Source organism: Anolis sagrei, chromosome 3, assembly GCF_037176765.1.
Source record: "Anolis sagrei isolate rAnoSag1 chromosome 3, rAnoSag1.mat, whole genome shotgun sequence".
Classification (NCBI taxonomy): domain Eukaryota; kingdom Metazoa; phylum Chordata; class Lepidosauria; order Squamata; family Dactyloidae; genus Anolis; species Anolis sagrei.
The window spans coordinates 173,286,498-173,863,213 of NC_090023.1; the positions used below are offsets into that span (position 1 = coordinate 173,286,498).

The window sequence follows — 576,716 nt, forward strand, 5'->3', positions numbered from 1 at the left end:
TATATTTCCCCAATGCCCATATGTCATGATTTACTGCCATATTGGCTCATTTCTGCAGTAGGCCTTTGTTCACAGAAAATGCTGATTGTTTGAGAAATCAGTGCTCCAAAGAAGAAGTTACTATTCAAGGGTAACAACATATCCGGACAAAACCAGCTAGCTGTTGGCTAGATAGAACCCCCAAGTTTCCCAGTCGCTCTGAAGCCATGTTTGCAACAGACTAACAGATAAGATACAGTCATGGTCAGAGAACAATGGACTATAGTTATGTTATAGTTGTGCCATTGTTAGAATCCCACGTGTGCTACAATGTCATTCAAAATCATAAACAACTAATGAACAACTGCATAGCTAGCTTAGACCAATGAAATGATTTGTCTTTGGGAACCAATGAAAATGTATATTCCATTTACTATAATTGCTCTGCAGCTCCCTTGGGGGTTGCGACAAACCCTTTGATAGCATTCCTGTATGCTTGTTTGTCGTTATTGCTATGGCCACGCAATAATAAATAGTTTTTTTTGCAGTTTAAAGGATTCAACTTTCGTGGTGTCCATCCTTGCCCTCCCTATTGGAAAGGGGGCTTCTGCCTTTTGGAAAATATTTTGGTTTTGTTGCCCCTACATTATGAAACTTTTTTATTATCTCTTATTTTGGAAGAAGAGCTCAAAATTTATTTATTTACAACATTTATATGCCACCCTTCTCACCCCAAAGGGGAATCAGAGCGGCTTACTCTCTCTCTCTCTCTCTCTCTATATATATATACACACACACAATATATATTATGTTAGAATAGTACAATATCAGTATTAAATGTTACTATATTGTACTATACCATTATATTGTAATATTATTAGTAATATTGCATGTTATAAATATATAATTATAATATATTATTAATATTATATTGCATTATATTATAATATTATAAATATTATATGTATATGCAACATATTATATTATATTATATTATATTATATTATATTATATTATATTATATTATTAGCACAGCTCAGGAGACAAGGTGGAACTGTCCCCTGGCCCCCTCTCTCTTCGCTCTGGCAAAGAACAGCAGTTGGTGCTGGGGGAGGGGTCCCCAGCTGATGACATATGCAGGAGACAAGATGGGACTGTCCCCTGGCCCCCTTTCTCTTCGCTCTGGCCCAGAGCGGCAGTTGGTGCTGGTGGAGGGGTCCCCAACTGATGGCATATGCAGGAGACAAGATGGAACTGTCCTGTGGCTTCCGCTCTCTTTACTCTGGCCCCAAACCAAAAGGCCCTCTTCTGGATTTTTATCAACTGCCAATATAATAAAGATCAGAATTACGGAAGCCACCTGAATTGCGGCTCAACTAGCAGTGAATTTCACTTTATTGTCACGTATGAGATCCTTTCAGTGGATGTGACCTAAGCTGGTGTGGGAGGATAATGCTGTGGTACAGAGATCTTACACATGTTCATTGAAAATATTTTTGGACCTAAAATGTGAAAAAAGTTTAATTTGAAGGTGTGAAGAATATTCCTTATTTAAAATTAGATATGCGTTCACATCCCCGGCTCGCAATGAGCCCACAAGGCACTTGCAGCCCCTTTTAAAATGCAGTGGCTGCCATGCCGAAACCTCGCCCCTCCCCACGTGCTTTCCCCTCATTGGCTGGAGGCAAGTATCCCAGCATGCAAGCTGCTGCTTGCCTCCAAACCCTGAGTCATTTCCGATTCACTTCCTAAGTCAGAACAAAGATGGCGACCATGGCTTCAAAAGGGCAAGGATACTTCCAGTTTCCCAAATCACTTCGAAAGCACTTCAAAAAGGAATTTGATCCAAAATTAATCCGAATAACAAGGTTTCCGATTGAACCTAACTATGCCTAGTGTGTATACATGCCTTCAAGTGGCCTGTAGACTTAGGTTGACACCACGAATTTTATAGGGTTTTCCTAGGCAAAGAATATTCAAGAGATGATTTTGCCAGATCCTTCCTCTGAAATATACCCTGCTATTCCTTAGCAGTTTCCCATTTAAGTTCTAACCTGGGTTGACCCTGTTCTGTTTCCAAGATCAGACAGAGCCTGCTGCCCTTAGGGTACATTCACATAATTGTATAGATCATTGTTTCTAATTATGACATCTGGGCTCTGCAACATTAATTGGAGGATGTTGATGTTTGTGTGTTGCTTCGGTTGTGTGCAGATTGGTTACACACACCCTGGGATGCCAGCTCTTGCTAAACACAGCCATATTCTCCTTTTCCATAACAATGTGATAAATTAGACAACTTCCAAATGCTTGGTTCATCTTCTCAGCGTAGTCCAACAGAGCAAAAGCTTGCCTAATCGGGTGCTACACTCCTTCACCATCTGTTTGGAACCTCATTACAAATGCAGAAAAGAAACATGCTTTACAATTGGACCCGTAAAAAGCTGTAAATGATTTAAACACATGCATATGTTCCCCGCAGAATTCAGCATGCGGATGTGGCTGCTGCTCCTCACATTGTAGACACAAATCAAGGGAAAAGTACCCAACTCTGACTAGTGGAATGTCCCTTGGATAGCGTCTCCCCCCACCTTCCTATTTTAAATAATCTTCTTTGGAATGGTAAACAGGCTTGCCTTGAAATGATCCAATTGACTGCATTTTCTTCGGCTTGTTTTTCAAAACTGAGCATCAACATCATGCAAAACTGTCCATGGAGCAAACAAAAGGGAATCAGAACAAGCTGAAAGGTGAACTTGCAGCTGGGCTAGTTACATTTCAAAGTATATTACTCGCATATGCTTAGACCTCAAGGTGACAGGCAACAACATATGGAATAGCTGATGCCACTGGCAATAGTGTCCTTCCCTTCATGCTAATACAAAAATTTGCCAGAGTGAGCTAGAAAAATTACTTTTTAAAAGTAATGTACATTTCTTCCTCATTATAGTAATTGCAAAGTAATCCATGGTGGTTCTTGTGGGTTTTTTCGGGCTATATGGCCATGTTCTAGAGGCATTTTTCCTGACGTTTCGCCTGCATCTATGGCAAGCATCCTCAGAGGTAGTGAGGTGATTGTGGATTCTCATTGTGGCTTCTCATTGCAGTGCTTAAAAAGTAACTCACGTGATGTCTTGCTTGTATCTTCCTCATTACTTCTCTCACTTAAAAAGAAAAACCACTTTAGAATTGATAAGAGCTGCAGGTAGCTTGAAATGAACCCATCAAAATACCTTTATAATGCACTTTAAATGCAATTTCAATATGTGTATATATAAAAATCTGACTTTTCATACCAGTACATCCCACTCATTATGTTACTTTTGAAATGTACTTCATTATGGCCTGATTACCAGAGGAAAACTTAGCATAGGTAACTATGAGACGTGTTTCTTCCATGTTCTGTTGGAAATTATCAATTATCAATGGCCACACCTAAAGGAAGAGAAGAAGAGAAAAAACCATTTTGTGAACCAGATGCCTTAAAGAAGCCAGACACAAGTAAAAGGTCCAAACAAGGTTTAATAACAAAACAAAAATAGATTAGAAACACTTAACTCAGTGTATCTAGCAAGAAAACATAGTCTGTAGCAAACTGCTATGCAAAAACGTAATTTAGAGAATAATCCGGATTATGATGGAATATAATCCAGGATAACAAAAAGTTCAAGCAAATTGCTCCAAAGTCACAGAGCTCTTGAATCACAAAGTAACAAGGTGGAAGCAAGCAAAAATGTAGTCAGAAAACAGTTCCAAGTCGAGGCAGAAGTTTAGGTGTTGTCATCCAAAAACAATCCGGAGTCAGAAGGGAAGTAAAAGTCAGCACTTATGAGATTCCAGTCAGTAGAAACACGGAAACACAGCAATCTGCAATCCCAGGACCCAAGGCGAGAGTAATGGCTGTAACAAAGTCCCAAGCCCGAATACAACACTTTGCCTACTGCAAAGTCCCCAATGTTTGATACCTTCTTTTATCCTATAACTCATTATCGGATGATGAACTGCTCTCCACCCTGTCTTCATCTCTCAGCTGCCTTAACTTCCACAGCTGCTCGCCACCGCCCGTCCCTCCACTTTTTCCAGCGTCTATCAAGACTTAGATCACCCCATGTATTACCAGGTTGCCAGTCTCCCGAAAACCCTTCAAACTCATCACTAGATGTTGGTTATGTACATATGTCCCTGATCTCTTGCACACGGGTCCAGTCCAGCCCATCCTCCTCTCCGTTATCACTCCCATTCCCATCACTCCCCGTGCACCCCATAAAGTCTTCCTCCTCAGTTGGAGCATTAAGTATTTCACGGATCCGCTTCCTTTCCCGTTCATCTGACTCTTGCTCCCAGGTAACCCGCTTCAAACCTCTACTCCCATCTCCCTCCTCCTCCATTTCAGAATCTGAGAAACCTTCGAACGAATCAGTATCTGTAGGTGTCATATCTCCCTAATTCGTTTCCTTTGTTGCTCTTGTTCCAACACCTGAGCAACCCTCTTTCTCCTTCTACTATCAGTTTTAGCTTGACCAGAACACTCTACTACAACAAACCAAACCTAAGGAGAAACTCATTACCAGGGGAAATGATGATGAAAGACAAAGATAGATATAGATATATAGAGATATACAAAGAGACATCCAAATGATATCAGAAAAACAGGATGCTTATCAGAAGATTTCACAAGACCAAATGATGAATATGAGACAAGAGATATCAGAAGAATTCAGATCATTCAAGAAAGAAATGCAGGAAGAGATGAGTGATATAAAAAAGAAGTAAAAGATTTAAAATTAAATAGACAAAAACAGGATAACATGCAGGAAGAAATATGATTGAAAATGGAGGAGTTGGAAATAAAAAAATAGAAAGATAGAGAAAAAACAAGAACAATTAGAACAGAAGGAAATGGACTTTCAATTGAAATTAAGAAACATACAAGAAGAGAGCAAAGAAAATTTAAGACAAATTATAGTTAAACTCAGCGCAGAACTACTAGAGCTTGAGGATGAAGAAATGGATGAAAATATAGACTGCGTGTTTAGAATTCAAACAAATTATGCTAAAAGAAATAGAACTGCAAGAGGTGTTAAAGTTCAATTCAATTCAAGAGTACTGCAACTGAATAGATTACTGCAATGCGCTCTATGTGGGATTGCCTTTGAAGACTGTTCGGAAGCTTCAAATGGTCCAACGGGGGCAGCCAGGTTACTAAGAGGAGCGGTGCTCTACTCCTCTGTTACGCCAGCTCCACTGGCTGCCAATTTGCTTCCAGAATTCCTGACCATTGGTCAATCCAGCTAGGGCTTTTGGAAGTTGGAGTCCCAAACACCTGAAGGGCCACAAGCTGGGCAGGCCTCCCATAGAACCATGCTGGAGGGCATACGGGTATCTAGCACAGTGGTTCTCAACCACTGAGTAGAAGTCCAAAATACCTGGAGAATTGAAGGTTGAGAACCACTGATCTAGAAAAGTGTTCTTTCAAAGAGTTTGTAGGTTCTCCAGCTTGACTCTGAGATCAACTTCTGGCAGACGTTAACCATAGAGTTATACTGTAGGACCTAGAGAGAACCTGACAGTAGTCCACGCTCTGGTTACATCCCGTATAGACTACTGCAATGCGCTCAATGTGGAGTTGCCTTTGAAGACTGCCTGGAAGCTTCAAATGGTCCAACAAACGGCAGCCAGAATGCTAACAGGAGTGACGTTCAGGGAGTGTCCAACTCCTCTATTATGCCAGCTCCACTGGCTGCCAAATTTGCTATTGAGCACAATTCAAAGTGTTGGCTGTAGCCTATAAAGCCCTAAACTATTCTGGCCCAGCTTAACTGTCCGAACTTATCTCCTCCTATGAACCATCTAGGAACTTAAGATTGTCTAGGGAGGCCCTGCCCTCAATTCCGCCTGCCTCGCAAGTGCGATTAGCAGAGACAGAGAACAGGGCCTTCTCAATGGTGCCCCCCCCCCCCAGCTATAGAACTCCCTCCCTAGGGATATTAGATCGGCCCCTCCTGACATTCCAAAAAATTTAAAGACCTGGCTCTTTGAGCAAATTTTGAAAATGCAGCGGAATAGATAACACACAACTATGAATGATGAACATGGAATGGCCAGACGATGTTACTGGATAACGTTCTTAACAGGATGACACGGATGATTATATGCTTTAACAGATATTATTTATTTTTTATATTGTAATGTTGATTGTTTTTAATGGCACTTTTATGAATGCCTGACATTGAATTCTGCAAATCTGTAATCCACCTTGAGTTGCCGTATGGCTGAGAAAGGCAGGCTATATAGCAAATATATATATATATATATATATATATATATATATATATATATAGAATCTTGAAGTTCCAGACATTAATAACTACAGTGATAACTAATGATTGCTGTTAGTACATTAGTCCTGCAAAGTTTGTGAATCCTGGGCTGAACTGACCCTGCCGATAATAGATGGTGTAGCCCAGCAAGGAAGCAGACTCTGTAGGTTTCTTTGGATGGCTGGAATCATTAAAATAGCAGAGATGGTCAGATTTTGCAGGGCTGGTGCATAACAAGATGTGGATAACTGGATGGTTGTTCAAGTACTGGCGATTGTGTGAGCAGCTGGCTCTAGAAATATGCCTCCAATAACCATGTTCATTACATCTTCTGCAAGTTAAGTGTGGTGGTTCCTGGCTTTTGTAAAAATTCTCTGCTGAAATATTCATCATTATGCACTAACTACTTTAAGTAAACTGGAAACGGAAAGAATGGGAGAGGAGCAAGGAGAACAGGAAAGGATTATATTTATGAGATGAGACGGGTCTTTTCAGTGTGTTGGAAAATCAATTTTTTGAAGACTGATAAAAAAGAAGAACTTTATTTTTCTACCCCGTCTCCATCTCCCCGAAGGGACTCGAGGCGGCTTACATGGGGCCAAGCCCAGGGAACATACAATTAAAAGCAGAGCAATAACAAAATGCAATTTAAAAACATAAAACAAACATAACAATAACAGACAAGCATCAAACAACAAAACAACTAAGGGGGGGGGGAGGCCAAAAATACGAGCTGATTAAAGAGTAATTGGTTCAACAAAGTGGATGAAAATGTATAATAGCATAGGAAATATCATTAAAAAGGATAGAACAAAGATTTTCCTTAAATATTTACAATAATGGTAACAATTCTGTTGGGTGAATGTCTTCAGTACAGCTCAAATAATGCACGAGGAGTGAGAGACTCAGGATATTAGATTGTGGAATAGGACAAAAAGAATGAATAAAGTATTTTCCTTCAAGAATACCACTCAAGTAATTGTGTAATGGAGAGCATTTCTGTATGGGACCTTGCTTTCTCTTTTTTTTCATTATAGGCCACATTCATTAAATTTATCCAGAATGGGAAAGTCATAATTACAAACATTTGCAAGGAAGACTCCAGCAATACATGGAGCGAGAGTTGCCAGATGTTCAAGCTGGGTTTAGAAAAGGCAGAGGAACGAGAGACCAGATTGCCAATATCCGCTGGATAATGGAGAAAGGCAGGGAGTTTCAGAAAAACATCTATTTCTGCTTCATCGACTATTCTAAAGCCTTTGACTGTGTGGATCATAATAAATTGTGGCAAGTTCTTGGTGGGATGGGCATCCCAAGCCACCTTGTCTCTCTCCTGAGGAATCTGTAGAAGGACCAAGTAGCAACAGTCAGAACTGACCACGGAACAACAGACTGGTTCAAGATTGGGAAAGGCATACGGCAAGGCTGCATACTCTCACCCAATCTTTTTAACTTGTATGCAGAACACATCATGCGATGTGCGGGGCTTGATGAATGCAAAGCTGGGGTGAAAATTGCTGGAAGAAACATTAATAACCTCAGATATGCAGATGACATCACTCTGATGGCCGAAAGCGAGGAGGAGCTGAGGAGCCTTCTAATCAAGGTGAAAGAAGAAAGCGCAAAAGCCAGGTTGCAGCTGAACGTCAAAAAAACCAAGATTATGGCAACAAGAATGATTGACAACTGGAAAATAGAGGGAGAAAATGTGGAGGCCGTGACAGACTTTGTATTTCTAGGTGCAAAGATTACTGCAGATGCAGACTGTGGCCAGGAAATCAGAAGACGCTTACTTCTTGGGAGGAGAGCAATGTCCAGTCTCGATAAAATAGTAAAGAGTAGAGACATCAGACTGGCAACAAAGATCCGCATAGTCAAAGCCATGGTATTCCCTGTAGTCACCTACGGATGTGAGAGCTGGACCTTAGGGAAGGCTGAGCGAAGGAAGATCGATGCTTTTGAGCTGTGGTGTTGGAGGAAAGTGCTGAGAGTGCCTTGGACTGCGAGAAGATCCAACCAGTCCATCCTCCAGGAAATAAAGCCCGGCTGCTCACTGGAAGGAAGGATACTAGAGACAAAGTTGAAGTACTTTGGCCACATCATGTGGAGACAGCAAAGCCTAGAGAAGACAATTATGCTGGGGAAAGTGGAAGGCAAAAGGAAGAGGGGCCGACCTAGGGCAAGATGGATGGATGGCATCCTTGAAGTGACTGGACTGACCTTGAAGGAGCTGGGGGTGGTGACGGCCGACAGGAAGCTCTGGTGTGGACTGGTCCATGAGGTCACGAAGAGTCGGAGACAACTGAACGAATGAACAACAACAACAACAAAAATTGAAAATAAAATTCTGTTCCTGGTTTGAAAGCATTATTTCCTGTTTAATTGTGTGGTACTTACTTTGAAAGTAGTTAATATACACCAAAAACTTCATTTTTGTGGCTGCCACAAACAATGTTGAATTGGTTGAGACTCTTGAGATATTCATTGAAAAACTATGGTATTCAAGAGCTAGAGAAATTAGCTAGGAATACAGATAGTGGAACAGGACCTTGTTTGTGGTCTGTCCTTTGTCCCTGAGGAAGGCTAGGCCAAAAGTTATTGGCTAGGTTCCAGAAAGGGGGACTTTTGGTTTGGAATTATTATCAATGATTAATTTCCTGAGATAACCTCCTGTTTTGTTAAGATCAAGATTTGAACCCAGAATTCATCTAAGAATTGTACATCAAATGTAACCAGAAGCTTATGTACCAGTAACTTACTGAAACCACTACGCATTTGTACTAGAAGTCTAAGCCTGTTAAATAAACGTTTTATTTACTGTTTACACTCTATAACAGCCTCTGTGTGAACATCATTGTGATTTAAACCCTCTAAATAAAACAAACGCTATTGTAACACAAAAGGGTGTTACTAAGTATACTCTTCTCATACAACACAGCCTGAATACCAAACAAAAAGGTGGCAGCAAAAACAATTGAAGAAACAGTTTCAAGATCTCCCAGTTGCCTCTTTCCTGTTTAAAAATATTCCCCTGCAACTATATATAAGTTGGTTGGCAGCTTGTGGGAATTACTATTTTAAAATTTCCTGTTCCTTACCCTGCTAAGTTCCTTATAATTAATGGCAATCGGCTAGTATAGTTTTCCCCAGGTTCCTTATAATTGGTGAAGCAGTGAGGGGCAATTATTTCTATATCTTGCCCTGTCTGATAAATTCAAATTATTGAAAATCTTCTCTCTACTACTCGATAGTTCCGGAATATCTTTATAGTAACATTTGGCATTACATAACAATTTGTAGGTAATAAAATGTTTTTTTACATTTTTGAGAAATGTTGTATTGGGAGTGGGAGGACTGATGATCAAGAAATGCATGTTTCTGGATTCTAGCACCATGTATGCTGAGAAAAATATTTATGTAAAACTAAAAATAATGGCGAACACAATACAATCCTCGTATTTGCAGGGGATACATCCCTGGACTTTGTATGAATACACAAAACTGCAGATAATAGCGATCCCTATTATTTTCAAAAGGATGAATGATGGCATTATCAAGAAGAAGGTGTAACTTGTACAAGAGTCCCAAAGTGAATAAGTGAAACGATTGATAAACAAAACTGCATACATCAGTTCCACTGATACAGTAGTCATACTGTATATAATTTCCTCTTTCATCTCTATGGAGGGAGGATTGACATTGGATATTTAGAGCACTTTTAAACTTTTTGTCCTTGCTACTTTGAAGCCCAGAATTTTTCAAGGAAATAAAATGCTTGAAGAAATAAAATTCATTTCTTCCAATACTCTATAGATTCCTAGACTCAACTGTTAACCTTTTCCCCTGTGGAGAAATTTATATTTAAGACCTCTCCAGTCTTGTGTAACACTTTCTCTAGAACGAGCAAATGGAAAAGGAAGACCACAGAATTTGGGCAACTGCAGTTTTCTCTTACGAAGGTGAGCAAAGCATCCCCTGCGGGCATTTCACATTACTCCCAAATTTCTCTGTTTCTCTCTTTCCATGAGGTGCAATTTGTACTTTGGCCTCAGAGTGGAATGTTTCTGTAGTTTCTTACCAGCATGCTTTGATTTCTTATGAATTGCGAGAAACACAACAACATGTACACATAAATAACAAAACGTGGAGAAGTTACTTTTGTTTATAACAATTCCCAGAACCTGGTTGTGCTGGCTGGAGAATTATGGGGATTTTAGTCACCAAAAGGGTAATTTTTCTAAACACTTGCATGTACAGATATATGTTACAATTTGTACAGGATGAAATAGAAAGAAAAAGACACTGAATTTGAAAATTGATCCTGGGAAGACCTGCTAGAAGAGATAGGTCTTCAACTGCATCTTAATTTCCGACAACTCATTTAGCTGTTGGAGTTCTTACAGCAGGTAATTTCAGTCTTCAAGCAGATGATGAAAAGGTCCTCTGAGTGACATTTGCTAGTCGGGTTCTGGTTGGTCACAGTAAGCATTCTCCAGAGGACCTCTGTGTTCTAAGGGGTGGACTGCATGGGAGAAGACTATCCTGTAGGTAACCTGGACCCAAACTATATAGGGCTTTAACTGTCAAAACACTTTACAAAGACATCATTCTCAACTACATTTGGATGCTCAATGCTGTAAGAAACCATATTGAAGAAACCCACACACCTTTAAAACCACTTTTGTGGTGTGAAGTTTAGTACTTTATGCCACTGCTTCTTAAACTGCGGGCCCCGATACGAAATGGGGCACCCTTAGTTTAATGTTGGGCCACAAAAATCGGCAACAGTAAAATTGTTCTATCTTGCCTCGAGTGTCATCAGTTGGGAGCCCCCCCCCCCCCCAATACCAACTGCTGCTCTGAGAGCAGAGTGAAGAGAAGGGCCAGGAAGGCAGTTCCATCTTGCCTCCAGTGTCATTAGTTGGGACCCCCCCCCCTCCCCAGCACCAACTGCTGCTATGAGATCAGAGTGAAGAGAGGGGCCAGGAAGGCAGTTCCATCTTGTCTCCTGCGCTCTGCTAATAATATAATATAATATAATATAATATAATATAATATAATATAATATAATATATTGTATATACATATAATATTGATAATATTATAATGTAATACAATATAATACTACTAATAATAATATATTATAATTATATATTTTATATTAAATGTAATATTACTAATAATATTACAGTATAATGTTATAGTATAATGTAATATATAATATTAATATTGTGCTATGGTGATAATAAAATATATTGTTTTTACTTTTTACTTTTAAGCTGCTCTGAGTCCCCTTCGGGGTGAGAAGGGCAAGGGCGGCATATAAATGTCGGAAATAAATAAATAAAAGGTATCTGGATACCATCCATTTACACAAATCATTTAGCAAAAATGTGAAGTGCTTACAGTGGTCTCTGCAGAAAATGCTTCACCTGTACTCCAAAAAAAAAAGGGAAAAATCAACCTGTTTAGCAAGCCTTACAAATGCTGACTTATTTTCAGGAAATGTTTGATTTTTATACGTATTTTTCATACCTATATACCTGGGGTCACGTAAAGCTTTCTCAAGTGAAAAGAGGTTATGAGTGGGTAAAGTTTAAGAAGCCCTCCTTTATGCAGCTGGATTTTCTGTATGAAAACAGATTTCAATGAAGGCAAACAAAACTTCCACTTTTTCTCAAATTGGATAGATATGAATAAATGGTCTTCTGAATCACTGCTGGGTATGAGAGGAACGGCTATTCAGCTAAAACTACCACCTCCACACAACTCAAAGTAGCTTACGACTATAGATAGACATTCATCTGACTTATTTTATTCCTAGAAGGAGTTATATTTGACCTGCAAGTTGCTTCTACACTGATGGGAACAATCAGTTTCTTGCTGTTTCAGGAAATATGAAACATATACAAACACCTGACTCTCTTGTACTTTTGCTCAAGCTTTGACACTATTGATTATCTTGTCTAGACCCGTGTTCTCATTTGTGCTAATTTCTAATTGTTTCCCTATTAAGTTCTCTCTCCCTCCGCAATCTATAGGCCCGGGTCCAGTATCATTAACAGATAAGTGATGAGTTTTCATCACTGAGTTCTGCATGCCAGGAAAAACTTCACCTGCTAAATTTCTCCAAGTGGCAAAACTGTGCATTCCGCATTCTGGCAGGAATTCCAATATGCTAAAAATTATCATGTCATTTTTCAAAGGAAGTTTCTACTCACTGTGTTAGATGGGCTTAATATCATCTGTGCACATCTGGTGACATGTCAGAAGCTGGTAGCCAAGGCTGGGCAGAATTTCTAAATATGTGAACATCAATGGTAGAAGTGTAATAAAATAAAATATTATAGTCTGTACAGATCGCTTCCTTTTCAACACAGAGCACAATGGTATCCACTAGTGCAGTGGTTCTCAACCTGGGGTCCCCAGGTGTTTTTGGCCTTCAACTCCCAGAAATCCTAACAGATGATAAACTGGCTGGGATTTATGAGAGTTGCAGGCCAAAAACATCAGGGGACCCCAGGTTGAGAACCACTGCACTAGAATCATAGAATCAAAGAGTTGGAAGAGACCTCATGGGCCATCCAGTCCAACCCCCTGCCAAGAAGCAGGAATATTGCATTCAAATCACCCCTGACAGATGGCCATCCAGCCTCTGTTTAAAAGCTTCCAAAGAAGGAGCCTCCACCACATTCCGGGGCAAAGAGTTCCACTGCTGAATGGCTCTCACAGTCAGGAAGTTCTTCCTCATGTTCAGGTGGAATCTCCTCTCTTGTAGTTTGAAGCCATTGTTCCGCGTTCTAGTCTCCAAGGAAGCAGAAAACAAGCTTGCTCCCTCCTCCCTGTGGCTTTTCTCACATATTTATACATGGCTATCATATCTTTTCTCAGCCTTCTCTTCTTCAGGCTAAACATGCCCAGCTCCTTAAGCCGCTCCTCATAGGGCTTGTTCTCCAGACCCTTGATCATTTTAGTCGCCCTCCTCTGGACACATTCCAGCTTGTCAATATCTCTCTTGAATTGTGGTGCCCAGAATTGGACACAATATTCCAGGTATGATCTAACCAAAGCAGAATAGAGGGGTAGCATTACTTCCCTGGACCAAGACACTATGCTCCTATTGATGCAGGCCAAAATCCCATTGGCTTTTTTTGCCACAACATCACATTGTTGGCTCATGTTTAACTTGTTGTCCACGAGGATTCCAAGATCTTTTTCACACGCAGTGCTCTCAAGCCAGGCATCATCATCCCCCATTCTGTATCTTTGCATTTTGTTTTTCCTGCCTAAGTGGAGTATCTTGCATTTGTCCCTGTTGAACTTCATTTTGTTAGTTTTGGCCCATCTCTCTAATCTGTCAAGATCGTTTTGAATCCTGCTCTTGTCCTCTGGAGTATTGGCTATCCCTCCCAATTTGGTGTCGTCAGCAAACTTGATGATCCTGCCTTCTAATCCTTCATCTAAGAGTCATTAATAAATATGTTGAACAGGACCGGGCCCAGGACGGAACCCTATGGCACTCCGCTTGTCACTTCTTTCCAGGATGAAGAGGAAGCACTAGAGTTTGGTATTAGGACCTCAAATCTGTGAATACTCAAGGCCCATTATATACAATCTTAATATATAAAAAGCTTCTGTGTGCCATGAGTAGGCTAAAAACAAACAAACTATGGGGCCAACTGACATCAAATTTGGCCTCCAAACATCTCATACCACAAGGTATGACCAACAATTTAAAAAAACCCCAAAACCGTGAAAATAGCCTTAAAATTCTTAAAAAATACCTTACCACACATGCGCAAAACCATTCTCCGCCCCCTCCTGTGAGAGAGGGGGAAACTAGCAGCCATTTGTAGCAAAGGAGCTGGCCGTCCCTTCTTCAGGAGCCAAGCTGAGAAGCCAGAACAGCCCAGCAAAACTGCTCTGAAAAGCAGCCTTTAAAGCCTCCTCAGAGAGAGAGAGAGTGAGAGAGAGAGAGGGAGGGAGGGAGGGAGTGAGGAAGAGAGAGGGAGAAGGATGGATGGAGGGACAGAAGAAGCAAGCAAGCCTTTTGCATCAGTCAGGCAAGGAAGGCAAAAGGGAAAGGGAAGGGAGTGAGGGAGGGAGGAGGAGCCATGCCAGGAGGAGGCTGCACAGGCCTCGAAAGAGACACAGGGTTCAGTAACAAATCTCATACTCCAGGCCTGGACCTACTTGGGCCCTCCAGGCATTTTGGACTTCTACTCCCATAATTCCTAACAGCCATGCTGTTCTGGCTGTTAGGAATTGCGGGAACTGAAGTCCAAAATGACTGGAGGACATGTTGGCAGGGGACAATCTGGGAGTTGTTGCCCAAGAAAGCATTTTTAAAGCTCTACTCTAGCATTTCTCCTACATAATTACCCTCTGTATGGTTCTTGTATAAACTGGATAGATTTTCTTGTCACAAGAGAAAGTCTTGGACATGCTGACCAGAAAGAGAATGGAAAGAATTTGGTTTGGGTTGTTGTAGATTTTTTCGGATTATATGGCCATGTTCTAGAGGCATTCTTTCCTGACGTTTCGCCTGCATCTATGGCAGGCATCCTCACTACCTCTGAGGATACTTGCCATAGATGCAGGCGAAACATCAGGAGAGAATGCCTCTAGAACATGGCCATATAGCCCGAAAAAAACGACAATAACCAAGTGATTCCGGCCATGAAAGCCTTCGACAATACAGAATTTGGTTCAGTTGACCTTGCCTGACTCTATAACTGTTACAAAAGTTTAATGTGCAGCATCCTCTACATTCCCTCTGTGTTGCTTCATACAACCAAAAGGTATAATAGAATCATAGAATCAAAGAGTTGGAAGAGGCCTCCTGGGCCATCCAGTCCAACCCCCTGCCAAGAAGCAGGAATATTGCATTCAAATCACCTCTGATAGATGGCCATCCAGCCTCTGTTTAAAAGCTTCCAAAGAAGGAGCCTCCACCACACTCCGGGGCAGAGAGTTCCACTGCTAAACGGCTCTCACAGTCAGGAAGTTCTTCCTCATGTTCAGATGGAATCTCCTCTCTTGTAGTTTGAAGCCATTGTTCCATTGTGTCCTAGTCTCCAAGGAAGCAGAAAACAAGCTTGCTCCCTCCTCCCTGTGGTTTCCTCTCACATATTTATACATGGCTATCATATCTCCTCTCAGCCTTCTCTTTTTCAGGCTAAACATGTTCAGCTCCTTAAGCCGCTCCTCAGAGGGCAGGATGACATTTATGTACATTCCTATATTAGATTAGCACAAACCTGTCTCTTTCTTCCTTTCGAATGCAGCTTTCAAAATGTTTCGCATTGGTAACAATATTTTTAGACATGCATCATTTCGCGACATGGTAATTCAGTTTTACTAGCAAACCAGAAGTTAAATCAAACCATACATAAACTGCAATAATAAAATTCATGGGGACATAACATATCTCATAAAATCTTTCATTTATATATTTAAAATATACATGATTTATTGCTGATTTCACAAAGACTCAGGCCCATTCTACACCACTGTATAAAATCCAGATTATCTACTTTGAACTGGAATAACAGGATTTCTTGTTACGTTTGAGGAACACACCTACACATTGCAACTGACACAGTAACAAGCTGTTGCACAGAATTTGGAAAGCTGTGCACTAGAACATATGCTAGAAATGCAGCTAAACAGACCATTTATCATATCAGTAATGTTCTCTACACATAAATGTTATGCAAATAGTAAAATGTCACACATGAAAGAAGTGGAACCCAACACATGTGAAACCAAAATATTTTTAGTGTTCAACTGAGGGCCCTTCCACACAGCCATGTAACTCAGAATATCAAGGCGGAAAATCCCACAAAATCTGCTTTGAACTGGGCTATCTGAGTCCACACTGCTATATATTCTAGTTCAGAACAGAAAATGTGATATTAAATTCAGCTGTGTGGAAGGGGTCTAAGCCTGCAAAGGAATTATTTTAACAACAGGGAAAACTGGGTTCAGCTTACACAATTTTAAGTATTTCATAAAAATTGAAATATTAGGTACAATTCAGAAAGGTTCAAAAATCTCCTAAACTTTCTAGACACCTCAGCTTTGACCAATACATAAATAAGTAGATTTGCTATTCTTATCACTTTCAAGACAGATCTACTCATGAAACAACTACTCAAGTTTTCAGTTGGGTTTTACACTATGAGAAACATATACAGTATCACAAACTTGCTGTACAAGCATGAAACTGACTTATAATTATGGTTTCGACACAATGATTGGCATAAAACTAAGACACCCAATAAGAAATCTGTCCTACTTCATAATGCTTTTGTTGGTCTAAAACAACACTGTGGGTATTATCAATTCAAATCACCGTCTATCTAATAATCTTAGCTGAATAAAACTCAAGAGTTCCACAATATTTAAAACATATTCTATCACCCTGCGATGCATTAATTTTTAAAAGTAAACATTTCCAAGAGGCTGAAATTGCATAAGACGAATGTTAACAGGATTTAAAGATGTCACTTAATTATAGAGTCACAGAGACTTCTTTAGATATTTATATATTGGACTTTCCTTTAAATCCCACTAAGATTAATTGAGCTATTGGTAAGTAGGCTTTGAGAGACTGAGGCCCCTTCTACACTGCAATATAATCCAGATTATCAAAGCAGACAATCCACATTGAACTGGATTATGAGTCTATACTGCCATATAATCCAGTTCAAAGCCTTCGATAAAATATATTTCTAGCTTTGCTCTGACTGCAGCAGCGGTGGTCTTGATGTCAACACCAAGTATCTGTCTTAGGAATGTTGTTTGTGCTTGTTCCAGTATTGGTAGTTTGCTTAGGCCCCAGATGTCAGCTCCATATAGTATCACGGGGACAATTTTTGCTTTGTAAACTTTGATTATCGGGGATAAAGATCCAGGATATTTATGGGACAACAATCTTGCCAGTGTGTTTGAGCGTGCCCTAGTTTTGATCGCACAAGATTGAAAGTGTGCAAGCCATGAGCCTGTCTCTGAGTATACCAAGCCTAGATATGTAAAAGAACTAACCTGTTTTATTCGCTCTGTATCTAGAACCCATTCGTGTCTAGAAGGGCGATTTCCGAACACCATTATTTTTGACTTGGATTTTTGTTTTTGTGGGCATAGGTGTTAAGTTTGCTCAATAATCTTCGTAATTCTATTTATGTATTTGACATCAAAATCATGTCATCTGCGTATAAAAGAGCATTTACATGTCTGTAACCAATTTTTGGCATGTGAACATCCGAGCTGCTGAGGGAATCTGGCAGGTCATTCATATAAATGTTGAGAAGTAAAGGGGCCAATAAGCAGCCTTGTCTTACACCTTTGCAGGAATCTATTCTCTTTGTCAGGGCTCCACTGATTCCCATTCTAACCTGAATATGGTTGTTGGAGTACAGACATTTGATCAGGAGTAGTAATCTGTGGTCTATTCCACGGGCTGTTAATTTTTGCCAGAGGATTTTTCTATTGATGCTGTCAAAAGCTGCTTTTAAATCAATGAAAGCAACATATAACCTGCTCTTTCTTTTGAGAAGTTTGTTAATTAGGTGATTTAATACAAAACAGTTGTCCATGGTGGATCTTCCTGATCTGAAGCTGGCTTGTTCTTCTGTTAAGATTTTGTTTTCATATTCCCATAGTTTTAATTTAGAGAGAAGTACTTTTGAATAAATTTTGGCCACTATATCAATGAGACTAATAGGTCTGTAATTTGTTTGGATCTTTTGTGCATCTTTTTTTGTAAATAGGGATGATTCTTGGGTTCAAAGCAGATAATCAGAATTGCGGGATTGTGGCGCAGCTGGCTCAGTGTCAGCTGCATTAAGATCACTCTGACCAAAAGGTCATGAGTTTGAAGCCAGCCCGGGTTGGAGTGGGTTTCCAACCAATTGTGTGTAGCCTGTTGTCGACCTTTGCAACCCGAAAGACAGTTGCATCTGTCAAGCAGGAAAATTAGGTACCACCTTAAAGTGTGGGGAGGCTAAATTAACTGATTTATGAGGCCATAAAGAAGACTCCAGCAAAGCATTCCAGCAGGGAAGCATGCGGGGAATGCGGAAGTGCTTCATCAGCGTCGCAGATGGACGATGAAAGCGACAGCTCCTCTGGCCTCTGTGTATGTCTGTATATGTTTGTATGTCAAAAATTGGCATTGAATGTTTGCCATATATGTGTACACTGTAATCCGCCCTGAGTCCCCTGCGGAGTGAGAAGGGCGGAGTATAAAAGCTGTAAATAAATAAATAAAATAAATTATATGGTAGTGTAGAAGGGGGCCTGAGTCTATACTATCATATAATCCAGTTCAGAGCAGATAATGTGGGTTTTAGATGGCAGTATAGAAGGAGCCCTCATACAGTTTCCACAGCTGAGTGGGATTTCAACTCTGATCTCCAGTCCTAATCCAGTGCTGAAACCACTGCATGATACTAGCTAAACCTATATCAATATGCTGGTATTCATCGTAAATATATGTGCATCAATATCGTAATTATATGTGCAACTAGTTAAACCTATATCAATATCCTGGTATTCATTGTAATTATATGTGCAACAATGGAAACGTCTCCAGCAACATTTCTTATTGCATCACAACTGACTTGAATGCTGGCAGAATATAGTGCTTTGGTCCCTTGATTCATAGATTTACTCCAAGAAAAATACCAGAATACACTGTTTTTTCTTCTAGTATCCTCAGTGGTTCATTTTGCAATAAACTCAGTGACAAAATATCTGTGCATAGGCACCACCACTCCACACCTGGGCACACTACTGAAAGTCCAGAAAAAGGAGAATGGTTCCACACTGCAATTTGGCCTCTGGGTTTTGTGAACTCTGTATTTTGCATGGTTCGTGATTTTGGCCCTTGCAATTTGTAATGTTGACGTTATTCCTCACGACCAGAAGGCAAGTGTTCAGAGCATTTCCTAAACCAGAAAATGGCTCCGTTTGGCACATGTCTGTTTTGCTGAAAATGACCTGGTGCATAAGGCCTTCTTCTTCTATATGAGATGGACAATAAGGACAGAGAAGCCTGCCCCCAAGGCCAACCCCAGCTGCATGAACACCATCATCAACACCCCTGCTGCCTCTGACAATTCCTTCGGGGTGACTTTGGGGCCGTAGATCATTGACAGCGTAATCAGGTAGCCATTACTGAATCCAAGGAGTGTGGTGAAGACCACTGGATAGATATCATGGGCAAAGATTACCCTTGCACTATGCATCCGTGGTTGATAGTTGCAAAGCATGAAGACTGGTATAAAAATAGTTCTCAGCAGAGCCATAGTAGGCAACAACCAGCTTTTGGGTCCAGGGACTTGGATCCAGGCAGTGATTTGGCGTCCGCACAAGTCAGCAAAGTTGTACAGTAGGAAGCTAGTAAGTGGGGTGAAGTACTTGTCTGTCCACACGCCCCCAGTGACCTTGTTGACTGATTCTATGCTGGATGAGACTGCAGGGAAAATCATGATAGAGATGAAATAGATGTAGAAGACACAGAAGCCCAATGTACTGATGTTCTTCAGGATGGACCACAAGGGAGAGACACTTCCAGTATAGTCTCTATTCAGTGGGAAGTGACTAGTATTGCTTGTTATCACAACCCCTTCCTCCACATAATCAGTAGGTAAGATGTGCGGTGACTGTGTGATGTCCTTCTGTCTTTCTATATAATATCTGCAAAAAGAATCATAGATTGGATGAGACCACGTGGGCTTCTGCCATGCAGGAAAACCACAATCAAAGCAGCATCGACAGATGGCCACCCAGACTGAGATGAGGGTGGAAGAAAGACACTATCTCTCCAACAGACAAACATTAAGACAGCCAAAATAAAAAGTACAAATACTGTGATACCTTGACCAAAGGGTTTAATTTGTTTCATAACCAAGCTCTTATCTCAAAATGATCTTATCTCAAAGCAGTTTTTTCTACTGAAATGCATTGAATGTTATTAATCTCTTCCGAACTCCGAACCTCCCCCCCCCCCCACATATTTCTGTCACGTGTTTTTAAATAAGAAAATGTATTTTATAAATAATAAAATAATGTATAAATGCACATTCACATGAAACAATAAAAAAGAAAGATCAACTTTAAAATGGTAGAACCACACAGTTGTGGTAAGGATGCAAAAAGCACAAAGTGAAGAGGCACATCATTTTCTTCAAACTGTACTCATTTCAGCCTCCCTTCTTCTCTTGCTCTCTCTCTTCATGAAACCAAACATAAAAACCACACAAAATCAACTAACTCTAAGTTCCTCAAAGCAGACAGCAATCTCCCAAAGCAGACAAGAGCAAAGCAGACAGTAATCCCCCAAAGTGGACAAAAGCACGAGGCATGGAGCCATGAGGTACAAGGCATGGAGGCTACTCCCATGAAGCCCTAAAGCCCTGCACTCTGGGACTAGTGCTCCATATGGCGCTAGCTCTTAATTCAAAATGCTGCTTGTATGTCAAGCGATACAAGGGCTATTATTATTAGTCGTGTCAGGAGCGACTTGAGAAACTGCAAGTCGCTTCTGGTGTGAGAGAATTGGCCGCCTGCAAGGACGTTGCCCAGGAGACGCCCGGATGATTTGATGTTTTTATCATCCTTGTGGGAGGCTTCTCTCATGTCCCCGCATGAGGAGCTGGAGCTGATAGAGGGAGCTCATCTGCCTCTCCCCGGATTCGAACCTGCGACCTGTCGGTCTTCAGTCCTGCCGGCACAGGGCTTTAACCCACTGCGCCACCGGGGGCTCCTTGATACAAGGGCTGAGCAACAGCTTTTAACTCAACTTGCTCATAAATTGGGATGCTCTTAAGTTGAGGTTCCACCGTAGTTATCATTATTACTACCATCAGGTTCCAAAAAGACTCTTCATTAAAGCCAGCAAGTACTACTCTACACTTGGCCATCCACATTTGTGGGTTTAACTTTTGCAGATCAGATTATTAGTGTATTAGATTAATAGGTTCTCAATGGTCAGTATAACTCTATGGTCAATATCTGTCAGAAGATGATCTCAGAGTCATGCTGGAGAATCTACAAACTCTTTGAAAGAACACTTTTTTAGATCAGCGGTTCTCAACCTTTAATTCTCTGGGTGTTTTAGACTTCTACTCTCAGTGGTTGAGAACCACTGTGCTAGATACCCATGTGTCCTCCAGCATGGCTCTATGACAGGTCTGCACAGCTTGTGTTCCTTCAGGTGTTTGGGACTCCAAGTTCCAAAAGCCCTAGCTGAATTGTTCAATGGTCAGGAATTCTGGGAGCTGAAGTCCGAAATACCTGGAGGGCCACAGGTTATGCAGGACTGCTCTATGTTCAACTTCCACTTGGAGCTTAGAACTACTTAGAACAGTGGTCCTCAAACTAAGGCCCGGGGGTCAGATACGTATCCTGTCCTCAACTTGGCACGTTCCAGAACAGTTGGGCGACATCTCCCATCATCCCCAGTAACATGACCATTGGTCACTGGCCATGTGACTTGGGGATAAATTGGGCATTTGCCCAAGACATTTGGAAAGCATCAAGTTAGAGAGTGCCAATACGGCCCTCCAAGGCTCCAGTGTGCCTTCAGTGGATGAATGAACAATAACGCCCTGACATGACCTACCTCTGTAAAACGGCCCTCGGTAGCACTTTATTTTACTTGTTAGTGCAATCACAACCTACTCTATCTCTCGGATTTTCTGTCCAGACACATTACATTGCTTTCTCACCAGTGTTTTAAAATTTTAATCTATTTAAATCGGCCCACCCAATGTAATCACTTTCTGATATGTGTAATGTGGGTTTGTATTTCATTTCATTTCATTTCATTTTGCTGTGTTCTGTTGTATATTGTTTTTGTATTGCTGGGCTTGGCCTTATGTAAGCCGCCCCGAGTCCCCTTGGGGAGACGGTGGCAGGGTATAAATAAAGATTATTATTATTATTATTATTATTATTATTATTATTATTATTTACCTGGCCCTCGCTCAGGGTCAACCTAAGTCTGAAACGACTTGAAAGCACACAACAACAACAACGCTATCTCATCAGGCAAAAGCAGGCCCACACTTCCCATTGAAATACTAATAAGTTTATATTTGTTAAAATTGTTCTTCATTTTAATTATTGTATTTTTAAGCATTTTTGCACTATAAATAAGATATGTGCAGTGTGCATAGGAATTCATTCTTTTTTTTTTTCAAATTATAATCCGGTCCTCCAACAGTTTGAGGGACTGTGACCTGGCCCTCTGTTTAAAAAGTTTGTGAACCCCTGACTTTGAGGATATGCTCTTGGGTTAGAATAGTAGCATTTTCTTATTTGAAGTTTTCACTTTCACAGGGGGTGTGCACCACAATCTGCATGAAAGTGGAGAGGCTTAGACCATAATGTCAACCATATATCCTGTCTGTTTTTGCATTTGACAGGCTCTCTAGGTTAAAGAGTTTACTTTTCCCTGTATCCCGTCCTAGCTAGCATGGTCAAGAAAGCTGAGCAATTCTTGGAGATCTACTCCAGAAAAGGTAACCTCTCCAAGCTCTTCTAAATTGCACAGTTAATCCAAAGTCAGAAATCTTGATTTGGAAATAGCAAAACAGAGAAGCAATGAATACAGAGCATAAAAAGAGAGAAGCTGCAGGAAAAGGCAGGCTCGTGGCATCCTGAGAGAGATGCTTTGGAACGAAGCCATTAAGGCACACGCTGAGTCCTGACCTGCTGGCCTGACAAGATTTACCTGGCATACTCCAGTTTAGGAAGGATCAAGTACATCCCAATGCACACAATAATGAAGACGTCTGCTGTCAGGAAGTAGGCCAAAGCACTGTCTGTAACTTCAGAGGCTGCTGCCAGGTCCATCACTGATGCGACAGCACTCAATGTGCCTCCCATGGCCTGACCTATATGACAAGGATGGTAAAAAAAGGAGGGTGGGGAGAAAAGAGGACCAAAGTCAGGGAATGGTGAAATAAGCATCAGCCTCTGCTGGCTTAGTCTGAGGAAGGCAGTTTGAGCTGAGAGCTGCTCTGAAGCCAAGTAAGAGAAGCTGAAATTGAGGTGCAAGAGAGTGAAGCAGCCAACAGATGCTATATCTACACTAGAGAATCAATACAGTTTGACACCACTTGAACTGCTATGATTCAATGCTAAGGAATCCTAGTAGCAGTTTGGTGAGCCACCAGGGCTAAAGACTATGTCAAGCTACTACTCCCAGGATTCCATAGCATTACACCACCACAGTTAAAGTGCTGTTAAACTGCATTAATTCTACAGTGTAGATCCACTGAGAGCCTGGCGTTCCATTGCATTTCTAATATAGCATTTCTAATACATATTGCATTTCTACATAGCCCTCTAGCATTGCGTTGGAATGTTGACAGTAGGCTTGGTTGATCCCCAAAAAGTGGTTCAAACCCCGTTTTGGATGTAGGGGGCGCTGGTGGTTCAATTCTAAAGTCAATTCTGATTTTCACAGAATTTTTTTTCAAAACTTTTCGAAACTTCCAAGAATTCCGAATCATTTTGTTCATGGGTTGAAAGTGTTATTTCTTGTTTCATTGGGTGGTCTTTACTTTGAAAGTGGTTGTTTTACTCCAAAAGCGGGGAAAAGAAAGGGGAGGAAATTTCTTCCTTCTCTGGTTTAAAACTGGCTTGAGCTGAGACCAGGAAATTCCTTCCTCCTCTGGTTTAAAACTGGCTTCTCTGGCTTGAGCTGAGGCAAGGGACCAGAAGCAGGGAAAAGCAAACGGAGGAAATTCCTTCCTTCTTTGGTTTAAAACTGGCTTCTCTGGCTTTAAAACTGGCTTCTCTGGCTTGAGCCGAGGCCAGGAAATTCCTTCCTTTTCTGGTTTAAAACTGGCTTCTCTTGCTTAAGCCAAGGCCAGAGACCAGGAGCGGGGAAAAGCAAGCAGAGGAAATTCCATCCTTCTCTGGTTTAAAACTGGCTTCTCTGGTTTGAGATGAGGCCTGGTAATTCCTTCCTTCTCTGGTTTAAAACTGGCTTCTCTGGCTTGATCCGAGGCCAAGGACCAGAAGCGGAGGAAAGCTAAAACATACACAACAGAAACAGTCTTCCTTCAGATTGAAGTCCTTGGCTATGCATAGTACAGGGCACCAGTCCAACTTATAAGAGTGGCTGAAAACTCCAGAACATTGTTGGAAACTAAAGATGTTATCAATTATTTCATAGCATTTCCACTGCCAAAGACTCACTTCCTGAGTCGTAACAAAAATGGCAGAAAAAGCTTCGGAAGGACAGACACTTCCAGTTTTTTTAAAAAGCTTCGATATCACTTTGAAAAGGTAATTTTACACAAGATTATTACGAGCAACAAGTTATCTGAGCGATTCTATCCATGTCTAGTTGACAGTATATCTGCCTTTGGTTTTGTCCTAGAATTTGGTCAAAAGTCCTTTTGGGGTCTATCTCTACCAGTGTAGTCCAGGAAAAAAAAACCAATTTCTTGAACTTTTCCCCAAGCACCTTCCCACTGCTGCAAACTGGACATATCTTTTCATCCTGTCGACCTCTAAATTCACTTGCGAGATTGTGGTTAAGTAACTGTGGTCGCCCCCCTCTGGGGAAGTTTGGATTTGCTTATGAACATACACAAAGAATTCCTACATTTGAGGGGTCAATAGCAATATATATTTAAAGCTAAGATGAACAAAAAGCATGTTTAGGGGAAGAGGTTAATCAAATCTGGAACATGGCCATACTGCCCGAAAAACTTACAGCAACCCACAAACCTGTACATGTCTTTGGAAACTTCCTTGGGTTACCATTCTGGGAGAAAGGTAGCATATTAATTAATTAAATATAAATAAATTTAGTGTTGGCACAACTGACTTATCACTATCAAAGAACCCTACCCTCCAGATGGGCAAGTTGCTTTTGAATTATTATTTTTATCTTTTGAGAATTTCAAAAATAGTTTTTGAGGCAGTTTGAAGGGAATTATTCTTCAGAAAGACAATGCACATTTTCTTGTTGCATGAAAAAATAGGCTTTCATTGGTTAAATCTTGACAACTCTAAGCCTTTGGCAAACAGGGAAACAACAGCAATAGGCTCCGATTTATCGTGGTTAAATAACTACCACAACTAAGTCTTGGAAAGGTTGCTTCTTTGAACCATAAATTCCAGAATCCCACTGCCAGCATGGAAACTTGCAAATATATCCTCCTATTGATGGTTTAAACTTAATTGTTATAGCTCACATTACACAAACTAGGTCATTTTTAAAATACTAATTCTGGAAAGTAGTTTTTCAAACATCTTGTGAGCAATGTTTTCTTCCCTCCCATCTTTATTTCCTGACACTTCATTTTTCTACATGGTGCAGGGTTCTTTCACATATGGTGCGTTTTTCTCCCACTTCTGCATTGAAAAAAATAACTAACATTATAAATGATCTCATAGTTTGTAAATGTGAGGTTTCTATAATAAGGACTGTGGTGAGGACTTCCACGATGGCTCAACCCCTAATAATATCCTTTGCTGTGGCCCAGAACATTAAAAACCTGAAATCTTTGCATAGTTTTGCCTCTCGCTTGCTCCACCCTGCCTTCCTTCTAGCTTCAAATATATTTCTAGTGTTAATATCACCTAACAAACCTCGAGGGGCCTCATCATTCATAGCTGCAAACATGGAACTCATCAGTTATGGAAATGAATGCTAATGCAGAATATAAAATGAGACAATGCAAAGTTTTGTATTTTTCCTGAGACACAAACAAACATGGAGCTGAATGCAGATGTTTTCTTTTTATCAAAAAAACTGAAGTTTAGTTCCTCAACAGAGATGTCACAAGACAAGACTTTTAAGAAGAATACTGAACCAAGAGAATGGGTGAATCCAGGATAAAATGACAAGTCAGCTCACTTTGACTGTTGGTTTCTCCTCAAGCTTCCTTCTTCAAACATCCCACGGTTTTTAAAATTTTAAACGCCAGCTTGCATTTGTCTTTATTAAGAGGGAACTCAATGGTCATGTGAGTATGAGCGGTCAAAACCTTATGCCCGAAGACAACCCACGCACCATGCTCATAAACATAACTACAGCACTCAGCAGTTTTATTTACTAAACTAGCTGTACCTGCCACGCGTTGCTGTGGCCAACCTTCCCTCCCTTTTTCTCTCTTTCCTTCCCTCTTTCCTTCCTTTCCTCTTTTTCTTTCCCTATTTCTCTTCTTCCATCTCTACCTGTTTCTTTCCCCACTTTCTTTGCTCTTTGTACATCCTTCCTTCTCTCCTTCCTTCCTTACTTCCTTCCTTCCATCCATCCATCCATCCATCCCTATCTTTCGTTCCTTCTCTCCTTCCTTCGCTCTCTTTTTCCTTTCACTTTTTCATTTCCTTCTCTCCTTCCTTGCTTCTCTACCTTTCTTTCTTTCCTTCCTTCTTTCCCTCCCTCCCTCCCCCCTTTTCCTCCTTCATTCCTTCCCTCTTTCCCTCCCTGAGTGTCCCATTTAATATTGTATTTATATCTTACACAGAAAGAAGGAAGGAAGAAGGAAGGAAGGAGGGAAAGGAAGGAAGGAAAAAGGGAGGGAAGGAAGGAGGGAAGGAAGTAAAATAAAGAAGGAGGGACAGGAAGGAAGGAAGGAAGGAAGGAGAATGAAGGAAGAAGGAAAGGAAGGAGGGTGTGAAGAAAGGAAAGAGGGAAGGAAATGAAGGGGAAGGAAATAAAGAAAGGGAAAGAAGGAGGAAAGGAAGGGAGGGAAGAAGGAAAAGAAAAAAAAGGAAGAAGGAAGGAGGGAAAGAAGGAAGGAGAGGAAGGAAAGAAGGGAAGGGAGTGAGGGAGAGAAGGAAGGTCCTTCACTCAAGCACTGTCGACCTCCCTCAACTCCTCCTCCTCCTCCTCCCCTTCTTCCTTGCCTAGGGGCTCTGCTGCTGCCGGTGCCACTCGTCCGGCCCTTCCTCTTCCAATAGGGAAAGGAGAAGGAGACTGCCCTCCTGACATAGCAGGGAAGGAGAAGGGGCGCTATGCGGCAAGCCTCCACCTCCACTCCCATGGTGCCCACTCTCTCTTATGTGTGTGTGTGTGTGTGGCCGTGCACGCATGCCTGGCTCCTCATGCTTTAATGGCTGGCTGTTTCCCCGTGAGGAGGAGGGGGTGTGGCCATGGGTCTCTTTCTGGGTATGCAGTTTCTCCTTTGTGGACATGCAGTTTAGAAATCCTTTCTGCTTTTTATTTCTTTTTTTTTTGTTTGAGTGAAGGACATACATTGGGTTGATAGGTGTATCGTGTTCAAATTTGATGTCAATTCTCCCAGTGGTTTTTGAGTTCTGTTAATCCCACAAACGAACATTACATTTTTATTTATATAGATTGTCAGTTTAGATGTCATTGTTTTAAATCCGGGAAGCTGCTTTGGATTCCATGTCCGTAGAAAGGTAGGTATAAAGTAAATTTTAAAAATAACCTGAAATCAATGCCTGGGAATTCCTCATTGGGAAACATCCTGAAAGTCCAAAGATGCTACTGCTGAAGACTGTAGCAGCGCTGCTGCTGATAACCACGCAAAGGATGATGAGGATAAAAAACCACGGAGTCCAAGCAGAGGTGTCCACTTTGACCAATGCTGTGATCACCATCAAAACCACTAACATGGTGACCAAGGAGGACAGAATGCGTACGCTGACAGAGACCCTGAAAGGAGGAGAAAAAACAATTATTAACATGTGTGTTTTGAACAAGAGACAATATCAGAGGGCAGCCTTGTAAAGAAATGGAAACAGAAAGAAAGAAGTGAAATCCTAAGCAATGGGACAGCAGGGAAATAAAAGCAATATTGGGGGAGACACACTGGAAGGCTGGATCTATACTGCCATATATTCCAGGGTCTGATCCCAGATTATCTGCTTTGAATTTGATTATATGAGTCTACACTCCCAGACAGGAATGTAGCTGGGGGGGGGGGGGGGGAGGCTTTAGGGGCTTTAGCCCCCCCCCCCCCCCGAAAATCTCAGGGTGGATTGTTGAAGGCTTTCATGGCCGGAATCACTGGGTTGTTGTAGGTTTTTGGCCATGTTCTAGAGGCATTTTCTCCTGATGTTTCGCCTGCATCTATGGCAAGCATCCTCAGAGGTAGTGAGGTCTGTTGGAAGTAGGAAAATGAGTTATATATCTGTGGAATGACCAGGGTGGGACAAAGGACTTTTGTCTACTGGAGCTAGGTGTGAATGTTTCAACTGACCACCTTGATTAGCATTTAATGGCTTGGAAGTGCCTGGGGGAATCCTTTATTGAGAGGTTATTTGATGTGCCTGATTGTTTACTCTGTTGTTTTGCTGTTGTAATTTTTGAGTTTTTTTTAATACTGATAGCCAGATTTTGTTCATTTTCATGGTTTCTTCCTTTCTGTTAAAATTGTCCACATGCTTGTGGATTTCAATGGCTTCTCTGTGTAGTCTGACATGGTGGTTGTGAGAGTGGTCCAGCATTTCTGTGTTCTCAAATAAAATGTTGTGTCCAGGTTGGTTCATCAGGTGCTCTGCTATGGCTGACTTCTCTGGCTGAAGTAGTCTGCAGTGCCTTTCATGTTCCTTGATTCGTGTTTGGGCAATGCTGCGTTTGGTGGTCCCTATGCAGACTTGACCACAGCTGCATGGTATACGGTAGACTCCTGCAGAGGTGAGAGGACCCCTCTTGTCCTTTGCTGAACGTAGCATTTGTTGGATTTTCTTGGTGGGTCTGTAGGTGGTTTGTATGTTGTGTTTCCTCAAAAAGATGAAGATCCACCCAGAGGAAAAGTGTTCTTGCCATACAACAAGGGAACCACTGACCACATAGGGAAGCTGATGAGGAAACACAACATACAAACCATCATAGATGCAGGGGAAACGTCAGGAGAAAATGCCTCTAGAACATGGCCATATAGCCCGGAAAAACCTACAACAACCCATTCTCAGGGTGGCCTTACTGGTACGTGAGGATTCACTCATACAGAACATTACTGAAAGGTTCATGTCAAATGAAGATATTTTAACCAGTTTCTAGGTTCTCCTCCTTGGGTTTTTAGGTCTAGACAAAATTCATCCTATGGAACAACTGTCAGAATACTTTGAAAATGACGCAGCACTTGTTTCCATCAAGGCTGAGTACATAATGTGGTGTAATATTACACCATCAATTAAGAAAGATACTGAGGCACTTAAAGTGTTGGAACTGTGTGACAAAACCTACTATCAGTCAATAAATTTCCTTTTGACTGTGTTAGCTACTCTATCAGTAATGACATGAAGTGTGGAAATATCATTTTCAACTATGAAGAGAGTGAAAAGTGTATCTAGAAGTTTAATGACAGACCAGAGACTTAGTGGACTAGCAATAATTTCCATCCATCAGGACATCACTATCAAACCAGAAAAAGCAATTGACAAAATGGCCAGAGAGAAGAAAAGAAAACTGTTGCTGTAAAGTAAAAAAATAAGTCAAAAAGTATTCTAAACACCATCGGGACCACATTAAGTCCACGAATCCTGACGAATGGATTTTCTTCTACCATACTTGTACAGCGTCACCCTTAATGCTTTCATACAGTCGCTGCACACGGCAGGGACGCGGCCACTGCCATTTTTGAGCTCCCCCCACAATATGCAGCAACCACAGATTCTCCAATTCGGATTGGAAGTTTCAGCACCCGCTCTATAAGGCGACTCCCAGCGTATAAGACTACTCCTGCATATAAGATGACTACCATGCATAAAGCTACTCCAGCGTATAAGATGACTCCCACGTATAACATGACCCCCTGACTTTTGAATAGATTTTCTTGGGTTAAAAAGTAGTCTTATACGTCAGAATATACGGTACCTATTTAAGAATCTTTTGAGGCAACCGCAAAGTTTAAGCTGTTGTCCCTGGAAAAGATACATAAGAAAACACTGCTAGGAAAATTAGGATTGAGCCTTTGGGATTGCAAGCCCTCCAACCCCCAAAATCCTTCTGGTCATATGACCCTGGCCACTTCCAAGCCTGTAAATCATCATACTATCAAACATAACATAGGAGTAGCTAGTGGCATGTCTGCAGGCAGGCTTCAGCATTACAACAGTTAAATTCTGAAGCAACACATTACAGTGCCTCAAAACAATCTGCGTACAGGAAATTAAATGTTCTTTCTAACAAATTGAAACTTCCTTATTTCTATGCTGACTGTTGTGAAAGAGTTGTCTGTTCTTCAGTTTGGCCAAGTTTAATATTAACTTTTATATAATTATAAAGTTTGTGCTTCTCTGTGTATGTGTTTTTGTGAGTTTGGAATATGGATTTTTTTCCAAGTTCCCTAACATTGCTATAGTCTTAGATCATGAGCAGCCAAGTTATGCCTACTCTACTGCTAATGTGGATAGTTTTTGAGGAGTCAAGAATCTAGGGAGATGGAACCAACTTCTTGGCTCCTTGGGGATGCCAGAGCAATTTACAAAGAATGCAGCACAAGAATATAAGAAGTCTGGGGAGGGGGGAAAATCACAAAAAACATAGAGCAATGGTTCTCAACCTTCCTAATGCTGCAACCCCTTATTACAGTTCCTCATGTTGTGTTGACATCCAACCATAAAATAATTTTCGTTGCTATTTCATAACTGTATTTTTTTTACGGTTATCAATTATAATGTAAATATCTGATGTATTTTCATTCACTTGACCAAATTTGGCACAAATACCCGATGGGATTCATAGTTCATCTACAATCAAAGAGCATTCTGAACCCCACCAACGATGGAATCGAACCAATCTTGGCACACAGAACTCCCATGACCAACAGAAAAAATTGGAAGGGTTTGGTGGGCATTGATCTTGAGTTTTGGAGTTATAGTTCACCTACATCCAGAGAGAACTGTTGACTCAAACAATGATGGATCATGACCAACTTGGCACGAATATTCAATATGCCCAAATGTGAACACTGGTGGAGTTTGGGGGGAAAATAGACCTTAACATTTGGGAGTTGTAGTTGCTGTGGGATGTATAGTTCACCTACAATCAAAGAGCATTCTGAACCGCACAAATGACAGAATTGGGTCAAACTTCCCACACTGAAAGCCCATGACCACTAGAAAATACTTTGTTTTCTGGTGGTCTTTGGCGACCCCCAGGGATCCCGACCCCCAGGTTGAGAAACACTGACATAGAGCTTAAAATATGTTTTATTTGAAATCAAACAACACAGATATTGCTTTTCATTGATTCAATCTTTCTACAAACCAAAGTGGAAATGTGCTAAAAGGAAATCACAACAACAATAAGCAACAGCAACAAGGACAGAATCTGCTGGGGGAATACTGCAACCTAGTGAACGGCAATGGCATGATTACATGATAATTAGCTGCCTGAGTAGGAAAGTTACTTATTATAGACACTGATGGTTTGATCATCTCCTCCCTTCAGCTCAAAAGGCAGAGAAAGAAAAAGGGGAAGACTGAACAAAGGATCAGTCTTCTGTTTCTTCTTTGGGGATGTGACCCTGGTTTTAAGCATGCCTTTCATGACATACATCCTCCTCTTAAGGGACTCCGGGTGAGATATACTTCCTGCCAACTAACTGCGCAGCTTAGAAATGTTGCCTGCCTGACTCAGGGACTCCTGACAAATACAACCTGTTCTACACAGAACACGTTGAAAGAGACACTCCAAGCAAACTAAGTGAATTATGGCTGGACGAACAGGAGAACTGGTTAACACTTTCATTCCTTGCATTCACTGCTTGGTTTCTTCCTCCCTTTCTTGTCCTCTTCAATGTCACCTTTGCCCACGCAGGCATGAAATCTGTCTCAGAAGCACTCTCGTATTTTAGCCGCCATCGGTGCCCTTAACAAGGGTGGAGTACAGCGCAGCTATAACACCCTTTGGAAGCAACCGAACTACAGGGAACTGATTTGTGCTGGAGTTTCCATAACTGCAAGCCCGCCTCATGTGTATTTATGACACTGAAAACTTAGCATAATAAAACACTTATTGATTATGGATGTGCCACTCAGCAGAATCAACAATGTGCCAAAGATAAATGAATGCCACATTTAAAATGTAAGGCATTAAGCACATAATGAGTTTTGCAAAATGGATTTCAATCCTGAAGAATATATAGAAGGAGAGCAGGAATTGCTATCTCTCTGTAGCCTTCCCTTCCGCTTCTTTGTTGCTTTTCATGACATAACTGGAGGGAGGGGGAACCACCCCTCTATTTCTATTTTAGGAATTCTACAAAGAAGGATAGTAGCTGTAACAGAGAACATGGAGGCGCGCATATATATATATATATATATATATATATATATATATATATGCAGAGAACTCTTCTCAAGCACAGTACAGGCAGTTCCTGGTTATGAACAAGATAGGCTCTGTAGCTTTGGTTCTTAAACTGAATTTGTATGTAAGTCGGAATAGGTACATTTTTAAAGTGTAACTCCAGCTAATACACACACACACACACACACACACACATCTCATCCAGAGTTTTATCATTTTATGTAGTGCATTTGGCCTGCCCACTGTTTTTATTTTCCATTATGTTATTTTGTACAGTTTATTTTACTTGATTGGTTTATTTATTTTATTGCAATGTTATTTTGTTGCTTATATTTTATTTTGCTGTAATGTATCGAGGGCTTGGCCTCATGTAAGCTGCTCCGAGTCCCCTTTGGGAAGATGGTGGCGGGACATAAATAAAGATTATTATTATTTGAAACACAACAAGATGAGTCCACAGCAGACACTCTGCTGGCTGTTGAATTGGATCACACGTCGAACACTTCCCAAGTGTCTAGGACTGTGCGATGTATCGGCGAATGATGCGTGCAGATCCCAGTAAGGTGGCATTCTGCAGCTGGCAGCTGGCAATTTTGTCAGCGCCTATTGTGTTTAAGTACAGGCCAAGGTCTTTAGGCACTGCACCCAGTGTGCCGATCAACACTGGGACCACCTTGACTGGCTTGTGCCAGAGTCTTTGCAGTTCAATCTTTAAATCCTCATATCGTGTCAGCTTTTCCTGTTGTTTCTCTGCAATCCTGCTGTCACCTGGGATTGCGACATCAATGATCCATACTTTGTTTTTTAACACGATTGTGAGGTCAGGAGTATTATGCTTTGTCTGTCTCAATCCGGAAGTCCCAGAGGAGTTTGGCAATTTCATTCTCTGTAACTCTTTCCGGCTTGTGATCCCACCAGTTCTTTCTTGCAGGCAGATGGTATTTGTGGCACAACTTCCAATGAATCATCTGAGCAACGGTGTTGTGCCTCTGCTTGTAGTCTGTCTGTCAGCTTCTTGCAGCAGCTGAGGATGTGATCTATTGTTTCATCTGCTTCCTTGCAGAGTCTACATTTGGGATCTGTTGTCGACTTTTCAATTCTGGCTTTGATAGCCAGCCTTCGTCTCCTTTTTCAGAGTTCCATTTGTGAACCACAGCCATGTTTTTTCTTTGTCAATTTGGCTCTCAATTTTTGCCAGAAACTATCCATGGAGTGCCTTCTTTTGCCAGTTTTCTCTTCTACTCTGGATTGTGTTTTTACGGTATTCCCTCTTTGTCTTTTGCACTTAAAGCAGTTTACTACTATTGACTTCCCTCAATTTTGGTTCTTGACTGTCTTTCACATAATCTGCCAGTGCATATTTCTCTTTTTCTACTGTTTGTTTCACTTGCAGAAGTCCTCTGCCTCCTGACTTTCTGGGCAGATAAAGTCTGTAGACATCACTACGTGGGTGTAATGCGTAGTGGATTGTCATCAGTTTTCTTGTTTTTCTGTCCAGATCATTCAGCAATGCTTGCATCCAGTTCACAATCACAGCAGTGTATCTAATGATGGGAGTAGCCCAGGTGCTGATAGCGTTGATCGTATTTCCGCCATTTAATTTGCTCTTCAAAACCTTCCTGACTCTTTGGATAAATACTTTGCTGACAACATTTTTCACTTATCCATGCTTGATATTGTCCAATTGTAGTATGCTGAGATATTAATAGGCTTTAGGCTGATTGCACTTTATGGTTTGTCCGTTTGGCATCTCTATGCCCTTGCTGTGTGTAATTTCCCCTTTCTTTAATGCCACTGTGGCACATTTGTCTAGACCGAACTCCATACTGATGTCAGTGCTGAAGATTCTCACTGTGTTGGTCAGTGACTCTATTTCAGTTTCTGATTTTCCGTATAGGTTTATTATTATTATTCCGTAAAGATGATGATGATGATGATGATGATTATTAGCATAGGGAAGGGTTAACAACCCTATGGTGTTTGTTTGGCTCTCTGCGCCAATGTTTAGAAGATTTCACCCCACTTTCTGTCCCTGTGACAATTGCATTTTGAAAATGTTGGGTGTCGTGAAAACCAAGATTGGTGATAAAGCCGCAGCGGAGACACCTTTTTCTCATGGTCACTCTTACTGGAGAGAATTTCCCTTCCAAGAGGTAGAGGAAAAGAATCCAAATCTTTCTGGCATCACTTCAGCCACACTTCCTGCACAGCAAATAGTCAAGGTATTGCTCTATTCCTGGATTAGTCTTTCAAAGATTTCTATCCAGGAAGCAGGAAGGATGATAATGTTATTTGTCCAGTTCCCATGTCAGGGATGAAGGTTGATGTAAATAATTAATTCCACTATTATACTTTATACTCTGCCAAAATATGACCATAATTTACCCAGGATACAAATGCACATGTATAAGCTTTGGATAGTATAGGGAAGGGTTAACATCACTGTGGTGCTCCTTTTGCTGTCTGGGCCCCTGTTCAGAAGATTTCACCTCACTTTCTGTCACTGCAATAATTGGATTTTGAAAAAAAAATCCTTTTTGTGGAAACAAGGATTGATGAGAAACCTTCGATGGAGACACCTTTTCCCCATAATAACTCTTTCAGGGGTGAATTTCTCTTTCTGGGGGTAAATTCCTCTCACTTTCTATTGTCTCACCCCCATTCTCAACTATGTGTAAGTTGGATGTTTGTAGTTCAGGGACTGCTTGTACTATGAAAAGCTAGAAAGGAGAGACAGGGATGGGGGGGGGGGGAGGAGGGTCCCACTGCAGTAGTAATTGAGCATTACTATCATAATTAGTATTAGTATAAGCAAGCCAATGCCTTAAATCAAGAAATAGCTTCCTACGAGCTACAAGATACTTGCAGGAACACCTCAAGAAACGAGAGTCCAAAAGTGGCAGGCTAAACCCGGAACCTCAGTCAGTGGTTGATACCAAATGAGAGACTCCCTCTTGGGCACACAGAAGACTTCCAATCTTAAGAAATGGAGCTACAAAGTGGAGTGCAGAGAAGATCAAGCCACAGACCACCTACTACAATATAACCTGAGGCCTGCCACATGTACATTGGAGGACCTTCTTACAGCGACACCTGAAGCACTCCAAGTGGCCAGCTTCTGGTCAAAGGACATTTAACATAATAATAAAACTTTGTTTTTTTAAATACATTATAACTGCACCCTCCATTTGTTTCTGACACAATAAATAAATAGTTTAATAATAGATTAAGGCCTAAATTTGTATGCAGGACAATAATCCTAAACTAGACGGGAATTCAAGATTTCCAAAAATGAGATATGCAGCAGGAGGGAAGAGAAAGATATCCAGAGATAGCAAATTGAGAGGTAGACTTTTATGATACCTGTTGGATTCTCTATTCCATGACTACCTCCATCATGCAAAGCAAGTCTGTGTCCCTGTGTCCAGTGCTTAACCATTCCCTTCTGCCAATCTTTTCCTCTTTGCAGCTGCTTTCTAAACCACAATTTATGGAAGAGCTGCATTGGAAAACTGGAACTGAGGAAATATTTATTTATTTATTTATGGCATTTATATGCTGTTCTTCTCACCTGAAGGGGACTCAGAGCGGCTTATAAGATATATTTTCATACTATATATTATATTATTAGCATAGTACAATATCAGTATTATATATTACTATATTGCACTATACCATTATATTGTAATATTATTAGTAATATTACATGTAATGTAAATATATAATTATAATTATAATATTGTATTATTATGTATGTATATATTTATTTATTTAGCAGTTTGTATACCAGTCTTCTCATCTCCATCGAGGGACTCAGGACAGTTTCCAACATCAATATTACAACAATCATTAAAAATATTATTGCTAGTATTATATTATTGCTAGTATTATATTGTATATTGTATTACATTATAATATTATAAATATTATAAGTATATACAATATTCTATATTATATTATTAGTAATAATGCAAGAGCAGCCGTTGGTGCCACGGGGGGGGGGGGGGGGGCTCTCAACTGATGATATAGGCAGAAGACAATATAGGCTAATTCTTTCTCCCAATCATAACCAAATCTGTTACAGTAATTTGTAGCAGGACCAAGTGTGTGTGTGTGTGTATTGAAGAAAAACCTTATGATGGTAATTATTATGTACAGCTGGTAATGTAGGTCAACCAGCAATCTTGGACCACATCGGTATAACTGTATGGGCTTTTAGAATACAGTTCTGGAGAGTTTTTTCTCTGAGGAGATCTATGCTCAAAGGCTCTGCTCTGAGAAGCAGGTTAGAGAGAAGCCGTTATGCTGCTCTAAAGGAGGCTATGGTGGAATAGCCGTTTGCTTACGGTTTATGTTTTGCTTTCACATTAGACTTAAGATGAAGATGCCTTATTTTGTGTTACTTACAAAGACTATGTAAGTTTCTTGAACTGTTTGTTTTTTGTATGCAACATTGCAAGTTTGTGTTTCATCTCTGCTATTAAGAGTAAAGATTTTTCTGTTCATTTCTACTCTTGTCTGTGTGCCTTGTACATGGGACGTGGCTAAGATCTGCTTGCTGCACAACAAAATCCTCCTAGGTTATTATCTAGCTTCTGCTGGACCAAGAGATTCAGCCACTTTAGCAGTCATGGGTCAGTGCTATGGAATCCACTTTAACTGTAAGTTTGCCTTTCTTGGGACTATGTGGTGGTGATAAAGTAGGATACAATAAAGGCAGTAGTGGTGAATTTTGTGTCCCATCGTCCTTTTATTTTGCCTTAGAAAAAAACTAATAGCTTCCAGGGGATACAGTTAACCAACCTAGTCTTTTTCAGACCTTTTCCTTGGCCTCATTTATGTTCATACAGGATTTTTCCTTTCCATTTAGTGGGGCTGTGCAGACAGATTTTCTAGGCCCATACATACACTTTGTTGAATGATTGTGAAAGCACTTGATTGGATGATACCATGAATGTTTCTGAGTGGTATGCTTGATGCAAGTGAAGATCCCAGGGCAATAGGGACCTTACTGTGTATAGAATTGATGTGTACGTCATAGGATTGCTGGTTCTGTATCTGTAAAGGGTCAGTTACAGTGGCTTAGGAAGTCTGACTTGGCCATTTTAGTCCATGCTCTGGTTACATCCCATATAGACTACTGCAATGCGTTCTACGTGGGGTTGCCTTTGAAGACTGTCCGGAAGCTTCAAATGGTCCAACTGACAGCAGTCAGATTGTTAACAGGAGCAGCGCTCAGGGAGCATACAAGTCCTCTGCCGCGCCAGCTCCACTGGCTGCCAGTCTGCTACCGGGCACAATTCAAAGTGCTGGTTTTAGCCTATAAAGCCCTAAATGGTTCTGGCCAATTTACCTGTCCGAATGCATCTCCCCTTATGAACCATCTAGAACCTTAAGACCGTCTAGTTCATAAGGGGAGATGCATTCGTCTGCTCTCGATCCCGCCTACATCATAAGTATGTTTGGCGGGGATGAGAGACAGGGCCTTCTCAGTGGCGGCCCCTTGGCTAGGGAACACCCTCCCTAGGGATAACAGATTGGCTCCCTCCCTCTTAACGTTTCGGAGAAATGTTAAGACATGGTTGTTTGAGCAAGCGTTTACAAATGCAGAGTAACTGACATAGGAAATGGAATGACTAGACAATGGAACTGGACAATGTTTTAACAAGGAGATGTCAATGATGTTAGTTTTATTGTTTCTGTTGTGGTTTTATATTGTTTTTAATGTGTTAATTTGTATTTTGATATTAGGTGTGTTGACTTATTGTAAACCGCCTTAAGTCGCCGACAGGCTGAGAAAGGCGGTATACAAATACAGTAAATAAATAAATAAACTGCCATTCCACCGTGCTATGGAACTAGTTTTGCAAGGTCTTTATCTTCTCTGTCTTACCAAACTACAACTCCCAGGATTCCACAGCACTGAGTAGATGTACCCCAAGTCAGGTAACTCTGCTTGGGTCTTTAGACAAGAGATTTCCCCTCCTCTCCACGAGTCAGGCTGATCCTTCCTAGATTAGCGCAGGATCATACCTGTTATGTTCATCTCTCTTTGCTCAGGGTTAAAAGGGAGGAAAAAAGAGACATGATCACTGTGAGACATTTTGTAGTAAAGGATTTTCTGACTAAACCCATTTCCCCATCAACAGTTTTTTAGCCTGATTTCCGGCCCACTGCTGTGCTAACGCTGCAACCTGGGGACTGAAATGGCTCGGCCAAGGCTGCAGAGAGGGGACAAAGTGGTGGGGAATAATGCAGTTGTACTTACTTGTTGACTAGCAGAAAGTTCCCAATCAAGCAGAGGACCGAGGGCACAGTGGAAGCCACGGAAATGTAACTTTCAAAGAAGTCCTGGGAGGAAAATAGTAAATGTCAGTTTTCTTTTTTTTTAAGACTGTAGAAGAGAACAAGGACATCGTATGACCTGTCCCTAACATAAATCACAGGCACAGAGACCTAAGGTCAAGGCTTCATGGCACTAGAAAGCTCACAGAACTGAAGACTTGACAAAAGGATTAAACAGCACCTGTTTACTTAGCTGAGGAACATATTGTCCACCTTGAGATAATCTTAATGTGTTATTGGCCTCTCTGGAATGTGCTTTGCATAGTGAACATTTCTCAGTTGTGGTCTTAGGTAACAAGAACTGAATCACCCAATGCAATCAGCAGAAAACATCAAATATTGCATTTATTTAGCTTGTGGCTCTCAGTGTTCATAGAGAAGAACTGTTGCAATAAAGAGCTTGTCTGCTTTTACCCTTAAGTGCTTTCTTAGAATCCTAGAGTTGGAAGAGACTTCATGGGCCATCCAGCCCAACCCCCTGCCAAGAAGCAGGAAAACTGCATTCAAAGCAAACCCGACAGATGGCCATCCAGCCTCTGTTTAGAAGCTTCCAAAGAAGGAGCCTTCACCACACTCCGAGGCAGAGAGTTCCACTGCTGAATGGCTCTCACAGTCAGGAAGTTCTTCCTCATGTTCAGATGGAATCTCCTTTCTTGTAGTTTGAAGCCATTGTTCCGTGTCCAAGTCTCCAGGGCAGTAGAAAACAAGCTTGCTCCCTCCTCCCTATGACTTCCTCTCACGTATTTATACATGGCTATCAGGTCTCCTCTCAGTCTTCTCTTCTTCAGGCTAAACATGCCCAGCTCCTCATAGGGCTTGTTCTCCAGACCCTTGATCATTTTAGTCGTCCTCTTCTGGACACATTCCAGCTTGTGAATATCTCTCTTCAATTGTGGTGCCCAAAATTGGACATAATATTCCAGGTGTGGTCTAACCAAGGCAGAATAGAGGGGTAGCATGACTTCCCTGGATCTAGACTTTAGACTCCTATTGATGCAGGCCAAAATTCCATTGGCTTTTTTGCCACTGCATCACATTGTTGGCTCATGTTTAACTTGTTGTCCACAAGGACTCCAAGATCTTTTTCACACGTACTGGTCTCAAGCCACGCGTCCCCCATTCTGTATCTTTGCATTTCATTTTTTTCTGCCTAAGTGGAGTCTCTTGCATTTGTCCCTGTTGAACTTCATTTTCTTAGTTTTGGCCCATCTCTCTAACCTGTCAAGATCGTTTTGAATTCTGCTCCTGTCCTCTGGAGTATTGGCTATCCCTTCCAATTTGGTGTTGTCTACAAACTTGATGATCATGCCTTCTAACCCTTCGTCTAACTCTAAGTCATTAATAAAGATCCTGAACAGGACCGGGCCCAGGACGGAACCCTGCTTATGGCACTCCGCTCATCACTTCTTTCCAGGAAGAAGAGGAAGCATTGGTGAGCACCCTCTGGGTTTGTCCGCTTAACCAATTACAGATCCACCTAACCGCAATTTTGCCTAGCCCATATTGGACTAGTTTGTTTGCCAGAAGGTTATGGGGGACCCTGTCGAGGGCCTTACTGAAATCCACGACATTCCCCGCATCTACCCAGCTTGTAACTCTATCGAAAAAAGATATCAGAAAAAGCCAGGTCCCACAACAGGGGGAATCTGAAACGAACAATGTTGGATATATTGCAGAAATATGGGTATTTATGCCATCGGATGTCTATGTAATGTTTAATATGTCTTTAGATATTTATATGTATGTAAGCTGTCTGGGCAGTTACTGGCCCTTTTAAATTATAAAAAACTTAATAAAAACTATTTTAAAAAAAGAAAAAGAAAAAAGATATCAGATAAGTCTGGCATGACTTGTTTCTTGCAAGGTTTCTGTCGCTGCTGAATTTCAGTGGTGCAGGGTTGTTATTTTACATATTTTCCCAAAAAAAACCCAAAAACACACACCATTGCAAAAAAGCAAGGCACATGATTTTGAAGTGAATTATACTTTCCAAAGTGGGTGTTCCTCACATGCCTTATTTGGCCAAGAAAATGCTTCCCTGAAAAACCAAATCTGGTTCCTCTCACTGTCATTTCTGGTTGTCTCACACTACAGAATTTTGGCAGGTTGCAGCTTTGGCTATGGCTCAGGGCAAGTGATGGAAGAAGTTGAAACGAGCCTATCTAAATTTGCCAATTCTTAATTGCAAATTATATAAAGCAGAGATAGGTATTTTAATAGAAGTTAATATATCAATAAGCTTTTAAAATCCAACTATATTAATAGCATTATATTTACATTAGAAAAAAATAACCATTAATAATGTATGTTACATTGCCATTCAAAAGTTAAATGCCTGCATTAAGATCCTTATCAGGATAAGGAGAGTAAATACCAGTGGTAATTTACCAACTCTTGCCCTGTCCCCGACTTTAAGTTTGGAGAAAAGGAAAGAATTGCATGGATTCTTGAGGGAAAAAATCATATCCATCCCAGCAAATCCTCGTTGTTGTTGTTGTTGTTGTTGTTGTTGTTGTTATTATTATTATTATTAGCTTTCCATTTCTCAATCCCTTGTAACAGGCACATATAAAGCCCTAAATGGTTCTGGCCCAATTTACCTGTCCGAACTCATCTCCCCTTATGAACCATCTAGGACCTTAAGATCATCTGGGGAGGCCCTGTTCTCAATCCCGCCATCATCACAAGTGTGGTTGGCAGGGACGAGAGACAGAGCCTTCTCCGTGGTGGCTCCTCAGCTATGGAACACCCTCCCTAGGGATATTAGATTGGCCCCTCTCTCTTAACATTTCGGAGAACAGTTAAAACATGGTTGTTTGAGCGTTTACAAATGCAGAATAACTGACGGGAAACTGAATGACTAGACGACAGAATTGGACAATGTTTTTTAACAAGGAGCGAGGGCCGGGTAAAAGACCTTGGAGGGTCGCATCCGGCCCCCGGACCTTAGTTTGAGGACCCCTGATGTAATGTCTAAATTAAATTGATAAACATAAACTTTAACTTGAGGTATATGAGCCCACAATGCTACAGAATTTCTAACTTTATTGCGATGTTAATTTTTGCTGATATGAAACTATGTCTGATCGCCCCCCTTAATAGCTAGTTTGATTTATTTGTAGTTAGAGTTGGCAGCTTCCATGTCAGCAGGGCAGTAAATCCAATCTGGGTTTTAATATAAACTTTAAGTGAACTTTCTCGACGCTCAATATACTTAACACCTTGGATAGCTCTCTAGCCAAGGATGAATTGACACCAGATAATTAATGCAGTTAGACACCACTTCAACTGCTATGGCTCAACGTACTGGAATAATGGGAGCTGTAGTTTTGCAACGTCTTTAGCTTTCTGTGTCAAAGCATGCTGGTGACTTATCAAACTACAACTTCTAGGATTCCACAGCATTGAGCCATGGTAGTTAAAGGGGTGTCAAACTGCTTTAAACCGACAGTGTAAATACAGTCCCAGGGTAGATTTATTGCAATACTGACATCATACTTTCACATGCTTCTGGATGCCATTTTGGCACACTGCTGGCCTGTTTGCGAAAGTTTCCTTGTCTCTGGTTAACTGAACAGACAAAGAAACTTCCCCAGAACAAAACAGGCTGTTTTTTTTTCCTGGCCTTTAGTGTCTCACAAATTACTAACCCAGCATGTGTGAGTTTATGACCAGCCTGTAAACTCTTTTATGTGCTAGTAACTAGTGTAGATATATTTGCAGGAAATGATTAACCATCCCTGCAAATTAAGGCTGTCTTGTGTTTCTTGTTGCTTAATTCTCTCAAACTTCCCCCTTTACATAAGAATAACATGGGTACACAGAACCCAGATCCAAACTTGTGTGTACAAGCATTTAATTATTATTTCGTACAGTTCTATCCTGCCTGTCTCCCCAAAAGGCGGACCCAGGGCAGCCTCACATAGGCATCAACGATGCTTGCAACATAATACATAATATTAAAACAGTAAAAGCATTTTTAAAACATCATACAAATCAGCCAATATGTTCATTTAACAGTAATATTAGAATGCCAGTAAAATCAAAAATCAAGCCGGAAAATCCAATGTCGCAAACCCAAATTCCTTTTCCTATTGTCACTATTATCTAGTCAAACGCTTGGCCCCAGAACCAGGTCTTCAGTTGTCTTCTAAAGGACAGGAGAGAGGTGGCCAACCTGATGTCCTTAGGGAGGGAGTTCCACAGACGGGGGGGGGGGGGCACTGCCGAGAAGGCCCTATCTCTCATCCCCAACAACCGTGTTTGCGAAGGTGGTGGGATCGAGAGCAGGGCCTCTCCTGAGGATCTTAAGCTTCATGATGGTTCGTAGCAGGAGATACGTTTGGACAAGTAATCTGGGCCAGAACCATTCAGCGCTTTAAAGGTTAAAACCAGCACTTTGAATTGTGCCTGGAAGCTAATTGGTAGCCAGTGGAGCTGGCTCAACAAAGGAGTAGTACGCTCCCTGTACGCCGCTCCAGTTAACAACCTGGTTGCAGACCGCTGGACTAACTGAAGCTTCTGAGAAGTTTTCAGAGGCAGCCCCATGTAGAGAGCGTTGCAGTAGTCTATTCTGGATGCAACCAGAGTGTGGACTACCGTGGCCAAGTCAGACTTCCCAAGGAATGGGCGCAGCTGGTGCACAAGTTTTAATTATGCAAAAGCTCTCCCGGCCACCGCCGAGACCTGGGGTTCCAGGCTCAGTGGTGATTCCAGGATCACTCCCAGGCTGCGAACCTGTGTTTTCAGGGGGAGTGTAACCCCTTCTAACACAGGCTGTAACCCTCATTACCTCTGAGGATGCTTGCCATAGATGCAGGTGAAACGTCAGGAGAAATGCCTCTAGAACATGGCCATACAACAACCCAGTGATTCCAGCCAGGAAAGCTTTGGACAATACACATGAGGGTTCTGTGTGGGAAGATTGCCCCAATTCTGTCGTTGGTGGGATTCAGAATGCTCCTTGATCATACGTAAACTATAAATCCCGGTAACTTCAATTCCCAAATGTCAAGGTCTATTTTCCTCAAACTCCATATGTCATTATATTTGGGCATATTGAGTATTCGTGCCAAGTTTGGTCCAGATCCATCATTGTTTGAGTCTACAGTGCTCTCTAGATGTAGGTGAACTACAACTCCAAACCCAAGGTCAATGCCCACCAAACTCTTCTAGTGTTTTCTGTTGGTCAGAGGAGTCCTGTGTGCCAAGTTTGGTTCAATTCCATTTTTGGTGGAGTTCAGAATGCTCTTTGATTATAGGTGAACTATAAATCCCAACAACTACAACTCCCAAATGACAAAATCATATTTTTTGAGTGATGGCCACTCCTTGTGTAGTGAGACATTTTGTTGCCAAATTTGGTGTGATTTCGTTTATTGGTTCTTTTGTTTTTAAGGTACTCGTTATGCACAGAGCATTTTTAGATAGATAGATAGATAGATAGATAGATAGATAGATAGATAGATAGATAGATGGGAGAGATCCACTATTTCAGCCATAGGACAATGCATCCATCTCTCTACTCAGGTACAGTGCTGATAAATATACATATGTTTGCGTTCTCCAACTGGGGGGGGGGGGATACCCGCTGCCTTTAGCAAAAAAAAAAGTCTGTCCTGTGCTGCCAAGATGGTTTTTGCAAAGTAGCTTTTTATGAGGCTTAAAAACTCGGCAGCAGAATCAGCCGGGGCTCCTGCTGGGTTGAAAAAGCAGTTGAAGCCCTGGGTGAAGGAGCAAAGCACTAGAGCGTTACCTGGATCACAAGGCATGAAATTAGCAGCCGCAAAGAGGCTGGCGCCAGAAATAGGAGGCTGGCAAAAGGAGCTCAACTTCAGATACCCAAGTCCCTTTGGAGACGCTGAACTCTTTCCCTGTTCGTCACCCACGCCTTACTCTCTCCAGCACCCAATTCCCTGGAAGAAAGGATGCTGGAAACCGCAATAGCAGGGAACACACCACCTTCCGTTTTGGTGCCCCAACACGCATCTCTGGCAACCAGGTTTTGAACTGAACTTCCCTATTTATTTTTAGTGCTTTCAAGGAAATGATTATGTCCCAGCAGGTAGAGTGTCAGCTGCTTAGAGGAGGGAAAAAGAAGAAGAAATGAGTTCTATTTTGGTCAGATTACTGCAATTCCCATAGATGAGGCATGTTTGTCAACTAGTTCAGAAACTCGTACGTAGCTCTGTTTACAGTAAACATGCTAATGTCTTTCCAGTTTTTAAAAGATCTTTGCTGGTTGCTCATTTGTTTCCTGGCACAACTCAAAACAGCTGTCTTGGAAATCTAACTTCTTTGTTAGAGCTGGGATCAATGCCCGCTTCCATTTGAACTCTTGCCAGCACAGATTTCCATTCCAGACAGGGCCAACCCTACTAGTAGGCAAGGAGATATGTGGGATATTACTTGGCCACAGTGGTCCAAGCTCTCGTTACATCTAGGATAGACTACTGCAACACACTACGTGGGGTTGCCTTTGAAGACTGCTAGGAAGTGTCAAATAGTCCAATGAGACGCAGCCTGGTTAATAACTGGGGCGGCATACATGGAGCAGAGGCGGCCCTAGGTAATTTTCAATGGTAAGCAAGCAGTATTTTGCCCCTTGAAGATACCAGGAAGACAAAACAACTCTTTATTATTTCTTAATTTTCATATTTATTTTTTATATTTTTTCTTTCTCTTTTCTTACCTTCTTCTCTCTTATCTTTCCTTTCCCTCACTTTGCTATTTTCTCTTTTTTGCTATTTTCTATTATTTTAATTGTAAATGAAATATTTAATAAAGATTATTTAAAAAAAGAGTGTCACCTTAGGGTCTCCATAAGTCAGAAGTGACTTGAAGGCACACAATAACAATAATGAGGGGAAATGCTTGTGGAATTTTCTATCAGAAGTGCCAAAAAACTGGATACTCTGCACTTTGATTTGAATGTGATGACATCCTTTGACCTTTATAGCCTTGAGGGAGAAAAATATATTGTGAGGCTCACCTAACTCTTTTTGTGTCTCCGAACTTTACACCCACATTTCTAAATCAAATATTTGTGTCGTTTATTATTTAAATGTTTACTCTCAATTTATCTCCTTGCATAAAAAAATCAGGCAACAGGTTTAAACTATGGGAAGAGGTAATCATAACTCACGGTATGCAAAATCTTAGGTCTACAAAAGGCCCAGAAAAGAACCATAGCAACTACACTTAACACCAGAATATTTGAATAAAATATATAAGAATATATTAAGATATTCTGAACATGAAATTGCTGGAGGTTTTGGTATAGTGAATTGCTATTCTTTGGAAGGGAAATTAGGTAGGCAATCAATGTAATGATCAGTTTGCTCCTGACTCACTACACTGGCCAACATTTTGGTGCCTCAAATGTTAGATCTGTTTCTGTGTATATCTGACCTGCTGATTCCAAAAATGGCACCACTTTCCTCTATCTGCTCTACCTTTTGAGATACAGAACATATGCCACATACCAGTTGCCATCTGCTCGCAAAGAAAATCATGATAACCATATCTAAGAAACTAGAGCTGATGTGTTTTTTTCCCAATGTAATTTTCTGACTCAGTGCCCCAAACAACCCAGGGAACAGACCTAAAAACCAAGACATCAAGAATTGTTGTTGTTGTTAGGCTGTGCTATAAAAATGCAAGTTGGTTACATGAAAGAAGGAGGAAAGAAAGAAAAACCATGATGTGTTCCCTGGGTTGTTTGGGTGTTTATTTATTTGGATTTGGATTACTGAGACATCCCTCCCATAACACCCCCAATTATCAGCTGGAAAACAAAGCAAAAAAAAAGGCACAATAAATTTAATTTCAAGTTTTTTGTCTTGCTAATTACACATTTTACCAATGATATTTGTGCTATTTTATGTAGTGTGTAAGTTATTCAAGATTTCTTATACTTATGAGACAGTAAAGGCAATTATGATGGTAATATAACAAAACTGGTGTAGGGGGCAGGTTAGGTAAACTGTATTCTGTTTCCTCACTTTCCAATTGGAAATTAATCTAGATGAAGAATATATATGGACAGACCATATTGATCAGTTGGTATGTCAGATATATTTTGGGTGTATGGTATTTTTCATTAACTTTGAATAGTGATAAATCATATAGTCAACCCTCTGTATCTACTGATAGTACGTACATGGATTGAATAATATATGGCTTGACAATACCCCCCTTGCAAAAAAAATTCCAAAAGCAAACCTTTGTCCATATTACATAAGGGACATCATTTTACTATGCCATTATATAGAATGGGACTTCAGCATCAAGAGATTTTGGGATCAGCGGGAGAATCTGGAACCAAAGCCCTGAGGACACAATATATATAGGCAGTCCCCAAGTTACAAACAAGATAGGTTTTGTAGCTTTGTTCTTAAATTGAATTTGTTTGTAAATTGCAACAGGTACAAAGCTTATATATAAGATTTGGATAGCATAGGGAAGGCTTAATACCCCTGTGGTATTTGTTTTCCTATCTATGCCCCTGCTTAGAAGATTTCACCAAACTTTCTGTCCTTGTCATAATTGGATTTTCAAAAATTTGGCTTGTTGTGGAAACAAGGATTGGTGATCAAACTTCAATTGAGACCTCTTTTTCCCAGGATAACTCCTTCAGGGGTGAATTTCCCTTCTGAGGGATAGATTTCTGTCACTTCCTGTTGTCTCACCCCTGTTCTTAACTATGAGTCATTTGCAAGTCGGATGTTTGTAACTTGAGAACTCACTTGTTAATTACTTAAACTGTGCAGCCAACAGTACAAGGGAAAGGTTGGCTCTGTTGTTTTAAGATCCCTTCTGTCATATGAAATTCAGATTATCTATTTTGAATTGAATTATATGGCAGTGTAGACTCGTATAATCCAGTTCAAAGCAGATGTGGATTATCTGCTTTGATTATTTATTTATGACATTTATATGCAGCCCTTCTCATCCCGAAGGGGACTCAGAGCGGCTTACAAGTAATATACAATACAATAAATAAAATTAATACAATCTTCCTGGACCCCTCTCTTCACTCTGGTCCCAGAGGAGCAGTTGGTGTTGGTGGGAGGTGCTCCCAACTGATGACACCGAAGACAAGTTGGTGTTGGTGGGAGGGGTTCCCAACTGATGACACGGAAGACAAGATGGCACTGTCTTCTTGGCCCCTCTCTTTTTACTCTGGTCCCAGAGCAGCAGTTGGTGCTGGGGGAAGGGGCTCCCAACTGATGACATGGAAGATGGCACTGTCTTTTTGGCCCCTCTCTTTACTCTGGATTATAAGGCAGTGTAGAAGGGACCAGAGATAGCAAATGACCTAAGGCACTTAATCATTTAAGGTTTAAAACTACTCTGATGTTGCCAAAGGCTCGCAAACAGGTTAATGTCAGGTTGGGTTCATCACCCTTTCTGGTTCTCCGGTCTAGTCTTAGCCACTCTGTGCCTTGTTGCCTTCCTCTTAACAGATCTGCAGCACCAATACTTGTTCCCTCTTATCAGTTATCACCTAGAATAAATTCCTGGCAATGTTGTATTCTCAGAAATCACCCCTTGGAAGGAGCTATAATTAAACCGTACACTGCAGGAGATCGCTCTGTTTTACATGTCCTGGTTCCAATCAGTGCTTAATTTCTAGAAAAGGCATAGATACCAGATTTCCCACCCCACCCCGTTAAAAGCTATATATCAGGTGCATAAGACTAATCACTATATCAGATCACTGGAATCAGATCTTGGCTTTCTTTTCCTAACTTTTTTTATCATATCAGAAGCAAATTGAGAATACCGTTATAATGTATAGAAAAACTACAAGCAAAGTTAAAAATTTGGCATTATACTAAATATCCTTTGACCGGAAGTTGGCCACTTTCTTAGCTCATTTTATGGGAATTGATATTTTATGTCAGCTTGACATAATGGGGAGGACAAAATAATAGCCATTGTTTTACTAATGCTGATCATTTCTTCTGTTTATATTGTTTTATATTTTTGTTCCTCATAAACAAGTAAATGTTCCTTAACTGTTTACAGCCTTAACCCTCCATTTATAACAAAATGTGATTTTTTTAAAAAGCAAATTCTTTGTGTAATTATTTTCTGAATAAACCATCCTTTAATATACTTCCCAACTATTAGTATTGGATATCCACAACACATTTTATGTTCTTCAAATGGCCAAGTGACTTTCAATTTGTAAGGGGTGCATTCCCTTCCCTGAAAATGTTAATTTTCTCTTGGGGGTGGGGCACAAGAAAAAACATTTTTTCTTGTATTTTTCAGAAATTTTGCATTTCTACAGAACTGTTGTGTTGGAGGAGGGTTCTGAGAGTGTGTCTTAACCGCAAGAAGATCCAACCATATTTCAGGAAATAAATCCTGACTGCTCATTGGAGGAAAGGATAGTAGAGGCCAAGATGAAGTATTTTGGCCACATAATGAGAAGACAGGAAAGCTTAGAGAAGACAATGATGCTGGGGACAATGGAAGGAAAAAAGGAAGAGGGGCCGACCAAGGGCAAGATGGGTGGATGGTATCCTTGAAGTGACTGGACTGACCTTGAAGGAGCTGGGGGTGGTGACGGCCGACAGGGAGCTGTGGCATAGTCTGGTCCATGAGGTCACAAAGAGTCGGAAGCGACTGAACGAATGAACAACAACAAAACAGAAGTTACAGGACGGTAGATTTTAACTGAATTTTTGACACTATGTATGATTTAGGAATTGTATAAATTATAGGTGGGCTTTTTTTTCCCATTAATGCCAAACAACAATCTTTTGAGACTGTCATAGTTGTGGATTTCCTGTACCAAGAAGCATATACTCCAACTGTCCCAGTTTGGCAGTTCCAATTAATCATCCGCTGACTGATTTTAAAATGTCCCAGTTTCTCTCCTCCTCCCTTCCCTTTGCTTACTTCAGTTGCTGCAAACTGAGTTCAAAATGGAAAAGCAGTTTACACAAAATTGACCCAGCGGGGGGAAAGAACACGGGCGGACAGAATCCTATCCTTTTCACTATTTTTGGACAAAAGCAAACTTCTGCACCCTCTCCTGATTCGTTCATACCTTTCAACAATTTGACCATATTTTGGTGTTGCTTAGCCAGGTTTCCTTGCATTCATCTATGAAATCTTGGAACTTATTCAGCAGGGAACTGGATTAAATGGCCTGCAAATGATCCTTCAAGTATATGATTCTACAGTCAGACCTTCACATTTGCTGGGTTAGGGGCGCAGGAACCTTGCCAAATTATGATTTTTTTTTTAACCTGAGAGAATCTCCAGGTTCTATGGTCAGTTTCTGCTTGTCAACTTTTCCAGATGTGATTAAAATATTATCTCTAGAAATCTCTAGGTTTTTTATGGTCAATTTCCAGTATGTGTTGACACACAGTTGAACTCTACGTACAGTTGCACTGTGAACAGAGAGCAGTGGTTCCCAACCTGTGGGTCCCCAGATGTTTTGGCCTTCAACTCCCAGAAATCCTAACAGCTAGTAAACTGGCTGGGATTTCTGGGAGTCGTAGGTCAAAACACCTGAGGACCCACAGGTTGATAATCACTGACCTAAAGATTCCCAAAGAGAACATTTTAATCACTCCCATTAATAATCAAATCAGCAAACATGAGACTTGCAAATGTGGAGAGACAACTCTACATATTACAGCGAAAGTTTGATGTAATCTGGCTCAAGATGTGTTTCTAGGCTTCACAGACAGACTGAGTTACTTCTGGCATCAGGCACAAGCTACTATGTTAGTAGTACTATGTTAGAACAAACACACGCATACAATCTTTCATGATTGTACTGGCCATTAGTACCAGTCACTGCTTCATCAGAGACTGGATCAGGCCTTCTCAGCGGGCTGCTCAGCTTCAAGCTGTGCAATCAACTTGGTGTGTTGGACATATTTGCACGTCAGGCCACTTTTCCTGGCACTTCGATTCACTTGAGAGTTCCTGGCCATAACTTGGGCACTATTAAAATTCCTGCGCATCGACAGAAAGAAACACACCATTCTTTAAAATATGAAGTGCTGAGAAATATTTCACATCTTCAACTTCCATTGTTACTTTGAAAGACCAGTAGCTTGGTCACAACATTTGTCCACTTGATGGGAACTCAAGCACAACTGAACACAGTCTGGGATCATGTGTTGCACTCCTGGACAGGAAAAATTCTCTGATTTTAAACACCACACGTTGAATAGGAAAACAATCCTTTTATTGAAAATAAGTAAAAAGTGGCACAGTGGGTTAAACCCCTGTGCCGGCAGGACTGAAGACTGACAGGTCACAGGTTCGAATCCGGGGAGAGTCAGATGACCTCCCTCTATCAGCTCCAGCTCCTCGTGCGGGGACATGAGAGAAGCCTCCCACAAGGATGATAAAACATCAAATCATCCGGGCGTCCCCTGGGCAACGTCCTTGCAAACGGCCAATTCTCTCACACCAAAAGCGACATGGTTTCTCAACATGAATCTTCAAAGCATCCATGAAACAAGGACAAGAACTAGGCATGATTCTAAACAATGCTTCATCTGACTACACATCCCAAAGCTGAGACTTTTATTGCCTCATTAGCTAGGTCACTAGCGGTCAGAAATTGGTTTCTCTTTAATTGAGGCTTCATTATTGTTTTCTGTTGAAGCTGGCCCAATCGGCGAAGCCGGAGGATTACAATTTATTTGATCAGTCATATGACCATTTCAAAATAGAACACGAGTAAAAAAACAAGGCAAAAAGGTGAGGACAGCAGCTGACCTTCTATTTATAGTCAGAATCTTATTTTCCTGGTTCTTCTTTCAGGAAATCTGCTCTTTTCTTAATAGCTTTCAGAATAAAAAGGCTTACTCTGATTATGCTGGATCTTTCCTGCCCTTGCAAGAGGGATGTCAGAATATCATTTCTGTTGGGGGACCTGCAGTTGGATAATATTGGATGTAAATATCTGCCTCACAGTTCAGTATATGCTGGACAGTCAATTAAGAAATGTTCAATGTCTTCCATTGTTTGTTCTCCTCAGACGCAGAATCTCTCACTTCTTGGGATGTTACAGTAGCGCCCGGTTTGCACCACGGTACCGAGTTGTTCAAACCTAGCCCTAGTATATATTCTCCACTGTCCGGCCCTTCTGTTTTGGCTAATCCCTTGTTGCCTATCTCTTGGCTCGCTATCTACTTGCTCATAAATTTCTGCAGGTGTTGAGCTAACTTTCTGTTCTCTCTCATGGGAACCCTCTGGTAACAATTCAAGCACACTGTCATCCCCACACCCCTCAGGGACATTCTCCTGGGAAACTACAGGAATCTCTTGGTCATTTTCTGCATCAATATCACTGACCAAACCACTGCCATCTTGAAACTCATCTTGAACCTCAATGACACCCTGATCCAGGAAGAGCTCCAACACCATGGTGCAAGACACTGTGTATTTTTACAGTGTGAGGAATAAGTCTCACATCTTTTGATACAGAAAGTGCCACTTCTGCTTGTTGCTGTTTTGTCATTTCAGTAGCAACACACAGGTAAGTAAGGGCCAACAAGTGCATTCTCACTACATGGTCCCTCCACAACTGGAATTGCCTGAGATGGAACAAATGAATAGAGCTTTAATGAAGTGATCATATCTCCCGTTAGCTTAACCTGTCCCCTTCCCTATGGTATTTAGAGGAGAGCAAGGGACTGTGTTGTTGCTGACTCTGCTGTCTAATGTTCTCTGGATACACCATTTCATTTTTCAGGGTTAGCAAGCCAGCATATTCCATAAGCAATAAAACTAACTTAGTGCTTTTGTCACTCATACTACCATCACTGTCGGCAGCTCAGCCCTCTGAAATGTCCTTCTTTAAATTAGGCCACTTTGTGGCTCAGCTGAATTTGATCCGAAGGTGGGAAGGGGTTTCCCATGTGCAACTTTTCAGCAACAACACTTCCACAACATGACCCTGCGTGTTTTGCTTGGCACAGACCAATATAAATCAACCCCCCCCCCCTCTCACAACACAATTAGTTATATTTACAAACAAATCACTTGAGAACATAAAAAAAGCAGTCATCCTATTCATTTTCCATCACTTTAGGGGCCTTCCATGTTATTCAATCCTGGCTATGTGTATCCGAGTGTGTGAGAGAGATTCTGTGGGTGAGAGAGAAACAGACTGATTGATCCATCGGCTGACTGATTGACTTCACGGCTACCTAAGCAGCCTTGCAAATAAATCTACAAAAATTCCCAGCTGACAGAAATCTGTTTTGGAGCCGATTCGCTCAAATGTGAAAGAGAAGGAAGCTATTTTAGTAAAAACCAAAAACAAATAAACAACTCTCCCCTACCTAAAATGTATACACATTCACTAGCTGAATGACTTTATATATAGTATTGCATTTAAGCCTAAAAGTTCCTTTGATGCTACAGAAAGCCCAAGCTAAATCGTAACAGTGTAAGGGCCTGTTCAATCCATGCTTATGTGTATAGGTGGGCAATTCCAGTGGGCCAACTTTAAGCAATAAGGCTTAAATTTGCTGTCTGAAGCAATGTCTGCCTTTTTGCTTTCCAAGCATAGTGCAATGTCAAAATCTATGAAAGATTTACCTGTTTTGGTTCATTTGTTATCTTCATGCCTTAACATCCTGAGACAGAAAGCATTTGTATACAGTTTGAGTCCCTTACCTGCTGGACCTGTAACTCCAATTTTACCTATTCACATCTGACAAAATTTTCTCTGTCTTCCAGGCAACTGCATTGTATGTTTCCAATGGAAATCACCAGAGACTTGCCCCCAAATTCTAGCAAATTCCTAGATACCCCCCATGGCAATTCTGTGGTAGTAGTAGCAGTTATTAATTTCAATAGAATTGCATAGGTGGAAAACATGCACTTGTGTCTTGGTAGGGTTAGGCTTCAGGTGGTGTCGCACCTCAGAGTAGATTCACTTTGCTAAAAAAAACCAAACTGCACACAGCCAGGTCTTTAAAGTTTATTAAAAATAAAAGGCAAAACGTTCTTAAAAGCAATGGTAATGTTCCAAAAGATCAATATAAAATAGTACTTTGAAAATTAATCCAAAAAGGCACCAGGAAAGCAAAAACCCAAGAGAACATGACAAAGTCCTGAAAACATGAACACAAGAACTGCAAGATAATCCAGACAAGCAAAGGCAAGCTTCTTGGTTAAACAAAAAGTTGCTTTGACAATGGTTTGGTCTCAAACACACTGCTTAACACCCCTTGCAAAACATGAAGCCGTTCTCTCTGGCCTCCTTTTTGTTAACTATTCTCACACTCCTTCGAACTCTGAATTCCAAACGGTCAGCCCGATCTAAGGTTCCCATTTCGTCAAGGTCAGTCTGTTTCTTAGTGTCAGCCTGTTTCCCTGCTTACTCATTATCAAGCTGAGAACTGTCCTCCTTCTTTGAGTCAATCTGCACTTGCACCTAGCTATTTTAAGTATCAACACTCTCATTCCTTGCTGTGGGAAACTGCACTTCTTCACTGTCTATAACAGGGACATCTATAACAGGGACATTTTGAACCAGACTGTGAACCTGAGTCCCATCATCCTCATTAGAGACACTCTGTGGTTCCAGCTGGGTCACAACAGGTGGTTATCTTTGTAGTAGCTGGAGAGATCTTTCAAGGCATTAGTAAGCTAGATTTCAATTGTTTTGAAGTCTTTTGCTTGTGTTGTTAGGCCAAGGTCATCAGCCTATATAAAGCTCTTTGTTAGTGGTGGTTGTGCCTGATTGTTAGTAAAGATATTAAACAAGTACGGTGCAAGAACGCTGCCTTGGAGTAAGCCATTCTTTTGCCTCCTCCATCTACTTTTCCTGCCTTGAAACTCCACATAGAAGCTACGGTTTTCTAGGAGAGTCTGCATAGCTTTTGTAAAATCATAGTCTCTGGTAATATGGTAGACTTTCTGCAGCATTTTCCTATGTTGCACCATGTCATAGGCTGCTGTAAGGTAGATAAAAACTGTTCCAGTAATGCATCCTTTCTCATATCCTTCCTCGATGTACTCAGTCAGAATAAGAATTTGGGCTGTACAGTTTTTCGCTGGTCTGAAATCTGCTTGTTGTGTATAAACTGGGGCTCAATAACAGGTCCACTACATGGCTACCAGCCTCCTCCCAGCAGATTCAAATCAAGGAAAAGCTTTATGAGAACTACCATTCCTCTTGGTGTTCCCCCAGGAACAGCATGGGTAGCCCTCTGGGCAGCTAAACCAGGAAATCCTAACTGGAATCCCCCCCCCCCCGGGGCGAGGGTCTTCCTCCAAGGACAAACCAAGAATGGGCAACTTGTCCCTGAATAGACTCAGAAGCGGAGTGGGCAGATCAAAAAACAACGTGGCAAAATGGCACTACCTAAAAGAATCCCACAGCTTGGGTGACTGTGGAGCAGAACAGACAACTCCACATCTGTATGCTTGTCCACTATGCCCTGCCTCATGTAAGAGGAGGAATTGTTGGAGGCTATAGACAATGCCGTTGCTGTTGCCCATTTTTGGTCAAAAGATATTTAGCCACCTGCGCCTTCTATTTTTATCAGTTTTATACTAATTAATGCAATGCTTTTGATACGAAATAAATAAAATTTCAATAGGAATTCTGTTTCCACAGCCAGTTCAAGAACTTATCCTGCATGGATACAGGGATCATACTGTATAAACTTCTATGTACAATATGAATTACCATTATGTAAAGTCACAGGTTCCATCTCTCTTCTCCACAAACAGGTTAAATCTTCCTTGTATCATTTGTCAGGGATGGGCATAATATTATTCATCTTCAACTAAAAAACAGGTTTCCCAAGACCCAATCTCTCTATCATTTCTATCATACCTTTCTCCCAATATGGGACACTGAACAGATCAATTAAAACACTGGACAATACAATACTGCCCAATTTTTTTCTTCTTGCAACACTTTTCTCATTGTGCTAGAAAACCCATGCCAAAACAATATTTCTCTGTACAAAACTCCCAAACAAAACAAAAAGCAAGCAAGCAAATAAACCAAAACACATTTTTGGAAAAATGTTGGTTTGGGGTTTTGTTTTGTTTTTGCAAAGTGAATATTTTTCACAAATAAGTATTTTTTTTCTGAGGAAAAGCCTATTTTTTTTAACAGAATATTCTGTGCAGAAGTACATATACAGATTTGCCAAAAGTCACACTTTTTGCACAAACATCTCACGTGTTAGAATACAGGGGGGAAATACACATAAACAATATTTTCTCCTGCAGTGGAGAGAAAAACAGGAGAAAGTATTAATCCTGAGAGAAAGAAAACAGCTAAAGATTTGCTTAGGGAGAATGAGAGAATGCCCTTGGGGCTTTAAAATGCAGAATAGAAAGCTACATTACTAAGTTGGATGCCACACTTATTTCTGGGTATCTGGTAATTTAGATTTTGGATCAACATTTCCAAAGGAATAGCTAGTTTACTGTACTACAACAAAGGAGTCTTGTGAAACCTTAAAGACTGCGATTTGTTATTGTATGAGCAAAAAGCAAGAAGGCGAGCTTTCATTGTGATGTTCAAAGTATTATCTACACCATCAATTGTATGTGTATGGTACTGACACATGTAAAATATCCTTTGAGTAACAATAAGAGCCTTGGCCCCTCATGCTTTCACTGGTTTGTTAGTTTTAAGACATAACGGGATGCTGCCAATTTAATATAATCGAATTACAAGTTTATAAAACTGTGATTAGAAAATATCTGTATAGCTGGGAAGCTACACACAAATATGGTCCATGTGTTTGACAAGACTGAAGGACACAATGGCTTAACCCTATTTTCTTCAAATCATTTATATGGATTTTATGCTATCCAGATAAATAAATAAACTGTTTCCCCAACATCCTGACTGACAAACAATTCTGGAGACCTTGAAAGTTTTCTCAGTTTTTTCTAGAAATGGAATATCTTATCTACTAGCAACCAAACTGCCTTTCCTCACCTTTCAGTTGACAGCTCCATGAATGTGGATAAGAATGAATGACAAAAGTGCATGAATGTGGATTAGAATGAATTACAAACCCTTTTGTCTGGGCTTTCACTTACTAAAGGACTCAGATATGGGACTTCAGATGCATTCCACCTTCTCCTAAACAGGCCACTAGCTCCTCTCTGATCTTGATGGCACCTTGGAAGTGTATTAATTGAGAGATCTCCTTAGCGCATCAAATCAGAATCTACCTTTTGTTTGAGTCCATCAGAAACTATTTAATGCATGAATTTACATAGATACAAAAGTTGATCTTCTGGGAGGGCTACGTTTACTCTCCACTTGGTCCTGAGAAACGGATCAATTTCCAGGAACTATTTGAGTTCTAAAGTCTCAGCAGTCTCAAGTGTGAATAATATTTTCCCTTGTCAATTTCTTCTTTTTTCTTTCTCTCTGTGCAAAGTAAAGAATCTCTTTTAGCTTCAATATGTTAACTTCTGGATCCACAGAGTAAAACCGCTTTCTCTTTTCAATGCTTTAAAATATGCAACTCAACGGAGACAACTAGCAAATGTTCGCACCCTTTCTCTTTTTATTAAAATAGATTTTTCTACTCAAAGACCGCTCATGCTTTTTCATTTTCAAAACAAACACAACCTAATATTTTAAAGTAGTAATTCCCAAGTTCAGTGTGTTTCAAGTTATACCATATATTGTAATTTTTTGGGACACATCAAGATGCATTTTATTTCCAGTTAGCATAGCACCTTTTCCAAAAGTCCAGGCCCACACCTAGAAAGGTATTCCAGAAATTCTCATATTTTGCTGGGTTCTTTGTGCAATATCTATTTCTTTACCTATGGGTCAATGGTTCTCAACCTTTCTAACACCGGGACCCCTAAATATGGTTCCTCATGTTGTGGTGACCCCCAACCATAAAATTATTTTCGTTGCTCCTTTATAACTGTAATTTTGCTACTGTTACGAATCGTAATGTAAATATCTGATATGAAGAATGTGTTTTCATTGTTACAAATTCAACATAATTAAAGCATCATGATTAATCAGGATAAAATATGTTTGGGGGAGTACGGAAAACAGAAGATGGGACTTGCAGTACCTTCAACCGATTCAGCGCTGACTTCGACAGACCACTGAGACCTCCATACAGAACTCCCATGTCAAGGAGAAAATAGGGGTTTGGGAGGAATTGACAGTGGTTTAGGGGAGATGTAGTTCACCTATATCTGGAGAGCACTGTTAATCCAAACAACTATGGATCTGGACCAAACGTGGTACAAATACTCAATATGCCCAAATTTGAACACTAGTGGAGTTTGGGGGAAAATAGACCCTGACATTTGGGACTTTAGTTGCTTGGATGTATAGTTCACCTGCCATCAAAGAGCATTCAGAACTTCACCAACAATTGAATTGAACTAAACTTGGCACACGGAATTCCCATGACCAAAAGAAAACACTGCAGAGGTTTGGGGAAAATAGACCCTGACATTTGGGAGTTGCAGTTGCTTGAAGATATAATTCCCATGTCATTAAAGAGCTTTCTGAACTCCAGCAATTATGGAATTATGGAATTGATCCAAACCTGGCATACAGAACTCCCATGACCAACATAAATACTGGAAATGTTTTTGGGAAAATATACGTACCTTGACATTAGGGAGTTGCTGTTGCTTGGTGCATTCTGGAGGAGTCTGGGCCCACATCTGACAAGGAGGCTCATGCCTCCGGCAGCCTGGAAGGCTGTGAGAGCCAGGTGTGGGAGGATCCACCACGCGGCCTGGCCTTACATGGAACCTCTTGCCTGGATCACATCCCTGCTGGCTGGCAAGTGGCGAGAGCCAGGTGAGGCAGGCCTCGCACCGAGGACCCCTCGCCAGCGTCTCGCCCTCGCTGGATGGCACGAGTGCACAGCAGGCAAGGCAGGTTTTGCGCAAGGCCAGGCCTCACGCGAAGGAGCCCTCGCCTGGCCTGTGCCCTTTGGGGCGGGGCCAATGGAGGCAGCCTCGCGACCTCTGTGAAATGGCCAGGTTGAGAACCGCTGCTATGGGCAGTAACGTCTTACTATAAGTTACTGTATATATTCTTATATAAATTTAGACATTTAGTCAACAAATAGACCCCAAAAACTGGGCTGACTTATCCATAGGTCTGTGTAAATACTGTACGTTAAATCTTATACAGAGGGAGAGAGACAGAGATGGGGGGGGGGGGGAGAAAGAGAGAGAGATCTAAATAGAATGGTTAATGTTTAGGCATCCTGGAAGAACCTAAAAGAAGCACCAACCCAAAAGGATGACTCAATGGGCACTAGTCCGGGAGGGGAAGCACAAAAGAAGGAAAATACATTATCCTGCCGAAACGGTTTTGCAGCATTTGGGCTCCCCAAAAATCTCTCCTTTCATTATTTTTTTAAAGAAAACTTATGTTTCTGGAAGTCTTTGGGATGTATGATTAAACCAGGGCACAGCACATTCCCATGTCCTTTCCTTTATTCAAAATAGATAAATTAGGAACCTCTGGACACCTCTGCTTTTGGGGGATAAGGCATACAGCCCACAGTATTATTATTATTATTAATTATTATTTACAGCTTTTATATTCCGCTCTTCTCACCCCGCAGGGGACTCAGGGCGGATTACAGTGTACTCATATATGGCAAACATTCAATGCCAATTTTTGACATGCAAACATATACAGACATACACAGAAGCTATTTAACTTTTTTCTGGCCGCCAGGGGAGCTGTTGCTTTTATCGTCCATCTGCGACGCTGATGAAGCACTTCCGCATTCCCCGCATGCTTCCCTGCTGGAATGCTTTGCTGGAGTCTTCTTTGTGGCCTCATAAATCAGTTTATTTAGCTTCCCCACACTTTAAGGTGGTACCTTATTTTCCTACTTGACAGATAGATGCAACTGTCTTTCGGGTTGCAAAGGTCGACAACAAGCTACACACAATTGGTTGGAAACCCACTCCAACCTGGGCTGGCTTCGAACTCATGACCTTTTGATCAGAGTGATCTTAATGCAGCTGACACTCAGCCAGCTGTGCCACAATCCCGGTGGATCTTGTGGGAAGGGCAATTGGTCTCTGAATCTAAGCTTGCTCTGGTTTATTTTTCACCACCAGAGGAGGGTGATCAAAATGGTAGAAGGTCTGGAAACTATGCCCTATGGGAAATGGCTTAGGCATCTCGCTCTAGTCAGCCTGGAGAAGAGAAAATTAAGAAGGAAAATGTTCTAATATTTGAAAGGATGTCGAATGGAATATGGCACAAGCTTGTTTTCTATTGCTCCAGAGATTATGATAACCAGAACGGGAGAAGCTCAACAAACTAGAAGAGGGATGGTTCCAAGGTGAAAGAGATGGGACAGATAGGAGTTCAGATATCTAACCACCTCTCTTATTGCAAGATGGCATTAAGAGGGGGACAGTTTCCCCAAAGAAGAGGTGTCCGAAGTTTCACTATGTAAGCTCACTGCAGAAAATGCTCCGGAAATTATGTTAAACCAGAACTGGAGAAGCTCAACAAGCTAGAAGAGGGATGGTTCCAAGATGAAAGAGATGGGACAGATAAGAGTTCAGATATCTAACCACTTCTCTTATTGCAAGATGGCATTAAGAGGAAGACAGTTTCCCCAAAGAAGAGGTGTCCGAAGTTTCACTATGTGAGATCACTGTAAAAAATGCTTTTTTGACCCAAATATTTCACAAAGCCAATAGAAACAGATTCAGAAAAGAAACACACAAAATTCACAGTTCTAAATTCCCCCAGTGTCAAATGTCTCCCGGAAGGCATTAGGAGGCAGCTTGCTAGCGATCAAACACATCTCTCACCTAAAATGTTACAACTTAACATGCTATTGCAGAAGTTGCTATATTTGATGGCTTTGGACATTAATCTGTGCATACACACGCACATCAGCTGGTGAAATCTGTGTGGCTCTTTTAGACCCTTCAAATTGAAAAACAAACTATCCCCCAAGTTGCTGTCATCATGACACCATAGATATTGATAAAGTCACTAAAGAGGGTGAATAGCAGTTTTCTTGGTTGCATGAGCTGACACTCTAGTCCTGTGAATAAGCCAGTCAAAGTTATTCACCTGCAAATTGCTTTCTGCAAGGCTAGTAGAGAAAGGAACAGCTTATGCATTTTCATGCTGGAAATAGCAAAATGTATTTACTTGCTACATTCATATCCCTTTCCCTTCAAGATATGCTATATGTCTTCTTCCTTCTTCTTTATTCACCTCTATATATTCTTACGACAAACCTATGACATATACCAAGCTGAGAGTGGGCCAATCTCAACATGGTTTTGAACTTTACTTCTCAAACCACAACTGTTGGCTTGCCTTCAAAGCAGGTACAGAAACCAAGTGTGCTATAAGGGACATAAGAGGGTGAACTCTCCATCACTTGCCATTCCTCTCCCTTGCTTGCATAAAACTGATGCTTGCTAATGAATATCAAGAAATTCAGTACAACCCCATATTCGTGGGGGATACTATATGTTCCTCAAGTTACCATGGAAACAGCAAACTCCAGCGAAATAAGTAACTTCTAAAAGAAGTCACCACAGAGTTGTGTTGGAGGACCTAGAAAATTTCTAAAATTCCTAAAGTGGGCAACCTATGAGAACTTCTGGCAGAAGCATATCATAGAACCAACTGGAGGACCTAAAAAATTCATAGAGGAGACATATTTTGCTATATTCATCCCACGATTATAGGAGTCGTATTGTGCAATGCTGTTTTCCAAACATGATTATATTTGTGCAATCTGGTGTACTATAGCTGTACCTCAGTTAACAAATTGTGTATTTCTGTTCATCTGCTTTATGTCCTTAACAGAAAATGTGATAGTTCAACGTGTTTCCACAAATTTTGGTTTCAGAACCAAAAATACTCACATATTAAATGAAACAACTAGATAAGGAAAGCTTTGCATAAGGAAACAAAAACATTCTAAAGCTTCTAAAGTTCACTTGAAAACTTCTTCCAAAATGCATCGAAGGATGTCTGCCTTGCCTATTTTGTTTATCAGAGAGCATCTCACTGCCACAATCTAAAGCTGTGAGCATGGTTCTTTCCATTATACAGCTTTGATCAAAACCAGGATACTTTTCTAATACTGGTTCCAGATTATCTGCTTTGAACCAGATTATATGAGTCTACACTACCATATAATCCAGTTCAGAACATATAATCTGGATTTTATATGGCAGTGTAGATCACTATTGATGGGGACTGGACCAAAGACTGAGCCATGTAATTTTTTTGAGTTAAGCAGAACCCTTACTGTCTTTCCCCCAGTACGCTCTCCTTCATCAGCTTCCATCCAATGCTGTCCATCATCATTGCACCCAGTCGTGCAATGAGTTAAACCAGGGGTCCTCAAACTAAGGCCTGGGAGCCAAATATGGCCCGCCAAGGTAATTTACCCGGCCCTCGCTCAGGGTCAACCTAAGTCTGAAATGACTTGAAAACACAACAACAACAACCCTATCTCATCAGCCAAAAGCAGGCCCACACTTCCCATTGAAATACTATATTTGTTAAAATTGTTTGTTAAAATTTGTTAAAATTATTCATTTTAATTATTTTTAATTATTGTATTGTTTTTAAGTGTTTTTTGCACTACAGATAAGATATGTGCAGTGTGCATAGGAATTCATTCATTTTTTTTTTCAAATTATATTTTGGCCCTCTGTTTAAAAAGTGTGAGGACCCCTGGGTTAAACCTTATGTTGGCAGGACAGTTGACCAAAAGTTTAGCGTCTTGAATCCAGGGAGCGGTGTGAGTTCCTGTCTGTCAGCTCAAGCTTCTCATGCAGGGACATGAGAGAAGCCTCCTTCAGGATGGTAAAATATCCAGGTGTCCCCTGAGCAACATCCTTGCAGATGGCCAATTCCTCACATCAAAAGCAACTTGCAATTTATCAAGTCGCTCCTCACACACACACACACACACACACACACACACAAGTCCTTCCCATCACGACTAAGACATTTGCAGTAAACAAACATTGGAAAGTCCCTTTGTTTATGTGAAAATATTAATACGTACCTCTATAGGGCCTGAAAATCCAACATCTAAATGTATCTCACAACAGGAAGGAAAAAAAACCAGCATTGTATAGGAATAATAATAATAATAATCATCATCATCATCATCAACTTTATTTATACCCCACCACCATCTCCCCCAATGGGGGACTCGGGGCGGCTTACATGAGGCCAAACCCAAACAGCATATTACAGCAAAATAAAATCAAAACGTAAGCAACATGCAACAACATCATAATTACATAAAAACATGAATACATTAGCAATATAACATTATAATAAACATAATCACAGTGACAGTGGGCGGGCCACATATGCAGGATAAAATGTTTAAAAAATGTTGAATGTGGGATTGAAGCACTGTCAGAAAGTGCAATCGGTTGAAAAGTGGAACCCAGAAGTCATTTTAGCTGCAAAAGCATTTTTGGAACTGAAAAACAGCGCTACACTGTTGAATGTCCAATAAAGCTAAAAGAGTTTTTGCATGCACTCAAAAGTGATTCAAGCAGGGATCTACTCTCTTTGTGCACACAAGCAATTTCAAGTGAATCTTGTTGACAAGAATAAGTGATGAAAGGGAAGATCCCTCATCAAATTAATGGAACTTGTCTGTAATTTGCAAGCATCAAAAGAGCGAGTTATCAGAAAATGAGGAGTTGAAAGCTGGGGGAGGCGTGTAAGGAATTAGTAGATGACCTTATGCATACTCTTTCAGCCTCAACTCTTTGCAAATAGAAAAACAAAACTGGCCTTCTACGACTGTTGTGAGGTTTACTTATAGCACATATGAAGACCATCAATACTTTCTATGTCTCTAGCACTTATTATGCCTTTATTATTCAGTGCTTTAGGGGTAATTTGAGTGCTAGTAGCTTGGAGCATTTATTGCTAACTGGAAAAATATTATGCAAGATGCAAACAAACACAGCATTATTGGAGTCTCTGTAGCACAATCCCAAAATATAATCTGTTCACTCCAGATCACCTAATATTTTACACTTTATACCAGAAACTTGGGGAATTCATTTTTATCCCGTAACCCAATTATTCCCGGATCACACACACACACACACAAAAAAAAGAGTTGCAAGAGTTAGCAAATTATTAAGCCAAGCCTGAGGAACAAGAAGTCACTAAATGACATTTCCATAGTGCCTTGTGATTAGCTTTGATAGCTATAGTCCACCAGCAAGTTCACACTTTCCAGGTCTAGAGAAAAGAAGGATTTTCAGGGAAGCTGAAAATCAAGTGTCCTCATTTTACTCACACTAGAGCAGTGGTTCTCAACCTTCCTAATGCCGCGACCCCTTAATACAGTTCCTGATGTTGTGGTGACCCCCAAACCATAACATTATTTTCATTGCTACTTCATAACTGTAATTTTGCTACTGTTATGAATCATAATGTAAATATCTGATATGCAGGATGTATTTTCAAATCCCAAATACCCAATATGCTCAAATTTGAATGCTGGTGGGGTTGGGAGGGGGGACTGATTTTGTCATTTGGGAGCTGTAGTTGCTGGGATTTTTAGTTCACCTACAAGCAAAGAGCATTCTGAACACCACCAATGATGAAATTGAATCAAACTTTGCAGTAAACAAAGTTTGACACAGAACTCCCATGACCAAGAGAAAATACTGGGAGGATCTGGTGGACGTTGACCTTGAATTTTTGGAGTTGTAGTTCACCTACATCCAGAGAGCACTGTGGACTCAAGCAATAATGGATCTGGACCAAACTTGGCACGAATACTCAATATGCCGAAATGTGAACACTGGAGGAGTTTGAAGAAAATAGACCTGAACATTTGGGAGTTGTAGTTGCTGGGATTTATAGTTCACCCACAACAAAAGAACATTCTGAACCTCAGCAAAGATAGAATTGGACCAAACTTCTCACACAGAACCCCCATGACCAACAGAAAATACTATGTTTTCTGATGGTCTTTGGTGACCCCTCTGACACCCCTTCGCGTCCCCCACAGGGGTTGCGACCCACAGGTTGAGAAACACTTCACTAGAGTTTTAGAACAATATACTGTATATACTTGAGTATAAGCCTATTTTTTCAGCCCTTTTTTTAGGCTGATAAAGCCCCCCTCGGCTTATACTCGAGTCAAGGTTATTTATTATTTTATTCTATTATTATTACTATTATCATTACTATTACTATTACTATTACTATTATTATTATTATTATTATTATTATTATTATTTGTCGTGTCAGGAGCAACTGCTCCTGTTGTGAGAGAATTGGCCGTCTGCAAGGACGTTGCCCAGGGGACGCCTGGATGATTTTTGATGTTTTATCATCCTTGTGGGAGGCTTCTCTCATGTCCCCGCATGAGGAGCTGGAGCTAATAGAGGGAGCTCATCCGCCTCTTCCTGGATTCGAACCTGTGACCTGTCCGTCTTCAGTCCTGCCGGCACAGGGCTTTAACAAACTGCGCCACCAGGGGCTCCATACTATTATTATTACATTTATAGGTTAACTTTATTATTTTATTATTATTACATTTATTATTTTACTCTATTATTATTGGAAGGATATGTAAACACATTGAAGAAGGTTAGAATAATGGTTTAGTCAGAGTTGGACAGTTTTATCTTACAGTTTTATGTAAATATTAATAAACAGTAAACCCACTGATACTTCAATTAATGTAATTTTATTGGTATCTATTTTTATTTTGAAACTGGCCCATAGCTGCTGTATTTCCCATCCTCAGCTTATACTCGAGTCAATAAGTTTTCCCAGTTTTTTGTGGTAAAATCAGGTGCCTCGGCTTATATTCGGGTCAGCTTATATACGGTAATCATCTGATAATATTAGCGCTTTTGAACAATATTAACATTCAATCCGTTTTTTAAAAATAAATTAGGAGAAACACTATAAAATTTACAGCTGCCTATCATGGCACATGTGCTTCTGTTCAACCAGATAAATTGTTATTAACTCTTTTACCAAGATATTTAAAATCTAAATGAAGAAAAGAAACAAAGGGTTAAGAAGATGGCAAAATGGCTTAAATGCCAAGCAGGCTTTCTCCACTGGCAGGTTCACGCTGGAATGTCTAGCCCATGAATCGAGAAGCGACAACTTCCTAATCTCGCATGCCAAGACCAGGGGCTCACTGCTGCAGTCACCAGCCTGTTCACACCTGCCAGAGCCGAGGGATGGGGACAGCGATCAAGCCCTGTAGACAGCTTGCAGAATTCCAAGCAGGTGCTAAGAGGCTTTCGCTTTGGAAAAGCTGGGCTGCAATTGGCACCTTTAAAATCCTACAGCCATGTCTGCTTCTTTGCTGTCGATGCACCTGCCTCACCACAGAGAGAAGGGAGGTGGGCATGGAATCCATAAATAGGAAGGCACAGGAGGCCCATAAAGTTTTCCTTTTTGTTGCCACAATGCCTCTGTTTTGCTCCAATCATTTTAACATACTCAAGTCTCTGAGGATGACTGCCACAGATGCAGGTGAAACATCAGGAGAGAATGCTTCTAGAACATGGCCATACAGTTTGGAAAAAAACCCCCCAACAATCCATATTCAAGTCTGTCATCTTTGGAAGGAAGGCCAATTAATTATTTCCGGTAAACCCCTGTGCCGGCAGGACTGAAGACCGACAGGTCGCAGGTTCAAATCCGGGGTGAGCGCGGATGACAGGCCCGTAGCGAGGGGGGGGGGGGGTTAGGGGTTCAACCCCACCCCCGAAATGTTTCTGATTTTTTTTAAAAACCTGGTTTACTCATGAATTTTAACTGGTTAACCAAATCCCCATGCTAAGTCTATGAGATGCAAAAAATCAAGAGTCCCCCCAGAACTGCAAGCACTATCTCAGGCAAATATTAGCAATTCATTCACACTGTCATTACTTGCAGCAATAGCTGATGTAGTTGTTCTGGTACAGCTGTACCAGGAGCTCCAATTTTATTTGCTTTATATTAAATGTTTGCTTGCAGTCCTAGGTTTCAGGGACTCTGCAGATAGGTGGCTTCTTTGGTTGCATAGGGCAAGTCACATGTCCATCACTGTTAAGTTTTGGTCCCGCCCCTTGCTCAGGGCAATTGGGAAGGGAAGGGAACCATTTTTAGTTAGTCTCAGCAAGGTAAGCTTATGTATAGGATGTGTGCAAGCTTCCCCTGTACAAAAGCTTCAACCCTTAACACCTCTGGAGAGGGAGTTCCACAGATGGGGGGAGGGGGGGGCACTGCTGAGATGGCCCTGTCCCTCCCCCCACCAATCGTGTTTGCGATGGGAGAAAGGTCTTAAGAGTCTCCAAAGAATTTCCAAGAAAACAGCCCTAAAGACCAAAAAACTCCAGCTGGAGAACATCTACTGCCTTGCTGGTAGGTCCACTCAGCATTTGAGATGCAGTTCGACCCGGTAGCGGAGCCCACATCAGTAAGGGTTAGATTACAGTCAGCCTGGGAGAAGTTAAAACGGGAATTTTCCTTTAAAGAAGAAGTTATTGAAGACAGTTGCCTGTCCTTTGTGGGCAAGATTAGGAATTCACCAGTTGCCTAAAAGCTTGGAATCATTTGCTTAACTTTACTGAAGACAAGAGAAGTTTCTGTTTGATTGTTCATTAATAAAAGACTTTGTTGTACTTCTCAAGCGATCTAAAGACTGTTTGTGGTGGAAACCTCTGAGAACTTCTCTTTAGGCTTCACGCTGGGCAAAGGTTGCCCATCCTGTTCTAAAAACAATTATTTACAGGCCCAGCACGCAACAGAACAGTAGTGAAGCAACCAAGTTGGGGGTGGGGGGGATGTTGAATGGTCTCATTAAGGAGGCCAGACTTGGTGGAGGTGGTTGACAAGGGCGGAGCTGCAGGCTATTGAAGGCTGCTCTGCCCCCTGCTGTGCTCTTTGCTTGAGTGTGAGCTAGGAGGCAGGTTTCAACCCCCCCCTGAGAAATGTTCAACCCCCCCCCACTGAAAATTTCAACCCCTCCCAAAATTTTTTTCTGGCTACGGCTCCCTCTATCAGCTCCAGCTCTTCATGCAGGGACATGAGAGAAGCCTCCCAAGGATGGTAAAACATCAAAACAACATCTGAACATCCTCTGGGCAACATTCTTGCAGACGGCCAATTCTCTCATACCAGAAGCGGCTTGCAGTTTCTCAAGTCGCTCCTGACACGACAAAAAACATATATATTTCTACCTTCTCCAAAGCATCATGTTGGGTGAGTCAGGATCCACACTCCCTAACCAGATTACCTGTCTGAACGTATCTCTCATTACGAACCATCACGAAGTTTAAGATCATCTGGAAAGGCCCTGCTCTCGATCCCACCACCATCGCAAACGTGATTGGTGGGGACGAGGGACAGGGCCTTCTAAGGAGCGGCCCCCCATCTGTGGAACTCCCTCTCCAGGGACATCAGATTGGCCACCTCCCTCCTGTCTTTCAGAAGGAAACTTAAGACGTAGTTATGGGACCAGGCGTTCGACTAGTATTTATTTATCGTGTCAGGAGCAATCCAAACAGTTGTATTGCATTTTTAACAAACAAAAACAAAACAAACAAAAAAACTAGTGACCAGCAGCAAATGGAAAGAAGACTTAGGCAACCTATGACAATGAATGGCCCCAGACTTGGATTTGGTTTTTAACTGGCATATATAATCAATTGTTTTAGTTAACTAATTTAATGTTTTAATGTATTTATTGAAATGTTTTATGGTTATGATGGCACCATATGATCCTTGTTGTGAGGTTGCCCTGAGTACCCCCCCCCCCCCCATGAGAAGGGCAGGGTATAAATACAGGAAATAAATAAATAATAAATAACTCCTTTCAACCTGACAGATGATGGTGAAAAATATGGGACTTTATTCAGCTGTGTGGAAGGGGTCACAGTGATGGGTCAAGAGGGGAAAAGTGGTTACATTCGCACTGTTTTTGTTAACCATAATTTGCTGCTTAAGCAATGAATTGTACAGTAAACCAACTAAACCAAGCTTAATCTCTGAGTGCATCTATGTAGAATTAATACAGTTTAGCAGCACCTTAACTGCTATGGTTCAATGCTATGGAATTCAGGGATCTGTACTTTGGTAAGGCAGCAGCATTCTTTAGCAAAGAAAGCTAATGGCCTTGCAAAACAACAAGTCCAGCCATTCCACAGCATTGAACCATGGCAATTAAAGTGGTATCAAACTAATTAATTCTACAGTGTAGATGTCTTCTCTGTCTCTTTCTCTCCAACTTCTGTTTCAATTTGGACAGCTGGAGAAACATGGCAGGAATGAGCCACCATTCTGGTTTTTTTTTTTTTTTTTTTTTTTGTCGTGTCAGGAGCAAGTCGCTTCTGGTGTGAGAGAATTGGCTGTCTGCAAGGATGTTGCCCAGTGGACACCTGGATGATTTGATGTTTTTATCATCCTTGTGGGAGGCTTCTCTCATGTCCCCGCACGAGGAGCTGGAGCTGATAGAGGGTGAAGCATTAAGGATATAAACAAGCCAGTGTTCATGGGTTCAGACAGTGGTTTATGCCTATGATTTTCTAGCACCAGTGGCTCACATTTCACTAACTTGATTTCAACAAACTATACTATAACTTGTTGTGACAAATCAACATAGACAATATGTTGTTTCAAGCCATTTAGCAATCAGTAAAAGAAAGGTAAAGCTAACTCTTTCACAAAGACATATTTCCTACAGAAAAACATGAATGTTTGTATGCTTGCACACAAACACACAAGTAGACACTCTAAATCAGTGGTCCTCAAACTATGGCCCGGGGGCCGGATACGGCCCTCCAAGGTCATTTACCCGGCCCTCGCTCAGGGTCAACCTAAGTCTGAAACGACTTGAAAGCACACCACCACCACCACCACAACAACAACCCTATCTCATTAGCCAAAAGCAGGCACACACTTCCCATTGAAATACTTTTTTTTCTTCTCTTTTTTTTGTCGTGTCAGGAGCAACCTGAGAAACTGCAAGTCGCTCCTGTTGTGAGAGAATTGGCCGTCTGCAAGGACACTGCCCAGGGAACGCCCAGAGGATTTGATGTTTTATCATCCTTGTGGGAGGCTTCTCTCATGTCTCCACATGAGGACATGAAATACTAATAAGTTTATATTTGTTAAAATTGTTCTTCATTTTAATTATTGTATTTTTAAATGGTTTTTGAACTAATAAGATATGTGCAGTGTGCATAGGAATTCATTCATGTTTTTTTCCAAATTATAATCCAGCCCTCCAACAGTTTGAGGGACTGTGACCTGGCCCTCTGTTTAACAAGTTTGAGGACCCCTGCTCTAAATGCTACTATTTTTCAAGGGACAATAATAAAACAAATAGGCTAGGTCTTGCTACTTCTACAATTTAAACCTCCAAGTTTACCGGATGTCCTTTGGGACCCCCTTCTCACAAAAAAGATTTATTTTTTACTATTTTTTTCACTGTGGTACTCCAGGACACAGCCTCCATCACTCAGCCTACTCTGCCTGAACTTTGTTTTAATCCTCCTTATAGTCCTTTGCAATCTGACAGATAGGCTGGTAAGCCTCTGTTAGAGTTTGATAGCACTTGCGAAAATTGGTTTTCCTACACAGCTGCAGCAACTGTTCTGGTGTGGCAGCAAATGCTAGACACCTGAGTTTCTCAGTATACCAAGGGGAAAAGAAATGGTTATTATATACAAAGACTTCATATTTCAAGGCTATGCTGGAAACAGCCTCAAAGGCACAACTTTTCCTGCTTTTTATCAGGATGTTTTTTATGTTACTTAAGCTAAAATGGGGGCAAGATCCACATCAGGGAAAGAGTGGAACCCTTGAGTTGGAATAGAAACTGGTAGGATGCCTCAGAAGCAAGCAGAAACCTACAAGACCATACTAATTATTAAAGATGGTGTGCTTCTAGAGCAGGGGTCCTCAAACTAAGGCCCGGGGACCGGATACGGCCCTCCAAGGTCATTTACCCGGCCCTCGCTCAGGGTCAACCTAAGTCTGAAACGACTTGAAAGCACACAACAACAACAACAACAGCAACAACCCTATCTCATCAGCCAAAAGCAGGCCGACTTCCCATTGATATACTAATAAGTTTATATTTGTTAACATTGTTCTTCACTTTAATTATTGTATTGTTTATAAGATATGTGCAGTGTGCATAGGAATTCATTCATGTTTTTTTCCAAATTATAATCCGGCCCTCCAACAGTTTGAGGGACTGTAACCTGGCCCTCTGTTTAAAAAGTTTGTGGACCCCTGTTCTAGAGTTTGGGAAAGCTGATTTGTTGGACTACGCTTTCCTAACTCTTCGGCGAACATAGTGACTTTTCTAATCTATGCGTTGTGCTTCATATGCTTTCGCACATCTCTTCTGGTGTAGCTAAATAAATGAATGAAAATAATGGAAGGTGCAGATTTGGTCCACCATAGTGGTTTGAGTGTTGGACTAGGACTCCGGAAAATGACGTTTCAAATCCCCATTCAGCCATGGAAACCTATTGAGCGACCTGAGGTAAAGTACACTATCTCAGAATTAGAGGAAGGCAAACCACCGCTGAACAAACCTTGCTTTATTTATTTTATTTATTCATCCCCAGTTTGGGTATCAGCCAGCACATCAACGACTTAAATCTAGTAATAGTTTTTTAAGATCTACAGAGACACTCGCTGGAACACCTCAGCAAGCGAGAGTCCAAAAGTGGCAGGCTCAAACCCAGAACCTCAACCAATGGCTGATACCAAATGAGAGACTCCCCCCTGGGCACACAGAAAACTGGGCAACTTGGAAGGCGCTGAACAGACTGCGCTCTGGCACTACAAGATGCAGAGCCAACCTCAAGAAATGGGGTTACAAAGTGGAATCCACGACATGCGAGTGTAGAGAGGAGCAAACCACTGACCACCTGCTGCAATGCTACCTGAGCCCTGCCACATGCACAATGGAGGACCTTCTTGCAGCAACAACAGAAGCACTCCAAGTGGCCAGTTACTGGTCAAAGGACATGTAATCAACTACCAAACTCATGAATTTTGTATTTTGTCTGTTTGTTTGCTTTGTTTCTGTTAGAAATGTAATATAATTGACTGGTTGCCATGACACGACAAATAAAAATAACACACAGAATACTAATTGTATTGCCAGTCTTTAGGGCAAAGTTAGATGCCATAACAGAGACATGAAGAATATAAGAAGATATTAGGGTAAGGCAACAGAATGACCAACCATCAAGGCAAATACGAGTGTTGAATGAAAAGTAATGCCTCCACCTTCGTAACTCCTCAACAGATGGCAGTACTGGTATGCGGCAGGTACTGACTTGTTCAGTAGACTCTTCTCTACAGTTCCATTTTTTGCAGGAAGCTTTAGCATTGAATGGTTGTGTTGTTAAAGTGCGAAGTATGGAACCCTGTGCAGACGGTCGGTCAATAATACTTAAGCAACGTGCAGTCATTGAATTCTTGACAGCAGAAGGTGTTCTCCCAAAGGGGATAAATCAGAGAATGAAAGCTGTTTATGGTGATTGTGTTGATGTGAGTACTGTGCGTTGTTGGGTGAGTAAGTTTAAAGATGTTGAGGTGTCAACAGAATTCTGCTGTCAAGAATTCAATGACTGCATGTTGCTTAATTTATTTATTTTATTATTTATTTATTTGTATACCGCAGTTTCTCAGCCCTTAGGCGACTCAATGCGGTTAACAACAGCAGGAGCAAAAATTCAATGCTAGCATCATACAAACCATTTAAAACAATTAACACAATAATATACTAAGTAATTACACATCAGTAAACAACTCATTAGCGTCTCATAACTGGAATCATGATCCAGCTCATCATCCGTAGTTCCGTTTTCCTATATTTATTGCACTGCCTATCCAAACGCTTGTTCAAATAACCAGCTTTTCACTTTTCTCCAAAATACCATTAATGAGGGGGCCGATCTAATGTCCGTAGGAAGGGCGTTCCACAGCCAAGGGGCCACCACTGAGAAGGCCCTGTCCCTCGTCCCCGCCAAACGTGCCTGTGTTGCAGGCGAGATCAAGAGCAGGGCCTCCCCAGAAGATCTTAAAGTCCTAGTGGGTTCGTAGGCGGAGATGCGTTCAGATAGGTAACTTGGGCCAGAACCGTTTAGGGCTTTATAGGCCAACGCCAGCACTTTGAATTGTGCCCGGTAGCAAATTGGTAGCCAGTGGAGCTGGCGCAGCAGAGGAGTTGTATGCTCCCTGAGTGCCACTCCTGTTAGTATCATGGCTGCCGAACGTTGAACCAATTGAAGCTTCCGAGTAGTCTTCAAAGGCAACCCCACGTAGAGAGCGTTGCAGTAGTCTAAACAGGATGTAACCAGAGCATGAGTTAAGGTTCTGATGTGGTGGCATGGCACTAAACCTCAATGCCACCACATTCTGGTTGGCGTTTAAGTATACTTGGAAGAGCTTGCAGTGATAATTCTATCTATATCTTTTAATAAATCGGATAGACCCAGATTTGAAAGTTGCAGCACTGTGAGCCAAGTGGATCATGCATTTAAAAGTGCTGTTGATTTCAAGAGCATTTCTAATTATGTACCCATAAAGCTGCTGTGCTGCATGCATCACTACAAAAATCCCATATGTCTGCAAGATGAACAGCATTAGATGGAGTCAGAGTGCAATTTCAAAAGCTATATACTTTGTGTTATCACCCAGTGCAAAGCCTCTTATCAAGAGTTTTCCCATCCAGACCCTACCTTATTTCTTTTATACCTATATGAATTAGGATTCCTACATAAGGCAGCAAAAATATTTCACATTTCACCTACCTATATCAAGATGTCAAAGAGAACTCTAAATAAAGGAATGAACAGGCATGGGAAGGTGAAACTGCAAGCATTCTTGTGTTCTTCGATTCCTGGTATAGAAACCAAGCAGGCTGCTAAGGACAGGAAGCCCCCTTCTCTACACCAAACATACAAATTCAGTTCTCTGTGCTTTCTGCTGACCACCCAACTATTCCCCAAAGGCTTGATCCCAAAGCCATGTTTTCACTTTCCTTCTGAAGGCCAGGAGGGAGGTGACTGATCTAATGCCGCTGAGGAAAGAGTTCCACAGCTGAGGGGTCACCACTGAGAAGGTCCTGTCTCTCGTCCCCACAAGTTGTGCTTGTGAAGAAGGCGGGACCAAGAGCAGGGCCTTCCCAGGCAATCTTAATCTCTGAGGTGGGAGATACGTTTGGACATATCATCACACTGCATCTACACTATCGCCTTTTATTCTTCCTAAACCTGTAAGTCCCAAATGGATGAAAGAAGACATGTTCATGAAACATGTTACAAAACAGGATAAAAAAAGCCCCACAGATATCTCTTTCATGCAGCAAATAAGGATCCTCTAAGAAAGTAAAGAAACTGAGAAATCCTGCAAAAGGAGGTTTGCAATGCAATGGGCATAATCCGAGTCTTATGGGACAGAAGGGAGAGAAATGATCACCCAAGGAACACTGCTTTTGGTGACCAGTTTTTAAAGCCAAAAGTGTCTACAAAATTAAAAAGAAAAAGATATCCAAACTGGTGCTGTTCCATTATCCAGGCGAAGGCCACTAGGGGGTGCTTGAGAGAAGGATAGTCCATTTTACTTACGGCTCAATATACAGAAGGATAGTCCATTGTGCACCGGGATTATGGCGCAGCTGGCTGAGTGTCAGCTGCATTAAGATCACTCTGACCAAAAGGTCATGAGTCCGAAGCCAGCCCGGGTTGGAGTGGGTTTCCAACCAATTGTGTGTAGCCTGTTGTCGACCTTTGCAACCCGAAAGACAGTTGCATCTGTCAAGTAGGAAAATTAGGTACCACCTTAAAAAGTGTGTGGATGCTAAATTAACTGATTTATGAGGCCATAAAGAAGACTCCAGCAAAGCATTCCAGCGGGGAAGCATGCGGGGAATGCGGAAGTGCTTCATCAGCGTCGCAGATGGACGAAGAAAGCAACAGCTCCCCTGGCGGCCAGAAAAAAAAAGTTAAATAGCCTCTGTGTATGTCTGTATATGTTTGTATGTCAAAATTGGCATTGAATGTTTGCCATATATGTGTACACTGTAATCCGCCCTGAGTTCCCTGCGGGGTGAGAAGGGCGGAATATAAAAGCTGTAAATAAATAATACAGAGAATTGAAGGAGGAAAACCATGTTCCCAATTTTTGCTAATTATTCTCCCTCCCCCCTTCCCATATCATAAACAAGAGTTGTTTCCACAATATGGACATAGGTGGGGGTGGGGGATAACAGGAACACAGGGGGAAATGGTTTTATTTCTTCAACCCACCCGCCACTCCCATTAAAATAGATTATCTTTCTCTCTCTCGTGCCCCCTGGTGGCCTCTGTCCACATAATGAAGCAGTACCTAAAAACTGAATGGGAGGGGAATATGGTGAGACACATAGCAATAGAGTAGTGTTACTATTATGGTTCTGAAAAACTCAGTTTGCATATTTAGTATGACCCCTGTCCACAGGATACATCCCCACAGTTCACATGGACCACAGATAATATGGAAAGAAAGAACATCCAACCCTTAGAACATGCCCAGAGAGGACATATTTTGTCAGATTTGAATAAATGAAACTGAACGTGCGGGTTCCACACATACGCGGCCATACTACACACAGACGTACACATGCACACACACATACAGATCAGCACGGCATCTTAAAGTCTACTTGTACTCTCTTCTAATGATAACACGTAGATGGAATCCAAACACAGAAAGAGAGCAGTTAACCCAGCAATTTTAGCATGTGAACGTGCTACACTTACCCGAATGTCCAAAGCTCCTTGTTGAGCTGGAGAGATTTGTTCTGAGCAGTTCTGGAGTTTGTATATCCAGTAAGGCTTTGCAGTCATTATGAAGCCTAGAGGTAAAAGAGAGCTTGTGCCCAAAAAGAAGAAAATAATATAGGTGCAATTGAAGCGATCTTCAGGCTTGTGAATATTGGATCTTTTTTCCGGTGGCTCCTCCAATAGCGGTGTCTCATCTTGGATAGTAGTGTTTGCTGGGTGGTAGACACCGTGGTGGTCATCAATGTCATTGTCTTCGAAATCAACAGCCACTTTGGGAATGAGAATAAATAACACTGTGAATATGTAAACACATAGTGTGTAGACTTACGGCTCAATATACAGAGGCCTTCTTTCCACAAATTACAGATTCATGTTACTGCTAGGAAAACAGGAAACAAAAGTCAACGTGGAATAGCGATCTCAATATTGGATTAGGCCTCTGGCAAAGCAGGGTTCAAATCCCTGCTCAGCTATGAAAACTCACCAGGTGACCTTGGGAACTCAGAAGAATGGCAAGCATTCTCAGAATAAATTTTGCTAACCCCCCCTCCTGAAAAAAACAACAAACAACAACAAAAAGCTTAAGTCGGAGTTGCCCTGAAGGCACATAACTACAACACAGAACGCTGTCTTATTCTGAGTGAAACCACCTTGGTTTTTTAGTTTTGAATATCTTTTTATGGCTTTTTATGGTTAACTGAAATGTTTTTAATAGTAATGATATTTAATTCTGTTTTAATACTTGTGTATTTGTATAATTTAAATTGTATTGAAATGCTTTTAATGTAATCTGCCTTGAGTCTCCTTGTGGAGAGAAAAACCAGGATATAAATAAACATCTATATAAATAAAAATGTAATGTTCGTTTGTGGGATTAACAGAACTCAAAAACCACTGGACGAATTGACACCAAATTTGGACAAAGACACCTAACAACCTAATGTATGTCCTTCACTCAAAAAAATTGAATTTGTCATTTGGGAGTTGTAGTTACTGGGATTTATAGTTCACCTACAATCAAAGGCATTATGAACCCCACCAATGATGGAACTGAATCAAACTTGGCACACAGTTCTCCCATGACCAACAGAAAATACTGGAAGGGTTTGGTGGGCAGTGTCCTTTGGTTTTGGAGTTGTAGTTCACCTTAATCCAGAGATCACTGTGGACTCAAACAAAAATGGATCTGGACCAAACTCTACATGAATACTCAATATACCCAAATATGAACACTGGTGGAGTTTGGGGAAAATAGAATCTTGACATTTGGGAGTTGTAGTTGCTGGGATTTATAGTTCACCTATAATCACATGTGGAGGCCGTAACAGATTTTGTATTTCTAGGTGCAAAGATTACTGCAGATGCAGACTGTGGCCAGGAAATCAGAAGACGCTTACTTCTTGGGAGGGGAGCAATGTCCAATCTCGATAAAATAGTAAAGAGTAGAGACATCACACTGGCAACAAAGATCCACCAAGTCAAAGCCATGGTATTCCCTGTAGTCACCTACGGATGTGAGAGCTGGACCTTAGGGAAGGCTGAACGGAGGAAGATCGATGCTTTTGAGCTGTGGTGTTGGAGGAAAGTTCTGAGACTGCCTTGGACTGCGAGAAGATCCAACCAGTCCATCCTCCAGGAAATAAAGCCCGGCTGCTCACTGGAGGGAAGGATACTAGAGACAAAGCTGAAGTACTTTGGCCACATCATGAGGAGACAGCAAAGCCTAGAGAAGACAATTATGCTGGGGAAAGTGGAAGGCAAAAGGAAGAGGGGCCGACCAAGGGCAAGATGGATGGATGGCATCCTTGAAGTGACTGGATGTACCTTGAAGGAGCTGGAGGTGGTGACGGCCGACAGGGAGCTCTGGCGTGGGCTGGTCCATGAGGTCACGAAGAGTCGGAGACGACTGAACGAATCAACAAGAACATAATCACAGAGCATTCTGAACCCCATCAATGATAGAATTGGGCCAAACCTCCCACACAGAACCCTCATGTGGGCCACAGCAACGCGTGGCAGGAAATGGCTAGTAATGTTAATAATAATTGTTCTGTCTAGCCCAGTATTACTAACTCTGACTGACAGATCTCAAGAGATGCCGTTTGACACCATTTTTAATTGCCATGGCGCAGTGCTAGGTAATCACGGGAGGTGTACTTTTACAAGGTTGTCAGCCTTCTCTGCCAAATAGAGTCAGCACCTCACCAAACTATAACTCCCAAGATTCCATAGCACTGAACCATGGCAGTTAAAGCAGAGTCAAACTGCATTAATTCTATAGTCGCCATCAGGCAAGATTCTTCCCTAGCTTTTCCTGGATATCTCTGGCATTTCCAGGTGGTTTTCCATCAAACAGTAACCACCTCAGCTTCCAAAATTACTCGAGAACCAATTAATTCAGGAGGATATAATGGTCCGATGACTCCCATCACTCAAAACAGTTTTATATATCCACATGAAGCTGTGGAACACATCACTAGGTTGATACAGGGATTGTACTAAATCTTGGTAAATCCATGAATAATTGTGCTTTATAATGTATTTTTTGGATATTATTTTAATATGTGTTAATACAAGACATTGGCATTTGCTTCATTCTGTTCACTTCTTTGTATACAGTTGTTGTGTTCCTTCAAGTCGTTTCTGACTTAAAGAGAACTTATCACAGGGTTTTCTGGGCAACATTTATTGAGAGGACATTTATTGAACCCTGGTTTCTAGATTCATCCCAGCACTCGTAGAATCATAGAATCAAAGAGTTGGAAGAGACCTCATGGGCCATCCAGTCCAACCCCCTGCCAAGAAGCAGGAATATTGCATTCAAATCACCCCTGACAGATGGCCATCCAGCCTCTGTTTAAAAGCCTCCAAAGAAGGAGCCTCCACCACACTCCGGGGCAGAGAGTTCCACTGCTGAACGGCTCTCACAGTCAGGAAGTTCTTCCTCATGTTCAGATGGAATCTCCTCTCTTGTAGTTTGAAGCCATTATTTCACGTCCTAGTCTCCAGGGAAGCAGAAAACAAGCTTGCTCCCTCCTCCCTGTGGCTTCCTCTCACATATTTTATACATGGCTATCATATCTCAGCCTTCTCTTCTTCAGGCTAAACATGCCCAGTTCCTTAAGCCGCTCCTCATAGGGCTTGTTCTCCAGACCCTTGATCATTTTAGTTGCCCTCCTCTGGACACATTCCAGCTTGTCAATATCTCTCTTGAATTGCGGTGCCCAGAATTGGACACAATATTCCAGGTGTGGTCTAACCAAAGCAGAATAGAGGGGTAGCATTACTTCCCTAGATCTAGACACTATGCTCCTATTGATGCAGGCCAAAATCCCATTGGCTTTTTTTTGCCGCCACATCACATTGTTGGCTCATGTTTAACTTGTTGTCCACGAGGACTCCAAGATCTTTTTCACACGTACTGCTCTCAAGCCAGGTGCCCCCCATTCTGTATCTGCATTTTGTTTTTTCTGCCTAAGTGGAGTATCTTGCATTTGTCACTGTTGAAATTCATTTTGTTAGTTTTGGCCCATCTCTCTAATCTGTTAAGATCGTTTTGAATCCTGTTCCTGTCCTCGAACAACTATACTATTCTGGCAGTTTTGTCATTGTCGTGCGTCCTGAAGTTGTTTCCAAATTACAGCAACCCTAAGGTACATCGCCCCTGAAGAAGGCTTGTAGTCTGAAAGACATTGAACCTTCAATGAATGAGAAAGGAAATTTGGAGTTTCCTCCTATCTTTTTTTCCTTGTTGCCTGGTCACTGAAAGTTGCAGCAACCAGTCTAAGCATCCGAAAGAAAGCACCATTTAAAAAGAGCTGAGCTTCTATATTCTGAGCAAATTCACAGATTTTCCAGAACAAAATTAGTTACCTAAAGTGTCCTTATGCATAATGCAAAGCTTCCTATGGAGGTCCATTAAAGCCCAAGCTGGTCTTCAGAGGCACCTATGTGTAAAATGGTCTGATGTTCGGAGAGAATTTTTAAAATGCTTTCTGCAATATGCTGTTATTGGAAACCTTGAAGAAATAACCATTGAGTTTTCTGCTGTTCCAATTATGAAAAAGCTAAACTATTAACCTCCTTCAGTCTATAGAGAAGACCGGATAAAATAGTTTGCAATATAATTAAAGTTTCCTAGAACATTGCGGCCAAGCTATATCCGACTGATGCACAGCACAGGAACATCATCATGTGGACTAAGTCACAGCAAATATTTAGCTCAGAGCTGGAAAAAAACAAATGAAATTCTCTAAGACAGAAATAGGCAACTGCATCTATTGGTTTGGTCACACTAGCAAATTTCAGTGACAATTTTGGTTGATTTTGGGTCAATTTGTTCTGGTTTTTGGGAAAATTGGGGGGGGGGGGCTTTGCAAGAAGGAAATCACTCTTTCAGGCATTTTTGGTCTGTTTGGGGGAAATTGCTGGAATTTCACAAAAATCAGTGGGGTTGAGGGCTGGAGCTATTGTCGGGAATGGAGGCAAGAGACACATTTAGGGGTCCCAGGGGTTGCATGTGGCCCACAGGCTAAACCTTGCTGAATCCTCCTCTAGAACAGAGCTTCTTTAATTTTTCCACGCAAGGTCCAGCAAATAGGTCAGTGGATATTATATCACTCAGTAGGATACACTGATTTTTGTTTTGTTAGAAAAGAAATATATTGGGTTGTTGTAGGTTTTTTCGGGCTATATGGCCATGTTCTACAGGCATTTTCTCCTGACGTTTTGCCTACATCTATGGCAAGCATCTTCAGAGGCAGTGAGGACCTCACTACCTCTGAGGATGCTTGCCATAGATGCAGGCGAAACGTCAGGAGAGAATACCTCTAGAACCTAGCCATATAGCCCGAAAAAACCTACAACAACCCAGTGATTCCGGCCATGAAAGCCTTCGACAATACAAGAAATATATTGCAGTTATAATTAAGGATGGAAGTGAGACAACAGGAAGTGAGCAAAATCAACTCCATGGAAGCTTTCTCACTAATCCTTGTTTCCAGAACAAGGTAGATTTTTCAAAATCCAATTCTCAGAGACAGAAAGTGAGGTGAAATCTTCTGAACAGGAGCACAGACAGCAAAACACCACAGAATGCTCACCCTTGCCTATGCTATCCCAAGCTTGTGTGTGTGTGTGTATGGCTGGAGTTACACTTTGAAAATGTACTTGTTCCGATGTATATACAAATTCAGTTTAAAAACAAATCTACAAAACCAATCTTGTTCATAATTTGGCGACTGCTTGCAATGCCGTTTCTGAATGCAGATTTATTTCACTGAACTGGATAATGGCAGTGTAGACTCAAATCATCCAGTTCACAGCAGTAAATCTGCATTGGGAAATAGGATGACATGGCAGTGTTGATTCAGTCTGGGGGTGCACCTGAATTCATTCGGTTTAACACTGCTTGAACTGCCATGGCTCAATGCTATAAGATCCCAGGAGTTGTACTTTGCATTGCAGTATTGGGATGGATCTACGCAGCCCTAAATCCCAGGATCTGATCCCAGATTTTCTGCTTTGAATTGGATTATCTGGCAGTGTACACTAATACAATCCATTTAATGTATTGTCGAAGGCTTTCATGGCTGGAATCACTGGGTTTTTGTAGGTTTTTCGGGCTATATGGCCATATTCTAGAAGCATTTTCTCCTGGCGTTTCGCCTGCATCTATGGCAAGCATCCTCAGAGGTTGTGAGGTCAATATAATCCAGTTCAAATCTGATAATCTGGGATCAGGTCCTGGGATATACAACAGTGTCGATCCAGCCTTGGGCAGAGACGACAAAAAACTTGATACCACCATAACTCTGGCTCCTTCTACACTGCCATATAATCCAGGTTATCAAAGCAGATGATCCACATAATCTGGATTGTATGCGGTAGTGTAGAAGGGGTCTCTCTTGATCCCATAGTATTGAGGCAATGTAGTTAAAGCGGGGCAAAGCTGCATTCATTCTGTAGTGTAGAAGATGCACTCAGGCTGGCACTACACTGCCATATAATCCAGATTATCAAAGCAGATAATCCACATAATCAGGATTGTATGTGGTAGTGTAGAAGAGGTCTCTCTTGATCCCATAGTATTGAGGCAACGTAGTTAAAGCGGGCTGAGCTGCATTCATCCTAGTTTAGAAGATACGCTCAGGCTGGCACTACACTGCCATATAATACAATTTATCAAAATTGATAATCCACATAATCTGGATTGTATGTGGTAGTGTTGGACGGGTCTCTCTTGGTCCCATAGTATTGAGGAAATGCAGTTAAAGCCGGGCAAAGCAGTGTAGAAGATGCACACAGGCTGGAACTACAATGCCATATAATCTAATAATAAAATAAAAAATAATAAAAAATATATATAATCCAGATTATCAAATAAAACAATCCACATTATCTGTTTCGAGTCTACACTGCCACATAATCCAGTTCAAAGAAGATAATCCAGACTTTATATAGCAATAAAGATAGTGTCTCTGAGGCCCCTTCTACACTGCCATATAAAACAGATTATCAAAGTATAATAATTTATTTATTTGACCAGTCATATGACCATTTCAAAATAGAACACAAGTAAAAAACAAGGCAAATGGGTGAGGACAGCAGCTGACCTTCTATTTACAGTCAATAATAAAAGCAGATAATTCACTTTAAACTGGATTATATGTGTCTACACTGCCGGTTCAAACCAGATAATCCGGATTGGATATGGCTGAGTAGAAGGGGCCTGAGAAAACTCCTTTTTCAAACAGGTCTTGGAACAAAAGAGCCCGCCTTTTCAAGAGATACTCAAGGAACGCACTCTGCATATACTCAAAGGTCTCCCAAAGACGATAAGAACGGAGAAATAAGCAAAGGAGAGGGGGAGGAGGCCAAGGAAGGCGAGAGAGGAGGGCGACGCGAAGGGACTGAGCCACTTACTCTCTCCGGCCTGGCGCGCGTCTCCATGGACCCAGAGCCCCGGCTTGGAGTGGGGCCTTGGGCCGAGGAAAAGCCCCGCCTGCCCGGCCGCACGAAGCCCTGCCTCCCGCCCGCCCTCTAGGTTTTGCGGCCTTCTCTCCCTTCAAAGGCCTGAAGGCGAGGGCGCGGCCTGTTTTCTGGCTTCGTGTTGATTGGAAAACCCTTAGGCTGCGGCCTTCAGAGGCCTTTCCTTCTCCTCACGTCATCATCCTCATTCATTGTACATTACATTCGTGGCTTTTGAGGTTTGTTGCCTCTTTAGGACGCCTCTACACTAGGAATGGGCAAATTTGGGCCCTCCAGGTGTTTCCTCTAGAACAGTGGTTCTCAACCTGGGGTCCCCAGATGTTTTTGGCCTACAACTCCCAGAATCCAAACAGCTGGTAAACCAGCTGGGATTTATGGGAGTTGTAGGCCAAAAACATCTAGGGACCCCAGGTTGAGAACCACTGCCCTAGAACATAATCTAGATTATGTGGCACTGTAGAAGGGGCCTGAGGGCCCTTCCACACTGCCCCTATATCCCAGGATCTGATCCCAGATTATCTGTTTATACCAAGTTATCTGGTAGTGGGGACACATATATTCCAGTTTAAAGCAGATAATCTAAGATCAGATCGTGGGGTAAAGGGCAGTGTGGAAAGGCCCTGAGTCTACACAGCCAGATAAATCCAGTTCAAAACAGTTAATCTGGATTTTATATGGCAATGTAGGGCCCCTTCTACACTGCCCTATAAAATCCAGATTATCAGTTTTGAACTGGATTATCTTGCAGTGTATACGCATATACACTGGTGGGATGGGCATCCCAAGCCACCTTGTCTCTCTCCTGAGGAATCTGTACAAGGACCAAGTAGCAACAGTCAGAACTGACCACGGAACAACAGACTGGTTCAAGATTGGGAAAGGCGTACGGCAAGGCTGCATACTCTCACCCAACCTTTTTAACTTGTATGCAGAAGACATCATGCAATGTGCGGGGATGGATGAATGCAAAGCTGGGGTGAAAATTGCTGGAAGAAACATTAACAACCTCAGATATGCAGATGACACCACTCTGATGGCCGAAAGCGAGGAGGAGCTGAGGAGCCTTCTAATCAAGGTGAAAGAAGAAAGCGCAAAAGCCGGGTTGCAGCTAAACATAAAAAAAACCAAGATTATGGCAAGAAGAATGATTGACAACTGGGAAATAGAGGGAGAAAACGTGGAGGCCGTGACAGACTTTGTATTTCTAGGCGCAAAGATTATTGCAGATGCAGAGTGTGGCCAGGAAATCAGAAGACGCTTACTTCTTGGGAGGAGAGCAATGTCCAGTCTCGATAAAATAGTAAAGAGTAGAGACATCAGACTGGCAACAAAGATCCGCCTAGTCAAAGCCATGGTATTCCCTGTAGTCACCTACGGATGTGAGAGCTGGACCTTAGGGAAGGCTGCGCGAAGGAAGATAGATGCTTTTGAGCTGTGGTGTTGGAGGAAAGTTCTGAGAGTGCCTTGGACTGCGAGAAGATCCAACCAGTCCATCCTCCAGGAAATAAAGCCCGGCTGCTCACTGGAGGGAAGGATACTAGAGACAAAGTTGAAGTACTTTGGCCACATCATGAGGAGACAGCAAAGCCTAGAGAAGACAATTATGCTGGGGAAAGTGGAAGGCAAAAGGAAGAGGGGCTGACCAAGGGCAAGATGGATGGATGCCATCCTTGAAGTGACTGGACTGACCTTGAAGGAGCTGGGGGTGGTGACGGCCAACAGGGAGCTCTGGCGTGGGCTGGTCCATGAGGTCACGAAGAGTCGGAGACGACTGAACGAATGAACAACAACAAGAGTCTCAACAAATTCAACATAGTTTGGGCAGCCACAGAAACAGTTTCTGGAGTATAACAATTACCTTCAAAGGAAGTACCACACAGTTAAACAGGAAATCACTTTCTAAACCAAATATTGTTGTATATAATGTTATATGGGTCAAAATAGTTTTAGTACATTTAAACCACCAAACGATCACCGCTAGACACATACCATTCCTACAATATGAAGTTGAAGATACTTAACAATTCGAGGTTTATGCATTGACAGATATTTAATTTTAACATGTGCTGTGTATTTGGGAGGGGTGGGTTGGTTTGGAATGAAGGAGATGTTATACTACAGTTGAATGTCAATAAAATTAATACAAATTAAATTTAAAAACATGTTTGTGTTGTATGTGTGTTGGCACCATCAATTCCTCCCTGAATTTTATAGTTTTCTTAGGCAAGGAGTACTCAGAAGTGGTTTTGCCAGATAGTTAATCTGAAATGGAGTTTACAGCACCTGATATTCGCTGGTAGTTTCCCATCCAGCTGCCAACCATAGTTGATCCTGTTTAGCATCCAAGATGAGATGGGATCCAGTGCCTTTCATTATTGGTACTGCCATAAAATTGTTGTGCGTAAAGACCAAACGAGAATAGTAATGATCCCCTTCTCATCTTATTTGTTTTACGGAATAACCCGATTCCTAATTAAGGTCTGTATTGCCAATTTCACACAGTCCTCTTCCTTACAGCAAAAAATGTGTCCAGCTGCACATTAAAATAATGCAGAGTATTAAGGATTTAATAAAAGAAGAGCGTCAGAATGCTTCCAATTCTAAAATAATATTTCCAAATGTGTTCCAACAAATCACAAAATGGGTCCGGTATGCCATGCGTTACCCTTAAGAAGTATTTTCTCAACTCATAGCTGGAGACTAGGGCATTAAGAGAGGGCTTCGAAGTTGTTCAGTTTATTGCCATCCTAATAATAATAATAATAATAATAATAATAATAATAATATAATAATAATCGAACTTTATTTATATTATGCTCTAACTCTCCAAAGGGACTCACGGTGGATTCCAAACATAAAAGGCAAACATTCAATGCCCGAATACAAGAACAATACATTCATACTAACAAAATTTATACAACCCAACATATAAATATGAATTATAACTTAACAAACTAAAATTAAATAAAAAACAGAGCCTAAGAATGAAGCCCCGTCTGCACTGCCAGATAATCCAATTTCTAAATCCAGATTATCTGCTTTGAACTGAATTATATAGTGTATATTCTGTTTTAATAATGATAATGATAATGATAATAATGCATATATTACCTCTCCCAGAGATGCTTATATGGGGAAAAGTGTGTCTTAGAATCAAAGAAATATAGTAGGTATATTATTTATTTATTTATTTACAGTATTTATATTCTGCCCTTCTCAACCCGAACGGGAGTCAGGATGGATCACAATGCACACATACACAACAAATATTCAGTGCCATTGTAGACATACAAGACAGACAGATGGATAGAGGTATTTTGGCATTTTCCAACTTTGGCACCTGGAGGTTATGCTCTATTCCGGCCACAGGGGGTGCTGTCGCTCCATCCACTGTTGTGACGAGCCCTTTTTGACCATAGAGTTTCCCTCCTTATTCTTTGATCGTCGGCATTTTATGGTGTTGTAAAATACCTCCCTGTTAAAGCGATGCCTAATTTCTCTACTTGTTGCATCCCAGTTCAAGAAACAAGACCATAAGATTAAATCCACCACTCTGGACTGTAGGAAAAGCAATCCTTGTTTATTGATGAAAAATTGGTTACAAAAGAAAGGTAAATGCAGAGTTAAAAAGCCACAGAAAAACACGGTAGTCAATAGGATCTCTGAACTTGAGCAAAACTTCAAAAGCCACAAAACAATAACCAGGAGTCTGTTAGCCTTTTACTAACCATGAACTTGGAAACTACAAGCCTCTGGGATTACTGGCCATGGAACACAGGAATTCTGCCAAGACCAGCCACAGTCCCGAACGTTGCTTGACCTAAAGAAGCACCCGGCAGGGATGCTCTTAAACCAAAGAAGCTATTCTTAGAAACGCCCCTTGACTTTTCTGTTTGGGCCTCTTTCTGCTGAAGGCGCTGTGACCTTCGTACAGACTGGGAAACAAATCTATCTCTCACTATCTGTTCTCTTCGGACCTCATTATCAAGCCCAGGTGGGGAGATATCACGGCTAACTTCCAAAACATTCTCTTCTAACTGTTGGGTTTTGTTTTCATTCCCACTGACCTCTGCATCAACAACAGATTCCACACTGTCAGAGTCAGGGAGAGCTTGCTCAGTTTGAAAAACTATCAGAGAATCCTGTTCACACAGATCAGGATCAGACTGAACCCCAACACTACTCAGAGCTCAGCTGTTTTCAAACTGCTTAGGTGGACAGTGAGCTTAAGTTGACAGTCGGGTGCTCAATCCAACGTGGGCTTCGAACTTGCCACCTTCTGGTTAGCATTGATCTATTGCATCTAGCGATTAACCAGCTGTGCTACTGAGATACCTTGGGGATGGGACCCAATTCTAAACATGAAAGGCACTGATGTTTCATATCCATCTTACAGCCTGAAGATAATTTTATACACACTATGTTTTTTTAAAAAAATGTGCATAAAACATCAGGAAGCTATCAGGAAGCAAAGATGTCGGCCACAAATGTGAACAATTTTGGATTTGGGAATATTTTAGAATTCTGGATAAGGGATATTAATGCATTTTTATACCACACTAGCCGTCCCCTGTCACGTGTTGCTGTGGCCCAGTCTGGTGATCTGGAAAATAAGGTTATGAGAAAATGTTGGTTTCTAATATATGTAATTTCTTTATGCTTGTGGGTAAACAGTATTTCTTGTTGTTTCTTTGTCAGTGTGGATGTGGAGGGTGTCTGGTTTGCCTACTCTGGAACATGCAACATTTAATTGTCCTTCTTTAGGGGTCCCTTTCAAATCTATGATACTAGTCTATGTGTGTGAGTGAGTGAGTGAATCATGTCTATCTATATCTATGACTGGATGGCTCATTGTCAGGAGGGCTTTGATTAGGTTTGTTCTTTTTTTTTTTTTTTTGCTCTGCTGAAGGGAGTTGGACTGGATGGCCTTAAGGCAGCAATTCTCAATCTAGGGGTCAGGACCTCTGGGGGGGGGGGTGTCACGAGGGGGTTTCTGATGGTCATGGGGGTTCTGTGTGAGAAGTTTGGCCCAATTCTATCGTTGGTGGGGTTCAGAATGCTCTTTGATTGTAGGTGAACTATAAATCTCAGTAACTGCAACTCCCAAATATCAAGGTCTATTTTCCCCAAACTACACCTGTCTTCATATTTGGGCATATGGAATATTTGTGCCAAGTTTGGTCCTAATTCATCGTTTGAGTCCACAGTCATCTCTGGATTTAGGTGAACTACAACTTCCAAACTCAAGGTCAGTGCCCACCAAACACTTCTAGTGTTTTCTTTTGGTCATGGGTGTTCTGTGTGCCAAGTTTGGTTTAATTCCATCATTGGTGGAGTTCAGAATGCACTTTGATTGTAGGTGAACTATAAATCCCAGCAACTATAACTCCCAAATGTCAAGGTCTATTTCCCCCAAACTCCATCGTGTTCATATTTGGGCATGTGGAATATTCTTGCCAAGTTTGGTCCACATCCATCATTGTCTGAGTCCAGGCCTGTAGCGAGGGGGTGGTTTTAGGGGTTCAAACCCCCCCCCCGAAATGTTTCAGATTTTTTTTTAAAAAAACCTGGTTTACTCATGAATTTTAACTGGTTAACCAAATCCCCATGTCAAGTCTATGAGATGCAAAAAATTAAGAGTCCCTCCAGAACTGCAAGCACTATCTCAAGCAAATATTGACAATTTATTCACACTGTCATTACTTGCAGCAATAGCCGATGTAGTGAAGCAACCAAGTGGGGGGGGGGGGGTGTTGAATACTCTCATTAAGGAGGCCAGACTTGGTGGAGGTGGTTGACAGGGGCGGAGCTGCGGGCTATTGAAGGTTGCTCTGCCCCCTGCTGTGCTCTTTGCTTCAGCGTGAGCTAGGAGGCAGGTTTCAACCCCCCCCCCCACCCCGAAATTTTCAACCCTCCCCGAAATTTTCAACCCCCCCCCCCCGAAATTTTCACACACCCCCCGCCGAAATTGTCAACCCTCCCCGAATTTTTTTTCTGGCTACGGCCCTGTCTGAGTCCACAGTGCTCTCTGGATATAGGTGAACTACATCCCAAACTCAAGGTCAAAGCCCACCAAACACTTCTAGTGTTTTCTGTTGGTCATGGGAGTCCTGTATGCCACGTATGGTTCATTTCCATCATTGGTGGAGTTCAGAATGCTCATTGATTGTAAGTGAACTATAAATCCCAGCAACTACAATTCCCAAATGACAAAATCAGTTTTTGAGTGATGGTCACTTCTTGGGTTAGTAGGTGTCTTGGGGCCAAATTTGGCTCAATTCGTCCAGTGGTTTTTGAATTATGTTAATCCCACAACGAACATTTCATTTTTATTTATATAGATTAACTGCCATGGCTCAATGCCATGGGATCCTGGAAGTTGTATTTTGGTGATGCACCAGCCCTCTTTGACGGATAAGGCCCTTGTAAACTCCAACTCCCACAGTTTCGTTCCAGGACCTCACTGCCTCGCACAACTACCAAAATCCGGGGTTGCTCAAGTTCCACTATATACAATGGCATAGTGAAATAATGTCCTTTATATACAAGGCGAAAACCCCCAAACCAATACCAGAGAGAGCCTGAACATCTGTGAAATGGCAAGAATCTACAACTGAATGCCTACATGTCAGTGTAGTGCTTTCCAGAATTTAAAAAAAATCTGTTTCTGAACTGAGGTTGGATGAATCCATGGATGCAAAACGCAGGGATATGGATGGCTGACAATGAGTCAATAAATAAAATTTACTAAGGAAAGGGTTGGCAGCACAGATAATATAGTGGTCTCTATAGGCACTATTCTTCCAGTGGAGTAATGATAGAAATCAGGATCCAGTGGCAAGAGATATGCAGAGCAAACCCTGGTGGAAAACCTCGCCAACATTTCACACACTCTCCTCTAATAAACCGAAGTTCCTATTTTGCATAAGGCCTACCATATCATGCGTAGTAATTGGTTTTTGTTGTGTATTAGGCCAGAGTGCCCACTTCAAATTAATCCATTTTCATTCATCACTTCCCTTCCTTGGAGGCATCAACATAGCCAAATTTCATTTCCACATTACGGATTTTCCTTAATGTCGAAATTTAGACCGGTTACCTCTCAAAGCAATAGCAAATTACCAAAGGGGGAGGGGGGAGCACGGGGGTTTAAGCCGATCTCCCCAGCCTAGTTCTTACAAATGTGTTAAATTTGCTCCAATGCTGAGCTGTTGTCTGGAGTCCCAGAGTGTCTGTTCCAATCCGTTGCAATCAAGACACAGAGAAGTAAAGGCAGGGTCAGAGATCGCTTGATTGTTTCACTTGGCCAAGGAAGGATGCCAGGCGAAAATCCCAGATCTGAAATGCGCTTTGTTCACAGACATCAACATTTTATAGACATTCAAAAAGAATAGATGTATCTAAATTATGACCCGCAATATTGGTTATTATTATTATTTAAAACTTTTATATCCCGACTTTCTCTACCTCGGTAGAGGGACTCATACCGGCTGATAGCAAAGATTCAATGCTAACAGTAAAAATCTAAAACATCATATATCAACAGTAAATTAACAAATACATATAAGATAAATTACAATACATTCGTCGTTGACAAGCTTCGTGATTGGTGTAAAGTTTATGGTGGGAAATTTAGGCTGGATCTACATTGTCATTGCCCTATATCCCTGGATCTGATCCCAGATTATCTGCTTTGAACTGATTTACATGCTTCTACACTGCCAGATAACCTGGGATAAAGTAATCTGCTATCAGAACCTGTGATTATAGGGCACTGTAAATCTAACCTTAATAAAGTTATTTATTGTAGGAATCCTGAGCCTGTCTCTGTATCTGTGCATGTTCCCTTTCTGCCAGTGGGTCAATTCAGGAGGGGAAGTGGCTGGGAAACAACAGTCATCGAGGAGGAGAGATCCTGGGATAATGAGGTTTCTTTGATGAGACTAGACTCACGGGTTCATTGTGTTCTTGTAGGATCAGCATGCCATCTGTATTGAACTTTGAGCTTGTCATGTGATGATAAGAAGGTGTTTGTTCTTGCATCAGTGATTTGAGTCAGGTATTGAAAGGCCATCGAGCTAAACCTCAGGCTTTTGGGCAGTCTGGGTTTCAGATAACTGTACCACTGCCCATTAATGCAGTGTTAAAGCAATGGTATTCCCCGTAGTAATTTATGGATGTGAGAGCTGGACCATAGGGAAGGCTGAACAAAGGAAGATAGATGTTTTTTAACTATGGTGTCGGAGGAAAGTTCTGAGAGTAGATGTTTTTGAGCTATGGTTTTGGAGGAAAGTTCTGAGAGTGCCTTGGACCGTGAGAAGATCCAACAAGTCCATACTTCAGGAAATAAAGTCCAACTTCTCATTGGAGGGAAGGATATTAGAGGCAAAGGTGAAGTATTTTTGCTACATCATGAGAAGAAAGGAAAGCATAGAGAAAACAATGATGCTGGGGAAAATGGAAGGAATAAGGAAGAGGGTCCGACCAAGGCCGAGATGAATAGATGGTATCCTTGAAGTAACTGGCTTGACCTTGAAGGAGCTGGGGGTGGTGACAACCTACAGGGAGCTCTGGCTTTGGGCTGGTCCATGAGGTCACAAAGAGTCGGAAGTGACTGAACGAATAAACAACAACAGGCACATTCTTGTTGCATACCTTTGTTTTTTACTTATGGCAATCTCAAGGTAACCCTCTCACATGGAAAGATTTGTTCAGAATAGATTTGCCTTTCCTTTCCTCTGAGTCTGAGGCCCCTTCTACACTGCCCTATAACCCAGGATCCCATCCCAGATTATCTTCTTATGACAGATTATCTGCCTGATCAAATCCTGAGATATAGGGCAGTGTAGAAGGGGCCTGAGACTGTGTGACTTGCTCCTGGTCACCCAATGCGTTTCCATATCTGAATGATGATTTGAACCCTGGTTTCCAGAGTTATAGCCCAACACTCAAACCACTTTGCCATGCTGGCTTTGCAGTACATAAAACATATAAAACGCAGCATTTAGGAATACTCTGTTTGAACTTTTCTCCTTGACATAGAGGATTATCTTCTTTGAAATGGATCATATGACAGTGTAGACTCATATTATCTAGTTCAATTGTATGTATTTTGTTCTTTAATAATCTGGATTAGATGGCAGTGTAGAAGGGGCCTAATTCTGCATCAGGCTTCCCTGAGTGTAACCTCACTACAGGAGCCCCCGGTGGCGCAGTGGTTTAACCCCTGTGCCAGCAGGACTGAAGGTCGCAGGTTCGAATCCGGGGAGAGGCGGATGAGCTCCCTCTATCAGCTCCAGCTCCTCATGTGGGGACATGAGAGAAGCCTCCCACAAGGATGATAAAAATATCAAATCATCCAGGCGTCCCCTGGGCAACGTCCTTGCAGACGGCCAATTCTCTCACACCAGGAGTCACTCCTGACACAACAAAAAAAACTCCAAAAACCTCACTACAGAGTTCTAGGCAGTCCCCAAGATACAAACTAAATAGGTTCTGTAGGTTTGTTTTGAAGTTGAATTTGTATATAAATCAGAGCATATGTATTTTTCCAGTGTAATTCCTGAGAATATATATATATGTTTTGGATAGGATTAGGGAAGAGTTAACACCTCTGTGGTGTTTGTTTTGCTGTCTGTACCCCTGTTCAGAAGATTTCACCTCACTTTCGGTACTTGGGAGAATTAGGTTTTGCAAAACTTGGCTTGCTGTGGAAACAAGGACTGGTGATACAACTTCAGTGGAGACACATTTTCCCCATGATAATAACTCTTCCAGGGGTGAATTTCCATTTCTAGTGTTAGATTTATTTCACTACCTGTTGTCTCACCCCTTTCTTAATTATGAGTCATTTGTAAGTCGAACGTTTGTAACTTGGGAACTGCCTGCATACTGATTTGATGCCACTTTAACTCTGACAGAGCCATCTAAAGGAATCCCCAAATTGGTAGTGTGGTAAAATGATTAGCAATTTCTGGTGGTGTCTTTCCTAGTGAGTAGTAGTAAACCGAAAAGTAAGTGTGAGGCACGCGCAGAGTCTGTAACAACACGAAAATACAAATAAAAAACATTAATGCCTAGTGGACAGTGATGGTTTGGATGAAGGCATAACCGAGGAGGGAAACCACTCATCCCTGCACACCAATTCAAAGCCAGCTATGCTTCTGAGATCTTTTCCACATAGCTGTATAAAACCCATATTGAACTGGATTATATGACAGTGTGGACTCAGATAATCCAGTTCAAAACAGGATTATCTGCCTTGATATTCTGGGTTATATGACTGTGTCGAAGAGCCCTAAGTAAGGTAATATGTTTGTCTCAATTTGTTCATAAATAGTGGCATCTATTTCTTTGCAGAGATATTGGAATGCCTGACCTCCAAACTTTTTTTTTTTAAATAAAACCCATGAACCTGTGATTCTTTTTTTGAATCACAAACCTGTAATGTTCCCAGAGCAATGCTCCAAATGGAAGAATCCATAGCTGGAGAATTCTTTCCAGCCACATGGCAATCCAGACCATGGAACACCTAAGGAGGAGACTTGAGCCTCTTCTTGACTTAATGCCATTGGCTCAAAAGGACACACTTGATATTTTGGAGCTGCTGTGGTCGATCATGTCAGAAAAGGCACTGTCTGGGAAAAAGAAAAAAAAAGGAAAAGAAATGCCTCTGATCAGATTAGCACAAGCGGCTGTCACAGCCTGCCAGAGTAAACAATACAATTAGGGCTGATAACAGAAAAACCTGCATTTAGCTGAAGCCGTTCTGGTCCATCAAGTAAATATTACCCATTAAAAACTGCTTAGAAGGCCAAAAGCTGGATGTGTTCAATCAGTAATACAGATTTGTGTGGTGGCCCGTAACAGCTTTCGCAAGCTTTCATATACTTGCAATATGAATTCCTCTCAACTGATATTTATTTTGGTTTTCCTTATGCCCTTTTGCTGAGCCAACTGTGATGCCTATTCAAAACCTCCTGGAGGCTCTTTTAAGATTCCCTTCTGATCTTGGAAGCAGACTCAGCCCTGTTCAGTATTTGGATGGGAAACCACCAACAAATACCAGTTGCTGTAAGCTGTATTTCAGAGAAAAGAACTTTCAAAAACATCTCAGATATTCCTTGCCCAAGAAAACCTATTAATTTCACAGTGTCACAATAAATCAACAGGTGAGTCATAGAATCATAGAGTTGGAAGAGACCTCATGGGCCATCCAGTCTAACCCCCTGCCAAGGAGCAGGAAAACTGCATTCAAAGCACCCCTGACAGATGGCCATTCAGCCATAACTATGATTGTAACTCATAGGCTATGAGCTAAGCTGTAAGAGATATGAATATTGGTATTAGAAATATGAGTGAGATAGGCAAGTTGGAGTTCACGGTTTAGACTCGATTCTTATATATTTGTATAGGAACACCTGACATTTTAAGAGGACCAGACGTATGTTGTATGTTGTGTTTGCACTGTCTGTTTTTGATAAGGTCAACTGGCTAATCAATAAAAGTTGTTGTTGTTGTTGTTTATACCCAGTCAGAATTTAAATGTATTAAGTAACATTATGTCCACTTTCTGTTTAATAAACCATTTATTGTGTGATCCACTTGTGCATCTGAGGCTCCTTCTACACTGTCCTTATATCCATTGAGAAAACCAAAGTGCTCTTTCAGCATGCACCAGCCAATCCCTCTGCAATTCCAGAGTTTCAGCTTAATGGTGTAAGATTAGAAAATGTTGAGCATTTTCACTACCTTGGCAGCCACCTCGTCACAAAAGTCAACATTGACACTGAAATTCAACACTGTTGTCTGAGCTCTGCAAGTGCAGCATTTTTTAAAAATGAAGCAGAGAATGTTTGAGGAGGGGGACATTTGTAGAGACACCAAGATGTTTATTCGTTCAGTTGCTTCCAACTCTTCATGACCTCATGGACCAGCCCACGGCAGAGCTCCCTGTCGGCCGTCACCACCCGCAGTTCCTTCAGAGTCAAGCTAGTCACTTCAAGGATACCATCCATCCATCTTGCCCTTGGCCGGTCCCTCTTCCTTTTAACTTCCATCCTTCCAAGATGCTTGTTGATAAAGCTATTGTCCTCCGAGTCCTGTGATACGCCTGCGAAACGTGGACTGTCTACAGACATCACACTCAACTTCTAGAACAATTCCATCAGCGCTGATTCTGGAAAATCCTACAAATCTCTTGGAAAGACAGGTAGACAAATGTCAGCATTTTGGAGGAAGCAAAGACCATCAGCACTGAAGCAATGATCCTCGCCATCAACTCCGCTAGACTGGTCATATTGTCCGAATGCCCGATTGGACAAAGCAGTTACTATATTCTCAACTCTAGAACAGAAAACAAAATGTTGGTGGATAGCTTTAATGATGGGCTTAAAGCTAACCTTAAAAACTGTGAGAACTGTAAAGCCCTGGCCCCAGGCATGTAACCGGGGGGGGGGGGGGGGGGCGCTTTGGAGGATTCACCCCCCCCCCCAAATTCTCATGGTGGTATGAGAAAAGGCCTTACTGGTACATTATTTAAACTGTTGTGTTTATTCATATCATGATCTGATCACCATACTCAATATACCTCATATGCATGGGGGTATTGGGGTAACGATACAAAAGGTTTGCTAGGCTAGACCCTCTTTCACTCAGACTCACCCCCCCCCCCCCCCCCGAATCAAAATCCTGGCTACTGGCCTGCCTGGCCCTTAAAGCATTCATACTGGAGGTCAGCTGTTACCAACAGTGCTGTGGAATTTGAAGAGGCACAAATGGAGGGTGAAAGGGAGAAATGTGTCAAGAGGAAGGAGCATCCATCTTCCATCTGGAAACTACAGAAGAACATGCGGGTCAAGAGTAGGTCTCTATAGTCACCTACGGACCCACTGCCAAGATCCTACACTTGGAAGGCAATCATACTCTGACACAAAGGATCGTCAGTGATGTTAATGGTCCTTATATCCCAGGATCCGATCCCAGATTATTTGCTTATCCCAGATTATATGGCAATGACGACTCATATAATCAGGTTCAAAGCAGATAACCTGGGATCAGATCCTGAGATATGACAGTGTAGAAGGGCCCTCAGAAGGGATATTTGAAAGCTTGGGTTCAGGTATATGGCATCTGTAGTGGCAGAACTGCATTGAGGTTGGCAGTAGTCTGTAAATGAATAAAATCTTGCATAGGAACTACAAGGTCATCTAGAAGGTCTGCATATTTGATATCTCACCTTGATGGCAGAGGTAGGGACAAGGGGAATTCCACACAGTGCCATTTCTAAATCAGATCCAATTGCCAATCATCATTGCCTTTGTATGTGGAATGGTAGGAGGGATATTTTGTCTCCTACCACAATTTTTCTTTAGCCCACTTACTAGTGCCATCTATGGGTTTGTCCTTGACGATGACTTCAAGACTTTACTTATTGTGGCATACATTAGCCTTCTCCCCATAAATCTCAGTCTCTGCTGAATGGATGTCCACTATAACTGAATTTGCACTGCCTTGCATAACTTCCTGGTGCAATTCAAGGTCTTCATTTTTGACCTATGACGTTCTGAACTGTATGAACTTTACTCATATTACAGAACGTTTCCTTCAATCTCCTCAAGGACTTCAGTTTACAGCCAAGTCAAGCCCTACAATTTTATGTCCACTTCACATAAAGAAGAGGAAGAAGGTATGCAAATATTGTGCCATTATGCAAATGACATTTGGCTATTTGGTCTAATATATCAACCAGACTCAGTTTATTAGGCACCATCGATCATACAGATATCTTTTTTCTCCACCCCACTGTCCAGCTCTCTTTGAGATTGTGTCATATGTGGGAAATAGTCCATAGTGAGAAGGAGAAAGAGGTGAGAGTCATGGGATATTTCAGAACAATAGGGTTGGGTTTAATGCCCTAAAAGGAAGGACCATAGCCATATAATCCAGAATATCAAGGTTTATAATTCACTATATCTGCTTTGAACCAGGTTATTTGAGTCCACACTGCCCTATAATCCACTTCGCGGATTTTCACTTTTTATCTTATTAGGTGCCAAATCAGCCAGCTGCAGCCTACAGAATATCTTTCCACCTCAAGATAGCATGCTGTCCCAGACTCTTTTATGTCACTATTTTTGACATACGCAAAAATAAGATATATTTTTAATATATGTCAATTTTCTCTAATGCACCATTTCTGATGTATTACGAAAATAAACATGCTTGGGAATTGTGTTGTTGAAGGCTTTCATGATTGGAATCACTGGGTTGCTGTGAGTTTTCTGGGCTGTATGGCCATGTTCCAGAAGCATTCTCTCCTGATGTTTTGCCCACATATATGGCAGGCATCCTCAGAGGTTGTGAGGTCTGTGGGCAAAACGGCACCTCTGAGGATGCCTGCCAAAGAAGTGGGCAAAATGTCAGAAGAGAACACTTCTGGAATATGGCCATACAGCTTGGAAAACTCACAGCAACCCAATGCTTGGGAATCGTTCTTCACGCTCTATGTACTCTGCATTGAAGCTATGGTCCTCCGCCATCAACTCTGCTGGACGGGCCACGTTGTCTAGATGCCTGACCACCATCTCCCAAAGCAGTTGCTCTATTCTAAACTCAAGAATGGAAAATGGAATGTTGGTGGACAGGAAAAGAGATTTAAAGATGGGCTCAAAGCCAACCTTAAAAACTCTGGCATAGACACTGAGAGCTGGGAAGCCCTGGCCTGTGAGCGCTCCAGCTGGAGGTCAGCTGTGACCAGCAGTGCTGTAGAATTTGAAGCGGCACAAATGGAGGGCGAAAGAGAGAAATGTGCCAAGAGCAAGGTGTGTCAAGCCAACCGTGACCAGGACCACCTTCCACCTGGAAACCCATGCAGGAGATGATGCAGATCAAGAATAGGGCTCCATAGTCACCTACGGACCCACCTTGGAAGACTATACTACTTAGACAACGAGGGATCGCCTAAGTAAAGTAAGTAAGTAAGTAATTCTGCCTGACCACATCTAATCTTACTCATAGTTTTAGACAGTAGTGTAATATAATAAATGTTTAATAAATGCTTGGTTGTGAATTGAGATCAAACAGGAGTGATTGAATGATCCTCCTGCCCCCGATCCCATTTTCATTGTATTTGAGGCTGAATCTAATGAAATCCATATAGCCAATAGCAGAGCCCAGCAAATGATGACAGAAGAGCAATGCTGCCACCTTGTGTGTACCTATTGTAATGACAAACAAGGTACCTGAATCATTAATGTTTTGAATAGTCATCATTAATAGGATATAATGCCCTAAATCCATCTAGCCTCAACTTGAGTAGACCAGTTTAATAATTTGGAATGTATTAAGTTAGGACTTCTGTGAATTCAACTATTCAATAGGAACCCTCTCACACTGCAGAATTGTAGCACATTGATTCCTCTGCAGTTGCAATGGTCACATAAACCTGGAATTTGTACTGTAGTAGGGCACTATAGCTTTCTGGTAGGAAATACTAAGTATGTCTCTGCAGGTTAGAACCATAGGTTAGAACCATGGCAGGTTAAAATGTAATCAAAGTGTTATAATAACTAATAGGCATGGTTAGGTTCAGTCGGAATTTTCGTAATTTGGAATAAATTCGGAAAGATTTGCAATTTGAAGTGATTTTAAGGAAACTAGAAGTCCCTTTGCCCTTCCGAAGCTTTTTCCGCCATTTCTGTTATTTATTTTATTTTATTTATTTATTTATTTATTTATTTATTTTATTTATTTACAGTTCTTATATTCCGCCCTTCTCACCCCGCAGGGGACTCAGGGCGGATTACAGTAAACACATATATGGCAAACATTCAATGCCAGTTTGACAAACAACATTTAACAGACAAAGGCTATTTAACTTTTTTTTTTTCTGGCCGCCAGGGGAGCTGCTGCTTTTCATCGTCCATCAACGACACCGATGAAGTTCTTCCGCATTCCACATTCCCCGGAGTCTTCTTTCTTTATGGCCTCATAAATTAGTTAAATTTAGCCTCCCACACAAGGTGGTCCCTTATTTTCCTACTTGACAGATGCAACTGTCTTTCGGGTTGCAAAGGTCGACAATGGGCTACACAATGGCTGGACACCCACTCCAGCCCGGGCTGGCTTCGAACTCATGACCTTTTGGTCAGAGTGATCTTAATGCAGCTGACACTCAGCCAGCTGCGCCACAATCCCGGTGCTTACGAAGCAGTAAGTGAGTCAGAAATGATTCAACTTTTTCCCGCTTCTGGTCTCACGCCTGGGAAGTGTTTTAAACCAGACTGGATGGATTCCCTGTCTTTCCTCTCCCCCTGCTTCTGGTCTTGAGCCTGGGAAATGTTTCAAACCAGACTGGATTAATTTCCTCCCTTTGCTCCCCCCCCCCTTCTGGAGTAAAACAACTACTTTCAAAGTAAAGAGCACCCCATGAAACAGGAAATGACACTTTCAAACCATTAAGGAATGATTTGAAAATCTTGGAAGTCTCAGAAGTTTCAAAAAGTTTTGAACATTTTTTTCTGTGAAAATCGGAATTGACTTCCGAATTGAACCACCAGTGCCCCCCACATCCGAAACGAGTTCTGAACCTTTTTTTGGGTAAAACAAGCCTAATAATGAAGTGTGAAAGAATCCCTGGTCTATTCTACTCTACTCTACTCTACTCTACTCTACTCTACTCTACTCTAGTTGGGACTATCAAGTGGCCTTCATTTAGTACAACTTGATTATAGTAGTTGTTCCAGCACTATAGTTGAGAAAAGAAAATAGGAAGTACATTATTTCAAAGAAAGAATAGAAAGGAAGGGGAAATATTTTTCTGAGAAGGAAATCTAGTAGCTAAGTTATTTTATTTACACCATAACTAGAGCAATCAATTTATTGTAGCGAGGTTAATGTTGGGAATCATCTTACATTACCCCACTGATGTAATTATATAATCACATTTTATTAAGATTAGTTTTTAAATGCAACAAAATTTGAAAAAAAATGCTGTTCCTGGTTTGAAAGTGTCATTTCCTGTTTAATTGTGTGGTCCTTATTTTGAACATAGTTGTTATACTCTGGAAACTTCTGCCACAAACTATGTTGAATTAGTTGAAACTCTTTGAGATATTCAGTTCTGGCCCAACTTACCTGTCAGAACACATCTCTCCTTATGAACCATCGAGGACCTTAAGATCATCTGGGGAGGCCCTGCTCTCGGTCCTGCCTTCGTCACAAGTATGTCTGACAGGGACGAGAGACAGGGCCTTCTTGGTGGTGGCCTCTCAGCTGTGGAACACCCTCTCTAAGGATGTCAGATCAGCTTCCTCCCTCTTAACATTTCGGAAAAAACCTCATTTGCAAATGCAGAGTAGTGGACATAGGACAATGGAACAACCATAGGATGGGACTGGACAATGTTTTTAATAAGGATTTACCAATGACTTATGTTTTTATTGCTGTTGTTCTGATTTTATGTATGTTAAGGTTTTTAAAATTGTATTTATGCTTTGTGGCATTGAATTTTTGCCTTGAAAACCACCTTGAGTCGCCTCTGAGAGGGGCGCTATACAAATACAGTAAATAAATAACTAAATATTCATTGAAAAACTATAGTAAAATGTGCTGCAGAATGTCCCCCCCCCCCAAAAAAAAAGAACCCCCACAAAGTTTGTGCATTTTAATAAACTTTTTCCATGTTTTTATGATTAAACCAATTAGGAAATGAAAGTTATGTTACATAGTGTTACCTGCAATCCTTGGTTCAATGTGATCCATGTGGCTAATAAAAGAAAGAAGGGGCAGAAGAACCTTAAGAAAAAATGACGCTAAATTTATTATCACCAATACAAACAAATTCAGGATTGATCTCGAAGTACAATGTTTGCAAATGCCTAATACAGTGGTTCTCAACTTGGGGTCTCCAGATGTTTTTGGCCTACAACTCCCAGAAATCTCAGCCAGTTTATCAGCTGTTAGGATTTCTGGGAGTTGTAGGCCAAAAAACATCTGGGGACCCCAGGTTGAGAACCACTGGCCTAATAGTTTTCAGGACAAATATTACATTTGTCAAAATCCCAAATTTCTCTTTGAAAGTCAGAGCTGGAAGATACATAATTCCTACAGATGTTGGGACTCCAGGGAGTTTGTCCATGTCATAATTTCTTCTCACACCTGATGTTTTAAAAAAATGGATTGTGTGTATATGTAAAAGTTCTATTTCAAAAATTAGGTACTGTTCCACTAGGGGTGCTAGAGAGAGAAGGATAGTCCATTGTACGGGGGGGGGGGGGGGTGTGTGTGAAGAGTGGGTTGATGGAGTAAAACCATTTCCCCCTGTTTTCCTGTTATTCCCCCCACCCATCTCCCCATCATGTAAAAAACCTTACTTTTTGATGGGGGAGGGGAAATAATCAGCAAAAATGGGGGAAATGATTTTAGTCTTTCGACACCAACCCCCCCCCCCCCCACCATGAACTATCCTTTTCTCTATGGCACCCCCTAGTGGCCTCTGCCCAGATAATGGAACAGTATGAAAAAATATCTGGGAGGGATTCAAGACCAGATTTTTATGGAATGGATTTGATCTCTGATAGGCAGTTCCGGTCCATGGGCCCAAGGTTCCCCTTTGTTTTAAGGCCTCACACTTTTTGGGGAGGTACACAGGCTGGCAATGATTCAGGACTGGATTATAAAGGCCTTCAGTAGGTCTCAGGCCTGGCCCAGAAGTCTCCTATATGACACAACATTCAGTCTGTCTTGCTACCTGAAGGTCTATAGACTCTTGCTTCACGCCTAGATGTGACCCATGCTAATTCACTAGAAAACTATTCAGCATCACTACCAGTATGAGGTTGTCCAAGTGCAAATACTACCTTCTACCCATGCACATGGGCTCCATAGCTCAGTTTGTGGTGCCTTGGGACCTTTTCACATTAGGAAATACTCCATTTCTGACACTGTTTGAGAATGATTTTGAACGAGTCCCATCGCAAGATGTTTGTCCCATCTCGTCAGTATTCCATCGGAATCTGTCTGCAAAGCATCGCAGAAATGGATTATTTGCAGACAGAATTCTAATAGTGTTTTCTGGAAATATTACAGATTCTTCCGTTGCTGAAGCACTGTTTTTGTGTGTGAAAGGAAAATCTGTATGGCTCCCATCAACCATGATACAACTTGTCATCTGTGGGTAGACTCTCATGACCACAGACTTTTCATGATGGAAGCGGCTGTCATTTCTGTTTTGGATGTCAAAGGAGAAAGATCGCCAGGATTTCTGAAATCGCTAAAAGTTGTTTTAACTCATTATTGTTTGAAAATGTTTTTACTGAAATCTGTAAAAGTTCTTCCCTCCATTGCATCTGTATGTGTAATAGAATGTTGAATGAAAAGTAATACCTCCACCTTCGTAATTCCTCAACAGTACTATTATGTGGCAGGTGCTGGCTTGTTCAGTAGATTCTCCTCTACAGTTCCATTTTGGTGGGAAGCCTTAGCATTGAATGGCTGTGTTGTTAAAGTGCCAAGTATGGAACCCTGGGCAGACGGTCGATCAACGCAACTTAAGCAACATGCAGTCATTGAATTCTTGACAACAGAAGGTGTCACCCGAAAGGAGATTCATTAGAGAATGCAAACTGTTTATGGTGACTGTGTTGATGTGAGTACTGTGCATCGTTGGGCGAGTAAGTTTAAAGATATTGAGGTAGGAACATCTAATTTGCATGACAAACAAAGAGTTGAATGTCCTGTGATAGCAACTACCGAGTTTCACAATCAAACAGATTGATTCAGGACGATTGTTGTATCACTCAGCGATAAATTTCAAGCATAATCGGCATTTCACAAGAATGTGTGAGTCACATTATTGCTTTGCTTGGACATTGGAAGATCTGTGCACCATGGGTTGCGGAAACAGAGTGTCAACTTCTTCTGTGACAGCTTCAGAAAACTTGTTCATTGTTGGCAGAAATGTATCCAATTGTCTGGTGATTATGTGGAAAAGTGAATAGTGGTAGTTAAAGAGCACATTCTAAGGATTATTTCTCTGTCTGATTTATTAAAATACTAGCCGTCTCCTGCCACGCGTTGCTGTGGCCCAGTCTGTGTATATGTGTTTTGTGTGTGTACATATTTGTGTATATGTGTATATATGTGGTTTTGCACACGCGTTGAAATAGATTTTTTATTTCTTGGCCTTTAAGTCTCTTCCGCTGTGTTTTTCAGTGTTTTTATGAGTGATGGTCACTCGTTGCCCTGATAGGTGTATTGTATCCACATTTGGTGTCAATTGATTCTGTGGTCTTTTGAGTAATGTTAATCCCACAAACGAACATTACATTTTTATTTATATAGATTCCCATCCAAACCCAAGTAACGAAGGTGGAGGCATTACCTTTCATTCAACCCTCGTATTTAAAAGAACTTTAATTAGTAGTAGTTCGGGACTTTGAAGCTACATCACTGCGCAATCTTAGAAAAAAACTTTTTAAGATGTCATAGAGTGATGTGTGGGGTGTTTTGAATGGATTGGGAGGGGCCAGCCTTCTGTGATGTGATAAGTCAAAGCGCAGTATTTTCCAATCATAATTGTATAATCAGGTGTGGTGAGGAGAGTATGCATCCCATTTCAATACAGTATGTATCTAGTCCTAAAATAATATGGGATGCATACTGATATAAATGGATTATATCCCAAGTGATAAGGTCCATAAGCAGATTATATCCCAATGTGATAAGGTCCTTGAACTCTTCAACCAGCCCATCAACACCAGAAGTGCTAAACCAAATCTTGAGACTCACCTTTCTTTGCAACTGGGATTTGACTTAAAGCTTAAAGAACAACTTGCTCAGTCTTTTCGTTTTAATTTTAAAGTTTTTATTAGACTAGGAAATATAATTTATTGCATAAAAATTAATTTGTTACAATAGGAATGCTAAACCTTATTTACAAGTTCTTAGTTTACAGGATAAACAGAATGTGTGTGTAGAGGATGCTTCCAGACCCCACCCCACCCAAAAGAGAGAAAGAGAGGATGTATAAATATGGAAATAGAACGGAGAGCAAGAGGACCAAGGGCACTCAACAGTTGAAGAAAATATTGGTTTGCTTTCACCCCGTGATGACATGGCATTCTATGCTACAAAGCTGTGTGAGATCATAGAGGACTCCTAAAGAAACAGGTGGGAAAGGCTGGTATGTAGAATCACAGAGCTGGAAGAGACCACAAGTGCCATGTAGTCCCATCTTTTGCCTTCAATCAGCTCTCTGCTTGGTTCTTCAGAGAAAGCAAATGGAAAGAGAATACAGGGAGTCCCCAAGTTATGAACAAGAGAGGTTCTGTAAGTTTATTCTTAAGTTGAATTTGTATGTAAGTTGGAACAGGTACATTTTTAAGTGTAACTCCAGCCATGCGCTTTGGATTGCATAGGGAAGGGTTAACACTCCTGTAATGTTTATTTTGCTGTCTGTGTCCCTGTTCAGAAGATTTCACCTCACTTTCTGTCCCTGTAATAAAAAATTGGCTTGTTGTGGAAACAGGGATTGGTGATAATGCTTCAGTTGAGACCCCTTTCCCCATAACACTTTCCAGAGTGAATTTTCCTTCCTAGGGGTAGAGTTCTCTCACTTCCTGTTGCCTTACCCCTGTTCTTAACGATGAGTTGTTTGTAAGTTGAATGTTTGTAAGTTGGGGACTGCCTGTATACTCGAAATACATCCCAATCAGAGAAACAACCCATAAATCACCCATAAATCTCTTACACTTAGCATTCCCTTACATACACCTGCACCAGTTTACCGATTCTGAAAGTTCAGACACACCCATCAGTGTATGCTTTTGTACACACAATATCAAATATCGACAAGGAATAAGACGGAGATAGGTGTCTAACATAGTCTTGCTAAAAGGGTGGATGACTTTTATTATGGTTCCTGAATTTTTACCTGGCAGCCAATGCAAACTGTTGGGTGTGAGTTTATCTCCCTACACATCCATCCATGGCTCGGCACTTCCCAGCTCAGCCCTTTCCTTCCTGCCTGCTGCTTTATGCTTATACAGGGTGAGGAAGCATAACTTCCTTTTTTCAAAACTTAATAAAACCCATTGTATGAATCAGATTTTTTTTATAATGTAGGCACATACCTAAAGTTTTGTTTTACGTAGTTTTGAAAATCAAATTAGGTAGGTGACGTCCCCCATTCTCCATACACTGAGTAAACCGATTTCTGGCATTTGTCATGACTCTTGTCAGCATAGCAGGCATTATATTGGCAATTTCTTCCTGGATGTTGGTCTTCAAATCTTGTAGGGTTCTTGGACGGTTCACATAAAAAAAACCCATAGAAAAACATCACAAGAGGCCAAATCTGGAGAGCAGGCTGGCAACTCCAAATCCGCTCAAAAAGTAGACCTCAACGGCAAAAGCACACTCCTTACTGTTCCAACGCATGATGGCGACTGAACTGTGTCAGGACAAAACTTTATACTCCCGCCTCTTGAACAAGACCACTAGCGCTCTGCTACGTCTTCAACCGACTGAATGGCGCGCATTTTAAAAAAGGAAGTTATGCTGCCTCACCCTATATTTGCTCACAATAAACAAAGGTTTCAGCAGACTCTCTGTACGTTTAACTATGACTTCCAGGGATGGAAAGCAAATGATCTGTCCCTGGGAAATTTTTCCTGGATTGCTGGGAAAAAAATATGAATTCAGACATTCACGGATCCTTGTCGCCATGTTCGAAATACAAGAAAAAACAACAATCCCTCATACAACATAATATCAGAAACAGCTTAGAGAGGAGAGAGAATGACAGGGAGAGGGAAGGAAAGAAATATGTGCCCACAATGTTGAGACATTATTCTATTGGAATTGGAGCATATGGGTAATTTTTGTTTCCATGGAAGGTAATAACATCCATTGATTGAACCCACTGATAAAAATCAAAAGTATTTACTTGTGTTTCTAGCTTCATCCTATAATCTAAATTACTAAATGCAGCTCCAGAATAAATTTCGATGTTTCAAAAGACCACACTAAAAGACCAGAGCCTCCTTTTAACACCACACCTTTTGTAGCCTCTTAAGCAGGGGTCCTCAAACTTTTTAAACAGAGGGCCAGGTCACAGTCCTTCAAACTGTTGGGTGGCTGGATTATAATTTGAAAAATGCATGAAAGAATTCCTTTGCACACTGCACATATCTTATTTGTAGTGCAAAAAACACTTAAAAACAATACAACAATTAAAATGAAGAACAGTTTTAACAAATATAAACTTATTAGTATTTCAGTAGGAAATGTGGGCCTGCCTTTGGCTGATGAGATAAAATTGTTGTTGTTGTTGTTGTTGTTGTTGTGTGTTTTCAAGTCGTTTCAGACTTAGGTTGACCCGGAGTGAGGGCTGGGTAAATGATCTTGGAGGGCTGTATGCGGCCCTTAGTTTGAGGACCCCTGCTGTTAAGGGATAAAAGTCATAACTGTAGACACAAGGTTCAAAAACGAAGAAATAAAAAGGTAAATCACAGGGAAGTGAGATTCTTCCTTTTTTTTTTTCATTCAGACCAATTTTCTTTCTATTTCCCAGTAAGCTGAAAAAGCCACAAAATAATAACAAACCCGATACTCACAAAACATTAGGGGTAGGAAGAAAGAAATGCCTGCAAATCTTTCCCAAATACTTTGTGGTTTAAAGAACTGTACAGTATCTATATTTGACAGAAAATGGTTATACTGTACTGCCATATAGGATATAAACACTCTAATCCTAAAAAAACAGTTGTGGTTGTTATTTTAAAGAAAAAAATATCATTTGGTTCCAAAAATCTGGATGCCTATCCAGAATTGTGTATTGCATATGAAGATCCCTGACATTAGCAGTGTGAAAACACAACTCTTTAACGGATATATAGAAAAACCTTTAGAGCAAAAGTGGATAATTACAACCCTCCATGTACTTTGTCTCTCACTTCTATCAGCCTCAATACCAATTGTGAAAGATTATGGAAGCTGCAGTCCAGAACAATCTGGAGAGCTATAATTTCCACTCCTAATCCAGAGGGGTGTAGACCTTATATAAACAATCCTTTCATCCTCTTTCTTGGGCACCGGGACTGTGGTGCAGCTGGCAGGGAGTCATAGAATCATAGAATCAAAGAGTTGGAAGAGACTTCATGGGCCATCCAGTCCAACCCCCTGCCAAGAAGCAGGAATATTGCATTCAAATCACCCCTGACAGATGGCCATCTAGCCTCTGTTTAAAAGCTTCCAAAGAATTTGAAGCTAGCCCGGGTTGGAGTGAGCTTCCAACCAATTTTGTGTATCTTGCTGTCAACCTTTGCAGCATGAAAGACAGTTGCATCTGTCAAATAGGAAATTTAGGTACCGCTTATTTGGGGAGGCAAATGTAACTAATTTACGAGGTCATAATAATTTCCAGCAAGCATGCAAAGAATGAGGAAGTACTTCATCAGTGTCACAAATGGGTTGGTGAAGGGACAGCTCCCCTGGTGGCCAGAATACCCTCAAGAAAAGCTGGAATGTTAAATTGCCTCTGTGTCTGTCTATATATGTTGTGTGTCTATGGCATTGAATGTTTGCCATGTTTATGTACATTGTAATCTGCCCTGAGTCCCATGCGTGGTGAGAAGGGTGGAATATAAATACTGTAAATAATAAATATCAATCCAGTGATTTGGAATCCACAGACTGAAATATAAGCCTTCAAATACTGATTTGTTTTATATTTATCGAGCTCCAATAATTTACGAGACACAACCGGCATCAGAAATATTCCTTTTGAATACAGAGTCTGAAGTTATACCATTTGGGCGGTGATGTACAGGCAACCCCTAAGTTACGAACAAAGATGAGGTTCTGTAGGTTTGAATGTGTATGTAAGTTGGAACAGGTACATTTTTAAGTGTAACTCCAGCCAAATAAATGTATATATTTGCTTTGAATAGCATAAAGAAGGGTTAACACTCCTGTGGTATTTGTATTGGTGCCCATGCCCCTGTTCAGAAGATTTCACCTCATTTTCTGTCTCTGTGATCATTGGATTTTGAAAAATTAGGCTTGTTGTGGAAATAATGATTAGTGATAAAGCTTCAGTAGGGTCACCATTTCCCCATGTTAACTCCTTCAAGAGTGAATTTCCCTTCCGAGGGGTAGATTTCTCTCACTTCCTGTTGTCTCACCCCTGTTTGTAACTCTGATTTTTTTGTAAATCAGTTTTATGCTTCTGTGTAGACTTCAGGTGAAACTCCCCTGTGCCATCCCAAAACTCTAAATACATTTCTATATTGCATCAAATAAATACACTGCCTCTGAAGATGCTTGCCATAGATGCAGGCGAAACATCAGGAGAAATGCCTCTAGAACATGGCCCTATAGCCCGAAAAAAACCCACAAGAACCTACAAATAAATACACTTCCAGATCAGACTTCAGGTATACAGACTGTACTGCATAATGTGGCTGTGGCCTTTTCATTAACAATGAATACCTTAACTTTAAAGAAACATTTATGCTGAATTCAGCTTGCACATTGGAGAGCAGAAGGATGGTATTTTGCATGTCTTATGGACTTGCTTTTTTCCTCCAGAAATTGCAAAAGATAAAATCATATCTATACTGGTCCACAGGCAAACTGATGAAGACACCAAACCTCGTTAAACTGTTCATCTTGCCCCAAATAATTCAGATACAGGACCACAGAAACATTTCTAGCTTACCATTATTTTAAAACACTCTAAAATCAGGACAGTAAATAAAGAGGGACATTCAAACAACAGGGGAATTCCTGACATGAAATAATCAGGGTCAGGTAACACCTCTCAACAAAGGATTCCCCCAAGCAGGAAGCAGCCAGTCTTTCAAGCTGAAGGGCTATTCAATGTTAATCAAGATAGCCAATTGCAACATTCATACTTGCCTCAAGCAGACAAGAGTTCTTTCACTCACCCTGGACATTCTGCAGATATATAAACCTCACTTGGCTAGTTTCCAACAGACCTCACAATATGGTGGCTTCTAAAGAAGACCTCAGGAGGACAACCCAGGCCGGATCCAGAGAGGCCCTTGTCCCAGAAACATCCCTTGTCCCAGAAGCATCCACTTTCTGGGGTGGGTGTCCAGATGTTATCTCGGGACTAGCCCAAGAGAATGTCCAGAGGTCCTACCCCCTCCTCCTAGCCCCCAGACCCTTTGGAAAAGTAAAAATAACTTACCAAGCCTGCAGTACACCCTCTGAGCAGCTCTCCTGGCACATACAAATGAAGACTAAAATTTGTTTTTAAATTGTCAATTTCTATCGATACCATTTTTGTTATATTGCATACAAATGAAGCACCAGAAGAGCAGGGAGCAATTTTCCTTCCCCCCCCCCCCCCCTCTCCTGGCGTGCCATTTGTATGTGCTAGGAGAGCTGCTCTGAGGGTATACTGCAGGCCTGGTAAGTTCTTTTTACTTTTAAAAAGGGTCTGGGGACTTGGGGGTAGGGGGTAGGTATTCCCACAGTTTACTAGGCTTATTTAGCCTTGTGAACTGTGGTAATGGTGTCTGGAAATAGTGGATTTATCCTGCGCTTTGGAATAAATCCACTATTAAATTAATTTGCTACAGACCAGAGTTTTCCTGGTTTGTAGCAACTTAATTCAGGACTAACCAGAACGTTGTCTGGACAGCTCCTCCTTTATTGTGGGAGTTCCTGCAATAAAACTGCTGTCTGGACGGGCCCATAGATAACCAAGTGCTTAGGATGCTTATATGAGTATAGGTTTTTGAAGTGTCACTCCATGCCCACCTCTTGGATTTCCTTAATATTTTGATTGGATCTATAACAGTTCACGTTTCTACCACGGAACTCTGTTCTGATAAAAAAGGACAGCATGGAAAGAAAATAAGGTGATACAAAGCCAAACAAAAACAAAGCGAGACCACAGGACATTTGGTCAGCTGTATCTGGGCACTGCTTTCACAGAGGGGATGGAAAGATCACAAAATCGCATATCTTCTCTTTCAATAAAGCACCCCCTTAAAGCACAATCTAATACTTGGCTTCTCGGAGGTAAGTCCCACTCCATTCCAAGTCAGTGAGCACAGGAATGAAATGTTGCCTTTCAGAAACAAGTTAATTCCGTCATGAATAAATATGTTATCTTATCCGTAATCTCTGCTCAAGACAGAAAAATAAATGCACAAACAAAAGGTGCCCTTTAAGACTCTGTACAGCTCTCCTCCCCATGAGGCTCTGGTCATCCCACCAACCCAACCTCAACAAGGTACCACGTAAGTAGTAATTCTTTAATGGGTTGTTGTAGGTTTTTCCGGGCTATATGGCCATGTTCTAGAGGCATTTTCTCCTGACGTTTCGCCTGGTGGTCAGTTGAAACATTCACACCTAGCTCCAGCAGACAAAAGTCCTTTGTCCCACCCTGGACCTTCCACAGATATATAAACTCATTTTCCTACTTCCAACAGACCTCACTACCTCTGAGGATGCTTGCCATAGATGCAGGCGAAACATCAGGAGAAAATGCCTCTAGAACAGGGGTCCTCAAACTTTTTAAACAGAGGGCCAGGTCCCAGTCCCTCAAACTGTTGGAGGGCCGGATTATAGTTTGGAAAAAAAATGAATGAATGCCTATGCACACTGTACATATCTTATTTGTAGTGCAAAAACACTTAAAAACTATACAATAATTAAAAAGAAATATAATTTAACTGATTTACGAGGCCATAAAAATCTCCAGGAAGTATGCAAAGAATGAGGAAGTACTTCATCAGTGTCACAGGATTGTTGTTGTTGTGGGCTTTCAAGTAGTTTTAGACTTAGGTTGACCCTGAGCGAGGGCCAGGTAAATAACCTTGGAGGGCCGTATCCGGCCCCCGGGCCTTAGTTTGAGGACCCCTGCTCTAGAACATGGCCATATAGCCCTGAAAAACATACAACAACCCAGTGATTCCGGCCATGAAAGCCTTCGACAATTCATTAATTCTTTAATGTTTACTTCTCTTTAAACCCACCCCTCTCTTTCTCTCTCATTCTCTCTCTCTCTATTCCAGAGTGCTCTTGCTCTCACGTACATGAAAGATCCTTACTTTTATATTTAAAAAAGGATGAATCCAAAGATCTGGATAATAAATTACTTGCGTTTCCTAAGAAACTGTTTTCCTTTTTTCCTTTTCCTTTGTGTGTATGTATGTGTATGTGTGTGTGTATGGTTGTTCAGCTCTTTGAAGCCTTGACGGAATGAAGCAGTCTTGACTCTTCAAAGCGTAAATGTCAATAAAGGAGAAATAAGAGAGAATAAGGCATGGAATGGGCGAGCGCAAAGGGCAGGAAAAGAATATAAACAAAGCAAAAAATTAAAATAAGGGAAAAAATAACCTAACTCAGACTCTGGCAGCCTTTCAGGTGCCATGGGAGGCAGCGGGAGCTGAGATGGCCCCTATGACTGCAGTCATGGTTACCAAGGATGCATTGCGTGTGTATGCCTCGATCCCAAGGCTGTGAGGAGAAGGAGGAAGGAGTCTTTTTTAACACTTGGATTGCTTGTAAACTGAGCAATGAGGATCTCTAAGGCTGACTGTGATTTGAGGAGGGAGAAGTGTGAGAAGGAGAAGAAGCCCTCATCGCTCTCCTTTTGGAGTTCTGTTTCTTCTTGGCAATTGCTTGCCTCTGTTCCCTTCAAATAAGGGCTGCTTTCCCCCCTTTCTTTCTTATCTTCTCTCCCTCTCCCCTTCTGCTCCCCTACTCGGCCATGGCGGGAAGAAGCCATCTTGAGAGCTGCATCAGCAGTCCCCTTCCGTTGCCATCACCACCAGCATCTCACTCTTGCCCATCTCTTCCAAGGCACTGGCCAGAGTGTTCAGGTCTCCATCGTCTTGGTGCTGGGCTTCCCATAAGTCCAGGATCACCCCCGTTGGGCTGGCTTTGGTGGCAAAGAAATTCAGATACCTGAGCCGGAAGAAGAAAAGAAAAAGAAAGGGGGAAGACAAAGAAAAAAGAATGAGATAACACTTACTGGCGGCAAAATCTATGCCACTCTCAATGGATATTTCCCCAACCCAGAGCTTTCCAAACTGTGTGTTGTGACATGCTAATGCAGGACTTTCCCAACTTTTATTTATTTATTTATTTATTTATTTTACTATATTTATATACCACCCCTCTCAGCCCGAAAGGCGACTCGGAGCAGTTTGCAAATGGCAACAATTCGATGCCTCAACAGTCATAACAATTAAAAAGTATAACAATCACAAAATACTATTAAAACATTAACATCTATATAAATAAAAATGAAGAGGGATGGAAAGAAATGGGTAGAGAAAGAAGGAAGGAGAGAAGGAAAGAAAAGGAAGGAAAGAGGGAGTGAAGGAAGAAGAGAAAGAAAGGGAAAGCGGGAGAGAAGGAAGGAAAGACAAAAGGAAGGATGGAAGCAAAAAGCAAAGGAAGGAAGGAAGGAAAGAGGCAGAGAAGGAAGAATGAGAAAGGGAAGGAAAAGAAAAAGGGAGGAAGGAAAGAGGTAGAGAAGGAAGGAAGGAAGGAGAGAAGGAAAGAAGAAAAGGGAAGGAGGGAAAGAAGGAAAGAGGGAGGGAAGGTTGGCCATAGCAACGCGTGGCGGGTACAGCTAGTCTATATAAATAAAAATGTAATGTTCGTTTGTGGGATTAACAGAACTCAAAAACCATTGGATGACTTGACATCAAATTTGGACACAAGACTCCTAACAACCCAATGTATGTGCTTCACTCAAAAAAATTGTTTTTGTCATTTGGGAGTTGTAGTTGCTGGGATTTATAGTTCACCTACAATCAAAGAGCATTCTGAACCCCACCAACAATGGAATTGAACCAAACTTGGCACACAGTTCTCCCATGACCAACAGAAAATACTGGAAGGGTTTGGTGGGCAGTGTCCTTTGGTTTTAGAGTTGTAGTTCACCTACATCCAGAGAGACTCAAACAATGGACTCAAACAATGATGGATCTGGACCAAACTCTACACAAATACTCAATATGCCCAAATGTGAACACTGGTGGAGTTTGGGGAAAATAGAATCTTGAGATTTGGGATAGTTGCTGGGATTTATGGTTCACCTACAATCAAAGAGTATTCTGAACCCCACCAATGATAGAATTGGGCCAAACCTCCCACACAGAACCCCCATGACCACCAGAGTGGCCCACAGCAAGGCGTGGCAGGGGATGGCTAGTATAATATAAAAATATAAAACCGTACAAGCCTTAAAACATTCATGTTAGTGACATGTTTAGACATGCATCTTGACACAGCAATTCAATTTTATCAGCAAACCAGAGGTTAATTCATATATGTGTAATTAATATGTAATACAGGCAGTCCCCGAGTTACAAACATCTGGCTTACAACTGACTCATAATTAAGAACAGGACTGAGGAAACAGGAAGTGAGAGAAATCTACTCCACAGAAGGGAAATTCACTCCTGAGAGATTTATCACCAACTCGTTTCCTTAACAAGCCATTTTTTTTTCAAAATCCAATTAGCAGGGACAGAAAGTGAGGTGAAATCTTCTGAACAGGGGCATAGATAGCAAAACAAACACCACAGAGGTATTAACCCTTCCCTATGCTGTCCAAGGCTTATCTATCTATCTATCTATCTATCTATCTATCTATCTATCTTTTATTTATTTTGTATCAAAAACATTCCATAAATTAGTATGTCAATTGCCTTTGTGACCAAGTGACAGTTTTCTCCTCTTTTCTCCCAAATATACTAGATTTCATCTTTTAAATCCCCTCCTTTCCCTAAAATTATACTTATTTATTGATTTTGTATCAAAAGCACTGCATAAATTAGTATAAAACTGATAAAAATAGAAGGAGCGCAGGCGGCTAAATATCTTTTGACCAAAAACGGGCAATAGCAATGGCTTTGTCTGTAGCCTCCAACCATTCTTCCTCTGTACATGAGGCAGGGCATAGTAGACAAGCATACAGATGCGGAGTTGTCTGTTCTCCTCCACTGTCACACAAGTTGTGGGATTCTTTTAGGTAGCGCCATTTTGCCAGGTTGTCTTTTGATCTGCCCACTCCACTTCTGAGTCTGTTCAGGAACTTCCAAGTTGTCCACTCTTGGTTTACCCCTGGAGGAAGATCCTCATGGGAGGCCATCCAGTTGGGATTTCCTGGTTTAGCTGCCCAGAGGGATACCTTTGCTGTTGCTGGGGGGAGACGCTATCTATCTATCTATCTATCTATCTATCTATCTATCTATTGCTCACATAATCATATATCTTTCTGTAACCAAATATAAGCAAAGAGTAGTAGAGGAACACAGGTGTTAGAAGCCCAACAAAATCAAGGCTGAGTATTTCACATCCCTAGTGTAGGGTTCATTTGGTAGCCCAGTCTAGCCAAGTAGTCTCCAAACCTCATCTGAGTCTTTCCCTGGGAAAGACTGGATGAGTGGTGATGCTGGAATATGTGTGCATTTTGGGGAAGAGATGAATGAAGCAGCTTCTTAAGTTGTTGAGGCATTCAGGAGGGAAGCACTGAAAGAAAAACTTACCGATCCATGGAAAGCTTCTGAGCAAGAAGACGCCAGTCGTTTCCTCTGGAGTTGGGGGCATCAAGGCTGTTGCAGATTTTCTGTCGTATGGACAGAGGGATCTTGAAGGCATAGGGCCCTAGCTGAGTCGTCAGGGCATTGCCAGGGTGGAAACACAAGGCATCGAAGGAGCTGGAGTTCTGGAACACAAAGTGGATTTGCAAACTCACTCAAGGTAATCAGATGGAAGTGGCAACTACGGACAAGTGTTTGTGGAAACATCTTCTGAGGAAAATTATCAGTACCACATAATATGGCTTATTGTATGGGTCACAGAAACATAGAAGCCTTTTCCATTGATGACCCCTGCCCCACCACCACTACCACCACCAAGCTGCCCTCGGTCATTACAAAGGCCCTCAATTCAGTTTTTTGCCCTTGCAAGTAAAAACAAATAATTATAGTAGTTTCCCATCTGCTGTGGGAGAGAATGAATACTCCTTAATAGTATTCTTCCCATAATTAACCACCTCAATGGGTTGCACAGGAATTATTGGCCACAAGACTTGTTTTCTGCATTGAAAACCAGGTGTTCTGTGCAAAGACTTCCCCTCCAACACTGTGGGAAAATTGTACAGAATTTCCTGACTGCTGAGAAACTAGTTATTTTTTTAAAAAAAAATGGGAATAAATGATATTTTTTTCCATCCTTATTTAAGTGTCCAACAATTAAATTGGCTTGTCTGTTTAAAATAAACTTTGATGAACTTTCCTCGTGTTTTTTTTTTAAATGAGAGAACCAATTAGGAATATGACATTTATATATAGGAACAAAAAAATATCAATTTCGAGCTGGATTCAGGAACCGGATTACAGGAAGTGTAGATGCAGCCTCAGTTCTTCAACCTGGGCTGCTATGTCACTAGCTATATCAACTTCCCACTTCTAATTGGCTCCTTTTCGGCTTCTGTGTGGGAATGTGGACTTGAGAAAATGAGCAGTGGTTCTTTATAGGTTAATAGGGCTTTCGGTTTTTTAGTTTTTAACTTAGCTTCTTTTTTTGGGGGGGGGGGGGAATGTCTTGGAAACCTCTCTTTTCTCACTCTTTACTATTCAAAATTATTCTCACTCTTTCCTTGTAAACTCTATCGATATCTAGAAAATATAATAAAAATTTATTTAAAAAATATTTTTTAAAAAAAGAAAATGAGCAGAGGATACGACTGCATGAGGTTTTTCCAGCGCACGGGCTGCTGCTTGACTGCGCTTCCCTTCTTCCTCCTTGTTGCTGGCCTTTTCTGCAATCTTGGTCTGGCTGACCCGGAAGGTATAGCAAAGGAAGGAAGCCTGAGGCGAGGAGTGGGAAGCGGCCTTCTAGCGGGGGAAAGGCTGCAGGCAGGCGTGACTTGGCAGCCGCTCTCCACTTTCTCTCTCTGGGCTCCTCTCCTGCTCCTCTCCATGCTCACTTCACCCGTCTGACTTCCATCCTCACTGTGATGGGACTCTCCAGAAAGAGAGAGGATGGGAGAGGGAGAGGAGCCAAGGAAGAGGAGCCAGATGGAGGCTGCACGGGGCTCAGGGAGCACAACAGGGAGCAAGCCAGCCAGCACCGTCTTTTTCCCAGAGTTAAAGCGAGGAGCAGCAGCAGAAGCCAGAGGAGCTTCCCTTCTTTTTCTTTCCACTTGGAGGGGTTCTGAGGCACCCCTTTTCCTGCCCTCTCTTTCTTCCGGAGGAACGGCGGAGTGGGGCTTTTTCCCCCCTGAGGGAAAGAATATGGGGAAAGTTGCAACTTGGCTCCTGACTTTGGCTGGACTTTTGCTGGCAGTCCAAGCAGAGACATTCACAGGTAAGCAATGACCTGGCCAAAACTGTCTTGCCTACTGTGTGTGTGCAGGGGCACCTCAAGAACGCCCCTCAGGGATTCGCGCTATACGCAAATGCGTATCTTGCCTATTGCTTTAGCCACCCCTGCTGATATGTCCTATAAATATTTCAGTCAAGGTTTTGCCTTTCTCTCCTGTGCAGTAGGATAAGCCACTCTGACCACTGTTAATTAGTCTGCTCCATCTGACACCTTTGTAGCAGCAACCACCTTGTTTCTGCCACTTTGTATCTTTTTTTCCTCACCTCTCCAAGTGTAATGTGTAGCTGAAATATCTGCCCTTCCCCTTCCACTTGCCGGACACAGATCTTGCAGGTAAGTTCTGTGGAAGCTAAGCTGTATCTCTCAAGAGTGAAGGTACAGTGTAGTGCCCGTTGGCTGCCACTCCAGATATGATAGAAAGGGATTTCCTGTAGGGAACAAAACCCAACGAACACAGTTAGAGATGGAAGGACAGCTAAGATAATAAAAACAGCTACAATAATTTCTCTAATTAGTTCCCACCCACCTCAGTAACAAAGACTTTTCTAAAGAGAATGAAATACAAAATATACTTTATGGTAATACCTGCATTAGAGCAACTAAAAGTCACAAAATAGGTTATGAAGCTTTCGATTTCACAGGCTTTTTTTGTCAGGCATAGATGCTAAAAATAATTTGGAAATGTGATGGAAAGACAGTTTTCTATCGTTCTCTGTACTTCCACCAACGAAGGAGGACATTTTATTGGTTTGCTTTGATTCTTTATGCCCCCAGCAACCTCACAGCCAACAAGAGCGTATACCTTCTACGTGCATCAACCTTCCTTTCAAGACCATTTTGAATAACACGTTTAGCATTTGAAAAAAGATGCATCTCTCAGACTCTCTGTGCCATAGAGATTAGAAAACTTGTGTAATGTATTTTGTGACTTTTGATTGGCATAATAACGATATCACCATTCTGCATATTTGGGGTTTTGCTCTGTTTACAGCTACTATGGATATACATTTTAAAAACATTTAAATTACAACGACAGCAGCAGCAAATATAATGACAACTATAACTGATCTAAATCCAGTTGCTAGTTCTAGCTAGAAGAGAGACATTACATTGTCTAATTTGGACTATCAAATGGGGATAGGTCTTTATGACTAACATAACAAAGGATAACTTCACTTACAGGTGTATCATAGACCAATAGCTGGCAGCATTCCATTGGTTTTTCCTAAAATAATTATTTCATTATGCTCGATTAACAAGAAAATAAAGAATAACTTTGTAACATTATGGCAAATTACTCGAATTGTTGGAAGAGTGGAGGGGTTCGTTTTTAATAACAAGTCTGAAGGACATATGACCCTCCTTATTGAACACAGGCTTGGGGGAGAAAAAAGCATACATCTTCTGTATTATAGTTCCAAGCTAGAAGGCGAGCAGGCAACATATCAAGCATTTTAAGGAGCTTCTTGCAGATTACTGTGTAAGGGCAGGCAGATTTCATTTGGTTGTAAATTCTCACCCTCAAATCTTATTAATAAGTTTCCTGGAAAGTATCGGGTTGGCCACAAAGATGTTGGCTACTGATTTTATCCAGCTAGTCTGTTTTGTGCTTTTCAACTGTTAAGGCCCAATTCTAGGAAAAAATGTCATTGCTTTTGGATGTGATCCTCATTTTCAATGAGTCAAATATTTTCATGATATTCCAGTACCTTTGTATTATGTAATGAGAAGTCACAGGTAGAGGTTTACCTAGGGGTGTGGTGGGATTGGGGAAAAATACTTGTATTTTGTCTACCGGGATGTGGCGCAGCTGGCTGGGAGTCAGCTGCTTTAAGATCACTACTGACCAAAAGGTCATGAGTTCGAAGCCAGCCCAGGTTGGAGTGAGCTTCCAAACAATTTGTGTCACTTGTTGTTGACCTTTGCAGCCTGAAAGACAGTTGCATCTGTCAAGTAGGAAATTTAGGTACCGCTTATGCGGGGAGGCTAATTTATGATGCTATAAAAATCTCCAGCAAGCATGCAAAGAATGAGGAAGTATTTCATCAGTGTCACAAATGGACAGGGAAATGACAGCTCCCCTGATGGCCAGAATACCCTCATGAAAAAGCTGGAAAGTTAAATAGCCTCTGTTTGTCTGTCTATATATGTTGTGTGTCTATGGCATTGAACGTTTGCCATGTATATGTACATTGTAATCTGCCCTGAATCCCCTGTAGGGTAAGAAGGGCGGAATATAAATACTGTAAAAAAAGAAGTGTCACTCTTATTCTAACTTAGGCAGCAAAATGTCTTGGGTCAGTCCTGGTGAGAAGGTAACACTCTGGAACCACTCTCCTTTAAAGTGTTCTGAAAAACCTGGTGCGTATGCATTGGCTTTGCTCAGAGAGGGAATATTTTGAAAGACAGAAGAGGAAGAATTGTAGGCTTACTCTTGATCTTACAGGGTCATTCCTAAACTAATCACTTCTTGGCAGTACAGTGACTCACCTGATACTTAGCCAGGAGTTTGCTCCTCCAAAGGGAATGGGGGATATCATGGACAGAGAGGCGCATGTTGTGGTAACTGTCCTTGAAGAGAAGAGGCTTGGGTTCTTCCAAGAGGTATCCTCCAAGAGTCTTTTCTAATTCAAGCACTTCCTGTGAACAAAAGCAGATGAGAACAACAGTGAGATCAAAGAACATGCAACAATTTCTCCAAATTATACGAGGGATATTTTTTAAGTAAGGTCCGTTGGAACATAAGTACACAACGAAAGTTTATTTCAAAAAAGTAAATTTATTTTCAGAAAGTACATACTTCACTCTATTTTCGACATAGTTGCCAAGTTTGTTCAAACACTTATCATACCTCTGAACCAATTTTAAAAACTTGCTGCCACCAAAAGCCACCAAATCGTCTGTAATCAAAGAAATGCGACCTGAGCGGTCCTCACCATGGACGTTGCCACGGCCATCTTTGAATTGTCGTACCCACTTACGCACTTTGCTTTCACTCATAACAGTATCACCGTACACTTCACAAATCTGTTGATGAATTTCTGCAGCAGGCAGGTTCCTTGCTGACAAAAACCGTATCACTGAGCAAACCTCACATGCGGCGGGTGAGTTGATAGTCTTAAACATTTTTAAAGCACAGAACAGAACCGTACAGAACCGTTCTTTGATTACAGACGATTTGGTGGCTTTTGGTGGCAGCAAGTTTTTAAAATTGGTTCAGAGGTATGATAAGTGTTTGAACAAACTAGCTACAGAGCGGAAACTGAGCACAGTTGTTACTGAGGCATGCCAGTACACGATGCACGCGCTCGTTGCGATATGCGCGCGAACTACTAGTGTCTACAACAAAACGGACCTTACTTTAAAAATACCCCTCGTAGCAGCTTTCCCCAAGATGGTGCCCTGTAGCTATACTGCCCAACAAGTCCCATTATCCCTAAGCTTGCTGAAGCAAACACCGTAATTAATACATAGTGCTGCCACTACTATATATGAAGTGGACAACCCAGGAAATACAGGAAGCAATCTTCAGGTGGGGGGACCTTTATGTTTTATTATCCCACCACTGCCACCAATAAACATGTATGAACAAATGTATAACAGGGCTGTGAGGAGATTGGATGAAAAGCGTGGTGTGGCTGAGTACTTTTAAATTATATCTATATGTGTTTGAGAGAGACTTGAGATTATTATGAGAGAAACTTGGTTAGAGGCTTGGCTGAGAATTGTGTAAGAGAGGTTTGACTTTTTAAAAACCTGTTTGTGCCTCTTTAATATGTGTAGCTCAATGCCACACAATTGTATTCAGCTCCCCAGGTTCTTCAGACTTCTCTTTTGTGGAGAATCTTCTCTTTAATAATTAGACACAAGTTCTAGTATTTAAACTGAACAGAAAAATATTTATTTAAAGATTACTCAGGTTCACACAAGCTGGATGGTTACACAAAATCTTCTTGTTGGTGTCACAGTTAACTCTTAGTTCTTATAGAAACATGAAATTGTTACTATTAACCCTTGAGAGTGGCATGTCTTTAATCACTTTGAGGTTTGTTATTTCCTTTCTGTAAACTGACAAGTTACTTTCTACTTCAAATAGGTTGACGACCCTTTAAACTAAACAGGCTGGAGGCTAAACACTTGGCTCGGCTTACACTACCCAGAGCCACCTTTTCCCTTTGACTACCCTTGGTTCGGTTTCTCAATACATCAGAACCAACTTTCCTCTTTGGCTTGCTGACCAAAGACTGCCTTTTCAAACTGTGCTCTCTCCTCCAGTGGCAGTTAGCTCCGCCTCTTTCACTTCTGCCTGGAGGCCTACGTCGCTATGGCAACGCATCAGCTAAACAAACGGCTACATTTCAAACTAACCTGTCTGCACTATATATCACTCAATAAAACTTTTTTTAAAAAAACTTCTATAAATTAAATAATTTGTTACACTTGTTTACCTATTGCAGTCTGTTTCTGATTCAAGACCTGGATTCCCTGGCACAATGCAACCATCTGCCAGTAGTGGGGCTCCTTCTCTAGCCATGACAACTGGACTTTGCCAGCATCTGCACTCGGGCCCTGAGTATACCTTTTGTTTTCAATGTCTCTGATGTATCTCTATGCTAAAGGTGAGAGTTGGTCTGCCACTGCCAGTCCACAAAGATTGGTTAGGATGCTAAGTCTGATGGTTGTTGCAATTCAATGTTATCTGGAGAACTTCACACAGTTCTCAGCCTTGTTGGTAAGCAAGTTATTGAGTTAGATCGACTGCTCCTCCATTCCATTACAGCTGTTCTTATGACTTGTGTCATAACAACTTGGGATTGATGGATGTCATAATTCACACCACTGAACCAGAGAAAAACATCAAAAATCTCATCATATTTTGTTTCGTCCAACTCATTTATATTTTTTTCCTCCTGAGTGAAGGGCTCTTTTTTCCCTTCACTTTCCTTCTGCTTGCCAGTAGTTGGAGGAAAAAGTGAAAATCTTAATTTAGTTTTCTGAAGCAATGTGGTCTTTCAAGTGAGCAATCAACTCCGTAATTCTTGAACCCTTACAATATTGTGATGGTGTGGTGTCCTATTTTATAGATGAAAACCCAGTATTCACAGTGTTTTAGCCATCCATGTTTAGAGAGAGAGAAATAATAATAATAATAATAATAATAATAATAATAAATGGGCATGCTACAATTGGACAATATAAAGTATGGGCAAGTGAAAAATGTGGTCAGCAAAGAATATATCCAAAGAGTCAGAAAGGTTTTGAAGAGCAAATTAAATGGCGGAAATACGATCAAGGCTCTCAACATCTGGGCCATCCCCGTCATTAGATACACTGCTGGGATTGTGAACTGGACACAAGCAGAGCTGGATGATCTGGACAGAAAAACCCATGTAGTGATGTCGGCAGACCTTACCTGCCCAGAAAATCAGGAGGCAGAGGGCTTCTGTAAGTGAAACAAACGGTAGAAGAAGAGAAACATACACTGGCAGATTATGTGAAAGGCAGTCAAGAACCAACATTGAGGGAAGTCAATAGTAGTAAACTGCTTAAAGTGCAAAAGACAAAGAGGGAATACTGTAAAAACACAATCCAGACCAGAAGAGAAAAACTGGCAAAAGAAGGCTCTCCATGGACAGTTCCTGGCAAAAATTAAGAGCCAAATTGACAAAGAAAAAACATGGCTGTGGCTCACAAATGAAACGCTGAAAGAGGAGACGGAGGGCCTGATTCTGGCAGCCCAAGAACAAGCCATTAGAACCAATGCCATCAATTGAAAAGTTGACAACAGATCCCAAATGTAGACTCTGCAAGGAAGCAGATGAAACAATAGATCACATCCTCAGCTGCTGCAAGAAGATCGAACAGACAGACTACAAGCAGAGGCACAACGCCATTGCTCAGATGATTCATTGGAACTTGTGCCACAAATACCATCTGCCTGCAATAAAGAACTGGTGGGATCACAAGCCGGAAAAACTTACAGAGAATGAACACACCAAACTCCTCTGGGACTTCCGGATTCAGACAGACAGAGTTTTGGAGCATAATACTCCTGACCTCACAATCGTGTTAAAAAACAAAGTATGGATCGTTGATGTCACAATCCCAGGTGACAGCAGGATTGCAGAGAAACAACTGGAAAAGCTGACACGATATGAGAATTTAAAAATCGAACTGCAAGGACTCTGGCACAAACCAGTAAAGGCGGTCCCAGTGTTGATCGGCACACTGGGTGCAGTGCCTAAAGACCTTGGCCTGCACTTAAACACAAAATTACCATCTGCCAGCTGCAGAAGGCCACCTTACTGGGATCTACACACATTATTCGCCGATACATCACACAGTCCTAAACACTTGGGAAGTGTCCGATGTGTGATCCAATTCAACAGCCAGCAGAGTGTCTGCTGTGGACTCATCTTGTTGTGTTTCAAATAATAATAATAATAATAATAATAATAATAATAATCATCATCATCATCTTTATTTATACCAGACCACTATCTCCCCAAAGGAGACTTGGGGCAGCTCACATGAGGCCAAGCCCAAAAATACAATACAGCAAAACCTTACAAAGGAAGAGAAAACCTTACAAAGATTTTAAGACAAGGGAGAAAAGAAGTCTTGAATATGCCCATTAAGAATACTTGGGCAACAGGCTAAGTAGTCCTGGAGGACATTATTATTATGTGCCTTCAAGTTGTTTCTGACTTATGGAGACCCTATCATGGGGTTTCTGAGGGGGCTGAGAGCATGTGACTCACCCAAGACCAGTCAGTGAGTATCCATGGCTGAGTGGAGAATTGAACCCTGGTCTCCAGAATTGTAGTCCAATGTTTAAACCACCACGCCACACTGGCTCTAACATTGCATTCTCCTTATAGCAAAATGTATAGATTCATGTATACTAGGCATGGTTCTAAATGGTTCCAAAGTACTTACAAAACTAAAGTTCTGGTGGTGAAAACTAGGGGGTGCTGGTGCTTTGCTTCTACAGTGTTGCTAAAGTTCTGGTGGTGAAAATTTTAGAACTCAACATTTCATTGTTATGTCATTATTGGTAATTTTTATAACACAACCTATTAGGAACTGCCATTTAATAATAATAATAGTAATAATAATAATAATAATAATAATAATAATAATACTTTATTTGTACCCCTAACCATCTCCCCAAGGGCGGCTTACATGAGGCTGAGCCCAAATACAACAATACACGCAATAATAACAACAATACAAGCAATTAAAATAAAAACATGGACAATAAGATATGCAACATTAAATATAAGACAACACACAATTAAAACTGTGGGAAGGCCAAATGTAAAATTAAAATTGAAAATAATGCTGGAGCATGGGCGAAAAGGTGGTAGTGGCGTTTGTGGAAAACATACAAGCAGACCTAAAATGTAAAGTGCTTCGAAGGACAAAGTGCTATGGGATCATTATTCTGGGAAGGCACACTGGAACAACCACATCTTTAAGCTCCTCCTGAAGACTGCCAGAGTTGGGGCCTGCCTGATGTCCTTAGGGAGTGAGTTCCAGAGTCGAGGGGCCACCACCGAAAAGGCCCTCTCTCTTGTCCCCACCAATCGCACCTGCGATGCTGGTGGGATCGAGAGCAGGGCCTCTCCAGATGATCGTATACAGAGATGCGGTCACGCAGGTAAGCGGGTCCCAAACCATTCAGGGCTTTGTAGGTAAGAGTCTGCACCTTGAATTGGGTCTGGAAAATGAATGGCAGCCAGGAGGGTTGACCGCTCCCTGTAAGGAGCCCCAGTTAACAACCTGGCTGCCGCCCGTTGGACCATCTGAAATTTCCGAGCCGTTTTCAAGGGCAGCCCCACATAGAGTGCATTGCAGTAGTCCAGTCTAGAGGTGACTAAGGCGTGGACCACCTTGGCCAGATCCGCCTTCCCGAGGTACAGTCACAGTTGGCGCACGAGTCTTAATTGTGCAAAGGCCCTCCCGGCCACCACCGACGCCTGAGCCTCAAACGTAAGTGAAAAATCCAGGAGGACACCCAAACTGCGGACCTGTGACTTCAGGGGGAGTGCAACCCCGTCCAGCACAGGTTGCCACCCTATACCCCAGTCTGGTTTACGATCGACCAGGAGGACCTCTGTCTTGTCGGTATTAATGAAAGTTTGAAAGTTGTGTTAAGAGTTCTGAAATTTTCACCACCAGAACTTCAGCAACACTGTAGAAGCAAAGCACCAGCGCCCCCTAGTTTTCACCACCAGAACTTTAGTTTTGTAAGTACTTTAGAACCATTTAGAACCATGGATTGTACATGCCAAATGGATACATATAAATGGGCACATGCAGATTGTATCAAAACTGATTTTCTATTTTGTCTTCTTTTTGTGATGTATCTTTTCCTTTTTCTTCTTCTCCCATTCCCCATCAATTATGATTACAATGTAAAAGGCAGCAATGCCATTTCCTCCCTTTTCCCTCGCAAGTCATATCTTAAATCAAAACTTGAAAGGATAATTTCTGGAGTCCTCATCTAGTTATTTCAGTTTAGAAAAATGGTGACACTGATTGTGACAGCAAGGTTAAAATGTATAACACCGTAGGAACATATACACTGCCTTGATGCTGATCACTGGAACTAATCATGCATATAATATAGAGGCAGATGGAGATTTATACTTCATTAAGAATGATAGGTCACTTTCATTAGTCATGCATACCGGTGCTAATATTATTGATAGGCTCTGGAAATAATTTGACAATAGATATTTTCATATCAAGAGGGGCTAGGCAATTTGTACCTGAACTTTAAATCACTCACATTTTGATTTTGACTGCAAATTTGCAGATAAGAAACAATGAGGAAGACCTCGAGCAACAAGGCCAAAACAGTTACTGGAGCTACAAGCTATTAATGTACCAGGTAAGGACAAAATAAGATTCAGATGAAAATCAAATGAGGAGAAAAGTCAGAATCCTCACGTTATTCCAGGACAGGTGAATAGTCTTCTTACTGCCTGGCCTAACATAGGGGTTTATATTTCATAGTTCGGTTCCATGAGCACTTGAGGACAGTTTTAAACAAACAGTTCCATCAAATCATTGAATCATAGAGATGGAAGAGACTTCATAGGCCATCCAGTCCTGTTATAGTAAGTCGTAACAGGATCAAGTATGTGTGTCTGTGTTAAAGAAAACCTTATGTTGTTAATCATTTTGTGCAGCTGCTAATGTAGGTCAACTAGTAAGTTTGGATCACACCCGGTGGGGTATAACTGTATGGTTTTTAGAATACAGTTTAGCCTTTGCTCAGGCATTTTGCTCAACCATTTCTACTGCTCTCTCATTTGGATGAAGATGAAGAAGCCTTATTCTGTACTGCTTACAAAGATTATGTAAGTTTGTTGCATGGTTTGTAACATTGCAAGTTTATGTTTTAACTCTGCTGATAAGAGTAAAGTTTTTCTGTTCTTTTTCCTCTTGTCTGGGTGCAATGTTATTGTGCCTTCTGTATTGGACTTGACTGAAATACGATTAGCGCAACAAGTCCAACTCCCTGCCCAGAAGCAGGAAAATCGCATTCAAAGTGCCTTCCAGATAACTTTTTAGCAGCGAAATTTCATGTATGCTGGGCAATCAGTTCCAATGTATACAGGTAAAGGAACTGCAGCTTAAGGTGCAGTGCAGATTACTGAACTTAAATTTACTCCCATTTTTCCTAATGACGATAATTTAACTTGAGACTGAATTTGGGATCTCTTGCATACAAAGCATACAACCTATCAACAAGTTAAGTGTTGAGAATTTGCTAGATGTTTTTTTGGAGAAACTATGATAACTTCTGACAGAAGTCTAAAGAACTCAGGACTCACTTTTGTGAATGTGAGGATTCCTTCCAGCTTAAATGATGGGACTAGTGGTTGAGATTGGCTCCCATGTCAGTGAGACAAGTTAATTCATCCCTGCCTCTGAAATGTGGTTGAAAATACTGTCCAAGGTGATGAAGCTCCTTTGATGTCATGGCTCAGCACCTTGGAGAGCTCACATTCCAAACAAACATAAATTCCTAGAAATTGTGGTTTTGTCAGATGAGGTAAGGAAAACCACTGGTGCTGGGGGGTCATACTGTATACCCCCATTAGCAATAATGAACAAAGAGAGAACAGAAAGCATTTTCTGTCAAATCAATTGTGGAAGATGCTGAACAGAACTGGTCCGTCCTGGGCCTGGTCCTGTTCAACATCTTTATAAATGAGTTAGATGAAGGCTTATAAAGCATGATCATCAAGTTTGCAGATGACACCAAATTGGGAGGGATAGCCAATACTCCAGAAGATAGGAGCAGAATTCAAAACGATCTTAACAGATTAGAGAGATGGGTCAAAACTAACAAAATGAAGTTCAACAGTCACAAATGCAAGATACTCCACTTAGGCAGAAAAAATGGAATGCAAAGATACAGAATAGGGGACGCCTGCCTCGAGAGCAGTGCGTGTGAAAAAGATCTTGGAGTCCTCGTGGACAACAAGTTAAACAAGAGCCAACAATGAGATGTGGCGGCAAAAAAAGCCAATGGGATTTTGGCTTGTATCAATAGGAGTATAGTGTCTAGATCCAAGGAAGTCATGTTTATTTATTTATTTATTTACTTTGCTTATATATCGCTGTTCTTACCCCTCTTTTCTGCCTTGGTTAGACCACACCTGGAATATTGTGTCCAATTCTGGGCATCACAATTGAAGAGAGATATTGAGAAGCTGGAATGTGTCCAGAGGAGGGTGACTAAAATAATCAAGGGTTTGGAGAACAAGCCCTATGAGGAGTGGCTTAAAGAACTGGGCATGTTTAGCCTGAAGTAGAGAAGGCTGAGAGGGGACATGATAGCGGAACAATGGCTTCAAACTACAAGAAAGGAGATTCCATCTGAACATTAGGAAGAACTTCCTGACTGTGAGAGCCGTTCAGCAGTGGAACTCTCTGCCCCAGAGTGTGGGGGAGGCTCCTTCTTTGGAAGCTTTTAAACAGAGACTGGATTGCTATCTGTCAGGGGTGCTTTGAATGCCATTTTCCTGCTTCTTGGCAGGGGGTTGGACTGGATGGCCCATGAGGTCTCTTCCAACTCTATGATTCTATGATTCTATATACTAATTCCATTAAAAATACATAGTATAGCTTCAGCATAGGATGCAGAATAGAGTCTTGGTAGATTCTAATCCCCCCCCCCCCCCAAACCAGGGAACTCCAAGGGAAATGACAAGGCATGATTCTGAGGAACTGGGTTGAAGGACCTCATTACTGAAACCAAACTCTGGATCATTGTTCAAGACATTGTGTCAGTTGGTTTTGCTCCCCAGAGTGACTTCCTTTCCAAGTCACATTATACACTTCTTTGATTGCCAGTTGTGACCTCTTCAGGATGAAGAAAGCTAAAGTATATTAGTGAGCGGGGAGGCAGAAAAAAGGAAGCAAGCTACCAGTTTCCAAGCACACAGCATTTTTATCCTATCTTCTCATTGGTATGGGTGAATAAACTGGCATAGACCCAATGTAGAAAACAGAGAGGCAGTCAAATCTATAAGCTGATGACAGAGACACAGGTTACAAGAGGCAATGTCAGGGCTGGTTTGTCACTTCATGAAGGCAATGCCAAGTTATGACTTCTACATGTGAATAAGATATTACAGTTACAACATGACAGGTCATCCAAGCCATCTAAAACACCCGGTTATGCTGCGGAGATCATTCACATATTCAACTGCCAGTTGTGGGGATGGACCAAGCATCCTTGCTTTCTGAAGCTGGAAGAGAAATATTGCTGTTCCCAAGGCTGACATGCCTGGCCCTCTCTCTTTCGCACTATTTATTGATTCCCATACCCTGGTTTCTGCAGTCTAGTAGAATTGTTATGAGGTGCGGTGGTCATATTACATTATGTAACATGATTTTTGTTTCTAGGTTATGAATGTCATGAATTATTTTAATGTTCGTGTATATTTATAGTTATTTTATGTCCTGGCATGGGATGTTTGCTGTTTGTATGTTATGCTGTGTTCTGAATCCCCTTTGGGATGATGAGATGGGCAGAATATAAATAAATAAATAAATTCCTAATTGGTTCATGGGAAAATATGGGAAAAGTTTATTGAACTATTTTTGGGGGGACATCCTGCAGCACATTTAGCTATAGTTTTCCAATGAATATTTCATAGAGTCTCAACCAATTTAACATAGTTTGTGGCAGCCACAAAAACAAAGTTTCTGGAATGTAACAAAACTCAAAAATTACAACAGCAAAACAACAGAGAGTAAACAATCAGGCACATCAAATCACTCTCAAGAAAAGATTCCCCCTAGGCACTTCCAAGCCATTAAATGCTAATCAAGGTGGTCAGTTGAAACATTCACACCTAGTTCCAGCAGACAAAAGTCCTTTGTCCCACCCTGGTCATTCCACAGATATATAAACCCATTTTCATACTTCCTACGGACCTCACTACCTCTGAGGATGCTTGCCATAGATGTAGGCCAGGCATGTAGCTGGGGGGGGGGGGGGGGCTTGAGGGGCTTCAGCCCCCCCCCGAAATTCTCATGGTGGTTCGCGAAAATGCCTTACTGGTGCATTATTTAAACTGTTATGTTTATTCATATCATGATTTGATCACCATACTCAATATATCCCATATGCATGGGGGTATTGGGGTAACGATACAAAAGGTTTGCTAGGGTAGACCCTCTTTCACTTAGACTCAGCCCCCCCCCCCTGAAACAAACTCAGCCCCCCCCCCCCCCCCGAATCGAAATCCTGGCTACGGGCCTGATGCAGGCGAAACGTCAGGAGAATATGCCTCCAGAACATGGCCATATAGCCCGGAAAAACCTACAACAACCCAATGTAACAACTACTTTCAATGTCAGTACTACACAATAAAACAGGAAATGACACTTTCAAATCAGGAACAGATTTTTTTTTCCAAATTGTGTTACCTAGTGTTATTTATATGCACTATAACAAACTATTGTTCAAAAGGCAAGTCCAAAACAATGTCTGTTTGTTCCTACCACATGTCTCTCATCTGATCTAGAGTTGCTTAGAGTGCTTCCAGACAGTGCCAAAATGTGCATTTTAAAACTAGAAAAAATACCAGGACTTGACAGCAGGTCCTCACACAGCCCTGTCATTCCTGAGAAATAATAATAATAACTTTATTTTTATACCCCACCAACCATCTCCCATAGGGGCTTTGGGGTGGCTTACAAGGGACAAGCCCAAGGTTACAATTAAAACATACATGTAAAACACTTTAACCAATTAAAACATCAGATAAAACAAATAACAACACAATTGAAAGCAATATAAAAACAATACAGTTGAAAGAAACTTAGCGGAGGTACAGATTCAATGAGAAATGCTCCCCTGTCACCCTCACAACCTTTCTTTGAAACGGATCAAGATGGAGGGCAGATGGGAGACATCAGGCAAAAGTTTTTTTAATGCGCTGAACCTCATATGCGCAATCCATCGAATCTCTCTCTCCACCCAATTGTTAATTCAATCTCTGTCTAATATTATAAAGTTGAAAAGAAAGAGTTTCAGAGAGTTCTAATTGCTTTCCATTTGTGCTTTGCTTGATCCACTTGTGTGTCTGTGGCTCCATGTTTTGATAGCCGGACCAGCTGATCAGCTGTTTCAGGCTTTTTAAAAGCACACACAAGGAGAAGGGAAGGAAAGCACATGTTTTGCATGACTGCAGGGATATACAATCACGCAAATGTGCACATTTTTTGGGCAGAAGTGGGTTTTAAGCACACTATTTTAACACGTGCTTTTCAGCTGTTAACCTGATTCCACCTGCACTTTGGCTAAAGGTCGTTTAGTCAACCCCCACTTTTTTTAACCCAGTTACTTCTGGGTTTTTACCATGTGTAGAAGGGCCCTTAGGGGGGCCAGAAAAACAACTAAAGATCAATTTTGACCAAAACAAAATACAGTTATTCCATCACATTCACTGGGATTAAGGGCACAGAACCCCTGTGAACGTGGGAAAACTGCAAATAAAAAAGTCATGATTTTTTGACTTGAGTAAACACTTCTCTGGGAATCTATAGTCCCTTCTATGTGACTCTATGATCAATCTTATTTATTTATTTATTTATTTACTGTACTTGTATACCGCTGTTTCTCAGCCTAGCTGGCGACTCAACGCGGTTTACAACAAAATACCAAATACAATAGTCAACAGTATACAATTTAAAACCATAAAAACATAATACACAATATTGGTACATCAATAACAATCCAATGCATCTCCTGACTAAAATCGTGATCCAGTTTCGTCGTCCATATTACCAATCCTTTAATCATCACATTCATTGCACCGAATTAACCGAACATCCAGGTTTTTAATCTTCTTCGGAACAATCTTCATCAGATGTTAATGATAGAATCACACAGAAAGACCTACAATGCCCAGAGACATTTCCTCTAGTATTTTCTAGGTCTAACAGTGCAACTTTATAGTCAACTTCTGGCAAAAATTGTCCATAATGACCTAGAAATTCCTAGAATAGCCTTGGGGTTGTGTTGGACTCATCGCTGATGATGGAGGCCCAGATCACTGCTATAAGTAAGCAGGCCTTTTTTCATCTTCGCCAGGCAAGGAAAATGGCATCCTACCTTTCGGTAGAAGCATTGGCAACGGTAATCCACGCAACAGTCACCACTAGGTTGGACTATTGCAATGCGTTATACGCTGGCCTTCTGAAGTCAACAACTCAGAAGATTCAGATGGTCCAAAATGCGGCGGCCAGGCTGCTAGCGGGATCATCTATAAGATTCCATATTACACCAATTCTACAACAACTGGATTGGCTACCAATAGAACATCGGATTTCTTACAAGATACTGATCCTGACGTTTAGAGCTCAAAATGGCCAAGGACCTTTATATCTTAGGGACCGCCTCATTCCTTTTCCCCATCAGTGGTTACCTCGATCCACCCAAGAAAATCACCTATACATACCAGGCCCTAGGGAGGTACACCTGGAAGCTACAAGGCGTAGAACTTTTTCGATCTATGCTCCAATTCTGTGGAACTCATTGCCTCCATATATTAGAGCAATGCCGGAGTTGCAACCTTTTGTAAAGGCGCTCAAGACTTAGCTGTTTCGTTGTGCGTTTAAGTAAAGTGATCAGATCTAATTTGCCAAATAGTCACTGTTGTATGTTTTTATGTTAAATGTTTTTATATTGTGTAAATTCTATTTTAAATTGTAAGTCGCTCAGAGCACCTTGGTGGAGAGTGCCTAATTAAGAAAAGTTTTTTTTTGTTGTGTCAGGAGTGACTCCTGGTGTGAGAGAATTGGCCATCTGCAAGGACGTTGCCCAGGGGATGCCTGGATGATTTGATGTTTTTATCATCCTTGTGGGAAGCTTCTCTCATGTCCCCGCATGAGGAGCTGGAGCTGATAGAGGGAGCTCATCCGCCTCTCCCCGGATTCGAACCTGTGACCTGTCAGTCTTCAGTCCTGCTGGCACAGGGCTTTAACCGGGGGCTCCAAGAAATAAAATGAAGTGAAGTGAAGAAAGAACATAATAAGTAAATCCCCAAGATGGTGCCTTGTAGCTATACTGCACAACAACTGAGTGGAGCAGATACTGTTTTCCTCAAGGTTTCAGGATATATAAGTCAATGTTCAGTGCTATAAAAAAATGCCTTCGACAATTAAAGCTGGAGCAATGAAGTATATTCTAAAGCAGGAGCTCTCAACCTTTTTTGTATGGTGTGCCTCAAATCCAAATTTGTCATTTATTGTAATTGGCTCTTTTATATTACTGTCATGGCCTTTTCCATTGCTCGATTGCGGAGGCTGTCTGGCTTTGTAAGCATGCCATGCAGTGTTATGTAAGTCTGGGTAAACTTCCTGTTTGCTAGCAGACACATTAGGCATGCTGAATTCTCCTCAGTGTTGTATCTATCTAAATACAACTCCTGTGTTCACACTACTAGACTCCACTCTTAATTTTCCTCTTAAAAACAATATTATGAAATGCGCCTATTAATGAGAATGTGATTAGATATTTATTGTACTTAATGCAGTTATTCAATTTTCTTTATGTGAAATTGAAAGAATGAACAAAAATGGTTAGCAAACATTCACCATTTATTTATTTTTTATTTACTGTATTTGTATACCGCCTTTCTCAGCCAGTTGGCGACCATACAAGTTAGACCTCAAAAGCTGTAATTATTTTAACTTTACATATAAACTAGTGACCCATTTGAATGAGTTTTGTGGATCATGACATAGAGGTTGGGACATACTGACCTAAAGAGTCATATTGACTTTTAAACTATCCTCCAAAGAGACTTCTCAGAATAGGAAAAGTTCCAATTTTTAAAGTTTGTCTATTTGGTAAATAGTTTTTATGAAATAGAGGTAAAGAAAGGTATGAAAGGAGAGACCAAAGAGACTTGGTGGTACCAAAATGTGCAATATTACCTTGAGGGCATCTGGCGTATCCTCCAGGCAGTATACTTTAAGACTGTATTCCAGTGAGGTGCACAGGGTGGGAGCAAAGATGGCAAGCTGGAGTCTCTTGATGGCTGATCTGGAGTAGGACTCTCCCACCAGGACATACGTCCCAAGCTGCTCGAGAAGAACATGGCAGCACTTGGGTTCCAGTTGGCAGTAGCAGGGAGTGTTCAAAGTCTCTTCATCCAGAGTGACAACCTCCTGAAGGAGAAAAACAAGAAGATCATTCCATGTGACAGTCTGCACACTGAAAGTTGGAATTATTGCTTATAACTCTTTAGGTGTCCATTTGCTAATAGATACATGATTGGCTTCATAGAGAAAAGAGGAGGGAGACAAAAAAATACTGCCCAAAGAGAAACTATTGTGGGATTCTGACACTTGAAGACATTATGCAAATACACCAAATTTGTTTAGGATGTCTCTTATTTTGCGCATGCCACATGCAGTTTTCAATCTTTTAAAAATGTTTGAACAATTTATCCTGCGTCTACTAAGGAGGAAAATATACACAGCATGATTTTTTGGTCAATTTCCACCAGACCATAGAATTGATTAGAGAGATGGGCCAAAACTAACAAAATGAAGTTCAACAGGGACAAATGTAAGATACTCCACTTAGGCAGAAAAAATGAAATGCAAACATACAGAATGGGGGACACCTGGCTTGAGAGCAGTACATGTGAAAAAGATCTTGGAGTCCTTGTGGACAAGTTAAACATGAGCCAACAATGTGATGTGGTGGCAAAAAAAAGCTAATGGGATTTTGGCCTGCATCAATAGGAGCATAGTGTCTAGATCTAGGGAAGTAATGCTACCCCTCTATTCTGCTTTGGTTAGACCACACCTGGAATATTGTGTCCAATTCTGGGCACCACAATTGAAGAGAGATATTGACAAGCTGGAATGTGTCCAGAGGAGGGTGACTAAAATGTTCAAGGGTCTGGAGAACAAGCCCTATGAGGAGCGGCTTAAGGAGCTGGGCATGTTTAGCCTGAAGAAAAGAAAGCTGAGAGGAGATATGATAGCCATGTATAAATATGTGAGAGGAAGCCACAGGGAGGAGGGAGCAAGCTTGTTTTCTGTTTCCTTGGAGACTAGGACGTGGAACAATGGCTTCAAACTACAAGAGAGGAGATTCCATCTGAACATGAGGAAGAACTTCCTGACTGTGAGAGCCGTTCAGCAGTGGAACTCTCTGCCCCGGAGTGTGGTGGAGGCTCCTTCTTTGGAAGCTTTTAAACAGAGGCTGGATGGCCATCTGTCAGGGGTGATTTGAATGCAATATTCCTGCTTCTTGGCAGGGGGTTGGACTGGATGGCCCATGAGGTCTCTTCCAACTCTTTGATTCTATGATTGGAAAAGCTAGATAATATCTCTAGGAATCTACATTGTGACTCCTAAGGTCAATGTCCGCCAGAGGCTGCCTATAAAGTTACTCTGGAGAACTTTGAGATTGTAAGAGAAAAGGTTTTAATCAAATCCTTCAATAATCAAATCTGCAAATATGAAGGATCGACTATATATGTTTATAACCATCATGCAGACAGTCAGACACTGAAATTCAATGTAGCTGAATTCAGCAGCAAATGCCACCAGCTGGACTGCAACTTTTTTTGCAGAATTGTAGAAAATGAAGAGTGGGGCAACAACAGAATACGTGAATAGCTCCCTCAGTTTTTCATTAATCTGGCCCTGCAGTGCCCCCTTCTGGAAAATACTAACATTACTGTAGTATGGATTGCTGTAGTTTTGCTCTTTCGTTTCTGGGATATTTGATGGGCGAGTTCATTCAGAAGTTGCAGATGTTGGGACTAAAGTTGGAAGTTTCACACTTCCGAACTGAGTTCCGAAGTGTACTTGCGAGTTGGAAGTCCCCTGTAGTTTCGAAGCAACCCGGGCCATTGATTTCAATGGCTTGGAAGTTGATTCAGAAGTATCAGAAAGCCCCCAACCATAACATTATTTTCTTTGCTACTACATAACTGTAATTTTGCTACTGCTTTGAATTGTAATGTAAATATCAGATATGCAGGATATATTTTCATTAACTGGACCAAATTTGGCACAAATACCTGATAAGTCCAAATTTGAATACTGGGGGGGAGGGGGGGGGGGGGGTTGGAGGAATTGATTTTGTCATTTGGGAGTTGTACTTTCTGGGATTTATAGTTCACCTACAATCAAAGAGCATTCTGAACTCCACCAACACTGGAATTGAACCAAACTTGGCACAAAGAACTCCCATGACCAACAGATAATACTGGAAGGCCTTGGTGGGCATTTGACCTTGAGTTTTGGAGTTGTAGTTCACCTACATCCAGAGAGCACTGTAGCTTCAAAAAATGATGGATCTGGACCAAACTTGGCATGAATACTCAATATGCCCAACTGGTGGAGTTTGGGGAAAATAGACTATGACATTTGGGAGCTGTAGTTGCTGGGATTTATAGTTCACCTACAATCAAAGAGTATTCTGAACTCCACCAACAATGGAATTGAATCAAACTTGGCACACAGAACTCCCACGACTCCAACTCCCACCAACAGAAAATATTGGAAGGGTTTGGTGGGCATCAACCTTGAGTTTTGGAGCTGTAGTTCACCTACACCCAGACAGCACTGTGGACTCAAACAATGATGGATCTGGACCAAACTTGGCATAGATACTGAATATGCCCAAATGGTGGAGTTTGGGGGAAATAGACCTTGATATTTGGAAGTTGTAGTTGCTGGGATTTATAGTTCATCTACAATCAAAGGGAATTCTGAATCCCATCAGCAATAGATTTGGGCCAAACTTCCCATACAGAACCCTCATGACCAACAGAAAATACTGTGTTGTCTGATGGTCTTTGGTGACCCCTCTGACATCCCCTCACGACCCCCTCAGTGGTCCCGACCCCCAGGTTGAGAAACATTGCTCTATAATATTTCCTAAATCCCCTGGACCCCAACACCCAGGTGTTTTCCCTATGTCAGGGGAAAGGCACCAAAGTTATTTTGGGGGGGGGGAGGGGGGGTTCAACTGCCTCCCTTCTGCACCGAAGTTTCCCAAGTGTCAGTACTGTTTTCCCCTAATGCGCATGCGCGTCCACCAATAACAAATCAATTCAGAAGTTTTGGAAGTACCCCCTACTTTTGAACACAGTTTAGAATCATTTTTTAATTGCCCATGCCTAGTATATATATTCACCTTCTTTCCCTCCCTCTCTCACACACTAATCCCCATTATATCCTTGATTTCGGTTTTGGAGTCTCCATATGTTTCTTGCCGTGCAACACACCATCTTTAACATCTGACCACTTTAAATAAGGGGTTGAGGTGTCCTATATCTGAAGATCTAAGGATTCATGATGGGGAAAGGGGTGCTAAAAGCTAAGCTAAGAAATTTAAAAGAAATAATATAATTCTGAGGAGAGAGACCATCATTTAAAATGTCTGTGACTGACAGAAGATGGCATCATTTTAGGAGTTTTGCCTCTGTGAAAGTAAAAGCACACAATGAAAAATTTAACTTCAAATTTCAAATAACAAGCCTGTTCCACAGACTATTGAACAATATACGTTAGATTACTGCAAGTAGAAATGGCAATGTTTTTCAAGATATCATCCAGTCATCAAGCTTTATTTACAGAATTTATACCCGGCATTTCTCTTGAATTGGGATTTAAGGCAGCTTTCAGCAATTTAAACAAGATTAAGTAAAAAATCTAGCTTTAAAAAGTTAAATGTGAATTACATAATCATATTATGCTTAAAAATACTTTTAAAACACAGGTAAAGCATATAGTAATTACTAATAAAATAAAAGAAGTACAGGTTGAATATCCCTTATCTGGATTTTCAGATCCAAAATACTCCAAAATCTGAAATGGTCTACATGGATGCCTAGATGGCTTTCTGTGCAAAAAATTCTTTAAAATAATTTGTTTTGTACACAAAATTATTTAAATATTTATGTAAAATTGACTTTAGACTATGGGTATAAGGTGCGTATGAAACAAAAACAAATGTAATGTTTAGACTTGGGTTCCATCTTCAAGATGTATATACAGAAGAATTTCAAAATCCCAAACACAGCATTTTGAATAAGGGATACCTAACCTGTACAACATAGTACACCACTTCACACATACCAGTACTGCACAAACTACTGAGAACTGGGAGGGGGTCAACCAGACCTCTTGAGGAAGGGAGTTTTGCAGTTTGGGAACAACCACATTAAGGCTCTCTCCTGTGCCCTCACCAAATGTGCTTGTGAAGGTGGTGGGACTAAAAGAAAGTCCTCCCTTGCAGATCTTAAAACATGAGCTGGCTTGTATAGCGAAATATGGTCTTTCAAATAGTCTGTACCCAAACCATACAGGGCTTTAGAGATCAAAACTAACACTTTGAATTGTGTCCACAAACATGTTACAGTAAGTTGTAGCAGGACCAAGTGTGTGTGTGTTGAAGAAAAACCTTGTGATGGTAATTATTATGTGCAGCTGGTAGTGTAGGTCAACCAGCAATCTTGGACCACACCCGATAGGGTATAACTGTATGGGTTTTAGAATACAGTTCTGGAGAGCTTTTTCTCTGATCTATGCTCAAAGGCTCTGCTCTGAGGAGCAGGTTGGAGAGAAGCCGTTATGCTGCTCTAAAGGAGGCTATGGTGGAATAGCTGTTTGCTCAAAGTTTATGTTTCGTTTTCTCATTTGACTTAAGATGAAGATGCCTTATTTTGTGTTTCTTTCGAAGACTATGTAAGTTTCTTGCACTGTTTGTTTTTTGTATGCAACATTGCAAGTCTGTATTTCATCTCTGCTATTAAGAGTAAAGATTTTTCTGTTCATTTCTACTCTTGTCTGTGTGTCTTGTGCATGGGATGTGGCTAAGATCCGCTTGCTGTGCAACAAAACAGACTGGTAGCCAGTGAATTTGTTTCAATGGTGAGTGGGATGGTGTCACATGATTCCTGTACTTAACCTCAATCAACAGCCTAGCTAAGAAGCACTGCCTGAACATCAAGCAAAAAGTGGGTGCCAGAAACAATATCATATGAAAGCTGACTGGCACAAACTGGGAATCACAACCAGATACAGTGAAGACATCTGCCCTTGCGCTATGCTACTCTGCTGCTGAGTATGCATGCCCAGTGTGGAACACATCTCACCACACTAAAACAGTGGATGTGGCTCTTAATGAGACATGCCGCATAATCACGGGGTGTCTGCGCCCTACACCACTGGAGAAATTACACCGCTTAGCCGGTATTGCACCACCTGACATCCGCCGGGAAGTAGCAGCCAATAGTGAAAGAACCAAGGCAGAGACATCTCCAGCTCATACCCTGTTTGGGTATCAGCCAGCATGCCAACGACTTAAATCTAGAAATAGTTTCCTAAGATCTACAGAGACACTCGCTGGAACACCTCAGCAAGCGAGAGTCCAAAAGTGGCAGGCTCAAACCCAGAACCTCAACTAATGGCTGATACCAAATGAGAGACTCCCTCCTCGGCACACAGAGGACTGGGCGACCTGGAAGGCACTGAACAAACTGCGCTCTGGCACCACGAGATGCAGAGTCAACCTTCAGAAATGGGGCTACAAAGTGGAATCCTCGACATGCGAATGTGGAGAAGAGCAAACCACTGACCACCTGTTGCAATGCAACCTAAGCCCTGCCACATGCACAATGGAGGACCTTCTTGCAGCAACACCACACTCCAAGTAGCCAGATACTGATCAAAGGACATTTAACCAACTACCAAACTCACAAGTTTTGTATTTTGTCTGTTTGTTTGCTTTGTTCTGTTAGAAATGTAATATAATGGACTGGTTGCTCTGACACGACAAATAAATAACACCCTAGCTGCAGTATTTTAGATCTGCTGAATTAAGCAACCAACCCATATAATTATCATCTTCACCTCTTTCCATGATCCTTCATCATTGAATTTGGCTTACCTCCCAGTTTCCTTGGTGAGACTGAGTTTTGAGTTGCAACATCCAGTCTGGAGAACTGACGTCTGCACAGTGTGGCACAGTCAGGATGACAGGGCGGCATAAGAGCAGGCCAGTGGGACCGCAAGTCACCATGGGACTCAGCACTGTCTGTGTGCCTTCTGAGGGCAAGCTGGAGAGGGCAAACACAAGGAGGCAAAATGTCGATATGGTGGCCAAGAGAGATGTTGGTTAAAAATCATTCAATCTAAAACTCCACTGGGCAAACTAGCTCTTTGTATAGCAGCCACTACATAGCAAATAAGGTAAGATGGGGCAGAAAGAAAAAAGAGATAGAAATGACACAATCTGTTTAACTTACAGAGAATTTTCTGCTTTGTTGATCATCAAATACATTTCATAGAACTTCCCCTGAGGAATTGCTCCATGTGGCACCAAGAGACTCACCCCTAAAAGGAAAAAAATAGAGAAAATGAAAATGCTATTCATAAAAAGATACAACATTAAACTCTACTGTGAAGAAGGGATGGGCAACTAGCTGCTCTAGGGCTGCATGTGGCCCTTGACCCAATTTCATGAGTAATTATTTCTGGTTGTGATCACTTCAGACCTCTGGCAAGAGCGATGCATCTCTTTTCTGGCAGTGATGAAGAGAGAAGGAAAGAGACCAAGGAATATGATTTGAGAGAGAAAGTGGTGGTTCTGCTCACTTTGATTCTGGCATCATCCTCTATTGACATGCAGCCATGACATGACATGACATCACGGGAACAACGCATTTGAAAGTGGGGAAAGGCCTGAGCTATCTCAGAAAATCTTGGTGGAAAGGTAGTTTTTGTGGAAGATCATACTTCAAAAGAGAAAGTGTGGTAGAGAAGGGTACTGGGATCTTGTCCTAACTTGTCTACTGCATGTGACTACTGCACAATAGACTCCTGCAACGTACTCTACGTAGGGTTGCCCTTGAAGATGGTTCGGAAACTTCAAATGGTCCAGCGAGCGGCAGCCAGGCTGCTTACCGGGGCGACATACAGAGAGCACACCACCCCTCTGCTGTGTCAGCTCCACTGGCTGCCGGTTCAGTTCCGAGCCCAATTCAAGGTGCTGGTTTTGACCTAAAAAAACCCTGTATGGTTCCGGTCCAGTGTATCTGTCCGAACGTATCTCCCTCTACGTCCCACCACGGAATTTAAGATCATCTGAGGGGGCCCTGCTCTCGACCCCACCGCTTTCCCAAGTGAGGCTGGCGGGGACGAGGAGCAGGGCCTTCTCAGTGGTGGCCCCTCACCTGTGGAACTCACTCCCAGTGGATATCAGGGCATCGACATCACTCCTGTCTTTCAGGAGGAAGGTAAAGACGTGGTTGTGGGACCAGGCCTTCGGGCAATCTGCTAACTAGGTAAGGACAACCAGACAAATAGGACAGGCAAGACTAATAAATGTGGAAGGACACTCTGAACTATGAGATAGCGAACATTGACTGGCAATAAGGAGTAATTGGTTTGTATCGGTTTGTATGAAATTTTTATTGGTTTTATTGGTTTTAGCGGGTATAGATGTAATGTATTGTTGTTAATTGCTAATTTGCGCTATTCTGTTTTATTCTGCTGTATGTTACGGGCATTGCATTGTGCCTTGGATATGTAAGCCGCCCTGAGTCCCCTTCGGGGTAAGAAGGGCGGGATAAAAGTAAACCAAATAAATAAATAAATAAATGTTCCTTTGAAGTGTCTGCCATTAAGTCTAGTTGCCATAAATAAGACTTCCACCCTACTTCTAAGTTTTTAACTGGGGTGGAAATGGAGAAACGCATAACTTCTTAAAAGGAGCTGGATTGACTCCTGCTTGGTTTCAAAGTGTTCTCTTGGGAAAGGGGCAGGAGACTACTGTTTTGTTCAAAAAAGCATAAACCCAAGTTCAAATTAACACTGAAACCAGCATCACATATTTCTTGTGAACTAAGCCCCATTCATTTCAGTGGGAACTAATTGTAACTTCATCGGGATCTGACTGAAAGCAATATTGGTTGAGATTTCTCCTCCTGATTCTCTCTCGTTGTGTCTCTGCCTGTTCTTTAGATATCAAGCAGGGACTATGTTTCTCTGCTTTTTCCTGTACTCAGCAATTAATTAATGTGTTTTATTAATAGTACAATCTCCAAAACACATTAATTAATCATGTAGTACATTCTCCAAACCATAGGGAAGGCTGAGCGAAGGAAGATCGATGCTTTTGAACTGTGGTGTTGGAGGAAAGTTTTGAGAGTGCCTTGGACTGCGAGAAGATCCAACCAGTTCATACTTCAGGAAATGAAGCCCGACTGCTCATTGGAGGGAAGGCTATTAGAGGCCAAGATGAACTATTTTGGCCACATAATGAGAAGATAGGAAAGCTTAGAGAAGACAATGATGCTGGGGAAAATGGAAGGAAAAAGGAAGAGGGGCCGACCAAGGGCAAGATGGATGGATAGTATCCTTGAAGTGACTGGCTTGACCTTGAAGGAGCTGGGAGTGGTGATGGTCGACAAGGAGCTCTGGTGTGGGCTGGTCCATGAGGTCACGAAGAGTCGGAAGTGACTGACTGAATGAACAACAATACATTCTCCAATGTTTCTCACTTTGCCTCCTCCTCCATCTTTATGTGGTGGCACCGGGATTGTGGCGCAGCTGGCTGAGTGTCAGCTGCATTAAGATCACTCTGACCAAAAAATCAAGAAGTTCAAAGCCAGCCCAGGTTGGAGTGGGTTTCCAACCAATTGTGTGTAGCCTGTTGTCGACCTCTGCAACCCGAAAGACAGTTGCATCTGTCAAGTAGGAAAATTAGGTACCACCTTAAAAAGTGTTGGGAGGCTAAATTAACTGATTTATGAGGCCATAAAGAAGACTCCAGGAAAGCATTCCAGCGGGGAAGCATGCGGGGAATGTGGAAGTGCTTCATCAGCGTTGCAGATGGACGAGGAAAGCGACAGCTCCCCTGGTGGCCAGAAAAAGTTAAATAGCCTCTGTCTATGTCTGTATATGTTTGTATGTCAAAAATTGGCATTGAATGTTTGCCATATATGTGTACACTGTAATCCACCCTGAGTCCTCTGCGGGGTGAGAAGGGCGGAATATAAAAGCTGTAAATAAATAATAATAAATAATAATGTGCCTTCTGCAGGCAGAAAGGCAATGAGAACCTGCGCTCTGCATGAGGTGCTGACCTTAACCAAGTCTGCACACATTGTTATGATCTATCTTTTCACAGAATACTTTGAAAGGCATGCTTAATCACATTAAATGGAGCATAAAGCATTACAATTGCTAACATTGTTTCAGTAAACTGCCCAAGTATTACATGATATTTAATGCTCACTGCATGCATTCAGCCAAATTCTGCCTTAGGAAAGTGCCTGGTTTTGTTTTTATTTTAGAGGAAACCCCAAAAGCTGATTCTACCACTGCATAATGATCTTTGGCTTTGTCACTCCAGCTGTAATTAAATCTAGGGGAAAGAGAGCTAAAATATGCCATTGTAGATCAAGCTGGCTGTTTCTCTGGTGATATTTTAAAACATTACCAGCATCAGGAATGAACATCTAATTAATCAGAAAGTATCATCCTTGATTGGTTGCATGAGCCGAATAATGGGTTGAATGATGGCAAATAATGGAAACGCATGAGAAGGTGTTCATGTTATCTGAACCATAGATGAAGGATGCAAAATATATCCTTGCTCTTAATTGACTCACTATCCACCTCTCTGTAAAACTAAAGGTTCACAGGATATTTTTTTCGTTAGGGTTATATTACAGATGGAGATTGACTTCTGAATTTCCAGGTGGATCTGTGTGTTTTATACTAGCTTTGGTTGTTTATCAGGAGCACCTTTTCTGGATGGTAACCACAACAAGCAGAAAGGTGAGGGAATGATAGGAGCGTGAATTCTGGGAGAGACAGTCAGGATTTGAGAATCGATATTCTGTTGGACAGTCAGTAAGTGGCCTCATCTTCAAAACCTCTCTCATTTTTCTTTCCGGAAATTGTTCCCACGCTTTCGATGTACCACCCTTTCTATTCTCAGAGAGGTAGAAGAAGAGAGAGCCTTATTTAGTCCGTTTTTTCCCCTCTAGTCGCTCCCCTTTCTTATTTTACTATATCTCACAATTGTTTCTCCACTTTCATTGTCACTCGGAAATTCAATAATATAGATAGATAGATAGATAGATAGATAAGATAGATAAATAGATAGATAGTAGGGCTGGGCGGTTTCGTTTCGTTAATTCGTAATTCGTTAATAATTCGTTAATTTTTTCAATTACAAAACGATAACGAACCATTCTGGAGCAATTTTTTTAAAAAACGAATTTTTAAACACGTTTTTTAAATGCTTCGTATTTCGTTATTGTATTCATTTCGTTATTGTTCTGAGGTCGTTTCGTTATTATTTCTGCATGTCTGGGGCAAGTTTTTTGTTTAATTAGTGAAAAAAAATTATAATATCACACCAACAGTCAACAACAGAGGGAGAGGGAAGCTTCAGAAGTTTTTGGAGGTTTTTTAGCGTATTTCGCGGTCGCGTCCGCCATTAACGAATCGATTCGTTATTGTTTCGGAAATCGATTCGTTAATGTTTTGTAATTTTTTTCACATTTACGAAATTTCGTAAATATCGAACTTTTTAAAAGGAAAATTTTGTAATTATTTTAAATAACGAAACGCAAAAACCCCCAAAAAACGAATCGATTTTAGAAACAAATTTTTCCGTTGTTACCCAGGCCTAATAGATAGATATAAAATGATTTGGGAATCCGTAAGGTAGAGCTTTCCAAACATTTCATGCTTATGACACACTTTTTAGACATGCATCATTTCACAACACAGTAGTCCAGTGTTATTAGCAAAGCTATATATGTCTGTCTGTCTGTCTGTCTGTCAGTCTATCTATCTATCTATCTGAATTTTAATAAAACGTATGAGGATACAACATATCTCAAAAAAACTTTCATTTATATATTTCAAAATAAATCATTTGAAAGACAATAACCTACATTTCCAGGATACCTTTGTGCGACATATCTACATACCATAGCTGACACACTAACATGTTGTGACACACAGTATGGAAAGCTCTGCCATAAAGGCTCAGCTGCATTTCACAAGCTTTCACTGGAGTTGTCCAAGGTCCTGAAATACCGCCTCTATCTGCAATCCTGACTGCGATCCATGCATATTGCAGGAGGCCCATTAACATATTGTGACACACAGTTTGGAAAGTTCTGCCATAAAGCTCAGTTGCATTTCATATACTTTCATTGGAATTATCCAAAGTCCTGACATACCACCCCAAACTGATCCTGATGGACTGTGTTTGGGTCAGCACATCTCCACCTACGCTTCCTACCCAGCTTCCTACCCTTGCATCCATGAGATCCTGCTTGGAGTCAAGATAGGACAATATTCCTTTCATGCTGATATTTACCTGTTCCAGGGATGGTGAGTCTTCCTCCCAGGCAGCCAAATGTCCCAGTAGCACTATTCCCAGGCTCCCGGGGTAGAGTTAAGAGCTGCTGAGAGCCCATGGTCTTATTCCTTAGGTTCATGAAGTGATTGTCCCTGAAGTTCTCTCCTGGGAAAGTGCCTGAGGGCATGGTTCCTAAAAGGTTTGCTGCCTCATGTATCCCAGGAGAAGAGGATGTTGTGGAGGAATTATATACTTTGATCTTGAGGTTAGGGAGTGGGTCAAGCAATGGAGAGTTGGTCATTGGGATCTTGTCAGAGGAATCTTGCAAAGCATACATGGGACCACGGTATATACCCGCATTGGCTGTGAGGTCAGGCTGCATCGAAGGGTGTAGTAGTTGTGGAGTGTCTGCAAAAGAGAGCATAAGAAATGCTTAATTTTATTTAAATGCTTGTCATAATGGGCGATGTAATCCAAGAACAGAGTAGAGTAGGCTGTTGGTATCTGCTACAGTTTGATCCCAGAATCCCCCGTGTTTTCCAAAATCAAATGGAGGATGAGAGTATAATAAAGCAATGCTTGATGGAACAATACAAGTGGGGAAGCTGGGTTCAGTATTGGTTGGCCCTGTGCCATCAGTATTTTGACAGGTCAACAACAACCCTATTGCAGTTAGACAGAAGGCAATTAGAGATAAAATCTTTGAGATGGATGCATCTGACAACTTGTGGACTAGTAAACAGAAGGGTTTCACTACTTGGGTACCATAAAATAGTCTGAACCTTAACAGTTCTGATGTATTCCTGAGGTCATTCTAAATAAAGTTATAAAATCAAAGGAAGACTGCATTTAAGTGAATAACACAATGTAACGCAATTTTTATTCCTGGGTTATAAATATTATTTTCCAATTGCTTCTATCATAAAAACATGGAAAAAGTTTATTAAACTGCAAAAACTGTGTTTTTGCGGGACACCCTGAAGCACATTTGCTATAGTTTTTGAATGAATATCGTATCGTATCATATCGTTCAGAACGCGGCAGCCAGGTTACTCACATGAACACCCATGAAATGCCATATACCACCAGTGCTGCAACACTTACATTGGCTTCCAACTGAGTACTGTGGCCTGTATAAGATGTTAGTTCTGACCTTTAAAATTCTTTACAGCCAGGGTCCATCGTATCTTAGGGATCATCTCTCATTCTCCCATCATCGGAGGTCGCAACGACCATCCCAATGTGACTTACTTTATATACCGGGTCCTAGAGAAGTGCACTTGGAAAGGACCAGATGCAGGGCTTTTTCTATTTCTGCCCCTGCCTTGTGGAATTCCTTGCCGCCCTACATGAGAGCCATGTGTGACTTAGGACCTTTTACTCTAGCACTTAAGACCTGGCTTTTTACTAGAGCATTCGATCCCTGTTAATTTTTAATTTTTGTATGTATGTATTTTATCTTTTACAATTTAACTGTAAATCGCCTGGAGCATTCTCGGATGGAGGGCGATTAATAAGTAATTAAATGATGATGATGATGATGAATATCCCATCGAGTCTCAAGCAATTCAACATAGTTTGTGGCAGCCACAAAAACGAAGTTTCTAGAACATTACAACTACTTTCAAAGTAAGTACCACACAATTAAACAGGGACAACACTTTCAAACAAGGAACAAATCCCCCTCCCCAACTTTTGTTACATAGTTTACATGAATGAAGCTTTATTTATTTTCTTACTTTGCTGTAAGCTGTTCTGAGACCCTTTGGGAGATGAGGCAGGGTATAAATAAAGCTTCATTCACTCATTCATTCTTCAAACAACTGGAAAACTTCACCCCAGGAGTTGTGAAGCCACAGGACTTTAACCATCAAGTATCAATGGGAAGGAGTGGTCTTGGAATGTATCCCCCATGTACGCATAGGACATACTGTATTAGAAAAACTATTCAGGAGAGGAGATGTGATGTTTTATTTTAACATGGACTACTTTGTTACTTACAGTTGTGTTGCTTACAGCTTCTACCTTTAGTCTAAGTACTTGTATAATATTGTCATTTTATGGATAGAGAGAAAATGAAGTGGCTAAAGACAGTGAGGGATTTCAGGGCAAGTAGGAACTTTGTGAGACTTTGCAGCTTTCAGGAAACATTTCTCATTATACATGCTTTTTCCTTCTGACTCAAGAAACCAAAACTCTGTAGAAAGAGCCCCTGAAACAAGGGGGGCACAGACCCTTAGAACAAGCTAGGTAAGGTCTTACCATGTCTGGAGGTTTTGAAATTGACTGGGTGGAAGCCTCCTGTCAGGGCAGCCGAAGAGTCGGTTATGTCGGTGTCAAAGTCCCGGCAGCTGCGCCTGTACACGACCACCCCAACAGCCATCAGGATAACAATGAAGATAAAGATGGCAACCACCAGGCCAGCATACAACGCTACATCACCAGTTGCCTCTAACACTAGGTGGAAGGAGAAGATTAAAAATAAGTTGTCACTTTCCAGTTACCTCTTTGTAAGTTGTCTTCAAAATGGAAGTCAAGGTTTATTTTCCCCCCAAACTCCACCTGTGTTCATATTTGGGTATATTGAATATTCATGCCAAGTTTGGTCCAGATCAATCGTTTTTTGAGTCCATAGTGCTCTCTGGATGTAGGTGAACTACAACTCCCAAACTCAAGGTCAATGCCCACCAAACCCTTCTAGTGTTTTCTGTTGGGCATGGGAGTCCTGTGTGCCACGTTTGGTTCAATGCCATAATTGGTGGAGTTCAGAATACTCTTTGATTGTAGGTGAACTATAAATCCCAGCAACTACAACTCCCAAATGACAAAATCAATTTTTTTGAGTGGAGGACATAAATTGGATTGTTAGGTCTATGCTCTCCAAATTTGGTGTCAATTGGCCCACTGGTTTTTGAGTTCTGTGAATACCACAAACGAACATTACATTTGTATTTCTATAGATTATTATTATTATTATTAAAACAAGTATAGTGAAAAGATGCAAAAGATCAACATTGAAATCAGTACTAATTTTTTTTAAAGCATACAATTCCGAATGTTAAAAGCCTTAAAAAAATTTCAGTTCATAATATATATTTTTTTCCTCCTCTTGTCTGAAAAACAGCAGCGAGGGCCATTCTACCCACCCTGTTAACAGATTTCCAGAGCCTGGGCATCCACTGGGGGAAGGCCTTCTCCACTAATGCTTTCTTTCACAACTGTGAACTGAATTCTTGTTCTATGATTTATAAACTTCTATTTTGTTCTTCCCTCCGCAGATGGAAGGGTATGTGAAAACAAAAAGCTAAACTGTATTTTTAGGGCAAGAGATGGAGTCGGAACGAGGAAGAAATAGTAGGCTTAATGAAGAGGGCACCACAGAAGATTATAAACACCAGAAATTATACTGTCTGTAAAGAGAATCACAAAAATACCAACAGATATGTATGTAAACAAAAGACAATGGCTTGCTGGGAAGGATAGTCATTGCCAATCTGTCAAGAGCAAGAAGTACTGTTTCCAGTAAGCCAGTAATCAGGTGTGCTCCTTTGGGAATTGACTAGAATATCAACTATATGAGATATTATTTCGGAATTATGGAAGAACCTGATTATATAATATAATCTCAGAAAGAGGATGCACAGTATCCGGGAGGATTTTACAGCTACTGGGATGTGCAAAAAACAATACATGCAAATGATGATGGCTTTTTAATAAAAATAAATAGTCATTCTTGGTTTGGTGGTTCAGCAATGTTTGTGTTATCTTTGGCTTATGCACAAGCTTATTTTTTTTGTCTGCATGATGCATATTATTTTGGACAGACTGTCATTTTAGACTGGTTTCTGATGGAGTCTCTTAGAATCACAGAAGGAGCTTATTAACTGCATGCCTATTTTTCTCCTGATGCATAATACTTCAGCTACTACATATCCTAGTGTATAACACTGTTCATTGTATAATAATAATAATAATAATAATAATAATAATAATAATAATTATTATTATTATTATTATTAACTTTATTTGTACCCCGCTAGCATCCCCAAAGGACTCGATGCGGCTTACAAAGGCCAAGGCCTCAATAAAACAACAATATAACAAATACACATAAGCCATAAAGCAAATCAAAACATTAAAACAATAACGATAAACAGTAAAAAACAGTACACCATAGCACAATAAAAACTAAGGCCGGGCCAAATGTAGTGGGTACAGATTAAAAGTGCTGAGTATGACAAGTGGGATATAGGACATTTGGGTAAGTGTAATGTGCGGACAATCTTAAATCTCTAATAAAGTGCTTCTGGGACGTGTTGCTGGGGTTTCCTATTCTGGAAAGGCACATCGGAATAGCCAAGTCTTCAAGCTCTTCCTAAAGACTGCCAATGTAGGGGCTTGTCTGATGTCCTTGGGGAGGGTGTTCCATAGTTGGGGGGCTACCACAGAGAAGGCCCTGTCCCTCGTCCCCACCAACCGCGCTTGCGACGCCGGTGGGATCGTGAACAGAGCCTCTCCGGATGAACGAAGGGTGCGTGCGGGTTTGTAAACAGAGATGCGGTCATGCAGGTAGGCAGGTCCAAAACCGTTTAGGGCTTTGTAGGTAAGCACCTGCACTTTGAATTGCGACCGGAAAATGAACGGCAGCCAATGGAGCTCCTTGAACAGGAGGGTTGACCTCTCTCTGAAAGGAGCACCAGTTAACATCCTGGCCGCCGCCCGTTGGACTAGCTGAAATTTCTGAGCCGTTTTCAAGGGCAGCCCCATGTAGAGCGCATTACAGTAATCCAATCTAGAGGTGACCAAGGCATGGACCACCCCGGCCAGATCAGCCTTTACAAGGTAAGGTCGCAGTTGGCGCACTAGTCTCAATTGTGCAAAAGCCCTCCCGGACACTGCCGACACCTGAGCCTCAAGCGTAACTGATGAATCCAGAAGGACTCCCAAACTGCGGACCTGTGACTTCAGGGGGAGTGTAACCCCGTCCAGCACAGGTTGCCACCCTATACCCCGATCTGGCTTTCGATTGTGCTATATTTGTATATTGAACATAAATGTTGGCAGAATTGTGTAATGATTTTGAGCACTGGACTTCAACTCTAGAGACCAGGGTTTGAATCCCCGCTCGGTCATAGAACTCAGTGGGTAATCTTTAGCAAGTCACATTCTTTCAGTCATGAAGAAAGACAAAACCAACCGTCTCTGAACTGTTACAGTAAGTTGTAGCAGGACCAAGTGTGTGTGTGTATTGAAGAAAAACCTTATGATGGTAATTATTATGTGCAGCTGGTAATGTAGGTCAACCAGCAATCTTGGACCACACCCGATAGGGTATAACTGTATGGGTTTTTTTTAGAATACAGTTCTGGAGAGCTTTTTCTCTGAGGAGATCTATGCTGAAAGGCTCTGCTCTGAAGAGCAGGTTGGAGAGAAGCTGTTATGCTGCTCTAAAGGAGGCTACCGTGGAATAGCTATTTGCTCAAGGTTTATGTTTTGTTTTTGACTTAAGATGAAGATGCCTTACAAAGACTATGTAAGTTTCTTGCACTGTTTGTTTTTGTATGCAATGTTGCAAGTTTGTGTTTCATCTCTGCCATTAAGAATAAAGATTTTTCTGTTCATCTCTACTCTTGTCTGTGTGTCTTGTGCATGGAACGTGGCTAAGATCCACTTGCTGCCGAGAAAACCTGTGATAGGTTCATCTTAGACCAGGCATGGGCACACTTCAGCCTTCCAGGTGTTTTGGACTTCAACTCCCACAATTCCTAACAGTCTGCTGTTAGGAATTGTGGGAGTTGAAGTCCAAAACACCCAGAGGGCTGAAGTTTGCCCATGACTGCCTTAGATTCACCAAAAGTCAGAAACAACTTCAAGGCACAAAGTAAGAACAAGATAAACATGCTCGTGGAAAATTTTGAATCATCACTATATGCCATCTGTTTGTGATTTATTTACAATATATACATTTTACACCATCATGTTTGTTGGTTAGCACTTGAAAGGTGTGTTCAGTACTGTGGTCTAATTGGTTGTTTGGTTAATGTTGGTTCAAAAGCAACAAGTCTTCCTTCAACGTTCTTGATGCCCTTCTCCTTATGCTTTCAACTGACTAGGTAATTAACCTTGGATGGGTGCACACCAGAACAGGGGCAGAAGTCTAATTAACATTGCCTCTATTTATATATCCATATGACTTTTTGTGTCCCTTGGTGCACCGAAAGGGGTAAAAGTAATCTAACTCAAACCTAAATGTACATGCAAGGTGGGGAGTTAGCTTTGCTGATTGAACTGCACAGACTTGATGTTCAATAGTCCTTGAACCGTGTGCCTCCTTTGTTGGCTTGTTTTGATGTCAAATTTGCTCTCATTAGGGGAGAAAGTACCATCAGTCCTTGATGCTGGTCATTATGTCAATTGCCTTTGTTACCAAGTGACCGTTTTCTCCTCTTTTCTCCCAAATATACTAGATTTCATCTTTAAAATCACCTCTTTTCTTTAGCATTATATTACATGAATCTGTGATCTTGCATTCAACCTTCCCAAACTGATTCATGTAATTCTGTCTAGAAAACAGTCTCTATGCACTTTATCAGAGATCTAGGATACCTATATGCCCACCCCACTCCAAACACCCCACCTGGTCACGCCCAGCACTTTTTAACTTTTCATTACATTTGGCCCTGCCATTGTTTTCAATTGCATCATTGTGTGTTGTTAATGTTATTGCCTTGTCTTTTTGAGTTATTGATGTTGTTATTGTTTTACTATTGTATTTGGGCTCAGCCTCTTGTAAGCCGTACCGAGTCCTTCGGGAGATGGTAGCGGGGTATAAATAAAGGATTATTATTATTATTATTATTATTATTATTATTATTATTATTATGTTAGGGGCAGAATCTGACAGAGATCAAGAGAAGTCTCAATACAGTCAGTATTGTTATATTATTTAGAACACACTTTTCTTCCTGCATCGAGACCCAAAGTGGCTAAATGCATATGCTTGATTTTTTCTGGATCATGACCAAGATTTGTAGTGTTCCCTTGTTACTTTGCGGTTCACTTTTCGCGGACTCGCTATTTTGCAGTTTTCCAGGACCCGGCCAGGTGAGTGAGCAAGTGAGGAAGGGTCGGTGAACAAGTGAGCAAAGGTGGCAAGGGCAGCGGCAGCAGAAGCCTGGCCACCGCTCGCTAGCTACTCACCGGGCCTACTCCTGGTTCTGCCACCGGGACACAGCCTGGTGAGTAGCAAGTGAGTGAGGGTGGGTGAGCGACTGAGGGAGGGAGGGCTGCAAAGGCAGAAGCAGCAGCAGAAGTAGGAGCCTGGAAGAGGTGGCCAGGCTCCTGCTTCTGCCGCCGCTGCTACCCTTGCGGCCCTCGCTCTCTCTCTCATCTATGAGCAAGCGGGTCCCGGCAGCAGAACCAGGACTGGGTCCAATGAGTAGCGGGTTGGGGGGGGGGGGAAGAGCAAGCGAGTGAGGGCGGCAAGGGCAGCAGTGGCAACAGAAGCAGGAGTCTGGCCACCTCTTCCAGGCTCCTGCTTCTGCCGCTGCTTCAATCTTTGCAGCCCTCCCTCACTCGCTTGCTCACTTGCCCTCCCTCCCTCGCTACTCACTGGGCCATGTCCCAGTGGCAGAACCAGGACTCAGCCTGGTGAGTAGTGAGCAAGGGAGGACGGGTGGGTGAGTGAGCAAGGGAGAGAGGGCTGCATAGGCAGAAGCAGCTCTACTGTATATAGCTTCCCTACTTTGCAGATTTTCACTTATTGTGGGTGGTCCACGATAAGTGAGGGAACACTGCATTTGGGTTCAGAGCATTGTAGAACTTGCTCAAGAGGATGTTCATCATCTTCAAAATGCTACAGAGGACTGTTGTTCCATTAAAATCTCCCAGAGATTTTTTTCAGACTACATCTTCCTGAATATCCCAACCAGCACAGTTCTTGGCTATTTTGTCATGGGGATTCTGAGTGCTGTAAAACCAAAAAAACTTTTCAAAGTTTTCTTACTTCTCGAAGGTTTAGTTTAGATATAGCATTAAAGCAGCCAGCTCTAAGTGGCCGCTTCCATTAACGTTCTCTCTTTCTTTTCCCAATGTCTTTCTCCACATTGCCCTGCAATGGCACAAAGGGAATATCTGGAGCAGAGTCAAGAGGATTTTTGTATTGCATTTATATTGTGGCTCCGTTTACCATTTTGTGTGGTCTTCTGAGAATCCCAACCCTCCACAGAAACACAAGAAACAGTAACTTAAGCAGGGCTGCTCAACTCGTAGCCTTCCAGATACCGTTGGGCTGCAATTCAAATAGCCAGCATAGACATCTCTGAACTTTCTAATATATATGACCTTATAGAGATTTCTGAGACATATGTTATTGCTAATGAAGGAATTTGCTGTAACTGAGCATTGCGAATGCATTAATGTGTTACTGATATGTATATATGAGTTACAAATAATAAGTTGCTAAAAGGTGAGAAAAAATGGAAAGGAAAAACAATTTTTCTCAGTGGGGAAAACTGAATATTTTCTTGGTTTCTGTCCTTCCTTTCAAATATAGAAATATACAAGTGCTAGTTTTAATACTATATTTGGTCCTCCACAATTGTGGCTTTAATTTCTGCAGATGTGATTGTTTGTGTTTTGATTAATATGGTTTCTCTAGAAATCTCAAGAGCAACTCTATGGTTAACTTCGGGCAGAGGTTCCTAGAAAAGTGTTCTCTCAGATTTTTTTTTTTAAAATAGCATTTTTTTAATTTGTGGGTTTTTAACTTTCCTGGAGGTCCTACACCACTAAACCCAGCAAATATGGAGGGCAAATTGTATTGCATTTGGAATAAAATGCTTTTATCTCTATTTTTTAAAAAAGACAAATGCAGTCAGTTTTACAACGTCAAAGTCGATTAGGCCTGGCCATGTGCACATTGCTTTACCACTAGCTAAATGTTCAAGGTTTGTTTGAGGTGCACCCACCTCCCTTGAGGCTACAGAGCTAGATGGAGATGACCTGAGAGACAGGTAAGGGACAACAAGCTAAACCGAACCAAATCAAACACAAACATGGATTACAATGAAAGAAAATGGTCATGAAATGGGAGACTTACGGTGACTTTTGGGTTCGCTTACAAATCTTTTATCTGTTAGGGAAAAGTTGGAGAAAAAAAAAAGGTTGACAAAAATGAGGATGTGTCAATGAAGATGGTAATAAAAGAACACAGACTGGCAAACTTAAGGGAAAGGATAGGATGAAAATGTAAACATGATGCAACAATTCATACAGAAACTATAAGGAGAATGAAGTAACATAGGTTGGATGTAAGCCATAAACAGCACGTGCCTCACAAAATTGCTCCAAAGCTCTTGTTTCACAAGTATTTGCACTTTTCTAGGTGTTCACAAACACCAGCACTGCATTCCTGCAATATTATAGCCAATAATAATAATAATAATAATAATAATAATAATAACAACAACAACACTTTATTTGTACCCCGCTACCATCTCCCCAAGGGACTTGGTGCGGCTTACATGAGGCCGAGCCCAAACACAACAATACAGGCAATAATCACAACAATACAAGCAATTAAAATCAAACATAAACGATAAACATATAACATTATCAATAAGACAACATACAGTTAAAACTGTGGGAAGGCCAAATGTAAAAATTAAAATTGGAAGTAGTGCCGAGGAATGGACGAACAGGTGATAATGGCGTTTGTGGAAGACATACAAGCAAACCTAATAGTATAAAGTGCTTTGGAGGGACAAAGTGTTATGGGATCAATAATAATAATAATAATAATAATAATAATAATAATAATAATCTTTATTTATATCCCATCCCCTCTCCAAAAGAACTCAGGGCAGTTTACAACAAATAAATATAAAATCAAGCAAGAATAAAAACATAACACATAATATATAATGTCATCATTACCACATCATAGAAATATCATCAACATAGCCAAATCTGCTGGACCACTATGTGTGAATGCAGCGTATGTATAAACATGATTATGCATACGCTGTATGTATAATGTTTATACATACGCTATACAATCGCACATTATATAGGATATTCCACTATTTGAAAGATTCTCAGAGGCATGTTCTCTAAGGCACCCTCACACAATCCTAGCAAGCCCGTAGCCAGGATTTCGATTCCGGGGGGGGGGGGGGGGTAAGTCTGAGTGAAAGAGGGTCTACCCTAGCAAACCTTTTGTATCGTTACCCCAATACCCCCATGCATATGGGATATATTGAGTATGGTGATCAGATCATGATATGAATAAACATAACAGTTTAAATAATGCACCAGTAATGCACCACCATGAGAATTTGGGGGGGGGGGGGGGAGGGCTGAAGCCTCTCAAGCCCCTCCCCCCCGCTACATGCCTGAATCCTAGCATTGTACTCCAATAAGGACCACACAACTTCAAATGCATCAAGCAAACCCCTTTTTGTTGGTCATCTGTGGTAGACTATTAAGGGCTTGATAAACCTTCTCCTTCCATTGTCTATGACTAATAAAAGCATGAAGAGGAGGTAAGGACTCTTACAAGCATCTGGGTGACCAGAATATATGTCTTCTCGGGACACATTTGTAAATAATATGGTGTGTAAACTCAATTTACTGGTATATGGTGGCACTGCAAATCTAAGGATGTATTCAAAGGAATAGTTCTTCCATGCCATTTGTCACTGATGGTCATGCAGGGAGTTGTCACCTTTACTATGTCCTATGCTATCTTCTTGTCTTTGTTTACTGCCCCACTTCTGGTCTCTTTGCACCCCACTTCTCAGCCAAAGCTTGTAATGTTCCTCATTAAAAGAGACACACAGCTTCCTGCAACTCATCCAGCTGGAAGTGTTGAGTTGCCACTTTTCTTGGGTATCTTATTTTCCCACCTTCATGGCTCATGACTTTCTTAGTTTATGTGATCAGTTGTAGTTCTGGACCATTCATTCATCACAGCCACCTGATCAGTTTCTCCTGCAGAAAGCTGAATCACCAGGATAGCGAAGGTTACTGCACTCTCCCTCACCCCCCAGTGTGGAAAAGCTAAGTTTGGGACTATAGATTCTTCTTATAAAGTCACATTCTTGGAGTTATAGCTTTTCTGAGCCATAAAAAATCCTGAATTGAAAAGGTTACAAGCACATTGGTGTGTAAACACTAAGGAATAATTCAAGGGAAGTGCTTTATATTTCCTTGCCCTCCTTTTCTCCTAATAGGGAAAATATTTCAGCATTGTTTTCCATTCAACCTACCACAATTTCTCACATTGCATTCCATGCCTTCAATAACATGTCCAGTGGGAAGGGTTTCTGACACTGACTTGCATCATGTGTTCCCAGGGTTCATGGAGGAGATGTTGCTGACTTGTTGCCAATACAAGAGCAATTTGTCTTTAGACAATATACAATGAGGATATCTGAGGCCCATTGGAGGGAAGGCAGCACAAGGTGTTACAGTACCCCCCCTGAACCAATCACTGATATATATTTTCTGTTCATCATGGGAGTTCTGTGTGCCATATTTGGTTCAATTCCATCATTGGTGGAGTTCAGAATGCTCTTTGATTGTAGGTGAACTATACATCTCAGTAACTACAACTCGCATATGTCAAGGTCTATTTCCCCCGAAGAGCACCTCAAGAACGCCCCTGGGCAAAATCAACTATACTGCAAATGCTTACTTTGCATAATGCGTTGAGCCGCCCCTACCTGTGGGCTGAATCCAGCCCACCGCATCATTTTATGTAACCCTCAAGGCTTTCAATGCCAGGGCAACATAGTTACATTTATACAGTCTTACAATTACAACCAGCCCTTTGAATGCAACCATTAAGGAGCTCCACTGGCTGCCGTTCATTTACTGGACCCAATTCAAGGTTCTTACCTACAAAGCCCTGAACGGTTTGGGACCCGCCTATCTGTGTGACCGCATTTCTGTGTACGAACCCACACGATCTCTTTGATCATCTGGAGAGGCCCTGCTCGAGCTCCCAACGCTGTCGCAGGTGCGACTGGTGGGGACGAGGGAGAGGGCCTTTTCGGTGGTGGCCCCTCGTCTCTGGAATTCACTCCCTAAGGACATTAGGCATGCCCCAACCTTGGCAGTCTTTAGGAGGAGTCTGAAAGCGTGGTTATTCCAATGTGCCTTCCCAGAATAAGAAACTCCTAGCAATCTGTCCTTAAATGCACTTTATTAATGACCTAGGATTGTTTTTGCACACCCATCACTTCCCGGAAATCCACCCTAATAATCATATTTTACCTGCCATGTCCAGCATATTTTAAATTTTAAATTATTACATTTGGCCCAGCCATAAGTTTTTAAATGTCGTCATGCTATTGCTAATGTTTATTTGCTGTTATGAGTTTTATTTACTGCTTGTATTATTGTTGGTTTTGCTTGTTATTGCTGTGTCATGGGCTCGGCCTCATGTAAGCCGCACCGAGTCCCTTGGGGAGATGGTAGCGGGGTACAAATAAAGTGTTATTATTATTATTATTATTAGGCTGATCTGGTGAAAATGAGTTTGACACCCCTGCTATCGAATCTCTCCTCTGAACAACCCTGCCATACATGATAACTCTTCTTCTTTTATTTATCCCATCTCACAGTTATTGCAAAGGTGGACAACTCTGTTCTCCCACAATATTTTGGCCTTCCGTTCTGATCAGCCCTAGCTAGCATAGCCTACTATGGAATTGTAACCAAACTATCTGGTAAGCCTCTGGCTTACAGCTCACATGTATGCATGGCTTGTGGATTTCTAGAAACACGGATAAATGATTACTTAGCTAAGCAATAGGACAAAATTACGTCAAGGTCGGTCAGATGTGGCCTACATGTAACAAGTGGGCAAAGGGTTTCTTATCATCTTGGAGGAAAAAGTTGGTAGCATATGCTTTTGTGTATCAAAGGAGTTGTAATTTTACAAGGCTTTTATAATAATAATAATAATAATAATAATAATAATAATAATAATAATTTATTTATATTCCGCTCTATCTCACCAAAGGGACTCAGGGTGGATTCCAAACATAAAAGGCAAACATTCGATGCCCGAATACAACAACAATACATCCATACTAACAAAATGTATACAACCCAATATATAAATACAAGTTATAACTTAACTAACTAAAATTAAATAAAAAACACAGCCTGTTATAACAGACATAAGAAAAAACATCAAATGGAAAAAATAATTTCCCATTTCTTTGGGGCAAATCTATTGAGCTGGTGGGGTGAGCAGGGCACGGATACAGATGGCAACTATTAATCAGAGATACCAACTACAATTCCTCCTCCTCATAAAACAGTGAGCTGTTTTTTGAAAGTGGGGAGGGAGGGAGCCATCTTTAACTCCTTAGGAAGGGAGTTCCAAAGGTGAGGGGCAGCCCTTTCTCTCGTTCCTACCAGCCATGCTTGGGACGGGGGTGGAACTGAGAGGAGGACCTCCTTCAATGACCACAGTGTCCCAGTTCGTCTGTAGAGGGAGATGCGGTTTGTCAAATAGTCTGGACCAGCCATGCTTGGGACGGGGTGGAACTGAGAGGAGGACCTCCTTCAATGACCACAGTGTCCCAGTTGGTCTGTAGAGGGAGATGCGGTTGGTCAAATAGTCTGGACCAGCCATGCTTGGGATGGGGGTGGAACTGAGAAGAGGACCTCCTTCGATGACTGTGCAGGTACAACTGTACCAGGAGCTCCAATTTTGTTTGCTTTGCATTGAATGTTTGTTGCAGTCCTAAGTTTCAGGGACTCTGCAGATAAGTGGCTTCTTTTGGCTGCAATCATAGGGCAAGCCACCTGTCAATTATAGTTACGTTCCCTGGTCCCGCCCCCTTTTGGGTTTTTGGAGGGAATAGGAGCCTTTTTGGGTTCAGTCCACACAGAGAAGCTTTCAATGCAGGACATAATACCAAGAGCTCCTGTAGAAAGCTTCGTCTTCTACAGCTTGGCTGGGGTTATGCAGCCTTACAGCTCCTTTGCTGAGGGACTTCAGCCAGCCATCACAGAAACCTGAACTCCTTTCCCCCTGGAAGTCTACAAAGCTCTGCTTGGTAAGGGTCTCTCGCAGAAGCCAGAAGGAGTTGGTACCGGGTGTAGGGACTCCATGCCAACAGAGGCAAAGACAGACTGCCCAGATTGGAAGTTAAGGATTTCCCCATTAGTTACAGTTAAGAAGATAGTGCCTGTTCCCTGTGGACAAGATTGAAAGAGCCAATAGACTGTTAAGAAAGCCTTAAAGTACCTGTTTGTTTTCATTAATAAAGAACTCTGTTGAACCTTTAAGCAATCTAAAGACTCTCTTTTAAGGAAATCCAAAGGTTTTTAAACTGAGGCAGCCCTGGCGTCCCGTTAGGCACACAGAATTTATGTCCTGTCTACAGTCTTATGCACAGGCCCAGCGTGCGACAGCACAATTACTACAGTGTCCCAGTTGGTCTGTAGAGGGAGATGTGGTTTGTCAAATAGTCTGGACCTAAGCCGTTTTAGTTTTCTTTGCCAAAGAGTGCTGTTACCTTACCAAACTAAAACTCCCATGGCACCATTGTAATGAGCTGTGGCAGTTAAAATGGTGTCAAACTGCATTCATTTTGCATTTTACCTCCTCAATTGCATGAGGAAGTAAACTTAGTCTATGAGGCTTATGCTATCAGTTTCATTTTCTCATTTATTCTCTAAGGTGCTATAAGATCCCTTTGAATGTTGATATTCCCAATTTAGCCTGACCACGTCTTTGAATTGTACTCACAACGAAACATGTGCAACCTTTCCATCATGCCTTTGGAATTTCCATTTTGGATTGCTGCTAACTCCCTTTTTGGAGAAGAACAAGCATTTGGGCAGTATGTTGCTAACTGTATGAGGTTGATGATCTGCAGCAGCTATTCAAGCCATTTCGCAAGACCGAGTGAACAATTAATGCAGAGACTGCAAGAGAGAGATTGCATGTTTGCTCTCTTTTGAAAGTTGTAGGGTTCAAAAACTGATGGAAGTGTTTAGGGGGAAATGGCTCACAACCAGCAATTCTTGCCTCTGGATGCATTGCTGCCTGTTTTCTTCTCAGCACCTTTTGCCAGCTAAGCACTCATCGCCAAGAGCAGGCAGGCAGGCTGGCACAGTACACAGCTTGATTCTGCCTGCAAACTGCACCCGACCTCAACTGTCATGATGCCTTAATTTTTTCCTAGCAATGAGCTTCTCCAGTGCCAGCAGCTACTACTGAAAGGCAAAATGTATTTTTTGGTTTTTCAAAAAATGGAAACCATGTCTCTGCACAGGATCCCCCAACCCCCTCTTCTGCCATCTGCCAACATGGGTCAATCTGATGATTTCATTGAAGGTGACACATAAGCAGCCATACAACCAGGGCAAAAGGTAGGAGTGCAGCATTTTGTAGGGGATGACATTGTGGGAGCATGAGATTTGGGTCCAGGGAGAAACAATGAAAGGTATCTTAATAGAAATCCACATGGCAACAGCAGGTGGCAGCATGGACACAATAAAATTGGATTCGAAAATTGAATCTTCCTCATAAATGAGGATATTTTCATAGCAAAGTTTGTGTCTCTGTTTATTTGGGAAAGATTTGTAGGATTAGCCAAAGGGAGTACTGAATATACAAATTTTCTCAGTTTCTCAACTGTACGTAGAATCATAGAATTATAGAGTTGGAAGAGACCTCATGGACCATCCAGTCCAACCCCCTGCAAGGAAGCAGGAAAACTGCATTCAACGCACCCCCAACAGATGGTCATCCAGCCTCTGTTTAAAAGCTTCCAAAGAAGGAGCCTCTACCACACTCTGGGGCAGAGAGTTCCACTGCTGAACAGCTCTCACAGTTAGGATTCCTAATGTTCATGTGGAATCTCCTTTCCTGCAATTTGAAGCCAATTTTCTGCATCCTAGTCTTCATGGCACCAGAAAACAAGTTCCCTCCCTCATCCCTATGACTTCCTCTCACATTTATACATGGCTATCATGTCTCCTCTCAGCCTTCTCTTCTTCAGGTTAAACATGCCCAGCTCTTTAAGCCGCTCCTCATAGGGCTTGTTCTCCAGACCCTTGATCATTTTAGTCGCCCTCCTCTGGACACATTCCAGCTTGTCAATATCTCTCTTCAATTGTGATGCCCAGAATTGGACACAATATTCCAGGTGTGGTCTAACCAAGGCAGAATAGAGGGGTAGCATGACTTCCCTGGATCTAGATACTATACTCCTATTGATGCAGGCCAAAATCCCATTGGTTTTTTTTGCCACCGCATCACATTGTTGGCTCATGTTTAACTAGTTGTCACAAGAACCCCAAGATCTTTTTCACATGTACTGCTCTTGAGCCACACGTCTCCCATTCTGTATCTTTGCATTTCATTTTTTTCTGCCTAAGTGGAGTATCTTGCATTTGTCCCTGTTGAACTTCGTTTTGTTAGTTTTGGCCCATCTCTCTAATCTGTTCAGATCGTTTTGAATTCTGCCCCTGTCTTCTGGAGAATTGGCTATCCCTCCCTTTGGCTGAATTATGTTATATCTATGTTCCCCCCACCCTTATTACTTTATAACATTGCCTTCACATTTGCCTTTCTCTTTCCTTCTTGCCCCATTTTGTGAGGATTTGTAAACAGGCACCATGATATAAATGGGTTGACTGGAGAGACATGTGTGCAGCTGATTGGCTGAGCATGCCAGGAGCCAGAATTCCGATTGACAACTGTCTCCGGCTTGCTGCTGAGACAAACAGTTTTAACTGCCACTTTTGACTCAGAAAGTGAGGAGAGCGCTGACTGGAAACAGCCAGGAAGGAAATGGCTGCCAACTCTCTGAAGCCTGATAATTTCTAAGGCATGAAGCATATTTTAAAGACTGTTTAAAAGGACTGTTTATTCCCTCTGTTCTCTGTAAGAATTCAGAGAGACTGCTGTATATATTTTTGCTGTTTGACCTTTTGAACTGAAGTAAAGTTACTATTTCTCGTTACACAAATCTGAGTGACACATTATTATACTGCAGGGTATATTTTGGTTCAGAAACAGTGGTAAAGCTTCTGTTTATTTACATTTGCAACCTCCAATGCATTTTGCTAAAGCAAGTTAACTTACTTTGCATACAGAGTCCATCGGTGCAGTTCTTGGAGTCGAGCAGCACTCCACTGCAGTCTTTGCCTCCATTTTTGGGAGACGGGGCCATGCACTCTCTGCTCCTCCAGTGCGTGCACTCTGTGCTACAAGCAGACCACTTGCTCCATTCTGTCCAAGCTCCATCTACTGCTCCCCAGAAAGAAAGAAAAAACAATTAAGCACAAAACGTAGACAATCAGACACACAAAGGAGGGATAGGGAAATAAAAGGAAAACAAACACTTGCAAGATTATCTATTTATCTACCGTATATTCTGGAATACAAGGTGACTGGGGCTATAAGACGACCCCCAACTTTTCAACTCAAAATACAGCTCAACTCAAAATATAACTCTCAGGCCCGTAGCGAGGGGGGGGGGGTTTAGGGGTTCAACTCCCCCCCGAAATGTTTCAGAATTTTTTTTAAAAAAACTGGTTTACTCATGAATTTTAACTGGTTAACCAAATCCCCATGCTAAGTCTATGAGATACAAAAAATCAAGAGTCCCTCCAGAACTGAAAGCACTATCTCAAGCAAATATTAGCAATTTATTCACACTGTCATTACTTGCAGCAATAGCCGATGTAGTTGTTCTGGTACGGCTGTACCAGGAGCTCCAACTTTATTTGCTTTGTATTAAATGTTTGCTTGCACTCCTAGGTTTCAGGGACTCTGCAGATAGGTGGCTTCTTTGGTTGCAGTCATAGGGCAATTCACCTGTCCCTCACTGTTAAGTTTTGGTTCCGCCCCTTGTTCAGGGCAATTGGAAAGGGAAGGGAACCATTTTTAGTTAGTCTCAGCAAGGTAAGCTTATGTATAGGATGTGTGCAAGCTTCCCCTGTACAAAAGCTTCAACCCTTAAGACCTTCCGGGGGAGAAAGGTCTTAAGAGTCTCCAAAGAATTTCCAGGAAAACAGCCCTAAAGACCAAAGAACTCCAGCTGGAGAACATCTACTGCCTTGCTGGTAGGTCCACTCGGCGTTCGAGACGCAGTTCGACCCCGTAGCGAAGCCCACATCAGTAAGGGTTAGATTACAGTCAGCCTGGGAGAAGTTAAAAAGGGGATTTTCCTTTAAAGAAGAAGTTATTGAAGACAGTTGCCTGTTCTTCGTGGGCAAGATTAGGAATTCACCAGTTGCCTAAAAGCTTGTAATCATTTGCTTAACTTTACTGAAGGCAAGAGAAGTTTCTGTTTGATTGTTCATTAATAAAAGACTTTGTTGTACTTCTCAAGCCATCTAAAGACTGTTTGTGGTGGAAACCTCTGAGAACTTCTCTTTAGGCCCCCTGGCTTCCCGCTGGGCAAAGGTTGCACATAATGTTCTAAAGACAATTATTTACAGGCTCAGCCCGCGACAGAACAGTAGTGAAGCAACCAAGTTGGGGGGGGGGGATGTTGAATGCTCTCATTAAGGAGGCCAGACTTGGTGGAGGTGGTTGACAAGGGCGGAGCTGCAGGCTATTGAAGGCTGCTCTGCCCCCTGCTGTGCTCTTTGCTTCAGCGTGAGCTAGGAGGCAGGTTTCAACCCCCCCCCCCCCGAAAATTTCAACCCCTCACGAATTTTTTTTCTGGCCACGGCCCTGATAACTCTGTATATATCCGTTTAAGATGACTCCTCATTCAGCACCTCCGTAGTTTCCTGACTCCTTTGTTGGGTTCAGCGAGCCATAGCCATGGCCGAGGATCGCCAGTGCAATGGCGAGGGCGCTCTGGAGCTGCGTGAGAAGGCAGGAATTCTTGCTGCCTCGGTGCAGCCGGCAGCAGCCCCGGCTTTGAAGCACGGCCATGGCTTGCTGAACCCAACGAAGGTATCAGGAAACTACGGAGGTGCTTCCTTGGGCCTAAGTGGCCTTTGGAGGAGGTGAGCGGCGGGGGTCGCGGGGACAACCGAGCGGGCAATCATCATGGCAATACGGCCTGCCACTCCTCCTCCCAGTGCCGTCCCTCTGCCTTCCTCCTCCCCCCTCCTAAGGTAGTTGGATTTTATTCTTTTCTTTATTATTATTTTAATTTTATACCTGACGTACTAGGCAACCCCCAACTTTTCTTAAGATTTTCCAGGCCTAAAAAGTCGTCTAGTACCCCAGAATATATGGTAAATAAAGGAGCACAATGTTTTCGAAAAACAGTCCAAATAACTTTTCTGTCAGGTGAAATCCAATGGAAATATTATAAAAATAAAAAATGCACATAAATTCTTCTGTATGGTGTTCATACAGGCATGAATTTCACCACATACCTACATGTTGTAAAGCCATTGCTGAATGCTGCTACCTATCATCTAAGCAGAGCAAGTTGTCTTCTCTGTTACATATAATTAATTTCCTATACCTAAATCTTTTTATGCAAATATGTCTTCCCTTATGTGTCCGTATGTTGGAGTCTATACCAGCATGATATAGTCTTCAGGCACAAAGATGTCGATTTAATTGTCATAACACTAAGGGGTAGAGAGCAGCATTTCAGCATTTAAGAGTTCCCATGCTTTTTCTGTGTTACCACCTTGTAACATAGGTCAATACAATCAATTCCTTACTTCTAATAATAGAGTGGGGCGAGTAACCATGGTTTGCCCTAGGCTTCATACAGAATTAAGAGGTTGTTCCGATATCTGAAATGGGAACTTCCAAGTTCATAGAGCTATAGTTATCACACTGGCTCAGTCTGAAAGTGCTGTCTTTTGTTACCATTGCACCATTTGCTAGTTCTTTATGCAGTTATTCTTTTGAGCTGTTTTTTTTTTTGTCATGTCAGGAGCGACTTGAGAAACTGCAAGTCACTTCTGGTGTGAGAAAACCGGCCGTCTGCAAGGATGTTGCCCAGGGGACGCCTGGATGCTTCTGATGTTTTATCATCCTTGTGGGAGGCTTCTCAAATGTCCCCGTATGAGGAGCTGGAGCTGATAGAGGCAGCTCGTCCACGCTCTCCCCGGATTTGAACCTGCGACCTGTCAGTCTTCAGTCCTGCCGGCACAAGGGTTTAACCCACTGTGCCACCGGGGGTTCCTCTCTTGAGCTGGCGATTGACCGTAATCAAAAGAACTTGAACACCAAATGTAAATTTTTATAGCAATATAGAATGTAGCAGACTTTATTAGCATAGTTGATCCTTCACATTTGCAGATTTAACCTTTGCACATTTTATCATCCACAATTGGATTGATATGTTATCTCTAAGATAACATAAGGGCCTTCTCGGTGGTGGCCCCCCGGCTTTGGAATGCCCTCCCAAGGGAGATTAGGCTAGCCCCCACTCTCCAAGCCTTCCGTATACAGCTGAAGACATGCTATTTTGGCAAGCCTTTGACAATGTTTAGAGTCTCTTGATGGATGTATTTGAGGACCTAGGGACTATTTCACTGTGCACTTTATGAGACTGATATTCATTATTTATTTATTTTTTTATTTGCAGTATTTATATTTCACCCTTCTCACCTTGAAGGGGACTCAGGGCTGATCACAATGCACACATATACGGCAAACCTTCAACGCTGTTTTTGACATACAAGACATACAGACAGAGAGGCCATTCAGCAGTTTTTCCACTTTGGATCCTGGAGGTTGCTCAATTCCAGCCACAGGGGGGAGCTGTCACTTCATCCACTATGATGCCGAGCCTTTTGATCGCAGTATGTCCTCCTTGCGCTCCAGCATTTTTATGGTGTCATAAATTAACCTCCCCACTTTTAAGCGGTCCCTAATTTCTCTACTCACAACACAGCTGTTTTCAAACTGCTCAGGTGAACAGTAAGCTGGGCTATTTAATAGTCGGGAGCTCAACCCCAACTCAGGCTGAGTTGGTTGGCAGTGATTTATTGCAGATTTTGATTGAAGTTGTTTTATACCTCCAACTATTGTTGCTTTTTACTGATTTTAATCAGGGGGTTGTAATGTTTATGTTGGTTGTTATCGTGTTTATATTACGTTTTTGCACTTTTTGTATTTGCATGTCTGCACATTTGAGTGCCTTGTGAGCTACACCGAATCCCTTTGGGAGATAGTGGCAGGGTATAAATAAATTGTTGTTGTTGTTGTTGTTGTCGTCGTCTCTAGGCCCGCCAATGCAAAACTGTCATCAACTTCTGATTGATGTTGACCAAAAAGTGATGCTGGAGGACCTAGAGCAGGGGTCCACAAACTTTTTAAACAGAGGGCCATGTCACTGTCCCTCAAACTGTTGGAGGGCCAGATTATAATTTGGAAAAAAAAGAATGAATTCCTATGCACACTGCACATATCTTATTTGTAGTGCAAAAAAACCCCACTTAAAAACAATTCAATGATTAAAATGAAAAATGATTTTAATAAATATAAACTTATTAGTATTTCAGTGGGAAGTGTGAGCCTGCTTTTGGCTGATGAGATAGGATTGTTGTTGTTGTTGTTGTGTGCTTTCAAGTCATTTCAGACTTAGGTTGACCCTGAGCGAGGGCCAGGTAAATTACCTTGGAGGGCAGTATCCAGCCCCCGGGCCTTAGTTTGAGGACCCCTAACCTAGAGATTCCTTAGAGAGGTGTTCCCTTGGGTAGAAAAAATAATGCTTTTTTTCAGTGGGGTCTCCTTCAGGTAAGCCTCCCCTCCTATGAAATTGCCTAAGCTTTAGGAATTGTCTCAAAGGACTATCTCTTTCTTCCATACCACTGTAAATATGCTCTGATAGAGTCTTTTTGGTATGGTCCCCCAAATCTAGAGCCCCCTCCCCAAAGGAAGCTTTTTGTGTGTGTGTGTTGAGATGAATGTTGAAAATGTATCTATTAAAACTCGCTTTTCATATCTAGGATTTAGTTGCTTTAAAGTGATTTTTTTCCTGATACTGCAGTTCAACAAACTTATGGCAGTGACAGATAATGTGTAATTAGATATGCTTTCAATTGCTTCATCTAGGTATTGTTTTGTTTTATTTTGGGTATTCTTACATATAGAAAATCCGGGAAATAACCTATATTCAATTTCCGTCACCATCATCTAGAAAATATCTCTTTTCTTAGAAAGCTTCAACTCCAATTTTGAACAACGAAGACAGAATAAACTCCCTTGTCAGCAAAGCAAAAGGGAGGGAAGGAAAATAGAACGCTTCTATATATTAAGGCTCAATTAATCAAAGTTGTTCAGACTTTCATGAAGTAAGAGGATAGCTTAACCAGGAAGTAGTATCTAGAATCATAGAATCATAGAGTTGGAAGAGACCTCATGGGCCATCCAGTCCAACCCCCTGCCTAGAAGCAGGAATATTCCATTCAAAGCCCCCCTAACAGATGGCCATCCAGCCTCTGTTCAAGAGCCTCCAAAGAAGGAGCTTCCACCACACTCCAGGGCAGAGAGTTCCACTGCTGAACGGCTCTCACAGTCAGGAAGTTCTTCCTCATGTTCAGATGGAATCTCCTTTCTTGTAGTTTGAAGCCATTGTTCCGCATCCTAGTCTCCAGGGAAGCAGAAAACAAGCTTGCTCCCTCCTCCCTATGACTTCCTCTCCCATATTTATACATGGCTATCATATCTCCTCTCAGCCTTCTCTTCTTCAGGCTAAACATGCCCAGCTCTTTAAGCCGCTCCTCATAGGGCTTGTTCTCCAGAACCTTGATCATTTTAGTCACCGTAGGACAACTATTTTTAATATTCAGCTGTGAGTGTGAATCTTTGCATGGCCAAAACGGCACAACAAGAAAAACAAATATCAACTGGTTTGTATGTACCCAGGATTTGAAGAAATGCAACAAACACAAAAACATCCCAAGAAACACTCTGGTCACATGAAGGACATTCTAAGGAGGTTTAGATAACTTCAGTAGCTATGGGAAGAAAGGACAGAAACTGGGGAGGGGAATAGTAGAATGGTGAGCAGGATCACTTCACACTACAACATTTACCATACTTAAATCTCTTGTTATTATTATTTATTCCTGTCTATTAGCTGCTTCTTTGGAAGTCAATCAGGAGCAGCTCACTCAACTACTCAACATGGACATGCATGGATCAAGCATGTAGAACTCACGTATTGGATTGGATCTGGGGTCCACTTACCTGGGCACATAGTGGTACAGACAAGCTTCTGCAAGGACTGTCCATCACAAACAGAGCCACCATTAAGAGGTGCTGGATTGGTGCAGGTCCGGCTGCGTTTCTGCCATCCACGACCACAACGATTGCTGCACAGGGACCATTCTGACCAGGTTGACCAGCCCCCATTCACTATGATAAATAGAAATAAATGTTTTGGCATAAGAGAATTGTAAGGAAACAACAGATAAGTAATTATAGCACACTAGCTGTCCCCTGCCACGCGTTGCTGTGGCCCAGTCTGTGTATATGTGTTCTGTGTGTATATATAATCGACCGCCTTGAGTCGCTGATTGGCTGAGAAAGGCGGTATACAAATAAAGTAAATAAATAAATAATAAATAAATATGTGTATATGTGTGTTTGCATATATATGTGTGGTTTTGGACATGTTTTGTAATGTAATTTTTGTTTTTTGGCTGTTTAAGTCCCTTCTGCTGTGTTTTTCAGTGTTTTTATGAGTGATGATCACTCATTGGCCTGATAGGTATATTGATACTTCTAGAATACATGGATGTATTATTATAAAGAGATGTTGTCTTCTTGGAAGAATCCCAATATTTACTTATTTATTTATTCACGACATTTATATGCTGCCCTTCTGACCCCGCAGAGGACTCAGAGCGGCTTACAAGAGACACGCACACACACACAATATATTATATTATTAACATAGTACAATATCAGTATTAAATATTACTATATTGTATTATACCACTATATTGGAATATTATTAGTAATATTACATGTAATATAAAATATATAATTATAATACAGTGTTATTATATATTATATTATATTATATTATATTATTACTTACATTCTTTATTATCAATAAAAGGTATGACTGTAACTCTCCTGTGCTATTCTAATAATATAATATAATGTAATGTAATATATTGTATATACATTTTTTTTGTCATGTCAGGTGCGACCTGAGAAACTGCAAGTTGCTTCTGGCGTGAGTTAATTGGCCGTCTGCAAGGACGTTGCCCAGGGGATGCCTGGATCATTTTAATGTTTTATCATCCTTGTGGGAGGCTTCTCTCATGTCCCCGCATGAGGAGCTGGAGCTGATAGAGGGAGCTCATCCGCCTCTCCCCGGATTCCAACCTGCAACCTGTCGGTCTTCAGTCCTGCCGGCACAGGGGTTTAACCCACTGCGCCACTGGGGGCTCCGCATATACATATAATATTTATATTATAATTTAATACAATGCAATACAATACTACTAATAATAATATGATATTATAATTATATTTTTATATTACATGTAATATTACTAATAATATTACAATATAATGGTATAGTAAAATATAGTAGTGTTTAATACTGATATTGTATTTCTATTTCAACACTTTCTATTATTATTATTATTATTATTATTATTATTATTATATTGTACACATCTCACCACACTAAAACAGTAGATGTGGCTCTTAATGAGACATGCCGCATTATCACAGGGTGTCTGCGCCCCACACCACTGAAGAAATTACAATGCTTAGCCGGTATTGCACCACCTGACATCCGCCGGGAAGTAGCAGCCAATAGTGAAAGGACCAAGGCAGAGACATCTCCAGCCCATCCCCTGTTTGGGTATCAGCCAGCACGTCAACGACTTAAATCAAGACATAGTTTTCTTAGATCTACAGAGACACTCGCTGGAACACCCCAGCAAGCGAGAGTCCAAAAGTGGCAGGCCCAAACCCAGCACCTCAATTCATGGGTGATACCAGATGAGAGACTCCCCCCTGGGCACTCAGAAGACTGGGCGACTTGGAAGGCGCTGAACAGACTGCGCTCTGGCACCACAAGATGCAGAGCCAATCTTAAGAAATGGGGCTACAAAGTGGAATCCTCGGCATGCGAGTGCGGAGAAGAACAAACCACTGACCACCTGCTGCAATGCACCCTAAGCCCTGCCACATGCACAATGGAGGACCTTCTTGCGGCAACACCAGAGGCACTCCAAGTGGCCAGATACTGGTCAAAAGACATTTAACCAAATTTGCAAAATCTGTGTTTTTTTTCCTTTTTCTTTTTAATCTGTGCATTTGTTTTGCTCTGTCAGAATTGTAATTCAATGGTTGCTGATGACACGATAAATAAAATAAAATAAAATAAAATGCTAATAATATAATATATTGTATATATATCTCTATCTATCTATCTATCTATCTATTGTAAGCTGCTGTGAGTCCCCTTCGGCGTGAGAAGGGTGGCATATAAATATTGTAAATAAATAAATAAATAAACTTTGTTAAAAGTTGTATACTAAGACAAATAGGAAAATAGGTATACATCAGATTACTGAGAGGGTTAATTAAACATGTTTTAGATTGGATTATTTGATTTTAGAACATTTCACTTCCCATACTGCATACTGCCTTGATCAATGAATTAAGGGAGTCTCAGAACAGAAGTCCATACCATAAACAATGATGGTGGCTGTAGTACTCCTTCGTTTGGCCACAATATTCTTGGCCACACAGGTATAGTTGGCTGTGTCAGAAAGGCGCGCCTGCTTGATGATGAGGTTATGATCAATGGTTATCAGAAAGTTAGTGTCTTGTGAAGAGTCAATCAAATCCTCATTTTTTAGCCATTCCACCTAAAGAGAGAAATGAAACAAAGAGAAATAGGAACAGGAGGGAAGGAAGAAGGAGGACACAGTTAATATTTGCCATTAGAATTATATATATATATATACACACACACATATACATACATACATATATATCTATATGTGTGTGTGTGTGTAAACATGTGTAGATGACATAATTCATTGTGATTAACAATATGTGGCCCCTCAAGAAAATGAAAATATTATATGGGGAAAATGTTGCTTTCTGCATAAAACCCCCACAAGTGAATTTTGTACAGAATAAATTTATTTTATCCATTCAGGATTATTGACACCAAGTTTCTTGACACTCAAAAACCAGTTTTCAGCCATTTTTGGATAAATATGCTTTGCATTCCATTGTAGTCTGTCCCAATGGGAAGTATATTGCATACATAGGGCTGGTGTTATTACACTATACAACACACATTCTGGTGCCACAAATGTTAGCTCTGTTTCTGGATATATTTGACTTGCGAATTCCAAAAATGACACTCTATCAGTTCTAGTTTTTGAGATACGGAAAATATGCCATATCCCAGTCATCATCTGCTCACCTGTAGAAAATCATAATAACAATTTCTAAGAAACTAGAGTTGATGACTTCTATCCAATGCAATTTTCTGAATCAGTGCCCCAAATAACCCCAGGAATACGCCTAAAAACAAGACACCAAGAATTTCTTTTGGTTGGGCTGTGTTCTTAGACAGGAATAAGCTGTCAAACAGGGATGTGTTATTGCCCCAATCTTATTCTCCATTTTCATTGCTATGATACTTCATCTAGTTGATGGGAAGCTTCCCACTGGAGTGGAAATCATCTATCGGAGAGATGGCAAGCTGTTTAACCTCAGCAGACTGAAAGCCAAAACCAAGGTTACAACAACATCTGTTATAGAACTCCAGTATGCTGATGACAATGTCATCTGTGCGAATGCAGAAGAAGATCTACAAGCCACTCTAAACACCTTTGCAGAAGCATACGAGAAGCTCGGCCTGTTATTGAACATTGAGAAAACCAAAGTGCTGTTCCAGCAGTCACCAGCCAATCCCTTTCCAATGCCAGAGATACAGTTTAATGGTGTAACATTAGAAAATGTTGACCATTTCCGTTACCTTGACAGCCACCTCTCCACCAAAGTCAATATCAACACCGAAATACAACACCATCTGAGCTTTACGAGTGCAGCATTTTTTTAATGAAGCAGAGAGTGTTTGAGCATCCGTAGGGATACCAAAGTGTTTGTTTATAAAGCTATTGTCCTCCCAACCCTGCTCTATGCCTGCGAGATGTGGACAGTCTACAGATGTCACATGCAATTCCTGAAATGATTCCATCAGTGCTGTCTCTGGAAAATCCTGCAAATCTCTTGGGGACAGCATGCTGGAAGAAGCAAAGACCACCAGCACTGAAGCGATGGTTCTCCGCCATCGACTCCGCTGGACCGGCCACGTTGACGGCGGATGCCTGACCACCGTCTCCCAAAGCAGTTGCTCTACTCCAAACTCAAGAGCGGAAAATGGAATGTTGGTGGGCAGGAAAAGAGATTTAAAGATGGGCTCAAAGCCAACCTTAAAAACTCTGGCATAGACACTGAGAACTGGGAAGCCCTGGCCCTTGACCGCTCCAGCTGAAGGTCAGCTGTGACCAGCAATGCTGCAGAATTTGAAAAGGCACAAATGGGGGGTGAAAGAGAGAAACGTGCCAAGAGGAAGGCACATCAAACCAACCCTAACCGGGACCGTCTTCCACCTGGAAAACAATGCCCTCACTGCGGGAGAAGATGCAGATCAAGAATAGGGCTCCACAGTCACCTATTGACCCACAAGAATACTGATCCTGGAAGACTATCCTACTCAGCCAACGAGGGATCGCCTAAGTAAGTAAGTAAATAAGTAAGTAAGTTCTTAGACAGAGTGAAGCAGTTGCTTCAAGCTGCAAATTTTGGGCACCATAATAGGGAAGCAATTGCTTAACTATTTACATTACAATTATTATATTTTTACTACCAGGGAAGAAGAATTGTATGAACGGAATTTTAAGCTACATGTACTGAAATAACATGGCTGGCTCGTGTATTATGGTGCTTGACTGGGGTGGGGTGGGTGGATTTTTTTGGTGTTTCAGTCTCAGGAAAAAATGTATTGAGGCAAGCCTGAGCACACCCTCCTTCATCTCATGCTAGTATGCACAAAGTCCTAACTTGAACCCATATGTTAACAAGTATACACTCTTTTCATTTATGAGGTCTCATAACAGTTGTATCATTTGTCATATTCTGTATTTTTTTTACGTATCTGTCATTCCAGAAATCCTTAGTGCCACTAGACACCTGCATTTTGTTAACTGTTCAAGAAAGGACAGACTTAATTGCACAGAAACTTTCTATTTTTAATATTGTCCCCATCTGTCATACCAGCTGGATCTGGAATGGCCTAATTCTACCACCTCGGTATTTCAAAGCAAAAGGAGGTGGCCGTGTATATAATGGATTAATTTATTTGTCACATTTGTACTTTGTTCTTGCTTCCCCAATGGAGCTGAAGCCAGCAGTTTTCACCCTCTAAAACAGGTCAGGCTGATCCTGTGTGATATTATAGATTAGAAATGGAATAGGAATCATAGAATCCTAGAGTTGGAAGAGACCTCGTGGGCCATCCAATCCAACTCCTGCCAAGAAGCAGGAAAATCACTTTCAAAGCACCCCCGACAGATGGCCATCCAGCCTCTCTTTAAAAGCCTTCAAAGAAGGAGCCTCCACCACACTCTGGGGCAGAGAGTTCCACTGCTGAACAGTTCTCACAGGAGGAAATTCTTTCTAATGTTCAGGTGGATTCTCCTTTCTTGGAGTTTGAAGCCATTGTTCTGCGTCCTAGCCTCCAGGGCAGCAGAAAACAAGCTTGCTCCCTCCTCCCTATGACTTCCCATCACATATTTATACATGGCTCTCATCATGTCTCCTCTCGGCCTTCTCTTCTGCAGGCTAAACATGCCCAGCTCTTTAAGCCGCTCCTCATAGGGCTTGCTCTCCAGACCTTTGATAATTTTAGTTGCCATCCTCTGGACACATTCCAGCTTGTAAGCATCTCCCTTCAATAGTAGGACACAGTATTCCAGGTGTGGTCTAACCAAGACAGAACAGAGGGGTATCATGACTTTCTTGGATCTAGACACTATACTCCTTTTTACGCAGGCCAAAATCCCATTGGCTTTTAAAGCTGCTGCATCACATTGTTGGCTTTTGTTTAACTTGTTCCCCATAAGGACTCCAAGATCTTTTCCACATGTACTGCTGTTGAGCCAGGCTTCCCCCATTCTGCATCTTTGCATTTCATTTTTTCTGCCTAAGTGGAGTATCTTGCATTTGTGACTTTTGAACTTCATTTTGTAAGTTTGGCCCATTTCTCTTATCTGTTAAGATCCTTTTGAATTATTCTCCTGTCCTCTGGAGTATTGGCTATCCCTCCCAATTTGTTGTCATCTGCAAACTTGATTATAATGCCTTAAAACCTTTCATCTAAGTCATTAATAAAGATATTGAACAGGACCGGGCCCAGGACGGAACCTTGCTAATGGCACTCCACTCGTCACTTCTTCCCGGATGAAGAGGAAGCATTGGTGAGCATGCTTTGGATTCAATCGCTTAACCAATTACAGATCCACCTAACCATAGTGTTGCCTAGTCCACATTGTTGCAGGACCAAGTGTGTGTGTGTTAAAGAAAAACCTTATTGTGTTTAATTATCTTGTACAGCTGGTAAAGTAGGTCAACCAGCAAACTTGGACCACACCCAACGGGCTATAACTGTTTGAGTTTTTGTAATACATTCTGGAGTTCCAGCAGGCCAGCAGAAGATACTCAAGGAGAGATCATGGAGAGTTTCTGGAGAGCCTTTTTTTCTGAGGAGATCTATGCACAAAGGCTTTGTTCTGGGGAGCAGTTTGGAGAAGATACTCTGAAGGTGAAATAACATTTACTCAAGGTTTATTTTGATCTCTCATTTGCTGTAGGATGCCTTATTTTATGTTTCTTACAAAGACTATGTAAGTTGTTACACTCCTTATTTTTGTAGGCAACATTGCCGGTTTATGTTTTCATCTCTACTGAGTAAAGAATAAAGATTTTTCTGTTCATTTGTACTCTGGTCTGAGAGTCTTTTGTATTTGGACATTGGGCGCCGGGTAAAACGCATCACTGCGTAACACACATTTGGGTGACCTTGTTGAAGGGAAATGGGAAAATATTTATTTATTATTTATTTACTTTACTTGTATATCGCTCTTCTCAGCCATCAGGCGACTCAGAGCGGTTAACAACCAGTATCAGCAACACAGTACAAAATCATTAGTCATCTAAAACAATAGTATCAATTAATTAACACCAAAACATCAATGCAACAACACAGCAAAACAACAATCCATCACGTCTCAGCAATAGAATCAGCATCTGATCTCGTTGTCCATTAATCCATATTCCAGTAAACAATCAATTGCACTGTTTAGTTAAAAGCCTGTTCGAAGAGCCAGGTCTTCACTCTCTTCCGGAATGCCAATAAGGAGGGGGCCAATCTAATGTCTGTAGGAAGGGCGTTCCACAGCCGGGGGGCCACTACTGAGAAGGCCCTGTCTCTCGTCCCCGCCAAGCGTGCTTGTGAAGCCGGCGGGACCGAGAGCAGGGCCTCCCCAGACGATCTTAACGTCCTAACTGGTTCATAGGAGGAGATGCGTTCGGACAGATAGGTCGGGCCAGAACCGTTTAGGGCTTTAAAGGCTAAACCCAGCACTTTGAATTGTGCCCGGTAGCAAATTGGCAGCCAGTGGAGCTGGCGCAACAGAGGAGTTGTATGCTCCCTGAGTGCCGCTCCTGTTAGCATCCTGGCTGCCGCTCGTTGGACCAATTGAAGCTTCCGAGCAGTCTTCAGAGGCAACCCCACGTAGAGAGCGTTGCAGTAGTCTATACGGGATGTAACCAGAGCGTGGACTACCATGGCCAAGTCAGACTTCCCAAGGTACGGGTGCAGCTGGCGCACAAAATATGGCACCCTCCCACATGTCACCGACTGAAGTTGGCACTTCTTGGTAACGAAGGAGATGCCAGACCTGCCAGTGATTGAATCTAGCTCATCTCCAAGACATTTCTGAGAACTGTAGTCCAGACGTGCCATGCTTAGCACATGTTGAGGCTATTGATGTCACTTTCTAAGGCTCGTGAAAAGCATGTGAAGTGCACTTTCCCAGTTGATAGTCAAAGAATGCATTACACCACACTACCTGTTTACATAGGGATTCCTGGTGTGTAAAGGGAGGGCAGAGAGAGGACGGACCTTTCACAGCACCCTGGCACGTCATGAAAAATCTATGGATGTTGATATTTCCAAGGTCTAATTGCTCTTCTCTTTCTCCCGCGCTAAACAACCATTCATTCTTGTGTTTTCTTTGCTAAATTCTGTCAGGGGTTAATGGCCGATCAGCCCGTGTGGGAGGGAGAGTTGGCTGGGCTGAACAGGTGTGGAGGTTAAGTATGTTATTAGATGTCAGAATAACAGATCCGTTGCCTAAAATAAACACTTATGTTGAATAATGAAAGCAGACGGCCTCAGCGTGAGGTTATCCATCAAGGCCCCGATCCAACATCGAGGGGCCAATTCATTTACTTTCCTGTGCTCATTTGCTAGCTATAAAGAGGCAGTCTACTAAGGTGCCAACACTTCCACATCTGGAACTTTTACAGCAATGGTGGAGAACAACGGGGCAGATGAGCATGTGTTATGAGTTGTGTAAAAGAGGAGTGAGCGGCTGGACAGATATTTTGAGATTGGCGTAGTTTTGCCTGTGATTTATGAATCATCCACAGTGGGGAGAAATTGCATCCTGCCTATAATTATTCACCTTCATGAGATGCCTTCTGGAAAGGCACAGATGTGACCAGCTGTGAGGCCAAAGTAGAAAGTTTCTGGTTACCAAACTGATGGGAAAATGAAGGTGGAGAGAGGCAAGAGATGACAATATCTCAGCAGCCACACTACATGGCAGATTTGAAAAGGAAAGAAAGAAAAAGGCAGCAGGCAAGACATTTCTGGGTGGTTTTTAAATCATTTTTTTCCTGGCCTTTATCTTAGTGAGTGAGAAATAATGCATTTTGCAAGAGGGTAACAATAATAGCTGGAAGAAAAGCAACAACCCATCCCAGGAATGTAATTTTTCACTAATTTCCCTCTCATAGGCAGCTACAAGTAATTTCAGCAATTTTCTTTCCATTGCAAGAAAGACTGTTAAACCAGTACAGTTTGTGAGGATGGTCCACAAATTGGGATGGGTGTTTTGAACAGCAAACATCATTTTCGACAAAAGAAACAGGCTTTTCTTTGCAGAAAATAGTATTTTCAGGACTAGCATCAGGGTTTTTCAATACTCAACAATAACGTTTTTCAACAATTTCTTTCTAATATTTTCATTTTTTTCCCATTCCTAGCCCAGCTATTGAATCTCATACTCGATCCATGCTGCCATATAATACAGTTTAACTGCATTGAACTGGATTATAAGGAGGAGGAGGAGGAGGAGTAGAAGAAGTAGAAGTAGAAGAAGAAGTAGAAAAAGAAGCAGAAGTAGAAGCAGAAGAAGAAGCAGAAGAAGTAGTAGAAGTAGTAGTAGAAGTAGTAGTAGAAGAAGAAGAAGTAGAAGAAGAAGTAATAGTAGTAGTAGAAGATGTAGTAGTAGTAGAAGTAGTAGTAGTAGAAGTAGTAGTAGTAGTAGAAGTAGTAGTAGAAGTAGTAGTAGAAGTAGTAGTAGTAGTAGAAGAAGTAGTAGTAGAAGTAGTAGTAGTAGTAGTAGTAGTAGTTTATTTTTCTACCCTGCCTCCATCTCTCTGGGGGACTCGGGGCGGCTTACACGGGCCCAAGGCAACATACAATTAAAAACAGAACAATAACATTAAAATAGCATAAAACAGCATTATGAACCCTCCAGGACTTTAAGATCTTCTGGGGAGGCCCTGCTCTCAGTCCTGCCTTCGTCACAAGTACGGCTGGTGGGAACGAGAGACAGGGTCTTCTCAGTGGTGGCCCCTCGGCTATGGAATGTGCTCCCTAAGGGTATCAGATTGGTTCCCTTCCTTTTAACACTTCAAAAGAGAGTCAAAACTTGGCTTTTTAAGCAGGCATTTCCAAATACAATGTAACAGACATAGGATAATGGAATGGTTGGACGATGTGACTGGACAATGTTTTTAACAGGAGACCCTAATGTTTATGTTTTTATGGTTTTGTCATGGTTTTATTACTTGATTGTTTTTATTGTATTGAAATTGTATTGTATGGTCTTGGCACCAACTGTAAACCGCCCCGAGTCGCCTGCGGGCTGAGAGGGATGGTATATAAATATAATAAAATAAAATAAAATAAATAAATAAATAATAAACAAGCATTATAGGCAACAACAGACTCATGGGGGGGGGGGGCAATATGCGAGACTAGTTAAAGGATAGGCTGGTCAATAAGGTGGATAGAACATATAGTAGCATGGGAATAGAGCAATTAAACAGGATCATTTCAGCTTAACTTAAAAGTGTAGTAATAAAATATAGGAATTTAGATTCCTATATTCATGGTTAGAGGTCATGGTTAGAAACCATCTGTCAAAGGCGTCATCAGTCGAATGTACAATGAAACATCCACATCTTTAGTTCCTTTGAACTGGAATATATGGCAGTTTAGACTCACATAATCCAGTTCAGTGCAATTTAACTGCATTCTGAAACTGCATTATATAGCAGTGTAGAGCCAGTAGAGTGATCTGCCAGTATAGACCAAAATATTATTACATTCAGACCACTCTTAGGATTGATACAAATTATGTGTGGTCATACAAAAAAAGTGATATTATTGTGTACATATTCAGCAGGTACAACTTCCATGACAAACTTTTGAAGCTTCTAAAAGTCCCCCTTCTATATTACCACTAAAGCCACAGAACTTGTGTCTTCCCTTGTGGCAACCTAGGGCCCTTCCACACGGTCATATAAACCAGAATATCAAGGCAGGAAATCCCACAATATCGACTTTGAACTGGGTTGTCTGAGTCCACACTGCCATATATTCCAGTACAAAGCAGAAAATGTGGTATTTTATTCAGTTGTACAGAAGGGGCAATAGTCTTGATGCATACAGTTTTAAATCTGGGTTCTTTTGATGTTTGGTGCCTTTGATTCCAATCTAAGGGCCATGGTCCAGTTCCATGGAATCCTGATATTTGCAGTATTGGAAAAGCCAGTTAGAATTCTTCACCAGGGAACTCTAGTGTCTCCAAGGATTCCCTAGGATGGAGCCATGCCAGTTAAAGTTAAACCCGCATAGTTTTAATGATGGCTTTAAACTTCCGCTCTATGTCTAACTTTTGCTTTGTGTATTTTCATATGTATTTTATGGAAATATGTTTTAATATGTGTATTCTACAGAGTGTTTTTAAATGGTTATGTGTTTTGATTATGTGTTTTAGCAATGTTGTAACCCACTTCGAGCCAGGGAGAGGCAAGTAAGAAATAATAATAATAATAATAATAATAATAATAATAATAATAATTTTACTGACACAAAAACACAGTATGTCACAGCAAATGAGATCTATATGCTGAATTTTGTATCACAAAGTCGAACAGTTCCCAAGCGGCTCGGACGGTGTGATGTATTTTTGCATGATGCGTGCAGATCCAAGTAAGGTGGCCTTTTGCAGTGATTTTGTATTAATATTATTATCATTATTATTATCATTATCATTATTATTATTATTATTATTATTATTATCTGAAACACAACAAGATGACTCCACAGGAAACAAGGTCACTCTGCTGGCTGTTGTATTGGATCACACAACTGACACTTCCCAAGTGTCTAGGACTGTGTGATGTATTGGCGAATAATGCGTGCAGATCCTAGTAAGGTGGCCTTTTGCAACTGGCAGATGGTAATTTTGTCAGCGCCAATTGTGATTAAGTACAGGCCAAGGTCTTTAAGCACTGCACCCAGTGTGCCGATCACCACTGGGATTACCTTGACTGGCTTGTTGTTGTTGTTATTTATTTATTTATTTATTTATTTATTTACTGTATTTGTATACCGCCTTTCTCAGCCTATCGGTGACTCAAGGCGGTTTCCAACAGAACAGAGGGAAGGAACAGATCTAATCTCTCTAGGGAGGGCATTCCATAGCCGGGGGGCCACTGTTGAAAAGGCCCTGTCTCTTGTCCCCGCCAAATGTACCTGTGACGAAGGCAGGACTGAGAGCAGAGCCTCTCCGGAAAATCTCAAGGTTCTAGATGGTTCATAAGGGGAGATACATTCGGACAGGTAAGTTGGGCCAGAACCGTTTAGGGCTTTAAAGGTTAAAAACAGCACTTTGAAATGTGCCTGGTAGCAAACTGGCAGCCAGTGGAGCTGGCGCAACAGGGGGGTCGTATGCTCCCTGAGAGCCGCTCCAGTTAGCAATCTTGCTGCTGTCCGTTGGACCAGTTGAAGCTTCCAGACAGTCTTCAGAGGCAACCCCACGTAGAGAGCATTGCAGTAGTCTATATGGGATGTAACAAGAGTGTGAACTACCGTGGCCAAGTCAGACTTCCCAAGGTACAGGCGCAGCTGGCGCACAAGCTTTAATTGTGTGAATGCTCGCCTGGTCACCGCGGAGACCTGCGGTTCCAGGCTCAGCAATGAGTCCAAGATCACACCCAGACTGCGAACCTGCGTTTTTAGGAGGAGTGTAACCCCGTCCAACACAGGCTGTAACCCTATACCCTGTTCGGCCTTACGACTGACCAGGAGTACCTCTGTCTTGTCTGGATTCAATTTCAATTTGTTAAAATGGAATCATAGTGCTATAGATGTATAGTTTTTAAGCCTCAGCCTCTTTGCCACCATCTCTCCCAAGTCAATTGTGCATCTCCTGAGCCCTGGTATCTTTTCCATGCATTGTCCATGTTTGTTTGTGATTGGTCACTGATAGCCTTTTGCAGTGCTGATGTCCTATGCTTGTTGAAGACTGGGATTTGGTTACAGATGCTGACTAAATAGAGAGTGGCTGTATTTTGCAGAGAGAAGCTTGGAAAGATATGCTCTTGGGTTTGTTTTAAAAACCAGGTCTGTATTTTGCCCTAGCCAGAATGAATTGCTTGAAGATATAAAGACACATTTTTGCAGGGGTTCTCTTTGCCTAATGGGCATTAGCAGTTTCTCACACTGCCCCGGGAAGATGCAGTAATCTACATATAGTTCTTGGCAGTTCTGGCTGTATGCCCAGTCCACAGCCTGAACTCCCAGTCTGGAGAAGAAACAGTGCCCCTCTGACACAAAATCTACAAAAATTATGTTGGCTGGTCTGCTGCAATCCTTGCAAAAGATAGTACAGTCAAACCTCCATGTTTGCAATTTTGACATGGATGAATTTGATAATCCATACTATAATGTAAAATAATATATTGTATATACATATATTTATAATATTATAATGTAATACAATATAATACTACTAATAATTATATATTTATATATTTAACATTACTAATAATATTACAATATAATGGTACAGTACAATATAGTAATATATAATACTGATATTGTACTATGCTAATAATATAATATATCGTATGTATATATATCTTGTAAGCTGCTCTGAGTCCCCTTTGGGGTGAGAAGAGCAGCATATAAATGTCGTAAATAAATAAATAAATAAAATCACAGATTTGATTAAAAGAATCTATCTGGGGATCTCTAGGTTCTCCAATAATAATAATAATAATAATAATAATAATAATAATAGTTTATTTATACCCCACCTCCATCTCCCCAAGGGGACTCGGGGTGGCTAACATGAGGACAAGACCAACAGTTGCAATAAAGCAAAAGAATACAACATAAAAATCATAAATTAATACTACAAATAGAATACAATAAAATCAAAGAAAATAATATAAAATAAACACAAGGTAAAATGTAAATAACAAAACAATAACCAAGTGAGCAGGGCCAAATACAACGAAAAGGATTTTTAAAACCTTGGGTGAGATGGATGAGTAGGGTGATATATCTGGTGGGAGGTTCGGATGGGACAAACAATGGGATATATGTTTTCTGATTATTTTTGATGATCCCCCTGAAACCCCGCTCGTGACCCCCCCACCCCGGGGTCCTGACCCCCAGGTTGAGAAACGCTGCTCTAGTCACATATTATATACAATGTAATTTCATGCCTTTTGACTGAGGATTACGTCCCACTAAGTGGAATGGCACTTGCTTTGAGTAAACCTACCAAAGAATACAATGCTTGTCTAAATTCCATTAAAGAGGAAAAGTTACATTTTTAGACTACAACTCTCAGAATCTCCAAGGCAGGATAGCTAGTGATTCTTCATCTTCCCCGCTGAAGAAAGGCAATGTCTTAAGTCAATAAATAAATAAATGATGGTGAGAATTCTGGGTGTTCTGGTCCAAACAAGAAACTTTCCCAAGCTGTGGTGCAGGCAAAGAACTAAACTGAAAAAAAACCCTGTTCAAATACATAGGTGCAGGGACAAGGAGAAATACAAGGATGAAATGTTCCCTCAGGTAATGAAGGAACCAAGGGCTATACATAGCTTGGCACGTCGGAAACATGTCATGTATGTGATTTAATAGTAATTACGGGCTGTATAAAGGAAGGAACGGGAAGAACCACTTTTGAGTGTTCCTTGCCCAAGAAAACCCTATGAAATGTAGAAGGTTATCATAAGTTGATGGCACACACACACACACAGGAGCGGAGCGCAGGGAGCATACAACCCCCCTGCTGCGCCAACTCCACGCCAACTCCACTGGCTACCAATCTGCTACCGGGCTGAATTCAAAGTGCTGGCGTTGGCCTTTAAAGCCCTAAACGGTTCCGGCCCAAGCTACCTATCCGACCGCATCTCTGCCTATGAACCCACCAGGACTTTGAGATCTTCCGGGGAGACCCTGCTCTCGATCCCGCCTGCTTCTCAAGCTCGGCTGGCGGGGACGAGAGATAGGGCCTTCTCGGTGGTGGCTCCTCGGCTGTGGAACGCCCTTCCTACGGACATTAGACTAGCACCATCTCTAATGGTATTCCGCAAAAAGGTGAAGACCTGGCTGTTTGAGCAGGCATTCGAATAATTAGTGCAATGATTGCTTAATGAACACTGGAATGGAACAATGGATGACGAATCTGGAACATGTTTTTGATGACGAGACGACAGTGAATGGGTATTGTAGTAACTGTTTATTAATTGTGTAATGTGTTAGATTGTTAACTGTTTCTATACTGTAGCACTGAATTTTTGCTGTTCGTATTTGTTGTGAACCGCTGTGAGTCGCCTTCGGGCTGAGAACAGCGGTATATAAGTAAGGTAAATACATAATAAATAAATATACAAGACAATTTGAAGGCACATACAGTCACACATTGTAATAACTGTCTCAGAAATAATGAGGTGCCACCTTGTAGGAATAATCATACTTTCAGATTCACAGATCCCTCCCCAGGTGGCATCTCCAGATCACTCACCTCAGCAGTTGGCACTCCTTCAGGGGGACGGCACTGCAGTAAGACTTCATGATCCAGCGGCACCTCTTTCCCAAGGGGCTCCTGGTCAAAGTTCTTCCTCAGGTCTAAGACAAGGAAATAAAACCCCACACACATTAGCTATGAAGCCATTTGCAATGTCTTTTTCATTCTACCAATAAAGGGACTGCAAAATGCCAGGAGTTTGGGGTAGCTTTAGAAACACTGACCAAACAGCTCAAGATATCCAAATAGTTTCTTCTAAAGAATTTCTCACCCAGGATCAATTTGTCCTCCAGATTAGCCTACAACACCCATGAATGGTAACTATTATGTATAGCAGTGGTTCTCAACCTTCCTAATGCTGTGACCCCTTAATACAGTTCCTTATGTTGTGGTGACCCCCAACCATAACATTATTTTCATTGCTACTTCACAACTGTAATTTTGCTCCTGTGATTAATCATCTTGTAAATACTCAATATGCACGATGTTTTTTCATTCATTTGGCACAAATACCCGATACGCCCAAATTTGAATACTGATGGGGTTGAGGGGAGGATTAATTTTGTCATTTGCGAGTTGTAGTTGCTGGGGATTTATAGTTCACCTACAGTATCAAAGGGCATTCTGAACTCCACCAATGATGGAACTGAACCAAACTTGGGACACAGAGCTCCCATAACCAACAGAAAATACCAGAAGGGTTTGGTGGGCATTGACCTTGGGTTGTGGAGTTGTAGTTCACCTACATCCAGAGAGCACTGATGCATCTGGACCAAACTTGGTACGAATATTCAATATGCCCAAATGTGGACACGAGTGGAGTTTGGGGAAGATAGACTATGACATTTGGGAGTTGTAGTTGCTAGGATTTATAGTTCACCTATAATCAAAGAGCATTCTGAACTCAACCAATGATAGAATTGGGCCAAACTTCCCACATGGACCCCCCACAACCGACAGAAAATACTGTTTTTTCTAATTGTCTTTGGCGACCCCCTCTGACATCCCCTCACGACCCCCCCCCCCAGGGGTCTCGATGCCCAGGTTGAGAAACACTGATGTATAGGGATACTTGGTAATGTTTTATTTATCCTGTCAGGAGTGAACCAAAACAGTTGTATTGCATTAAAAAACAAACAAACAAACAAACAAACAAACAAACAAAAAGTTTCAAGGCTTGGTATTCTATTAAATGTCCTTTGACCAGTAGCTGGCCACTTGGAGTGCCTCTGGTGTTGCTATAAGAAGGTCCTCCATTGTACATGTAGCAGGGCTCAGGTTGCATCCCAGTAGGTGGTCTGTGGTTTGCTCTTCTCCACACTCGCATGTTGTGGATTCCACTTTGTAGCCCCATTTCTTAAGGTTGGCTCTGCATCTTGTGATGCTAGAGCGCAGTCTGTTCAGCGCCTTCCAAGTCACTCAGTTTTCTATGTGTCCAGGAGGGGAGTATCTCATTTGGTATCAGCCATTGATTGAGGTTCTGGGTTTGAGCCTGCCACTTTTGGATTCTTGCTTGCTGAGGTGTTCCAGCGAGTGTCTTTGTAGACTTTAGAAGACTATTTCTTGATTTAAGTGCTTGGCATGCTGTCTGATACCCAAACAGGGGGTGGGCCAGGTTGGTAATGTAGTCCAACATGTCTGTACTGGCAGAGGCGGCCCTAGGTAATTCTCAAGAGTAAGCAAACAGTATTTTGCCCCCCCCCCCAACCAATCACTGATATATATTTTCTGTTCGTCATGGGAGTTCTGTGTGCCATATTTGGTTCGATTCCATCATTGGTGGAGTCCAGAATGCTCTTTGATTGTAGGTGAACTATACATCCCAGTAACTACAACTCGCATATGTCAAGGTGTGTTTCCCCCCAAGAGCGCCTCAAGAGCGCCCCTGGGCAAAATCAACTATACTGCGAATGCTTACTTTGCGTAATGGTTGAGCCGCCCCTGTGTACTGGACTAAGGGAGACTGACATAGACAGATTGCTGTAATGAGGCAGACTTACAGTATTGGAAGCATATTATCCTCATATTGTATTCTTAAGAATGTTCTAAATCTTTGTTGAAATACTCAGAATCATGTATATCTTATACCGTAGAAAAATGATAGTTAAGCCAGGTGTCCATTATGAATACCTACCTGTGTGGTGCTTTGAAAAAATCACTGGAATAAACAATTAACCAGTAGGTGGCACTACCACCCACAAAACCGCTCTTTTTCAAAACCAAATGTTCCAACAAAAATAAATGTTGTACAAAGTAATTACTTCTGACAGTGATTATAGTGATGACAACAGTGATAATTTACTTTCTTGTTTTAGGAGATGGGATCTACCACCGATCAAGTTTATCACAGCATGGTCTACTGAGGAGTCATTGAGACATACACCCAAACAACTGGTTCTAACTTTACAAGAATACAGTGCTTGTGGCATTTAATTTCATGCATTTGCCTGCTTTGGAAATATACTGGATTTTGGAGGTGAGTGCCAGGAAAAAGAAACACATGGAAGAGCCACAGTTGTGTAGTAGTGCTGGACTGGTGCATTGGAAGCTCATGTTCTCCAATGAGCCATGAAAGTCAGCAGGTGACTTTGAGCCAATCAATCTCTAAATTTTAATTGATGTCATGGGGGTTTTGTGATAAAAAAAAATTGGTGAGGAAAAGGACTTTGAATACATTTGGGCGTGGGGAAGGTAGAATATAAATTAAAACAGCTAAAAGATAAATATTTCCCTGAAAACCCAAATATTCTTGAAATGTAAGAAGAAAGTCATATGAAATTCACTGTCAGGCGGCTAAACTAGGGAAGTTACTATGGTATTGCTGATTATAGCCTTCAAGACCTAATTTGTTGGTGTTACTTCTGGTTCCATTCTGTATAGACTACTGCAATGTGCTCTACGTGGGGTTGCCTTTGAAGACTGTTTCGTCCAATAGGCGGCAGCTAGGTTACTAACTGGAGCAGTGCTCAGGGAGCACACAACTTCTCTGTTGCGCCAGCTCCTCTGGCTGCCAGTTTGCTTCCGGGCCCAATTCAAAGTGCTGGCTTTAGCCTATAAAGCACTAAACGGGTTCGGTCCAACTTATCTATCCGAACTTATCTCTCCTTATGAACCATCCAGGAAGTTAAGATCTTCTGGGGAGGCCCTGTCTCAGTCCCGCCATCATTGCAGATGCATCTGGCGGGGACGAGAGACAGGGTCTTCTCAGCGGTGGCCCCTCGACTGTGGAATGCCCTGCCTAGAGAGATAAGATCACCCCCCTCCCTCCTGTCATTTCAAAGAAGGGTGAAAACCTGGCTTTTTGAGCAGGCCTTCCCAAATACGGCATAGTTATATGAAATCATGGAATCACTGGATGATGTAACTGAACGATGACTTAACATGGAGACATTCACGATAATACTTTATGGCTCTGTATGGATTTTATATTTGTATATTGTATGCTAATGTTTTTAACAGTTTTTTATGATGGTTTTATTTGTTATAATTGTGTGGCATTAAATTATTGCCAATTGTGAACTGCTCCGAGTCACCCCCGGGCTGAGAGGTGCGGTAAATAAATAAATAAATAGTAAATAAATAAATGAATGAATACTTCTTGCAATGTCCAAAAAGTTGCATTGATTGTGACATGTTTACTTTACAGAACCATTATAGAACTGATGGGAATGTCACAAAATGTGTGTGTGTGGGGATTGATTGTGACATGTTTACTTTGCAGTACACTATAGAACTGATCAAGGGTCTGGAGAACAAGCCCTATGAGGAGCGGCTTAAAGAGCTGGGCATGTTTAGCCTGAAGAAGAGAAGGCTGAGAGGAGACATGATAGCCATGTATAAATATGTGAGAGGAAGCCACAGGGAAGAGAGAGCAAGCTTGTTTTCTGCTTCCTTGGAGACCAGGATGCGGAACAATGGCTTAAAACTACAAGAGAGGAGATTCCATCTGAACATGAGGAAGAACTTCCTGACTGTGAGAGCCATTCAGCAGTGGAACTCTCTGCCCCGGAGTGTGGTGGAGGCTCCTTCTTTGGAAACTTTTAAACAGAGGCTGGATGGCCATCTGTCAGGGGTGATTTGAATGCAATATTCCTGCTTCTTGGCAGGGGGTTGGACTGGATGGCCCATGAGGTCTCTTCCAACTCTTTTGATTCTATGATTCTATGATGGGAATCCATGATAAATTAATAAAATAGAGTAATTGAACACAGATTCCATTTGTGGTTTTTTTCATTTACAGTGGTTCTGCTTTTATGTGTGGTCATAAAACTAGTATGCATTCCATCAGTTGTGCTCTGACGTTTCATTTGGGGGTGTTTCTGTGTGAAGTTTCTACTGATCCCAGAAATCTTAGTGATGCCACTTCCTTGTATTTATTTTTCTGAATTTTTAATGGAATTTGCACATTTTTCCTTCTATTATACCAAGGAAATCTATTACTGTGCAGGTGTAAGATCTTCTAAAATCTTGTGAGAATGGTCATTTGAGACTTCCAAGCAACTTTACTGTGCAAGCTTAGGAAGTGAAAGTTACATAGGGAAGACTGAGAGCTTTCTGTGGTGTGATGAGTTAAAACGCTGTATTTTCAAAAGGTAGAAACCGGGTGTGATGGGTTTTGTATGCCTCCCATCTGAATACGATATGCATCCAGACCTTAAAAACACTGGAGTGCATATCGATTTGGCATTTCCAGATCTTAATGTGATGAGGTCCATTGTGTGAACATCAGTTTAAGCCCTTTGTGGGGCTAAATATTGGACTAATACAATAATTTATTATTTATTTATTTACAGTATTTATATTCCACCCTTCTTACCCCACAGGGGACTTTGGGCAGTTTACAATGTACATATACATGGCAAACATTCAATGCCATAGAGACACAACATATATAGACAGACACACAGAGGATATTAAACATTCCAGCTTTTTCATGAGGGTATTCTGGCTACCAGGGGAGCTGTCCCTTCACTGTCCATTTTTGACACTGATGAAGTACTTCCTCATTCTTTGCATGCTTGCTGGAGATTTTTATGGCATCGTAAATTAGGCTCCCCACATAAGCGGTACCTAAATTTCCTACTTGATAAATGCAACTGTCTTTCGGGCTGCAAAGGTCGACAGCAAGCTACACAAATTGGTTGGAAGCTCACTCCGACCCGGGCTAGCTTTGAACTCATGACCTTTTGGTCAGTAGTGATCTTAATACAGCTGACTCCCAGCCAGCTGCGCCACTGTCCCGGTGCTGTGAACGGACAACTGCGGAAAGTTTGTGGAATGCCTTCCCGGAATAATTGAATCCATAGCACTTTGTCCTCCAAAGCACTTTACATTTTTAGGTCTGCTCATATGCCCTTCCACAAATGCCACTATCACCTTCTCGTCCATATCCCAGCATTACTTCCAATTTTAATTTAACATTTGGCCTTCCCACTGTTTTAATTGTGTGTTGTCTTATTGATAATGTTGTATATTTTATTGTCTATGTTTTATTTTAATTTGCTTGTACTGTTGTTATTGCTTGTATTGTTGTATTCGGCCTTGGCCTCATGTAAGCCGCACCGAGTCCCTTGGGGAGATGGTAGCGGGGTACAAATAAAGTATTATTATTATTATTATTATTATTATTATTATTATTATGTCCAGAAGAGACCCCGGAGGGCTGTGAGTACTCATCGCTCTCACAGCTGCCCCCCTCCAAACCCCCCCCCCCCCCAAATTTCTTCTAGTCTTCCTGTGGGCACATCTATATATTTTTGGGGTTTTCTAGATCATTTTTTGCCTTTTTAACAGTAGGAAGAGGGGGGAAACCATATTTTCTTCATTGTCCAGTTTCAAAAATGGCTTCCTTGTGACCTAGACATTTCATCTAGATGACACTGCAAAATGTTTTTCGTATCCTTGAAGGAGCAGGGAGGCTCCTAACATGGAGGAAATGCTCCCCACATACTCCAGTGAACATTAAATGATTCAAATATAGCTTTTCTGGATATATTTCCATAAGGATCCTTCAGCTCTGTACACAACTACAAACTAAACCCTGGTGAGATAAGAAGACCTACACAGGGGCAGCTCAACCCATTACGCAAAGTAAGCATTTGCAGTATAGTTGATTTTGCCCAGGGGCGCTCTTGAGGCGCTCTTGGGGGAAAATAGACCTTGACATATGCGAGTTGTAGTTACTGGCATGTATAGTTCACCTACAATCAAAGAGCATTCTGAACTCCACCAATGATGGAATTGAACCAAATATGGCACACAGAACTCCCACGATGAACAGAAAATATATATCAGTGATTGGTTGGGGGGGGGGGGGGGGGGCAAAATACTGTTTGCTTTGTTGTTGTTCATTCGTTCAGTCGTCTCCGACTCTTCGTGACCTCATGGATCAGCCCACGCCAGAGCTTCCTGTCGGCCGTCACCACCCCCAGCTCCTTCAAGGTCAGTCCAGTCACTTCAAGGATGCCATCCATCCATCTTGCCCTTGGTCGGCCCCTCTTCCTTTTACCTTCTACTTTCCCCAGCATAATTGTCTTCTCTAGGCTTTGCTGTCTCCTCATGATGTGGCCAAAGTACTTCAACTTTGTCTCTAGTATCCTTCCCTCCAATGAGCAGTCAGGCTTTATTTCCTGGAGGATGGACTGCTTGGATCTTCTCGCAGTCCAAGGCACTCTCAGAACTTTCCTCCACCACCACTGTTTGCTTACCGTTGAAAATTACCTAGGGCCGCCTCTGGACCTACATGAAGGAAAAATATGCATATGAGACTTACATGCTATCCGGACATAAGACCGCCGGCTTTTTGTGGTCCCAGCTGAGCTCCAGGCCACACATTGACACCAGTAGTCTTCTAAGCCAAACAGTTCTTCCACTTGCTGTCGAGAAACTTCAATCTGGACCTCTCTGACAAGGAGACCTAGAAGCAAAGAAAAAAGGAGTGATTAACTGACTGTGCCAGGAGAACGAGAAACTGGAAAACAGGAAATACATGCATACAGCATAATGAAAGCAGGAGGGAAACCTGTGCTCGTCACATTTTGGAAACCAGGCAGAATTCGAGTTTGGGAAATGCTGGGAGCAGTAATCTGGAAAAGTCAATGAGCAGTAGGACATAGCCTACTGCTCATAACTTCCCTCTCTATGAAAAGAGCTTTAGTAAGTTTCTGTTGACTGAATTTCATTTCATCTAAGGTCGAGCTCAGCCAAGTGAGTTTTATTTCCCCGAGGCTCTTCCCTGAAACTGAGCTGAGTCACGGTAGAACCAAAATGGGGCCACAAGAGCAAAGTCGCTCATTCTGAAGTTTGGAGGAGAAATAATTATGTAGGTTGTAGGCCAAAAAACAAAACAAAAACATCCTCATGTGGCCTCCAGTTGCTTATGGACAATATTTCCCTAAACCCACAAAGGTACCGTGAGATAAGGAAATGCATTTCCTTTCCAAAGGATGACACAAACTTTTTGATATCTCTCTGAAACAGGTACTGCACACTCATTCTGTCCATCTGCCTCTGTGTATCTTATGCCCTCTAAATGCGCTTCAGGAGATAGTTCTCATTGTTTTTGGAGTTTGGGAATAGCATACTGGATAGGACTGTTTCCATTTCTTTTTAAAGAACTGATTTGGCTTTAAGAGTGCGTTCCAAAAGTAAGCAACCAAAGCTTTGTTGAATGGAAAGATGAAGAGGTAGAAAAAGCTTCCTATTTCTGAGTGTAGCAGTGGGCAAAGTATGGCCCGTGGACCTACCAGTAAGGCTAGTAGATTCTCCAGCTGGAGTTCTTTGGTCTTCCAAAATGTTTACCCTCCGAAATTCCTCCAGGCTTTAGAGCTGTTTCCCTGGAAATCTTTGGAGATCTTTGGATGCTCTTAAGACTGTTCTCCCCCAGAAAGTCTTAAGGGTTGAAGCTTTTGTACAGGAGAAGCTTGTACATGTCCTCTATATTGGCTTTCCTTACTGAGACTAACTAAAAATGGTTCCCTTCCCTTCCCAATTGCCCTGAGTAAGAGGCGGAACCAAAACTTAACGATGATGGACAGGTGACTTGCCTTACGACTGCAACCAAAGGAAGCCACCTTTCTGCAGAATCCCAGGAACCTTGGGCTACAAGCAAACATTTAATACAAAGCAAACAAAATTGGAGCTCCTGGTACAGCCGTACCAGCACAGATATATACAATGATGGTGTCCTCACTTCCTATACATGCAGGGAAAAAGGGAAAGGGGTATATTTAAGTTTAATACAAACTCTTGTACGTCCATGAAATGTCTACCAAAAGTCTTCCATTCCTGCTTTAAACTATTTAGCTCTCCTCTGAAAGTGTCACAAATGACTTTTCAATAACTTTAAAGCATAGGTTCTTTTTATTGCAATTTCCAGTGTGAGAGGGTATATCAGATTACAGAAAAACATTTAGATAAAGAATGACATTGGACATACAGACATACAGATTCTCTGCAGTTACATCAGATTCACAATTACAAGGCTAACAAACAAACAAAGAGGAATTACATTTTCACTCAACATTCATACCACATGTACAAACATTCATCCCCAGGCATTCAACTATTACCATATCATTTTCTCCCTCCTTGGAGAAGCACCTGTTAGGCCAGCCCCTGCTTTCCTGCAGCTTGTCAATGCATACTTCCATAACGCCAAAACTTCAAAATGCTAAAATGACAAAACTTCTTTCCCTAAGCACAATGCCAAGGATCAGATCTCTGTTTTCCATACAGCAGAACCTGACTCTCTGCACAAAAACTAAGACTCCAAAGCACACTTCTTCTTCTTCCTTTGAGAAAGAAGCTCCAAAGTGACCAGACTGCTCCTGGGCAAATCTGCCACTCTCCATAGGTATACTATCTCTCTCCTTCCCATGGAGCAGAGCATAGCGGGTGGAACAGACTCCTCAGGTCAGCCATACATTGAGCATTATTACACTGAGTCTTTTATAGGAATATTCTGTTGATGTAGTCCTAAAGTTGTAAATTAATGATAGGTGTCTTCCATCCTGGATCCATCTCAATTTCCTGGCCAGATGCTGATCTTCTTGATTGGTGCTGACAAACACAAGGCTTGTGTTGACTTCCTTCTTAACATAAGGAATGTTGCAAACATTTCCTTAACTTGAAAGAACCATTGTCACAGTACTTATCAGAGTTTACATTTCATTTCTTATTAGCAGGTTTTAATCACAGTCCAGCAAGCAGGTAGTTAGTTATTGCAGGCCTTAATACCAGGGGTATTTTTAAAGTAAGATCCATTGGAACATAAGTACACAACGAAAGTTTATTTCAAAAAAGTAAATTTATTTTCAGAAAGTACATACTTCACTCTATTTTTTCGACATAGTTGCCAAGTTTGTTCAAACACTTACCATACCTCTGAACCAATTTTAAAATACTCTCTTCATAAATCCTCGCTTCAACTGAAGTCACAAAATCCTCTGTAATCAAAGAAGGGCGACTGGAGCGGTCCTCATCATGGACGTTGTCACGGCCATCTTTGAATTGTTGTACCCACTTAACACACTTTGCTTTCACTCATAACAGTATCATCGTACACTTCACAAATCTGTCGATGAATTTCTGCAGCAGGCAGGTTCCTTGCTGACAAAAACCGTATCACTGAGCGTGAGTTGATAGTCTTAAACATTTTTAAAGCACAGAAAAGAACCGTACAGGTTAGCTACAGAGCGGAAACTGAGCACAGTTGTTCCTGAGGCATGCCGGTACATGACGCATGCGCTCGTTGCGGTATGCAACGAGTCTGACTTGGCCACGGTAGTCCACGCTCTGGTTACATCCCGTTTAGACTACTGCAACGCTCTCTACGTGGGGTTGCCTTTGAAGATGGCCCGGAAGCTCCAACTGGTCCAACGTGCGGCAGCCATGATACTAACAGGAGCGGGACGCAGGGAGCATACAACTCCCCTGCTGTACCAGCTCCACTGGCTGCCGATCTGCTACCGGGCTCAATTCAAGGTGCTGGCATTGGCCTATAAAGCCCTAAACGGTTCCGGCCCAAGATACCTAACTGACCGCCTCTCGACCTATGAGCCCACGAGGACTTTGAGATCTTCCGGGGAGGCTCTGCTCTCGATCCCGCCTGCTTCACAGGCACAGCTGGCGGGGATGGGAGATAGGGCCTTCTCGGTGGTGGCTCCTCGGCTGTGGAACACCCTCCCCGTGGACATCAGACTAGCTCCCTCCCTGCTGATATTCCGCAGGAAATTAAAGACCTGGCTGTTTAAGAAGGCGTTTGAACAAGAAGTGCAATGATTGGTAATTGACCATAGGAATGAACAACGGAAATTGATACTGGATTGTGGTTTTGGCGATGAGACGACATGGAATGGCTTTTGTAGTAATGATGTTTTTGATGATGTTTTTTGATAATGTTGAATTGTGGATTATTTTATACTGTGTCTTATATTTTGCACCTTGTTTTTTGCTATGTTGTACACCACAGTGAGTCGCCCCTGGGCTGAGAACTGCGGTATATAAGCGAAGTAAATAAATAAATAAATAAATATGCGCGAGAACTACTAGTGTCTACAACAAAACGGACCTTACTTTAAAAATACCCCTCATATTATACTGGTGTCTCCAAAATTATTAGCTCCATCCATACATCCTTCCATTCTTCCATTCATTCCCACACATTATATTAAATTCACATTTATAAAATCTGGACATTATTTTTTGTGACAAAAGCATTCTTGTTCTCCGTCTCAAAAAAAATCCCTACTCAGTGATACAATGTCCATTTAGTGTGGAATCCATTTTTACCTGGTCTCAAAGTTAGTTATTTATTATGGGATGAAAAGATACCCTTGTAGCAGAACTCTAGGGGCAAAGTCAAGAGGTACTGAATTTGGTTGGCATCTTAACTGCAGACCCCCTTTTAAAGAAAAATGAGAAGCGGATGCAGAAAAAGAATGAAAAAACAGAAGGAAGAATTTTAGCTATTAAATTCTGAACACAGTTCCAGAAAATAAATTAAAATACTGCATAGAAAAGGTATTCAAGAAGTGATAAGAGAATTCCCCTTGCTGGCAGAACCCCACAGCCACCCAAGGGCGATAACTCTGATGGAGCCATTATCCACATTCAGCTATTTTACAAAAGAGCTGCTATTACTACGGACCAAGCTTTACCCCATTACTCCTTCTGTTTTAGTGCAACCTTAATCTCTTCACCGTCACATTAAAAATCACAGCATCAATTCAGCAAGGCACATAAGCATGTACTTTAATCTTATTGCCTTCATATAGTAAAACCTCACTGCCAATTGTCTACAAATGAAGAATGGAGTGGATTCAGCTGCAGTTAAAGTCAACGGCTTCTTTAGGCTTCCCCATTATTTCAGTTGTATTTCATTTGCTGTTTTCACCTCAAAAGAACCCATTACCACTACTTAAAAAAAGCCCACCCCTGCTAATGGTGTTTCTAACAGTATGGAATGGAAAATGTTTGTGCCCTTACTACTGATAGTGGCTGCTTCAATAAACATGGTTATGAAAGAGACTGGGACTACAGCCACACTATAGAATTAAAATAGTTCGACACCACTTTCACTGTCATGGCTAAATGCTATGAAATCATTGGAATTGTAGTTTTGCAAGCTCTATAGCCTTATCTGCCAAAGAATGCTGATGCCTCACAAAACTATAACTCCAATGACTTCATAGCATTGAGCCATGGCAGTACAAGTGGTGTCAAACACCATTAATTCTATAATGGAGACTCAACCTTAGATAAATTAGGTTGAGTACTGTGAAAGAAATCAACTGCATGGCTATCAGCCTCCCCCCAGTAGACTCAAATCAAGGAAAAGCTTCATGAGAACCACTACTTCTCTTGGTGTTCCCTCAGCAACAGCAAGAGTGTCCCTCTGAGCAGCTAAACCAGGACATCCCAATTAGCTGGTCCCTCATAAGGTCTGCCTCCAGGGGCAAACCAAGAATGGGAAACTTGGAAGTCGCTGAACAGACTCAGAAGTGGAATGGGCAGATCAAAAGATAACCTGGCTGTTGCACTCCAGGACAGGAATAACCCTCTGACTTTAAAACACCATATGTTGAGTGGGGAAAACAATCATTTTATTGAAGATAAGTAAAAGCTGAACCGCTGTGAGTTGCCTCCGGGCTGAGAACAGCGGTATAGAAGTAAAGTAAATAAAATAAATAAATAAATAAATAAATAAAAGCAGCAAAGTAAAAAAGGCACTTTAAAGGGATAAGTAAATCCAATTCGGTAAGAAGATAAGGAGGAACAAAATTAGTCCAAGGTAAAGTCCACACTTCTCTAACAAAATCTGAAGAACCAGGAAACGTTGATCCAAGGCATGAGTATGTAGTCACAATGGAAAAACAAACAAACTAGGAAACAAGAAATACTTAAGCATGAATCTTCCAAGCAAGGCTTCTATAAGATGAGGACAAGAACTTAGCATGATTCTAAATGATGCTTCATCTGACTCTATTTTCCATTCTTGGAACCTTTAAGCCTTTCCAAGTACTCAGAAACTGGTTTCACTTTCCTTGAGCGGCCCTTATCTTTTTCTGTTGAAGCCTGGCAAAACACCGAAGGCATTGCTTGGCCTGTCTGTTTTGACTAATTTCCACCCGCCTATCTATATGCTCATTAGTTTCTTCAGGTGCCGAGTTGTTTTCAAGCCCCAAATCTTGGGAACTCTCTGGGAGCAATTCAGGGAGTAAACCATCATCCCTACACCCTGCAGGAACATTTTCATGGGAAACTACACTTTGAATAGGTGTCTCTCTGTCATTGTCTGCATCAATATCAAAACCATTGCCATCTTGAATCTCATTTACATCATTTCCCACATCCAAAGCCCGCTGATCGTGAGACACAATCACAGGCTGAACTCCAACACTGGCAAAATGGCACTACCAGAAGAATGGCACTCCTCCACCTTGTGTGACTGTAGAGAAGAACAAACAACTCCATACCTGTATGCTTGTCCACAATGCCCTGCCTGAGGTACAGAGGAAGAATTGTTTAAAACTACAGATAATGTTACTGTTGCCTGGTTTTGGTCAAAAATTATTTAGCCGCCTGTGCTCCTTCTATTTTTATCAGTTTTTATACTTATTTATGCAATACTTTTGACACTATAATAATAATAATAATAATAATAATAATAATAATAATAATAATAATAATACTTTATTTATACCCCGCTACCATCTCCCAAGGGACTCGGTGCGGCTTACATGAGGCCGAACCCACAATACATCAATACAAGCAATAACAACCACAATACAAAGCAAAATACAAATACTAATACAAAGCAATTAAAATAAATCTCATACACAAATAGCATAAACATTGAACAATAGCACAAAACACATTTAAAATCTATGGCTGGGCCAAATGTAATTAAAGTTAAAAAATAATGCTGGGTATGAACAAGATAGAGGAGGTAGGGTGTTGGTAGAAATGTACAAGCAATCTTAAATCAATATAAAGTGCGCTTAGAGGACATAATGCTAAGGGATCATTATTCTGGGAAGGCACACTGGAACAACCACATTTTCAAGCTCCTCCTAAAGACAGCCAAAGTTGGGGCATGCCAGATGTCCTTAGGGAGTGAGTTCCAGAGTCGAGGGGCCACCACCGAGAAGGCCCTCTCCCTTGTCCCCACCAATCATGATTGCGATGCAGGTGGGAGCACGAGCAGGGCCTCTCCAGATGATCGGAGATTGTGTGGGTTCGTACACAAAAATGCGGTCACGCAGGTAGGCAGGTCCCAAACCCTTCAGAGCTTTGTAGGTAAGAATCTGCACCTTGAATTGGGTCCGGAAAATAAATGGCAGCCAGTGGAGCTCCTTAAACAGGAGGGTTGACCGCTCCCTGTAAGGAGCGCCAGTTAACAACCCGTTGGACCAACTGAAATTTCCAAGCTGTTTTCAAGGGCAGGCCCATGTAGAGCACATTGCAGTAGTCCAATCTGGAGGTGACTTAGGCATGGACCACCCTGGCCAGATCCGCCTTCACGAGGTATGGTCGCAGTTGGCACACGAGTCTTAATTGTGCAAAGGCCCTCCCGGCCACCGCCGATGCCTGAGCCTCAAGCTTAAGTGAAGAATCCAGGGGAACACCCAAACTGCGGACCTGTGACTTCAGGGGGATATTCAGATACTAAATATTAATAATTCACCCTTAGACTTCAAAGCTCCAGCAAAGGATCACCGCCTTGTCGGGGCGCTGGAGCTTGAGCACCTCAATGATGTCATGAGCGAAACCGTGAAGGGCCACCCAAGACGGGACGGTTGTGGCAGAGAGGTCAAACCAAGCGTGATCCCTGGGGAAGGCAATGGCAAACCACTCCAGTATCCTTGCCAAGAAAACTAAATGGACCAGTACAACCAGAGATATGTCGGTATGCCATTGGAAGATGGGACTCCCAGGTCGGATGGATGGATGGCATCCTTGAAGTGACTGGACTGACCTTGAGGGAGCTGGGGGTGGTAACGGCCGACAGGGAGCTCTGGCGTGGGCTGGTCCATGAGGTCACGAAGAGTCGGAGACGACTGAACGAATGAACAACAAACAGACTTCAAAGACTTCAGATTCCTTCTGTATCTACACTGCCAGAAAAAGCAATATAGGAAACACATTAGCCTGTGGTGTCCAAACAATGCAACCAGGATAATGCGTTTTAACCCGAGGGTAAACTGTCTAACCCAGTTTGATTCCAGGTTATCAAAATACTGGGAAAGCTTGTCATAATGAACGGATCAGGCCAAGTTTGTGAGTGTGTCATTTGCAGCCAGACTTATATCTTGCAAGATTTACCATATGCGATTACATTGCTAAAACAATTAAGACACTAAGGCTCTTTTCTTAGATACTAACTAAAGAAGCAGCTAATGCCCTCCAGTGTAACCGTACAATGAACAACCTTGAAATGATGGGAGTCATTTTAATGGGCTTAAGTTTAATGCCATTTACAAGTCTCTTGCTTCATACCAAATTCCACCCAAGATTTTCTCTCTCACACACCTTTGCTACTTGCAAGATATCATCACTTTCAAATACCTATGTAGATCCAGCCTGGATTTTCAGATCTGTTCTCTATTGGTTTCTTTATGAAAAGGAGACCTTTATAAAAAAAAAAGGAAGAAACTGAAAGAGACTCTTTGGTGACCCAAGAAAGTGTAGAGAACTGACTTAGGCTGAATAGGTTTTATTATCACATTTGGTCTGATATCGTCACCTCTACAGAGCTATTCACTCCCACGAAAAGGAAACATTTGATGGCTATGGTATGTGCTACTTTTTACTTTTACATAAGAATTGGTGGAGGATTTATATCTTTTTTTCTTTCTTTTAACAAAGTGGGGAGCAATGGGGTAGTCCTGTTGTTCTGCCAAGAACGCCCTTAGTAATAGTGCTGTGTAGACACCACTTTCAAGAATGGAGTAAAACATCAGGGCTCAAAGGGTCAAAGGACTATAATTATGTTACTAGCAATAATGGTCGCTTCTTTGGCTCTTAATGAGACATGCCGCATTATCACGGGGTGTCTGTGCCCCACACCACTGGAGAAATTACACTGCTTAGCCGGCATTGCACCACCTGACATCCGCCGGGAAGTAGCAGCCAATAGTGAAAGGACCAAGGCAGAGACATCTCCAGCTCATCCCCTGTTTGGATATCAGCCAGCACGCCAACGACTTAAATCTAGACATAGTTTTCTAAGATCTACAGAGACACTTGCTGGAACACCTCAGCAAGCAAGAGTCCAAAAGTGGCAGGCCCAAACCCAGCACCTCAACCAATGGCTGATACCAAATGAGAGACTCCCCCCTGGGCACACAGAGGACTGGGCGACTTGGAAGGCGCTGAACAGACTGCGCTCTGGCACCACGAGATGCAGAGCCAACCTTCAGAAATGGGGCTACAAGGTGGAATCCTCGGCATGCGAGTGTGGAGAAGAGCAAACCACTGACCACCTGCTGCGGTGCGGCCTGGGCCCTGCCACATGCACGATGGGGGAACTTCTTGCAGCAACACCAGAGGCACTCCAAGTGGCCAGATACTGGTCAAAGGACATTTAACCAACTACCAAACTCACAAGTTGTGTATTTTTCTGTCTGTTTGCTTGTTCTGTTAGAAATGTAATATATAATGGACTGGTTGCTCTGACACGACAAATAAATAAATACTAGCAATAATACTGATGTCCACCAGGATGTGTGTATATGTGTGATGGATTTTCCCAACAACATTATATTATTGTGAGTCTTCTTTTGTTGTAATGCAAAGTTTTTTGGGCTACTTTAATCTGGATCTTGTAACCAATACCTATTAGACATGGTTAGGTTTGGTCAGAATCTTCGTAATTCGGAATAAATTTGGAAAAAATTGCTTTTTGAAGCGATTTCAAAGTTTTTAAGGAAACTGGAAGTCCCTTTGCCCTTCCAAAGCTTTTTCTGCCATTTCTGTTACGAAGCAGTAAGTGAGTCGGAAATGATTCAGCTTTTGGGTTGTTGTAGGTTTTCTGGGCTATATGGCCATGTTCTAGAGGCATTTTCTCCTGACGTTTCGCCTGCAGGCGAAAATGCCTCTAGAACATGGCCATATAGCCCGGAAAACCGACAACAACCCAGTGATTCTGGCCATGAAAGCCTTCGACAATACATTGAACATCTCTACGGGGAGTAACTGTTCCAAGACACACGGAAATTGGAAAAATTAAGGACTAGGAAAGCACATCTACTGTGCTCCCTGACTTTCCTTCTACGCTGCAGAGACACAGATACCATCCCACAATTTCTCGCAGCCAAAAGGACTCTCAAAACACCACAGGCTCATCAGATCTATGACCGGCTGGAACGCAACCTCTTACGAGAGAGAATTCACACCATCTGCAAAGAACTTGCAAACACAGACAAGGAACTGCTGCACCTCCATAACAACATCAACCAGAAGATGAATTCCCAGGACTGGGACAAAATAGCACATCAAATCACCTCTCAAAGAAAGATTCCCCCAGGCACTTTCAAGCCATTAAATGCTAATCAAGGTGGTCAGTTGAAACATTCACACCTAGCTCCAGCAGACAAAAGACCTTTGTTCCACCCTGGTCTTTCCACAGATATATAAACCCATTTTCCTACTTCCAACAGACCTCACTACCTCTGTGGATGCTTGCCATAGATGCAGGCGAAACGTCAGGAGAAAATGCCTCTAGAACATGGCCATATAGCCCGGAAAACCTACAACAACCCAGTGATTCCGGCCATGAAAGCCTTCGACAATACAGTTTCAGCTTTTCCCCGCTTCTGGTCCCTGGCCTCGTCTGAAGCCTGGAAAGCGTTTTAAACCAGAGTGGATGAATTTCTTCCCTTTCCTCTCCCCATGCTTGTGTCTCTAGCCTGGAAAGCATTTTAAACCAGTGTACGAATTCCCTCCCTTTGCCCCCCCCCTTTCTGAAGTAGAACAACTACTTTCAAAGTAAAGACCTCCCAATTAAACAGGAAATAACACTTTCAAAACATTAAAGGATTTGGAAGTCTCGGAAGTTTCAAAAAGTTTTGAACATCTTTTTCTGTGAAAATTGGAATTAACTTTAGAATCGAACCACCACGAGTTTTGAACCATGAGTTTTGAACCAATTTTTTAAATCAAACAAGCCTAATGCCTATTATTTTTACAAAAAATCTGCTCCCAGTAATGATGAAAACTGCTAGATCTAGTCCAGAGGTATCGGTAAACTTGAATTCTGGGACACCCATTTGAATATGGATATGAGGATTGCCAGCACTTCAAAATTTAACATTATACCACTTGTAGCTTGGCTTCTATGTACCGTATATACTCGAGTATAAGCCAACCCGAATATAAACCGAGGCACCTAATTTTACGACAAGAAACTTGGAAAATGTATTGACTCGAGTATAAGGCGAGAGTGAAAAATACAGCTGCTACTGAAAATCATCAGTAGGTTAAACGTTTTTGTGTATTTACATAAAACTGTAATTTAAGATAAACTATCCAACTCTGGTGAAACCATTATTCTAATCCTCTTCAATGTCAATGTGCTTACGTATCCTTCCAATAATAATAGAGTAAAATAATAAATGTAATAATAATAATAGAGTAAATAATGGAAACTGAATAACAGTAATAGAGTAAAAAATAAATGTAATAATAATACATAGAGTAAAATAAGCGTAATAAAATAATAGTACAGTAAAATAATGTAAAGGTAATAATAATAATAAATAGAGTAAAATAATACATGTAATAAAAATAATACTAATAACAGAATAAAATAATAAATAACCTTGACTCGAGTATAAGCCTAGGAGAACTTTTTTAGCCTGAAAAACTGGGCTTATACTCGAGTATATACAGTACTTTTGTTTCTAGGTTAGTGAATAGGCTCTTGAGAGTAACAAACAAAATAAGACTACAATGTCTGAAAAACTCCACATGTCTCACTCATAATCACATATTTAATTCCCGTTACTGAACGTTTAGAAAACTTTAGGTTGAATACATCAATCTAAGATTATATTTATGATTAAAATTTATGTAAAACATACACACCCAAGGACTTAACCTGAGGCTTACCAAACCAATTCATTATCCCATTAGCTCAGTAGTTCCCAACCTTTGGTCCTCAAGGTGTTTTAGACTTTTGTTTTATTTATTTCCTATATTTATACTCTGCCCTTTTCACCCTCGAGGGGGCACTCATGGCGGACTCACAAACACCATACGGTGTCATCATAACAAAACAATCATCAATGCATTAAAATATTAAAAATATTAAAACAATAATTAAAACAATTGATTAACACATGCCTATTAAAATCGGAGTCTAAAATCCAGTCCCGGTCAAATCATTGCCATAAGTGTTAAAATCTTTTTTTACTTGTGTTTGTGCTTATTGTAATTTTATATTGTTATGTATTCACATGTTTTATGTAACTATAATGTTGTTGCTTATTGTTCGTGTTTTTGGTTTGCGTTTTTGGTTTTACTTTGTTGTATTTGTTGTTTTTTGGGCTTGGCCTCATGTAAGCTGCTCCAAGTCCCCATTGGGGAGATGGTGGTGGGGTATAAATAAAGATTATTATTATTATTATTATTATTATTATTATTATTATCATCATCATCATTATTACTTGTGCTCACTAATCAAATGCTTGGTCTCAAAGCCTGGTCTTGATTTTTCTTCTAAAAGACAAGAGGGAAGTCCCCATTCTGATGTCTCTGGAGAGCGTTTCATAGGCGGGGGGCCACTGATGAGAAGGCCCTGTCCCTTGTCCGCACCAATCGCGTTTGCGATGTCGGTATGGTAGAGAGCAGGGCCTCTCCAGATGATCTTAAGTTTTGTGATGGTTCGTACCAGGAGATACATTTGGACAGATAGTCTGGGCCAGAACCATTTAGGGCAGTGGTTCTCAACCTGGGGTCCCCAGATGTTTTTGGCCTACAACTCCCAGAAATCCCAGTCAGTTTACCAGCTGTTAGGATTTCTGGGAGTTGAAGGCCAAAAACATCTGGGCACCCCAGGTTGAGAACCACTGATTTAGGGCTTTAAAGGTTAAGACCAGCACTTTGAATTGTGCTCGGAAGCTGATCGGTAGTTAGTGGAGCTGGTGTAACAGAGGAGTTGTATACTCCCTGTACGCTGCTCCAGTGAGCAGCCTGGCTGCCGACCATTGGACTAATTGAAGTTTCCGGGCAGTCTTCAAAGGCAGCCCCATGTAGAGTGCATTGCAGTAGTCTACTCAGGATCATAGAATCATAGAGTTGGAAGAGACCTCATGGGCCATCCAGTCCAACCCCTGCCAAGAAGCAGGAATATTGCATTCAAATCACCCCTGACAGATGGCCATCCAGCCTCTGTTTAAAAGCTTCCAAAGAAGGAGCCTCCACCACACTCCGGGGCGGAGAGTTCCACTGCTGAACTCTCTGCCCTGGAGTGTGGTGGAGGTTCCTTCTTTGGAATGTAAGAAGAGCGTGGACCACCGTGGCCAGATGAGACTTCACAAGGTACGGGCACAGCTAGCGCACAAGACTATCTCCCACAAATCCCAGCCAATTTACCAGCTGTTAGGAAATGTGGGAGTTGAAGTCCAAAACACTTGGGGGACCAAAGGTCAGGAACCACCGCATTAGCTCCATTATCCTGGAGTTGATCCCACCCCATCAGGTCCATGATGCCTGCATGACGCGTGGAGCTGATTTAGGTTAAAGCAGCCATGAAACACATTAACAAAAGTCATGGGTTGCTCTGAATTCTTCCTGAGAATGACTCTGGGTCTGTGTAAGCAGTTGAGTTGCTTCCAAGATGGAACAGACCACAACTGTTTAAATGGCCATCCCATATTCCCCGGGCTTGGATGACACCCCTCCAGTTATTATAGTTGTGGACAGCAGGCATGACATGGCTAGGGCCTTTCACTCATTGCCTGGAGCAATGGTGGTCAGGAGCACTAGGGCAATTGGAAAAGGGAGGTCAAAAGGAGGGAGCAATTCCTCCTCGTTGTGTCCTCTCTCTTGCATTGCTCTGGCACCCCACACACTAGGCAACAAGTGAATGATACTAGCAATGCCAACCCAGCTGCCCATCACTGTGGTGAGAACAGAAAGGGAACAAAACCATCCGAAGAGTGATCCAGAATTCGACACTCCACATCTACCTCAGGATAAAAAGTCAATGTAGAAGTGCCCCAGGACTAGTTTATGCAGAGGCAGAAAAGATGAGAAGAAGTATGTCAGATAAAACCTAGGGCAAACTTTCTCAGGATCATAGAAAGCTGAGGATCATTAGGAGGAAAAATATATATATATATATATTCTTACTGTATTTTTTGAATTACAACGTAAGATCTGGTGTCATGGATGAAATAAAAGGCCTACACAGAACTTCAGAATCAACAAAGAACACAATTCCTTCAGGTTTCTATACAATATATGTAATTGCTTCAAGAAACCGTGGCTAATGCTGATTATGGCATAATTCATTTCAAAATCTTTTTGGGATAACTATGTTAAAATCTCCATATATGAACCCACACGATCCCTTCGATCATCTGGAGAGGCCCTGCTCACGATCCCACCTGCGTCGCAAGCGCGTTTGGTGGGGACGAGGGACAGGGCCTTCTCTGTGGTGGCCTCCCGACTCTGGAACTCTCTCCCCAAGGACATCAGACAAGCCCCAACGCTGGCAGTCTTTAGGAAGAGCTTGAAGACCTGGCTGTTCCAGTGTGCCTTTCCAGAATAGGAAACTCCTAGCATCATGTCCCAAAGGCACTTTGTTAGAGATTTAGGATTGTCTACACATTGTACCTACCTCCAAATACCTCTACATTTCACCTGTCATGCCCAGCACTTTTAAATTTTGTTCATTACATTGGCCCGGCCTTAGGTTTTAAATGCGTCATGGTGTCACTGTTTTTAGTGTTTTATTTTTTGCTTGATGTTTATTGTTTGCTTTATGAGTTTTATTGCTGTATTGTTATATTGTTGTATTGTTGGCGGCCTTGGCCATTGTAAGCCGCATCGAGTCTTTCGGGAGATGTTAGCGGGGTATAAATAAAGTTAATAATAATAATAATAATAATAATAATAATAATGTCTGTGGTGGAAGAAAACAGTTGTATTTTAACCCACACAACTTGCCAAGATTAGCCATATTTTAGTTAGGGCCCCCTTCCACACAGCCATATAACCCAGAATATCAAGGCATAAAATCCCACAATATCTGCTTTGAACTGGGTTATCTGAGTCCACACTGCCATATAACCCAGTTCAAAGCAGATAATGTGGGATTTTATTCAGCTGTATGGAAGGGGCCTTAGGCGTTCCAGTGAAGTTCTTGCTAATCAATAGCAAAGGAGATAAAATATTGTCATGGATCAGAAACTTGCCAAGAACAAGAAAACAAATAGCAGGGAAGCACAGTCATTTTTCCCCCACCAGATAGAGGTTACCATTCTGGAATCCCCAAGTTCAGCCTTTTTTGGGGACTGTGGATATAGCTATTTCAGACAAATTAATAGAAAAGTTAATACACTACAGCCAAAACATTAAAGGTAATGCAGTGATGGTTTTTGGTCATGTGATTGCCACGTCCATCTTTGTAATAAAGGGTCCACCACATTCTGTCTGCCTGCTCGTCATTCTTCCTTTTGGAAAGATTTAGGTGATTAAAGCAGGTCTGATGTATAATAGAATTGCACAGGGCCATTAATACTTCCCTGTATTGCTATGATGGAGATTAGATAAACATATAATAGAAATAACTACCCAATGTGCAGAGTAAATGTTATAACCTTTAATTATATTTTTGTAAATTACTGTTAGGTGGTTCACATTTACTTGTGGAAATTAATTTTTCTTGTTTAAAAAACTGCAGATTAATATCTGGACCTGACATACATGAAGACCAAACACATCCTTCTATTTCTAGCTCGTGACCCCTTCTGCATTAGGTTGCAACCACTCTTCCTTAATGGAACATTCTCTACCTCTATCTGCCTGCCAAGTCATGTAAATGGATGGCAGAAAATTCCCAGCAGAGTTTGAGGTGTGTGTGCCATATACAGTTTAGGACAAACTGGACTGCAAAATATGCCTCTCAACCCCAGTTTTTTGTGTTTTGTTTTGCAGGCTTGAATCCGGGGAGCGGCGTGAGCTCCTGCTTTTAGGCCCAGCTTCTGCCAACCTAACAGTTCAAAAACATGCAAACGTGAGTAGATCAATAGGTGTTGCTCCGAGAGGAAGGCAACAGTGCTCCATGCAGTCATGCTGGCCACATGATATTGGAGGTGTCTACAGACAATGCCAGCTCTTTGGCTTAGATACGGAGATAAGCACCACTTCCAGAGTCAGACACAACTGGATTTAATGTCAGGGAAAAACTTTTATCTGAACTCTGAATCTCAGCTCTCAAAGCTGTAGACAGCATTGCAACTTCTTGAGAAGTGTATAACATCTGGGAAATAAAAGGCCGAGAGCTACTGCCTCAGAACAATTCTTTTTCCATTGGGACAATTATGTGAAGAAATCGCCTATCAAAAGAGCTTACCTACCATGACTGGTTTTCTTGTTAAATAATCTGTCATTAGTCATTAGATGCTATAGAAATATGTTTCAAAAAGTTATTGATTATTGTGTGCCTTCATGTCAACTTTGACTCATCACAGCTTTTTCTTGGTAAGATTTATTCAGGTGTATTCATTCACTCATTTCTGGTCGCTCATAGAATCATAAAATCATAGAATCATAGAATCAAAGAGTTGGAAGAGACCTCATGGGCCATGCAGTCCCGCCCCCTGCCAAGAAGCAGGAATATTGCATTCAAAACACCCCTGACAGATGGCCATCCAGCCTCTGTTTAAAAGCTTCCAAAGAAGGAGCTTCCACCACACTCCGGGGCAGAGAGTTCCACTGCTGAACGGCTCTCACAGTCAGGAAGTTCTTCCTCATGTTCAGATGGAATCTCCTTTCTTGTAGTTTGAAGCCATTGTTCCGCGTCCTAGTCTCCAAGGAAGCAGAAAACAAGCTTGCTCCCTCCTCCCTGTGGCTTCCTCTCACATATTTATACATGGCTATCATATCTCCTCTCAGCCTTCTCTTCTTCAGCTAAACATGCCCAGCTCCTTAAGCCGCTCCTCATATGGCTTGTTCTCCAGACCCTTGATCATTTTAGTCGCCCTCCTCTGGACACATTCCAGCTTGTCAATATCTCTCTTGAATTGTGGTGCCCAGAATTGGACACAATATTCCAGGTGTGGTCTAACCAAAGCAGAATAGAGGGGTAGGATGACTTCCCTAGATCTAGACACTATGCTCCTATTGATGCAGGTCAAAATCCCATTGGCTTTTTTTGCCACCACATCATCTCCAGCCCATCCCCTGTTCGGATATCAGCCAGCACGCCAACGACTTAAATCAAGAAATAGTTTTCTAAGATCTACAGAGACACTCACTGGAACACCTCAGCAAGCAAGAGTCCAAAAGTGGCAGGCTCAAACCCAGAACCTCAATCAATGGCTGATACCAAATGAGAGACTCTCCCCTGGGCACACAGAAAAGTGGGCAATTTGGAAGGTGCTGAACAGACTGCGCTCTGGCACCATGATGCAGAACCAACCTTAAGAAATGGGGCTACAAAGTAGAGTCCACGACATGCGAGTATGGAAAAGAGCAAACAACAGACCACCTATTACAATGCAACCTGTGCCTTGCCACATGCACATTGGAGGACCTTCTTATAGCAACACCAGAGACACTCCAAGTGGCCAGCTACTGCTCAAAGGAAATTTAGTAGAAGGCCAAGTTTGCAAACGTGTTTTTGTTTTGTTTTGTTTTGTTTTTAAATACAATACAACTGTTTGGTTCACCCTGATACTATAAATAAATTCACTCATTTATTCTGAAATATTGCATACAGCCCTTCATTTTTCTGGTTGTCTATCTTCCAAGTGCTAACCAGGCCCAATTCTACTTTATTTCTATGATGGGACAGGATCTAGTGTCTTCAGGATTACTACTCTATCACTGTTTCCTTCCTTGGTGCATACTTCCCACAGCCCCACTGGATAAGAGACAAACTGAAGGAATTTAATTCTTTGAGAATTTTGTTCTCAAAGAATGACATTTAAGAATGATATCAAAAGACAAACCAAGGAAGTCATTTAAATTTATCTAGAGTCCTTTCAAGGCAGAAGACTTTCCCTGCAGCTTGTGACTGTATGGGAATAAATCTGTGAATGTTAGCCACAACAGGCCCTTCACTTTTGTGAATCTTAGGAATGCAGGGCTCCTGAAAAACTGGGAAAATTGCAAATTGAAAAAAAAATGCTTTTAAAATCTGGGAAAACAGTTTTCTCGGAATCTCTAGGTTTTCCAGGGTGGCCACAACATCACTCTGGTAGACCTATAGTCTCTAGGCATGGTTAGGTTCGGTTGGAATCTTTGTAATTCGGAATAAATTCAGAAAGATTTGTTTTTTGAAGTGATTTTGAAGTTTTTAATGAAACCGGAAGTCCCTTTGCCCTTCCGAAGATTTTTCCGCCATTTGTGTTATGAAGAAGTAAGTGAGTCGGAAATGATTCAGCTTTTCCCCGCTTCTGGTCTCAAGCCTGGGAAGCATTTTAAACCAGACTGAATGGATTTCCTGCATTTTCTCTCCCCTTGCTTCTGATCTCAAGCCTGGGAAATATTTTAAACTAGACTGGATGGATTTCCTGCCTTTCTTTTCCCCTCACTTCTGGGTTGGAGCCTGGGAAGCATTTTAAACAAACTGGATGAATTTCCTGCCTATCCTCTCCCCTCGCTTCTTGTCTTGAGCCTGGAAAGCATTTAAAAACAAACTGGATGAATTTCCTGCCTATCCTCTCCCCTCACTTCTTATCTCAAGCCTGGGACGTGTTTTAAACCAGACTGGATGGATTTCCTGCCTTTCCTCTCCCCTCACTTCTGGTCTCAAGCCTGGGAAGTGTTTTAAACCAGACTGGATAGATTTCCTGCCTATCCTCTCCCCTCACTTCTTATCTCAAGCCTGGGACGTGTTTTAAACCAGACTGGATGGATTTCCTGCCTTTCCTCTCCCCTCGCTTCTGGTCTCAAGCCTGGAAAGCATTTTAAAACAAACTGGATGAATTTCCTGCCTATCCTCTCCCCTCGCTTCTGGTCTCAAGCCTGGGAAGCATTTTAAACCAGACTGGATGGATTTCCTGCCTTTCCTCTCCCCTCACTTCTGGTCTCAAGCCTGGGAAGCATTTTAAACCAGACTGGATGAATTTCTTGCCTTTCTTCTCCCCTCGCTTCTGGGTTGGAGCCTGGGAAGCATTTTAAAACAAACTGGATGAATTTCCTGCCTTTCCTCTCCCCTCGCTTCTGGTCTCGAGCCTGGGAAGCATTTTAAACCAGACTGGATGAATTTCCTCCCTTTGCTCCCCCCCCTTTCTGGAGTAAAACAACTACTTTCAAAATAAAGACCATCCAATGAAACAGGAAATACTTTCAAACCATTAAGGAAGGATCCGGAAGTCTTGGAAGTTTCAAAAAGTTTTGAACATTTTTTGTGTGAAAATCGGAATTGACTTCCGAATTGAAACACCATCCAAAACAGGTTTTGAGTAATTTTTTTTGGATCAAACAAGCCTAATAGACTTCTAGAGAGAAAATATTAATCAAATCCACATATAATCAAATTCACAAAAGTTAAACTTGCAAACCAACTTACCTAGGGTCTTTCCATACAGCCTTATAACTCAGAATATCAAGGCAGAATAACCCACAATATTTGCTTTGAACTGGGTTATCTGAGTCCAGACTGCCATATATCCCAGTCCAAAGCAGACATTGTGGTTTATTCTGCCTTGATATTCTGGTTTATATGGCTGCATGGAAGGGCCCTTAGAAAGAGGAAAACTCGAGAAGACATAAGAGATAGTTTAATTCTCAGGGGTTTCTGATAATATTATAACGTAACACAATATACTACTACTAATAATAATAATAATATGATATTATAATTATATATTTTATATTAAATGTAATATTACTAATAATATTACAGTATAAGGTTATAATACAATGTACTATTGGAGCCCCCGGTGGCGCAGTGGGTTAAAGCACTGAGCTGCTGAGCTTGTTGATCGAAAGGTCACAGGTTCGATTCCGGGAAGCGGCGTGAGCTTCCGCTGTCAGCCCTAGCTTCTGCCAACCTAACAGTTCGAAAACATGCAAATGTGAGTAGATCAATAGGTACTGCTCCGGCGGGAAGGTAACGGCGCTCCATGCAGTCATGCCAGCCACATGACCTTGGAGGTGTCTACGAACAACGCTGGCTCTTCGGCTTAGAAATGGAGATGAGCACCACACCCCAGAGTCAGACATGACTGGACTTAATGTCAGGGGACTACCTTTACCTTTACCTTACAATGTACTATATAATATTAATATTGTGCTATGGTAATAATATAATATATTGTATTTATTTTTTACTTGTAAGCCACTCTGAGTCCCCTTCGGGGTGAGAAGGGTGGCATATAAATGTCGTAAATAAATAAAATAAATAAAATTTCTCACCAGTGACCTCATCCACACTCTCCTTGGTGAGATGATCATTCTGATTCACCCACTCTCCGTTGCACTTGAAGTAGATCTGAGTGGCTGGATTGGCTCTGCAGATTAGCTCCACCGGTTTGTTCTTCACGATGTAGGCATCTTGTGGCTCCAGGAGGAAATGAGGAAGGCTCTCTGCAGGGGCTGAAGGGAAAGAATCCGGAAGCACATCTCCATACTCAATCCCTGAAATAGACAGAGAAGAATTGTGAGGGAACCAGTTAGCTATAAAAGTTTTCAGAAGGAAAGCATCAGAACATCAGCTTTTGTTATTTAAGAGCGGTCAGGGCACCAAAAACATTTCAATTATGAGTTTAGAAACTCTCACCAAGCTGCACATTTCTTTGCATAACCTGAACAATAAACATGGTACTTATTTGTGGCTCCACATTTGGTACTTTTCGATCCTCCTCTGGATTTGATCAAACCAGAGCCCACTTCAGATATCTACTCTGCTGTACGTTTAGGAGGAGAACCTTTTGTTAATAAGTCCACTTCCCCAACAATTTGAACATGATATTAGATAGAGGGGGACACTGGAAACAAAATAGCCAATGGACTCTAGGTAGCTCAGCTTGGGTTGGATTACTAGTTTCATAGCCACCGGGCTGTGGCACAGCTAGCTAGTAGCCAGCTGCATTAAATCACTACTGACCGAGAGGTCATGAGTTCGAAGCTAGCCTGGGTCAGAGTGAGTTCCTGACCATTAATAGTCTAGCTTGCTATTGACCTATGCAACCCTTAAGACAGTTTGTTTATTTATTTATTTATTTAGGGCTTTTATATTCTGTCCTATCTCAACCTCCACAGAGGGACTCAGGACGGCTAACAAATAGGCACCCATGGCGCCCACATCGAAACATGAATATACAATTTAACAACAATATAATAAAACAGCAATAAAAGCAGTATAAACAGTATATGAACAATATAAAAGCAGTATAAAAACAGACAACAAACAGTCAGCAGTCATCTGTCAAGTAGGAAATGTAGGTGCTGCTTTATGTGGGGAGGCTAATTTAACTAATTTACGATGCCATAAAACCTTCCAGCAGCATGCGTAAGAATGAGGAAGTACTGCATGAAGGACTTGGTGTCACAAGTGGACGGTGAAGTGGCAGCTCCCCCTGTGGCCGGAATCGAGCATACCCTCATGAAGCCGGAAAGCTGGAATGTTAAATTACCTCTGTGTCTGTCTATATATGTTGTATGTCTAATGGCATTGAATGTTTGCCATGTATATGTGCATTGTAATCTGTCCTGAGTCCCCTGCGGGGTGGGAAGGGCGGAATATAAATACTATAAATAAATAGATAGATAAATAAGGCCTTGCTTGAAGTAGGAAGTAAGATGAACACATGCCCTTCACCCTTTCTTCCTCCAATCCCAACCTCCTCATATTGAAAATTGATGGTGGGTTAAGTGGAATAGTTGCACCCAACTCCCTGCTCAGTTCCAGTCTTATAAACCGCTATTTGTGTGACAAAGATAATTCAGTCTGGAATTTCTTCTACTTGAACAGTAGAGATGTTAAACAAGGAAAACAAGTTAGCAATAGGACGGTTTCCTACAAAACTAGCAAATGAAAAAGCGTTGCCTGGAGCTTCGTCTTATGCATGCCTACTCAAAAGTAAATCTCACTGCTTACAAATGGCAGCTACTGTGGCTAAGGGACTGAATCCAGGAGTTCATGATTCAGTCATGAACCCCAGCAGAGAGTCTCAGGAAAGATCTTTTGGCTTCTCGCCTCATCAGTAATATTGGAATGCTACCCTATAAGACTGTTCTCACAATCATTGAGCCATAAAACATCATGAATATTCTAAAACAGCCACTCAGTAGTATCTCTACTCCCAAATGTATTACAGCTGCATGGCGTGGATGCTGATCGTATGTTCCAACAGCTTAGCAACGAGTGATAGTAGTTGCTTGATAAAAACTGGAGCCAGACTGGCAGGCCCTAGGAGTTATAAGATATCTAGTGCTAGCCGCCTTACGCCTGGCTTTCAGCCCTGAAGAGAAAGATGTGCTCGAGCCCTTGTAGAGTGGGAACAACAGAGTTTGGGGGAGTTACTCTTTGTACTACAGTTTCCAGAATCCTCGGGCATCATGGCCGATTGGCCATCTTGGATGAAAGATGCTGCAAACAAGAATGCAAAAAACCTCACAACTTTTCAAGGCTCTAGGGAGAATACAGAATATATATTTTTGGCTGGCGGAGAGAGGGTCAAGAAATATTACACCTGCATTTTAGTCATGAGGATGAAAATAGCTCATTCTCTGTGAGAAAGAAGTCTTTTAGGTTTAAAAAAAAGGCCAGAAGAAAAACATTATCCACTCCACGTATTCAGAGATGTCAACTTATGCAGATATAGCCTGGATTTGAGCTGCTCTCTATTGGTTACTTTATCTCTTATTCAGAAATTCTTCTCCACCAAACCGTCATTTTTGCAAGACAACATTACAACACAGGTCAGCATGCAGTCAAGTAACACTGAGCTTCCCCCAAACCCAACCAAGAAAATGGGAATGGGCAATTCCATGAGGCACAACAACCAAATCCTTTCCAGCATCAACTTCTTGCCAAGCTAAAACAACCACATCTATTCTTTGGCATGCTGTTTCTCCCATAAGCTTTGTATTCAACTTGCTTGGTGGCTCAAAATGTTTCCTAAACAATGCATAGCAAAATGAACATTAAAAAGCAATGAAACTATACTCTGGGCATGGAATCAGAAAGGGGTCATGGTCCTCTTGATATTGTTGAATTACCAATGTCATCTAGCCTGGGACACTGTCTTCAGCTGTTTGGATGCAATACATATTTTGGGTCATGGTCCTCCTGATATTGTTGAACTGCAGTTCACCAATATCAAGGAGAACCACCAATGTCATCTAACCTTGGACACTGTCTTCAGCTGTTTGGTTGTGATACATATTTTGGGTCATGGTCCTCCTGATATTGTTGAACTGGAGTTCAACAGTATCAAGGAGGACCACCAATGTCATCTAACCTGGGACACTGTCTTCAGCTGTTTGGATGTGATACATATTTTTGGTCATGGTCCTTTTGATATTGTTGAACTGCAGTTCAACAACATCAAGGAGGACCACTCATGTCATGTAACCTGGGACACTGTCTTCAGCTGTTTGGATGTGATACATATTTTGGGTCATGGTCCTCCTGATATTGTTGAACTGCAGTTCAACAATATCAAGGAGGACCACCAATGTCATCTAACCTGCACATATCCCAGTCTAGGACATATAATACACCTAATATGCCATAATAACATTGATATTGTTGAACTACCAATGTCACCTAACCTGGGAAACTGTCTTCAGCTGTTTAGATGTGATACATATTTTGGGTCATGGTCCTCCTTTTTTTTCCCTTTTTTTTTTGTCGTGTCAGGAGTGACTCCTGGTGTGAAAGAATTGGCCGTCTGCAAGGACGTTGCCCAGGGGACGCCTGGATGATTTTGATGTTTTTATCACCCTTGTGGGAGGCTTCTCTCATGTCCCCACATGAGGAGCTGGAGCTGATAGAGGGAGCTCATCCGCCTCTCCCAGGATTCGAACCTGTGACCTGTCGGTCTTCAGTCCTGCTGGCACAGGGGTTTAACCCACTGCGCCACCGGGGGCTCCTGATATTGTTGAACTACAGTTCAACAATATCAAGGAGGACCACCAATGTTATCTAACCTGGGACACAGTCTTCAGCTGTTTGTGTTGTAGTAGAGTGTGCTGAGCAAGCTACAACGAGTAGTAGAAGGGCAAAGAGGGCTGCTCAGGTGTTGGATCAAGAGCAGCAAAGAAAGCGAATTAGGTAAATATTCATGACACCTACAGATACTGAGTCATTCGAAGGGTTCACTGACTCTGAAATAAAGGAGGAGGGAGAGGAATGTAGAGGTTTGAAGAGGGTTACTCGGGATCAAGAGTCAGATGAAGAGAGAGAAAGGAAGCGGATCCGTGAAATACATAATGCTCCAACTGAGGAGGAAGACGTCATGGGGTTCACGGGGAGTGATGGGACTGGGAGTGATGACGGGGAGGAGGATGGGTTAGTTTGGACCCATGTACAAGAGATCAGGGACATATGTACCCAACCCACATCAAGTGAGGAGTTTGAAGGGTTTTTGGGAGACTGGCAACCTGGAAATACATGGGGTGATCTAAGTCTTGATAGACGCTGGAAAAGTTGGAGGGACGGGCGGTGGTGAGCAGCTATGGAAGCAAAGACACCTGAGAGTGATGAAGACAGGGTGGAGTCCAGCTCCTCCTCTGATGAGGAGTTATAGGATAAAAGTAAGATATCAAACTATTGGAACTTTGCAGTAGGCAAAGTGTTGTATTGGGCTTGGGACTTTGTTGCTGCCATTAATCTTGCCTTGGGTCCTGGGACTGCAGATCGCTGTGCTTTCGTGCTTCTACTGACTGGAATCCTATAAGTGCTGACTTCTACTTCCTTGCTGACTTCGGATTGTTTTTGGGATGACGACATCGCCTTTTGGACTTAACTTCTGCTTTTGGACGTGCCTCGACTTTGGACTGTTTCCTGACTACGTTTTTGCTTGCTACATTGTGGTTATTGAACTCTGTGATTTTGAAGCAGTTTGCTTAAAGTTTTTGTTATCCCTGATTATATTCCTGTATAATTCTCCAAGTTGCATTTTTTGCATAGCAGTTCACCATAAAGACATTACATATATTAGAAACCAACACTTTCTCATTACTTTATTTTCCAGATCATCAGTCTGGGCCACAGCAACGCATGGCAGTAATGAAGAAAACACAGAGTAATACCAGAAAGCTCCCCACCCATGTTACTCTTCAAAGATAGTTTTTCTGCAGGGGTGGCAACAAAGCAGTTAACAAGGGCTCTCACTGCCGAGTTCCCCAGGATAAAGGATGCATTGGTACAATCCAAGGGAAACACCAGCAAAGCTGTATTTGTCAGGGCCAGTTTACATACTGCAGGGTTTGCCTTTGGAGTTCTTTAGGAAACTCAACCCAAGGGAGCAAGGGGGAATGAACAGGGACGCCAAGAGGGCCTCCCGAGAGAAAATCAGCCTGCGACAACACAGCCGCACATTCCGTATCCACAAGGTCAGCCATTTAAAATCCACTTAGGAAAATTGACTTTCCATTTCCATTTTAACACAGCACTAGGGAAAGCAGTAGGACATTTGTCATAATCCATTAACTGCTCTTTTGGAAACACAGAATTACACTCCAGGCTAATCTCTCCCTTTTCCTCCCCCCCCCCCCCCTCACTTTCTCTCATTTGCTCTCTCCAGCGCCAGTCTCCGTTTCTCTCAAGCTTCTGGGTCTCCTCCTCTTTGCCACTGCCAGGCCTCCCTTACCTAATTTCATTTGCCGGCCTATAATTTTCTCAGCAAAGGGATGAAGGGTAATTGGGGCACACAATGCCCTCCTGGAGAGGTCTGGTGAGCTGTGCTCAGCTGGTGCCTAAAGCGGTTAGTTGGCTATCTAGGAACATCCCAGAGCAAAGCGGAGGAGGTGGGAAGATGGGGTGCCAGCAGGACAAATGCTTTTCATGATGAGCAGGCCTTTTTGGAGCTAAAATTGAAAAAGCTCAAAGTCAAGATCATTATAAATAAAATACCCCACAATGGAGGTCCCATAGCTAAACACAGAAGAGACATGATTGCAAATTGTTCTCTTTGTTAGACTTTGAATAAAAGGCACTTTTTACAAAAATGCTCAACAGAGAGGACAACTAGCAACGAAGTCCTGAGTCCCTTCGGGGAGAGGGGGGCAGGATATAAATTATTATTATTATTATTATTATTATTATTATTATATGCTATGATCATCAGAAATCTCTGGTTCAATCCTAAGAGTGTGTGGAGATGGGGAAGATAGGATATGTTGCTGTGGTCACTTTTTAAAACAATGGATGTCCCAGTTAAAAAATATGACAACACATCTCAAGAATGAAAAAAGGATTCATTTTAGTTCTAAAAAACACAATATGTTCAGATTTTGCATTCAAATTCTTTCTTAGGGAGCAGATTAAAATAGTATGCTAGAATTTGAGAGAACAGTTTTGTCACTGTGGCCCTTTCTACACTGCCATATAAAGTCCAGATTATCTGTTTTGAACTGGATTATATGGCAGTGTAGACTCACATAATTCAGTTCAAAGCAGATAATGTGAAAATGTATTGTCGAAGGCTTTCATGGCCGGAATCACTGGGTTGTTGTAGGTTTTTGGGCTATATGGCCATGTTCTAGAGCAGTGGTTCTCAACCTGGGGTCCCCAGATGTTTTTGGCCTTCAACTCCCAGAAATCCTAACAGCTGGTAAACTGGCTGGGATTTCTGGGAATTGTAGACCAAAAACATCTGGGGACCCCAGGTTGAGAACCACTGTTCTAGAGGAAGGAGGGAGGGAGGAACAGGGAGGTAAGGAAGGAAGGGAGGGAGAACAGAGAAAAGGAAGGAAAGACAAATGGGAAGGAAGGAAGGAAGGAAGGGGGAGTGGGAAGGAGGGAGAGAGGAAGAGGGAGGTAAGGAAGGAAGGGAGGAAGAAAAGGAAAAGGAAGGAAATACAAAAAGGAAGGAAAAAAGAAAGGAGGGAAGGAAGGAAGGAAGAAGGAAGGAAAGAAGGAGAAAGAGGATGAGTGGGAAGGAGGGAGGAAAGAGGGAAGGAAGGACAAAAGGGTGGAAGAGAGGGAAGGAGGTAAGGGAGGGAGAAAAGAGAAAAGGAAGGAAAGACAAAAGGGAAGGAAAGAGGGAAGGAAGGGGAAAGTGGGAGAGTGGAGAGGAGGAAAGAGGGAAGGAAGGATGAAAAGTTGAAAGAGAGGGAAGGAGGGAGGGAGGATGAGGGAGGTAAGGAAGGAAGGAAGGGAGGGAGAAAAGAGAAAAAAGAAAAGACAAAAGGGAAGGAAAGAGGGAAGGAAGGGGAAAGTGGGAGAGTGGAGAGGAGGGAGGAAAGAGGGAAGGAAGGATGAAAAGTTGAAAGAGAGGGAAGGAGCGAGGGAGGATGAGGGAGGTAAGGAAGGAAGGGAGGGAGGGAGGGAGAAAAGAGAAAAAAGAAAAGACAAAAGCGAAGGAAGGAAGGAAGGAAGGAAGGAAGGAAGGAAAGAAGGAAGGGGAAAGAGGGAGAGGGGGAAGGAGGGAGGAATGAGGGAAGGAAGGATGAAAGGGTGAAAGAGAGGGAAGGAGCAAGAGAGGAAGAGAGAGGTTAGAAAGGAAGGGAAGGAAAGAGAGAAGGAAGGATAGGATGCAGAGTGAGAGGAGGGCGTGAGAAAAGAGACAAATGAGCTGCATCCGGCCCCCAGTTCTGGGTTTGCCCATACCTGATCTTTAGCATGCACCCCCGCTCCACGTTTTGGTTTTGTGTCAACTTCAGTGGGTTCTGAATTGTCCCACTACATACACATAAGCAGGCAGATCACATTTCAGCAAGCAGAGTTTTACACTTTATGGAGCCAGACCTTTAAGGAGACAGTGCTTAATTTCTCAGTTTGGAGTCTTGAGGCATCTAGTCCACTACTGGAGCCAAAAGTGGGTCTAACATCTGGAAGCCCAAAAATTGCCCACCACTAATTGGAAAAGGTTACCTTATTGAACTAAAATTCCTATAAAACTATCTGGGAGACTTTGGAGAGTTCCAGTTCCAAAGAAAACTTGTCATGCAAGCCAAGGGAATTATGATCCAAGAAACAACTTCTCCAAGCTCTGGCCTAGTTTATGTGCAACAGATCCATCTCAAATGTAAGATGGGGTGAGCGAAAAAGATGCAGGCTGGTAACATACTGAAGTTTACATACAATTTCCCTGACTGCACCATAGAAACACAGATAAGGTGCATAAATATTGATGTCTCTCTTCTCTGCCTCTCCTTCATCTGCCTGAAGGAGGAAAAAAAGGCATTTCTTCTCTATGGCTGAGCTGCAGGTTGTTTTTATGACTTTGTTTTACAGCTATAATGCCAGGATCATTTATAAAGCAGGTTTGTATATAAAGAATGTAAACATTAGAAATCCATTAGTCTCTTAAAGTGCGTCTGGCAAAGTTCTCCCCCAAGTCACTTCCCCTCCCTCCCTCCTCCTTTGGTAAGCTCCACGTCCTCTTCCCAGGCTTGGCTGAGGGGAATTTCAAAAGATTACAAGTGCTTAAAGATATATTATCCTTGGCTGGGATTGTAATGCAGGCCTGAAGCTACCAATTAAGTTTCTTGTGCTGCTGAGGGTTATCCCCCTCCTTCTGCTTTTATGTACGCAAGCATGTGTATGTTTGTGCATATATGGACAACGCATCTGATTTAAAAACCCCGAACACAGAGCAAACTGTACAATTGGCTTTGTAATTCATCTCTACCTCTCTCATGTAAGGAGAGTAACCATTCATCTTCCTGCTCATGTCATTCTTTCATTGGGAGCTTCTTGCACAGGGCACCTGAGCTGGTGCCGAAAGATATCTCTCAGCTTAAGGGATGTCTCTTTTGCCTGAACATGACAGCTCCATAGGACATAATGGGCGCCCTCTATTTCACAACAGTACCGCACAATACACATCACATCAGAGAACAAGCACTGCTACTTCCCAGTCTTTGGAGTCCTTTTGGTCCACACAGAATGAGAGCTTGGAAATTAGATGTAAAACATGGCTGTCAAAAGTACGAGGGTTGAATGAAAAGTAATGCCTCCACCTTCGTTACTTGGGTTTGAATGGGAATATTTTAATAAATCAAACACAGAAAGAATCCTTAGAATGTGCTCTTTAACTACCACTATTCACTTATCCACATAATCACTAGACAATTGGATAAATTTCTGCCAACGATGAACAAGTTTTCTGAAGCCATCACAGAAGAAGTCGGGTTGTTGTAGGTTTTTTCGGGCTGTATGGCCATGGTCTAGAGGCATTCTCTCCTGACGTTTCGCCTGCATCTATGGCAAGCATCCTCAGAGGTCTGTTGGAACTAGGGGAAAGGGTTTATATATCTTTGGAATGACCAGGGTGAGACAAAGGACTCTTGTCTGCTGGAGCTAGGTGTGAATGTTTCAACTGACCACCTTGATTAGCATACAATGGGCTGACTGTGCCTGGAGCAAACTTTTGTTGAGAGGTAATTAGATGCCCCTGCCTGCTTCCTCTCTGTTGTTGTGCTGTTGCAATTTTAGAGTTTTTTAATACTGGTAGCCAGATTTTGTTCATTTTCATGGTTTCCTCCTTTCTGTTGAAATTGTCCATATGCTTGTGTATTTCAATGGCTTCTCTGTGTAGTCTGACATGGTGGTTGTGAGAGTGGTCCAGCATTTTTGTGTTCTCAAATAAAATGCTGTGTCCAGGTTGGTTCATCGGGTGCTCTGCTATGGCTGATTTCTCTGGCTGAAGTAGTCTGCAGTCCCTTTCATGTTCCTTGATTCGTGTTTGGACAATGCTGCGTTTGGTGGTCCCTTTATAGACTTGTCCACAGTTGCATGGTACACGGTAGACTCCTGCAGAAGTGAGAAGATCCCTCTTGTCCTTTGCTGAACATAGCATTTGTTGGATTTTCTTGGTGGGTTTGTAGATAGTTTTTATGTTGTGTTTCCTCATCAGCTTCCCTATGCAGTCAGTGGTTCCCTTGATGTATGGCAAGAACACTTTTCCTCTGGGTGGAAGAAGTAGATACTCTGTTTCCGCAACCCATCGTGCACAGATCTTCCGATAGCCAAGCAAAGCAATAATGTGACCCACACATTCTTGTGAAATGCTGATTATGCTTGCAATTTCTCTCTGAGTGATAAGACGATCGTCCTGAATCAATCTGTCAACCTTTTGCTTGTGAAACTCGGTGGTTGCTGTCACAGGACGTCCAACTCTTTGTTTGTCTTGCAAGTCAGATGTTCCCACCTCAACATCTTTAAACTTACTCGCCCAACTACACACAGTACTCACATCAACACAATCACCATAAACAGCTTGCATTCTCTGATGAATCCCCTTTGGGGTGATACCTTTTGCTGTAAAGAATTCAATGACTGCACGTTGTGTAAGTTGCACTGACTGGCTGTCTGCGCAGGGTTCCATACTTCACACTTTAACAACACAACCATTCAATGCTAAGGCTTCCTGCCAAAATGGACTTGTAGAGGAGAGTCTACTGAACAAGCCAATACCTGCCGCATACCAGTACTGCCATCTGTTGAGGAGTTACGAAGGTGGAGGCATTACTTTTCAGCTTATAACAGTTGCCTGATTTCTCATGCCACCCCACAATCTCCCACATTAATTGAGGAGGTAACTCAAGGCTTTGACATCATTGTACTCTAAAATTCCTTGTACAATATCATTTCCTCATCCACGGATTCAATATTTGCAGTTTCACTTATCCATGCTCCAAAAAATTTCCCATCCCAGGAGTGTTTGGTGCCTTCTCTAGGTCTTCCAGTGTGATTCTGTGATATGTTTCCAACCCAAATTTAGTCAACATATAGGGCTTGCTATTGTCCACAGTTTCAGGTATCCACATGGATGGGTCTTGCAACCTTTTTCCTTCAGACAGTCGATTTAGTGGAACAGAGGAAAACATGAAGCAGGATGTTCTCACACCCTGAAGGAGAAGACCTATGTGTCTTCAGTACCCATAACCTATGGCTCCAGACTGGGATGCTTTTTAGTTGTACTGTACAATGGTGCTGTTCAATATGGTAGCCCACTGACTGATACAATCTGCAAGCCATTGCCTGCTGGTCTATAGAGGATTTCTAAGGGGAAAAAAATACTGATTTTAGCCAATGAGTACAAATGTGGGGACATACAAGTTGGTTCCTCATATCTTAAGGCATAAGAAGCACTAATATATAGACTTCTAAGGCAAATGGTTAGAACTTCAGATTCTTTTCAAAAACTTAGCAGTTTACTTATTCATCTGTTTTGAATATCAAGCCAAAAAGGGGTGCTAGAAATAATATCACCCGGAAGCTGACTGGCACAACTTGGGGATCACAACCAAAAACAGTGAAGACATTTGCCCTCGTGTTTTGCTACTCTGCTGCTGAATATGCATGCCCAGTGTAGAACACATTAAAACAGTGGATGTGGCTCTTAATGAGACATGCTGCATTATCACGGGATGTCTATGCCCTACACCACTGGAGAAATTACACTGTTTGGCTGGTATTGCACCACCTGACATCCATCAGGAAGTAGCAGCCTGTAATGAAAGAACCAAGGCACTAACATCTCCGGCTCATCCTCTGTTTAGATATCAGCAAACAAACTAATGCTTGAAATCAAGAAATAGCTTCCTAAGATCTACAGAGATACTCGCAGGAACACCTCAGCAAGCAAGAGTCCAAAAGTGGCAGACGAAACCCCAGAACTTCAATCAGTGGCTGATAACAGATGACAAACCCTCTCCTGGGTATAAGTAGGCAACTTGGAAGGTGCTGAAAAGACTGTGCTCTGGTACCATGAGATGCAGAACTAATCTTAAGAAATGAGACCACAAAGTGGAGTCCACCACATGCGAGTGTGAAGAAGAGACCACAGACCACTTACTACAATGTAGTCTGAGCCCTGCCACATTTTATTTATTTATTTACCCTATTTATACCCCATTTTTCTTAACCCCATAGGGAACCCAAGGCAGCTTACATATATAGGCAACAATTCAATGCCATGTAAATATACATCTATATAAATAAAAATGTAATGTTCGTTTGCGATACCATCAGAACTCAAAAACCACTGGGGGAATTGACACCAAATTTGGACACAAGACACCTAACAGCCCAATTTATGTCCTCCACTCAAAAAAATTGATTTTGTCATTTGGGAATTGTTGTTGCTGGGATTTATAGTTTACCTACAATCAAAGAGCATTCTGAACTCCACCAACGATGGAATTGGGCCAAACTTAGCACACAGGGCTCCCATGACCAACAGAAAAAACTGGAAAGGTTTGGTGGACATTGACCTTGAGTTTGGGAATTATAGTTCACCCACATCCAGAGAGCACTGTGGACTCAAACAATGATGGATCTGGACCAAACTTGGCACAAATATTCCATATGCCCAAATATGAACACAGATGGAGTTTAAGGGAAATAGACCTTGACATTTGGGAGTTGTAGTTGCTGGGATTTATAGTTCACCTACAATCAAAGAGCATTCTAAACTGCACCAATGATGGAATTGAACCAAACATGGCATACAGGACTTCCATGACCAACAGAACACACTGGGAGGGTTTGGTGGGCATTGACCTTGAGTTTGGGAGCTGTAGTTCACCTATATCCAGAGACTCAAACAATGATGGATCTGGACCAAACTTGACACAAAAAATCCATATGCCTAAATATGAACACAGATGGAGTTTGGAGGAAATAGACCTTGACATTTGGGATTTGTAGTTACTGGGATTTATAGTTCATTACAATTAAAGAGCAATCTGAAACCCACAAACAACAGAAATGGGGCAAACTTCCCACACAGAACCCCCATGACCAACAGAAAATACTTAAGGCCATCCAGTCCAACTCTCTTCACCAGGGCAAAAAAATGTAATCAGAGCCCTCCTGACAAAGAGCCATCCAGCCACAGATATAGATAGATAAGATTCACACAAAGGGAGACATAGTATCATAGATTTGAAAGGGACCCCTAAAGAAGGAGAATTCTATGTTGCATATTCCAGAGTAGGCAAACCAGACACTCTCCACATCAACACTGACAAAGAAACAACAAGAAATACTGTTTACTCACAAGCAGAAAGGAATTACATACATTAGAAACCAACACTTTCTCATTACTTTATTTTCCAGATCACCAGACTGGGCCACAGCAACGCGTGGCAGGGGACAGCAAGTAATATCATAATTTTTGAAGTACCTAGCACTAAATCTTTTATAATCAAATGGGTGGGTTGTCATAAAACTGGGGGGGGGGGGGGGGGGAGCATACAGCAAACAAGAAACTCCTTTTTTGTCTCATCAAATATTTAAAATACAAAAAAAACCCCAAGCTTTTATATGTCCTTACATACTCTATGTTGACTGTAGCTTCACAGTGCCCCTTTATTTTTTAAACATGATTTGCCATTTCTATCTTTTGATTCTGTCCTGAGACTCATGAAAATCAGATGACATTTTGGAAAAGTCACTTGTTGGACTATATTTCTCAAAAGTGGCCATGCTGAATGAGGATTCTTATCTCTAAGAAGAATGTTTCCAAGAATGTTTCTGATTGAGACAAAATGCCATTTTACAAGCAAGAGTTCATTTACACAGCCATCAAGGGGGAAAGTGAGTATTCCTTAGAATGCAAGGCATAAATCCAATTGTTAGTCTCAATTACATTAGGCCCACTGAATCAATAGGAACTCAGTAAATTAACGTTTTTAAGTCCCATTGATTCAATGTTTTTCTGTCAGTTGAGACTAACAGCTTGATTTAGGTTATAGGATTAAAACTTTTGATTCCCGACCCCAATTTCACCTCAAAACATGACGACTTTCTATGTGTTGACAATGTATTGCAAGAGGACAAAATTAGCACAGGCTAATGTGCTTGCAAAAAGTCCTGTGGAATAGCTTGCTCACTTATTTGGCCTTGCAGGGCTGTGGGAGTAGGTGACAGACAGCTTCAGTTTTTCACAAGGCCATAAGCACATCCTCTTGGGGTATGTGAAAAGCTTATTGCCAATCTAAAGAAAATCAAGTCATTCTTTATAGCTAAAGAGACACTTACTGCTTCTTTGCTGATTATAATTGAAGGCTATCTGGTCATCAGGAGTTCTGCCTATGTGTGTGTCTTTCTGTGCGTGTGCTGGAACAGGGAGGATTGCAGATGAGGTAGGGATAATTCTGAGAAAATTGCAGACTTCTGGAGTTATCCTAACTATGTTCTTCTCCTTTCAGTGATCTGAATGCATTGCCAGGATTTCTGTCTGTCCAAAAAGCCTTTCAGTGACCCCAGGACAGGAGAGTAGGCAGCTGGCTGAGTGTCAGCTGCATTAAGATCACTCTGACCAAAAGGTCATGAGTTCGAAGCCAGCCCGGGTTGGAGTGGGTTTCCAACCAATTGCATGTAGTCTGTTGTCAAACTTTGCAACCCGAAAGACAGTTGCAGCTGTCAAGTAGGAAAATAAGGTACCACCTTAAAGTGTGGGGAGGCTAAATTAACTGATCTATGAGGCCATAAAGAAGACTCCAGCAAAGCATTCCAGCGGGGAAGCATGCGGGGAATGCGGAAGTGCTTCATCAGCGTCGCAGATGGACGATGAAAGCGACAGCTCCCCTGGCGGCCAGAAAAAGTTAAATAGCCTCTGTGTATGTCTGTATATGTTTGTATGTCAAAAATTGGCATTGAATGTTTGCCATATATGTGTACACTGTAATCCGCCCTGAGTCCCCTGCGGGGTGAGAAGGGCGGAATATAAAAGCTGTAAATAAATAAATAAATTGGCTGATAAAAAAAATGGTTCAAAATTCGCTTTGGATGTAAGGGGTTCTGTTGGTTCGATTTGTAATTCAGTTCCGAATTTTCTCAGAATTTTTTTTGAACTTTCCGAAATTTCCAAATTGCTTCGTTAATAGTGGATGCGATTGCGCGAAAAAACACCAAAGGGCACTGGGCAAACTTCAGGGGATTCTCTCACCCCATTGTGGCCCCAGCGTCACGCTACATTGCTGAGGCCATACCATGCCACGCACCCTCACACCATACCCACCCATGCGTCGCCCACCCGTCCCAAACCCCAACAGCAACAATACACACAAGTGGCTGTAAGACAGCCAGGCAGGCAGGCATCAGCCCTTCTCACTGCCCTGGTTCTCTGCTGCCCTGCTCTTTTTCTGCCGCAACAGCAACAACACACAAGTGGTTTGCTGCAAGGCAGGCAACCAGGGGGAGGCAACAACCCTTCTCCACTTACCCTGCTCTTCTTCCAATCACTCTTCTTCCAACCTCCATTCACAACCTCCCATCCCTTCACAACCTCCCTTCCCTTTCCCTTCTCCCTTCCCTTCCCGGGCTCACAATGAGCCTCTGAGCCATGTGCTGTCCTTTATATAGCGCAATGGCTGCTGTGCTGAAACCCTTCCCCACCCCAAAACTTCTCCCCTCATTGACTGGGAGGCAAGCAACTTCCCAGCATGCAAGCTGCTTGCCTCCAAACACTGACTCATTTCCGACTCACTTCCTGAGTCGTAAGAAAAATGGTGAAGGAAGCTTCAGAAAGGCAAAGGGACTTCTGGTTTTTTAAATAACTTCGAAATCACTTCAAAAAGGTAACTTTTCTGACTTTATTCTGAATTACGAGTATTCTGATGAAACCTAACCATGCCTAGCTCCTAGGGAAAGCTCAAAAGGATCCAGAATTATCAGGCAATTGTGGCTTCTTGGAATGTGTAGTTATCAGTCTTCTAAGCTCGCAAAATCTAGTCCAGAGTTTTGAAAACCAAGGGCCTCATCATACTTGAGCATTTTTCAACTTCAATACACTTCAGGTGCTGGGCAGCCTCCTACAGAATTTGGAGTTTGTAGTTTAGCGAGGGGCCTTTAAACTGCTCATCCAGAGAAGCCCTGGGCCTCTCGAAATGACAAAACCCAGAATTCTGCAGGAGGCAGTTACAGCATTTAAAGTGGATCAAAGTGGGGAAATGCTCAAGTGTGATGAGGCCCCTACAGTTTGTACTACTTCAACAACATGCTGGCTGGGAGACTATAGGAGCTATAGACCAAAAAGTCATTTCCCCCAGTTCTTCTTCTCATTTGGCCTATATGGCCACCCAAAATCCCAAGCAATCCTATCCTTCATTGTAGTTTCCTTCTCCCACAGAACCAGCTCTGACCAAACACCCTAAATGTGCTAGTCTTGCCTCCTCCACTGCTAACCTTTGTATGTTTGGTGTGAATGCCTGAAGGGAGATTCTAACAGCAGTCATCTTAGGATTTCTCATTACACCGAACATCTGAAGGTCAGAAATGATGCCAGCTTGAGCAGAAATAGTAGGGAGGAGATTTGCTTTGTCCCAGAGGTTGGATGTCTCCCCCTCCCAGGACAATCTGATGGGGAGAGGAGGGTCCTTCAAGTGCTTCTCCTATGTCCTTTTCCACTTTCTCTGTTCAGAAGAAGTACACTGACATGCCATTTCATTGCATTATGAGGATTGCACAGAAGCAATTCCATACTCCTGTACAGCTTCCCAAATAGAAGACTAAGCAAGGGGTAGGGCTCACCATCTCTGATCTGTGAAATGACAGCCTCTCAACTGAATTCTAGTAGCTGCCAAGGGCTTCCATGTTAGGAGAGCAGCAAATCTACTCTGGTTTGTATCACACGTGGTTTAAAGGAGTTGTCCAAGGTGCTGGACCTATTTGGGAAGGGACTTGGATTTACCAGTCTTGCACAAAAAACCAAAGACCATCACTGAGCATTGTCTGTGGACTGATACTCATCTCCCCACTTGGGATAAGCACAAGCAATAGCACTGGACATCCATCAACTTCAGCATTTCCTACTCCAACAAGTGGCTTTTCAAAGTCCCAAAGTTGGTTTTCCTAGCACCTGCTCCCTTGGAAATGTTAACCTGGAGATCCTGGAGTGGAACTTTGCACCTACAAAGCTTCTTTTCTTCTGACTAATAGCCCCTCTCATACAACAGCTGTGAGTAAAACAGCCAGCTAGGACACGGCAAGTGGAAGACTCCATCAAAGCAGCTGACTCTGACCAGTGGTGATCCAATCTTAGCTTTTTCTTAGCACAACTTCTTCATGGGAGCTTCATCATTACCTTCTTTGAAGGTGGTGAGAAAGACTTGTCTAAGGTCACCCACTGGATTTTCATGGCCAACGGTCTCCAGGAATCTTAGTGCAACACACAAATGACTATTCCACGTCGGCTGTCATGCTGTGTATAGGAGCATGCTCAAAAGTCATTTATCTCTGTTTTATTTTCACACACTCTCCAAAAGCTTAATTCCAAGTATCCCTCCCATTCAAATTAGCTACAGAAACTGTGCAGTCAGCACAGCAAATATCCCTCAGCTATGCAGAGTTTAAAACAGCATTATATTTAACAACTTCTATTGTTGTTATGTGCCTCAAGTCAGCTTTGACTTTGGTGACCCTATTAACAAAGACCTTCAAGAGGCTCTGTTATTAACAGCCCTGCCCAGACCTTGCAAGCTCAGAACTGTGGCTTCCTTGAGTCAATGGCATTCAGAGGAATGGCCATTTCTCCATCTTTCTCTTGGCAACCTGCTTAGCTTGGTTAAATGAATTGTTGGGGAGGAAAAGGATCTTCCTCCATAACTATCCAGCTTCCCTTCACTAGATGACTTGCTAAAAGTCATCTTTCAAAAGGAGCCCCTGGTGACGCAGTGGGTTAAACCCCTGTGCTGGCAGGACTGAAGACCGACAGGTCGCAGGTTCGAATCCAGGGAGAGGTGGATGAGCTCCCTCTATTAGCTCCAGCTCCTCATGTGGGGACATGAGAGAAGCCTCCCACAAGGATGATAAAAACATCAAATCATCCGGGTGTCCCCTGGGCAACATCACTGCAGACGGCCAATTCTCTCATACCAGAAGTGACTTGCAGTTTCTCAAGTCGCTCCTGACACGATAGTAATAAAAAAAATATTTCAAAAAAAACACCACTAACAATAAAGCAACAGCTACTTTCACACTGGTGAGGGAAGAAAGTGTAATAAGAAATTCAATATGCAGATTTGATAAATGTGAATTTAATATGATGTGTGGGAATGAATGAAAGAATAGAAGATGAATATATGGATGGAGCTAATAATTTTTGAGACACCAGCATAATATTAAGGTCTAACTTACAGCTTGCTGGACTGTGATTAAAACCTGCTAATAAGAAGTGAAAAGTAAACTCTGATAAGAATTGGGACAGTGATAACAGAAATGTTTACGATGTTAAGAAGGAAGTCAACATAAGATCAACACCCATCAAGAAGATCAATATCTGGACAGGAAACAGATGGAGCTAGGATGGAAGAAGTCTATCATTCATTTATAACTATGGGACTACATCAGCAGAATATTCCTATAAAAGACTCAGTCTAATAATGTTCAAAGTGTGGCAGACCTGAGGAGTCTGTTCCACCCACTATGTTCTGCTCCATGGGAAGGAGAGAGATAGTGTACTGATGGATAGTGGCAGATTTGCACGGGTTCAGTCTGGTCACTTTGGGGCTTCTTTCTCAAGGGAAGGGGAAGAAGGTTTTTTTAAAAAAATTTTAATTTCTTCATACAGATAACAAAACAATATAATACGAACCTTAGCCATCTAAAAGATAACATAAAACTGTTTACAATCTTTATGGCTAGGGAAGAGGAAGAAGTGTGCTTTTGGAGTCTGAGTTTTTGTGCAGGGAGTCAGGTTCTGCTGTATGGAAAACAGAGATCTGGTCCTTGGCATTGTTCTTAGGGAAAGAGGTTTTGGCATTTTGAAGTTATGGAAGTTTTGAAACTATGCATTGACAGGCTGCAGGGAAGCAGTGTCTGGCCTAACAGTTACTTCTCCAAGGAGGGAGAAAATGATATGGTAATATTTGAATGCCTGAGGATGAATGCATGTACATGTGGTGTGAATGCTGAGTGAAAATGTAATTCCCCTTTGTCTGTTTGTTAGTACAGTGTAACTGTAAGTTGTTGTACTTCCAATGTAGTTGCATAGAATCTGTATGTCTAAATGTTTTACTGTAATCTGATATACCTTACCACACTGGAAATTGCAATAAAAAGAACCTATGCTTTAAAGTTATTGAAAAGTCATTCATGACAAAAGGAAGTGCTAGTTTGTCTGTCTGTCTATCTATCTATCTATCTATCTTAGTAAACAACTTCTGTGGTCTTGTTAGAAAGGATGATTTGCAATAAGCCTCGTGTTGGAGCTGGTGGCTTCCATTTCAGCGGAGGAGTGAATCTCCTCTTGGGGCAGTCCACACATTAAATCAGGGGTCCTCAAACTTTTTAAACAGATGGCAAGGTCACAATCTCTCAAAGTGCTGGAGGGCCAGATTATACTTTGAAAAAAATGAATGAATTCCTATGTACACTGCACATATCTTATTTGTAGTGCAAAAAACCAAAAAACAACAACAACAATACAATAATTAAAATGACGAACCATTTAAACAAATATAAACTTATTAGTATTTCAATGGGAAGTGTGGGCCTGCCTTTGGCTGATGAGATAGGGTCAGAGGTGGCCCTAGGTAATTTTCAACGGTAAGCAAATAGTATTTTGCCCCCCCCCCCCACCAATCACTGATATATATTTTCTAGGCTTGGGCGGTTTCGTTCGTTAATTTTGTAATTCGTTATTAATTCGTATTTAAATTAGCTTACGATCCAATATTGAGCCATGCAGGACTACTGTGAGGAGTAATTAAAAACTGAAACAATTTTTCCAATTTATTTCGTATTGTTTCGTAATTGTTTCGAAATTGTTTCGTAATTATTTCCGTATGTCTGGTGCAAGTTTTATAGTTGTTGTTTGTTTTATCAGTGATAAAAAATAAATTATCACACCAACAGTCAACAACAGAGGAAGAGGGAAGCTTCAGAAGTTCCCCCTGTCCCATTTGGAGGTTTTTTTTTAGCATATTGCACAATCGCGTCCGCCATTAACGAATCGATTCGTAATTTTACGAAATTTCGTATATTTTGAACTTTTTTAAAGGAAAATTTCGGAATTCTTTAAAAAAACGAAACGCAAGGGCCCACTAAAAATGAAACGAGTTTAGAACCAAATTTTTCTGTGGTTACCCAAGCCTAATATTTTCTATTCATCGTGGGAGTTCTGTGTGCCATATTTGGTTCAATTCCATCATTGGTGGAGTTCAGAATGCTCTTTGATTATAGTTGAACTATACATCCTAGTAACTACAACTCGCATATGTCAAGGTCTATTTTCCCCCAAGAGCGCCTCAAGAGCGCTCCTGGGCAAAATCAACTATACTGCAAATGCTTACTTTGCGTAATGGGTTGAGCCGCCCCTGGCCTTCGGGACTTAGTTTGAGGACCCTTGCTTTAAATCAATCCTGGAGGAGCTGTGGCCTTCCAGGTGCTTTGGACTTCAAATCCCAGAAATCCTGACCATCGGACAATCTGGCTAGGACTTCTTGGAGTTGGTGTCCCAAACGCCTGAAGGGCCATAGCTTGTGTAGGCCTGCTTTAAATGAACCATCCAATGGACCAAATCCTATCGTCAAAATAGTTTTACTATCTTTGACAGATCTTTAAAAATTCCAGCCAAAATGCAGAGGAGATTCACCATACCATTGACATTGGACCTGTTAGCCATTACTGGTTGACTAAAACTGTTAGAGGAGTGGAAACTATTTTACTGCTGCTGCTATTGATCACATCAACTAAAATACTATACTGTGTCTAGCCACAAAACTATATGCAACACAAAATACAGAGTGTCTACTACAGCTGATAATGGGGACAGGAGGAAGATATGAGTGACAGAAGGAGTTGGAAGAGAGAAAGGAGGATGCTGGGACAGTGGGGGAAGAAAGGGGTGGAAGTTGCACGCAGAGCACATTTATCATAAGTAATCAAAACAGTCTTTCAAAGCTTTCTTTCCCAACCCTTGCTCATTCCAACCAGTCTGGCCACCCACTGCATGGGAAACCTCTTGTATTCTCTCCACTCTGCTGATGCTCTCAGTGGGGGGAAAATCCATTTATTATTTTGGAGCGGGTGGGGGTGAAATGCACACAAAACAACCTCCTTCCCTTTCAAACAAGATGCTTTGTGGGCAAATGGATTGATGATCTTGGCTTCTGTTCATAAAAAAGTATAAGAGGCAACCTCCATAAAGAGCCTTTCATGAAAAAAAATTAATCCACCTTCAAAGAAAACCTGATGGGTTTTAGAGAAAAACAGTTGGCTGAGTGAACTATCCTTAGTTACAGGTAGAGTGTGTCCCCCACTAATAGTTTATGTTTCCCATTCACTGCTCTATAATTCCCAACTGGTTCAGCAAGACATAGGCAATGCCCCAGCTTTTCAAACGCACGGGGAAAACAGAAGTACCAGAAAAGCGAGACACCACAAAGAGCTTGCGAGAGGCAGATAGAAGAGCAATGGAGAGGCAGGCATGAAATAGCCAGGCTGCAAATGCAGAGACCCTTAGGGCCAAAATGAACTTTTAAGATAGACTGCCCTACAAATTATGAAGCAGTGCTACATTTCAGGCTGCCTCATGTGATGGATTAGAAATCCTTTCCCTCAATGTGTCAAGGACTGGTATCATATTAGTTCTGTATTATTATAATATTTGCATCCCATGGCCCCAGAAACCTGCTGTGCCTTAGATATACCTTTTTGCTGACTATCTGAAATGCAAAAAGCAGATATATTTTTTTCGAATATTTTTTACCCCGCCTTTCTCAACCCCGGGGGGACGGGGACGGGACGTGGGACTCAGGGCAGCTTGCAGCCAGCAACAATTCGATGCCTCTACATACACATAATAAAACACATAACAAAGCCAATAATTATAAATAATTAAAAACATTAAATCAGTATAATTAAAACTACTGACCAATACCAGAATCTAGCCAAATTCTGTGATTGGAGACTCCATCCAACTTATCCATAGTCCATTATCCATAGCCATTGTCTGCATAATTACCCGAAGGCCTGGTTCCACATACATGTTTTTAACTTTTTTCTAAATGAGAGGAAGGATGAAGATAACTGATTTTCCCTGGAGAGTGAATTCCACAGGCGGGGGGCCACTACTGAGAAGGCCCTATCCCTCGTCCCCACCAAGCGCATTTGAGACAGAGGTGGGGCTTAGAGCAGGGCCTCCCCAGAAGATCTTAAACTCTAAGGTGGGACATAGAAGGAGATACATTCGGACAGGTATGTTGGGCTGGAACCGTATAGGAAATGGGAACAAGCTCCTGAACTGGGACCGATCAGTTTGGGAAAATTACATTTTGGGGACTAGAGCTCCCAAAATCTGAGGCTGTTGTTTACAGCTGTTGGATCATGAATTGGGAAGGCCTGAATCTAAAACCTATTTGATGTGTTGGATGAGCCTTCTTGCCATTCAGAGCCAGAATCCTAGCCAGTTCATTCTATTATAAAAATAATAAAAATGAGATTTTGGCCTGCATCAGTAGGAGCATAGTGTCTAGATCTAGGGAAGCAATGCTACCCTCTATTCTGCTTTGGTTAGACCACACCTGGAATAGTGTATCCAATTCTGGGCACCACAATTGAAGAGAGATATTGGCAAGCTGGAATATGTCCAGAGGAGGCCGACTCAAATGATCAAGGGTCTGGAGAACAAGCCCTATGAGGAGCGGCTTAAGGAGCTGGGCATGTTTAGCCTGAAGAAGAGAAGGCTGAGAGGAGATATGATAGCCATGTATAAATATGTGAGAGGAAGCCACAGGGAGGAGGGAGCAAGCTTGTTTTCTGCATCTTTGGAGACTAGGATGCGGAACAATGGCTTCAAAGTACAAGAAAGGAGATTCCATCTGAACTTGAGGAAGAACTTCCTGATTGTGAGAGCTGTTCAGCAGTGGAACGCTCTGCCCCGGAGTGTGGTGGAGGCTCCTTCTTTGGAAGCTTTTAAACAGAGGCTGAATGGCCATCTGTCAGGGGTGATTTGAATGCAATATTCCCGCTTCTTGGCAGGGGGTTGGACTGGATGGCCCATGAGGTCTCTTCCAACTCTTTGATTCTAGGATTCTATAATAATAATAATAATAATAATAATAATAATAATAATCTTTATTTATACCCCACCACCATTGCCCCAAGGGGACTCGGAGCGGCTTACATGAGGCCAAGCCCGACAACACATCAATACAACAAAAAGCAATAAGCAAAAAACAATACAATTAATATAACTCAGTTATAAACAATAACACACAAGGATTTAAAAAACCTATGGCCGGGCCAAATGTAATAGTTTAATTTTTTAAAAAAAATAAATGCTGGGCATGAATAGAGGTAGGATATATCTTGTAGGAGGGTTTTTAAAAGAAACGAAGGGAGAGCAACACATAAAGGGGATGCCAGGCCTGGGGAGCTCCGACAATTCAGTCTTTTCAGCTTTGCATTTCTGAATGTAACCAAATGGATCGGATATATATTAAAATTATCTGCAGCCTGTTATAGGCTGTCATTTGGTAGGATTAATTGGCTTTCACATTCTGCCCCAGAGGAGAGCTACATTTCTGGTGTTGATGAAACCCGTGTCCAAGACTGTAAAAGCACTCTGAAGTGTTTGGAGGAGATAAAAGGTGTTATCATATAAATGAGGACCATTAAAAAAGAACCTTTTACACATATTAAGCTGAATCAGTTTAATTTAGGGATGTTGTTAAAAGGAAGAAAAAACTCAAGTCTTGGACAATGCTTCACCCAGTGCAGAATGTGTGCTGTGCAGTCCCTTGTCTTGTCATGGATTTGCTCCAACAATATCCTGATACTTCATTGCCTGAAATCCAAGGGAGTGTTTGCACCTACAACAGGAGTAGGAATGATGAACTTATCCAGATATTGTCAGAGTACAAGTCCTATCAGTGTTAGCCAATATGGAGAGTATGTTGGAATTCAACCACATACTGCACAAGTTTGTAGTCCTCATCAAGGCCTTGGTCAGACCACACTTGGAATATTGTGTCCAATTTTGGGCACCACAATTGAAAAGAGATATTGACAAGCTGGAATGTATACAGAGGAGGGCAACTAAAATGATCAAGGGTCTGGAGAACAAGCCCTATGAGGCCTTGGTCAGACCACACCTGGAATATTGTGTCCAATTCTGGGTACCACAATTGAAGAGGGATATTGACAAGCTGGAATGTGTCCAGAGAAGGGCGACTAAAATGATTAAGGGTCTGGAGAACAAGCCCTATGAGGAGCGGCTTAAAGAGCTGGGCATGTTTAGCCTGAAGAAGAGAAGGCTGAGAGGAGGCTGAGGGCAATGTATAAATATTGTTGTCTGTTTTTATATTGTTTTTATATTGCTTTACAGTTTTATACTGTTTATACTGTTTTATATTATTGTTATTATTACATTGCTGTTAACTGTATATTTATGTTTTCATGTGGGCACCATGGGGTGTAATTGATTATAGGAACACAGAATAACGGATGATGAGACTGGATTCTGATTCTATTGATGAGACGTGAATGATTTGTTATATCGATGTTAAATTGTTGTTATGCTATTGCTTTTAAATGTTCAAATGATTTCGTAATGTGTGTATTGAAACTGTTGTTGTTAACCGCTTTGAGTCGCCTAAGGGCTGAGAAAAGTGGTATATAAATGAAGTAAATAAATAAATAAATTACTTTGTTAGCCGTCCTGAGTCCCTCTCTGGAAGTTGAGAAAGGACGGGATATAAAAGCCCTATATAAATAAATAAATAAATAAATAAAGAATATGTGAGAGGAATTCATAGGGAGGAAGGAACGAGCTTGTTTTCTGCTTCCTTGGAGACTAGGATGCGGAACAATAGCTTCAAACTACAAGAAAGGAGATTCCATCTGAACATTAGGAAGAACTTCCTGACTGTGAGAGTTGTTCAGCAGTGGAACTCTCTGCCCCGGAGTGTGGTGGAGGTTCCTTCTTTGGAGGCTTTTAAACAGGGGCTGGATGGCCATATGTCAGGGGTGCTTTGAATGCAATTTTCCTACTTCTTGGGAGGGGTTTGACTGGATGGCACATGAGGTCTCTTCCAACTCTATGATTCTATGATTCTAAGAGTCAAGTCTGAAAGTCCAGTTTTCAGTTGAATATGCCTTTGGGGATTTTCAGGGATTTCTAGGGCCCTTCCACACCCCTATATTCCAGAATATCAAGGCAGAAAATCCCACAATATCTGCTTTGAACTGGGTTATCAGAGTCTACACGCAGATAATGTGGGATTTTCTGCCTTGATATTCCGAGATATAGGGCTGTGTGTAAGAGCCCTCAGGCTATCTGTGAACAAATATTTGTTGAGGACATGAATGGGACTGGCCCACCAATTTAAATGACTAGATTGTAGCCTAAGGAAGTTAGAAGCTTTGTTGCCACTGAACTTCATAGAACCCAATCTCCTCACGTTTGTAATAAATAGATGCTAGTATAACTCATGGTAGTTCAATCTCGGTTCAAGTCTATTGCATCCACACTTCACAATTGTGACAGTAAGTCGTAACAGGATCAAGTATCTCTCTCTGTGTTAAAGAAAACCTTATGCTGTTAATTATTATGTGCAGCTGCTAATGTAGGTCAGCTAGCAAGTTTGGATCACACTCGGTTCCATCTGAACATTTGGAAGAACTTCCTGACTGTGAGAGCCATTCAGCAGTGGAACTCTCTGCCCTGGAGTGTGGTGGATGCTCCTTCATTGGAAACTTTTAAACAGGCTGTACGGCCATCTTTCAGGGGTGCTTTGAATGAAATTTCCCTGCTTCTTGGCAGGGGGTTGGACCGGATGACCCATGAGGTCTCTTCCAACTCCGATTCTATGATTCTAACTGACCACAAATATTCAACTTCAATATGCCATGGATTTAACCATCTACATTTTATATAAGTGACACCATTTTTCTTTATCACTGTTTGTAATGGGACGTGAGCATCAATTGATTTTGGTATCTGTGGGAGTCCTGGCAGATATCTAGGGTCCACTATATTCATTTGCTTGCAGATTATAATCATCAGATGCCCGACGTGATCTCTAGGGAAGAAAAAAAGCCATTTGGTACCCTTTCTTTATCATGTTATAGGAGTAAAGATTCTGATACAGACATCCGTTTAGCCTTGTGGGTTAATTGCAGGTCTATGTATTCACCAGTGAGGTCAATGGGATCCCCTAAAATGAGACCCAGGAGAGAGATTTGCTAGCATACACTATGTGCCAAACCTGACACAAAAGCACAATGTTTGAACAATCTCTGACTTGAAGCAAATCAGAGAAGCAAGTGGCATCAGATTCTCTTCTCCTTCAAACTGTGATTTTCTACTAAATCCTGTATCTAAAACAGAGAGATCTATTTTCCACCTGAAAGAAAAAGTTCTGACATCACACAAAAAGAGCCTTTTCTTGTAACTGTGTGAAAATAAGGCAACACCATGTGCTAGGGTTAATAACTCGCGTTTCCAAGCTAATAAACCGTTCCGCCAAGTCAAAGGAAATTGTTCCTTCTTCTTGTCTTCGTTCAGAACTAGAACAATGACTGTCTTACATGACAAGGGCTTAATAATGCATGGGACTTAATAATGCACAACTGGGCAGACACCCTGTGATCGCACTATTGAGTCCATTTAAAAGCGTCACCAGAAACTGGATCCGTGCAGCTTAGTCTCCCCAGCTTTGAAAAGTAGTAAAATGATTTAACCTCTATTTGGTTTTGGTGTCACTTGGTTGCAAGAGTGGGCTGGCAGGGAAGAGGTGATAAAAATAATGATAAATGAACAGAAAATGCATTTTTTTCCCACTTACCCAAGATTTCCTCTTTTCTTTCCTTCCTGCAACAGCTATTGAGCAAGGACTGAAAGATTACAAAGGTCCTCTGTAGTTCTGAAGTTTTGATTGTTTTGCCCTACACTGTGTTTTTGCTTTGGTGCTACCAGTGGGTCAGGGCCCTATCTGCGGCCCTATTCAACACACAAGACAATTCCCTCAGCAGAGGGTATCATGGCAAAAAGAACGAGAGAAAGAGAGTGAGAGAGGGGGGAAAATGAGGAAAATGTCCTTCAAGACTGTTCTGAAGAGAGGGGTGGAGAAAGGCAAAGAAAAACAACAGATGAGAAGCAGGGAGCCAGGGACCGAGGAGGAAGAAAACAGCTCAATACATGCCAGATATCAATAGACAGTACTCAGAGCTTTCTGCTACATTTGGCAATTTGGGAGCTTTCTCTGTGGTGACAAAAGGCCTCTGTAAACAAGTCCATTCTTGCCGCACCAACTTGTTCAATGAATAGCTTGGAAAAACTCCGATTTACATGCAACATTCAGCAAGTGTGAAGGAGCAATCCTCCTATTCTCTCCTTTCCCTACACATCTGAACACTTCACAGAGCTTTCTTGCAGGAAGCCTGTGCAAGGCTTTCTACCTGTGTCTTTGTGTTGTGTTAAGAGTTGACTTTTGTACCTATAGCACTGTGAATTACAAAGCCACTAGCCTGGGATGGAGCAAAATGGGTTTGCAAGCTATTTCAGTCATCTTAAAAAAACCAATAGGATTTAGGGTTTTTTCGGGCTATAGAGCCATGTTCTAGAGGCACTAGGAGAAATGCCTCTAGAACATGGCTCTATAGCCCAAAAAACCCCACAAGAACCTAGTGATTCCAGCCATGAAAGCCTTCGACAATAGGATTTTGGCCTACATCAATAGGAGTATAGTGTCTAGATCCAGGAAAGTCATGCTACCCCTCCCTTCTGCATCGGTTAGACTACACCTGGAATACTGTGTCCAGTTCTGGGCACCACAATTGAAGAGAGATATTGACAAGCTGGAATTATAAGTTCCGGCCCAGCTTAACTAAAAGACAATGGTTGAAGCTGAGGCTCCAATCACAGTGTGTGGTGACATTAATGGGCAGTTCTTTGACCTGATGAAGTTGTTTGAAGTTGGAGGATCACCCAATAACACTCGCTACCTCTTCCTGGGAGACTACGTGGACAGAGGCTACAAAACACTCTTCCTGCTCCGAGTGAACCATGAGTGCAGGTACCTCACCTTAAAGGAGAATATTTCACCTTTAAGCAGGAATAAGGAAATTAAAACATGGATATGGGACCAGGCCTTTGGGTAATCTGGCAGACTGACAAGGACAATGACGACTAGAGCTTTGGAAAGGATTATGATAATGCTGAATGGACTTACGGATTACAGAACTCAGCGAAACGTTGGCCACCATACTGGCTTTTCTTTTTTATTAGTTATTGTATTAATTGAATGTTTTAGTTATTTATAGTTATTGTTGTTATATATTTTACTATGTTGAATTGTAGGCATCAAATATGTGCCGGTTGGAAGCCGCCCTGAGTCCTGGGTTGAGAAGGGCGGGGTAGAAATGCTCGAAATAAATAAATAAATAATAAATCTATTCAAACACATCTCTTCCTACGAACCCACCAGGAACTTGAGATCGTCGGAGAAGGCCCTGCTCTCGATCCTGTCTGCTTCGCAAGCACGTTTGGTGGGGACGAGAGACAGGGCCTTCTCTGTGGTGGCCCCATGGCTGTGGAACTCCCTGCCTAAGGATATTAGATCAGCCCCCTCCCTCCTGACCTTTCAAAAAAGAGTGAAAACTTGGCTCTTTGAGCAAGCATTCGGAACTTCGGGATAAACAAACAAACTTGAATTGGAAAATGACCCAGGAACGGCCAAGACAATGGAACAGATGAGGATTTGAATGAGAGGACATAGTTTTTAAATTTTTTGTTATTCATAGTTTTTATGTTTCTAAAAGTATTGTAATGTTTCCTTTTTGCTTTTTATCAATGTATGTATTTTATATATGGCATCGAATTGTGCCGACTTTGTATGCCGCCCTGAGTCGCCTTTGGGAGGATATGGGTGGGATAGAAATAGTGTAAATAAATAAATAAATAAGTCCAGAAGAGGGTGACTGAAATGATCAAAGGTCTGGAGAACAAGCCCTATGAGAAGCGGCTTAAAAAGCTGGGCATGTTTAGCCTGAAGAAGGGAAGGTTGAGAGGAGACATGATAGCCATGTATAAATATGTGAGAGGAACTCATAGGGAGGAGGGAGCAAGCCTTGTTTTCTGCTGCCCTGGAGACTAGGATGTGGAACAATGGCTTCAAACTACAAGAAAGAAGATTCCATCTGAACATGAGGAAGAACTTCCTGACTGTGAGAGCCGTTCAGCAGTGGAACTCTCTGCCCAGGTGTGTGGTGGAGGCTCCTTCTTTGGAAGCTTTTAAACAGTGGCTGGATGGCCATCTGTCGGGGGTGCTTTGAATGCAATTTTCCTGCTTCTTGGCAGGGGGTTGGACTGGATGGCCCATGAGGTCTCTTCCAACTCTATGATTCTATGATTCTTGGGATTTGCAGTTTAGAAATCTTGCTAGAGATCTTCTCTAGTGCCTCTAACCAACTACAAATCCCATATTTCCATAGGATACTGCCATAAATGATGGTGCTAGTATTGTGCCAGAGGACACAATATGGAGAAACAAATAAAAACAAAACAAAACACTCTAACAAGTATTTAAACAGGGTACTCCAAAGACACCAGATCTTGCCTGCTTTTGGAAGCTAAGCAGGGTCATCCCTGGTTAGTATTTGGATAGAAGACAGTCAGTTAATGCTAGATGCTGTAGGACAGTGCTGTAGAATTTGAAGAGGCACGAATGGAGGGCCAAAGAGAGAAACGTGCCAAGAGGAAGGCACATCAAGCCAACCCCGACTGGAACCACCTTCTACCTGGAAACCAATGCCCTCACTGCGGGAGAAGATGCAGATCAAGAATAGGGCTCTACAGAAAAAAGTAGTCTCAGTCATCTATAACACACTTTTAACTTGGTTAACAGAATGTGAACAGGTTAAACCATGTATGATAAAATGGGCAGAGAATATAAGAAGACCTATTCAATTTAGAGAGTGGGAGCAGATGTGGAACAAAAAGTTAAAATATGTCTATGCGACAGACTTAAAGGAAAACTGGATAAAAATGTTTCACAGATGGTAAACCACTCCTAAGAAATTGGCTCTTATAAACAATTTTTTTTCTGATAAATGTTGGAAAGGTTGTCACCAGATAGGCACCTTTTTATCATATGTGGTGGACATGTAAAGAAATAGTGAAATATTGGTCGATGGTACACAAAGAAACACAAAAAATCCTGAAGAGAGTATTCAAGAAGAAACCAGAATATTATCTATTAGGTTTCACAGATTTAGAATTACAATTAGATGAAAATGAAGACAAATTATTTACATATCTCACAACGGCGGCGAGAATATCTTTGGCAAAACTTTGGAAACAAGATAGTATCCCCACTATAGAAGAATGGTTAGGGAAAATTAGAGAAATAAGAGAGGTGAATGAACTAACTTTTTTTTTGAAAAAAATACCGGGAACCCGATAAAGAGGACAGATTGGACCCTCTATGACAGTGGTTCTCAACCTTCCTTCATACAGGTCCTCATGTTGTGGTGACCCCCCAACCATAATATTATTTTCGTTGCTACTTCACAACTGCAATTTTGCTGCTGTTATGAATGGTAATCTAAATATCTGATATGCAGGATGTATTTTCAGTCACTGGACCAAATTTGGCACAAATACCCAATACTCCCAAATTTGAATACTGGTGAGGTTGGGGGTGATTGATTTGGTCATTTGGTAATGCTGGAGTTGCTGAGATTTATAGTTCACCTAAAATCAAAGAGCCTTCTGAACTCCACCAATAATGGAAATGAATCAAACTGGGCACACAGAATTCCCATGACCAAGAGAAAATACTGGGAAGGTCTGGTGGACATTGACCTTGAGTTTTTTGGAGTTGTAGTTTACCTACTTCCAGAGAACACTGTAGACTCAAGCAATGATGGATCTGGATCAAACTTGGCACAAATACTCAATATGCCCAAATGTGAACACTGGTAGTTTGGAGAAAATAGGCCTTGCCATTTGGGAGTAGTAATTGTTGGGATTTATAGTTCACCCACAATAAAATAGCATTCTGAACACCCCCAATGATAGAATAGGACCAAACTTTCCACACAGAACCCCCATGACCAACAGAAAATACTATGTTTTCTGATGGTCTTTGGCGACCCCTCTGACACCCCCTCGCGACCCCCATGGGGGTCCCGACCCCCAGGTTGAGAAACACTGCTCTATGATAATTACGAGAAAGAAAGAAGTAAGTAAGAGGAATTTTTTTGTGTGGAAGCAACGGAAACATATTTATTTTTGGAGATACAACACCTGATGAGGAGATGGAAGTCAACTCTTTTTTATTTTTATGTTTTTTTCTTCCTCTTTTTTTGAACCTCGGGGGGTGGTGGTGGTGCACTTTTTCTCTCTTTTTTCTCTATTTAATTATTATTTCCTACAGTTCTATCTTCTTTTAAATATTCACCCTCTTTCGCTGTAATTTTATAATATTTCAATAAAAAACTACTTAAAAAAAAGAATAGGGCTCTACAGTTACCTATGGACCCACCACCAGTACACCCATCTTGGAAGACAATCCTACTCAGACTATGAGGGATCGCCTAACTAAGTAAGTAAGTACACACTATGCTTCTATCACTTTGCCTCAGTTAGGTTTCTCAGGGGTACAAAAGGAGAACTTTGCAAAGCAAGAGGCTTTAGAAATTGGGCATTTTTCTTTTTTTTATTGGTCAATACATGCAGATAAATTGGTCCTTTGAAACTTATTCTTACATACTTATTAGGAATTAATGCCACTTTCCATATGGCAGACAATTTTCAGAAGTTAATGAGGCAATAATCATATGAACAGTTAATACTAAAGCCTGGCTGAAGAAGTCAACAGATGAGGTTTGACTTCAGTTTTTGCTTGGCTAGTTCTACCGCAGTTTGCTGATCTGCACATTTTTTGAAATGCGCACACCATATTTAAATTAAATATATATATTGATGTATTTTATCACAAAATACACATGTCGAATGCTTCCTAAAACACACATTTTCATATGTTCTGGGAGCTGGAAACTGCATGGCAAAATTAAAATTAACCCAAAGGGAATGCATTCCAGCTTCACATCCATTTGGGGATATGGGTTTTGAAGTGACTCACTTTGAAATGCAGACCAAACGAAATCCCTAGACCGATCATGTGATGCTCTAAACAGCATACAGTGCAACTCATATGCCATCATTTTCTATGTGGTTTACTAAATATGCCCCTATATATCTCTATTCTCTCTTGATAATATTGGCTGGACATAAATGAATATGAGAGATTTGATCCAGAGTTCTTGATTCTCCTTTTGCTAGCTTTTTAATAGAGTCTTGACAATAAAGCATAGCTATAGCATACAACAACTATAGCACACTAAATCAGAAAACCATCACTTAGGAGAATTGGAAGGGAATTAAAAGGAAGAAGGAGAAAAGCACTTCTTTCCCCACCCCCTCTCTTTCTGTCAGACTTGAAGTGGGAAAATGGTTGGTGTGCAACATATTTGATGGGATGCTTTCTACACATTTTAATCTGCTGTTCTTGATCCGGATTACACACAACATCTGTTTCCCAGTGACTTATTTGCAGATGTCTGCAACTACTGGCTCTTTCGACTTGGAAAAAGACTGCAGGCAGCAACAAACTGCAACAATGGGATAGAGTGGATTTAAAAATACATGTACATAGGCACACCTCCCCACCGCCATCACACACCAAAGCATTGTTCAAAAATAAAGATGCCAACTTAATCCTCTGCAGCATTCCTCCTCACGCAAATCCTCCACCTGTCTGTTGTCTTATATTTTATAGCAACTGTCACCTAGCCATAGAGCAACCCTCTGCAAAGAAGCATTAAAGTCGGTCCTTCCTGCAAACACTCTCCATCCGAATGTGGGAAGAGTTAATCTCACTGTTAGTGACCAAGAGATGTCTGCTCTTCTCTTCCCATCCATTCATTTTCTGTGTCTCAAGTTTTCACAGAATATTACGAACATGCAGGAAGAAAGGTAGGTGAAGATCTACAGACTAGAACACAATACACTCTACATTTGCCATTTTGTAGGTTTTGTTATTTGTGGATTTGATTAAAATGTTATCAGTAGGAATCTTTAGGTCCTCCAGTGTGACTCTATGACAAACTTTCACTGGTTGATCACAGATTAACACTAGAAGACCTAGAGATTCACAGAGAGAACATCTTAGGAATCTATGTGGGGTGAATTACAGGGAGCGATCAACCTCCCTGTTCAAGGTGCTCCATTGGCTGCTGTTCATCTTCCGGTCCCAATTCAAGGTGCAGGTCATAACCTATAAAGCCCTGAACAGTTTGGGACCTGCCTACCTTTGTGACCACATCTCACACCATAAACCTGCACAATCTCTTCAATCTTCTGGAGAGGCCCTCCTTTCGCCCCTTCCTCTATCACAGGCACGACTTGTGGGAACGAGGGAGAGAGCCTTCTCCACTGTGGGCCCCCAACTTTGGAACTCTCTACCTGGGGAGATTAAGCAAGCTCACACCCTAGCAGCCTTTAAGAAAGATCTAAAAACTTGGCTATTCCAATGTGCCTTCGGAGAGTGACCATTCAACCCATTTGTTTGTTTCCATCTACAGTTGTCCTCATGATGCACTTTCCTCCTATCCTTAATAAAGTCAAACCCCACTGCTCCCCCGTCTTGGACTCCTCACTCACAAATATACCTTTTATTCCTATCTCACCCAGGGTTTTAACATTTTATCTCGTGCATTTAGCCCGTCCTATGATTTTTTTAATGTTATTTTGCACTGTTTATTTTATTTTATTTTGTTATTCTATGTATCTTGTTGTAATGTAATTTTTCTGTTGCTTTGTGTCTAACTTTGCTGTATTATTTTTGGGCTTGGCCTCATGTTAGCTACCCCGAGTCCCCTTTGAGAAGATGGTGGTGGGGTATAAATAATAATAATAATAATAATAATAATAATAATAATAATTTTTATTATTATTATTATTTGAAACACAACAAGATGAGTCCACAGCAGACACTCTGCTGGCTGTTGTATTGGATCACACGTTGGACACTTCCCAAGTTGTTGTTGTTGTTGTGGATTATTATTATTATTATTATTATTATTATTATTATGTCCCCCACAGGATTGTGCTATGGGGCCGAGAGATTCCTAGAAAGGCAAAAGAGCTTGTAGAACTACACATCCTAGGATTCCATAGCATTGATCGATAGCAGTTAAAATGGTGCCAAACTGCATTAATTATACAGTGTAGATGCACCCATACTTTCAAAGGTACTCAGTTTTTGTTACATAATATTTGGACAACAGTTCCAAAACAGCCACATTTATTTCATAAACAAGGCTCACCTATGTGGCCGCTAACCACATCTTGTATAGAAACAAACTAGATTGGCAGATGAACTTTGCTTCAACATTGGCTGCAGGACAGTGTACAACACACAATATTCATGTCCCTACCTCAATTTCAGTGACCATACATGAGGGACAGGCCAATTGTGTTCCCCTTTAAAAGGCTATACCCTCCACAAAACTTTGTACTCCAAGAGAAAGGGTTCTCAAACGACTCAGAGGTGAAATGGTAGGGATGGGTTATCCCTGCAATCCACTGCCAACTTTTGCCTCTTTTGTCCCATTACTGCCTTATGGTGTGCTTAGCTCTGTTGATAAAGAAAGGGAGATTGAAGAAGGAACAAAGACAAAGGAACTGTTGTTATGTATTCTCTTTTTGAGATACTGGAATAGCCATCAGCCAGTTGTCGTACCTTGGATAGAAGCTTTGGTTCTTTTCACAACATAGTGGTAAACATTAGGCCTGGGTAACAACACAAAAATTTGTTTCTAAAATCGATTTGGGGTTTTTGCGTTTCGATATTTAAAATAATTACAAAACTTTCCTTTAAAAAAGTTCAGTATTTACGAAATTTCGTTAATATTAACGAATCGATTCGTTAAGATGGCGGACCCCCCCGCGCATGCGCAAATCACCTCTGAAACTTCGTTATGAAGACGGGTGTCGATTCGTTAAGGTGGCAACGAATCGATTCGTTAAAAAAGAAATATTTATCAGAAATATTTAAAAATGGAAAATTAACAATGCTTGCCCTGTTGTGGAGCGAACACAGCCACAGGACAGGGACAAACTCACACACACAGGCACACAAGGGTCTTTTCTTTTTTTTAGAATATTTTTTGAATTTTTTTAAAATTGCCCTTTTGTGGAGCGAACGGCAAAGCCTCCCCGCTGCTCCCAGCCCAGGGAATGAATGAATGCAAGCAATGAATGAATGCAAGCCAAGCCTCCCTCCCGAACTTCCCGTCTCCTCGCCTTCCCCAGCAATGAGCAATGCGGCCACGCGGAGCCGCTTTTAAAGGGCAGCCCGCCCAATCACAATCAGCCACGGTGCTTGGGAGCGCAGGATTGGCTCCCAGCGCACCCAGCATCCTCCATCCCTAAAACGTCATTTCCGAAACGGGCGGAAGCCCGTAAAAAAGATGGAGGATGCCGTTTCGATATTTAAAAACACTTCCGGGTTTGAAAATATGTTTTGTAATCGTTTTGTAATTGCTAAAAATAACGAATATTTAACGAATTACAAAATTAACGAACGAAACCGCCCAGGCCTAGTAAACATCTATCAGCAGCTAACTGCTGCAGCTTCTCGAAGGGTTACAAGGGCTGCTAAGTCAAGGTATGACATATTTACTTTTGGCACTGCCCATCCCAAACCACAACTTGCAATGCAGACAGTCCCAGACTCCATATAGTCAGGCTTGGAAGCAAGGCTCTCTCTTCAAATAGATGCAAGGATGCTCTTGTCTGCACTTATGATTTTAGGACCCATTTTGCCAAAGCACTCTTCCCTACCCAGATTGCTTTAGAAAATAGCGTCTAATTAATGCAGACATCCCCATTCATCCCTCACCTTCCTCATAGGGGTGTTTTGAGGCTTAATTAATGTTTGTTCTGAGCTTTGAAATTCTCAGATGAAAGGCCTGATAGAATTGCAAAGTGGTGTTGTTAAGCTTACGCGAACCCAGAACGTTCCCTGCCCCGTAGGCAACACCTATTATGATGCCATCCTGCTGAGACAGGGCAGCGTGGAGTGGCTCCTGGGAAATTTTCTGAAGCTGAGCCCACAGCTGCTGGAAGATCTTAGTTTTCAAACAGAGAGAGTGTGACATATGTGCAGATAAGGAGCATCTATTAAATGTTTATGGAACTTTCCCTGCTTACCAGGTGGTCTTTTGTGTGTGTTTTTAAAAAATTATATCCACATCTTCAAAGTACCGAACGTTAAAAAAAATAACAGGAAATGGGAAACGGCCAGCACTCGAAATAATTAAAGTATCTGACAGCAAATAATGCAAAGGCAAGTGTCTGTGTATACTTTTGGAGAATACATTTTTTAAAAAAATAAGAGAAAAATTGTAGCTTGAGTATACCTTATCCGGAACTGTTTTGGGTTTTGGGATAGCTGTATTTCCATATACAGATATAATGAGATATGTGAATCTCAATACAAAATGTGTTTATGTTCCATATGCACGTTATACACATAGTCTGAAGGTAATTTAAAATAATCTTTAGAATAATTTTATGTATGAAGCAATGTTTGTGTCTCCCAACCATCGGAGAGCAAAGGTGTCATTATCTCAGCCACACATGTGGGTGATTTTGGAGTTTTTCAGATTTGGTAATTCCTTTTTTTTTTCATTAGAGAAAAAGGATTCCCCAAAGTACAAAGATTAAAAGGCCACTATACACCAAAAATAATACAGTTATATAATCTCCCCTGACCTTTTGCCTGCATCTATGGCAAGCATCCTCAGAGGTAGTGAGGTGTGTTGGAACTAGGAAAATGGGTTTATATATCTGTGGAATGACCAGGGTGGGACAAAGGACTCTTGTCTGCTGGAGCTAGGTGTGAATGTTTCAACTGACCACCTTGATTACCATATAATGGCCTGACAGTGCCTGGAGCCAACTTTTGTTGAGAGGTGATTAGATGTCCTTGTTTGTTTCCTCTCTGTTGTTGTGTTGTTGCAATTTTAGAGTTTTCTAAATACTGGTAGCCAGATTTTGTTCATTTTCATGGTTTCCTCCTTTCTGAGCTAGCCTTAGGACTGATCTTAGGGAGAAAAAATATTTGTCTTTTTTTGGTGGTAGATGCTGCTGGTTTCCCCCCCAGGTTTGTGGATTTTCGGTATCCTGACCTGTCTCCTGTATTCTTGGAACCCTGGAACCTTGAATCTCTGGTTGGCTTCTGACTATGGTATAGACTTTTGATCCCTGGACTTGCTTATTGAACTCTCGGCGTTTGACCAGTGGACTGGACCTTTTGACTATGGTGTTATCTTGAACCTGCAACAGTGTTTGCTGTCAGTTTTTGTTTTATATTCTGTGGCTGAGTGCTATCTTTATGTTTTATGTTTTGGACTATTAAAACAGCCAGAAAGTAAGTGCTGTTTTACTTAAATTGTTTAGCACAAACTGGGAGATGTTTGGTTCATCTCTACTTGAATATGGCAGAGCCCTGGCATTGTGACAGTTACTTAGCGTTGTTGTTGCTGTGTGCTTTAAAGTCATTTCAGTCTTAAGGAGACCCTAAGTCTAAAGTTTAGGGTGAAAATGGGTCAATGACCTTGGAGGGCTGCAGAGCTGTTTGAAGACCCCTGGCTTAGGAAAAAACTCCACTGAAACCACTTTGATTTCAGTGGAATATAACAGTATATTTTGGTTCATTGCCTCTTCAGCTAAAGGAAGAGGAATAGCATGTTCACATGGCATTTTGTTTTATCAGATATGCCGGGGGGGGGGGGGGGGCTATTTCAGGCTAATGGAGTTATAGGCCCTATTTCAGGAAATCACCAATCATTATTTTAAAACTCTGAACAGCTTGGATTGCTTAGGCAGAGGATCTGTATATGACCTGTGACAATAACAATTTTGTATTAGATTGGTTGAACATATCCTAGCTGTTGTGACTCTGTATGTTTTGATGTTGTTGTTTGGAAACCGCCCTGAGTCCCCCTGGGGAGATAGAGAGGTATATAAATAATAATAATAATAATAATAATAATAATTATTATTATTATTATTATTAAGTTTCTACTTTCACATTTTGTCCCCTACTCTCTCAACTCTGCCTTAAGAAAGAGTGTGAACTGTTTCCAGTTCAGACACAAGCAATATGGACAAAAATTGATGTCCTTTTAGATAGTATCTTGCCAGGAGACTTAGATTATTGATTGTGGTATCTTGGAAAAGTATTAATCAAGTGTTTACATTTTGGCACTTGGCACATGGAACAACATCTCATGCTGCTGTTGTGAATACCTGCAAGTAACCAGTTAAGTAATAAATATTATTTGCATATTTTTAGTTGGTGATTTTTTTGTAATTTCTCATTGGTTTCAAGAACTTGAACACGGTGAAAACAAAAGTTACAATCATTTACTGCATGATATGCAATAATCTGCTAGGGTATATTGTGTTAAAGTCATCCAAGATTACTGCACTTCATATGGATTGCAACAAGTCACATTCTTTAAAGGATAGGAACAAGAATCTTTGGCATACATTACAACACGTGCTTTTCAGTCTTCTACTCCTTGCATCTCTATCTTTGCTTCATGGTTCGGTCACCCGTAGAATTTTTCTACCTGCCAAATGCACGTGGTTGGGATTTAAATGGTTCTCTTTATAGTCTTCAGGGGTTTGTAAGGTGTAGGGTGTGGGGTTGGCAAGAATCCTTTTACTACACGGCCTGGCGCCACTGGAGTGTTGCTAGTAGCAAAACTTATGGTGCTATTCTTAGTTCTCACAGCCAGAGAGTATAAATAATGAGGGGAAGGTTTATTGATCTTCTGAAGAGCTTTGAGTGTCAAGAGGAACTTGAAGTGTAACCAAGAATTTTCTTAGCTTCAGTCTGGAAAGAGAGGAGGAGGAGGAATGGAAATGGCAAGCATTTAGGTCATAGGCAGGTAGAGCAAATGTAACTTTCATGCAGCCTGTGAGAAAAACATGTAGTGGCACAACTCAGTTCCATGGTGATGGTTTCCTAACAGATATTTCTTTTGGCTCAAACTGGAGCCCCCGGTGGCGCAGTGGGTTAAAGCACTGAGCTGCTGAGCTTGTTGATTGAAAGGTCGCAGGTTCGATTCCGGGGAGCAGCATGAGCTTCCGCTGTCAGCCCTAGCTTCTGCCAACCTAGCAGTTCGAAAACATGCAAATGTGAGTAGATCAATAGGTACCGCTCCGGCAGGAAGGTAACGGCGCTCCATGCAGTCATGCCGCCCACATGACCTTGGAGGTGTCTACGGACAGCACTGGCTCTTCGGCTTAGAAATGGAGATGAGCACCACACCTCAGAGTCAGACATGACTGGACTTAATGTCAGGGGACTATCTTTACCTAAGAATTCTTAGACTCAGGCCCGAATGATAACATCACAGGAGATATGTGGACATGGCTGATGTGTGAATGTTAATTAACCATAACATGGAATATTACGGCTTTACAATATATATGCATGTATAAGTCGACCTTATGTACAAGTTGAGGGTATGTTCTGGCTCCAAAATTATGGATTTTGATATGACTCATTGCCAAGTTGAGGACCATCCCACAGGTAAGAGGAAAGAGTGAGTACCACTTCAATGTACCAGAAATCCCAGCCTCTGCCATTCAGCCCAGAAATCACACAACACCCCAGACTCTGGAATAGTTGCAGACATTATTCTTATTTTTTGAAAATTATCAAAGGCACATAGGAGCATTTGCTACCTACCTTTGGGTTGTATTAGCAATTATTACTCTATTTAAAACTAGCTGTCCCTGCCATGCATTGCTGTGGCCCAGTCTGTTATAGGTGTTTTATGTGTATATGTGTGTGTATATATTTTTATATATGTGTGGTTGCATGTATATATATGTGTGTGGTTTTGCGCATGCGTTTTTAATGTAATTTTTGTTTTTTGGCTTTTTAAGTCACATCTGCTGTGTTTTCCAGATTTTTATGAGTGATAGTCACTCATAAACCTGACAGGTGTCTTGTGTCTAAATTTGGTCTCAATTCGTCCAGTGGTTTTCGAGTTATGTTAATCCCACAAACAAACATTACATTTTTATTTATGGACTAACCATCCCCTGCCAGGCATTACTGTGGCCCAGTCTGGTGATCTGGAAAATAAAGTAAAGAGAAAGTGTTGGTTTCTAATATATGTAATTTCGTTATGCTTGTGGGTAAACAGTATTTCTTGCTGTTTCTTTATCAGTGTTGATGTGGAGAGTGTCTGGTTTGTCTACTCTGGAACATGTAACATATAATTGCCCTTCTTTAGAGGTCCCTTTCAAATCTATGATACTATATCTGTATGTGTGTGAATTATACAGGGTTAGTCAAAATGCATAGGCCAATCTGCCATTCAATTGAATGGCTTATTGGCCTATGCATTTTGACTAACCCTATATCTCTATCTATATCTATGGCTGGATGGCTCTTTGTCAGGAGGGCTTTGATTACGCTTTCTTGCCCTGGTGAAGGGAATTTGACTGCATGGCCTTAAATATTTTCTGTTGGTCATGGGGGTTCTGTGTGGGAAGTCTGCCCCAATTCTGTCATTTGTGGGGTTCAGAATGCTCTGATTGTAGGTGAATGATAAATCCAAGTAACTTCCAAATGTCAAGGTCTATTTCCCCCAAACTCTACCAGTGTGCATATTTGGGCATATGGAATATTTGTGCCAAGTTTGGTCCAGAACCATCATTGTTTGAGTCCACTTCTGGATGTAGGTGAACTACAACTCCCAAACTCAAGGTCAATGCCCACCAACCCTTCTAGTGTTTTCTGTTGGTCAAAGGAGTTCTGTGTGCCACATTTCGGTTAATTCCATCATTGGTGGAGTTCAGAATGCTCTTTGATTGTAGGTTAAATATAAATCCCAGCAACTACAACTCCCAAATGACAAAATCAATTTTTTTGAGTGATGGTCACTCCTTGGGTTAGTAGGTGCCATGTGGCCAAATTTGGTGGCAATTTTTCCCAGTGGTTTTTGAGTTATGTTAATCCCACAAACAAACATTACATTTTTATTTATATAGATACAAACATCACAAGCAATTGGGTATCAAACAATATTTTGTACCTAAACTTAGTAAAATTACTAACTGAATAAACTCTATAACTTATTGCATTAAGGGAGAAGGCAGATGTGATGAATCTAACCTTTTGCCAGAAGGCCGAAGCCTGGAAAGTCAGTAGCTGACATGTTGAGAGATAGGCAGGAGAGCTAAGAGGCAGGAGGGAGGAGTTAGCCGGCTCCTGATTGGCTAGAGCAGTCAGGGGAGGAGTTAGGTTTGAGAGGGAAAAAAGGCTGTGTCTTTTGACAAGCTGGGGAGAAGAGCTTTAAACATCGTAGAGTGAAGAAGTATTTTAGGAAGAGGGAGCTGAGAGGAATTTTGACAGGGAGAGAGAACTTTTGAAGTGAGCCTTGGGGTTATAGCATAGGAAAGGCAAAGGTTCCTGAGTCACTGTACATAGTAGGGTCAGTGAAGGAAAGCCTGGTTTGCTCTGTGAGGCAGTCAGTGGACTGTTCTCAGGGACACACTGTGTCAGTGTAGTGAACAGTGTGAAGCAAGGGACTCACAAGAAACAAAAGTTAAAGTCTTAAGAGAAGACTGTTTGTCTAACCAGCTAAGCCTCTGAAATGCATTACGCTTTTGTACCACTCTTATTAAGAGTTGATTTATTCACCAAGTTTCAATAAACCTGTTTATAGTTTCATCTTAAACTGGTGTCTGCCTCGGTCTGTCACAATCATTAGATCTCAGCCAGCTTAAAGAAAACTACTTTCAGTCCAGTCAGTGAGAGAAACAGCCATTACAGAAGAACCAAGGGCTTGAACATATTTTACCTATTCCACATTCACACTTATGTTTTCCTCAGACATTAATTGAGGTGGTGGCGGCGAATCTACCTAATACATCGGTCATTAACAACGTTAATACAGTTGGTCACTCAACAATATTACCGAGGTGGGATAAGAGAGTCTTTCCACCTTGTCATAGTTGTTTATTGTCGTTAAAGTAGTGTCCAGCTGAACGTTAATACTTCACACTGGAGATCAGAGGTGGGATTGCCTTCCCTCCTGCCCAGTGTGTCGTTGATCTCCTTTACAGCAGAATTTAAGATCTCACTGTGTAATTGGGAAAATTCCTAGTGTAATGTCTATCTCAGCCATGACCTGACTGACAAGTGAACCTCTCTCAACCTTATGGTGTTGTGTGTGTGCATGTATTTATTAATATTACTAGCCTATCAAACAACACTGTGGTGAGGATTATTGAGAAAATGTCTGTGAAGTGATTTAAATCCGTGAAAAATCTGTCCATGTCTAAAAGCGGCTAACGAAAATTAAAGCACGTCTTGAAACTCCATTTTAGTCCAGGTTTCGCACAAAAACAACATGATGGCACCACCAGTTGCTAGTTTTAATTGATTTAATTTGGACCACTGAGGAGTGGGAAAGAATAGACATTTAAATGACAGTCAGGAGGCACTGAAATGTAAAAAAGTGGAAAACAAGTTAAAACACAGATTGCCTAAGTTGCCTCTGAAGATGGACAAAGTAAATGTTTCTAAACCCATGAATCCCACTCACATTTCTTATTCATTCAGCTTTAAACAATGCAATAGCATGTTCTTCACAAAGGATTAATTACTTTGGCTGTCGTGCATTTCACAGGTTTCTTTATAGTATCCCTTTTCTTCGAAGTGTTTGCATTTGGAAGTTGATGGAATTGGTGTTTGCCGGTAAAGACAAGTCCCAGAAAGACTTAAAATGTAAGAGAGATATGCAGCGTATATTTTAGTGCTTGCAATTTAGCTCTTCAAAAGCACACCTAGGGAGTCTTTGGAAATGGAAAAGTAGACACGTAAGGAGTAATACTACGAAAGTGTTTCCACTGCAGATTGTTTAAAATAGGGACTTTAAAATGAACCCTGATTTGGGATGCTTGAAAGGGGAAGTTTAACATGGGTTGGGGAGTTCTAGTTACTTTCTCCCAGCCTGGTATTAATATTCATATGGGAATAGATCCTATATCCATGGCTAGGTAACTCCGCTGTTACGCCAGCTCCACTGGCTGCCAATTAGCTTCCGAGCACAATTCAAAGTGCTGGTGTTGACCTATAAAGCCCTAAACGACTCCAGCCCTGTTTACCTCTCCGAACGTATTCTCCCCTACGTACCATCAAGATTACTAAGATCATCTGGAGAGGCCCTGCTCTCGGTCCCACCAGCCTCGCAAGCGCGGCTGGTGGGGACGAGGGACAGGGCCTTCTCGGTGGTGGCCCCACAACTCTGGAACTCTCTCCCTCTGGAGGCCAGAACCGCCCCATCCATCCTAACATTTAGGAAACGGGTGAAGACGTGGCTGTGGAGTCAGGCCTTCGAGGAATGAGACAACACCATAGGACTCTGGATGGAAGTGGATATAGATTCATCTTATTAGGACGACTGACCACTGTAGTTTTATATTTAGTGTTTTTAAAGTTGTTTTGTAATTTGTGATATATGATATTTTAATGAATGTATGTTTTTATGGCTGTAAACCGGACTGAGTCCCTCAACGAGGTTGAGAAGCTCGGTATACAAAACTGTGAAATAAATAAATAAATAAATAAATAGGTACAATCTGTCATATGCTTCTAGTGAGCCAAAGGAACGATCCTGACCTCCCCTAAGGAGTGAATGGGAAACAAACCCTAATGCAGTTTGCTCTCATCTTCTTTTTTCACTGGTGTGGGCTTCTGCAATGGGCTACCAGACAAGATTGCATCATTATATGCATTCACCATATGCCCACTTGGAAGGCCATCATACTGGGCCACGAGTGATAGCTTATGATGACCACAATGACACAACCAACCCACATAACTTTGTGAACGCTAGTTGGCATCAGTAAATCAGTGTGGATGTTTTATGTTCAGACTTTATGTCATTATATAATTTTTGTTTGATTACGTTTGGTTTAATTTATTGATGTTTGGTTCTACTGTTGTTTTCATATATGGGCTTTTTTCTGGGATTATTATGTTGGTATTTGTTTGTTCTATGGAGGCATTGAATGTTTGCCTTTGTATGATGGAATCAGCCCTGAGTGTCCTTGGGGAAAAAGGGCAGAATATAAATACAGTTTTATTATTAAATACAGTTTTACTATTATTTTAACAGCGCTCCATGCAGTCATGTTGGCCACATGACCTTGGAGGCGTTTGCGGACAACGCCGGCTCTTCGGCTTAGAAACGGAGATGAACACCACCCCCCAGAGTCGGACACAACTGGACTTAATGTCAGGGGAAAACCTTTACCTATTATTATTATTATTATTATTATTATTATTATTATTATTATTTGAAACACAACAAGATGAGTCCACAGTAGACACTCTGCTGGCCGTTGAATTGGATCACACGTCGGACACTTCCTAAGTGTCCAGGACTGTGTAATGTATCGGCGAATAATGCGTGCAGATCCCAGTAAGGTGGCCTTTTGCAGCTGGCAGATGGTGATTTTGTCAGCGCCAATTGTGTTTAAGTGCAGGCCAAGGTCTTTAGGGACTGCACCCAGTGTGCCGATCACCACTGGGACCACCTTTACTGGTTTGTGCTAGAGTATTTGCAGTTCGATTTTTAAAAACTCTGGTAGAACCGCCTCTGATCAGATTGGAAGAGTTGATTTTGTTTGTATTGGATGACTCTAGCTTCATATCGCTCAATTCTTTTTCTTCTTCTTCTTTTACTGACACAAAAGCACAGTATGTCACAGCAAACGAGATCTATATGCTGGATTTCGTATCACAAAATCACAATTCGAACACTTCCCAAGCGTCTAGGACTGTGTGATGTATTTTCAAATGATGTTCGCAGATCGAAATAAGGTGACCTTTTGCAGTTGACAGATCGTGATTTTGTCAGTGTTTATTGTTTCCAAATGCCGACTGAGATCTTTTGGCATGGCACCCAGTGTGCCGATGATCACTGGGACCACCTGTACTGGTTTATGCCAGAGCCTTTGCTATTATTATTATTATTATTATTATTATTATTATTATTATTATTTGAAATGCAACAAGTGTCCAGAGCACACACTCTGTTGGCTGCTGTATTGGATCACACGTCAGACACTTCCCAAGTGTCTAGGACTGTGTGATGTATCGGCGAATAATGTGTGCAGATCCCAGTAAGGTGGCCTTTTGCAGCTGGCAGACGGTAAATATGTCAGCGCTGATTGTGTTTAAGTGCAGGCCAAGGTCTTTAGGCACTGCACCCCGTGTGCCGATCACCACTGGGACCACCTTTACTGGTTTGTGCCAGAGTCTTTACAGTTTGATCTTTAAATCCTCATATCATGTCATCTTTTTCAGTTGTTTCTCTTCAATCTTGCTGTCGCCTGGGATTGCAATATCGACAATCCATACTTTGTTTTTTAACACGAACGTGAAGTCAGGAGTATTGTGCTCCAAAATGCCAAAATTCAGACAGACAGTCTGAATTCAGAAGTCCCAGAGTAGTTTGACGTGTTGTTGTTGTTGTTCTTGTTGTTGTTCTTCTTCTTGTTGTTGTTATTATTATTATTATTTTACTTTTATCGGGAAAGGGAGAAAGCACTAGAGGAAAATAAATACATGTGTGTATGTGCCTCCAAGTCTCCTGCTGATATATAGCAACCTCACAAATTTCATGGGGTCTTCTTAGGCAAAGAATATTAATTTCCCCCCCAAATAAAAATACGAATCTGTTCATACATCCCTTCACTGTAAGTGCACTGTAAGATGGGCTTAAAGCCAACCTGAAAAACTCTGGAATGGACACTGAGTACTGGGAAGCCCTGGCCCTTGAGAACTCTAGCTGGACGTCAGCTGTGACCAGCAGTGCTGTAGAATTTGAAGAGGCACGAATGGAGGGCAAAAGATAGAAACGTTCCAAGAGGAAGCCAACCCCGACCGGGACTGCCTTCCACCTGGAAACCAATGCCCTCACTGCGAAAGAACATGCGAGTCAAGAATAGGGCTCCACGGCCACCTATGTATCCACTGCCAAGAGACATCACTTGGAGGACCAGCATCCTCGAACTATGAGGGATCACGCAAGTAAGTAAGTAAGTAAGTAAGTGCATAGCAGCAGGTCAGCTCACACATCTCTAGATTTCAATTCAGTTGCACTGCAGTACTTTCTTTGGTTAAAATCCTACAACTTCAATGGGATTTAGGTGGCTGTACCACGGACAAAACTGCAGCCTTTTATGCACTCCCGTTTCAAAGCACACTATGATCTGGGTGTAGATTTGCTACAAAAAGCAAGTCCCACTGACTCCACTCCATAGTAAGTTCATACAGGACTGCAGTCAATTCAAAGCAAGAATGAAACCTCCCCAAGTTTTCTTCTTGATAGAATCCAAGAAGTTTCCCATTGTCTGTAAGGTTTTTTTCTCCTGTCTCTGCCATCTATATATAAAAAAATGCTCTGTGCATAATGAGTACCTTAAAAACAAAAGAACCAATGAACGAAATCACACCAAATTTGGCAACAAAACATCTTACAACACAAGGAGTGACCATCACTCAAAAATTATGATTTTGTCATTTGGGAGTTGTAGTTGCTGGGATTTATAGTTCACCTACAATCAAAGATCATTCCAAACTCCATCAATGATGGAATTGAACCATACTTGGCACAAAGAACTCCCTTGACCAACAGAAAATACTGGAAGGGTTTAGTGGGCATTGACCTTGAGTTTGGGAGTTGTAGTTCACCTACATCCAGAGAGCACTGTGGACTCAAACAATGATGGATCTGGACCAAACTTGGCACAAGCACTCAATACGCCCAAATATGAACACAGATGGAGTTTGGGGAAATAGACCTTGATATTTGGGAGTTGTAGTCACTGGGATTCAGAGTTCACCTACAATCAAAGAGCATTTTGATCCCCACAAACGACAGAATCGGGGCAAACTTCCCAAACAAAACCCCCATAACCAACAGAAAATACTTAAGGCCATCTAATCCAACTCCCTTCATCAGGGCAAGAAAAGATAATCAAAGACCTCCTGACAAAGAGCCATCCAGCCATAGAGATAGATAGATAGATAGATAGATAGATAGATAGATACGGAGTTGTAGTTGCTGGGATTCATAGTTCACCTACAATCAAATGGCATGATAGAATTGAACCAACTGGGGCATACAGGACTCCCATGACCAATAGAAAACTCTTGAAGCATTTGGTGAGCATAGACCTTGAATTTGGGAGTTGTAGTTCACCTACATCCAGAGACTACCATGGACTGAAACAATGATGGATCCGAACCAAACTTGGCACAAATATTACATATGCCCAAATATGAACATAGATGGAGTTTGGGGGAAATAGACCTTGACATTTGGGAGTTGCAGTTACTGGGATGTATAGTTCTGGTTTGTGCCAGAGTCTTTACAGTTCACCTATAATCAAAGAGCATTCTGAAATCCACCAACGACAGAATTGGGCCAAACTTCCCATACAGAACCCCCATGACCAACGGAAAATACTCAAGGCCATCCAATCCAACTCCCTTCAGAAGGGCAGGAAAATGTAATCAAAGCCCTCCTGACAAAGAGCCATCCAGCCATAGATATAGATAGATATGATCCACACACACAGAGATATAGTATAATAGATTTGAAAGGGAACCCTGAAGAAGGACAATTATATGTTCCATGTTCCAGAGTAGGCAAATCAGACAATCTCTACATCAATGCTGACGAAGAAACACCAAGAAATACTGTTTACTCACAAGCACAAAGAAATTACATATATTAGAAACCAACACTTTCTCATTACTTTATTTTCCAGATCAACAGACTGGGCCACAGCAACGCGTGGCAGGGAACAGCTAGTATATATATATAGAGAGAGAGAGAGAGGGAGGGAGGGAGGGAGGGAGACTGATCTGGTTCACAATTGACTTGCTACAGCTAATACATAAGAAGCTAAAAATAAGCAAATACCAACCCCAGTGCCCCTTTTCCTTAGGATGATTTAAGTGTTCATAAAGCCATCTTATAAAAGCAAGCTTCAGAATTACAGAGCAGCAAATAAGCCCCGGCTTGCTGGTTCCAGCACTGCAGGAAGCAAAGGAAATGAGAGATGTGGTGATTCACCCCTTCGTTCTTTTTTTGGCCCAGCTTGCACTTGGAAAATGAGGACGTCAAGGGGACCATGAAGGAAAAATAGAGGCATCTTTTCCCACAAATCCTCAAGGAAAACTTACTTTCCGAACTCTGTGTCTTCAAGTCTCCTGTCAAGCTATGGTGACCCCATACATTTCATATTTTTCTTGGGTAAGGAATATTCAGAGGTGGTTTGCCAATTCCTTCTTTTGATAAGAGATGCCACAACACCTATTCATTGTTGGTCTCCCATCCAAGCACTAGCCAAGGCTGACCTTTCTTAGCTTTTGAGATCAGATGGAATCTTTTGCTTTGGGGGCACTGACTACATCTCCCTTATTTGCTCAGCCTGCACACCCATTGGGTATACAGTATAGTATTTATTTATGTATTATTTAGGACATTTACCGTATATACTTGAGTATAAGCCGACCTGAATATAAGCTTATTCGGGTCGCATATTGCCTTTATGCAGATGGCAATACGATCAATCCCACCATCTGACACCAAAATTATAAAGGCTCCTTTATGGCTAAACAATATAACTGGACAGGGGGCAAACAGATCCCACCACTGTCCCTCCTTTAATAATAAAGAATTCACTGGCACCTATAGAACGCTTGAGGGGATGTCTCTCTACTTAAACTTTCGCTGCCACCATAACCTAAATGAACAGGAACCCTCTAGCTGGTTAACCTAAGAAAAGGTTTTTTGGACCACCAAGTACTGTGTCTTTTAAATGGCTTCTTTGAAGGAAAACAGATGAGGTTGATTTAAAAGGAAAAGAGACTAAATCCACAAATGTACACTTGACTCAGGCTTAAGTTTCAAAAAAAAAAACAAGGCAAGTTTATTGTTATAGTACAGAAGAGAAGGTAAATGCTGTTGAATAAGCTTGGCTGTTACAGATAAAATGTTTTTGTTCTTAAAAGCGTAACGGTTGCATGAGAATGGTTCTTTCTTTGTTACAAATTACAAAACCCAGCTATTTCTTCCCTAAATAGCTGTACCCAGTTTGCCACAGCTCACTTGGCTGGCAAACTTCAGGCAAACTGCCTATTCTAATCACGAACTCCTAAAACTGTAATCCTGCTCTAACTCTAACATCAACAGACTCTCTCTGACTAAAGAAGCTTCTCTCTTTCCCTCCAAACAGTCCAACTCCGCCCCCCTTTAACAAACCAATCCTGGCTGCTCCAAGGCTGGCTCAGGCCTAGGCCACTCCCCCTCTCTGAACTGGAGTTTTCCCTAAACTAAGATGGCTCCTGCTGCCCTCTGCCAGGCCTTCTAAGGCTGAAACTAACTAGCCTGCCTCTCCTAGGCCCTGCCACCCAGGCTGGCAAGGTAAGGGATCTTCACACCGAGCACCTAATTTTACCACAAAAAACTGGGAAAAGTATAAGCCGAGGGTGGGAAATGCAGCAGCTACTGGTAAATTTCAAAATAAAAAATAGATATCAATAAAATTATATTAATTGAAGCATCAGTAGGTTAAATGTTTATTAATATTTACATAAAACTGTAAAATAAGACAATCCAACTCTGATATTATTCTAAACTTCTTCAATGTACACGTTTATCTATCCTTCCAATAATAATAAAGAGAGTAAAATAGTAAATGTAATAGGTAAAGGTAAAGGTAGTCCCCTGACATTAAGTCCAGTCATGTCTGACTCTGGGGTGTGGTGCTCATCTCCATTTCTAAGCCAAAGAGCCAGCATCGTCCGTAGACACCTCCAAGGTCATGTGGCCGGCATGACTGCATGGAGCGCCGTTACCTTCCCGCCGGAGCGGTACCTATTGATCTACTCACATTTGCATGTTTTCGAACTGCTAGGTTGGCAGAAGCTAGGGCTGACAGGGGAAGCTCACGCCGCTCCCCGGAATCGAACCTGCGATCTTTTGATCAACAAGCTCAGCAGCTCAGTGCTTTAACCCACTGCGCCACCGGGGGCTCCTACTAAATGTAATAAGAATAAAAATAATAAACTTAACCTATAAATGTAATAATAATAATGATAATGATATTAATAATAATAATAGAGTAAAATAATAAATAACCTTGACTCAAGTATAAACCAAGGAGAGCTTTTTCAGCCTAAAAAAAGGGCTGAAAAACTAGGCTTATACTCGAGTAGATACAGTATATGCTGTCCTTCTCACCCCGAAAGGGACTCAGAGCGGCTTACAATATATCTATACATACAATATATTATATTATTAGCATACTACAATATCAGTATTATATATTACTATATTGTACTATACTATTTTATTTATTTATTTATTTATTTTATTTACAGTATTTATATTCTGCCCTTCTCACCTCGCAGGGGACTCAGGGCGGATTACAATATACATATACATGGCAAACATTCAATGCCATAGACACACAATATATATAGACAGACGCACAGAGGCTATTTAACATTCCAGCTTTTTCATGAGGGTATTCTGGCCACCAGGGGAGCTGTCGCTTCACTATCCATTTGTGACACTGATGAAGTACTTCCTCATTCTTTGCATGCTTGCTGGAGACTTTTATGGCATCGTAAATTAGCCTTCCAGCAGAAATGGTACCTAAATTTCCTACTTGACAGATTTTTTTTTGTCATGTCAGGAGCAACTTGAGAAACTCCAAGTCGCTTCTGGTGTGAGAGAATTGGCCATCTGCAAGGACGTTGCCCAGGGGATACTCGGATGTTTTTTTATATTTTACCATCCTTGTGGGAGGCTTCTCTATTGTCCCTGCAATGGGGAGCTGGAGTATTATATTACTAGCCGTCCCCTGCCACGTGTTGCTGTGGCCCACATGAGGGTTCTGTGTGGGAGGTTTGGCCCAACTCTATCGTTGGTGGGGTTCAGAATACTCTTTGACTGTAGGTGAACTATAAATCCCTGCAACTACAACTCCCAAATGTCAAGATTCTATTTTCCCCAAACTCCACCAGTGTTCACATTTGGGAGCATATTGAGTATTCTTGTAGAGTTTGGTCCATATCCATCATTGTTTGAGTCATCTTTGGATGTAGGTGAACTACAACTCCAAAACCAAAGGACATTGCCCACCAAACACTTCCACTATTTTCTGTTGGCCAGGGGAGAACTGTGTGCCAAGTTTGGTTCAATTCCATCGTTGGTGGGGTTCAGAATGTTCTTTGATTGTAGGTGAACTATAAATCCCAGCAACTATAACTCCCAAATGACAAAATCAATTTTTTTTTAGTGAAGGACATACATTGAGTTGTTAGGTGTCTTGTGTCTAAATTTGGTGTCCATTCATCCAGTGGTTTTTGAGTTCTGTTAATCCCACAAACGAACATTACATTTGTATTTATATAGATTAGCATAGCACAGAAGACAAGGTGGAACTGGCCCCTGGCCCCCTCTCTCTTCAGTCTGGCCCAGAGTGGCAGTTTGTGCTAGCCGGAGGGATCATTAAGTCAAGTCATGCCCGACGCTGGGGGTTGGTGCCCATCTTCATTTCTAAGCCGAAGAGTCTGTGTTGTCTGTAGATACCTCCAAGGTTGTGTGGCTGGCATGATTGCAAGGAGTGCCATTACCTTCCCGTCAGAGCGGTACCTATTGATCTACTCACATTTGCATGTTTTCGAGCTGCTCGGTTGGTGGAAGCTGGACCTAACACCCCACTCTCATTGCTCCCCCGGATTCAAACCTGTGACCTTTCGGTCAGCAAATTCAGCAGCTCAGTGCTTTAACCCACTGTGCCACCGGGGGCTCCTATACAGTATAGGTTGGGGATTTTGGGAGCTACAGTGCACAAAAAAGGGAACTTCTGACTCTCACAGTAAAACCTTCAGGTTTGCTGCTGTCGATCCTTTTTGCTCTGCCTTCTGACAAGATCCAGGGCCCTGGCAAAGGCAGCTGCTGTCTCTGAATGGGTAAAAAGAAGCCAGGAGGATGCGGCCACTGGTGTGTGAGTAGCTTGACCCCATTCATTGACGACAAGGAACTGCAAAAAGGCTGATGCAAGTTGGAAAGAGTCGATGAAACAGAGACACAGAGGATATAATGGGGCCCTGTCAGCGGCCTCCTGGGACGGCGGCTGTTACTTTCTAGCTGCTGTTTGCAGTTTGCTGATGTAATCCCTGGTCCTCATTAACTCAGTGTGAGAGTACATTAACCTCTTTTTCTAAAATGAGGAGGGGGAGACCATTGGGGGAAGGCAGGGAGGGGAAACAACAGTGTCCACAGGACAGCATGACACAGAAAGTGGAATGCACACAGCACTGTTATGTGTGTATGGCAACTGGTAAACTCCCAAAGGAGGCGAATTAACCAGGGGAAATGGAGTTAATATAACCCCTGTGTTTCCAGTGCACAAGAGAGAGAGCTAAGGGAAGGGCACTTACGTAGATCTGTCCACCTACATATCTATTCCACATTTATCACCATAGCAGCTGCAATACCTCAATGTGTATATAAACACACACATATGCAATGCCAATTCCCAATGCTTACATATTATCCAGCTTTAATAGGCTTCAGAGAGGAATTAAACTGGAAACTGTGCTGTGTGTGTTTCCAAGGGCAGCCCTCAGCTCTCCAACTCACCCTCTCCCATACCTCTCAAAAGAAAGGTAGAGAAATAATAATAATAATAATAATAATAATAATTATTATAATTATTATTATTAGTATTAGTATTATTAGTATTATTTAAGGCCAGGATTGAAAAATCAACTGATGACCCAAAATGCAGACTGTGCAAGGAAGCTGATGAAACCATGGACCATCTCCTCAGCTGTTGCAAGAAAATCGCACAGACGGACTCCAGACAAAGACACAACTCTGTGGCCCAGATGATACACTGGAACTTATGTCACAAGTACTACCTTCCGGCAGTAAAGAATTGGTGGGATCATAAACCTGCAAAGGTCATGGAAAATGAACATGCAAAAATACTGTGGGACTTTCGAATCCAGACTGACAAAGTTTTGGAACACAATACAACAGACATCACGATTGTGGAAAAGAAAAAAGTCTGGATTATTGATGTTGCCATACCAGGTGACAGTCGCATTGAGGAAAAACAACAGGAAAAACTCAGCCGCTATCAACACCTCAAAATTGAACTGCAAAGACTCTGGCATAAACCAGTACAGGTGGTCCCAGTAGTCATCGGCACACTGGGTGCTGTGCCAAATGATCTCAGCCGGCATTTGGAAACAATAAACATTGACAAAATCACAATCTGCCAACAGCAAAAGGCCACCTTACTTGGATCTGTGCGCATCATTTGAAAATACATCATACAGTCCTAGATGCTTGGGAAGAATTCGACTTGGGATTTTGTGATACGAAATTCAGCATATAGATCTCGTTTGCTGTGATATACTGTGCTTTTGTGTCAGTAAAATAATAATAATAATAATAATAATAATAATAATAATACTTTATTTATATTCCGCTCTATCTCCCCAAAGGGACTCAGGGCGGATAACCAACACAAGCAGTTGGTGAAATGATCCTGGCTTGTTTGATACATTAATTATCAATGTAATCAATTTATATTTTTATTGCTTTTGTGATGGTTTTATATTCTATAGTAATGTTTTAAAATGTTTTATGGTGTACTTGGGCATCGAATTGTTGCCTCTGTAAACTACCCTGAGTTGCCTGAGGGCTAAGAAGGGTGGTATACAAATATAGTAAATAATAAATAAATAAATAATCACCTCTCAACAAAATATTGCTCCAGGCACTGTCAGGCAATCAAATGTTAATCAAGGTGGTCAGTTGAAACATTCACACCTAGCTCCAGCAGACAAGAGTCCTTTGTCTCACCCTGGTCATTCCACAGATATATAAACCCCTTTTCCCAGTTCCAACAGACCTCACTACCTCTGAGGATGCTTGCCATAGATGCAGGCAAAATGTCAGGAGAAATGCCTCTAGAACATGGCCATATAGCCCAAAAAAACCTACAACAACCCAAATAAATAATACATGCATGGCCAGGAAAATAGGAAAATACTTTTTTAATAAGTCATTTTTGGAAGCATGAAGGCACATATTCAGTGATGCTGGGAAGAATGAAGGCTGAACCACACATATTTCAAAAATGTGCTTTAACGTCTGCCATGGGTGGTGCCATGAAATGATCTACAGAGGCACATGTGCATGATTTGGCACACAAGCTTCTCAAACAGACTTGGTAAAAGTACAAAACCATCCCTTTGCGCCATGCTGCCAATTTATCATAAACCCAATGTGCAGCACCCTCTAAGCTCTCAGTGAAAGGCTTATGCAATGCAATATATTTCTGGAAGGCTTCATTAATAAGAGTTTGCTGAGCAACTTAAGCACCTAAAGGCCTTGTACGCCTGTACAAAAATAAATTGTTATTTATTCAGAGTTTTCTCGCAGGCATACCTGATCAGCAAGCACTGAAATTAGGCAATAACTAGTGCTACTAAGAAAGCATCTCACAACCAGGTGAGATGATACATCATAGATTAAGAATATGCAGTCCTACAGAACTGCAGGTCTCCTCTTCCTGCACCATAAGCTATCTTAAATACAGCTGATAGGCACTCCATTAGAGCATGTGGGTGCATGCTAGAGAATGGGACAGCACCAGGCATGTAGCCAGGGGGGGAGGGGGCTCGGGGGGCTTCAGCCCCCCCCCCCCCCCGAAATTTTCATGGTGGTTCGCGAAAAGGCCTTATTGGTGCATTATTTAAACTGTTATGTTTATTCATATCATGATCTGATCACCATACTCAATATATCCCATATGCATGGGGGTATTGGGGTAATGATACAAAAGGTTTGCTAGGCTAGACCCTCTTTCACTCAGACTCAGCCCCCCTGAAACTCAGCCCCCCTGAAACCCCCCTGAAAAAAAATTCAGCCCCCCCCCCCCCCCCCGAAACGATATCCTGGCTATGGGCCTGGACAGCATGGTGGGTTAAATCGCAAGCTGCAATAAGTATAATGAATAGGCTTGGGCAATCCATGGTTCTAAATGGTTCTAAAGTACTTACAAAACTAAAGTTCGGGTGGTGAAAATTTCAGAACTCTAACAAAACTTTCAAAATTTAATTATTATTTCATTATTGGTGATTTTAATGACAGAACCAATTAGGAACTGCCATTTATTATGAAATTTTGAGAGTTTTGTTAGAGTTCTGAAATTTTCACCACCAGAACTTTAGTTTTGTAAGTACAGGGTTAGTCAAAATGCATAGGCCAATAAGCCATTCAATTGAATGGCTTATTGGCCTATGTATTTTGACTAACCTTGTACTTTAGAACCATTTAGAACCATGGATTGCCCAAGCCTAATAATGAATCCAAAAACAAAAACATAGATGTGCTATGACTGGTAACCTTGACCACAGGAATGGAACTATGGAAATGGTATCGGATTGTGAATTTGACAATGAGACGACTCGGAATGATCTTGTAGTAAGGATCGTGTTTTGATGATGTTTTGATGATGTTGATAATTATGTATTGTGGATTTTATTGTATGTTGTGTTTTTTTTTTTTGGCACCTTTTCATGTTGTACACCGCAATGAGTCGCCAGTAGGCTGAGAATTGCGGTATATAAGCATAGTAAATAAATAAATAAATAAGTATATTCGTTGCTGGATAACCACTCTCAATGTTTCGTGACTTTGCATGCTTGGCTGAGAGCTGGAATCCGGGATTATCTAGAAGGATATATTTTGCCATCTCTGACCGACAGCTTGCTTTGAGAGTATGAGATCCACTTGGCTGGGAATCCAAGGAATTCTCTCTCTTGGCCTTTTTGACAAGGGCATTTTTCCCAGACCTATTAGGCATGACTCCCTCCTCTTGGCCCTCTCCTCCTCCCTCCTTTACAACCTTCAATCCCTCTGTTTCTCCCTCCCTCCTTCCCTTCCTCCCCACAGCAGGCAAATGCTGTAATTACACAGCATTCCTTCCAGGCTCTGGTAATGAGGGGGTGCTTTGAGCCAGCAGTAATTATACAGTTTTAAAATAAGCAGATTCTTCTCCAACAAAATTAAAAGTCTACAGACGGACTCCCTTGCTGTGCACCTTTATTAAACAGGGACTGAGACGCAGGAAAAGAAAAGGGTAGCGCCACAAAGGTGGTTGGGGGGAGGTGAAAGAAACCTGGGTCAGCCAAGCAGGACAGGATCTGAGGTTTACCAACGCCGGCCTCGGTTACGTTACTGGCTTGAGCTTCTCTCCCTCAAGTCTTACCTAATTTAAGAGTTTTGTGCTGAGCTAAGCAAAGTCTGGAATGGATAATAAAAGTTGCAACAGAGTGGGTAAGGGGTAACTTATCCTGTCCTCTGTTGCAAGAGGCTTTTGTGCATGCACAGATGGTCCTAATCATCCAGCCACCTAAAAAGATACTGTGGAAAATTTCTTGGGAAAGGGGTGGACACAGGAAGGAGATCACGTAACCAATGTGCTCTGAAATACGTTGCCATAATAGGCTTCCTATTCAAGAGAAAAATTGAAAGATGATCTGGGGTTAGGCATGTAGCCGGGGGGGGGGGGGGTCTTGTGGGGCTTCAGCCCCCCCCCCCCCAAATTCTCATGGTGGTCCACGAGTAGGTCTTTGTTGTTCATTCGTTCAGTCGTCTCCGACTCTTCGTGACCTCATGGACCAGCCCACGCCAGAGCTCCCTGTCGGCAGTTACCACCCCCAGCTCCCTCAAGGTCAGTCCAGTCACTTCTAGGATGCCATCCATCCATCTTGCCCTTGGTCGGCCCCTCTTCCTTTTGCCTTCCACTTTCACCAGCATAATTGTCTTCTCTAGGCTTTCCTGTCTCCTCATGATGTGGCCAAAGTACTTCAACTTTGTCTCTAGTATCTTTCCCTCCAGTGAGCAGTCGGGCTTTATTTCCTGGAGGATGGACTGGTTGGATCTTCTCGCAGTCCAAGGCATTCTCAGCACTTTCCTCCAACACCACAGTTCAAAAGCATCGATCTTCCTTCGTTCAGCCTTCCCTAAGGTCCAGCTCTCACATCCGTAGGTTACTACAGGGAATACCATGGCTTTGACTAGGCGGATCTTTGTTGCCAGTCTGATGTCTCTACTCTTCACTATTTTATCGAGACTGGACATTGCTCTCCTCCCAAGAAGTAAGCGTCTTCTGATTTCCTGGCCACAGTCTGCATCTGCAGTAATCTTTGCACCTAGAAATACAAAGTCTGTCACAGCCTCCACGGTTTCTCCCTCTAGTAGGCCTTACTGGTACATTATTTAAACTGTTATGTTTATTCATATCATGATGTGCCGTCGTGCCTGGGGGCTCAATCCCCCAGGGGATTGCTTCTGGCCCTCCTATAGGAAACTGGAACTCCCAAAAACCCAAAACGCTGTAAATAGCTCAAAATAAGTTTTATTTATCACAAAGTCATTTCTTCAAAGCAATGAGCTGGAAAACTTTAGAGGGGTGAAGGAAAACATATATTACAGTCTCAGTTAGTCCTAGGTCCAAGGGATTTGAAGCTGAGAAGCCTCACCAAGTTTCCTCTTTCCTCAATGGCTGTGAATGCCGGAGCAAACCACAACCCCAGTTCAGATGGCCTATGTCTTGAAGATTCAGAATCTTCCTTAGGTGCCAAAAGAACCGGCTTGAAGGCGCCTGGGTCTCCTCAATAATTGTCCAGGACGATCTGGACATAAAGCATGAGTCCCAGGGGTAAAAAACCTCAGAACTGGTGCTAAGAGGTAACTTAAATCAGGGTCCTTTAGACTCAGTTCTTGTGGGTTTTTTCGGGCTATGTGGCCATGTTCTAGAGGCATTTCTCCTGACGTTTCGCCTGCATCTATGGCAAGCTTCCTCAGAGGTGAGCCCAGTTGTAGAGCCCAGTTGAGGTGGTTCAGTTCATCTTGGAGGAGGTGGGGTTCACAGATTCTTTTTGCACGGTCTGCCAAGGCTTTGATGGTGCTTCTTTTTTGACTTGGGTGATGGTTGGAGTTTTTATGTAGATCTCTATCTGTGTGTGTGGGTTTTCTGTAAACGGTGTGACCCAATTGTTGATCTGGTTTGCGGATGACTAGGACATCTAGAAAAGGCAGTCTTCCTTCCTTTTCTTTTTCCATAGTGAACTGGATGTTAGGGTGGATGCTGTTAAGATGGTCAACTGGGCTCTACAGGCCAATGGATATTCCACCTCAGACATCAGAAGAGCTGCAAGACCAAGAACAAGCCACGAGAGTCGAGATGAAGATCCACCCAGAGGAAAAGTGTTCCTGCCATACATCAAGGGAACCACTGACCGCATAGGGAAGCTGATGAGGAAACACAACATACAAACAATCTACAAACCTACCAAGAAAATCCAACAAATGCTACGTTCAGCAAAGGACAAGAGGGATCCTCTCACCTCTGCAGGAGTCTACCGTATACCATGCAGCTGTGGACAAGTCTACATAGGGACCACCAAACGCAGCGCCCAAACAAGAATCCAGGAACATGAAAGGCACTGCAGACTACTCCAACCAGAGAAATCAGCCATAGCAGAGCACCTGATGAACCAACCTGGACACAGCATTTTATTTGAGAACACAAAAATGCTGGACCACTCTCACAACCACCATGTCAGACTACACAGAGAAGCCATTGAAATCCACAAACATGTGGACAATTTCAACAGAAAGGAAGAAACCATGAAAATGAACAAAATCTGGCTACCAGTATTAAAAAATTCTAAAATTAAAACAGCAGAGAGAAAAACAGGCAGGGACATCTAATCACCTTTCAAGAAGAGTTTGCTCCAGGCACAGTCAGCCCATTGTATGCTAATCAAGGTGGTCAATTGAAAAGATTCACATCTAGCCCAACTTACAAAAGCCCTTTGTCTCACCTTGGTCATTCCACAGATATATAAACCCCTTTTTTCCCAGCTCCAGCAGACCTCACCTCTGAGGATGCTTGCCATAGATGCAGGCGAAACGTCAGGAGAAATGCCTCTAGAACATGGCCACATAGCCCGAAAAAACCCACAAGAACTGAGTGATTCCGGCCATGAAAGCCTTCGACAATACAGGGTCCTTTAGAGTCAGGTCTCTTACGTCCATCTGGTACGAACTCTGAAGGCAGAATGAAAAGAAAAGGAAGTTCTCCCCTCTTGCAGGAAGAGGTGGAGCCAAACAGTACTGATTGACAGCTACAAGCAACCAATCCATACAACTGTACACAAACAATGTAAAAAGGGGGCAGGATTAAACATGATACAACAGTTTAAGTCTAACAACTAACAGTTCTATACATAGGTGGCGCCACTCGCGCCGTCACACATGATCTGATCACCATGCTCAATATATCCCATATGCATGGTGGTATTGGGGTAATGATACAAAAAGTTTGCTAGGGTAGACCCTCCTTCACTCACTCAGCCCCCCCCCCCCCCGAATCAAACTCAGCCCCCCCCCCCCCCCCCTAAGTCAAAATCCTGGCTATGGGCCTGCCTGGAGTGTATCTACACTGTAGAAATTAATGCAGTTTGACACCAATTTAACAGCCAGGAATCAACGCTGTGCAAGTATGGGAACTGTAGCTTGGTGATGCATGGGACTGCATTAATTCTACAGTGTAGAACAGGGGTCGTCAAACTAAGGCCCAGGGGCCAGATACGGCCCTCTAAGGTCATTTACCTGGCCCTTCCTCAGGGTTAACCTAAGTCTGAAATGACTTGAAAGCACACAACAACAACAATCCTATCACATCAGCTAAAAGCAGGCCCACACTTCCCACTGCAATACTAATGAGTTTATATTTGTTATATTTGTTCTTCATTTATTTTATTGTTTTTAAGTGTTTTTTGCACTACAAATAAGATATGTGCAGAGTGCATAGGAATTCATTCATGTTATTTTCAAATTATAATCCGGCCCTCTGACAGTTTGAGGGACTGTGACCTTGCCCTCTGTTTAAAAAGTTTGGGGACCCCTGTTGTAGAAGAGTCATCCTTGTCTAGAACAGTTACTGTTCTCTTTTCTGCTAGGCCTGATAGCTATGAGGGTTGAATGAAAAGTAATGCTTCCACCTTCGTAACTCCTCAACAGATGGCAGTACTTGTATGCGGCAGGTACTGGCTTGTTCAATAGACTCTTATCTACAGTTCTATTTTGGCGGGAAGCATTAGCATTGAACATTGTTGTTAAAGTGTGAAGTATGGCACCCTGTGCAGACGGTCAGTCAATGCGACTTAAGCAACATGCAGTCATTGAATTCTTGACAGCAGAAGGTGACACCCCAAAAGAGATTAATCAGAGAATGCAAGCTGTTTATGGTGATTGTGTTGATGTGAGTACTGTGAGTCATTGGGCGAGTAAGTTTAAATATAATAATAATAATAATAATAATAATAATAATAATTTATTTATACCTCACCACCATCTCCCCAAGGGGACTCGGGGCGGCTTACGCGAGGCCAAGCCTAACAACACATCAGTAAAAACAAAACAGCAAGCAAATAAAACATTACAATTAATATAACTTACATATAAACCAATAACACAGAGAATTTAAAACCTTATGGCCGGGCCAGATGTAATAAATTAATGTTTTAAAAATAAACACTGGGTGTGAACAGAGTTAGGATGTATCTAAGCAGGAGAGTTTTAAAAGATAATGTAGGGAGACCAATCCAATGGGTAGTAAAGTGCTTTTGAGGACCATTGCAGAGAATTAATCAGAGCTAGATGTTGAGGTGACACCTTCTGCTGTCAAGAATTCAATGATTGTACATTGCTTAAGTCGTATTGACTGACCATCTGCGCAGGATTCCATACTTTGCACTTTAACAACACAACCATTCAATGCTAAAGCTTCCCACCAAAGTGGAACTGTAGAAAAGGGTCTACTGAACAAGCCAGTACCTGCTGCATACCAGTACTGCCATCTGTTGAGGAGTTACGAAGATCCAAATTGTCCAAATTTACTCCAGCTGCTTATAGTGACTGAGAAGTTTCTATAAGACTTTCATCTGCATAGGTCTTGAACAAGTGGGGCAAAATCAGTACCAGGAAGACCATGTCAAAATGTAAACTGGTCCATTTGCATCCATGGAGTTTTGGTTCCTGTACCATTTCTTTGATACCAAAATCTGTGGATGTTTAAGTCCCATTAAATACAATGGAGTAATAAAATAGTACCCCTTATATAAAATGGAAAACAACTCAAAAGTGTGCTGGAGAGAGCTTAATGATCTGTGAAATAGTGTGAAATTACAGCAGGGTATGCCTATACATCAAGGTTATGCTTATGGCAAAATTAAGGTTCACTTTTTGAATATTTCCTGAATATTTTTGAGGGATGGTTAGCTGAATCTGTGGATTCAGAATCCATGGATGCAGAGGACCAACTGTATAAACAAGAAGAATATGGTTACATCCCTCTCAGACTTCTACAGAACTAGTCACTCAAGGCAAAGAGATAACTGTAGTTCCCTAATGCTCTCAAATCTTAGCTTCAATCTTGGATCTCTGGATCCAGGTTCAGCCCTATCATTAGACAGAGGGGGGCAATCACTTAAAACCACCAATGCAGCATCCACAACATCCCTCCCAAATCTTTCTGCCATTTCTTCCATTGGGTGCAGTAGGAGACATCGTTGTCTCGTAGTTATTGACATGAAACTCAAGTGTACACAGAACAGGGAAAGGCCTGTTTAGACTCACATCTGAGAATATAGTTCAAACCTGTCCCACTCTAAGTAGTCAAGATAAGAGAACATTGTGAGACATCTAATGACTTTCAATATTATGTTTCAATTTGTTTATCAGGCATTAAAAAAAAACCCAGAAGAGCTTTTGTGGAAGCAAAGACTGCACACTGCTGTATGCTCTTATCACTATCATCATCATTCATCATAATTATAATTATTACTATTATCACTATCATCACAAATTCAATTTTAGCTTGCTTGCACTGTAAATCATTTGTCTTATGCTCTGCAGGCTCAGCTTTGCTTTTCCTGCTGTGGTGCTGCAGTTAGGAACAGAGACACTATCTTTTACATTTTGTTGTATGTTCTCACACAGATAGATTTCATTCAGAGCTACTTGGCATAGGAAGTTTTAGATCTCAGATACTTGCAGATAGTTTGGACCCCATAAGTCTAAGAACAACAACAACAACAACAATAGTCAAAAACCAACATTGAGGGAAGTCAATAGTAGTAAACTGCTTAAAGTGCAAAAGACAAAGAGGGAATACCGTAAAAACACAATCCAGAGCAGAAGAGAAAACGGGCGAAAGAAGGCTCTCCAATTGAGAGCCAAATCAACAAAGAAAAAACATGGCTGTGGCTCACAAGTGGAACTTTGAAAAAGGAGACGGAGGGCCTGATTCTGGCAGCCCAAGGACAAGCCATTAGAACCAATGCCATCAAAGCCAGAATTGAAAAGCCAACGACAGATCACAAGTGTAGACTCTGCAAGGAAGCAGATGAAACAATAGATAACATCTCAGCAGCTGCAAGAAGATCGTGCAGACAGACTACAAGCAGAGGCATAACACCGTTGCTCAGATGATTCATTGGAACTTGCACCACAAATACCATCTGCCTGCGACAAAGAACTGGTGGGGTCACAAGCCGAAAAAGTTACAGGTCAAGCTACTCTGGGACTTCCGGATTCAGACAATCAGAGTTTTGGTGCACAATAATCCTGACCTCACGATCGTGTTAAAAAACAAAGTATGGATTGTCAATGTTGCAATCCCAGGCGACAGCAGGATTGAAGAGAAACAACTGGAAAAGATGACACGATATGAGGACTTAAAGATCAAACTGTAAAGATTCTGGCACAAACCAGTCAAGGTGGTCCCAGTGGTGATTGACACACTGGTTGCAGTGCCTAAAGACCTTGGCCTGCACTAAACACAATCGGCACTGACAAAATTACCATCTGCCAGCTGCAAAAGGCCAACTTACTGGGATCTGCACACATTATTCGCCGATACATCACATACTCCTAGACACTTGGGAAGTGATAATAATAATATATATAATAATATAATAATATAATAATAATAACAATACAACAATATAATAATAATAATAATAATAATAACAACAACAACAATACAACAGCCAGCAGAGTGATTTTGTCTGCTGTGGACTCATCTTGTTCTGTTTCAAATAATAATAATAATAATAATAATAAGTATATGGCAAAGACTCTGGCACAAACCAGTAAAGGTGGGCACAGTGGTGATCGGCACACTGGGTGCAGTGCCTAAAGATCTTGGCCTGTACTTAAACACAATCGGCGCTGACAAAATTACTATTTGCCAGCTGCAAAAGGCCAACTTACTGGGATCTGCACACATTATTCGCCGATACATCACATACTCCTAGACACTTGGGAAGTGTCCGACGTGTGATAATAATAATATATATAATAATATAATAATATTATAATAATAACAATACAACAATATAATAATAATAATAATAATAATAATAATAATAATAACAACAACAACAACAATACAACAGCCAGCAGAGTGATTTTGTGTGCTGTGGACTCATCTTGTTCTGTTTCAAATAATAATAATAATAATAATAATAATAAGTATATGGCAAAGACTCTGGCACAAACCAGTAAAGGTGGGCACAGTGGTGATCGGCACACTGGGTGCAGTGCCTAAAGATCTTGGCCTGTACTTAAACACAATCGGCGCTGACAAAATTACTATTTGCCAGCTGCAAAAGGCCACCTTACTGGGATCTGCACGCATTATTCGCCGATACATCACATAGTCCTAGACACTTGGGAAGTGTCTGACGTGTGATCCAGTACAACAGCCAGCAGAGTGATTTTGTCTGCTGTGGACTCATCTTGTTGTGTTTCAAATAATAATAATAATAATAATAATAATAATAATAATAAGTTTACTGCAAAGACTCTAGCACAAGCCAATCAAGGTATTCCCAGTGGTGATCGGCCCACTGGGTGCAGTGCCTAAAGACCTTGGCCTGCACTTAAATACAATCAGCACTGACAAGATTACCATCTGCCAGCTGCAGAAGGCTACCTTACTGGGATCCGCACGCATTATTCGCCGATACATCACACAGTCCTAGACACTTGAGAAGTGTCTGGCGTATGATCCAATACAACAGCCAGCAGAGTGTCTGCTGTGGACTCATCTTGTTGTGTTTCTAATAATAATAATAATAATAATAATAATAATAATAATAAAGCTGACATGATATGAGGATTTAAAGATTGAACTGAAAAGACTCTGGCACAAACTCATCTTGTTGTGTTTCAAATAATAATAATAATAATAATAATAATAATAATAATAAGTATGACCCCTGTACCCATGGAAGATAAATTATTATTTTCAATGGGATGGACACTGCAGGTACTGAGAAGAGGGTGTAGCTTTGTCCATGATGCCCTAAATGAAACAGTGAACAAGTGAAACCATAGATAAGTGAAACTGAGTATATCACTTTCACAGATACAGAATGCATATGGTGCCTGATGAAAACAAAGCAACACAAGGAGCTCTATCAGGAAAAATGACATATTGACAAATGGGAGAAGACGGAAACATTTCACCTGAATTTGGATGTTCTCCCCCAATAAGTGCATCTACACTGTAGTTTGACTACCATGGTCCAATGCTATGGAATCATGAGAGCTGTAGTTTTATAAGGTCTTAAGCTTTCTCTAGCACCTCATCAAATGACAACTCCTGCAATGCATCTTATGTATTGCAAATCCCTTTAATACCCTAATGAAACAGATGAAACTGACCTTGCTTCACTTTGCTGCTAGGCAGGAAGAGTAAGTACTAGCCTCTGTATTAATGAATGAGGTATATTGATTACGTATCATACACTGTAACCTTTCATTTCACCTCCCCCCATCAAACCATTAGCTATTAACCTCCCTAGTAGCAAAGAAATTTAGCTACTCATCATGGCACGATGTGGAGCCCTTCACACCGAACAGCCCCCAACTCTAGCTCTAGCTAACTTTCTATGCTGTTGTGCAAACAATTTGAATTTTTCAGCCACCTTGTTCACTTGAACACAATGCTTAAGGTTCTCAAGAAAGGTTCTCAACCTTTCTAATGCTGTGACCCCTTAATACAGTTCCTCATGTTATGGTGACCCCCAACCATAAAATTATTTTTGCTGCTACTTCATAACTGTAATTTTGCTACAGTTATGAATCGTAATGTAAATATCTGATATGCAGGATGTATTTTCATTCACTGGACCAAATACCCGATTCAAATACCCATATTTGAATATTGGTGGGGTTGGGGATAGATTTTGTCATTTGGAAGTTGTAGCTGCTGGGATTTGTAGTTCAACTACAAAGAGTATTCTGAATTCCACCAATGATGGAATTGAACCAAACTTGGCACACAGAACTCCCATGACCAACAGAAAATATTGGAAGGGTTTTGTGGGCATTGACCTTGAGTTTTGGAGTCATAGTTCACCAACATCCAGAGAGCACTGTGGACTCAAACAATGATAGTTATGGACCAAACTGGGCACAAATACTCAATATGTTCAGATGTCAACACTGGTCGACTTTAGGAAAAATAGACCTTGACATTTAGGAGTTGTAGTTGCTGGGATTTATCATTCACCTACAATCAAAGAGCACTCTGAACCCCACCGATAGAATTGGGCCAAACTTCCCACGCAGAACATCCATGACCAACAGAAAATATTATGTTTTCTGATAGTTTTTGGCAACCCCTCTGACACCCCCCTAGTGACCCCACCAGGGATCCTGACCCCCAGGTTGAAAAACACTGGCTTAAGGTATTTTCAAAATATAAAGTGAACAACAAATAAGGTGCACATTTTAAATTGCATGGTTGGAAGATATAGAAAAAAAACACAATTTGGCACATGATGTCAGAGGTGCCAGACAAAGCTTAAGACAGTGGTTCTCAGCCTGTGGGTCCCCAGGTGTTTTGGCCTACAATTCCCAGAAATCCCAGCCAGTTTACCAGCTGTTAGGATTTCTGGGAGTTGAAGACCAGAACATCTGGGGACCCACAGGTTGAGAACCACTGGCTTAAGACCTTATAAAACCACAGCTCTCATGATTCCATAGCATTGGACCATGGTAGTCAAACTACATTAATTCTACAGTATAGATCCACTTATTTATTTATTTATTTGCTTCACTTTTATACCGCATATTTCAGCCCTTGACAGGTGACTCAATGCGGTTTACAGTGTAATTAAAACACAGCAATACAACAACCGGGACGACAACGTCGCTCCACAACAATTAACATCAGACAGACAAATCAACAAACAACATATATAACGCCTCCGTTAAAGTCAGATCCATTCTCATAGCCATTGTGCCGTTCCTATGTTCAGTTACCGTCTTCCTTAGTTAGTTGCATTGCTTAGCCAAACGCTTGTTCGTAAAGCCAGGTCTTGACCATTCTCCGAAACGCCAGCAACGAAGGTGCCTGTCTGATGTCTGCTGGCAAGGCATTCCATAGCCGAGGGGCCACCACTGAGAAGGCCCTGTCTCTCGTCCCCGCCAAGCGAACATCCAAATTTAGGTTAAATGTTCCAGTCTTCTTCCATTTGTCAATATGTCATTTTTCCTGATAGAGCTCCTGGAGTTGTTTTGTTTTCATCAGGCACCATATAGTCCTGTATCTGCGAAAGTGATATACTCAGTTTCACTTATCTATGGTTTCACTTGTTCATTTTTTCATTTAGGGCATCATGGACAAAGTTACACCCTCTTCTGAGTACCTGCGGTGTTTATCCCATTGAAGTAAACTGTACAACAAAATGTGCAAGTTAGGAAGATGCATAAAAGTTGAGAGAACTTCAGTGAGAAATTTGGAACAAATTTAAGTGAAACATGGGGAGAAAATCCACAAAAGCTATATTCCCAACTTGTGCAAATGGGGCAAATTTGCACTCACTTGGAAGATTCCTTTGGCATTTTTTGCTATTACTACAGGTATATATTTTTTGTATCATGTGCTGTTTCAATTACATGAGTCATGTAGAAGGGAGTACTGCAAATCCTGCCTTTCAACTGCCATAAATCTTACTCCGCTCCCCTCCTGGTTTCTCTACTGCGGGCATTAGCCAGGCACTTTCAGACATATCTTAAGCAGCCATCAAGTCTGGGAAAACGTGCTTTTGTTTCCTTTTGTAAAAAGTGAAAGCTGAGATCCTCAGGTAGCTGTGCCAGGTGCCACATCTTTGGTATGGTCTTACAAAATTGTGAAACACCCACAGGCTTGAGCAGAGGGGGTCCGCTCCATGTCACATGATACACCTCTTTTCTACAGTACACAATTCTGAGCACCTCAATTGCTTATCAATGCAGGCAGACACATTTCCCTTCCCATTCCCCTGATTCTAAAGGAAACTGTCATAGCCACTCTGGGCCAGAGTGAAGAGAGAGGGGGCCAGGGGACAGTTCCATCTTGTCTCCTGCATATGTCATCAGCTGGGGATACCACCTCCCAGCACTAACTGCTGCTCTGGGCTAGAGTGAAAAAAATAGGGGGACAGGGGACAGTTCTATCTTGTCTCCTGCGTATGTCATCAGTTGGGGACACCTCCCCCTTGCACCAACTGCCGCTCTGGGCCAGAGTGAAGAGAGAGGGGGACAGGGGAAAGTTCCATCTTGTCTCCTGCAGATATCATCAGCTGGGGACCCCTCCCCCCAGCACAAACCGCCGCTCTGGGTCAGAGTGAAGACAGAGAGGGGGCCTGAGGACAGTTCCATCTTGTCTCCTGCGTATGTCATCAGTTGGGGACCCCTCTCTCTTGCACCAACTGCTGCTCTGAGCAAAAGTGAAGAGAGAGGGGGACAGTGGACAGTTCCATCTTGTCTCCTGCATAGGTCATCAGTTGGGGACACCTCCCCACTGCACCCACTGCTGCTCTGGGCCAGAGTGAAGAGAGAGGGGGACAGGGGAAAGTTCCATCTTGTCTCCTGCATATGTCATCAGCTGGGGACCCCTCCCCCCAGCACAAACCGCCGCTCTGGGCCAGAGTGAAGACAGAGAGGGGGCCTGAGGACAGTTCTATCTTGTCTCCTGCGTATGTCATCAGTTGGGGACCCCTCTCTCTTGCACCAACTGCTGCTCTGAGCAAAAGTGAAGAGAGAGGGGGACAGTGGACAGTTCCATCTTGTCTCCTGCATAGGTCATCAGCTGGGGACCCCTCCCCACTGCACCCACTGCTGCTCTGGGCCAGAGTGAAGAGAGAGGGGGACAGGGGAAAGTTCCATCTTGTCTCCTGCATATGTCATCAGCTGGGGACCCCTCCCCCCAGCACAAACCGCCGCTCTGGGTCAGAGTGAAGACAGAGAGGGGGCCTGAGGACAGTTCCATCTTGTCTCCTGCATATGTCACCAGATGGGGAGCCCTCCCCCTTGCACCAACTGTCGCTCTGGGCAAGAGTGAAGAGAGAGGGAGCAAGAGGACAGTTCCATCTTGTCTCCTGCATATGTCATCAGTTGGGGACACCTCCCCCTTGCACCAACTGCCGCTCTGGGCCAGAGTGAAGACAGAGAGGGGGACTGAGGACAGTTTCATCTTGTCTCCTGCATATGTCATCAATTGGGAACCCCTCCCTCTTGCACCAACTGCTGCTCTGGGCCAGAGTGAAGAGAGAGGGGGCAAAAGACAGTTCCACCTTGTCTCCTGTGCTATTCTAATAATAAAATATAATGTAATATAATATAATATATTGTATATACATATAATATTTATAATATTATAATGTAATGCAATATACTACTACTAATAATAATATTATTATATAATATTACTAATAATTTTACAATATAATGGTATAGTACAATATAGTAATATTTAATACTGATATTGCACTATGCTAATAATATATATTGTTGGTATAAATATAAGGAGCCCCCGGTGGCGCAGTGGGTTAAAGCACTGAGCTGCTGAGCTTGTTGATCGAAAGGTCGCAGGTTCGATTCCAGGGAGCGGCGTGAGCTTCCGCTGTCAGCCCTAGCTTCTGCCAACCTAGCAGTTCGAAAACATGTAAATGTGAGTAGATCAATAGGTACCACTCCGGCGGGAAGGTAACGGCGCTCCATGCAGTCATGCCGGCCACATGACCTTGGAGGTGTCTACGGACAACGCTGGCTCTTCGGCTTAGAAATGGAGATGAGCACCACACCCCAGAGTCAGACATGACTGGACTTAATGTCAGGGGACTACCTTTACCTTACGTATAAATATATATCTTGTAAGCCGCTGGGAATCCCCTTTGGGGTGAGAAGGGTGGCATATAAATGTCATAAATAAACAAATAAACAAATAAAATTGTATTGAACCTACATTTCAAAGCACCACGGACATAGCATTGCTACATATATTTGCTCCACTACATTTCTGGGATGTTTGTTTTTAAGGATGGACTTTCAGTGGGGGACAAAGGCAAAACCTACATTAAAAGCTGAAAGTTTCTGGAGTTCTTCTGATATTCCTTGTGCTAAATGTCTTTTGTTTGGGATTTAGCTCAATATGGAGCGGAGCGTACATGACAATGCATCCAGCCATTGCAGAAACCTTTGCATCCAGAAACATTATAGCCACTGCATTTTACAACAGTGGTGGGACTTGCTAATAAGCTTGTCCTAGAAACTCCTCTGCCCTCCTTCCATCCACTGGCATTGAAGTGCCTCCAAGCACATCCCTAATGCCCACCCCTTAACATCCTAAAGCGACACACTCTGTTCTAAGAGGCACGAGATTTGGCAGGCGGCATTCCCAGCGAGACCCTCAAGAGACATCTTGGCAGGAATCGAAAGATGACTATGCGGCTCAGAGACCATACAATGGCCTTTCTGTTACCTTCAAAAAAATACCCGTCCCTTAGAATGGAACTGACTTCTCCTTGAGACTTTGCCCTCCTAGGCTTTTATATGCCAAGTCAAATTATTATCCAACTGGAGAAATAAAACATAATACCACACATACACACACTCTCACACCATTTTATTTTGCAGCTCTTGACCTTCTTTGTGTCCAAGGCATTTCACTATTTGTAATACCAGTATAAGATCCATTGCTGCTCATCAGTAACCTCTTCAAGTTGGGTAGCTATCTCCAAGCAAGTAATGGCCTATTATCCAAACAGAGAAGTGTCATTGCTGGTCTTTTAGGTGTCACAAGGCTCTTCGTTGTTTCCTGTGCTGCAGATTAACCTGAGTATCCTCTGAATGAACTAGAAAAGTTACATCTGGAACTATATCTCCCAGAATTCCTCAGTCCCCCAAAAAAGGATCTTTGCTTTGGAACAGAGCTTGATTTTGATTTGAGGAAGCCTGACTTGGCCATGGTAGCCCACGCTCTGGTCACATCCCATATAGACTACTGCAATGCGCTCTACATGGGGTTGCCTTTGAAGACTGTCCGGAAGCTTCAAATTGCCCAACGGACGGCAGCCAGATTCTTAACAGGAGTGGCGCTCAGAGAGCATACAAAGACGTGGTTGTGGGACCAGGCCTTCAGGCAATCTGACAACTAGATATGGACAACCAGATGGATAGGACTGACAGGACTGACAATTGTGGAATTGGAATTTGAACTATGAGATTGCGAAACGCTGACCGTCAATGAGGAGAAATGGTTTGTATTGGTTTTATTGCTTTTACTGGTTTTATGGTTGTTTTCGCCTTGCAAGAATGGTTGTTTCTGTTAATTGATGTATTGCTAGAATTGATGTTTTCTGTTAATGGATGTTATTTTGTCTTATTGTTGTTATATGATGCGGGCATCAAATTGTGCCTTGCTTTTGTAAGCCGCCCTGAGTCCCCTTCGGGGTGAGAAGGGCGGGGTAGAGGCAACCGAAATAAATAAATAAATAAATAAACTCCTCTGCTGTGCCAGCTCCACTGGCTGCCAGTCTGCTACCGGGCACAATTCAAAGTGCTGGCTTTAGCCTATAAAGCCCTAAATGGTTCTGGCCCAATTTACCTGTCCAAATGCATCTCTCCTTATGAACTATCTAGGACTTTAAGATCGTCCGGGGAGGCCCTGATCTTGATCCTGCCCTCATCACAAATATGTTTGGCGGGGATGAGAGACAGGGCCTTCTCTCTGGTGGCCCCTCGGCTAAGAAACGCCCTCCCTAAGGAGATCAGATTGGCTCCCTCACTCTTAACGTTTTGGAGACAAGATGATAATGCTGTTGGTTTTTATTGTTTTTACTAGCTGTCCCCTGCCCTGTGGAGCAATATGGACTCAAACAATGATGGTTCTGGACCAAACTTGGCACAAATATTCCATATGCCCAAATATGAACAAAGATGGAGTTTGAGGAAAATAGACATTGACTTTTGGGAGTTGTAGTTACTGAGATTTATAGTTCGCCTACAATCAAAGCACATGCTGAACCCCACCAACAACAGAATTGGGGCAAACTTTCCACACAGAACCACCGTACTTAAGGCCATCCAGTCCAACTCTCTTCACCAGGGCAAGAAAACATAATCAAAGCCCTCCTGACAAAGAGCCATCCAGCCAGATATATAGATAGATAGATATGATTCACACACACAGAGAGATATAGTATCATAGATTTGAAAGGGACCCCAAAAGAAGGACAATTATATGTTGCATGTTCCAGAGTGGGCAAACCAGACAATTTCCACATCAACACTGACAAAGAAACAGCAAGAAATACTGTTTATCCACAAGCATAAAGAAATTACATACCGTATATACTCGAGTATAAGCCGACCCAAATATAAGCCGAGGCACCTAATTTTGCCACAAAAAATGGGAAAACTTATTGACTCGAGTATAAGCCGAGGGTGAGAAATGCAGCACCTACGGGTAACTTTCAAAATAAAAATAGATACCAATAAAGTTACACTAATTAAGGAAATAGTTGGTTATATGTTTTTCATTATTTACATAAATCTGTAATTTAATATAAGCCTGACCAACTTGGATTAAACCATTATTCTAACCTTTTTCAGTGTAAATGTGCTTACGTATCCTTCCAACAATAATAGAGTAAAATAATAAATTTAATAATAACAACAATAATAAAGTAAAATAATAAATTTAATAATAATAATAATAATAGTAAAATAATGTAAATGTAATAATACCAATAATAGTCAAATAATAAATGTAATAATAATAAAGTAAAATAATAAATGTAATAATATTTTAGCCAATATTATTATTACATTTATTATTGGCTAAAATGTATAAAACAGTTTCTGATAAGTGTTGGAAATGTCTGGAACAGGTTGGCTCCTTCTACCATATGTGGTGGACTTGCAAAGAAGCAGTAAAGTTTTGGAGGGTAATTCATGAAGAGACACAAAAGATTTTAAAAAGAACATTTATAAGAAAACCGGAGTATTATTTGTTAGGTTTTACAGATTTAGATCTACAACTGACAGAACAAGAGGATAAACTTTTTACATATATGACGACTGCAGCTAGAATTGTTTTTGCTAGAGAATGGAAGAATGACTCAGTCCCACCCGTACAGGAATGGGTGGAAAAAATCAGAGAAATAAAGGACATGGATGAATTGACTTTTTTGTTGAAGAAAAATACTAAGAAGAACGAATTGGGATAATCTCCATGAATATCTGGACAATTTGGGAAAATAAAAAACAAGAGAGACAATTTCTTTTTGAACTTATTTTATATTTTTGAATAATAAGAAGATATGATCCAAGAAGATGGAATGGAAGTCAATTTTTTTGTTTTTCTTTTTTTTTGTTTTTTGTGTATTTTTGTAGAGTTTTTTTTAGGGGTTATTTGGGATTTTAGTATACTTTTTTGTTTTTTTCTTTTTTCTCTTTTTTTCTTTCTATCCTCATTTTCCTATACTTTATTGTTCTCACTCTTTCGTTGTAATCTCTATAAAATAATAATAATAATAATAATAATAATAATAGAGCAAAGTAAATGTAATAAATTAATAATAGAGTGAAATAATGTAAATGTAATGATACTGATAATAAAGTAAAATAATAAATGTAATAAAAATAATACTAATAACAGAGTAAAATAATAACTCAAGTATAAGATGAGGGGAGCTTTTTCAACCTAAAAAGGGGGCTGAAAAACTAGGCTTATACTCGAGTATATACAGTATATTAGAAACCAACACTTTCTAATTACTTTATTTTCCAGATCAACAGACTGGGCGATAGTAACACGTGGCAGGGGCCCGCTAGTACAAAATGAAAATGAACAATGTTATCAACCATGGGCTGAAATGTCAGAACCATAGTTTGAAGAATTTGTGTGCTATGTATAAAATGTATTCACTCTGGCTTTTTAAAAAAACTATTGGAAAAGTTCAACACTCTCAATTTACAAACATAAATCAGTGTTGATATTTCACTTGTGAATCTGTTGGAAAAGGGAGTAGTGATGGGAAATCCTTATCTAATCACTCTTCAGCTCTGTGTTCATGCAGCTGTCTAGAAAGGTGACAGGGCCACCTATGTTAAATTGGGTAGCCTTTCTTTGAACCTTTCCATGTTAATGAGGCATTACTTCCTGCATGCCTGAACTGCTACTCCTTGCTCATCAGTTCTCAGTATTCAGTGGTCATACAATGAAGATATCCTAAGTCCGATTAAAGGGAAGAAGACGTATGACCCTAGAGATTTGGCTGCACTGCAACTAACACTCGAGGAAGATGAGAACTGCAATCCAAAACAACCATCCTTGGCTTAGGCACTCCCCCCTGCTCAAATCTCTCAAGACACTTTGAATGTCTCAATTCAATGGTATGTAAGCAAGGAAACAGTTTGAATTAAATACTCTGAATTAAGATTAAATGTTCCCAGCTTAATAATTTATCACAAGTGTATGTTTCTTACCCTAGGAACACAGGAATTGAGTATTAGACCTCAAACACTTTCCTCCTACCATGTTTTGGCATCAGTGTGTAAGTCTGGTCACTTTTGAGCTAGTTGCTCACTACATCATGTGCAAGTAACTGTGGTTGATACCTTAAAGCAGGCCTGTGCAACTTGTTAGTAAGGGGCTAAAATTAAAATACACGAACAGAGGCGGCCCTAGGTAATTTTCAAGGGTAAGCAAACAGTATTTTGGCACCCACCCCCGCCCCCCAACCAATCACTCATATATATTTTCTGTTCGTCGTGGGAGTTCTGTGTGCTATATTTGGTCCAATTCCATCATTGGCGGAGTTCAGAATGCTCTTTGATTGTAGGTGAACTATACATCCCAGTAACTACAACTCGCATATGTCAAGGTCTATTTTTCCCCAAGAGTGCCTCAAGAGCGCCCCTGGGGAAAAATCAACTATTCTGCAAGCGCTTACTTTGCGCAATGGTTGAGCCGCCCCTGTACACGAAACCTCTTTAGGCCGCAGATTTTAGCACCACATTTTCCAGGTAAAGTTATAATTAATGAATAAACTACTAGTATTGTGCAAATACTGTGGTGACGCAGGGGGTTAAACCACTAAGGTGCAGAACTTGCTGACCAGAACATTGGTGGTTTGAAACTGTGGGATGGGGTGAGCTCCCATTACTAGTGCCAGCTTTTGCCAGCCTATCAATTCGAAAACATGCAAATGTGAGTAGATCAATAGGTACAGCTTCGGCGGGAAGGTAATGGTGCTCCATGAAGTCATGCTGACCTTGGAGGTATCTATAGACACCGCTGGCTCTTTGGCTTAGAAATGGAGATGAGCACCACCACCCAGAATCGGACTCCACTAGCCTTAATGTCAGGGCAAACCTTTACCTTTAACTTTTTTTGTGTGCAAATTAAACATCTTTTAAAAAAGAGAAGTTTCAATTAATATCAATTAATTACACTGATTATGCAAGATTTTCATTTATAATGAAATCACATCAATTAGAAAAACTACTTCGCCAATTAACTAAATATACACAGTTTAAAAACCCATAAAATGTGTTGTACCACTTACCAATCATAAAATTATAATGTTAAAAATTGGAATTTTTAATAATTGGCATTAAAATGGATACACAGATAATGCTGGGTACATAAGCTAGTTATTTAGAAATTGCTGTTTTGAGTGAGTCACACTCTCTCAGCCTCAAGTCACAGTCTCTACCTCAGGGAGAAGTGCAGAAAATAAAACTATTTCATTTCTGTTGTCTTCACTTGTTGCCCTTTGGCTGCCTGCAAAGGCAGGCAGAGAACAGGCCAAGAAGCAAGGGGAAGCCTTGCCCCTTCGCCAGCCTTGGGAACAATCCCTTCACTGGCTAGCTCTTTTGGTCAGGCAAACAATGAAAGGGCTGACCAGTGAGGCTGGCAAAGGAGCTCAGCTTCCCTTTCTGATCAGCGCTTCCCCTGCCTGCCTTCCACGAGCTGCAGGGAAGCCCTTTGTGGCTACATCTGGACCATATGCTGTGCACGCCTGCCCTAAAGGCACCAGATCCTGTCTCTTATTAGAAGCTAAGTATGATCAGTCCTATCTAGAATTTGGATGGGAAACTTTCATCGAATATCAGGTGCTGTAGGCTAAAGTTCAGTGGAGGGAAACAGCAAACTGTTGAAGAACATCCCACAAAATCCATGAGATCACCATAAGTCGACAGGTGACTTGAAGGCATATGCACACACATACATAATATGCCAAAGATTTTAAATTCTAATGAACTGCCATTAAATCACTATGATTTTACAAAAACTATCCAGACTCTCCTAGAAAACCATAGCTTCCATGTGGAGTTTCAAGGCAGGAAACGTAGATGGAGGAGGCAAAGGAATGGTTTACCCCAAGGCAGCGTTCTTGCACCAACCTTCTTTAATATCTTTTTTAACCATCAGCCACAACCACCACTCACGAAGAGCTTTATATATGCTAATGACCTTGTCCTAACAACAGAAGCAAAAGACTGAAACAGTTGAAATCCAACTTATGAATGCCTTGAAAGATCTCTGCAGCTACTGCAAAGATAACCAGCTGAAGCCTAACCCTGCCAAGACACAAGTGTGTGCTTTCCACCTACGCAACCGTGAACAGGAAATTGAAAGTCACCTGGGAAGGTCAAGAGCTTGAACATTGTTTCCATCCTAAATATCTCAGTGTTACCTTAGATTGAACACTAGCATATAGGAAACACTGCTTGAACACCAAGGACTAAGCTGCACACAATAACATCCTGCGGAAACTTACTGGGAGCACATGAGGTGCAGACCCAAAATTAGTAAGAACATCAGCCTTAGCCTTGTCTTACTCAACTGCCGAGTGTGCCTGCCCTGTTTGGCAAAGGTCTGTCCATGCAAAGCAGGTGAACATAGCATTGTATGAAACATGCAGAATAATCACAGGATGTCTTAAACCTACACCTGTTGATAAACTCTACAAGGTAGCTGGCATTGTCCCCCCTGATGTGCGACAGGAAGTTGCTGCTAAATGTGCGAGAAATAAGGTTAAACACTGTGAAAGCCACTCACTACATGGCTACCAGCCTCCTCACAGTAGACTCAAATCAAGGAAAAGTTTTATGAGAACTACCACTCCTCTTGGAGTCCCCCCAGCAATAGCAAGGGTATCCCTCTGGGCAGCTAAACCAGGAAACCCCAACTGGATGCCCCCCATGAGGGTCTTCCTCCAGGGGCAAACCAAGAATGGCAAATTGAACGTCCCTGAACAGACTCAGAAGTGGAGTGGGCAGATCAAAAAACAACCTGGCAAAATGGCACTACCTAAAAGAATCCCACGCCTTATGAGACTGTGGAGCAGAACAGACAACTCCGCATCTGTATGTTTGTCCACTATGCCCTGCCTCATGTACAGAGGAAGAATTGTTGGAGGCTACAAACAATGCCATTGCTGTTGCCTATTTTTGGTCAAAAGGTATGTAGCCACCTGCGCTCCTTCTATTTTTATCGGTTTTATACTAATATATGCAATGCTTTTGATATGAAATTAATAATAATCATCACGAAATAATAATAATTATCGGTTTTATACTAATATATGCAATGCTTTTGATACGAAAATAATAATAATAAGATATTTAGCCACCTGAGCTCCTTCTATTTTTATCGGTTTTATACTAATATATGCAATGCTTTTGATATGAAATTAATAATAATAATCACGAAATAATAATAATTATCGGTTTTATACTAATATATGCAATGCTTTTGATACGAAAATAATAATAATAAGATATTTAGCCACCTGAGCTCCTTCTATTTTTATCGGTTTTATACTAATATATGCAATGCTTTTGATACAATAATAATAATAATAATAATAATAATCACAGTTGTCAGCTTCAGATTTAACAGGGACATATAATCTGAAAATACCAGTATGACAAAACCACTATGTGAGGGGAGAAGACAAGCAACAGAGAAGGGTGCAAAGCAGCTTTGGAGCTATATACAGAAAGGCAGTATCTCTTCCTATTCTCCCCACTTTCTTTCCACATTCTCTCACTCCATTCTCCACTTACCACTCCCATTTCTACCTCTCATGTTCTCTACTGTCATCTAACATGCCTTGATGGGAATTATCTCCTTGTGGCTTAGTACAGCTTGTGCATTAGAATATAAATATACATCTGGGTGGCACCCAGAGGGGAATGAAAGCAGTCGATAAATCACAACAATTCAGCATTGCCACCACCATCACTATTGATAAAACGAGCAACTGCACTAATAGCAAAAGAGGTTTATCCCTGTAGGTGCCCTTCTGCAGCTTGACTTCCTGGCCTGGTATAAATAGAACATGTGATAATGGGCAGCACGGTAGTCTGCCAGGGCTGCTGGTTTCAATACAGTTCTCTAATCTTCTGGTAGCCCAGGCAAATTCTGTCTCTTCCCACCACAAAATTGAAGAGACACATTTCACTCTCAGAACTTTCAAAATGCACATGCGTAGATGAGCACCTTGAAAACACCATCTGCATACCTGCTGCTGTGTCACAGTAATGTGGAAATGCAACACTATTTTTATCCTGTAACTTATTTATTTGTTTACTTACTTTCTTACTATATTTTTATACCACCCTTCTCAGCCCTCAGGCAACTCAGGGGGGTTAAATTTCTCTTTAAAACAAGGCAATCAGGAAGCATACACCTTGTTTATTAAAGTAAACTCCGATGTCATATTTGCCTCCCATGCACCCTTGAATTTCAGCAGCTAGAAAGCAGCAGGGAATCTCACTCTTGTTTGTATGGCGCAATGGGCGAGATAAGGATGTAAGCAAGATCCCAGTTTCTAACTTCAGAAGTCCAATTTTGCTCTTACGCCATATCCTACCTATAACTATTTACATGATTTAGGGTGCATCTACCCAGGCCACTTATTTCAAGGCTGGTTTGGAGTGGCAGTACTCTGGACTGGACCTGGGGATAGGTAAATTGCCACCATCCATCCAATTACAATGGCAGGACAAAGTCCAGACAGTCTATCAGAACCAAATCCAGTTCAGCCTCACTGGATAACCACCCGTACCTGTGTTATGTTGTTATTGTCATAGCTGCGGCCACAGAGCTCCAAGGGCTCCTGGCCATCCCTGGATAATGATAATGATAATGAGAAGTTGGAGTCCACCTTGTGTTGTTCCTTTTTAAAAAGGAACTCTGTCCATTCCAACAAGCTTCCATTTCTGATTTTTCCCAATCTTGTAACAGTGACCCACAAGGCATAGTCAGTGCGTTTTTTATCCATATTTTCCACATAGTAAAAGCCATTTTATGCTCTATAGCTATATAGCATAAAATGGAGGTTTAGCACAGCTGGTAAATCATCAGCAATTATAAGATTTATTAACCAAAAGGTTGAAAGTTCGAAGCCCTGGTTTGGCGTGAGCTGCCAACTGTCAGCCTAGCTCATTGTTTACCTAAGCAATTTGAAAACAGCTTTAGTTGTGATTAGAAAAATTAAGTATTGCTAAATAGTGAGGGAGGTGTTTTACGACACCATAAAGAAAGAAGATCAGAAAATGCAGGGCAACCAAAAGGAAGGAGGAAGTCCTGACGGCTCTTTGTCATAGAGGAAAGAGCAACAGCACCCCCTGGGCTCGAGTCCAACCTTCCATGGCACCTCCTTCTGTTCTGTCTGCCTGTGTATTTACTATACAAAGTGGCATTGAATGTTTGCCATGTATGTGTACTGCGAACCACCCTGAGTCCCCTTTGGGGTGAGAAGGGCGGAATATAAACAAAGTATTATTATTATTATTATTATTATTATTATTATTATTATTATTGAGGAGGGAAAGGATATGGACAATCCTCTTCCCTTCTCTGAAGCCTGCAGGTGTCTTTGCTTCCATCAGCAAAGGCACTCAGGATGGCAAGGAGAAAACTGAAGCTCTGTAGCCTCAGCTACAACAATAACATTAAACAGATATATGACATCCAGTTTTACTTATGCTGCAGAGTGCAAGGAGAGTACAATAGTGGCACTGGTCTGTGTGAATAGTAGGGCTCATTCCCAATGAGAACTGACCAAGATGTTCACACAACCCCAAAATGTAGTTTTGCTCCAGAGCTTCATGGAGCATTCCCTGACTTTACCTAACATTGGACATAAAAGGGGCAAGATGGCTTGGTGTGCCATGTAAATGCCACAGAGTCCATTCTCATCCATTCAAGGTATGCTGCCCATGTAGATGTGCCCTTAGTTTCTATATCAATCGTGATCTGGGTTGTTGTAGGTTTTTCGGGCTATATGGCCATATTCTAGAAGCATTCCCTCCTGACGTTTGACCTGCATCTATGGCAGGCATCCTCAGAGATTGCCTGCCATAGATGAAGGCAAAATGTCAGGAGAGAATGCTTCTAGAACATGGCCATATAGCCAGAAAAACCTACAACAACCCAATGATTCCAGCTATGAAAGCCTTCAACAATACATCAATAGTGATCCTTTTGCAGGAACTTGAGGAAGTGGTTTCTAATATATAACAGTTTATATACAATAAGGAGTTGTGCTGTACAACTCATTGTTTTGCTGCAATTAAGATTGTTACATCGTTGAAAATCCAATTATGTATTTGGCCTGGTTGGCAGAAAATTCTCAACATATTCTAATGTATTTATTATGTACGATATATAAGTATTATAGTACAATGTAATATATAATATCAATATTGTGCTATGATAATAATATAATATATTGTATTTACTTTTTACTTGTAAGCCACTCTGAGTCCCCTTCGGGGTGACAAGGGCGGCATATAAATGCCGTAAATAAATAAAATAAATAATAGTATTGTCAAAGGCTTTCATGGCTGGAATCACTAGGTTCTTGTGGGTTTTTTCGGGCTATAGGGCCATGTTCTAGAGGCATTTCTCCTGACGTTTCGCCTGCATCTATGGCAAGCATCCTCAGAGGTTGTGAGGTCTATTGGAATTAGGACAATGGGTTTATATATCTGTGGAATGCCTGGGGTGGGGCAAAGAGCTCTTCCCTGCTGGAGCTAGGTGTGAATGTTTCAACTGACCACCTTCATTAGCATTTGAAGGCCTGGCTGAGCCTGGGAAAATCTTTTGTTGAGAGGTGTTAAGATGTGCCTGGTTGTTTCCTCTCTGCTGTTTTGCTGTTGTAATTTTAGAGTTTTTTAATACTGGTAGCCAGATTTTTAAACCCATTATATATATAAACCCATTGTCCTAATTCCAACAGACCTCACAACCTCTGAGGATGCTTGCCATAGATGCAGGCGAAACGTCAAGAGAAATGCCTCTAGAACATGGCCCTATAGCCCGAAAAAACCCACAAGAACCTAAATAATAGTATGTTGTGCTAATTTTTTAAAAATCAAATGCAAGTCTATGTGTGTGCACACACAGAGCAAAGTCACTTTCTGTAGGTGATTAATTCCTATCTGAAGTAAAGGCTAGATTGTTTTTGTTCTCAGAAATAAAATTTCAAACATAAAAAGTACTGTTTGGGAATCCAATATGCAATCCCTGAAGACCAGCTGCTTGCAGGATTATCCTGATTTGGTCCCCACCCAGTATCCACTTCCAACATGTTTTGTCCAGCACTTGAAAAATCAATATTTACCCTGAGAACCAGAATGCTGAATCTTTTGCAGAGCAAGAGCTGAACATGACTGGCTCATCACAGGCTGAAAGCCAAGCTGCACAGGCTTTTCTAGCACTTATCCTGCTACTACCAGGTGCCTAATGGTTGTGTGAATAGGCCCTGCGAGAGAGATAAAAGTGACTATGAGTCTGCTGCATTCCTCCTGCATATTAATAAACAGGGAAACTTCATCAGTTCATAGCAAACATGTTTGCAAAGATACACATTGCAATTCCCTTGCATCAACTGAAGGACCTTTTTTGTATTTCAACATAAGGGTCAATACACTTTGGAGGTTTTACATACTACCATAGGAGATTTAACAAGCTCAGCAGGGTTCCCAGTCCAGCTCATGGCAATATCCATTTAGGAGAAAGATGAAGCCGGACCTGGGGATCATCACAGGTGGAGAACCAACTATGTTTCCTTCCCCCTTCTACAATGAAAAAGTTGAGCAACATACGGTACTATACAGTAAGTCAGAATTTCAAGAACTGATTGAACCCTAACCTTAAGTATACTTCCTAATATACTGTATAATAATAATGTCCCTGTAGATCCCGTGAATCTCAATGTCTAAAGTAGGTGTGGGCAACATCTGGCCCATCAGATGTTGCTTTGGTTAGACCACATCTGGAATATTGTGTCCAATTCTGGGCACCACAATTCAAGAGAGATATTGACAAGCTGGAATGTGTCCAGAGGAGGGCGACTAAAATGATCAAGGGTCTGGAGAACAAGCCCTATGAGGAGCGGCTTAGGGAACTGGGCATGTTTAGCCTGAAGAAGAGAAGGCTGAGAGGAGATATGATGGCCATGTATAAATATGTGAGAGGAAGCCACAGGGAGGAGGGAGCAAGCTTGTTTTCTGCTTCCTTGGAGACTAGGACGCGGAGCAATGGCTTCAAACTACAAGAGAGGAGATTCCATCTGAACATTAGGAAGAACTTCCTGACTGTGAGAGCCATTCAGCAGTGGAACTCTCTGCCCCGGAGTGTGGTGGAGGCTCCTTCTTTGGAAGCTTTTAAGCAGAGGCTGGATGGCCATTTGTCAGGGGTGATTTGAATGCAATATTCCTGCTTCTTGGCAGGGGGTTGGACTGGATGGCCCATGAGGTCTCTTCCAACTCTTTGATTCTATGATTCTATCAGATGTTGGACTACAGTTCTCTGAATCTCTTATCATGGGTTGTACTGGCTAAAACTAATGGGATTTGTAGCTCAGTACCATTTGGAGCAACACCACTGTTCATTCCTGGTGTCAACCATAATTAAAGGTTTTACAGAGACCTCACTACCTCTGAGGATGCTTGCCATAGATGCAGGCGAAACGTCAGGAGAGAATGCCTCTAGACCATGGCCATATAGCCCGAAAAAACCTACGACAACCTAGTGATTCCAGCCATGAAAGCCTTCAACAATACGTTTTACAGAGAGATGGTTTAACCATACTCAGGGGGAGAATAAAGGCCAGGGTGGTATATTGATTTGAGTGTGAGACTAGAACTCTGGGAGACCAGGTTTGAAACCCCACTCAGTCATGTAAAATTGTCATTCATACTCTTTTTTGACTCAGAGGAAAGAAATGGCAAAACCTCTTGACAAAAAAAATCCTACAATAAATGAGAGTTAGCATCAACAACAAAGAGAACACAGAGTATAAGTCAAGATCAAGAAAAGATGGCTATCCAGATATAGGAAGTTCCCATGTTATGAACAAGATAGGTTCTGTAAGTTTGTTCTTAAACTGAATTTGTTTATAAGTCAGAATATGTGTGTGTGTGTGTGTGTATGTATGTATGCATGGTACGGTTGTGTATGTATGTATGTATGTAATATTTGTTTGTGGGATTAACATAACTCAAAAACCACTGGGCAAATTGACACCAAATTTGGACAACATACACCTAACAACCCAATATATGTCCTTCACAGTGCTCTCCGGACGTAGGCAAACTTCTATTCTTCTTCTTCTTCAGAGGCTGAATGGCCATCTATCAGGAGTGCTTTGATTGTGTGTTTCCTTTATAGCAGTAAGAGCTGGACAGGATGACCCTTGGAGGTTTCTTCCTACCCTACGATTCTATTATTATTATTATTATTACTATTATTATTATTATTAACCAAGGGTGAAAGCCCATCTGTCAGGAGTGCTTTGATTGTGCTTTTCCCTTATGGCAGAAGGGGCAGGATAATACACTATCCTTGGAGGTCTCTTCCTACCCTAGGATTCTATTATTAATAATACTATTATTGTTGTTGTTGTTGTTATTGTTATTAAGCAGACTTTCTCATTACTTAATTTTATATATATATATATATATATATATATATATATATATATATATATATAAAACCCCTGTGGAATTTGTTTTGCTGTCTCAAAAGATTTCCCCTCACTTTCTGTTCCTGTGATAATTAGATTTTGAAAAATTGGGCTTGTTGTGGAAACAAGAAATGGAAATGGTGATACAGCTTCAGTGGACGTGCCTTTCAGGGGTGAATATTATTATTATTATTATTATTATTATTATTATTATTAAACTTTATTTGTACCCCGCTAGCATCTCCCGAAGGATTCGATGCGGCTTACACAGGCTGAGGCCTCAACACACAACATAACAATACAATCTAAGTAAGTCAACAATTTAAAACAGAATAAAGCAAAGTAAACAACAAGCACAATACGCTAAAACACAATAAAACTGGGCCGGGCCGGAAGGTGGGTACAAAGATTAAAAGTGCTGATGTGACAGGAGGTGTATAAAGGGTTTCTAGGGCAAGTGCGATGTGCGATGTGCGATGTGCAGCAATCATTGGTTCTGATAAAGTGCTTATGGGACTTGGTAGTGGAGATTTCCTAATCTGGGAAGGCGCATCGGAAAAGCCAGGTCTTCAAGTTCTTTCTGAGCCTGAATATCCCTTTCAAGGGATTTCTCTCACTTCCTGTTGTCTCAGCCCTGTTCTTAACTATGAGTCATTTGTAACTCAGATGTCTGTAACTCTGGGGCTGCCTATCATTCCTCAATCATGACCATGGCTACAACAACAGGTGGGAACTCAGTCCAATATTTGGTGGACTACAGGGTCCTCAACCCTGCTGCAAGGCATTTTGGGGAAGACTTAATATGCGAAGGAGGAACTAATATATGGTTGTAAGATTTATGCTTAGCCTCCTAACTGGTCTGTACTATACCTTTCTCTGTTTAATACACTATCCAAATTATTGCATTTTGTATCACAGACTATAATTGGCTCCTGGAATCCCAAGGACCACAACTTCCTTGGGTAAATTCTACCTAATATTTGTTACTCTTTTAGATCACAAGCTTGAGAATCCCACAATTATGTTAATCCCACAAATGAACATTAAATTTTCATTTATATATAGATAGCAAAATCAAGTTTCACTTTTTCACTTTTTTCTTTTTTTGGAATATTTTCAAACCATAATTGTTGACTCCATGGATACAAAGGACTAGCTGTATCTTCGTTTTATAAATATTCTGTCTGAAGCTCTACATATAATAAGGAACTGGATAATTAGCTTGCTTTTTAACCACATGTGCAACACACATGTACGCACACTAGTCAACATTACATCCTCAGTCACAATCACACTTTCACTCTTGGTCTGACTATCACGTAGAAGCTGGAGAGAGAGAGAGAAAGCTCGGCTACATCAGCAGTCCCTTCAAATGCACCTGCTGCCATAAGTCTCCTGCCTTTGCTGTTATTGACAATTTTGTTTGTTTGGCAGACAGTAAAAGAGGAAGGAAGTGGATGAGAAAACCCAAAAGTTTCAAAAGAAAGGAAATCCACATTGAAAACCAAACCCTTTGCCTGCCCTGCTACGCTCATTCATCGGGAGCCAGTCACATCCTCCGATTCTCCCTATTTGGTGGGAAACCTTCCCTGCTTGCAGGTCCCACTTTTCACTCTCTGTCGCCTGGATCGTGCTAAGTTTCCTTTGGGAGTTTCCTCAAATTGTTCGGGCTGCGCTGGCGACTGGTATGCTGTTCCCTCCCTCCTTCTCAGCCTCGCCAGGGAGCAGCTGGGCAAAATGTGGCGTCTGTGCTTTCATGATGTATTATTAACACTTACAAACAGGATCTGACTCCAGGCCGTTCTTCTGCCACTGGATTACTTTCCTAATCCAGGCCATAAAGAGATACCCTCCCTCTGCATGGCCCTTTCATTATTTTGGACAGAGAAAGCTGGTGTGCTTTAACTGGTGATTTTCCAAGTGATTACCTCTGTTCCCAGACCGCAAAAGCAGGACATGTTTTAAACCAACATTAATAATGCCAATCTTTGGTTATTTATTCTGTTTTCCTTCATGTGTTTGAGAGATGAAATGAGGAACCCAAAATCTGTGCTGGATTCCCTGATGGTCTCCGCACACACACAAATCCTTTAACTCTTCCAACTATTCTCTGCATAACAAGAACTTGAAAAATTACTTTTACAAAGTGATTAGTGACATCCATTATTATTTAGCACCCGAAAAGAAGTGAAAATACATAAGAGCCTTACATTCTTTATGGGAAAAAGCAACTGTAGTTTCTTTAAAATAACTAAACTACCTCCCTTTCAGGTTGTGTTAAAAGAGAAAGAGAGAGCTAGCATGTTGGGGTGATTTGAGAATTGCACTACAACCTTGAAGACCATGGTTTGATTCCTTGCCTGGCCATGGAAACTCACTGGGCGATCTTGGGCAAGGCACATAATCTTAGCCTCAGAAAACTCCATTATAATTTTGCTACAGTAAGTTGTAGCAGGACCAAGAGTGTGTGTGTGTGCTGAAGAAAAACCTTATGATGGTAATTATTATGTGCAGCTGGTAATGTAGGTCAACCAGCAACCTTGGACCACACCCAATAGGGTATAACTGTATGGGTTTTTAGAATACAGTTCTGGAGAGCTTTTTCTCTTAGGAGATCTATGCTCAAAGGCACTGCTCTGAGGAGGAGGTTGGAGATAAGCCATTATGCTGCTCTAAAGGAGGCTATGGTGGAATAGCTGTTTGCTCAAGGTTTATGTTTTGCTTTTTCATTTGAATTAAAATGAAGATGCCTTATTTTGTGTTACTTACAAAAACTATGTAAGTTTCTTGCACTGTTTGTTTTTTGTATGCAACATTGCAAATTTGCGTTTCATCTCTGCTATTAAGGGTAAAGATTTTTCTGTTCATTTCTACTCTTGTCTGTGTGTCTTGTGCATGGGATGTGGCTAAGATCCGCTTGCTGTGCAACAAGTTTTACTTTAGGGTCACCATAAGTTGGAAAGGATGCGACGTGTAGTATTCCCAGAGCACTTGGAACTGGATTAGTGTCTGCTGCATTAAGATCACTCTGACCAAAAGGTCATGAGTTCAAAGCCAGCCCGGGTTGGGGTGGGCTTCCAACCAATTGTGTAGCCTGTTGTCGACCTTTGCAACACGAAAGACAGTTGCATCTGTCAAGTTGGAAAATTAGGTACCACCTTGTGTGGGGAGGGTAAATAACTAATTTATGAGGCCATAAAAAAAACTCCAGCAAAAGCGTGCGAGGAATGCGGAAGTACTTCATCAGTGTCGCAGATGGACGATGAAAGCTACAGCTCCCCTGGTGGCCAGAAAAAGTTAAATAGCCTCTGTGTATGTCTGTATACGTTGTATGTGAAAATTGGCATTGAATGTTTGCCATATATGTGTTCATTGTAATCCGCCCTGAGTCCCCTGTAGGGTGAGAAGGGCGGAATATAAATACTGTAAATAAATAAATAAATAAATAAATAATATGGCAATATAGATTCAGCCCTAGGAATGGCTCCTAGTTATCTCATTTAGTGTTATGCCTGGACTACAATTGCTCACAGCTTACCATGCACACACACACAATGTATATACAGAGAACATATTTTTGTGTGTGGAAATTGAGAGAAATCTTCGCTAAAGGAACTGTTCTAGATATTGTTGAATAAAAAACTTTCAGAATCCATAACCGCTGGCTGGTGGGTCATATCACCACAGCAAAAATCCAGGACCAAATAAATGATTTGCTGATCTTCCATGCTACCTAAAAACTAATGACTCCTAAGATTAGTTGCCTTGCTGTAAAATGCATGGGGGCACAGAAAGTATGCCCTTAGGGCTCTTTTAGGAACACTCAATTTTCCCCCCAAATAATGTTTATATGGAAAATGTTTTGTTTATTTGTTCTTCCCCACAGGACATGGAGTGTTTTGGGGTCTCTGGACTGTTTAAAGCATAGGAGAAGTCTTAAAAAACAGGAAGTAAACAAGCAGTTTCCTGGTTTTTGTTTCTAAAACAGCATGTAGAAGGCCCCGAATATGGCAAAGAAATTGCCTCCACGGCCTTTTCAGTAGGAACAAATAAATAAACAGGCGTATGCAACTCTCCAAGGTCATATAGGAGGACAATGTGAACCCCAAGCAGGTGCCAACCTTGGTCTAATGGCAAGGTTGGTCTTTGCAAAATGTTTCCTCCTACAAGCACCACAGGATTGAAGTGATTGATGTGTATGTGTAATCTAGCACAAATTCAACATCTAATGAACATATATTGCCCAGTGCAACCAAAATTAAACATGGTAGACCCCCAAATCTGCAGGGGATATATTGCAAGACCCCACCAAGGACACCTGAAACCATTATACAGTGTTCCCTCGCTACTTCGTGGTTTGCCTTTCAGAGACTCGCTGTTTCGCTTTTTAAAAAAAGAATTTAAAATACTTAAAACCAGTAGTGAAGGAACACTGAACAGAAAGGCCCCACCAATGCATGAGAGAGAGGGGGGGGGCACCTTGTCGCCACCTGGGCCTCCTCCCCAGCTTTTCTGCATTCCTCCGGGTACGGCTCTTCTTCCCTCCTCACCCTCTTTAGCTTCCTCTTTCTCCTCCTTGGCACCTCCCTTAGTGCCTCTTGGGCCTCGCAATTCTCCGCCACCTCCGTTATCGCGCCACAGCTGCTACTGTTACAGAAGCAGCAGAAGAGGCACCTCATTGCCACCTGGGCCTCTTGCCACCACTTGGGCCCCGCAACAACTCTGCCACCTCATCAAATGCGCCGTGGAAGCTACTTCTCAATCACTCCAGAGGCGGATAGTCCCGGCAGAGGAGGCATCTCAGAGCCCAAGTGGCGGCAAGAGACCCAGGCGGCGACTAGGTGCCTCTTCTGCTGCTTACATTGGTTTTGAATAAAAAGAATTTTTCACGCAGAAATTAGACAAGAACAAAAACATCAAAGCTTGGGTGGAAATTATTAAATACATGATAGTTGCCGCCCAAGCAACTGTGGCCTTGGGGTGGAAAGACCATAGAAAGTGGTAAGTTAAAAAATGATTTTATGCCTCAAGACTACATCTCTGAAAGAAGAGCCAAATATACATCATGGCAAATCAAGAACACTTGGGTTCTCAGAGGGTGGGGGTGTAAATCAATAGACACACAAGTGGGAGATAAAGGTGGAATAGATAAGCACACTATGAAAACAATATTTGATATGTATTTGGAAATGGTGATGGACTGTGATATCATTCTACCTGTGTCAGCAATAATAATAATAATAATAATAATAATTTTATTTATACCTCGCCACCATCTCCCCAAAGGGGACTCGGAGTGGCTTATATGGGGCCAAGCCCGACCAAGAATTACAATATAACAATACAAATTGCAATAAAATAATATATATATATATATACACACACACACACACACACACACACACACTTTGTATTTCTAGGTGCAAAGATTACTGCAGACGCAGACTGTGGCCAGGAAATCAGAAGACACTTACTTCTTGGGAGGAGAGCAATGTCCAATCTCAATAAAATAGTAAAGAGTAGAGACATCACACTGGCAACAAAGATCCGCATAATCAAAGCAATGGTATTCCCTGTAGTAACCTATGGATGTGAGAGCTGGACCTTAGGGAAGGCTGAGCGAAGGAAGATCGATGCTTTTGAACTGTGGTGTTGGAGGAAAGTTCTGAGAGTGCCTTGGACTGCGAGAAGACCCAACCAGTCCATCCTCCGGGAAATAAAGCCCGGCTGCTCATTGGAGGGAAGGATACTAGAGACAAAGTTGAAGTACTTTGGCCACATCATGAGGAGACAGCAAAGCCTAGAGAAGACAATTATGCTGGGGAAAGTGGAAGGTAAAAGGAAGAGGGGCTGACCAAGGGCAAGATGGATGGATGGCATCCTTGAAGTGACTGGACTGATCTTGAAGGAGCTGGAGGTGGTGACGGCTGACTGGGAGCTCTGGTTTGGGCTGGTCCATGAGGTCACGAAGAGTCGGAGACAACTGAACGAATGAACAACAACAACAACATATATATATATATATATATATATATATATATATATATATATAGAGGTGCCTCTTCCACCACCTTTGGAGCACCAGCAGCCGTGGCGCCTGGGCTGGGCCTGTTGGCGGGAAGGGAGGCACCGAGGAGGAGGAGGAAGGTAAAGAGGCTGAAGACGGAAGAAGAGCCGCCCCCGAGGGAAGAAGAAGAGCCGGGGACAAGGCGTCCCTACTTCGCGGAATTTCACTTATCACAGGTGGTCCTGGAATGTAACACCTGTGATAAGTGAGGGAATACTGTACTCTGTCTATACTTGGGCCAGTAGCATATTATAGAGACACTTTCAGTGGGGAGGGTGGGGGTAGGATTTTGTGGAGTGCATGTAAATGCAACCATGGATATAAAATCCATGGATACGGGGGTTATAGTATAGGCATTTTTAGTCCCATACAGTTCAAGGAGGTTTTTATGAGAAGTCTATACTTAACCCTCCCCCTAAATACAGGACTATCAACAGTGCTCACATTTAGCTAAACTGTGCATTTTATATTTTATAAAAATAGCTGGAGAACAGCACTTTCATAGAGATGAACTCCAGAGGTTTAACAAGCACTCCTCTCTAAGTGGAGCAAATGGCCCATCCCTCCCCACAGGCCAAATTAAAATCCTTAAAAGAAAACGGGGAGAAAAGATTAAACTGGTGCTACAATACTGTTTAGAAAGGCAGAGCTGGATTAAAGCACAAGGGCTTTGCTGTTGAATTATATTCAAGCGGCACTCACATCTGACCCATTTGCCATGATTCACATGTGACAGCAACAAAAATACACAGGCATAGATACCTTGTCCAGTTTCCAATCCTGTCTTGTCTCTTAAATCTTCGGCTTACAGTCAAAGCAATGCCCCTCACATAGGACAAAACCTACATATTGCTGTATCTCTTCCCTACATGTGAATACGTCCTGTTTCTATATGATACTAGCTGTCCCCCGCCACACGTTGCTGTGGCCTATTCTGGTGATCGGGAAAATAAAGTAATGGTTTCTAATATATGTAATTCCTTTATGCTTGTGGGTAAACAGTATTTCTTGCTTTTTCTATGTCAGTGTTGATGTGGAGATTGTCTGGCTTGCCTCCTCTGGAACATGCGACATATAATCGTCCTTCTTTAGGGGTCCCTTTCAAATCTATGATACTATATCTCTGTGTGTTTGTGTGTGAAACATATATATCTATCTATCTATGGCTGGGTGGCTCTTTGTCAGGAGGGCTTTGATTACGTTTTCTTGCCCTGGTGAAGGGAGTTGGACTGGATGGCCATAAATATGGTGGTTCTATGTGGGAAGTTTGCTCCAATTCCGTCGTCGGTGGGGGTCAGCATGCTCTTTGATTGTAGGTGAACTATAAATCCCAGAAACTACAGCTCCCAATTGTCAAGGTCTATTTCCCCCAAACTCAATCTGTGTTTATATTTGGGCATATGGAGTATTTGTCCCAAGTTTGGTCCAGATCCGTCATTGTTTGAGTCCAAAGTGCTCTCTGGATGTAGGTGAACTACAACTTCTAAACTAAAGGTCAATGCCCACCAAACCCTTCCAGTGTTTTCTGTTTGTCATGGGAGTCCTGTGTGCCAAGTTTGGTTCAATTCCATTGTTGATGGAGTTCAGAATGCTCTTTGATTGTAGGTGAACTATAAATCCCAGCAACTACAACTCCCAAATGACAAAATCATATTTTTGAGTGATGGTCACTCCTTGTGTTGTGAGACATTTGTTGCCAATTTTGGTGTGATTTCGTTCATTGGTTTTGTTTTTAAGGTACTCATTATGCACAGAGCATTTTTATATATATAGAAGATGATAAACAAACAGCCACAATATTAAGAGAATTTGAAGGAATCCCAAAGAATTCCAGGACTATCTCACACGGCTGATAAAGCACAATTAAAGCAGGGAATTACTGTTTTTCTGTAACTTTTGCAGCCATACCAATATTGTGCACTTACATTAAAATGAGAGGGAAGTCAAAAAATGCAGCATGCATAGCCTGAGTAGGGCAAACATGGGTAGGAAGCGAGTTATGCAAAAGAATGATAATAGGAATTCATAGAAGTAAAATGCCAGAATTGTGCATGAGGCAAGGTGTGGAAGTGATTGTTCCAATAAAGGTATATTAGTTCTTAAGTAACATAACTGTGTTGAGAGAACAGACTGGTGTGATAAAGTCTCCAGTGTCATAAGAAAGATGGGCTCATGAGACTTTCCAGCAAGTCACTGGGGATGTGAAGGAGGCTTACACATTTCCTCATCCTTGATGTGAAACTGACTCTCCACACAGAGAAAAAGTTAAGTCACGAAGAGATTCCACAGATATATAAAGCCATTTTCCTACTTCCAACAGACCTCACTACCTCTGAGGATGCTTGCCATAGATGCAAGTGAAACATCAGGAGAAAATGCCTCTAGACCATGGCCATATAGCCCAAAAAAACCTACAGCAACCCAAAAGCATCAATGTGTCAGAATCCCTACTAATTGTGTTGCACGGGTATCGATAACCCCTGCCATCAACTTTTGTGCCATGATGATGTGCAAGAGATCAACAGCAATCTCTACGTGCTGTATTCGCAAGGACAAGTTCATCTTGAGTTTAGCCATGCCAACTAAAACAGCCCCTGCCTCCACCTGCCATCATCAGAGGGTGTAATATTGTTCTTTTATAGACCACTCTGCACATGAAATGGCAGGAGCCGTTTGCACTTTCTAGAGATGCACCGGAGGTAATGATGCTTTTGGAACGCCGTGCCTGCTGGGCTCCAACCAATTTGCAGGCTACGCCAGCTATGTGGAATGGCACTCCGGAGGATGATCGAGGACAGGAAATGCGGGCCTTGGCTTTCACCCACAGCACTGCAAGGAGTAAACATGATGCCACAACCATCTGGCCTTTCTGCTCAAGACTTCATCAACAATCCTAGACCAACTCCCCACCTCCAATAAGGTTTCAACGCTCACTAGATGCTTAAATGTATCCAAAGTTGTAAAACATACAAGAGATCCAAGAGTCATTTAGCATAAGATTAAGGCAGTAACCACAGCTTGGGTGAGAGATGTTAAGAGGCCTGGAAAGGAACCACTGAACAGCTATAATGTTTCTTAGTGTACATGAGAGACTGAAGAGTCAAAGTAACACATGAATAGTGCATTTCTGCATTAATCCTTGTTTCAAAGAGACCCCAAAGCAGGTCTCCAACATTCTCCCACAAGTTTGCCATTGCTACCTCTCTTCTGTTTTGAAGTTCAGAAGAAGCCCACAGAGATGGAACAGGATAGCGAAGATGGGGCATCTCCCATTCTGCTGGAAAACTTTTGTTGTTCATTCGTTCAGTTGTTTCCGACTCTTTGTGACCTCATGGACCAGCCCACGCCAAAGCTCCCTGTCGGCCATCACCACCCCCAGCTCCTTCAAGGTGAATCCAGTCACGTCAGGGATGCCATCCATCCATCTTGCCCTTGGTCGGCCCCTCTTCCTTTTTCCTTCCATTTTCCCCAGCATCATTGTCTTCTCTAAGCTTTCCTTTCTTCTCATGATGTGGCTAAAGTACTTCATCTTGGCATCTACTATCATTCCCCCCAATGAGCAGTCGGGCTTTATTTCCTGAAGTATGGACTGGTTGGATCTTCTCACTGTCCAAGGCACTCTCGAAACATTTCTCCAGCCCCACAGTTCAAAAGCATCTATCTTCCTTCACTCAGCCTTCCCTATGGTCCAGCTCTCACATCCGTAGGTGACTAGGGGAAATACTATGCTTTAACTATGTGGATCTTGGTTGCCACTGTGATGTCTCTACTCTTCACTATTTTATCGAGATTGGACATTGCTGTCCTCCCAAGAAGTAAGCGTCTCCTGATTTCCTGGCTGCAGTTTGCATCTGCAGTAATCTTTGTACCTAGAAATACAATGTCTGTCACTGCCTCCATGTTTTCTCCCTCTATTTCCCAGTTGTCAATCATTCTTGTTGCCATAATCTTGTTTTTTATGTTTAACTGCAACCCAGCCTTTGTGTTTTCTTCTTTCACCATGATTAGAAGGCAACTCAAGCTCCCCCTTGCTTTCGGCCATCAAAGTGGTGTCATCTGCATATCTAAGGTTGTTAATGCCTTGCATTCATCAAGCCCCGCACATCGCATGATGTGTTCTGCATACAAGTTGAATAGGTTAGGGGAGAGTATACAACCCTGACATACGCCTTTCCCAATCTTGAACCTGTCTGTTGTTCCATGGTCAGTTCTTACTGTTGCTACTTGGTCCTTAGACAGATTCCTCAGGAGACAGACAAGGTGATTTGGTATGCTGGAAAACTAGAACTAAGAAAATATGGGAATGTTCTATGGAAAAGAGAAAAGGATGCTGGCTACCAGGGAAGGGGTGCATGCATGTCCTGCCCATGGCTATCTCTCTTTAGATTAAAAAAACGGCATAAGCCAACCTTGGAAAACATAAACGGTAAATCAAATTTAAGTTGTGAGACACCTACAGATCCTTCCTTGCCTGGGCATCTGCATCACTTCCCCTGCCTTCCCATAGTTTTTGAATCTGGCATCCCAGCCTAAAGCAATAAAAGCCAGCATTTGGTACTTGAGGGAAATTGGGAATCAATGTTGAAATGTGGCTTTCTCTTCACTAGAAATCGTAGTAGCAACAATAACTACAACAATAAGTAAGCGATGCCACCTATTGCAACTGCTCCCCTTAGCTGGCACCTGCACTGGGAACCTTTACATTAGTTTTGCAGCTATGTCTTGCACAAAAATGAAGGGACATGTTGCCAGATTGCTTTTGCTCATTGTTACTTTACATTGCATCAGTGGTTATATTTCCCAGAAGAAATAGTTCTTAGTTACCAAAACCACACAAGATTGATGCAGGGATTTTCTACAAGGTGCAGTTTCCAATTTTAGATATTGCTATCTTGACACAAAATAGGATGTGGAAAAATACAGAACAGAAGAGAAGTGCCAATAGCAAATATTTGGGAAAATATTGGAAACCTGCTCTGGGGGCATCTTTGAAGCACATGTATTTGGGACCTTTACTTGGGGTTCGAACCCAAGGGTTTCTTTAAATCTTAAAGAAAGGGCGGAGAAAGTTTGTTCCCATCCCCAGATGTCTTAGAGCAGGGGTCCTTAAACTATGGCCCGAGGGCCAAATATAGTCCTCCAAGGTCATTTACCCGGCCCTCGCTCAGGGTCAACCTAAGTCTAAAATGACTTGAAAGCACACAACAACAACAATCCTATCTCATCAGCCAAAAGCAGGCCCACACTTCCCACTGAAATACTAATAAGCTTATATTTGTTAAAATTTTCTTCATTTTAATCATTGTATTGCTTTAAAGTATTTTTGCACTACAAATAAGATATGTGCAGTGTTCATAGGAATTAATTCATGTTTTTTTCCAAATTATAATCCAGCCCTCCAACAGTTTGACGGACTGTGACCTGGCCCTCTGTTTAAAACGTTTGAGGACCCCTGTCTTAGAGCATGTCTATATTGTAGAATTAATGGAGTTTGACACTTTAACGACCATGGCTGAAAGGTAAAGAATTATGGGAGTTGTAATTTGGGAAATTACAAGTGGGATGAGCTCCAGCTGTTAGTTCCAACTTCTGCCAGCCTAGCAGTTAGAAAACATGCAAATGTGGGTAGATCACTAGGTACCACTCTGGCGGGAAAGTAACTGCGCTCCATGCAGTCATGCTGGCCACATGACCTTGGAGGTGTCTATGGACAGTGCTGGCTCTGTGGCTTAGAAATGGAGAAGAGCAACACCCTTCAGAGTCAGACATGACTAGACTTAATGTCAAGGGTTTTTTGTTTGTTTGTTTGTTTTTTGCCTTTTTTTTGTCGTGTCAGGAGCAACTTGAGAAACTGCAAATTGCTTCTGGTGTGAGAGAATTGGCCGTCTGCAAGGATGTTGCCCAGGGGACACCCGGATGATTTGATGTTTTTATCATCCTTGTGGGAGGCTTCTCTCATGTCCCCACATGAGGAGCTGGAGTCAATAGAGGGAGCTCATCCGCCTCTCCCCAGGTTTGAACCTGCTACCTGTCGGTCTTCAGTCCTGCCGGCACAGGGGTTTAACCCACTGTGCCACCGGGGGCTTCATTGTCAAGGGTACTGCTGCCTTAACAAGCTACAAATCTCAGGATGCTGTAGCACTGAGCCATCGCAGTTAAAGTGGTGGCAAACTGCATTAATTTTACAGTGTAGATGTGCCCTTAGGCTTCAACTACCAAAAGCTCCAATTAACCTGTTCAAAGGTGAGGGGCTGTTGGAGTAATAATCCAAAACATCCCCTTTCTGATACCTTACAGCAGTGGTTGTCAACTTGTGGGTTCTCAGGGTGTTTTGGCCAACAACTCACAGAAATCCAAGCAAGTTTACCAGTTGTTAGGATTTCTGGGAATTGAAGACCAAAACACCTGGGGGCCCACAAGTTGACAACCACTGCCTTACAGGAATAAAAGGGGATATGTCTGTACACCACATATATACATCCCATTCCTGCTGCATACACTAAAACTTTATTGTGTTGTATATCATTTGTTGCTATGTTGTGCAAACTGCATCCTGGCTGACAATTTTAATGATTATAACTAATAAGTAAGTTGTCATTTACATGTCTATTTCAAAACATTGACTGTTAGCCAAACATGGTTTTGCACAGTATATACAATCAGCCTTCTATACCCATGAATTTTGTAACTACGGATTCAACTATCCATGACTTGAAAATACCTTACCACCCCCTTCTAAAAAAATACCAAAACCAAACTTTGATTTTGCCATTTCATATGAGGGACACCATTTTACAATGCCATTATTATGAGACTTGAGCATCTATGGATTTTGGTATCCACAGGTTTCCTAGAATCAAACCTTAGTGAGTGCTAAGGGCCCATTGTACATTGCGATCAGATATGGATGAGCATACCATGTTAGAGAAGATACTACAAGAGTCCATTCAGACTAAACTATTATAGCACTGTTATTCTACTTTAACTGCCATGGTTCCATTTCATTCCCATGAAATTTGAAATACTTTTGGTATTCTCAGCCGGATCATTCCAGTGCCTTATGAAACTTCCACAGGACAAAACCACAACTGTTAAAGCGGAACCACAGTACTATAATAATGCAATATGAACGGGCTTCTGGTAAACATATGTACTGGTGGTACATACCATTATAATTACTTGTCAAATGGCCTTCAGAATCTTACTGTTCTGTAGAATACATTGGGGAAATGTAGACCCCCAGATATATATTTAAAATAAGTCCTATTAGTTCTAGTTAGCACAACAACAGATGGGACTGTGGCGCAGCTAGCTGAGAGTCAGCTGCATTAAGATCACTACTGACAAAAAGGTCGTGAGTTCGAAGCCAGCTCGATCAGAGTGAGCTTCCGACCAATTTGTGTAGCTTGCTGTCGACCTTTGCAGCCCGAAAGACAGTTGCATCTATCAAGTAGGAAATTTAGGTACCGCTTTTGTGGGGAGGCTGATTTATGATACCATAAAAATCTCCAGCAAGCAAGCAAAGAATGAGGAAGTACTTCATCAGTGTCACAAATGGATGATGAAGCGACAGCTCCCCTGGTGGCCAGAACACCCTTATGAAAAAACTGGAATATTAAATAGCTTCTGTGTGTCTGTCTATATATGTTGTGTGCCTATGGCATTGAATGTTTGCCATGTATATGTACATTGTAAGCCACCCTGAGTCCCCTGCGGGGTGAGAAGGGCGGAATATAAATACTGTAAATAAATAAATAAATAAATAAATAGGTGATGGAAATTGCATTCCAGCAACATCTGGAGAACGATGTGTTCCCGATCCCTGGCTTTAGAAAAAAGCAGCAAGAGCAGATCCAAAGGTTATCATTCCAGTGTCGAAGCTATTATAAATGCTTGTTGTAAATATAAACAGTAAGTATGACAAGATCCAAAGCCGCTGTGTGCTTTGCATGCACACTCAATTTTGTTACAGCATCTTTTTCCAAACAAGTAACAATAAAAATAGGCAACTCCATTTCCTTCCATTTCCTAATATCACCATGTCACAAATCTAATCCCCCAAGTTATTGGAAAGGAAGAAGTGTTTGCTCTTGTTGAGAAATTTAGCTCACACCTTTTGTGTGAAACTCAAAGTGGCAAACTGAACAGATTCATAGTGGGAAGAATGAAATAATCAAGTCATTTAGCAAAGGCAGAATAGTAAAAATGAGGGCAGCCAACAAGCTGATAACGGAATACTTTTAAAACAGTAATTAAGTAATTAGTGGCATCAAATGCCACTGAACTGGTTAAAAGAACAGTATGGATCTGCATGGTACCTGAAAAATAGCAATGAAGGCACTAGTCAAACATAACTAGAGAGGAAAAAAGCTCCACAGTTTGGGTGCCACCAGTGGAAAGACCCTTCCCCATAACTCAAGCTACTAGCAGAAGGTACAGAAAGCAAAACAGACATCAGAAGAGCTGCAAGACCAAGAACAAGCCACGAGAATAAAGACGAAGATCCACCCAGAGGAAAAGTGTTCTTGCCATTCATCAAAGGAACCACTGACCGCATAGGGAAGCTGATGAGGAAACACAAATTACAAACTATCTACAGACCCACCAAGAAAATCCAACAAATGCTACGTTCAGGAAAGGACAAGAGGAATCTTCTCACTTCTGCAGGAGTCTACCGTGTACCATGCAGCTGTGGACAAGTCTACATAGGGACCACCAAACGCAGCATTGCCCAAAACACGAATCAAGGAACATGAAAGGCACTGCAGACTACTTCAACCTGAGAAGTCAGCCATAGCAGAGCACCTGATGAACCAACCTGGACACAGCATTTTATTTGAGAACACAGAAATGCTGGACCACTCTCACCATGCCAGACTACACAAAGAAGCCACTGAAATACACAAGCATGTGGACAATTTCAACAGAAAGGAGGAAACCATGAAAATGAACAAAATCTGGCTACCAATCTTAAAAAACTCTAAAATTGCAACAGCACAACAAAAGAGAGGAAGCAGGCAGGGACATCTAATTACCTCTCAACAAAAGTTTGCTCCAGGCACAGTCAGCCCATTGTATGCTAATCAAGGTGGTCAGTTGAAACATTCACACCTAGCTCCAGCAGACATGAGTCCTTTGTCTCACCCTGGTCATTCCACAGGTATATAAACACTTTTTCCTAGTTCCAACAGACCTCACTACCTCTGAAGATGCTTGCCATAGATGCAGGCGAAACGTCAGGAGAGAATGCCTCTAGACCATGGCCATACAGCCCCCCCCCCAAAAAAAACTACAACAATCCAGAAATCGTTTATTTAAATCACCCTGTCACCTACAGTGTTCAGTGAGAATACATTAGAACAGGGGTGTCAAACTCATTTTCATCAAGGACTTCATCAGCCTTATGGTTGCCTTCAAAGGGCCATTTGTAATGGTAAGTGGATAATGCAATAATAATAATAATAATAATAATAATAATAATAATAATCTTTATTTATACCCCTCTATCATCTCCCCAAGGGGACTCGGGACAGCTTTCATGAGGCCAAGCCCAGCAATACAATACAACAATATACACAGGACACTGGGTGAGACAGCAATGTAAAGTATCTGTGGGGGGATCCGGGAGATAAAGTAGGGTTTAATTGCACTAAAAAGTAATATAGTGCTTCTGAGGGCATTTTTGCAGGAATTGGTCAGGTCAGGGAATTATTGTTCATTCATTCATTAAAGGCACACTGGGACAGCCAAGTTTTCAAGCTCTTCCTGTAGACTGCCAAAGTGGGAGCTTGCCTAATATCTCTGGGAAGCAAGTTCCAGAGCATAGGGGCCACTACAGAGAAGGCCCTCTCCCTTGTCCCCGCAAGTCGTGCTTGCGATAGGGGCGGGAGTGAGAGAAGGGCCTCTCTGGAAGATTGAAGAGATCATGTAGGTTCCTAAATAGAGATGAAGTCACACAGGTAGGCAGGTCCCAAATCATTCAGGGTTTTGTAGGTAAGAACCTGCACCTTGAATTGGAACCGGAAAATAAACGGCAGCCAGTGGAGCTCCTTAAACAGGGGGGTTGATTGCTCCCTGTAATTCACTCCAGTTAGTAGTCTAGCTGCTGTCCGTTGGACCAATAGGCCATCTTCAAGGGCAGCCCCACATAGATCACATTGCAATAGTCCAATCTGGAAGTAACTAAGGCATGGACCACCAAGGTCAAATCCGACTTCACGAGGTATGGTCGCAGCTGGCGCATGAGCTTCAATTAACCATGTTGCCCTGGCATTGAAAGTCTCACAGGCCACATAAAATGATGTGGTGGACCAGATTCAGCCCCCAGGACTTGCATTCAACATGTGTGCATTAGAACTCAGAAAACTGTAGAAACCTGTTCGGCCCCACAGCCATTGTCATGTGGAGTCCCTCAGGTATCAATTCTGTCCCCAATGTTGTTTAACATCTACATGAAGCCGTTGGGGGAGATCATTCGGAGTTTTGGACTGAGATGTTATCTCTATGCAGATGATGTCCAGATGTGTCACTCCTTCTCACCTGTCACCAAGGAGGCTGTCCAGACCTTGAACCGGTGTCTAGCTGCTGTGTCGGACTGGATGAGAGCTAACAAATTGAAATTGAATCCAGACAAGACAGAGGTCCTACTGGTTAGTCGTAAGGCCGAACAGGGTATAGGGTTACAGCCTGTACTGGATGGAGTTACACTCCCCCTGAAGTCGCAGGTTCGCAGCTTGGGAGTGATCCTGGATTCACCGCTGAGCCTGGAACCCCAGGTCTCGGCGGTGGCCGGGAGAACTTTTGCGCAATTAAAACTTGTGCACCAGTTGCGCCCGTACCTTGGGAAGTCTGATCTGGCCACGGTGGTCCACGATCTTGTCACATCCCGAATAGACTACTGCAACGCTCTCTACGTGGGGTTGCCCTTGAAGACTGTTCGGAAACTTCAACTAGTCCAGCGAGCGGCAGCCAGATTGCTCACTGGGGCGACATACAGGGAACACACCACCCCCCTGCTATGCCAGCTCCACTGGCTGCCGGTTCAGTTCCGAGCACAATTCAAGGTGCTGGTCTTGACCTATAAAACCCTGTACGGTTCCGGTCCAGTGTATCTGTCCGAACGTATCTCCCGCTACGTCCCACCTCAGAGTTTGAGATCATCTGGGGAGGCCCTGCTCTCGACCCCACCACTCTCACAAGTGAGGCTGGTGGGGACAAGGAGCAGGGCTTTCTCAGTGGTGGCCCCTCACCTGTGGAACTCACTCCCCGGGGAAATCAGAGCATCACCATCCCTCCTCTCCTTCAGGAGGAGGGTGAAGACTTGGTTATGGGACCAGGCCTTTGGGCAACCAGGCAATTAAAGACCAGCAGGATTGACGAAATGGTATTAAAAGCAGATCTATGAGACAGCAAACACTGACAATGTAAGGGAGGAATTAGGTTTGTATTGATTTTATTGATTTTATTGGAATAATGCATGAAGCTGTTGGTAACTGTGAATTTATTGTAATTTGTGAGGATTGTTGTGATGCAGGCATCTAATCGTGCCTTTACTGTGTAAGCCGCCCTGGGTCCCCTTCGGGGTGAGAAGGGCGGGGTAAAAGAACCCCAAATAAATAAATATAAATAAAATTAGATTTAAATCCCCACAACCCACCAGCAACCACTGGCCATGCCTGCTGTGGAAATCTAATAGCCCCAGTCTACAAAAAACATGTTTTCAGATTCTGAGATTGTATCTACATTTGTGACCTCGTAAAGAAGAGAAGCCAGCTCAGCATTTCTCACCTGAGTCAGAGATAAACAGAAGAGTAAAACTGCTTTGCTGTCATTTATTTATTTATTTTTAAATGAGAAAGCAAAGGTTTCCTTTTTGGATCCCTGAGCACCATTCAGCCATCTGTTTGTGTCTATCCCAGAGCTGACTCAGTGCCTGCCACTTGGATGCTTCCCGTTCTCTGCCTGTCTACCCAGCTTGCTTCCATGAGTCAAAATCAAAAGTAATGCAAGTCCCAAAATGAGGAGGAGGAGGAAAGAAGAAAGTCGGATGACAGACACATTTTGACACACAAGTCCTGTTTAGTGCTCTTATCCCTCACAGTACATTTTGTGTCCTTCCTCTCGCCATTTAGAATTTGTAGAATTGAGATCTTTTTGGGGAGGGGAGTAAAAGAGAACACAATGTAGAGATGCCAGCTGTCCCATAATGCATTACGACAGTTTCTTGGCAAAAAAGTACACCCAAACCACCAGAAAAACAGCAAAAATGGACTGGGGAAAGGACAGAAAGCAAAACCATCATTTCCCAAGTCTCAGTAGTATCCTTGCATCTCTACTGTCTCTGGTTAATGTATTGTCGGCTTTCATGGCCCGAATCACTAGGTTGTTGTAGGTTTTTCCGGGCTATATGGCCATGTTTTAGAGGCATTGTCTCCTGACGTTTTGCCTGCATCTATTGCAAGCATCCTCAGAGGTGCTTGCCATAGATGCAGGCAAAACGTCAGGAGAAAATGCCTCTAGAACATGGCCATATAGCCCAAAAAACCCTATAACAACCCACTGTCTCTGGTTAATTTTCCACATTACATGAAAATCTGTTAAGCTTACTGCTCTCATAGATAAACCTTCTATACTGGTGAGCATTTTCAAGCAGAAGTAGAGTGCCTTTCACTAGCCATTCCCCCTTGAAAATGACTCTTATAAGATCCTGTGTCAGAAGTTGCAGATTTTGGACAGAGTGACTGGGTGTGTGTCTGTCTTTGTTTACATGGGTGACTGTTCCCACTTTTGGACAGTAGTTATGGACTGTTCAAAAGTAAGATTTTATACAATGCAAACCATTGGAGAAGCCCCTCTAACTCAAGAACCACTCTGCAATAACAGTATGCATTTCATTATAATTAATTAAAATTAATATTAATTAATTATAATTAAAATTAATTCATTAAGTTGCATCTTGTCTTCCTCCCAATGTGGGGTTCAACTAGTGTCTCACATATACCTCCATTCACATATCACACACTCACCAAAGCCATCGGATATGGAGAGGATATGTATATGGAGTGGCAGAGCACATAGTTGGTAGACTTCTATGTAATAATAATAATAATAATAATAATAATAATAATAGGATCATAAATCTGCAAAGGCCATCGAAAATGAACATGCAAAAATACTGTGGGACTTTCAAATCCAGACTGACAAAGTTTTGGAACACAATACGCCAGACATCATGATTGTGGGGGAAAAAAAGTCTGGATTTTTGATGTCACCATACCAGGTGACAGTCGCATTGAGGAAAAACAATGGGAAAAACTCAGCCGCTATCAAGACCTCAAAATTGAACTGCAAAGACTCTGGCATTAACCAGTACAGGTGGTCCAAGTGGTCACTGGTGCACTGAGTGCCGTGCCAAAAGATCTCAGGTGACATTTCGAAACAATAAACATTGACAAAATCACAATCTGTCAACTGCAGAAGGCCACCTTACTTGGATCTGCGCGCATCATTCAAAAATACATCACACAGTCCTAGATGCTTGGGAAATGTTTGACTTGTGATTTTGTGATACGAAATCCAGCATATAGATCTCGTTTGCTGTGACATACTGTGCTTTTGTGTCAGTAAAATAATAATAATACTTTATTTATACCCCGCCACCATCTCCCCAAGGGGACTCGGCGTGGCTTACATGAGGCCAAGCTCAACAATGAAGCAATACAAATATACAACATGGGAATACAACAGTAAAATATAAAGAAAAAAAATACAAGAAACAATATATATAAGCAAAACAAACAATATAAAATCACAATAATTGAACACAACAGAAAATGATCACAGTGGGCAGGACTGGTTGCAAACACTTGGTGAGAGAGCCATGTATTGTATCAGGACAGGAGATATGAAAATGGGGATTAATTGCAATAGCAGGTAAAATAAAGTATTCTGAGGGCATTTTTTTTGCAGGGTTTGGTCAGGTAAGAGATTATTGTTCATTCAGTCATTGAAGGCACACTGGAACAACCAAGTTTTCAAGCTCTTCCTAAAGATCGCCAGGGTGGGAGCTTGCCTAATTTCTCTGGAGAGTGAGTTCCAGAGCCGAGGGGCCACCACAGAGAAGGCCCTCTCCCTTGTCCCCACAAGTCACACTTGCAATGGGGCGGGAGCAAGAGAAGGGCCTCTCTGGAAGATTGAAGGGATCCTGTAGGTTTGTAAAAGTAAATGTGGTCACGAAGTTGGGGATAAACTCATGACTCAAAGGCAGAATGCAAATGAGAAGAGGGATGAGGAAGACTACTGGGTTTTATAAGCTAAGGAACACTATAAAGAGTAGATGAGCCCCAATTTTGTCTCTTCTTCTCCTGACATTAGAATTTAGGATCTCCCCATAGAAGCTGGCTGACAGAAGGCTCGGCACAGACCAGAAGAAATTACTTTCCACCTGTTTTGATGAGGTATGATGTTCCAAAGGGATCACAAAAGAGAGAACAGATGTCCTTGCTGTACTTTGGCAGACAAGTAGCCAAATTTGGACAAGATAGTTTATTAGATGAGTCAACAAAAATAGATCAATGAAAATATTATAATAACATTCATGGAAAGAATCCTAGTTTCAAAATATGAAAGAAATGAAGGCAGAAATCTGAACTATTTCAGTCTACTAGATATGGACTTATATCTGAATGTTTCTTCGTGCATAAATGTATCTGCACATACAAAAATAATATAGTGCAGCGCCGATATCCATGGGACCAGTGTTCAATTTCATTTTTCTGTGCTCAACAAAACACATCTTCTTTAGACATTTTCTAAGTTCTCTAGCATGACTGTTGGGTTCTTGAATCACAAATCTTTTATTTCAATAGTGTTCACAATTAGCTGTGAATTTGAATACCTATGTGAAGTCTGGGAAGACATTCTGTGTGAATATGGGGAACATAATCTAGGTCAGAAAGAATTGTTCTAGTTTATTTCACCTCTAACTAGTGTTTTATAAGCAAGAATTGAGTTAATTGCTTTTGTCATGTGAGTCGTAGAGTCAAAATGTGATTCACATACACTAATCTGCTCCTTCCATGATCTACATCTTCATCTCACGGTTGGAATGTGCATTTTGATTTCAAGCATTCTTCTTTCAAAATGAGTGATCAGTGCAGTAAAACTGCACATGTTTGATTTTTCACTCTTTTCCCTCCTGTCCATATCCCAGTGATCTTCTCAGTTTGATTTAGATCAGGGGTTCTCAAACTAAGGGTCGAGGGCCGAATACGGCTCTCCAAGGTCCTTTACCTGACCAGAGGTGGCCCTGGGTAATTTTCAACGGTAAGCAAACAGTACTTTGGCACCCCGCCCCCCAAACCAATCACTGATATATATTTTCTGTTCATCATGGGAGTTCTGTGTGCCATATTTGGTTCAATTCCATCATTGGTGGAGTTCAGAATGCTCTTTGATTGTAGGTGAACTACACATCCCAGTAACTACAACTCGCATATGTCAAGGTCTATTTTCCCCCAAGAGCGCCCCTGGGCAAAATCAACTATACTGCAAATGCTTACTTTGCGTAATGGGTTGAGCTGCCCCTGTACCTGGCCCTCGCTCAGTGTTAACCTAAGTCTGAAAGAACTTGAACGCACACAACAACAACAACAAAAACAACAAAAACAACAATCCTATCTCATCAACCAAAAGCAGGTCCATGCTTCCCATTGAAATAATAATCTATATAAATAAAAATGGAATGTTTGTTTGTGGGATTAACATAACTCAAAAACCAGTGGACGAATTTACACCAAATTTGGACACAATACACCTAACAACCCAATGTATGTCCTTCACTCAAAAAAATGATTTTGTCATTTGGGAGTTGTAGTTGCTGATATTTATAGTACACCCACAATCAAAGAGCATTCTGAACTCCACCAATGATGGAATTGAACCAATCTTGGGACACAGAAAGAAATTACATACATTAGAAACCAACACTTTCACATTACTTTATTTTTCAGGTCACTAGACCGGGCGACAGCAACGTGTGGCAGGGGATGGCTAGTAAGTTTATATTTGTTAAAATTGTTCTTCATTTTAATTATTGTATTGTTTTAAGTGTTGTTTTGCACTACAAATTAGATATGTGCAGTGTTCATAGTAATTCATTCATTTTTTTTTTCAAATTATAAACCGGCCCTCCAACATTTTGAGGGACCATGACCTGGCCCTCTGTTTAAAAAGTTAGAGGACCCATGATTTAGATGATTCAGATTTTTTCCTTAGTCTGGAATTATAAATAGATGCATTAGACATTTCATCTTTCTACTGATCAATCTATAGGTTAAATATTAGGAAAAGGCTGAACTGAATTCCTGCCCTTGGAAACAGTTTATGTGCCATGAGAGAATGCTAAGGAAGTCAAATCCGCTTACGTGTCACTGAAATTTGTAATGGCTGTGTGTTCAAATCCTACAGATTTTGAGTAAATGAGTAACCCAATCGAAACTGGTGCCAAGCATTCCAAGCCACAGAGTTCACTTGGGATTCCAGTGATAAAGAATGAATGAAGCGTATCCCCAAGTAATGAATCTTTTCCTTCAGTCCCATTCAGGATAGGATGCTTGCTCAATTCTGAATTGAGAACCACTAATCCCTATGCATATCCTCAGTGTGTCCAAGTTGACCCCCCCCCCCCCAAAAGACATATCTATTAGGCCTGGGTAACAACGCAAAAATTTGTTTCTAAAATCGATTTGTAATTGGGAGTTTTTTTTGTTTCGATATTTAAAATAATTACAAAATTTTCCAAAAAAAAAGTTCAGTATTTACGAAATTTCGTAAATATTTACAAAACATTTTGTAAAGATGGCGCCCTTTTTTTTTTCAATATTTTTTCAATATTTTTTAAATTTAATTATTAATTTAGTAGAATAGGGAGGAGAAATTAAAATTATTATTAAGGAGGGAAGGCAGGCACTCACTCTGGCGGGCCCTTTTGCTCGCCACTCGCTCGCCCCTCTCGCTCGCCGCTCGCTTGCCCCTCTCGCTCGCCGCTCGCTCGCCCCCTCGCTCGCCGCTCGCAGAAAACAAGCTTGCTCCCTCCTCCCTGTGGCTTCCTCTCACTAGCTACCATGATTTCCTGGCTTTTGGACATAAAGATTTGAAGGGAGATTTAACAAATCAGCTAAATGTATTAAGAACCCTCTTCACAATTGGAACACATTAGAACATTTACATAAAGCTGCATTACCCATATTCCCAATCATATCCCCAAGTTCGCCCCTCTCCCTTCCAAGGAAAAGTAAAAGCTCGCCCTCTCAGCAAGCATCGGCAGGCGGCCATCTTACGTATTTCCAAAATGGACGGAAATACAAAATTTTTTGGCGCCTGCCGTTTCGATATTTAAAAACACTTCCAGGTTAAAAAAAAAGTTTTGTAATCGTTTCGTAATTCAAAAATTAACGAATTTTTTAACGAATTATGAATTAACGAAACGAATTGACCAGCCCTAATATCTATAATTAAAAATGTAATGTTTGTTTGTGGAATTAACATAACTCAAAAATCACTGGACGAATTGACACCAAATTGACACCAAATACACATATTAGGCCAGCGAGTGTCCATCACTCATAAAAACACTGAAAAACACAGCAGAAGAGACTTAAAAAGCAAAAAAAATGCATTACAACACATGCACAAAACCACATATATACACAAACACACATATATACATATATACACAAATATATATACACAGATATACAGACACAAAGCACATATACACAGACTGGGTCACAGCAACGCATGGCAGGGGACGGCTAGTATTAAGTTAAAAACACACATGGATGCTGATGTGCCTACAGTCCTCACATACACAAATAGTGAAGGAGCTCTTGGACTGACTCAACTTTTTCTGCCTTGGGCTCATGGATTCAATTTCTGCTCCCATGTGAATTCCAGTCTCTCTGTGTGTCCCCTCGCTAACAGGAAACCTAATTTGAACCAGTCTGCCTACTCAGATTGCAGCCCCTTCTTGTAAGCATGGCAATAATGAAAAGCCAGCAATGGTTGTCATTTTCAACTGGACATTAGCCGTCTAATAATAGGTGATTTGCCAAGCTAAATCTGCTTCCACAGAGACAGGAGTCTCAGTAGCAGTGAAATAATGGGTGACTGGCAGGTCATGAAATTGAGTGTTAGTCCGTGACAGAGAAAAGCCTGTCAAGCTAGGACTTCATCTCACAGTTGTTCATACAGTGGAGAAGTTCGGTGGGAGGGAGGATGGAGAATGTGGTTGAATTCGCGCAAAAGAAGAAACTCGCCCATAACTCCAAGGGAACGGAAATCCAGGAATACATAACTGGATTATTTCACAATGACCATATACTAGGAATGTGACATAACAATTCAAGGTCACTGAATTGGAAAACAAAAGGAGATACTCAAAATATTTTTTAAAAAAACAATATAACATGCCTTTCCTAATTGTCTAGCATGGGCATGTTGTCATAATACAACCTAACCATGCGGGGTTAAATTTAGCAGCAAATACTGATCTAGCCCCGACCACCCATGGAGCCGGCTGGCTCCAATCACATGATGTTGTGCCAGCTCAGTGGATGAAGGAGGGCATAACTGGTTGTCATGTATTATGTTCTGCAGTTGATGGTGGTTGGTGATGGAAGCGTTAATGTAAGTCTTAGTTCTAAAGGGTTGAGTAATCTGTAAGTAAGAGTTCATGGGTGAAAGCAATTAAGGGTGGAAGTATGCAAGAGATGGGTTGCAGCTGGGTGCTTCTGGATATAAGGAGCTAGCCTTGGGACTGATCTTTGGGAGAAAAGTATTTGTTTACTTTGGTGGTAGATGTTGCTGGTTTTCCCCCCAGGTTTGCGGATTTTTGGTGTCCTGACCTGTCCCCTGAACCTTTGGAATCTTGAATCTTTGAACTGGCTTCTGACTACGGTATAGATTCTTGATCCCTGGACTTTGTTTACTGAACTCTCGGCGTTTGACCACTGGACTGAACCTTTTGACTACGGAGTTATCTTGAACCTGCAACAGTGTTTGCTATTTTTGTTTTATATTCTGTGGCTGAGTGCAATCTTTATGTTTTATATTTTGGACTATTAAAACACCCAGAAAGTTTTAATTAATTATTTTATACAAACTGAGTTTTTGTTCGGTTCATCTCTGCCTCTGTAAAGGCAGAGCCCTAGCATTGTGACACCGGCATGCCATCACTTCCCTGGCAATATGGGAGGCTTCCTGTGTTGCCATTCCTTCAATGGGCGAAGCTGCAAGATCCACATTTCATAGAATCATAGAATCATAGAATCAAAGATTTGGAAGAGACCTCATGGGCCATCCAGTCCAACCCCCTGCCAAGGAGCAGGAATATTGCATTCAAATCACCCCTGACAGATGGCCATCCAGCCTCTGTTTAAAAGCTTCCAAAGAAGGAGCCTCCACCACACTCCGGGGCAGAGAGTTCCACTGCTGAACGGCTCTCACAGTCAGGAAGTTCTTCCTCATGTTCAGATGGAATCTCCTTTCTTGTAGTTTGAAGCCATTGTTTCGCGTCCTAATCTCCAAGGAAGCAGAAAACAAGCTTGCTCCCTCCTCCCTGTGGCTTCCTCTCACATATTTATACATTGCTATCATATCTCCTCTCAGCCTTCATTTCCCCCTGTGTGAAGAGCTGCTAGAGGAGCCTGTAGAAGCAGGGTGTGTGATGATGGCTTCCAAATGCTCAGTGTGGAACCAGAGCTTCACTGAGATCCATCACCAAAGACATGATGAGGCTGTTAGTCTAGTTGATGATTATGGTGATGACTATGATTTATAAGTGATAAGGACTAGAAAATATACCGCATGCCCACCACTTTCACAGAGTTTAGATGTGGACACCTGCCAAAGTGGAAAACACCACTATTTTTATTTTTACATCTCTTTGGTCAACTTTGTGGTCAACTTCTGGTGGAAGTTGACTATATAATTGCACTAAGGACCTAGAGATTTCAAGAGAAATCTTATCTCTAGGGCTCTCTTGATCAGGGGTCCTCAAACTAAGGCCCAGGGGCCGGATACGACCCTCCAAGGTCATTTACCCAGCCCTCGCTCAGGGTCAACCTAAGTCCTGAAACGACTTGAAAGCACACAACAACAACAATCCTATCCCATCAGCCAAAAGCAGGCCCACATTTCCCATTGACATACTAACAAGTTTATATTTGTTAAAATTATTCTTCATTTTAATTATTTGATTGTTTTTAAGTGGTTTTTTTTTTTGCACTACAAATAAGATACTTACAGTGTACATAGGAATTCATTCATATTTTTTTTCAAATTATAATCTGGCCCTCCAACAGTTTGATGGACTGTGACCTGGCCCTCTTTTTGAAAAGTTTGAGGACCACTGCTCTAGATCCTTTAACGTGACTCTGTGGGCAACATCTGGTAGACATTGATCATAGTGTTGACCTGGAGAACCTAGGGATTTTTAGAGAGAACATCTTAATTGAATTAATGAATAATCACATCTGCTAAAGTTAAATTATAGATGTGATGAGTTGATTGTACGTAAGAGTCGTGTATTAGTGTATGTAAAAAAGAGAGGAGGAAGGAATAAAGTGAGGAAGTAGATAAACAGAATGGATTCCTGTGGCCTCATTCAGATATTGCCAAGTTATATTCACAGAGCTTTCCAGTGAATGTGGTTGCAGGGAGGAAATAAAATCTGACTCAGAATGGCCACAATGACAGGCCTCTGGGAAGCTTAGTATGGAGGGTGTTTTTACAGTAGCAACTGAAGCAGGATCATGAGAAAGTATAGTCACCAAAAATGTACGGTTTCTTCCTGCTCTATCCACAATAGACAGAATTGCTTTGCTGATCTTCTGCACCCTTTCAAGCCCCTAACACTCTTGATCCTCTTTGCAAATGAACAAAAACAGTAGCACTGCATCCTGATTTAGCAGCCTCTCAAGGAATTCACAAGGTATTCGTTTCCACTGTCAACTGGCTGTGGACTGTATGATGTCCGATTGATAGTCCCTGATACAGAATGCTGGGTTTTATTGGGAGAATAAAGGCCAATTGGCCGGAGTTGAGGTTTATAGGAGAGGGAACTATTACCACAAAGGCTGGAAACAGGGCAAGCAGCATGACAAAATGGACCAAGCTGCAGGTTACGTGTATATATTACAGGCACACAAAGCTTCTGCCAAAGGCAATTTAGTGCCAGGTCTCTCTACATCCTCTAAAACATTTTGCAGCAGGAATATATATATATATATATATATATATATATATATATATAGAGAGAGAGAGAGAGAGAGAGAGAGAGAGAGAGCTAGCTAGCTTACCCCTGCTTCTACAGAATTATTATGTGTGATTTCATGTATCCATCTCAACAGAATATGTTCTCTGTAGGCATCTTCTAGGTCCTCCATCATAGATCTATGCTACGTTTGGGCCTTCATTTTAATAAGATTCACTATTTCTGGTTCCACATTTACTTGTGAAGTCTGGGAATATATTATCCACAAATATCGTGATCACACTATATATATATTCACACCACACAAGTACATCTATGGATGAAAAGGGGCAGATCAGTAATCATTTGCCAGTCTCTGAACATAAAAAATGATTCCATTATGATTAATGAAATGAACGATTATAATAATGGCTATATGTCTCATGGATCTCCCGGTGGCACAGCGGGTAAAATCACTGAGCTGCTGAACTTGCTGACCGAAAGGTCAGCAGTTTGATTCCGGGGTGCAGGGTGAACTCCCGCTGTTAGCCCCAGCTTCGCCAACCTAGTAGTTCAAATACATGCAAATGCGAGTAGATCAATAGATACTGCTTCTGTGGGAAGGTAATGGAGCCCCCGGTGGCACAGTGGGTTAAACCCCTGTGCCGGCAGGACTGAAGACTGACAGGTCACAGGTTCAAATCCGAGAAGAGGCAGATGAGCTCCCTCTATCAGCTCCAGCTCCTCATGCGGGGACATGAGAGAAGCCTTCCACAAGGATGATAAAAACATCAATTCATCCGGGTGCCCCCTGGGCAATGTCCTTGCAGATGGCCAATTCTCTCACACCAGAAGCGACTTGCAGTTTCTCAAGTCGCTCCTGACACGGAAAAATAAAGTGCTCCATGCAGTCATGCTGTTCACATGACCTTGGAGGTGTCTACATACAATGTTGGCTCTTCGGCTTAGAAATGGAGATGAGCACCACCCCCAGAGTCAGACTCGACTAGACTTTACCTTTTATATGTCTCATATAAATAAATATAATAGTGAGCAAGCAAACAAACAAGGATCACAGATGAAACTCCATCATACTACTGCCATCCTGCAGAGAAATGTACTCTGAGGTTGCATCTATTCTGTAAAATTAATGCAATTTGACAGCACTATAACCGCCATGGATCAAAGTGAAAAACCTGGAATTTGTAGTTTGGTGAGACATCAGCACTCTTTGGCAGAGGAGGCTAAAGATTTTTAATACTACAACTCCCATGATTCCATCTATGTTACACTGACAGAGGAAAAATATGTAAAACAATGCACCGTTATGAGTGTCCTTGTGGGTAACATTGAACGAAGAGCTTGGTACAGCCACGGGGTTCACATGCCCTATGAAGACACTCCAGCTCTGAGGCAGTGTTTGCACGGAGCCTGTGTATTCATTCTTTCTGACAGTGAAAGGTTACCACTGTTTCAGAGCCTTAAAAAAAAGTATAGACAGAGAACCAACTTGCAGTCAAGATTAGATAACACAAGGATTTTTATTTGACTCCTTGTTTTCTGCAAAACTGGCTGAAGTGCTGGCTCTCACAGTGATACAAGGAAGACAGGAATAGACAGGGATTAGGGATAATGAGAGACAGATCTCGAAGACTTCTGTGTAGCAGTCCTCAGTACTCTCTTCTTCTTTCACACGGTGCTAACTAAGATTCTTGTATCCAATTTCAAAATGATGGTGGGGTTTTAATGGTATGAGAGCCATAGTACATCTCTCTGTATGTACAAGCCCTTTTCTACATTAGAATATGCAGTCTTCCAATCCATCTCTCCCACTCATAGCAAAGGCAGGTAAATTTCTTGGCAAGACGTTCTGGTACATTTGCTAGTCAGTAGTTCAGAACAGTAGTGTTATAGAACAAGGGTTGAATGAAAAGTAATGCCTCCACCTTCGTAACTCCTCAACAGATGGCAGTACTGGTATGCGGCAGGTACTGGCTTGTTCAGTAGACTCTCCTCTACAGTTTCATTTTGGCAGGAAGCCTTAGAATTGAATGGTTGTGTTGTTAAAGTGTGAAATATGGAACCCTGCACAAACAGTTGGTCAATGCGACTTGAGCAACGTGTAGTCATTGAATTCTTGACAGCAGAAGGTGTCACCTCAAAATGAATGGAGGATGAAAGAGCGAAACGTGCCAAGAGGAAGGCGCGTCAAGCCAACCCTGACTGGGACCGTCTTCCACCTGGAAACCAATGCCCTCACTGCAGGAGAAGATGCAGATCAAGAATTGGGCTCCACAGTCACCTACAGACCCACCGACAGAACACCGACCTTGGAGGGCCATCATCCTCGAACTATGACAGATCGCCTAAGTAAGTAGTCACCTCAATATCTTTAAATGTACTTGCCCAATGACGCGCAGTACTAACATCAACACAATCACCATAAACAGCTTGCATTCTCTGATGAATCTCCTTTGGGGTGACCAAAGGAGTTGTAGTTGTAGTTCACCTACATCTAGAGAGCACTGTGGACTCAAACAATGATGGATCTGGACCAAACTTGGCACGAATACTCCATATGCCCAAATATAAACACAGATTGAGTTTGGGGGAAATAGACCTTGACATTTGGGAATTGTAGTTACTGGGATTTATAGTTCTCCTACAATCAAGGAGCATTCTGAACCTCACCAACGACAGAATTGGGGCAAATTTCCCACACAGAACCCTCATGACCAACAGTAAAAATTATGCTTTCTGGTGGTCTTTGGTGACCCTTCTCACCCCCCCCCCAACACACACCCCCCCCCCCTCCCGGGGTCTTGACTTCCCAGGTTGAGAAATACTGCCAGTCCAACTCCCTTCACCAGGGCAGGAAAACATAATCAAAACCCTCCTGACAAAGGGCCATCCAGCCATTCACACACACACATATATGTATATGACAGATGCAGTATCAAAGATTTGAAAGGGACCCCTAAAGAAGGACAATGAAATGTCGCATGTTCCAGAGTAGGCAAACCAGACAATCTCCACATCAACACTGGCAAAGAAACAGCAAGAAATACTGTTTACCCACAAGCATAAAGACATTATGTATATTAGAAACCAACACTTTCTCATTACTTTATTTTCCAGATCACTAGATTGGGCCACAGCAACGCACGGCAGGGGACCGCTAGTAAATAATAATAATAATAATAATAATAATAATAATAATAATAGACTAATGATTCAGTTGTCTTGCAATCCAGGCTTTTACTTTGGATAGGGGTGGGGTGTGGGCTGGGGACCCCTGATATCTCTTCATGGATTGGCAGACTAGGCTGGTCCTCACTTCAATTCAATCCCACTGGAAAGAACTGGACTGCCAGTGACAGAGCAGCTTTCTCTGCAACAGGCAATTAACAGGATTTCATGATATAGGTAGTGTCAAAATCAGGCAGGCTGTCACTAAATTACAACTGTACAGTCCCTGTGGCAGGGACAGCAGATGTCACCCTGGCTAACAGGATGGGAAACAAGTCCAGGACAAATCGGCTCAGTAATAATACACCAGGAGCACAGAAGCTCCCAGAAAACATTATCTAACAAGCTACCAAGAAGATGGATCTTGAAATAATGGTTTTATGATCCAGATCCTCTGAGTGAAAGTCAAACATCACTAGAAACCTATGATTCCAATTATTTAAGACAATGGCTCAAGTTCTAGCCTGCATGACCATTCATTAGGGATTCGAGAAGGTGAAACTCCAAACATCTGAAGGATCAAAAGCTGAGAGCTTCTAGATGAGGGAATGGGAAATAAAGGAAGAAAAAAAACACACCATAAATACTCTTTCTGCAATCTTTTACACAACCTCCTTATCCCATGACTGCATTTAAAATAAGCTACCTCTGCCCTTCGGAAACTGAAAGGTGCTAATGATGAGAAGAAACAAAAACTTGTTAAATATTTTCATGTGTTTCCTGGGCCACCTTTTGGGATTTTTAATGGATTGTTTTTATGATGTTATGTTGTGATATTGTGTTGTGTTTGTTTTTATTACTTTGATTTTATTTTGATTTTATTCCATTGCGTCGTGTTTTAATCTATGTTTTTTCCGGGTTTGTCCCTAAGTAAGCTGCCTCGAATCCCTTCGGGGGGTGGAAACAATGTATAAAAATAAATTTGTCATCATTATTATTATTATTATTATTATTATTATTATTATTATTATTATTTGAAACACAACAAGATGAGTCCACAGCAAACAAGGTCACTCTGCTGGCTGTTGCATTGGATCACCCGTCGGACATTTCCCAAGTGTCTAGGACTGTGTGATGTATCGGCGAATAATGCATGTAGATCCCAGTAAGGTGGCCTTTTGCAGCTGGCAGGCGGTAATTTTGTCAGCGCCGATTGTGTTTAAGTGCAGGCCAAGGTCTTTAGGCACTGCACACAGTGTGCCAATCACCACTGGGACCACCTTTACTGGTTTGTGCCAGAGTCTTTGCAGTTCAATCTTTAAATCCTCATATTGTGTCAGCTTTTCAAGTTGTTTCGCTTCACTCCTGTTGTCACCTGGGATTGTAACATCAACGATCCATACTTTTTTTTAACACGATCATGAGGTCAGGAGTAGGCCTGGGTAACAACGGAAAAATTTGTTTCTAAAATCGATTCGTTTTTTGGGGTTTTTTGCGTTTCGATATTTAAAAGAATTCCGAATTTTTTTTAAAAAAAGTTCGATATTTACGAAATTTCGTAAATGGTAAAAAAATTACAAAACAATAACGAAACAATAACGAAACAATAACGAATCGATTCGTTAATGGCGGACGCGACCGCGCAATACGCTAAAAAACCTCCAAATGGGACAGGGGGAACTTCTGAAGCTTCCCTCTCCCTCTGTTGTTGACTGTTGGTGTGATATTATAATTTTTTTTCACTAATTAAACAAAAAACAACTATAAAACTTGCCCCAGACATGCGGAAATAATAACGAAACAACCTCAAACCAATAACGAAACGAATACATAACGAAATACGAAGCATTTACGAAACGAATTGAAAAATTCGTTTCGTTTTTAAGCTGCTCCAGAATGGTTCGTTATCGCTTCGTTAACAAAAAAAATAACGAATTTTTAACTAATTACGAATTAACAAAACGAAACCGCCCAGCCCTAGTCAGGAGTATTGTACTCCAAAACCTTAAAGCTCTCCAAGGTGCTGAACCCTACTACCCAAATAGCTCTTTCTCAGTCAACATAAAACCTGTAGTGAATTCACAAATTCTTACTATCATAATCAATGCTCAAAACTAAAAACTAGCATGGCCCTCTGAAATCAGGCAAGCAAAGAAGGATCCCAACAGTCATTTTCAAGAGTTTGGGGAAGCTTGCAAGTTGTCTGGATCAAGACTGTGTGCTCAGCAAGCCAGTTGACGGAGTAATGGAAACCCTTTCTTGAAGTTTCCTCGCTATAATTTAGACTCCTCTTTTAATAATAAAGAGGCAATAAATATTCTCCTTTTTGTTGAGAGAACTTTTGAAAGGCCTGCAAAGTGCTGATTAATGGGTCTCAGAGACAAAATTTATGCCAATGACTACACAGATTGAGGAAGAAGCCAACAAAGAAGAACACGAGGGCCTACAATCACCTAAATCAGGGGTCCTCAAACTTTTAAAACAGAGGGCCAGGTCATAGTCCCTCAAATTGTTGGAGCGCCGGATTATAATTTGAAAAAAAAACATGAATGAATTTGTATGCACACTGCACATATCTTATTTGTAGTGCAATATATATATATATCTTAAAACAATCCAATAATTAAAATGAAGAAGAATTAATATATATATATAAACTTATTATTTATTTATTCATTCATTTATTTATTTATTTATTTACTGCGCTTATATACTGCAATTCTCAGCCCCAAGGGCGACTCATTGCGGTGTACAACATGAAGAAAACAAGTGCAATCTACAAAGCATAGTGCAAAACAGTGTACAATTCATCATAATCATAAAAACATCTTATCAGACAACAACATTACTACAAATTTACTACTACATTCCGAATCGTCTCATCGTCAAGCCACAATCCGATCTCATTTCCGGTGTTCCATTCCTGGTCAATTGCCAGTCATTGCACTTATTGATCAAATGCCTTCTTAAATAGCCAGGTCTTTAACTTCCTGCGGAATATTAGCAGGGAGGAGGCTAGCCTGATGTCCACGGGAAGGGTGTTCCACAGCCGAGGAGCCACCACCGAGAAGGCCCTATCTCTCGTCCCCACCAGCCATGCGGAATCGAGAGCAGGGCCTCTCCGGAAGACCTCAAAGTCCTCGTGGGCTCATAGGCCGAGAGGCGGTCAGTTAGGTATTTTGGGCCGGAACCGTTTAGTATTTCAATGGGAAGTGTGGGCCTGCTTTTGGCTGATGAGATAGAATTATTTTTGTTGTGTGCTTTCAAGCCATTTGGTCCATGCCTTGGTCACCTCTAGATTGGACTACTGTAATGCGCTCTACGTGGGGCTGCCCTTGAAAACGGCTCGGAAATTCCAACTGGTCCAACTGTCGGCGGCCAGGCTGTTAACTGGTGCTCCTTACAGAGAGGTCAACCCTCCTGTTTAAGGAGCTCCATTGGCTGCCGTTCATCTTCCAGTCCCAATTCAAGATGCAGGTGCTCACCTACAAAGCCCTAAACGGTTTTGGACCCGCCTACCTGCGTGACCGCATCTCCATCTATAAACCCACATGTTCCCTTCGATCATCTGGAGAGGCCCTGCTCACGATCCCACCTGTATTGCAAGCACGTTTGTTGGGGGACGAGGGACAGGGCCTTCTCTGTGGTGGCCCCCCAACTCTGGAACTCTCTCCCCAAGGACATCAGACAAGCCCCAACGTTGGCAGTCTTTAGGAAGAGCCTGAAGACCTGATTGTTCCAGTGTGCCTTTCCAGAATAGGAAACTCCTGGCATCATATCCCAAATGCACTTTGTTAGAGATTTAGGATTGTCTGCATATTGCACCTACCTCCAAAAAACCTCTACATATCACCTGTCAAGTCCATTACATTTGGGCCGGCCTTTAGGTTTTAAATGCGTCATGGTGTCATTGTTTTTAGTGTTTTATTGTTTTGCTTTATGTTTTATTATTTGCTTATGAGTTTTACTGTTGTATTTGTATGCTGTTGTTGGTTGGTGGCCTTGGCCTTTGTAAGCCGCACCGAGTCCTTCGGGAGATTTTGCAGGGTATAAATAAAGTTAATAATAATTAATAATAATTTCAGACTTAGGTTTAACCTGAGCAAGGGCCGGATAAATAACCTTGGAGGGCCGTATCCAGCCCCAGGGCCTTAGTTTGAGGACCCTGACCTAAATGGTTATGAACCAGCTCTTTTATACAACGTGGCATCAGAGAATAGGAGAATACATGTCTAATAAGCCCAGGGCTCTCTGCATTGCTTACAAGTTAATTCACGGTTTTTATTTAAAATGTTCCTGTGCTTTTCATGATATGAAACACATACAAACCCGCATGGGCTTTTTAGTGCAAGTGTTGATGTGCCAGCGCATGCAATTGAGTGCCTATCAGTGTGTGTCAGTCTAGCAGTTTTATTTCATTTTTTTCCAGCTCTGTAGGTGTAAAGAAATGGATCATATTCCAGGAAAATGCACTGCAGTGTGGCTTGTGTCAGTCCACTGGGGCCCATTATACTAACAGCATGTCCATTCAGTCTGATATATAAATTACTAATGTAAATTAATGGATAATTGAAGCCCTTTAGTCCCAAATATTTAAATAATTTAACGGGCAATTAAGACAAGGGGGGCAGGGACAAGGGAGAAAGAGAATCTTTAATTCCATGAATGGGAGAGATTGTCTTGAGGGGAAGGGAAGGAAAACAGCTGACACATTTCTTAAACTGGCACTGATAGTTGCCATGCTCATTGCCCATTTTGGACAAAATATTGTGCATCAGGCTCAGGGGCAGAGGAAGGGATTTCAATACTTAGAAGCCATCTTAGCAATGTACTGAAATAATACTATCATAGCATCCTTGAGAATGGTATCATAGTTTTTAAGACCCAGTGCACCAGGAACCTAGAATATAAGAGGACCTAGAAAATGCATAGAGAGGATATATTTTGTCAGACATGCGTTAATGAAACTACAGATACCGGTTCTGCAGATACAGGGGTTATACTATCTTTGTTTAAAACAGACTGTATATACTCATTAGGCATGGATAGAGTCATGTCAGATAACTCGTTGCTAGTAATAATTTCATTAAAATCACCTTTTTGAAGCAATATTGAAGCTTTTTAAAAAACCGGAATTCCCTTTGCCCTTTTGAAGCCTTTTCCACCATTTTCGTTACAACTCAAGAAGTGAGTCGGAAATGATTCAGCTCCCCCTCCCCCTTTCTGGTCCCTGCCAGTTTTAAACCAGAGAAGGAAGGAATTTCCTGGCCTCGGCTCAAGCCAGAGAAGCCAGTTTTAAACCAGAGAAGGAAGGAATTTCCTGGCCTCGGCTCAAGCCAGAGAAGCCAGTTTTAAACCAGAGAAGGAAGGAATTTCCTGGCCTCGGCTCAAGCCAGAGAAGCCAGTTTAAACCAGAGAAGGAAGGAATTTCCTGGCCTCGGCTCAAGCAAGAGAAGCCAGTTTTAAACCAGAGAAGGAAGGAATTTCCTGGCCTCGGCTCAAGCAAGAGAAGCCAGTTTTAAACCAGAGAAGGAAGAAATTTCCTCCGCTTGCTTTTCTCCACTTCTGGAGTAAAACAACTACTTTCAAAGTAAAGACCACCCAATGAAACAGGAAATAACACTTTCAAACCATTAATGAAAGGATTCGGAAGTCTCGGACATTTCAAAAAGTTTTGAAATTTTTTTCTGTGAAAATCAGAATTGACTTCAGAATCAAATCACCAGCATCCCCTACATCCAAAACGAGTTTTGAACCAAGCCTAATACTCATGTATAAGTTGACCTCATGCATAAGTGGAAGGCAGGTTTTGTGGCCAAAATAAGAAATTTTGACACAATCCTTGGACAGTTTGAGGGTCATTCCATGGAGAAGGGAAAACACAAATGCCATCTCAGGAGACCAGCTGCCCCTGCCCAACACTGCCACTTCCCCATCTAGGCATTCAGGAAAGCCAGAAAGGAGAAAGTAGAGGAAATCTATAGTTTTTTTAGGTTTTCTCAATATGAAATAATCTCTCACCTTTCACAATTTTACTCAGGCAAGGGGAAGGTTCCTTTTACAGAACTGATATTCCAACACTGCCATAATGTCAGAATTCATTAACACTGAATTAGACCCAGCATGTGCAGCCAGTCATACAAAAGCACCTACCTAAAACATCTAGTGCCCTTTCATATTGGCTGAGGATAATGGGACTGTTAGTGTAACACCTCTGTAGGCCACCAGATTGAGGAATGTGATAATGTTTTTCAAAAACGGTATGGTGATGAGTCAAAAGGAAATTTCTAAGTTCATATCACAGCTTGTAGCTGTTCAACTGAATTTTGTAAATCAGAAACTTGTTTTATAAAATTCTAGCTGAAGAAATGTATCAGAAACGTTCCATATATTTTATTTATTTATTTCCTATATTTATACCCTGCCCTTCTCACCCTCGAGGGGAGACTTATTGCGGCCTCACAAACACCATACGGTGTCATCATAATAAAACAATCATAGAATCATAGAGTTGGAAGACCTCTGGGCCATCCAGTCCAACCCCCTGCCAAGAAGAAGGAATATTGCATTCAAAGCACCCCCGACAGATGGCTATCCAGCCTCTGTTTGAAAGCTTCCAAAGGAGGGGCCTCCACCACACCCCGGGGCAGAGAGTTCCACTGCTGAACAGCTCTCACAGTCAGGAAGCTCTTCCTCATGTTCAGATGGAATCTCCTCTCTTGTAGTTTGAAGCCATTGTTCCGTGTCCTAGTCTCCAGGGAAGCAGAAAACAAGCTTGCTCCCTCCTCCCTGTGATTTCCTCTCACATATTTACACATGGCTATCATATATCCTCTCAGCCTTCTCTCCTTCAGACAAAACATGCCCCGCTCTTTAAGCCACTTCTCATAGGGCTTGTTCTCCAGACCCTTGATCATTTTAGTCGTCCTCCTCTGGACACATTCCAGCTTCTCAATATCTCTCTTGAATTGTGGTGCCCAGAATTGGACACAATATTCCAGGTGTGGTCTTACCAAAGCAGAATAGAGGGGTAGCATGACTTCCCTGGATCTAGACACTATGCTCCTATTGATGCAGGCCAAAATCCCATTGCCTTTTTTTGCCGCCACATGACATTGTTGGCTCATGTTTAACTTGCTGTCCACGAGGACTCCAAGATCTTTTTCACACATACTGCTCTCAAGCCAGGCATACCTCATTCTGTATCTTTTCATTTCGTTTTTTCTCCCGATCAACAATATATTAAAATATTAAAAATATTAAACAATAATTAAAAGAATTGATTAACACACACCTATTAAAATTAAAATTATACAATTACAGCTGAAGCAATGTATGACATTTTTGGAAAATATATGGTAGACCTATTTGGCAGAGCAAGAAAATCTGAAAAATTGTGAAAAAAATAAAGCAATGATTTTTTTTAGAAGATATCAGTATCACCACCTCTATTAACTTGAAGCTTTTTTTTTTTTTTTTTGGTCGTGTCAGGAGTGACTCCTGGTGTGAGAGAACTGGCCGTCTGCAAGGACGTTGCCCAGGGGACGCCTGGATGATTTGATGTTTTTTATCATCCTTGTGGGAGGCTTCTCTCATGTTCCCTCATGAGGAGCTGGAGCTGATAGAGGGAGCTCATCCGCCTCTCCCCGAATTCGAACCTGCGACCTGTCGGTCTTCAGTCCTGCCGGCACAGGGGTTTAACCCACTGCGCCACCCATCTTGAAGCTGGGAGAACATGATGGGCCTAAAGCAGGGACAGGCTTCCCAGCATTGTTCAACTACAACTTTCTCAATTCCTTTTGGCTGTGCTGGTTCAGACTGCTGGAGCATGCAGTTCAACATCTGGAGCACTGCATGATGCCCATCTCCATGTTCAAAGGATGGTAGCCACCAGGAATCAAGCACAACCTGATAAATCAGCTTCTGAAGTTCACCGCTCGGTATTGCCTACCAGCCAAAGAGCTGCATTCACAATAAATCTGGATATTATTACTAAGTGTTACTATGAGATTCTGAATATCAAGGCTCTGAAATGTCTGTGATGATGGGGTGGAACAAGGCCACTTAAAGAAGCTGTGTCCCTCACTGCATGCCGCATTTGAGAAAGGCAGTACTAAGCCATTCCCAGCATTTCCATGTCTGGTGACACAATATCAAAACATGTCAAGGGGAGGGAGGGGGGTGAGAAGATAAAACATTAAACAAAAGGGAAGGAGTTGGGAAACAATAGTTTCTCAATAGTACACAATAGTGAATAGAGTTCAGATTACATCCTGAACGACTTTCTCATGGGGAAAGGGCTAGAAAGACACCCCTCCTTTTTTTGTTTTGTTGTGTTTTGTTTTCCGTGTATTTGCCATCCAAAGCAAACATGTTCCTTTATTTTAGGTGGTGTTTTTTTTTCTTTTTTGGAAAAAAGCTAAATACGGAGGAGCCAGACAGGAAATGAAAACCATCTGGGAAACATCTGGCACTGCTTTGCTTCAAGCCATACAACAGCGTGGAGCTCTCCAGGTACCTGCTGCTGTCTCTACAAATTAGTGTGTGTGTGTTTGTGTGTGTATGTGTGTGAGCACGCAGGAGAACAGCATAGTCAAATGTTTGTTTTGCCTCTCCTCCTTTGTTTACTGATCCTTTCTCCTCCTTGTTTTATAGGTTCTGGAAAATGTGGGTCTTTTGGCTTTTCTCCTCCTTCTCCTTTACAGACTTCATTTATTTATTTATTGTATCAGGAGAGAACCAAACAATTTTATTGTATTAAAAAAAGCAAAAAAGCACAAAGTTTGCAAACTTGGCATTCTATGAAATGCCCTATTAAATGATCAGAAGTGACTTGCAGGCTCCATGCCTTCATTCTACATTATCAGCTAGGAACCACAGCAATTTCCAAGCGAATCCTTGGATTATAGACTGAGTTTCGGAATGAGGTGTTATCTCTATGCAGATGATGTCCAAATCTGTCACTCCTTCTCACCTCTTACCAAGGAGGCTGTCCAAACCTTGAACCGGTGCTTGGCTGCTGTGTCGGACTGGATGAGAGCTAACAAATTGAAACTGAATCCAGACAAGACAGAGGTCCTACTGGTCAGTCGTAAGGCCGAACAGGGCATAGGGTTACAGCCTGTGTTAGATGGGATTACACTCCCCCTGAAGACGCAGGTTCACAGCTTGGGAGTGATCCTGGACTCATCGCTGAGCCTGGAACCCCAGGTCTCAGCGGTGGCTGGGAGAGCTTTTGCACAATTAAAACTTGTGCGCCAGTTGCGCCCGTACCTTGGGAAGTCTGATCTGGCCACAATAGTCCACACTCTTGTTACACCCCGAATAGATTACTGCAACGAGCTCTAAGTGGGGTTGCCTTTGAAGACTGTTTGGAAACTTCAATTAGTTTACTAGATTACTTACCGGAGCATCATACAGGGAGCATACCACCCCCTGTTATGTCAGCCCCACTGGCTGCCGATCCAGTTCCGAGCACAATTCAAAGTGCTGGTTTTGACCTACAAAACCCTACATGGCTCCGGCCCAGCGTACCTGTCTGAACGGAACAAGCCCTATGAGGAGCGGCTTAAGGAGCTGGGCATGTTTAGCCTGAAGAAGAGAAGGCTGAGAGGGGATATGATAGCCATGTATAAATATGTGAGAGGAAGCCACAGGGAGGAGGGAGCAAGCTTGTTTTCTGCTTCCTTGGAGACTAGGACGTGGAACAATGGCTTCAAACTACAAGAGAGGAGATTCCATTTGAACATGAGGAAGAACTTCCTGACTGTGAGAGCCGTTCAGCAGTGGAACTCTCTGCCCCCGAGTGTGGTGGAGGCTCCTTCTTTGGAAGCTTTTAAACAGAGGCTGGATGGCCATCTGTCAGGGGTGATTTGAATACAATATTCCTGCTGTTTGGCAGGGGGTTGGACTGGATGGCCCATGAGGTCTCTTCCAACTCTTTGATTCTATTATTCTATGATTCTATGATTCTTCTACGTCCCACCTCGGAGTTTAAGATCCTCTGGGGAGACCCTGCTCTCGGCCCCACCTTTATCACAAGCAAGACTGGTGGGGACGAGGGACAGGGCCTTCTCGGTGGTGGCCCCTCGCCTTTGGCATTTGCTCCCCAGGGAAATTAGGTCATCAACATCCCTCCTCTCTTTCAGAAGGAAGTTAAAAACCTGGATATGGGACCAGGCCTTTGGGTAAGCTGGCAGATGGATAAAAGACAATGACGACCAGAGTAGGAAAGGACTATGACAATGCTGGATGGACTATGGATTTATGAATTGGCGAACGTTGACCACAAGATGATTTTATTGCTGCTATTGTATTAATTTGATTGTTTTAACTAGTTATAATTGTTGTTGTTATATTGTATTTTGTGAACTGTTGGGCATCGAATTGTGCCTTTTGTAAGCCGCCCTGAGTCCCCCCTAGGGGTTGAGAAGGGCGGGGTATAAGCACTCTAAATAAATAAATAAATAAATAAGACAAGAGTCCTCAAACTAAGGCCCGAGGGCCAGATATGGCCCTCCAAGGTCATTTACCCGGCCCTCGCTCAATGTCAACCTAAGTCTGAAACTACTTGAAAGCACGCAACAGCAACAATAATCCTAACTCATCAGCCAAAAGCAGACTCACACTTCCCACTGAAATACTAATATGTTTATATTAAAATTGTTCTTCATTTTAATTATTATATTGTTTTAAAGTGTTTTTTGCACTACAAATAAGGCATGTGCAGTGTGCGTAGGAATTCATTCATGTTTTTTTTTTCAAATTATAATCCGGCCCTTCAACATTTTGAGAGACTATGACCTGGCCCTCTGTTCAAAAAGTTTGAGAACCCCTGGTATAAGATTTCCCTTTCCCATTCAATCCTGGGTTAAACTGGAAAACCTTTTTGTGCTATAAGCAGGTCCTTTTCCACATCTGTTTCCCAACATTCACATGTACAAAACAGCAGGGGAGGTAAATGGCAAGGGTGCCCCTTCATTCCTGGATTTTTGCTTTTTGCCTTGGTAGCATCTGTGTCACTGAGGGAGCCAATGCTAATGGATCTAAAAACATATTTCTCAAATAACTCATCCCAGCTATAGCCCACAAGAGACAGACATGAAAGACTCTGGATATATCTGTGGCAACCAGAGGGACCCCATCGGACGTTTGAGGCAATCGCAACAGCTCTGCCATAGCCCTGATGAGAGAGGCATATGGGCATGAACCGCTGTGACAAGCCAGTCTTAAAATCTTCACATTAGTTTTGGGTAATGGGATGCAAGAAACATGTGGCCTCGATGATAAACCAAACTAGCTCTGCTATAGCTTTTGGAGAAGGGACCACTGGCTTTGTGTCATCCCCATTCATATACATGTTCAAACGCTGATAGTCTGCTCAGAACATTCCCCGAGGTGAGACACATAAGCTACCAAGGAGAGAAAAGAAGCTTGAAGAGAAAGCAAGTGAAAGAAATACATTCCACATTTGCAATTTTAAATTATGCAGATTGTATTATTCAGGAATTTGATTTTAAATCTATATAAATAAAAATGTAATGTTCGTTTTGTGGGATTAACATAACTCAAAAACCACTGGACAAATTGCCGCCAAATTTGGCCACAAGACATCTACTAACCCAAGGAGTGTCCATCACTCAAAAAAAAAATAGGATTTTTTCATTTGGGAGTTGTAGTTGCTGGGATTTATAGTTAACCTATAATCAAAGAGCATTCTGAACTCCACCACTGATGGAATTGAACCAAACGTGGCACACAGGACTCCCATGACCAATAGAAAATACTAGAAGGGTTTGGTGGGCATTGACACTGAGTTTGGAAGTTGTAGTACACCTACATCCAGAGAGCACCGTGGACTCAAACAATGATGGATCTGGACCAAACTTGGACAAGACTTGGCACGAATATTCCATATGCCCAACTAGGAACACAGATGGTGCTTGGGGGAAATAGACTTTGACTTTTGGGAGTTGTAGTTACTGGGATTTATAGTTCACCTACAATCAAAGAGCATTCTGAACCCCACAAATGATAGAATTGGGGCAAACTTCCCACACAGAACCCCTATGACCAACAGAAAATACTTAAGGCCATACAGAAATTACATATATTAGAAACCAACATTTTCTCATTACTTTATTTTCCAGATCACCAGACTGGGTCACAGCGACGCGTGGCAGGGGATGGCTAGTGTTCTATAAACCTCTAGGCCCTCCAGTGTGACCCTACGCTCAACCTCCTCCAGTAATCTGGATGTCCAAGAGGTTTCTAGAGAGAACATGTTTCTAGGAATCTCTAGTTTTCTAATATGATTCAATGGTCAGCCTCCAGCAATAATTGACCACAGTCATCCTGGACAACATAAACATTCCTAGAAAGGTGTTCTCCCAAACTTAAAAAATGCAATTGCTTTATCAATGTTTCCTCCTTTCATGGGGGTTCTGTGCCTCTAACCTCAGTGAATGTGTGTGTGTGTGGGTGGGGGGCTAACCATAATTCAGAATTTGTTCAGACATCACAGAAAAGCTTGTGAAATAACTAATTGATAGGACTTGCTCTATCACGACACAAAGTGAAGCACCTGCATCAAGGGAGACAAAATGATAATCCTCTCTCCGTTCTTTGTTTCTGATGGAGAAGAAGGCTGTCTGTGTTCCATCACTTATGGATTGACAATGTTGTGGGATGTGTTTTCCTGTGGTATGATCAACTATTGATCAAATGGATATCAATAGTTACAGGATACAGGAAGCATATGCATTATGACTAATTGTAATCAATCCAATTGGTTCTCCACAGGAACTTGAAGAGAAAGGAGACTCCACTGCTACATCAAGAAGGGGAATTATCCCCCTGTGTATGGGTCTGAATTTAGGAAAACACACAGGAGTAAGGTTTTGTTGCACTCCTGAACAGGAATAACCCTCTGACTTTAAAACACCACATGGTGAATAGGGAAACAACACTTTTTTATTGAAGATAAATGAAAACAGCCAGGTAAAAACATGCTTTAAGAAAATAAATGAGTCCAATAAGGTAGGAAGATAAGCAGGAACAAAATATTCCAAGGTAGGGTTCAACGAAGTTCAAAAGTAAGATCCAGACTTTTGTAATACAATCCAAAGTACCAGGAAAACATTAATCCACAGCATGAGTATATAAGCACAAGAGACAAAGAGTCAAACCATGAACAAGAAATCCTTAACATGAATCTTCCAAGCAAGGCTTCCATAAGACAAGAACAAGGACGTTGCAGGATTCTGAAATGATGCTTCATCTGACTATATTTTCCCTGATGGGAACTTTATATCCCTCCATTAGGCTATTCCCAGCACCCAGAAATTGGTTTCGTTTTCCTTGACTGCCTTTCCCCCTTATTTCTCGAAGCCTTGCAGAATGGTGAAAGCCTTGGCTGAGCTGTCTGTTTTGGCTAATTTCCAGCTGTCTGTCTATTTGTTCACTATCTATCTGCTCATTAGTTTTTCCAGATGCCAAGTTGTTTTCAAACTCCAAATCCTGGGAACTCTCTGGTCAGGGAGAAAACTATCATCCCTATACCCTGTAGGAACATTCTCATGGGAAACTACACTTTGAACCGGTGTCTCTATGTCATTCTCTGCATTAATATCATTGACCAGACCATTGCCAACTTGACCCTCAGTGACATAATTCCCCACATCTAAAGCACCTAGATCACCTTGAAACACAATCACAGGCTGAACACCAACAGGTTTAACCTATCTCTATTCATATGAGGTGGTCCCAATCCAGATCAGGCTCTCACAGGCAATGAGCTACCTCTTGAAACAACCCCCTTCCCTACTACAGCTCCCAGAACTAGGATACTCTGGCAGATACATTCGAAAAATAACTTTAGTAAATAATAATGATAACATTTATTTGTATTCCACCCTATCTCCCCAAGGAGATTCAGGAGGGATTCCAACAGACAAAAAACATAGAGGCAAACATTCAATGCTTCACCACAAGTGCAAACATAAATACATTCATGATGCACCTAATCCCAAAACAACCCGATATCAAGCAATCAATGGGTTGTTGTAGGTTTTTCCGGGTTATATGGCCATGTTCTAGAGGCATGTGACTCTAGAACATGGCCATATAGCCCGGAAAAACCTACAACAACCCAGTGATTCCGGCCATGAAAGCCTTCGACAATACACCAAGCAATCCATTATTGAAAGAATCCGAAATTATAAAATTATATATCACCACAAAAACTATATATATATATATATTTGGAACCATAAAAGCATAGCCTCAGCTTCAACTTTCCCTAGCTCTGATCCAAATGCAATAGTTTCCCATGCAAAATAGGACCCACAACCACCCTACATTCATAAGAGGGGGGATTTCTCTCCCAGAAGAGATGGACATGAGCATTTTGAAAAGCTTCCTCCCACTCCCAGGACATCCAGCGGGGGATATGGCACGTATTGGCCTCATGTTTACCCTGCTTTGGTTGCTCCCAGTTTCCACCTCTGAGGGATTGATAGAGAAGATCCTAGCCATAAGGTTTGGGGGCAGAGGTTTAGGGTTTATTTGCTTGTCTTTGATAATCTCCATTAGCTCTTAACACTTCGAAACACAATCAGAAATCTCTGGAGGCTCTGGGGGAGATTACGTGCCTGGCTCTTGGGGCTGTCCCCAGTGAGCAAAGCATCTCGAAAGCTGGTTTATCCAGCTTGCAAAGGATTCCCTTTCAGATGGGGAATCCCCAGGTGGCAGAGAGCCAAGCTACCACCAGACAAAAACGCCTACATAGGGTTCAGAGTACACAAGCTGCTTTGAAGAGGAGTGATGGACAAGTTACCTCACAAACTAAGTCCAGGATTTGGAAGTTTTACAATTTTTACTCTCGGATTTCTTCATTCCATACTGGCCATGGGATTACTGGAGATACAGATCCAAAAAAGTAACTTTCCCCAAATTGTATCTAGTGCTGACCTTTTTTTGGGGGGTAAACTTTCAGGCAAATTAGTTTTTTCAGATTTCACCAAAAAAGTTTGAAAGCATTGTATGAAGCGTCATGTATACACTTAGTTTTCCACTCAAAATATAATAGACCACCTATATACTAGGGCTGGGCAGTTTCGTTTCGTTAATTCGTAATTCGTTAAAAATTCGTTATTTTTTATTACGAAGCGGTAACGAACCATTCTGGAGCAACTTAAAAACGAAACGAATTTTTAAATTCGTTTCGTAAATGCTTCGGATTCGTTATGTATTCGTTTCGTTATCGGTTTGAAGTCGTTTTGTTATTATTTCCGCATGTCTGGGGCAAGTTTTATAGTTTTTTTTTGTTTAATTAGTGAAAAAAAATTATAATATCACACCAACAGTCAACAACAGAGGGAGAGGGAAGCTTCAGAAGTTCCCCCTGTCCCATTTGGAGGTTTTTTAGCGTATTGCGCGGTCGCGTCCGCCATTAACGAATCGATTCGTTATTGTTTCGAAATTGTTTCGTTAATGTTTCGTAATTTTTTTTTACATTACGAAATTTCGTAAATATCGAACTTTTTAAAAGAAAAATTTCGGAATTCTTTAAATATCGAAACGCAAAAAACCCCAATAAACGAATCGATTTAGAAACAATTTTTTCCGTTGTTACCCAGGCCTACTATATACATAATGGAGCCCTCGGTGGCGCAGTGGGTTAAAGCACTGAGCTGCTGAGCTTGTTGATCGAAAGGTCGCAGGTTCGATTCCGGGGAGTGGCGTGAGCTTCCGCTGTCAGCCCTAGCTTCTGCCAACCTAGCAGTTCGAAAACATGCAAATGTGAGTACATCAATAGGTACCGCTCCGGCGGGAAGGTAACGGCGCTCCATGCAGTCATGCCGGCCACATGACCTTGGAGGTGTCTACGGACAACGCTGGCTCTTCGACTTAGAAATGGAGATGAGCACCACACCCCAGAGTCAGACATGACTGGACTTAATGTCAGGGGACTACCTTTACCTTTACCTATATACATAATGATACATTTTGTCATTTGGTTTGTCAGTGAAAGAAGGGTTCAAAATACTCTAACTCTTACTGCAAGAAATCTTTGAATGCCGCATAAATTTTGAAGCCTTTTTGCAATTTGCGATTTACCCTTTGCTAAATTTGCACTTGTTTGTTTTGTTCAGAAAACACATTTTTAGAACAGGAAATATCAGTACATTTTTTGGACAAACAATACGATTTACTGATTGGCAATGTTGTTTTCTGTACAAAGTAACAACACATGGCTATTGTGCAGAGATTCTAAACTTTGAAAATTCTTCTCAGTTCTGGATTATTTTGATCGTTTTAAACATATTTTGATCATTTTTGAATATTTTTTATATCTATCCCTCCCTAAGGTACACCAGTGGCTATTAGGACCTGGCCTACGCAAACTCTTAAATAGTGGCACCAAGTATTTTGATACGGTGCCACCTTGACTTAAGAATGTCCCAACTTAAGATCGTTTTGAGTAAAGAGCCACTGATCATTTTTTTGGAGGAGCCAACAATCGTATCAAAGAGAAAATACAAACACTTTACCAGTAGATCATAGAATCATATCAGAGAATCATACCATAGAATCATATCATAGAATCAAAGAGTTGGAAGAGACCTCATGGGCCATCCAGTCCAACCCCTGCCAAGAAGCAGGAATACTGCATTCAAATCACCCCTGACAGATGGCCATCCAGCCTCTGTTTAAAAGCTTCCAAAGAAGGAGCCTCCACCACACTCCGGGGCAGAGAGTTCACTGCTGAACGGCTCTGAAGTAGCTGGACCTGCAAGATTAGTAGAAAGAAATATACTGTGGTTGAGGAGGGAAGGAGAGGGAGATTTGGAAGGTAAATGTTAAAGAAAGGGATTGTTATGATTATGAATATAAAATTCAATAGGGGGGCAGAGAGCCAGCAATCAGCCCAGGTTTTGCTTTGACATGCGAGCAGTGTTTTGAGTTAAGAACTAGCACCAGAAGGAGCACTAGAGCGAGAGTAGAGGGCTTTAGAGTTCCAAGGGAGCAGACTCCGTGCCTCATGCTCTTGTCCACTTTGGGAGATTGTTGTTTGCTTTTCTCTTGTCCGCACTGAGAAACTTTGGGTTAGTTGATTTTGTGTGGTTTTATTCCTGGTGTGTTTATACTGGTTTTAAACCACTTCATTGGATGTGTTGCAATAGCAGTTTCCCAGATTAGCTTAGTGTTTACACCTTATTTTTTTTCTGGTTATTTAATATTAAATGTTTATTTTACTTAAGTGATATTTGTCTTTACTATTCTAATGTAGCACAAATCCTATGTAAAATCATACTATGTATTTTTGAGATGAATACTGAAATCTGAAATATATACAGAAATCTTTATTTAGGGAGAGGGAGCGAGAGAGGGAGAGAGGCTTGAATGAGTACAGTATGAAGAAAATGATGCTTTTGCTTCTTCACTTTGTGCTTTCTTGCCACCTTTGTGCTTCTCTCATTTTAAAGTTGACCTTTCTTTTATATTGTTCCATGTGAATGTGCATTTAGACATTGTTTATTATCTTCAAAATCATTTTCCTATTTTGAAACATCTAACAAACAAGGGGGAGCAGAATGGTTTAATGACATTCAGCAAAATTTCAATGGGAAAATTTGCTTTGAGATAAGAGTGTTTTGAGTTAAGAACTCATTCCCGGAACAAATTAAGTTCTTAATTCAAGGAATCACTGTATTCTATACCACTATTCCTAAAATGAGGGAGAATGCCCCAGAAAATTAAATCAGTGTTGAGATTACTATATTCCCAAGTACCATTGTTTATGATTACAGAGGAACTCCAATTGTAGTCACCTTCTTCCATGATATTGAAAAGACAGCTGTGACAGATGAAATGATTTAACCCATTTCACATACAAATTGATGCTGAAACAGTGTGGGTGTTGAATCAATTATCTAAATCCTGAAATAATTCTATTTAACTTGGCCTAATAAAGACTGGAATAATTAAGATTTAGCCCAATATTTTCTTATTCCCTTCAGAATAAGTTAATTTCAGCAGCTAAAACAATTCTTGAAGTATTGGGGATGGGGGGATGCATTTCCTCCCGTTTTAGCGCCCTTTGTGTTCCTCTATTCACTGCTACTATTTGGCAGCATTTTCTTCTCTCTTGCCCTCACTTTCCTTCAGCAAGGTTTTCCACACTACCATTACTGTTGGCTGTAGAAACACGTATTGTTTTGGTCACATCATTCCCAGGGCCCTTCCACACAGCCACATAACCCGGAATATCAAGGCAGAAAATTCCAGAATATCTGCTCTGAACTGGGTTATCTGAGTCCGCGCTGCCATATATTTCAGTTCAGAGCAGAAAATGTGGTATTTTATTCAAATGTGTGGACGGGATCCCGGATAAATGAGGGGGGGGGGGGGGGGAGAGAGAGCCAGTGGGAGAAAGAGAGAGAAGATGCTACAAGAGAGGAGATTCCATCTGAACATTAGGAAGAACTTCCTGACTGTGAGAGCCGTTCAGCAGTGGAACTCTCTGCCCCGGAGTGTGGTGGAGGCTCCTTCTTTGGAAGCTTTTAAGCAGAGGCTGGATGGCCATTTGTCAGGGGTGATTTGAATGCAATATTCTGCTTCTTGGCAGGGGGTTGGACTGGATGGCCCAAGAGGTCTCTTCCAACTCTTTGATTCTATGATTCTATGATTCTATGCAGATCACTGGTGAAAGCCAAGAAAGACAGTGGATCAAGGTGATCACAGAGGTCGACATGGGCAGGAGCAGCCAGAAAGCGTGGAAGCTGCTAAGATGGTTGAGCAATGACCCCTCATGTATAATATCACAAAGGACTACCACCTCACCCGCCCTCATAGGAAACTGCTACAAAACAGGAGCTTTTTTGTTGAGTTCCAGGGCCAGAGAAGCAGATGGCGGAAACAGAAGAACGGCCTGCCTCAGGGGAGCGTGCTTGCTCCATCCATGTTCAACATCTACACAAATGACCAGCCACTGCCAGAAGGGACAGAGAGTTTCAGCTACGCTTATGATCGTGCCATTACTGCCCAAGCAGGGAGCTTTGAGATGGTAGAACAGAAGCTCTCCAAAGCTCTAGGTGCTCTTACTGCCTATTACAGGGAAAACCAGCTGATCCCCAACCCATCAAAAACACAGACATATGCTTTTCATCTCAAGAACAGAGAAGCATCCCAAGCTCTGAGGATCACCTGGGAAGGAATCCCACTGGAGCATTGCAACGCACCCAAATACCTGGGAGTCACTCTGGACCGTGCTCTGACCTACAAGAAGCACTGCCTGAACATCAAGCAAAAAGTGGGTGCTAAAACAATATCATACGAAAGCTGACTGGCACAACCTGGGAATCACAACCAGACACAGTGAAGACATCTGCCCTTGCGCTATGCTACTCTGCTGCTGAATACGCATGCCCAGTGTGGAACACATCCCACTACACTAAAACAGTAGATGTGGCTCTTAATGAGACATGCCGCATTATCACAGGGTGTCTGCGCCCCACACCACTGGAGAAATTACACTGCTTAGCCGGTATTGCACACCTGACATCCACCAGGAAGTAGCAGCCAATAGTGAAAGGACCAAGGCGGAGACATCTCCAGCTCATCCCCTGTTTGGGTATCAGCCAGCACGTCAACGACTTAAATCTAGAAATAGTTTTCTAAGCTCTACAGAGATACTCGCTGAACACCTCAGCAAGCGAGAGTCCAAAAGTGGCAGATTCAAACCTAGAACCTCAACCAATGGCTGATACCAAATGAGAGACTCCCGCCTGGGCACACAGAAGACTGGCGCTGAACAACCAAACTGTGCTCTGGCACCGCGAGATGCAGAGCCAACCTTCAGAAATGGGGCTACAAAGTGGAATCCACAACATGCGAGTGTGGAGAAGAGCAAACTACAGACCTGCAGCAATGCAACCTGAGCCCTGCAACATGCACCATGGAGGACCTTCTTGCAGCAACACCAGAGGCACTCCAAGTGGCCAGCTACTGGTCGAAGGACATTTAATCAACTACCAAGCTTGCAAATTTTATATTTTGTCTGTTTGTTTGTTTGCTTTTGTTCTGTTAGAATTGTAATACAATTGACTGGTTGCCCTGACACAACAAATAAATAACTAACTAACTGGTGAAACATAAGTATGTTTGCAAAAAGAGCTGAAAAGATCTGGAAAAGGGAATCAGTTTTCCAAATCTTAAAGAGTTTAGAATAAAGGAACTCCTTGTCACTCAGCTCCAAAACTCAGAAAAAGTTCTTTTTAATGAATCCCTCTCCCCACCGCTGCCAGCAAGCTTAACTCTACTTATATCTATTTGTGTGGTTTCCTAACATGCATGTGCTACAAGTACATCCTCAATGATATAATCTAATGCAAAAGAAGAAAGCAGGAGAAAACTTTTAATTAACTCTGCTTCATTTAGATGGAGATTAATTACATAACACTCAGCAAATCGAGCCAGGATGAGATTATTTCAAGTCAGCCTTGTTGGACAAAATCCTTAAAAGCATTAAAGAGAGCCAGAGAGAGAAAGACCCTTCCACGCACTTACGTCTCTACTTTTCAGGGGGGAAAGGAGGTTTCCGCCCACTCTTGGATCTTGGAATTAGGGCTCCACATGCTGTAACACTCAGGATTTCAAAAAAGAAAGAAAGACAGAGGCAGCCTGCTGATCTTTCAGCCACAGCTTTACTGGTCTAAACAGGTGTCAAAACTGAATGAAGCTCAGTGGAACATCTGGTGTCCTGCTGTTCATTTGTTAATGGCCTCACAGATGTGTGAAGTCAATGGCTACTTTAGGCTTCTGTTTACTCTACTGGGATGCTAATACCACAGGCCATCTTGAAAGCTTCAAGAAAAAAGAAGTTTGATAACCTTTGCTGCAAAGGTAGCTAAGGTCACAACACTTAATAAATCAAAGGATTCATATTATTTGTATATATGCAGGCATTGATGCATGCACTGAGACACATCAGACTGGCACTAGCATTAGACAGAGTTGAGTTGACCATGTAGTTTATTTTTTTGTGTGTGTCAGGATCACTTGAGAAACTGTAAGTCACTTCTGGTGTGAGAGAATTGGCCGTCTGCAAGGAGCCAACAATGTGATGTGGCGGCAAAAAAAGCCAATGGGATTTTGGCCTGCATCAATAGGAGCATAGTGTCTAGATCTAGGGAAGTAATGCTACACCTCTATTCTGTTTTGGTTAGACCACATCTGGAATATGTGTCCAGTCTGGCACCACAATTCAAGAGAGATATTGACAAGCTGGAATGTGTCCAGAGGAGAGCGACTAAAATGATAAAAGGTCTGGAGAACAAGCCCTATGAGGAGCGGCTTAAGGAGCTGGGCATGTTTAGCCTGAAGAAGAGAAGGCTGAGAGGGGATATGATAGCCATGTATAAATATGTGAGAGGAAGCCACAGGGAGGAGGGAGCAAGCTTGTTTTCTGCTTCCCTGGAGACTAGGACGTGGAACAATGGCTTCAAACTACAAGAGAGGAGATTCCATCTGAACATGAGGAAGAACTTCCTGACTGTGAGAGTCGTTCAGCAGTGGAACTCTCTGCCCCGGAGTGTGGTGGAGGCTCCTTCTTTGGAGGCTTTTAAGCAGAGGCTGGATGGCCATCTGTCAGGGGTGATTTGAATGCAATATTCCTGCTTCTTGGCAGGGGTTGGACTGGATGGCCCATGAGGTCTCTTCCAACTCTTTGATTCTATGATTCTATGATGTTTTGATGTTTTACATCCTTGTGGGAGGCTTCTCTCATGTCCCCGTATGGGGAGCTGGAGTTGACAGAGGGAGCTCATCCACACTCTCCCGGATTCGAACCACTGATATTTCGGTTTTCAGTCCTGCTGGCTCAAGGGTTTAATTACAAAAAACTGTAGATTGCAAATCACAATTTCTATATTCTAAGAATTTCTACATTGAATGTAACATGAGAACATTCACACGATTAATTAAAGACTGTTTTTTAATACATTATCTTCCAGTTATAAACAGTCTTTAATTAATCATGTGAATGTTCTCATGTTACATTCAATGTAGAAATTCTTAGAATATAGAAATTGTGATTTGCAATCTACAGTTTTTGTAATTGTTGTTATATATCTGTGCATGTTACAATTACAGGCTCAAGGTTTACCTATTGTCGAAGGCTTTCATGGCCGGAATCGCTGGGGTTGTTGTAGGTTTTTTTTGGGCTGTATGGCCATGGTCTAGAGGCATTCTCTCCTGACGTTTCGCCTGCATCTATGGCAAGCATCCTCAGAGGTAGTGAGGTCTGTTGGAATTAGGAAAAAGGGTTTATATATCTGTGGAATATTTTTTTTGTCGTGTCAGGAGCGATTTGAGAAGTTGCAAGTCACTTCTGGTGTGAGAGAATTGGCTGCCTGCAAGGACGTTGCCCAGAGGATGCCCGGATGTGGGTTTTTTTGGTGTTTTTATCATCCTTATGGGAGGCTTCTCTCATGTCCCCACATAAGGGAGCTGGAACTGATAGAGCGCGCTCATCTGTCTCTCCCCGGATTCAAACCTGCGACCTGTCGGTCTTCAGTCCTGCCGGCACAGGGGTTTAACCCACTGCACCACTGGGGGCTCCTCTGCCATGGTCTAGGGCATTTTCTCCTGACGTTTCGCCTGCATCTATGGCAAACATCCTCAGAGGTACTGAGGTCTGTTGGAAGTAGGAAAACTGGTTTATATATCTGTGGAATGACTAGGGTGAGACAAAGGACTCTTGTCTGCTGGAGCTAGGTGTGAATGTTTCAACTGACCACCTTGATTAGCATACAATGGACTGACTGTGCCTGGAGCAAACTTTTGTTGAGAGGTAATTAGATGTCCCTGCCTGCTTCCTCTCTGTTGTTGTGCTGTTGCAATTTTAGAGTTTTTTAAATACTGGTAGCCAGATTTTCATGGTTTCCTCCTTTCTGTTGAAATTGTCCACATGCTTGTGTATTTTAATGGCTTATTTCTCTGGTTGAAGTAGTCTGCAATGCCTTTCATGTTCCTTGATTCGTGTTTGGGCACTGCGTTTGGTGATCCCTATGTAGACTTGTCCACAGCTGCATGGTACACGGTAGACTCAAGGAACATGAAAGGCACTGCAGACTACTTCAACCAGAGAAGTCAGCCATAGCAGAGCACCTGATGAACGAACCTGGACACAGCATTTATTTGAGAACACAGAAATGTTGGACCACTCTCACAACCACCATGTCGGACTACACAGAGAAGCCATTGAAATACACAAGCATGTGGACAATTTCAACAGAAAGGAGGAAACCATGAAAATAAACAAAATCTGGCTACCAGTATTAAAAAAGAAGCTTTTCCTGTTCCTTCTTTTCTCAATGGCCGTGAAGGTCGGAACAAACACAACCCCCAGTCCAATGGCCTATGTTGAAGGCACAGAGTCTTCCTTTTGATGCCAAAGGACTGGTTTGAAGGCGCTTGGGTCTCTTCAACGTTGTCCAGGGCGATCTGGACATGAAGTATGAGTCCCAAGGGAAAAAACTTAGAATTGGTGATGAGAGGTAACTTAATTAAGGGCTTTAGAGCAAGTTTCTTTCTCACATCTATCTGATAGAAAGTTTGATGGTAGAATGAGAAGAAAGCCCTGCCCTCTTCCCCAGGAAGGGGAGGAGCCAAACAATTAACAGGGGAGGCAATTTAACAGATTCAAACAACATTGATAGAAAGCAATAGATAGCCAAACAATTCAACTGTACATTTATAAACTAGGCAAGTTTGGGCAGGTTATACAGTTTAAACCTTTGCACTTTAAAGTTCAACATACAGGTGGTGCCACTCGTGCCGTCACATATAAAATAATATAATGTAATATAATGTAATGTAATATAATATATTGTATATACTAGCCTGGGTAACAACGGAAAAATTTGTTTCTAAAATTGATTTGTATTTGGGGGTTTTTTTTGTTTCGATATTTAAAATAATTACAAAATTTTCCTTTTAAAAAGTTCGATATTTACGAATTTCCTAAATGGTAAAAATTAACGAATCGATTTCCGAAACAATAACGAATCGATTCGTTAATGGCGGACGCGACCGCGAAATACGCTAAAAAACCTCCAAAACCTTCTGAAGCTTCCCTCTCCCTCTGTTGTTGACTGTTGGTGTGATATTATAATTTTTTTTCACTAATTAAACCATAAAACTGGCCCAGACATGCGGAAATAATAACGAAACGACCTCAAAACAATAACGAAACGAATACAATATCGAAATACGAAGCCATTTACAAAACGTTTTTGAAAATTCGTTTTTTTAAATAATTGCTCCAGAATGGTTCGTTATCGTTTTGTAATTGAAAAATTAACGAATTATTAACGAATTACGAATTAACGAAACGAACCGCCCAGCCCTAGTATATACATATAATATTTATAATATTATAATGTAATACAATATAATACTGATAATAATATATTATAATTATATATTTTATATTACATGTAATATTACTAATAATATTGCAATATAATGGGTATAGTACAATATAGTAATATATAATACTGATATTGTAATATGCTAATAATATAATATATTGTATGTATATATATCTTGTGAGCCACTCTGAGTCTCCTTGGGGTGAGAAGGGCGGTATATTAATGTTGGAAATAAATAAATAATAAATAATATTTTGTTCCTCTTTGTTTTTAAATGAAGAAAACAGAGACACAGCAGGTTATGGTTTGACAAAACAAAACAAACAGTGACCAGTAAGACGCGATCAAAAGAACAGCTAGATTACTAATGTTGCTTTAAAAGATTTAAAGATCAACTTTTTTTTCTAAGAGAAACTGAAGGGAGTAGGACACTATTTGAATGGGATTTCAGCATCTAAAGTCTCCAGGCGCTTTGCAAATCCTTGACTAAATATATGCATAAAAATATGAAATGTCAAGCTGATTATCAAGAACAATGTAAGCTAAAAGAGGAGGCTGTTCCTTTTTAGCTCCATCACAGAGAACCTTTCAATTATTAGGTCACACATGTCTGTCAATGCACAATGAAACAGTCTCCACAGGAAGTGGTGCAAACTCCTGGGATATGTAAAACTAGATGGGACAAAGCACTAGAACAAATGTTTAATCCCACCAGGGGCACGGGAAATTCTAACAGGTCTTTTCTAACCCACTTCCATCCCTTTTGAAAACATGGGCTTTCTAGCCAGTGGCCTTTTCAAAGCCCCAAACAAAAATTGTATTAGATTGATGACAGCTACTTATTCAAGGCTGGTTTTGACAACACAATTCCTAATGTTTCTGGAATGGCTCTACTGGCATTATAAATTATGGAATGTACATTGCATCTTGGAATCCGCATGGATTATGGTTATATAAGGCAAATTAAAACACACACAGAGTTTTCCAACTCTGGTTTAGGGAACTTCCTTAAATCTACATGGCTTCATAGTTCCAACTTGACTCTAACAGCCTACATTGCTCCACAGCAAATAGTCTAAAACAGTGTTTCTCAACCTGGGGGTCGGGACCCCTGTGGGGTCACGAGGGGGTGTCAGAGGGTCATCAAAGACCATCAGAAAACATAGTATTTTCTTTTGGTCATGGAGGTTCTGTGTGGAAAGTTTGGCCTAATTCTATCATTGGTGGGGTTCAGAATGCTATTCATTGTGGGTGAACTATAAATCCCAACAACTACAACTCCAAAATGGCACGGTCTATTTTCTCCAAACTCTACCAGTGTTCACATTTGGGCAGATTGAGTATTTGTGCCAAGTTTGATCCAGATCCATCATTGCTTGAGTCCACAGTCTGGATATAGGTGAACTACAAACTCCAAAAACTCAAGGTCAATGTCCACCAGACCTTCCCAATATTTCTCTTGGTCATGGGAATTCTGTGTGCCATGTTTGATTCAATTCCATCATTGATGGAGTTCAGAAGGCTCTTGATTGAGGTGAACTATAAATCCCAGCAACTCCAGCATTACCAAATGACAAAATCAATCACCCCCAACCCCACCTGTATTCAAATTTTGGGCATATCGGGTATTTGTGCCAAATTTGGTCCAGTGACTGAAAACACATCCTGCATATCAGATATTTACATGACGATTCATAACAGTAGCAAAATTACAGTTATGAAGTAGCAACGAAAATAACATTATGGTTGGGGGTCATAGAATCATAGAATCATAGAATCAAAGAGTTGGAAGAGACCTCATGGGCCATCCAGTCCAACCCCCTGCCAAGAAGCAGGAATATTGCATTCAAATCACCCTGACAGATGGCCATCCAGCCTCTGCTTAAAAGCTTCGAAGAAGGAGCCTCCACCACACTCCGGGGCAGAGAGTTCCACTGCTGAATGGCTCTCACAGTCAGGAAGTTCTTCCTAATGTTCAGATGGAATCTCCTCTCTTGTAGTTTGAAGTCACCACAACATGAGGAACTGTACTAAGGGGTCGCGGAATTAGGAAGGTTGAGAACCACTGGTCTAAAAGCACTGCATTGGAGAGACTCTTTACAGCATGTACAGCTATAAGTAAAGCCCTAAGGCAAATTCATATATGCAGGCTGTGGCACGGCAGTAGTTTAAAGATGCAAGCCACATAATCCTGCATTGATTTGAACAGTTGTTTTGGGAAAAGCTACTTATGAGAATGTATTCCTTCAAACATCTTTATTCACAATCAAACCACTACACCAGGGGTCCTCAAACTTTTTAGACAGAGGGCCAGGTCACAGTCCCTCAAACTGTTGGAGGGCTGGTGTTCTGTCGCGTGCTGGGCCTGTAACAGCTGTCTTTTCTATAGGACGTACACTTTAAGCCCAACGGGAAGCCAGGGCGCCTCAAAGAGAGGTTCTCAGGGATTTTTCTGAAGTGATGGTCTTTAGAGTCTTTAAAAATACAACAAAGTCTTTATTATGGAACAAACAACAAATCTTCAATTGTTCAAACAACACTTCAAGGCTTTCTTAGTCTAGTCCTCAATGGACTGGTACCTGACTTTGATTAACTGTACTTTCGCTGTAGGAAGAAACCCTATTTAACCTCTCACAGGCTGTTTACTATCTATGCTTAATTGGTGTGGGTCCTACTACCAATTCCAAATGCGTCTGGGTATCGAGTAGACCTACCAGCCAAGGCTTGTAGATATTTCAGCTGGAGTTCTGTGGATCTGTAGTGCTGTCCTCTCTCAGAGAATTCTTTGAAAATCTCAGGGTTGTTTTCCCTCTGATTGCTGTGAGGCCGAGAGGCTGTGAGCTCTCAGCCAGAGCCTTGGGACCTTTTCCCTGGAATTTCTGTTTCTGTTTCCCCGGATATTCTTTTTTCCCTGGATGCTCTTGAGAAAAGAAGCTTTTCTACGGGACGAGCTGGTCTATGTCCTATAGTTTAGCTTCCTTTTGTGAGACTGCCCCAAAAATGGCTCCTTTCCCTCCCAGAGCCCCGAACAAGGGGCGGAACCAAAGCTTAATTATGATGGACAGGAGGCCTGCCCTATGACTGCAAACAGATAACAGAAAGAAAATAAAGTTGGAGCTCCTGGTACAGCCGTACCAGCACAGCCAGATTATAATATGAAAAAAAAATATATGAATGAATTCCTATGCACACTGCACATATCTTATTTGTAGTGCAAAAAACACTTAAAAATAATACAATAATTAAAATGATGAACAATTTTAACAATTAGTATTTCAATGGGAAGTGTGGGCTTGCTTTTGGCTGATGAGATAGGATTGTTGTTGTTGTGTGCTTTCAAGTTGTTTCAGACTTAGGCTGACCCTGAGCGAGGGCTGGGTAAATGACCTTGGAGGGCTGTATCCAGCCCCTGGGCCTTAGTTTGAGGACTCCCTGCACTACACTATGTAGGTTCTATCTTTCATGCTATTTACGGTGACTACTGCTGTATGTGTAGTTCACCTACAATTACCCTGAGCAAGGGGTGGAACCAAAACTTAATGATGATGGACAAGTGACTTGCCCTATGACTGCAACCAAAGGAAGCCACCTATCTGCAGAGTCCCTGAAACCTTGGACTGCAAGCAAACATTTAATACAAGGCAAATAAAGTTGGAGCTCCTGGTACAGCCGTACCAGAACAATCATGTTCACTCAAACGTGTCCAATTAGTCACATATCTTCTGCCCCTTCCTCATTTGCCCGTCATTTGGTATGTTTCCCTGCTCTGTGTGGGTCTGGAGCACCACGAGGAAGACTTTGACACACATACTTCTTTCCTGTGTGCTTATAGCAGCTTCAGAGCAGGTAAAGCTAATATTCCCCACAAGTTCATCTCATACCTCTGGTCTCTGCATTAAGAGGAACCAGAGGAGTCTTCTCCTCTCTGCTGTTTGGAGTTAACTCATTCTTTCCTTTATAGCCATCTGCCAATTATAGCATCCTAACTCAACAGCTACCTTCTGCTTGTGCTCCAGTAATATGCCTCCTGCGGGCCACTCCGAAAAGCTACTGTTTTAGCAGTTCCCTTTCGAAGACAGGAGAAGAGGGAAGCCACAGAACAGCTGTGCAAAGCAATAATTGCTGACCTTCCTGGGGAAAAGCAAGGCGGTGGAGGAGACCCCACTGCAGAGACACCTTCTCCAAGCACATCTTCCTTAATTAAGCCCTTTTATCTTTTCATTGCTAGGCATAAAATCTACCTCCTCTCCCCCCTCCTGCCCCCACGCCATTTCTCCTTCAGGTTCATAAAATACGGGAAGCTTCCATTTCTATAGTTAGTTATTTTAATGTGATGCACATGATGGCCATTATTTGCTTAAGTGCTGCTGAGGAGTTAATTGTGGGTACCTGCACTTCCTGCTGCAACTCTTTCGTCTCTTCACCTCGGGAACCCAATTACATTCAAGGAGCTGCCCTAGCTTCCTTCAAAGAATTCTTTCAGCAGTGCTTATGATGGCTATGATGTGGCTATTAATGGCAAAACAAGATTCCCTGGATCTATTCATAATTTTCGGGTCAAACACAGAAAATAGTTGAGGCACAGTCTTGAACTGACTTAGGGTCCTTCCAGAAAGGTCCTATATCCCAGGATCTGATCCCAGGTTTTCTGTTTAACCCAGATTATCTGGCAGTGTGGACTCATATAATCCAGTTTAAAGAGGAAAACCCAGGATCCGATCCTAGGATACTGGGCCTGTCTAGAAATAATAATAATAATAATAATAATAATAATAATAATAATATAAACTTTATTTTTACCCCGCTACCATCTCCCCCAATGGGGACTTGGGGCGGCTTACATGAGGCTAAGCCCAAACAACAAATTACAATAAAATAAAATACAAGTTGCTGTTCTGTCGCCGCTGGGCTTAAAATGAATTGCTGTTAAAACAGGACGTGCAACTTGAGTCCAACGGGAAGCCAGGGGGCCTGAAGAGAAGCTCTAGCGATTTTTCCCCCATAAACAGTCTTTAGAGGGCTTGAGCGTAAATACAACAGTCTTTATTGATGAACAATCAAACAGAAACTTCTTTTGTCTTCAAAGGCTAAACAAATGCTTCCAGGCTTCAAGCAACTGGTGGCTTCTAACTGTTTCTTTGCTTTACTTTAATGGAAAATCCCTTTCCAAACTTCTCCCAGGCTAACTGTGAACCTAAACCTAACTGATGTGGATCCACTACCGGGCTGAACTGCGTCTCAAAACCGAGTGGACCTACCAGTAGGCCTGTAGTCACTTAGCTGGAGTTCTTGATGTTTAAAGCTGTTATTCCCTCCGAAATTCCTCAGGGCTGTAAGGCTGTTTCCCTGGAACCTTTGGGAATCTTTAGATGCTCTTAAGGCTGTTCCCCGGGAAGTCTTAAGGGTTGAAGCTTTGTACAGGAAAAAGTCTGTACACGTCCTGTACATTGACTTGCTAGCTGAGACTAACTGAAAAATTGCCCCCTTCCCTTCCCAATTGCCCTGAGCAAGGGGCGGGACCAAACTCAACGATGATGGACAGGTGGCTTGCCCTATAACTGCAACCAAAAGAAGCCACCTATCTGCAGAGTCTCTGAAACTCAGGACAGCAAACAAAGCCAGACTTCATGGAATTCTGCTCATCTATGGGTATTATTTCTTTGCTACATTTGTATACCGCCCCTCTCAGCCCGCAGGCGACTCACGGCTGTTTACAGTCAACAGCAAAACATAAGCCATGTCTTAACTTTCTTCCGAAATGTTAAAAGGAAGGGGGGCGGTTTAATATCCCTAGGGAGGGCATTCCATAGCTGAGGGGCCACCAAGGAGAAGGCCCTGTCTCTCGTCCCTGCCAGCCATGCTTGTGATGAAGGTGGGATCGAGAGCAGGGCCTCCCCAGACGTTCTTCTGAACCCCACCAATGATAGAATTGGGCCAAACCTCCCACACAGAACCCCCATGACCACCAGAGTGGGCCACAGCAACGCGTGGCAGGGGATGGCTAGTAACTATATAAAGTAACAATTAATTACAGACCCACTCTGACCAAATCTTGGCACAGACGAGGGGCAGCAAGCCAAAACATCATGGCAAGTTCTCCTTCAAGACAAACACTTTTTTTCTTTATGTATTTGAATGGTGCCTTAATTTTCACATGTCAGAAAGTTATGAGCAGGAAAGTCAAGTTATTAGCAATAAACTTAATGAAGTGACATGATGCCAGGTTTCTGTGCCCTTGCTTTTGGTTCTCTCCTCTCCTCATGCAGAAGAAGTAAATGAAGGCTGCCTGTTGTAATTACCTACAAGACCGTAAAAACCCCAAACACATTCAGAAATCAGGTTCCCATTAAATGTTCCATCTTCTCAGCCCCTCCTCCCCCCCACACGCAGATGTATAACCTAGAGCTCCGAACTCACTATAATTAGGAAGAACTAATCTAATTTCAGATTTTAGTATCCCTTATCACTCTAATGCAGGCATTAAAAACTTTATTAAGAAAGCCATCATTACACAGTGCAGGGATGTTAGAGCAGCCACAGAAATTTCTCAACCATTCCAGAAACAAAGTATGTATGGGCTGAGAATGCTTGCCGATGTATTGTCTCTCAAGGTAGTATGAAGGTGGCTCTCACTTTTGGCCTACAGTGCCAGGCATAAACACTCTCTTCTGAGTAAAGAGTCTCAAAAGTACTAGTACAGGGTTCTGGGAAACCTACCGTATTTCTCTATATTTCTAACACAGTGTAACCTATCTGATTTGAACTAAATAGCAGGCAGCAATGTCACAGCAAATTACTTAGTTTATTAGATAAAGCAAATGTTTGATACATTAGTAGACATGCTACTAGGCCTGGGTAACAACGGAAAAATTTGTTTCTAAAATCGATTCGTTTTTTGGGGGTTTTTGCGTTTCGATATTTAAAAGAATTCCGAAATTTTTCTTTTAAAAAGTTCGATATTTACGAAATTTCGTAAATGTAAAAAAAATTTACGAAACACTAACGAAACAAATATGAAACAATAACGAATGGATTCGTTAATGGCGGACGCAACCACGCAATACGCTAAAAAACCTCCAAATGGGACAGGGAGAACTTCTGAAGCTTCCCTCTCCCTCTGTTGTTGACTGTTGGTGTGATATTATAATTTTTTTTTCACTAATTAAACAAAAAACAACTATAAAACTTGCCCCAGACATGCGGAAATAATAACGAAACGACCTCAAACCGATAACGAAACGAATACATAACGAATCCGAAGCATTTACGAAACGAATTTAAAAATTCGTTTCGTTTTTAAGTTGCTCCAGAATGGTTCGTTATCGCTTCGTTATAAAAAAAATAACGAATTTTTAACGAATTACGAATTAACGAAACGAAACCGCCCAGCCCTACATGCTACACTTCAAAGAAACACAGAGGACAAGGGGGATCCCTGTTTACCAGGAGAATCCTAAGATCAGTAGGTAGATCAAGATTAAAGCCACTGCTGCCTCCTCCTCCTTGGGTACAATTGGTCATGAATCTATATATATATATAAATGCTCTGTGCATAATGAGTTCCTTAAAAACAAAAGAACCAATGAACGAAATCACACCAAATTTGGCAACAAAACATCTCACAACACAAGGAGTGACCATCACTCAAAAAATTATGATTTTGTCCTTTGGGAGTTGTAGTTGGTGGGATTTATAGTTCACCTACAATCAAAGACCATTCTGAACTTCACCAATGATGGAATTGAACCAAACTTGGCACACAGAACTCCCATGACCAACAGAAAATACTGGAAGGGTTTGGTGGGCATTGACCTTGAGTTTGGGAGTTGTAGTTCACCTACATCCAGAGTATATATGGCAATGTTTGCCATATATGTGTACACTGTAATCCGCCCTGAGTCCCCTGCGGGGTGAGAAGGGTGGAATATAAAAACTGTAAATAAATAAATAAATAAATAAACAAACTCCAACAACGATGGAATTGAACTAAACTTGGCACACAGAATTCCTATGGCCAACAAAAAGTATTGGAAGGGGTTGGTGGGCATTTACCTTGAGTTTGGGAATTGTAATTCACCTACATCCAGACAGCACCATGGACTCAAACAATGATGGATCTGGATCAAACTTGGCAGGAATACTCAATAAACCTTGACATTCAGGAGTTGTAGTTGCTGGTATTTATCGTTCACCTACAATCTAAGAGCATTTTGAACCCTATCGATGATAGAATTGGGCCAAACTTCCCACACAGAACTTCCATGACCAACAGAAAATACTGTGTTTTCCGATGATCTTTGGCGACCCCTCTGACATCCCATCATGACTTCCGGGTTAAGAAATGCTGGTCTAATAGGTATGGGGAACCTCAATATTTGAGTTTAAATCCAGCATTCTGTGCATCTCTAGATAGTCTTTTTCCAAGAGAGCTTCCCCTTATTCGACTTGCCTTAGGATTCCAGCAGCAAAGCACTTAAGCTAGAAATATGCTAGTGTTTTTGGTCTTACTCGTCTGTCTTTAGAAGTTACCACCCTGGTGGCAGGTGAATCTTCTATTTTCATGCACTTGAATAGATGATGAAGGAGAATGGGTTCCTTCCTTCCTTCCTTCCTGGACGCAGGACAGCTAAGACTAGGGCCAAAGTAGAACTGCTGCTTAGGAGAAACATTTACGACCTTCGAGCAGGATCCTGCTGACGGCTTAATGACCTTTCTGTATTTCAAGTAGTGGTTTTATATTTACGACCTAAAAGGAGCAGGCAATCAGGAGGGCCATCATATCATCCCTTTCTGCTCCTGACCCAGTGCTGTCCAAACAGTATCCCAGCCTCAGCTCCAGGAAGCCATAAAAAACGATTTCATTTTTGGGGAGGTGGAGAGAATGGAGGGGTCGTATATCTTCGACACCCACCCTTAGGAACCAAATTAAATATTAATGTCAGGAAGCCTTACAGAAAGCACACTAGAAACCAAAGTGTGTTTTCAGACTGTCTTAAAAGTGGAACAGATCTTCTCCCACCATTGCTGCCACGCGGTTCTTTGGCCTAGAACTCAGAAAGTGGTTTCAGGATGGATAAAAGGAAGGATTTTTACAAGGGATACAAGATCAGCAGAACACATCATGCGATGTGCGGGGCTGGATGAATGCAAAGCTGGGGTGAAAATTGCTGGAAGAAACATTAACAACCTCAGATATGCAGATGACACCACTCTGATGGCCGAAAGCGAGGAGGAGCTGAGGAGCCTTCTAATCAAGGTGAAAGAAGAAAGCGCAAAAGCCGGGTTGCAGCTAAACGTCAAAAAAACCAAGATTATGGCAACAAGAATGATTGACAACTGGAAAATAGAGGGAGAAACCGCGGAGGCCGTGACAGACTTTGTATTTCTAGGCACAAAGATTACTGCAGATGCAGACTGTGGCCAGGAAATCAGAAGACGCCTACTTCTTGGGAGGAGAGCAATGTCCAATCTCGATAAAATAGTAAAGAGTAGAGACATCAAACTGGCAACAAAGATCCGCCTAGTCAAAGCCATGGTATTCCCTGTAGTCACCTACGGATGTGAGAGCTGGACCTTAGGGAAGGCTGAGCGAAGGAAGATCGATGCTTTTGAGCTGTGGTGTTGGAGGAAAGTTCTGAGAGTGCCTTGGACTGCGAGAAGATCCAACCAGTCCATCCTCCAGGAAATAAAGCCCGGCTGCTCACTGGAGAGAAAGATACTAGAGACAAAGTTGAAGTACTTTGGCCACATCATGAGGAGACAGCAAAGCCTAGAGAAGACAATTATGCTGGGGAAAGTAGAAGGCAAAAGGAAGAGGGGCCGACCAAGGGCAAGATGGATGGATGGCATCCTTGAAGTGACTGGACTGACCTTGAGGGAGCTGGGGGTGGTGACGGCCGACAGGGAGCTCTGGTGTGGGCTGGTCCATGAGGTCACGAAGAGTCGGAGACGACTGAACGAATGAACAACAACAACAAGATCACCTTTGAGCAATGTACCAGAGCTGTGGGTTAACCTGAAGACCTTTGAAGCTACAAAGGCAACAAACACAAAGAGGAAAACAAATTCTATAGGATTTAAGCAATTTTCTGTCTCTGGTACATGGGGACCCTATAATAATCTATATAAATAAAAATGTAATGTTTGTTTGTGGGATTAACATAACTCAAAAACCACTGGATGAATTGACACCAAATTTGGCCCCAAGACACCTACAAACCCAAGGAGTGACCATCACTAAAAAAAAAAAATGATTTTGTCATTTGGAGTTGTAGTTGATGGGATTTATAGTTCACCTACAATTAAAGAGCATTCTGAACTCCACCAATGATGGAATTGAACTAAACATGGCACACAGGACTCCCATGACCAACAGAAAACACTAGAAGGGTTTGTTGGGCACTGACCTTAACCTTGGGAGCTGTAGTTCACCTACATCCAGAGAGCACTATGGACTCAAACAATGATGAATCTGGACCAAACTTGACATGAATATCCCATATTTATTATTTATTTATTTACAGCTTTTATATATTTTACTATAAATGAGAAATAAAACACATACATAGGTCTCATTTCAAGATGGAGGTACTATTTTGAGTGCCCAAAGGAGATTTTAATTTTAAAAAATTCTTTAAAAGTATTTTTTAACCCATGGAGAACAAGTCTATTTAAGGTTAGTAGTCATCATAGCGATCCACTACCCCTAGAGTTAGAAAGATATACCAGATGTTTATGAGGGCAAACAGGTGGGAGATATAGGTGTTAACCTATAAAGCCCTAAACGACTCCGGCCCGGTTTACCTCTCCGAACGTATTCTCCCCTACGAACCATCAAGATTACGAAGATCGTCTGGAGGGGCCCTGCTCTCGGTCCTGCCGGCCTCACAAGCGCGGCTGGTGGGGACGAGGGACAGGGCCTTCTCGATAGTGGCCCACGACTCTGGAACTCTCTCCCGCCAGAGGTTAGAACCACCCCAACAATCCTGACATTCAGGAAACAGGTGAAGTCGTGGTTATGGAGACAGGCTTTCGAAGAATGAGACAATGATCTGGATGGAAGACGGTGTATATTCGATTTTAGTATGACGACTGACCACTGTAGTTTTAAATATATGTGCTTTTTAAATGTTTTATTGTAATGTGTATTTTGATATTTTACCGATTGTATGTGTTTTTATGGTTGGAAACTGGGCTGAGTCCCTCTTATGAGGTGAGAAGCTTGGTATATAAAAATTTGAAATAAATAAATAAATAATATTTTGTTTGTAGGTTTCCAAAAGGGCACATTGGTTTGCAGAGGCGGCCCTAGGTAATTGTCAATGGTAAGCAAACAGTATTTTGGTGCCCCCCCCCCCCCCAACCAATCACTGATATATATTTTCTATTCGTCGTGGGAGTTCTGTGTGCCATATTTGGTTCAGTTCCATCATTTGTGGAGTTCAGAATGCTCTTTGATTGTTGGTGAACTATACATCCCAGTAACTACAACTCGCATATGTCAAGGTCTATTTTCCCCCAAGAGTGCCTCAAGAGCGCCCCTGGGCAAAATCAACTATACTGCAAATGCTTACTTTGCGTAATGGGTTGAGCCGCCCCTGTTGGTTTGCCATTCTGAGAAGACAGTGTTACCCTACATAAACCTCTGCTGTGACTCTGTCCTCACGCTAAGCTCACGCTAAGCTCTGTTCTCACTAACACCTGGTTCCATATGTTCTGGGAGGGACTGAAAGTGAGATTGGGTGGAGATTCTGGAGCATACAAGTCTGGAGGCTGAGGTTGGTGGTGCTGGAAGAGTGAAGGTATATCGGCTATTATTTATTTATTTACTTCATTTATATACCGCTTTTCTCAGCGACTCAAAGCGGTTAACAACAACAGTTTCAATACAAACATTACAAAATCATTGGAACATTTAAAAGCAATAGTATAACAACAATTAAACATCAATATGACAATCATTTATGTCTCATCAATAGAATCAGAATCCAGTCCCATCATCCGTTATTCCATGTTCCTATAATCAATTTCACTGCCTAATCAAATGCCTGTTTGAACAGCCAGGTCTTCACTTTCCTCCGAAATGCCAGTAAGGAGGGGGTTGATCTGATATCTGTAGGAAGGGCGTTCCACAGCCAAGCGGCCACCACTGAGAAGGCCCTGTCTCTCGTCCCCGCCAAGTGTGCTTGTGATGCCGACAGGACTGAGAGAAGGGCCTCCCCAGATGATCTTAATGTCCTAACTGGTTCATAGGAAGAGATGCGTTCGGACAGGTAAGTCGGGCCAGAACTGTTTAGGGCAGTGGTTCTCAACCTGGGGTCCCCAGATGTTTTTGGCCTCCAACTCCCAGAAATCCTAACAGCTGGTGAAGTGGCTGGGATTTCTGGGAGTTGTAGGCCAAAAACATCTGGGGACCCCAGGTTGAGAACCACTGGTTTAGGGCTTTATAGGCTAAAGCCAGCACTTTGAATTGTGCCCAGTAGCAAATTGGCAGCCAGTGGAGCTGGTGCAACAGAGGAGTTGTATGCTCCCTGAGTGCCGCTCCTGTTAGCATCCTGGCTGCCGCGTGTTGGACCATTTGAAGCTTCCGAGCAGTCTTCAGAGGCAACCCCACATAGACAGCGTTGCAGTAGTCTATACGGGATGTAACCAGAGCGTGGACTACCGTGGCCAAGTCAGACTTCCCAAGGTATCTGCTGGGTTTGGAGGAGGACAGGGAACCCAGAAGAAATATATGGCTGAGTGTTTAATGACATGGTTTGAGAAGCCAAAGATCCTGGCAAAATCGAAATAACAGAGATCTTGACTATGTGCTGTGCATCGCTAAACTCTGAGTCCCTATGGCTCACTGTTAACTAGACAGCTGTTTTGTGCATCAGTAGAAATACAACAATTTATGCAGAAATATGTGTCTGTAACACATACGCATTTTGCAAACTGCCTGAAGACTTCACTTAGTGGTGCTGTGTTGAGGGTGATTTTTAAAAAAAAAACGGGAGAAGCTCAAGGCATTATTTTATCAAGGGTTACCTAAATATTCATTCAGAGTAAAGAGCTCATTAAGATTCAAAATTAACAAACATTAAAAAGTAAATCCCGTATTTCTTCATAGTACAACATAGCTCCAACAGAAGTCCCCCCCCCCCCCCCCCACACACACACAATGTTGCAGGCTTCACTAACTATACAAAACTCTCACAATCAAGTCTTACAAAACCTGTGATTTTGGGGAGGTGGGGTGGGGAATGGACCTACATTCTGTGCTGTAGGCAGTAATGTCAGAATTGAAGACAGATGGCCTGTAAACACCCACCTCCCCTAAGATCTAATGTGCCTACAAAGAGCTTCCATTGCCCCTCTTATCTGCACACACCCACACAGATTTGGAAATGTGAGCTGGATTTTGTCCATCTGCCACATCAGGAATGGACAAGGCTGAAAAATGGTATGTTCTCCCGATTGCTCAGTCTTTCTCCCCTGAAGGGAAAAGCCTGAGAAAGAACAGAACACAGTCTTTACTATAACAACGGGGAATGTCTGTATTGCATTATGTTACATTACATTAGAATACATTATTTTATATTAATACATAATTGTAAAAGCAATACAATGTTATTATGTTATATTGCATCACACCTTCTCCAACTGGTTGCTCGTGAGGTATATTAAATTACAGTTTTCACCATCCCTAGACTCCTGCTTGGGGATAATAGGAGTTGCAATCCAACACACCTGGAGGGACAAGATCTGGCGAAAGTGTGTTCATCGTGAAAGCAAAAGAGCACAAGATTGAGACCATGAATGGAAGCTTACTGGCCTCAATCCCATGACTTGGGGATTAAACCCTCCCCCTAAGTTTCTAAAGTCTGCAATATTTAATTTGAATATGCAGAGAGATGGGATTTATTTTCAATGTCTTTCTCAGTGCTGGTTAAGCACCCATCTCACTCATGCCTGTCTTTTAAATCAAGAAATCTCCTTTCACAGAAAGAGATTTAACACCAATCTGACACTATTTCACAGATATGTATATACATATATGTGAGGGCATTGGGGTGAAGTAGAAATGGGACAGGAAATAACCCTGAAAGCTCCAATATTTACCTCTGTAATGAAAGCTACTCCAAGCTGAAAACCAAGTGCTCTTCCATCAGTCACCAGCCAATCCCTCTCCAATCCCAGAAATACAACTTAACGGTGTAACATTAGAAAATGTTGATCATTTCCGCTACCTTGGCAGCCACCTCTCCACAAAAGTCAACATTGACACTGAAATACAACACCGCTTGACAGGCATGTAGCCGGGGGGGGGGGGGGGGCTCGGGGGGCTTCAGCCCCCCCCTCCCCGAAATTTTCATGGTGGTTCGCGAAAAGGCCTTATTGGTGCATTATTTAAACTGTTATGTTTATTCATATCATGATCTGATCACCATACTCAATATATCCCATATGCATGGGGGTATTGGGGTAATGATACAAAAGGTTTGCTAGGCTAGACCCTCTTTCACTCAGACTCAGCCCCCCCCCCCCCGAAACTCAGCCTCCCTCAAAACCCCCCTGGAAAAAAAATTCAGCCCCCCCCCCCCCCGAAACGAAATCCTGGCTACGGGCCTGCCGCTTGAGCTCTGCGAGTGCAGCTTTTTTTCTGAATGAAGCAGAGAGTGTTTGAGGACCAGGACATCCGTAGGGATACCAAGGTGCTTGTTTATAAAGCTATTGTCCTCCCAACCCTGCTATATGCCTGCGAAACGTGGACTGTCTACAGACGTAACATTCAACTCCTGAAACCATTCCATCAGCACTGCCTCCAGAAAATCCTGCACATCTCTTGGGAAGACAGGTGGACAAATGTCAGCATGCTGGAAGAAGAAAAAACCACCAGCACTGAAGCGATGGTCCTCCGCCATCAACTCCGCTAGACCAGCCACGTTGTCTGGATGCTCGACCACCGTCTCCCAAAGCAGTTGCTCTACTCCAAACTCAAGAATGGAAAATTGAATGTTTCCTCTACCTCGGCAGCCACCTCTCCACAAAAGTCAACATTGACACTAAAATACAACACTGCCTGAGCTCTGCGAGTGCAGCTTATTTCTGAATGAAGCAGAGAGTGTTTGAGGACTGGGACATCCATAGGGATACCAAGGTGCTTGTTTATAAAGGTGTGTCCTCCCAACCCTGCTATATGCCTGCGAGATGTGGATTATAATAATAATATAATAAGAATAACACTTTTTTTGTACCCCGCTACCATCTCCCCAAGGGACTTGGTGCGGCTTACATGAGGCCGAGGCCAAATACAACAATACATGCAATAATAACAACAATACAAGCAATTATAATAAAAAACATGGACAATACGATATGCAACATTAACAATAAGACAACACACAATTAAAACTCTGGGAAGGCCAAATGTAAAATTAAAATTGAAAATAATGCTGGAGCATGGGCGAAAAGGTGGTAGTGGCGTTTGTGGAAAACATACAAGCATACCTAAAATGTAAAGTGCTTCGGAGGACAAAGTGCTATGGGATCATTATTCTGGGAAGGCAGACTGGAACAACCACGTCTTCAAGCCCTTCCTAAAGACTGCCAGAGTTGGGGCCTGCCTGATGTCCCTAGGGAGTGAGTTCCAGAGTCGAGGGGCCACCACCGAAAAGGCCCTCTCTCTCGTCCCCACCAATCGTGCCTGCAATGCTGGTGGGATCGAGAGCAGAGCCTCTCCAGATGATCAAAGAGATTGTGTGGGTTCGCCCACAGAGATGCGGTCACGCAGGTAAGCGGGTCCCAAACCGTTCAGGACTTTGTATGTAAGAACCTGCACCTTGAATTGGGTCCGGATTGTCTACAGATGTCACATGCAACTCCTGGGATGATTCCATCAACACTGCCTCCTGAAAATCTTGCAAATTTCTTGGGAAGACAAGCGGACAAATGTCAGCATGCTGGAAGAAGCATTGAAGCAATGGTCCTCCGCCATCAACTCCGCTGGACCGGCCACATTGTCTGGATGCCTGACCACCATCTCCCAAAAAACTCTCCTCCGAACTCAAGAATGTAAAACGGAATGTTGGTGGACAGGAAAAGAGTTTTAAAGATGGACTCAAAGCCAACCTTAAAAACTCTAGCATAGACATTGGGAAATGGGAACTGGAGATCAGCTGTGACCAATAGTGCTGTAGAATTTGAAGAGGCACGAATGGAGGGTGAAAGAGAGAAATGTGCCTAGAGGAAGGTGCATCAAGCCAACCCCGACCGAGACCACCTTCCACCTGAAAACCAATGCCCTCACTGTGGGAGAAGATGCAGATCAAGAATAGGGCTCCACAGTCACCTACAGACCCACCAGTGCACTGATCTTGGAAGACTATCCTACTCAGACAATGAGGGATCGCCTAAGTAAGTAAGTAAGTAAGTAAGTAAGTAAGTAAGCTACTCCAAGCTGAGTAGAAGCATCACTATAGCATTAATATGTAACAAAGGGAAGAGTAGGGAAGTTTCTTTTGCTGCAGAAGGAGAACCTTAGTAAAGGCTAACAGCCTAACTTTGAGCTCAGCCAGGGCAGGGCTGCTGACGGGCTTGCCAGGTTGCCTTAGCATTTTGCCCTGCAGCTGATGTTGCAGTGGGAATAGTCAGACGGGCTGAGACTTGCAGGTGCCTAATATTCACTTACCCAACATGAAGATGGGGAGCTTTGAGTTTACAGCTCCTGGACACCGAAACACAGCAGCATTCCAAAACCAACTCCACTGTTACTTTGAACATCGTTGCTCTCTTTCCCACACAAGTTTTAAATCATACTTCAAAAGGAAATCCCTTCCCTCATCTTTACCGTATATATACTTCTGGCACAACCACAAGCTATTCCACAAGTCCCCATGAGGAAGTGGGAAAAGACCCGTTCTACCAGCCCAGACAAAAGACTACAGTGGGCCTCTGATGTTTGGATTTGGTTCCAGGACCACCTCCCCCCCCCCCCCCACCACCACCAATGGATACCAAAATCCATGGATGCTTAAGTCCACTAATAGTAAAATGCTCTCCCTCATATAAAATGGTAAAATTGAAGTTTGCTTTTTTGAATCTAAAAATCCATAGTTGTTGCAATCTTTAGATACGGAAGGCCAACTGCAGTTGCTTTTTTAGTCACTTCTCCCTATCTCTTTTTCCTTTCCTTTCATGAGGGCAGGACTGCCTTCTATTAATTAACACCACAATTGAAGAGAGATATTGACAAGCTGGAATGTGTCCAGAGGAGGGCGACTAAAATGATCAAGCTGGAATGTGTCCAGAGGAGGGCGACTAAAATGATCAAGGGTCTGGAGAACAAGCCCTATGAGGAGCGGCTTAAGGAACTGGGCATGTTTAGCCTGCAGAAGAGAAGGCTGAGAGGAGATATGATAGCCATGTATAAATATGTGAGAGGAATCCACAGGGAGGAGGGAGCAAGCTTGTTTTCTGCTTCCCTGGAGACTAGAATGCGGAACAATGGCTTCAAACTACAAGAAAGGTAGATTCCACCTGAACATGAGGAAGAATTTCCTGACTGTGAGAGCCGTTCAGCAGTGGTACTCTCTGCCCCGGAGTGTGGTGGAGGCTCCTTCTTTGGAAGCTTTTAAACAGAGGCTGGATGGCCATCTGTCAGGGGTGCTTTGAATGCAATATTCCTGCTTCTTGGCAGGGGGGTTGGACTGGATGGCCCATGAGGTCTCTTCCAACTCTATGAATCTATGATTCTAATTGAAAGTAAGTTGTTCCAGACCTTTTTTGGGGTGAGAACTAGGGCCCCTTCCACACAGCCATATAACCCAGAATATCAAGGCAGAATAACCCTCTGCTTTGAACTGGAATATCTGAGTCCACACTGCCATATATCCCAGTTCAATGCAGATAATGTGGGATTTTATTCAGCTGTGCGGAAGAAGACTAGGGTAACAACAATCTATAAATAAAAATATCTAGACATCAGTGTGTGTGCGCGCGTGTATATGTGTGCATGTGCTCTTAAGTCGCCCATTAACTTATAATGACCCCAAGAATTTCATATAAAGTACTCAGAGAGTCACCTACGGATGTGAGAGCTGGACCATAGGGAAGGCTGAGTGAAGGAAGATAGATGCTTTTGAACTGTGGTGCTGGAGGAAAGTTCTGAGAGTGCCTTGGACCGTGAGAAGATCCAACCAGTCCATCCTGCAGGAAATAAAGCCCGACTGCTAATTGGATGGAAGGATAGTAGAGGTCAAGATGAAGTATTTTGGCCACATCATGAGAAGAAAGGAAAGCTTGGAAAAGACAATGATGCTGGGGAAAATGGAAGGAAAAAGGAAGAGGGGCAAGATGGATGGATGGCATCCTTGAAGTGACTGGATTGACCTTGAAGTAGCTGGGGATGGTGACGGCCAACAGGGAGCTCTCGCGTGGGCTGGTCCATGAGGTCACGAAGAGTTGGAAACGACTGAATGAATGAACAATAACTCAGAGAGTGTTTGACATTTTTTTTCTGCTGAAATATAACCTATAGTAACTGGCATTTGTTGGTGGCTTCCCATCCAACTACTAACTGGGACGCCCTTGTTTAGCTTCCAAGAACAGAATGGATTTGGTGCCCTTGGACACCAGGCTACCAAGATGTAAACCTGCTGGAAAGCCATAGCCTTTCTTTTGAAATGTGGCCAGAATATCCTCTCTAGACCATGAGTGTCCTTTGACCAGGTATTCCCTCTCAACGTAACCCCACAGAGTTGTTGAGTAGACTTAATGAAAAGAGTATAAAACATGGCTGTCTGAACCGGAAACTGTCTGAACCGGAAACAGCCCCTTCCAAATGTTACACCTCCCATCAAGCTATATTCTGTTGGGAAAAGTTTTCCCTCCTTCCCTTCAATCGGAGGCAGGGAACTTTTCCCAATTTTTCTCATAATCGTTTCAAGGACTCTGTTCCCAAAGGTGGCTGTGGAAAAATATATATGATGCAGCTAAGTAGCAAAGTCAAAGCAATACTCCACACATACATACACAGATAACATCTTTCTCTTTTTCTGTTCTCTTGCATTTTCCCTCTCAACCCTCTCCGAAGTAAATTTCTTCATTCTTTTCCGAAAAAGGGACTGTGAGTAGTTTGTAACCTGGTTTCCAAAACTGCTTCAAACCCCTTCTATGTGCAAAACACTGCTGCTCAGCCTGAAAAACTGCCAACTCTTTGTACCCATCACATAGGAGCTGTATATGAAAATGAGCAATGACTATCTCAACATCTCTCTGGACCCTCAAAACTGAGTTGCCAGCTTTCCCATTCCCCAGATACACACACAAAAGACAGAGTTTCGGCCTGATAGGTCTGAAGTGTCTGCAAGAGTTCAGCAGCTGTCTCTTATTAGCACCTCGGTTTCTTCCATGCCAACATGGAAGAAACAGCTCAGCGGGAAGCTGGGAGTGGAGCGGGAGGAGTGATGGGATGAGAGCATTAAATGTTTTCTTTTCTTTGATTTCATCTCTTTATTTGGATCAGTAGGGAAAGCTTCTAGAACACAGACACTTCTGAAATGCGCTGACTTTGCCAAGCATCCTGATAGCCACAAGCCTATTCTTCGACCCACAGCACAGGGAGAATAAAACTCTCACAGTTTCCCAACCAGTATGACTATTGAAAAGAGACTAATCATACTGGCTAGTCCTGGAGCTTGCCTGTTATTGAACATCAAGAAAACCAAAGTGCTCTTCCAGCAGTCACCAGCCAATCTCTTTCCAATGCCAGAAATACAGCTTAATGCTGTAACATTAGAAAATGTTGATCATTTCCGCTACCTTGGCAGCCACCTCTCCATAAAAGTCAACATTGACACAGAAATACAACACTGCCTGAGCTCTGTGAGTGCAGCATTGTTCTGAATGAAGCAGAGAGTGTTTGACGACGGGACATCTGTAGGGATACCAAGGTGCTTGTTTATAAAAGTGTGTCCTCCCAACCCTACTATATGGATTCTGATTCTATTGATGAGACCTGACAGATTGGTTATATTGATGTATTGATGTTTGATGTTTAATTAATGGTTATGCTATTGCTTTTAAATGTCCAATGATTTTGTATTGTGTATCTTGAAACTGTTGTTGTTAATCGATCTGAGTCGCCTAAGAGCTGAGAAGAGCGGTATACAAATAAAGTAAATAAAGTAAATAAATACTATACGCCTGTGAGACGTGGACTGTCTACAGACATCACATGCAACTCCTGGAACGATTCCATCAGTGCTGCCTCTGGAAAATCCTGCAAATCTCTTGAGAAGACAAGCGGACAAATGTCAGCGTGCTGGAAGGCGCAAAGACCGCCAGCATTGAAGCGATGGTCCTCTGCCATCAACTCCGCTGGACCGGCCACGTTGTCCGGATGCCCGACCACCGTCTCCCAAAGCAGTTGGAAGAATGGAAAACGGAATGTTGGTGGGCAGGAAAAGAGATTTAAAGATGGGTTCAAAGCCAACCTTATAAGCTCTGGCATAAACACAGAGAACTGGGAAGCCCTGGCCCTTGAGTGCTCCAGCTGGAGGTCAGCTGTGACCAGCAGTATTGTAGAATTTGAAGAGGCACGAATGGAGGACGAAAGTGAGAAACATGCCAAGAGGAAGTCGCATCAAGCCAACCGGGATCGCCTTCCAACTGGAAACCAATGCTCTCACTGTGGGAGAAGATGCAGGTCAAGAATAGGGCTCCACAGTCACCTACGGACCCACCGCCAGTACACTGATCCTGGAAGACAATCCTACTCAGACAACAAGGGATCGCCTAAGTGAGTAAGTAAGGAACTTGTGTTCATTTATGTGCCTTTAAGTCACCTGTTGATTTATGGTGACCCTATGAATTTTACAGGATTTCCTTCGCAGATTGTTTTGCTAGTTCCTTCCCTGAAATATAGCCTACAGCACCTTGGATGGTTGGTCTCCCATCCAAGACCTAAGCAGGGCTGATCCAGTTTGTCTTCCATGGTAAAACAGAATCTGGTTCCTTTGGGGTATTTAGGCTGTACCCGTTCTAAAATAATGTTTCCAATCTCTGCTTCCAGCCTCACTCTTATGACTTTTCAATGCCTCCCCTCTTACCACCTGTGGCGAAAGTAGTCAGCATGACTTTTCTAACAGAGGTTAACTCCCTGGCCGTCAGCACAGTGGTAGCATTAATATATTCCAGTAGGGTTTTGTCTTGCCCTGGTGAGTGGAGCAGACAGGCCATTGGGAGGGAAAGAGGACTGGCTGCGGCTGTGGGCTAAAGAATGTCTTGCCTCTCTCTTTATCTGTGCCTCCGGGCTCTCCTACCGGGGCGTCTGCAGATAATCAAGGAGCAGATTTGAAACACAGGCGCCAGACAGGATCTTTATCTCCCTCTAAAGAGGAATGTGGATCAAGGCAATGAGTGCAACCTTTTCAGAGAGGGAGAAACACACCCGCACCCCAAACAAACAAAGCTGTTTTTTCCTCGGCAGCAGAAAACCAGACATGCTACTGGATGGAGCACCAGGAGAACAAACAGAGCAAAGTTAACAACAAGTTTGTCAGGAAGGCAATCATGAAAAAGAAAGTCTACTCTCTTTTGGAAATCGGGGAATGACATAAGGTCTCCTTCCATGAATTTAGCTGTGCAGCCAAGAATTGTGTCATGGAATACATGCTATGTCCAAGGCATCTCCATACAGTACATTTGTTTCCCTGGACTGCACCAAACTAAATAGATCCACCTTCTTTTTAAGTCAATACAACTGACTTATTTAATCTGTCTGAAATGAATAAATAAAATAAACTAGGACGCGAAACAATGGCTTCAAACTACAAGAAAGGAGATTCCATCTGAACATGAGGAAGAACATCCTGACTGTGAGAGCCGTTCAGCAGTGGAACTCTCTGCCCCAGAGTGTGGTGGAGGCTCCTTCTTTGGAAGCTTTTAAACAGAGGCTGGATGGCCATCTGTCCGGGGTGATTTGAATGCAATATTCCTGCTTCTTGGCAGGGGGTTGGACTGGATGGCCCATGAGGTCTCTTCCAACTCGATGATTCTATGATTCTATGATTCTATGTTGGTAAGCCATAAAGATAGGAAGGAAACTCTTAGCCTTAGTGATGTGGTTGAATTGCAACTCCCATCAGCCCATCAAGATAGCCATGGGATCATGGGAGTGGCAGACTAACAATATTTAGAAAGTCACACATTGTCCACACACATGAACAGAGCTTTTATCACTTCACCTACCCACATGATTTGAGAAATTTCCTGAGTCCTCTTCATCTTATTCCTTGGTCTTCCCCTCTCATGCCTCCTACTCTTTATTAGTTTTGCAGTAAGATGCTATAGACTAAAAGTAGGGCCAAATCTCAATATCCAAGGATTCAGTGTTAGATACCCAACTAATGGCTTATAGTATGTACTTCCTTGTCTCTCTCCTGAGGAATCTGTATAATGACCAAGTAGCAACAGTAAGAACTGACCATGGAACAACAGACTGGTTCAAGATTGGGAAAGGTGTACGGCAGGGTTGTATACTCTCATTCAACTTGTATGCAGAACACATCATGTGATGTGCGGGGCTTGACGAATGCAAGGCTGGGGTAAAAATTGCTGGAAGAAACATTAACAACCTTAGATATGCAGATGATACCACTTTGATGGCTGAAAGCGAGGAGGAACTGAGGAGCCTTCTAATCAAGGTGAAAGAAGAAAGTGCAAAAGCTGGGTTGCAGTTAAACATAAAAAAAACCCAAAATTATGGCAACAAGACTGGCAAATAGAGGGAGAAAATGTGGAGGCAGTGACAGACTTTGTATTTGTAGGTGCAAAGATTACTGCAGACGCAGACTGCAGCCAGGAAATCAGGAGACGTCTACTTATTGGGAGAAGAGCAATGACCAATCTTGATAAAATAGTGAAGAGTAGAGACATCACACTGGCAACAAAGATCCGCATAGTTAAAGCAATGGTATTCCCCATAGTAACCTACGGATGTGACAGATGGACCATAGGGAAGGCTGAGCGAAGGAAGATAGATGCTTTTGAACTGTGGTGTTGGAGGAAAGTTCTCAGAGTGCCTTGCACCGCAAGAAGATCTAACCAGTCCATACTTCAGGAAATAAAGCCCAACTACTCATTGGAGGGAAGAATATTAGAGACAAAGTTGAAGTACTTTGTCCACATAATGAGGAGACAGGAAAGCTTGGAGAAGACAATGGGGGAAAAGGAAGGAAAAAGGAAGAGGGGCCAACCAAGAGCAAGATGGATGGATGGTATCCTTGAAGTGACTGGCTTGACCTTGGAGGAGCTGTGGGTGGTGATGTCCATCAGGGAGCTCTGACGTGGAGTGGTCCATGAGGTCACGAAGAGTCGGAAGTGACTGAACGAATAAACAACAACATGTACTGCCCTAAATCTTTGGACTATATACAGTGAGTCCCCGAGTTACAAATGACACATAGTTACAAACGGTTGTGAGACAACAGGGAGAGAAGTATAACCCTAAGAAGGGAAATTCACTTTTGGAGGGGTTATCATGGGGAAAAGAGATCTCCACCGAAGTTTTATTCCTAATCTTTCTTTCCACACGAGGCCAAATTTCTCAAAATCCAATTATCACAGGGGCAGAAAGTGAGGTGAAATCTTCTGAACAGGGACACAGAGAGAAAAACAAATATCACCCCTTCCCTATGCTAACCAAAAGCTATCCAAAGCTATATATTTGGCTGGTGTTATACATAAAAAATGTACCTTTTTCAACTTACAAACAAATTAATCTTAAGAGTGAAGCTACAGAACCTATCTTGTTCATAACTTGGGGACTGTCTGTATTTTGCTGCCTAAAGCAGAGCTTAGTAGTTACTTTCCCTGCCTCCACCATGGGACCATGTATTTTAGAGATAACTGAAGAAGTTATCGATACCTGTGCTCTGCCAAAATAATTCCACCTGAAGCATGCAGCATTGTTTCCTTTGGCCACGATGTGATTTCCTTCTCACAACACTTTTAAATGTAGCACCCTTGTTATGTCCATATGCATTTCTCTTCTAGCTATATCTTTTGTAAAATATGAGCTGGAGTTCTGTCTGAAATGGAATCTAGAAGATCAATTCCCCCCTAAACAACGCCATTAACTGGGTGACTTTGGAGCAATCACTCTCTTTCATCCAGATCCACCTTACAAAGTTGTTGTAGGGAGGAGGAGAAGGAGCGCACCGGAGACAAGGTGGGGATATAAATGTAACAAATAATAAGTAACTTTTGGTTAAGTCTGTAGTGGGATGTATCAATGTATATTTAGTAGATTTATATCCCACTTTTCACGGATTTTGGAATTTAATAATAATAATAATAATAATAATAATAATAATAATAATAATTTATGTACCGCTCTATCTCCCCGAGGGGATTCAAGGTGTTAGCTAGCTGTGTGCATTTATCTTACATAGATTTGAAAGGATGTGTTTCATCCAACACAAAAGATTCAACTTTTTCCTCTGCTGACATCCCTAGTCATGAACGAGGATGAGGAAAGAACTCCGTAGCAAGTACAGACAGAACAAATTATTATTTGTAATTATATAATATGCACAGCACAAGGGAGGGCAGCTTAAAAGGGCATAAAATTCACTGTGAAATCCCTCATGCAGCTCAGCATTATGCACATTTAGCTGGGAATAAATCTCAACAGAGTCTAATTGGGTGCAGGATTACAGAACGCTGCAGTTTGAGTGAGTAAGCTCCACTGAACACACTGAGGCTTACGTTTGAGTAAATAATGCATCTGCTGTTAAGAATATCATCTAGAAAGATTACAGAAGTGCAATCATCTCAGAGAACCCATAACTCAGAGGCGGAGTATATGTTCTGTATCTAAAATATCTCACAATCCACCCTGGTTTTGTTAGTCAGTGATGGGACCCCCATCTTAAACCCTCTTCCCTCCTACTGTAGCCCTATTTGGAATGAAATATTTTGGATATATACAGTGGGGGGGGGGGGGTAAGTATTTAGTCAGATACCAATTGTACAAGTTCTCCCACTTAAGAAGATGAGAGAGACCTGTAATTGACGTAATAGGTAGACCTCAACTATGAGAGACAACATGAGAAAACGTATCCAGAAAATCACATTGTCTGATCGAATTTCTCTGCAAATTATGGTGGGAAAAAAGTATTTGGTTACCTACAAACAAGCAAGATTTCTGGGTCTCACAGACAGGCTCCTCTGTCTTCCACTCATTACCTGTAGTAATGGCACCTATCTGAACTTGTGATCTGTCTAAAAGACACCTGTCCACAACCTCAAGCAGTCACACTCCAAAATCCACTATGGTGAAGACCAAAGAGCTGTCGAAGGACACCAGAAACAAATCTGTCACCCTGTACTAGACTGGGAAGACTGAATTTGCAATTGGCAAGAAGCTTGGTGTGAAGAAATCAACTATGGGAGCAATCATTAGAAAATGGAAGAGATACAAGATCACTGATAATCTCCCTCGATCTGGGGCTCCATGCAAGATCTCACCCCATGGGGTCAAAATGCTCACAAGAACGGTGAGCAAAAATCCCAGAACCACACAGGGGAACCTAGTGAATGACCTGCAGAGAGCTGGGACCAACGTCACAAAGGCTACCATCAGTAACACACTACGCCACCAGGGACTCAGATCCTGCAGTGCCAGACGTCCCCCTGCTTAAGCCAGTACATGTCCAGAGCTGACTGAAGTTTGCTAGAGATCATCTGGAAGCTCCAGAAGAGGATTGGGAGAATGTCATATAGTCAGATGAAACCAAAGTAGAACTGTTTAGCAGAAACACAACTTGTCGTGTTTGGAGGAGAAAGAATGTTGAGCTGCATCTAAAGAGCACCATGGGGTGTTCTGTGAAGCATGGGGGTGGCAACATCATGCTTTGGGGCTTTTTCTCTGCAAAGGGACCAGGGCGACTGATCCGTATACATGAAAGAATGAACGGGGCCATGTATCGTGTGATTTTGAGTGCAAAGCTCCTTCCATCAGCAAGGGCACTGAAGATGAATTTTTGGCTGGGTCTTTCAGCATGACAATGATCCCAAGCACACCACCAGGGCAACGAAGGAGTGGCTTCATAAGAAGTATTTCAAGGTCCTGGAGCCACCTAGCCCATCTCCAGATCTCAACTCTATAGAAAACCTTTGGAGGGAGTTGAAAGTCCATGTTGCCCAGCAACAGCCCCAAAACATCAGTGCTCTTGAGGAGATCTGCATAGAGAAATGGGCCAACATACCAGCAACAGTGTGTGCCAACCTTGTGAGGACTTACAGAAAACGTTTGACCTCTGTTATTGCCAATATAGGATATATAACAAAGTATTGAGATGAACTTTTGTTCTGGACCAAATACTTATTTTCCACCATAATTTGCAAAAAAAAAAAAATGATAAAAATAAGACAATGTGATTTTCTGGATGTGTTTTCTCATGTTGTCTCTCATAGTTGAGGTCTACCTATGATGTCAATTACAGGCCTCTCTCATCTTTTTAAGTGGGAGAACTTGTATAATTGGTATCTAACTGAATACTTTTTTTTCCCTCACTATATAACCTGTTCTTCAAATTGTGGAAAAGTAGAGGGAGTGTTTCTCTTGTTGAAAGATTCAGCAAGAAACTTTTCAATATTGAAAACATAGTAGGGATTAGGAGCTAAAACAACTCTGCCCCCCACCCTGCCTCGCACACCACGGTTTCAATAAGATTCATATTCCAAGATAGCTATTTGTTAAAACTAATTGCACAAAGGCAGGCTACACAACCTGACATATTATTTGGCTCTCAGCTAAATGGACCAAGAAAGTGACTCCGTAGAAGCCAAGCTTCAATGTTCTGTATGCATTCCGCACTGGGTGTCTTTTATGCAGAACTGACAAGAGCCAAAAATGAGGTGTCTAGTATGTTTTGGAGAAGGAGCTTGCAACTGAGAGGTCAAAGGTAGAAAACACCAAGGACTGGTTCAGAGCTTCACATATTACTGCATGCCCAGCAATTGTGAACTAGGAAACAGAGCTGTTGGGATGTATTCACCAGCTGTTGTAGTTCAGCGTGATGGTAACGTTACTACTACTGGTAGAAGGGAGAAGAGGTCTGCGCAGGAGTTAGAGGAGGAACAACAGCGAAAGCGCATTAGGGAGATAATCATGGCCCCAAGTGATTCTGAGACGTTTGAGGGCTTCTCTGATTGTGAAATGGGGGATGGGGAGGAGAGCAGGGGAGTAAAGAGGGCTACTCGCAATCCAGAGTCCGATGAGGAGCTTCAGAGGAAGCGCATCCGGGAAATACTTAGCGCTCCTACAGAGGACGAGGATTTCATGGGGTTTGAAAGGAGTGATGGGTCTGGGAGTGATATGGGAGAGGAGATTGAGCTGGATTGGACCCGTGTTCAACAGATTAGGGACATTTGTAACCAACCCACCTCCAGTGATGAATTTGAGGGGTTCACAGGGGATTGGCAACCGGGGAGCACTTGGCAAGATCTAAGTCTTGGCAGACGCTGGCAGAGGTGGAGAGATGGGTGCTCGGGTTCAGCTGCAGGGATGGAGGCAGCTGAGAGCGATGAGGAAAGGATGGGGAGCTCATCATCCTCTAATGAGGAGCTGTAAGTTAAAGGGGGTTCAGAATGTATGGCTCTTTGCAGAAGGCAAAGTATCTTTACGGGACATAAATCTTTGTTACTGCCAACTCTCGAGCTTGGGTCCTTGGACTACAGATTCCTGTGTTCCTGTGTTTACATTACTCAACGGCTTGACCACGGACCGGTTTGACTAACGCTTTTGGCTTTTGAACTTAAAACATTGCTAACTTCGGGTTTGGACATTGCATCGTTTTCTGTTTGCTGTGACTGTGTTTTTGAACTGTGTGAATTTTGAAGCAGATTGCTGAACTTTGTGTTTAACCCGGATTAAACAGCGTTATAATCCGGGTTATATTTTTGTTGCTGGCATCGCTTCGTTTTTGATGCCAAATTACTGCTCTGACTCTCTGCACTGAAGTTAAGTGCTTCAAAAGACTATTTTTGTATAATAAAGCTGTGTTTGAACTCTTTATCTTGTATTTGGCTCTACTTAAGGCTTCTGGGTCTTGACGTCAGCTGTAGCAAGAATTGCCAAGTATGAAGGATGGTGGGAACTGCAATCTTAATGGCAGGTGGAGAATTATATGTTGCCAGTTCCTGCTATATAGAAGTACATTTGCTGTGAGCACAACCATCTGAGGAATGTATACAGCTTAACCTTTGCAAGCCCGCTTTATATATGCAGTAAGAATTAGTAACAAAACTAGAAAATATGCTAAGCTTATTCCTTTTAATTAGAAATACAGACATTTAACAGATAACAAGAACTCATATCTTTAGCATATCCAGGGTGTATTGGTATATGAATAGTTCATTTTCACTGCTCTATGCACCCATTTAAAGACACTGGTCCCATTAACTGTTCCTGTTGTCCAGTCACAGCCACAGTTTCAAATCTGTTATTACTTTTTAAGCAAAAGAATATCTCAGTGAGCTGCACGCAATTCATTCCTACAAAAAAAAGGGGAAAATAATTCATAATTTGTTCTTTGAGATTCGAAATTATTTCTCACAGTCAATTAAATGGGAATTTACTAACATAATGGAAGAAAGATGGAATTTAGCAACCTACTCTGCATTGCAGGTGGATCAAGAAAAGGTTCAGGCATGGCAAACAGATAAAAAGTCGGATGTTTTCAAAATAAAGAATAGCTTATTTTTGAAAACAGAGAAGAGCAATGCATGTCTGGTCTGCAGTTTTGTAATAAGACTCCAAGAATAGTTCCAGATGAATTGAAAAGGGACATGCAGCATTATTCTAGAATAACCATTTAAAACACTCATCAAGGATTTAGCAGAAGGCATTGGTCCAAATGCAATAGGAATCACACAAACCACAAACTGAGGATGTATTTACACTGTTGAATGAATGCAGTTTGACATCACTTTAATAGCCATGAGTCAATGCTATGAAATTCTGGGATTTGTAGTTTGGAGTGGCACCAGCACTCTTTAGCAAAGAAGGCTTAAGACCTTGTAAAACTACAATCCAAGTGTCAGGATTCCAAGTGCTGCTAAACTGCATTTATTCTACAGTGTAGACCAGGGGTCCTCAAACTTTTCAAACAGAGGACCTGGTCACAGTCTCTCAAACTGTTGGAGTGATGGATTATAATTTGAAAAAAACAAGAATGAATTCCTATGCACACCGCACATACCTTATTTGTAGTGCAAAAAAACCCTTAAAAACAATACAACAATTAAACTGAAGAACCATTTTAACAAATATAAACTTATTAGTATTTCAATGGGAAGTGCGGCCCTGCTTTTGGCTGATGAGATAGGATTGCTGTTGTTGTTGTTGTTGTTGTTGTTGTTGTTGTTGTGTGCTTTCAAGTCATTTCAGACTTAGATTGACCTGAGCGAGGGCCAGGTAAATGACCCTGGAGGGCCGTATCTGGCCTCCGGGCCTTAGTTTGAGGACCCCTGGTGTAGACATATGGCAAGGCTACAACCCTAGATCCACTTACCTGGGAGTGAATCCCACTGAACTCAACATTTTCAACTGAACAGGCATTTTTAGGATGCCACTGTTAGAAGGAATTGTGTTCTCTCGTGTGCTGGGCCTGTAACAGCTGTACTTTTCTATAGGACGTATACTTTAAGCCCAACGGGAAGCCAGGGGGCCTCAAAGAGAGGTTCTCAGGGATTTTTCTGAAGTGATGGTCTTTAGAGTCTTTGATGATGCAACAAAGTCTTTATTATGGAACAAACAACAAATCTTCAATGGTTCAAACAACACTTCAAGGCTTTCTTAGTCTAGTCCTCAATGGACTGGTACCTGACTTTAATTAACTAAACTTTCTCTGTAGGAAAAGCCCTTTTTAACCTCTCCCAGGCTGCTTTCTATCTATGCCTCATCGGTGTGGGACCTACTACCGATTCCAAATGCGTCTGGGTATCGAGTAGACCTACCAGCTGAGGCTTGAAGATATTTCAGCTGGAGTTCCTTGGATCTGTAGTGCTGTTCTCCCTTCGAGAATTCTTAGAAACTTCAGGGCTGTTCCCTCTGATGCTGTGAGGCTGAGAGGCTGTGAGCTCTCAGCCAGAGCTTTTGGGACCTTTCTTCTGGAATTTCTGCTTCTGTATCCCCGGATGTTACTTTTTCCCTGGATGGTTATTGAGAAAGGAAGCTTTTCCACGGGACAAGATGGTCTACATCCTATAGCTTAGCTACCATGTGTGAGACTGCCCCAAAATGGCTCCTTTCCCTCCCAGAGCCCAGAACAAGGGGCAGAACCAAAGCTTAATTATGATGGACAGGAGGCCTGTCCTATAACTACAAAACAGATAACAGAAAGAAAATAAAGTTGGAGTTCCTGGTACAGCCGTACCAGCACAAAGTGTACCAAGTATTACATTAAAATAGCGTAATGTTTATGTTACCTTCAAAATGACTTGGACTTCAACTTCTAATGTACTTCATATTGGCTGTGCTAGCCAGGCATTATGAGCGATGTAGTCCAACAATTTCTAGAGCAGTGATTCCCAACCTTTTTTGACCAGGGACCAATTTGACCAGGGACTACTCTCCAACATTAGTACCAAAAGGGTTACAAATCGGTTTTTGGTCAACTTTAGATTCAGCTTGATTATTTGTGGTGCTGATTCAGAAAATTGCATTGGATAGACCACATCAGCTCTAGTTTCTGATACAGAACATATGCCATACAGTAGTCGCCATCTGCTAGACCAAAGAAAACCATATTTAATAAGCCTCGGAACTATAAGAGGGTTCCACAAGACCAGTTGCTCTCGTTGCAATGGTGTAGTAATTGTGAGGTCGCAGATCATATTTTAATTCTTGTGGCCCATATTTTAATTCTTGAACTGGTGGTTCATGGACCACAGGTTGGAAACCACTGTTCTAGAGAGAGAGAGAGAGAGAGAGAGAGAGAGAGAGAGAGCTCCCCATCCTAGCAGGAGAGGGGAACAAACTTGGCTAATCGGTGTGCCCTGTTGCTTGCCAACAGTAAGCAGAGTTCTCTGGATTTTGATTTAGTCATGCATAGAGGAGAGCTGCTGAAATTGATGGGCTTACTCTAAGTATAATTAATTCTGTCTCCAATCCAGTAATTAGATATGAAAGAAAATTATCTAGTCTGTTTAGCAAAATTACCCTCCCAGTCTTCAGTCAGCCTGATGTCTCAAATTCAATCAAAATATAGCCTTGCAATAATGCAAGAAGCCTTTAATTTCTTTAAAACACAGACTCCTGTCATTTAGGGAATTTGATTAAGGGACACCAGTCTTTTCAACTCTTTAACCTCTTCCCTGCCATCACTCCTATAGGGCAGCCAAAGGGCTTACTATGCAATAGAAACTTAAATTAAAACTCTTTAAGACTGTCTAACAAAGCAGGCTTTTGGTTCAAGGCTTGAATAACTAAGATTATTACAATCTCCTTAGACACCCCTCTAGGGAGTGGTGGGACCTTTACCAGGAGGGAAAGATCCAAGCAGAGCAATGATTCTTTTATCTATTCATTTCAATCCCTGAGAGCAGCCTACCTGGAGAGTTCTTGGGTGGCTATTTCCCTTCTCAGACCCAGCACACTGAGACAGGTTTCTTGTCTCTGCCTTGTGCATGACTCCATCCTTATTGTGTAGTCATTCATTCCATTTATAATGAGTTCCATGTGCACACCACCTTTCTTCCAATATGTTCAAGGTTGCGTACATAGTTGATCCTTTACTTACTTCATCTTGCCAACAAGAACCCTATGAAACAGCTGAGGGTGAGAGAAAGCAGTTGGCTCAGTGTCAACTATAGCTTTTCATGGCTCCCAATTCCCAGACCAAGGCTCTGTTAATGCATTGCCTGACTTACTGGGTGAGGCTCCTTGTGGCGGGGGGTGCTCTCCCACAGGCCAGAATGATGGCAGGGGGCTTCTCCTTCCCAGAAGCCCACTGCACAGTGGTGACTTTCCCACCAGTTGGCCAGCTAGCCAACCGGCAGCCAGCCCTGACCGGGCCTCCTGATTGGCCAAGGCCGGCCTTTCCCACTGCCAGCAGCCCTCATAAGGGCTGCTCTGGGCACTTGCAGGCACTGTGCTTGCTTCAACTTGCCTTCCACCCACCCTGCATGCCTGTATTTTGTGTTTTGGTATTGTTTTTCTTCAGTCTGGTTATGGTCAGCTTGTCACAACTTAGGTTGGCATGTGGCATGGACCCTGGATCTGGCTTCCTTCCACCACCGGTACGGGGGGGGGGGGATGTCTGGTGGTCCTTGGGGGTGCCATGTAATGCGGGCCGGTATTATGCTGGTGGCACCCTGACGTGTTTGGCAGTATCGGTCAGCAGCAGGCTGACCAATCATGATCCAGAACCCATGCCTGGCTGCCAACCTCTTCATTCCTGTAATCAATAAACAAGTTGAGGCCATTTTTTCACTCCAGCCCAGTGTTCATGTCTTCTTTGGATTTCCTTCGGTGGGAGGGGTGTCACCCATCCACATGCAATACTATAGTAGATCTCTCTAAGATGTTACTGTTATTGTTGTATGCCTTTGAGTTGTTTCTGATTTATGGTGGTCCTATGATGACCTTATCTCTAGGTTTTCGTGGCAGGATTTATTCAGAGGGGATTTGCTATTGTCTTCTTCTGAGACTGGGGCAGCATGTTTTAGTGAAGGTCACCCAGTAGGCCTCTGTCATTGATAGGGATTTGAACTCTGATCTCCCAGAGTTCTGGTCCAACATTCGAACCAATACACCATGCTGACTCTGTCTCTGTCTCTCTCTCTGTGTGTGTGTGTCTCTCTCTCCCAAACAAAGCATATCTGACCGAAACCTGCCTAACCTCACTCATCTGGTTCCTTCTGAGATCCAATTCTTCTCTCATTCCCATGATGAAAAAGAAGAGTTGGACATAAAATGGTTGAAGGATGCAACCCTATAGCTTCTCAACATTTCAGAGTAGGAAGGAGCCACAGAAAGCACCACCAATTGTTTGTTCTTAAGCATAGTCCACCATAAATATGCTCTCTTGATCAAGTACCCCCTGCCTTGCATGGCCTTTTTAAGGTGAACTCTCAGAACAGGCAAGGTAAGATCCCACAAAGACCTCACACAGCCAATCTCCCTTCAGCAGCATGTGTCTGACTACAGGTGTAGGTGGTACTATTCCTGCAAGGAGAAGCAAACTGATTCCTCAAGGAAAATCCGGCTCACAGCTCTCTGGACTGTGGGTCAGGCCATAGCAGCATAACCCTCCTGTTTAAGGAGCTCCATTGGCTGTCGTTTACCTTCCGATCCCAATTCAAGGTGCAGGTGCTTACCTACAAATCTCTAAACAGCTTGGGACCTGCCTACCTGCGTGACTGCATCTCCGTCTATGAATCGACGTACTCCCTTCGTTCATCCGGAGAGGCCCTGCTCGCGATCCTGCCTGCGTTGCAGGCGCGTCTGGTGGGGACAAGGGACAGGGCCTTTTCTGTGGTTGCCCCCGACTTTGGAACACCCTTCCCCAAAGACATTAGATTGGCACTCACGTTGGCAGTCTTTAGGAAGAGCTTGAAGACCTGGCTATTCCGATGTGCCTTTCCAGAATAGGAAAACCCCAGCACTATGTCCCAGAAGCACTTTATTAGAGTTTAAGATTCTCTGCATATTGCACTTGCCCAGAAATCCAACATACCACCTGTCACACCCAGCACTTTTTATAATCTGTACCCATCATTTGACCCGGCCCTGGTTTTTATTGTGTTATGGTGTAATGTTTTGTTGTTATTGCTTTATATTTTGATTTGCTTTGAATTGTATTGTTGTTGTTATGCTGTTGTTGTGTTGAGGCCTTGGCCTGTGTAAGCCGCATCAAGTCCTTCGGGAGATGCTAGCGGGGTACAAATAAAGTTTAATAATAATAATAATAATAATAATAATAACAACAGCTGGTGAGTATCATGGGAAAGAGGTGCCACCATGATGATACTTATGTCCATGGGAGTGAGGAAGTATCATGCAGAGCTAATTCCAACCTGGACGATAGGGACAACAGTATCACCCTAACGGAAGAAAGAGGCACTGAGATGCCACATTGTAGACCACATGCTAGAGCAAATATAAGAAGCACATGACCTATTGTCTCATCTTTTAGCTTTAATTTAGTAGGGAAAGAAAGGGAAGGGCAGATTCCCTGGGAGGCTGTATTAACTAGGCCACCCAGTAGTTATAAGACACACTCGTACTGTTCCAGACAATCAAGAAAATGTACACATATCTTCCTGAATGTGGGAACAAAATGTGTATCGGACTGTCTCCCATTTTAATCTGGGAAAAACACTGTGCCACAGGTAGCATGTTTTGGAGGAACTATACTCTGTCTTTTCGCCAGATGCCATGGAAAGTTTATATTGTCTCTGGGAACATCCAACTTCCATAATTAAAAGACAGGCTTGTGATTGTTACTGTTTGTCCCAATTCTTTGCTACTAAAGAAAGTGGATCTAAAGGAACTGGGGGTGGGTGGGAATGGCAACCAGACAACAAACCAGCAGGAAACAGTGGGCCTGCAGTGATTTTGTTTCTGATGTATTTACTGAAATGCTATTTACAGATTAGCTTTCTTTTCTCTGCATTTATTATCATCCCACCAGCCTTCAAAATAGGCACTGGAGGCACTTTGATTAATGCAGTTAAACTCTGCTTCATTTCAAGAGAAACCTCATTTTGAACTGGTGCCTCTCAAAATCTCAACCCTGTGGTCTCCAAATAGTTTGCCATCAGTACAATCACATCCAGTTGGGCATGTGTGCTTTTGTCTCTGTGTGTCTCTGATACAACATCATTTCAGTCTTACCCCCCTTCCCACGCTTTAACCATCAAAACCTGATATTTTTCGTGGACTTTTTAACATTATAATTTTCATGGACCTTTCTACATTTTTAAAAGGTCAGGCATGCTTCACCCACTCCTCCAGGTCTTGCCTTGTTGGACCATTGCTTTAAAACTCACAATTTTCTTTTCATTTCTCTTTCTTGGTGCCTTTCTTCCTCTCCCTTTGATCAATTTGTCTTTCCAGTACTTCATTGCATTTCATCAACTTTATCTGAGCACAGTGGAGAACTGGCGGAATATTCCCATTGTCTAGGTTCTTGTGGGTTTTTTTCGGGCTATAGGGCCATGTTCTAGAGGCATTTCTCCTGACGTTTCGCCTGCATCTATGGCAAGCATCCTCAGAGGTAGTGAGGTCTGTTGGAAATAGGACAATGGGTTTATATATCTGTGGAATGGCTGGGGTGGGGCAAGGAGCTCTTCCCTGCTGCAGCTAGGTGTGAATGTTTCAGCTGATCACCTTCATTAGCATTTGAAGGCCTGCCTGAGCCTGGCTACCAGTATTAAAAATCTCTTAAATTACAACAGCAAAACAGCAGAGAGGAAACAACCAGGCACATCTTAACACCTCTCAACAAAACATTTTCCCAGGTTCAGGCAGGCCTTCAAATGCTAATGAAGGTGGTCAATTGAAACATTCACACCTAGCTCTAGCAGAGAAGAGCTCTTTGCCCCACCCCAGCTATTCCACAGATATATAAACCCATTGTCCTATTTCCAACAGACCTCACTACCTTTGAGGATGCTTGCCATAGATGCAGGTGAAACGTCAGGAGAAATGCCTCTAGAACATGGCCCTATAGCCCGAAAAAACCCACAAGAACCTAGTGATTCCAGCCATGAAAGCCTTCGACAATACATTCCCAACGTCATTTTTTTAAACTGAGGATAGAAAACTTTTTGAGTTAATGCCTTCCAGAATCCCATCCCATGAAAGACAATGATCATGTTGGCTGGGCAATGCTGGGAGTTTTCTTATTTCTGCTAATGTGTGTTTTTAACACCATTCATTTGGAGTGTTGGAGTTCAGCCTGTGATTGTGTTTCAGGATCAGGGTGCTTTGGATGTGGGGAATGATGTTAATGAGTTTCAAGATGAGTTTCAAGATGGCAATGGTTTGGTCAGGGATATTGATGCAGAGAATGACCAGGAGATCCCTGTAGTTTCCCATGAGAATGTCCCTGAGGGTTATGGAGATGATGGTGTGCTTTCCGAAGTGTTACCACAGAGTTCTCATGAGAAAGGACATGAAAATAGCTCGGCACCTGCAGAAATTAATGAGCAAGTAGATAACGAGCCAAGAGATAGAAGAGAAGAGTTCAGTTAAAACAGGAAGGCTGTGCAATGGCTTAGGCGCTCTGCCAGGCTTCGATAGAAAACAATAACAAAGCCTCAACTAAAGAGAAACCAATTTCTGACTGCTAGTGACCTAGCTAAAGAGGGGATAAAAGTCTCAAATTTGGGATGTGTAGTCAGATTAAGCATTGTTTAGAATCACGCCAGGTTTTCATCCTTGCTTCATGGAAGCCTTGCTTTGAAGTTTCATGCTAAGATATTTCTTGTTCATGGTTTTGGATTCCTGGATTTCATGATTGCTTGCCCAAGACTTGGATCAATGTATTCCTGATTTTCTGGATTATATTAGAGTTGTGTGGACCTTGCTTTTATGGACGTTGCTGAACTCTACCTTGGACTAATTTGTTCCTGCTTATCTTCTTACCTCATTGGATTTACCTATTTCTTTAAAGTGCTTCTAACTTTGCTGTTTTTTACTTATCTTCAATAAAAGATTGTAGCGCAGCTGGCTGAGTGTCAGCTGCATTAAGATCACTCTGACCAAAAGATCATGGGTTCGAACAGGCCTGTAGCGAGGGGGTGGTTTTAGGGGTTCAACCCCCCCCCCCGAAATGTTTCAGATTTTTTTAAAAAACCTGGTTTACTCATGAATTTTAACTGGTTAACCAAATCCCCATGCTAACTCTATGAGATGCAAAAAATTAAGAGTCCCTCCAGAACTGTAAGCACTATCTCAAGCAAATATTGACAATTTATTCGCACTGTCATTACTTGTAGCAATACCTGATGTAGTGAAGCAACCAAGTTAGGTGTGTTGTGTTGAATGCTCTCATTAAGGAGGCCAGACTTGGTGGAGGTGGTTGACAGGGGTGGAGCTGCAGGCTATTGAAGGTTGCTCTGCCCCCTGCTGTGCTCTTTGCTTCAGCGTGAGCTAGGAGGCAGGTTTCTACCCCCCCTCCCCCCCGGCCGAATTTTTCAACCCTCCCCGAAATTTTCACCCCCCCCCCAATCCCCTGAAATTGTCAACCCTCCCCGAAATTTTTTTCTGGCTATGGCCCTGAGTTTGAAGCCAGCCCGGGTTGGAGTGGGTTTCCAACAAATTGTGTGTAGCCTGTTGTCGACCTTTGCAACCCGAAAGACAGTTGCATCTTTCAAGTAGAAAAATAAGGTACCACCTTAAAGTGTGGGGAGGCTAAATTAACTGATTTATGAGGACATAAAGAAGACTCCAGCAAAGCATTCCAGCGGGGAAGCATGTGGGAAATGCGGAAGTGCTTCATCAGCGTCGCAGATGGACGATGAAAGCGACAGCTCCCCTGGCAGCCAGAAAAAGTTAAATAGCCTCTGTGTATGTCTGTATATGTCTGTATGTCAAAAATTGGCATTGAATGTTTGCCATATATGTGTACACTGTAATCCGCCCTGAGTCCCCTGCAGTGTGAGAAGGGCGGAATATAAAAGCTTTAAATAAATAAATAAATAAAACAAAAGGATTGTTTTTTCCTATTCAATGTGTGGTGTTCAAAGTCAAAGGATTATTCCTGTCCTGGAGTGCAACATGGACCAAGATGGCTGCTCCACATTCCCATCAGACAGTTGCAATATTAACCTCGATAGAAAAGGTTATATCATTATGTTGCTCCCAGTACTTTATCAAATAAACGTAAGAATACTACAATCAAGGAACATGAAAGGCACTGCAGACTACTTCACCCAGAGAAGTCAGCCATAGCAAAGCACCTGATGAACCAATCTGGACACAGCATATTATTTCAGAACACAGAAATGCTGGACCACTCTCACAACCACCATGTCAAACTACGCAGAGAAGCCATTGAAATACACAGGCATGTGGACAATGTCAACAGAAAAGAGGAAACAATGAAAATGAACACAATCTGGCTACCAGTATTAAAAAAAACCTCAAAAATTACAACAGCAAAACAACAGAGAGTAAACAATCAGGCACATCAAATCACCTCTCAACAAAAGATTCCCCCCAGGCACTTCCAAGCCATTCAATGCTAACTAAGATGGTCAGTTGAAACATTCACACCTAGTTCCAGCAGACAAAAGTCCTTTGTCCCACCCTGGTCATTCCACAGACATATAAACCCATTTTCCTACTTCCAACAGACCTCACTACCTCTGAGGATGCTTGCCATAGATGCAGGCGAAACATCAGGAGAAAATGCCTCTAGACCATGGCCGTATAACCCGAAAAAACCTACAACAACCAAGAATACTACAGTTTATTATTTATTATTTATTTATTATTTGCATTTATTGACCGCCACTCTCAGCCCGAAGGCGACTCGTGGCGGTGTACAGAACACAGAACATAAAGACAACAGTTACAATAAATCAGAGTCATAACACACAACTTACTAGCAACAAATAATTAAGCTAAAAATCCGCTTCGTCTTGTTTGGGTCATAATCCATCTCGTCGTCCTTAGTCCATTCCGGTGGTCATTCCAAAACATAGCACTTAACTGAAGGCCTTTCCAAAGAGCCAGGTTTTCAGGCCCTTACGGAAGGCCATGAGGGAGGGCGCCTGTCTAATTTCCGCAGGGAGGGAGTTCCACAACCGGGGGGCCACCACCGAGAAGGCCCGTTCTCTAGTCCCCGCCAAGCGTGCCTGTGAGGCAGGCGGGACCGAAAGAAAGGCCTTCCCGGATGATCTCAAGGTCCTCGTGGGCTGATAGGCCGAGATGCGGTACTCAAGGTATTTTGGGCCGGAACCGTTTAGGGCTTTGTAGGTTAGCACCAGCACCTTGAATTGGGCCCGGTAGCTAATCGGCAGCCAGTGGAGCTGGGACAGCAAGGGCGTTGTGCGCTCCCTGCGTCCCGCTCCGGTTAACAACATGGCTGCCGCGCGCTGGACTAGCTGAAGCTTCCGGACCGTCTTCAAGGGCAGCCCCACGTAGAGAGCGTTGCAGTAGTCGAGGCGGGATGTGACCAAAGCGTGTACCACCGTGGCCAAGTCAGACTTCCCAAGATACGGGCGCAGCTGGCGCACGAGCCGAAGCTGTGCAAATGCTCCCCTGGTCACCGCCGAAACCTGGGGATCCAGGCTCAGCGATGAGTCCAGGGTCACACCCAAGCTGCGAACCTGCGCCTTCAAGGGGAGTGCGACCCCGTCCAGCACAGGCTGTAACCCTATACCCTGTTCGGCCTTTCGACTGACCAGGAGTACCTCTGTCTTGTCTGGATTTAATTTCAGTTTGTTCGCCCTCATCCAGACCGTCACAGCGGCCAGGCACCGGTTCAGGACTTCGACAGCCTCCTTAGTAGCAGGTGGAAAGGAGTGACAGAGTTGGACGTCATCTGCGTACAGGTGACACCGCACCCCGAAACTCCGGATGATCTCACCCAGCGGCTTCATGTAGATGTTAAACAGCATGGGGGACAGTATGGAGCCCTGAGGAACACCACAGGTCAAAGGCTGTGGTGTTGAACAGGAGTCCCCCAATAACACCTTCTGGGTACGACCCTCCAGAAATGACTGGAGCCACCGCAAAGCGGTGCCCCCAAGACCCATCTCTGCAAGGCGTCCCAGAAGAATACCGTGGTCGACGGTATCGAAGGCCGCTGAGAGGTCCAGAAGCACCAACAGGGACACACTCCCCCTGTCTAGCTCCCGGCGCAGATCATCCACTAAGGCGACCAAGACCGTCTCGGTACCATGTCCCGGTCTGAAGCCAGACTGTGCCGGATCCAGATAATCCGTGTCTCTCAAGAATACCTGGAGTTGTGAGGCCACCACGCTTTCCATGACTTTGCCCAAAAAGGGAAGATTGGAAACAGGCCGAAAGTTGTCAAATTTAGTGGGGTCCAGTGATGGTTTCTTCAACAGCGGCTTTATAATAGCCTGTTTTAGGCTCGCTGGAATCGTGCCTTCCCGAAGGGAGGCATTAACCACCACCGTTACCCACTCAGCCAATCCCCTCTGGCCTCTTTCAGAAGCCAGGATGGGCAGGGGTCTAGGATGGACGTGGTGGGCCTCATTTGCAAGAAACAACTATTTTCATTTGCATTCATACCCTCTGAACCAAATCTCCCACAATAGCTGGATCTTATTGGGAGAAAGTTTCCTGTGTTAAAATTTGCAGTTATGAAAATGGAAAGAAAAAGATAGACACCTCTTGCAAGGAAATACTTTTCAGTTGTGCAATGGACTCTTTGGACTGAAGCCATCACATTTTGTCATTTGAAAGAATTAAAGGGAAAGAAAGCAATACACGGTGTTAAACTGTGCTGACCCCATATTTCTGAAACTTTTAAATTATTACTCTAGAGTTCAGCACTTTCATTTCAGCACACAGCATGCATTTGTGAGAGTTTTTGTCATTCATACTGGCTTCCTTTCCCCATTTACAAAATCAGACTGCGGTGCTATACTATCAATGATGTTACCACTGGCCAGTGAACAGTGGAAATCAATTTTCTAGGTAATTCTACAATGAACATCATTTCGATCGTTCTCTCCCACATCCTGAGCCCTAAGTAACAATTTCGTTTCTTTCACTATTTTGCCATTTACTGTAACTATGCAAACCACCACATTATCTGTGCTGATGTACTAGCCTTCCTCCCCTTTCCTTGCAATTTCAGAAAAGAGTCTTTGCTCTGAAACAGAATAAGAATCGGAAAAATTCACCAAGTGCTTTGCTTTATCTAGGTGCTGTAGTTATTTCTGGGCTAAATAAATCCAACTGGTTTCCTAGAAGTGACAGTCCTAGCTTTTGTGCAGTTCACCGAATATTAGTAAGCCAGACGAAAAGGAAAGTTCACAGTTACATGGTCTCATTTTCTAGTATCTACATACTGAGTTAACCCAAGTTCAGCTGAAAAAGATTAACATTTAAACAGTTCTTAGGTTCTTGTGGGTTTTTTCGGGCTATAGAGCCATGTTATAGAGGCATTTCTCCTGACGTTTCGCCTGCATCAGGAGAAATGCCACTAGAACATGGCTCTACAGCCCAAAAAAACCCACAAGAACCTAGTGATTCCAGCCATGAAAGCCTTCGACAATACATTAAACAGTTCTTAGTTCTGCAATTTTTCCTCTAATAAATTTTATTTATTTATATATTTACGACATTATATGCCACCCTTCTCACCCCGAAGTGGACTCAGAGCAACTTACAATATGTTCATTCGTTCAGTCGTTTCCGACTCTCATGGACCAGCCCACGCCAGAGCTCCCTGTCGGCCGTCACCACCCCCAGCTCCTTCAAGGTTAATCCAGTCACTTCAAGGATCCCATTATTATTATTATTATTATTAACTTTATTTGTACCCCGCTAGCATCTCCCGAAGGACTCGATGCGGCTTACACAGGCCGAAGCCTCAGAACACAATACAGTAAAACATAACACAACAATAAACAAAGCAAATCAAAATAGTTAAGCAGAATAACAACAACAGTGACAATACATCAAGACACTTTAAAACTGGGCCGGCCAGAGCAATGGGGTACAGGGTTAAAAGTGCTGAAATGGCAGGAGGAACGTAGGATTAAAATAGTGCGGTGTGCAGCAATCTTAATTATACTAAAGTGCTTCTAGGACTTGGGATGGGGAATTCCTAATCTGAGAAGGCACATCGGAACAGCCAAGTTTTTAGGTTCTTTCTGAAAGCTGCTAAAGTAGGGGCCTGTCGAAGATCTTTTGGAAGGGCGTTCCAAAGTCGGGGGGCCGCCACAGAAAAGGCCCTGTCCCATGTCCCCACCAAGCGCGCTTGCGACGTGGGTGGGATCACGAGCAGGGCCTCCCCAGATGACCGGAGTGAGTGTGTGGGTTCGTAGATGGAGATGCGGTCACACAGGTAGGGTGGTCCCAAACCGTTCAGGGCTTTGTAGGTGAGCACCTGCACCTTGAATTGGGCTCGGAAAATAAATGGCAGCCAGTGGAGCTCCTTAAACAGAGGGGTAGACCTCTCTTGATAATGAGCCCCGGTTAGCATCCTGGCTGCTGCCCGCTGGACCAATTGAAGTTTCCGAGCCGTCTTCAAGGGCAGCCCCACGTAGAGCGCATCCATACATCTTGCCCTTGGTCAGCCCCTCTTCCTTTTTCCTGCCATTTTCCCCAGAATACAAGATATATTATTTTATTTATTTTGGGCATTTCTACCCCGCTCTTCTCAACCCCCGAAGGGGGACTCAGGGCGGCTTACAAAAGGCACAATTCAATGACAGCAATACACATAGTAAGATAAAATACATAGCAGCAACAATTATAAAATAATTAAAACAATCCAATTATACAATACAACTAATAAAACCAAACTAGTGATCAACGTTCGCCAAGCTCAAAATCCGTAAGTTCATTCCGCATTGTCATCATCCTATCCAGTTCTAGTCGTCATTATCCTTTGCCTATCTGCTAAATTACCCAAAGGCCTGGTCCCATATCCATGTTTTTAATTTCCTTCTAAAAGAGAGGAGGGATATCGATGACCTAATTTCCCCGGGAAGCGAATTCCACAGGCGAGGGGCCACTACCGAGAAGGTCCTGCTCCTCATCCCCACCAACCTCATATACACACAATATATTGTATACCTCTTATAAGATATATATACATACAATATATTATATTATTAGCATAGTACAATATCAGTATTAATTATTACTATATTGGATTACACCATTGTTATTGTTCATTTGTTCAGTCATCTCCGACTCTTCGTGACCTCATGGACCAGCCCACACCAGAGCTCCCTGTCGACCGTCACCACCCCCAGCTCCTTCAAGGTCAGTCTAGTCACTTCAAGGATGCTATCCATCCATCTTGCCCTTGGTCAGCCCCTCTTCCTTTTACCTTCTACTTTCCCCAGCATAATTGTCTTCTCTAGGCTTTGCTGTCTCCTCATGATGTGGCCAAAGTACTTCAACTTTGTCTTTAGTATCCTTCCCTCCAGTGAGCAGTCGGGCTTTATTTCCTGGAGGATGGACTGGTTGGATCTTCTCGCAGTCCAAGGCACTCTCAGAACTTTCCTCCAACACCACAGTATTGTAACATTATTAGTAATATTACATGTAATATAAATATATAATTATAATATTATATAGCCTTCCAATAGAAGATCACTAGGGTCACTTTGTGGTTCACTCATATATATTTGGATTATATGTTCAAAGAAAAGGAACTTCCATATTGTATCTCTGTCTGTTTGATGGCCACAAGGAACCAAGCTAATTTGTACAAAATGCATCCGAAACACAAGCCCTATTGAACCCGATGAGAAAAAGGATTATGCCACATGGTAAGACATATGGCACAGTCTGCTGTTTCATATGGTAGCGTTGGATGAAGTCCATTTTGAATGATATGCCAAAATTGTTTTCATAAAACAACTTTAAGCCACAGGATAACCAGATTCCTTTTCTTTTAACTTCACCACCAGAGATTGGTGAGACACTGTAGCATAGTGATTTGAATGCTAGACTAGGACTCTGTGAGACCAGAGTTTAAATCCCCACATAACTATAGAAATGCACTATGTGACCCAATAGCAAACCCAATGTCAAATCCTCCCTGAAAAAAATATTGTCAAAAAAACTCAGCTTTAGGTTCACCTTGGGGCAGTGGTTCTCAACCTTCCTAATGCCACTTCCTCATGTTATGGTGACTCCTAACCATAAAATTAGTTGTGTTGCTACTTCATAACTCATTTTGCTGCTGTTATGAATAGTAATGTAAATATATGATACTAGCCGTCCCCTGCCACGCGTTACTGTGGCCCACATGGGGGTTCTGTGTGGGAGGTTTGGCCCAATTCTATCGTTGGTGGGGTTCAGAATGCTCTGTGATTGTAGGTGAACTATAATTCCCAGGAACTACAACTCCCAAATATCAAGATTCTATTTTCCTCAAACTCCACCAGTGTTCACATTTGGGCATTTTGAGTATTCTTGTAGAGTTTGGTCCAGATCCATCATTGTTTGAGTCCACAGTGATCACTGGATGTAGGTGAACTACAACTCCAAAACCAAAGGACACTGCCCACCAAACCCTTCCAGTTTTTTCTGTTGGTCATGGGAGAACTGTGTGCCAAGTTTGGTTCAATTCCGTCGTTAGTGGGGTTCAGAATGCTCTTTGATTGTAGGTGAACTATAAATCCCAGCAACTACATCTCCCAAATGAGTGAGTGAAGGACATAAATTGGGTTGTTAGGTGTATCGTGTCCAAATTTGGTGTCAATTCCTCTAGTGGTTTTTGAGTTCTGTGAATATCACAAACGAACATTACATTTTTGTTTATATAGATGCAGTATGTATTTTCATTCACTGGACCAAATTTGGCACAAATACCCAATACATCCAAATTTGAATACTGGTGGGATTGGGGGAGGGTATTGATTTTATCCTGTGGGTGATATAGATGCTGGGAATTATAGTTCGCCTACACTCAACAAGCATTCTGAGCTCCACCAAGGATGGAACTGAACCAAACTTGGCACACAGAACTCCCATGATCAACATGATCAAAATACTGGAAGGGTTTGATAGGCATAGATCTTGAGTTTTGGAGTTGTAGTTCACTTACATCTAGAGAGCACTGTGGACTCAAACAATGATTAATCTGGACCAAACTTGGCATGAATTCTCAATATGCTCAAATGTTAATACTGATGGAGTTTGGAGAAAATAAACCTTGACATTTGGGAGTTGTAGTTGCTGAGATTTATAGTTCACCTACAACCGAAGAGCATTCTGAAGCCCACCAATGATAGAATTAGGCCAAACTTCCCACACAGAACTCCCATGATCAACAGAAAATACTGTCTGTGATGGTCTTTGGTGACCCCTCTGACACCCTCTCATGACCCCTTCAGGGGTCCCGTCCCCCAGGTTGAGAACCACTGGATTAACATAACTCAAAAACCGCTGGACAAATTGACACCAAATTTGGCCACAAGACACCAACGCAAGAAAACTATGTCCTTCACTCACAAAAAATCCAAAAAAACACTTCCCCTTCCCTCCCCACCCCCCCTCAGAAAGACGTTCTACCATAAGCCTCAGGGAGGGAAGGGGGAGGGAAGGAGTGCGTGTGCACTCCTTAGGAAGGGACCCCAAAGGCCATTCAGTCCAACCTCATTTTAAAGTAAAGGAAAATACCATCAAAGCCCTCCTGACAGATGGTCAACCAATTGGAAGGGAGCCCCAGAGGCCATCCAGTCCAATTCCCTTTGGCTGTAAAGATGTCTGTCTGTATGTCCATCCATCCTTCCATCCATCAATCACTCCATTTACATATCTATCTATCTATTTATCTACCTACCTACCTATCTATGTTCTATCCAACTACCTTCTGTTCCATCTCTCAATGTCCCTTCCATCTGTCCCTTCTGTCTATTGCTTCAACTGGAATTCCTCTGTTTTCTGAGGGCCATAGCAATGCGTGGCAGGGTACAGCTAGTCTATTAACTGTTTAATTGCTTTTATATATGTATGTATATTTGACATAGGCATCGAATTGTGCCTTCTTTTGTAAGCCGTCCTGAGTCCCCCCTCGGGGGTGAGAAGGGCGGGGTAGAAGTAACCGAAATAAATAATAAATAAATATATAAATAAAAATGTAATATTTGTTTGTGGGATTAACTCAAAAACCACTGAACGAATTGACACCAAATTTGGACGCAAGACACTTATCAGGCCAACGAGTGACCATCACTCATAAAACACTGAAAACATAGTGAAGCAAAAAAAAATATACATTAGAACGCATGCACAAAACCACATATATCTACGCAAACACACATATACACATACACACGCAAAACACATATACACAAACTGGGCCACAGCAACGTATGGCAGGGGACGGCTAGTTTCTTCATAAATAACTCCCCTCTGTGTAGTAAAAAAGAACTGATGTTGAGTAAAAGATCTGTAGAGGTAAGACAATGAGCAGGCGAGGTCATGAGGAACTTTCCATTTGCTTACCTAATGAACAAAAATCTGCCATTCTGACCTTGAGATGGCTCCAGATTACAGTTATGGGTTGCACTCTCAGGCACAGTCCAGATTGGCTGATGCCCCACTGAAAAATATAATAACCCCCAAGTTGCAGAGCTATGGCTACCGCCTGGATTGCTGCAGCTGTTCACTCATAAGAAAGAGAGCACCCAGGGACACCTGGTGAGAAATAAATTGTTCTTATAATGCTAATTCATTTTCTGCTGCTTAATGAAGTTAAGATATAGGATTGATATTATACCCTGCTGGCATGAGAAAATTGTGTCGCAAGACACCCAGTCAAAATTGGTTTCTAAATTTGCGGGTCTATGTGTATCTATGTATACGCAAAGCTTTGGGAATACAAATTATAATTTGTGAACCCAGACCTTGGATGACCTGAGGGTTTCATTTCAGAAAAATGTGTAAGAGCAGATGATTAACTGAATTAGACTCTCTCAAAGAGCTATTGTTGACTTTGCAACAGCAACAGAAAAAACCTTTAAGGAAGAAGATCTTCTTGTTATGTTTCAAAGTCTTAGCAGAAACACACACAAAAGCTTTTAAAAAGTATTTTAAAGATTGTTAGCTTGCCCCATCTGGGGTCAAATAACTAGCTAAACAGTGCGCACACGTGTGTGACTGTGTTAGTTAAAACACACTGGAAAATATATTCTTTAAAGAAGCAAGAGAGAGAGAGAGAGAGGGAGAGAGAGGGAGAGAGAGGGAGAATGAATACATTTGATTAATTCTCAATTGCTCTACTCTTGCCAGGCAGGTTGATTCTTTCCAAACAAGACTTTATTAAATGTTAAGTGTGCCCACACCACTCAATAACAACTATTGCATCAAATAGGAGGATAATTATTTCCAAAGTTACTTAATACTCTGAAGTTTGTGAGTTTTTCTCTTTTCTACCACATGTGTACAAGTCATACTCTTGTTCCAGAATCACCGACAACAGTATTGCCACAAGAACAGGATTTTAGGGGGAAATCCAGAACCGAATTTAGTGTATATACTCAATTATAAATCTAGTTTTTCAGCCCTTTTTCGACATGCGAGTGTGGAGAGGAGCAAACCACTGACCACCTGCTGCAATGCAACCTGAGCCCTGCCACATGCACAATGGAGGACCTTCTTGCAGCAACACCAGAAGCACTCCAAGTGGCCAGATACTGGTCAAAGGACATTTAATCAACTACCAAACTCACAATTTTTGTATTTTGTCTGTTTGTTTGCTTTGTTCTGTTAGAAATGTAATATAATTTGACTGGTTGTCCTGACACGACAAATAAATAGCCCTTTTTAAGGCTGAAAAAGCTCCCCTCGGCTTATACTCGAGTCCAGGTTATTTATTATTTAACTCTGTTATTAGTATTATTTTATTACATTTATTATTTTACCCGGTTATTAGTATTATTTTTATTATGTTTATTATTTCACTCTATTTATTAGTATTATTATATTTATATTATTTTACTCCAGTATTACTATTACATTTATTATTTTACTCTACTTATTATTGTTACATTTATTGGTCTTTTCTTACTGTTATTATTACATTTACTATTTTACTCTATTATTATTGGTACTATTATTTTACTCTATGATTATTACATTTATTATTTTACTTTTTTATTGTTATTATTACATTTATTATTTTACTCTATCATAATTATTTTTATTACATTTATTATTTTGCTCTCTTTATTATTATTGGAAGGATATGTAAGAACATTTACAGCGAATAATGGTTTCATCAGAGTTGGACAGCCTTAGCTTAAATTACAGTTTTGTGTAAATATTCAAAAACATTTAACCTACAGATGCCTCAATTAATGTAATTTTGTTGGTATCTATTTTTATTTTGAATTTTACCAGTAGCTGATGTATTTTCCACCCTTGGCTTATACTCGAGACAATATGTTTTCCCAGTGGTAAAATTAGTGCCTCAGCTATTTATTTATTTATTTATCGTGTCATCAGCAACCATACCATTGTATTACAATTCTAACAGAACAAAACAAACACACAGATTAAGTGCCTCAGCTTATACTTGAGTATATACGGTATATACTCTACCTGTTCCATTTTGGCATCGACAGTTGCAGTCAATCCTTTCTCTCTCTACTTTTTCAGCTTTTCAAGATCTCTGTCCTCCAACTTTCCTTTTCCGTTTACAGTTTACTTCAGCTACTAAAAACCGATTTCAAAGGTAATTTGTACTCAATTTCCTTGGGGAAGTAGGATGTGCTCTTGCTGTTTACAATAGAAACTGGCAAAAGTAAACAGCTGCAGCCTCCCTTCGCTAGTTTGCTCTTCCTCACTACCAACTTTTGTCATCTTGATCACAACTCTGGTTGTGCTGGTACAGCTGTACCAGGAGCTCCAACTTTATTTTCTTTCTGTTTGCAGTTATAGGGCAGGCCTCCTGTCCATCATAATTGAGCTTTGGTTTCACCCCTTGTTCAAGTTTCTGGGAGGGAAAGGAGCCATTTTTTGGGCAGTCTCACACAAGGAAGCTATACTATAGGATGAAGACCAGCTCATCCTGTAGAAAAGCTTCTTTTCTCAATAGCATCCAGGGAAACAGAGCTTCCAGGGAAAAGGAAATTACAGGGAAAAGATCCCAAGGCTCCGGCTGAGAGCTCACAGCCTCTCAGCCTCATAGCAAACAGAGGGAAAACAGCCCTGAAGTTCTCAAAGAATTCTCTGAGGGAGGAACTCCATCTGAAATATCTACAAGCCTTGGCTGGTAGGTCTACTCGATACCCAGACGCATTTGGAATCGGTAGTTGAACCCACACCGACGAAGCATAGATAGTAAACAGCCTGGGAGAGGTTAAAAAGGGTTTTTTCCTACAGAGAAAGTACAGTTAATCAAAGTCAGGTACCAGTCCATTGAGGACTATACTAAGAAAGCCTTGAAGTATTGTTTGAACCATTGAAGATATGTTGTTTGTTCCATAATAAAAACTTTGTTGTATCATTAAAGACTCTAAAGACCATCAATTCAGAAAAATCCCTGAGAACCTCTCTTTGAGGCTCCCTGGCTTCCCGCTGGGCTTAAAGTATACATCCTATAGAAAAGACAGCTGCTACAGGCCCAGCGCGTGATGGAACACTAGTCATTCAACTATCCTACTCAAAATGCACTCACACACTTTCTCTCAGTGTTTCTATCTTTTTCTCTCCCATGTACGTGTGCATATCTGTATCTTTAAGTCGTCCGCCAACTTATGGTGAACCCATTAATTTCATAGGGTTTTCTAAGAAAAGGAATGCTCACTCGTAATTTTGGCCACTTCCTTCCTCTGAAATGTAGCCCACAGCACCTAGTAATTTTCTTATAAGTTTCCTTCCTCCCTCGCAAAAAAATTGGGTCCAAATTCATGTTACCTTCCCCACTCCTTAAAGACGAACTAGAAACAGAATGATATTTCCGGAGACATTTTAAGATAGTCAGACATTATAGTTGTAAAATACTCTGAGGTGCAGATACATTTTCACGATTTACTGACCATATCCATTCCTTGGCGATGTGCCTTGCACTAAATAAATAGCATTTTAGGAATCTTTCCTGCTGACCTCATATCTTGGCACCCTTTGAAAAGAAATTCTTCAAAGTTTCCCAGGAATTGCAACATACAGCTATGAACATGTCATCTGAACCAGATGATAAAGTTATAATTTAAGAGAATCTGATTATGCTTAGTTTTGCACTGCGGCAAGGACACTAAGTACATTGTGTGAGGCAAAAAACAATGCTATCTCAGCACACAAGACCTCTACATTTTCTTTATTTTGTGTTTTAAAGGTGGTTTTTCTATATGCTGAAGCCAAAAATGACAGTTTTCCAATACCTATGGATATTGAGGGCTGCCTGACGAGTTCTGCTAACTATGAATGCTCCAGGACAGAAATCAGGATTTCACTAGTTTGAAGGCAAATGACAGAAGCTTTATTCAATCTGCAGACTGGATGATTGTATAGCAGCGAGTGCACAAAATGTACAAGCGTAAAGTGTATGGAAATGCAGTCATTTTTATACTCAAGAATTTCCATGCATTAACTTTGCTACGGTTTGAAATTCCCTCCCATTCCCCTGTTTGGTCAGTGCTGAAATGCTGGCCAGCATTTTCCTGGACCCTGATTGGCTGAGAGGTGGGCTTAGCTAGTGTGCGCACTGATTGTATATCTTAAAACTTCCAAATATTTGTTTATAATACTACCATTCAAAGCCCTCAACTCTCTGCTCTGACAATAATTCTTTGACTAAATTCTATATTGTTCATCAAACCTAATAAGATTCCAAACAATCTTATTAGGTTTCCAACTTTTCTTTTGCTGCTGTTTCCATAGATGTATGAGGGTTGAATGAAAAGTAATGCCCCCACCTTCGTAACTTCTCAACAGATGGCAGTACTGGTATGCAGCAGGTTCTGGTTTGTTCAGTAGACTCTCCTCTACAGTTCAGTTTTGGTGGAAAGCCTTAGTATTGAGCAGTTGTGTTGTTAAAGTGTGAAGTATGGAACCCTGCGCAGACAGTCAGCCAATGTGACATAAGCAACGTGAAGTCACTGAATTCTTGACAGCAGAAGGTGTCACCCCAAAAGAGATTCATCAGAGAATGCAAGCTGTTTATGGTGGTTGTGTTGATGTAAGTACTGTACATCATTGGGCGAGTAAGTTTAAAGGTGTTGAGGTGGGAACATCTGACTTGCGTGACAAACAAAAAGTTGGACGTCCTGTGACAGCAACAACCAAGTTTCTCAGGGATAAGGTTGAGAGATTGAATCAGGATGATCGTCATATCACTCAGAGAGAAAATTCAAGCATAATCAGCCTTTCACAAGAACGTGTGTGTCACATTATTGCTTTGCTTGGCTATTGGAAGATATTTGCAGAATGGGTACGCTTGAAATGAAAGCGCACAGACTTGAAACTTCAGAGACTGGATCTCACCACCGAACGATGGTGAGATCCAGACTTCCATCTGTTCCCAATAATGAAAGAAGATCTGCAGGGACATCATTGTGCTTCTAATGAAGACGTTGAGAGAACTGTGAGACGCTGGTTGCGGAAACAGGGTGTCGACGTCTTCTGTGACGTCTTCAGAAAACTTGTTCATCGTTGTCAGAAATGTATACAATTGTCTGGTGATTATGTGGGAAAGTGAATAGTGGTAGTTAAAGAGCACATTCTAAGAATTATTTCTGCGTTTGATTTATTAAAATATCCCCATCCAAACTCAAGTAACGAAGGTGGAGGCATTACTTTTCATTCAACCCTCGTATCTTAGGGCCTAACCTTGGTCTGTATCAATTCCACACTCTCAGGCATGTCTCATAAAATGTTTATTAAAGTATAAATTCACTTTAGCTTTCTCATTTCATAAATAGGAGCCCCCGGTGGCGCAGTGAGTTAAAGCACTGTGCCGACAGGACTGAAGACCGACAGGTCGCAGGTTCGAATCCAGGGAGAGGCGGATGAGCTCCCTCTATTAGCTCCAGCTCCTCATGCGGGGACATGAGAGAAGCCTCCCACAAGGATGATAAAACATCAAAATCATCCTGGTGTCCTCTGGGCAACGTCCTTGCAGACGGCCAATTCTCTCACAACAGGAACGGTTGCTCCTGACACGACAAAAAAAAATAATTCATAAATATCCATACCACCCATACCTTATGTCATGCCCTTAGGGCACAAACCCTAAGGTTATGAAAGAAGGGTAAAATGTATATTAGGACCCAGTGAAATCATTTGTTGACTAACTTGAGAGAAAGGCATATAAAGATTAGGCTGTTAACTTTCCGAAAAAAACTTAACAAAGATACTCTAGTCTGCCCTTCCAAAATGATATCATATTATTTACCTCTGGAGAAAAGAAGCACCACGTTGTAATTATCTCTTTCTAGTTTGCCTGGGGATTTAACATATGCACAAACACATGAATGGTTAGCGGTCAGAAAGTCTCCTGAATAAGACTCTTGATGTATAACTATAAGCCAAATTACTTGAGGCCATTAATCCAGAATTGCACGTTCTGAACGGATGACTTGCCTTCTTTGTGGCTTGCATTTCAAAAAGGCCTGCATTGCAAACCATCTTTCACAAGAAAAACAAACAAGAAACCTTGCAAGAGCTTTCCCTCAATTCCTTTCTGCGTCAAACCACTTTCTTTTCCGTTTATTTTCGAATTCTTCATTTTGTTTTGATAGATTTATAAATCATTACTCTTTCTAAACTCTGTTATCTGTGTCTTTCTGTATTTTTAATCGAAATGAAGACATCTCACTTGTACAGAATTGAATTTGCCCTCAGCTGCCTTCCTCTTGCCCAGCATTTCTTCCAGTCTTCCAAATACAAAAAAAAGTTTTAATTCTAGTAGACAACATAAGGAGTCAGAGTAGTCTGAGGATTACCTGGGAAGGAATCCCACTGGAGCATTGCAGCACACCCAAATACCTGGGAGTCACTTTGGACCATGCTCTGACCTACAAGAAGCACTGCCTGAACATCAAGCAAAAAGTGGGTGCTAGAAACAACATCATACGAAAGCTGACTGGCACAACCTGGGGATCACAACCAGACACAGTGAAGACATCTGCCCTTGCGCTATGCTACTCTGCTGCTGAGTACGCATGCCCAGTGTGGAACACATCTCACCACACTAAACAGTAGATGTGGCTCTTAATGAGACATGCCGCATTATCACAGGGTGTCTGCGCCCCACACCAATGGAGAAATTACACTGTTTAGCCGGTATTGCACCACCTGACATCCACCTGGAAGTAGCAGCCAATACTGAAAGGACCAAGGCAGTGACATCTCCAGCTCATCCCTTGTTTGGGTATCAGCCAGTACGTCAACAACTTAAATCAAGACATAGTTTTCTTAGATCTTACAGAGACACTCTCTGGAACACCTCAGCAAGTGAGAGTCCAAAAGTGGCAGGCCCAAACCCAGCACCTCAACCCGTGGGTGATACCAGATGAGAGACTCCCCCTGGGCAAACAGAAGACTGGGTGACTTGGAAGGCGCTGAACAGACTGCGCTCTGGCACCACGAGATGCAGAGCCAATCTTAAGAAGTGGGGCTACAGGGTGGAATCCACGGCATGCGAGTGCGGAGAAGAACAAACCACTGACCACCTGCTGCAATGCACCCTGAGCCCTGCCACATGCACAATGGAGGACCTTCTTGCGGCAACACCAGAGGCACTCCAAGTGGCCAGATACTGGTCAAAGGACATTTAATCAACTACCAAGTTGGCAAAATCTGTGTTTTTTAAATCTGTTTGTTTGTTTTGTTCTGTTAGAAATGTAATACAATGGTATGGTTGCTGATGACACAATAAATAAGTAGAAGAGCCACATATTGGTGTTGTTAGATCTCAAATAGGCAGCTTCTCAACTATTGCTCTTGCTTTGCTGAAGTCTAAAACAAAACCTCTGGAGGGCAAAGGTGTGAAAACCAATGTGTGAGACACAGGCAGGCAGTTTTGTAGCTCTAACATTATGTTTCAAGTCATATTTTCCAGCCACTTATTTCCCACTTTTTAAGTGGAACCTTAAACCCTAAACCTTGTTTTTTATGCGAACTTTTCACATAGACAAAGAAACTGTTTGATACTTTTGTTTGTAACGTATTTGCCGATTAGGATTTTATAACAGTCCATATTTATTTATTTATATATTTATTTACAGTATTTATATTCCACCCTTCTCCCCCCGCAGGGGACTCAGGGTGGATGACAATATACATATACGAGGGGTATTTTAAAAGTAAGGTCCGTTTTGTTGTAGACACTAGTAGTTCGCGCGCATACCGCAACGAGCGCGCGCGTTGTGTACCAGCATGCCTCGGGAACAACTGTGCTCAGTTTCCGCTCTGTAGCTAACCTGTACAGTTCTGTTCTGTGCTTTAAAAATGTTTAAGACTATCAACTCATCCGCCGCATGTGAGGTCCGCTCAGTGATACGGTTTTTGTCAGCAAGGAACCTGCCTGCTGCAGAATTTCATCGACAGATTTGTGAAGTGTACGGTGATACTGTTATGAGTGAAAGCAAAGTGTGTAAGTGGGTACGACAATTCAAAGATGGCCGTGACAACGTCCATGATGAGGACCGCTCCGGTCGCCCTTCTTTGATTACAGACGATTTGGTGGCTTCAGTTGAAGCGAGTTTTTATGAAGAGGGTATTTTAAAATTGGTTCAGAGGTATGATAAGTGTTTGAACAAACTTGGCAACTATGTTGAAAAATAGAGTGAAGTGTGTACTTCCTGAAAACAAATTTACTTTTTTGAAATAAACTTTCGTTGTGTACTTATGTTCCAATGGACCTTACTTAAAAAATACCCCTCGTACATGGTGAACATTCAATGCCATAGACACACAACATATATAGACAGACACACAGAGGCTATTTAACTTTCCAGCTTTTTTTTTCATGAGGGCATTCTGGCCACCAGGGGAGCTATTGCTTCACCATCCATTTGTGACAATGATGAAGTACATCCTCATTCTTTGCATGCTTGCTGGAGATTTTTATGACATCATAAATTAGCCTCCTCACATAAGCGGTACCTAAATTTCCTACTTCACAGATGCAACTGTCTTTCAGGCTGCAAAGGTCGACAGCAAGCTACACAAATTGGTCGGACGCTCACTCCGACCTGGGCTGGCTTCGAACTCATTACCTTTTGGTCAGTAGTGATCTTAATGCAGCTGACTCCCAGTTAGCTGCGCCACTGTCCCAGCAAACTTTTTGCATAGATAATAATCTGTTTGATACTTTTGTTTGTTTTTTGTAGTGTCTTGCTGATTAGGATTTTATGACAGCCCATACTGAAATGTGTTAGATGTATCAGTAAAGTGTGGGGCAAAAAGAACAACAAGAGAGCATAACTTGAGTGGAGAAAGGTGGGGTAGGAAATAAAGGACTTGCTTAAGTGGGCAAAGATGGGTTGGGATTTTGTCAGAATTGCCAGTGACTGTGATATTGGAGGTGATCTGTATTTCTAAGCTATATTTTTGATTCTCACTTCTTTTGGTAGTGAGGTACTAGACCACCTGGGGTGACAGTTATAGAAACTAACCTCTCAAATACAGTGGATTTTGGTAACCACAGGGGGTCCTGGAACCAAACCCCAGTGGATATTAGGTGCCCTCTATTTAATGTTTCTCTTTTTTACTGTATTTAACCATATTATTTAATATAATATTATTTTTAAAGGACCTTAGCATTTTGTTAGGGGTTATTTTTGTGACTTTTTAAAATACTATATTAATTCCACTAGTATTTATTACTATGCTTCCAGGCTGATACTTGTCTTAATATGTAATTTTTCCTTCCACTGGAAAAGCATAATTTGCCTGGTTTTCAATTATGTTCTAGCCCAGATATTATGTGTTTCTTTTATATTCAAAATACAGAATTGATATGTGTAAAAATATTTCTAATTGAGCCTTTCTGTACCAGTGTTCTGTAAGGGATCATCAATAATTCTACTTGAGTAAATTCACAGAAAGGAGCAATCATTCCCAGGCTATTTGCAAAGCTTGCATTAAAGATGCGCCAGCATTGCTAAGAAAGACCCAGCCAGAGGCAACCAATGACTTGCTGCACTCTGAATACGTGTGTGAATCAACATACTTGAACAAAACTGGTCTCCTGGACTGTTTAAAACCTATCAACCGATTTATCCAAGAAAGAGTCACCAACAATCATAATAAGTTGTTCACAGTACATATTAATACTGCTGTTAGAATATTCTGAAGAACTGGGTGCCTCCTGGTTGATGGTTACCAACAACCATGTTAAGTTATTCACAGAACAGTTCGATTCTGGGAGTTGTAGTCCAACAAACTACAGTTAACTCGAACTCAAGTAACTGGAATCTCAAATGGCAAAAAGTAGACTTGTGGTCTACTGTATTTTTTAAGCTATAGGGTCAGATCTGCAAATAGATGACCAAATCCAACAGCCAAATTCTGATCTTGTAACTACGGCTTTTGAAATTTATCCACCTCCTGGGTTCTTCCCCAGACCTACCTAGCCCATGTCATTCACCCCGTAGATCCAATCCTATGCAGTCATTGGCTAAAATGCCCAAGATGGGCAAAAGCCACCTGGGTAAACATTGGTCCAACTAAATAATAATAATAATAATAATAATAATAATAATAATAATAATAGCAAGGAATTATGCAATAATAATTGCAGACTGTACAAGGAAGCTGATGAAACCATGGATCATCTCCTCAGCTGCTGCAAAGAAATCGCACAGAGGGACTACAAACAAAGGCACAACTCTCTGGCCCAAATGATTCACTGGAACTTATGTCACAAGTACCACCTGCCTGCAGTAAAGAATTGGTGGGATCATAAACCTGCAAAAGTAGTGGAAAATGAACACACAAAAATACTTCAAATCCAGACTGACAAAGTTTTGGAACACAATACACCAGACATCACAATTGTGGAAAAGAAAAAAAATCTGGATTATTAATGTCGTAATACCAAGTGACAGCTGCATTGAGCAAAAACAACAGGAAAAATTCAGCCACTATCAAGACCTCAAAATCAAAATGCAAAGGCTCTGGCATAAACCAGTACAGGTGGTCCCAGTGGTCATTGGCACACTGGGTGCTGTTCCAAAAGATCTCAGCTGGCATTTGGAAACAATAAACATTGACAAAATCACGATCTGTCAACTGCAAAAGGCCACCTTACTTGGATCTACGCACATCATTCGAAAATACATCACACAGTCCTAGATGCTTGGGAAGTGTTCAATTTGTGATTTTGTGATACGAAATCCAGCATATAGATCTCGTTTGTTGTGACATACTGTGCTTTTGTGTCAGTAAAATAATAATAATAATAATAATAATAATAATAATAATCAATTTATTTGTATTCTGCCCTATCTCCCTGAGGGGACTCAGGGTGGATTCCAGAATACATAAACACAAAGGCAAAATTCAATGCCTAGAAATAACAAACACAGATAAAGGTAAAGCCTTCCTCTCCTGGCTCTGGGGATGGTGCTTATCTCCATTTCTAAGCCAAAGAGCCTGTGTTGTCTGTAGACACCTCCTAGGTCAGTGGTTCTCAACGTTCCTAATGCCGCGACCCCTTAATGCAGTTCCTCATGTTGTGGTGACCCCCAGCCATTAAATTATTTTCATTGCTACTTCATAATTGTAATTTTGCTACTGTTATGAATCATTATGTAAATATCTGATATGCAGGATGTAATTCCTATTGGAGTGTTATGGGAGGATTGATTTTGTCATTTGAGAGTTGTGGTTGCTGGGATTTATAGTTCGTCTACATTCAAAGAGCATTCTGAACTCTACCAACGGTGGAATTGGACCAAACTTGGCACACAGAACTCCCATGACCAATGGAAAATACTGGAAGGGTTTGGTGGACATTGACCTTGAGTTTGGGAGTTGTAGTTTGCCTACACCCAGAGAGCACTGTGGATTCAAAGAATGATGGATCTCGATCAAACTTGGCACGAATATTCAATATGCCCAAATGTGAACACTGGTGAAGTTCAAGGAAAATAGACTTTGACATTTGGGAGTTGTAGTTGCTGGGATTTATAGTTCACCTACAACCAAAGAGCATTCAGAAGCCCACCAACGATAGAATTAGGCCAAACTTCCCACACAGACCAAGAGAAAATACTGTCTGTGATGGTCTTTGGCGACCCCTCTGACACCCCTCACGACCCCTCCAGGGGTCCCAACCCCCAGGTTGAGAACCACTGTCCTAGGTCATGTGGCTGGCATGACTGCATGGAGCACCCTTACCTTCCCACCAAGGTGGTACCTATTGATCTACTCACATTTGCAGTTCCGCAGAAGCTGGGGTAATAGCAGGAGCTCACCCCGTCCCGTGGATTGGAACAGCCAACCTTCCGGTCAGCAAGTTCAGCAGCTCAGCGGTTTTACCCATTGTACCAGTGCAATCCCCGTGGTTCTGAATCAAAATCCCTTCTGGCACAGGGATGGGAGAAACTGTTTTGGATTATTTTTGCCCTCACCTAACTTTCAGTAGGTATTTTGACTCTGACTCTAACCTGGAGGAAGTTTGGCTCCACCGTATAGTTGCCTCTCCCCCACCCTCAACCCTTCTGTTTTCTTCGGTTTCTCTGTTGGCATTAGCATAAAAGTTCTGCTGAAAAACTCTAGGTTTGTACCTAATTCCCTATTGTTGATACATCTTTGAATTAGGATTGCATGGCCACCACTTTGCCCCGCACAAAAAAATGCAAGATGAACCGACCAAAGCAAAACTTGAAATCCAATAGTTTGAAACTTTGGCCTTGTCATTTGTGAATTGAAGAGGGTTTTATTGTGTTTCAAGGTATTGTGCAGAAGTTTCCGTCCTAATTGATACAAATGTCTGCATTTGTGTAAGATACAAAGTGGTTATGCTATACTTCTTTTTTAAACCAACCTGATAACTGTATCAGCATATTTTTCTCGATTCCTTCCACTTAATATTGACAACATTTTTGTACTTAGTATTGGCAATTCTGATTGCACATTTCTTCAGAAATGAGAGAGACGGCAGGACATCCATCAATATTTATGCTTACTTTTGAAATAAACCAATGTAAAGCAATAGTGAATGCACCATTGATCTTTCATCTATAAGTGGGTTTAAAAAATGTGTGTTACAGTGATTCCAAGTATGGAGGACTCTTTGTAAAACACTTACCGGTGTATGACTTCAGTAGTATTATCTAAGAAAACATGTATTATTATTTAAATTACTACTTTTATTCAATATGAATATTATAACAGTGTTGCTTTAGTTGAATGCTCTCTGTTCTGATTTCAAGGGCAGTGCTTTCCTGAATCCTGAGTCATATGTTCAAGTTGCTATCTTTTAAAAAAAGACCAATTCTAATCACAACCTACCATGCATGTTTACACCCCTAATACCTTAGGCATGCCTCAGTTCACAAAACTGCTGTCAGAGAGGTTCTTCTTAACTTTTATAGTCTCTGCCATTTTCCCATCCTTGTCCTCTATCTAACTGAAAAGTTCTGCAAACGAAAAGAGCTAAGGCCATAATGTAATACAATATAATACTACTAATAATAATATATTATAATTATATATTTATATTACATGTAATATTACTAATAATATTCCAATATAACGGTATAGTACAATATAGTTATATTTAATACTGATATTGTACTATGCTAATATATATATATATATATGTATATATACATATATATACACATACATACATACATACATACATATATACATATACACACACACTAGCTGTACCCGCCACGCATTGCTGTGGCCAACCTTCCCTCCCTCTTTCTCTCCTTCCTTCCCTCTTTCCTTCCTTTCCTCTTTTTCTTTCCCTATCTCTCTTCTTTCTTCCATCTCTATTTGTTTCTTTCCTCCCTTTCTTTGCTCTTTGGTTACATACTTCCTTCCTTCCCTGTCTTTTGTTCCTTCTTCCTTCCCTCCCCTTTTCCTTTCACTTTATTGTTTCCTTCTCTCCTTCCTTGCTTCTCTTTCTTTCTTTCTTTCTTTCTTTCTTTCTTTCTTTCCTTCCCTGCTTCTCTCCTTCTTTCCTTCCCTCTTTCCCTCCTTCTCTCGTTACTTCTTGACTGTCCCTTCCATTTAATATTGTATTTATATCTTACATAGAAAGAAGGAAAGGAAGAAGGAAGGAAGGCAGGAGGGACATGAAGGAAGGAAAAAGGAAGGAAGGGAGGGAAAGTAGGGAAGGAAGGAAAAGAAAGAAGGAGGCACAGGGAGGGTGGAGAAGGAAGGAAGGAGGGAAAGAAAGGAGGGGGATGAAGAAAGGAGGGAGGGAAGGAAATGAAGGGGAAGGAAATGAAGAAAGGGAAAGAAGGAAAGGGAGGGAGGGATGAAAAGAAGGAAAGGAAGAAGGAAGGAGGGACAGGAAGGAAAGGAAGGAGGGAAAGAAGAAAAGGAAATAAAGGAAGGAAGAAAAGGGAGGAAAGAAGGGAAGGGAGGGAGAGAAGGAAGGTCCTTCATTCAAGCACCATGGACCTTCCTCGCCTCCTCCATCCCAGCTATCACTCTGCAAATGACTTGTTCCACAACCAAGACTTCACTTGCTTCCTAAACGTCAGGAGGGAGGGGGTAGATCTAATTTCATTTGGGAGAGAGTTCCATAGACAGGGAGCCACCACAGAAAAAGCCCTGTCTCTCATCTCTACCAAACGCAACTGAGAAGGTGGCAGGACCGAGAGCATGGCCTTTCCAGAAGATCTTAATGCCCTTGATGGTTCGTAGGGGAGAATACCTTCAGGCAAAAGGGGTACATGTTCTATAATTGGGGTGCTAAACTTATATTTACTGAGGGCCACGTCAGCCTTGTGGTTGCCTTACAAAGGTCGTATGTAATTATAAGACAGTATAAAGGTAACTATGTTTCTCTGACAATGAAACCCTCATAGGTTCACCAAGTCAACATCAACACCGAAATACAACATCGTCTGAGCTCTGCGAGCGCAGCATTTTTCCGAATGAAACAGAGACTGTTTGAGGACCGGGACATCCATAGGGATACCAAGGTGCTTGTTTATAGAGCTATTGTCCTCCCAACCCTGCTATATGCCTGTGAGACGTGGACTGTCTACAGACCTCACATGGAACTCCTGGAACGATTCCATCAGCGCTGCCTCTGGAAAATCCTGCAAATCTCTTGGGAAGACAGGCGGACAAACGTCAGCGTGCTGGAAGAAGCAAAGACCACCAGCATTGAAGCGATGGTCCTCCGCCATCAACTCCGCTGAACCGGCCACATAGTCCGGATGCCCGACCACCGTCTCCCAAAGCAGTTGCTCTATTCCGAACTCAAGAACGGAAAATGGAATGTTGGTGGACAGGAAAAGAGATTTAAAGATGGGCTCAAAGCCAACCTTAAAAACTCTGGCATAGACACTGAGAACTGGGAAGCCCTGGCCCTTGACCGCTCCAGCTGGAGATCAGCTGTGATCAATAGTGCTGCAGAATTTGAAGAGGCATGAATGGTGGGCGAAAGGGAGAAGCATGCCAAGAGGAAGGTGTGTCAAGCCAACCCCGACCGAGACCGCCTTCCACCTGGATCATCTCCTCAGCTGCTGCAAGGAAATCGCACAGAGGGACTACAAACAAAGGCACAACTCTCTGGCCCAAATGATTCACTGGAACTTATGTCACAAGTACCACCTGCCTGCAGTAAAGAATTGGTGGGATCATAAACCTGCAAAAGTAGTGGAAAATGAACACGCAAAAATACTTCAAATCCAGACTGACAAAGTTTTGGAACACAATACACCAGACATCACAATTGTGGAAAAGAAAGAAGCTTGGATTATTGATGTCACCATACCAGGTGACAGTCGCATTGACGAAAAACAACAGGAAAAACTCAGCCGTTATCAGGACCTCAAAACCGAACTGCAAAGGCTCCGGCATAAACCAGTACAGGTGGTCCCAATGGTTGGAACAGCACACTGGGTGCTGTTCCAAAAGATCTCAGGTGGCATTTGGAAACAATAAACATTGACAAAATCACAATCTGTCAACTGCAAAAGGCCACCTTACTTGGATCTGCGCACATCATTTGGAAATACATCACACAGTCCTAGATGCTTGAAAATTGTTCGACTTGTGATTTTGTGATATGAAATCCAGCATATAGATCTCATTTGTTGTGACATACTGTTCTTTTGTGTCAGTAAAATAATAATAATAATAATAATAATAATAATACTTATTATTTATTTGTATTCTGCCCTATCTCCCCGAGGGGACTCAGGGTGGATTCCAGAATACATAAACACAAAGGCAAAATTCAATGCCTAGAAATAACAAACACAGATAAAGGTAAAGCCTTCCTCTCCCGGCTCTGGGGGTGGTGCTTATCTCCATTTCTAAGCCAAAGAGCCTGTGTTGTCTGTAGACACCTCCTAGGTCAGTGGTTCTCAACGTTCCTAATGCCGTGATCCCTTAATGCAGTACCTTATGTTGTGGTGACCCCCAGCCATTAAATTATTTTCATTGCTACTTCATAATTGTAATTTTGCTACTGTTATGAATCATTATGTAAATATCTGATATGCAGGATGTAGCCTTCCACCTGGAAACCAATGCCCTCACTGCGGAAGAAGATGCAGAGCAAGAAGAGGGCTCCACAGCCACATACAGACCGACAAGAATACTGGAAGACAATCCTCCTCTGAAAACGAGGGATCGCCTAGTTAAGTAAGTATATGACATAGCAGGCTGGATTCAGCCCATGGATCTTGCATTTAACACATGTGTTTTAAGAACATTGCTACTTCACAATTTGTTTCATGATAAAATGGTCCTCAAATGACAAGCCATTGTGAGACTCTTGACAGTGAGTTACTACATTGGCAGTAGTGGTAGCAGACATTAAAATTAAGGAGAGAAAATGTGTGCGTAAGTGAGGACTTGTCTGTCATGAACTGGCACACATTTCTGTTTTCTTATTCCTTTCAGGAAAGTGTCTGTAGAAGACAGATTGACAAATAGACAAATGGAGGAAAAGGTCTGAAATAGACTTTCATTTGATGGTTGTGCCAGGCACATAATACTATTTTTTTTTGTAAAATTCAACTAAATGAGGACCAATGTAGACCCATCACATGAGCAGATTAACTGGAAGGAAAGGCAGACAAGCAGACGGGGCTGACAGGCTAGAAGGAACAGCCAAATGGCTCCCATCCACAACCTGTTAGTCAGAATGAAGAGTAGCAGGAGTCCCTGGAGATTAATACAAGAAAAGGGCAAGTGTGTTTCCTCCAAGTGCCTAGGCCCCGACTTCAAAATATCCTGGCCAAAGATTGTTGTTTGTTGGCTAGTTTTAATCTTCCTCACCTCCAAACAGTTGTCTCAGTGACTACGTCAGTCAGGAGCCAGTGCATGTCTCCAGAGAGTCTAACAAGGCACCCCAGTTTGCTTGAAGATCTAGCTTTAAGAGTTCTGGTCTTTCTGCTAACTCAGAATCCCTTGAAAGGAAGAAAGAGGAGCAGCCCAGGAACAGAAAAAGGAGCCTTGTACGTTCCCCATTGCCACCAATGGCCTGGCCATTGACCTGTGGTGTCCCACAAGGTTCCATTCTTTCTCCTATGCTATTTAATATCTACATGAAACCACTGGGTGAGATCATCCGGAGTTTTGGAGTTCAGTGCCATTTCTATGTGGATGACACTCAACTCTATAACTCTATTTCCACCAGACTACAAGGAAGCCCCTTAGGTCCTTGACCAGTGCCTGGCTACTGTGATGGGCTGGATGAGGGCTAACAAGCTGAAGCTTAATCCTGACAAAACAGAGGTTCTTCTGGCCAGTTGTGGTACTGATCAGGGTATAGGGTGGCTACCTGTGCTCGATGGGGTCGCACTCCCTCCAAGGACACAGGCCCGCAACTTGGGGGTCCTTCTGGACTCCACTCTGATACTTGATGCTCAGGTGTCGGCAGTGGATGGGAGGGCCTTTGCACAGTTAAAGCTGCACCTGTACTCGTGAAATCTGATTTGGCCATGGTGGTCCATGCCCTAGTCATGATATTAGATCAGCCCCCTCCCTCCTGACTTTTCAGAAGAGAGTGAAAACCTGGCTCTTCGAGCAAGCATTCGGAACCCCGGAATAAATAGTCAAGCTTGAGATGGAGAATGACCCAGGAATGGCCAAGATGATGAAACGGACGAGGACTGGAATGAGAGAATATGGCTCTTTTTAAATTGTTATTGCACTGTCATTTTTGTTTAAATGCACTTAATTGTCTTTGCTTTTGAATGTATGTATTAGGGCTGGGCAGTTTCGTTTCGTTAATTCGTAATTCGTTAATAATTCGTTAATTTTTCCAATTACAAAATGATACCGAACCATTCTGAAGCAATTATTAAAAAAACGAATTTTCAAAAACGTTTTGTAAATGCTTCGTATTTCGATATTGTATTCGTTTCGTTATTGTTTTGAGGTCGTTTCGTTATTATTTCCGCATGTCTGGGCCAGTTTTATGGTTTAATTAGTGAAAAAAAAATATAATATCACACCAACAGTCAACAACAGAGGGAGAGGGAAGCTTCAGAAGGTTTTGGAGGTTTTTTAGCATATTTCGCGGTCGCGTCCGCCATTAACGAATCGATTCGTTATTGTTTCGGAAATCGATTCGTTAATTTTTTACCATTTACGAAATTTCGTAAATATCGAACTTTTTAAAAGGAAAATTTTGTAATTATTTTAAATATCGAAACAAAAAAAACCCCCAAATACAAATCGATTTTAGAAACAAATTTTTCCGTTGTTACCCAGGCCTACTATGTATTGATGGCATCGAATTGTGCCGATATGTAGACCGCCCTGAGTCACCTGCGGGCTGATATGGGCAGGATATAAATGATGTAAATAAATAAATAAATAGTCACCTCTAGGTTGGATTACTGTAATGCACTCTACTTGGGTTTGCCCTTGAAGATGGCCCAGAAACTAGTTGGTCCAAAGATCTGCAGCCAGACTACTTAGGGGGCTGGTTACAGGGAGCAATCTACCCTGCTGTTTAAACAGCTCCACTGGCTTCCAATAAGTTTCCAGTCCCAATTCAAGGTGCAGATTATCACAGATAAAGTCCTAAATGGTTCAGGACCGGCTTATCTCTGCAATCGTATCTTCCCCTATGAACCAGTGCATGCCTTGAGATCATCCAGGGAGGCACGACTCTCCCTCCCTCCACCGTCTCAAGCATGGTTGGTGGGGACAAGGGAGAGGGCCTTCTCAGTCATGGGCCCCTGGCTCTGGAACTCCCTTCCTAGGGAGATCAGACAGGCTCCCACCGTGTCGTCTTTCCAGAGACAATTAAAAACCTGGATGTTCCAGTGTGCTTTTGATTGAACAGTCCACCAGTAATTTTCCTGTCCCTACTTTAAGTTCAGCATTTTACATCGGCCGTCTTATTGTCTACCTCAACACTTTTGATGACAGTATTTCCAGCCCTGCCTTCTGGATTGTTGCACTTTCCTTGCGCTCCCTTCAGAATGTAGCTGAGGTACAGTGAGCCTGTATCTCAGCTATGTTCTTTATCTCAGCCATATTGTTTGATGTTGTTTACAATTGTGATGGTTTTTATATATTTATATTTGATGTTTTTAATCTGTTGAGTTTTATTTGTAACTAGCCATCCCCTGCCATGTGTTGCTGTGGACCACATGGGGGTTCTGTGTGGGAGGTTTGGCCCAATTCTATCGTTGGTAGGGTTCAGAATGCTCTGTGATTGTAGGTGAACTATAAATCCCAGCAACTACAACTCCCAAATGTCAAGAATCTATTTTCCCCAAACTCCACCAGTGTTCACATTTGGGCATATTGAGTATTCGTGTAGAGTTTGGTCCAGATCCATCATTGTTTGATGGATCTACCAAACTACCAAACTCACAAATGATATATTTTGTCTGTTTGTTTGCTTTGTTCTGTTAGAAATGTAATATAATTGACTGGTTGCCTTGACACGACAAATAAATAAATAAATCATTGTTTGAGTGCACAGTGCTCTCTGGATGTAGGTGAGCTACAACTCCACAACCAAAGGACACTGCCCACCAAACCCTTCCAGTATTTTCTGTTAGTCAAGGGAGAACTGTGTGCCAAGTTTAGTTCAATTCCAACATTGGTGGGGTTCAGAATGCTCTTTGATTGTAGGTCAACTATAAATCCCAGCAACTACAACTCCCAAATGACAAAATCAATTTTTTGAGTGAAGGACATACATTGGGTTGTTAGGTGTCTTGTGTCCAAATTTGGTGTCATTTCCTCCAGTGGTTTTTGAGTTCTGTTAATCCCACAAACAAACATTACATTGTATTGTCAAAGGCTTTCATGGCTGGAATCACTAGGTCCTTGTGGGTTTTTTTCGAGCTATAGGGCCATGTTCTAGAGGCATTTCTCCTGACGTTTCGCCTGCATCTATGGCAAGCATCCTCAGAGGTACCTGCAGGCGAAACGTCAGGAGAAATGCCTCTAGAACATGGCCCTATAGCCCGAAAAAACCCACAAGAACCTAAACATAATAGACATATCCAGCATCTGAAGAAAATCAACAGACGGAGACAGCGCCGGAAAAGTCACAGAAACACGGACGAAACCAACACCAGAAGGGAAAGATTTCGCTTTGAAGACTTTGGGAAGTTCATCGCACCGGGGGGGGGGGGGGGGGGGGGAGGCGGATGGAGAGGGTGGGAAGGGGGTAAGGGATTATTCTGTTTTATTTGATTCTGCTTTCTATCTCGTCCTCTTTTTCTTTTTCTTTTTATTATGTAACACTGAAAATTTGCACAATAAAAATCATAAAAAAAAGAACCTAAACATTACATTTTTATTTATATAGATTTTTAGACATGACCCTTGTAAGCCGCCCCGAGTCCCCTTGGGGAGATGGTTGGCGGGGTATAAAAATAATAATAATAATAATTATTATTATTATTATTATTATTATCGGGCTGGATCTTCCTGGATTTTTCAGCTGCCTAGCCAAAAGATCCAGGGATGCTCCTGAAAAAGGATCTGGATACCCAACGAAATTCGGATACCAAAAATGGATCGCCTTCCAGCTGAACTGCATAAGCCTACTAGCTAGCCAAACAGAAAGCCCATCAGCCTCTCTCTGTCTCTCTCACACACGTTTTGTGGAAAGCTAAGCCTTTGGGGAGCCCATTTTGCATCCCCATCTCCGAGGCTAAGCACCCACCAATATATTTCTTCACAAAGAAAACACTACACTCATCTCTTTATATCACTCTCTAAGGCACACGACAGACAGAGGCAGAATTAGATGGAGAGGCAGGCAGTAAAACTCCTCAGCTGAGACTACTAAGTGGTCTTGGCTATTGCATGGAGGGGTCATTAACAGTCAGGCTGGAAGTGCTGCATTCCCTTACAGCTAGTACATAAATAGTAATGAAAACTGATTCAATGTGTCATTTATATAAAGAGAAAGAGACAAGGACTGTAAGTGAATAGTCACGGAAACAGATGCGGGACCACGGCTTTCCCTGGACACTATTCTCACAAGACCCAAGTCCCGTTATTTACAGTTCATTAAATAATGCTCAGTGTGTGAATGTAATGGTGTGGCTTCCACATCACCCACTCTAGCATCATCGCCTATGTAAGAGGCCAAAGTAATGTTGCATATCAACATATGAGGTTAAATAGAGCATCGTTTGCCAATATTTCAACTTGCAAGATAGCTAGACTTAAGAGTGGAGCTGTTTGCTCTTTGAAAATACTATGTCTGAGCATGTATAAGCAAGCAGAGCCATGTACTCCCCACCATGTCATTCATGAACATGAGTACCCATTGAATTGCTGTGGCAAAAGACACATGAAGGACCATTGCAGATTGACGTTACTGCTATGTACAGAGCAATCAAGAAATCAAGTATGAACAGAAAACAAATATCTTTAAAAAATTGGAAAATGGCCAAAAAACGTGATTTTCAAATGATGTGAAAAATACCATACTCAACGGACAATAATATTCACAGGGAGAGGGTTATTAAATGCAAATTGTGCACATAAGTCAATGCAGAAACATTATTTTCCACTTTAAATATGCTGTTCTCTGTGCAAAACAACCACATTTGAATTTTGCACCAAATAAGTCCAGAAATATGACTAGGATTAGAAAACTGCATGATGTTCAGAGACTAGAGAGGCCCTGTTCTCGATCCCACCGACATTGCAAACGTGACTTGTGGGGACGAGGGACAGTGCCTTCTCAGCAGTGGCCCCCTGCCTGTGGAACGCCCTCCCCAGAGACATCAGAGTGGCTACCTCCCTCCTGTTTTTTAGAAGGAAAATCAAAACCTGGCTATGTGACCAAGAGTTCAATCAGTGAGCAGCAAGTAAAAGACGATTTTAACACTTATGGTAATGATTTGACCCGGACTGGATTTTGGATTCCAATTTTTAATAGGCATGTGTTAATTAATTGTTTTAACTACTGTTTTTAATATTTTAAAATATTTTTAATGTACTGTTGATTGTTTTATGATGATGACACCATATGGTGCTTTGTGAAGCTGCCCTGAGTCTCCCGTCCCGTTCCCCCCCCCCCCCGCCCCCGGGAGTGAGAAGGCTGGGGTATAAATATAGGAAATAATAATAATAATAATAATAATAATAATAATAATAATAATGGAACTCTGAAAAAGGAGATGGAGGGCCTGATTCTGGCAGCCCAAGAACAAGCCATTCGAACCAATGCCATCAAAGCCAGAATTGAAAAGTCGACAACAGATCCCAAATGTAGACTCTGCAAGGAAGCAGATGAAACAATAATCACATTCTCAGCTGCTGCACGAAGATGGCACAGATAGACTATAAGCAGAGGCATAACACCGTTGCTCAGGTGATTCATTGAAACTTGTGCCACAAATACCATCTGCCTGCAGCAAAGAACTGGTGGGATCACGAGCCAGAAAAAGTTACAGAGAATGAACACGCCAGACTCCTCTTGGACTTCCGAATTCAGACAGACAGAGTTCTGGAGCACAACACTCCTGACCTCACAATCGTGTTAAAAAACAAAGTACGGATCGGCGATGTCACAATCCCAGGTGACAGCAGGATTGCAGAGAAACAACTGGAAAAGCTGACACGATATGAGGATTTAAAGATCGAACTGCAAGGACTCTGACACAAGCCAGTCAAGGTGGTCCCAGTGGTGATCAGCACACTGGGTGCAGTGCCTAAAGACCTTGACCTGCACTTAAACACAATCGTCGCTGACAAAATTCCCATCTGATCTTTGTTAATTTTATCAATATCTGTATGTATGTATTTTTATCCTTTACAATTTTAGCTTGTAAATCACCTAGAGCATCTTGGATGGAGGGCGATTAATAAGTAATTAAATGATGATGATGATGATGATGATGATGATGATGATGATTTGCCAGTTGCAGAAGGCCACCTTACTGGGATCTGCACGCATTATTCGCCGATACATCACACAATCCTAGACACTTGGGAAGTGTCCAACGTGTGATCCAATTCAACAGCCAGCAGAGTGTCTGCTGTGAACTCATCTTTGTTGTGTATCAAATAATAATAATAATAATAATAATAATAATAATAACTGTTTCTACATCAGAAAGAAAATGGCTCAAACTACTTGTTTCTTCTAAAAAAGAAAATTAGTGCAGAATGACATCCCTGCAAATGACATTTATATAAAATACCTGAACCAACCTCATTATAATTAGAACTCAAAGGGATTTAGAAGAACCATGAATTCGCCACTATTACTTTCCGTGTTAAGCTCTGAGCACACGGAAAGTATGTTGACTGCCACAGAAAGAGGCTAAAAAGCTTCACCCACTCAAAACATTTTAAAACATTCATCATCAAGGAATTCATGAACTGACAGACCTCCAAAGAGCTACCTGAATATAATTTCCTCTAATGGATGAAATGGGGAATTATGCTCGACCAGTCGTTTGAACACTGCAACTTAAATTAGAAAAGGTGTGTACCTATTGATGCAGTTTCACTCCTGCTTCATTATTGAGAGCAGAAGCTGGGAGGAAGAAAAAGACAGGAATAGTCTCTGCATGGTGCTAAATTTACACAAAAACTAAGTAAATTGCCATTTACGGATGTGGTTTTTGCAGAACCTCTAACTGCCGAAGAAAGTACACACACACACTACTATTTTTCAGGTTTTACACAATATACTGTGCTTTCTCTAATTAGTCCTAACTAGAGGCCTTCACCATGCCTAAATCCATTCCTGCCTCCATGTTATTATAGCCATGAAATGTACAGCTGATGATCAAAATACATGCGTGCCTTTTTTCCATGCTTACCAGATGGGTGATAACCCATGCCAGCATTTTTAAAATGCTATATGACAGATCCCAGAAAAACACAGTGGCTTGCAGTACATCTTAGGATCATCACACCAGAAAAGGAAAGTTATCACACCCAGTTTAAACATGATTCTCATAAAATGTTCACTGGCTGTCACTCACAACAGAATTAGAGGAGGAAAAGATAAATGACTTGAGTAGGATTTCCTGGTTAGGTACAGGAATCTTATTTATGCATTTATGTATTTATGTATTTATTTACAGTATTTACATTTCGCTCTTCTCACCCTGCAGGGGACTCAAGGAGGATTACAATCTTTATATATATATATATATATATATATATATATATATATACACACATACATATACATACACACTCATTATGCACAGAGCATGCATGCATATATATATATATATATATATATATATATATATATATATATATATAAATGCTCTGTGCATAATGAGTACCTTAAAAACAAAAGAACCAATGAACGAAATCACACCAAATTTGGCAACAAAATGTCTCACAACACAAGGAGTGACCATCACTCAAAAATTATGATTTTGTCATTTGGGAGTTGTAGCTGCTGGGATGTATAGTTCACCTACAATCAAAGAGCATTCTGAACTCCACCAATGATGGAATTGAACCAAATATGGCACACAGAACTCTCACGACGAACAGAAAATATATATCAGTGATTGGTTGGGGGGGGGGGGCAAAATACCCTGTCCCATTTTAGTTTGTATATATACAGAGGCGGCCCTAGGTAATTTTCAACGGTAAGCAAAGGGTATTTTGCAGGGCCGTAGCCAGAAAAAAATTTCGGGGAGGGTTGACAATTTCAGCGGGGGAGAGGGGGTAAAAATTTCAGGGAGGGTTGAAAATTTCGGGGGGGGGGGGGGGGTTGAAACCTGCCTCCTAGCTCACGCTGAAGCAAAGAGGCAGAGCAACCTTCAATAGCCCACAGCTCCGCCCCTGTCAACCACCTCCACCAAGTCTGGCCTCCTTAATGAGAGCATTCAACACACATACACACAACTTGGTTGCTTCACTACATCGGCTATTGCTGCAAGTAATGACAGTGTGAATAAATTGTCAATATTTGCTTGAGATAGTGCTTACAGTTCTGGAGGGACTCTTAATTTTTTTGCATCTCATAGACTTAGCATGGGGATTTGGTTAACCAGTTAAAATTCGTGAGTAAACCAGGTTTTTTTGTAAAAAATCTGAAACATTTTTTTGGGGGGGGTTTGAACCCCTAAAACCACCCCCTCGCTACAGGCCTGGTATTTTGCCCCCCCCCCCCAACCAATCACTGATATATATTTTCTGTTCGTCGTGAGAGTTCTGTGTGCCATATTTGGTTCAATTCCATCATTGGTGGAGTTCAGAATGCTCTTTGATTGTAGGTGAACTATACACCCCAGTAACTACAACCCGCATATGTCAAGGTCTATTCTCCCCCAAGAGCGCCTCAAGAGCGCCCCCGGGGAAAATCAACTATACTGCAAACGCTTACTTTGCGTAATGGTTGAGCCGCCCCTATATATATACCCCAGACAGGGACTGGAATAGATTTCTGTACACTACATTTTTTTTAATGAACAGGAAGGAAAGAAAATTCCACTGTTCTCCCTTTTCACTGGCACAATTCTGGCAGATCTTAGCACATAATGTTTCTTGACCTTTGGGTGTCCAACCCATAGGATTGCTCTGCCTCAAATATAGTCTTCACTGTAATCTGAGTGGCTCTGCATTGCATGAATAGATGAGAATATGAAAATGTTGAAGGAGGAATTTATGAGGCACATTGACAGAACCAGGCTAAACATAAAAAGATTATGTCACAATGGCATAATTTGAGAGCAAAGCCAAAGTATATATACCTGACTGCTTTATGGGGCATTAATTCTAATGTTCTGATGTCTGTCAGTAATTCCCCAAGTAAAACTTTAACAGGATGCCATTGTGACCCAAACAATATTTGCTGTTGGATTAATTCTAAAATCGACTGTCACATTTTTAATTTTACTCTCATTGCTGATAACCATTTCTAAAACCACTTTTGAAATTCTAAATATATTGGGCACTTGATTAATGGTTTTTGAATGTTAATAACTAAATAGTGCTTCATAGTCTTATTACTAACTCAGGCTTGAGTATCGAGCTGTTCTGTTCTGTTCAAGTCCTAACCATTGTATAAGGAGGAAATATGACATTTTCTCAATTTATGACTTGTTATTGTGTGACATTTCTGATTTATGCCAACCCTAAGATAAACCTATTACAGTTTTCTTGGCAAGATTTATTTAGAGAGAGGTTGCCTCTGCTTTCATCTGAAGCTAAGATAGTGTGACTTACCCAAGCCTACCCTACTCAGCAGATTTAATTGCTGAATGGAGATCCACCTCCTGATCTCGACATAATCCATATTTCAAACCACTACACCATGTTGCCTCTCTGTCATGACTTTCCCCCCTGAATTACCTTAGCACTGACCCTTCAAAGCATTTCTATACTTTCTAACCATTTCTTAGCTTTCCCATGGATTTCAGCAGTATATTAAGTTAGACAGGAAGTTGAAGTGTTTTGATCACTGGCCCTGCTAGCAGGTTACTTCTGAAATTATGGCCTAAGACTGTAATCCTACTAGTGTAATGGTTCCCAACCTTTGGTCCTCCAGTTGTTTTAGACTTCAACTCCCAGAAATCCCAGCCAGTTTACCAGTTGTTAGGAATTATTAGAGCTGAAGTCCAAAATATCTGGAGGACCAAAGGTTGGGAACCACTGTACTAGTGATTTATGGTAGCAATTCCAGAGTTGTGCAGTGTTGTATCCAAAATCCATGGGCCACCAAGCAATTTCTCCAATGTCTTCTTCCATCCCAGCCACTGTGCCTGTAGCTTTTTCAATGTGTGACCACAGGTCACACTACTACATTTAGGTTGATATAGTTCACAAATGGGATTCCCCTCCCCCCCACCAGGTTCTGCATATTAATATGAGAGAAAATATTTATTTGGAGTAAGGAGAATAACCCAAAAATGCTTCTGCTGGATTGGTGAACAGGGTGAAATTACCAGCTATCCTTAGGCCAGCTCCCAGAAGGCTCTGTGAGCAACATTAGTGAACTTACCATCCTAATGGGAGTTAATTAATAAGTTAATTGGCAGATTTTCCAAGTAGTGGTCAACCTCTAACCCTATAGATTGTCTCTCCTCCCAAAGTTCACACCAAGGGTTGCTTATGGTGTATACAGCAAATTACTCACAGGGGAAATGCAGTCCCTTTTTGTGGAATTAAAATCTAGTTACTGTTTAGGTAAGGCACACATTCTGGTGTGTTGTCTTTAGTCACTCTTTGTGTCTAACCTAAGTAAGAGACAACTCCTTCCAAAGCATTCATTAGAAAATTTTGGGGAAACCCTATTGGACTTTTCCCCATTTTTCTAAAGACTTTCTCCCCTCTCGCAATTTTGGGGGGGGGGGGGGGGATGAGACTATTGTATATTTTAATTTCTTACAATTCATTATTGTAAAAATAACAAAACTTGGGTTGTTGTAGGTTTTTTCGGGCTATATGGCCATGTTCTAGAGGCATTTCTCCTGATGTTCTCCTGCCTCTAGAACATGGCCATATAGCCCAAAAAAACCTACAACAACCCAGTGATTCCGGCCATGAAAACCTTCGACAATACAATAACAAAACCTATTTGCTGTCCTTGAGTGAAGGACATACATTGGGTTGATAGGTGTCTTGTGTCCAAATTTGGTGTCATTGGGTTGTTAGGTGTCTTGTGTCCAAATTCTCCTCCTATGAACCGACTAGGACATTAAGATCGTCTGGGGAGGCCCTGCTCTCGATCCCGCCCGCATCGCAGGCGCGGTTGGCGGGGACGAGAGACAGGGCCTTCTCGGTGGTGGCCCCCCGGCTGTGGAACGCCCTACCTGTGGACATCAGACAGGCCCCCTCACTGCTGGCATTCCGGAGGAAGGTCAAGACTTGGCTTTACGAACAAGCGTTTGGCTAAATAGTGCAATGAAATACAGTAAGATGGTACAACTGAACATAGGAATTGGTATAAAGGATTATGATTACGGATTCTGATTTTGATTTGTTTGCTGAGGCGCACGTCTATGATAATGATTGTTTTTGACTTGATATGTTTGTATAATGTGCTTTTAACTGCTTTTTTGATGTTGTTGTGTTAACCTTTACTATGTAAACCGCCCTGAGTCGCCATTTCGGCTGAGAAAGGCGGTATAGAAGTAAAGCAAATAAATAAATAATAAATAAATAAATTCGTCCAGTGGTTTTTGAGTTCTGTTAATCCCACAAATGAACATTACATTTTTATTTATATAGAAGTAGCACTGTACCTTGAACAACCATTTTTTCTTCTTCCAGGAAATACTGGCTCAAGATATTGGAAACCCCCTTAGGACAACATGTCCTCTGTAGGTCCCTCACTGAATGGTCATTACTTTTTTTCCACCCATTCATGTTTTCACCCTCTCTAAGTCCAGACTTTAAAACTATCCAGAATGAGATGCAAGTCAAGTGTTTTTCCATCTCTTTTGCTCTTACCATTACTTGTATATTCAGAGAGGTCAAGTGATCACACAAGGCAAGAATGGAGGAGCTAGAGTGCCACAACCTGGGGGGCTCCATAGACCAACAGTGGTACCCAAGTAAAGGGAGGGCATTCTGGATCTTCCAAAATGCTGTTTCACATCGGTTGCACTGCCTTAGTTCATCTTTATAAACACATGTTGATACCTCCAGCTGCTATTAGATACAATGGAATAAAAATCCAGAACAGAACAAAGCCGCAGGATTTCTGTCTCCTGCTTTCATAATAAAGCCACAATTCTTGGCTCAGACCAGTGTTTATCCCTCCTCCTTTCACCTGCACCCTGAAGTTTAACACAATAGTCCATTGACATGATCCATGGGGAACAAGGGCAGGGAAGATGGAGGCATTCTTTCATGGCATCCAAGTCTTTTGTTTTCTGCATCGCTTGGAGACATCTTTAAATAAAAAATCTCTTGACGTGCAAGAGCTTGGTTATTCACCATATATGAATAAAAACACAGAATTGGCTGCTATTCTATTTGATAGTGGTAAGGATTAAATAAACACAATTTAACTCTCTAATTCCTACGAGTCTTGAAGAAGTTATTTTTCTGGATCAGAGGGGAAGGCTACATGGGCAGGAAAACCTCGACAGACCCTGAATTGACTCTTGGTGTTGTCACAATGTGTTGTCACAATGTTTGAGTACTTCTGGTATATATCACGTTGTTCTGGTACAGCTCCAACTTTATTTGCTTTGCATTGAATGTTTGGTTGCAGTCCTGTGTTTCAGGGACTCTGCAGATAGGTGGCTTCTTTTGGTTGCAGTTATAGGGCAAGTCACCTGTCCATCATTGTGAAGTTTTGGTCCCGCCCCTTGCTCAGGGCAATTGGGAAGGGAAGGGAGCCATTTTTTCAGTCAGTCTCAGCAATGAAAGTCAATGTACAGGACGTATACGGACTTCTCCTGTACAAAGGCTTCAACCCTTAAGACTTCCCGGGGGAGAACAGTCTTAAGAGCAAAAAGATTCCCAAAGATTCCCAGGGAAACAGCCCTAGAGCTCTGAGGAATTTCGGAGGGAAAAACAGCTTTGAACATCTAAGAACTCCAGCTGAAGTGACTACAGGCCTACTGGTAGGTCCACTCTGTGCTTTGAGATGCAGTTCAACCCGGTAGTGGAGCCCACATCAATTAGGTTTAGGCTCACAGTCAGCCTGGGAGAAGTTTGGAAAGGGATTTTCTTTTAGAGTAAAGTAACAGTTAGAAGCCACCAGTTGCACAGAGCCTGGAAGCATTTGTTTACCCCTTTGAAGACAAAAGAAGTTTATTTATTTATTTATTTATTTATTTGATGCACTTATTAACCGCCATTCTCAGCCCATAGGGCGACTCATGGCGGTGTACAAATACATATAAAAGACAATTTACAAAAGAAACCAATTTCAACAACATATAGACTAAACAACAATTACAGACAACATTAAAAATCCGCTTCGTCTCTTAGTAGAATCATAACCAGTCTCATATTCCTTGTTCCATTCCGATATTCTTACCACATTATTGCACTTAATTAAATGCCCTCTCGAACAGCCATGTCTTAAGGCTTTTTCGGAAGGACATGAGGGAGGGCGCCTGTCTGATGTCTGCAGGGAGAGTGTTCCACAGCCGGGGGGCCACCACCGAGAAGGCCCTCTCCCTCATCCCCACCAGCCGTGCCTGTGAGGCAGGCGGGATCGAGAGAAGGGCCTCCCCAGACGATCTCAAGGTCCTCGTGGGCTCGTAGGCCAAGATGCGGTCCGAAAGGTATTTTGGGCCGGAACCATTTAGGGCTTTGTAGGCCAAAACCAGCACCTTGAATTGGGTCCGGTAGCAAATCGGCAGCCAGTGGAGCTGGGACAACAAGGGCGTTGTGTGCTCCCTGCTACCCGCTCCAGTTAGTAACATGGCTGCCGCGCACTGAACCAGCTGCAGCTTCCGGGCCGTCTTCAAGGGCAGCCCCACGTAGAGAGCGTTGCAGTAGTCAAGGCGGGATGTGACCAGAGCGTGTACCACCGTGGCCAAGTCAGACTTCTGTTGAATGTTCACCAATAAAACACTTTGTTATATTTTACAAGCCCTCTAGAGACTGTTTATGGTGAAAATCCTTGCGAATTTCTCTTCGGACCCCCTGGTTTCCCGCTGGGCTAAAGTTGCATGTCCTGTTTTAAAGGCAATTCATTTCAAGCCCAGCGTGCGACAGAACACACATGATATTCTGGGTTAAAGTGGCTTTATCACACCTCAGGCAAAGTCAAGGAATGCTCTGAAGTTTGTTGGAAACTCTGGAATATCTAAAAGTTATAACCTACTGGACCAGATCTGCTTCAGACTGGTCTGCTGTCCAAAGAGGACACCACAGCCTTCACTCTTTCCCTGTTGGATGGATGCCGAAGTTGCTGCCACTGCCATTCCCAATTGACTACAGAGTTTTCTCTGTGCGAACTCCTAGCCATTCCAAGGGCGGAGTGGTGGTAGCTTCCAATATCTGCAGGGGCATTCACACAATCAGGAAGAAAGTGGGGAAATGGGCCCCTTCCTTCTTCCCAGTCATGTGGCCACCTCTCCCAATGTCAGGATGGGATGCCTGTGATAACCAAGAGCTCGCACAGAGTTCTGTGATTTGCTGGGAGTGGTGGTAGGAACATGGAAGATGAGGTGATAGTCCAAAGGGGCAGTCTTTATCCATCTGGAAGCCAATGCAGTGCAGCAGTACATTTACTTGGATTATTATTATTAATAATTATTATTATTAACCTTTATTTATACCCCGCTAACATCTCGCGAAGGACTCGGTGCGGCTTACAAGAGGCCAAGGCCCAACACATCAATAAAACAACAGCATAGCAATACAACAATCGATACTCATAAAGCAAAACAATAAACATTAAAACAACAGCAATAAACATTAGACAATAACACCACGACGCATTTAAAACTGAGGCCGGGCCAAATGTAATGAATAAAAATTTAAAAATGCTGGGCCTGACAGGTGAAATAGATAGGTTTTTGGAGATAAGTGCGGTGTGCAGACAATCTTAAATCTCGAATAAAGTGCATATGGGACATGATGCTAGGAGATTTCTATTCTTGGAAGGCACACTGGAACAGCCACATCTTCAAGCTCTTCCTAAAGACTGCCAATTTTGGGGCTTGTCTGATGTCCTTGGGGAGAGAGTTCCAGAGTCGGGGGGCTACCACAGAGAAGGCTCTGTCCCTCGTCCCCACAAAACGCGCCTGAGACGCAGGCGGGATCGTGAGCAGGGCCTCTCCAGATGATCGGAGAGATCGTGTGGGTTCGTATACGGAGATGCGGTCATGCAGGTAGGCAGGATAAGTGTGGCTGCTTCTGTAGCCAGTCCACGTCAAGACTAGGCAAGGATTTCCTGGCAAGTGTAGACTGGCCCCTAGACTCACATAGTATCCACCATGGCCACTCTGGTCTTATGATGCATTGGCGCTCTTTCATACTGTTGATCACTTCATCATCTACTAAGACAATAAGATTCTACTTCTCAAGAGTCATTTGTACCAAGAGACTTTCATCCTAGCTTACATGTAAATGGAGTTTGATCAGAAAATGTGCTCCTTTGTGCTTTGCTCTCATATTTCACCATATCTTTAATTAAATGATGGGGCAATGCAATATGCTTACTCTTGAGTAAGACCAAAATCTCCATACAGGTGCAATATGTGTAATTAAACCTCAAGACTTCAATTAATTGATAATGACAGAAAATCCCCATCACAAATTGCTATGCTCAACATTAATAACTCCCCGATTCCATTTTTAAAGCTAAAATAGTAAAGCTAAAGAGTATAATAAATGAATTCCAATATGGAACGGACAAAGCTATCTCTTGCTTTAAAAAATTAGTACTGAACAAACTCAGCCTAAAATATCTAACTACAACCAGTGACTAACAAAGCTAATTAAAAAGTCTACTTACTATAAGAGATTGCATATTAGAAAGTTTATAAATCGACACTTTTCTTGCAAGGAAGTTGTCAGCCTTATGACCCTACTCACCTATTACAATACAGATAGATTTGTCTCAAAGCAAATGCATTCATTAGAGTCCCCTCGGGAAGATAGGACGGGAATTTATTTATTTATCATATCAGAAGCAAACCGAACGTACACATTTAAAAACACAAACAAAGTTTTAAACTTGGCATTATACTAGGGCAGGTTGTAAACATTCAATCCGCTTTGAGTCCCCCCAGGGGTGAGAAAGCGGCATATAAATACTGTAAATAAATAAATAAATAAACTTATCATCATCATCATCAGAGAGACATTCAGTTCATAGTATATTGCATATACCAGTTGGAAAATACAAAACATGAACAATTATTTTTGATTTCTTCATTCATAAGATGTGAATGTGTGTTCACACTCTATGTGTGTATGTAGACATGTATGTCTGTATAATATCTGTATGGGGGCAAGTCAAGCCCTGTTTCGAATTCATGAGAAAAGCAAATTAAATTGCTATTCAAAGCTTTCACTTTTTCCAAGATTTCTCACAGCTCATTGTGCTTAAGTCTACCAAGTTGATTAAGAATGACTAAGAAAGAAACACAATATATTTCTATGCATGCCTACTTAGAAGTAAACATTATTGAACTCATTAAGGATTATTCCCAGGTAAGTGGATGGCAGTTTAAGGACACATCTACACTGGGGACTTAGTTCGGTATAAATCCAAATCAGTCTCATGGCCACATATTAACATGTCCTTGCTCCGAGTTAACATTTTCCATTTTCCCACTCTCAGGATCTCAGCCTGAAAATTCCATTAGCCCCCCCCCCCCCCCCCCAATGAGATACTCCAATGCCAGAGATAAAGCTTAATGGTATAACATTAGAAAATGTGGACCATTTCCTCTACCTTGGCAGCCACCTCTCCTCCAAAGTCAACATCGACACTGAAATACAACACCGCCTGAGCTCTGCGAGTGCAGCGTTTTTTTGAAGCAGAGAGTGTTTGAGGACTGGGACATCCATAGGGTGTTTGTTTATAAAGCTATTGCCCTCCCAACCCTGCCATATGCCTGCGAAACGTGGACTGTCTACAGACGTCACATGCAACTCCTGGAACGATTCCATCAGTGCTGCTTCCGGAAAATCCTGCAAATCTTTTGGGAAGACAAGTGGACAAATGTCAGCGTGCTGGAAGAAGCAAATACCACCAGCATTGAAGCGATGGTCCTCCGCCATCAACTTCGCTGGACCGGCCACATTATCCGGATGCCTGACCACCGTCTCCCAAATCAGTTGCTCTGCTCTGAGCTCAAGAACGGAAAACCGAATATTGGTGGGCAGGAAAAGGGATTTAAAGATGGGCTCAAAGCCAACCATAAAAACTGTGGCATAGACACTGAGAACTGGGAAGCCCTGCCCCTTGAATGCTCCAGCTGGAGGTCAGCTGCGACCAGCAGTGCTGTAGAATTCGAAGAGGCAGGAATGGAGCGTGAAAGAGAGAAATGTGCCAAGAGGAAGGCACATCAAGCCAACCGACCGGGACCGCCTTCCACCTGGAAACCAATGCCCTCACTGCGGGAGAAGATGCAGATCAAGAATAGGGCTCCTATGGACCCACCCTGGAGGATTATCCTACTCGGACAACGAGGGATCACCTAAGTAAGTACCCAATTATAATAGACTGTAGGGCCTGGTTTTAGGTAGCATACTCATTGTTAACTTATTGTGGGCCTTTTCTATCATTTTGTATTGAAATATTGGCTGTGCAATCGTAACATTTGAAAGACATGGGCAAATGAAAAAGACTCTCATCCATTAAGCTACCCTGCAACACATCACTAGCTTTACATTTATGTTATGTTAAGGACCATCATGGTGTTGTAGTTTGAGCATTGGTTTATAATTCTGGCGAACAGGGTTCAAATCTTTTCACACCCATAGAAACCTACTGAGCAAGTCCTTCTCCCTTAGATTCAAATCTTGTCCAAAAAAAAAAACTGTAATAAATTCACCTGAGAGTTTCCATGAATCAGAAGCAACCTGAAGGCACACAATAATAAAAAGTCATAAAGTGAGGCAATACCACATTTCCTCCTTTTACTGATAGGACTTAAACAGCCCTAGGTAATTTTCAACGGTAAGTAAACAGTATTTTGGTGCCCCCAACCAATCACTGATATATATTTTCTGTTCATCGTGGGAGTTTTGTGTGCCATATTTGGTTCAATTCCATCATTGGTGGAGTTCAGAATGCTCTTTGATTGTAGGTGAATGATACATTCCAGTAACTATATGTCAAGGTCTATTTTCCCCCAAGAGCGCCTCAAGATCAACCCTGGGCAAAATCAACTATACTGCAAATGCTTACTTTGCGTAATGGGTTGAGCCACCCCTGGTCCAGATCTATCATTATTTGAGCCCACAGTGCACTCTCGATGTAGGTGAACTACAACTCCAAAACTCAAGGTCAATCCCCCCAAACCCATCCAGTATTTTCTGTTGGTCATGGGAGTTCTGTGTGCCAAGTTTGGGTCAATTCCATCATTGGTGGAGTTCAGAATGCTCTTTGAATGTAGGTCAACTACAAATCCCAGCAACTACAACTCCCAAATGACCAAATCAATCCCAGCCCCCAGCCCCAAGCCTGCTAGTATTCAAATTTGGGTGTATGGGGTATTTGTGCCAAACTTGGTCCAGTGAATGAAAATACATCCTGCATATCATATATTTACATTACGATTCATAACAGAAGCAGAATTAAAGTTGTGAAGTAGTAATGAAAATAATGTCATGGTTGGGGGTCACCACAACATGAGGAACTATATTAAGGGGCCATGGCATTAGGAAGGTTGAGAAACACTGGTGTAGAGCATCCGTTCTGAGATATTTTACCCACATCAAGAGGGAAGTAGCACACCAAAGCTCTTTTCTCCTTTCACCATCTCAGCTGTGGGCATCTTTCCATTGAAAGTTCTGGATTAGGAGGTCTCTGATTCTTCTCTTTTGGTGGCCTCAATGTAAAAAGGGGGTGGGAAACGGTGTAGAAAAGGAGCTCACCCTGGAGGCAGATGGGTCTAATAGGCATTAAAGTTCTCCAAATGAGATTTTCCATGCTCTTTCATAAGGAAACAATCCCCTCAGCTTTGGATTTCATTGTATTCATGTGAGAAAAAGAGGATAAGTAAGCGATGAAAAGGACCCTCAAAAAGCGGGGAGGGACCTTTCTTTCCACAGTATCCCCACACAATGCCTTAAAATCTGATCTTTGTTTGTTTGTTGTTCCTGGACTGTTCTTGTTGTCATAATGACCAAGGCACCCCATCCCTTCTTCAGGTATTGGGATATAGTCCTTGTTTTAAGTATCAAAGAACCACAAAGGCCAACAACCAATCACTCTCTGCCCCCTTCCACACAGATGAATCATAATTCAGCTTACTTACTTATTTTACTTAGGTGATCCCTCATTGTCAGAGTAGGGTTGTCTTTCAAGATCGGTGTACTGGGGGTGGGTCAGTAGGTGGCTGTGGAGCCCTATTCTTGATCTGCATTTTCTCCCGCAGTGAGGGTATTGGTTTTCAGGTGAAAGGCGGTCCCGGTCAGGGTTGGTTTGATGCGCCTTCCTCTTGGCACGCTTCTCCCTTTCGCCCTCCATTCGTACCTCTTCAAATTATGCAGCACTGCTGGTCACAGCTGACCTCCAGCTGGAGCGGTCAAGGGCCAGAGCTTCCCAGTTCTCAGTGTCTATGCCAGAGTTTTTAAGCTTGGCTTTGAGCCCATCTTTAAATCTCTTTTCCTGCCCACCAACATTCCATTTTCCGTTCTTGAGTTCGGAGTAGAGCAACTGCTTTACGGATTATGATAAGCTAAATGGACTCACTAATTACAGAACCCGGTGAAACAACGGCCACCAGGCTGGCTTCTTTTCTAGTTCGGAGTAGAACAACTGCTTTGGGAGACGGTGGTCAGGCATCTGGACAACATGGCCGGGCCAGCAGAGTTGATGGCAGAGGACCATCGCTTCAATGCTGGTGGTCTTTGCTTCTTTCAGCACACTGACATTTATCTGCTTGTCTTCCCAAGAGGTTTGCAGGATTTTTGGAGGCAGTGCTGATGGAATTGTTCCAGGAGTGGCATATGACGTCTGTAGACAGTCCACATCTCGCAGACGTATAGCAGAGTTGGGAGGACAATAGCTTTATAAACAAGCACCTTGGTATCCCTACGGATGTCCCAGTCCTCAAGCACTTTCTGCTTCATTTGGAAAAACGCTGCACTTGCAGAGCTCAAGCAGTGTTGTATTTCAGTGTCAATGTCAACTTTTGTGGAGAGGTGACTGCCAAGGTAGCGGAAATGGTATAACTTAATGGTGTAACTGGGATATATGGCTGCGTGGACTCAGATGTGTGGACTAAAACGATCACGGGTCTGGAGAACAAGCCCAGTGAGGAACGGCTTAAGGAGCTGGGCATGTTTAGCCTGAAGAAGAAAAGGCTGAGAGGAGATAGGATAGCCATGTATGTGAGAAAAAGTCACAGGGAGGAGGGAGCAAGCTTGTTTGCTGCTTCCCTGGAGACTAGGACGCGAAACAATGGCTTCAAACTACAAGAAAGGAGATTCCATCTGAACGTTAGGAAGAACTTCCTGACTGTGAGAGCCATTCAGCAGTGGAACTCTCTGCCCCATAGTGTGTTGGAGGCTCCTTCTTTGGAGGCTTTTGAACAGAGGCTGGATGGCCATCTGTCAGGGGTGCTTTGAATGCAATATTCCTGCTTCTTGGCAGGGGGGTGGACTGGATGGCCCATGAGGTCTCTTCCAACTCTATGATTCTATGAACCCACTTCAAAGCTCTTGATACAGTTTAATGCTCTTGATACAGTTCAAAGCAGACATTGTGGGTTATTCTGCCTTGATATTCTGGATGGAAGGGCCCTCTGTGTTGCAACTCTGGAGCCTTTTGGAGGAAAACAGGTTGAGATGTTGCCATCTCCAAAAGACAGGGAAGCTATTGTTTTCTGATAGGTTTTTTTGGGGGAAGTATTTCTAGAACAACCCTTTCCCCCCTTTGCCATGTGTAGCCTCAGGAAAAGAAACTATTCTGCAATGAATAATAGTTCTTTCTCCAAATGAAACCACAATTTCACCAACTTCAGTCATATAGAATGACTTGTTTACAATTGTGATTGTTTTTATATATTTATATTTGATGTTTTTAATCTGTTTTGTTTTATTTGTAACTAGCCATCCCCTGCCATGTGTTGCTGTGGCCCACATGGAGGTTCTGTGTGGGAGTTTTGGCCCAATTCTATCATTGGTGGAGTTCAGAATGCTCTGTGACTGTAGGTGAACTACAAATCCCAGCAACTACAACTCCCAAATGACAAAAATTGTAACTTTTTGAGTGATGGTCACTCCTTGTGTTGTAAGACATTTTGTTGCCAAATTTGGTGTGATTGCGTTCATTTGTTCTTTTGTTTTTAAGGTACTCATTATGCACAGAGCATTTATATATAGATGATAGATAGATAGATAGATAGATAGATAGATAGATAGATAGATAGATATGGGACTTAGAGGAGAGCTTTTGAAAGTAAAAAGTGTCCCTGCTGAAGAGGGAAAACCAACATTTTCCCACTACTAGTCTCCCCATAACCTGTTGCACCTACCACGTTTTGCCTTGCAAGCTTTTATGGAGATTGGCTGAGACATAAATGGAACACTAAAAATGGATTCTGGCGAAGGAAGCAATGACTTTTCCTGCTAGTACATTCTATTAGTTTGAAAAACTACAGCTTGCCATGACTGTATGTTACGCACACTTGGATTTAAAGCTTCAAAAAAGGTACTTTTGAGGATTTCAACTTCTCCCTCCAACAACCCAGCTTTTACGGCAAAGGGCTGGGGATTGTGGTGACTGTAATCCAAAAAAGGAAATTTCCCAAGCTTTTCTTTAAACTAAAATGTCTGCCAGAGTTCTGTGTACTTTGCAGCTTACTCAGCACGTTCAGAGGAAAACTGACATTTCTTAGTGATTACGATTCATTGATTATACAGTTCTTTATTTTGGTCTGCTTCAGATCAGACGCAGAGCAGCAGAGATGGGAGAAAGGAGCTGTTTCTTCCTTTTTTAAAATAAAAAAAATGCATCTGTGGTTTTATTTGCTGACAAAAGAAGTTGAACTTCTCCGAACAAGACAGGGATGGCACAGACGTGCTGTCAAACTTATTTCACAGCTTACAGAATCAAACACGCCAGAGGCATTTTAGAGTTATATTGCTAACATGGAACATATCAGGCTACCTTTAAATGTGCTTCAGCTCACAAATCCCACTGGCATTCGAAGTTCGAACCACCTCACCAATCAGTGTTTAATGCTCTTGATACAGTTTTAGTGGGCAGAAATAAATTTAGTTGCCTGCAGAAGGGATGGAAAGGAATGAGTTCTAACTTGTAAAATTATCCCACTGCATTTTAACTGGTTTTCACAGATCTTTTTCAGGAAACCGGCAAATGATCTCAGATTGTGAGTTGTTGTATGTTTTTTCGGGCTATATGGCCATGTTCCAGAGGCACTCTCTCCTGATGTTTCACCTGCATCTATGGCAAGCATCCTCAGAGGTAGTGATGATTGCCATAGATGCAAGCAAAACGTCAGGAGAGAGTGCCTCTGGAACATTATTATTATTATATTATTATTATAACTTTATTTGTACCCCGCTAGCATCTCCCGAAGGATTCGATGTGGCTTACACAGGCCGAAGCCCCAAAACACAATACAACAATATAATACCTAAAGCAAATTAAAAACAGTTAAGCAGAAAAAAATAACAGTAACAATACAACAAGACACTATTAAAACTGGGCCAGCCAGAGTAGGGGTACAGGATTAGAAGTGCTGATGTGGCGGGAGGAATGTAGGATTATAAAGTAAGTGCAGTGTGCAGTGATCTTGGTTCTACTAAAGTGCTTCTAGGACTTGGTGCTAGAGGTTCCTAATCTGAAAAGGCACATCGGAACAGCCAGGTTTTCAAATTCTTTCTGAAGACTGCCAATGTAGGGGCCTGTCTGAGATCTTTCGGGAGGGCGTTCCAAAGTCGGGGGGCACCACAGAAAAGGCCCTGTCTCGCGTCCCCACCAATCGCGCTTGTGACGCGGGCGGAATCACGAGCAGGGCCTCTCCAGATGACCGGAGTGAGCGTGTGGGTTCGTAGACAGCGATACGGTCACGCAGGTAGGGTGGTCCCAAACCGTTCAGGGCTTTGTAGGTAAGCACCTGCACCTTAAATTGGGCTCGGAAAATAAACGGCAGCCAGTGGAGCTCCTTAAATAGGAGGGTCGACCTCTCTCTGTAATGAGCCCCGGTTAACATTCTGGCCACTGCCCATTGGACCAGTTGGAATTTCCGAGCCGTTTTCAAGGGCAGCCCAACGTAGAGCGCATTGCAGTAATCCAATCTAGAGGTGACCAAGGCATGGACCACCCTGGCCAGATCAGCCTTCGCAAGGTACGGACGCAGCTGGCGCACAAGTCTCAGTTGTGCAAAAGCCCTCCCGGACACCGCCGACACCTGAGCCTCAAGCGTGAGCGATGAGTCCAAGAGGACTCCCAAGCTACGGATCTGTGGCTTCAGGGGGAGTGTAACCCCATCCAACACAGGTAGCCACCCTATACCCTGACCCGGTTTGCGATCGACCAGGAGGACCTCTGTCTTGTCGGGATTGATCTTCAGCTTGTTTGTCCTCATCCAGATAGACACAGCGGCCAGGCACTCATCCAACACCTGAGAGGCCTCCTTGGAATTAGGTGGAAAAGAGTAGTAGAGTTGTGTGTCATCTGCGTAGAGAACATGGCCATATAGCCCGAAAAAACCTACAACAACCCAGTGATTCTGGCCATGAAAGCCTTCAACGATCTCAGATTATGTTTTTCCTGCTAATTTTCTAAGTAACAGCATTCTCTCTTCGGACCTGCAGTTTTCTTGACCTCCAAGAAGTCTATCTGTGCCATTTCTCACCATGTATTTGGCCAAATCATCCTGACAAAAGAAGGCATATTGGAACTGGTCTGGTCCTCCACAGACCTAATGTCTGTGGTGCCATGAAAAAGCTGGCTAGTCTGGGCCAGATTCCAGGCATAGGAAGTACTGGGCCCTTGCAAGGGGCCACTGTCAATGTCTCCCTTTTGGCAGGATGTTGAGTGGATGTAAGGAAACTACACAATAAAACTAATCAGATGTATGGGAATGAGCCTACTGACTGAAAGAGGCTGAAAATACCCTCTTTCTGCCTCCTAATTCTACACCTGCCAGCCATTCATGTAATTCATGGATTGCCATATTTTAGACAGTTTTGATCATATAATACAGTAAGTAATCCAAATAAGGCAACTAGTAAAGGCAAAGGTTTTCCCTTGACATTAAATCTAGGCGAGTCCAATTCTGTGGGATGGTCCACGCCTTAGTCACTTCCAGATTGGACTACTGTAATGCACTCTACTTGGGGCTGCCCTTGAAAACAGCTCGGAAATTTCAATTGGTCCAACGGGCGGCGGCCAGGTTGTTAACTGGTGCTCCTTACAGGGAGAGGTCAACCCTCCTGTTTAAGGAGCTCCACTGGCTGCCATTTATTTTCCGGTCCCAATTCAAGATGCAGGTGCTTACCTACAAAGCCCTAAATGGTTTGGGACCCGCCTACCTGCGTGACCGCATCTCTGTGTACGAACCCACACGATCTCTTCGTTCATCTGGAGAGGTCCTGCTCATGATCCCACCTGCATTGCAAGTGCGATTGGTGTGGATGAGGGATAGGGCTTCCTCGGTGGTGGCCCCTCAACTCAGGAACTCTCTCCCTAAGGACATCAGGCAGACCCTGTTGCTAGCAATCTTTAGGAGGAGCTTGAAAACGTGGTTGTTCCAGTGTGCCTTCCCAGAATAAGGAATCTCCTAGCATTATGTCCCAATGCATTTTATCAGAGATCCAGGATATCTGCATGCCCATCCCCCTCCAAACACTCCACCTGGTCATGCCCAGCACTTTTAATTTTAATTATTACATTTGGCCCTGCCATTGATTTTAATTGTGTCATTGTGTGTTGTTAATGTTATTGCTTTGTTTTTTGAGTTATTTTGCTGTTGTTGTTGCTGTTGTTTTCACTATTGTATTTGGGCTCGGCCTCTTGTAAGCCGCACCGAGTCCTTCAGGAGATGGTAGCGGGGTACAAATAAAGGTTTATTATTATTATTATTATTATTATTATTATTATTTCTAAGCCAAAGAGTCGGTGTTGTCCATAGACGCCTCCAAGGTCATGTGGTTGGTAGGACTGCATAAAGTGCTGTTACCTTCCCGTTGAAACAGTACCTATAGATCTACTTATATTTTTGTGTTTTTGAACTGCTAGGATGGCAGAAACTGGTAGTAACAACAGGAGCTCACCCCGTCCCATGGATTCGAATTGCCAACCTTCCAGTCAGCAAGTTTTGCAACTTAACTGTTTAACCCATTGCGTCACCACGGCCCCCTGGATAATAGATATACATTATATTTACTTTGTGGTTACAAGAAGCAATGGGAGGCATCCTAATTGCAATTTCTGGACTCCTCAAAGCTGCTGCATCTACTGAGGCATCATATGTTTTAGTGAAGTCACATATAATGCAGTTAAATGCAGTTAAACTGCATTATATGAGTCTCCAGTAACCATATAGTGCAGTTGAAATTGTATTAAAAAGTCAGTGTAGATGGGCCCTGGGATCACAACTTTTGGAGCAAACTCTGAGAACCTCACATTGAGTAAGTCTGACCTTGAAGCTACAAGAACAGTCCTGGTTAGCATCTGGATGGAAAGCATCAACAAATACTAGCTGCTGTATGTAATATTTCAGAGAAAGAAACTGTATTCAGAATCCAAATAGATTTTAAAAACTGACCATGAATTCAATGGTTTACTTCCCTTACTCAGACCTCCTTAAATTCTCCCAAGTCAAAGAATTGCAAACTAAAAGCAAAACACTAGGGCTGTCCAACCACGGAAAAATTTGTTTCTAAACTCGATTCGTTTTTAGGGGGTTTTTGCGTTTCGATTTTTAAAAGAATTCCGAATTTTTTCTTTAAAAAAGTTCGATATTTACGAAATTTCGGAAATTGCGAAACAATTACGAAACAATAACAAAACAATTACAAATCGATTTGTTAATGGCGGACGCGATCGCGCAATACGCTAAAAAAACCTCCAAGTGGGACAGGGGGAACTTCTGAAGCTTCCCTCTCCCTCTGTTGTTGACTGTTGGTGTGATAATTTTTTTTTCACTGATAAAACAAACAGCAACCCTAAAACTTGCACCAGACATGCGGAAATAATAACGAAACGATTTCGAAACGATTTCGAAACGATTACGAAATGAATTGTAAATTTTGTTTCGTTTTTTAGTTGCTCCTGAATGGTTCAATATCGCTTCGTTATAAAAAAATAACGAATTAATAACAAATTATGAAATTAACGAACGAAACCGCCGAGCCCTACAAAACACCAATAAATAAATTACATACAATAACTTGTTGGATGCCACAGAGGGACCACAGAGTCCCATGGCTCAGATTTAAGGAGTATTTACTATTCAGGGCTGATTTTTTAAAGGACAATTGGTGACTCAGTCACTTCCACATCCTTTTTCTTCTTCCCTCCCTCCATTTTAAATCTAGGGCAAGAGATAAACATGGGATTATGTGCAATTGAATATTGGAACGGCTCAGATGATAACTTGGGTAGTGAGACTAATAGCAAAGGTATTGGTTTTATATGTTTTTAAAGTTCTAATGTATGTATTTTGTAATTCTGTTTTAAATGTTGTTTTAGTTGCATATTATTGAAAGCATCAAATGGTTGCCTGGCTGTAAAGCCGCCTTGAGTCGCTTCCAGGTTGGAGAAAGGCGGGGTAGATAATAATAATAATAATAATAATAATAATAATAATAATAAATAAATAAAAATAAAAGGCATTTCCTGCTCGAAAAGAGTTGTATGGGGAAATATTTAAAAAACAAATAATATACACTGGATGCAACTTTCCATTGTTTCAATGAACTTTGTGGGTGTTGGGTTTTTTTTGGGGGGGGGAGGATGACTATGTCTTTGGCACTCTCAATCCTCACCATCCCAATCTATATAGAAACACCAGTTTATACACTTCACGGACTAACTTTGCTCACCTCCTAGAAAATAGCAGTGCTTCTCTCTTGTCCTCCCCCTACCCGCAACTCACTTTTGTACCCCAGCAAAATTCAAGGAGGTAAAAAGATAGCTACTCTTTGTTTTACCTATTTTCTTTGGTTTAAGTAGGTCACTGATGGCCTATCAAGGCATATATTGGCAGAAGACTGGCCTCAAGACAGAACACCCAGGAAGTTAAGTGACCCACCAGAAGGAGGTTCCCAGGCTATAACAGTGAACTCAGTAGACACTTGTCACACTTAATGAGAGGGTGTGGATTGCTGAGGGCTGAGTAGAAAAATGTGTATAGGAGGGACTGAATAGAACAGGACAGAGATCATACCGGGAAGGTAAAGGATTGTTGCACTAAGCGTATTTCAGTCAAGTCCAAATGCAGAAGACACAATAACACTGCACCCAGGCAAGAGGGGAAAGAACAGAAAAACTTTACTCTTATTAGCAGAGTTAAAACATAAACTTACAATGTTACAAACAGTGCAACAAACTTACATAGTCTTTGTAAGCAATACAGAATAAGGCTTCTTCATCTTCATCCAAATGAGAGAGCAGTAGAAATGGTTGAGCAAAAAGCCTGAAAAAAGGCTCCTCAGGGCAAAAGCTGAACTGTATTCCAAAAACCATACAGTTATACCACACTTACTAGTTGACCTACATTAGCAGCTGCATATAATAATTAACAGCATACGGTTTTCTTTAACACACACACACACAAACTTGATCCTGTTATGACTTACTGTACCTTGGGAAGTCTGACTTGGTCATGGTGGTCCACGCTTTGGTTACATCCCGTTTAGACTACTGCAACGCTCTCTACGTGGGGTTACCTCTGAAGACTGCCTGGAAGCTGCAGCTAGTCCAACGCTCGGCAGCCAGGCTACTAACAGGTGCTGGGTACAGGGAGCACACCACTCCGCTGTTACACCAGCTCCACTGGCTGCCAATTAGCTTCCGAGCACAATTCAAAGTGCTGGTGTTAACCTATAAAGCCCTAAACGACTCCGGCCCTGTTTACCTCTCCAAACGTATTGTCTGGAGAGGCCCTGCTCTCAGTCCCACCAGCCTCGCAAGCGTGTCTGGTGGGGATGAGGGACAGGGCCTTCTCGGTGGTGGCCCCTCAGCTCTGGAACTCTCTCCCACTGGAGATCAGAACCGCCCCTTCTATCCTGACATTTAGGAAACAGGTGAAGACTTTGGCTATGGAGACAGGCATTCGACGAGTGAGTCAACACCCTGAGATATGGATGGAGGATGATGAGCAACGATTTTAGTCTGACGACTGACCATTGTAGTTATTGATTGTAATTGCTGTTTTAATGTTTTACTGTAATATGAATTATGATATTTTATGGATTGTATGTGATATTATGGTTGGAAACCGGTCTGAGTCCCTCAAGAGAGGTGAGAAGGCCGGTATATAAAACTTTTAAATAAATAAATAACAGGGATCATAATTTAAAACCACAGGGGGTAAAAAACTTAGTCTTTCTTCCAATTCATTTTTAAGGGCTACTCAAATTTCGAGTCTATTCTTATCCTTCTCCGAACTTTCTACCAATTACTTTGCCTTCTCTTTCTTTAATACATATGGAGTCAAATAAACTCTTGGGTACAATCCTCAGAGATATCACACCACCCAGTTTCTCTGTCTAACTGGAGTCACCTTTCCCAACTTTCCCCTGAAGAATTACTCTCTCTATATATATTATCACTCTAATGTGCATTTTTGCCCTAAGCTCTTGGAGAAATGTCGGGCAAGGGGAGAAGGAGGAATGTGCAATAAAAGTGCCTATTGGCACATTTGTAATTAATCCTTCTAATAATAGGGAGCTGAAGTGACCTAATGGCAGGGCTGTGCATCCTGAAGCACCTGTCGAGGCAGGACGCCAATCTGTCGAGCAAAAAGGTCGCCAGATTCTTACACAGCAAGGGGTGTGAGCTGAAGAGGTGCGAAAGGAAGCCGGGACAGAAGAGGGGAGAGATTCTAAAAGACTTGATGATAGCAGATGATGAAAGGGTGAGTTACGGTGGGGAGAACAGCAGGGAGGATTAAAGGCACTGAGTAAAACAGGGTAATGTGGGACACCCTCCAACAAACCTGGAATTAAAGGCTTAGTTGCATTCTTCCTCTCCACTGCTCTGCCCTGCCATTACTATTATCCCACCCACCCACTGTCCCTGTTTAATCTTTTAGCTTCACATAGAGAATCTTCTGGCCACCCCATGAAACACTAACCATGCTAGTCCTCTTTTGAGGCAGGCTTGCGCCCACACATGTCCCTTAATGGAAGACAAAGGGGCTCAGCATATGGCATCCAGGGAGGAATCAGACACATAGGTTGTAGGGCTGAGCGGTTTCGTTTCGTAATTTCGTAATTCGTTAAAAATTCGTTATTTTTTTTAAACGAAGCGATAACGAACCATTCAGGAGCAACTAAAAAACGAAACGAATTTTTAAATTCGTTTCGTAATTGTTTCGAATTTGTTTTGTATTCATTTCGTTATCGTTTTGAAATCGTTTCGTTATTATTTCCGCATGTCTGGGGCAAGTTTTATAGTTGTTGTTTGTTTAATCAGTGAAAAAAAATTATAAATATCGCACCAACAGTCAACAACAGAGGGAGAGGGAAGCTTCAGAAGTTCCCCCTGTCCCATATGGAGGTTATTTAGCATATTGCGCGGTCGCATCCGCCATTAACGAATCAATTCGTAATTGTTTCGTAATTGTTTCGTAATTGTTTTGTAATTTACGAAATTTCGTACATATCGAACTTTTTAAAAGAAAAATTTCAGAATTCTTTTAAAAATCGAAACGCAAAAAAACCCCAAAAAACGAATCGATTTTAGAAACAAATTTTCCCGTGGTTGCCCAGCCCTAATAGGTTGTTGTGGACAATATGACTTCCTCATTAGGGCTGGTTTAGAAAGGAGTCAGTGATAGAGGGGCCAGTACTAGGGGTTCTCTAACGTAGCAGAATTAGAACTACCACTTTTGGGGACTACAACACCTAGAAGTCCCCAGTTAGCATACTCAGCGGCAGCAATAAGGAAAGCACACAAGGTACAGAATGCCCCTTGAACAAATGGTCCAGCCCCAATGTATACTATATAAAAGGGATATAGGATGATCCCCATATCCATTATTTTATTATTTTTATTTTAAACATTTATATTCTGACCTTCACACCCTGAAGGAGACTCGGGGTGGAGTACAGCATGTATATTTATTATTTATTTATTTAAAGCATTTATATTCCACCCTTATTTATTTATTTATTTACTTCGCTTATATACCGCAATTCTCAGCCCAGGGGCAACTCACTGCAATGTACAACATAGAAAAACAGGTGCAAAATACAAGACATAGTGTAAAATAATCCACAATTCTTCATTATCAAAAAACATCCTCATCAAAAACATCAACATTACTACAAAAACAATTCCGTGTCATCTCATCGTCAAACCCACAATCCAGTATCATTTTCCGATGTTCCATCGGGGACTCAGGGCAGAGCACAACACATAAATGGCAAACATTCAGTGCTGAAACATACTGGACCATACACATACAAAAGGATTAAAATCACTTATCTTGACATTAAAATCCACTAGTTAAAACTGTCTCAACAACCAGATCGAATTTGGATGGCATACTAAGGGTTCCAATATTGCCTCATTGCACAGTCCCAAAGGCTCGGTCCCACAGCCACGTTTTTATCATCCTTCTAAAGGACAAGAGGGAGGGGGCTGACCTGATCTCATTAGGAAGGGAATTCCATAGCTGAGGGGCAATTACTGAGAAGGCCCTGTCTCTTGTCCCCGCCAAACGCACCTGTGATGGTGGTGGGACCGAGAGTAGAGCCTCTCCAGAAGATCTTAATCTCCGCAGTGGTTCCAGCTCAGCTGGACAATTCCTCACAGATGCAATGTTGGCTCCAATGTGAGATTAACTTGCAGCCTTCACTGCTGCAGAATACGCCCTTGCATATATGGCAAACATTCAATGTTGGGACAAGAATTCATCCATGGAGGATATATTCCTGAACTTGCCATGAATAGCGAACCCTACCAAAATTAATGTCTTCTGCTAGAAGTTACTTTAGAATTGCTCTAGAGAGAATATTTGTGTGAACTAATTGGAAAAAAATATGTACAAATTCCTATGCACACTGCACATATCTTGTTTGTAGTGCAAAAGAAAGAAAAATGTTTAAAATGAAAAACAATTTTAACCAACATAAACTTATCAGTATTTCAGTGGAAGACCCCAGGGGCCACCCAGTCCAATCCCCTACTGCCATGCTGGAAAAGCATAGTCAAAGCACCCCCAACAGATGGCTATCTAGCCTTTGCAACAACAACAACAACAACAACAACAACAGGAGCAACCAAGGACCATCCAGTACATTTCTCAGCCTTTTTCCTCCCTCCTCACATTTTTTCCCTTCAACCTGCAGCTGAGAGATGCACCAAGATTATTCTTTCCCCTCCATTTCACTCTCCTTCCCCCTCTCTTCCCCCTCTTTCTTTCTTTTCTTTCCTCTTTTTCTCCTGGAAGTTCATCCTTCTGACTTAGTTTTACCCGAAAGCTTCAGGGAATTTCGATAAAAGGTGGCCCAGGCAAATTCCTAGGTTCTGCCAGCAGTGCCGGCAAGGAGGCCCCATAAGCTGTGGTGGTGGGGCTCCACAGGCCACATTCTTCCTAGGAAGGCGTCGTGGCTAAGCCTCTGACTGTGCTTCATGAAGCTTTAAGGGCTCTACGGAGCACAGTTTGAGAACCGCTGCACTAGAAAATTCCTAGACAGATTTCTACTCTAGGAATTTTGAAAGTCCTCCAATGTGATTCCATGATCTCCTGGCAGAAGCATAGCATAGAATCGCCTGGCGGGCTAGAAAATGCCTAGAAATGACATATTTTGTGAGATGCGAGTAGATGAAACCATGGGTATTGATCCTACTATACAAAATTAGGGAAGAGGGAGAAGTTGATTCCTTATCTCTTCCTTCCACCCACAGCCCCAGAATGTTTTCTCAGCAGGAGTATGAAAGGCATGGAGAGAAAACAGAAGACATATTATTTGATTTAAAAAGGCATCTAACTTTTCCCAAGCAATTCTATGAAATTCAGAGGTTCTTGATAATATAAAGCCACATAAGGTCACGTCACTCTTCACGATCACCTTTCAAAGTTTCTAACTCTTATAAGTCAAAATAACTTATTAGATACCCTTACAGCATCAACAAACAATCAGAAAGTAATCAAAACTGGATGAATACTAATATTTTTATGGGTTAAACAGTGACATATTAATATCCTTCTTTATATCCACTATATCCATGCAAATTATATGTTAGTAGTCATGTGGAGCTCCTAGTGGCAGAGTGGGTTAAAGCACTGAGCTGCTGAACTTGCTGACCAAAAGGTCACAGGTTCAAATCCGGGGAGCGGCATAAGCTCCTGCTGTTAGCCCCAGCTTCTGCCAACCTAGCAGTTCAAAAACATGCAAATGTGAGTAGATCAGTAGGTACTGCTCTGTCGGGAAGGTAACAGTGGTCCATGCAGTCATGCTGGCCACATGACCTTGGAGGTGTCTACAGACAACGCCGGCTCTTAGAAATGGAGCTTAGAAATGGAGATGAGCACCAACCCAGAGTCACACACAACTAGTCTTAATATCAGGGGAAAATAATAATAATGATGATATTAATATTAATAATAATAATAACAATAATAATAATAAAACTTTATTTATACCCCACTACCATCTCCCCAAGGGACTAGGTGTGGCTTACATGAGGCTGAGCCCGCCATACAAACAATACAAGCAATACAAGCAATAACAGGTACAATACAAAGCAATTAAAATAAAACACACACACAAATAGCATAAACATTAAACAAATACAGTGCACATTTAAAACTATGGCTGGGCCAAATGAAATTAAAGTTTAAAAAATAATGCTAGGCATGAACAAGATGCAGGAGATGGGGCGTTGATGGAGAAATACAAGCAGTCCTAGATCAATATAAAGTGCTTTGTCGGACATAGTTCTAAGGGTTCACTATTCTGGGAAAACACATTGGAACAACCACGTTTTCAAGCTCCTCCTGCAGACTGCCAAAGATTGGGTATGCCTGATGTCCTTAGGGAGGGAGTTCCAGAGTCGAGGGGCCACCACCAAGAAGGCCCTCTCTCTCGTCCCCAGCAATCGCGTTTGCGATGCAGGTGGGAGCGCGAGTAGGGCCTCTCCAGATGATCGAAGAGATCATGTGGGTTCGTACCTTTACCTTTACTTTTACTTTTTACCTTTACTTTTTGTGTATGCTAGCTAGTGTTGCCACTTTGTAAACATGGTAGGCAAGAATTCAACAAGTGCCATTACTTTTGCCTCTTTATATCAAAAAAAGCTGTACCGGTTGAATTTCTGCTGTTACTAAGCAGAAGACATCCACTGGGGAATTTAAAATAGGACAAAAGAACGGAATTAAACTACGAACAGGTTCTGAGCTTTAAATATGCCTCTTTTCATAAGAAGGACTACAGATCCGCTTCTAAATGAAGCTAAATTTATCCACATCTAATTAAAAAGCAAAGCTGTAGGTAAGATAATTTACTAAAGTCAATACGAACCGTAGAGAAAAACTGCTGAAAAAGCATTGAACCTAAAAGACAAACAATGCAAAAGGAAAGCCATTTGTTCCGTTCAGTCCACTTGTACTGTACATACATACGGTAACCTGCTTTCCTTTTTTATTTTAAAGTGAAGTGAAAGAAGCAAAAAAGCAAAATTACAAATATTGATTTTTTAATTTTTTTTTTTGCAAAAACTGAAATGTGTGTGTATGCACATGTGTGGCTTCCCTCCCTATGCAGCCTGCAGAGGGGAGTCAGTTTAATCTGGATAGAACCTAGAAAAGCCTGGAGGCAAGCACAACCTTTTTTGGGGACACAAAATGCAGGTTTTCATTAACAATCAAATCAATGCAATAGGTCGGCCTAGAACTAGCAAAATGAACTGAAATCAAGGTCGAGCAATGAGGCCAAGGCAAGAATCGCTCTCCAGCTCCCTCACTGTCAGTATCTCATTTTCTGAAGAACGCAGGCTCCAGAGCGTGACCCAACTTTTAAAAGAATCTACCAACCCTGGGGGCCAGAGCAATTCATTAATTTTTTTTGTTTCTGCCAGTCGTGTGAACTAATACAGTTTCTCCCATGATGGTTCTAGTGAACACAATATATGAGTGTTAGATAAGGTGGAATCTTTTAATGGGCTAATTTCTTTTGAGCCAGTAACATCCATGCTGTGCAATAGACTTAACAAAGAATTATGTAAACTGACATATAGATACAGCTGGGGTTGCCATTTTGGAAACCCAATAGGCAGGAATTCAACCAGTGCCGTTATTTCTGCCTCTCTACACCAGAGCAATGACCAATCTTGAAAAAATAGTGAAGAGTAGAGACATCACATTGGCAACGAAGATCTGCATAGTTAAAGCAATGGTATTCCCCGTAGCAGGGCTGTAGCCAGAAAAATTTTTTGTGGAGGGTTGACAATTTCGGAGGGGGGGGGCGGTTGACAATTTCGGGGAGGGTTGAAAATTTCGGCGGGGGGGTGGGGGGTGGGGTGAAACCTGCCTCCTAGCTCACGCTGAAGCAAAGAGCACAGCAGGGGGCAGAGCAACCTTCAATAGCCTGCAGCTCCACCCCTGTCAACCACCTCCACCAAGTCTGGCCTCCTTAATGAGAGCATTCAACACACACAACCCCAACTTGGTTGCTTCACTACATCGGCTATTGCTGCAAGTAATGACAGTGTCAATAAATTGTCAATATTTGCTTGAGAGAGTGCTTACAGTTCTGGAGGGACTCTTAATTTTTTGCATCTCATAGACTTATCATTGGGATTTGGTTAACCAGTTAAAATTCATGAGTAAACCAGGTTTTTTAAAAAAAATCTGAAACATTTTTTTGGGGGGGTTGAACCCCTAAAACCACCCCCTCGCTACAGGCCTGCCCCGTAGTAACCTACAGATGGGAGAGCTAGACCATAAGGAAGACTGAGCAAAGGAAGATAGATGCTTTTGAATTGTGGTGTTGGAGGAAAATTTGGAGAGTGCCTTGGACTGCAAGAGGATCCAACCAGTCCATACTTCAGGAAATAAAGCCTGACTGCTCATTGGAGGGAAGGATATTAGAGGCAAAGATGAAGGCCACATCATGAGAAGACAGGAAAGTTTAGAGAAGACAATGATACTTGGGAAAATGAAAGGAAAAAGGAAGAGGGACTGACAAAGTGCAAGATGGATGCATGGTATCCTTGAAGTGACTGGCTTGACTCTGAAGGAGCTGAGGGTGGCCACGGCCAACAGGGAGCTCTGGTATTGGCTGGTCCATGAGGTCATGAAGAGTCGGAAGTGACTGAATGAATAAACAACAACAACAACAACAACAAAACACCAGGAAAGGTTCCATATCCAATATTACATTCAAGTCTGCATACTACACATTCAAACAGAATGTTCAATCTCTTTGAGTTTTCTGCTGTGTTGCTTGTTACATCTTATGACAATGCAGTAAAGATTGACACAAGGAAATCTTATAATTAAAGATCAGTACTCAACATTGTTCTTTTTCACTACATAATTATGAAGGGGAGCAGAGTACAAAGAGGTGTAGTTACACAGAGAAATTTTCACACCAATGTTTTGTAACTTGTCCCCCAGGTGCAGGTAAGTGAAAACTGCAAGGATGAGTTCCTTGATTACAAGAATCTTACTGCATTTAGACAAACCACTTTCACACATTCCAAAATCCATAATGCAGAAAACGCCCTAATAGATCAACAAAACATGATTTTTTTTTTACCATATTACCATATTTACTATTTCTAATTTTTACCATTTTAGGAATTTGAAATGAGTCTTAAGGCCAAAATATCTAGTCCCGTGCTTGGTTTTCTTCGCAATTACTCACAACACCTATAGCCAACATAGTTATCAACACCAGGTTCCAAAACAGCAACTCATTCTTAATGGAGCTTTTAATAATTGATTCCGCTTTGGGAAAGAGAAGATGGGGAGAATTATGGGCCAAATAATAATAACAGCAGGAGCAACACCAACAATACTTTACTTCTTTCAGAAAGAATCATGAACTCAGGTTCCAATGGAGTAATCTTGCATAGTTGTGTTATCGAAGATACCAGACCACCCTCCCCAATAAAAGATATATATAAATCATATTCAAGGATTTATAGTTTTACCAAGAATAGAGGATCCAATTGACTAGAAATAGCCTCCTTCTTTGTGATACCCTCGGGATCTTTCAGAAGACCACCAGGAGCTCCTCCAATATAGACTGGGACACCTCCATCTATCTTGGGATGTATTGTCGAAGGCTTTCATGGCTGGAATCACTAGGTTCTTGTGGGTTTTTTCGGGCTATAGAGCCATGTTCTAGAGGCATTTCTCCTGACGTTTCGCCTGCATCTATGGCAAGCATCCTCAGAGGTGTGAGGTCTTGGGATGGTTCACGCAAGCGGGTCTCCACAACTCCGGAGAGTGGTTGAGCCAGCTAATGCTCTCCTGCAGTCAACCTTGATTTCAGTTCATTTTGCTACTAACAGTTCTAGGCCAACGCACCCCCATCTAGTTTGGGACAGTTCATGCCAGTGGGTCTCCACAGCTTAGGAGTGTGGGCGAGCCAGCTGATGCTTTCCCGCTCCCAACCAGGAAGCTGGCCAGTCAGCCACATTGTAGCCAAAGCACCCCAATTCCCAAGGCTCTCTTCATTACCAGAACCTGATGTGTGACACCTCATGACCCATATATCACCCAAACATTGAAGCCAGAAGTCATTGAAATCTTCCCATTCCAGGGGGATGGGAGTAAAAGTAGGCACAGGAAATATGTACATTATTTTACAGAAGACTCACTGCATCTGGGGGGCAAAGGTAGGAGAATAGGAATACTCCCTGCTTTGCAGATCCCCCCTCCCTCCGGAAACCTCACCAAAAAGAAGAGCCATGCATCCCATGGTCTGACTATCAATTCTCTAACAATGGGCACTTCCACTCAGCCCTAAAACCAGTCCTGAAGTGGGTTAAAATAACCCATTTCTGTGCAGGTTCTAGTCACCACCCCATCCACACAAACCCTAGGCTTTCCCGGGGAGGGAGGAGGTTATGTCATCTCAATTGAAATTGGGATGGCATGAAGCCATCCTGAAGCCACTCCATTCTAAATGAGAATTAAGCAAATATGGGAGAAATTGGGGAAACAATTATTTTATATTTGCTCAGCGTTTGGGAGTCGTAATATGAAGGATATGCAAGAAAAATTGGCCAGTGGATCATCTCTTGCTTACCAAGAATGTTTACATCCATGCAGGCATTATGCAAGTGTAATCTGAAATATGTTGCAACCCCAGAGATTATGGAGATGGCATGTTCCCCATCATTTCAAGGTCAAAGTGGTATATTGATCTATACTAAAGAAGGCAACGGTAGATACAATCCACTGTATATTTCCTCTAGCTCAGTGGTTCTCAACCTGGGGTCCCCAGATGTTTTTAGCCTACAACTCCCAGAAATCCCAGTCAGTTTACCAGCTGTTAAAATTTCTGGGAGTTGAAGGCCAAAAACATCTGGGGACCCCAGGTTGAGAACCACTGCTCTAGCTAATTGAACAAAACCCTTTTTGTGTCTTCCAGAAATTTGAAGACAATCTGTGTGGCTTTTCGGAGCTTATAAATGACTTACATGAGAGCCAACATGATATAGTGGTTTGAATATTGGCCTAGGATTCTGGAAGAACAGGGTTCATATCCCCATTCTGCCAAGGACACCCACTGTGTGACTTTGGGCAGTCACAGCCTCTGGCAGAACTCCTCAGAAGAAATCTTGTCAAGAAATCCCCATTAGAGGTTTGCTTTAGGGTAACCAGAAAAATCCCTACAAGACACACAACACATACTAAAAATAAGTTAGTTGAAATCAGATTGAAGATCCGTCGTCCTGAAAACTTGGGGCCAAAAATATATTTTTATTTGTATTTGCATGTATGTACATAGTGAGATATTCTAAAGATGGACTCAAGTCTAAATATGTAATTCATTATGTTCCATATACACCTAATACACATAGCTCTGGAAATAATTCCATACCATAGTTGTAATATGTTTGTGCCTAAACCATCAAAAAGCAAAGGTGGCACTATCTCATCCATCCATGTGGACCATTTCAGATTATTGCAGTATTTCAGAATCACAGATATGGGATACTCAACCTGTATTTCTTTTTCTAGTAATAGATATAACATATTACATATTACACATTTTGTAGCATAACTGAACATTTTTGATAGTTTTACAGTTATGTGGGTATAGGCTAACTAAGTGGAAGAGGAAAAATATCACACAATTCAATTCCTAACACATGCACATGTGTGCTGATGTGGTTAATTTGTTTTTTAACTAAGGAGTAATCTGCATGTTTTTTACCAGCATGCTTTGTGCTAGAAACACAACAACATGTACACATAAATAACAAAACTTGGAGAAGTTACTTTTGTTGATAACAATTCCCAGAACCTTGTTGTGCTGGCTAAAGATAATAATAATAATAATAATAATAATAATAATAATAATTATTATTATTATTATTTTATTTAACTTGTATACCACTAGTCCCAATTTGGCTCAGAGCGGTTTACAGAAGCAAATTAAAACAATACAATTAGCTTTAAAAATAACAATAACAAAACGATAGGCGGCAAGAACAGGCATAGTCCGGGTTGTTCACCCGTCAAAAGCTTGCCGGAAAAGAAAAGTTTTACAGGCTTTCCGAAAAGCAAGTAGGTCTCGGATGGTTCGAGTTTCAACCGGCAAGGCATTCCTTAAATAAGGGGCCACGATCGAGAAAGCTCTATGCCTAGTAGATGATAAGTCCGGATGTTGGGGACTGCAAGCAAATTTTGATCTTCAGACCAGAGTAATCTCTGGGGTTGGTAGGGGGATAAGCGGGCCCTCAGGTATGCCGGCCCCAGACCATGTAAGTCTTTAAAGGTTAGTACCAGTACCTTGAAAGTGATCCGGTGCTCAATTGGAAGCCAGTGCAGCTGCTGGAGGATTGGGGTGATACGACACCCCAATAATAATAATAATAATAATAATAATAATAATAATAATAATATCCAAATAATAATATCCAAATAATAATATCCAAATAATAATATCCAAATAATAATATCCAAATAATAATATCCAAATAATAATATCCAAATAATAATATCCAAATAATAATATCCAAATGTAGTTGAGAATGATGTCTTTGTGAAAGATACTGCATCCCTACAAAGTGTTGGTTTTAATGGTTAAGGCCCTATATAGTTTGTTGAGCGAAGGAAGATCGATGCTTTTGAGCTGTGGTGCTGGAGGAAAGTGCTGAGAGTGCCTTGGACTGCGAGAAGATCCAAGCAGCCCATCCTCCAGGAAATAAAGCCCGACTGCTCACTGGAGGGAAAGATACTAGAGACAAAGTTGAAGTACTTTGGCCACATCATGAGGAGACAGGAAAGCCTAGAGAAGACAATGATGCTGGGGAAAGTGGAAGGCAAAAGGAAGAGGGGCCGACCAAGGGCAAGATGGATGGATGGCATCCTTGAAGTGACTGGACTGACCTTGAGGGAGCTGGGGGTGGTAACGGCCGACAGGGAGCTCTGGCGTGGGCTGGTCCATGAGGTCACGAAGAGTCAGAGACGACTGAACGAATGAACAACAACCCTATATAGTTTGGGACCAGGTTACCTACATGATAGTCTTCTCCCATGCAATCCATCCCTTAGAACACAGAGGTCCTCTGGAGAATGCTTACTCTGACCAACTAGAACCCAACTGGCAAATGTCACTCAGAGGACCTTTTCATCATCTGCTTCAAGACTGAAATGACCTGCCAGAAGAACTCCAACAGCTAAATGAGTTGTCGGAAATTAAGATGCAGCTGAAGACCCATCTCTTCCAGCAGATCTACTCAGTCAACTTTAGCTTGTAAATTCTATCTACATTTATCAGTGAATTGTAACCATACGTATCTTGCATTTTAATAGTTTTTTGTTTTAAAAGATTGCACGCCGCCTCAATTATTGTTGTTGTTATTGTTGTTGTTGTTACTTGAAGTGCCTCTGGTGTTGCTGTGAGAAGGTCCTCCATTGTGCATGTGACAGGGCTCAGACTGCATTGTAATAAATGGTCTGTGGTTTGCTCTTCTGCACACTCGCATGTCGCGGACTCCACTTTGTGGCCCCATTTCTAATATACACAGCATGACACAAAGAAAATGATAGAAAAATGCACCACTTTATCCACAAACACCCCTCATTCCCAAACCTCCGAACTGTATCACTAGATCTAAGTAAAGGGCAAAGAAAACAAGGGGGCTATTGTATGAGTCTGGGAAGATAAGTAAGACAGAAACAAAAGAGAAGTGTGGCAAAATACAACAAACCAGCATTGGCTGATCACCTCTGAATTACACCCTTACTCACACTACAAAAGATATGCGAATTACGCCTCTTTTCTTGCAAAAAAAGGAGAAAGGGTGAATAAAGATGTTGTCACTGACACCCAAGTGCTGTTTTTGAGGAGCAAAGAAAACAAGCAAACAAGAGTGAGAGGCAGATAAGAGAAGACAGACAAGGCAGGCAAGTAGACAAGAGGGGGAAGAAAGGCTGTGATTGATGCTTCCACTTCAGCAAATGTTTTCACTAACATTAGCATTACTAAAGCTTAAAGGGTGTAAGTGAATCAGAAACAGCAGGGACCTGTGGCTTTATGGTACTAACATCTGCTGTAATGTACTCCTCCCAGGCTTTATACAGGCCGCTTCATCAGAGCTCCCCTCTTCCTGCCAGCTCCCCAGACTAACTTCCAGCTAATCACAGAACCCACATATTAGCAGAAGGTTAAACCCCTGTGCCGGCAGGACTGAAGACTGACAGGTTGCAGGTTCAAATCCAGGGAGAGGTGGATGAGCTCCCTCTATCAGCTCCAGCTCCTCATGCGGGGACATGAGAGAAGCCTCCTACAAGGATGATAAAAACATCAAATCATCCGGGCGTCCCCTGGGCAATGTCCTTGCAGACGGCCAATTCTCTCACACCAGAAGCGACTTGCAGTTTCTCAAGTCACTCCTGACATGACAAAAAAAAAAGCAGAAGAGACCTTTATTCCAACTAAAGAGATAAGGCCACCCAGAGAGGCAGAGAGATTCTCATTGCCATGTTGATTCTGAAGGCGACCGAGGCAAAGCACTTAATTTCTTTACTTTGTAAAAAATCACTCTACACACACAAAGACCTAAACCAGAACTTTGACCAAAGAATTGAAAAATTGCTTTTGGAAGTGCACATCTCAGAATTCATAAAATGTCCATGTCACTAGCATTCACCAGCAAAAACAAAGACATTCACTATGAGCAAACAGGAAGAAACCATAAACAGTTCCCATGGCAAATGTGGCTTCTAGGACAACACTTATAACAGAATCATAGAATCATAGAGTTGGAAGAGACCTCGTAAGCCATCCAGTCTAACCCCCTGCAAAGAAGCAGGAAAATCACAAAGCACCTCCAACAGATGGCCATATATAGGAAGCTTTCATTTACCCAAGGTGCTGAAACCTGGTGTTCTCCAAATATGTATTTATCCAAGGTACTGAAACCGGGTGTCCTCCAAATATAATTGTTCTTGTGTGCCTTCAAGTCATTTCTGACTTACGGTGACCCTAAGGCAAACCTATCATGATGTTGTGGTTTTTTTTTTTTGGGGGGGGGGGGAGAAGTTGGCATGGTTTTCTTAGGGGAGGCTTGCCACAGCCTTTCTCTGAGGTCAAGAGAATGTGACTTACATAAAGTCACCGAATCAGTTCCATGACCAAGTTGGAATTTAGATCCTGGACTTTGGAGTACCAACATTATGGGGGGCCATCCAGTTGGACTTGCCTCAGGGATATTCTTGCTGTTTCTGTAGGAACATGTAGAGCATGGGTCCTCAAACTACGACCCAAGGACCGAATGTGGCCCTCCAAGGTCATTTATCTGGCCCTCGCTCAGGGTCAACCTAAGTCTGAAATGACTTGAAAGCACACAACAACAACAACAACAACAACAACAACAATCCTATCCCATCAGCCAAAAGCAGGCCCACATTTCCCATTGAAATACTAATAAACTTATATTTATGAGAATTGTTCTTCATTTTAATTATTGTATTATTTTAAAGTGTTTTTGCACTACAAATAAGATATGTGCAGTGTGCATAGGAATTCATTCATATTTTTTTCAAATTATAATCCAGCTCTCCAACAGTTTGAGGGACTGTGACCTGGCCCTCTGTTTAAAAAGTTTGAGGACCCCTAATTTAGAGGAATGGTGGTTCTCATGAAACGTTTTCCTTGATTTAAGTCTACTAGGAAGAGGCTGATAGCCATACAGTGCGTGGCTTTCTTCTTCAATGAAACTTTCCAAATTCTGCATTTCACTACCACATAGCATATTCAAAGGCATTTTTTCCCTGTCTTCTAGTGTGTTGCTGAAGACTGAATGCAAATGTGGGATCTGAAAACTAGAGATCTCTAAAGAGGAATAAATGGCCACACTCTGCCCCATTTCCCAGTGCTGAAATCAGGCACAAACCCATATCGTTTCAAGTCCCCATCCACATTTGAACCATTCTCCTCTGCCAAGCAAATGAAGCACAGGTAGGCCTTCTCCTCCAACCTCCCTTTTTAAAAGCACAAATACCAGGCAACCCTATACGTTCATAAAATACAAACTCGTGCACCACCTTGCTTGCTGTCAACAGTCACAGGTTCGCACTTTGGCTAACAGGCAAGCAAGAATTGCTGCATTCACAGCATCCCAGGCCCAGATTTTCACAGCCACTTAGGTAAACTGCATGATGTTGCCATGGTGGGGAGAGGAGACAAAGGGAAGGTAAATGGGCCCAAGGGAGGCTGCGATTCTTCTACTTTACATGCCACTCCTAATTTGAAACAAACATGTAACCAAATTGGCAGAATAGAAGAATAGCCAAAGACTTGACTCAATTTCTGAAAGTGACCCAGAAGGGTTCCTTAGTTTATATCTCTGTATTTGCTCCAAGTGGCAAATGGCATCCCCCTTACCTTGGTACAAGCCAGGCAAAGCCAAGGAACCACTCAACTTATAAATGTGAGGTCTAAAGCTCTGTGTTTACTTAGTATTATGTAGAATACTCAAGAACGGAAAATGGAATGTTGGTGGTCAGGAAAAGAGATTTAAAGATGGGCTCAAAGCCAACCTTAAAAACTGTGGCATAGACATTGAGAACTGGGAAGCCCTGGCCCTTGAACACTCCAGCTGGAGGTCAGCTGTGACCAGCAGTGCTGTAGAATTTGAAGAAGCATGAATGGAGGGTGAAAGAGAGAAATGTGCCAAGAGGAAGATGCATCAAGCCAACCCCGACTGGGACCGCCTTCCACCTGGAAACCAATGTCCTCACTGCAGGAGAAGATGCAGATCAAGAATAGGGCTCCTACGTACCCACCCTGGAGGATTATCCTACTCGGACAACGAGGGATCACCTAAGTAAGTAAGTACCCGATGATAAGAGACTGTAGGGCCTGGTCCTTGAGCACTCCAGCTGGAGGTCAGCTGTGACCAGCAGTGCTGTAGAATTTGAAGAAACATGAATGGAGGGTGAAAGAGAGAAATGTGCCAAGAGGGAGGTGCATCAAGCCAACCCCGACTGGGACTGCCTTCCACCTGGAAACCAATGTCCTCACTGCAGGAGAAGATGCAGATCAAGAATAGGGCTCCTACGTACCCACCCTGGAGGATTATCCTACTCAGACAACGAGGGATCACCTAAGTAAATAAGTACCCGATGATAAGAGACTGTAGGGCCTGGTCCTTGAGCACTCCACCTGGAGGTCAGCTGTGACCAGCACTGCTGTAGAATTTGAAGAGGCATGAATGGAGGGCGAAAGAGAGAAACGTGCCAAGAGGAAGGCGCATCAAGCCAAACCTGACCGGGACCGCCTTCTACCTGGAAATCAATGCCCTCACTGCAAGAGAAGATGCAGATCAAGAATAGGGCTCCACGGTCACCTACGGACCCACCGCCAGTACACTGATCCTGGAAGACTATCCTACTTGGACAACGAAGGATCGCCTAAGTGGAAGTAGAATACCCATTACATTTAGACAAAACCTAAACCCAGGATTAGGTTACTTCACAAGAATTGAAGAGTTTGCAGGACTGAATTTCAAGGAAAATGATGTGTGTGTTCACTACACAGGATCATGTTTGTTAACTGAATTAGAACCACCTATTACATAAACATTGATCAGAATTGACCTATTATTTGAGATTTGATGGCAATGCTTTCTTATTTTGTCCATTCTGCCCTTTATCTTCTTTATTTGGGTGAATTTTTCGAAAAATACTAAGTGGAGCTCTTGCCAAAATAGGTTGCCATGTCTCACATTCTTGCCTGTTCTTTTTAAGTTACAGAAAGAAACAAGGAATAGAAAGCAGGTGGTTTAGGGAACCTGGGAAACATGTGTGGTTTTCACACATCTGTTGTTCCCCAGGTGAAATGAGTGGGGAATGCAGGAAGAATAGCTGAAAGGCTGCCAAGATTGCTCCCTATCATCTGCTCCGGATGTAACTGGCTCGGAGGTACCTGGCTAACAATGCCTAATAATCAGACTGGTCCCATGATGTGTAATTCAGTCCCACCGTGACAAGACCTTAAGATTTTTAAAAAATACAAAAGGACAACCTGCAAACCTGAAGGTTAGTAACACCAGCAAAGACGTCAACTACCCAACACAGATAGAAAGGAAGAATTCTGAGAGTGCCTTGGACCGCTTGCAGATCCAATGAGTCCATACTTCAGGAAATAAAGCCCGACTGCTAACTGGAGGGAAGGATATTAGAAGCAAAGATGAAGTACTTTGGCCACATCATGAGAAGACAGGAAAGCTTAAGGAAGAGAATGATGCTGAGGAAAATGGAAGGGAAAATGAAGAGGGGCCGACAAAGGGCAAGATGGATTTATTTATTTTATTTATTTCAAATATTTCTACCCCGCCCTTCTCACTCTGAGGGGGACTCAGAGCGGCCTTACAAAGGCACAATTGCCTGTTTGCTCTGTGAGGCAGTCAGTGGACTGTTCTCAGGGACACACTGTGTCAGTGTAGTGAACAGTGTGAAACAAGGAACTCACAGGGAACAAAAGTTAAAGTCTTAAAGAAAGACTGCTTGTCTAAACAGCTAAGCCTCAAGTAACCGCATTACGCTTTTGTACCACTCTTATTAAGAGTTGATTTGTTCACCAAGTTTAAAATAAACCTGTTTACAATTTCATCTTTAAACTGGTGTCTGTCTCGGTCTGTGAAACTCATAAGATCTCAGCTAGCCTAAAGACAACTCAATTACAGTCCAGTCAGCAAAAGAAGCAGTTGTTAAAGAAGAACTAAAGGCTTTAACATATTTTACCAATTTCACATTCACACTTATGTTTTCCTCAGACATTAATTGAGGTGGTGGCAGCGAAACTACCAATCACATCAGTAATTAACATCGTTAAATCAGTTGGTCACTTGATAATAATATTGAGATGGGATTGCTTGTTCCCCCCTGCCCAAGATTGTCATTGATCCTTATTACACTGGTGGCAGCGGTGGGATTGTCTTGTCCCCCCTGCCCAAGTGTGTCGCTTATCTTTTGGTATGCTCTCTGTATGACGCGTTCTGTATGACGCAAGGATGGATGGTATCCTTGAAGTGATTGGCTTGCTTCTGAAGGAGCTGGGGGTGGCAACGGCCGACAGGGAGCTCTGGTGTGGGCTGGTCCATGAGGTCATGAGTTGGAAGTGACTGAACGAATAAACCACAAAATATAGGAAGAATATAGCTCTCTCAATGCTGTGGGACATACAGTCCTAACCAGTCAAGGAAAGATTCACCACCAGGATTCTACATTAGCATGATCATCAAGTTTGCAGACGACACCAAATTGGGAGGGATAGCCAATAGTCCAGAGGACAGAAGCAGAATTCAAAACGATCTTGACAGATTAGAGAGATGGGCCAAAACTAACAAAATGAAGTTCAACAGTGACAAATGTAAGATACTCCACTTTGGCAGAAAAAATGAAATGCAAAGATACAGAATGGGTGACGCCTGGCTCGAGAGCAGTACGTGTGAAAAAGATCTTGGAGTCCTCGTGGACAACAAGTTAAACATGAGCCAACAATGTGATGTGGCGGCAAAAAAAGCCAATGTGATTTTGGCCTACATCAATAGGAGCATAGTGTCTAGATCTAAGGAAGTAATGCTACCCCTCTATTCTGCTTTGGTTAGACCACACCTGGAATATTGTGTCCAATTCTGGGCACCACAATTCAAGAGAGATATTGACAAGCTGGAATGTGTCCAGAGGAGGGCGACTAAAATGATCAAGGGTCTGGAGAACAAGCCCTATGAGGAGCAGCTTAGGGAACTGGGCATGTTTAGCCTGAAGAAGAGAAGCCTGAGAGGAGATATGATAGCCATGTATAAATATGTGAGAGGAAGCCACAGGGAGGAGGGAGCGAGCTTGTTTTCTGCTTCCTTGGAGACTAGGACGCGGAACAATGGCTTCAAACTACAAGAGAGGAGATTCCATCTGAACATTAGGAAGAACTTCCTGACTGTGAGAGCCGTTCAGCAGTGGAACTCTCTGCCCCGGAGTGTGGTGGAGGCTCCTTCTTTGGAGGCTTTTAAGCAGAGGCTGGATGGCCATTTGTCAGGGGTGATTTGAATGCAATATTCCTGCTTCTTGGCAGGGGGTTGGACTGGATGGCCCATGAGGTCTCTTCCAACTCTTTGATTCTATGATTCTAGTAACTATCAGTTCCAAGCAAAACAGAAGGGAACGAATCTGTGTGAAAATTAACACAAGAAGATCTCACACTTGTCCATTTGCCCTGCATGAAAGATGCATACAGATTGGAAAACTACTCAATGGAAATGTGGGGATGGGCAGTGTGGGAAAGCCTTCCTCCTCATCTTTAATTGCATTGTAAATCCAAATGCTCCCCTTTAATGCTCTGAATAAAATGCTGGCCACAGGAGATTTCTGGCCATGATCAAACAAACTGCCAGAGACATGTCTGGTGACACATCTCTGCACCTTCACATTATGCAGGCTCCCTCTGGCTTTACAAGGTGGGAAGAAAATGACCAGTTAAGTTAAAGAGGCTTCGGAAGTCTTTTTACAGGCAAGCTTGTAAGCTGCCTAGCCCAAGCTCTGCCTGTCAGGGCACTCCAAGCCCCTAACATTTATAGTGAGGTTTTTTCCCCAAACTCTGCAACCATCAAACTTTATGGCTTCCTGACTTCTGAGATTCACAGTTCAGGACATCTTTTTATATCTGAACTTAAAAGGAAAAACATCACACCACTGGCATGTTCATGCCTCCCCTGCTGGAGAGTTATGATGGATACTCAACATAGTATCCTTAACTAGTGGAAAACTGTCTACAGGGAAATCAGTGTGAGAAGTAATGGACAGCTTATATCCACTGATCTGCCAAGGCAGTATCAAAGAAAAGGCACTTTGCTTATGCTTAGAACTACCATTCTGGCCTCAGCTCCAACACTGGCAAAAGGTTTCAGAGCCAAACTGCCAATGCATTTATTTCACAAAAATAGGCAAAATTGTTAATGTTATAGAAAGTACTGCATGTGTGTTTTAAATGCTATATGATATAGACCAGGGGTCCTCAAACTAAGGCCCGGGGGGCAGAAATAGCCCCCGAAGGTCATTTACCCAGCCCTTGCTCAGGGTCAACCTAAGTCTGAAATTACTTGAAAACACACAACAACAACAATCCTAAGGCGACTAAAATTATCAAGGGTCTGGAGAACAAGCCCTATGAGGAGCGGCTTAGGGAACTGGGCATGTTTAGCCTGAAGAAGAGAAGGCTGAGAGGAGATATGATAGCCATGTATAAATATGTGAGAGGAAGCCACAGGGAAGAGGGAGCAAGCTTGTTTTCTGCTTCCTTGGAGACTAGGACGCGGAACAATGGCTTCAAACTACAAGAGAGGAGATTCCATCTGAACATTAGGAAGAACTTCCTGACTGTGAGAGCCTATGAAATCGACTATGACCCCAGGATTTGACGAAGCGGATTTTTAGCATAAGTATATGTTTGTAGTAGTAGTTTTGGTATGTATTGTCGTGATTTACTGTACACTGTCTTTTCTATGTTGTTGTTCACCGCCACGAGTCGCCCTAGGGCTGAGAGTGGCGGTCAATAAATGCAATAAATAAATAAATAAATAAATAACTCTCTGCCCCGGAGTGTGGTGGAGGCTCCTTCTTTGGAAGCTTTTAAGCAGAGGCTGGATGGCCATCTGTCAGGGGTGATTTGAATGCAATATTCCTGCTTCTTGGCAGGGAGTTGGACTGGATGGCCCATGAGGTCTCTTCCAACTCTTTGATTCTATGATTCTATGATTCTATCTTATCACCCAAAAACAGGTCCACACTTCCCATTGAAATAGTAATAAGTTTATATTTATTAAAATTGTTCTTCATTTTAATTATTGTATTGTTTTTAAGGTTTTTTTGCACTACAAATAAGATATGTGCAGTGTGCATAGGAATTAATTCATGTTTTTTTTTTCCAAATTATAATCCAGCCCTCCAACAGTTTGAAGGATTGTGACCTGGCCCTCTGTGTAAAAAGTTTGAGGATCCCTGATGTAGACTGTCATACAGAGCACTTCCAGAAATAGATCCCTTCCATATATGTTGGAGTACAAGTTCCATAGTCCTAATGGTTGAGTGTGGTGGAAGCTGCAGTTGAAGAAATAGGGAAAAAAGTTATTTTTGGTCCATACAGTAAGTCGTAGAAAAAAACCCACTTGAGATTGTGGGAGTTGCGATTCCAAAATGGAACTTTTTCAAGTTCTGATTTCCATGTCAGGAGCAACTTGAGAAACTGCAGGTCGCTTCTAGTGTGAGAGAATTGGCCATCTGAAAGGGCATTGCCTAGGGGATGATAATAATAATAATAACAATAATAATAATAATAATAATACTTTATTTATACTCCGCCACCATCTTCCCAAGGGTACTCGGGGTGGCTTAAATGAGGCCAGCCCAGTAGTACAATAAAACAATATACAACAAGAACACAGCAGAAAATAAAAAATAAAAATGAAATACAGAACCAATATAAATATACACATCAAACAATATAGGTAAAGGTAAAGGTAACAGTTTTCCCCTGACATGAAGTCCAGTTGTGTCCAACTCTGGGGTATGGTGCTCATCTCCATTTCTAACCCAAAGAGCCAGTGTTGTCCACAGATACCTCCAAGGTCATGTGGCCAGCATGACTGCATGGACTGCCGTTACCTTCCCGCCTGAGTGGTACCTATTGATCTACTCATATTTGCATGTTTTCGAACTGCTAGATTGGCAGAAGTTGGGGCTGACAGCGGAAGCTCACACTTCTCCTTGGATTCGAACCTGCGACCTTTCAGACAACAAGCTCAGCAGCTCAGCACTTTAACCCACTGCGCCACCAGGGGCTCCATCAAACAATATAAACACAATATAAAATCAGAACATTTGAACACATAAAATGTATCACAGTGGGCTGGGCCAGTTGCAAAGAATTAAAATTTTAAAAACACTGGGTGAGAGGGCAATATAATGTGTCAGGGTAGGGGATCCGGGGGACAAAATAGGATCTGATTGCACTAGCAGGAAGATAAAGTGCTTCCAAGGACTTTTTTGCAGGGTTTGGTCAGGTCAGGGATTAATATTCATTCAGCATCATAGAGGCGACATTATAAATGGGGCAAACAGAAATGGGATAAATGGTCACTCTCCAAAGGCACATTGGAAGAGCCAATATACCCAATATACCATCCTTTGGGAGGCTTCTCTCATGTCTCCAGATGAAAAGCTAGAGCTGACAGACGGGACTCACCCAGTTCCCAGATTCAAACTGCTGACCTTTCAGTCAGCAGTCCTGGCAGCACATTGTGCCACCAGGGGTTTCTTCAAGTTCTGATGAGGAAAGGCCATAGAAAAGGAAAGAGTTAAAATCAAAACAGTACATTACTTTAATGCAATCGCTTCAAATCTGCCCTGTTCCAAAGCAAAAAACTTTGTTAACTTCTGGAAAAGACAGTGAAAATTTAAAAGCCCAAGTCAAACTGTATACAGCAGCATGGGGGTGAATATAATTTAAGTCAAGCTTTGGAGCAATTGTGGGGAGCCAGAGGCCTGAAATTAAAAGGCAATTCTTTAGAGATGGCGTGATTATTACCTTCACTCATCCCATCCTTCCCACAGTACGGAGCCCCATACCTGAACATCAAGCAGTACTTCCAGCTAGCGTGCTTATTAAATAAAAGAATGGGAGCCTGAACAGGGTGATCATTTGCTCAGCTAGCAAAAGCGAACGTCAATAAGATTCAAATGCAGCTCTGTGCCGGAGGTACCAGCAGGGGCAGCTAACAACTTGTTCATACTCTCAGCTCCCGAACATCCTCGCTTGTCTTCATTTCCCATCATTATCTATCCCCAAATCATCATATTTGAGGCAATATTAATTCTTCAGAGGCCAAATCCTACTTCAAATTGGGGTCTTGACATATTTTTTTGTCACGCACACAAGACTTCCTTGATTCCGACAGATGTTTCGAATGCTTTAGGAATGCAAAACAGAGTTTCAGCTTCAGAGAACTCCGCTTCTTCGGCTCAGTCCTCTTTAATTTTATAGGGAAACGTATCTATAAATGTACTCTGAGAAGTCCTTCAAGCATTGACTCCGATTTCACATTCCACAATCCCTTTAAACAATGCCCTCTGTTCACCATGGCCCTCGTCTCCCCTGTCATTAACTGCAACTTCAAAATACATCTTTAAAGCCCCAGACTCTGAGCAAATTATAATTTGATTCTAGTTAATTACAAGTGAGCTCTCTGGAACCAGAGCAGAGAGCAAGCTAAAAACAATGCACTCGGTGTATTTACTTAATACAACAGACATAGTTGCTATCAGTAGCTAGGAACACGCCGACCCATCATCAGCTTTCACTTCAATCATCTTTAGATACCTTGTCATAAAAGGTTTGGCTTTGCACTGAAAGGGCCACCCAAAAGAGACCTCTTATTAAAGGACTGTCAAGAGGAGCCAGAAGGACTATATGGTGAAATGGGCTAGGAATATAGGGAGACCAATAAATTTGAAGGAATAGGACCAGATCTGGAATACCAAGTTGAAATACACATACGCAAGCGATCTAAAGGAGACAATCAGGCACATCATAACACCTCTCAACAGAACATTTTCCCAGGCTCAGCCAAGCCTTCAAATGCTAATGAAGGTGGTCAGCTGAAACATTCACACCTAGCTTCAGCAGAGAGCTCTTTGCCCCACCCCAGTCATTCCACAGATATATAAACCCATTTTCCTATTTCCAACAGACCTCACTACCTCTGAGGATGCTTGCCATAGATGCAGGCGAAACGTCAGGAGAAATGCCTCTAGAACATGGCCCTATAGCCCGAAAAAACCTACAAGAACCTAGATCTAAAGGAGAACTGGTACAAAATGTTCTTCCGGTGGAATATGACCCCACAAAAAATGGGTTTAATGTACAAAGAACCTCTAAATAAATGCTAGAAGTGTCAAACCCAGGTGGGAACAATGTACCATATGTGGTGGACATGCCCGATTGCAAGAAAATATTGGAAAACCATTCAAGAGGCGACACAAAGGATCTTACAAATTAAAGTGCAGCTTAAGCCAGAATACTTTCTTCTTGGTATTACAGACGGAGATATAGAGTTGGACACTAATAAAGATAAACTGTTCATGTACATAACAACAGCGGCCAGAATCACATATGCAAAGAAATGGGAAATAAAAGAATTGGCAACCAAAGAAGAATGGGAAGCAAAACTCCGGGACATCATGGACATGGATCTACTGACCTTCTACCTAAAGGATACGACGGGCAGACCCTTAATTCCAACAGACTGGTCACTATATAAAGACTACTTGAAATCTCAACAGAGTTTACACTATATTTGTTCTCCTTAATGAAGATAAGAACAGATACAATGATACTTCTAAAAGAAGATAGGAACTAGAAACATGAATAGAGAAGTGACTTGGATTTGATCAAATGAAGGACTTAAGAAAATAAAATATAACAGCCCAGGGGAAACGAAGGAGGAAGTCAAATATAGCTTGATACTTCTCTCTATTTTACACGGTTTCTTTTTATTCTAACTTTTTTACACACCCTCTCTCCTATCTAACATACTCTCTCCCTCTTCGCCTCCTAGGCACTTTTATCTTTGGCCACCTCCCTTTTGGCCTCTAGAAACTTTCTCTACCTTTCTTGCTCCCTTTCTATTTTCCTGCCTCGCGCAAGACTTTTCTTTTAACCCCCCTTTTCCCCTTTCCCCTCTTTCTATTTTATCAATTGTAAACAAAATGCTAATAAATAGGGTATAGGGTTACAGCCTGTGATGGATGGGGTCGCACTCCCCTTGAAGGTGCAGGTTCGCAGCTTGGGTGTGATCCTGGCGGTGACCAGGGGAACATATGCACAGCTTAGGCTCGTGCACCAGCTGCGCCCGTACCTTGGGAAGTCTGACTTGGCCACGGTATTCCACGCTCTGGTTACATCCCGTTTAGACTACTGCAACGCTCTCTACGTGGGGTTGCCTTTGAAGACGGCCCGGAAGCTCCAACTGGTCCAACGTGCGGCAGCCATGATACTAACAGGAGCAGGACGCAGGGAGCATACAACCCCCTTGTTGTACCAGCTCCACTGGCTGCCGATTTGCTACCGGGCTCAATTCAAGGTGCTGGCATTGGCCTATAAAGCCCTAAACGGTTCCAGCCCAAGATACCTATCGGACCGCATCTCGACCTATGAGTTCACCTGGACTTTGAGATCGTCCGTGGAGGCCCTGCTCTTGATCCCGCCTGCTTCACAGGCACGGCTGGCGGGGACGAGAGATAGGGCCTTCTCGGTGGTGGCTCCTCGGCTGTGGAACACCCTTCCCGTGGACATCAGACTGGCCCCTTCCCTGATGATATTCCGCAGGAAATTAAAGACTTGGCTGTTCAAGAAGGCGTTCGAACAAGAAGTGCAATGATTGGTAATTGACTATAGGAATGTAACAACGGAAAATGATACTGGATTGTGGTTTTGACGATGAGATGACGCGGAATGGCTTTCGTAGTAATGATGATGCTTTTTGATGACGATGTTTTTTGTTAATGATGGATTGTGGATTTTTATATTGTGTCTTGTATTTTGTACCTTGTTCTTTCTATGTTGTACACCGCTGTGAGTTGCCCCTGGGCTGAGAACAGCGGTATATAAGCAAAGTAAATAAATAAATAAATAAATTAAGATATTAAAAACAAAAAAGAAAAAGAAAAGAGGAGCCAGAACAGGAGTATAGTGTCTAGAGATCCAGGGAAGTAATGCTACCCCTCTATTCTGCCTTGGTCAGACCACATCTGGAATATTGTGTCCAATTCTGGGCACCACAATTAATAATAATAATAATAATAATAATAATAATAATCTTTATTTATTTATACCAACTTCACGAGGTATCACGAGGTATTACATAGGTATTACATAGGATCAAATGCTTGCTGCTTACAGAATGTTTCAATATGAGTTACTTTCTATCTATTCCTTTTTCCTCAAAATGACTTTTCTACTAATACATAAAAACAAACTTCGCACTATCTTTATCCTATTCCTTTGATCAATCTTCCAGCTGCTTTTCACCTACTTCCTTCCAGACCCTAACTCACTGACCAACTCTCATAGACTGCCTCCAACTGACTCACTAACTGCCATACAATGTTCAGGTGGGCTTCTCCAACTGACATCCTTGCCTCTGTCCCCTTTCAAATCTTGGCACCCGCTCATTTGCATACGACCAATCAGGTCGCTTGCATGCAAATGGCGTCCCCACTGGCAGGGCCGTAGCCAGAAAAAAAATTCGGGAGGGGTTGAAATTTTCGGGGGGGGGGGGGGTTGAAAATTTCACGGGGGGGGTTGAAACCTGCCTCCTAGCTCACACTGAAACAAAGAACACAGCAGGGAGCAGAGCAGCCTTCAATAGCCTGCAGCTCCGCCCTTGTCAACCACCCCCACCAAGTCTGGCCTCCTTAATGAGAGCATTCAACATCCCCCACCCCAACTTGGTTGCATCACTACTGTTCTGTCGCACGCTGGGCCTGTAAATAATTGTCTTTAGAACAGGATGTGCAACTTTTGCCCAGCGGGAAGCCAGGGGTCTAAAAAGAAGTTCTCAGAGGTTTCCACCACAAACAGTCTTTAGATGGCTTGAGAAGTACAACAAAGTATTTTATTAATGAACAATCAAACAGAAACTTCTCTTGTCTTCAGTAAAGTTAAGTAAATGATTCCAAGCTTTTAGGCAACTGGTGAATTCCTAATCTTGCCCACGAAGAACAGGCAACTGTCTTCAATAACTTCTTCTTTAAAGGAAAATCCCCTTTTTAACTTCTCCCAGGCTGACTGTAATCTAACCCTTACTCATGTGGGCTCCACTACCAGGTCGCACTGCGTCTTGAACGTCGAGTTGACCTACCAGCAAGGCAGTAGATGTTTTCCAGCTGGAGTTCTTTGGTCTTTAGGGCTGTTTTCCTGGAAATTCTTTGGAGACTCTTAAGACCTTTCTCCCCCGGAAGGTCTTAAGGGTTGAAGCTTTTGTACAGGGGAAGCTTGCACACATCCTATATATATAAGTTTACCTTGCTGAGACTAACTAAAAATGGCTCCCTTCCCAATTGCCCTGAGCAAGGGGCGGGACCAAAACTTAACAATGATGGACAGGTGACTTGCCCTATGACTGCAACCAAAGAAGCCACCTATCTGCAGAGTCCCTGAAACCTAGGACTGCAAGCAAACATTTAATATAAAGCAAATAAAGTTGGAGCTCCTGTTATAACAGTACCAGAACAACTACATCGGCTATTGCTGCAAGTAATGGCAGTGTGAATAAATTGCCAATATTTGCTTGAGATCGTGCTTGCAGTTCTGGAGGGACTCTTAATTTTTTGCATCTCATAGACTTAGCATGGGGATTTGGTTAACCAGTTAAAATTCATGAGTAAACCAGTTTTTTTTAAAAAAAAAAAATCTGAAACATTTCGGGGGGGGGGGGGGGGAGGTTGAACCCCTAAAAAAAAACCCTCGCTACAGGCCTGCCCACTGGTGCTACTGCTCATACACCAGCCCTTTAAGATAGATCACTTCCAAACTTTCTTAAGTGAGTCAGGTTTGTTACACTGGCCTTTATTAGAGAAAATGCTGTCCTTCAGATTATGCCGGTGTCATATAGGGCCCTTCTACAGAGCCGTATAACCCATAATATCAAGGCTGAAAATCCCACAATATCTGCATTGAACTGGGCTATCTGAGTCTACACTGCCACATATTCCAGTTCAAAGCAGATAATGTGGGATTTTATCCAGCTGTGTGGAAGGGGCCTTAGATCATGTAGCTCCTACATTAATTCTCCATAGTGTTAGTGTTTTGTAGTATGACCTCCTATCCATGGTTTCATTTACCCATGCTCTAAATCAGTGTTTCTCAACCTAGGGGTCGGGACCCCTGGGGGGGGGGTCACACGGGGGTGTCAGAGGGGTCACCAAAGACCATCAGAGGACACAGTATTTTCTATTGGTCATTGGGGTTCTGTGTGGGAAGTTTGGCCCAATTCTATCGTTGGGGTTCAGAATGCTCTTGGGTTGTAGGTGAACTATAAATCCCAGAAATACAACTCCCAAATGTCAAGGTCTATTTTCCCCAAACTCCACCATGGTTCACAGCTGGGCATATTGAGTATTCGTGCTAAGTTTGGTCCAGATCTATCATTGTCTGAGTCCACAGTGATCTCTGGATGTAGATGGACTACAACTCCAAAACTCAAGGTCAATGCTTACCAAACCCGTCCAGTGTTTTGTGTTGGTCATGGGAGTTCTGTGTGCCAAGTTTGGTTCAATTCCATTGTAGGTGGAGTTCAGAATGCCCTTTGATTGTAGGCAAACTATAAATCCCAGCAACTACGACTCCCAAATGAGAAAATCAATCCCCTCATTAACCCCACCAGTATTCAAATTTGGGTTTTATCAGGTATTTGTGCCAAATTTAATCCAGTGAATGAAAATACATCCTGCATATCAGGTATTTACATAATGATTCACAACAGTAGCAAAATCACAGTTACGAAGTAGTAACGAATATAATTTTATGGTTGGGGGTCACCACAACATGAGGAACTATATTAAGGGGTCGCGGCATTAGGAAGGTTGAGAACTCCTGCTCTAAATAAATGGACCCTCCATCCAAATTGTTTGTGGGTCTCGGTAGGTCCTCCAGTGCAATTCTGTGATATGTTTCCAGCCCGATGCTAGTCAAAATACAGGGTTCCCTATTATCCATGGTTTCAGGTCTTCGGGGCAATGTCTTGGAAGATATTCCCCATATGATACAAGAGTTGTGCTGTAGTGGACTGTTGTTCTGATACACTTTTCCTCCTTACAAGAAAGACCTCTTGGATCTGCTTCTGTTTCAGCAAAGATAGGGCTGCGAACTGGAACAGAGATATAAATCTCATGCCCATTTAACTGAGAGTTAAGTCCTGTTGACCTCAGTGAGGCTTAACAACTCAGTAGGCATGCAGAGGTTGCTCTGTAGGGAAATGTGCTGTTTTGTTGGTGAGGCCTGCTACTTACAGCAGAGTTTCTTTCCCTGACATAGATTTGGGACTGAGCTGATGCCATAGTCTGTGGCAGCAAAGAGGTGAATGGAGGCCATCTGCCTAAGCAATTTATTTTAGAAATACGGTCCATTGAGCTTCATAGACATACCTTTTGTTTTACATTTCAGAAAACTCTGCGTATAAATGTGTGTGTGTGTTACAGAAATATCAAACTGACTGGCCTTATTCTTTCTACACACACACAAACACACACAGTGTACACTTAGGATGGAGCATGACATCGAAGTAGAAGCTTTCTGATTGTCAAAGTTGTGTCTTAGAATTTAAGAGAAAACAATACAGTATCTGCTCGAGTTTGTGTATGTATGTGTCTTGAAGATCCTTTAAAATATCTGAACTGGTTTTGAAAAAGTACAAAGACTGAGTTGCTGTGAGTTTTTTGGGCTGTATGGCCATGTTCCAGAAGCATTCTCTCCTGACATTTCACCTGCATCTTTAGCGATAGATGCAGGCAAAACCTGGACATAACATATTATTTGAGAAATGCTGGACAAGTCTAGGGTTAGGGTTAGGGTTTCTGAGGCTGCTCACCATAGATGCAGGCGAAACGTCAGGAGAGAATGCTTCTACAACATGGCCATATAGCCCGAAAAACCTACAACATCCCAGTATGCCAACTGATCCCAACTATAAGGGCTGAGGAAGTTTGATGTAAACAAAGATTCAACTTCAGAAAGGCAAATTGGTTTAAATTCTCAGATATGTTGGATGACAAGATCGTATCAGTCCTTGAGGAATAGGAGTGAAATAGTATCCATCCAACCTTTCCAAGGTCCTCGTCTCCTACCCAAACCCTCTGTGACTGCTTAAGGAAGGCAAAAGTGAGCCTGAGCTTCAGAGAACTCAGCTTCTTCGCCTCAGTCTTTTCATTTGATAGCAACTCTACTTTAAGCACTGACTTTTGTTTCACATTCAGGATTCCCCCTTTGTAAACCATCTGCTCTCTGTTCCTCATGGCTCTCTTAGTCTGTGAGACTGAATAACATCTTTTTAAAGGCAAAGTCTTCCTTTCTGCCCTCACACCAAGGCTGTATCAGACTGTAGTAGCATTGAGGCAGGTTGAGGCGACTTCCAATGCTATGGAATCAGGGGAGCCACTCTTGGGCAAAAGGGCTAAAGACCTTGCAAAACTACAAAGGTGACTGATCCCAATACACAGGCATGTAGGGGGGGGGGGGGGACTTGAGGGGCTTCAGCCCCTCAAGTCCATGAGAAGGCCTTACTGGTACATTATTTAAACTGTTATGTTTATTTATATCATGATCTGATCACCATGCTTAATATGTCCCATATGCATGGGGGTATTGGGGTAACGATACAAAAGGTTTGCTAGGGTAGACCCTCTTTCACTCAGACTCAGCCCCCCCCCCCCCAATCAAACTCAGCCCCCCCCCCCCCAAAATCAAAATCCTGGCCAAGGGCCTGCCATTACATTTAGAAGTTCGTTAAAGTGAAGTTTCTTTCTTTCATTCCTTCCTCTTCTCAACCATCTTCTTCTCAACCCAACACTTGACAATGACCCCATCCACACAGCTATATAAAATCCCACCTTATCTGCTTTGAACTGGGTTATGTGGCAGTGTGGACCCTTCTACAAGTCTGTCAGGAAGCTGGACCATCCAGACAGGGTGAAAGGTTTCCGAAAGTGGGAAGAAAAGGAAGGCTAAAAGGAGAAGAGGGGGATAAGGAAGAATTTATGGCAGGGAAACTCTGAGGATGCTTGCCATAGATGCAGGCGAAATGTCAGGAGAGAATGCTTCTAGAACAAACATTTTTTTGGGATGTATGGCTATCCATACATCCCAAAAAGCCTACAAGAACCCAAGAAAGAAGTTTCTTTCTTTCTTTCCTTCCTCTTCTCAACCATCTTCCTCTGGACACAAGGCCCCATGGACACTTGACTATGGCCCGTTCCACACAGCTGACTCAAATCTGCTTTGAACTAGGTTATATGGCAGTTTGGACTCAGATATCCCAGTTCAAATTGTGGGATTTTCCACCTTGATAGTCAGGGTTATAGGGCTGTGGAAGGGACAGAATATCAAGGCAGATGATGCACAAGATCTGCTTTGAACGGGGTGATCCTAGAGCCCTTCCACACAGCCATATAACCCAGAATATCAAGGCAGAAAATCCCACAAGATCTGCTTTGAACCGGGTTAGCTGACAGCCATATAACCCAGAATATCCACAAGATCTGCTTTGAAACTGGGTTATCTGATGGCCCTTGCACACAGCCATGTAACCCAGAATATCCACAAGATCTGCTTTGAAACTGGGTTATCTGATGGCCCTTGCACACAGCCATAAAACCCAGAATATCCACAAGATCTGCTTTGAACTGGATTATCTGAGGTCCCTTGCACACAGCCATATAACCAAGAATATCCACAAGATCTGCATTGAAAATGGGACATCTGAGGGCCCTTCCACACAGCAATATAACCCAGAATATCCACAAGATCTGCTTTGAAACTGGGTTATCTGATGGCCCTTCCACACAGCCATATAACCCAAAATATCCACAAGATCTGCTTTGAAAATGGGATATCTGAGGGCCCTTCCACACAGCCATATAACCCAGAATATCAAGGCAGAAAATCCCACAAGATCTGCTTTGAACCCGGTTAGCTGAGAGCCCTTCCACACAGCCATAAAACCCAGAATATCCACAAGATCTGCTTTGAACTGGGATATCTGAGGGCCCTTCCACACAGCAATATAACCCAGAATATCTGGGCAGATGGTCCACAAGATCTGCTTGGAACTGGGTGATCCGAGAGCCCTTCCACACAACCATATAATCCAGAATATCAAGACAGAAAATCACACAATACCTGCTTTGAAACTGGATTATCTGAGGGCCCTTCGAAACAGCCATATAATCCAGAATATCAAGGCAGAAAATCCCACAATATCTGCTTTCAATGGGTTATATGAGGACCCTTCAACACAGCCATATAACCCAGAATATCTACAAGATATGCTTTGAACCGGGTTAGCTGATGGCCCTTCCACACTGCCATATAACCCAGAATATCCACAAGATCCGCTTTGAAACTGGATTATCTGAGGGCCCTGCCACACTGCCATATAACCCAGAATATCCAGTCAGATCATTCCCAATATCTTCCTTGAACTGGGCTCTCTGAGCCCACGCTGTCATATAATCCAGTCCAATGTGGATTCTGTAACACTGTGTGGAAGGGGCCAAAGTTTGGGCAGTTTAACACACTTGTCCCATGTTTTTGTGCTGGAACCAATTAGGAAACGACATTGACAACCAAACATAGTGGGATTCCATACAAAACATCAGTTGGAAGCCCCAGATGGGGAGAACCGACGCCACGGAGCCCTGGTGCCCACTCAGGGACTCGCTTTTGCGGGAGTTTCTTGCCTGGAAGTGAGCCCTTTCCCAAACAAACCCGCCTCGCAGACTCAAAGCGCGTTTCCCGGCGCGGCGCTTACCTGCGCGGCAGAGGCTGAGTTTGCCCACCAAGAGCATCAGCATCAGCAGCAGCGAAGTGCTGTCTCGCCAAAGTCCGCTCGCAATCCCGGGCAGGAGAGGCATGGCTGTGCTGGTCCTCCTTCTCCCGGTCGCCTCTTCCTCCTCCTCCTCCTTCTCCTCCTCCTCCTGCTCTTCTCCAGGCTCGGCGTCTTCTTGGGCTCCTTCTCCTTCCTCCTCCTCCTTCTCCCAAAGCCTCTTCCTCGCCCAGGTCTCCCGCTCAGCGCTGCCTCTCCTCCTCCTCCTTCTTTCTCCTTCTCCTCCAAGTCCTGGGGCAGCCAGGCTTCGAGGGACGTGGCTCTCCGCCTCGGCCCGGGGCCAGGCTGCCAAGCGAGCGCCGCCGGGAGGGAGTCTCACTGCGGCTCAGCCCTCCTCCTGCTCTTCATGCCGGCCGACGGAGCCTCCTCGGGGCCCGCTCCTCGCCCTCGCCAGCCCCGCTCGCCAATGCCAGGCGGCTCTTGTCCCAAGCAGACCGAGAGCAGGGCCCCGCCAAGGGGGAGCACGACAAGCGACGGGCGGGGAAGAAGAAGAGAAGGAGGAGGAGGAGCCGCACAGAGGACGGCGGGGCCCCGAAGGGGGGGCTCAGGACGGACGCACCATCCCCAAACACAACACCACACCAGCCTCCTTTCGCTCCTGAGGCGGCAAACCGAATACGTTAGTTGTAATAGTATGGTAGTTGGGTTCGGAAGCTCCGAGCGTTATGGAGATGGAGCATCATTCCTTCGAGAGCGCAGTTTGCTCAAGAGAGACTTAGCTAATGTAAGCCAGGCCGGAGACAGGAAGGAATGTAAGAGTTCTTTAATGATGAAACCCTAACCCTAACCCTTATTTCTCCCTTATTTCTCATGCCAGTAAGGTAATGCTCAAGATCCTGCAAGCAATACATGCAGCGAGAGTTGCCAGATGTTCAAGCTGGGTTTAGAAAAGGCAGAGGAACAAGAGACCAGATTGCCAATATCCGCTGGATAATGGAGAAAGGCAGGGAGTTTCAGAAAAACATCTACTTCTGCTTCATTGACTATTCTAAAGCCTTTGACTGTGTGGGTCATAATAAATTGTGGCAAGTTCTTGGTGGGATGAGCATCCCAAGCCACCTTGTCTCTCTCCTGAGGAATCTGTACAAGGACCAAGTCGCAACAGTCAGAACTGACCACGGAACAACAGACTGGTTCAAGATTGGGAAAGGCGTACGGCAAGGCTGCATACTCTCACCCAACCTTTTTAACTTGTATGCAGAACACATCATGCGATGTGCGGGGCTGGATGAATGCAAAGCTGGGATGAAAATTGCTGGAAGAAACATTAACAACCTCAGATATGCAGATGACACCACTCTGATGGCCGGAAGAGAGGAGGAGCTGAGGAGTCTTCTAATCAAGGTGAAAGAAGAAAGCGCAAAAGCCGGGTTGCAGCTAAACATCAAAAAAACCAAGATTATGGCAACAAGAATGATTGACAACTGGGAATTAGAGGGAGAAAACGTGGAGGCCGTGACAGACTTTGTATTTCTAGGTGCAAATATTACTGCAGATGCAGACTGTAGCCAGGAAATCAGAAGACGCTTACTTCTTGAGAGGAGAGCAATGCCCAGTCTCGATAAAATAGTAAAGAGTAGAGACATCAGACTTGCAACAAAGATCCGCCTAGTCAAAGCCATGGTATTCCCTGTAGTAACCTACGGATGTGAGAGCTGGACCTTAGGGAAGGCTGAGCGAAGGAAGATCGATGCTTTTGAGCTGTGGTGTTGGAGGAAAGTTCTGAGAGTGCCTTGGACTGCGAGAAGATCCAACCAGTCCATTCTCCAGGAAATAAAGCCCGACTGCTCACTGGAGGGAAGGATACTAGAGACAAAGTTGAAGTACTTTGGCCACATCATGAGGAGACAGGAAAGCCTAGAGAAGACAATTATTCTGGGGAAAGTGGAAGGCAAAAGGAAGAGGGCCCGACCAAGGGCAAGATGGATGGATGGCATCCTTGAAGTGACTGGACTGACCTTGAAGGAGCTGGGGGTGGTGACGGCTGACAGGGAGCTCTGGCGTGGACTGGTCCATGAGGTCACGAAGAGTCGGAGATGACTGAACGAATGAACAACAACAAAACCCTAACCCTTACCCAGAGGCGGCCCTAGGTAATTTTCAACAGTAAACAAACAGTATCCCCCCACCCCCAACCAATCACTGATATATATTTTCTGTTCATCATGGGAGTTATGTGTGCCATATTTGGTTCAGTTCCATCCTTGGTGGAGTTCAGAATGCTCTTTGATTGTAAGTGAACTATACATCCCAGTAACTACAACTCGCATATGTCAAGGTCTATTTTCCCCCAAGAGTGCCTCAAGAGCACCCCTGGGCAGGAGCCCCCGGTGGCGCAGTGGGTTAAACCCCTGTGCCGGCAGGACTGAAGACCGACAGGTCGCAGGTTCAAATCCGGGGAGAGGCGGATGAGCTCCCTCTATCAGATCCAGCTCCTCATGCGGGGACATGAGAGAAGCCTCCCACAAGGATGATAAAAACATCAAATCATCCAGGCGTCCCCTGGGCAACATCCTTGCAGATGGCCAATTCTCTCATACCAGGAGCAACTTGCAGTCACTCCTGACACGACAACCCCCTACCCCCCCCCCCCCCAAAAAAAAAAACCCTGGGCAAAATCAAGTATACTGCAGATGTTTACTTTCCGTAATGGGTTGAGCCGCCCCTGCCCTTACCCTAACCCTGAACCGTACCATAGGCCTAAGCCTAACTCCTTACCCAAACCCTTACACTAACCCAAACCCTAAGCCTTATCCTAACCCTGAACCATACCATAAACCTAAGCCTAACCTCTTACACAAACCCTTACGCTAACCCTAAACCTTACCCTAAACATTAGCCTTACCCTAACCCTGAACCGTACTCTAACCATAACCCCTAACTCTTACCCTAACCCTGAACCGTACCCTATTCATAACCCCTAATTCTTACACTAAACCTTACCCTAACCCCTAAGCCTAACCCCTTACCCAAACCCTTACGCTAACCCAAACCCTAAATCTTACTCTAACCCTGAACCGTACTCTAACCTTACCATAACCCTTACCCTAACCCTTACCCTAATCTTGAACCGTATCGTAAGCCTAAGCCTAACCCCTTACCCAAACTCTTACGCTAACCCAAACCCTAAACCTTACCCTAACCCTAAACTGGACTCCAATTGTAACCCTTAACCCTTACACTAACCCTTACCCTAACCCTGAACCACACCATAAGCGTAAGCCTAATCCCTTACCCAAACCCTTATGCTAACCCAACCCTAAACGTTTCCCTTACCCTAACCCTTACCCTAACCCTTACCCTGAATCGTACCCTAACCATAACCCCTAACCCTTCCCCTAACTCTGAACCATACTATAAGCCTAAGCCTAACCCCTTACCCAAACCCTTACCCTAACCCTGAACCACACCATAAGCGTAAGCCTAATCCCTTACCCAAACCCTTACCCTAACCCTGAACCACACCATAAGCCTAAGCCTAACCCCTTACCCAAACCCTTACCCTAACCCTGAACCACACCATAAGCCTAAGCCTAACCCCTTACCCAAACCCTTACCCTAACCCTGAACCACACCATAAGTGTAAACCTAATCCCTTACCCAAACCCTTATGCTAACCCAACCCTAAACTTTTCCCTTACCCTAACCCTTACCCTAACCCTTACCCTGAATCATACCTTAACCATAACCCCTAACCCTTCCCCTAACCCTGAACCGTACCATAAGCCTAAGCCTAACCCTTTACCCAAACCCTTACCCTAACCCAAACCCTAAACCTTGCCCTAACCCTTACCTTAACCCTGAACCGTACCCTAACCATAACTCATAACCCTTACCCTAACCCTTACCCTAACCCTGAACCATATCGTAAGCCTAAGCCTAACCTCTTACCCAAACCCTTACGCTAACCCAAACCCTAAAACTTACCCTAATCCTAAACCGTACCCTAACCGTAACCCTTAACCCTTAACCCTTACACTAACCCTTACCCTAACCCTGAACCATACCATAAGCCTAAGTCTAACCCCTTACCCAAACCCTTACGCTAACCCAATCCCTAAACCTTGCCCTAACCCTTACCCTAACCCTGAACCGTACCCTAACCGTAACCCCTAACCCTTACCCTAACCCTGAACTGTACTGTAAACCTAAGCTTAACCCTTTACCCAAACCTGTACGCTAACCCAAACCCTAAACCTCCCCTACCCTAGACTGTACCCTAACTGTAACCCCTAACCCTTGCCCTAACCCAAACCTAAACCCTAAACCTTGCCCTAACCCTTACCCTAAGCATACCCTTTCTATCCTTCCTTCGCTCTCCCCACTCTCACTCCTCCACCTCTCTTCCCTTATTCACAGTCACCTTTGCATCATCTCCATAACGCTCAGAGCTTCCAGACCAAGCTATCATGATATCACCCGTTAGTTATCCCAGAAGTGGGAAGCATAAGAAGCAAGCACACATTACAGCCACTAGGGCTGTGCCATTGATGCAAAACAGGTTTCAAAACTCATTACAAAATTAAGAGTTGCCAGCATTTCGTTGCTGTTGTTGTCTATTCGTCGATTTGCTTGTGACTTTTGTGACCTAATGGACCAGCTCACACTAGAGCTCCCTGTTGGCTGTGGCCACCCCCAGCTCCTTCAGAGTCAAGCCAGTCACTTCAAGGATACCATCCATCCATCTTGCCCTTGGTTGGCCCCTCTTCCTTTTTCTTTCCTTTTCCCCCAGCATCATTGTCTTTACTAAGCTTTCCTGTCTTCTCATGATGTGGCCAGCGTACTTCATCTTTGCTTCTAATCCAATGAGCAGTCGGGCTTTATTTCCTTAAGTATGGACTGGTTGGAGCTTCTTGCGGTCCAAGGCACTCTCAGAATTTTCCTCCAGCACCACAGTTCAAAAGCATCTATCTTCCTTCACTCAGCCTTCCTTATGGTCCAGCTCTCACATCTGTAGGTTACTATGGGGAATACCATTGCTTTTCCTATGCAGATCTTTGTTGCCAGTGTGATCTCCCTACTCTTCACTATTTTATCAAGATTTGAGGGCGAAAGAGAGAAATGTGCCAAGAGGAAGGTGCATGAAGCCAACCCGATCGGGACCTCCTTCTACCTGGAAACCAATGCCCTCACTGCGGGAGAACATGCATGTCAAGAATAGGCTCCACAGTCACCTACGTACCCACCACCAGTACAGCCATCTTGGAAGACAATCCTACTCGGACAACGAGGGATCACCAAATAATAATAATAATAATAATAACAACAACAACAACAACAATACATTCCACAGACATATCAACCACCTTGCCTAGTTTCCAACAGACCTCACAACCTCTGAGGATGCCTGCCATAGATGTCATAAATAAATAGATTTGGGTGAAATGTCAGAAGATAATGCTTGTGGAACATGACCATACAGCCCAGAAAACTCACAGCAATCCAAATGATTCATGATTTTTCCACTTTTTGGCGGTGGCCGGGGGGGAGGGGCACCCTAACCTTTGCCAAAGTGGGACCCTGCTGCAGTTCCATAAGAAATGCAACCCCAAGGATTTCCTTTCCCCCCTAGACCTGCTTGAGAACTGGTCCATACTTGATCCTTCTGGCAGCTGCTTCTCTTCATATTAACTTCCGGCTGTCACAACTCTCAGCTGCAAGTAGGCAGTCAAATTGGCTGCATCAAACTGACACACATCTTTCTTTATAACATGTACCAGGAACTGCTTCTTCCACAGAAGCTCCCAGTGACACAAGGAGATTTGAGGTCACTGATGGGTGTTCCAAGAGAAATTGTGTCATTGGAAAGAAAAAAACTCCTTGTCATTGGGAAAGCCCATATGTAGTATGCAATGAGACATTACTTCAGGAGACTGGGGAGTTGCCACAGGAAATCAGGTACTTTGTAGGTCGGGTGTTGCAAAGATTGGCTCTAAGAGCAACATCCTTAAAATCAATAGGACCTTATTTTTAAATAAGGCTGTGATGTGAAGTACACTAAATTGATTTACTTTGGTGTGTGTGTAGGTGTGTTTCTAAGCATAAATGTGCTTAGAATTGTAGATCCCCCTCCCAATTTTTTGTCCTTTTGCTGCCACAAAACAGTAGTGTTGCTTTCCTTAGGAAAGAAGAGAGGATTGGGCAATTTAACTAGGAAAATTGCATATTTTGGCAGAGTGACAGGATTCTATTCCTGGCCTCATGAAAGGTCCTAAGAAATCCCTGGCCTGGGTGCTGATTCTCACTGTATGTAGCCAGTTTCGGCATACTTTCAGCACTTCCATACAGATATATGTGATGAATTCCCTACCTTTCTAGGCCAAGGAAAACCCAGGAAGTAGGCCCAGGAAGTTCAGCAGCCATTTCAAAGAGATGGTGCATGTAGGCAGCCATCCTAGAGCACCCAGTTCCTAGAAGGGGCGGAGCTTAGGAGCAGCCTAGAGGGAATGTGTGAAGTTGTGTAATTGGCTAGAAGAGAGTGGGCGGAGCTTAGCTGGAGGGAAGAGAAAAAAACTTGAAGTAAGCACATTTTAAAATCTGATAGCTCAATCAGGGACTGGTGTCTGAAGAGTTTGGGGTTGGTGTTTAAAGAGTAGAGTCAGTTACTTACTTAGGCGATCCCTTGTTGGACAAGTAAGATGGTCTTCCATGATGGGTTTCCTTGTGGATTCGTAGATGGCTGTGGAACCCTATTCTTGACCCGCATCTTCTCCCACAGTGAAGGCATTGGTTTCCTGGTGGAAGGCGGTCCCGGTCGGGGTTGGCTTGACGCGCCTTCCTCCTGGCACATTTCTTTCACCCTCCACTCGTGCCTCCTCGAATTCTGCAGCACTGCTGGTCACAGCTGACCTCCAGCTGGAGCGCTCAAGGGCCAGGGCTTCCCAGTTCTCAGTGTCTATGCCAGAGATTTTAAGGTTGGCTTTGAGGCCATCTTTAAATCTCTTTTCCTGTCCACCAATGTTCCGTTTTCCATTCTTAAGTTCAGAGTAGAGCAACTGCTTTGGGAGACGGTGGTCAGGCATCCGGACAATGTGGCCGGCCCAGCGGAGTTGATGGCAGAGGACCATCGCTTCAGTGCTGGTGGTCTTTGCTTCTTCCAGCACGCTGATGTTTGTAGAGTCAGGGACTGGTGTCTAAAGAGTTAGGGTTTAGAAGAAAGAAGATAGGTTTTGGGAGTGTTAGGAGAAGAAGAGCAAGAGAAGCCAGGAGTGGGTCAGTTAGTATAGATAGATAACTATTAGGGAGAATAGCTAGTCTAGAGTGAAGACAGGACCAAGGGAAAGGTCTGTCTGGAGTTTAAGGAGTCTAGTCAGAGGGAAGTCTGCTAGATTGTGAGGGAGTGGAAAGTTGTTTTGAAACTAAACCTTGAACTGTTCTTTGAAGTAACCATACACTTTTACTCATTAATGCAACTGTTAAGTTTAAGTGCCTGTTTTGTCAAAGTTCTTTCAAATAAACAACTTTGCTCTTTGGTTAACAACAACTGTCTCAAGAGTGCCTCTATGTGAAATAGTTCCATAGCAGTTTAGTGAAGCAGAGTTTTAAGAAATGGTGGCAGGGTTTGTTTAAAGGAATCTCAGTGTTAATTACCTCAGAACTCGGAGCCCTGAATGTGAATCCGGCACAAGACAGCTTGCTTAAAGCCTCTTGCCAAACCAGAAGCTTGATACTCCTTTAAGTGTGGTCGTTGCCAGTGATCACAGAACTTTACCTCAGAAAATAGTGTGTTGGAGGCAAAGTCTCAGCAGCCCTAAGCACTTAATTGAATTCATTTAATAATCTCATTACATATTGGTAGTTCAGCGTTGGGATTGTTAGAGTAAATCCCTTTCTCTTTACATTTTTGGTGAGGCAGCGGTGAGATCTCCAAACAAAGGGGATCCTCAAAGCCTGACAGAGATTCCCTCCTTCTTCAATCCCCATAGCCATTACACCATATAACCCAGAATATCAAGGCAGATAATCCACAATATCTGCTTTGGGTTATCTGAGTTCATACCACTATATAACTCAGTTCAAAGCTGATAATGTGAGATTTTATACAGCTGTGTGGAAGGGGCTTAAAGCTGGATATACACTACCCTATATCTCAAGATCCAATTTCGGATTGTCTTCTTTCAACAATGTCATGAATGACTTTTCAATGTCTTTAAAGCGTAGGTTCTTTTTATTGCAATTTCCAATGTGAGAGGGTATATCAGATTACAGAAAAACATTTAGACATACAGACATACAGATTCTATGGAACTATATTGGATGTACAACAATTTACAGTTACATTGGACTAACAGACAAAGGGGAATTACTTTTTCACTCAGCATTCACATCACATGTACACACATTCATGCTCAGGCATTCAACTATTACCATATCATTTTCTCCCTCCTTGGAGAAGCACCTATTAGGCCAGACCCTGCTTTCCTGCAGCCTGCCAATGCATAGTTTCATAACACCAAAACTCCAATACGCCTAAATGCCAAAACTTCTTTCCCTAAGAACAATGCCAAGGACCAGATCTCTGTTTTCCATACAGCAGAACCCGACTCCCTGCACAAAATCCAAGACTCCAAAAGAGCACTTCTTCCTCTTCCCTTGAGAAAGAAGGCCAAAGTGACCAGACTGCTCCCTTGCAAATCTGCCACTCTCCATAGGTACACTATCTCTCTCCTTCCCATGGAGTATAGCATAGCGGGTGGAAAATACTCCTCAGGTCTGCCACACTTTGAGCATTATTAGACCGAGTCTTTTATAGGAATATTCTGTTGATGTCATCCCAAAGTTGTAAATTAATGATAGGCTTCTTCCATCCTGGCTCCATCTTAGTTTCTTGGGCAAATGTTGATCTTCTTGATTGGTGTTGACAAATACAAGGTTTGTGTTGACTTCCTTCTTAACATTGTAAACATTTCTGTTATCACTGTCCCAATTCTTATCAGAGTTTACTTTTCAGTTCTTATTAGCAGCTTTTCATTACAGTCCAGCAAGCAGGTAGTTAGTCATTGCAGGCCTGGGTCTTTTACTGGTGTTTCCAAAATTATTAGCTCCATACATCCTTCCATTCATTCCCACACATCATATTAAATTCACATTTATCAAATCTGCAATAATAGATTTTTGTGACAACTAAATTATATGAGTCTACACTGCCAGATAATCTGAGACAAACAGATAATCTGGGATCAGATTCTGGGATAAAGAGTAGTATAGATCCAGCTATAGCTTTTATGGTCAAAGTTAGAGACAAGAATAGTGCAACAGCAAATTGGGAAATCCCAAATGTATAGGCATCTTCAAATGGAATGCCACTGGGAAAAATATCTATAGAAGTAGATAAAGTCAGGAATATATCTACTTGTATTGATAGATGAAGGTAAGAGAAATAGCAGTAGGGCTATATTAAAAATACCGGTGGCGCAGTGGGTTAAAGCTCTGAGCTGCTGAGCTTGATGATCGAAAGGTCGCAGGTTCGATTCCGGGGAGCGGTGTGAGCTTCCGCTGTCAGCCCTAGCTTCTGCCAACCTAGCAGTTCGAAAACATGCAAATGTGAGTAGATCAATAGGTACCGCTTTGGCGGGAAGGTAACGGTGCTCCATGCGGTCATGCTGGCCACATGACCTTGGAGGTGTCTACAGACAACGCTGGCTCTTCAGCTTAGAAATGGAGATGAGCACCACACCCCAGAGTCAGAAATGACTGGACTTAATGTCAGGGGACTACCTTTACCTTAATGTATCTATTAGCTACATACATATCCTGTGTTTCTTCCAAGGCATTGTACACAGCTCTCCTCCATTCTTCAGTATCCTCACAACAATACTGTCTGGTAAGTCAGGCTGAAAGAATGACAGGCCCAAAGTGAATGTCATAGCCCAGTGAGGATCTCATACTTGGATTTTACAATAGCATAGCAAGGTTAGTCTGATTTTGTAGCACCTTAAAGCCTGAGAGAGTTTGTATCATAAGCTTTTGTAACTAAGTGCAGTCCTACGCAGATACTTTATCCCAGACCCTATCCAGGGTACCAAATTCTAACTCAGATGATTTGACTGTTAGCCGCTGTGGAGGCAAGAAGAAGTTCTGACTGTCTAAATTGGTTTGGCACCACTGGATAAATGCCCTTAATATCCCCTCCCACTCTTGTCATAGTGATGGCTACTGAGTGCAACATAGCTTGTATCTGTCACCCATCATTTGATGTCAGCTGGGGTGTCAGAACATTGTAGGGTGGGAGAGAATCTACCTCCTTTCCCCCTCTCTTCTTGGACCACAGGAGTAGAACAGCATGTGCCATTCTGTCTCCAAGGGCCACCTGAGCCCAGGGAAGATGGGTCATCTGTTTAAACAGTTGAGCCTGGTTTCATCATAGAAGTAGGCCTACTGCTTACACAGGTCCAAAGTTGCAGTTTGGAAACATCAGAGTAACCCACAACTTTTTTAGTGAAGTTCAAAGCCACATTAATGTAATGTCCGGATGCCTGCCTGACCACCGTCTCCCAAAGTAGTTGCTCTACTCCAAACTCAAGAATGGAAAATGGAATGTCGGTGGGCAGGAAAAGAGATTTAAAGATGGGCTCAAAGCCAACCTTAAAAACTCTGGCATAGACAGAGAACTGGGAAGCCCTGGCCCTTGAGCGCTGCAACTGGAGGTCAGCTTTGACCAGCAGTGCTGTAGAATTTGAAGAGGCATGAATGGAGGGCAAAAGAGAAAAACATTCCAAGAGGAAGCCGTGTCAAGCTAACCCCGACTGAGACTGCCTTCTACTTGGAAACCAATACACTCACTCAGGCATGTAGCTGGGGGGACTCGGGGGGCTTCAGCTCCCCCCCCCCCCGAAATTTTCATGGTGGTTCGCGAAAAGGCCTTATTGGGGCATTATTTAAACTGTTATGTTTATTCATATCATGATCTGATCACCATACTCAATATATCCCATATGCATGGGGGTATTGGGGTAATGATACAAAAGGTTTGCTAGGCTAGACCCTCTTTCACTCAGACTCACCCCCCCCCCCCGAAACTCAGCCCCCCCAAAACCCCCCCTGAAAAAAAATTCAGCCCCCCCCCCCCCTGAAACAAAATCCTGGCTACGGGCCTGCCCTCACTGCAGGAGAAGATCAAGAATAGGGCTCCACAGTCACCTACAGACGCACCAGTACACTGATCTTGGAAGACTATCCTACTCGGACAACAAGGGATTGCCTAAATGGAAAAAAGTGAATCAGTTCCATATGTCATGCAGCCACCATAGATGTGACCCCCCCCCCCCCCCCACAATTTTGTGATAAAGGGTTAGTAGACACGCACCCTACATATATGAAAGCTACCAACTTTGTTCTCCCAATCAGTCTCTAAGGTGCTACAAGCTCCCTTTGCATACTAGACTTTCCAAATTGGAGTCCAGTACTTTGCCTGCTGGGGTGCTAATTTTGCTTAGTGGGGATGATCAAGGTGTGCTGTAATCCTCTATAATGACTTTCCAATTACATTCAAAATTTAAGGTTATTTAGCTAAAAGGTGCTTATCTCAAGATACAAACAATCATCTTGGGCTGTAAAGCCTCTTAGTTTGAGCTTCCTAGAAGACCAATATGGCTATTCAAGGAAGGGGTTGGTGCTTCCAATTGCTGACCACCACCTGTCTGCCCTAGCCATCAGGTGAGTTGTGGCCTCATGAGAACATAGCTTTACTTAAAGGATTTGGGGACCAGAAGTACACATTTGTCCTGGGTTAGCCTTCCTTTTCCAAGAATGTGCTTTCAAATGAGCTTGTCTTCTGTGTCTTTGAAGATGAAAGGAAAACATTTCTAACCAACCTGGCTTGTGTGATTGTAATACTTATGGTAATCACTGTAATATACATTATCACCTGCTTATCACCTATATACCAAAACAAAAGATCCTGCGAATCTCATTTCTTAGCAGTGGGCTTACTGTATGCTTGTTTGAAGGACATTTCACATGTCCATAGAAACTGAAATGGTGCCTCTTTGGTCATTGGATATGAAAGGTTGATAGTCCCAGAGACAGCCAATATGTTTGTTTGTTTGTTTATTTTGGTGCATGGGGCAGAAAATCCTATAGCCAGCTCTTCTGTTCCTTGGCAATAAAAGTCAATAAGAAAAGTCAATAGATACAACAGCTGAAAAGTAATGCCTCCACCTTCGTAACTCCACAACAGATGGCAGTACTGGTATACGGCAGGTACTGGCTTGTTCAGTAGACTCTCCTCTACAGTTCCATTTGGGCAGGAAGCCTTAGTATTGAATGGCTGTGATGTTAACATACGAAGTATGGAACCCTGCACAGACGGTCGGTCAATGCAATTTAAGCAATGTGCCGTCATTGAATTCTTGACAGCAGAAGGTATCACCCCAAAGGAGAATGCAAGCTGTTTATGGTGATTGTGTTGATGTGAGTACTGTGCATCACTGGGCGAGTAAATTTAAAGAAGTTGAGGTGGGAACATCTGACTTGTGTGACAGACAAAGAGTTGGATGTCCTGTGACAGCAACCACCAAGTTTCACAAGCAAAAAGTTGAGAGATTGATTCAGGACGATCATCGTATCACTCAGAGAGAAATTTCAAGCATAATCGGCATTTCACAAAAATGTGTGGGTCACATTATTGCTTTGCTTGACGATCATAGAATCATCAAAGAATCAAAGAGCTGGAAGAGACCTCATGGGCCATCCAGTCCAACCCCCTGCCAAGAAGCAGGAATATTGCATTCAAATCACCCCTGACAGATGGCCATCCAGCCTCTGTTTAAAAGCTTCTAAAGAAGGAGCCTCCACCACACCACAGCAGAGAGTTCCACTGCTGAACAGCTCTCACAGGAAGTTCTTCCTCATGTTCAGATGGAATCTCCTCTCTTGCAGTTTGAAGCCATTGTTCCGCGTCCTAGTCTCCAAGGAAGCAGAAAACAAGCTTGCTCCCTCCTCCCTGTGGCTTCCTCTCACATATTTATACATGGCTATCATATCTCCTCTCAACCTTCTCTTCTTCAGGCTAAACATGCCCAGCTCCTTAAGCCGCCCCTCATAGGGCTTGTTCTCCAGACCTTTGATCATTTTAGTCGCCCTCCTCTGGACACATTCCAGCTTGTCAATATCTCTCTTGAATTGTGGTGCCCAGAATTGGACACAATATTCCAGGTGTGATCTAACCAAAGCAGAATAGAGGGGTAGCATGACTTCCCTAGTTCTAGACACTATGCTCCTATTGGAAGATCTGTGCACGATGTGTGTCGACTTCTTCAGAAAACTTGTTCATCATTGGCAGAAATGTATCCAATTGTCTGGTGATTATGTGGAAAAATGAATAGTGGTAGTTAAAGAGCAATTTCTAAGGATTATTTCTACATTTGATTTATTAAAATATTCCTATTCAAACTCAAGTAACGAAGTAACGGAGGCGTTACTTTTCATTCAATCCGCGTAGCAATTTGTTGCTGCTCTGTTATGACATTCCAGATATCTGAGGTAGCTTTCTCATGTTACCTAATGATAGGGCTGGTCCAGTGTAACTTTAGGTATAAATAGGAAATAGAAATTATGTACATTTTTCACATATTTTGGGTGTGTGTGTGTGAGAGAACACTTGAGCTCAACCTTAATCCTTAAACTATTTCCCGCTTTTCCCTTTCTTTCTTAAATTTTGAAAATCTTCAGAAGGCTTACACTTCTATCTCTGTTCTTTCTTATTTTACTTTCTTTACTTTCATTTCTGAGCCCTTATCACTTCATCGAAAGAGATGTAGATGGAGGGAAGAGACAAAGGAGTCACAGTCTTCTGATTTTGAATTGTTGGGATCAAATTAAGGCAGATGAGATAAATAAGGAATGTTAAAAATTATAGCACCTTATAATTTGAAAGAGATTACGACAACTCATGCACTGCTAATTAAGTCTAATTGTTCCTTTTCTGTGGATAAGAGAGATGAATTATGGTGGGCATTTCGTATCTCCTTGGATTTAATTTCAGGAGCCCTCATGGATACCAAAATCTGTGGATGCTCAAGTTGTCTCTTCCATTCTTAACTAGAGGCTATGATTCTAGGTTAGAATGAGGTAGGTAAAAATGAAAGTTTAATAATAATAACAACAACAACAACAACAATCACAACAATACTTTATTTACCTTCTGCCCTTCTCACCCCAAAGGGGATTCAGAGTGGATGACAGTACACATACATGGCAAACATTCAGTGCTGTTTGTATAGACAGTACACAGACAGATAGCACAGAAGGAGGTGTTGTTTTGATGCCATGGATGGTTGGGGTCGAGTCCACAGGGGGTGCTGTCGCTCCATCGTCGATGACGAAGAGCCATCAGGACTTCCTCATTCCAGCATTTTCTGATCTTTTTCTTTATGACATTGTAAAACACCTCCCCCACTTTTAGCGGTACCTAATTTCTCTAATTACAGCTAAAGCTGTTTTCGAACTGCATAGGCAAACAGTGAGAAGGGCTGATGGTCGACCGCTCATGCTGACCCGGGGCTTCAAAGTTGCAACCTTTTGGTTGATAGATCTTACAGTGGCTGATGATTTACCAGCTGTGCTAAACCTCCAGCCCTGACATTAAGTCCAGTCGTGTCTGACTATGGGTTGTGGTGCTCATCTCCATTTCTAAGCCGAAGACACCTCCAAGGTCATGTGGCCAGCATGACTGTATGGAGCTCATATTATCTTCCTGTCGGAGTGGTACCTATTGATCTACTCACATTGCATGTTTTCGAACTGCTAGGTTGTCAGAAGCTGGGGCTAACAGCGGAAGCTCATGCAGTTATGAAGTAACAACAAAAATAATTTCATGGTTGGGGGTCACCACAACATGAGGAACTGTATTAAGGATCATACCATTAGGAAGGTTGAGAACCACTGGGTTAGAGAGACTATTTCTCTCTCTCTCTCTCTCTCTCTCTCTCTGTCTGACCTACCTCGCACATGAAGGATCGCGTGGGAAGGAAGGAAACCATGTAGGCCACTTTGTGTTCCCTGGAGAAATATTAGGATATAAATGTAGACATGTCCAGAAGCCTTTCTAAGCCTCAGGTCATCACAAATCAGATAAGTGATGCTTAGATTATAGTTTCTTTGCAAGGTTGTTTCCGGGTGACAAAAAAGAAAGGCAGCCACCATCTCCGTGCACCTTGGCAGAATCCGTACAAGGATATCAATGCTGCTGCCACTGCTTACTAGTAATACCAGTGCAGCAGGTGAAGCTGGAGAAGCCACACCTGTCTGGCTGGCGCCTATCCTTTCGGAGCCACCCAGTCATTAAAGAGGCAAGAATGCTCCAAGCCAGGAGAGAGAAAGAGAGAAAGCAAAGAGAGGAGTTATCAGATCTCCAGAGTCTATTACGTCCTTAAGGCACCAAAGAAGAAACGGGAGCACCTTCTTCCCAGTGCGGGAGGCAAACTGGCCAGTGCTTTTTGAGTTTTGCCGTCAGATGCCTTTCCTGGGTATCTGTCCAGGCTTGACTATTGCTGTTGTTGAGCTGGCGCCATTGGGGCAATCTGGGAGGGAAAGAGGCAGACAGTCACTCGCAATGGCCTTTGACAACCCCATTCCCATCATGTCCATTGTTGTTGCTGCTTCCTCCTCCTCCATATAATCTCCATGGGGAACTCTAAGAGTCTTCTTGGACTCCAGTGCACATCAGGGACTGCCAGTGAGGGATGATAGAAGTTGCAGTTCATCTGCACCTGGAGCAGAAATACAGGAAGTTTATTTATTTATTTATTTACAGTATTTACATTCTGCCCTTCTCATCCTGCAGGGGACTCAGGGTGGATCACAATTTATTTATTTATTTATTTCGAGCATTTCTACTCCACCCTTCTCAACCCCCAAAGGGGGACTCAGGGCGGCTTACAAAAGGCACAATTCGATGCCAGCAATATACATAGTAAGATAAAATACATAGCAGCAACAATTATAAAATATGTATTGTCGAAGGCTTTCATGGCCGGAATCACTCAGTTCTTGTGGGTTTTTTCGGGCTATATGGCCATGTTCTAGAGGCATTTCTCCTGACGTTTTGCCTGCATCTATGGCAAGCTTCCTCAGAGGTGACCTCACCACTGAGGAAGCTTGCCATAGATGCAGGCGAAACGTCAGGAGAAATGCCTCTAGAACATGGCCATATAGCCCGAAAAAACCCACAAGAACTGAATTATAAAATAATTAAAACAATCCAATTATACAATACAACTAATAAAAACCAAACTAGTGATCAACGTTCGCCAAGCTCGAAATCCGTAAGTTCATTCCGCATTGTCATAATCCTATCCAGTTCTAGTCATCATTGTCCTTTGTCTGTCTGCCAAATTACCCAAAGGCCTGGTCCCATATCCATGTTTTTAGTTTCCTTCTAAAAGAGAGGAGGGATATCGATGACCTAATTCCCCCGGGAAGCGAATTCCACAGGCGAGGGGCCACCACCGAGAAGGCCCTGCTCCTCGTCCCCACCAACCTCACTTGTGATAGAGGTGGAGCCGAGAGTAGGGCCTCCCCAGAAGATCTTAAACTCTGAGGCGGGACTTAGAAGGAGATGCGTTCGGACAATGCACATATACATGGCGAACATTCAATGCCATAGACCAGAGGTCCTCAAACTAAGGCCCCGGGGCCGGATACGGCCCTCCAAGGTCATTTACCCGGCCCTCACTCAGGGTCAACCTAAGTCTGAAATAACTTGAAAGCACACAACAACAACAACAACAACAACAACAACAACAACAACCCTATTTTATCAGCCAAAAGCAGGCCCACACTTCTCATTGAAATACTAATAAGTGTATACTGTATTTGTTAAAATTGTTCTTCATTTTAATTATTGACCCACCTTGGCCATTCCTCAGATATATAAACCCATTTTCCTAGTTCCAACAGACCTCACTACCCCTGAGGATGCTTGCCATAGATGCAGGTGAAATGTCAGGAGAGAATGCTTCTAGAACATGGCCATATAGCCTGAAAAAACCTACAACAACCCAATTATTATATTTTAAGTGGGGGTTTTTTTGCACTAGAAATATGTCAGTTTGTATAGGAATTCATTCATGTTTTTTCAAATTATAATCAGGCCCTCCAACAGTTTCAGAGATTGTGACCTGGCCCTCTGTTTAAAAAGTTTGAGGACCCCTGCCACAGACACACAACATATATAGACAGACACACAGAGGCTATTTAACTTTCCACTTTCACGAGGGTATTCTGGCCATCAGGGGAGCTGTCACTTCACCTTCCATTTGAGACTGATGGAGTACTTCCTCATTCTTTGTTTGCTTGCTGGAGGTTTTATGGTGTCATAAATTAGTTAAATTAGCCTCCCCACATAAGCGGTACCTTTCCTACATTTCCTACTTGACAGATGCAACTGTCTTTCGGGCTGAAAAGGTCAACAGCAAGCTACACACAATGGTTGGAAGTTCACTCCAACCCGGGCTGGGTTCGAACTCATGATCTTTTTGGTCAGTAGTGATCTTAATGCAGCTGACTCCCAGCCAGTTGCACCACAGTTCCGGTGCTTTTCTGTACTACAACTCTCAGAAGCCCCAAAGCAGAATGGCTATGACAGTGGGGTGAATAATCCTGCCGGCTGGGGGATTCTGGAAGTAGCAATTTCCTTAACTGACTTTTTTTTTTTACTTGCTTTGATCTGCAGGGTTACAGGTTCCTCTACCCTGCTGTAGTGTATATATGTTTTGTGTATTGGTTGCAACATTTGAAAGGGTCTGATTATCCTTAGCTTTTCTGCACAGTGCTTTCAAGTGCTGGTTCAAAGGGTTCGCAGACAATAGTCTAGTTATGATCCTTACAATAACCCTATCAGCTATGTTCTTATGCCACACATTTTAGACTGGAGGACTGAGGCTAAGAGATACAAAGCTACCTAGTCAGTTCAAGATAAAGGCAAGACCTGGAGCAGTGAGTTCAGTGTTCAGATCTTAGACTTTAATTATTATTGAGGCAAATAACTGGTCTCTGGATTTTAGTTTGGCTGTTTATGTATTCAGTGAATTTATATACTTGTGTATAAGTCTAAAAATGTTAATTAAAAAATTGACCTCAAAGCTAGCTATCAAAGGGTCAGTGTTAGCACTGTAATAATAATAATAATAATAATAATAATAATAATAATAATAATAACAACACTGTTCAACGGAGAAAAAGTTTTGGGCCTGAAAATAGTTGTTCTTTTATGATTTTGGGGTGCTGAAAACGAAAATGACATTTAAAAATGTATATTGGCTCAAGTTTTTATGATATAAGAAATTACGTGATCACGTATGGTTGAAAAAATGCATGTTGTGACTTACACTATGGAAGATTCTAGAATACTCTAGAAAGTTTGATGACGCAGTATTAGTGCCATGTACAAAAACCAGAAAGCCCTATATAAGGCCAGACTTTTGAACGGTGAGGGTCAGTCAGTTGAAGACTGAGACAGTATCGTTAAACATCGTTTTACATTGTTCTTTTTACTGTAGTTATGCCTCGCACGTGTGTAAATAAAGCACTATGGAAAAAATATATCAAGGCCAATGGACTCCGTCAATGCTGTCAGACTACTGCTGGAGCATTGTAAGAGACAATCCTTTCCTTGAATACAAAAGAAAAGTCAAGAGAAGCAAACAGGATATAAACTCAAGTCACGATTAAAGCGACATTTAAACTTTCAGACTTTTCAACTGCATTAGGCCTACTAATATAGTTTCTTGCTGCACAAACATAAACAATAGACTAATTAAATAAATATTTCTCATGTATAAACTATTGGCAATATAATTTGACTAAAATTTAGTAAATATTCATGGTTTATATACATGCAGTAAGGTTAGGCGCATTATCATAATATTAACGAATTACCTGTTGTGGAGAAAATTGAAATAGCTGTTGCATAAAAACCAGAGCCAATTAACACATTTAATTATTATATTTGAATTCAGCATGTTAAATTTATTAAGAAACGGCACATTTCATTTCCGTAACTGAGAAAAACTGAAAATTTGTAGAATAGTGTAATCATCATCATCATCATCATTATCTTTATTTATACCCCGCCACCATCTCCCCGAAGGGGACTCGGAGCGGCTCACATGAGGCCAAGCCCAAAAATACAATACAGTAAAATAAAACACAAAACAACAGAAAAAATTACATCAGAACAAAATACATAAAATACAAAATAAAATAAACAATGCAAAATCTATATAAATAAAAATGTAATGTTCGCTTGTGGGATTAACCGAACTCAAAAACCACTGTACAAATTGACACCAAATTTGGACACAAGACACCTAACAACCCAATGTATGTCCGTCACTAAAAAAAAATTGATTTTGTCATTTGGGAGTTGTAGTTGCTGGGATTTATAGTTCACCTACAATCAAACAGCATTCTGAACTCCACCCACAATAGAATTGAACCAAACTTGGCACACAGTTCTCCCATGACCAACAGAAAATACTAGAAGGGTTTGGTGGGCATTGACCTTGAGTTTGGGAATTGTAGTTCACCTCCATCCATGAGCGATATCCAATGTGAAAAGCACACCTTGAAGAATTTCTGATTCATGTTTCAAGAAAATTTTAGAGCATTGCTGGAAAAACACAGAGTAATTATGACCATCTAGATCAGTGGTTCCCAACCTGCGGTCTGTGGACCACCAGCGGTCCACAAGAATAAAAGTATGGTCCATACTCTCACCATTACTACATGTTCTGTATCAGAAACTAGAGCTGATGTGGTCCATCCAATGCAATTTTCTGAATCAGCACCCCAAATAACCAAACCAAATCTAAAGTTGACCAAAAATTGATTTGTAACCTGTTTGGTACTAATGTTGGAGAGTGGACCCTGATCAAAGTGGTCCCTGGTCAAAAAAAGGCTGGAAACCATTGAGCTAGATGTTTTTGACCTATGACTCCCATCAGCCCGCCTCAGCAAAGAAAGGATCAAAGTTTCACTGTTAAAGCAGGTCACAGGTAGCCTTGGTTTAAATGTCGCTACCTCTACAATTTGTTCATAGCCTTTTTGAATGCATGTACACATATAGGCACTGGTTTCCGACAATTTTCCGGGCTCAATTCAAGGTGCAGATTATTACCTAGGTAAAGGTAAAGATTTTCCTCTGACATTAAGTATGGCATTGTCCATAGACACCTCCAAGGTCATGTGGCCAGCATGACTGCATGGAGCGCCATTTCCTTCCTGCCTGACCTATTGATCTACTCACATTTGCATGTTTTCGAACTAGGTTGGCAGAAGCTGGGGCTGACAGTCGGAGCTCATACCGCTCCCCGGATTCGAACCTGCGATCTTTCGGTCAACAAGTTCAGCAGCTCAGTGCTTTAACTCACTGCACCACCGGAGGCTCCTACAAAGCCCTATATCAGTGGTTCTCAACCTGGGGTCCCCAGATGTTTTTGGCCTACAACTCCCAGAAATCCTAACAGTTGATAAACTGGCTGAGATTTCTGGGAGTTGTAGGCCAAAAACATCTGGGGACCCCAGGTTGAGACCACTGCCCTATATGCTTTGGGTACAACCTATCCTCAAGACCACATCTCTTTCTATGAACTTGTGTGGGCTTTGAGTTCAGCAGCAGAGGTCATCTTCTCAGTTCCATCACCATCTCAAGCGTGGTTGGTGGATCGAGAGAGAGAGAGGGCCTTCTCTGTAGTGGCTCCCCATCCCTGGAATACCCTCCCAAAAGAGATTGGGTTAGCCTCCACCCTTGACTCTCTCCGATCCAGCCTAAAAACATGGATTTTAAAGCAGGCTTTTGATCTCGAGTAGGCTGAAATGAGTCCACATGAGGTTGACACTTTGGCACTTTAGTTGTGATTTGAAGGCAGCTACATATGGTATGTGTTTTAAACAATGTTTTTATTTTATTTTATGTGTTAATTGTGCTTGTTTTTATAACTTTTATGTGATATAGTTTTTTGGGCTCATGTACTATTTATGTTATATACTACACTTGTAGTGCCTTGTAAGTCACCCTGAGTCCCTTTTCTTCCATTCATAAGCATATTCAAAAAATAATTAGGGTTAAATATGATTTGAAACCTTTTGGGAGATGATGGGGAATATAAATACAGATTATTATTATTATTATTATTATTATTATTATTATTATTATTATTATTATTTTAAACGCAACAAGATGAGTCCACAGCAGACACTCTGCTGGCTGTTGAATTGGATCACACGTTGGACACTTTCCAAGTGTTTAGGACTCTGCGATGTATCGGTGAATAATGTGTGCAGATCCCAGTAAGGTGGCCTTCTGCAGTTGCCAGATGGTAATTTTGTCAGTACCAATTGTGTTTAAGTGCAAACCAAGGTCTTTAGGCACTGCACGCAGTGTGCCGATCACCACTGGGACCACCTTGACTGGTTTGTGCCAGAGTCTTTGCAGTTCGATCTTTAAATCCTCATATCGTGTCAGCTTTTCCAGTTGTTTCTCTGCAATCCTGCTGTCACATGGGATTGCGACATCGACAATCCATACTTTGTTTTTTAACAAGATTGTGAGGTCAGGAGTATTATGCTCCAAAACTCGGTCTGTCTGAATCCGGAAGTCCCAGAGGAGTTTGGCAATTTCATTCTCTGTAACTTTTTCCGGCTTGTGATCCCACCAGTTCTTTGTTGCAGGCAGATGGTATTTGTGGCACAAGTTCCAATGAATCATCTGAGCAACGGTGTTATGCCTCTGCTTATTATTATTATTATTATTATTATTATTATTATTATTATTATTTTCTGTATCAATAATGAACCATTTCCTGCATTTAGATCCTTGTGTAGCTAACAGAACCCTAACTGTTATCCTCGTGTAGCTAACAGAACCTTAACAAGGGGATGATATTAAAAACATCGAGGGTTGCAGAGATATAAGAAAGGGATCCAAAACAGCTGAGTAAGGTCTGTTGTTGTTGTTGTTCATTCGTTCAGTCGTCTCCAACTCTTCGTGACCAGTCCACGCCAGAGCTCCCTGTCGGCCGTCACCACCCCCAGCTCCTTCAAGGTCAGTCCAGTCACTTCAAGGATGCCATCCATCCATCTTGCCCTTGGTCGGCCCCTCTACCTTTTGCCTTCCACTTTCCCCAGCATAATTGTCTTCTCTAGGCTTTGCTGTCTCCTCATGATGTGGCCAAAGTACTTCAACTTTGTCTCTAGTATCCTTCCCTCCAGTGAGCAGTCGGGCTTTATTTCCTGGAGGATGGACTGGTTGGATCTTCTCGCAGTCCAAGGCACTCTCAGCACTTTCCTCCAACACCACAGTTCAAAAGCATCGATCTTCCTTCGCTCAGCCTTCCCTAAGGTCCAGCTCTCACATCCGTAGGTGACTACAGGGAATACCATGGCTTTGACTAGGCGGATCTTTGTTGCCAGTGTGATGTCTCTACTCTTTACTATTTTATCGAGACTGGACATTGCTCTCCTCCCAAGAAGTAGGCGTCTTCTGATTTCCTGGCCACAGTCTGCATCTGCAGTAATCTTTGCACCTAGAAATACAAAGTCTGTCACGGCCTCCACATTTTCTCCCTCTATTTCCCAGTTGTCAATCATTCTTGTTGCCATAATCTTGGTTTTTTTGACGTTTAGTTGCAACCCAGCTTTTGCGCTTTCTTCTTTCACCTTGATTAGAAGGCTCCTCAGCTCCTCCTCGCTTTCGGCCATCAGGGTGGTGTCATCTGCATATCTGAGGTTGTTAGTGTTTCTTCCAGCAATTTTCACCCCAGCTTTGCATTCATCAAGCCCCGCACATCGTATGATGTGTTCTGCATACAAGTTAAAAAGGTTGGGTGAGAGTAAGGTCTGAGCATAGCCAAAGTCATGAAATACTAAGTAACCTTTTTACAAGAAGGATAAACTGTATCTGGGGATGGTGGGTAGTTGTGGAATATTTGGGGGGAAAGCATATGAACTATTCTGGAACAATAAACAGGAAACCCCAATGCTGCATTTTATTGTTCCAGAATAGTACATATTAGGCTTGGGTAACTACGGAAAAATTTGGTTCTAATCTCGTTTCGTTTTTAGGGGGGGCCTTGCGTTTCGTTTTTTTAAAGAATTCCGAAATTTTCCTTTTAAAAATTTCGAAATATACGAAATTTTGTATAATTATGAATCGATTCGTTAATGGCGGACGCGATTGCGCAATATGCTAAAAAAACCTCCAAATGGGACAGGGGGAACTTCTGAAGCTTCCCTCTCCCTCTGTTGTTGACTGTTGGTGTGATAAAACAAACAACAACTATAAAACTTGCACCAGACATGCGAAAATAATTACAAAATAATTACAAAATAATTACGAAATAATTACAAAAAATTACGAAATAAATTGAAAAAATTGTTTCGAATCTAATTTACTCCTCACACTATTCCTGCATGGCTCAATATTGGATCGTAAGCTAATTTAAATACGAATTAATAACGAATTACGAAATTAACGAACGAAACTGCCCAAACCTAGTATCTGGGGATGGTGGGTAGTTGTGGAATATTTTGGGGGAAAGCATATGTACTATTCTGGAACAATAAACAGGAGACCCCAATGCTGCATTTTATTGTTCCAGAATAGTACATATGCTTTTCCCCAAAATATTCCACAATTACCCACCATCCCCAGATACGGGATACAGTTTATCCTTCTTATACAAAGCTTACTTAGTATTTCATGACTTTGGTGTATGCTCAGACCTTACTCAGCTGTTTTATTGCAGGTTTCTGTTGGTTTAAAAGTCATTTCCACCACCTTCCATGTTTTTTTTTTTCTAATTTGTGATTTTACTTTATTGTGTTTACTTTAATCTACTGTGTTTATTTTAATTGTGTTTATTTTAATCCACTCGCTGGAACACCTCAGCAAGCGAGAGTCCAAAAGTGGCAGGCTCAAACCCAGCACCTCAATCCATGGGTGATACCAGATGAGAGACTCCCCCCTGGGCACATAAAAGACTGGGCGACTTGGAAGGCGCTGAACAGACTGCACTCCAGCACCACAAGATGCAGAGCCAATCTTAAGAAATGGGGCTACAAAGTTGAATCCACGACATGCGAGTCCAGAGAAGAGCAAACCACAGACCACCATCTACAATGCAACCTGAGCCCTGCTACATGCACAATGGAGGACCTTCTTGCGGCAACACCAGAGGCACTCCAAGTGGCCAGATACTGGTCAAAGGACATTTAATCAACTACCAAGTTTGCAAAATTTGTGCTTTTTTTATCTGTTTGTTTTGTTCTGTTAGAAATGTAATACAATGGTATGGTTGCTGATGACACGATAAATAAATAAATTTTAATCTGTATTTTTTGAGCTTGTCCCTTTGTAAGCCGCCCCAAGTCCCTTCAGGGAGATGGTGGTAGGGTATAAAAATAAAGTTATTATTATATTATTATTTCACACTCTAAACTTTAGAGAAGTGTTTCTCAAACTCTGGTTGTCCAGATGTTTTGGACTTCAGGTCCCCAAATCCTTGATCATTAGCCAGGGCAGTTAAAGCTTATGGAAAGTGAAGTCCAAAACACCCAAAGGATTAATATTGCAAAACCACTACTTTGCAGAGTCTTGGGAAAATTGTTTAACATCCTGTATCTTCAGATTCCCCCGACCCCCCTAAAGACTGGACTTTTTTTAAAAAAAGAGAAACACCTCCCCATTATCCCATCTCCCATGTGTCACTTCCATGACATTTTCTTCCCCTCTTTTATTTCCAATTACCCAAAGAATGAAAGTAGATGGAGAGGTTAAGTGCTATATCTCCTCATCTTGAGGACTAGTTTTACATCACTGTTTGAACCCATTGCTAAGTGAGTAAAAGTGGGGTGTGTGAATCCGATTCCTTCTAAGCTCCCTTCTTTCCTTTTCAGCTTCTTTTCCTGCCACTGTTATTAATGAAACACAGAAAACACATGATGGACCTGAATGATCAATGGAGCGTGCAGCAGGTCTCCCTCCTCTCCGCCACACACTCCTGCTTCCTCTGCTGTGCCACTTCAGTTTAGGCTGGCCAGCGCTAAAAAGAGAACAGGATTTATTGCTCAGTTAAAAAGAAAGAGGGATGCAAGGAGGGAATTCAATATGAGAAGAAATAAACACAGCCTTTTAAGAGCCCCAGTTTCCTCTAGTGTTCTGCAGCTAGCAAGCAAATGGACACAAGAGGGTGCTCTGCAACTTCAACCTCAATGCTGCGGAATGGATGGTGAAGCTTGCGATGGGACCCATGGCCACTGCTGCATCTTGGTGGCCCATGAACATGGCCAGAGTAAGACCTTTAGAGACCTTAAGCACTTAAAACCCAATTCTAAATATTAACAGCAATAGGCAGTAAATTTAAATTTTATTTATTGAAATGATAATAATGATAATAATAATGATAATAATAATAATAATGGGGTTTGGCCTAGACAAATGTGCCACAGTGGCATTAAAGAAAGGGAAAATTACACAAAGCGAGGGCATAGAGATGCCAAACGGACAAACCATAGAGTGCAATCAGCCTGAAGCCTATAAATATCTGGGCATACTACAATTGGACAATATCAAGCATGGTCAAGTGTATAATGTGGTCAGCAAAGAATATATCCAAAGAGTCAGAAAGGTTTTGAAGAGCAAATTAAATGGTGGAAATACGATCAAGGCTCTCAACACCTGGGCCATGCCCATCATTGGATACACTGCTGGGATTGTGAACTGGACACAAGCAGAGCTGGATGATCTGGACAGAAAAACAAGAAAACTGATTATAATCCACTACACATTACACCCACGTAGTGATGACGACAGACTTTACCTGTCCAGAAAATCAGGAGGCAGAGGGCTTCTGCAAGCGAAACAAACGGTAGAAGAAGAGAAACACGCACTGGCAGATTATGTGAAAGGCAGACAAGAACCAACATTGAGGGAAGTCAATAGTACTAAATTGCTTAAAGTGCAAAAGACAATGAGGGAATACCGTAAAAACACAATTCAGAGCAGAAGAGAAAACTGGCAAAAGAAGGCTCTCCATGGACAGATCCTAGGAAAAACTGAGAGGCAAATTGAGAAAGAAAAAATATGGCTGTGGCTCACAAATGAAACTCTGAAAAAGGAGACGGAGGGCCTGATTCTGGCAGTCCAAGAACAAGCCATTAGAACCAATGCCATCAAAGCCAGAATTGAAAAGTCGACAATAGATCCCAAATGTAGAGTCTGCAAGGAAGCAGATGAAACAATAGTTCACATCCTAAGCTGTTGCAAGAAGATCGCGCAGACAGACAACAAGCAGAGGCACAACACCATTGCTCAGATGATTCATTGGATCTTGTGCCACAAATCTTGTGTCACAGGTGCGCTTGGCGGGGACGAGAGACAGGGCCTTCTCAGTGGTGGCCCCTTGGCTATGGAATGCCTTGCCGACAGACATCAGACAGGCACCTTCGTTGCTGGCATTTCGGAGAAAGGTTAAGACCTGGCTTTATGAACAGGCGTTTGGTTGAACAGTGCAATCAATCAAAGAAGACGGTAAATGGAACATAGGAATGCCACAAGGATTATGAGAACGGATCTGATTTCACTGAGGCGTTATGCTGTGTGTGTTGATTGTCCTGTTCTGTTTTGTTAACTGTTGTGGATTGATGTTGTTGATCCTGTTTGTTGCACTTGTTGCGTTTTAATTGCACTGACACTGTTAATAATTTGTACCATGTAAACCGCATAGAGTCGCCTGTCTGGGCTGAAATACGCGGTATAGAAATAAAGCAAATTAAATAATTAAATAAATAAATAAATACCATCTGCCTGCAACAAAAAACTGGTGGGATCACAAGCCGGAAAAAGTTACAGAGAATCAACACACCAAACTCCCTGGGACTTCTGGATTCAGACAGACAGAGTTTTGGAGCATAATACTCCTGACCTGGATCGTTGATAGTTAAAAACATTAAAATAACACAATTAAAATCTACTAAGAATTACAACTCTGGTGGCCATCATTAGCTGAAAACTGTGGTTGGATACTCCATCAAACTTATCCATAATTCATTTCCAAGCCATTGTCAACATTGTTATTGTCATTATCCACTTAATTACCCGAAGGCCTGCTCCTACACCCACATTTTAACTTTTTTCTAAGGGTGAGGAGGGATGAAGATGGCCTAATTTTCCTGCGGAGTGAGTTCCACAGGTGGGGGGCCACCACTGAGAAGGTCCTGTCCCTTGTCCTCACCAAGTGTGTTTGAGACAGAGGCGGCGCCAAGAGCAGGGCCTCCCCAGAAGATCTTAAACTCTGAGGTGGGACATAGAAGGAGATATAGGGTTTTATAGGTCAAAACCAGCACTTTGAATTGTGTTCGGAATTGGATCGGCAGCCAGTGGAGCTGATATAACAGGGGGGTGGTATGCTCCCTATATGACGCTCCAGAAAGTAATCTAGCTGCTGCCTGTTGGACTAATTGAAGTTTCCGAACAGTCTGCAAAGGCAACCTCACATAGAGCGCATTGTAGTGATCTATTCGGGATGTGACAAGAGCGTGGACCACTGTGGCCAGATCACACTTCCCAAAGTACGGGCGCAACTGACACACAAGTTTTAATTGTGCAAAAGCTCTCCCGGTCACCGCTGAGACCTGGGGTTCCAGGTTCAGCGATGAGTCCAGGATCACTCCCAAGCTGCAAACCTTCAGGGGGAGTGCAATCCCATCTAACAACAGGTGATTGTGTCTTCCAGCAGGAAACTTAGAAAAACATAGAAAAAAACTCTTTCAACCCTCCTTGCTTCAGATTCTTCTTTTAATAGCTTCCTTTGTTTTAGGTTTTGATTCAGGGAGATGTCAAGACCCCCTCCACTGCACAATAATTTATTGTTATGTTCCCTGTGTTCCAACTGAGGGGTTTATCAAGAAACAGAAAGCACTTGGATTGTTCAGAACAACACATTGTCTCTTTGCACTTTCTATCTGTCTATCTGTCTTCACCTTCACTTCTCTTTTCAGTAAGGTGATGTCAGTATAAAAGCATACCAAGGTACTTGTTTATAAAGCTATTGTCCTCCCAACGCTGCTATATGCCTGCAAGATGTGGACTATCTACAGACGTCACATACAACTCCTGGAACGATTCCATCAGCGTTGCCTCCGAAAAATCCTGCAAATCTCTTGGGAAGACAAGTGGACAAATGTCAGCGTGCTGGAAGAAGCAAAGACCACCATCACTGAAGTGATGATCCTCCACCATCAACTCTGCTGTGACATTGATCGGTGACATTGATTATGTGAGAGGAAGCCACAGGGAGGAGGGAGCAAGCTTGTTTTCTGCTTCCTTGGAGACTAGGACGCGGAACAATGGCTTCAAACTACAAGAGAGGAGATTCCATCTGAACATTAGGAAGAACTTCCTGACTGTGAGAGCCGTTCAACAGTGGAACTCTCTGCCCCGGAGTGTGGTGGAGGCTCCTTCTTTGGAAGCTTTTAAGCAGAGGCTGGGTGGCCATTTGTCAGGGGTGATTTGAATGCAATATTTCTGCTTCTTGGCAGGGGGTTGGACTGGATGGCCCATGAGGTCTCTTCCAACTCTTTGATTCTATGATTTTATGATTCTATGACATTGTCTGGATGCCTAACCACTGTCTCCCAAAGCAGTTGCGCTACTCCGAACTCAAGAACGGAAAACGGAATGTTGTTGGGCAGGAAAAGAGATTTAAAGATGGGTTCAAAACCAACCTTAAAAACTCTGGCATAGACACTGAGAACTGGGAAGCCCTGGCCCTTGAGCGCTCCAGCTGGAGGTCAGCTGTGACCAGCAGTGCTGTAGAGTTTGAAGAGGTATGAATGGAGGGCAAAAGAGAAAAACGTGCCAAGAGGAAGGTGCATCAACCCAACCCTGACTGGGACCACCTTTCACCTGGAAACCAATGTCCTCACTGCAGGAGACAATGCAGATCAAGCATAGTCACCTACGTACCCACCACCAGTACACCAATCTTGGAAGACAATCCTACTCGGACAATGAGGGATTGCCTAAGTAAGGAAGTCAGTATAAGCATACTGGAGAAGTCATTTCCCCAGCCAGAGCACCAGAAGCGGCTTCCCTGTGGCTTCTCTGCTGGAGATTTCCTTCAAATGCCTTCAAGAAGTGATAACCTGGCTATGCCTACACTATTCCCAGCAATGTAACATTCATGGAAGAAAGCAATATGAGAAATCCAAACCAGAAATAGCAATAGATTTGTTGTGGGAAAAGGGGATCATTAACAGATAACTTCCACAGCAAAAAGAACACATTTTCAGTGACCCCACAACACAACAGTGCTTAAAGAGCAATAACAATGTGCAATAAAGCTGAAGCAACAGAGAGAGTAATGTATCACTACAGCACTATATGGCATAGTGGGGGTAACTGCCTGATTAGATTGGTTAGTAAAGGCCTGTTAGGTATTTTTGGACTGCTTCTATAGATAACCCTATGTAACATGATTTTTGTTCCTGGGTTATAAATGTCATTTTCTAATTGGCTCCATCATAAAAACATGGAAAATGTTTTTTAAACTGCAAAAACGTTGTTTTTGTGGGACATCCTGCAGCACATTTTGCTTTAGTTTTTCAATGAATATCTCATCAAATCTCAAAAAATTCAACATATTTTGTGGCAGTAACAAAAACAAAGTTTCTGGCGTATAACAACTACTTTCCAACGATTAAACAGGAAATGGCACTTTCAAATCGGGAACAGAACATTTTTCAAATTTTGTTACATAGTGTAATGTATGACTTGCTGTATTTATATTTTGGCATCATTATTTTTTCCGTGCTTTGTTTCGAACAGTTGAGAGTATACAAATTAGCCATTATATAAATAGTGTCTTTATTAAATCAGAACTGCGGTGCCTGGTAACCTGTAGACATTACTTGTTAAATACTGTGAATTTAATGCATATTTTATAGAAATATGTTTTAATATGTATATTTTATAGAGCTACATTTTACTATGTGTGTTTCTAGTATTTTTGTGTGTTTTGGCCATGCTGTGACCCACCTCAGACCACAAAGAGAGGTGGATAATAATAATAATTATTATTATTATTATTTATTTATTTATTTATTTATTTATTTATTTACAGCTTTTATATTCCACCCTTCTCACCCACAGAGGACTCAGGGTGGATTACAGTGTACACATATATGGCAAACATTCAAATCCTATTTTTGACATACAAACATATACAGACATACAGAGACGCTATTTAACTTTTTCTGGCCACCAGGGGAGCTGTCGCTTTCATCATCCATCTGTGACGCTGATGAAGTACTTCCGCATTCCCCACATGCTTCCCTGCTGGAATGCTCTGCTGGAGTCTTCTTTATGGCCTCATAAATTAGTTAATTTAGCCTCCCCACACTTTAAGGTGGTACCTAATTTTCCTACTTGACAGATGCAACTGTCTTTCGGGTTGCAAAGGTCGACAACAGGCTACACACAATTGGTTGGAAACCCACTCCAACCCAGGCTGGCTTCGAACTCATGACCTTTTGGTCAGAGTGATATTATTATTATTATTATTATTATTATTATTATTATTATTTGAAACACAACAAGATGAGTCCACAGCAGACAAAATCACTCTGCTAGCTGTTGTATTGGATCACACGTCAGACACTTCCCAATGTGTGATGTATCGGCGAATAATGCGTGCAGATCCCAGTAAGGTGGCCTTCTGTAGCTGGCAGATGGTAATTTTGTCAGCACCAATTGTGTTTAAGTGCAGGCCAAGGTCTTTAGGCACTGCACTCAGTGTGCCGATCACCACTGGGACCACGTTGACTGGCTTGTGCCAGAGTGCAATCTTTAAATGCCCATATTGTGTCAGCTTTTCCAGTTGTTTCTCTTCAATCCTGCTGTCACCTGGGATTACAACATTGACAATCCATACTTATTATTATTATTATTATTACTATTATTATTATTTTCCCCATTCATTGGATACAGATCTCAGAGTGCTGTGGGTTATTATTTTTCTAATATTATTATTACAGTTATTATTATATATTTATTTGCCTTTCATTGACAGAGATCTTTAGAATGCTCTGGATTTATTATGAATATGAATATTATGATTATTAATAACAACCTGCTTTATTCCTTCTGAAGGAGACTTATTATTATCATTATCATTATCATTATCATTATTATTAATACATTCATTTATAACCCACCTTATCCCACCCGAAGGAGACCCAAAGCAGCTATGTATCTGATCCATACTTTGTTTTTTAACATGATCATGAGGCCAGGAGTATTGTGCTCCAAAATTCTGTCAGTCTGAATTTGAAAGTCCCAGAATAGTTTGACGTGTTCATTTCTATCATCATCATCATCATCATCATCATCATCATCATCATCATCATCGACTTTACTTCCTACGAACCATACTGACATACGTCAGTTGTGATGGGATTTGTTATTCAACAACATCTGGAGAAACGTGGACTCTGCAGCCCTGGACTATATATGATGTATTACTGGAGACAAGTATGATTGGACCAAGGTTCTTGTATTAATTTTCAAATCCGCAGGTGCAAAACAGTTTATAGTGATACTGAACTCCTAAGCAATTAGTGGGATTTGCTATTTGAGTAAAAATGGATGGATTCTCAATATAAGAGAGGTGGGCGACTAAAATGATCAAGGGTCTGGAGAACAAGCCTATGAGGAGCGGCTTAAGGAGCTGGGCATGTTTAGCCTGAAGAAGAGAACGCTGAGAGAAGATATGATAGCCATGCATAAATATGTGAGAGGAAGCCACAGGGAGGCGGGAGCAAGCTTGTTTTCTGCTTCCCTGGAGACTAGGATGCGAAACAATGGCTTCAAACTACAAGAAAGGAGATTCCATCTGAACATGAGGAAGAACTTCCTGACTGTGAGAGCCATTCAGCAGTGGAACTCTCTGGATGGCCATCTGTCAGGGGTGATTTGAATGCAATATTCCTGCTTCTTTGCAGGGGGTTGGACTGGATGGCCCATGAGGTCTCTTCCAACTCTTTGACTCTATGATTCTATGATAAGTGTGGCCCTCAGAGTGCTAGTCATCAATTTTTTGACAGCTTCATGTTTGTATTAATGCTATACAGCTTATATAATGCTATCCTAGAAGGTCCACAATCTAGCTTCCGATTGTTCAGATTGTTAAATGGGAAATAAAATAATTCTCGTCTGAGATTATTTTACAGATTACTTGTGAAATACCAAGCCCAATTCTTCTGAATGTTGGTACTTTCATACAAATTCTTGATATTATAGGACCCAGTTCTGGGAGAGAGGTGGGATATAAATTCAATGAATGAATGAACGAATACATGCTCTGACCTCTCTGCCTCGAAGTGTGGTGGAGGCTCCTTCTTTTAAACAGATTCTGGATGTCCATCTGTTAGGGACCAGAGTCACTTTGATTGTGTGTTTCCTGCATTGGACTAGATGCCCCATGTGGTCTCTTCCAAAGCTGTTATTGACGTGTTCATTGGAGGTTGGACTAGATGCCCCATGTGGTCTCTTCCAAAGCTGTTAATGATTCAATGCATTCAAAGATCCGCATAGTTAAAGCAATGGTATTCCCCGTAGTCACCTATGGATGTGAGAGCTGGACCGTAGGGAAGGCTGAGCGAAGGAAGATAGATGCTTTTGAACTGTGGTGTTGGAGGAAAGTGCTGAGAGTGCCTTGGACTGAGAGAAGATCCAGCCAATCCATACTTCAAGAAATAAAGCCTGACTGCTCATTGGAGAGAAGAATAGTAGAGGCCAAAATGTAGTACTTTGGCCACATCATGAGCAGAAAGGAAAGCTTAGAGAAGACAATGATGCTGGGGAAAATGGAAGGAAAAAGGAAGAGGGGCCGACCAAGGGCAAGATGGATGGATGGTATCCTTGAAGTGACTGGATTGACCTTGAAGGAGCTGGGGGTGGTGACGGCCGACAGGGAGCTCTGGCGTGGACTGGTCCATGAAGTCACAAAGAGTCGGAAACAACTGAACAAATGATCAACAACATGCATTCAAATATGTAAAAGGGGGCTTCCTACTGTACTGAACAGCTAGTGATCTAGGGTTGGCAGAGGAAACTCTGCTTGTGATCTCATCAGCGGATATACCTTTTTGGTGATGGCATGATGTGTGTGGAGTGTGCTCACTGGGGAAATGTGGCTGCTCCTCAGGTTACTTGTCGTTGAGTTGTTGTGCAGCTTCAAGGCATTTCTGACTTATAGCAACCCTACCACAGCATTTGTTCAAAAAAGGTTTGTGATTGCCTTCCTCTGAGGCTGAGAGAGTGTGTTGTTGTTGTTCATTCGTTCAGTCATCTCCGACTCTTCGTGACCTCATGGACCAGCCCACGCCAGAGCTCCCTGTCGGCCGTCACCACCCCCAGCTCCTTCAAGGTCAGTCCAGTCACTTCAAGGATGCCATCCATCCATCTTGCCCTTGGTCGGCCCCTCTTCCTTTTACCTTGGGCCAAAACTAATAAAATGAAGTTCAACAGAGACAAATGCAAGATACTCCACTTAGGCAGAAAAAAAAATGAAATGCAGCTTAAAGAGCTGGGCATGTTTAGCCTGCAGAAGAGAAGGCTAAGAGGAAACATGATGGCCAACCCCATATATAAATATGTGAGGAGAAGTCATAGTGAGGAGGGAGCAGGTTTGTTTTCTGCTGCCCTGGAAACTAGGACGCGGAGCAATGGCTTCAAACTACAAGAAAGGAGATTCCACCTGAACATTAGGAAGAACTTTCCAATTGTAAGAGCTGTTCAGTGGTGGAACTCTCTGCCTCAGAGTGTGGTGGAGGCTCCTTCTTTGGAGGGTTTTCAACAGAGGCTGGATGGCCATCTGTCGGTGGTGTTTTGGATGCGATTTTCCTGCTTCTTGGCAGGGGGTTGGACTAGATGGCCCACAAGGCCTCTTCCAACTATGATTCTAAGTCATCCAGTGCGTTTCATACAACAATAAAAACCATGTTTTGACTCTGCCTTTGAGAAGATAACCTGTCTGTAGGCATTTACTGTGGAAACTGTGTGTGTTAAAATTTGTTATGCTTGTTATTTTAATTGGATTTTAATTAGTAGATATTAATGATGCATTTGATTGGGTTGTGTGCAACCCTTTGGAGTATATAAGAGTAAAATAGAGTAAAATAAGATGCATCATAAACATTCAAAATCTTTGAAAATAAGCGTTGCAAGTAACATAAAACACCAAGCTCTGCTACAACCCAACTCTCCCAAAAAATAAATTAAAAGGTATTTTGTGTGTTAGCAATGCACAAGCTAAAATACAGCATGTGGAATAACTGAATTGTACATATGCGGCAAAATAAAAATAAGTGTAGACAGATTAAGAGTCTCAGAAATGCAGAAAGGGAAAAAAACTGGACAAAATTTATATCCTTTAAATCAGTCCCCAAAGATTCTGTATGCCAGAATATTCAAACCCCTTTCGGCATGTTCCTATGTATACATACTTATTCGGAATCCTGTGTCCTATTAATAGTTCCAACTAGAGTAGATAAATTGAATTAGCTGTTGACCAAGGAATCAACATTGTTTTAATGAGTCACTTCTAGGCGATACTACCATTAGGATTTAGGCCAATGGTACATGCCATTGCAGACTTATTCCCAAGAAGTCTGCATCGGATAGCATATTGAAAAATACAAATAACTGCTATATTGAAACTAAATCCAGACAAGACAGAGGTATTCCTGGTCAGTCGAAAGGCCAAACAGGGTATAGGGTTACAGCCTGTGTTGGATGGGGCCGCACTCCCCCTGAAGACGCAGGTTCGCAGCTTGGGTGTGACCCTGGACTCATCGCTGAGCCTGGAACCCCAGGTTTCGGCGGTGGTCAGGGGAGCTTTTGCACAATTAAAACTTGTGCGCCAGCTGTGCCCGTACCTTGGGAAGTCTGACTTGGCCACGGTGGTCCACACTTTGGTTACATCCTGTTTAGATTACTGCAACGCTCTCTACGTGGGGCTGCCTCTGAAGACTGCCCGGAAGCTGCAGCTAGTCCAACGCTCGGCAGCCAGATTACTAATGGATGCTGGGTACAGGGAGCACACAACCCCTCTGTTACGCCAGCTCCACTGGCTGCCGATTAGCTTCCGAGCACAATTCAAAGTGCTGGTTTTGACCTACAAAGCCCTAAACGGCTCTGGCCCTGTTTACCTGTCTGAACGGATTCTCCCCTATGAACCATCAAGGTTTTTAAAATCTTCCGGGGGAGGGGGGGGGCTGCTCTCGATCCCACCACTGTCACAATCGCAGTTGGTGGGGATGAGAGACAGGGCCTTCTCGATGGTGGCTCCCCGGCTTTGGAACTCCCTCCCACAGGAGATTAGAACTGCTCCCTCCCTCCTGACGTTCAGGAAGCTAACAAAGACTTGACTCTGGAATGCGGCCTTTGATAACTGAGTCTATCTTTGGTCCACATGGAAGGAGAATGATGAACTGTGAATTATGACCATGAATGTTTTGATGACTTGGCTATGTAATTGTGATGATGACGATGTTGTATTGTAATATGTTTTTAATGTGTAATGATAATGCATTGTGTGGCTTGCATTTTGTATATGATGAACACATGTTGTAAACTGGATCTGAGTCCCTCCTGGAGGTGAGAAGATCGGTATAGAAAACTTTTAAATAAATAAATAAATAAATAAATAAATATATGCCCAAGGAAGCACTTTATGGAGATATGGTAGATACAACTAATATTCTAAGTCAGGGGTCCTCAAACTAAGGCCCAGGGGCTGGATGCAGCCCTCCAAGGTCATTTACCCGGCCCTCGTTCAGGGTCAACCTAAGTCTGAAATGACTTGAAAGCACACAAAAATAACAACAATCCTATCTCATCAGCCAAAAGTAGGTCCACACTTCCCATTAAAATACTAATAATTTTATTTTTGTTGAAATTGTTCTTCTTTTTAATTATTGTATTGTTTTAAAGTGTTTTTGCACTACAAATAAGATATGTGCAGTGTGCATAGGAATTCATTCATGTTTTTCCAAATTATAATCCGGCCCTCCAACAGTTTGAGGGACTGTGACCTGGCCCTCTGTTTAAAAAGTTTGAGGACCCCTGTTCTAAGTAGTATGACCCCCCCCCCCCCATTATCCATGGGCCTGATATCCACGGTTTCATTTCAAATAAAATGCAAAGAAAATATTTCATTGCTTCTGTTTAGTTTCTGTAGAATAAGTGCCCCTGCTTTTTGTTGTGACAGCCATGGTCTTGTTTCCACTGACTCACTCTGTAATCTTGAATCATTTACCTTTTTTCATCTTGATCTACCTCTGAAGGTTGTTGTAAAGGTCAGGTGGGGAGGAAAAAGGCCACATATGCCACCTGGATCTCATTGAAAGAACTGTGGGGCATAAATGTAACTAATATGTAAATCAAGATTATTCCCATAGTCATTTACAATAGATTATTAGCACCATCTTCAGTTTCATTAAAAGGTAATAACGCTCATAGCCTTTGAATCATGTACTAATTCAGAGACTCTTTAACATAAAAATGGTGGGAAAGAATTTGACACTCTTCTGATGAATACAAGCTGGAGCTGCTTCAGAATCGAGTTGTGCTATCTGTGCTGTTTATTCTGCCTATATTAATTGCAAGTATTCACAAGCTTCCAACTGAGACTTGAATTGCCATCTTCCATCTTTTTAATGACTCTTTGGTAGACTGGGGTGGTGGAGGAGGGAGTAAAAATTGTAGTTGTTTTTTAAAGACCAAGAATGGAGTAATACTATATATGTGTGTGTGCATGTATGTACATGCATGTGTGTATCTAGGCTCATTACATGATCCATTCCAGGGGGTTTTGTGTAATATATTTTTTGTGTAAACTGGAATGTTTTCACACATTTTTGTTTTGACAGGTCTTTATGAATTGGTTATTTAAATGGGATGGTAGAACGTGCAGGATTGACTATCTGTTTTTATGTTTTTGATAGTTCATGATTTTAAGTTTTAGATCAGTGTTTCTCAACCTGGGGGTCAGGACCCCTGAGGGGGTCACGAAGGGGTGTCAGAGGGGTCGCCAAAGACCATCAGAAAACATTTTCTGTTGGTCATTGGTGTTCTGTGTGGGAAGTTTAGCCCAATCCTATCATTGGTGGAGTTCAGAACGCTCCTTGATTGTAGGTCAACTATAAATCCCAGTATCTACAACTCCCAAATGTCAAAGTCTATTTCCCCCAAACCCCATCAGTGTTCACTTTTGGGCATATTGCGTATCCATGCCAAGTTTGGTCCAGATCCATCATTGTTTGAGCCCACAGTGCTCTCTGGATGTAGGCGAACTACAACTCCCCAACTCAAGGTCAATACCCACCAAACCCTTCCAGTATTTTCTGTTGGTCGTGGGAGTTCTCTGTGCCAACTTTGGTTCAATTCCATTGTTGGTAGGGTTCAGAATGCTCTTTGTTTATATGTTAACTATAAATCCCAGCAACTACAACTCCCAAATGACAAAATCAATTCCTCTGCCAACCCCACCAGTATTTATATTTGGGCATACCGGGTATTTGTGCCAAATTTGCTCCAGTGAATAAAAATACACCCTGCAGATCATTATTTACATGGCAATGTTATGGTTATGGTTGGGGGTCACCACAACATGAGGAACTGTACTAAGGGGTTGTGGCATTAGGAAGGTTGAGAAACACTGTTTTAGATCATTTAATCCATGTCAGAGTTTTGTAACTTTCTCCATAATCCATTTCTGTTAATGGAGTCAAAGGCAGCAGAGAGGTCAATAAAAGCGGCAAAGACATGATTGTAGATCATTTCATCACTTCTTCACTTTGTATTTTGTGAATTAGAACTCTTTGAAAAAAATCTGGTTTACATCACCTTGAACCCTGAGCTGGGAAAAGGTGAGGTATTAAAAGAAAAAGAAATAAAAAAGGAAGGAAGGAGGAAAAGGTAAAAGAGGAGAAGTTTTTTTTTTAAAAAAAGTCAGTTAAAACATTAATTTAAAATTACTAAAACACATTTGCATATATCTATATCTATATACTAGCTGTCCCCTGCCACGCATTGCTGTGGCCTACTCTGGTGGTCATGGGGGTTCTGTGTGGGAGGTTTGGCTCAATTCTAGCATTGGTGGCATTCATGATGCTCTGTGATTGTAGGTGAACTATAAATCCCAGCAACTACAACTCCCAAATGTCAAGATTCTATTTTCCCCAAACTTCACCACTGTTCACATTTGGGCATATTGAGGATTCTTGTAGAGTTTGGTCCAGACCCATCATTGTTTGAGTCCACAGTGCTCTCTGGGTATAGGTGAACTACAACTCCAAAACCAAAGGACACTGCACACCAAGCTCTTCCAGTATTTTCTGTTGGTCATGGGAGAACTGTGTGCCAAGTTTGGTTCAATTCCATCGTTGGTGGGGTTCAGAATGCTCTTTGATTGCAGGTGAACTATAAATCCCAGCAACTACAACTCCCAAATGACAAAATCAATGTTTTTGAGTGAAGAACATACATTTGGTTATTAGGTGTCTTGTGTCCAAATTTGGTGTCAATTCGTCCAGTGGTTTTTGAGTTCGGTTAATCCCACAAACGAACATTACATTTTTATTTATATAAATAAATGCTCTGTGCATAATGAGTACCTTAAAAACAAAAGAACCAATGAACGAAATCACACCAAATTTGGCAACAAAACGTCTTACAACACAAGGAGTGACCATCACTCAAAAAATTATGATTTGTCATTTGGGAGTTGTAGTTGCTGGGATTTATAGTTCACCTACAATCAAAGAGCATTCTGAACTCCACCAACAATGGAATTGAACCAAACTTGGCACACAGAACTCCCATGACCAACAGAAAATACTGGAAGGGTTTGGTGGGCATTGACCTTGAATTTTGGAATTGTAGTTCACCACCATCCAGAGAACACTGTGGACTCAAACAATGATGGATCTGGACTAATCTTGACAGGAATACTCAATATGCCCAAATGGGAACACAGATGGAGTTGGGGGGAAATAGACCTTGACAAGTGGGAGTTGTAGTTACTTGGATGTATAATTCACCTACAATCAAAGAGTATTCTGAACCCCACCAACAATGGAATTGGGCCAAACATCCCACACACAACCCCCCCATGACCAACAGAAAATACTCTGTTTTCTGGTGGTCTTTGGTGACCCTTCTGACACCCTCTTGGTGACTCCCCCCCCCCCCCCCCCGGGTCTTGACTTCCCAGATTGAGAAATGCTGCCTTAAGACCATCCAGTACAACTCCCTTCACCAGGGCAAGAAACATAATCAAAGCCCTCCTGACAAAGAGCCATCCAGCCATTCACACACACACATATATTTATATGACAGCTGCAGTATCAAAGATTTGAAAGGGACCCCTAAAGTAGGACAATGATATGTTGCATGTTCCAGAGTAGGCAAACCAGACAATCTCCACATCAACGCTGGCAAAGAAACAGCAAGAAATACTGTTTACCCACAAGCAGAAAGACATTAAATATATTAGAAACCAACACTTTCTCATTAATTTATTTTCCAGATCACCAGACTGGGCCACAGCAACACGTGGCAGAGGACCGCTAGTTACCTATATATGAACACTTTTCTACTCAAACCAGTTTCTAATTGAGATCACCAAATGGCATATGATGCTGGTGCTGTGGGAAGAGCCGAGGTGCTGGTGGTGGCAGAGGAGGAGGACCGGCGGCCTGGGGCTGCTTCCAGGGAGGCTTTGGCAGTGGAGGGCGAGGATGGGGCCACGGATGGACCAGTGGCCGGGGAAGGTGACATGGGGCCCCTGGAGGCAAGGGTGAGAACAAAGAATGGATTCCAGTCACCAAACTTGGTCGCCTGATCAAAGACATGAAGATCAAGTCCCTGGAAGAGATCTACCTTTTCTCCCTTCCAATCAAGGAGTCCAATCAACTTAGTTTTTTGTTGTTGTAATGTACCATCGATGGAACAATTTTCTTTTAAGTCTGTTGCATATGTGTACTTTAATTTTTTATTCCAAATCATTGGAATAGTAAATGGATCTTTTGAGGCCCCAGAGCGAAAACAGATATCTGCCTTCCCGATTTTGGGAGGCTCCCAAAAATGGACTAGGGCCCCCAAGAAAGCTGGGACATGAAATGAGTCAAGGTTTACCCCGAAAGCACAACCCTATTAGCTACTAGTTCCATTTCATATGCTGTAAGACAGCGGTTCTCAACCTGGGGGTTGCGACCCCTTGAGGGGTCGTTCAGCCATTTCTGGGGGTCGCGAAGCTGCATTGGCAGAAGGAGGTGAGGGACGGGTGAGTGGCTCTGTGGGCAGCTAGGCTGTGCGCAAGGCCTTCTGCCTTCTGATGGCAGAAGGATGCGAGCGACAGGCGAGTGGCTCCGTGGGCGGCTAGGCTGCAGATGCCCATCCCTCGCCTCCTTCTGATGGCAGAAGGAAGCAAGCGATGGGCGAGTGGCTCCGTGGGGCCCCTCGCCTGTGTTGCTCTCCCGCTGTCAGGCAGGGGTGCAGAGCAGGCAGGGTCCTTCGGCACAAGGGCTTGTGCCAGGCGCCCCTCACCTGTGTCACTCTCCCGTCGGCAGGCAGGGGTGCGGAGCAGGCGAGGGCCCTTTGGAGCAAGGTGTTGCGCCAGCCACCCCTTGCCTGCATTGCTCTCCCGCCAGCAGGCAGGGGTGCAGAGCAGGCGAGGGCCCTTTGGCTCAAGGCCTTGCACCAGGTGCCCCTTGCCTGCATTGTTCTCCCGCCGGCAGGCAGGGGTGTGGATCAGGCGAGGGCTCTTCGTTGCAGGTGAACTATATATCCCAGCAACTGCATCTCCCAAATGTCAAGGTCTATTTTCCCCAAACTCCAACAGTGTTCACATATTGAGTATCCGTGCCAAGTTTGGTCCAGATCCATCATTGTTTGAGTCTCCAATGCTCTCTGGATGTAGGTGAACTACAACTCCAAAACTCAAGGTCAGTGCTCACCAAACCCTTCCAGTATTTTTCGTTGATTGTGGGAGTTCTGTGTGCCAAATTTGGTCCAATTCCATCATTGGTGGAGTTCAAAATGCTCTTTAATTGTAGGTGAACTATAAATCGCAGCAACTACAACTCCCAAATGACATAATCAGTTTTCCCTCCAATCCCACCAGTATTCAAATTTGGGCATATTGGGTAACGTAAGCTAAATGTTTTCCCCTGACATTAAGTCCAGTCAACTCCAACTTTGGGAGTTGGTGCTCAATTTCTAGGCCAAAGAGCCGGTGTTGTCCATAGACATCTCCAAGGTCATGTGGCTGACATGACGGCATGGAGCGCTGTTGTTGGGAATTTGTGCCAAATTTGGTCCAGTGAATGAAAATACATCCTGCATTACAGATTTTTACATTATGATTCATAACAGTAACACAATTACAATTAGGAAGTAGCAATAATACTGTTATGGTTGGGGGTCACCACAACGTGAGGCACTGTATTAAGGGGTGGCGGCATTAGGAAGGTTGAGAACCACTGGTGTAAGAAGTCATGGGTGGTGGTTCATGGGTGGGAATGGGGAGGTGGCAGGACAGGGAAAATAATGATTGTGTTTTGATTGTTGAATCTCGAAGAATGTATGTTGTTGCTGTTTTGTTTTTCTCATATATCACAATAAAATATACAAAAAAACCAAAACAAGGGTTGTGTGGCACAATCAATGAGTAATTTTACCTACAGAGATTTATGCTACATAATTGTATTGCAGGATCTTGTCCATTCTGTTTGTGATCTGTGGTGGTTTATTCCCACATGCAGCAAGGCAATATATTCCAGTCATTGCCTCCAAGTCTATAACTTGTTCTGTTCAAATAGACCTTTGGTAGACATAAACCCTTTCCTAATCCCTTTCTGCACAAAATATTGAATGCAGACTGCTAGTGAAATTGTGATGTGTGACTTCAAGAGGACCAGGTAAAGTGTGGTCCCCTTTCAAGCTGTTTTGAGACTATAGACCCATCTAATGCCCTTCTATCCCTACCTGAAAAGGTGATTTTTCTATTCTTGAGGTCTCAAGGAGCTGAGGAGCCTTCTAATCAAGGTGAAAGAAGAAAGCGCAAAAGCCGGGTTGCAGCTAAACATCAAAAAAACCAAGATTATGGCAACAAGAATGACTGACAACTGGAAAATAGAGGGAGAAAATGTGGAGGCCGTGACAGACTTTGTATTTCTAGGTGCAAAGATTACTGCAGATGCAGACTGTGGCCAGGAAATCAGAAGACACTTACTTCTTGGGAGGAGAGCAATGTCCAGTCTCGATGAAATAGTAAAGAGTAGAGACATCAGACTGGCAACAAAGATCCGCATAGTCAAAGCCATGGTATTCCCCGTAGTAACCTACGGATGTGAGAGCTGGACCTTAGGGAAGGCTGAGCGAAGGAAGATCTATGCTTTTGAGCTGTTGTGTTGGAGGAAAGTTCTGAGAGTGCCTTGGACTGCGAGAAGATCCAACCAGTCCATCCTCCAGGAAATAAAGCCCGGCTGCTCACTGGAAGGAAGGATACTAGAGACAAAGTTGAAGTACTTTGGCCACATCATGAGGAGACAGCAAAGCCTAGAGAAGACAATTATGCTGGGGAAAGTGGAAGGCAAAAGGAAGAGGGGCCGACCAAGGGCAAGATGGATGGATGGTATCCTTGAAGTGACTGGACTGACTTTGAAGGAGCTGGGGGTGGTGACGGCCGACAGGGAGCTATGGTGTGGGCTGGTCCATGAGGTCACAAAGAGTCGGAGACGACTGAACGAATGAACAACGACGAGGTCTCAAGGACCTACAATGGAGTCTCCAGGACATACACTTTAAATAACAATTCTCTGAACTGTTTAACATCAAAAAATACACCCCAACCCCTAACCCTCTCCCAAATTAGAAGTTGACTCCTTTCTCTCTCTGTGTGTGTGGATCAATTGACAGAGAGATCATAGAATCATAGAGTTGGAAGAGACCTCTTGGGCCATTCAGTCCAACCCCCTGTCAAGAAACAGGAATATTGTATTCCAATCACCCCTGACAGATGGCCATCCAGCCTCTTTTTAAAGGCTTCCAAAGAAGGAGCCTCCACCACACTCTGGAGCAGAGAGTTCCACTGCTGAACGGCTCTCACAGTCAGGAAGTTCTTCCTCATGTTCAGATGAAATTTCCTTTCTTGTAGTCTGAAGCCATTGTTCCATGTCCTAGCTTCCAGAGCAGCAGAAAGAAATGATAGATTTATTTATTTATGTATTGGTCCAGCCTAGGCAAACTCAGGGCTTATAGGGAGAGAAAATTGTTCCCTGGATTTGCTGCCATTGTCCACTTACAATTATGAAGTCAGAAATTGTATTGCATACCCATCTAAATGCATTGCCATTAATGTAATGATACCCAAACTATCAAATCCAAATTTAGCTTGATAACTATAGAAATAAAGAGGGCCTTTAACTGGTTGTTATCCTAAAATTACTTGGGCCCTTTTAGATGAAATACAATTATGTTTAATAGTGTTTCTCTGATACTATCAGTTGTAATGGTTATATCTTCATAGAGCACGGCTGTAGCATAAAAATCTATTGGCTTTGAGACGGTGTCGTTTAACCAGTATCTTCATCTAAATTTGTTTTTGCTTTGTTTCAGTCTAAGTTCCTGTAGCAACGACCTTCACTCGGAACGATTTTTGATTGACCATAATATCCAGCTTAAAAATGGCAACCCAACTGTGCTGAAATTCACCTCAACATGAAGTCAGTGTGGTTGCCCGTTTCAGCCAAGATTATGAGTATTCAGTATTATGTGTGGGTGTGTTGGTAAGAAAGATGGCCTTTCCAGCAAACAATGTCCATAGTATGTGTCCTTTACAAGATCTTGTTTGTACATCTCAGTAAATTGCTAGGTATACAAGTTTCCAGTTGGTTTCTGAAAAATCTTCACAATTCTAGGGAATTATTTCTTAACTATCTCGGTTATAAACAGGACTCCCCAGCAATATATCCAGTACTCCCGAATCTTAGCCTTCTCTTCTTTCCACCTTGTCTGAAAAGTAGGCCTGGGTAACAACGCAAAAATTTGTTTCTAAAATCGATTTGTATTTGGGGGGTTTTTGCGTTTCGATATTTAAAATAATTACAAAACGTTCCTTTAAAAAAGTTCAGTATTTACGAAATTTCGTTAATATTAACGAATCGATTCGTTAAGATGGCGGACCCCCCGCGCATGTGCAAATCACCTCTGAAACTTCGTTATGAAGACGGGGGTCGATTCGTTAAGGTGGCAACGAATCGATTTGTTAAAAAAGAAATATTTATCAGAAATATTTAAAAATGGAAAATTAACAATGCTTGCCCTGTTGTGGAGCAAACACAGCCACAGGACAGGGACAAACTCACACACACAGGCACACAAGGGCCTCTTCTTTTTTTAGAATATTTTTTGAATTTTTTTAAGAATAAAAGAAAGATATTTTTCAGAAATATTTAAAAATGCTTGCCCTGTTGTGGAGCGAACGGCAAAGCCTCCCCGCTGCTCCCAGCCCAGGGAATGAATGAATGCAAGCAATGAATGAATGCAAGCCAAGCCTCCCTCCCGAACCTCCCGTCTCCTCGCCTTCCCCAGCAATGAGCAATGCGGCCACGCGGAGCCGCTTTTAAAGGGCAGCCCGCCCAATCACAATCAGCCACGGTGCTTGGGAGCGCAGGATTGGCTCCCAGCGCAGCCAGCATCCTCCATCCCTAAAACGTCATTTCCGAAATGGGCAGAAGCCCGTAAAAAAGATGGAGGATGCCGTTTCGATATTTAAAAACACTTCCGGGTTTGAAAATATGTTTTGTAATCGTTTTGTAATTGCTAAAAATAACGAATATTTAACGAATTACAAAATTAACGAACGAAACCGCCCAGGCCTACTGAAAAGTGTTAATCACAGTGCCTCGGATCGTTCTCCCTTGAGTTGTAGCTGAATTTTAACTGGCACTACCAACAGAGCTTTTGTATTCCAACCATTACTTCATTTCCATGCCTGGAATCATTATAGCAATAGCGAAGAAATTCATGGCTGGAATCACTGGGTTATTATTATTATTATTATTATTATTATTAACTTTATTTGTAACCCACTAGCATCTCCCAAAGGACTCGATGTGGCTTACAAAGGCAAAGGCCTCAAAACACAACATAACAATACAACACCTAAAGCAAATTAAAAACAATTAAAACAATATTAAACAACAAGCAATAAACAATACATCAAGACACTATAAAACTGGGCCAGGCCAGAGTAATGGGTACAGGATTAAAAGTGCTGATGTGACAGGTGATATGTAAGGATTATAGGGTAAGTGCAGTGTGCGGTGTTGTAGGTCTTTCAGGCTATATGACCATGTTCTAGAAGCATTCTCTCCTGACATTTCACCCGCATCTACGGCAAGCATCATCAGAGGTTGTGAGGTCCTCACCTCTTCTGAGGATGCTTGTTGTAGATGCAGGTGAAACATCAGGAGAGTATGCTTCTAGAACATGGCCATATAGCCCGAAAAAAACTAAAACAACCCAAAAGTGAAGAAAGCCCTTTCCTGTTTTTCAATCCTTTTATTTTTAACCTATAGAATCTTTGCAATAGTATTTATTTATCATGTCAGGAGCAGACCAAACAGTTGCACTGCATTTTTAAACAAACAAACAGACAGACAGACAGACAAAATACAAAATTTGAGAGTTTGGTAGTTGATTAAATGTCCTTTGACCAGTATCTGGCCACTTGGAGTGCCTCTGGTGTTGCTGCAAGAAGGTCCTCCATTGTGCATGTGGCAGGGCTCAGGTTGCATTGCAGCGGGTGGTCAGTGGTTTGCTCTTCTCCGCACTCACATGTCGTGGATTCCACTTTGTAGCCCCATTTCTTACAGTTGGCTCTGCATCTCGTGGTGCCAGAGCGCAGTCTGTTCAGTGCCTTCCAAGTTGCCCAGTTTTCTGTGTGCCCAGGGGGGAGTCTCTCATTTGGTATCAGCCATTGATTGAGGTTCTGGGTTTGAGCCTGCCACTTTTGGACTCTCGCTTGCTGAGGTGTTCCAGCGAGTGTCTCTGATTTAAGTCGCTGATGTGCTGGCTGATACCCAGTAGTAGTGACTTCACAGTAGTGACTTCGCCCTAGCCAGTTATTTTGTCATTTTTTTCTGTTTCTAAAATTTTAGTAGCAGTGCATGAGAGAACCTTTGCATTTTTTCCCTTTAAAAATACCAATGAGTAATGGCAGAGTTGTTGTGAATTTTCTGGGGTGTATGGCCATGTTCCAGAAGCATTCTCTCCTGATGTTTCACCCACATCCATGGCAGGCATCCTCAGAGGTTGTGATGTTTGTTGGAGACGGCCCTAGGTAATTTTCAATGGTAAGCAAACAGTATTTTGCCCACCCCACCCCCACCCCAACCAATCACTGATATATATTTCCTGTTTGTCGTGGGAGTTCTGTGTGCCATATTTGGTTCAATTCCATCATTGGTGGAGTTCAGAATGCTCTTTGATTGTAGGTGAACTATACACAGGGGCGGCTCGTCCATTACGCGAAGTAAGCGGTCGCAGAACACTTTTTTTTGCTAGGGCGCAGAGGCGCCTCTGTAAATGCCCCTCGACCATCACTTGAGGAGCGCCCCCTCAGCTCACAGCAGCCCTAGCAGTCCATTGAAAATTACCTAGGGCCGCCTCTGACTATACATCCCAGTAACTACAACTCGCATATGTCAAGGTCTATTTTCCCCCAGGAGTGCCTCAAGAGCGCCCCTGGGCAAAATCAACTATAGTGCAATTGCTTACTTTGCGTAATGCCCCTGGTTGGAGACTAGGCAAGTGGGGTTTATATATCAGTGGAATATCCAAGGTGGGAGAAAGAACTCTTCTGTGCTTGAGGCAAGTGTGAATGTTGCAATTGGCCACCTTGATTTAATGGCCTTGCAGGTTCAAAGCCTGGCTGGTGCTGCCAGGGGTGATTTAATGATTTAATTATTTATTTCAGGTATTTGTAACATTTTGATGCCTCCAATGTACACATAATAAAATACATAATAAAATCCAATAATTACATACATTTAAAACATTAAATTAAATTCTGTTTCTGTTTCAATAACAGCCTGGTGGCCTTATCTGAGCCGAATTCTGTAGTTAGAGACTCCATCAAGCATGTCCATAGTCCATTTCCATAGCGATTGTCATCATTGTCACTGTCATTGTCAGCAAGATTACCCGAAGGCCTGGTCCCACATCCATATTTTAACTTCTTTCTAAAGGAAAGGAGGGACGTTGATAATCTAATTTCACTGGGGAGGGAATTACACAGTCAGGGGGCCACCACCGAGAAGGCCCTGTCCCTCATCCCCGCCAAGCGCGTTTGCGATCCTTTGTTGGGAGGTGCTAGCTGACCCTGATTGATTCTTGTCTGGAATTCCCTGTTTTTTGAGTATTGATTTTTATTTACTGTCCTGATTTTAGAGTTTTTAAAATACTGGTAGCCAGATTTTGTTCATTTTCATGGTTTCTTCCTTTTTGTTGAAATTGTTCACATTTCCATTGTCCAGTAATGGCAGATCTGCCTTTTTTTACTTCCTAAAAGTTTCTTCTGAAATTCAGAATTTTGACATGAAACCAATCACTGTAACATGAGTAACATCCTAAATGTGTTCTGACTATTTTAAGGTAGCTGTGTGTTCATATACACTGTAGAATCAATGCAGTTTAACTGTCATGGCTCAATTCCATAGAATCCTGGGATTTGTATTTTGTGGAGTGGGTGGGTGGGTGGGGGGGGGGGTCACCAGAAATATTTGGCAGAGAAAACTAAAGGCCTTGTGAAATTATAGCTCCCATGATTCCATAGCATTGAGCCATGGCAGAATGGTGTAAAACTGCATTAATTCTACAGTTCAGATCCAACCTAGATCAATTTCCTGATGAGTTATGGTGCACCACGCTTTGCTTTTGGTGTGGCCCTCTTTGAATTTTGACATAAAATTCAGAACCGTGTCTTGGATGATAACTAAAAATATTCTGCCCAATGTTGAGACATATAGCATAATGAGTTATGGCAGCCACAGTCATGCAGACATTCTCCTATTATAGATAAGGAACTGTATTTCTGCCTTCCTTTCAGTGGATTTGAAGTAGTATGTTCAATCACTCTCCTTATCTTTAAATGGGCCTGGATGGGAGGGGCAGGGTAGGAGTGGTCTCAATAGCCACCATTTACTTATACAAAGCTTTCTCCAAGCTCAGTCACCCCTGAAATAATTGATTTGTTATGGGAGAAAGGAAGCGCACAAAAAGAGTAAAAGGAGACTTTTCCCAATCCCTCTCTTCAAAAATTCATTGCAGAGATTCACTTGCACTGTCAACCACTTAAGCCTTACATAGGCTGACTTAAATAGTTTACACTGCAAGTGAAAATCCAGATGTGCACATCTACAACTCCTATCATCTCCTCCCAAAAAAGATGTGGTGAGTAGCAGTGTTGGGAGCTATAGCTGAGTTCCCTGAAGTCCACCAGACTGTGGAATGCTGACCTAAACATAATCCTCTACTGATAGAATTCAATTTTCCCTTCAGTTTTCAGTCAGCAATCAGGAGATTTCCAATACACATGCCAGGCCCGTCTCTGTCCCAGATTTCTTTACATGTTGCTTATCTTTCTCTTTCATGTTCCTAGTTCCTTTATTTATTTACTACATTTGTATACCACCTTTCTCAGCCAATGGGCAACTCAAGGCAGTTTACAGAGGCAAAATTCAATGCCCAGCAACATCATAAAACAATTAAAAACATTTAAAACATTAACATATAATATACAATCATAGCAAGGTCAATAAAACATAGATCATTTCTGTCTCCTAGTTAAAAACAAGGGTCCAGTTTCATCGTCCAATCGTTCCATATTCCTATGTCTGTTACACTGCCTTAAAAATTTCCAAATGCCTGCTCAAACAGCCACGTCTTGACTTTCCACATCTTGACTTTCCTCCGGAATGTCAATGAGGGGGCCGATCTAATGTCCTTGGGAAAGGCATTCCACAGTTGAGGGGCCACCACTGTGAAGGCCCTGTCTCTCATCCCTGCTAAACGTATTTGTGACGCAGGCGGGATCGAGAGCAGGGCCTCTCCAGATGATCTTAACATCCTAATTGGTTCATAGGAAGAGATGCATTCGGACAGGTAGGTGCTGCTCCTGTTAGTAACCTGGCTGCTGTCCGTTGGACCATTTGGAGCTTCCGGACAGTCTTCAAAGGCAACTCCACATAGAGCGCGTTGCAGTAGTCTATATGTGATGTAACCAGAGTGTGGACTACCATGACCAAGTCAGACTTCCCAAGGTACAGGCACAGCTGTCACACAAGTTTTAACTGTGCAAATGCTCCCTTGGTCACTGCCAAAACCTGGGGTTACAGGCTCAGTGATGAATCCAGGATCACACCCAAGTTGCGAACCTGCATCTTCAGGGGGAGTGTAACCCCATCCAACACAGGCTGTAACCCTATGCCCTGTTTGGCCTTACAAATGACCAGGAGTAGCTCTGTCTTGTCTGGATTCAATTTCAATTTGTTCTCCCTAATCCAGACCGTCACAGCGGCCAAGCACTGGTTCAGGACCTGGACAGCCTCCTTAGGAGCAGGTGGGAAGGAGTGACAGAGATGGACATCATCTGCGTACAGGTGACACTGCACCCCAAAACTTCAGATGATCTCCCCCAGCGGCTTCATGCAGATGTTAAACAACATGGGGGACAGTATTGAGCCCCGAGGAACCCTACAAGACAATGGTTGTGGGGTTGAATAGGTGTCTGCCAGTAACACCTTCTGGGTGCAACCTTCCAGAAAGGACTGGAGCCACTGTAAAACAGTACCTCCAAGGCCCATTCCAGAGAGGCATCCCAGAAGGATACCATGGTTGACAGTATCGAAGGCTGCTGAGAGGTCCAGCAGAACCAACAGGGACACACTCCCCCTGTCTAGCTCCCGGTGTAGATCATCAACTAAGGTGACCAAGACTATTTCTAAAGTCAGACTGTGCTGGATCCAGATAATCCATGTCTTCCAAGATACCCGGAGTTGTGAAGCCACCACATGTTCCAAGACTTTGCCCAAAATGGGGAGATTGGAAACAGGCCGATAGTTGTCAAATTGAATGGGGTCCAGTGATGTTTTTTTTCAACAGTGGTTTTATTATAGCTTGTTTAAAGTTCACTGGAATATTGCCTTTAGACTTCAGATTGTCTTCTACAGAGAGTGGTAGAAGCAGATGATTTGTGTTGTCTCACTCTTGTCTGGGTTTTCTGCCTGTGGTTAAAAACTTGTGAAGCCTATTTGACCAGAAAGAACTAAAGAAGTGTGTGTGAGAGAGAAAGAGTGTGTGTGAGTGAAACACCACTACTCATTTACCTCTTTTAGTACTAAGACTGGAATATATCTGTGTTTCCAGATTTTCATTATGCCTCTTCTGCATATGACACTTTGGTTCATCCAACCTTCTCATTATTCTTCCTGTTTTCCATCAATGTCTCTTATTTCTAACTTGTTCTCCCATTTGTTATTGCCTGGTTGGTCTCCATCCAATGCACTTATTCTGAAGCTTTAGGATCATGTCCTTTTCTCATGTGTGCATTCTCTCTTGAAGATATATATATATATAGGTTTCACTCTATACCTACATTATACAGGGCTCCTTGCTCAATGCATTGTCTGGAAGGCTTTTTATTTCTTCTCCATACACATTATGCAGTGCTACATTATACTAGCAGTCCTTGGAAATCGACAATGAAATCAAATTAAAAAAGTAAATCCATAATATTAAGAGAGAGAGAGAAACAGCCACAAGATACAAGGACATCCATTTTTCCTGATCTAAAAGCTGTGGGTGTGTTATTCATGTAACACATTTTTTTGTTCTTGGGTTATAAATGTCATTTCCTAATTGGTTCTATCATAAAAACATGGGAAAAGTTTAAACTGCAAAAACTTTGTTACAGTCTGCACATTGAAAGGTTGAAAATGGCATATTTTCATTAAGGAAAATTACAAATGAAATAAAGAGCCTTGACTGAAGGAAATAACAGTACTGCCTTCAGCCACAAAAACAAAGTTTCTGGAGTATACTTTCAAAGTGAGGCCTGCACAATTAAACAGGAAACAATAGTTTCAAACCAGGAACAGAATTTTTTTTCCAATTTATTTTATTATTTATTGATTTATTTTGAACATTTCTACCCCACCCTTCTCAACCTCTAGGGCAGTGTTTCTCAACCTGGGGGTTGGGACCCCTGGGGGGGTCGTGAGGGGGTGTCAGAGGGATCTCCCAATGCCATCAGAAAACACAGTATTTTCTGTTGGTCATGGGGGTTCTATTTGGGAAGTTTGGCCAAATTCTATCGTTGGTGAGGTTCAGAATGCTCTTTGATTGTAAGTGAACTATAAATCCCAGCAACTACAGCTCCCAAATGTGAAGATCTGTTTTCCCCAAACTCCGCCAGTGTTCACATTTGGGCATAGTGAGGACTCATGCCAAGTTTGGTCCAGATCCATCATTGTTTGAGTCCACGGTGCTCTCTGGATGTAAGTGAACTACAATTCCAAAACTCAAGGTCAATGCCCACCAAACCCTTCCAGTATTTTCTATTGGTCGTCAGAGTTCTGTGTGCCAAGTTTGGTTCAATTTCATCGTTGATGGAGTTCTGAGTGTTCTTTGATTGTAGGTAACTATAAATCCCAGCAACGACAACTCCCAAATGACAAAATCAATCCCCCACCCACCCCTACCAGTATTCAAATTTGGGTGTATTTGTGCCAAATTTGGTCCAGTGAATGAAAATACATTCTGCATATCAGATATTTACATTAAAATTCATACAATTACAGTTATGAAGGAACAACAAAAATAATGTTATTGTTGGGGGGGGGGGGGTCACCACAACATGAGGAACTGTATTAAGGGGTCGCGGCATTAGGATGGTTGAGAAACACTGCTCTAGGGGGACTCAGGGCAGCTTACAATTGGCAATAATTCAATGCCGCATCATAAAATACAGAATACAGAATAACAAATATAACAATTAACATGAACATTAATAAATAAAGATTAAAACAGTATACTTGCATTCTGATTAGCTATTGCCAGTCTGGTGACTGTTTAACTAGCCATCTACTAATGAATACTCCGCTTAACTTACCCAAATCCTCTTCCATGCCATAGTCAAACATTATCAATTGTCCTTTAACCTGATTGCCCAAAGGCCTGGTGCCACAGCCACGTTTTAACCTTTTTTCTAAAGGTGAGGAGGGATGGCGATGACCTAATTTCCCCAGGGAGCAAATTCCATAGGCGGGGGGCCACCACCGAGAAGGCCCTGTCCCTCGTCCCCGCCAAGCGTGTTTGAGACAAAGGCGGGGCCGAGAGCAGGGCCTCCCCAGACATTCTTAAGCTCCGAGGTGGGACATAGAAGGAGATACGTTTGGACAGGTACGCTGGACCGGGGCCATATAAGGTTTTATAGGGAAAATGTAGTTTGGTTGGGCACCAATCCCTCTTTCAAACAACCTACAACATTCTGGGCGAAAATATTATTGCATTATGCTTTAGTGACATACAATGCAAAATAAGCAAAATACACCAAAATCAGCCCTGGAGACTGTTCACACTCCAAACATTACATGCCATTTAGTAGGGCTGGGCGGTTTCGTTTCGTAATTTCGTAATTCGTTAAAAATTCGGGGTTTTTTTGGTTACGAAGCGATAACGAACCATTCAGGAGCATCTAAAAAATGAAACGAATTTTTCAATTCATTTTGTAATTGCTTTGTATTTGTTTCGTATTCGTTTCGAAATAGTTTCGAAATTGTTTCGTTATTATTTCCGCATGTCTGGGGCAAGTTTTATAGCTGTTGTTTGTTTAATCAGTGAAAAAAAATTATAAATATCACACCAACAGTCAACAACAGAGGGAGAGGGAAGCTTCAGAAGTTCCCCCTGTCCCATATGGAGGTTTTTTAGCGTATTGCGCGGTCGCGTCCGCCATTAACGAATCGATTCGTATTCGTTTCGTATTGTTTCGTAATTTTACGAAATTTCGTAAATATCAAACTTTTTTAAAGAAAAATTTCGGAATTCTTTTAAATATCGAAACGCAAAAAACCAAAAAAAAAACGAATCGAGTTTAGAAACAATTTTTTCCGTGGTTGCCCAGTCCTACCATTTAGCCTTCTCTCTCCTCTCTCCCCAGTGTTCTATTTCCTTCTGCTCTGTCTCCTCTTTCCCACTATTTCTCTTTCTTAGAAGTGTTTATCTCAGGTCTTTTCTACACTGTCATATAAAATCCAGAATATCTGCTTGGAACTGGGTTATCTGGCAATGTAGACTCATATAATACAGTTCAAAGCAGACAATCTTGGGTCAAATCCTGAGATACAGGGTACTGTAAATCCAACCTTAGCCTACACGGCAATATAATCCAGTTTAAAGCAGATAATCTACATTCAGATTTAAAACATGCATATTGGAGCTGTCTGGAAGTGTCCTACGGCAGAAGTGATGAAAAGACCAGCCTTCTCTCTGTCTGTCTCCCATCAGAGGCTAGCAGATTTTTAAAAAATCAAATTTAGGTATTCTGTAAGAAGTATAAAAAGATGTTTACTCATCACAAACAGAGGTTCAGCTTCTTAAAGTAAGGTGAAATAAAAATAGTATCAGGAAGAATAGAGGATCTCACCCAGGCATACTTCCTCACCACATGCTTGATGGTGAAGGATTAGAAAGAAAAGTTAAGTAGGTAGAAAACATGCATCCCAGAGAAGAAAGGAATGCCTATGTGACTCAGGAAGTAAGGGTGTGAATAAATATAAATATACTTTGCCAAAACATCTGGGGACCCACAGGTTGAGAACCACTGTTCTATAGGCTGTAACTACCAGTGAGTCCAGCATGCAAAAGTTTCTATCTCCAGCATCAACAATATCTGGAAGAACGGATTTGATAGAAATGAGAGGAAACAATAACAGTCTAGATCCAATATGATGAACTAGCCTGAGTATTAACTAGAATCCCATAATAATAATAATAATAATAATAATAATAATAATAATACTTTATTTATACTCCACCACCATCTCCCCACCAGATGGTGGAAACAGAAGAACGGCCTGCCTCAGGGGAGCGTGCTCGCTCCATCAATGTTCAACATCTACACAAATGACCAGCCACTGCCAGAAGGGACAGAGAGTTTCATCTATGCTGATGATCGTGCCATTACTGCTCAAGCAGGGAGCTTTGAGATGGTTGAACAGAAGCTCTCCGAAGCTCTAGGTGCTCTTACTACCTATTACAGGGAAAACCAACTGATCTCTAATCCATCTAAAACACAGACATGTGCCTTTCACCTTAAGAACAGACAAGCATCCTGAGCTCTGAAGATCACCTGGGAAGGAATCCCACTGGAGCATTGCAGCGCACCCAAATACCTGGGAGTCACTCTGGACCGTGCTTTGACCTACAAGAAGCACTGCCTGAACATCAAGCAAAAAGTGGGCACTAGAAACAATATCATACGAAAGCTGACTGGCACAACCTGGGGATCACAACCAGACACAGTGAAGACATCTGCCCTTGCGTTATGCTACTCTGCTGCTGAGTATGCATGCCCAGTGTGGAACACATCTCACCACACTAAAACAGTGGATGTGTCTCTTAATGAGACATGCCGCATTATCACAGGGTGTCTGCGCCCTACACCACTGGAGAAATTACACTGCTTAGCCGGTATTGCACCACCTGACATCCGCCGGGAAGTAGCAGCCAATGGTGAAAGGACCAAGGCAGTGACATCTCCAGCTCATCCCTTGTTTGGGTATCAGCCAGCACGCCAATGACTTCAATCAAGAAATAGTTTTCTAAGATCTACAGAGACACTCGATGGAACACCTCAGCAAGCGAGAGTCCAAAAGTGGCAAGCTCAAACCCAGCACTTCAATCCATGGGTGATACCAGATGAGAGGCTCTCCCCTGGGCACACAGAAGACTGGACTACTTAGAAGGTGCTGATTGATCAGAGTGGGCAGGCCCAATTACAAAAGATTTAAATTTAAAATACTGCGTGAGAGAGCAATATAATGCAGCAAGGACAGGGGATCCGGGGAATAAAATAGGGTTTAATTGCACTAACAGGTGTACTAAAGTGCATCGGAGGACTTTTTGTAAGGTTTGGTCAGGGATTATTATTCAATCAATCATTGAAGGCACATTGGAACAGCCAAGTTTTCAGGCTCCTCCTAAAGACTGCCAGGGCGGGGGCTTGCCTAATATTTCTGGGGAACAAATTCCAGAGCTGAGGGGCTACCACAGAGAAGGCCCTCTCCCTCGTTCCCACAAGTAGTACTTGCAATGAGGGCGGGAGCAAGAGAAGGGCCTCTCCAGAAGAGATCAGGTAGATTCATAAACGAAAATACCTGCTCAGTCATTGAGACCAATGAGTGACCTTGGAGAAGTCACACTCCCACAGACTTAGTGGAAGGCAAAGGTAAACTCCTCTGAACAAATGTTGCCAAGGAAACTAGAGACCTCATCACAGACAGGCAAAGACCGTAATGATCCAAAAAGCTACAGACCAATCTCCCTGTTGTGCCACCTCTACAAAGTTCTGGAGAGACTTATTTTACATAGAATTATGGAAGAAATAGACCCCTGTCTGATTCCACAGCAAACTGGCTTCAGGAAAGGCAAAAGCTGCACATTGCAAGTGCTGAACCTGACTCAGCACATAGAAGATGGCTTTGAAAGGCAGCAGATCACAGGAGCTGTCTTCATAGACCTGTCAGTGGCTTATGATACTGTGAACCACTGCCTTCTCCTGAAAAAAATGTATAATATCATAAATGACTACCACCTGACTCGCCTCATAGGAAACCTGCTACAAAACAGGAGCTTTTTTGTTGAGTGCCGGGGCCATAGAAGCAGATGGCAGAAACAGAAGAACGGCCTGCCTCAGGGGAGCATGCTTGCTCCATCAATGTTCAACATCTACACAAATGACCAGCCACTGCCAGAAGGGACAGAGAGTTTCATCTATGCTGATGATTGTGCCATTACCGCTCAAGCAGGGTGCTTTGAGATGGTTGAACACAAGCTCTCTGAAGCTCTAGGTGCTCTTACTGCCTACTACAGGGAAAACCAACTGATCCCTAATCCATCTAGAACACAGACATGTGCCTTTCACCTTAAGAACAGACAAGCATCCTGAGCTCTTAAGATCACCTGGGAAGGAATCCCACTGGAGCATTGCAGCGCACCCAAATACCTGGGAGTCACTCTGGACCGTGCTCTGACCTACAAGAAGCACTGCCTGAACATCAAACAAAAAGTGGGCGCTAGAAACACAAGTTGGACTTGCAATGAGGGTGGGAGCAAGAGAAGAGCCTCTCCAGAAGATCAAAGAGATCGTGTAGGTTCGTAAACGGAAATAACTGCTCAGTCATTGAGACCAATGAGTGACCTTGGAGAAGACACACTTCCTCAGACTTAGTGGAAAGAAAAGGTAAACTCCTCTGAACAAATGTTGCCAAGGAAAGTAGGGACCTCATCACATGAGGAATTTTTAGTATCCTAGGATGTTTCTACCCCAGTTGAGGGACAGATGGGCATGCAACCCATTATACGATGTCTTTGGATTTCCTTCAGAGGTCCCACCCCCAGCTGGTGTGGAAGCATCCTAGGACACTTCGTCATCAATATGGGAAGGCTCCTGTTCTTCTTTTGCCCTGGTTGGACAATACTTCCCCATGTGAAGGGGGAAGTGTCTCTGCGTCGGAGTCCCCCTGTTTGCCAGCCACTTCTCCACACTAGCTAGAAATATGGCATTGGGGAGGGGGGGCAGCATGTGATAAGGTCATATGATAGGTCCAGTTGAAGACACGTTACAACCCCCCCCCCCCCAATCCCAACAACATTAGTTTAAATAGTAGTAAATGCAGGGATAAATTGTTTGGGGCACTGAGAAAATTCGTGATAAACTACAAAAAAAGATTGTGTTAGATAATAGCATTTTAGAAACACGATGCTTAAAAAAAACATGTTGCTATTTTTTCTGCCAATCCTTGTCTTAATCTAATTCATCTCTACGAAATGTGGTTGATTGTTTCCAGGGTAATTAACACACTCCTGTTATTTTCAGCCTTGGTCAACATGGGGAAAGCCTTTAGTAGGTAGACACAGGCTTTGCTAGAGGCTCCTGTCTATTCCATTGCAGAATTCCTTAGTCTTCAAGACAATTTGAATAAATTACACATAACTACACTATCATGTCTGACAGTCACTCTGGCCTAATTAGGGTTTTGTGAGGTGAAGGAGAAGGAACATGGAAAAAGGGAAAGAAGAATAGGAATAGTAGGTAGATAAATTGATATATTCTCTAATTCAGGCCTAGGCTAACTTTGAACATTCAGGTGTTTTGGACTTCAACGCCCACAATTCCTAACACCCTACCGGCTGTTAGGAATTATGAGAGTTGAAGTTCAAAACAACTGGGGGGCCAAAATTTGCCCTGCTCTAGTTTCATGTGAGCCAGCACAATGTAGTAGTTTGAACATTGGACCACGACTCTGAAGAGCAGGGTTCAATTCCCTGCAACCATGAAAACCCACTGGGTGATGTTGGGCAAGTCATACAACTCAGCTTTAAACAAAAGCAAAGGCAAACACCTTCTGAACAAATCTTGCCATGAAAATTCCATGACAATTTGCCCTGATGGTATTCAAGACTTGCTGGCATACAAGAGCAACAACAACAACACTAGAACAACCATTCCTGATTCCTAAATCTTGATGTGATATAAAGGTTTTCTTTGAATTCCTTGGAGAAAATGATGTGGGGGGAAATGGAAGAATAACTATCCAACTCTATCACTCATTTCCATCTGATGCTAAGGAGGCTGTCCAAGTCCTGAACCATTGTGACGGTTGCTGTGGCCGCTGTGACGGTCTGGATGAGGACGAGCAAATTGAAGTTGAATCCAGACAAGACAGAGGTCCTCCTGGTCAGTCGCAAGGCCGAACAGGGTATAGGGTTGCAACCTGTGCTGGATGGGGTCACACTCCCCTTGAAGGCACCGGTTCGCAGCTTGGGAGTTCTCCTGGATTCATCACTGAGTCTGGAATCCCAGGTTGCAGTGCTGGCAAGGGGAGCGTTTGCACAATTAAAACTTGTGCGCCAGCTTCACCCGTACCTTGGGAAGTTAAAGTGGGTTTCCAACCAATTGTGTGTAGCCTGATGTTGACCATTGCAACCCGAAAGACAGTTGCATCTGTCAAGTAGGAAAATAAGGTACCACCTTAAAGTGTGGGAGGCTAAATTAACTGATTTATGAGGCCATAAAGAAGACTCCGGCAAAGCATTCCAGTGGGGAAGCATGCGGGAATGCGGAAGTGCTTCATCATTGTGGCAGATGGACGATTAAAGCGACGGAAAAAGTTAAATAGCCTCTGTGTATGTCTGTATATGTTGTATGTTAAAATTGGCATTGAATGTTTGCCATATATGTGTACACTGTAATCTGCCCTGAGTCCCCTGCGGGGTGAGAAGGGCGGAATATAAAAGCTGTACATAATAAATAAATAATAATAAATAATTAAGATCCTCCGGGGAGGCCCTGCCATTGTCACAGGCGCGATTGGTGGGGACAAGGGGCAGGGCCTTCTTGGTGATTGCTCCCTGGCTATGGAACTCCCTTCCTTGTGAGATCAGGTCGGCCCCCTCCCTCCTGGTAAAAACTTGGCTGTGGGACCAAGCTTTCGGGACAGGGCAATGAAGCGACAATGGGAAAGATGACAGGGCCAATTGGATTTGATGCGGATGGCTAGGATGGTTTTAAATTGTGTTATTTTAAATGGTGTATTTTAATATTTAGATAAATGTTTTTCAATGTTTATGTATTGTACCCAGGCATTGAATGTTTGCCATGTATATGTTGTTCTCCGCTCTGAGTCCCCTTCGGGGTGAGAAGGGCAGAATATAAGTGTTTAAAATAAATAAATAATAAATAAACCAATTCTGTATGAACTTACTCCAGAAAAATTTGTTACAAAGTAATGGCTTGATCACAGTTCAGAAAAATGAAATCCTTTGGACTAGAACTCCCACTGTATTCTAGGAGCTGTAGTCCAAAAAGCAACTCTTCCAAGTTCTGAGGTTGGCTATTACTCCATTGTCCACCCCTCAACTTTGGTGAAAAACAGCATACAACTTCCAAACATTTAATGATTGTACCAAAGGCCAAATTTGGGCAAAAGTGTCTTGTCATACAAATGATATCTGCTAAATATCCTCTTATACTTGTCTGCTTTGTAATATCCTTTAAGAATGATTGTAAGCAAACATTGACAGTTAGAATCTTGACTAAGTGCAGAGCTACAGAGCAGCTGACTACAACTTTGGTTCCTCCCATCTTCCCATTTCAAAGTTGTCGAAGGAAACCTATTGTTTCTGAGGTACCACCATACATTGTACACTTCCAAGAAGCTGCTACCTACCAGGATTTTTAAAACAAAATCATCAAAACAGTTCTATCCCAGTCTGTCCTTCAAAGTAGTCAAAAATGGACAAAATGAACATGCACATTCCCAAATAATCTTGATGATAAAAGCAGCCAAAACTGAACAGCAGAGGCCATGCAATAAACCTATTAAGAACACAAATAATTCACATGAGCAATAGCAACTTTGATTTTGTGTCTAAAAACATGATGAGAGACCTTAACAAGTGTAACGGATTGGCCTTAAAGGGTTGTTGTAAAAGGTAGAAAATAGGCCCAGCTTGCAAAAGCTTCGGAGAAAGGTGGGTGGAGCACACCCATAGCCAGAAGTGATTGACTAATGAAATTGGAGGGGAAAGCTCAGTAACTGGAGATGGGTAGAGCCAGAGGCAAAGAGAAGGAGCAAGGCAGCCATTTTAATATCAGTTAGGAGTTTGGTGTGGAAGAAGAAGGGTTAGGAGTTTGAAGGAAGGAAGAGATTTGGGAACTGTTAGTGGTTTAGGAAAGATAAGTGTTAATAGGCCTCTATAGTGATTAGAGTGCTGTAAGAGGAAGGGAGATTTCAAAAGGTCTAAGATCCAGTTTGGATTTCTGTGTGTGTAACTTTGTTTTAAGAAACTCAGGATAAAAGTACCCCATCTTCTGAAAGATGTAAAGCCTGGCAAGTTATTTGAAACCATTATACATATTGACTGTTCAAAATAAACAACATATTCCTGTTTTATTTCAACTGAAGTCTTTGTGTGGCTCTTTCAACATTCCAGTAAAGGAAGTGGCCTATTAAAATAAAAAAAATATTTTGAGACAGAAAGTCAAAATATAAAAGATAGTGGTAGCTTCCCACAGACTGGCCTTGCATGAGTGAGGGTGTGTGTGCTTAAGTTCCCTCATGGCTTCACCTTAGGCCAGACCTTGTAATTTGTCCTTTGTCCTCCATCTTGGGTGTGGTATGCCTGAGGCTGATTCTGTCTTCTCTCCCTCCATAGTTTGTGATAATTGGTAGCAGTCTGTTATAACGAGTCTCTCAAAACATCCAGTTCCAAAACTTGAACACCATTGACCATAGAGGCCTTCCCATGTAAAAGAAATGCTACACTAGATAAGTCTTTGGTTTGGGCAATGTGGCTATTCTTCTGCTCTTAAGCAAATAATCCTCACACCTTGCATAACTAATAGGATACTAAGCAAGGACTCATATATGGATTTCAATGTCTGATTTCAATAAATGAGAGTAGTCCCACAACTTTTTTCTTATATAGATAACATGGTTAGACATAAACCCAACTTATAACAGGAGTCTGATGTGCAGGTAAGTTTCCATAAGTTCAGCTTGCAAACTTAGTTGCTTTATTCTATTTCACCCACAACTTCATAAGAAGCAAGACCTACAAAGTTATTAACAAACAGAAAAACAATCCATTCGATCTATATTTTAACTCCAAGCCAGTCTCCCTCCAAAAGAATATATTAGCACTGCAGTGATTTCCCTGTGTTTTTTCTGTGGTTAGATAATATACAACCAGGATTTCAGCAAGCAGGATGCTGGAGAGATTGTCTTTCCCCCACTTCTCCTTGAAATAAAGGGCAGCACAATAAATTGTGGGGCTCCTAATTTGTTCTAGAACAAAATTCTCAGAGTCAAAATCAGTTTTTGTTGAACTATGGAGACATTCCAAAATACTTTGGGAAGTCTAATGTCAATCTGTTAATCTTTTAACCGTGTTGTATGTATTTTGATTTGTGAGCTGCCTTCAATTTCTGTTTTTGGGGGAAAGTGGGACATAAATAAAGTCCAATAACAATAACAAAACTACCATTGTTCATTCGTTCAGTCGTCTCCGACTCTTCGTGACCTCATGGACCAGCCCACGCCAGAGCTCCCTGTCGGCCGTCACCACCCCCAGCTCCTTCAAGGTCAGTCCAGTCACTTCAAGGATGCCGTCCATCCATCTTGCCCTTGGTCGGCCCCTCTTCCTTTTGCCTTCCACTTTCCCCAGCATAATTGTCTTCTCCAGGCTTTGCTGTCTCCTCATGATGTGGCCAAAGTACTTCAACTTTGTCTCTAGTATCCTTCCCTCCAGTGAGCAGCCGGGCTTTATTTCCTGGAGGATGGACTGGTTGGATCTTCTCGCAGTCCAAGGCACTCTCAGAACTTTCCTCCAACACCACAGTTCAAAAGCATCGATCTTCCTTCGCTCAGCCTTCCCTAAGGTCCAGCTCTCACATCCGTAGGTGACTACCATACTACCATACTACCATACTACCATACTACCATACTACCTGCAAATGTCTTGTGTCTGAAGGCATCCTTGCACTAATGCCATAACACAATGGAGCAATATTTGATGAGATCTAGAATTTACGAAGTTTGGCATATCAGAAGTTTTGTGAATAGATCCAACAACAATATACTGTGTGCATTAGAAAAATGCTTTCTTGGAACTGCCAAATGTACAGTCCAAACATCTGACTTTATTACTTCCTCTCTTCTCCCTTATAATTTGATTTGTTGTAATTATCCAATTTTTAATTTAGTAGACAATGTGATGCTTCAGAGATAAAAGTCTTTATCTCTCCTGTTTGTTCAATGATTTCCTTTCACCAGCCATATCCACCAGCCTTATTCTCTCCCTTCAGCTCCTTTCCCTCCTCTCTTGCAATTCCATTTTTTCTCTCCCTGCCTTCTTTGTAAGAGAACCATAACACCTCCAACTCAATTCACACCTTGGAATTAATATTTCTTGATGGACGAAGACCCTGGCAATTGAAGTCCAAAGGACAGGATAGGAAAAGATTCCAAGAATTAACAGTATTTCTCACTTGTCTCCCTTCTCGTCAGAACTGGAGCCTTGTTATGACTGGACATGTACTTTCTCAGATATTATAGCAGAGCTTGGGACCCTTTTTTAAAATCCCTTTGGAAAAATCACTAATTATGGGTGAGTCAATGCCAATAATGGTCAAAGCTGGACCATGATTCTGGAGACTATTGTTTCAATTCCTGCTCAGCAGGGAAACACACTGGGTGACTATAGACAAGTCAGGCCCTCCTAGCCTCATAGGAGGCAATGGCAACCCCACTCTGAACAAATTCTGTCAATGATAGGTTTGTGTTAGGATCACCATACCCTCTTCCTACTTCATTGTGAGATGAATACAAGCCTTTCTGTTGCTGGAGTCAGGGGGACAGCTTTAAACTGGCTGTCCTCCTTTCTTCACAATCGTGGACAGCAAGTGGAGAGGGGAGGCCTAGTCTCTGAGAGGTCCCCTCTATCTTGTGGGGTTCCTCAGGGGGGCATTCTCTCCCTTCTGTTATTTAACATCTATATACGACCACTTGCTCAGCTGGTTTGAGGTTTTGGGCTTGAGTGTTATCAGTACGCCGATGACACTCAGCTGGTGCTGAAGATGGAAGGCCAACTGGACTCTGTACCCGATTGTTTCCATCAGTGCCTCGAGGCCGTTACTGGATGGCTGTGTGCCAGCAGGTTGAGGGTGAATCCAGCAAGGATGGAAATCCTATGGCTGGATCGACCAGGCAGTGGGGACATCCAGTTGCCTACCCTGGATGGCAAAGCGCTATGCCCGTCATCATTGGTAAAGAGTCTGGGAGTCCTTTTGGACCCTCTGCTGACGATGGAGGCCCAGGTCTGTGCCGTTAGCAGAACCGCCTTCTTTCATCTGCGGCAGGCTAGACGGCTGGCCCCCTACCTGTCCAGGGATGACCTAGCTATGGTGATTCAGGCCACAGTCATCTCAAGACTGGACTACTGTAACGCCCTCTACATTGGCCTTCCTCTGTCAGTGATCCAGAAGCTCAAGTTGGTACAAAATGCTGCTCGACTTCTTGCGGGAATTCCGATGAGATGCCACATAACCCCAATCTTACTACAGCTGCATTGGTTACCAATTGAGCACCAGATTACTTTCAAAGTGATGGTACTCACCTTTAAGGCCTTGCATGGTCTGGGGCCGATGTATCTGAGGGACTGCCTCACCCCCTACCAACCCCAGAGATCCCTCCGTTCTGAGGACCAAGATCTATTGGAAGTCCCCAGTGTCAAGACCTTGTGTTTAACAGCAGCCAGACGCAGAGCCTTCACAGCAGTGGCACCATCACTCTGGAATACTCTGCCACCTGAAGTCCGTGCCTTGCAAGACTTACCAGCTTTCTGCAGGGCATGTAAGACATACCTGTTTCAACAGGATTTTAATGTTTGATATTGCTGTTTTTAAATTGTTTTAAATTGATTTTAAATTTTGTTAGATTTTAGCTATTCTTGTAAGCCACTCCGAGCCCCAGGGGAGTGGCGGCATATAAGTTCAAATAATATATAAATAAATAAATAAAACTTTGGAAACTTCAGCACAATCTTCTTTAGATCACAACCCAACAAAATCATTATACAGCTGCAATTATATATCTATTTACTAGGCTTGGTTGATCGTGTTCGTAAGTTTCTAAACTCGTAATAAATTTGTATTTAAATTACATTTGATCCAATATTGAACCATGCAGGAATAGTGTGAGGAGTAATTACGAATTGAAACAATTTTCCCATTTTTTTGTAATTATTTTCAGATGTCTGGTGCAAGTTTTACAATCTCGCAGCTTCCCTGGCCTCCCTGGCGACAAGCGGCGATGCGGAAGGGCGAGGTGGGCATGGCTACACCCCCAGTGGCCGTCAAGAAGAGCTGGGCATAGCCACGCCCACCTCATCCCCCTGTCATCCATCGCCATTCAGTCACCCAGGGAAGGCAAACTGCGAGAATTTAAAACTAATTTTGCAGTTTGCCTTCCCTGGTTGACTGAATGGCGATGGATGGCAGGGGAATGAGGTGGGCGTGGTTATGCCCAGCTCTTCTAGACGGCCACTGGGGGCGTAGCCATGCCCACCTTGCCCTTCCGCATCGCCGCTTGTTGCCAGGGAGGCCAGGGAAGCTGCGAGATTGTAAAACTTGCACCAGACATCTGAAAATAATTACAAAAAATGGGGAAACTGCATCGCCGCTTGACACCAGGGAGGCCAGGGAAACTGCGAGATTTTAAACTAACAGGGGGGAGGGGCACCTTCAATTAACGAAGTAAACGAAGCTATTCAGATTTTTGCTATTTCCGATCTTTTTTTCAAGAAAACTTGAGAAATAATTTTAAAATCGAAATGCCAGCGCCCCCTATATATGAAACAAGTTTAGAACCATTTTTTTCTTGATCAACCAAGCCTACTATTTACTAAAGAGAAAGTTCCATGTAACTCAGGGATGTGGACCTCTGAGGAGAAATACATAGGAGTGGCTACCAAGTTCCTTTTCTTTTTCATGACTAGTGCAAGCTTGAGAGCATGATTTTAAAAAAGTTACAGCCATTACCTTAGTCCCATATCATGAGTTAAGATTCCTCTCTGAAATTCTTCAGTTTCTGATATACTGTATCAGAACTTAAAATCCTTGTGATTGTGACATTCTGGAAGGTGTAACGCAGGGGTCCTCACACTTTTTAAACAAAGGGTCAGGTCACAGTCCCTCAAACTGTTGGAGGGCCGGATTAGAATTTGAAAAAAAATATATGAATGAATTCCTATGCAAACTGCACATGTCTTATTTGTAGTGCAACCCCCCCCCCCCGAAAATAACAAATTAAAAACAATACAATAATTAAAATGAAGAACAATCTTAACAAATATAAATTTATTACTATTTCAATGGGAAGTGTGGACCTGCTTTTGGCTGATGAGATAGGATTGTCATGAATGACTTTTCAATAACTTTGAAGCATAGGTTCCTTTTATTGCAATTTCCAGTGTGAGAAGGTATATCAGACTACAGAAAAACATTTAGACAAAGAATGACATTGGACATACAGATTCTATGCAACTACAATGGATTTACAATTACATTGATTAACAAACAAACAAAGTGGAATTACATTTTCACTCAACATTCACACCACATGTACACGCATTCATCCTCAGGCATTCAAATATTACCATATCCTTTTCTCCCTCCTTGGAGAAGCACCTGCTAGGCCAGACCCTGCTTTCCTACAGCCTGCCAATGCATCGTTCCATAACTCCATAACTTCAAAATGCTGAAATGCCTAAACTTCTTTCCCTAAGCACAATGCCAAGGACCAGATCTCTGTTTTCCATACAGCAGAACCTGACTCCCTGCACAAAATCTAAGACTCCAAAAGCACACTTCTTCCTCTTCCCTTGAGAAAGAAGCCCCAAAGTGACCAGAATCATGCTTTCCCATAGCATATCTGTCACTCTCCTTAGGTACACTATCTCCCTCATTCCCATGGAGCAGAGCATAGCGGGTGAACAGCGTCTCTGTCTGTCACAATTTGATCATTCTTAGACTGAGTCTTTTATAGGAACATTCTGTTGATATAGTGCCAAAGTTGTAAATTAATGATAGACATCTTCCATCCTGGATCCATCCCAGTTTCCTGGCCAGATGTTGATCTTCTTGATTGGTGTTGACAAACACAAGGCTTGTGTTGACTTCCTTCTTAACATAAGGAATGTTGCAAACATTTCCTTAACTTGAAAGAACCATTGCCACAGTTCTTATCAATTCTCATTAGCAGGTTTTGATCACAGTTCCAGCAAGCAGGTAGTTAGTCATTGCAGGCCTTAATATTATACTGGTGTTTCCAAAATTATTAACTCCAACCACACATCCTTCCATTCATCCCCACACATCATATTAAATTCATATTTGTCTAATCTGCACATTGAATTTCTTGTGACGTGATTGTTGCTGTTGTGTGCTTTCAAGTCGTTTCAGACTTAGGTTGACCCTGAGCGAGGGCTGGGTAAATGACCTTGGAGGGCTGTATCCAGCCCTTGGGCCTTAGTTTGAGGACCCCTGGTGTAAAGGATGATAATTTGTCAAATGTTCCTCTTATCCTTTTCTGCCTTTGTGTCTTTCAAAGACATGCCAATGTTATCCATTTTGTTGTGAGCTCATATCACTCTCTATTAGACCTTCTGGCAGGTCTGCCCAGACAGTCTTTAAATATTAATTTTAAATATGTATCCTTTATTTTACCTCTGTTTTGTATATTTTAATATGTATTTTATAAAGATTCATGTTGGTGTGTAACTTTCTAGAAGTATGTTTTAATATGTGTATTTGTGTTGTTTTTGTGCTGGTACGGCTGTACCAGGAGCTCCAACTTTATTTTCTTTCTGTTATCTGCTTGCGATCATAGGGCAGGCTTCCTGTCCATCATTATTAAGCTTTGGTTCCTCCCCTCGTTCATGGCTCTGGGAGGGAAAGGAGCCATTTTTTTTGGGCAGTCTCACACAAGGAAGCTAAATTATAGGACATAGACCAGCTCGTCCCGTAGAAAAGCTTCTTTTCCCAAGAGCATCCAGGGGAACAGAGCATCCAAGGTAAAGGAACATCCGGGGAAGCAGAAGCAGAAATTCCAGGGAAAAGGTCCCAAGCTCTGGCTGAGAGCTCACAGCCTTTCAGCCTCACAGCAAACAGAGGGAAAACAGCCCTGAAGTTCTCAAAGAATTATCTGAGGGAGTAACATCACTCAAGATCCACAGAACTCCAGCTGAAATATCTTCAAACCTCGGTTGGTAGGTCTACTCGATACCCAGATGCATTTGGAATCTGTAGTAGGACCCACACCGATGAGGCATAGATAGTAAACAGCCTGGGAGAGGTTAAAAAGGGTTTTTCCTACAGAGAAGGTTCAGTTAATTAAAGTCAGGTACCAGCCCATTGAGGACTAGGCTAAGAAAGCCTCGAAGTCTTGTTTGAACCATTGAAGATTTGTTGTTTGTTCCATAATAAGGACTTTGTTGTATTATTAAAGACTCTAATGACCATCGCTTCAGAAAAATCCCTGAGAACCTCTCTTTGAGCACCCCTGGCTTCCCGCTGGGCTTAAAGTATACATCCTATAGAAAAGTACAGCTGTTACAGGCCCAGCACGTGACAGAACAGTTTTTGCTGTGCTTAATGGTTCTGTAACCTGCCTCAAGTCATGAGAAGAGGTGGGTAAGAAATAAAATTATTATTATTATTATTATTATTATTATTATTAGGTGGAAAATGCACTCAGGAGTAGTGCTTATAATTATCTCTGTGCTCTCAGTACCTTAGATACCCTTCTGTATTTGTCCAAAAGAGTATTGACCCTCCCCCTTGTTCTCCTTAGATTGGTCACCGTGACATTTCCAGATTTTTATTGAGGTCGTAGAGGTCTGACTGATGAATTATAGGAGATGAGCAGTGGAGATCAAGAGGTTGGAAATGCAAGGCACAAAACAAGCAGCAACGAATCTCCCTGTCTGGTTTCCCCCCTCTTTTCACAAACCTTGTTTGTGGAGGGAAACAACATTGGAAAATATTTTTTTAAAGGAAGAAAATGAAACGGGGTGGGTTTGCGGTTCAATAGCTCCCCAGTTCTTTCTGCTTTGCAGAGCTTCAGAAGTGACACTGGCGTGTGATTCGATTAGGGAAAGCACTTCACTTTCTACTGATTCCAAAATCTATTTGGCTTTCATTTGAGATTATGATGTAAATCCACTTCAACAGGCAGCAAGACGCAAAGGCTCTTCCTCCCAAGATCACTCCTGTAAATCCAAGATGAATTTCTCTCCCCAGAAGAGAGCTGTGACCCTATTGACAAGTGATAGGACCATGGAGAGCGCATATATAGGAAGGCAAGGAGGTTGCCCAGCACCAGAAGAACATGCAGGAGCTGTAGTTCAGCATGTAAGAAGGCAAGCACTGTAACATTTGCAAGTCTGTTGCCAAAAAGACTGTGGTAGAGTTTGGAATGCTGTGGCCCATGCAGTCCTTTGAGTGAACTGGTCTACCCTTAAGACCACTACTGATTGCCTTAAAGTCCATGACAAATACATCATTTTTTGTCTGAGAAGTCAAAAAGCAAATCTTCATCTTTCTAGCATTAAAAACTTTTGTGGGTCCACTGTGTGCTATGTCAACAGGCATCCCATTCTGAATTATTTATTTATTATTTATTTACAGCTTTTATATTCTGCCCTTCTCACCCCGCAGGGCACTCAGAGCGGATTACAGTGTACACATATATGGCAAACATTCAATGCCAATTTTTGGCATACAAACATACACAGACGTACACAGAGGCTATTTTTAACTTTTTCTGGCCGCCAGGGGAGCTGTCGCTTTCACCGTCCATCTGCAATGCTGATGAAGCACTTCCGCATTCCCCGCATGCTTCCCGCTGGAATGCTTTGCTGGAGTCTTCTTTATGGCCTCATAAATAAGTTAATTTATTATTTATTTATTTATTTACGACATTTATATGCCGCCCTTCTCACCCCGAAGGGGACTCAGAGCGGCTTACAAGTCATAAGTACATACAACATACAACATATTACATAATACATAACTAGCATAGTACTATTACATCATTCATAACACTAGTACTACATAATATTACATTATTGCTAGGGGAGGGGCGCTGATGTCACAGGGGACAAGATGACAATGTCCCCCTGGCTCCCCTTCTTTATTCTGGCCCCAGAGTGGCCATTGGTGTTGGGGGAGGGGCGCTGATGTCACCCCACACTTTAAGGTGGTACCTAATTTTCCTAGTTGACAGATGCAACTGTCTTTCGGGTTGCAAAGGTCGACAACAGGCTACACACAATTGGTTGGAAACCCACTCCAACCCGGGCTGGCTTCAAACTCATGACCTTTTGGTCAGAGTGATCTTAATGTAGCTGACACTCAGCCAGCTGCGCCACAATCCCGGTGCTTCCAACTTTATCACTAGTGATGTATCATTTTTTCTGATCACTCAGAACAGCAGCCAGGGTGACACCTTGCAACTATTTGGAGGAGCCAAAATTGTGCAATGTGGCACTCTGGGCTCAGAGGTATGTACACCCTTGACATGTGTGATAGAGATGGCTAAAAATCAATATTATCAATTGATTTAATTACCGAAGGAAATCATGCCTCTCTTTTTCCACAAAAAAGAGGTCATTCAAAGTGTCTTGCAATTTAAAAAATACGGCGAAGCAATGATAAAACACATTAAAAGCATCTGGAAAGCTAAAAATATAAAGGACGATGCTTGCAATCAGTAAGAAAAATTAAATGGCAACGAATTCTCATTTAAATGGAAATGTCATAAACTGCAAGTATGCATGCTGATAGGTCCTCTAATCCAGCATACCAGAAGGCTGCTAGATTGATCACAATTCATACAAAAAGGCACAGATGAAAGTTGTAGACGAGCTTCCTTTGGAGTGACATATTTATTTTTATTTATTTACTTCATTTTAACCCCCCCCCCTCCTTTCTCACCTGAGGGGACTCAAGGCAGCTTACAGCTCTGGCAATCACACTTGCTAAGAAGGTGGGACTGAGAGCAGGGCCTCCCCAGACAATCTTAAAGTTCTAATAGGCTCATAGGAAGAGATGAGTTCAGAGAGATAAGTTGGGCCTGAATTGTTTAGAGCTTTATAGACCAAGACCAGCACTTTAACTTGGGCTTGGTAGCCAGAGACGGCCCTAGGTAATTTTCAACGGTAAGCAAACAGTATTTTAACGCCCCCCCCCCCCCCCCAACCAATCACTGATATATATTTTCTGTTTGTCGTGGGAGTTCTGTGTGCCATATTTGGTTCAATTCCATCATTGGTGGAGTTCAGAATGCCCTTTGATTGTAGGTGAACTATATATGCCAGTAACTACAACTCGCATATGTCAAGGTCTATTTTCCCCCAAGAGCGCTTCAAGAGCGCTCCTGCGCAAAAGCAACTATACTGCAAATGCTTACTTTCCGTAATGGTTGAGCTGCCCCTGTTGGTAGCATATTAGCAGCCAGTGGAGCTGTCACAACAGAGGAGTTGTGTGCTCACTGTATGTTGCTCCAGTTAGAAGTGTGGCTGCCACCCGTTGGACCAGCTGAAACTTCCAGGGTATCTTCAAAGGGAACCCTATGTAGGGTGTGTTGCAGTAGTCTATACAAGATGTAACAAGAGTATGGACTACTGTGGCCAAGTCTGACTTTCCAAAGTACGGGTGCAACTGGTGCACAAGTTTTAGTTGTGTAAAATCTCCCCTGGCCACTGCTAAAACTGAGGTTTCAGGCTCAGTGATGAGTCCAGAAGAACTCCCAAGCTGCGAACCTGCACTTCAGGGGGAGTGCAACCCCATCCAACAGAAATTGTAACCCTACATCCTGTTTAGCCTCCCAACTGACCAGGAGTATCTCTGTCTTGTCTGGATTCAATTACAATTTGTTCATCCTCACTCAGACCGTCACTGCCACCAAACACCAGTTCAGGACCCAAACTGCCTCCTTAGATGTAGGTGGAAAGGAGTGATAGAGTTGGAAATTATCTGTTTATAGGTAGAATCGAGGGAAAGATACTAGAGACAAAGTTGAAGTACTTTGGCCACATCATGAGGAGACAGGAAAGCCTAGAGAAGACAATGATGCTGGGGAAAGTGGAAGGCAAAAGGAAGAGGGGCCGACCAAGGACAAGATGGATGGATGGCATCCTTGAAGTGACTGGACTGACCTTGAGGGAGCTGGGGGTGGTAACGGCCGACAGGGAGATCTGGCGTAGGCTGGTCCATGAGGTCACGAAGAGTCGGAGACGACTGAACGAATGAACAACAACAACAAAAGGTAGAATCGAATTCCAAAACTCTGGATGATCTCCCCTAGCAGCTTCATGTATATGTTGAACAACATGGGGGACAATACTGAGCCCCGTGGGACTCCACAAGTCAATGGCTAAAGAGCCGAGCAGGTCTCCCCCAGCAACGCCTTCTGAGATTGAGCCTCCAAGAAGCCATTGCAACGCAGTGCCCCCAAGCCCATTCCAGTGAGGCATCTCAGAAGGATATTGTGGTCTACGGTATTGAAGGCCATTGAGAAATCTAAGAACGAATAGGGATATATTCCCCTTTTCAAGTTCCCTATGCAGAGCACCCACTAAGGATACCAAGCTTGTTTCTGTTCTATGTCCCAGCCTAAAGCCAGACTATGATGGATCTAGAAAATCAGTTTCTTCCCAGAACACCTGGAGTTGTGAGGCCACCACACATTCCAAGACTTTGCTCAACTAGGGGAGATTGGAAACTGGCCAAAAGTTGTACAATTGAGTGGGGTCCAGTGATGGTTTTTTCAACAGCGGTTTTATGACAGCCTCTTTTAGGATGGTTGGAATTTTGCCTTCCCGTAGGGAGGCATTGACCACCACATTCACCCATTCTGCCAAACCCCCTTGGCTTCCTTTATCAGGCAGGATGGGCAGGGGTTTCTTACATACACAATGAGTCCTTGAGATCTTCTGGGATTTATTTATTTATTTATTTATTTATTTATTTATTTATTTAGAACTTTTATATACTGGTCTTCTCGACCTCTGGAGAGGGACTCAGGCCGGTTTACAACAGAATTCAAAAACAGTAATTTAAAACATCACACCATAAAACACATAAATACATAACATACATTAAAAGCAATCATATAATTACATAAAGCCAAGTCATCCAAAAGATATCATAATTCATTACCATCCGTCCGTGTGGCCAGAAGTTCTTGACTCACTTGTCAAATGCTAAATTCCAGAGCCAAGTTTTCACCAATTTTCTAAAAGTCAGGAGGGAAGGGGCAGTTCTAATCTCCAGTGGGAGAGAGTTCCAGAGCCGAGGGGCCACTACCGAGAAGGCCCTGTCCCTTGTCCCCACCAGACACACCTGCCAGGATGGTGGGACCTAGAGCAGCGCCCCCCCCCCCGGAAGATCTTAATAACCATGATGGTTCATAGGGGAGAATCCGTTCGGACAGGTAAACTGGGCTGGAGTCGTTTAGGGATTTATAGGTCAACACCAGCACTTTGAATTGTGCTCGGAAGCTAATTGGCAGCCAGTGGAGCTGGCATAACAGTGGAGCAGTATGCTCCCTGTACCCCGCTCCTGTTAGTAATCTGGCCGCCGCTCGTTGGACTAGTTGAAGCTTCCGGGCAGTCTTCAGAGGCAACCCCACGTAGAGAGTGTTGCAGTAGTCTATACGGGATGTAACCGGAGCATGGATCAGAGTGTGGTTTTGGTTCCAAGATGCACTGTAGATACGCAAATCCATGGATGCTCAAGTCCCATTATACACCGTGTTGTAAAATGGTGTCCCTTATATAAAATGGCAAAGCCAAAGTTTGCTTTTGTATTAAAAATACGTATTCAAGCTGTGGTTGGTCGAATTGGTAGATACAGACTCCATGGATATGTAGGGCTCGTTGTATTATCTTTTACAGATAATTTATTTTACATCTGAGCTTTATGTATGGAAACAGGCATGTAATACAATTCACAGTGTGCGGCGGTATTGCTTTCCTTTCGCCTCTAATGTTCTAAATTTAAAAATTTTGCAGAAAAGACCCCCACACAAAATAGAAAAGCCACAATACGTGTATGTACATAAACATAGACATACTTAGACAACAATTACATTACAAATTACACAACATACATCTCTACTCTAACTACACATAAATCTAACAATATATTAGTGTTTAAAGTGCTATTGCTTTTTAAAGTAGCTAGGAGACTTAATATTTAACTTCTCAAATGTAAAAACAAGAAAGCACGCAAAATGTGCATGTCTTGGAAGTAGTTTCCATTTTGAATGCTCTTTACTTGAAAGCCGGAAGATGTTGTAGCCTTTTCATTTTCAAATAATGAGAAGAGCAGAATATAGAGAAATTGAAGAATTACACAAGTGAGGCAATGAAAAGTAGATGTGTGATCTATGAATAGAAACAAAATTCAGGGTTGAGTAATTGGTTCACTAAAATGTCACAAACGTGGTGAGCAAGCAGAAGTGAGAAAGCCTTCCCTTTAGTATCAGACCCTCTCTCTCCCCCTGTTCCTTTTCTTCTTTTATCTCCTCCCTCTCTTTATTTTCCTCTTTCTCTGTGTGTATTTGTGTGTCGATGGAGCTCTGTAAATATGTGAAAAAACAAGAAAACATTGAAGGGATTTTATGATGGTATAGGGAAAATTTGATTCTCTAGATAATATGAGATATCTTCTTTTATGACTCTTTATTATTGGTTAGGCAATGGGATGGTGGCATGTCAAAATCCAGATTCTATGCTTTGGGTCATAGACAATCAGGATGATCTAGCTAGCGATCATCATTGAACTGTTGTGAAGAATGGTATGAGTTTAAGAATTCACAGAAATAAGGGGATGCCTCAACCATAGCTGGCAAAGAAGCTAGATGTACTAGGCCTGGGTAACAACGGAAAAATTTGTTTCTAAAATCGATTTGTATTTGGGGGTTTTTTTGGTTTTAAAATTTAAAATAAATACAAAATTTGGTTTTAATATTTAAAATAAATACAAAATTTTCTTTTTAAAAAGTTCGATATTTACGAAATTTCGTAAATGTGAAAAAAATTACAAAACATTAACGAATCGATTTCCGAAACAATAATGAATCGATTCGTTAATGGCGGACGCGACCGCGAAATACGCTAAAAAACCTCCAAAAACTTCTGAAGCTTCCCTCTCCCTCTGTTGTTGACTGTTGGTGTGATATTATAATTTTTTTTCACTAATTAAACAAAAAACTTGCCCCAGACATGCGGAAATAATAACGAAACGACCTCAGAACAATAACGAAACGAATACAATAACGAAATACGAAGCATTTACAAAACGTGTTTAAAAATTCGTTTTTTAAAAAAATTGCTCCAGAATGGTTCGTTATCGTTTTGTAATTGAAAAAATTAACGAATTATTAACGAATTACGAATTAACGAAACGAAACCGCCCAGCCCTAAGATGTACATATCGAGCAAAGAAAGCCCACATGTACGTCTAATATGTGCTGAAATATCAATGTATTTTAGAATTCACATGGATCAGCTAAATTTAATAAATGGGCCTAATAAAACAACTATCCTAGGTGTTTTCAGTGGAATATCACTCAACTGAGGTGCAATGTCCTATTTTGAGACAATAATTCTGCTAATTTACCATAGGTAAGGCTGACATGAAAGATTGGAACAAGCAGCCTGAGAATAATATAACCAGGTGAAGCCTTTAAAAGAGACAGCTAGTGGTGCTCTGTGTAGTCATGCTGGCCACATGACCTTGGAGGTGTCTACAGACAATGCCGGCTCTTCGGTTTGGAAATGGAGATGAGTACCACATCCCAGAGTCCACGACTGGACTTAGCATCAGGAGATAACCTTTACCTTTACCTAAAATTTTGATTAGTATGGAGGAATGGTATACAGCCATGGTGATATTTCAATTGTCTAATTGTTATGGTAGTCCATGCTCTGGTTACATTCCATATAGACTACTGCAATGCGGGGTTGCTTTTGAAGACTGTTCAGAAGTTGCAAATGGTCCAGCAGTTGGCGGCCAGGTTGCTAACCAGAGCAGTGCTCAGGGAGCAAACAACTCCTCTGTTGTGCCAGCTCCACTGGCTGCCAGTCTGCTACTGGGCACAATTCAAAGTGCTGGCTTTAGCCTATAAAGCCCCGAACAGTTTCAGCCCAGCTTACCTGTCCGAACGTATCTCTCCCTACAAACAATCTAGGAATTTAAGATCATCTGGGAAGGCCCTGCTCTCCATCCTGCCTTCTTCACAGGTGTGTCTGGTGGGGGCAAGAGACAGGGTCTTCTCAGTGGTGGCCCCTCAACAGTGGAACTCCCTCCTTAGGGATATTTGATCAGCCTCCTCCCTTCTCACCTTCCAAAAAAAGTAAAAACTTGGCTCTTTGAACAATCCTTTGGAAATGCAGTGCAATAGAAAAACACGGAATTATGTAAGTTTGAAACATGGAACGGCCTAGACAATGCTACTGAAAAATGAGGTTAACAGGAAGACATTGGTTACAATATGTTTTAATGGTTTTTACATTGTTTTATAACGCTGTTTTAAATGTTTTAACATTATATTGTGGACTGTTATGGCATCGAGTGGCCGCTAATCTGTAAGCCACCTTGAGTCACCTTCAAGCTTGAGAAGGGCAGGATAAAAATATTGTAAATAAATAAAAATGTCTTCCTCTTCATCCTGCTGGATATCTTGTGACTGACCAAGAGTGGATCAACTCCTTGATAGCTCTTCCAGTTCAGCCACTTGGTTGAGGGTCACTTACTGACTGGAGTATAGGATAATGGACAAATGCTGTCCATTAGAGGAAAGTGTGGGCTAGGCAAAACTACGGTGAGGTGGATCTGTAATTGGTTAAATGGATGAACCCAGAGGGTGCTCACTAATGCTTCCTCTTCATCCTGGAAAGAAGTGATGAGCGGAGTGCCGCAGGGTTCGGTCCTGGGCCCGGTCCTGTTCAACATCTTTATTAATGACTTAGATGAAGGGTTAGAAGGCATGATCATCAAGTTTGCAGATGACACAAAATTGGGAGGGATAGCCAATACTCCAGAGGACAGGAGCAGAATTCAAAACCATCTTGACAGATTAGAGAGATGGGCCAAAACTAACAAAATGAAGTTCATCAGGGACAAATGCAAGATACTCCACTTAGACAGAAAAAACAAAATGCAAAGATACAGAATGGGGGATGCTTGGCTTGAGAGCGGTACGTGTGAAAAAGATCTTGGAGTCCTCGTAGACAACAAGTTAAACATGAGCCAACAATGTGATGTGGCGGCAAAAAAAAGCCAATGGGATTTTGGCCTGCAACAATAGGAGCATAGTGTCTAGATCTAAGGAAGTCATGCTACCCCTCTATTCCGCTTTGGTTAGACCACTCCTGGAATATTGTGTCCAATTCTGGGCACCACAATTGAAGAGAGATATTGACAAGCTGGACTGTGTCCAGAGGAGGGTGACTAAAATGATCAAGGGTCTGGAGAACAAGCCCTATGAGGAGTGGCTTAAGGAGCTGGGCATGTTTAGCCTGAAGAAGAGAAGGCTGAGAGGAGATATGATAGCCATGTATAAATATTAGGCCTGGGTAACAACGGAAAAATTTGTTTCTAAAATCGATTTGTTTTTTGGGGGTTTTTGCGTTTCGATTTTTAAAAGAATTCCAAAATTTTTCTTTTAAAAAGTTCGATATTTACGAAATTTCGTAAATTACAAAACAATACGAAACAATTACGAAACAATTACGAATCGATTCGTTAATGGCGGACGCGACCGCGCAATACGCTAACAAACCTCCAAATGGGACAGGGGGAACTTCTGAAGCTTCCCTCTCCCTCTGTTGTTGACTGTTGGTGTGATATTTATAATTTTTTTCACTGATTAAACAAACAACAGCTATAAAACTTGCCCCAGACATGCGGAAATAATAACGAAATGATTTCAAAACGATAACGAAACGAATACAAAACGAATTCAAAACAATTACGAAACAAATTTAAAAATTCGTTTCATTTTTTTGTTGCTCCTGAATGGTTCGTTATCGCTTTGTTATAAAAAAAAATATCAAATTTTTAACGAATTACGAAATTACGAAACGAAACCGCCCAGCCCTAATAAATATGTGAGGAGCGGCTTAAGGAGCTGGGCATGTTTAGTCTGAAGAAGAGAAGGCTGAGAGGAGATATGATAGCCATGTATAAATATGTGAGAGGAAGCCGCAGGGAGGAGGGAGCAAGCTTGTTTTCTGCTTCCCTGGAGACTAGGATGCGGAACAATGGCTTCAAACTACAAGTGAGGAGATTCCATCTGAACATGAGGAGGAACTTCCTGACTGTGAGAGCCGTTCAGCTGTGGAACTCTCTGCCCCGGAGTGTGGTGGAGGCTCCTTCTTTGGAAGCTTTTAAACAGAGGCTGGATGGCCATCTGTCAGGGGTGATTTGAATGCAATATTCCTGCTTCTTGCAAGGGGGTTGGACTGGATGGCCCACGAGGTCTCTTCCAACTCTTTGATTCTATGATTCTATGATTCTAAGTAGTCAGAATGCATAGAAATATCTAGGGGGCTGCCATTTTCCATAATCTGTGACTTGAAGTGCTTGCTTCATTGCTCCTAATGGCAGGGTCACAACTGATGTAGGGGCAAGTCTCATGTCATTCAGGCTGCTCTCAGAAGATAAAACTTCCTTTTATGGAATTACTTGGAATTTTATTGGAGAGAAGAGCTAGGATCCAGGTATCATTTCCTTTGTTATATGACCTTTGTTTTTCCATTATTATTTTCTTTTCTTTTCTTTTTCACAGAAAATCTGTCGGGGGGAGGGAGGCAGAATAGTTGCACAGTATCGGCTGATTCATAGCACTAGAAGCCATCCATTTGGAACGACACTCAGTTAATGATTTAATCAAATGTGAAAGATTCAAAGGATGCATCATTTCTTAGGCCCACTGTTCTTCTTACAGGAAAAAGCACATTCTTAAGTAACCAGAGAAAAATTGCTACTCTGCATGAGACAAAGAGCACATTCCATATAGAATACTTTTCAGAGCCAAACTGTCAGTGAAGGTCATAATCAGAAGACAGCAGAAGCCTTATAAGTCAAAGAGACTGAAGAAATACAGCTTCTCTTGCCATGGTTTTCCCCACTCTCAATGTTAATTCATAGCTAACTCACTGTTGCTGCACTAGGGATGGAAGAAATATATGCAATTAATCATTACCAGGTTGAAAAATGGGTTTCCCAACACTCAGGCAACCTCATTAAGAACAATACCAAAGTACTTCTGCATAACCTAGCAATCAAATGTGAGAGCTAGTATGGTACAGTGGTTGAGCATTGGATTAGGACTCTGGAAGATCAGGGTCAAATCCCTCCTCAGCAGTGGCACATGGCCCTGGGCAAGTCATGCTCCATCAGGACGACAATGGCAAAACCGCCAGGAACGTATTTTGCAAGAAACACCTTTGAAAATTTTGCTATGGTTCCAAAATGACATGAAGACACACAATAACACTCCCCATGCTTTAAAGTATTTGGGAGAAATAGTTGGAGAAACATGTGTTTGCACAAAATAGTTTTTTTTTTCTGTACAGAAAACCTAAATGTTTTTCTCCCCAAATAATTCTTCTGGAACACTTCAGAAATTTTGAATATCCAAAGAATAATGCACGGAAAGTCTCATATTCCTGCAATGTGGATAAATCTAAAGCAATTGTTTGTCATAACATGAAGACACAGAATAACACCTCCCATGTTTTAAAGCAGTGGTTCTCGACCTTTCTAATGTCGTGACCCATTCATACAGTTCCTCATGTGGTAGTGACCGCTGAGCATAACATTACTTTAGTTGCTACTTCATAACTGCCATTTTGCTATTGTTATGAATCGTAATGCAAATATCTGATATCCAGGGTGTATTTTCATTCACTGGATCAATCTGGGCACAAATACCCGATACACCCAAATATGAATACTGGTAGGGTTGGGGGGAGTCATTTGTCATTTGGGAGTTGTAGTTTCTGGGATTTATAGTTCAGCTACAATTAAAGAGCATCCTGAACTCCACCAATGATGGAATTGAACCAAATTTGGCACACATAACTCCCATGAACAAGAGAAAATACTGGCAGGGTTTGGTAGGCATTAACCTTGAGTTTGGGAGTTGTCGTTCACCTACATTCAGAGAGCACTGTGGACTCAAACAATGGTGGATCTGGACCAAACTTGGCACGAATACTCCATATGCCCAAATGGGAACACTGGTGGAGTTTGGGGAAAATAGACCTTGACCTTTGGGATTTGTAATTACTGGGACTTGTTATTCACGTACAATAAAATAGTTTTCTGAACTCCACCAATGATAGAATTGGGCCAAATTTGACACACAGTATCCCCTTTGGTGACCCCTCTGACGCTCTCTTGCGACCCCCCCCCAGGGGTCCCTCCCCCCAGGTTGAGAAACACTGTTTTAAAGTATTTAGGAGAAATAGTTGGAGAAACATGTGTTTGCACAAAATAGTTTTTTCTGTACAGAAAACCCAAATGTTTTTCCCCTTAAATAATTATTCTGGAACACTTCAGAAATTTTGAATACCCAAAAAATACTGCAGGGAAATTCTCATATTCCTGCAATGTGGATAAACTAAAGCAATTGTTTGTCCTTGCACACAAAGAGGGATTAACTGAAGATAGTTAGCCCTATATGCTTCTTCCTCACACAGTTCTAACCCCAACTCCTTATGTGGATTCTGTAACTTCGGTATTGTCAGTTAAGTTGCTGGCAATTAAAGAACAACCAACAACATCTGGTGTCTATTCTGATCTATAGCTATGACAAACTCTTGCCTATGACTTAAAACCTGGCAAAATAAACATCACAGTTAATGAGAGGGATAAAGTTTAATGAAAATACTGGTAAATAAAATATTTTTTAAGTGTTGTATATGAGATGCACGCTCTGGTTGATTAATGTCATGTATCATGTTCTGCAGTTGATGGTGGGTGGTGGTGGTAGGCCTAGCAGTTGGTGATGGAAGGGTTAATGTAAGTCTTAGTTCTAAAGATTTGAGTAACCTGTAAGTAAGAGTACATGGGGGAAAGCAATTAAGGATGGAGGTATGCAAGTGATAGGTTGTAGCTGGGTGTTTCTTGATATAATGAGCTAGCCTTGGTACTGATCTTCAGGAGAAAAGTATTTGTCCTATTTTGGTGGTAGATGCTTCTGGTTTCCCTCCAGGTTTGTGGATTTTTGGTACCCTGACCTGTCTCCTGTATTATTGGAATCCTGGAACCTTGAATCTCTGGACTAGCTTTTGACTACAGTATGGATTCTTAATCCCTGGACTTTGCTCATTGAACTCTTGGCATTTGAGCACTGGACTGGACCTTTAGACTATGGTGTTATCTTGAACTTGCAACAGTGTTTGCTGTCTGTTTTGTTTTATATTCTGTGGCTGAGTGCTATCTTTATGTTTTATGTTTTGGACTATTAAAACAGCCAGACAGCAAGAGCTGATTTAATTAAATTGTTTAACTTTAAGTGTTGTTTATGAAATCACAAAATTGATCATAAAGTTCTGGATTGTCTACTTTGAATAACAGTAGTCATCTATGGTTTCAAGGTCAAATGAAATGTGTCACTAATTGTGGGAATGCAGCAGCAGGGGAAGCATTTGAACCAAAGGTTAAGAAAATCCTGTTACATCAGGGATTAAAATGGGAACCAATTGATTCAAATTACAAGAAAAGAGATTCCAATTTAATATTAGTAATAATTTCTTTACTGTAAAATTGTTTGATAGCTGAATAGTAGGCCTGGGTAACAACGGAAAAATTTGTTTCTAAAATCGATTCGTTTTTTGGGGGTTTTTGCATTTCGTTATTTAAAATAATTACAAATTTTTCCTTTAAAAAAGTTCGATATTTACGAAATTTCGTAAATGTGAAAAAAATTACAAAACAATAACGAATCGATTTCCAAAACAATAACGAATCGATTCGTTAATGGCAGACGCGACCACGCAATACGCTAAAAAACCTCCAAATGGGACAGGGGGAACTTCTGAAGCTTAATTAAACCAAGAACAACTATAAAAACCCTTAGAAAACCAAAAACAACTATAAAACTTGCCCCAGACATGCGGAAATAATAACGAAATGACCTCAAAACGATAACGAAACGAATACAATAATGAAATACAAAACATTTACGAAACGATTTAAAAATTCGGTTTTTAAAAAAATTGCTCCAGACTGGTTCATTATCATTTTGTAATTGAAAAATTAACGATTTTTTTTAACGAATTACGAATTAATGAAACGAAACCGCCCAGCCCTACTGAATAGACTACCTCAGAGGGTGGTGGATTCTCTTCCTTTGGAGAATTTGAAAAAAAAGAGGTTGATCATCTTTCCAGAGGTCCTTGAATTGTGTGTTCCCACATAGCAGGGAGTTGGATTACGTGGCACTTATCATCTCTTCTAGGCTTTTGTAATTGAAAAATTAACGATTTTTTAAACGAATTACGAATTAATGAAACGAAACCGCCCAGCCCTACTGAATAGACTACTTCAGAGGGTGGTGGATTCTCTTCCTTTGGAGAATTTGAAAAAAAAGAGGTTGATCATCTTTCCAGAGGTCCTTGAATTGTGTGTTCCCACATAGCAGGGAGTTGGATTACGTGGCACTTATCATCTCTTCTAGGCTTGTGCATGGATTCGATTTGGTTAGGATGGCCATAATGGTAAGGGCTCAGCTATCACATTTTTTTTGTTTGTAACAGGGTCATGTGGCATCTGATCACAGCCCCTCCTCTCCTATTCAGAGCCGCACGGCATGAAAAGAGGCTGCCCCATATTGCTTGCATGAGGTTTCCCTGTGAGCCCTGCCTGTGTCTTATGCACTGCTTCCTTAACTCTGTTGCTCAAACCCAGACTTTCTTGAAAGAATGAAAGAATGAAAGAAAGAAAAGGGTCCCAGGAAGGATGCTTCCTAACCCCATTCTTCAAACTCAGACTCCCTTGAAAGGAAGAAAGGAAAGGGTCCCAGGAAGGATGCCTCCTTAATCTTGTTCTTCAAACCCAGACTCCCTTGAAAGGAAGAAAAGAAAGGGTCCCAGGAAGGGTGCTTCCTTAACCCTGTTGCTCAAACCCAGGCTCTCTTGAAAGAAATAAAGGAAATGATCCCAGGAACAGAAAGGGGAGCCTCTAAAGTTCCCCATTCCCGCCAATGGGCTGGATATTAGGACTGGGCGGTTTCGTTTCGTTAATTCATAATTCGTTAATAATTCGTTAATTTTTTCAATTACAAAACGATAACAAACCATTCTGGAGCAATTATTTAAAAAACGAATTTTCAAAAACGTTTTGTAAATGCTTCGTATTTCGATATTGTATTCGTTTCGTTATTGTTTTGAGGTCGTTTCGTTATTATTTCCGCATGTCTGGGCCAGTTTTATGGTTTAATTAGTGAAAAAAAATTATAATATCACACCAACAGTCAACAACAGAGGGAGAGGGAAGCTTCAGAAGGTTTTGGAGGTTTTTTAGCGTATTTCGCGTCCGCCATTAATGAATCGATTCGTTATTGTTTCGGAAATCGATTTGTTAATTTTTTACCATTTACAAAATTTCGTAAATATCGAACTTTTTAAAAGGAAAATTTTGTAATTATTTTAAATATCGAAACAAAAAAACCCCCCAAATACAAATTGATTTTAGAAACAAATTTTTCCGTTGTTACCCAGGCCTACTGGATATTCCTGACCTTTCAGCCTAGCCAAAAACAGATTTTTCCATTAACCAGTTTTTGGGAGGCTCCCGAAAACCGATCTGGATACTCATCAAAATTCAGATACCAAAAACGGATCTCCCTCCAGGTGCATTGCACAAGCCTAGTTCCAACTTTAATATTCTACGATTTTAAGAGGGCATTTCCCCCCCTTTCTAAAATGGTCCAGCTCCCCAGGAAGGTCAGAAGCTTTGTGGACATCATTTTCTGTTGGGTTTTGGCACAGGGACAACAACCCTAATTTGCAAGCTGTAAGGAGAGGACTTAGTTTCCAGCCAGTGTGCTACCTCAATAATTTATAGTCCAGAGGGGACAATAACCATCAATAATTCATTGGCAATAATGTTCTACAACCTCAAACATACAGTTTTGTTATTTTGAATGTGAGTACTCTACTTGGGGAGTTAGAATTTTTAAAAAAATTGCTTCACAAAACAGATGAAGCACTTGGGATTCGGGAAGATCTTTCACCCTCTCAAACAAGGCATGCCACTGATTTATCGACTGAAAGGGAACAACTGATTTAACTTGCTCTTGACTGAGCATGAGATTCTAATAAGACCAGGTACGTTAGGTCCCTCAATTACATTTCATTTTTCCAAAAGCATTTAACCCACTTTGTATCTATTAATTAAACGGACTGGCAAGACTGACCTTGCTCTTGAGTTCAACATTACTGAACTAAATGTGATGAAATCTTAATTTTGTACATTTTCACCTTACAGAGTTATAGTACTTTAACTGCTGTGGGAAAATGCTATGGAATCCCAAAGTTGATAGCAGGGGTCCTCAAACTAAGGCCCGAGGGCCAAATACAGCCCTTCAAGGTTATTTACCTGGTCCTCGCTCAGGGTCAATGTAAGTCTGAAACAGGGGCGGCTCAACCCATTATGCAAAGTAAGCATTTGCAGTATAGTTGATTTTGCCCAGAGGCACTCTTGAGGCGCTCTTGGGGGAAAGTAGACCTTGACATATGCGAGTTGTGGTTACTGGGATGTATAGTTCACTTACAATCAAAAAGCATTCTGAACTCCACCAATGATGGAATTGAACCAAATATGGCACACAGAACCCCCACAACAAACAGAAAATATATGTCAGTGATTGGTTGGGTGGGGGGCATCAAAATACTGTTTGCTTACCGTTGGAAATTACCTAGGGCCACCTCTGGTCTGAAACGACTTGAAAGCACACAACAACAACAACAATCCTATGTTATCAGCCAAAATCAGGCCCACACTTCCCATTGAAATACTAATAAGTTTAGATTTGTTAAAATTCTTCATCATTTTAATTATTGTATTGTTTTAATGCGTGTGTTTTTTGCACTACAAATAAGATATGTCCAGTGTGCATAGGAATTCATTCATGTATTTTTCAAATTATAATCCGGCCCTCCAACAGTTTGAGGGACTGTGACCTGGCCCTCTGTTTAAAAAGTTTGAGTGCCCCTGGTTTATAGTTTTGGGAGTGGCATTTAGAAATCTCAGCAAGAGAGCTGTAGTGCTTCCCCACACTATTTATCTATTTATTTATTTACTGTATTTGTATACCGCCCTTCTCAGCCCTCAGGTGACTCAGGGCAGTTTACAATGGCAACGATTCGATGCCCAAAAACACCATAAAACATTTTAAAACATTAACACATAATATAAAACCATAACAAGAATATTAAAACATAGATCATTTGCGTCTCTTAATAAAAAAAACATTGTCCCATCTCATCATCCAGTCGTTCCAATTCCTATGTCTTTTTCCATGCATTTTCAAACGCTTGCTCAAACAACCTGTTTGCGTTAGCAAAGTATAGCAGAAGCTTTTGAAGTTCAGAATAATGGACTCTGGAGTCTCCAGTAAAGGCAGGTTCTCAGCTTTACTAAAGCATCTCAAAAAACACACCATACATGATCAGCAGACAGACACAAAGAACAAACCGAAAGAGATAGGAACTAATACACAAACTGTACCTGAAGAGAGTTATCTCTGTACACTCTCTAATCTCTCAAGGCAAGAACTCAGGGTCACATTTTCACAGCTTGCTAACTCTGCTGTTTAACACTTCTGAGTTAGAATACATTCTGGCAATACAATCCTTTTACAATCACAATCCTATTACATAAAATTACATTTAAACACACATCATACATAAATCATACACTGACACAACTAAGTCTTGACTCTTTTCCGAAATGTTAGCAGGGAGGGGGCTGATCTTATGTCCCCAGGAAGTGTGTTCCAGAGTCGAGGGGTCACCACTGAGAAGGCCCTGTCTCTCGTCCCCACCAAACGAGTTACCAACCCTGGGATTTGACAGAATGCACTCATGGCTGTGAAAGAGGAAAGAAATTGCTACAACTGCAGAGGGCCCCATGGAATATAAAAAACTGACTTGGGAACCATGAATTCTTTGGAAAGTATCTGAATAATTCACTTTGTCCACTTTCCTTTGATGATTTCCATATTGATCAAGGAAAATGCAAAAATTATTTATTTATTTATTTATTTCGGGCACTTCTACCCCGCCCTTCTCAACCCCCAAGGTGGGACTCAGGGCGGCTTACAACCGGCACAATTCGATGCCAACAATTCAACAGATAAATTACATAACAGCTATAACCACAGTAGTTAAAACAATCAATTAAAACAATAACAATTAAAAGCCAATCTAGTGGCCAACGTTCACCGAGTTCTAAAATTCGTAAGTCCATTCAGCATTACCATAGTCCTTTCCAAGTTCTAGTCATCATTACCTTGTCAGTCTGCCAGATTACCCAAAGGCCTGGTCCCATATCCATGTTTTCAGCTTACGTCTGAAGGAGAGGAGGGATGTTGATGACCTAATTTCCCCGGGGAGTGAATTTGACAGGCAAGGGGCCACCACTGAGAAGGCCCTGTCCCTCGTCCCCACCAGCCTCACTTGTGATAGAGGCGGGGCCGAAAGCAGGGCCTCCCTCGAAGATCGTAAACTCCGAGGTGGGACGTAGAAGGAGATACGTTCGGACAGGTACGCTGGGTCGGAGCTGTAAAATCCTCTGTTCCATGTGAAAGTATACAATTTTTCATGGTTATGTACGTGCACCATACTTCACATTCACTAGAATCAATCCATCTGTTTGTCTGTCAAGCTGTTTCAAGCACCTGACAAAGGAAGCTCTTGGCTTTGAAAGCTCTAGCCACTATCAATTTCTGAGCCTGAAAGGTGCCCCAGGACTCTCTGTTGAGATTTCTTTGTAAACTGATCAAGCTTCAACATCTACCCACTGGATCTTGATCTATTTCTTTCAGCATCAAGCATTTTCAGCTCTGCTTTTGATTCAGCCTATATACTCTGGCTTTGCAACAAGTCATCCCTTTGCTATTTCTGAAACTGCCCTCTTGTTCAAGCAGTTTGAAAAAGAGCTGCTGAACCACAGTTCAGGGCATCACTGCTCAATCACAGCTGAACGGCTTTTGATCATTTCCCAAACAGACAGGCCGGGGAGCGCGTTTGACCACAGGTGTGACATCACTGAAAGGCAGCCAGGAGGTTTCATGGGTGCAAAGCCCATCTGCCAAAAGTGACAGCTAGTATGTCAGCACAGGATGTCTGCAGACATGAAATACATCACACAGAAGGGTGTAAATCAGCACAGATTGTGTGCAGCCAAGAAAGGTCTTATACACAGGGCATGGCAAATGTTCTTCATCAGGAAAAGATATTAGGTAACCCACCTAACAGTAAATTTCACAGGTGTATAGGATTCTTCACAAATGATTCAGGTGAGAAATGAAAAATTCTTCATAATATACAAAGGAATTAGGAAAATAGATTCACTACAATCAAAGCTCATACAGCAATATAATTTCTTTTTCAAAGACAAAATTGGGAGATAGTGTCCCTGCCCCCCACTGATTGTGGTACAAAATTGCACCATTTTGGACAGTGTTACATGGAATAATAATATTAATAAGATTAATAATAATGATATAATAATAATAATAATAATAATAATAATAATAATACACACTGTGCAAGGAAGCTGATGAAACCATGGAACATATCCTTAGCTGTTGCAAGAAAATCGCACAGACGGTCTACAAACAAAGACACAACTCTGTGGCCCAAATGATTCACTGAAACTTATGCCACAAGTACCACCTGCCAGCAGCAAAGAATTGGTGGGATCATAAACCCGCAAAGGTTGTGGAAAATGAACATGCAAAAATACCGGGGGACTTTTGAATCCAGACTGACAAAGGTTTTGGAACACAACACACCAGACATCACGATTGTGGAAAAGAAAAAAGTTTGGATTATTGATGTCGCCATACCAGGTGAAAGTCGCATTGAGGAAAAACAACAGGAAAAACTCAGCCGCTATCAAGACCTCAAAATCAAACTGCAAAAGCTCTGGCATAAACCAGTACAGATGGTCCTAGTGGTCATTGGCACACTGGGTGCCATGCCAAAAGATCTCAGCCGGCATTTGGAAACAATAAACATTGACAAAATCATGATCTGTCAACTGCAAAAGGCCACCTTACTTGGATCTGCGCGCATCATTCAAAAATACATCACACAGTCCTAGATGCTTGGGAAGTGTTCAACTTGTGATTTTGTGATACGAAATCCAGCATATAGATCTCATTTGCTGTGACATACTGTGCTTTTGTGTCAATAATAATAATAATAATAATAATAATAATAATAATCTGTATTTATACCCCACCACGATTTCTCCAAAAAGGACTCAGGGCGGCTAACATGAGGCCAAGACCGAAAATACAATACAGCAAAATTAAATACAAAACAACAAAAATTAACATCACAACAAAATACAGAAAGTGCCAAGATAAAATAAACAGTGCAAAATAACATAATAAAAGTCAAACACAGTGGGCTGACCAAATGCACAATATAAAATGATAAAACCCTGAATGAGATAGGAATAGAAAAGTGTATTTGTGAGGGAGGAGCCCAAGAAGGAGGAACAGTGGGGTCTAGGCCTTCATTAAGAACAGAGGAAAGTGCATCATGAGGATGACACTAAACCTCTTGCTCTCCATGATTTCCTTAAAACTTGTAGACTTCAGCATGGAAACTCAACATAGTCCTGTTGTGTAATAATAATAATAATAATAATAATAATAATAATAATAATAATCCTTTATTTGTACCCCGCTACCATCTCCCGGAGGACTCGGTGCGGCTTACAAGAGGCCGAGCCCAAATACATCAATAAAACAACCCAGCAATACAGACAATAAATAACTCATAAACAAAGCAATAAACAATAACAGTAACACCACGACCCATTGGCAGGGCCAAATGTAATAATTAAAATTTTTAAATACTGGGCATGACAAGGTGACATATAACTAGGACGCGGAACAATGGCTTCAAACTACAAGAGAGGAGATTCCATCTGAACATTAGGAAGAACTTCCTGACTGTGAGAGCTGTTCAGCAGTGGAACTCTCTGCCCCGGAGTGTGGTGGAGGCCCCTTCTTTGGAAGCTTTTAAGCAGAGGCTGGATGGCCATTTGTCAGGGGTGATTTGAATGCAATATTCCTGCTTCTTGGCAGGGGGTTGGACTGGATGGCCCGTGAGGTCTCTTCCAACTCTTTGATTCTATGATTCTATGATTCTAGGATGGGTATTTGGAGAGAAATGGAGCGAGCAGACAATCCTAGATCATTAGTAAAGTGCGATTAGGGACATGTTGCTTAGGGTTCCTTATTCTGGGAAGGCACACTGGAACAACCACGTTTTCAGGCTCCTCTTAAAGACTGCCAGAGTTGGGGCATGTCTAATGTCCTTGGGGAGTGAGTTCCAGAGTCGAGGGGCCACCACCAAGAAGGCCCTATCCCTCGCTTGTGATGGAGGTGGGATAGTGAGCAGGGCATCTCCAGATGAATGAAGAGATCAGTGTACGTCTGCAGCTTGATCTTCAATACATTGTAGGGATCCTGCACCACAGAGATCTACAGTCAGTCTGCCATATCCATGGATTCTGCATCCATGGATTCAGTCATCTACAGCTTGAAAATATATTTTAAAAATCCAAAAAGCAAACCTTGGTTTTGCTATTTTATGTAAGGGATGCCACTCTACTATACCATTGTATATACAGGCAGTCCCCAAGTTATAAACAAGATAGGTTCTGAAAGTTTGTTCTTAAGTTGAATGTGTGTGTAAGTCAGAACAGATCTTTTTTAAAATGTGATTCTAGCCAGAGAGAGAAAGAGAGAGAGAGAGAGAGAGAGAGAGAGAGAAGCTTAGGATAGTATAGATAAGGGTTAACACCTCTGTGGTGTTTGTTTTGCTGTCTGTGCCCCTGTTCAGAAAATTTCACCTATTTCTGTCCTCGTGACAGTTGGATTTTGAAAAATTGAGCTTGTTGTGGAAACAAGAATTGGTGATAAAGCTTCATGTTTTCTGCATGATAACTCCTTCAGAAGTGATTTTTTTTCTTCCGAGGGGTAGAATTCTCCCACTTCCTGTTGTCTCAGCACTGTTCTTAACTGTGAGTAATTTCTAAGTTGGATGTTTTCAACTTGGGGACTGCTTGTAATGAGATCTGAGCATCCATGCATTTTGGTATCCATGGAAGGTCACGGGATGAAGCCACCAGCTCATACTAAGGGAGCACTGTAACATAAAAGGATTGGCATACAAAAACTATGCTATATGGTTCTCACCTCCAAGCCAGTCTGGCCCCAGTAGCACAATGGGTTAAATCCTTATGCTGGCAGGGCTGCCAGGGAGCAGGGTGAGCTCCCATCTGTCAGCTCCAACTTCCCATGCAGAGACATGAAGGAAGCCTCCCACAGGATGGTAAAACGTCCGGGTGTCCCCTGGGCAACGTCCTTGCAAACGGCACTGACACGAAAAGAAAAAAAACCCTCCAAGCCCTAACTTTTAGCAACAAAAATCCTCTTCACTAGTAATTTAGTGACTGGTGGACAGAGGGAGGTATAAGAGAAGCATCTGGTTAAGTCCCTATAACCTCTTGCTCTCCACTGATCATTAAATGGTCATGGAATGAAGTTCCTCCAGCTAAAGGTTGGAGACTTCCAACTGCTGAATACACTGTCTGCATTTAAAATTGCATTAAAAACCAATCTTTCCCAGCAAGTCTATCCTGATGATTTTTAAATTGTTTTTAGATTATTAATGTAATATGTATGCATGCTTTTTTAAGAGTAGGCATATGTGGGAAATGATTTGAATACATACAATAACAAAAACAGCAAAAGCAACAATGCCTCTTTGACTGTTACTATGCTCTTTCAACTGATAATTTATTTTTCATTGGTGTGTATGTTTTTAATGTTGCTATGTCTGCATTTGTTACCGTTTTCCCCCACCTCAATCCAAAGGGAGTGACAGGTAAGAAATCATCATCATCATAATCATCATCATTTTGGTTATTGTGCAAGGCTGGTGGAGCATTGCAATGATTGTAACAACCCCCAAAATGACTCACAGTGGTGTAATTTTGAACATACATCTCCATACGCCAGCATCCCCCAACCGATGGAAACTGGAGCACCAATGTCAATAGGGGAGTGAACTTTACTATGAAATTGAAAGGGTTTTTATCCATGGTGCTGAACATCTTTTGGGGATGGAAGATGGCAGTAAATCAACAAGGCATGTTTCCCTTGGAATAGTACTCAAGTTGAAGAACAACATCATATCCAAAGTTCTAGTTTACAGGAAAGCTTCATGGATGCATGGAAAAGGTTAATAAATCCAGTGTTAATAAATCCAGGATTCATTCAGTTTGTTTGAACATCAAATGAGCTATCCATGGTTCTGAGGCTATTTCAGGTATGGAGTTCAGCACCTTGGATAGCTCCCTGGATTCCAACCTAGGCTATAGCCTCCTATCACTGTGACCCACCTGGAGCCCCTGTTGGCACAGTGGGTTAAACCCCTGTGCTGGCAGGACTGAAGACCGACAGGTTGCAGGTTCGAATCCAGGGAGAGCGGATGAGCTCCCTCTATCAGCTCCAGCTCCTCATGCGGGGACATGAGAGAAGCCTCCCACAAGGATGGTAAAAAGATCAAAACATCCTGGCATTTCCTGGGCAACGTCCTTGCAGATAGCCAATTCTCTCATAACAGGAGCAACTTGCAGTTTCTCAAGTCACTCCTGATACAACAACAACAACAACAACAACAATAACAAAAACAAAGCAAAACAAAACAAAACAAAAAAATGTGACCCACCAGAATTGGATGGGATCTAGCAATCTACTCCTACTCTCCTTGAAAATTTGTTATTTAGCTAAAACAAGGTGTAAAAGGAGCACTGTTGTGTTATAGAGGAGAAATGCAATTCTGGAAAGCTTTTCAGGCATAATTCTTCTTTAAGTTAAGAAACAACTTTCCCCTATGTCTTATATAGTACAACTCCCATACTCATGAGACCCGAAGTCAAGTCCTGGTTTCATCTAACCGCATCTGACAAAATATGTTCTCCCTAAGACTTTTCTAAATCTTTCAGGTGATTCTATGGTATGCTTTTGCTGGAAGTCACCATAGAGTTACCCTGACCTGGAGGGCCTAGCAAATTACTAGGGGGATATCTTTTCTAGGCATTTTCTATATCCTCCAGAGGGAGTTTGTGGTAACTTTGAGCAGAAGTAATTCATTTCAAAAGGTTCGCTGTTATCCATATGCTTCCTGTTTCTGTGGTCGATTCAGGAATGTATCCCATGTGGATATGGGGATTGTACAGTATTAGGAAAAAATGTTTTTTTACTGCCACATTTCCAAATTCAGTGTCAGGGATCTTAGGGTCACACAAGAGAGTTATGTGGGTTTTTTTTTCATGTCAGGAGTGACTTGAGAAGCTGCAAGTCGCTTCCGGGGGTGGGGTGGAGATTGGCCGCCTGCAGGGATGTTGCCCAGGGGACGCCTGAATGTTTTACCATCCTGTGGGAGGCTTCTCTCATTACCCCGCATGAGAAGCTGGAACTGACAGAAAAGAATTCACCCTGCTCCCTGGATTCAAACTGCCGACCTTTTGGTCAGCAGTCCTGCTGGCACAAGTGTTTAGCCATTTTTTAATTTTTTTTGTAGAGATTTTTTTACAATAAGGTAAGGGGGGAGCCCCCAGTGGCACAGTGGGTTAAAGCGCTGAGCTGCTGAGCTTGTTGACCAAAAGGTCACAGGTTTGAATCCAGGGAGTGGCATGAGCTTTGGCTGTCAGCTCCAGCTTCTGCCAACCTAGCAGTTCGAAAACATGCAAATGTGAGTAGATCAACAGGTACCGCTCCAGCGGGAAGGTAATGGTGCTCCATGCAGTCATGCTGGCCACATGACCTTGAAGGTGTCTACGGACAACGTTGGCTCTTTGGCTTAGAAATGGAGATGAGCACCACACCCCCTTTTTTCTTTCTTCTCTTTCCTTCCCCCCCCCCCTTAGGTAAAGGTAAAGGTTGTCCCCTGAAATGAAGTCCAGTCGTGTCCGATTCTGGGGTGTGGTGCTCATCTCCATTTCTAAGCCAAAGAGCCATCCAATCCAACTCCCTTCATCAGAGCAAGAAAACATAATCAAAGTCCTCCTGACAAAGTGCCATCCAGCCATTGATAGTTATAGGTAAGTAGATAGATAGATAGATAGATAGATAGATAGATAGATATGATTCACACACAGATATAATATCATAGATTTGAAAGGGACCCTTGAGGAAGGACTGATACGTTGCATGTTCCAGGGTGGGCAAACCAGACACTCTCCACATCAACACCGACAAAGAAACAGCAAGAAATACTGTTTACCCACAAGCATAAAGAAATTACATATATTAGAAACCATCACTTTCTCATTACTTTATTTTCCAGATCAACAGACTGGGCCACAGCAACGTGTGGCAGTGGACAGCTAGTTCTACATACAATTGTGAATTACAATGTACAAACTATATTCTTCCAAAAGCCCTGCAAAATAGATCATAATTTTTTTCTACACAGTACACATAAGGGGTTGAGAGAACATTTGAGGCAAAGGTGTTACTTTGTTGATCACAGTTTTTGTTATATTGCTATTCTATCAAGAAGTAGACACTCAGACCAAGAGAAAAGCCAGGGATGTCATTGCCCAGGGGAAAAATTAATTCAGGATGCTCAGGAATAGCTAAGCAGTAGGGCTGGGCGGTTTCGTTTCGTTAATTCGTAATTCGTTAATAATTCGTTAATTTTTTCAATTACAAAACAATAACGAACCATTCTGGAGCAATTATTTAAAAAAAACGAATTTTCAAAAACGTTTTGTAAATGCTTCGTATTTCGATATTGTATTCGTTTCGTTATTGTTTTGAGGTCGTTTCGTTATTATTTCTGCATGTCTGGGCCAGTTTTATGGTTTAATTAGTGAAAAAAATTATAATATCACACCAACAGTCAACAACAGAGGGAGAGGGAAGCTTCAGAAGGTTTTGGAGGTTTTTTAGCGTATTTCGCGGTCGCGTCCGCCATTAACGAATCGATTCGTTATTGTTTCGGAAATCGATTTGTTAATTTTTTACCATTTACGAAATTTCGTAAATATCGAACTTTTAAAAAGGAAAATTTTGTAATTATTTAAAATATCGAAACAAAAAACCCCCCCAAATACAAATCGATTTTAGAAACAAATTTTTCCGTTGTTACCCAGGTCTACTAAGCAGTCCACAAAGAGGGATTCGGTCTATACCTGTTCAATGCAAAACAACAAAAACTCCTCAGACTAAAGGGAGTTAAGGAAATGTGATATGAGGACAGCTGAAACATTATTTCTTCATCCCTACTTCCCAAATTGTCTCCTCTAAAGAGATTTGGAACAGTGACAGCATGATAATTGACGGCAGTTCCAGGATGAAGAGATATTTTCCCATTGTGTGTACTGGAGACAACCTGAGCAGAGTTCGCGAGATGCTCTTTTCCCCTGGCCCTTTCTCTCCTGTCTCTTTAAAACTCATTCTGTCCCCCACCCGCTATTGACACAAACCTATTAATTAGATTTGAGAGATGGAAAAAGAAAGCATTTACGTTTCTGGGCTCTAATGCCACACTGGCGTACTCATGTCATCGTAAATCAAGACTACAAAGATGTCACCAGGCACATTTGATGGAACTGCATGAAATTCCCAAGGCAGATAAAGCTGGGCTTTCAAAAAAAAATTCCACATGAATGTTATTAAACAAGATTCACCCTCTGTGTTCCAGAAGAAATCTGTTGGAGGTGAGAGCTTTCAAAAGTTGCATTCAAAATAAAGTTCAAGCAATGCAGTTTTTTTTCCAGATAAACAAGTGAACAGGCACTGCGAGCTATATCTAAATGTCACTGAAGAGCAGCAGCCCTTTTGCCTGCAGAAATATATCAGGCTGGTCTCTCCAGTTCCTTGCAATAGGTTCCATATTTAAAATGAATTACAGAAGTGGGAGTAGAACAAAAAGGGCCAGCTAGCCAGAACCTGTGCTGGGAGGCAAAGTCAGAAAAAGAGTTACTTTTAAAGTTACTTTTAAAGATTGAAATTCCCAGAATCCCCCAAGCAGCATGGCCAGTGTAACAGACATAGGATTGTGGAACAATTGGATTATGACATCGTATTACGTTTTTATCTAGGAGACGAAAATAATTTGTTTTTACTAATTGTTATGGTCTTATATGATATGTCAATGTTTTTGAATGTTTTAAATGTTTTTATGGTGTTGTTGGCATTGAATTGTTGCCTTGTGAACCTCCTCGAATCGCCTGAGAGAGGTGGTATATAAATATAGCAAATAAATATAGCAAATAAATAAACAAACAAACATATATATATATATATATATATATATATATATATATATATATTTAATGAGTTTGGCTGCTGGTCTTCTGATCATCCGCCCTTGAGCTATGCTACTCTGCTGCTGAGTATGCATGCCCAGTGTGGAACACATCTCACCACACTAAAACAGTGGTTGTGGCTCTTAATGAGACATGCCATATTATCACGGGGTGTCTGCACCCTACACCACTGGAGAAATTACACTGCTTAGCCGGTATTGCACCACCTGGCATCCGCCGGGAAGTAGCAGCTAATAGTGCAAGGACCAAGGCAGAGACATCTCCAGCTTATCCCTTGTTTGAGTATCAGCCAGCATGCCAACGACTTAAATCAAGAAATAGTTTTCTAAGATCTACAGAGACACTCACTGGAACACCTCAGCAAGCGAGAGTCCAAAAATGGCAGGCTCAAACCCAGATCCTCAATCAATGGCTGATACCAAATGAGAGACTCCCCCCTGGGCACACAGAAGACTGGCGGCTTGGAAGGTGCTGAACAGACTGCGCTCTGGCACCACGAGATGCAGAGCCAACCTTCAGAAAAGGGGCTACAAAGTGGAATCCACAACATGCGAGTGTGGAGAAGAGCAAACCACTGACCACCTGCTGCAATGCAACATGAGCCCTGCTACATGCACAATGGAGGACCTTCTTGTGGCAACATCAAAAGCACTCCAAGTGGCCAGATACTGGTCAAAGGACATTTAATCAACTACCAAGCTTGCAAACTCTGTGTCTTTTGTATGTATGTTTGTTTGTTATGTCAAAAATGTAATACAACTGTTTGGTTGCCTGACACTATAAATAAATTCTGATCAGCTTCCCGTAACTCGGTCTATATAGCTGCGGCACCTTTACCGGATCCTCTAGGCCCCCACCCTTGAGGGATGGGAACCTTGCGGGGCTGTTGGTGGGCTCCTTTGGGCTTAGCAACTCCCCTGGTCTCAGTCCACCCAGGGAGGGGGGCACATTTCACCCTTCCTGACCGTAGATACCGTTGGTGCTCCAGGAGCTTCAAAGCACCCTTCTTACCACCATCACGGCTCACCGGAAGTCAAGACCACACCTACCCACTAGGTGTGGTCTTGTGGGTTAAAACCCTGTGCCGGCAGAACTGAAGACCAACAGGTCGCAGGTTCGAATCTGGGGAGAGGCAGATGAGCTCCTTCTATCAACTCCAGCTCCTCATGCGGGGACATAAGAGACGCCTCCCACAAGGATGATAAAAACATCAAATCATCCAGGCGTCTCCTGGGCAACGTCCTTGCAGACAGCCAATTCTCTCACACCAGAAGAGACTTGCAGTTTCTCAAGTCGCTCCTGACACGACAAAAAAAAAAAACCCTACCCACTACCCACCCTTTTCCCCTCACTTCTATCCCCACTATACCTCACTGCTCCCTATGGATGTTTTCCTCATGTAGGTAAACCTCCACCCCTGCCCTGCCATCATAATGAAGCCGAGCATGCCCCACCCCCCAGTTTTCAGAACTCATTCACAGATTCCTTTGTGTTCTATCATCCAGCCTCCCTCTCTCCTGATTTTCTGTCGCTGCTAGGCGACAGGAGCCTCCCCATTGGATTATATGGACCGCTGGAGCTTCCTGATTGGTCCAGAGGTGCCGGGGGCGGGAGGGCCACCTCCCAGCTGTTTATCCATTGTCCAATCATGGTGGAGGGCGGCAGGGAGGCCGGGGCGAGAAGTTTGAACTCTGCAACTTTGAGTTTACTATAAATATGGCTGTATTGATGTATTTTCTTATGCTCTGCTGGTGAATGATTGCTGCTCTGCATCCTTTTCAGCTGAATCGCTAAATAAACCTCGATGGCTTTTCTTCAACCTTGGTGAGATTTATTTGGGAAAAATCAGGGAAAATTCTAGGCCTTCTCCTCTTTCGCTTGCCAAGGGTTTCGGACTCTCTTTGGTGGGTCTAAGGGCTCCTCTCTCCTGGGCAGGAGCCTCCAAATTCTAGCTCGATAACAATACCCCCCACCCCTCCTTCCACCTCCTCTCCCAATATTTCCCCTTCTTTTATTTGTACAATTTGAAAAGTATTAAATAAAAACATTATTTAAAATAAATAAATAATAACACTGTCCCAGTAAGAGTGTTATCTCTATAAAAACCTGCCTGGCCATTGTATTTTAGGAAGCAGTTCTATGACCTCATTACACTAAAGTAAAAAAATTCACTTAAAATCCGGTTTCTGCCTCCTGCAGAATTCTGTTTTGTTTTTTTTTGTTTTTTTTTTGTAGTTTAGGGAAGAGCCTTTAACAGCCTCACTAACTACAAACCCCGGAATTCTACAGGAGGCAGAAACCGGATTTTAAGTGGATTTTTCTCTAGTGTGATGAGACCACTAGCCAGCATAACAAAGTTAGGAGAGATTGGGTGATGTAGTGGCTACAAGTTGTCCCCCCTCCCTATACATGCTTTAAAATTTTACCCAAATGTTAGTAATGCTGAAGTGGAATGTTTATTTGTCTTCTGCTTCTGTTAACTCAACCTACACAAAATTTCTTAGACAGAAAACAGGGGTAGTTGAGAAGGATAAATATCAAAGAATGCGTTGGAAAAGATGCAGGCAAGAGAACTGAGTCATCCACCGTAGGAGAAGACAAACATTAACAACTATGACATCATACGAAGACATTTGGAGGAAATTGGTGACATTTGTGAATCTGAATGACAAATGGAAAGTCTTTTTCAGGTCAAGTCCTTCTTATGTACATGTTATGTAAATTAAAACAAAAGGAAAGACAATGCTCTCAAGGTCATTATCAATATCATCTGGGTTCAGGTAAATGCTTCCTAACTACAAATCAGTAAGAACCACTTGAAGCAATTTGCTTAGGACACAAAATAATCTTCCCACAAAACATAGTGAAATATGTGAAAAAACAATAGTTTCAAAAGCCTCTATGTCTAAATTTATGTGATTTTAACTGCCACAATAATTTATAGTTTGTTGATGTACTTAGAATTCCTTTGTGCCCGGAGAGTTCTAGTGCTATAGTAGAGGAAAATGCACAGGAACTCACCAGCAGTGAATTTAATGAATCCCAGGATTGTATACTGTTCATTGGAGCCCCCGGTGGCGAAGTGGGTTAAACCCTGAAGACCAACAGTTCGCAGGTTCAAATCCGAGGAGAGGCGGATGAGCTCCCTCTGTCAGCTCCAGCTCCTCATGCGGGGACATGAGAGAAGCCTCCCACAAGGATGATAAAAACATCAAATCATCTGGGCATCCCTTGGGCAACTTCCTTGCAGGCGGCCAATTCTCTCACGCCAGAAGCGACTTGCAGTTTCTCAAGTCACTCCTGACGCGACAAAAAAAAAATACGGTTCATTCATGACAATTAAAATTCTTTTTTTTTCTTTTAGGTGATCCCTCATTGTCCAAGTAGGATAGTCTTCCAAGATCAGTGTACTGGTGGGTCCGTAGATGACTGTGGAGCCCTATTCTTGATCTGCATCTTCTCCTGCAGTGAGGGCATTGGTTTCCAGGTGGAAAGCGGTCTCTGTTGGGGTTGGCTTGATGTGCCTTCCTCTTGGCATGTTTCTCTCTTTCCCCCTCCATTCGTGCCTCTTCAAATTATGCAGCACTGCTGGTCACAGCTGACCTCCAGCTGGAGCTCTCAAGGGCCAGGGCTTCCCAGTTCTCAGTGTCTATGCCGGAGGTTTTAAGGTTGGCTTTGAGCCCATCTTTTCTTGATTTTTTATTATTATTATAAGTAAAGTTTAAAAGAAAGTAAGAATAAGGAGATAACATTGAAAGTGGTGGAACATTATGTTTAAAGGAAAGTAGGAAAACTGAAAAAAGAAAAAATAAGAAGATGAAGGTGAGAAAAAAGAGAGAATTTTTTTAAAAAAACAAATAAGAATGGGAATTTTTTTTTAAAAAAAAATGCTTTGATCCCATCTTTAAATCTCTTTTCCTGCCCACCAACATTCCATTTTCCGTTCTTGAGTTTGGAATAGAGCAACTACTTTGGGAGATGTTGTTCGGGCATCCAGACAATGTGGCCGGCCTATCGGAGTTGATGGCCGAGGACCATTGCTTCAATGCTGGTGGTCTTTGCTTCTTCCAGCATGCTGACATTTGTCCGCTTGTCTTCCCAAGAGATTTTCAGGATTTTTCGGAGGCAGCGCTGATGAAATCGTTCTAAGAGTTGCATGTAATGTTTGTAGACAGTCCACGTCTTGCAGACATAAAGCAGGGTTGGGAGGACAATAGCTTTATAAACAAGCACCTTGATATCCCTATGGATGTCTAATTAAAATGATAGTATTTTTTCAAGTCTTATAGCTGTACACAGGCCCATAGCCAGGATTTTGATTCGGGGGTGGGGGTGCTGAGTGTGAGTGAAAGAGGGTCTACCCTAGCAAACCTTTTGTATCGTTACCCCAATACCTCCATGCATATGAGATATATTGAACATGGTGATCAGATCATGATATGAATAAACATAACAGTCTAAATAATGTACCAGTACGGCCTTTTCACAGACCACCATGAGAATTTGGGGGGGGGGGGGGTGGAGCCCCCAAAGCCCCCCCCCCCCCCCCCCGGCTACATGCCTGGCTGTACAGAACGGATACATTCAAGTTTGAATCAAAAGCTGACTATAATCAAATTCTTCTGAAATTTAGTTAGCTGTATCTTTCCCAGGAAACAGAGAAGGAGAATCTAAAGTTTATACTGGAGAAGGTGAGACAATTTGGAATCCAATGAAAAATGTCATCAGGGAAACAAAAGTATGAAATGAAGTGGAACTCAATAAATGAACACAAATATTGCTTGATCATATTTCTCTGCAGTTCCTCATGTGTTTTTGTTTCATTTCTTCTCTGATCTGAAAAGACTTAAAACATCTTACAGCGAGAGCTAGTTTGGTATTCTACGTATTGGACCGGGCTTTGAAAGAACAGTGACTCCCCAATAAAACTATGAAATTTACTGAATGGTCTTAGATCAATAACACATTCTCAGCCTAACCACCCTAAGGGTTCATTGTGAAGTAAAAGCGAGGAAGAAAAAAACCGTGGATGCTGCCTTGAACTCTTGGGAGAAAAAGGTTGGAAGATGGAAGCAGTGAGGTGTTGCCCTGTATTCTGTCAGCTAATCTGCTTCTCTTAGATGCAGTAAAAAGGATTGTCCTACTCCAAGCAGCTCTTACTTCAGTTGTACATAAAATGACAATATCGAAATAGAGGACACTAAGATCCACTGGGGAGGCCCTCTTATCACTCCCACCACCGTCTCAAGCCCGGTTGGTGGGGATGAGGGAGAGGGCCTTCTCGGTGGTGGCCCCCTGCCTTGATAATGCCCTTCCCAAGGAGATAAGGTTGGCCCCATCCTTCACCTTCTTCCATAAGAACTTGAAAACTTGGTGGTTTCATGAGCCCTTTGATAATGACTAGTCTCAAATCTCAAGCCCCAACAGTTAGGACTTGGCCTTGTACCCCATCCATTCCCCAGTTCCCTGTCATCTGAGGGCAAATTTCTTCCATCCCAGCCTTTTTTATAGTCCTTTAATTGGCCCTGGAATTGAGTGGCCCTGATCCCCTAGTAGGGCCATTGCTCAGACCAATCCTTGCACTGTAGCTTTCAGCTTGCCCCATTTTTCCCTTCTCCTTGCACTAGCCTTGGCCCAGCCCGTTCCAAATAGTCCAGGGCCTTATATTGAAATCTTTGCCCTGGTAGCTTACCTTGAATGAAGAAGAGAGTTTTAAATTGATTTTAATATATATGTTGTGTTAACAGTTTATGTCTACATTTTTGTTTTATATTATATGTTTTTGTATTATTTTGCATATGTGGAAACAGCTTTGAGTCGTTAGGGCGGTATATAAATAAAGATTATTATTATTATTATTATTATTATTATTTAGGGAAGCTATGGGCAATGAGACCCAAGCCCTTGTCGGTAGAAACCTGAAGCCCAGTCCCCGGCCCTAACCAATTGAGCCAGCAAAGGCAGCAGGCCACCCTGATGGTCCGAGCTTGGAGAGCTAATGGAAACCGGGTATTTTGAAATAATGCTCACCCAAGCTGGAAGAAGAAAACCATTGAAGTATTTTATTAATCAATTGATTAAGATCTCGCCCGCAATAATTTGCCAAAGTAAGCAGAGATACCATATAGGGCAAAAAACAGACTTTTTATACATTTCTTCATTCAAATTTCCCACCTGCCCAGCCAGAGCTGGCTTTGTGTTGATTGGTTTTTTAAAATATTTTTTATTGTTTTATCATAGTTATTATTATTATTATTATTATTATTATTATTAATAATAATTAACTTTATTTGTACCCCGCTAGCATCTCCCGAAGGACTCGATGCGGCTTACACGGGCCGAAGCCTCAAAACACAATACAAGAGAAAACATAACACAACAATAAACAAAGCAAATCAAAACAATTAAGCAAAATAACAACAATGACAATACATCAATACATCAAGACACTATTAAAACTGGTTCGGCCGGCGCAATGGGGTACAGGGTTAAAAGTGCTGAGATGGCAGGAGGAACGTAGGATTAAAAGTGCGGTGTGCAGCAACATTGGTTGTGCTAAAGTGCTTCTAGGACTTGGGATGGGGATTCCTAATCTGCGAAGGCACATCGGAACAGCCAAGTTTTTAGGTTCCTTCTGAAAACTGCTAGAGTAGGGGCCTGGCGAAGCTCTTTTGGAAGGGCATTCCAAAGTCGGGGGGCCGCCACAGAGAAAGCCCTGTCCCGTGTCCCCACCAAGCGCGCTTGCGACGTAGGTGGGATCACAAGCAGGGCCTCCCCAGATGACCGGAGCGAGCGTGTGGGTTCGTAGATGGAGATGCGGTCACGCAGGTAGGGTGGTCCCAAACCGTTCAGGGCTTTGTAGGTGAGCACCTGCACCTTGAATTGGGCTTGGAAAATAAATGGCAGCCAGTGGAGCTCCTTAAACAGAGGGGTAGACCTCTCTTGATAATGAGCTCCAGTTAGCATCCTAGCTGCTGCCCGCTGGACCAATTGAAGTTTCCGAGCCGTCTTCAAGGGCAGCCCCACGTAGAGCGCATTGCAGTAATCCATTCTAGAGGTGACCAAGGCGTGGACCACCCCGGCCAGTGATCCACGTTATACATTTGTTTATGGCAGTTACATATTATTCAACACACTCTTTAACATATAATCTTATTGTTCTGCTTGAGCATTTTTTTCTTTTTTCCCACCACTCTGCTCCCCTCCCCCCATCTCAAGCCACAACTTTTATTTATTTATTTATTTATTTATTTATTACTTCGCTTATATACTGCAATTCTCAGCCTAATGGCGACTCATTGCGGTGTACAACATGGAAAAACAGGTGCAAAAATACAACATACAAAAAATAATACACAGTACATCATTATCAAAACATCTCATCAAAACATCAATATAACTACAAGCCATTCCGAGTCGTCTCATCGTCAAGTTCACAATCCAATATCATTTCCGTTGTTCCATTCCTATGGTCGAGTTACCCGTTATTGCACTACTATTCAAATGCCTTCTCAAACAACCAGGTCTTTAACTTCCTGCGGAATATCAACAGGGAGGGGGCTAGCCTGATGTCTACGGGAAGGGTGTTCCACGGCCGTTTCATTCTTTTACATATTGGCTGTCCAAAATCTCAATTCTTCTTGTGACGGTAACTTTTTTAAACCATTTACAACAAATTTCCCCCATACATCATCAAAATCGCTTTGTTTCCATATACCTTTTAAAACTTTTAATATACATGTCAGTTTATCATTTATTGCCAGTTTCCATGCTTCCTTGTACCACTCCTCTATTTGTATATTTCTTTCTTTTTTCCAGTTCCTTGCTATGAGCAGTCTTGCTATTGTTAATGAATTTGTTATCGCACCTTTATCCTCCTTTTTCAATTGTTTATTGTTTTATAATGATAATAAAGCTGTACTAGGACTTTTCTCAATTTTCATATTCATTATATCTTCTATTTCTCTAAGTACTTTCCCCCAAAAATTATTTACATATTTACATTGCCACCACATATGTATATATTAGGCCTGGGTAACAACGCAAAAATTTGTTTCTAAAATTGATTCGTTTTTTGGGGTTTTTTGCGTTTCGTTATTTAAAATAATTACAAAATTTTCCTTTTAAAAAGTTCGATATTTACGAAATTTCGTAAATGTGAAAAAAATTACAAAACATTAACGAATCGATTTCCGAAACAATAACGAATCGATTCGTTAATGGCGGACGCGACCGCGAAATACGCTAAAAAACCTCCAAAAACTTCTGAAGCTTCCCTCTCCCTCTGTTGTTGACTGTTGGTGTGATATTATATATTTTTTTTCACTAATTAAACAAGAAACTTGCCCCAGACATGCGGAAATAATAACGAAACGACCTCAGAACAATAACGAAATGAATACAATAACGAAATGCGAAGCATTTACAAAACGTGTTTAAAAATTCGTTTTTTTTAAAAATTGCTCCAGAATGGTTCGTTATTGTTTTGTAATTGAAAAAATTAACGAATTATTAACGAATTACGAATTAACGAAACGAAACCGCCCAGCCCTAGTATATATGTCCCTGGTTCTTGACACCCCTCCAACAATTTTTTGAATTGTTTTTATTTATATATGCTAATCTTACTGGTGTTAGATACCATTTCCACCAGATGCGCCTGTGAAGGTGGTGGGACCAAGAGCAGGGCCTCTCCAGACGATCTTAATACTCTTGATGGTTCATAGGGGAGACATCTAGTACATATATAAAACTTTGCTTAAAATGTACACCTGGAATATTGTGTCAAATTCTGGGCACCACAATTGAAGAGAGATATTGACAAGCTGGAATGTGTCCAGAGGAGGGTGACTAAAATGATCAAGGGTTTGGAAAACAAGCCCTATGAAGAGCGGCTTAAGGAGCTGGGCATATTTAGCCTGAAGAAGAGAAGGCTGAGAGGAGATATGATAGCCATGTATAAATATGTGAGAGGAAGCCACAGGGAGGAGGGAGCAAGCTTGTTTTCTGCTTCCTTGGAGACTAGGACATGGAACAATGGCTTCAAACTACAAGAGAGGAGATTCCATCTGAACATGAGGAAGAACTTCCTGACTGTGAGGGCCGTTCAGCAGTGGAACTCTCTGCCCCGGAGTGTGGTGGAGGCTCCTTCTTTGGAAGCTTTTAAACAGAGGCTGGATGGCCATCTGTCAGGGGTGCTTTGAATGCAATTTTCCTGCTTCTTGGCAAGGGGTTGGACTGGATTGCCCATGAGGTCTCTTCCAACTTTTTGATTCTATGATTCTATGATTCTACACAGACTTAACAGTGAGGAGTTTTTGTTGCTTTTAGTCCTTGTGCAAGCTGGCCAAGACTTAACTCCATCCCAGCCTTGTGGCCTTGGAAAACTATAAGTTCCCTAATTATATATTATCTTTTATGGGGGGGGGGGTCATGCTCGATAACAATAGCATCATGTGTTTTCTCTCAAGCATGATGTTTTGGGCTGCATCCACATAATAACATCTGCTTCAATTCTCTCCAGGCTCCAATAATCATGAGATCTAAAAACAGTGGGTTGTTGTAGGTTTTTTCGGGCTATATGATTGGCCATGGTCTACAGGCATTCTCTCCTGACGTTTCGCCTGCATCTATGGCAAGCATCCTCAGAGGTAGTGAGGTCTGTTGGAACTAGGAAAAAGGGTTTTTCCTAGTTCCAATAGACCTCACTACCTCTGAGGATGCTTGCCATAGACGCAAGTGAAACATCAGGCAGAAATGCTGGACCACTCTCACAACCACCATGTCAGACTACACAGAGAAGCCATTGAAATACACAAGCATGTGGACAATTTCAACAGAAAGGAGGAAACCATGAAAATGAACAAAATCTGGCTACCAGTATTAAAAAAAACTCTAAAATTACAACAGCACAACAACAGAGAGGAAACAAACAAGGACATCTAATCACCTCTCAACAAAAGTCTTCCCTAGGCACTGTCAGGCCATTATATGCCAATCAAGTACATATATCAAGTACATTATATGCCAATCAAGTACATCTAGTACATATATAAAACTTTGATTAAAATGTACACCTGGAATATTGTGTCAAATTCTGGGCACCACAATTCAAGAGAGATATTGACAAACTGGAATGTAAAACATTCACACCTAGCTCCAGCAGACAAGAGTCCTTTGTCTCACCCTGGTCATTCTACAGATATATAAACCCTTTTTCCTAGTTCCAACAGACCTCACTACCTGAGGATGCTTGCCATAGATGCAGGCGAAATGTCAGGAGAGAATGCCTCTAGACCAGTGGTTCTCAACCTTCCTAATGCCGCGGCCCCTTAGTACAGGTTCTCACCTTGTGGTGACCCGCAACCATAACGTTATTTTCGTTGCTACTTCTTTAATTTTGCTACTGTTATGAATCGTAATATAAATTTCTGATATGCAGGATGCATTTTCATTCACTGGATCAAATTTGGCACAAATACCTGATACGCCCAAATTTGAATATTGGTGGGGTTGGAGGGGATTGATTTTGTCATTTGGGAATGTTGGAGTTGCTGGGATTTATAGTTCACCTAAAATCAAAGAGCCTTTTGAACTCCACCAATGATGGAATTGAATCAAACTTGGCACACAGAATTCCCATGGCCAAGAGAAATACTGGGAGGGTCTGGTGGACACTGAACTTGAGTTTTTGGAGTTGTAGTTCACCTACATCCATAGAACACTGTGGACTCAAACAGTGATGGATCTGGATCAAACTTGGCGCAGATAATTAATATGCCCAAATGTGAACACTGGTAGAGTTTGGAGAAAATAGACCTTGCTATTTGGGAGTTGTAGTTGCTGGGATTCATAGTTCATCCACAATGAAATAGCATTCTCAATCCGAACCAATGATAGAATTGGACCAAACTTCTCACGCAGAACACCCATGACAAAGAGAAAATACTATGTTTTCTGATGGTCTTTGGTGACCCCTCTGACACCCCCTCGCGACCCCCACAGGGGTCCCGACCCCCAGGTTGAGAACCACT

The 576,716-nt window shown here is 42.0% G+C and overlaps 2 protein-coding genes across 3 annotated transcripts; both read right to left on the reverse strand.

Moving 5' to 3' along the window:
- Positions 1 to 15,696: 15,696 nt before the first annotated feature.
- SLC29A3 (solute carrier family 29 member 3) lies at positions 15,697 to 82,787 on the reverse strand. Its single transcript, XM_060768854.2, has 6 exons — positions 82,663 to 82,787; positions 75,715 to 76,007; positions 38,834 to 38,916; positions 27,734 to 27,960; positions 23,044 to 23,206; positions 15,697 to 20,003 (listed from the first exon to the last, which is right to left on the reverse strand). Coding segments are annotated over exons 1-6 (1,443 nt in total). The 5' UTR covers positions 82,664 to 82,787; the 3' UTR covers positions 15,697 to 19,327.
- Positions 82,788 to 103,571: 20,784 nt separating this feature from the next.
- UNC5B (unc-5 netrin receptor B) lies at positions 103,572 to 471,522 on the reverse strand. 2 transcript variants are annotated; one of them, XM_060768851.2, is made up of 17 exons: positions 471,020 to 471,522; positions 209,486 to 209,707; positions 189,162 to 189,305; positions 182,387 to 182,490; positions 169,648 to 169,828; positions 167,178 to 167,345; positions 161,139 to 161,303; positions 153,120 to 153,152; positions 146,282 to 146,476; positions 144,038 to 144,427; positions 138,939 to 139,026; positions 138,581 to 138,749; positions 132,595 to 132,828; positions 118,609 to 118,758; positions 116,382 to 116,546; positions 114,276 to 114,454; positions 103,572 to 111,678 (listed from the first exon to the last, which is right to left on the reverse strand). In XM_060768851.2, the coding sequence occupies exons 1-17, from the start codon at positions 471,120 to 471,122 to the stop codon at positions 111,513 to 111,515; spliced, it is 2,856 nt and encodes a 951-aa protein (XP_060624834.2). In that variant the 5' UTR covers positions 471,123 to 471,522; the 3' UTR covers positions 103,572 to 111,512. The 2 variants fall into 2 exon arrangements, with proteins under 2 accessions (XP_060624834.2, XP_060624836.2); XM_060768853.2 differs by lacking the exon at positions 153,120 to 153,152.
- Positions 471,523 to 576,716: the final 105,194 nt, after the last annotated feature.

Excerpts from the sequence above, each read along its gene's own strand:
- SLC29A3 (XM_060768854.2), bottom strand. Across the intron at positions 38,917-75,714 it reads AAGGAGCTTTGGACATTCGG|GACTTCTTTGAAAGTTACAT; the intron begins GTAAGTGTAGCA and ends TTTTCCTCCCAG. Across the intron at positions 23,207-27,733 it reads TTCCCAGGCATTGATTTCAG|GTCAGGCCATGGGAGGCACA; the intron begins GTTATTTTTAAA and ends CTTGTCATATAG.
- UNC5B (XM_060768851.2), bottom strand. The coding sequence starts at position 471,122 with ATGCCTCTCCTGCCCGGGATTGCGAGCGGACTTTGGCGAGACAGCACT. Across the intron at positions 114,455-116,381 it reads TACACATTACACTTGGAGAG|AACTCCAGCTCCTTCGATGC; the intron begins GTGAGGAAAAAA and ends TTTGTGTTCCAG. Across the intron at positions 111,679-114,275 it reads CAGAAGCTTTCCATGGATCG|GTATCTGAATTTCTTTGCCA; the intron begins GTAAGTTTTTCT and ends CTTCCGGCTCAG.